A 576,716-nucleotide genomic window follows, 5' to 3' on the forward strand; every position below is an offset into this window, starting at 1 on the left:
GTCTTCATTACACAAGAGAAAATAAAAGTTAGTTACAAAATACCAAAATGAAACCTAGTGTTCTACCAATGCACTAAAGATGGTGAGGTGACACGGACACTATGCAGAGCTGCAGGAGGTCTCACCCAGTCTGTGGTCTACTAGGCTCTCGGTCAATATCTCTAGAACCTACTTGTGGCAAAAGCAATGCGCTAAGCAATAATGCTTAGTGGTGCCAACAATAAAATAAAAAGAAATAATAGGAAGTAAATATGCAGTGCATGTTTTGATGTCTTATGCAGACATTTTTTTTTCATTATTGGTAATCTTATTTATTATGTACTTGTTCTATTCATTATTTCATTAAATTTGTTAACTTTCATTTTTGGGTGCCCAAGTAACCTATACTGGATGACTGGACTGGATAAACGGGTAAACTGGCACTGGGTATCAAGTACATCGGGCCATTACACCATCGGTCACATATATATCTCCCGGTGTGCAACAAAATAGCTAATAAGCTGTAATGACTTTAGGCACAAGGCCAAGTCTCAACATAATGTCAGAATGGCTAAAAGCCATGAAATCATAGAATGGCATAATGCCATGTGCAGTACTGCTAACTGAACCCTATTGGCATGCCAAGCTATCCAAACCAATCTTGTTAGGTATACTAGGGCATTTTACACTTTTGAGTTTTACAATTTTTGAATTTCAAGTTTTGGTGTTACTATTCACTTCATTAGTCAACAAAAATGTTGACTTTTGCATAGACAATAGGTACATTGGTTTTAATACTCCCAACATACCACATTTTGCATTCAAAATTTGTTGGTATTGGTTTCCAATACCATTTCTAAGCTTAAAGTTAATTGAGCAGAATTTTTAGTTTTTATACCTTATATTTTCTATTCCATTAGTCATTTTTATAGTGGGAATTTGGCAAAATGATCAACATGAAAGTTGTTCCTTATTTTGTCTAGTTGAATTTCCTTTTTTGAATCACTCCATTTGATGTTTTACAGCTTAAGTTATGGTCTAAAAACCACAACTGGCGGGATTGGAATTTTTCTGGACTGACCATATCTATAGTGCAGTGAACAGTGAATGCAACTCACTTGTTGGATAGGTTCTGGTTATAATTTGGGTTAGGTTTCTTCATGAAAGTTGTTTTTATATATCTCAAATTGTTGCTGGTAAAGTTTCAGGTCAATTGGACCATTCTACATTGAGTTATGGCCAAATGAACAATCACTGTTCATTTGGTCATTCTGCAGAAACAGACTGCAGGTCACCCGGATTGGGGCAAGCTTTTGGTCCACTTGGTTTGGTTTTATGGGCATGGTTTCTTCACCAAAGTTGTGCCATTATGTGTCTATTTTCATGTCCAATTGGCCTTGCACCAATTGAACCTCTACAATTCAAGTTATGGCTGCCAAAACCTCCTGGACTCATGCCCAGCCCTGCAGGTCACCAAGGGCAGCTTGCCTAACCTCAATTCCATTATCCTAAATCACTTCAATTCCTCATTATAGTCAACAAAATGGTCACTAATTTACCATTAGAACTTCCATTTACTATCAATATGGCCAAATCCTAATATAGCTCAAAACCCTAATTTTCAAATATCCATTAATGCACATACATCAATTCAACATACTTAAGCATTTTTATGTCTCATACTCATGTTCAAGACCACCCACATACAACTTAAATTCATTCAAAACTCTTTAATACTTCCATCACTAAGGCTGCCAAAAAAATTTTAATTGGTCCATACATGGATATGTTCTTTTAATTTCATAAATTTCTAACTAAATCCATATACCTAACTTCAAATTTAAAGAGAAAAATGGAGAGATATAGCACTAACCTTAGTGGCAGAATTTTCTCTTGACCCAACTTAGATTTTTCCTCCACTTTCTTTAGTTTTCTTGGTTGCTAAACACTTTAGCTAGAGTCTAGGGTAATTTTTAATATTGGAATATAGAGGAAATATGGTGAGTAGAGTGAGAGAATTGAGGTAGATGAAGAAAAATGGGAGAGTGCTTCAATGGAAGGGTTCGGCCAGCTAAAACAAATGAGGAAGAAACTGAATTTTTGTCATTTTTTTCCCTTTTTAATTTTTTTAATGTGTGCTTGTCAAATTCCAATTGGTGGGAAAATTTAATTGCATCATGCTTACTTAAGCATGATGGAATATTTAAGCATTTACTTTCATTTTTCTTTTTCTTTCTTTTTTACTCATTTTTTTATTTAATTTTTAGTAATATTTATTCACATTTTATTTCATAATAATTATTTACTTAACTGGACAAGTCGGCCAAAATTCACCTCTGAAGGCGAAATGACCAAAATGCCCTCTGTTTGGCTTAACAGACTAAAATTGTCTGTACCGATTGAAAAATTTTTCTAAGCATTTTCTTGGCATTCTAATGCCATAGAATCTTCAATGACTCTTCTCTGGAGTCCCAAAAATTATTTTTTTGAATTTTCTCTAGGGTCTAGGGCTCCTAGTTGCGAGAACTGCAACTTCCCACTAGGTTACCCATCGCTAGGGCACCGGCTCATTTAACTTGGTTGTATTTTATTTCTAAAATTTTTCCTAAATTTTTCTTATTAATATTTGAGTTAATTATGGTTCCTCACTTTAGTTTAAATATTTTTCCGGACGTTCTAGCTGTCCGGACCGACACTGGTCACCGGAACAGTAGAATGTACAGAGTTGCTACAGGGAGGGTGTTACATCATTTCCTCATCATACATATTCAAATGGTCACTAATTGACCATTACAAGGTTAATGAACCATCACATGAGCAAACCCTAATGTTGTTAAGTATTCATATTTTTCCATGTTCATACATGCCTAATCTTTGCATTTCACCTGCACAACTAAGTTCAATCATGCATTTAGCACTAAGGGCTGCTCATCAACACCTTGCTATCAACCAAAATCATCAAATCCTAGCTAACCCTAGCTGCCAAAATTTATAAGGTGCACACACACACTTGTTTGTTTTATTTTTTTATATTTCCTACACAATTCATGCCATTGAACATGAATTAAAACAAAAGGAAAAAGAACTGGACACTAACCTTTTTTTGAGTAGAATTCTCCCAAGTTTAAACTTCACTTTCTTGCCTTTTCTTAGCAGCCAATCACCTTGCCGAGTTGTATAGACAAATTTTGTTGAAGTGGACTTAGGATTTCAAGTGAGATTTGGTGAGTTAGAAAGCTTATATAAGCTTTAATGGTGGTTTTGGGTGAGAGGAGAGGAAACAGCTGGTTTGGGTGAAGGAGATGAATCTGATTGCTTTTGATTATTTTTGTCTCAATTATCCCTTTTTAATAAGTTAGCTTAATTGTGATTGGTGGGGAAAGGGTTCATGACATCTTGTGATGTCAAAATTGTCATTTAATCTCATTTTCTTTCCTTTTCTTCTCTACTCATTTTCAATTTAATTTTTAGCAATATTTATTCACATTTTATGTCATAATAATTATTTACTTAACTGGACAAGTCGGCCAAAAATCACCTATAAAGGTGAAATGACCAAAATGCCCTCCGTTTGGCTTAACAGACTAAAATTTTCTGTACCGATTGAAAAATTTTTCTAAGAATTTCCTTGGCATTCTAATGCCATAGGAACCTCAATGACCCTTCTCTGGAGTCCCAAAAATTATTTTATGAATTTTCTCTCGGGTCTAGGACTCCTAGTTGCGAGAACCGCAACTTCCCACTAGGTTACCCATCGCTAGGGCATCGACTCATTTAACTTGGTTGTATTTTATTTCTAAAATTTTTTCTAAATTTTTCTTATTAATATTTGAGTTAATTATGGTTCCTCACTTTAGTTTAAATATTTTTCTGGACGTTCTAGCTGTCCAGACCGGCACTGGTCATCGGAACAGTAGAATGTATGGAGTTGCTACAGGGAGAGTGTTACATTAGACATATTAGAACAACTTTTATGAAGAACAGAAACCCAAATTCTGACCATAACCTGGTCAAATTGCTAACAAAATTAGCTCACCCAATCTGCCAAAATCACATTTTGCCCAAAAAATCAGGAAATAACTAATTCGGCCAGTTATGGTAAAAATGCCATAACTTTAGCTAAAAAACTCCAAATGGAGTGATTCAAAAAAGAAAATTAAACTAGACACGTGAAGGAACAATTTTGATGAAGAACGTTTAGCCAACTATTCACTGTAGATTGGTCCAATGGAATAGTAAATATTAGTAACCAAATCTGAAATTTTGAGATTAATTCTAATAGACCTTGAATTTCAATTGGCAACCAATGCTAATAAATTTGTTACCTAAAATGTGGTATGATCATGTGTTTAGGAATGGTATACCTATTAATTAAGAAAAAGTTAACATTTTGAATGAATAGTGATGTGAATAGTAATCATAATATTATTAAATACAAAGAACTCAACCCTTGGGAGAATTCATAAGTAAAATTAAGTATGCAAAAATTTAATTGTTGGATTAATTATTAGAAATGGCTTGGATGGGTATTGAAACACTTCTATTGTGTGTTTCAGTAGAAACGAGACCAGGAAAGATAAGGAAAAAGTGACTCAAGGAAGGGGGGCGACTCATTAAAGGTTTGTACACAATTAATCTCCTCAATTGATTTTAATTTTGTAAATGAGTTGAATAATTTGTAAGTGTAATGATTGGGATGAAAGTATGATTTTTCCTTGAATTTTATAAATTATGTGTTGCCAACCCTATAAGGGAAATTTCATTGAATGAAATGTATTGTGTGAATTGAAATGCAGTTATTTAAATGGAAATTTTATGAAATTGTTTTAAACCACAGTTAGCATGACAGTCCCGTTCGGAACTCCCCAGTAGTAACAGCTATTTGGGGTTTCATAATTAAAATTGCTTATATCTTCCATTAATAATGGTTAGTTTGGTAAGACTATATGAGCACCCATTAGCTAGCTTGTCCTTCCCTCATTAATAATGGTTAGTGAGATGATTTGCTTTATCGTGATGTATAATATAGTATTGATCGTGAAATTTTGTGTAATAGTCTAGACTGTGTATTCTTGGCAACACCTTTTCTTTGTGATTTGTGAAATATGATTTGAAATTGGTGGTTCTTACTAACTTGAAAATGTGGAAATGCTTCATTAGTTATGAAAATCTTGATTTGTTATGATTTGATATACTATATTTTATAATGGGTTGTAATTATTTTTAGTTATGTACCACTGAGTGAATTACTCAGCGATGGCTTTTCTTGCTATCGCAGATAGGAAGAAGGATAAAGTGGCAGAGTGAGTTACTATAGTTACAGAGTAGCACATTTTGAGGATATTTTACAGGTATAATATTTTATACCCTTGTAAATTTCTTTTGATATAAATTTTTGTTCATATGTATCTATTGAACTTGTCGAGCAGTTGTACAATCAAAATTGTAATAATAATATTTTATTCTTTTTCTGGAATTGCAAATTTTATATTTGAGTTGAACTAAATGAAATGATATTATAATTGCTTGAAATTGTGTTGACTGAGTTGGATTGTGTTGATTTAAATGGAGTTATGGATATTATACATATTATGAGTGTTTTTAACAGGTTTTAAAGAACTGTTTTCTCAATTTCTAGCCGGCACTCTGCCAAAATTTTTACAAAATTTCCGAAATCTCAAATAAATTGAAATTTTATCTTATGATATAAACCTTAATTAAAGGCTTTTTATTAATTGTTCATATTTACCCTACACTTTAAAATGAATAGAAATTGGTTTAAAATCCCTTGTAGTATATTTAATTGGTTTTCAGTAGGTGAAGTTCGGTAATTCATTAGGTATACTACGGGATCTTGTTCTGCCTTACGGAGGGATAAGGTGTGACAATTCGGGTCTCCATAAAAAAAGAATTCCCACAATATGGATAACATGAACAAATGGAGTTTAAATTAACAATATACATGACAAGATAAGGTAGGGTGCTCTGGCACCGAATGTGGCACATCTTGCTTGGCTACACTGTAGATGGGTAAGGGGTGTCACAGTTACACATGGCTTCGTGTAATTCTTCATAGATTGCATACCAAAGATGCACAAAAAAATTCCTTAAATGATGTGCCCATCCCTTTAAATCCCACTTAAATGTTACAAAACCCATTCCTAAGTTATAAAGCCCCTTCCTCTTTAAGAATCCCTCACAAAATCTCTCTCTCTCTCTCTCTTAATTTCTCTAGCAAAGCCTAACCCTCTCTTGATTCTCTCTCAATGGCTCTAATCAAATGATCTGCAAAAAGGATTGGTTCTTCCTCAAGGGGAAGGAATGACTCACCATCACCATCTTAAAGGCTAAGAACTAGGCAAGCAAGGTAAGAAAAACCTCAATCCCAACCCCAATAGCCAAACCCAATTTTTCTTTAGCCTGGCAATTCAATAATTCCACCCACTGGGATATTTATGCTAGGATGAACAACAGGAAAATCATATTCACCAAATATTTAAATATGGAGTTGCTATAGCAATTGGGGCTCAAAGAAGAGGTGGACACATTCTTGGACAACATTGGGTGGACTCAATTTATCCAATTGCACTACCCAACGTATAGGGACACCACCCTAGAATTCTTGGGCAGTTTCAGGCCACCATTTGGGCCATGAATAGGGGAGATTAGGGAAGGATTGAGTTTAGACTCTTGGGCGTTAATAGGGTCAAGAACATGGATAAATTCAATGCTATCTTTAGTTTTGATAGTTAGGGACTCTAAGCGATCCCTCAAAACAGCTTAGAGTACGATTACATCACATTTTAGAGGACCATCACTCTAAACACAGAGATATACAACTCTAGTATGTCAAAATCATTGGGATTAGCTAACCTAGCATTGAGGTACTTGCACAGGCTTGCAGCCCACACCATTATGGGCCGCAGTGGTAATGTGACACCCCTTGCCCGTCTGCAGTGTAGCCAAGCAAAGTATGTCACCCTCGGTGCCGGAGCGCTTTAACTTATCTTATTACATTCCTAATTATCACATTTTAGTTTATTAAATTTAAATCTAATTATTTTGTCTGAGAAACTGACTGAGTTTTTCCTAATTTATTAGTAATTTTGACAATTTTCTATCTATTAAAATTTTCAACAATATAATCTCAAAGGCATAAATTTTTCATAATCCTAATATTTCAAATCATTTATCTCAAATTTGCAATTTTTATTCATACATACAAATAAAAATAATATTTTCCTTCATAACAAAATATTCAATTTCATTAATTTTACGTAGATTATAATAATTACATAGATTCATAAATTACAAAACAAAATGATAGTCTAGCTATAAAATACAAAATGTAAAATATCTGATGAAGCCTGGTGGTCTTACCAAAATGCACTGTAGTGAAGGTGACACCGGACTCAATGCAGATCTGGACTCTCACCTAGTCCGAGATCTACTGGGCTCTCTATCTGTATGTCCAGTAGTTACGCGTGACAAAAGCGACGCGCTAAGCAATACAGCTTAGTGGTGCCAATATAAAATAAAAATGAACAAAATAATTAAAAATGCAAAAATTATGGTACTATTTTATGCAGCTAAATTTTTTGGGTAAATATTCATAATATTATTAATTTAGTACTTTTTAGTTTCATTATTTGGTTATAAGATATTAAGACTTATTTTGGTTACTCAAGTAACCTATACTAGTGACTGGACTGGATAAACGGGTAAACTGGCACTGGGTACCTAGTACCTCGGGCCGTTACACCATCGGTCACATAATGTCTGCCAGGTGTGCAACAGAAAGGCTAACAAGGCATAATAATTATCGGACGCAGGGCCAAGTATATCAAGAGTATCAAAATGGCCAAAAGCCATAATATCACAAAATGGCACTATATGCCATAAATCACAAAATGGCATGAAGCATGCAGTACTGCTATCAAAACCCTATTGGCATGCCAACCTATCCAAACCAATCATACTAGGTATACTAGGGCATGTTAACAAAGTTAATTGTTTAGTTCTTTGTATTTGATATTTGGTAGTTACTATTCACCTTATTTCATGCAAAAATATTGACATTTTCATAATTAATAGGTATGCTAGTTCTAATTACACTAAAATATCACATTTTGGATTTTATATTTGTTGGCATTAGTTGCCAATTTCAATTCAAAGCTCATTGGAAGAAATTCCAAAAATTCAGATTTGGTCACTTAGGTTTACTATTCAATTGGACCAATCTACAATAGTAATTTGGCTAAACTTTCTCCATCAAAGTTGTTCCTTAATGTGTCTTCTTTAATTCCCTTTTTGAATCACTCCATTTGAAGTTTTATAGCTCAAGTTATGGAATTTTTACCATAACTGGCCAGTTTGGTCTATTCTCAAATTTTCTGGGCAGATTTGGTTCTGGCAATTTTGGTTTCCTAATTTTGGCTAGTAATTCAAATAGGTTATGGTCCAAATTTGGATTTCTGTTCTTCATGAACATTGTTCTGCATTATCTAAGCTTTCCATGGGTTCAAGAATCAGGTCATTTGGACCTCTCTCCACAAAGTTATGGCCATATGAACAAAAATTGTTTATTTGGTCATTTTCTAGATCCATATTTTGGTTACTCAGATTCAATCCAATTTTAGGTCACCTTAAGTTAGTTTTCTGGGTAGGGTCTCTTCATAAAAAATGTGGCATTATGTCCCTAGTTTCACATTCAATTAGCCTTGTACCAATTGAAGCTACACATTTCAACTTATGGCTTCCCAAACCCACTAGACTCAAGGTCTAGAATTTCCAACACAATGCCAGCCTATCCAATTCACAATCCCATTCCCTAACCAACACCATTTTAAGGTCCAACCATGCCAAAAGGTCACTAATTGACCTTAACATCATCAATTCCACAACAATTGAATAAATCCCTAATTTTTAATTCAAAACCCTAGCTCCAATTCAAGGTTCACACAACACATATCAATTAGGCATATTAATCCATTTCTAATTTATGTCTACACATCAAACACTATTTCTAAGCCATTTTAAATCCATCAAAACCATCAAACTACCACTCCCATAAAGCTGGCCGAAATTCCATAACACTCAATTATGCATGTTTACTTCACTTTTCATCAATTTTCACCCTAACTCAACTTGAATTCATGTTTAAAAGAAGATAAAAGCTAAAAATGGCACTAACCTTGAATTGAAGCAATTTCAATCTTGTCCAATCTTCACTTTCTCTCACTTTCTTGGTTTCCAAACACTTCTCTAAGACCAAATAAATAATTTTTGTATTGGGAAGTATGAGTTTTATGATGAAAATAGGTAGGGAATTAAGCTAGAAGGAAGGAAGAATGGATGAGCACCTCTAATGGAGGTTCGGCCAAAGCTAAGGGAAATGAAGAAGAAGCTGATTTTTTTTCTTTATTTAATCTCTTTTTATCCTTTTTAATTAAGCTTGTCTTGTTTTGATTGGTTGAAAGATTTTTAATTGCATCATCACTACATCATGCCTATGTAATAAATCTAATTTAATTTCATTTTGTTTTATGCTTCTTTCTTCTTTCTTTTAATTAATTTTTTTAATTAAATTTTCATTAATATTTATTCACATTTTACGTCATAAATTTCACTTACTTGAATGGACAAGTTGGTTAAAAATAATCTCTAAGGATGAAATAACCAAAATGCCCTTCATTGTGCTTAATGAGCTAAAATTGTCTGTACCGATTTTCAAAACTTTCTTAGCATCTTTTTACCATTCTATTGCCATCTAAGCCTCAATAACTCTTCACTGGAGTCCCATAATTTATTTCACAGGGTTTTCCATGGGTTTAGGATGGCTAACTATCTTTACAATTATTTCCCGTTAGGTCACCCATCGTCGGAGCTACGGCTCATTTAACCTTAGTGCATTTCATTGCTTAAATTTTTTCTTAATTTTTCTTGTCATTATTTGAGTTATTTATGACTCATCGCTTTAGTTTACATATAGTTCCAGACATTCTGGCTATCCGAACTGACATTAGTCATCGAAATAGTAGAATATACGGACTATCTAAAGTAAGGGTGTTACAGGTAGCCTATGCGTGGTCAATGCCAATGAGTTATTTTTCTTATGGTATACGATGAACGACAAGCGATGCAACATAGGATACTTTCTATGCTAGCACTTAAGGAGGATTTCTCATTAGGCCACTGGACATATAGTGGTGGGAAGCCTCATCACAGTGCTTACCTTGCATTTTGGATTCGTGCCAGCACATGTTAGGTTGTGCCCCATCTCAGGAACTACCAGGATAGATTAGAATATCTACATATCTATGGGATTATGCAGGAGATTCGAGGACACATGTCTACTGCTTGATGCAAAAGGAAATGTCATTCCCAGGAGGACACCAATAGGAGCAGAACAAGGAGAGTCTTTTATAGCACAGAAGCAAGCATAGGAAGAGTAGCAGGAAGAGTTAGACCCCATCCTTGAAGGATCACCAAACAGAGTCTGTAACACCCTCACTGTAGCAATTCCGTACATTCTACTGTTTCGGTGACCTGTGTCGGTCTGGACAGCTAGAACATTTGGAAAAATATTTAAACTAAAGTGAGGAACCATAATTAACTCAAATATTAATAAGAAAAATTTAGGAAAAATTTTAGAAATAAAATACAACCAAGTTAAATGAGCCGGTGCTCTAGCGATAGGTAACCTAGTGGGAAGTTGCGGTCCTCACAACTAGGAGCCCTAGACCAGAGAGAAAATTCATAAAATAATTTTTAAGACTCCAGAGAAGAGTCATTGAAGTTTCTATGGCATTAGAATGCCAAGAAAATATTTTAAAAAAATTTTCGATCGGTACATACGATTTTGGCTCAATAAGCCAAACGGAGGGCATTTTGGTCATTTCGCCTTCAGAGACGATTTTTGGCCAACTTGTCCAGTTAAGTAAATAATTATTATGACATAAAATGTGAATAAATATTGCTATAAATTAAATTGAAAATGAGTGGAAAAGAAAAGGAAAGAAAAATAAAAGAAATTCGGAATTATGACATCACATGAGTGATTAACATACCCCCACCCAATTACCATTTGACAAATTAATAAAAAGAGATAAAAATAAACTTAAAATGAGATAAAAAAGCAAAAGAAACCAACAGTTTCTTCTTCATACGAGCTGAACCAAGAGAGAGAGAGAGAGAGAGAAAAAAAAAAAAAAAGACTTCCATGAAAGCTCTTGCTCAAGCTTAATTTTCCCTAAGCTTTCCACCCCAAAACCCTAAACTTCCTTCATAAAAAATTATCCCTAAACCTTGAGGAAGGTTTAAGTAGTAGAAAATTGAAGAGAGATTGAATTTTTAACAAGCCAAGAAAGTAGTCAAAAGAGGTTAGTGTCCAATCTCTTAGCACTTTTACTTGATTCATGCTTATTGCCATGAGATAAGTAGAAAATGTGAGAAAAACAAAATAAAAATTATGTGTATCCATCCCTATAAATTTCAGAAGCCTAGGGGTGGTTAGAGTTTGATGAGTTTACTTGAAATAAAGTGTTTATGAGCTGCCCATAGCATGAGATGAGTGCTTGAACATGATTGTGTAAGTGAAATGCAAGTATAGTGCATGAATGAACTTGAGAACTTGAACATTTGAATAACATTAGGATTTGCTTTTGTAATGGTATGTTAACCATGTAATGGTCAATTAGTGACCATTTGAATGTGTGTGAGGAGGAATTGAAGCGAGTAAGGATGTTGGACTGGAACTTAGGCATGCTGCCCTTAGTGACCTGCAAGACTGGTTTTGAGTCCAGCAGGTTTGGGTGGCTATAAATGGAGTTGTAGAGGTTCAATTGGTGCAAGGCTAATTAGACATAAAATTAGACACATAATAGCACAACTTTGGTGAAGAAACCCTGCCCAGAAAACCAATCCAAGTTGACCTAAAAATTGCCCTAAACCAGGTAACTTACATTCTGCCTGGGCAAAATGACCAAATGAATAGTGTTCATTTATTTAGTCATAACTCAGTGGAAAAAGGTCCAATTGATCTGAAATTTTACCAGAAGCAAGCTGAGACATAGCTCTACAACTTTCATGAAGAAAACAAATCCAAATTTTGACCATAACATGTCCAAAAACTGACTTGCAATTAGTGTACAAAACCTGCAGAATTGGTTCTGCCCAGAAAAATCTGGAAAATTGCAATCCAGGTAGTTATGGTTTTTAGGCCATAACTTGAGCTAAAAACTCTAAATGGAGTGATTCAAAAAAATAAATGTAACTAGACACAATAAGGAACAACTTTCATGAAGAAAATTTTACCAAATTCCTACTGTACAAATGACTAATGGAATAGTAAACTTAGTGCTTGAAATCTGAAAATTGTGAATAACTAATACTAAGCTTTGAAATGGAATTGGCAACCAATGCCAACAACTTTGGAATGCAAAATGTGGTATGTTGGTGATATTTGAACCAATATACCTATTATCTATGAAAAAGTCAACTTTTTAGTTGACTAATGAAATGAATAGTAACCCTATATGTAAAGTACAAATATTCAAGAAATGACTTTGTAATGTGCCCTAGTAGGCCTAATATGATTGGTTTGGATAGGTTGGCATGCCAATAGGGTTCTGATAGCAGTACTGTGTATGATGTATGGCTTCATGCTATTCTGTGATGTGATAGCCTATGGCTATATTGATTATGATGTTAACTTGGCTTTATGCCTTATTGCTTTTATGGCTTATTAGCCATTCTGTTTGCACTTGTGACCAATGGTGTGACGGCCCGAGGTACCTGGTACCCAATGCTAGTTTACCCGTCTATCCAGTCCGGTTAATTTGTATAGGTTACTTGGGCATGGGAAAGTATAATTGTAATTGAACTGATTATTAAAGAAAATAAGGAAATTAAATATCAAGATAAATATCAAGAATGATTACAATAAAATAAAGAAGCTCAAAATCATCAAGAAAACAATTAACAAGATGCATGAAGAAGTTAATATCATAAATTATAATTAGCCTTCGACTAAATAATAAGTTAATAATTATTCATTTTTTTATGAACAGAATAACTAGGAAATTATTATTTTTATTCGCATATTATATTTTCTTATATTATTGGCACCATTAAGCTTTATGCTTAGCGCACCACTTTTGCAATACGTAGGTATTGAAGATTTGGACAGAGAGCCCAGTAGACCACAGACTGGGTAAGGCCATTCACAATTTTGCATAGTGTCCGTGTCACCTCACAGGCTGCAGTGCATTGGTAGGACACTAGGTCCCATTTTGTATTTTGTGATTTTTATAAGTTTTGTAATTGAACTCTTATTTTATCATGTATATTTGAAACAAATGTAATATAATTTTGTGTTAATGTAAGTATTTGTAACTTGTGATTATAAATAATATATGAGAATTTATTTATGATTTGAGCATGATGATAATGTGAAATGAATGAATGACAAATGGAGGAATTATTGTAAATTGATGTGAAAATTAGAGTTGTGATTTGAACAATTTTTGGAAGTGTTTTTCACAGGTTCTGAAGAATTGTTTTCTCCATTTTTAGTCGGTACTCTGCCGAATTTTCTATAAAATTTTCGAAACCTTAAATGAATTTATAATTTCAATAAATGACTTAAATAAGTCAAATTTTACAAATTGCATTTTATCACCATAAAGAAATAAATTAAGAAAGAATAAAAATGATTGAAATAAAATATGGTACTTCAGGACACTGTGTGGCATATCTTGCTGGACTACACTGTAGACGGGTAAGAGGTGTCACATTTAGTGGTATTAGAGCATGGTTTAGGCGTTTCTGGGTCTAGATAGAGTCCATACCATGCATTGCATTTGTAAGAGTCGAGGTGACACTAATGTAAATCTGTTTGTCTTTGTTATTTTGATTAGGATATGGACTCCATGTCACAAAGAGCAGTAGATGAGGAAGTGGAGAGTCGTGCTCCACCTGCAGCTGAGATTGGGGGCTAGGGAGAACCTGTTCCACTAGCACCAGCAGTACCTGCACAGCCTTCGCCGGCTATGTTTCAACAAATGGCTGAATTCTTCAGACAGATGGCTAGGGTTCTACCACCACCACCACCTCCACAGCAGAAATCCCATCTGGAAAAATTGAGAAAATTTAGGGCTATGGACTTTATTGGTAAGAAAGAAGATGACTTGGTGGTGGCTGAAAATTGGCTAGACTATACCATAAGGGTATTGAAGCAACTACATTGACAAGAGAAGATAGTTTATTAGTCTGAGGCAGAGGCAGTTATTAGTAGCAGAGTATGAGAAGAAGTTTGTTAGACTAAGCCGCTACGGAAGAGAGATAGTCCCCACAGAAGCAGAGAGGTGCAGAAGGTTTGAAGAGGGGTTAAATGACAACATTAAAATAATGATCACTGCCTTGGAGATTACAAACTTCACGAAATTAGTTGAAGCAGCACTGAAAGTGGAAAGGGTTAGAGAAAGTGAACAGAGTAGGAAAGATAGGCAGCGTAAGAGGGAATTTGGACCAGTGCAATCAAGCATACCTACTGATAGTAAGAAGTTTAAGGGTTCTGGTTCATAAGATCCGACACAGGGCCAGAGAGGCCAGATTGGAAATCTATAGCTAGCTCCCCGGGCACAATAACAAGAGGATCAGCCCCAGTGCCTGAATGTATGCACTGTGGTAGGAGACACAGAGGGGAATGTCGACTATTAACAGGAGAGTGTTTCAAGTGTGGGGCTACGGATCATTTCATAAGAGATTGCCCTTAGAGGAGTGGTTCAGTAGCTCCATTACAAGTTGAAAGACATGCCCCTATAGTTCAAAGGGGTAAAAGATCAAGTAGAGTAGAGACGGCTGACATTTCACAGAAAATTGTTTCGGAGACAGTCGAAAGGCCCGAATTCAGGGTGGCACCACAAGTATATGCTATGGAAGCTCAGGAGGAGCCAAACCCAGACATTGATGAGCCAATACAAGGAAGTGAAGAAGCAAGGAGGTAGCAACTCTACGATTACTTAAGTCAGGTAAATTTCGAGGACGAAATTTAATTTAGAGGGAAAGAGTTGTAACACTCTCACTGTAGCAATTCTATACATTCTACTGTTCCGGTGACCGGTGTCGGCCTGGACAGCTAAAACATTTGGAAAAATATTTAAACTAAAGTGAGGAACCATAATTAACTCAAACATTAATAAGAGAAATTTAGGAAAACTTTTAGAAATAAAATACAACCAAGTTAAATGAGCCAGTGCTCTAGCGATGGGTAATCCAGTGGGAAGTTTCGATCTTCGCAACTAAGAGCCCTAGACCCTAGAGAAAATTCATAAAACAATTTTTGGGACTCCAGCGAAGAGTCATTGAGGTTTCTATGGCATTAGAATACCAAGAAAACATTTAGAAAAATTTTTCGATCAGTACAGACAATTTTGGCTCAATAAGCCAAACGGAGGGCATTTTGATCATTTTGCCTTTAGAGATAATTTTTGGCCGACTTGTCCAGTTAAGTAAATAATTATTATGATATAAAATATAAATAAATATTGCTATAAATTAAATTAAAAATGAGTAGAAAAAAAAGGAAAGAAAAATGAAAGAAATTAGGAATTATGACATCACATGATGTCATTAACATACCCCCACCCAATTACCATTTGACAAAGTAATAAAAAGAGATAAAAATGAACTTTAAATGAGATTAAAAAAAAAAACAAAAGAAACCAGCAGTTTCTTCTTCATACGAGCTGAACCAAGAGAGAGAGAGAGAGAGAGAGAGAGAGAGAGAGAGAGAAAGACCTCCATGAAAGCTCTTGCTCAAGCTTAATTTTCCCTAAGCTTTCCACCCCAAAACCCTAAACTTCCTTCACAAAAAATTGTTCCTAAACCTTGAGGAAGCTTTAAGTAGTAGAAAATTGAAGAGAGATTGAAGTTTTAACAAGCCAAGAAAGTGGTCAAAAGAGATTAGTGTCCAATCTCTTAGCACTTTTACTTGATTCATGCTTAACGCCATGAGATAAGTAGAAAATATAAGAAAAACAAAATAAAAATTATGTGTATCCATCCCTATAAATTTCAGCAGCCGAGGGATGGTTAGGGTTTGATGAATTTACTTGAAGTAAAGTTTTTATGAGCTGCCCATAGCACGAGATTAGTGCTTGAACATGATTGTGTAAGTGAAATGCAAGTATGGTGCATGAATGAACTTGAGAACATTTGAATAAATTAGGGTTTGCTCATGTAATGGTATGTTAACCTTGTAATGGTCAATTAGTGACCATTTGAATATGTGTAAGGAGGAATTGAAGTGGGCAAGGATGTTGGAGTGGAACTTAGGCATGCTGCCCTTAGTGACCTGCAGGACTGGTTGTGAGTCTAGCAGGTTTGGGTGGCTATAAATGGAGTTGTAGAGATTCAATTGGTGCAAGGCTAATTGGACATGAAACTAAACACATAATAGCACAACTTTGGTGAAGAAACCCTGCCCAGAAAACCAAACCAAGTTGACCTAAAAATTGCCCTAATCCGGGTGACTTACATGCTACCTGGGCAAAATGACCAAATGAACAGTGTTTATTCATTTGGTCATAACTCAGTGTAGAAAGGTCCAATGGATCTGAAATTTTACCCGCAGCAAACTGAGACATAGTTCTACAACTTTCATGAAGAAAACAAATCCAAATTTTGACCATAACAAGTCCAAAAACTGACCTGTAGTCAGTGTACAAAACCTACAGAATTGGTTCTGCCCAGAAAAATCTGGAAAATTGCAATATGGCTAGTTATGGCTTTTAGGCCATAACTTGAGCTAAAAAACTCCAAATGGAGTGATTCAAAAAAATAAATGTAACTAGACACAATAAGGAATAACTTTCATGAAGACAATTTTGCCAAATTCCTACTGTACAAATGACTAATGGAATAGTAAACTTAGTGCTTGAAATTTGAAAATTGTGAATAACTAACACTAAGCTTTGAAATGGAATTGGCAACCAATGCCAATAACTTTGGAATGCAAAATACGGTATGTTGGTGATATTTGAACCAATATACCTATTATCTATGAAAAATTCAACATTTTAGTTGACTAATGAAATGAATAGGAACCCTATATATAAAGTACAAATATTCAAGAAATGACTTTGTAGTATGCCCTAGTAGGCCTAATGTGATTGGTTTGGATAGGTTGGCATGCCAATAGGGTTCTGATAGCAGTACTGTGTATGATGTATGGCTTCATGCCATTCTGTGATGAGATAGCCTATGGCTATACTGATTATGATGTTAACTTGGCTTTATGCCTTATTGCTTTTATGGCTTATTAGCCATTCTGTTTGCACACCGGGAGACACATTGTGACTGATGGTGTGACGGCCCGAGGTACCTGGTACCCAGTGCTAGTATACCAGTTTATCCAATCCAGTCAATTTGTATAGTTTACTTGGGCATGGAAAAGTATAATTGTAATTGAACTGATTATTAAAAAAAATAAGGCAATTAAATAGCAAGATAAAGATCAATAATGATCACAATAAAATAAAGAAGCTCAAAATCATCAACAAAATAATTAACAAAATGCATGAAGAAGTTAATATCATAAATTATAATTAGCCTTCGACTAAACAATAAGTTAGTAGTTATTGATTTTTTTTATTGACACAATAACTAGGAAATTATTATTTTTATTCGCATATTATATTTTCTTGTATTATTGGCACCACTAAGCTTTATGTTTAGCGCGTCGCTTTTGCAATGTGTAGGTACTAAAGATTTGGACGGAGAGCCCAGTAGACCACAGACTGGGTAAGACCATTCACAGTTCTGCATAGTGTCCGTGTCACCTCACAGGCTACAGTGCATTGGTAGGACACTAGGTCCCATTTTGTATTTTGTGATTTTTATAAGTTTTGTAATTAAACTCTTATTTTATCATGCATATTTGAAACAAATGTAATATAATTTTGTGTTAATGTAAGTATTTGTAACTTGTGATTATAAATAACATATGAGAATTTATTTATGATTTGAGCATGATGATGATGTGAAATGAATGAATGACAAATGGAGGAATTATTAAGAAATTATTGTAAATTGATGTGAGAATTGGAGTTGTGATTTAAACAATTATTGGAAGTGTTTTTTACAGGTTCTGAAGAAATGTTTTCTCCATTTTTAGCCGGAACTCTGCTGGATTTTCTATAAAATTTTTGGAATCTTAAATGAATTTATAATTTTAATAAATGACTTAAACAAGTCAAATTTTACTAATTGCATTTTATCACCATAAAGAAATAAATTAATGAAGAATAAAAATGATTGAAATAAAATATGGTGTTCCGGTACACTGTGTGGCATATCTTGCTCAGCTACACTGTAGACGAGTAAGGGGTGTCACAGAGTCCCTCCATACACACCATCACCTACAGACACTATCTTAGCATGTCTGCAAACGATGGAAATGAACATTAACAATAGGATGAAAACCCTAGAAACCACCATTTTAGACAAGATCAGAGCTATAGAGGATAGTCTCCAAATGGTCCATAACAAACTGGATATAATCCTCAAAAGGCAAGATGAGGGGGCACATTCCTTACCATCATAGAGTTTTTAGGCATAGGATAGTAGACTAGGACACATTTTGATGAATTGTATAGGCATACTCCTTAGTCTTAGTTGCTACCTAACCTAGTAGGTTTATTTTGTGCAAAAAATGCTCTTAATATTCATATCTCTTACCTTAATACATATATGCTTTGTTATTATCTTGTGTTCATTGTTTTATCTTTAATTAGCTTGCATAATATGTTGCCATTGAGGATAATTCCAAATTTGAGTTTGGAGGTGCATTTATGCATTGCATTTCATCTTTATTATTTCACATTGCTTTATTATACCTATATCATACTTGTGTATCAAAATCCAGAAAAATTTTATAAATTTTGAAAATTTTTAAACTTTTTCAAAGGATTTTTATCTTAGAACTATAACTAAAAAACTTAATAAGCTAATGATTTAGCTCTCTAGGAAAGAGAAATGAATGTAACTGGATAGGCAAAAAGACTTCAATTTATTGTTTGTGAAAAATTTAATTGCCTAAGTGAAGTCAAACTAATTAAACCCCTTCATAGCTATTAGTTTGTTACATTGGACTTGTGAAACTAGGAAAAAAATTTTAAAATATGAACAAACCTAAATATGCCTCACCAACCCTAGAACATGTCTCTTCATATTGAGATGAAATCCTAGCATATGCTTGATAAGGAGATGATTAAAGCATTCTTTGATTAAGAACCCATCATAGGCTTAGCCACCCAAAATCAAAATTTCACTTATTGTAGCCAATTTGAGCCTACATCTATTCTCTTAAATGATTTTTGATAGCCCACAATATTATCTTAGCCCCTAGCTTAAACACTTATCCTACCCCTATGAGGAAGCTAAAGTGCATAGGTGAAAGGTATGCTAGGTGTGTGAAAAGAGAGAAAATATGAAAGGAGGGTGCAAAATTCAAAAAGAAGTACAAGTATGTAACAAAAAACATCGGAAAAGTTACCCCATCAGAAGCAATGAGTTTAGGGGTAAGCAAAAAGGGACATAAATACAAAAAGAAGAAAAATTAGCAAAGAGGTCCCAAAGTGAGCATCAAGCAAGCATACTTGACACTTAAAACTAAATGCTCCCCCTGTCCATGCAAAAATAGAAAAATAGTCCTAGTATATTTAGAACCTCTACATAATAGCAATCCTCATACTTACATTCCCTAAAACCCTTCATTGATAGCCAAATCACTGCCTTTAGCCCCATTACAACCATTTCAAAGACCTTTTGATCTTTTAAAAGGTGTATGCTACGTTAGTGGAGATAAGAAATTGAGATATGCCTACTTGGTTAGAGATATATCACCTCATTTCATCGCTATCATCCATAATAGAGGCAATTTAAGAGAGTAAGTATTTCTCAAATATATCCTAGTAAAACAAGTTATTTATAACTTATTAATGACCTTGCAAGTGGAATGCTTAGTTGAAACTCAATGAGGGGGATGAAATTCTAAGAAGTAATTGTTGATGTCTCTATGCCTTGAAGGTAGGGAAATTGGTATGAAGATTGTACAAAGATCAATTACATGTAAATTAAGCTTTTGGTTATATTTCTAAGAAAAATCAAGTACCCTGATGTGTTTTCAAAGTTTTGTTTTACTTGAAGATAAGCAAAAGTTTAAGTTTAGGGGTATTTGATATATTTGTATCATATAGATATTTAAAGGTACTATTGCATTGTATTTCATAGCATTTAGGTAATTAATTGCATGTATTTCACTTAGTTTCATTAGTTTTTGTTAATTGTGTTGATCTTTGCTTAATTTTGTATTTTCTATATCTTTTCAGGTGTTTTAACAAAGATCCAAGGCATCAAAGTCAATTGGACAAGTTTAAAAAGCAAGAAAAGCAAGAAGAGCTACTGTATAACTTTACACGGGTCGTGTAAGGATAGAGTCCAACCCATGCATTCTTCTGGCCAAGAGAAACTGAAGAAGACATGGAGAAGCCACAGTATATGAGTCATGTAATAGACCCCGCATACCTCACATTTCCCTGTGTAATCTTCTGGAGGCTGAAACTTGGAGAGCCAAGGAAAGATAACAGAACACTGGCTATGCTAATAGCCTCGTGTAACTTACTGCCTCCTCATGAATAAAGCTTAAAATTGTTCCAGAGATTTACACGGCCCAAGGCCATGTAATGCCACATGGGCTGTGCACTTTGCAGCAGATATATAACGCTCTCACTTTAGGTAGTCTGTATATTCTACTGTTCTAGTGACCAATGTCTATCCGGACAGCCAGAATGTCTGAAACTATATTTAAACTAGAGTAAAGATCCATAAATAACCTAAATAATGACGAAGAAAAATTAAGAAAAAATTTAAGAGATGAAATGCAAAGAGGTTAAATGAGTCGAAGCTCTGGCGATGGGTAACCCTAACAGGAAGCGACTGTGAAGACAGTTGTCCACCCTAGACCCATGGGAAACCCTGTGAAATAATTATTTGGGACTTAAGTGAAGGATTATTGAGGTTTATATAACAACAAAATGCAAAGAAAAATACAAAAAAATTTATGTTAATCGATACAGGCAGCTATAACTCAGTGAACATAATGAAGGGCATTTTGGTCATTTCACCCTCATGTTAGTACTATGCCCTAGAACATATCATTTAGTATGTATCTTGTACATATTTTATTCATAAAAGGCAATTTCACTTTTCCGTTTACATAATATATTTATGTGTAATAGAAAAGGTCCATTGATATTTTGTTAGAAATTCTATTCTAATGTTGTTAAGAATATAAGTGACAGTATTTCTAGCACAAAGTATCATAAATTGGTTCACAATCGAGGATGCTTCTCAAAGGACATGACTTGTCTAGAAAGATTGTAATCATATTTGTTCCCAAGGTATTTATATGATATATAAAAAAGATGGAGTGGTGAATCTCATGCCACATAACAAACATGGTAGGCACTTATACATGATAAGTAGGCCAAACCAGTGACGCTTATGACAAGCACATAGAGTTTACTCTTATCAATGCATTTTCATATATCATATCAGTGCATATAATCTTTAGACCTGAGATAACACAGTTATCTTGTATACAAGTGGTTTGAGTTTGATACTGCTTTCATACTTGTACTATGTATGGGTATATGGGCATGTATTGGCTCCTACTAGTTATATATGGAGATAGGTATTGATCAAGATGGAATCCGTTACCCTAAGTAAATAGGGATAAAATCCTATGTTCATTTAATTGTTCTTGATGTTTCAAGTTCCTAGCCAGGACAAACAGATTTAGTCAAAAAAGAGTTTCCGACAATAAAATATAATTAATCAAGAACTGGAATTAAAAGAAAACATAATGTTCATAGCAAATGGGGTTTGACATTAACCATGACTGTGACACCCCATACCCATCTACAGTGTAGCCGACCAAGATATGCCACACAGTGTGCCGAGCGCCAAATCATATTTCAGCTCAATTTACCCTTTTTACTGATTTATTTACAATTTTTTTTTTATAAATCTGAATTTTTTCGCAAATTTTATAGAAAATCCAGCAGAGTGCTGGCTATAAATTGGAAAAACAGTCCTTCTGAATCTGTTAAAAACACTTCTAATATAATCATAATTTCAATCTCAGCCAACCACCAACATATTTTCAACAATTTCTCAAAACACTTCAGTATCTCAAAATTCAATTAATTTCATATCACACTCAAATCAATGAGAAATGCTCATATTTATTACTGAACATAGTTCATAGATAATTACATCAAAAGCATAATTACATAAGTTTATAATATACATTATAGAAGTTTATAAAATACAAAATACCAAATATCAAAAGTGGCCTAATGTCCTACCAAATGCACTACAATGTGAGGTGACTCTGGACTCCGTATGCAGATATGAAAGCTCACCCTGTATGAGGTCTGCTGGACTCCGCAGCTATGTCTCCAGTACCTGCGTGTGGAAAAAGTGACGTGCTAAGCAATTCTGCTTAGTGGTGATAATATAAAATAAAATAACTAAAATAAAGTAAATATGCAGAATGTATGTTTACATTTTCGGTAGACTTAATTTCTGATATTTATTGCAGTATTATTCGATTAAAATTTGGTAAGATTTATTATCATTGCCCGAGTAACCCATACTAGTCGACTAGACTGGATAAACGGGTAAACTGGCACTGGGTACTAAGTACCTCGGACCATCACACCATCGGTCACATTGTGTCTCCTGGTGTGCAACAGAACAACTAATAAGCTGTAATAATTATCAGGGATAAAACTCGAATATAATAACTAAATCAACATAGCCAAAGGCTATTATGTCACAAAATGGCACGTGAGGCCATAAAACACAGAATGACATGAAGTCATATGCAGTACTGCTAATAGAACCCTATTGGCATGCCAACCTATCCAAACCAATCTTGCTAGGTGTACTAGGGCATGTTGCACTCTTAAATTATACAATTCTTAAAATTCAAGTTTAGGTGTTACTATTCAATTCATTAGTCAACAAAAATGTTGACTTTTACATGGAGAATAGGTACATTGGTTTTAATACTCCCAACATACCACATTTTGAATTTTAAAATTGTTGGTATTGATTGCCAATACCATTTATAAGCTTAATGTTAATTGTTCAAAATTTTCATATTTCAAGCTTTGTGTTTACTATTCCATTAGTTATTTTTGCAGTGGGAATTTGGCAAAATGGTCAACATAAAAGTTGTTCCTTATTTTCTCTAGTTAAATTTATTTGTTTGAATCACTCCATTTGGAGTTTTGTAGCTCAAGTTATGGCCCAAAAAACACAACTGGCCGGATTACAAATTTTCCAGATTTTCTGGACTTACCAAATCTACAGTATTTTGAGCAGTGACTACAGGTCACTTTTTGAATATGTTATGGTCATAATTTGGGTTAGGTTTCTTCATGAAAGTTGTAGGCCTATATCTCAGCTTGTTGCTGGTAAAATTTCAGGTCAATTGGGCCTTTCTATACTGAGTTATGACCAAATGAATAAACACTATTCATTTGGTCATTTTGCCCAGGCAGAATGCAGGTCACCCGGATTAGGGCAATCTTTAGGTCAACTTAGTTTGGTTTTATGGGCATGGTTTCTTCACCAAAATTATGTCATTATGTGTATAGTTTTATGTCCAATTGTCCTTGCACGAATTGAACCTCTACAACTCCAGTTATTGCTGCTCAAACCTGCTGGACTCATGCCCAGTCCTGCAGGTCACCAAGGGCAGCCACACTAACTTTAATTTCCACTACACAAACCACTTCATTTCTGATTCACACACAGCCATATGGTCAATAATTGACCATTAAAACTCTCTTTCACCAAATACATGAACAATTCTCAATTTCATGCTCAAACCCTAGCTTAACCATCTCAAAACTTGCATTCACTTACCTTTCACTATCCTAACTAATAGATTAAGGTTAAGGGCAGCCACAATATCATTTTAATTCTAAGAATTCTTCAAAATCCTACCAAGTTCAAGGCTACTGGAATTTTAAGCAAGACATACACATGATGTTTACTTAATTTTCTTGCAAATTTGCATCAATTACCACTCCTTCAATATGAATTGAAAGACAAAAATCAAGTTTAGTCACTAACCTCTAATGGAGCAAATCCAAAGCTTGCAAGAACTCTTCCTTTTGATTTCTTTTTGCTCCCAAGAGCTTCACCAAGATGAAATACCAAGGTTTTATGTTGCTAGGTTAGGGTTTTGTTGAGAAAAGACTAAGGAATTCAAGCTTTTGTAAGCATGAAAATGGAGGAGGGAAGGAGGAGCATGGGGCGGCTTCTTTGGGAAGAAGAGTGGCTGCTGAAATTTTCTAGAATTTGACTTCTTTTCTACCCATTTTATGTATTATAAGTGTTTTCCTTTATTTTGATTGGCTAAGCATTTTAATTACCTCATGCTTACATGAGCATGAGGTAATAAATCTCATTTATTCACAATTTCTCTTCTTCCTTTTCCTATTCATTTTTAATTAATTTTCATCAATATTTGTTCATATTTTATGTCATATAATTCACTTACATAAATGGACAAGTTGGTCAAAAATCATCTCTGAGGACGAAATGATCAAAATGCCCTCCGTTTGGCTTAACGAGCCAAAATTGTGTGTACCGATTGATTAATTTTTCCTTGTGTTTTCTTAACATTTTATTGTCATGGGAACCCCCATAATCCTTCCCTGAGGTCCCAAAAATTATTTCATAAAGTTTGCCTTGGTCTAGGGTTACTAATGGCGTTCACCATCACTTCCCCTTCGAGTTACTCATCACTGGGGTTTTGGCTCGTTTAACCTTAGTGTATTTCGTTCCTAAAAATTTTCCTTGATTTTTATTAGCATTATTTAGTTTCTTTATAACTCCCCACTTTAGTCTAATTATAATTTCAAACATTCTAGCTGCCCAGAATGACATTGGTCGCCTAAACAGTAGACTGTACGGACTAGCTAAAGTGAGGATGTTACAACTCTTCCCCTCTAATAAAAATTTCATCCTTGAAATTTACCTGATGCAAACAGTTGAGGAAACTGCTGCCTCATCATCTCTTCACTTTCCCAAGTTGCCTCCTCGGTATTATGGTGCCTCCAAAGCACTTTCACTAGTGGAATTTATTTATTTCTTAGTTCCTTCACTTCCCAGGCTAGGATCCGTATGGGTTCTTCTGTAAATGTTAAGTCTGGTTGGATTTCAATCTCTTCCATGGAGATGACATGTGAAGGGTCTGAGCAATATCTTCTTAACATAGAAACATGGAATACATTATAGATTTTATCCAGTTCTGGTGGTAAAGCTAGCCGATAGACCACTGGTCCCACACTTTCAATGACTTCATATGGGCCAATGAACCTAGGGCTTAACTTACCCTTTCTCCCAAACCTCAGTACTTTCTTCCACAGTGAAACTTTGATAAACACTTTGTCGCTAACTCCGTACTCTATCTTTTTTCTCTTCAAGTCGGCATAAGATTTATGTCTATCCGAGGCAACCTTCAAATTTGCTTTGATTATTTTCACTTTCTCCTCAGTCTGTTTTACCAGGTCTGGTCCTACTAGCTTATCTTCGCCCAATTCAGTCCAACATACTGGGGTTCTACACTTCCTCCCATACAGTGCTTCATACGGGGCCATTTGACTGCTAGCTTGGTAGCTATTGTTATATGCAAATTCTGCCAGTGGGAGGTATCTATCCCAACTCCCTTCAAACTCAATGACACAACTCCTCAGCATATCCTTCAGGATCTATCACATAATTCACATTGTTACTACCATTTCAATTTATTAATTGTGAAAATTCAATTAGTTTTTAGGTTTACCTGGATTACTCGTTCTGACTGTCCATCCGTCTGAGGATGAAAAGCCGTGCTAAAACAGAGTTGTGTGCCTAAGGCTTCTTGCAACTTTTTCCAGAATCTCGATGTAAACCTTGGGTCTCGATCAGATATGATGAAAAGTGGGATTCCATGTAGTCTAACTATCTCACTGATATACCATTTTGCTAGCTTCTCCAGTAAGTAGTCAGTCCTAACTGGAAGAAAATGTGTTGACTTCATCAATCTATCCACTATCACCCACACTGCATCATGCTTCTTTTGGGTGAGAGGTAGACCAGTAACAAAATCCATAGTGACTCGGTCCCATTTCCATTTAGGTATGCTTATAAGCTATAGCAATCCTGATGGAACTTGATGTTATGCTTTAACTTGCTGACATGTCAAACACTTAGTCACATAGTCAGCTATATCCCTCGTCATACCATGCCACCAATAATGAGGCTTCAAATCATTATACATTTTTGTGCTTCTCGGGTGCATAGCATAAATACTAGTGTGCGCTTCTTTCATAATACTAGTCTTTAGTTCCCCATCAACTGGTACACACACTCTTCCTCTGTAGTATAGACACCCATCCGCTTTCACCTCATAATTAGTTTCTTTCCCTTCTGGAATTTTACCCACAATAGCCATCAATTTGTCATCGGTCTTCTGCCCATCTTGTATCTGCTGTAGCAGGTATGGCCTTACTTGTAACTCAACCAAAATAGCTCCATCTTGAGCTAAGGACAGACGGGCATTTAATGATCTTAAAGCTATGATGGATTTTCTACTCAAGGCATCAGCAACTACATTTACCTTCCCTGGATGATAATCTATCACACAATCATAGTCCTTTAGGAACTCAATCCATCGCCTCTGTCTAAGATTGAGCTCCTTCTGGGTTGGCAAATATTTTAGACTCTTGTGGTCTATATAGATGTAACATTTTTCACCATACAAATAATGCCTCCATATCTTTAGTGCGAAGATAATTGCTGCTAACTCCAAGTCATGAGTAGGGTAGTTTTGTTCATGTGGCCTTAACTGCCTGGAAGCATAGGCAACCACTTTCTCCTCTTGCATCAATACACACCCTAGCCCATTATGCGAGGCATCACTGTAGACCACAAAGTCTTTGTGACACCCCTTACCCGTGTACAGTATACCCGAGTAAGTAATGCCACACGGTGTACTGGCACACTCTAATATACCTTACTTAATTTGTGTCATGCTTTTGAAGTTAATTTATGAAATTTGATTTATTTTAACCATTTATCAAAAGTATTATTCATTTGAGGTTCCGAAGATTTTAAAGAAAATCCGGCGGAGTACCGACTAAAAATGGAGAAAACAGTTCTTCGGAACCTGTTAAAAACACTTCCAATATACAATTTCATTCATTCTCAACTCCAATATCATCAATAAAACTCAATATCAATATCTCAATAATTTGTCAATTTCAGGTCTCAACAACCTTTTCATTTCTCAAAACATCCCTTTCTCAGGGTTCTCATATATAAACAACCAATAAATACTCAAATTAATACCATACATGACCATAAATCTTTATTATTTACATGAACCTCAAAATACATTACATAAATCCCAAATACATATGAGAAAATAAAAAGTTAATTACAAAATGACAAAATGACATCTAGTGTCCTACCAATGCAATCGCAGTGACGAGGTGACACTTTAATCGAGCGTAACTGCCGGATGGACTCACCCGATCTGTGGTCTACTGGCTCGCGATTGGGATCTCTAGTACCTACGCTGCGTGGCAAAGCAACGCGCTAAGCAATAATGCTTAGTGGTGCAATAATATAATAAAAGAAAATAGCAAGAAAATAAATGTGTATAGAATGTGTATGCTTTCTTTGTTTGGTATTGATATATTCATTGTTTCATTAACGTTGTTCACTTTTATTCATTTGGTTGCCCCAAGTAACCTACACTAGATGACTGGACTGGATAACGGGTAAACTGGCTCTGGGTACCTAGTACCTCGGGCCGTCACACCATCGGTCACATATGCATCTCCCGATGTGCAAATGTAATGCTAATAAGTCAGAATAATATCAGGCACAAGGCCAAGTCTCAATACAAAGTCAGAATGGCTAAAAGCCATGAAATCACAGAATGGCATTTTTGTCATGTGCAGTACTGCTAACTGAACCCTATTGGAATGCCAAACTATCCAAACCAATCTTGTTAGGTATACTAGGGCATTTGAAACTTTTAAATTCTTCAATCTTTAAATTTCAAGTTTTGGTGTTACTATTCACCTCTATGGTCAACTAAAATGTTGACTTTTTGATAGCAAATATGTACATTGACTTTGGCACTCCCAATATACCACATTTAGTGTTTAAAACTTGTTGGCATTAAGTGTTAATACCATTTCAAAGTGTAACTCAACACAAGCAGAATTTTCAGTTTTGGTGAGTCAACTTCACTGTTCCATTGGACACTGTTACTGTTGGAATTTGAAGAAATGTAAAACATGAAAATTGTTCCTTATTTTGTGTAGTTCAATTTCGTTTTTTGAATCACTCCAATTGGAGTTTTGTAGCTCCAGATATGGCCCAAAAACCCAAGCTGGCCGGATTGCCAAATCTGCAGATTTACCATATCTACAGTGCATGAACAGTAACTAGAGTCACTTGGTTGGATAGGTTCTGGCCATAATTTGCGGTAGGTTCCTTCATGAAAGTTGTTTGTCTATGTCTTAACTTGTTGCTGTAAAAATTTCAGGCCAATTGACCAAATTTACTGTGAGTTATGGCCAAATGAACAGTTACTGTTCATTTGGTCAATTCTGCAGAGGCAGTTTCAGGGTTCCGGATTGGGGCCAAGTTTTGGTCCTCTTGCTTTGGTCTTTTGGGCATGGTTTCTTCAGCAAAAATGTGCCATTATAAGCCTAGTTTCATGTCCAATTGGCCAAACATCAATTGGACTAACACAGCCCAAGTTATGGCAGTGCAAAGGGACTGAATTTTCAGTCCCTATGCTGCTGTCATAGGGCAGCCTGCAACCTCACTTTGCCATAGCATTTTTAAGTTCAATTTGTGGCCAACATACCTCAAATGGTCACTTATTGACCATTAGAGTGTTCTTTAATAGGTTGGTAAGCCAAGTCAATTTTTCATCCCTCAAAACCCTAGTGTCCAAGGCAATTTACCCATAAACCTCCATTAGCACCCTAGTTAAACATCTATGTAAATATATAACTTAAATACAATCTTCAACTCATGCTAAGTCCATTAAAAACATTCAAAACCCTTCCTCTATTAGGGCTGCCGAAATTCAAGTGTTCATACCCATAGGTTTTTGTTCATTTAAACTACAAATCTTACTAAGTTCAAGTCCAAAATCATGGAAATAAAGAGTTCAATGGGTATAAGTGCACTAACCTTGTTTGGGCAGAATTTCCAAAGCCCTAAACTTCAATTTCCTTCCTCTTGTTGGCTGCCAAGAGCTTTAGCAAGGTGCTAGGGCAAATTTTAGTGAAGAGTTTCTAGGGTTTTAGGGTGAATTGAAGAGGAAATTTAAGGTTTGAAGTGAACTTCAATGGAGGGAAGGGTTGAGGAAATTTCGGCTGGTTTGGGATAAGGAAGAAGGCAGCTGCATTTTTGTTCCTTTTGGTCTTCATTTATGTCTTTTATTTGTTTAGTCAAATGGTAGATTAATGGTGATTGGTTGAAAATTATAAATGACATCCCATGATGTCATAAATAGCCTTTTTCCTCAATTTCTTTTCTTTCCTCCTCTACTCAAGTTCAATTTAATTTCTAGCAATATTTCTTCATATTTTATGTCATATTAATTATTTACTCAACTGGACAAGTCGGCCAAAAATCACCTCTGAAGGCGAAATGACCAAAATGCCCTCCGTTTGGCTTAGCGGGTCAAAATCGTCTGTACTGATTGAAAAATTTTTCTAGGTATTTTCTTAGCATTCTAATGCCATGGGAACCTCAATAACCCTTCTCTGGAGTCTCAAAAATTATTTTATAATTTTTCTCCCGGGTCTAGGGCTCCTCGTTGCGAGAACCGCAACTTCCCTCTGGTTACCCATCGCTTGGGCACCGGCTCGTTTAACTCGGTTGTATTTTATTTCTAAAGTTTTTACTAAATTTTTATTATTAATATTTGAGTTAATTATGGTTCCTGACTTTAGTTTAAATATTTTTCCAGACATTCTAGCTGTCCGGACCGACACCGGTCACCGGAACAGTAGGATGTACGGAGTGGTTATCGGGAGGGTGTTACAACTCTTCCCCTCTAATTTAAATTTCGTCCTCGAAATTTACCTGATGCAAACAGTTGAGGGAACTGTTGCCTCATCGTCTCTTCACTTTCCCAAGTTGCCTCCTCGGTGTTGTGGTGCCTCCATAGCACTTTCACCAATGGAATTTGCTTGTTTCTCAACTCTTTCATTTCCCGAGCCAAGATCCGTAGAGGTTCTTCTTCATATGTCAAATCCGGCTGTATTTCAATTTCTTCTCTGGAGATGACATGTGAAGGATCTGAGCGGTATCTTCTGAGCATAGACACGTGGAACACATTGTGGATCTTGTCCAGCTCTGGTGGTAAAGCTAGCCTATAGGCCACTGGACCCACACGTTCAATGATTTCATATGGGCCAATGAACCTAGGGCTCAACTTACCTTTTCTTCCAAACCTCAACACTTTCTTCCATGGTGACACCTTGAGGAACACTTTGTCGCCAACCACATATTCTATTTCTTTTCTCTTCAGGTCGGCATTGGATTTCTGTCTGTCTGAGGCAACCTTCAAGTTGGCTTTGATTAGTTTCACCTTCTCCTCAGCCTGTTTCACTGTGTCCGCCCTACCGCTTGTCTTCGCCAATTCAGTCCAAAGACACCGAGTTCTACATTTTCTCCCATACAGCGCTTCATACGAAGCCATTTGGATACTAGCTTGGTAGCTATTGTTGTATGCAAATTCTGCCAGTGGGAGGTATCTATCCCAACTTCCCTCAAACTCAATGACACAACTCCTCAGCATATCCTCAAGGATCTGATGAGTATTTCATGTTATTATTATCATTTCAATTCTATATTTGTATCAATTTCATGGGTTTCAATTGTTTACCTGGATTACTCTTTCTAATTGCCCATCCCCCTGAGGATGGAAAGCTGTGCTGAAATGGAGTTGTGTACCCAAGGATTCATGCAACTTCTTTCAGAATCTCGATGTAAACCTTGGGTCTCGATCAGATATGATGGAAAGTGGAATTCCATGCAGTCTAACTATCTCAATGATATACAATTCTGCTAACTTCTCCAGTGAGTAGTCAGTCCTAACTGGCAGAAAGTGTGCTGACTTTGTCAATCTATCAACTATCACCCATGCTGCATCGTGTTTCTTCCGGGTGAGAGGTAGCCCACTTACAAAATCCATGGTGACCCGATCCCATTTCCATTCAAGTATGCGTATAGGCTGTAGCAAACCTGATGGAACTTGATGTTCTGCCTTGACTTGCTGACATGTCAAGCATTTAGTCACGTAGTCAGCTATGTCCTTCTTCATACCAGGCCACCAATATTGGAGCTTCAGATCATGATACATCTTTGTACTTCCTGGGTGCATAGCATATACACTGGTGTGTGCCTCTTTTAGAATATTAGCTTTCAATTCCCCATCATCTGGTACACACAGTCTTCCTTTATAATACAGACACCCATCTGCCTTCACCTCATAGTCAGTTGCTTTTCCCTCTGAGATCTTGCTCATAATAGACATTAGCTTCTCATCTGCCTTTTGCCCATCTAAAATCTGTCAGAGTGTGTTTGGCCTCACTTGCAACTCAGCCAAAATAGCTCCATCTCGAACCAAGGATAGACGGGCATTCAATGATCTCAAAGCTGTCATGGATTTTCTGCTCAAAGCATCAGCAACCACATTTGCCTTCCCAGGATGGTAGTCAATTACACAGTCATAATCCTTCAGGAACTCAATCCATCGCCTCTGTCTAAGGTTGAGCTCCTTCTGGGTTGGCAAATATTTCAGGCTTTTGTGGTCTGTGTAAATGTAGCACTTTTCACCATACAAGTAATGCCTCCATATCTTCAGTGCGAAGATAATTGCTGCAAGTTCTAGATCATGGGTAGGGTAGTTCTGTTCATGTGGTCTTAGCTATCTGGAAGCATAAGCGACCACCTTCCCCTCTTGCATCAGTACACACCCTAACCCATTATGAGAGGCATCACTGTAGACCACGAAATCCTTTCCTGACACTGGCTATGTTAACATGGGTGCCTCTGTCAACATAGCCTTCAACTTCTCAAAACTGGTCTGACACTTGTCATTCCAGTCAAATCTGACATTATTGTGTAACAACTTGGTCATTGGAGCAGCTATTAGGGAAAATCCCTTCACAAATCTTCTGTAATACCCAGCTAGCCCCAAGAAGCTTCTGACCTCAATTGTATTTCTAGGAGGCTTCCATTCCATCACTGCTTCTATTTTCTTGGGATCCACCCTAATCCCATCAGCTGACACTATGTGTCCAAGGAATGCAATCTCATTCAGCCAAAAGTCACACTTGGACAACTTAGCATACAGCTTCTTTTCCCGCAGGGTTTGCAGAACAATCCTCAAATGTTCATCATGTTCTTCCCTGGTCTTGGAGTACACCAAAATATCATCAATAAAGACCACTACGAACCGATCTAGGTATGGATGGAAGATACGGTTCATAAGGTCCATAAATGCCGCTGGTGCATTTGTTAGGCCAAAGGGCATCACCAGAAACTCATAATGCCCATACCGGGTCCTGAATGCAGTCTTGGGCACATCTACATCTTTCACCCTCAGCTGATGATACCCTGATCTGAGATCAATCTTAGAAAATACTCCTGCTCCCTTCAACTGATCAAACAGATCATCAATTCTAGGCAACGGATATTTGTTCTTCACAATCACTTTATTCAACTGCCGGTAATCAATACAAAGCCTCAAAGTCCCATCCTTCTTTTTCACAAACAGCACTGGAGCTCCCCATGGTGACACACTGGGGCGTATAAACCCCTTATCAAGCAACTCTTGCAACTGAGTTTTCAACTCCCTCAATTCAGTAGGTGCCATCCTATAAGGAACAATGGAAATGGGTGATGTACCCGGCAGTGTCTCAATAGCAAATTCGACTTCCCTTTCTGGTGGCAAACCAGGCAACTCTTCAGGAAATACTTCTGGGAAGTCTCTCACTGTGGGTATGTCACTCAAGTTTGGCTTAGCCTGCCTAGTATCCACCACATGTGCTAGGTAGGCTTCACAGCCTTTTCTCATCATTCTTCTTGCAACGGTGGCTGAGATGACATTGGACAAGAAATCTGTCATTTCCCCCACAACTGTGATCTCATTACCCTCTGAAGTTTTTAGAGAAATTCTCTTCAATTTGCAATCAACTATTGCCTAATGACGTGACAACCAGTCCATTCCCAAAATCACGTCAAACTCATGGAAAGGCAACTCAATCAGGTCTGCCAAGAATTGATACCCCTGAATCCTCAACGGGCAACCTTTGTATATCTTGTTCACTACCACACTGTGGCCCAATGGATTAGTGACCAGAATATCTTGGTCACTCTCCCCTACTAGTATCCCCCTTTCTATGGGTAAGTTGATGCAAATGTAGGAATGTGTGGATCCTGGATCCACCAATGCATGCACAGGAGTATTGTAGAGGGAGAACGCACTCGATGACGCCCGGCATCTTGCTCCTCCCGAGCTCTCAAGGAATAATTTCCGCGTGGTCCATTATCCGCCTCTCTGCCGCTCGGATGCAGCCTCGAGATGGTCCCACGCCTTCGATTTACCCGACCTTCTACCCCTTGGTGGTGTAGGAGCGTGTCCGTCGCTTGTGTCGGAGCAAACAGTAGTTCTGCGTGGGCAGTTCCTCAGTTGATGTTCTGTCGACCCACATCTCAAGCAAGCACCAGTCACTCTCCAACACTCCCCCTTATGCCATTTTTGATAGTGTGGACATGCAGAAGATGCCGGGGCTGATCCCCTGAACCCCATCCCTGGAGAGCTGCCCACTGATGGTATGGACTGACCTCTCCTAGGGGTGAATCGTGGCTGGGCCCCGAGACCGACCACGGCCCCGTGGTCGACCCAACTGCGTGTGAGGACCCTTAAACTTCTTCCCTGATGCAGGAGCTGAACTCGACTGACCCGGTCCCCTCTTCTAGTCCACTCACTAATTCTTACTTTTTCAACCTTTATTGCCGCTTCCACTAACTTGGTAAATTATGTGATTCCCAAGGCTGTGAGCTGGATCTTGATGTTGTCATTTAGTCCCTCTTCAAATCTCTTGCATCTTTCAGCTTCATTAGGGACTATCTCCCTTCCATAACGGCTTAATCGAACAAACTCCTTCTCATATTCGGCCACTGACAGCTGTCTCTGTCTCAGGTTAATAAACTCTCTTCTTCTCTCTTCCAGGTATACGGTACCCACATATTTCTTCTTGAATTCAGAGAGGAAGAAGTCCCAAGTTACAGCTTCTGGCTGCACTTCGCTGGACACAGTGTCCCACCACTCATATGCATCGTCTTGCAGCAAAGATATGGCAGCTTCCAGGTTTTGCTCTGGAGTGCAGTGGAGTTGTTTTAGGACTCTGCCTATTCTGTTCAACCAATTCTCGACTGCAACAGAGTCATCTTCTCTCTTGCCATAGAAGTCCACAGCTCCAAACTTCCTTAGTCTTTCCAGGTGTGATTTCTGCTGTGGAGCTGGTGGTGGTGGTGGTGGTGCTGGCATTACCCCAGCCATTTGTCTAAAGAAGTCGGCCATTTATTGGAACATGGCCTGTGGAGGCTGAGCAGGCTCTGCTTGAGTCAGGAGCAGATTCTCTCATGCCCCAGCCTCGCCATCGCAGTGGAGCATGACTCTCCACGTCCTCCTCAACGGCTCTCTGAGATGAAGGATCCATATCCTATTCAAAATAAGAAAGATAAACAGATCTGCGTTAGTGTCACCTCGACTCTTACAAAATGCAATGCATGGTATGGACTCAATCTAGGCCCAGAAACGCCTAAACCGTGCTCTGATACCACTAAATGTGACACCCTTACCCGTACAAGATACCCGAGTAGTAATGCCACACGGTGTACTGGCACACTCTAATATACCTTACTTAATTTGTGTCATGCTTTTGAAGTTAATTTATGAAATTTGATTTATTTTAACCATTTATCAAAAGTATTATTCATTTGAGGTTCCGAAGATTTTAAAGAAAATCCATGAGTACCTGCTAAAAATGGAGAAAATAGCTTCTTCTAACTGTAAAAACACTTCCAATATACAATTTCATTCATTCTCAACTCCAATATCATCAATAAAACTCAATATCAATATCTCAATAATTTGTCAATTTCAGGTCTCAACAACCTTTTCATTTCTCAAAACATCCCTTTCTCAGGGTTCTCATATATAAACAACCAATAAATACTCAAATTAATACCATACATGACCATAAATCTTTATTATTTACATGAACCTCAAAATACATTACATAAATCCCAAATACATATGAGAAAATAAAAAGTTAATTACAAAATGACAAAAAGACATCTAGTGTCCTACCATTGCACTGCAGGTGACGAGGTGACACGGACACTGAGCAGAACTGCCGGATGGACTCACCCAGTCTGTGGTCTACTGGGCTCGCGATCGGGATCTCCAGTACCTACGTGTGGCAAAAGCAACGCGCTAAGTAATAATGCTTAGTGGTGCCATAATATAATAAAAGAAAATAGCAAGAAAATAAATGTGTATAGAATGTGTATGCTTTCTTTGTTTGGTATTGATATATTCATTGTTTCATTAACGTTGTTCACTTTTATTCATTTGGTTGCCCCAAGTAACCTACACTAGATGAATGGACTGGATAACGGGTAAACTGGCTCTGGGTACCTAGTACCTCGGGCCGTCACACCATCGGTCACATATGCATCTCCCAGGTAATGTAATGCCTAACAAGTCAGAATAATTTCAGGCACAAGGCCAAGTCTCAATATAAAGTCAGAATGGCTAAAAGCCATGAAATCACAGAATGGCATTTTTGCCATGTGCAGTACTGCTAACTGAACCCTATTGGCATGCCAAACTATCCAAACCAATCTTGTTAGGTATAATAGGGCATTTGAAACTTTTAAATTCTTCAATCTTTGAATTTCAAGTTTTGGTGTTACTATTCACCTCTATGGTCAACTAAAATGTTGACTTTTTGATAGCAAATATGTACATTGACTTTGGCACTCCCAATATACCACATTTAGTGTTTAAAACTTGTTGGCATTAAGTGTTAATACCATTTCAAAGTGTAACTCAACACAAGTAGAATTTTCAATTTTGGTGAGTCAAATTCACTGTTCCATTGGACACTGTTACTGTTGGAATTTGAAGAAATGTAAAACATGAAAATTGTTCCTTATTTTGTCTAGTTGAATTTCTTTTTTTGAATCACTCCAATTGGAGTTTTGTAGCTCCAGATATGGCCCAAAAACCCAAGCTGGCCGGATTGCCAAATCTGCAGATTTACCATATCTACAGTGCATAAACAGTAACTAGAGTCACTTGGTTGGATGGGTTCTAGCCATAATTTGGGGTAGGTTCCTTCATGAAAGTTGTTTTTCTATGTCTTAACTTGTTGCTGTAAAAATTTCAGGCCAATTGACCAAATCTACAGTGAGTTATGGCCAAATGAACAGTTACTGTTCATTTGGTCAATTCTGCAGAGGCAGTTTCAGGGTTCCGGATTGGGGCCAAGTTTTGGTCCTCTTGCTTTGGTCTTTTGGGCATGGTTTCTTAAGAAAAAATGTGCCATTATAAGCCTAGTTTCATTTCCAATTGGCCAAACATCAATTGGACTAACACCGCCCAAGTTATGGCAGTGCAAAGGGACTGAATTTTCAGTCCCTATGCTGCTGTCATAGGGCAGCCTGCAACCTCACTTTGCCATAGCATTTTTAAGTTCAATTTGTGGCCAACATACCTCAAATGGTCACTTATTGACCATTAGAGTGTTCTTTAATAGGTTGGTAAGCCAAGTCAATTTTTCATGCCTCAAAACCCTAGTGTCCAAGGCAATTTACCCATAAACCTCCATTAGCACCCTAGTTAAACATCTATGTAAATTTATAACTTAAATACAATCTTCAACTCATGCTAAGTCCATTAAAAACATTCAAAACCCTTCCTCTATTAGGGCTGCTAAAATTCAAGTGTTCATACCCATAGGTTTTTGTTCATTTAAACTACAAATCTTACTAAGTTCAAGTCCAAAATCATGGAAATAAAGAGTTCAATGGGTATAAGTGCACTAACCTTGTTTGGGCAGAATTTCCAAAGCCCTAAACTTCAATTTCCTTCCTCTTGTTGGCTGCCAAGAGCTTTAGCAAGGTGCTAGGGCAAATTTTAGTGAAGAGTTTCTAGGGTTTTATGGTGAATTGAAGAGGAAATTTAAGGTTTGAAGTGAACTTCAATGGAGGGAAGGGTTGAGGAAATTTCGGCTGGTTTGGGATAAGGAAGAAGGCAGCTGCATTTTTGTTCCTTTTGGTCTTCATTTATGTCTTTTATTTGTTTAGTCAAATGGTAGATTAATGGTGATTGGTTGAAAATTATAAATGACATCCCATGATGTCATAAATAGCCTTTTTCCTCAATTTCTTTTCTTTCCTCCTCTACTCAAGTTCAATTTAATTTCTAGCAATATTTCTTCATATTTTATGTCATATTAATTATTTACTCAACTGGACAAGTCGTCCAAAAATCACCTCTGAAGGCGAAATGACCAAAATGCCCTCCGTTTGGCTTAACGGGTCAAAATCGTCTGTACCGATTGAAAATTTTTTCTAAGTATTTTCTTGGCATTCTAATGCCATGGGAACCTCAATAACCCTTCTCTGGAGTCCCAAAAATTATTTTATAATTTTTCTCCCGGGTCTAGGGCTCCTCGTTGCGAGAACCGCAACTTCCTCCGTTACCCATCGCTTGGGCACCTACTGCTTAACTCGGTTGTATTTTATTTCTAAAATTTTTACTAAATTTTTCTTATTAATATTTGAGTTAATTATGGTTCCTGACTTTAGTTTAAATATTTTTCCGGACATTCTAGCTATCCGGACCGACACCGATCACCGGAACAGTAGGATGTACGGAGTGGTTATCGAGAGGGTGTTACAGTCTTTTCCGGACACTGGCTGTGTTAACACTGGTGCATCTATCAACATAGCCTTCAGCCTCTCAAAACTTGCTTGGCACTTATCGTTCCAGCCAAATTTCACATTCTTGTGCAATAATTTGGTCATTGGAGCAACTATAAGAGAGAACCCCTTCACAAATCTTCTGTAATACCCAGCTAGCCCCAAGAAACTTCTGACGTCAGTTGTATTTCTGGGAGGCTTCCATTCCATCACTGCTTCTAACTTTTTGGGATCTACTCTAATCCCCTCAGCTGATACTATGTGTCCAAGAAAGGAGATTTCACTCATCCAAAAGTCACACTTGGATAACTTAGCATACAGTTTCTTTTTTCGCAGGATTTGCAGAATAATCCTCAAATGTTCATCATGTTCTTCCCTGGTCTTGGAATACACAAGAATATCATCAATAAAGACCACTACAAACCGATCTAAGTATGGATGGAAGATACGGTTCATAAGGTCCATAAATACTGCTGGTGCATTTGTTAACCCAAACGGCATCACTAGAAATTCATAATACCCATACCAGGTTCTGAATGCAGTTTTTGACACGTCTGCATCCTTTACCCTCAACTGATGATACCCTGATCTGAGATCAATTTTTGAAAATACACCGGCTCCCTTCAACTGATCAAACAGATCGTCAATTCTGGACAACGGATATTTATTCTTCACAGTTACTTTGTTCAATTTCTGGTAATCAATACACAATCTCAAGGTTCCATCCTTCTTCTTCACAAACAGCACCGGAGCTCCCCATGGTGACACACCGGGGTGTATGTGTAACACCCTCCCTGTAGCAACTCCGTACATTCTACTGTTCCAGTGACCAGTGTCGGTCCGGACAGCTAGAACATCCGAAAAAATATTTAAACTAAAGTGAGGAACCATAATTAACTCAAATATTAATAAGAAAAATTTAGGAAAAATTTTAGAAATAAAATACAACCAAGTTAAATGAGCCGGTGCCCTAACGATGGGTAACCTAGTGAGAAGTTGCGGTTCTCGCAACTAGGAGCCCTAGACCCAGGGGAAAAATTATAAAATAATTTTTGGGACTCCAGAGAAGGATCATTGAGGTTCTTATGGCATTAGAATACCAAGAAAATGCTTAGAAAAATTTTTCAATCGGTACAAACAATTTTGGCCCGGTAAGCCAAATGGAGGGCATTTTGGTCATTTCGTCTTCAGAGATGATTTTTGACCAACTTGTCCATTTATGCAAGTGAATTATATGACATAAAATATGAACAAATATTAATGAAAATTTATTTAAAAAATGAATAAGCAATGAAAGAAAAGAAAATGGAAACAATGGGATTTATTACCTCCTGCTTATGTAAGCATGAGGTAATTAAAAATGCTATGGCCAATCAAAATTAAGCAAGATAATTAAAATTCAATAAAAATGGATGTAACACCCCTATGTTTGGTAATGCGTTCTACTGTTCCGGTGACCAGTGTTGTCCGGACAGCTAGGATGCCTAGAACTACACTTCGATATGAGTGAGGAGACATTAAATAATGAAATACAAGAAAAGAAAATACAAGAAAAACAAAGGAAAAATAATAGTAAAGAAATGCAACCAAGTTAAGCGAGCCGAGAACCCTAGCGATGGGTGATCGTGATCGGAAGTTAACAAGGTGGACCGTTGACTAGCTCTCGGATCATGGAACCCTGGAAAATATTTTTAGGACTTAAAGAGACATCAATTGAATTATAAATATCATTAGAAATATCAAAAAAAAATTAAATAATTAGTACAAAGAAAAGAGAGAAATCGAAAAACGGACAAAACCCGGTGTTACCGAAAAATCAGGAATGCAACCCGAACAGGGGCATTGTGGTCATTTGACATCCCGAGTTGTCTTTGGACCTAAATGTCCATTAAAAATAAATAATATTACACTTGGAAAATTTCATGAAAAATTAAATTGGTGGTACCTAATGTAAATAGCAAAAATTGGGAGTTAAATGTGGAAAAATGAAACCTTAGAATAAACAATGATTTAATTCTTACATAGTGGTCCACTAACTCATTTAAGTGGATCACTAAAGCTTCATTTGGGCAGAATATACATCTTCATCTTCAACCTTAGAACCAGCAGAAAATTTGCTCCCAAAAAACTCCATTGACGCATGGTTGAAGCTCCATGCATATGAGATTCAAGCTTCTTTCCTTCTACCTTCCTTCATCAAAGTTAGTCTACACCACTTGGGCAGTAGATTGGCAGCAAGAAGACCAAGTTTTGGTAAATATTTAAGAAGTCTCATCCATAGGTAAGTTTGTGTTTTTGAATGTTGCTTTGTTAAAGTTTGTAAGGGTGTTATGGGTGTTTGATTTATGGAGAAAATTTTGAGTTTTGATGTTGAATGGGAATGTGCACTTTTGGCAGCCATGGGAACACCTTGAAGGCAGTTTAATTGTGCTTGTAAATGGTGAATTAAATGATTGATTAAATGTATATTGTGTAGGAAATTGTTTGGGTGATGTATACTTAGTATATGTAAATGTAAAATGAAATTTAAAGCTTGAAAAGTAATGGAATGTAAGTGTATCATTGTGGCAGTTTGTTAACTCTTGAGGAATGCTGGAATTCATGCTTGGTTTATGAAATAATGGTGTTGAAATGTGTTGGTTGTTATGCCAGTTTGAGTGTATGTATGGTGGTGTAAAGTGGGACATGTAAATGGGCATGAATTGGTGATTGAATTGTTGTAAATTGAGTTGGACAAATTCTAAACTTGTTGGTGCAAATTGAATGTAATTGTAAGCTGCCAAAATGACCTATAATATGTTATAAATTATGTTTAGGTTGTGGTACAACCAGAATTGGTTTGAAGGTTAAGTTTGGTGAGTGTTAAAAGTGATGCTTGATGTGTATGCAAGAATTTCAATAAGGCAGTTTCAGTTTTAGGCCTATAACTTTAAGTGTGTGACTCCAATAGGTATGGGACCAATTGGAGGTGAAACTAGGCACAAAAGGTGCCAACTTTCATGAAGAAAGTTTGCCAAAATTCTGCTTGCAAGGTAGCTTCAAAAAGGACCAAATCCGGATTAAGTGCAAATAAGGCCTGAAAATTGACCATTTGGGCAGCAGTTAGTGTTTTGGACATAACTCACTCAAAACAGGTCCAATTAACCTGAAATTTTAACCATAAATAGTTAAGACCCATATATACAAGTCTTATGAAGACACCAAATCCCAGAAATGACCATAAGCAAGTCAAACAGCTTACACAATTTCGGGTCCAAAAATTGGCCGAACCTAAAATGACCTAAAGTGACCTAAAATGACCAATTTTGGTGCAATTTGACCAGCAATAGTAAAATGACCATAACTTGGTCTACATAACTCAGAAAGACCTGAAATTTTTCCCCGCATTCCATAAGACATAGATCTACAAGTTTTTAGTTTTGACCAAAACCCGAAAACCGAAGGAACTAGGTCGTCCGGCTAGGTCAAACTAGTATCCCGAAATCCAGCAAATTACAAAAAAATGCAGTATACACGGAAATGAACTTGGTAACATGTACCAACCCTAGAAGACTATCGAATGTGACATATTACTAACATTAAACCTAATTTACCTAAAACGCATCGAGGGTCAGTATATTAGGTTGACTAAGCGAATAAATGAATTCAGTGAATTAATTATCAAGCAATATCATTAGAGATAGTTTAAATGAGTACTGAAACACTTCAAATTGTGTTTCTCAGTTAGCAAAGACTCAGGAAAAGGGAAGGATACACTGAGTCAAGACCAGGAGATAGTTATCAGAGATTTGTGCACAATAGCTATTTCTTCTGAATTTTTCAATTGAAATAAATTATGATTATTTGTATGATATTGTTTTAAATTATGTTTGTGCATAATAAGTATTTCTTTTGAATTTTTCAATTGAAATAAATTATGATTATTTCTATGTTATTATTTTAAATTGTGTTTGTGCACAATAAGTTTGACTTCTCATTTTCTACTTAAAAATTTAATTCAACATTATAGTTTTAAATTGTGCCCGTGCACAATACTTTTATATTCACTGCTTTTACTAGCAAATTTATGTAGAGAAATGAGTTATGAATAAGTTTTGATTGCTTTGGTTTTGGGAATATTATTTGGAACTTATTGTATTGCCAACTTTGCAAATGGAAATTTTGAGATAAAATGTGATTTATGGTTTGTATGAAATATTGTGATTTGAAATTGTTTTGATTCACATTTGGCATGACACTGTTGATATATTCCTCCCTCTTTGACTTATCAGTCTGGGGTGAGTGTGATTATGTTCCTCCCTCTTTGACTAACTAGTTTGAGGTCAGTGTGGATGAGTACTCATTATTCAGCTAGCTTCCTCCCTCATTGATTTCGATTATTGGGGTGAGTGTGTCTTGTCGTGGTGTACAACACGGCATGTGTGGAAAAATTGTGTCATGGCCTAAATTATGTTATCGATTGGCAACATTGTATTATTCAGTTATTTGATCGAATTGTGTCATTGATTTGCAAAATGGTATTATTCAGTTATTTGATCGAATTGTGTTATTGATTTGCAAAACGGTATTATTCAGTTATTTGATCGAATTGTGTTATTGATTTGCAAAACGGTATTATTCAATTACTTGATCAAATTTGTGTTAGGTGAATTTTGTAAATTGTGAAATGGAATTGTGAATCATTTGATTTGTGAACTGTCAATAAAAGATTTATAGATCGCATTTCAAATTGTTATTGTGCACCACTGAGTAAATTTTACTCAGCGATAGCTTTTCATTGCTGTCACAGGTAGACAGACTGACAGGGCAGCAGACTAGGCTGCTAGTACATTCAGCGAGAAATCATCGGGTATATTGAGTATACCATATTCTACATTTTATATTGTAATGTATGTTCACTATATGTATATAGTGTTCTTGGTTTTGAGCAGTTGTAAATTAAAATTGTACATTAAAGTTGTAAAATAAATTTTGAGTTATTTGGACTTGTAAAAATTGTATTATATTTTTTGTATCTCAATCTTTGAAAAATTATTGTGGATTTGTGTTGAATTATGCTAGAGTTTGAGATTGAGAAAAATATTGAAGTGCTTTTTACAGGTTTTTGAAGAACTGTTTTATCCAAATTACGGAGGGCACTCTGCCAAAAATTTTTTTACAAAAATTACTAATAGTCTAAATGTGTTAGTTAATTCACCTCAGTTCAAAAAGGTTTTAACACCTGTAAATAGTGCTCACCAATGTAAAAGAAGTAAGAAAAGTTTTTGAAAATCCCTTGTAGTGTATTTAATGGGTTATCAGTAGGCGAAGTTGGTAATTCATTAGGTATACTACAGGATCATGTTATGCCTTACAGAGGGGTAGGGTGTGACATGTTTTAGTGGTATCAGAGGTAGTTTTTTTAAATTTTGTTTTCACATGTTACTTGAATATTCTTTCTTCATAGTACAACTGCTCAATATCATTGTCTGATACATACAGTACATTACATTATAAATATGCACTAACGGGAGGAAATCTCCTTGTGTTATTTGTTTAGGAGGTCTAAGATCCTCGCATTGACAATGGAAGAGGGTGATCGTTCAGTCGATCAATCTATAGAGGCTGAGGTGCAAGGGGATGCCCCAGCCCTACATAATGTCAGTGGTTCAAAGAAGACTACTTCGCAGCATCTGCAGCTTCCCTACTCGGGCCGCTCAAGAGATGGCTGCAATGTTCCAACAAATGGTCGGTAATGTGCCTACTCAAGCCCCAATACAGACACGATGGTACAACCACGATCTTACAGTAGACAATATGACAAATTGATGAAATATGGGGCTACAGAGTTCAAGGGGACAGTAGATCCTCTAGAGGCAGAACAGTGGTTAGAAAGGATGGATAGGGTATTCAAGAAACTGCACTGTACAGAGGAGTTCAGATTTGAATACTCAGTATCTTTGCTACAGGGGGATGCTTATGACTGGTGGAAAACCATTCCCCACAGTTTAGTAGAACCTGCAGTGCTAACCTGGAGTAACTTTCTCAGGGAATTCAGACAAAAATATGTCCCTGATGCTTATGTAGATCAGAAACTGCAAGAGTTCCTAAGTCTGAAACAGGGGAGTAGATCGGTGGCTGAATATGAAAGGGAACTTTTCCGCCTGAGCCATTATACAGTAAGTCTACTTTCTACCAGTAGGGAGAGATGTAAGAGGTTTGAAACCGGCTTGAAGCCTAGTATCAGATTACAAGTGGTCGGATTCAAACATAACAACTTCTCTGAACTTATTTCTCAAGCACTAGAATTAGAAAGAATTGAATTTGAAGCAGCTTCTGAGAAAAAGAAATCAGAGAAGACAGAAAAAGAGAGAAAGTCAATAGAACAAAGTTCTAGTGGTCTTACTGGAAAGAGGAAAAACTTTGGGGGATACAACAGAAATAGTAAGAAGTCCGGTAGAGATAGATCTTCTGGATAGAAACCACCTCGATCCGATCAGCAAACTCAACAGAAACCCAGGAATGCGCTGTCAGATCAACTTTGTGAAACTTGTGGTAAACCACATAGTGGGGTATGTTATAGAGCCGTAGGAGCATGTTTTAACTGTGGAGAGACTGGCCATTTTGCTAGGGATTGTGTAAATCCAGGTCGTTCTGGATCATTTACTACACCAAAGGGATCAACCCAAGTTTCTACCCCAAAGAGTTCACCATCAGTTAGTAGAGGCAAAGGTAGAGGTAGGGGTAGTACACCTAAAAGTCAGAGTACTGTGAATCAGCCAGAACAGGGTGATGCTCCAGCTGGAGTATACGCTATACGGCAGAGAGAAGAGACTTAGACTTTTGATATTATTGCTGGTACTTTCTCAAATAGTAACTAAGATATATATATATGTATTGTTTGACCTGGGGTCTGCATACTTTTATGTTAGTGTTAGAACTATATGTTCTATTGTTATTCCTTTACAGGGGAATAAATTTTGATGCATTAGTGATTACCCCTTTAAAATAAGGATTGTGATAATAAGTGAAATTAATTTTGAAAGAGTTTATTGGCGAAAAGTATTTTCTAACACACCATAAATTATAAAGCTAATTGGCGAGCCTACTTAATGTAAGGCAAGAGGACGTAAAAGTAAGATGCAGTAATGGAATTGCTCTAGATGAGGGCAAGGATGTCACTGTTAGTAATTGTTAATGGATATTGTAATCATAATAAGTTCGGGATATTAGTGAATTCGAAAAGGATATTGTGTTATTGATTTGCAAAACGGTATTAGTCAGTTATTTGATCGAATTGTGTTATTGATTTGCAAAACGGTATTATTCAGTTATTTGATCGAATTGTGTTATTGATTTGCAAAACGGTATTATTCAGTTATTTGATCGAATTGTGTTATTGATTTGCAAAACGGTATTATTCAATTACTTGATCAAATTTGTGTTAGGTGAATTTTGTAAATTGTGAAATGGAATTGTGAATCATTTGTTTTGTGAGCTGTCAATAAAAGATTTATAGATCGCATTTCAAATTGTTATTGTGCACCACTGAGTAAATTTTACTCAGTGATAGCTTTTCATTGCTGTCGCAGGTAGACAGACTGACAGGGCAGCAGACTAGGCTGCTAGTACATTCAGCGAGAAATCATCGGGTATATTGAGTATACCATATTCTACATTTTATATTGTAATGTATGTTCACTGTATGTATATAGTGTTCTTAGTTTTGAGCAGTTGTAAATTAAAATTGCACATTAAAGTTGTAAAATAAATTATGAGTTATTTGGACTTGTAAAAATTATTCTTGTATCTCAGTCTTTGAAAAATTATTGTGGATTTGTATTGAATTATGCTAGAGTTTGAGATTGAGAAAAATATTGAAGTGTTTTTTACAGGTTTTTGAAGAACTGTTTTATCCAAATTACGGAGGGCACTCTGCCAAAAATTTTTTTACAGAAATTACTAATAGTCTAAATGTGTTAGTTAATTCACCTCAGTTCAAAAAGGTTTTTAACACCTGTAAATAGTGCTCACCACTGTAAAAGAAGTGAGAAAAGTTTTTGAAAATCCCTTGTAGTGTATTTAATGGGTTATCAGTAGGCGAAGTTGGTAATTCATTAGGTATACTACGGGATCATGTTATGCCTTACAGAGGGGTAGGGTGTGACAATGGATAAATGAGGCAGAATTCTAGAAACCCAAAACAGCTCCCTCTCTTCTTCTTCAAGCCGCTCACTCACCTCACCCCATTCCACCATTAACAACCTTTCAACCTCCATTTCCCTAGCTTTCTTCCACTAAAAACCCTAATTGCTAACACAAAAATTCATTCTATCATCTTGGTGATTCTTGTGGGAGCAAAAAAGAAAAGGAAACCATGACTTTGAGCAATTGGGAAATTCACTCCATTAGAGGTTAGTGACCTAAACCTTGAATTTCACTTAAATTTCATGTTTAAGAACTATAAATGTGTGGAAATGACAAAAAAATTTGATGAAACACCATTGGTATGCTAACCCTAAATTTTGGCAGCCATGGTTAGGGTAATATGGTGATGATTTTTGGGGAGCTAACATGCTAGTATGGCTGCCCTTAATGTGTATCTCATAAGTGAATTGATAAATGCAATGATAATGCATGGTTTTGAAATGTTGAGTTAGGGTTTGGGTTGAAGAATGAGATTTTGATCTTGTGATGATGGAAGTAGGCTTTAATGGTCAATTAGTGACCATTTGATTTGGTTTGAACCAAAAAATGAAGTGAATTGGGTTGTGGGAATTGAGATTAGTGTGGCTGCCCTTGGTGACCTGCAGAATTGGACATGAGTCCAGCAGGTTTGGGCAGCAATAACTTGAATTATAGAGGTCCAATTGGTGCAAGGCCAATTGGACATGAAACTAGACACATAATGGCACAACTTTGGTGAAGAAACCCTGCCCAGAAAACCAAACCAAGTTGACCAAAAGTTTACCCTAATTCGGGTGACCTGCAATCTGCCTGGGCAAAATGACCAAATGAACAGTATTTGGTCATTTGGCCATAACTCAATGTCGAAAGGTCCAATTGACCTGAAATTTTACCAGAAACAAGCTAAGATATAGACCAACAACTTTCATTAAGAAATCTGATCCAAATTATGACCATAACCTAGTCAAATTGCCAACCAAACGTGAGTTACCAAATCTGGCAGAAACAATTTTACCCAGAATTTTGGGTTCTGCCCAATCCGGCCAGTTATGGTTTTTAGGCCATAACTTGAGCTACAAAACTCCAAATGGAGTGATTCAAAAAATAAAATTCAACTAGACAAAATGAGGAACAACTTTCATGTTGAGCATTTTTCCAAATTCCCACTGCAAAAGTGACTAATGGAACAGTAAACCCAAAGCTTGAAAACGGAAAATTCTGTCCAATTCACATTAAGCTTAGAGATGGTATTGGCAACCAATACCAACAAGTTTAAAATGCAAAATGTGGTATGTTGATGATATTTAAACTAATTTACCTATTGTCAATGCAAAAGTCAACATTTTGGTTGACTAATGAAATGAATAGTAGTCATAAAAATTTTAATTTCAAAGAATTACACAAATAAAAAGTGTTAAATGCCCTAGTAGGCCTAATGTGATTGGTTTGGATAGGTTGGCATGCCAATAGGGTTACATTAGCGATCGCATATGGCTTCATGCCATTCTGTGACATAATAGCCTTTGGCTATGATATTGAGTTGTTATACGCGGGTTTAATCCCCGATAATTATTACAGCTTATTAGTTGTTCTGTTGCACACTGGGAGACACAATGTGACCGATGGTGTGATGGTCTGAGGTACTTAGTATCCAGTACCAGTTTACTCATTTATCCAGTCCAGTCGACTAGTATAGGTTACTCGGGCAATGTTAATAAATATTATCAAACTTAAATCGAATAATACTGCAATAAGTATCAGAAATTAAGTCTACCCAGAAATGTAAACATACATATCGCAAGGTGTTTTGCGGTCGCCTGGATGAACACTCACCGAAGTGGGAAAAGTGAGGAGTCGCCACTTTAATTTTGAGGGAAATTAAAGAAAAACCATTTGTGAAAGTAAATTAAAATGAAACCACTTCAAAAACAGAGATTCTAGGTTCGGGGTCCGTAAACGGGTGGGGAAGGTGTTAGGCACCCCACCTCGTCCCTTAATGAGGATAAGCAGATTTAACTTCACGTTCTTTATAAATTAGAATTGATAGTTAGAAGGGTTTGAATGGAAATGTTAATCCTTTTGACAAAAGGAATATTTGATCTTTCACTAATCCGGATTACCCAGATACATAAGTAAATGAGACAATCTTAGTGAGTGGCTGTTGCGTATTGGTTTAATTTTAGGGATTATTGTGCGTATAAATAATTCGATTCGAGAATCGGATAAGAACTCTCCTCCGACCTCTTTCACATATTCATCAAAGATCTTGATTGAGAATCGGATAAGAACTCTCCTTCGATCTCTTTTTAAATATTTATTTAAATTTTGGATTGAGAACCGGATAAGAACTCTCCTCCGATCTCTTTTAGATTAAAAAAATTTTGATTGGGAATCATATAAGAACTCTCCTCCGATCTCTTTTTAAATATTTATTTAAATTTTGGATTGAGAACCAAATAAGAACTCTCCTCCGATCCCCTTTTAAATATTTATTAAAATTTTGGATGGAGAACCGGATAAGAACTCTCCTCCGATCTCCTTTAAACATTTATTAAAATTTAGATTGAGAATCGGATAAGAACTCTCCTTCGATCTCCTTTTAAATATTTATTAAAATTTTGGATGGAGAACCGGATAAGAACTCTCCTCCGATCTCCTTTAAACATTCATTAAAATTTAGATTGAGAACCGGATGAGAACTCTCCTCCGATCTCTTTTGAACATTTATTAAAATTTTTAGGTGAGAATCGGATAAGAACTCTCCTCCGATCTCCTTTAAACATTTATTAAAATTTAGATTGAGAATCGGATAAGAACTCTCCTCCGATCTCCTTTTAAATATTTATTAAAATTTTGGATGGAGAACCGGATAAGAACTCTCCTCCGATCTCCTTTAAACATTTATTAAAATTTAGATTGAGAACCGGATGAGAACTCTCCTCCGATCTCTTTTAAACATTTATTAAAATTTTTAGGTGAGAATCGGATAAGAACTCTCCTCCGATCTCCTTTAAACATTTATTAAAATTTAGATTGAGAATCAGATAAGAACTCTCCTCCGATCTCCTTTTAAACATTTTTTTTAAGAATTTTAGATGGATAACCAGATAAGAACTCTCCTCCGATCTCCTTTAAACATTTATTAAAATTTAGATTGAGAATCGAATAAGAACTCTCCTTCGATCTCCTTTTAAATATTTATTAAAATTTTGGATGGAGAACCGGATAAGAACTCTCCTCCGATCTCCTTTAAAATATTTATTAAAATTTTGGATGGAGAACCGGATAAGAACTCTCCTCCGATCTCCTTTAAACATTTATTAAAATTTTTAGGTGAGAATCGGATAAGAACTCTCCTCCGATCTCCTTTTAAATATTTGTTAAAATTTTGGATGGAGAACCGGATAAGAACTCTCCTCCGATCTCTTTTATTTTAATAGGAGTTGGATAAGGACTTTTCCAATCTCTCGAAATTTGATTACAGTTACACGTCACAAAAGCCTAGAACTAAGGGTTCTGGCATTCAAAGATGCCGGGGCTCAGAATAAGGCTTCTTTTAACTTATTGGTACCTTGTGACTAGACAGGGGATATCAAACTGAATTTTCTGACCTTCCTATGTGGTCGCCTTACCAGTACCTTTTGATATCTGATCTATCCCATTTATTTATCTAATGTTCAGTTTTACTCTGCCTTGTGACGTCTTACCCAATCGTCTTCTGTGTTAGCCTAATGATTCAATTTTACTATTTTCCTGACTTATTATTCAGACCTTTCGTTTTTAAAGAAACACTTTAGATATGGTTACCTATATTTTATCCAACTAGAACTCTTGCATTTAGAAGTAACGAAGATTGACAAAAAGAATGAACTGATTAACAAAGAGTAAACTCGGGAATAACCTTCTACGCATTTTTTAACGCGATATAAACTTGGTGAAAATTACAAAAACAGAAATAAAGGAAATTCGTAAAATAGAAACAAGAACTTGATAAAACAGCGATATAAGCACTCACCTGTAGGAAGCCGAATCTATTGAACTAACTACGGGATCACAAAACGTAATGGGGCCGCGGGCTGATAATCTGAAGACTAAGGTTCGCCTTGAAATGAAGAATACCTTGCAAAAATGCAGTCCGATCAAAATTATAATCGAGTATAAATGAAGCTGAGCTTGGATAATGGGAGCGGAATAAAGATAACAAAGAACTGAAAGTGAGAGCATCACAGGATAATGAACGAACTGAAAATAGAGAGTTTCAGTATTCAGGAATCCCTTTGCAAGAAAACACTTCAGAAAACTAGTTTCAAAAGTTTTTCTTATGAAAGCTCAAGAATAACAGAGTAACGAGCTGAATTAAGTTTCAGAGTCCTTCCGCTATATTCACTATTCCTCTCCCCGTTGAACAATTTTCATGCAGGTATTTATAGGAACCGGGTGCTCCCTATGAAGGGTCAGGATTTGTTTTGAGAGAGATGGAGGGTTAAGATTTTGAAGGACATGATCTAAGGCTCGAGAATTAAAGAGAATCAGAACGGACGGCTGAGATCCCTTCCGGAATATTTGTCCTTTCTCTCTTCTAATCTGACGGCCCAAAATTTTCTTGTCAAGAGCGATCCGAGGGCTAGGAGTAAAAGGCGCTGATCTTGTCGTCTTCTTCTTCGATCCGAGGGCTCCGAGCTCATCCTTACAAGTAAGATCAACGGTGGAGATTAGGATGTACAGCGCTGTCATGACGTACTCTGGCGCATATCAGTAATGCGGGCGATTCTGGGGCGTGCCATGGAGATTTCGTCTGCGACGCTTTAACTACCTCGGCCCTGATTATGACGATAATCAGTAGAAGTTGTCTTATTCTCTTTGTCTTCCGGCCTCCCCTCCCTTCCGGTCTTTTCAACATGATCTTTTTTGATCTCTCATAATGGGCTCCTCTCTTCCGATCTCTCCTGCTCCGGTCTTTTCCTCTTTCTGGTTTGGTACAGTCAAAGCATTTATTCCCTCAATTTCCGAGGCATCTGCTTCGTTTTCTGCTTAGTAATAAATGCTCAAATTTTCCCTATATATACCTTCAACCGGGAAGCCTTTCCTCATTTGACTATCTCCTCCTTCCTTCTCATTTTTCTTGTTCTAGCTTCCCCGACAACAATTCCGGCCATGGTGGCCACTTTTGATCCATTCTCGTTGGTCCTCTTTGTCCCTCGTCTGAAAGTTTACGATCCCGGTGATCGAAGAATCATGATGACCCTATCTGATGACAGTGAGAGAACTGGACTAATTAACCGATCTAGATCGAAGACCTCGATCGTGTCGATCTCGAATCGTTCGACCGATATAATCGATGAACCGATTTCGGGCGAGAAGACTGCTAATATTCCCCTCAAGATCGGCGACTGCCCCTTGAAGTTCATTTGGCACCCCACCACATCGGGCGTCCTGACTACAGCTCAATTTTGGTCGATGACAGTGGAGATGACTCTTTCCATTTTCATGAGAGTCATAGTCACCCCATCTGAGCTATACATCTGTCGATGGCCGGTCTCCTGGTCAAACACATCTTTTGACTCAGCCACAAGACTAAGCTTTGACATAGGCCTTTTAGGTAGGATGTTCCACCGATCTCTAAAGATCACCCTTATGATGTAATCAGACCTTTAATGTAATCCGATCTCTAGAGATCGCCCAAATGATGTAAACAGACCTTTAATGTAATCCGATCTCTTGAGATCTCCCAAATGATGTAATTTGACTTTTTTTGGAAATAAAATTTATTTTGTCAATTATCACTTTATTATTATTGCATTGATTATTCTCCGATCTCTGGTGTGTTTATCCGATCTGGTTCCCAACTGAACAGCCCTTATCCGATCCGCACTTCTAAACATTCACCTTAATTAGCCGATCTCTAACTAGCCGGTCTCTCCTTATGGAATTTCTGGAATATTCGTGAGACGTGTCAGAAAAGCTGGCGAGTCCCACTAACCGATGCACTGCCTGGAACATCGTGAGCATTAAATGCTCGGACGAGCATAAATAGGGGAGGGGTTAGGCAGTTGCTCCCTTATGTCATTTTCAGTTTCTCGTGAACAACTTCAAAATTCTCTCGTTTTCTCAAGTTCTTCCGACACCGATCAGACTCCGGTAAGGGTTTTGATCCTTCTTTTAGTTTAAATTCCTTGTTTCCTTTGAAAATGAGTGGAGCCGAGGGTTAGAGAGCGGTAAGCCCCCCTTCTGTTCAGATCTCGTGGTCATCTGATGAAGGGGAGGTGGTCGGACCAAGCGTGCAAACTGAACCTTCTAGGGTTTCTATTCCAGCTCAGGGGCAAAGAGCACCATCAAGGCATGTACCTTCTTCAAGGAGAGAGAATCTTCCCATGGATGAGCTGCCATCAGTCCTTCAAGAAACTGATCTACAGTCGTTCAGCCAAGAGTATAACATTCGGCCTGATTCCTACGAGTTGATTAAGTGTCATGGCGATCTTCTTGCCGATCACTTCTTCGAGGAGAATGACATGATCATGGTCTACGAAGAACAATTAAAGGCCGATCTACGGTTCCCTTTGGACGACTTCTTCAAGGAAGTTTTAAAAAATCACCAAGTGTGCATCGCCGAAGTTCACCCGAACTCGTGGCAGATCCTAGTAGCCTTCCGAGGCCTCTGCCGAGCTAAGGGACTCCGTCCTATAGCTAAGATATTCGCCGAACTGCATAGGCTGACCCGTCGAAAGGATGACGAGTATTGGTTCTTCCAGGCGAAGCCACATTGTGGGCTCTTTACCGATCTGCCCTCCTCCCTGAAGAATTGGAAGAACCGCTTCTTTATCCTGAGGAGTAAAATCCCGAACGGCTTTGAGGGTTTCCCTCGCAGCTGGCTACACCAGGGCCCTGTACTTCCGAAGTGCATTACCTTAAATGGGGAAGAAGGCCTGATGGTGATGGAGCTGAAAGATCAGGCGAGCAGAGAGAAGTTCTCTTGTTTGGACGCAGTGACTGCCGAACTGCATCACTGGACAATGGAATTGATCACTGGCGAAGATCACGGGCTTCAGCTCTCTAACCTCAGCATCGGTATTTTTCTATATCTCAGATCTTTGGACCTTAGCGATCTCACTGACCTCTTCTTTGTACAGGTATAGCAAGCGGCGAAGCCTCCAAGGAGAGCCGAAAGCGAAAGAGAGAAATCTTCCGGAAGGTACGAGAGATGAAGCGAGCTGAAGCCCTGCAGACACCCAGCCATGAGCCCGGGGAAATACAAGGGGGCTCATCTCAACCTTCGAGGCAGCCGATCCCCTAGGTAGAAGTGATCCGATCTCCTCCTCGCCAAGAAGAGCCACCTCCACCTCCTCCAGTCGCTTTGAGTACGAAAGGTGGTCCTTCCCAACCAACCCCAAGGACCCTCTCCCACGGTGCTCAGGTGCTGATCCATTCCCTAGAGAAGAACCGAACTGTTCGGGAGAATCCGGGTTTGGCTAAGGTTCTGGGGGCTTCTATCTGCCTTCGAGAGGATCGGGACAGGTTGTCCTCGAAAAATCTTGATGACATCCTGACCCGATCCATGAGCCTGAACGTGGAGTGCTTGGTAAATCAGCACATCATCCGGGAGAAGGCTCACCGCCTGGGTAAAGAGGTCGAGAAGATGGGTCATGAAGTGACTTCCCTGCGATCCCAACTCTCATTCGCTCAGAACTACATATCTGAAATTGAGGGGCGGATAAAGTTTTATGAGGACAAACTAGCCGAGCAAGCTCAGGTTCTGGCCGAGCGAACCCATGTTCTTGAAGAAGTTCAGGTGCTTCGGGCTGGTGAAGTTGCTCACCTCACTGAGGAGCTCAAAGCAAAATAGGAAGAGGCATTAACAAGGGAGGCAGGCGCTTATGTAAATGCTCACATGGATCTCTTGGCCGAGCTTAAGAAGCGTTATCCCGAGGAGGACTTCTCCTGGATGGTCGACCTAGCTCCCAAAGAAGAAGAGGAAAGCGAGGAGGAGGCTGAGGGTGAGAGAGGAAGTGAGCAAAATGTAGATCAGGCTGGGGGTGATCCTCCAGCCGAATGACTTGTACAAATTTTAATATAAAATGAAATTCCCTTTTTGTTCAGTGAATGGATGTGATCGAAAAATCTCTAAAGCACTTGATTGTCAGAGCATTAAAACAATTAAAAGTAATTATTAGTCTAAGTGTAAGAGATCGGAAAACACAATAAGCATGAGATCGGTAGGGAACCAACGCTAAACGGGACTTGATTAAAATTGGAAATTTGGCTTGAACACTTAGGATTGGGATCATCATTAAACCGGATTGGAACCTTAACTTGATTATTCCTAAACTTTTAAAATGAAGATCTAGTGCTGGTTCAGTTTCGTCTGACAAGAGAGATCGGGAATGTAATTGACTATTCAGGAGATTTGACAATTAGTTTGAGAGATCAGCAAGGCTTTAAATGACATAGGGACTTGGTATTGATTTGATTCATTTTGAGGAGAGATCGAAAATGTGGTTGTTCGGCAAAGAGAGATTGGAAATGTAATTGGCTGGCAAAGGGAGACTTAGTGCTGGGGATCAGTTTCAAAATTTATTGATTTTGGAGATCGGCCAAAATATGGTGTCGACAGCTGCCCCTCTTTACATAATTCCTACTGGAAAAATTTCCGTGTAGGGATTATGTAAAGATTTATAACCATTTTTTGGGCGATTAGGTGTTCAAGGTTAGGAAACTAAAGCCTACTTAAGTTAGTGACTTAGAGATTGGTAATAGGAGTTAAAATGCTAGAAAATTAAAATCAACTTGGATCAAGGAACCAGAGGTTGATAACAGGAAATTTAAAATACTGAAAATTAAAATCAACTTAGATCAAGGAACCAGAGGTTGATTAACAGGGAAATTAAATGCAGAAAAATTAAAATCAACTTAGATTTAAAATCAACTTAGATCAAGGAACCAGAGGTTGATTAACAGGAAATTTAAAGTGCTGAAAATTAAAATCAACTTAGATCAAGGAACCAGAGGTTGATAACAGGAGATTTAAAATGCTGAAAATTAAAATCAACTTAGATCAAGGAACCAGAGGTTGATAACAGGAATTTTAAAATGCTGAAAATTAAAATCAACTTCGATCAAAGAACCAGAGGTTGATAACAGGAACTGCTGAAAATTAAAATCAACTTAGATCAAGGAACCAGAGGTTGATAGTAGGAAATTTAAAGTGCTGAAAATTAAAATCAACTTACAAAGCAAGTCTAATCCCGACACGAGAAGTTCTTCCCCGATGAAGTGTACTTAACAGGATCCCGAAGGCTGATGATTAATGGAGGACGAGTTACAAGAGTCGACCTATGACCTCTTTTCTTCGGATGCCCCTTTTCTGTTCTTGACTTTCTTCTTACTTTATGAAAAGCGCCCTCGCAGGTTTTCACTTTCCTTTCGTCCATTTGACTAGAAGTGCCCTTCCAATTTTTTACCTCTAGTTTTTTTTTTTTTTTTTTTGGCCATTCCCTGCAAATCTCATAGTAAAGTACGTGAGGTTATCAATTTCAAATCCTAATCTTATGGCAAAATTTTAAATGATTAATAGCGCATTAGATAAAGAGATTGAAGAAGGATAATATTAAAGAGTGAGTATAGGGAAGTTAAAAGCAAAGAGATAAACACAAATAAAGTATGACTTTATCATGGTTTTAAGAAATAAAAGGTACAGTTTCAAAGAAAAAGGGTATAGGGATAGATCTCACATATTCCTTGTAGTTAGCTTTGAAGTCTCTTAACTGCCATTATTTCAAGTACTCTGAAGCCTCATGCCATGACGGTTTATTTCCATCCTCGGTTTCATGCCCCGTTCCTTATTTCTCCCTTTTTGTTCTTGGGATGCCCTTTCGGGTTTTCACCCCTAGATTTTTTGTCCTTTTTTTTTTTCTTTTTTTTTTAGGCTTTCTCTTTCCGGACGCCCTTTCGGGTTTTCACCCCTCACTCATTTTACAGAAAGCGCCCTTCGAGGGTTTTCGCCTTCTTTCACACATTTTGCTAGGAGAGCCCTTTCGGGTTTTCACCCCTACTTTTTTTTTTTTATTTTTTTAGGCATAGTATCTCTTGACGGTGTCGGCGTTCACAGGTCTTGCAAATTCTTCGCCGTCCATATGGGTCAAGATCAAGGCCCTACCAGAAAATGCTTTTTTAACCACATAGGGTCCCTCGTAGGTTGGTGACCATTTACCCCGGGGATCATTTTGATTCGGGAGAACTTTCTTCAGAACTGGGTCCCCGGGTTGAAATTCGCGTGGGCGAACACTTTTGTCAAATGCCCTAGCCATTCTTCTCTGGTATAACTGCCCATGACATGCTGCTGCTAACCTCTTTTCATCCAGCAAGTTTAATTGGTCCAACCTTAACTGGATCTATTCCGACTCATCAATCCCCGATTCCTTCAGAATCCTTAGGGAAGGAATTTCAACTTCGATAGGTAATACAACCTCCATCCCATAAACCAGCGAGTAAGGAGTTGCCCCAGTTGATGTTCTTACGGAAGTCCAGTATGCATGAAGGGCGTAAGGGAGCATATCATGCCAATCCCTATAAGTGATCGGCATTTTCCGGATTATTCTTTTGAGATTTTTGTTTGTGGCTTTCACCGCTCCATTCATCTGGGGACGGTATGGGGAGGATTTGAGATGTCGAATTCTGTATTGATCACATAGCCTTTGGATCTTTGGACCATTCAAATTCTTGGTGTTGTCAGTGAAATTTCATTGGGGAGGCCATGTCGACAGATAATATTATTTCTGAGGAATTTGAGAAATGTGTTCTGTGTAATATGGGCATATGACATCGCTGCGACCCATTTAGAAAAATAGTCGATTGCTACAAGGATAAACCTGTGCCCATTGGATGCCTTAGAGTTGATGGGACCAATCACATCGATGCCCCACATTGCGAAAGGCCATGGTGAAACGATGTTGAACAATTGGTGAGGTGGAACATTTATCGGATCCGCATAGATTTGACACTTATGGCACTTCCAGAAATACTCGACGCAATCCTTTTCCATAGTAGTCCAAAAATATTCCCGTCGCATGATTTGCTTAGCCATCATATGCCCATTGGCATGGGTTGCACAGTTTCCCTCATGAGTCTCGAAAAGGATTCTCTTTGCCTCCTTCACATCCACACATCTCAACAATTCGCCGTTGGAGCTCCTTTTGTATAGAATTTCTCCACTGGGGAAGTATCCCAATGCTAATCTCCGAATCATCCTCTTTTCGTTTTTGCTCTCCCCTGAGGGGAATTCTCTGGTTTTGATGTAGATCAAGATGTCATGGTACCAAGGTTTACCATCAGGTTCCTCTTCGATCATGAAGCAGTAGGCTGGCTCATTCCTTGCTTTAATCTTTAATACCTGAGTCGTCTGCCCTTCTTCCATTTGAGCCATAACAGCCAAGGTGGCCAAGGCCTTTGCAAATTAATTCTTGTCTCGACTAAGGTGAGTGAAAGAGATTTCTTCAAATTTCTTAGTCAGCTCCAGCAAGTACTTCTGATATGGGATTAGCTTCGTATCCTTGGTTTTCCATTCTCCCTTGACTTGATAAATGATCAGGGCTGAGTCTCCATATACCTCCAATTTCTTGACCTTCATTTCGACAGCAGCTTGTAGACCAATTACACAAGCTTCATATTCTGCGACATTGTTGGTGCAGTCAAATCTCAACTTGATAGCTATCGGAAAATGTTTTCCATCCGGGGATACCAATACAGCTCCGATTCCATTACAGGACAAATTGATAGCTCCGTCGAAATACATTTCCCATACATCAGTTGGCTCTTCTTCTTTGCAGTCTACTTCATTAACATGCTCATCAGGGAACTCAAAATCCAGAGCTTCATAATCCTGGATAGGGTTTTCCGCTAGGAGATTAACGATCACGCTACCTTTCACCGCTTTCTGGGTCATATAGACAATGTCATATTGGGATAGTATGACCTGCCATTTGGCTATTCTTCCTGGCACGAATGGGCTGTCGAATACATACTTAATAGGATCCATTATGGAAATGAGCCACGTCTTATGATTCAACATGTAGTGCTTGAGGCGATTCGCTGTCCAGGCTAACGCGCAGCAAGTTGTCTCTAGGAAAGAATACCTTGACTCACACTCATTGAACTTTTTGCTCAAGTAATAAATAGCCCTTTCCTTTCGACCGGTATCATCATGTTGCCCCAAAACGCATCCCATTGAGCTTTGTTGGACTGCCATATACAGGATCAGAGGCCTACCTGCCACCGGCGGAACCAATACTGGTGGGTTGTGTTAGTAGTATGCCCTAGAGCATATCATTTAGTATGTATCTTGTACATATTTTTAATAATAAAAGGCATTTCCACTTTTCCGTTTACATAATATATTTATGTGTAATAGAAAAGGTCCATTGATATTTTGTTAGAAATATTATTCTTAAGTTGTTAAGAATATGAGTGACAATATTTCTAGCACAAAGTATCATAAATAGGTTCACAATCGAGGATACTTCATAATAAGGACATGACTTATCCAGAAAGATTGTATTCATGTTTGTTCCCAAGTTATTTATATGAGATATAAATAAGATGGAATGGTGAGTCTCATGCCATATAACAAACATGATAGGCACTTATACATGATAAGTAGGCCGAACCAGTGACACTTATGACAAGCACATGGAGTTTACTCTTGTCAATGTTTTGTCATAAATCATATCAGTGCATATAATCTTTAGACACGAGATAGCACGATTATCTTGTATATAGGTAGTTTGAGTTTGATCTCGCTTTCATACTTGTACTGTGTATGGGTATATGGGCATCTGTTGGCTTCTACTAGTTATATATGGAGGTAGGTGTTGATCAAGATGGAATCTGTTCCTCTAAGTAAATAGAGATAAAATCCTATGTTCATTTAATTGTTCTTGATGTTTCAAGTTACTGGCCAGGACAGATTGATTTATTCGTAAAAGAGTTTCTGATGAGAAAATCTTTTAATCAAGAACTGGAATTAAAAGAGAACATAATATTCATAGCAAATGGAGTTTGACATAAACCATGACTCCAGCTTGAGTTGGGATTTTGTAACAGAGAGATTCTAGTGCATGGTAACATATGATTATAGGTTCATTTAAGGTAAATCTTATTACTAATTGGGTGGCCATGGCATGCTATGCTAGGTGTTAACCATGGTCTATGAGGTTCATAAAATGATTTAGAGAAATCATTTATGGTAAGAAAGAGTTCTGATGATATTAAGAGTTGATATCATGTCTCATTGCCAATTAGTGATGAGCCTAGTAAGTCACACACATACACAAGTTATCACCTAATTAAATATGATTTAATTAATTAATTAAAGAGTTTAATTGATTAATTAAATAGGTTTGGTTTGCAATTAGATTGCAAAGTCCTAGCATGACTTGAAACCAAATCTAGATTATTGGATGTGTAGTATAAATTAAATTTATATTTAAAGTGTTTAAATATGAATTTAATTGATGAAAATTAATTAATAGAGATTAATTAATTAATTTATATTTGATATAAATTAATTAGAAGAAGAAAATAATTATTTTGGGTTAAGAACTCAAAATTAAGACACAGGGCATTTTGGTCATTTCACAGTGTTGACACGTGGCACCATGAGATGGTGACACATGGCATAACACATAAGCTTGCCAAATGTTTTTAATCATGTAAGATGATTAAAATCAAGATTAAATATAGGTTTGACACTTGGCACAATGTGATTGGGTCACTTAAACCTAGAGCTAATCAAAAGGTGACATGTGGCTAGGGTTTAATGTGTTAACCTAGCTATTTAAGTGTGGTTATGAAAAGAAAACATAACCAGCAGCCTCTCCTCTCAATTGTCACGCCACTTTGAGCCTCTCCAGCTATTTTTCTTCATCTCTCATCAATTCAAAGAGATTAGCCATCAATCTCTTGAATTAAGAACACTAGAAATTGTTTCTAGTGTCCTGTTTACATCTCTAATCTTTTAAAAGGCAGAACTTGAATTTCTAATTAATAGAAAAGGCTTTAGAAGCTGTTCAAGGGCTACCATAGGTGTTCTTGGTGTGGACAAGCTAGAGGGACAACATCTGGTGTCCTGAAGACGAATCTCAAAGGCGCAGACACGCTGCAGCACATCAAGAGGTTAGTGTAATCGTTCTTGATTTAATCTAGGGTTCTAAAATTAATCTGATTAATTTTAAAATCTTAAATGGCAAATACAGATCCAAAAACATATTAAAAGAGTTTTAATATGTTGTTTATCATTGAAATCAAATAGATAAAAATAAATCTTGCATGGTGCATGTGACCCTAGGTGAAAATTTTTGAATTCAATGGTATAATCTTGTGTTTTTCACGCTTCCGTTCCTTCAATTGGTATCAGAGCCACTATATTTGCCATTTAGATTATTGATTATATAATTTAATTGTGTGTTTGATCATGAGATCAAGAGATTCATTGCTGGTTGGATCATTAGATGTGGCGTCACACATGGTGAAGCCACCATTGGTGGCGGCAACAATGGTTCCATGGGTGGTTCAAGGTTTGGCTTTTAATTTTGCAATTGTTGTATGATCTAAGGCCTATTCTTTGACTAATTAAAGTGTTTAATTAGTTGTTTTAATCACACAATTAAATTATGATTCAAATCAGAATTTTAAAAATTGTTTGAATGTGATTCAAATCTGAATTTTAAAAGTTGTTTGAATGTGATTCAAATATGAATTTTTAAAGTTGTTTGAATCATATTTAAATCTGATTTTTTAAAATTGATTCAATAAAATTCAGATCTGATTTTTTAAAAAATATTTGAATGTGATTCAAATCTGATTTTTTAAAAAAAGTTTGAATGAGATTCAAATATGAATTTTTGAAGTTGTTTGAATGTGATTCAAATCTGAATTTTTAAATTTGTTTGAATGAGATTCAAATCTGAATTTTTAAATTTATTTGAATCATATTCAAATCTGGATTTTTAAGTTGAATATGAGATATTCAATTTAATTTAAGTATGTATGTTTTATTTAATTGTTAAATAGTGATATGCATGATGGATGATCATGGACTATAAAAGACCAATGTGATTGGATTTATTTCTTTTATGTTTCTTTGGGATTGTAAATTAATTAATTTATTTTAATTTATTTTGGGCATGTATTATTAAGTTTGTAATATTTTTGGGTTGTAATTTCATTTGTTTAAGTTCTTGTAAATTCGCCTTGGTATGCCAAGGATTACTTTGTAATATTGGATTGCAAGAAGTTCAAGGAGGTCAAGAGCATTGGTGGGACCAAAGGGGAGGAATTCAAGATCAAGTGTTGATTATGTACTCCTTCAGCAACTCTTGTAAAATGAATGAATGAAATGCACCTAGGAATGCCCTGATTCAATTCTTGGTGGCTCATAATTGAATCCCTTAGAAAGTCCATGATCATACCATATTTACTGCTTATCCATGAATGCATGAGATGTATGGGAATGTATGCAATTATATGATATATGCATGCTAAATGGATAATGTGCAAAGTGAGACCTTAATAGTAATTAGGATGGCCATAAAATCTTCCAAACAAATGATTAAGTTGGAAATGCTATAATTAAAGTAATTATAACATAAGCCCTCCATTGGGGCAATTATTTTAAAAAATTTTAAATAGTTACATGAGATGCAATTAATTTAAGAGATTTTCTTAAGAATAATTGTTAAGCATGAGATGTTGTAAATATGTAAATGGTTTGGTGGCCAATATTGGATGTACCTGAGGACATTAAAATTATTTGCATAATTACTGGCTCAATGGGATCAACTTAACTAATGCAAGATAAGTCAATAATGGATGTACCTGAGATTTTGAGCATTAGGGGCTAGGTAAAGGATTGAACCTCACATGAGATGTGATGGGCAAGGAGTTGCTCACTTATAGTTTATTGTAATTCCAATAATGGATGTACCTGAGGATGATCAATAGAATTATAAGAATTCAATCACCCACTAGAAATCCATCCAACTAGGATTTCCGCTTACTTTGGAAGTGTAGGATTCGCTAAGTTAGTGGGAGGACCAATTTGATTAAAAGACCATAATCATTTTGGTTAATTACATGATACATTTACTAATTAATCGTTATTTTCTGCAGCTTAATTTTCTCGATAAAAATGAGCACAAAACAACCACCACCATCCAATATCCTTGCAAGCATACTTGATCACAACAGTTGACAGACCTAATCATGCGATTAGCTAAGAAATTTGAAACTTGTCCTGAACCATGAACATATAGGATATGTTCTAGATTCAAATGTTCCTGGTCCCTTACCTCCAGAGGCCACACAAGAGGAACATGATACTTTGGACAAGTGGAAGGAGCATGATATGAGAGCTAAGTGTTACATGCTTGCTTCCATGAGTAATGAGTTACAGAAGCAACATGAGAACATGCAGATTGCTAGTGAGATCCTCCTTCACCTACAAAAGTTGTATGGTGAGCACAGCAGGAATGCTAGGTATGAGATATCTAGATAGCTATTCCGTATGAGGATGTCCGAGGGATGTAATGTTGGGGATCATGTCCACAAGATGATTCGGCTGATTGAGCAGTTGGAACATCTTGACTTTAACATGGATTTCCAACTACAAACGGATTTGATCCTTCAGTCCCTTCCTGAGTCTTTTGGGAATTTTGTGACAAATTTCCATATGACTAAACAGGAATGCACCTTAGCTGAATTACTCAACATGCTGGTTATTGCCCAAAAGAATATGCCAGGTAATAAAGGAAAAGAGGTAGCTTTGGTTGCATCTTCTTCTGCTGGAAAGTCCAACAAGAAGAAGGGCAATAAGAAAAAGAAACCTCAGATTCCTTGTCCTTCCAAGAAAATAGCTAAACAGAAAAGGAAGACCAAAGCTGACAAAGGCAAAGGAAAGTGTTTCCACTGCCAACAGGAAAGTGTTTCCATTGCTAGTAAGAAAGTGTTTCCACTGGCCAGAGTATAGCAATCTAAATGAATGCAATGCCATGGTAAAAACCAACTCAAGTTCAAAATATATTTGGCACTTAAGGTCATGTCATGTTGCAGAAGATAGGATTGCAAAATTGGAGAAAATGGGGATTCTATCCTCATTGGACTCTGAGCCTACTCCAACTTGTGAATCTTGCCTTCAGGGCAAAATGACTACATCACCCTTTGTTGGACAAGGGCTAAGAGCTGAAAATATTTTGGAGCTAATACATAGTGATGTATGTGGTCTATTTAAAGAAATGGCTAGAGGGGGTTTTCATTATTTTATTACCTTTACTAATGATAAATCAAGGTTTGGGTATTTGTATTTGATGAAATACAAACATGAATCTTTTGAAAAGTTCAAAGAATTTAAATCTGAAGTAGAAAATCAAACAGGAAAGAATATTAAAGTTCTTCGATCAGATCATGGAGGTGAATATTTGAGTACTGAATTTGATGAATACTTGAGAGAGCATGGCATTGTTTCTCAGCTGACTCCTCCAGGAACGCCACAGCTGAATGGTGTATCTGTATTGAGAATTCGTAACCTATTGGATATGGTACGTAGTATGATGAGCTATTCTGATATGCCAATCTTCTTTTGGGGATTTGCATTAGAATCAGCTTTGTATATTCTGAATAGGATTCCATCAAAATTAGTTTCTTCCACACCTTATGAGATATGGCATGGAAGAAAACCAAGTCTTAAGCATGTTAAGATTTGGGGTCCAAATTTATATAAAAAGTCAACATCGATAAATTGGAGACCAAATCGTAAAAGGTCGATTTGTTGGATATCCAAAAGATAGTTTTGGATATTATTTTTATTTGCCTACTTCACAAAAGGTTGTGATAAGTAGAGATGCCACATTTCTTGAACAAATGTTTGTTCAAGAAGGAGGCAAAGGAAGGCAAATAGAGTTAGAATTGGAGAATTCGACCAACCGATGCATCGATGGATATAGATCCATCTAGTCAACCAATACCCGTTGATGAAACATCTACAGCTGTTCCTCGTAGAACAACCAGGGTATCTCACCCACCAGTGAGATATGGTTTTCTTCATGAAGAAGAACAAGAGTTGTCTACTCATGAAGAAGTAGATCATGGAGATGATCCACTTACCTATGAAGAAGCTATATCAGATATAGACTCTTCAAAATGGATTGATGCTATGAAATCCGAGATTGATTCCATGTATAAGAATCAAGTTTGGGATCTTGTTGACCCACCTGAAGGTATTGTACCTATAGGGAACAAATGGGTTTTCAAGAAGAAAATTAGTTTTGATGGAAAGGTAGAGACCTATAAGGCAAGGCTAGTAGCGAAAGGGTTTCGCCAAAGGCAAGGAATAGACTATGAGGAGACTTTCTCGCCTGTTGCCATGCTTAAATCAATTCGGATTTTATTAGCAATAACTGCATACTATGATTATGAGATTTGGCAGATGGATGTCAAAACAGCTTTTCTCAATGGATACATTGAAGAAAACATTTTCATGGAACAACCTAGGGGATTTGAATCCCAAGATGGTTCCAAGGTATGCAAGCTAAAGTGATCCATTTATGGATTGAAACAAGCTTCGAGGAGTTGGAACATCCGTTTTGATGAAGCCATTAAATCTTTTGGTTTTATCAAAAATGAAGATGAGCCATGTGTATATAAGAAGGTTAGTGACAGTGCTATCACTTTCCTTGTCTTATATGTGGATGACATAATCGTTGATGGGTAATGATACGGTATGTTGACGACTATAAAGGTATGGTTGTCAAATACATTCTCCATGAAAGACTTAGGGAGGCAACCTATATTCTTGGGATTCGCATCTATAGAGATAGAGCGAAAAGAATAATTGGTTTATCCCAAAGTCTATACTTGGAAAAGGTGTTAAAGAGGTTTAACATGCTTGATTCCAAGAGAGGATTGTTACCAGTGAGACATGGTATCCACCTTTCTAAAGAGATGTCTCCAAAGACACCAAGAAAGAGATAAGATGGCCAGATTCCATATGCTTCGCTATTGGAAGTTTAATGTATGCAATGTTGTGTACTAGGCCGGATATCGCATATGTCGTTAGTTTGACTAGTGTATCAATCCAATCCAGTTTGGAACATCGATAATCACAAGAATATTCTTAAGTACTTGAGAAGAACTAAGGATTTATTCTTGATTTATGGAGGTGGAGACTTGCAATTGGATGGTTATACCGATTTCGATTTCCAATCGATATCGATGATAGAAAGTCTACCTCTGGATATGTGTTCATTTGTAATAGAGGTGCGATCGGTTGGAAGAGTTCCCTGCAGATTCCACTCATCGAGGTCGAGTATATTGTTGCATCGATGTCGCAAAGAAGTCGCTTGGATAAAGAAGTTCGTGATGAACTTACAGAGTTCCTTCCATTGAGTCGCCAGCTCCACTACATCGTGACAATAATGGAGCGATCATACTGAGCTAAGGAACTAAGGTCTCACCAAAATCCAAACACATAGAAAGGCACTACCACATTATCGGACATATAGTTGGGCAAAGGCGATATAGCCATGCGGAAAAATAACATCACCAAAAATTCAATGATCCATTCACTAAGCCTTTATCACAAGCTCGCTTAGACCGACATCTTGAGAAGATGGGTCTAAGGTATTGTAATGAATGGCTCTAGTGCTAGTGGGAGATTGTTAGTAGTATGCCCTAGAGCATATCATTTAGTATGTATCTTGTACATATTTTTAATAATAAAAGGCATTTCCACTTTTCCGCTTACATAATATATTTATGTGTAATAGAAAAGGTCCATTGATATTTTGTTAGAAATATTATTCTTAAGTTGTTAAGAATATGAGTGACAATATTTCTAGCACAAAGTATCATAAATAGGTTCACAATCGAGGATACTTCATAATAAGGACATGACTTATCCGTAAAGATTGTATTCATGTTTGTTCCCAAGTTATTTATATGAGATATAAATAAGATGGAATGGTGAGTCTCATGCCATATAACAAACATGATAGGCACTTATACATGATAAGTAGGTCAACCAGGACACTTATGACAAGCACATGGAGTTTACTCTTGTCAATGTTTTGTCATAAATCATATCAGTGCATATAATCTTTAGACTGAGATAGCACAGCTTATCTTGTATATAGGTAGTTTGAGTTTGATATCGCTTTCATACTTGTACCGTGTATGGGTATATGGGCATCTGTTGGCTCCTACTAGTTATATATGGAGGTAGGTGTTGATCAAGATGGAATCTGCTCTCTAAGTAAATAGAGATAAAATCCTATGTTCATTTAATTGTTCTTGATGTTTCAAGTTCTGCCAGATGAGATAGATTTATTCGTAAAAGAGTTTCGATGAGAAAATCTTTTAATCAAGATCTGAAAGTAAAAGAGAACATAATATTCATAGCAAATGGAGTTTGACATAAACCATGACTCCAACTTGAGTTGGGATTTTGTAACAGAGAGATTCTAGTGCATGGTAACATATGATTATAGGTTCATTTAAGGTAAATCTTATTACTAATTGGGTGGCCATGGCATGCTATGCTAGGTGTTAACCATGGTCTATGAGGTTCATAAAATGATTTAGAGAAATCATTTATGGTAAGAAAGAGTTCTGATGATATTAAGAGTTGATATCATGTCTCATTGCCAATTAGTGATGAGCCTAGTAAGTCACACACATACACAAGTTATCACCTAATTAAATATGATTTAATTAATTAATTAAAGAGTTTAATTGATTAATTAAATAGGTTTGGTTTGCAATTAGATTGCAAAGTCCCTAGCATGACTTGAAACCAAATCTAGATTATTGGATGTGTAGTATAAATTAAATTTATATTTAAAGTGTTTAAATATGAATTTAATTGATGAGAAATTAATTAATAGAGATTAATTAATTAATTTATATTTGATATAAATTAATTAGAAGAAGAAAATAATTATTTTGGGTTAAGAACTCAAAATTAAGACACCGGGGCATGTTGGTCATTTCATTACAGTGACACGTGGCACCATGAGATGGTGACACATGGCATAACAAAGAAGCTTGCCAAATGTTTTTAATGATGTAAGATGATTAAAATCAAGATTAAATATAGGTTTGACACTTGGCACAATGTGATTGGGTCACTTAAACCTAGAGCTAATCAAAAGGTGACATGTGGCTAGGGTTTAATGTGTTAACCTAGCTATTTAAGTGTGGTTATGAAAAGAAAACATAACCAGCAGCCTCTCCTCTCAATTGTCATGCCACTTTGAGCCTCTCCAGCTATTTCTCTTCATCTCTCATCAATTCAAAGAGATTAGCCATCAATCTCTTGAATTAAGAACACTAGAAATTGTTTCTAGTGTCCTGTTTACATCTCTAATCTTTTAAAAGGCAGAACTTGAATTTCTAATTAATAGAAAAGGCTTTAGAAGCTGTTCAAGGGCTGCCATAGGTGTTCTTGGTGTGGACAAGCTAGAGGGACAACATCCGTGTCCTCAAGATGAATCTCAAAGGCGCAGACACGCTGCAGCACATCAAGAGGTTAGTGTAATCGTTCTTGATTTAATCTAGGGTTCTAAAATTAATCTGATTAATTTTAAAATCTTAAATGGCAAATACAGATCCAAAAACATATTAAAAGAGTTTTAATATGTTGTTTATCATTGAAATCAAATAGATAAAAATAAATCTTGCATGGTGCATGTGACCCTAGGTGAAAATTTTTGAATTCAATGGTATAATCTTGTGTTTTTCACGCTTCCGTTCCTTCAGGTTGGACAGGTACTGCTTGATTTTCTCGAAAGCCTCTTGACAAACCGAATCCCATTGGGTGGTGTTATTCTTTCAGAGTAGTCTAAAAATAGGCTCAGCTTTAGCAGTGAGATTGGAAATAAACCTTGATATGTAGTTCAACTTCCTCAAGAAACTGCGCACCTCCCTTTCTGTTTTTGGGGATGGCATCTCTTGAATGGCTCGAACTTTGTCTGGATCAACTTCAATTCCCTTCTCACTCACTATGAATCCCAACAATTTCCCAGATCTAGCTCCGAATATGCATTTGGCAGGGTTCAGTTTCAGCTGATATTTCCTGAGCCTCTCGAATTATTTCCTCATCACCTGCACATAGCTCTCTTCTCCCCTGGATTTGAAGATCATATCATCCACGTATACCTCCACTTCTTTATGCATCATGTCATGGAATAATGTGACCATAGCGTGTTGGTAGGTGGCGCCAGCATTCTTTACCCCGAAAGGCATGTCTCGATAGCAAAATACCCCCCATTGGGTGATAAAGGCAGTTTTCTCCTTGTCTCCCTCGTCCATTGGGATTTGATTGTATCCCGACGCCCCATCTATACACGAACACCTGCCCAATCCCGCAGCATTGTCTACTAACACATCAATGTGAGGGAGTGGGAAATCATCTTTCAAGCTCACTTTATTAAGATCCCTGTAGTCAATGCATACCCTGACTCTCCCATCCTTCTTCGTTACCGGGACAACGTTAGCTATCCATTGGGGATATTTGACTACTTCCAGGAACCCAAAGATCATCATCGCTTTCTTGACCTCATCCCTAACTTTGAGCAGTGTGTCAGGATTCATTCTTCTTAGCTTCTGCTTTACCAGGATTGTCCCCGGAATTAGGGGAATTTTGTGCGTCACAATCTGGGGGTCCAAGCCAATCATGTCGTCATAGCTCCAGGAAAATACGTCCAGGAATTCTTTGAGCAAACTGATCATATCTCCCAATTCTTCACTCTCCACAACCTTAAGTTCCCTTTTTACTTCTTCCGTGCCTAAGTTTATGGTGTGCGTTTCGTCTCCACAAGGCACTAGGGAAGGTTCATCTCTTTCATCCCTTTCTTCTGTGCGCTCCACCTCAGAATCACTTGAAGTAATGGCAGTTATGGGGATTTTAAAATTAACCAGAGGAATTTCTGAGTCTATTGAATTATTAGGTGTTAATTGATGAATGGTCCTGGATGAACGAAAATAGAATATATTATAAGGATGGAATTCAAATGGAAAGAAAAAGAGAATCGGATATAAAATGCGCTATTAATTCATTAAGATTTATGACATAAGAAAAGGGTCCATTTACAATGTTACACTTGCCATCATGGACAAAATGATCAAGTGTAGATAACCAAAGGTACTTTACTCGAAATTAAGTACAGGGATGTCCTCTGCTGTCCAGTTGTCCAGTTCCTGCCCCTCAGCCATTGGTGAGACCAGAGCCTTATACAAGGAATCCAGGTGGATGACATCGATGGATGGTCCTAGAGGAGACTCTTTGCTTTCATCCCCAGATTCTATCATATTCACGCCATTGCCTGTACCATGAGTGGGCAATGGGTTTGACATGACATTGGGGAGGGAACCATTCCCTTCAATCTTCAACCACCCATTTCTGATTAGGGCGTGTACTCTTCCTCTGAGTGCCCTGCAGTTATCGGTTGAATGCCCTTGTGCCCCTCCATGATACTCACACCGGGCAGTGGCATCATACCACCTGGGGTATAGCGGCTGAATTGGGTCAAGGGGAACTGGTACTATCTGATTTATACCGACGAGGTATCGGTATATTTCGCTGAGTGGGAGGGGAAGGGGTGGATCAAGATTTCTTGGTGGTCTCGGGTTATTTGGGGTGGTCTAGGTTGAGCAGGAGGAGGAGGTGGTCTGGGTTGGTAATTTGTAGGTGGTGGGTATTTAGGCGCGGGTGTGGATAATTTGGGAAAGGAGGTGGGATGTTTGCAATGGTTTGGCCATGAGGGGGAGGATATGGCTGGTAGTTATTTTGAGGAAGTGGGGAATAATTGTTCTGCTGGGTGATGGAATGCACATCACCCTCCTTCTTTTTGCCAAAACTGGCAGTCTTCTTTGCAGGGTTCTCAGCCAACTCCTGCAGTCGTCCCATCCTTAAGTTGGCCTCAATTCTCTCGCCTGCTTGGATAATATCCGAGAAGCTGTTGGAAGTGTTTCCAATCATCAAATTGAAGTAAGGAGCCTTCAATGTCTCGATGAACAGGGAGCACAGTTCATTGTCGGTTACTGGAGGATATACTTCTGCAGCCTTCTCCCTCCATCTTTGGGCATATTCCTTGAAGCTTTCCCTGTCTCTCTGCACTAGGTTTTGAAGGTCCCTCATTGTGGGGCCCACATCACAGTTAAATTTATATTGCTTTAAGAAGGCATCAGCTAAATCCTTCCAGGAGCGCAGTTTGCTCATGTCCAATTGTATACACCATCTCAGGGCTGCTCCGGAGAGGCTCTCATGAAAGAAGTGGACGAAAAGTCTGTCATCTTCTGTCAAGGCAGACATTTTGGCAATGTAGGTTGCCAGGTGAATGCAGGGATCTGAGTTCCCGGCGTACTTGTCGAAATCCGGGACTTTGAATTTGGGTGGCACCACCACATCTGGCACCAATCTAAGTGACGCCACATCGACTGAACCATACATGTTCAGCCCCTCTATTGCTCTCAATCTTTCCTCCAGAGCAGATAGCTTCTCGTTTTCCCTGGTCTTACTTTCTCCTCCTACTGCATGAAATGCTTCCCTAGTTGGGAGATGAGGGGCGGAGTGAACTGGAGGAATTAGTATTGAAGGGTATGGGTCGGTATTTGAGACGTCTGGGTAATGGGAGAAAGGTAGGTCATTATTTATGGTAGCCAGGTTGACAGTGATTGTCGGATCCGGGATAGGTGACTGAAAGGTGAAGGAGGTTGAAGCCTGATGAGGATCCATTATTGTAGGTGGTGGAGGAGGTAGTGGTAGGTTAGGTTCTGAAGCTGGTTTATTTCGGGACATCTCCCTCATTAGTCTCATGAGTTCTGAGACTTGGTCTTTCAGCTCGGATACTTGCCCTTGTAAGTTCTGTACTTGTTCCTGATCTTCCATTATCTTCTTTGTTTGGGATCTTGTTAAGTACACTCGCTTGGGTTGAACCGCGTGCTTGGTCAGACTTACTTTGTTTGAAGTAATGTTGATTTTCTGTAGGAAAATAAATAGAAAAAAAAAGCTTTTAATGAATTTTGAATTTCGTAAAAAAAATTAAAGGTCCTGGTTCGGACAAAAGATACAGTGGCATTTGGGGGCCAAAATGAAATTTGCAGAAGGATGATTGCATCAATTTTATCATGGCATCATTCGATAGTCTGACTGTGAATGACTGGATTGAATGCGCATCTATGATACCTGTCCATATGGCACATCCAATTTTTCGCATAACTCTAGCGAGGGGGTTCCTACGGGAGTTATACTATTCATTCATCATTTTGCTAAACAATGGCCCAAAAATCATTCTATTAACTGAATTATTTGTACACAGCATTCTTTACATTGGCCTAAGCTCAGGGAGGTTCTTTATAATGAGATGACATTTTCTGAGATACTCGTATAACCTTTCTTCTTGTTTGGCAGGGTCGAACGCTTTCGGAGCATACTCGGATTCAGGTAGGAGATCTTGTTTTCCCTGTGCTATCGTTCTCTCCAGCTTGTCAACATTCTCTTTCAGCTCTTGATAGAGAGCGGCTTGTCTTTCTTTTTCCTTTCTTTCCTTAGCACATTCTTTCAGAATATCGTTGATGAGTAGTGCCTGTTCCTTCAATTCGAGCTTCTTCTTTTTGTTTTCTTATTTATACTCTTTTACGAGTATCTCTTGGTATTTCATTTTTTCCTGAAGCTTACTATTTTGTACTTCTACTTCTTTTACCACAGCTTGGAGAGAGCCTTTTTCCTTTTCCCACCGTGCCTCTTGCTGTTCGAAGCCCATCTTTTGGGCCCTTGCCTCTTCCCTGAGTCTTCTCACTTTTCTTTTAAGGTTTTGCTGTTGATCCTCCAACTATTTTATTTGTTCTTGCAGTTGTGAGTTTTCGGTGTTTGCCTTTTGTAGGGAATCGGCCAAGTGATTACTAGCTTCTTCTGATAGGACGTCTCGGCGAGTGTCGCTGTCTTCGAGTTTTGTTGGATCTCCAGCCAAGTGTTCTTGATCCCTGTCAGCCCTCCATTTAAGATAATCACCTGTGGCACTCGGGCCTTTGGGTGACCTCTCCATCAGAGTGATGTTTTCCCAAGATTTGCAAGCTATTTTCAACCCTTCCTCTTCCTTGAGCTCATGGTAGAAATGACCTTGGTGGTATTCTTCAGTATTGATTCTGAACTGTGTTGAGCCGAATTGTCTCATTACTAAGGCCGGAGTGTAACTTGTGTATCCAGTCACTCTGATTAGGGATACTGATTGATTGCTCCCCGTGCTGATCAAAATGGATTGACTTGACGTCCACAATTTCTTCCAACAATAGTTATGGCTATTGAAGCTCAAAATCCATTCTTGCCACTACGGCTCATCCTTCGGGCTGATTACCAATCGGGTCATTTTCTCGATGAGAGGCTGGTCAAGATACCAAGTTAATCCCTTTGTCTCCACAGGACACATATGACTAATGATCCAGAGGTGCAACAACTGAGAACAACATTTAATGGATCCCTTGCCTTATTGTCTGCAATAAGTAAGGGATAAGAAAGTCTCGGCAAGAATTGCTGGTACTGGATTGACCTTCTGTTTCTCTACTGCCTAGAACATTTCCACAACGCCACAGGTTATGATTCCGGGAGGTCTAGGGAACAAGATCAAGCCGTAAATTGCTAAAGCTAGCATCAATGAAGCTTGATCCCACTGTTCATCTTGGATGCATTGATCCAACCCCTTCTTGAGAAAGGTCCAATACCATCCATGCGTGTTTCCTTTGACAGTTTCTCTCGCCTTTGCTTCTTCTGGCGGGATCCTCAGCATATGTGCGAACTGTTTCCAGGTCTGCCTATGTTCGAGGTGTAAGTAAATCCGATTCTGCGCCGCATAAGGGATTTCTAGCAATGCTTGATATTCTTCCATAGTGGGAGCAGTATCGATGTCGTTGAAAGAGAACACTCCAAACTTAGGGTTCCAAACTGGCAACATGACCTTTAGTGCTGGGACTTGAACTTTAACTCGCATCAAGGTTGCAATCCTCCCATATTTCTTCTCAAATTGTGCTTTGACCTGATCAGGAAATGACTTCCAACCATTGGCCAGACCCTCGAAACTGTTCATTCTGACCTCAATCCTGCTTAGGTCCAATGGAGGAAATGAGCCGATATCACTTTATAGGGGCACTGAACTATTTTTGGGCCATGGTTTAGCATTCTGTCTTGATTTAAGATCTTCTTCTACCGACTGCCTCGAGGATGCCATGTTAAAATGATGCTTATCCTTTTACAGACCTTATTTTGGTGATGCCTACAGGAAAAACTCGTTAGCGGGATAAATTCAGGCAATCTTGAATTATACTGTTGGCAGAGTGACACCTACACATTTATCAAAGTAGGAAAATGTGTAGGTTTTCTTAACAGTATGATTCAAGATTACCCTTAAAAATAAGAAAAAAATAAAATAAACAGAATAGGGTAAGAGTAAGTATGCCCCTTTTGTCCTAAAATAAAAGAGAGTCCTAGTACCGGCTAGGTGCTACCTAATTGGATAGTTCTCTCTTATAAGGTAGTGTAACACCCCTAAGTTCGGTAGTGCGTTCTGCTGCTCCGGTGACTAGTGTTTTCCGGATAGCTAGGATGCCTAGAACTACACTTCAATATGAGTGAGGAGACATAAAATAATGAAATACAAGAAAAACAAAGGAAAAATAATAGCAAAGAAATGTAATCAAGTTAAGCGAGCCGGGAACCCTAGCGATGGGGGACCGCACCGGGAAGTCACAGTGTGGACCGTTGACTAGCCCTGGACTACGGGAAACCCTGGAAAACATTTTTAGGACTTAAATAGACCCTTATCGAAGAATAAATATCATTAGAAAGATCAAAGAAAAATTAAATAATTAGTACAAAGAAAAGTGAGAAATCGAAAAACAGACAAAACCCGGTGTTACCGAAAAATCGGGAATGCAACCCGAACAGGGGCATTATGGTCATTTGACATCCCAAATTGTCTTTTGACCTAAATGTCCATTAAAAATAAATAATATTACACTTAGAAAATGAAATGAAAAATTAATTTGGTGGTGCCTAAAGTAAATAACAAGAATTAAGGGTTTAATGTGGAATAAGTGGGAATTTAACATATTATATGATTAATTGAGTGAGTGGGTCACTAAGGGAATAAAATAAACACATAATGGGGCAGCTGTAATTCCATTATCCAAGCTGAAATGATCATCTTCTCCAAAACACCAAACCTAGCCGAATTGAAGAAGTGAGGAAACCACCATTGCCGTTTTGCATGAGCTCTCCTAACTCCTCCATTTCAACTCCAATCACTTAGGTTCCTTCATGAAAGTTTGTCTACACATCATAAGGAAGAGCTTGATACCAAATTTAAGAAGTTTAATCAAGGTTTGGCAAGTTCCAACCATAAGGTAAGTTTACATTTTTGAAGATTGCTTTGTTAAACTTTGTGTACATGTTATGGGTGTTGGTTTTGTGAAGAAAATTTTTAGGTTTGAAGAGTTATTGAGATGTTCATTTTGGACAGCCATGGAGTTATGTATTTGATGAAATATTTGTACATATATTTGATGAGGAATTATATTGGTTATGGTGATTCAATATCCTAGTAAATTATTCCATATGTATTTGGTGATTTTTGCACTTGGATGGAAATTGATGAATTGTAGGATACTTTGGTGTTGAGGAAGTTTTTGGCAGCCTTGAGATTCTTGGATAAATGTATATGTTCATGAAGGTATTGGCAGATTATTGACCTTGAGAATTGATGGATATGTGTATAGATTGATTGTGTAAGTGTATGTAAAAATTTGTAATGTTTAGGGTATATGTGATTGTACTTAGAACTTGTAAATGTGAGTTTAATTGGTGTATTGAGGATAATTGCAATCTACCCAAAGTGACATTTAAGTGAAGTAGAATATGGTTTTTGGTAATGTACCAAAACAGAAATTGTAAGGGGAGTGGACATATAGCAATTAAATGTGTAATGGATACATGTATAAGCAAAGTAATTAAAGGCAGTATGCAATTTAGTCAATAACTTTAAATGTGTAACACAATTGGTATGAGACCAATTGGAGGTGAAAGTAGGCACAAAATGTGCCAACTTTCATTGAGAAAGCATACCAAAATTCTGCTTTTAAGGTGATATGAAAAATGACCAATTCGGATTGAGTACATTTGAGGCCTAAAATTTGACCAATTGGGCAGTAGTTAGTGTTTAGGCCATAACTCACTCAAAACAGGTCCAATTGACCTGAAATTTTAACCATGAATAGTTAAGACCCATACCTACAAGTCTTATGAAGACACCAAAGCCCAGAAATGACCAGAAGTAAGTCAAAAAGCTTGCACAAGTTCGGGTCCAAAAACTGGCCGAACCAAAGTTGACCAAATTGACCTAAAATTGACCTAATTTGATGCCATTTGACCAGCAATAGTATAATGACCATAACTTGGTCTACTTAACTCGGATTGACCTAAAATTTTGGCCCGCGTTCCATAAGACATAGATCTACAAGTTTGTAGTTTTGACCGAAACCCGAAAACCGAGAGAACTAGGTCGTCTGGCTAGGTCAAACTAGTATCCCGAAATCCAGCAAATTGCAATGAAATGCAAGAAAACGCAATATATATAGAATTGAGTTTAGTAACACGTACCAATCCTAAAACATTATCGAATGTGACATATTAATGACACTACAACCTAATTTACCTAAAACGCATCGAGGGTCGGTATATTAGGTGATTAAGCAAATAAAGGTATTCAGTGAATAATTGAGTTCAGTGAATTACTTATCAAACATTATCGTTAGAGACAGTTTAACTTAGTACTGAAACACTTCAAATTGTGTTTCTCAGTTACCAAAAACTCAGGAAAAGGGAAGGAAATATTGAGTACAGACCAGGAGACAGTTATCAGAGGTTTGTGCACAACAACTAATTCTTTTGAATTATTTTCAATTGAAATAAATTATGACTATTTGCATATTATTGTTTTAAGTTGTGAAATTGTGAAAAATGGTTTGAAAGATATTTGATGGATACTTATTGATTGAAAAGCACTGTAATTGGTTTGAAACCACAGCTATCATGTACATTGATTGTATTCCTCGCTAGCTTGTCTAGTGGGATGAATTGAATTCCCTCTCTGGCTGAAGTATTGAGGTGTGTGCCTGTTGAGGACGAATAGAATGAGTACTCATATTTTTACTAGCTAGCTATGTTATTCCTCATTAGTCATTGACTTTTGGGATGAATTGAATGCCTCATTAGCCATCGACTTTTGGGATGAATTAAACCTTGGAACATGATTAAGCTGTGTGTGATTTATTGATATGTATTGTGAGATTGTGAAATGAATTTAAACTCTTATTGACATATACTGTCTTTTGAATTCAACCATGATCTGACTTATTGAAATTTATTGTGATATTGAGAAATGGAGTTTAAATTCTTGTTGACAATTATTGTCTTGAAATTAACTATGGTTTTAAGTATCCACTATTTACATGACTTATGAGTTGTGATTTAAATTGTATTTGGTTAATGTTGTGCACCACTGAGACATTGTCTCAAATGACCTTTATTCTTTGTCAGCAGCAGTAGACAGACAGAAGCGAGACTAGGCTGCTAGTACCTCCAGCGAGAGACTACCGGGTATAATGAGTATACCAGTATTTTGTATTTTGTAATGTAATGTATGTTCACTGTATGTACATATTGTTTTTGGTTTTGAGCAGTTGTAAATTAAAATTGTACATTGGAGTTGTAAAGTAAATTATGAGATATTTTGAATTGTAAAAATTGTATTATATTTTCTCTATCTTAGTCCTTGAAAAATTATTGTGAATTTGACTTGAGAACTGTGTTGGGTTGAGAAAAATGTTGAAGTTGAGATTTGGAAATTTATTGAAGTGTTTTTCACAGGTTTTCTGAAGAACTGTTTTATCCAAAATATAGATGGCACTCTGCCAAATTTTTACAGAAATTCCAAATAATTCAAATGTGTTAGTTTTGTTACTTCAGTTCAAAAAGGTTTTTAACACCTGTAAATAGTGCTCACCACTGTAAAAAAAGTAAGAAAAGTTTTTAAAATCCCTTGTAGTGTATTTAATGGATTATCAGTAGACGGAGTTGGTAATTCATTAGGTATACTACGGGATCATGTTATGCCTTACAGAGGGGTAGGGTGTGACAGGTAGCTTGCTACGGTTTCCAGCTATCGTGATAGTTTAGCTCAAGGTCTAATTTTCTAAAAGCCATAGGTTCCCAAATTGCCCCTACTGTAAACAGTAGAGCCCCATTCTGTCCCCCATGATACTGTCGGGAAAATTCCACAGGTATCACAGTGAATAGAACGAGTTTAAATTTGAGCAGAAGCCTTCAAGGATACTAACGGGGTAAAAACCCACAGGTACCGCTACATGACCCCATCCTATTTTCCTAAAAGGGTAAGAAAGCCTGGGTATAGGACTGAAGTGTGTGAGGACATCATGTGAGTGTTCAGTGTGTGAAGGGACATCTTTACCTCTTCCCAATATAGGGGGAAATTTTCTCTTTTTTTTTCTTTTAGACGAAGAGCGCTGTAGGAAGCAAAATAAGCTAGACAAGCAAAACAGTTAGCAGGAATAACAATAATTAACGTATAAAATTTTGGGGAGTGAGCCCACCTAACTATGATTTGATCGCAAAATTAAATATACTTTTGGACCTCTAGACCGGGGTTAAGTTCATAGGTCCCCAGTGGAGTCGCCAAGCTGTCCCAAGGTGTTTTGCGGTCGCCTGGACGAACACTTACCGAAGTGGGAAAAGTGAGGAGTCGCCATTTTAATTTTGAGGGAAATTAAAGAAAACCATTTGTGAAAGTAAATTAAAATGAAACCACTTCAAAAACAGAGATTCTAGGTTCGGGGTCCGTAAACGAGTGGGGAAGGTGTTAGGCACCCCACCTCGTCCCTTAATGAGGGTAAGCAGATTTAACTTCACGTTCTTTATAAATTAGAATTGATAGTTAGGAGGGTTTGAATAGAAATGTTAATCCTTTTGACAAAAGGAATATTTGATCTTTCACTAATCCGGATTACCCAGATACATAAGTAAATGAGACAATCTTAGTGAGTGGCTGTTGCGTAATGGTTTTATTTTAGGGATTATTGTGCGTATAAATAATTCGATTCGAGAATCGGATAAGAACTCTCCTCCGATCTCTTTTTAAATATTTATTTAAATTTTGGATTGAGACTGGATAAGAACTCTCCTCCGATCTCTTTTAGATTAAAAAAATTTTGATTGAGAATCAGATAAGAACTCTCCTCCGATCTCTTTTTAAATATTTATTTAAATTTTGGATTGAGAACCGGATAAGAACTCTCCTCCGATCTCCTTTTAAATATTTATTAAAATTTTGGATGGAGAACCGGATAAGAACTCTCCTCCGATCTCCTTTAAACATTTATTAAAATTTAGATTGAGAATCGGATAAGAACTCTCCTTCGATCTCCTTTTAAATATTTATTAAAATTTTGGATGGAGAACCGGATAACAACTCTCCTCCGATCTCCTTTAAACATTTATTAAAATTTAGATTGAGAACCGGATGAGAACTCTCCTCCGATCTCTTTTAAACATTTATTAAAATTTTTAGGTGAGAATCGGATAAGAACTCTCCTCCGATCTCCTTTAAACATTTATTAAAATTTAGATTGAGAATCGGATAAGAACTCTCCTCCGATCTCCTTTTAAATATTTATTAAAATTTTGGATGGAGAACCGGATAAGAACTCTCCTCCGATCTCCTTTAAACATTTATTAAAATTTAGATTGAGAACCGGATAAGAACTCTCCTCCGATCTCTTTTAAACATTTATTAAAATTTTTAGGTGAGAATCGGATAAGAACTCTCCTCCGATCTCCTTTAAACATTTATTAAAATTTAGATTGAGAATCGGATAAGAACTCTCCTCCGATCTCCTTTTAAACATTTTTTTTAAGAATTTTAGATGGAGAAACGGATAAGAACTCTCCTTCGATCTCCTTTTAAATATTTATTAAAATTTTGGATGGAGAACCGGATAAGAACTCTCCTCCGATCTCCTTTAAAATATTTATTAAAATTTTGGATGGAGAATCGGATAAGAACTCTCCTCCGATCTCCTTTAAACATTTATTAAAATTTTTAGGTGAGAATCGTATAAAAACTCTCCTTCGATCTCTTTTTAAATATTTGGAGTTGGATAAGGACTTTTCCGATCTCTCGAAATTTGATTACAGTTACACGTCACAAAAGCCTAGAACTAAGGGTTCTGGCATTCAAAGATGCTGGGGCTCAGAATAAGGCTTCTTTTAACTTATTGGTACCAATACCTTTTGATATCCGATCTATCCCATTTATTTATCTAATGTTCAGTTTTACTCTACCTTGTGACGTCTTACCCAATCGTCTTCTGTGTTAGCCTAATGATTCAATTTTACTATTTTCCTGACTTATTATTCAGACCTTTCGTTTTTAAAGAAACACTTTAGATATGGTTACCTATCTTTTATCCAACTAGAACTCTTGCATTTAGAAGTAACGAAGATTGACAAAAAGAATGAATTGATTAACAAAAAAGTAAACTCGGGAATAACCTTCTACGCATTTTTTAACGCGATATAAACTTGGTGAAAATTACAAAAACAATAATAAAGGAAATTCGTAAAATAGAAACAAGCACTTGATAAAACAGCGATATAAGCACTCACCTGTAAGAAGCCGAATCTATTGAACTAACTATGGGATCACAAAACGTAATGGGGCCGCGGGCTGATAATCTGAAGACTAAGGTTCGCCTTGAAATGAAGAATACCTTGCTAAAATGCAGTCCGATCAAAATTATAACCGAGTATGAATGAAGCTGAGCTTGGATAATGGGAGCGGAATAAAGATAACAAAGAACTGAAATTGAGAGCGTCACAGGATAATGAACGAACTAAAAATAGAGAGTTTCAGTATTCAGGAATCCCTTTGCAAGAAAACACTTCAGAAAACTGGTTTCAAAAGTTTTTCTTATGAAAGCTCAAGAATAACAGAGTAACGAGCTGAATAAAGTTTTAGAGTCCTTCCGCTATATTCACTATTCCTCTCCCCGTTGAACAGTTTTCATGTAGGTATTTATAGGAACCGGGTGCTCCCTATGAAGGGTCAGGATTTGTTTTGAGGGAGATGGAGGGTTAAGATTTTGAAGGACATGATCTAAGGCTCAGGAATTAAAGAGAATCAGAACGGACGGCTAAGATCCCTTTCGGAATATTTGTCCTTTCTCTCTTCTAATCTGACGGCCCAAAATTTTCTTGTCAAGAGCGATCCGAGGGCTAGGAGTGAAAGGCGCTGATCTTGTTGTCTTCTTCTTCGATCCGAGGGCTCCAAGCTCATCCTTACAAGTAAGATCAATGGTGGAGATTAGGATGTACAGCGCTGTCATGACGTACTCTTGCGCATATCAGTAATGCGGGCGATTCTGGGGCGTGCAGTGGAGATTTCATCTGTGACGCTTTAACTACCTTGGTCCTGATTATGACGATAATCAGCAGAAGTTGTCTTATTCTCTTTGTCTTTCGGCTTCCCCTCCCTTTCGGTCTTTTCAACATGATCCTTTTTTGATCTCTCATAACGGGCTCCTCTCTTCCGATCTCTCCTGCTCCGGTCTTTTCCTCTTTCTGGTTCGGTTCAGTCAAAGCATTTATTCCCTCAATTTCCGAGGCATCCGCTTCGTTTTCTGCTTAGTAATAAATGCTCAAATTTTCCCTATATATACCTTCAACCGGGAAGCCTTTCCTCATTTGACTTTCTCCTCTTGCCTTCTCATTTTTCTTGTTCTAGCTGCCCCGGCAACAATTCTGGCCATGGTGGCCACTTTTGATCCTTTCTCGATGGTCCTCTTTGTCCCTCGTTAGAAAGTTTACAATCCCTGTGATCGAAGAATCATGATGACCCTATCTGATGACAGCAAGAGAACCGGACTAATTAACCGATCTAGATCGAGGACCTCGATCGTGTCGATCTCGAGTTGTTCGACCGATATAATCGGCGAATCGATTTCGGGCGAGAAGACTGCTAATATTCCCCTCAACATCGGCGACTGCCCCTTGAAGTTCATTTGGCTCCTCACCACATCGGGCGTCCCGACTACAGCTCGGTTTTGGTCGATGACAGTGGAGATGACTCTCTCCATTTTCATGAGAGTCATAGTCACCCCATCTGAGCAGTACATCTGTCGATGGCCGGTATCCTGGTCAAATACATCTTTTGACTCAGCCACGAGACTAGGCTTTGACATAGGCCTTTAAGGTAGGATGTTCCACTGATCTCTAAAGATCGCCCTTATGATGTAATCAGACCTTTAATGTAATCCGATCTCTAGAGATCGCCCAAATGATGTAAATAGACCTTTAATGTAATCCGATCTCTTGAGATCGCCCAAATGATGTAATTTGACTTTTTTTGGAAATAAAATTTATTTTGTCAATTATCACTTTATTATTATTGCATTGATTATTCTCCGATCTCTGGTGTGTTTATCCGATCTGGTTCCCAACTGAACAGCCCTTATCCGATTCGCACTTCCAAACATTCGCCTTAATTAGCCGATCTCTAACTAGCCGGTCTCTCCTTATGGAATTTCTGGAATATTCGTGAGACGTGTCAGAAAAGCTGGCGAGTCCCACTAACCGATGCACCGGCTGGAACATCGTGAGCATTAAATGCTCGGACGAGTATAAATAGGGGAGGGGTTAGCCAGTTTCTCCCTTATGTCATTTTCAGTTTCTAGTGAACAACTTCAAAATTCTCTCATTTTCTCAAGTTCTTCCGACACCGATCAGACTCCGGTAAGGGTTTTGATCCTTCTTTTAGTTTAAATTCCTTGTTTCCTTTGAAAATGAGTGGCGCCGAGGGTCAGAGAGCGGCAAGCCCCCCTTCCGTTCAGATCTCGTGGTCATCTGATGAAGTGGAGGTGGTTGGACCAAGCGTGTGAACTGAACCTTCTAGGGTTTCTATTCCAGCTCAGGGGCAAGCAGCACCATCAAGGCATGTACCTTCTTCAGAGAGAGAGAATGTTCCCATGGACAAGCTGCCATCAGTCCTTCAAGAAACCGATCTGCAGTCGTTCAGCCAAGAGTATAACATTCGGCCAGATTCCTATGAGTTCATTAAGTGTCATGGCGATCTTCGTGCCGATCACTTCTTCGAAGAGAACGACATGATCATGGTCTACGAAGAACAATTAAAGGCCGGTCTACGGTTCCCTTTGGACGACTTCTTCAAGGAAGTTTTAAAATATCACCAAGTGTGCATCGCCGAAGTTCACCCGAACTCGTGGCGGATCCTAGTAGCCTTCCGAGGCCTCTACCGAGCTAAGGGACTCCGTCCTACAGCTAAGGTATTCGCCAAACTGCATAGGCTGACCCGTCGAAAGGATGACGAGTATTGGTTCTTCCAGGCGAAGCCACATTGTGGGCTCTTTACCGATCTGCCCTCCTCCCTGAAGAATTGGAAGAACTGCTTCTTTATCCTGAGGAGTAAAATCTCGAATGGCTTTGAGGGTTTCCCTCGCAGCTGGCTGCACCAGGGCCCTGTACTTCCGAAGCGCATTACCTTAAATAGGGAATAAGGCCTGATGGTGATGGAGCTGAAAGATCAGGCGGGCAGAGAGAAGTTCTCTTATTTGGACGCAGTGACTGCCGAACTGCATCACTGGACAATGGAATTGATCACTAGCGAAGATCGTGGGCTTCAGCTCTCTGACCTCGGCATCGGTATTTTTCTATATCTCAGATCTTTGGACCTTAGCGATCTCACTGACATCTTCTTTATGCAAGTATGGCAAGCGGCGAAGCCTCCAAAGAGAGCCGAAAGCGGAAGAGAGAAATCTCCCGGAAGGTACGGGAGATGAAGCGAGCTAAAGCCCTGCAGACACCCAGCCATGAGCCCGGGGAAATACAAGGGGGCTCATCTCAACCTTCGAGGCAGCGGATCCCCTAGGTAGAAGTGATCTGATCTCCTCCTCTCCAAGAAGAGCCACCTCCACCTCCTTCAGTCACTTTGAGTACGGAAGGGAGTCCTTCCCAACCTACCCCAAGGACCCTCTCCCGCGGTGCTCAGGTGCTGATCCATTCCCTGGAGAAGAACCGAACTGTTCGGGAGAATCTGGGTTTGGCTAAGGTTCTGGGGGCTTCTATCTGCCTTCGAGAGGATCGGGACAGGCTGTCCTTGGACAATCTTGATGACATCCTGACCCGATCCATGAGCCTGAACGTGGAGTGCTTAGTGAATTAGCACATCGTCCGGGAGAAGGCTCACCGCCTGGGTAAGGAGGTCGAGAAGATGGGTAATGAAGTGACTTCCCTCCGATCCCAACTCTCATCCGCTTAGAACTACATATCTGAAATTGAGGGGCGGATGAAGTTCTACGAGGACAAACTGGCCGAGCAAGCTCAGGTTCTGGCCAAGCGAACCCATGTTCTTGAAGAAGTTCAGGCGCTTCAGGCTGGTGAAGTTGCTCACCTCACTGAGGAGCTCAAAGCGAAAGAGGAAGAGGCGGTAACAAGGGAGGATGGCGCTTATGTAAATGCTCACAGGGATCTCTTAGCCGAGCTTAAGAAGCGTTATCCCGAGGAGGACTTCTCCTGGATGGTCGACCTGGCTCCCCAAGACGAAGAGGAAAGCGAGGAGGAGGCTGAGGGTGAAAGAGGAAGTGAGCAAAATGTAGATCAGGCTGGGGGTGATCCTCCAGCCGAATGACTTGTATAAATTTTAATATGAAATGAAATTCCCTTTTTGTTTAGTGAATGGATGTGATCGGAAAATCTCTAAAGCACTTGATTGTCTGAGCATTAAAACAACTAAAAGTAATTATTAGTCTAAGTGTAAGAGATCAGAAAACACAATAAGCATGAGATCGGTAGGGAACCAACGCTAAACGGGACTTGATTAAAATTGGAAATTTGGCTTGAACACTTAGGATCGGGATCATCATTAAACCTGATTGGAACCTTAACTTGATTATTCCTGAACTTTTAAAATGAAGATCTAGTCTTTGGTTCGATTTATTCGACAAGAGAGATCGGGAATGTAATTGACTATTCAGGAGATTTGACAATTGGTTTGAGAGATCAGCAAGGCTTTAAATGACATGGGGACTTGGTATTGATTTGATTCCTTTTGAGGAGAGATCGGAAATGTGGTTGTTCGGCAAAGAGAGATCGGAAATGTAATTGGCTGGCAAAGGGAGACTTAGTGCTGGGGATCAGTTTCAAAATTTATTGATTTTAGGGATCGGCCAAAATATGGTGTCGACAATACATTCTGCATTTTTATTTTTATTTTTATTTTTATTTTATTTTATTTTATTTTATTTTATATTGTCACCGCTAAGCAGAATTGCTTACTACGTCGCTTTTGCCACGCGCAGGTACTGGAGACATAGTTGGGGAGTCCAGCAGGCCTCATACAGGGTGAGCCTTCATATCTGTACTCAGAGTTCAGAGTTACCTCACATTGCAGTGCATTTGGTAGGACATTAGGCCACTTTTGACATTTTGATATTTTGATAATTTGATATTTTGATATTTTGTATTTCGTAACCTTCTGTAATGTATATTATAAATTCATGTAATTATGCTTTTGATGTAAGTATCTATGAAATATGTTCAGTAACAAATTGAGCATTTTTCATTGAGTTGACTGTGTTTTGAATTGAATTGAATTTTGAGATACTGAAGTGAATTGAGAAATTGTTGAGAATATATTAGAGGTTGATTGAGAATAATGTGATGATATTATTGGGAGTGTTTTTAACAGGTTCAGAAGAACTGTTTTTCCAATTTATAGCCGGCACTCTGCCGGATTTTTTTATAAAATTTGCGAAAAAATTTAGATTTATCAAAAATTATAAATAAATGAATTAAAAGAGATTAATTGAAATTGAAACATGAATTGGTGTTCCGAGACATTAAGTGGCATAACTTGCTCGGCTACACTGTAAACGGGTAAGGGGTGTCACAGTATGAACCCCTTATCGAGTAACTCTTGTAACTGAATTTTCAACTCTCTCAATTCAGTGGGTGCCATCCTATAAGGAGCAATAGAAATTGGTGCTGTACCCGACATTACCTCAATAGCAAACTCGACTTCCCTTTCTAGTGGTAAACCAGGCAATTCTTTAGGAAATACATCTGGGACGTCTCTTACTGTGATTATATCACACAGGTTCGACTTAGCTTGCCCAGTATCAACCACGTGTGCTAGGTAAGCTGACTATGTGACTAAGTGTATAATGATTTGAAGCCTCATTATTGGTGGCCTGGTATGAAGAGGGATATAGCTGACTATGTGACTAAGTGTTTGACATGTCAGCAAGTCAAAGCAGAACATCAAGTTCCATCAGGATTGCTACAGCCTATAAGCATACCTAAATGGAAATGGGACCGGGTCACTATGGATTTTGTTAGTGGTCTACCCCTCACCCAAAGGAAGAATGATGCAGTATGGGTGATAGTGAATAGATTGACGAAGTCAGCACATTTTTTGCCAGTTAGGACTGACTACTCACTGGAGAAGCTAGCAGAATTGTATATTAGTGAGACAGTTAGACTGCATGGAATCCCACTTTCCATCATATCTGACCGAGACCCAAGATTTACATCGAGATTCTGGAAAAAGTTGCAAGAAGCCTTGGGCACACAACTCCGCTTTAGCACGGCTTTTCATCCTCAAACGGATGGACAGTCAGAATGAGTAATCCAGGTAAACCAAAGAACTAATTGAATTTTTGCAATTAATAAATTGAAATGATAGTAACAATGTAAATTATGTGATAGATCCTAGAGGATAAGCTAAGGAGTTGTGTCATTAAGTTTGAGGGGAGTTGGGATAGATACCTCCCACTGACAGAATTCGCATACAACAATAGCTACCAAGCTAGCATTCAAATGGCTCCGTATGAAGCACTGTATGGGAGGAAATGTAGAACCCCAGTGTGTTGGACTGAATTGGGCGAAGATAAGCTGGTAGGACCAGACCTGGTGAAACAGACTAAGGAAAAAGTGAAAATAATCAAAGCTAACCTGAAGATTGCCTCCGATAGACAGAAGTCCTATGCCGACCTGAAGAGAAAAGAAATAGAATATGCGGTTGGCGACAAAGTGTTCCTCAAGGTGTCACCGTGGAAGAAGGTACTAAAGTTTGAAAGAAAAGGTAAGTTGAGCCCTAGGTTTATTGGCTCATATGAAGTCATTGAACGTGTGGGACCAGTAGCCTACAGGCTAGCTTTACCACTAGAGCTGAACAAGATCCACAATGTGTTCCACTTTTCCATGCTCAGAAGATACCGCTCAAATCCTTCACATGTCATCTCCATGGAAGAAATTGAAGTACAATCAGACTTGACATATATAGAAGAACCTATACGGATCTTAGCTCAAGAAGTGAAGGAACTGAGAAATAAACAAATTCCACTGGTGAAAGTGCTTTAGAGGCACCACAACATTGAATAGGCAACTTGGGAAAGTGAAGAGATGATGAGGCAACAGTTCCCTCAACTATTTGCATCAGGTAAATTTCGAGGATGAAATTTAAATTAGAGGGGAAGAGTTGTAACACCCTGCTTGTAGCAACTCCGTACATTCTACTGTTCTGGTGACCAGTGTCGGTCCGGACAGCTAAAACGTCCGGAAAAATATTTAAACTAAAGTGAGGAACCATAATTAACTCAAATATTAATAAGAAAAATTTAGGAAAAATTTTAGAAATAAAATACAACCAAGTTAAATGAGCCGGTGCCCTAACGATGGGTAACCTAGTGAGAAGTTACGGTTCTCGCAACTAGAAGCCCTAGACCCAGGTGAAAAATTATAAAATAATTTTTGAGACTCCAAAGAAGGATCATTGAGGTTCTTATGGCATTAGAATGCCAAGGAAATGGTTAGAAAAATTTTTCAATCGGTACAAACAATTTTGGCCCGGTAAGCTAAATGGAGGGCATTTTGGTCATTTCGTCTTCAGAGATGATTTTTGACCAACTTGTCCATTTATGCAAGTGAATTATATGACATAAAATATGAACAAATATTAATGAAAATTTATTTAAAAAATGAATAAGCAATGAAAGAAAAGAAAATGGAAATAATGGGATTTATTACCTCATGCTTATGTAAGCATGAGGTAATTAAAAATGCTATGGCCAATCAAAATTAAGCAAGACAATTAAAATGCAATAAAAATGGATAAATGAGGTAGAATTCTAGAAACCCAAAACAGCTCCCTCTCTTCTTCTTCAAGCCGGCCACTCACCTCACCCCATTCCACCATTAACAACCTTTCAACCTCCATTTCCCTAGCTTTCTTCCACTAAAAACCCTAATTGCTAACACAAAAATTCATTCTATCATCTTGGTGATTCTTGTGGGAGCAAAAAAGAAAAGGAAACCAAGACTTTGAGCAATTGGGAAATTCACTCCATTAGAGGTTAGTGACCTAAACCTTGAATTTCACTTAAATTTCATGTTTAAGAACTATAAATGTGTGCAAATGACAAAAAAATTTGATGAAACACCATTGGTATGCTAACCCTAAATTTTGGCAGCCATGGTTAGGGTAATATGGTGATGATTTTTGGGGAGCTAACATGCTAGTATGGCTGCCCTTAATGTGTATCTCATAAGTGAATTGATAACTGCAATGATAATGCATGGTTTTGAAATGTTGAGTTAGGGTTTGGGTTGAAGAATAAGACTTTGATCTTGTGATGATGGAAGTAGGCTTTAATGGTCAATTAGTGACCATTTGGTTTGGTTTGAACCAAAAATGAAGTGAATTGGGTTATGGGAATTGAGATTAGTGTGGCTGCCCTTGGTGACCTGCAGAATTGGACATGAGTCTAGCAGGTTTGGGCAGCAATAACTTGAATTATATAGGTCCAGTTGGTTAAAGGACAATTAGACATGAAACTAGGCACATAATGGCACAACTTTAGTGAAGAAACCCTGCCCAGAAAACCAAACCAAGTTGACCAAAAGTTTGCCCTAATTTGGGTGACCTGCAATCTGCCTGGGCAAAATGACCAAATGAACAGTGTTTGGTCATTTGGCCATAACTCAATGTAGAAAGGTCCAATTGACCTGAAATTTTACCAGCAATAAGCTGATATATAGACCAACAACTTTAATGAAGAAACCTGATCCAAATTATGATCATAACCTAGTCAAATTGCCAACCAAACTTGAGTTACCAAATCTAGCAGAAACAATTTTACCCAGAATTTTGGGTTCTGGCCAATCCGGCCAGTTATGGTTTTTAGGCCATAACTTGAGCTACAAAACTCCAAATAGAGTCATTCAAAAAAGGAAATTAAACTAGACAAAATGAGGAACAACTTTCATGTTGAGTATTTTTCCAAATTCCCACTGCAAAAGTGACTAATAAAACAGTAAACCCAGAGCTTGAAAACGGAAAATTCTGTCCAATTCACATTAAGCTTAGAGATGGTATTGGCAACCAACACCAACAAGTTTAAAATGCAAAATGTGGTATGTTGATGATATTTAAACTAATTTACCTATTGTCAATGTAAAAGTCAACATTTTGGTTGACTAATGAAATGAGTAGTAGTCATAAAAATTTTAATTACAAAGAATTACACAAATTAAAAGTGTTAAATGCCCTAGTAGGCCTAATATGATTGGTTTGGATAGGTTGGCATGCCAATAGGGTTCTGTTAGCAGTACTGCATATGGCTTCATGCCATTATGTATTTCATGGCTTCCCATGCCATTCTGTGACATAATAGCCTTTGGCTATGATATTGAGTTGTTATACGCGGGTTTAATCCCCGATAATTATTACAGCTTATTAGTTGTTCTGTTGCACATCGGGAGACACAATATGATCCAGTACTAGTTTACCCGTTTATCCAGTCCAGTCGACTAGTATAGGTTACTCGGGCAATGTTAATAATTATTATCAAACTTAAATCGAATAATACTACAATAAGTATCAGAAATTAAGTCTACCCAGAAATGTAAACATACATTATGCATTTTTATTTTTATTTTAATTTTTATTTTTATTTTATTTTATTTTATTTTATATTGTTACCACTAAGTATAATTACTTAGCGCATCGCTTTTGCCACGCGCAGGTACTGGAGACATAGCTGGGGAGTCCAGCAGGCCTCATACAGGGTGAGCCTTCATATCTGTACTCAGAGTTCGGAGTCACCTCACATTGCAGTGCATTTGGTAGGAAATTAGGCCACTTTTGACATTTTGATATTTTGTATTTTGTAACCTTCTGTAATGTATATTATAAATTCATGTAATTATGCTTTTGATGTAAGTATCTATGAAACATGTTCAGTAACAAATTGAGCATTTTTCATTGAGTTGACTGTGTTTTGAATTGAATTGAATTTTGAGATACTGAAGTGAATTGAGAAATTGTTGAGAATATATTGGAGGTTGATTGAGAATAATGTGATGATATTATTGGGAGTGTTTTTAACAGGTTCAGAAGAACTGTTTTTCCAATTTATAGCCGGCACTCTGCCGGATTTTTTTATAAAATTTGCGAAAAAATTTAGATTTATCAAAAATTATAAATAAATGAATTAAAAGAGATTAATTGAAATTGAAACATGAATTGGTGTTCCGAGACACTGAGTGGCATAACTTGCTTGGCTACACTGTAGACGGGTAAGGGGTGTTACAGTATGAACCCCTTATCGAGTAACTCTTGTAACTGAATTTTCAACTCTCTCAATTCAATGGGTGCCATCCTATAAGGAGCAATAGAAATTGGTGCTGTACCCGACATTACCTCAATAGCAAACTCGACTTCCCTTTCTAGTGGTAAACCAGGCAATTCTTCAGGAAATACATCTGGGACGTCTCTTACTGTGATTATATCACACAGGTTTGACTTAGCTTGCCTAGTATCAACCACGTGTGCTAGGTAAGCTTCACAGCCTTTTCTCATCAATCTTCTTGCAACTGTGGCTGAGATAACATTGGACAGGAAATCTGTCCTTTCACCCACAATAGTAATCTCATTACCCTCAGATGTTTTCAGAGAAATCCTCTTAAATTTCCAATCAACTATTGCCTGATGACGTGACAACCAGTCCATTCCCAAAATCACGTCAAACTCATGGAAGGGCAATTCAATTAGGTCTGCCGAGAATTCATACCCCTAAATCCTCAACGAGCAACCTTTGTACACTTTATTCACTACCACACAATGGCCTAGTGGATTTGTGACCAGAATATGTTGATCACTTTCCTCTACTGAAACTTCCCTCTCTACGGGTAGTTTGATGTAGATGTATGAATGAGTGGATCCTGGATCCACCAATGCATACACAGAAGTGTTGTAGAGAGAGAATGTACCCCTGATGATGTTCGGGGCATCTTGTTCCTACTGAGCTCTGATGGCATAGGCCCTGGCAGGTACTCTGGCCTCTGGCCTCTCAGCTGACTCAGATGCAAGCCTCAATGATGGACCAGCTGCCTCAGATTTACCAGGCTTCCTACCCCTTTGTGGTGCAGGAGCAGGTCTGTCAACTTGTGTTGGAGCAGCTGTAGTAGTCCTCTTCGGACAATTCTTGATCTGATGTTCTGTAGATCCACACCATAAGCATGCACCAGTTACTCACCAATAGTCCCCCTTGTGCCACTTCTGGCAGTATGGACAAGTAGAAGTTACTAGGGCTGGTGCCCTAAACACCGTCCCTGGAGAGCTGCCCACTGATGGTGTAGACTAACCTCTCCTAGGTGTGAACTGTGGTCTAGGCCCCTAGGACTAACCCTGACCTTGTGGTGGTCCTGAACCCTGAGCAGGAGGACCCTTACTCTTCTTACTGGGAGCAGAAAATGAACTGGACTGACCCGAACCCCTCTTCTGGTGTCTTTCCTTTCTGGTTTGCTCATTGATTCGGACCCTTTTCTACTTTCGATGCAACATCAACTAATTTGGCAAAATCTGTGATCTCCAATACCGTTATCATGACTTTGATATTGTCATTGAGCCCTTCTTCGAACCTTCTACACCTTTCTACCTCTATAGGGACTATCTCCCTCCCATACCGGCTCAGTCTGATGAATTCTCGCTCATATTCTACCACTAATAGTTGCCTCTGTCTCAGACTGATAAATTCTCTTCTTCTTTCTTCTAAATATACTTTACTTACATATTTCTTCCTGAACTCTGTGAGGAAGAATTCCCAGGTGATCCATTCCGGTTGCACCTCACTGGTTACTGTATCCCACCACTAATATGCATCATCCTGAAGTAGGGACACAGCACACTCCAGGTTCTACTCGGGGGTGCAATTAAGCTGTTTCAGCACTCTGATTGTTCTATCGAACTAGTTTTCTGCTGTCATGGGATCATCCTCCTTCTTCCTGAAGAAATCCACAGCCCCATGTTTTTGCAGTTTCTCCAGATGGGACTTTTGTGGTGCTGGTAATGGTTGTGGCTGTGGTTGTGGTGGTGGAATTACCCCCATCATTTGCCGATAAAACTCAGTCATTTGTTGTAATAGTGCAAACTGAGGTTGGGCAGGTGCCTCAGCTGTTGGTGGAGCAGATTCTCCTCTGCCCCCAGATTCAGCCCTTGGTGGAGCACGACTCTCCACCTCTTCATCAACTGCTCTTTGAGAAGCAGGATCCATATCCTAATCAAAATAAGAAAACAAACAGATCTACATTAGTGTCACCTCAACACTTACAAATGCAATGCAATGGTATGCACTCTATCTAGGCCCAGAAACGCCTAAACCGATGCTTTGATACCACTAAATATGACACCCCATACCCATCTACAGTGTAGCTGAGTAAGATATGCCACACAGTGTGCCGGAGCACCAAATCATATTTCAGTTCAATTTACCCTTTTTACTGATTTATTTATAGTTTTTTATTTATAAATCTAAATTTTTTCGTAAATTTTATAGAAAATTCGGTAGAGTGCTGGCTGTAAATTAGAAAAACAGTCTGAATTTGTTAAAAACACTTCCAATATAATCATAATTTCAATCTCAGCCAACCACCAACATATTTTCAACAATTTCTCAAAACACTTTAGTATCTCAAAATTCAATTCATTTCATATCACACTCAATTCAATGAGAAATGCTCATATTTATTACTGAACATAGTTCATAGATAATTACATCAAAAGCATAATTACATGAGTTTATAATATACATTACAGAAGTTTACAAAATACAAAATACCAAATATCAAAAGTGGCCTAATGTCCTACCAAATGCACTGCAATGTGAGGTGACTCTGGACTCCGTGTGCAGATCTAAAAGCTCACCTTGTATGAGGTCTGCTAGACTCCCCAGCTATGTCTCCAGTACCTGTGCGTAGCAAAAGCGACGCACTAAGCAATTCTGCTTAGTGGTGATAATATAAAATAAAATAACTAAAATAAAGTAAATATGCAGAATGTATATTTACATTTTTGGTAGACATAATTTCTTATATTTATTTTAGTATTATTCGATTAAAATTTGGTAAGATTTATTATCATTGCCCGAGTAACACATACTAGTCGACTGGACTGGATAAACGGGTAAACTGGCACTGGGTACTAAGTACCTCGGACTGTCACACCCTACTCCTTATAAGATGTAACATGTTCCCATAGTACACCTAAAGAATTACCGTACTTCACCTACTGGTAACTCATTAAATATATTACAAGGGATTTTAAAACAATTTTCGTTCATTTTGAAATTGGTGGGTAAAATTTTTTTTTTTCAATTTTAAAAACCTTTATTTAAAGTCCAAATATAAATTAAATTCTTAGATATTTCAAATCTTTGCAATTTTTACAAAAATTTCGACAGAGTGCCTTCTATATTTTGAGAAAACAGTTCTTCAAAATCTGAAAATAGAAACACTCCCAATATATTTCTCAATCCCAACTTCATTTACAACCACCAAACTTCAAATCAACAACAATGGCAACACTTCAACTCAAAATCCAAATTTCAAATCAAGAATTAATATCTCAAAACATTTCATAACTCATGCATTTTGCATTTTAAATCATTAATTTGCAATCATAAACTAATTTTAAGATGCAAAAATCTCAAAAATAATATTATTACAATTTTATCTGTACAACTACTCAAATTACAGAGATACATATGCATACTATCATATTTACATCAAACTAAACTACCAGGGTATAGATAAATACCCGTACAAAAATTCTTCAATTGTGCTCCTCTCTAACTATAGCAGCTCGCTCTGCTGCTATGTCCTTTTTCCCTATCTACGACAATAAGTTAAAGCTATCGTTGAGTATATATATACTCAGTGGTGCACAATAAAGCATAAAATGCATAATATAAAACATTTATGAACAAATCGTCATTCAAAAATCTCATAATCGCATTTCACAATTTTTTTTTAAATCACATTTATAACAAATCATAATTTTCAAAGCTTAATACAGCACAACTTGATCAAACAATTTAATAAACATAGTGTTGCCAAACAATAACACAACTTAGGCCATGACACAAAATTTCCGAACATGCCACGTGTACATCACGACAAGGCAAACACCCTCACTGATCGACATCAATGAGGGAGGTGGCTAGCTAGCTAATGAGTACTCATCCACACTCACCCCTCAGACTGGGAAGCCAAAGAGGGAGGAAACTGATCAAATATCATACTCACCCCACAAGTGGAGGAGGAACATATCAATATTGCCATGCCAAGTGTGAATAAAAACAATTTAAATCAAGTTATTCAAACATTTCATACAATTCACAAATCATATTTCACTCCAAACTTTCCATTTACAAAGTAGGCAACATACTATTTTTCAAAAAAGATTTTCAAAGCCATAACTAAATTCAAAACCATATTGTTCAAATATTTCATACAAATCAATAATTAATTTTCATTCCAAATTTCCATTGTAAAATAGGTGACACAACATTCTCGAAATTCATAATGAACAAAAACATTCACAATGTATAACAAATCAATTTCCATTATGAAAACTATAATTTAAAATTTTTGTGCACAAACACAATCAATTTTCAAAATCAAATTTCCATTAACAAGTGGCAACACCATAGTTCTCAAAACCCATAATTAACACAATGCATACAAATCAAGTTTTCAGTGGAAAAATAATAATTTAAAGTTATTGTGCACAAACCTAGACTTAATCGCCTCTAGGCCTTCCGGGTCTTTTTCAGCTGAAACACAACATTTATAGTGTTTCAGTATCTTATTCCACAGTAAATCCAATAATTAATTCACAAATACTTAATTCTAACTCAAATATGCTTAAACTAACATTCTTGGAAATTTTCATTTTGGAGTTACTATTCATGATACTATTCAAGTCAATTTGTTGACTTTCTAAGGCTTAATTGGTATGGGAATTCCAACTTCACCCACATACTACATTTTGGTTGTTTACTCAAATTCTAAGTCTTTTAGGCAAATTTGCAAATTTTCAGTTTTGGTGTCTAAGGTTGCACTGTTCCATTGGTTACTTTACTGTTAGAATTTGGCAAAACTTTCTTCATAGGAAATGTTCCCTATTGTCTTAAGTTTATTCTCCTTTTTGAATCACTCCAATTGGAGTTTTGTAGCTCAAGTTATAGCCATTTGAATCATGGTTGCCGGATTAGACTCCACCCAGTTTTCTGGGCAAATTTTGGTTCTGGTAGTTTTAGGTCACCAATTTTGGATGGCCAAATGACTTGGTTAATGGCATAATTTTGGTTTGTGTTCTTCATAAAAGTTTTAGGTCTATATCTAAACTATTCACTGGTAAAATTTCAGGTCATTTTGACCTGCCTAGCTCAAGTTATGACTAAATGAATTAATACTATTCATTTGGTCAGTTTGTGCAGGGACAGACTGTGATTTTCCAAGTTTGGTCAATTTGTTCACTAGGTTTTAGTCACTTTTTGGGCATCCTTCCTAAATGAAAATTGTGTCATTTAGTGTCTATTTTCATTCCCAATTGGTCTCATACCAATTGGACTTGTAAAATTTCATTTTTGGTCCTTCAAAGTTGACTTGGTCATGCTGCCAGCAGCATAACCACACTCAATCCGAATTTGGCCTTAACTCCAACCATTCCAACACACTTCATTTGGTCACAAATGACCATTTCTCACTTCGCATCAGGTCAAAGACATCATTTACAAGTTTCTCACATTTTTTGTCTCTAAACCCTAATGTCCAAAACCCTAATTCACAAACTCTTGCATTTAGCTACCTTCAAAGCCTTTAATCATAACCATTCAACTAATTAAAGTTCATATACCCATTCAAACCGTTCAAATCATGAAATAAACCCCCATACACATGCTGGCTGAATTTCAGCTTAGTCCCTCAACAATTTGTTTCATTTCATTTTAAGTTTATTTACAAGTTACTCATGCTATAAACACAACTACTAAATCTCAAACTTTCAAATTAAGATGCTTACCTCAACTTTGATATTTAATCTTCAAATTTTCTCCTCTTTTCTTCTTTCTTTCTTGCTAAATTTCTTTCTCAAGGGAAGGAAATAAGGTTTTATGGAGTGATTGGGGAAGAAATTAGGGTTTAATGGGGGATTTAAAAGCTTGAAACAAGCTTTAATAGAGTTGTGGTAATGGTGGTCTTAAGGGAGAGGGTGAGGCGGCAACCTTGGTTGAGGAAGAAAGCTTTTAGTTTTTTTTTTTCTTTTCTTTTCTTTTTATCTTATGGAAGACCATAAATTCCAATTAAATAAAATTTTAATTAAAATACTTATGGCACCATGCATGATGTCATGCATGATGTTATCTTTCTACACCTTTTTTATTTTTTTTTATTTTTTTTATTTATTTTTCTATTAGTTCTTTAATTTAATTCCCATCTCTGAAATTTTCTTTTCTCTGATTTTATTTGATAGCTAGGTCAGGAGTCAGCTCTCGGGGTCAATTGACCAAATTGACCCTCGCTGGTTCAACCGGTTTGCAATAATTCAATATTTCTTCTGGATCCCTAACCTAATTATTTGACTGGCTTAACAATTCTTTTTCATGATTTTCTCTTATCCACTGTGTTTGTAATAGTCCTAAGGACCGCGGCGTCACATTTTACGGTTTGAAATTTGAGTTTAAATCGATTTCGCAGTCGTTCCCGAGAAGGTCACCCATCACTGTGACTCTCGGCTCGTTTAACTTCTTATGTTCTGTTTTTCTTATTCATACTTAACTATTTGGCAATTGTTAATTATTCATGTTTAGGGCTTCTCTAGGTATCTTAGATGTGGTTCTAATTCTCTTAATTGTCCAGACTAATACCGGTCACCGAAATAGTGAAATTTACCAGGCTATGCAAATAGGGTTGTTACACGGACCATCACACCATCGGTCACATTGTGTCTCCTGGTGTGTAACAGAATAACTAATAAGTTGTAATAATTATCAGGGATAAAACCCGAAAATAACAACTAAATCAACATAGCCAAAGGCTATTATATCACAGAATGGCACATGAGGCCATAAAACATAGAATGGCATGAAGCCATATGCAGTACTACTAACAGAACCCTATTGACATGCCAACCTATCTAAACCAATCTTGCTAGGTGTACTAGGGCATGTTACACTCTCAAATTATACAATGCTTGAAATTCAAGTTTAGGTGTTACTATTCAATTCATTAGTCAACAAAAATGTTGACTTTTACATGGACAATAGGTACATTGGTTTTAATACTCCCAACATATCATATTTTGCATTTTAAAATTGTTGATATTGATTTCCAATACCATTTCTAAGCTTAATGTTAATTGTTCAAAATTTTTAGATTTCAAGCTTTGTGTTTAGTCATTTTTACATTGGGAATTTGGCAAAATGGTCAACACGAAAGTTGTTCCTTATTTTGTCTAGTTACATTTATTTTTTCGAATCACTCCATTTGGAGTTTTGTAGCTCAAGTTATGGCTCAAAAACGATAACTGGCCAGATTATAAATTTTTCAGATTTTCTAGACTTACCAAATCTATAGTATTTTGAGCAGTGATTACAGGTCACTTTTTGAATATGTTATGGTCATAATTTGAGTTAGGTTTCCTCATGAAAGTTGTAGGTCTATATCTCAGCTTATTGCTGGTAAAATTTCAGGTCAATTGAACCTTTCTACACTGAGTTATGACCAAATGAATAAACATTGTTCATTTGGTCATTTTGCCCAGGCAGAATGCAGGTCACCTGGATTAGGGTAATCTTTAGGTCAACTTAGTTTTGTTTTATAGGCATGGTTTCTTCACCAAAGTTGTGTCATTATGTGTCTAGTTTTATGTCCAATTGGTCTTGCACCAATTGAACCTCTACAACTCCAGTTATTACTGCTCATACCTGCTGCACTCATGCTCAGTCCTGCAGGTCACCAAGGGCGGCCACACTAACTTGAATTCCCACTACACAAACCACTTCATTTCTGATTCACACACAGCCAAATGGTCAATAATTGACCATTAAAACTCTCTTTCACCAAATACATGAACAAGTCTCAATTTCATGCTCAAACCCTAGCTCAACCATCTCAAAACTTGCATTCACTTACCTTTCATTATCCTAACCAAAAGATTAAGGTTAAGGACAGCCATAATACCATTTTAATTCTAAGAATTCTTCAAAACCCTATGAAGTTCAAGGCTTCTGGAATTCTAAGCAAGACATACACATGATGTTTACTTAATTTTCTTGCAAATTTGCATCAATTACCACTCCTTCAACAAGAATTGAAAGACAAAAATCAAGTTTAGTCACTAACCTCTAATGGAGTAAATCCAAGGCTTGCAAGAACTCTTCCTTTTGATTTCTTTTTGCTCCCAAGAGCTTCACCAAGATGAAATACTAAGGTTTTATGTTGCTAGGTTAGAGTTTTGTTGAGAAAAGACTAAGGAATTCAAGCTTTTGTAAGCATGAAAATGGAGGAGGGAAGGAGGAGCATGGGGCGGCTTCTTTGGGAAGAAGAGTGGCTGCTGAAATTTTATAGAATTTGACTTCTTTTTTGCCCATTTTATGTATTATAAGTGTTTTCCTTTAATTTGATTGGCTAAGCATTTTAATTACCTCATGCTTACATGAGCATGAGGTAATAAATCTCATTTATTCACAATTTCTCTTCTTCCTTTTCCTATTCATTTTTAATTAATTTTTCATCAATATTTGTTCATATTTTATGTCATATAATTCACTTACATAAATGGATAAGTTGGTCAAAAATCATCTCTGAAGACGAAATGACCAAAATGCCCTCCGTTTGGCTTAACGAGCCAAAATTGTGTTTACCGATTGATTAATTTTTTCTTGTGTTTTTTTAACATTCTATTGTCATGAGAACCCCAATAATCCTTCCCTGAGGTCCCAAAAATTATTTCATGAAGTTTTTCCTGGGTCGAGGGTTACTAACGGCCTTCACCATCACTTCCCCTTCGGGTTACTCATCACTGGGGTTTTCGCTCGTTTAACCTTAGTGTATTTCGTTCCTAAAAATTTTCCTTGATTTTTATGAGCATTATTTAGCTTCTTTATAACTCCCCACTTTAGTCTAATTACAATTTCAAACATTCTAGCTGCCCAGTTTTACATTGGTCGCCTGAATAGTAGACTGTACGGACTAGCTAAAGTGAGGATGTTACAATGACTCCAGCTCGAATTGGGATTTTATAACAGAGAGATTCTAGTGTATGGTAACATATGATTAAAGGTTCATTTAAGATATTACTTGTTACTAATTGGGTAGCCATGGCGCGATATGCTAGGTGTTAACCATAGTCTATGAGATGCCTAAAATTGTTTAGAGAAATCATTTATGGTAAGAAAGAGTTCTGATGATATTAAAAGTTAATATCATATCTCATTACCAATTAGTGATGAGCCTAGTAAGTCACATACATACACAAGTTAATCACCAAGTAAAATGTGATATAATTGATTAATTAAAGAGTTTAATTGATTAATTAAATAGGTTTGGTTTGCAATGAGATTGCAAAGTCCTTAGCATAGCTTAAAACCAAATCTAGGTTATTAGATGTATAGTATAAGTTAAATTGATATTTAAAGTGTTTAAATATGAATTTAATTGTAAGAAATTAATTAATAGAGATTAATTAGTTAATTTATATTTGATATGAATTGATTAGAAGAAGAGAAATAATGATTTTGGGTTGAGAACTCAAAATTACAACATAAGGGTAATTTGGTAATTTCACATGGTGACATGTGGCACCATGAGATGGTGACACATGGCACCATATAAACTGGCCATTTGTCTTCCTATCATACAAGATGATTAAAGTAAGATTAAGTCTAGCTTTGACACTTAGCTTAATGAGATTATGTCAATTAAAAATAAGATGCAATGTGGTGGTGACATGTGGCAAAGGATTTAAGTGATTATTTAACCTAAGTATATAAAGAGAAGTTATAAAGAAAAATCAGCTACCTCTCTTTTCTCTCTTATATGGGACGGCAACAAGAAGTCTCTATCTCCTATCTTCTTTTCTCACTTGATTCAAAGAAAAATACATTGGTTTCTTTGAATTAAAATTACTAGGAATTGTTTCTAGTGTCCTATACACACATATAACCTCTCTAAAAGCTAAACCCCAAATTATAATTAGTTGGCTAGGCTTGAGAAGCAAAATTGGGGGCTGCCATTGGTGATCTTGGTGTGGACAAGCTAGAGGGATAACAGTTGGGGTCCTACGAGCTTCCTAAAGGTGCTAATTGCATCAATAGTGCATCAAAGAGGTTAGTGCCCAAATTCCTCTTTCAAACTAGGGATTAATTAAATTAATTTGTTAATTCACAATCTTAAATGGAAAATGAATATCCTAATACATATTAAACATGTTTTAATATGAAATTGAGCATTGAAATTATTTAGGAACATAAGAGATGTGGCATGATGCATGAAACTCTAGAAGAAAAATTTTGAAATTCAATGCTCCAATGCACCAATTTACATGCTTTCGCTCCTTCAATTGGTAGCAGAGCCACTATATTTGCCATTAGGATTGAATATGAGATTTAATTATGTGATTGGATTAAATTTGGATTAATCTAAAGCTGTTTGGGTGTTCAAGTGTGGCGGCATCAATGTGATGGTGCTAAAAAAGGTGGCGGTATGGTTATGAATCACACCCTAGGGGTGTGTTTGATGTATGCGCATGGTTTTGGGCTTCTTTATGCAATTGTTGTATATCTTAAGGCTCATACCTAATTAAATTGTTTAATTAAAAATTTTAATCACACAATTAATTATTGAAAAATGTTTTCAAGGCATTAAATTTAGAAAGGTTTCTAAATTTAAATTTGTTTGAATGAGATTCAAATCTGAATTTTTTGGTTGAATATGTGATATTCAATTTAATTTTTTAGTATGTATATTTTATTTAATTATTAAATTTTAATATGCATGATGGATGATCATGGACAATAAAAGACCAATGTGATTGGATTTATTTCTTTTATTTTTCATTGGGTTGTAAAATAATTAATTTTATTTTAGTGGCATGTATTATAAATGTTGTAATAATTTGGGTTGTAATTTCATTTATTTAAGGACTTTAAAGTCCATATTCTTGTAAATTCACCTTGGTATGCCAAGGATTACAATGTAATTAGATTGCAAGAAGATTAAGGAGGTTAAGAGAATTGGTGGGACCAGTGGGAGGAAATCAAGATCAAGTGTTGATTATGTACTCCTTCAGCAACTCTTGTAAAATGAATGAATGAAATACACCTAGGAATGCCCTGATTTAATTATTGGTGGCTCAGAATTGAATCCCTTAGAAAGTCCATGATCATACCATATTATTTGTTTATTCATGTATGCATGAGATGTATGGGAATATATGCAAGTATATGATATATGCATGCCAATTGGATAATGTGCAAAGTGGGACCATAATAGTAATTAAGCCGACCACTAAATCTTCCAAACAAATGATTAAGTTGGAAATTGTATAATTAAAGTAATTATATCATGGTCCTCCATCAAGGCAATTAGTTTAAGAAATTTTAAATACTTGCATGTGATGCATTTAATTTAAGAGATTTTCTTAAAGATAATTGTTAAGCATGAGATGTTGTAAATATGTAAATAGTTAATGGCCAATAATGGATGTGCTTAAGGACATTAAAATTATTTGCATGTTTACTGGCTCAATGGGATCAACTTAACTAATGCAAGATAAATCAATAATGGATGTGCCTAAGATTCTGAGAATTAGGGGCTAGATAAATGATTGAACTTCACATGAGATGTGATAGGCAAGGAGTTGCTCACTTATAGTTTATTATAATTCCAATAATGGATATGCCTGAGGATGATCAATAAGACTATAAGAATTCAATCACCCACTAGGAATTTGAGGGTAATAAGAATAAGAAACCTCAAATTCCTGGACCTTCCAAGAAGATAGCCAAACAGAAGGGTAAGACCGAAACTGACAAAGGCAAGGGAAAGTGTTTCCACTGTCAGAAGGATGAGCACTAGAAAAAGAACTGCCCAGAGTATCTCGCTTCTCTGAAGGACAAGAAAGATAAACCTTCAGAAGGTATATTTGTGTCTTATTATTTAGATTCTGATGATACTCATAGTTCATCTACAGCTTGGGTTTTAGATACTAGTGCTAGTTCTCACATTACTTATGATATGTAGGAACTAGCAAGTAGTAGCATCTTATAGTCGCGAGATGTTAGACTCTAGATTGGCAATGGCTGAACTATTAAAGCTTTAGCCATAGGATCTAAATCTTTATAGATGTGTGGACTTTTTTTGTATTTAAATAATGTTTTGCATGTATTTGATGCTTTTAAGAACATCATTTCTATATCTAGTTTGACTAGAAATGGTTATGAATTTTAGTTCACAAATGATGTTTGCAATATTTATTTTGGAAAGAAATGTATGCATGATGGACTTTATTATTTAGATAATAATGTTAAATACAAATCTAATACAAGTAATCCAAATGAATGTAATGCCATGATAAAAATCAACTCAAGTTCAAAATATATTTGGCACTTAAGATTAGGTCATGTTACAGAAGATAGGATTACAAAGCTGGAGAAAATGGGGATTTTATCCTCATTGGGTTCTGAACCTACTCCAACTTGTGAATCCGGTCTTCAAGGCAAAATGACTAGATCACCTTTTGTTGGACAAGGGTTAAAAGCTGAAAATATTTTGAAATTGATACATAGTGATATATGTGGTCCATTTAAGGAAATGGCTAGAGGCGGTTTCGTTTCTTTATTACCTTTACTGATGATAAATCAAGGTTTGGGTATTTGTATTTGATGAAATACAAACGTGAATCCTTTGAAAAGTTCAAAGAATTTAAATGTGAAGTAGAAAATCAAATAGAAAAAAGTATTAAAACTCTTCAATTAGATCGTGGAAGTGAATACTTAAGTACTGAATTTGGTGAATACTTGAAAGAGCATGGCATTGTCTCCCAACTGACTCCTCCAGGAACGCCACAACTGAATGGTGTATCTGAAAAGAGAAATCGTACCCTATTAGATATAGTACGTAGTATGATGAGCTATACTGATATATCAATCTCCTTTTGGGGATTTGCATTAGAATCAGCTTTGCATATTCTAAATAGGATTCCATCGAAATCAGTTTCTTCCACACCTTTTGAGATATGGCATGGAAGAAAACCGAGTCTTAAGTATGCTAAGATTTGGGGTTGTTCAGCTTATATCAAAAAGCTTAACACTAATAAATTGAAAACCAGATCAGAAAAAGGTCGATTTGTTAGATATCCAAAAGAAAGTTTTGGATATTATTTTTATTTGCCTACATCACAAAAGGTTTTGGTAAGCAGAGATGCCATATTTCTTGAACAACAGTTTATTCAAGAAGGTGGCAAAGGAAGGCAAATAGAGTTAGAATTGGAGAATTCTGACCAACCAACAGATCAAATGGATATAGATCCATCTAGTCAACCTACACCTATTGATAAAACATCTACAGTAATTCCTTGTAGATCAACCAGGATATCACACGCACCAATGAGTTATGGTTTTCTTCATGAAGATGAACAAGAGTTGTTTACTCATAAAGAAGTAGATCATGGAGATGATCCACTTACCTATGAAGAAGCTATATCAGATATAGACTCTTCAAAATGGATTGAAACTATGAAATCTGAAATTGATTCCATGCATAATAATCAAGTTTAGGACCTTGTTGACCCACCTAAAGGTATTGTACCTATAGGGAATAAATGGGTTTTCAAGAAGAAAATTGGTTCTGATGAAAAGGTAGAGACCTATAAAGCAAGGCTAGTAGCAAAAGGGTTTCACCAAAGGCAAGGAATCAACTATGAGGAGACTTTCTTGTCTATTGCCATGCTTAAATCAATTAGGATTCTATTAGCAATAGCTGCATACTATGATTATGAGATTTAGCAGATGGATGTCAAAATAGCTTTTCTCAATGGATATATTAATGAAAACATTTTCATGGAACAACCTAGGGGTTTTGAATCCCAAGATGATTCCAAGGTATGCAAGCTAAAGCGATCCATTTATGGGTTGAAATAAGCTTCGAGGAGTTGGAATATCCGTTTTAATGAAGCCATTAAGTCATTTGGTTTTATCAAAAAAGTGGATGAACCATGTGTATATAAAAAGGTTAGTGATAGTGCTGTCACCTTCCTTGTCTTATATGTGGATGACATTCTGTTGATAGGTAATGACATAGGTATGTTGACAACTATCAAGGTATGGTTGTCAAATACATTCTCCATGAAAGACTTAGGGGAGGCAGCCTATATTCTTGGAATTCGCATCTATAGAGACAGAGCGAAAAGAATAATTGGTTTATCCCAAAGTCTATACTTGGAAAAGGTGTTAAAGAGGTTTAACATGCTTGCTTCCAAAAGATGATTGTTACCAGTGAGACATGGTATCTACCTTTCTAAAGAGATATCTCCAAAGACACTAGAAGAAAGAGATAAAATGGCCAAGATTCCATATGCTTTGGCTATTGGAAGTTTGATGTATGCAATGATGTGTACTAGGCCGGATATCGCATATGCTGTTAGTTTGACTAGCAGGTTTCAATCCAATCTAGGTTTGGAACACTAGATAGCTGTCAAGAATATTCTTAAGTACTTGAGAAGAACTAAGGATTTATTCTTGATTTATGGAGGTGATGACTTGTAATTAGATGGTTATACTGATTCTGATTTTTAATTAGATATCAATGATAGAAAGTTTACCTCTGGGTTTTGTTCATTTTTAATGGAGGTGCAGTCAGTTGGAAGAGTTCCAAACAGAGTACGACTACTGATTCCACTACAGAAGCTGAGTATATTGCTGCATCAGATGCTACAAAAGAGGTTGTTTGGATAATGAAGTTAATGATAGAACTTGCAGTAGTTTCTTCCATTGAGTCTGTGTCACACCTTATCCCTCTGTAAGGCATAACATGATCCCGCAGAATACCTAATGAACTACCGAACTTCACCTACCAATAATTCATTAAGTACACTACAAGGGATTTTAAAACTATTTTCTTGCATTTTGGAAGTGGTGAGCATTTTGATAGGAATTAAAATCATTTATTCAAAGCTTATAAACCAGTAAAAATTTTTATCCATTTTAATTTTACCGCAAATTTTATAAAATCTTGACAGAGTTCCATTTACATTTGGAGAAAACTGTTCTTCAAAAGCCTGTAAAAAGCACTTCCAATAAATTTTTCCTAACTCCCAACCTCTAAATATTCTCAAGTCAATACATCTCAAAATTCTCAAAACAAACTATTTCATATCATTCCATTAATATTGTATGCACAAATTAACTTTACAGATATAAAATCCAAAAATAAAATTATTACAATTTATTATACAACTGCTCACTTTAAATTGATACATACAACATCACAATATTTACATAAAAATAACTATAAGGGTATAAAACAATACCCATACAAAAAGATCAATGGAATCTTCAATATTGACAGTAGCTCACTCTGCTGCTTTCTCCTTGCTCTTATCTGCGACAGCAAAATAAGCTATCGCTGAGTATAAAAATACTCAGTGGTACATAATAAAAATTTTAAATACAATACATAAATCATTCATTGTCAAAACACAATTTAAATATTTCTCAATCACATTTCACTATTTATCAAAGCTCATAATAACACAATTTAGTCAAATAATTTAAGAAACACAGTGTTGCCAATTCATACACAACTTAAGTCATGACACAAAATTTTCGATCAATGCCGCGTTGTACACCACGACAAAGCAATCTACAACCTCACTAATCGAAATCAATGAGGGAGGTGGCTAGCTAGCTAATGAGTACTCATCCGATGTACAACCTCAACTGGTAAACCAGAGAGGGAGGAAAGGTAATCGATCTCACCCCATAAATGGAGGAGGAATAATAAGATCCTGTCATGCTAAGTGTGAATCAAAAATCAATTTCAAACATTTTATTCAAATGATTCGTGAGAAATCCAATAAATTTCCAAAGTCATAATTTCATTCACAAGATGGCAACACAATTCATAATTAACTTCAAAATTTCATAAATCACACTAAATCAATATTTTAATGACAAAAGGCTCAAATAAGGTTTATTGTGCACAAACCTGACGTGAGTCGCCTCTAGGCCTTGACTCAGTCTCTCAGAGCTTCCAAGTCTTTTTCAGCTGAAACACACAATTTAACAGTGTTTCAATACCATAACTTAGTATAAATCAAAAAATAAATTTAACTTCACTTTTACCTAGCTCTAACGTGCTAAATTTGACGTTCTCGAAATTTTTGTGTTTTGGATTACTATTCACTATACTATTCAAGTCAAATTGTTGACTTTTTAAGGCTTAATAGGTATGGGAACTCCAACTTCACCCACATACCACATTTTGGTCATTAAATTTATTGGTTTTGGTCATTTTCTCAAAGCTTAAGTCCGTTAGGCATAATTGTCAAATTTTCAATTTTGGTATCCCTAGTTGTACTATTCCATTGGTCATTCTACCGCTAGAATTTGGCAAACCTTTCTCCATATAAAATGTTTCCTATTGTCTTAAGTTTATTCTCCTTTTTGAATCACTCCAATAGGAGTTTTGTAGCTCAAGTTATGGCCATTTGAAGCATGGCTGCCGAATTGGACGCAACCCAGATTTTCTGGGCAATTTTGGTGCTGGCAGTTTTGGGTCACAAACTTTGGGTGGCCAAATGGCTTGGTTGCTGGCAGAATTTGGGTTTGTGCTCTTCACAAAAGTTTTAGGTCTATATCTCATCTAACCACTGGTAAAATTTCAGGTCATTTTGACCTGCCTAGCTCGAGTTATGACCAAATGAAAAAACACTATTTATTTGGTCAGTTTGTACAGGGCAACCTACAATTTTCCAACTTTGGTCAATTTGTTCACTAGGTTTTGGTCACTTTTTGGGCATACTTCCTAAATGAAAATTGTGTCATTTAGTGTCTATTTTCATCCCCAATTGGTCCCATACCAATTGGACTTGTAAAATTTCATTTTTGGTACTTCAAAGTTGACTTGGTCATGCTGCCAACAGCATGACCACACTCCCTCTGAATTTAGCTTTAATTCCAACCATTCCAACACAACTCATTTGGTCACAAATGACCATTTTTCACTTCAAAATAGGTCAAACATATCATTTACCCATTTCTCCAAATTTTTGCCTCAAAACCCTTGGTCTCAAACCCTAACCACACTAATTCATTACATTTAATCACATTTAAGCATTTCAATCTTACTACCACTTTCATACAAGCTTACTAACAAATTTAATTCATTCAAAATACATCATACTCTCATACATCCATGGATGGATGAAATTCCCTTTGGTCCTCTACAAATGTTTTCTTTTAATTTTAATTAAATTTCTAGGTTACTCAAACCACAAACATAACCAATAAACTAAAATTTTCAATTTACATTGCTTACCTCAACTTTGATATCCAATCTTCAATTTTTCTCCTCTTTTCTTCTTTCTTTCTTATTAAATTTCTTTCTCAAGGGAAGGAAATAAGGTTTTATGGAGTGATTATGGAAGAAGTTGGGATTTGGTAAGAGTTTCAAAGCTTGAAAACAAGCTTTAATGGAGGAATTTTCATGGAGAAATAAGGAAGAGAGTGAGGCGGCAATGGGAGAAAGGAAGATGACTTAATTTTTTTTTCTTTTCTTTTATTTAATTTGTCTTATGGAAGACCCAAAAAAATCTAATTAATTAAATATATTAATTATTACTTTTATGGCATCATGCATGATGTCATGCATGATGTTATCTCCCTACACTTTTTCATTTTCTTTTTTTTTCTATTAGTTCTTTAATTTAATTCTCGATTCTGAAATTTTCTTTTCTCCAATTTTATTTGACAGTTGGGTCAGGAGTCAGCTCTCGGGGTCAATTGACCAAATTGCCCCTCGCCAGTTCATCCCAGTTTGCAAATAATTCAATATTTCTTCCGGCTCCCTGACCTAATTATTTGACTGACTTAACAGTTCTTTTTCTTGATTTTCTCTTTTCCACTGTGTTCATAAGGGTCCTAAGGACAGCAGCGTCACATTTTACAGTTCGAAATTTGAGTTTAAAATGACTTCGCAGTCCTTCCCGAGAAGGTCACCCATCACTGTGACTCTCGGCTCGTTTAACTTCTTATATTATGTTTTTCTTATTTATACTCAACTAATTGAACATTACTAATTATTTGTGTTTATGGCTTCTCTAGTTGTCTTAAGTGTGGTTCTAATCTCTTTAATTGTCCAGACCGACACCGATCACCGGAACAGCGAAATATACCAGGCTATACAAATAGGGGTGTTACAATTCTCCCCTCCTTAAATAAATTTCGTCTTGAAATTTTACCTGGTATCAATCTCTGAACAGCTGTGGGTGTTGTCTCCTCATGTCCTCCTCTCATTCCCAAGTAGCCTCCTGGCCCGAATGATAGTTCCACAGCACTTTTACCAACGGTATCTGTTTGTTCCGTAGCTGCTTCACCTCATAAGCCAGAATCTTTATGGGTTCTTCTTCATATGTGAGGTTTGGATTCACTTCAATTTCTTCTACTGGTAGTACATGAGATGGGTCTGATCGATACCTCCTCAACATAGACACATGGAAGATATTATGTATGTTCTCCAACTCTGGAGGTAGTACCAAACGATATGCCAAAGGACCCACTCTTTCCAGAACCTCATATGGCCCGATAAAACGAGGACTTGGTTTCCCCTTTCTGCCGAATCTCATAATCCTCTTCCAAGGAGAAACCTTGAGGAAAACTTTCTCACCCACTGCATACTCAATATCCCTTCTTTTCAAATCAATATAGGACTTCTGACGGTCTGATGCAGTTTTAAGTCGATCTCTGATCACCCTGATTTTCTCTTCAGTCTGTTGAACAATTTCAGGTCCAATCATCTTTCTTTCACCCACGTCATCCCAACACAACGGAGTTCTACATTTTCTGCCATACAAAGCTTCATATGGAGGCATCCCAATGCTTGATTGGTAGTATAAGCAAACTCAATCAAAGGCAAGTGTGTATCCCAACTACCCTCAAACTCAATCACACAAGCCCTTAGCATGTCCTCCAAGATCTGAATTACTCTCTTAGACTGGCCATCTGTCTGTGAGTGGAATGCAGTACTGAAGTTCAATCTAGTTCCTAGGGCTCTCTGTAGACTACCCCAGAATCTAGAAGTGAACCTAAGATCTCTGTCTGATACAATGGATACTGGCACTCCATGAAGCCTCACAATCTCATCGATGTACAACCTGGCCAATCTGTCTAAACTGTAGTCCATTTGGACTGGCAGAAAATGAGCAAACTTAGTCAGTCTGTCGATAATGACCCATACTGCATCATGACTCTTCTGTGTCTTTGGAAGTCCCATCACAAAATTCATTGTTATTCTCTCCCATTTCCATTCTGGCACTGGTAGTGGATGTAACAACCCAGTGGGTACTTGATGCTCTGCCTTTACTTGCTGACAAGTTAGGCATTTAGAAACAAACTCTGCCACATCTCTTTTCATACCCATCCACCAGTAATGCTCCTTTAGCCCTCTATACATTTTTGTACCACCAGGGTGCATGGCACAAGAAGACTCATGTGCTTCCTTCAAAATAATCTGTCTCAAATCAACATCATTAGGAACACATATTCTACCCTGGTGTAGCAGTAGACCATCATTTCTGATTGAAAACTCTGGTTTCTTGCCCTGCCGGACTTCTTCCAATAGCTTTTGATACCTTTCATCATTCTGAGCAGCCATTCTTATCTGATCAATCAACACTGGCTGTACATGCCATGCAACTGCTGTCTGCCCCTCATCATTAATCTCTAAATTGGCATGTAATAATCTCAACTCATGTACCAAAGACAAAGGAGTAACCCATAGACTTGCCATAGTCTTGCGACTTAGGGCGTCAGCTACAACATTAGCTTTCCCTGGCTGATAGTCTATCAGACAATCAAATGTCACACCCCGGCTTAGTGGGCCCCAGCTCAAGCCCCTCTATGGGTGGCCATCTTGCCGGCGTACCCCTCTAGAGGCCGGCGATGCAACTCAAATCGGTACTGTCCGCTTTGGTGGAGTTCAATCCCTTCACCCTGCAGAGCTAGGATTCGAACCCATATCACCTCACGGGTTTGCTTCGCCTCTTACCAATTGAGCTGCAGCTCAATTGGAGCTCAATTGGTAAGAGGCGAAGCAAACCCGTGAGGTGATATGGGTTCGAATCCTAGCTCTGCAGGGCGAAGGGATTGAACTCCACCAAAGCGGACAGTACCGATTTGAGTTGCATCACCGGCCTCTAGAGGGGCACGGCAAGATGGCCACCCATTGAGGGGCTTGAGTCAGCCCACTAAGCCGGTGTGACAATAAAAAGGCGCGAGGCAAACCTAAATGTGACACCCTTGCCGACTACGATTGTGGCCGAGCAAGTTATGCCACTCGGTGTCTGAGCACTCTATTTTATCTGATTTCATTACGGTCCTTGATTTATTTATTCAAAAACTTTAATTAAGATTAAGGCAATTTTTACTTTTATCAAAATCTAACTAAGTTGGAAATTTCAAAAATTTTAACGATAATCGACAAAGTGTCATTTGTAATTTGGACTATGATTCTTCCGAACTGCCAAAGACAATTTCAATATATACTCAATTTCTCAAACTTAATAGTTTCAAAAATTTTCAAACATAATGTATCTCAATGCAGTATCAGTTTCTCGTAAATCTCATTAGATTTTCAATATCTCAATATTCACAAGTATAATCTCATTATAACTCAAATTCAATTCACATACTAAAATACTTACTTTGAATAGCTTCCATAATTCATAGGTTAATTACATGAGTTTATTTTGTACAAGATATACAAATAATTTACAATGTGCTAGGAATGAACAATATACATAACATGTATAAAATGAGCCCTATCTACATGCATTGCTGATGAGGTGACAATCTTGAACTCTTCTAACACTTCTGCAGATCCGACTCCAAAAATCTCAATCGATACCATCTGGTTTTACCTTCAAGACTGCGTGAGGAAGCAATTCCATCGCGCTAAGTATTTCTGCTTAGTGGTGCAATAATATAACCAGAAATAATATATACAAGCAAAGAAAGAAATAAATGATAATTCAGATACTCAAGAATCAATTTAATTTGGTATGGTATTTCTAGTATCAACGATCTTATATACTAGTTTGTTCCTCTTTGGAAGTGCTTAGTTTATAACTTTTCAAGAATACTAGCAGTATATAATTTATTCTATCTGTATTGTATTTCAAGTCCAGATGCTCGCAATTTATATTATTGTAATGAATCTTTTGCTAATCTCTTTTGATTATTAATTATATAATTAATTTAATTGTACTTGATTTTAATTATACTTAACTTAACTTAGATGCCTTAATTTAATAATACTTTAATTGATTGCCCAAGTAACCTATACTAGACGACTGGACTGGATAACGGGTCGTTGGCACTGGACACCGCGATGCCTCGGGCCGTCATACCATGGGACGCAGAACGTCAACCACGTATGCAGTCAGTATGGCTAAAGAGCCATGATATCACATAATCGGCATAAAAGCCATGAATACGGGCATAAAAGCCATGGATACGGGCATAAAGCCATGAATACAGGCATAAAGCCTTTCCTTTCACAGTACTGCTAAAACAATACCCTATTGGCATGCCAAACTATCCAAACCAATCTTGTTAGGTATACTAGGGCATTTGATACTTTAAAATATTAATATATTGTACTTTATGACTTCATTATTTCATGATAAATTTCAATCATAATTCATACATTCATTTGATCATTTATATGATCACAATTCACATCAATTATCCTTTTATACCATTGTACTCAAAATACTTCTCCTCTTTACAATAATGAGAACTAATGTCTCATTCATACATTAATATGGTTTACTTATCCGTTCATTATGTTATTCATATTGATCCCAATTCTAAACAATGGTTCACATGTACCATTGTATTCAAAACATTTTTCCTTTCTCATTTATACATTCAAGAGTCTACTTATGTAATTACAAATTTTATATTTCAAGTTGAGTTACTAATATTTTATGAATTCCATTTGTGATGGGCATATATGCCCTAACTATCTATTCACATCAATTAGGTGACTTATTTTTCATGTTTCAAGTAATCCATGAATATTTCATGGATTTCAAATTTATGGCCTAAATTTCTTTTTAACAATTTTGACTAGGATGCATAGTCCATATTTGTCATACAATTCTAAGCATTTAAGCTTAGAATTGGTTCTAGGTCTTCATCTTAATTCACTAATCATTTTGATTACTATTCACCATACTAGTCAACCAAAATGTTGACCTTTTTATACTTAATGGATATATTAATTCTAATTACACTAAGATCCCACATTTTGAGTTTTACATTTACTAGTATTAATTGCCAATTGCAATTTAAAGTCCCCTAGATGCATTTCTAATTTCAAATTTTGAATTTCAAGTTTTGGTGTCACTATTCACCTCATTGGTCAACAAAAATGTTGACTTTTGCATAGACAATAGGTACATTGGTTTTAACACTCCCGATGTACCATATTTTGCATTTAAAACTTGTTGGAATCAATTACCAAATCCATTTCCAAGCTTATTTCAAGTTTTCATGTCACTATTCACTTTATTAGTCAACTAAAATGTTGACTTTTGCATAGAAAATATGTACATTGACTTTGGCACTTCAAACATACTACATTTTTTATTTAAAACTTGTTGGTTTTGGTCACTTTCTCAAAGCTTAGTTCATTTTGGCAAAATTGCCAATTTTCGGTTTTGGTGCTCCGAAGTTGCACTGTTTCATTGGTCGATTTACTGTTGGAATTTGACAAAACTTCCTTCATAGAAAATGTTCTTTATTTTGTCTAGTTGAATTTCTTTTTTTGAATCACTCCATTTGGAGTTTTTTAGCTCAAGTTATGGCCAAAATAAGTTTACTGTTCACGTGCACTGTTCATGCTGAGATTTTGGAGTCCGCATATTTTTGGTCCAACTTTGGTCAGTAATTTGATCAAGTTAAGTTCATAATTTGGTCTAACTTTCTTCTTATGAAATGTTCTACCATACCTTAGGTTTCCATCGGTTCAAGAATCGCCTAAATCCGAGTTTTCTAGAGAGAGTTATAGTCCTCCAAACATTGCTACTCAAATGAAAATTCTGGAAATCTCAGTACAGTAAACTTCATTTTGCTCAATGATTTGATTAGGTTCTGGTCATAATTTGGGGTAGGTTTCTTCATGAAAGTTGTTTTTCTATGTCTTAACTTGTTGCTGTAAAAATTTCAGGTCAATTGACCAAATCTACAGTGAGTTATGGCCAAATGAACAGTTACTGTTCATTTGGTCATTCTGCAGGGGCTGTTTGCAGGGTATCCGGATTGGGGCCAAGTTTTGGTCCTCTTGCTTTGGTCTTTTGGGCATGGTTTCTTCAGCAAAAATGTGCCATTACAAGCCTAGTTTCATGTCCAATTGTCCAAACATCAATTGGACCTACACAACCAAAGTTATGGCTGTGCAAGTGGACTGAAATTTCAGTCACTCTGCTGCACTCACAAGGCAGCCTACACATTCACTTGGCTATACTATTTTTCAGTCCAATTCATGGTCAACATACCTAAAATGGTCACTAATTGACCATTAAGATGTTCTCTAACAATTTCCTAAGCCAAGTCAATTTTTCACTTCTCAAAACCCTAGTTTTCCCTTATGATTCACACATACACCTAATTAAGCACTTCCATTCATTATTTATGTGTATATACACCTTAAACATAATCTCTAATTCATTCTAAGTCCATTAAAACCATCAAAAACACTCCACCTTTGTTCCTTCCTTAGGGCAGCCAAAATTTATGGCATACATACACATAGTTTTTATTCATTTTACTTACAATTCCTTACTTATTTCAAGTCTTTAACATAGAAATAAAGAGTTTTAAATAGATAGGTGCACTAACCTTGAATGGGGCAGAATTTACAGCCACCCAAACTCCTTTCTTTCTTCCTCTTTTGGCTGCCTAGAGGTTGCTCAAGTTGCTAGGTTAATTTTTTGTGAAGCTAGGTTATGATTTTGTTGGGTAGAAATGGGTGAATCAAGCTTTGAAAAGCTTGAATATGCTTAGCTATGGAAGAGGTCACGTATTGGAAGAAGATGAAGAAGAAGAAGAGCAGAATTTTTAGGTCCATTTGTCTCTTTTATTGGTTAAGTAAATGATTGGTTAAATGTGATTGGTGGGAAACTCTTAGATGACATCATATGATGTCAAAATTGACATTTATTGTCATTTTTCTTTCCTCTTCTTCTCTACCCATTTTCGCTTTAATTTTTAGTAATATTTATTCATATTTTAGACCATAATAATTATTTACTTAACTGGACAAGTCCGCCAAAAATCGTCTCTGAAGGCGAAATGACCAAAATGCCCTCCGTTTGGCTTAACTGGTCAAAATTGTCTGTACCGTTTGAAAAATTTTTCTGAATATTTTCTTGGCATTCTAATGCCATAGGAACCTCAATGACCCTTCTCTGGAGTCTCAAAAATTATTTTACAATTTTTCCCCCGGGTCTAGGGCTCCTCGTTGTGAGAACCGCAACTTCCCTCTGGTTACCCATCGCTTGGGCACCGGCTCATTTAACTTGGTTGTATTTTATTTCTAAAATATTTTCTATAGTTTTCTTATTAATATTTGAGTTAATTATGGTTCCTCACTTTAGTTTAAATATTTTTCCAGACGTTCTAGCTGTCCGGACCGACACCGGTCACCGGAACAGTAGAATGTACGGAGTTGCTACCGGGAGGGTGTTACAACTCTTCCCCTCTTATTTAAATTTCGTCCTCGAAATTTACTGGGTGTAAATAGCTGAGGAGCTACTACCTCTTTATTTCTTCACCTTTCTGTGTTATCCTACTTCACTTTCTCCTTAGTCTCAATCTCATCCTCAAACAATTATGTACTCATCCTTTTTCATCTTAAATACAGTCTCCTTCTCATCTCCATTCGCTATCTCATTGTCTCTTCATTTTCTTATTCCATACCCTAACCTAAAATAAACGGGAAATACAGATCTGCAATAGTGTCACCTCGACTCTTATGAATGCAATGCATGATATGCAGTCTATCTAGGTCCAGAAACGCCTAAACCGCGCTCTGATACCACTAAATGTGACACACCTTACCCGACTACAGTGTAGCCGAGCAAGTTATGCCACTCAGTGTGCCGGAGCATTCTATTTTATCTGATTTCATTACAGTGCTTGATTTATTTATTCAAAAACTTTATTGAAGATTTAGGCTATTTTTACTTTTATCAAAATCTAACTAAGTTGGAAATTTCAAAAATTTTAACGATAATCTGACAAAGTGTCGGCTGTAATTTGGACTAACAGTTCTTCTGAACCTACCAAAGACAATTTCAATATATACTCAATTTTTCAAACTTAATAGTCTCAAAAATTTTCAAACATAATGTATCTCAATGCAGTATCCAGATTTCTCAGAAATCTCATTAGATTTTCAATATCTCAATATTCACAAGTATAATCTCATTATAACTCAAATTCAATTCACATACTAAAATACTTACTTTGAATAGCTTCCGTAATTCATAGGTTAATTACATGAGTTTATTTTGTACAAGATATACAAATAATTTACAATGTGCTAGGAATGAACAATATACATAACATGTATAAAATGAGCCCTATCTACATGCATTGCTGATGAGGTGACAATCTTGAACTCTTCGACACTACGCAGATCCTGGACTCCAAAAATCTCGATCGACAGTCTCTGGTTTTACCTTGATACTGCGCAAGGAAGCAATTCCATCGCGCTAAGCATTTCGCTTAGTGGTGCAATAATATAACTGAAATAATATATACAAGTAAAGAAAGAAATAAATGATAATTCAGATACTCAAGAATCAATTTAATTTGGTATGGTATTTCTAGTATCAATGATCTTATATACTAGTTTGTTCCTCTTTGGAAGTGCTTAGTTTATAACTTTTCAGTAATACTAGCAGGTATATAATTTATTCTCTCTGTATTGTATTTCAAGTCTCTACGGTTCTGCAATTTATATTTTTGTTATGTTTCTTTTGCTAATCTCTTTTGCTTATTCATTCAATACTTAATTTAATTGTACTGGATTTTCATTATACTTAACTTAACTTAGTTGTCTGAATTGAATAATACTTAAATTGATTGCCCAAGTAACCTATACTAGACGACTGGACTGGATAACGGGTCGTTGTACTGGACACCGATTGCCTCGGGCGTCATACCATGGGACGCGACGTCAACCACGTGTATGCGATCAGTATGGCTAAAGAGCCATGATATCACATAATCGGCATAAAAGCCATGAATACGGACATAAAAGCCATGGATACGGGCATAAAGCCATGAATACAGGCATAAAGCCTTTCCTTTCGCAGTACTGCTAAAACAATACCCTATTGGCATGCCAAACTATCCAAACCAATCTTGTTAGGTATACTAGGGCATTTGATACTTTAAAATATTAATATATTGTACTTTATGACTTCATTATTTCATGATAAATTTCAATCATAATTCATACATTCATTTGATCATTTATATGATCACAATTCACATCAATTATCCTTTTATACCATTGTACTCAAAATACTTCTCCTCTTTACAATAATGAGAACTAATGTCTCATTCATACATTAATATGGTTTACTTATCCGTTCATTATGTTATTCATATTGATCCCAATTCTAAACAATGGTTCACATGTACCATTGTATTCAAAACATTTTTCCTTTCTCATTTATACATTCAAGAGTCTACTTATGTAATTACAAATTTTATATTTCAAGTTGAGTTACTAATATTTTATGAATTCCATTTGTGATGGGCATATATGCCTAACTATCTATTCACATCAATTAGGTGACTTATTTTTCATGTTTCAAGTAATCCATGAATATTTCATGGATTTCAAATTTATGGCCTAAATTTCTTTTTAACAATTTTGACTAGGATGCATAGTCTATATTTGTCATACAATTCTAAGCATTTAAGCTTAGAATTGGTTCTAGGTCTTCATCTTAATTCACTAATCATTTTGATTACTATTCACCATACTAGTCAACCAAAATGTTGACCTTTTTATACTTAATGGATATATTAATTCTAATTACACTAAGATCCCACATTTTGAGTTTTACATTTACTAGTATTAATTGCCAATTGCAATTTAAAGTCCCCTAGATGCATTTCTAATTTCAAATTTTGAATTTCAAGTTTTGGTGTCACTATTCACCTCATTGGTCAACAAAAATGTTGACTTTTGCATAGACAATAGGTACATTGGTTTTAACACTCCCGATGTACCACATTTTGCATTTAAAACTTGTTGGAATCAATTACCAAATCCATTTCCAAGCTTATTTCAAGTTTTCATGTCACTATTCACTTTATTAGTCAACTAAAATGTTGACTTTTGCATAGAAAATATGTACATTGACTTTGGCACTTCAAACATACTACATTTTTTATTTAAAACTTGTTGGTTTTGGTCACTTTCTCAAAGCTTAGTTCATTTTGGCAAAATTGCCAATTTTCGGTTTTGGTGCTCCGAAGTTGCACTGTTTCATTGATCGATTTACTGTTGGAATTTGACAAAACTTCCTTCATAGAAAATGTTCCTTATTTTGTCTAGTTGAATTTCTTTTTTTGAATCACTCCATTTGGAGTTTTTTAGCTCAAGTTATGGCCAAAATAAGTTTACTGTTCACGTGCACTGTTCATGCTGAGATTTTGGGTCTGGCAGATTTTTGGTCCAACTTTGGTCAGTAATTTGATCAAGTTAAGTTCATAATTTGGTCTAACTTTCTTCTTATGAAATGTTCTACCATACCTTAAGTTTCCATCGGTTCAAGAATCGCCTAAATCTGAGTTTTCTAGAGAGAGTTATAGTCCTCCAAACATTGCTGCTCAAATGAAAATTCTGGAAATCTCAGTACAGTAAACTTCACTTTGCTCAATGATTTGATTAGGTTCTGGTCATAATTTGGGGTAGGTTTCTTCATGAAAGTTGTTTGTCTATGTCTTAACTTGTTGCTGTAAAAATTTCAGGTCAATTGACCAAATCTACAGTGAGTTATGGCCAAATGAACAGTTACTGTTCATTTGGTCATTCTGCAGGGGCTGTTTGTAGGGTATCCGGATTGGGGCCAAGTTTTGGTCCTCTTGCTTTGGTCTTTTGGGCATGGTTTCTTCAGCAAAAATGTGCCATTACAAGCCTAGTTTCATGTCCAATTGTCTCAACATCAATTGGACCTACACAGCCAAAGTTATGGCTGTGCAAGTGGACTGAAATTTCAATCACTCTGCTGCACTCACAAGGCAGCCTACACATTCACTTGGCTATACTATTTTTCAGTCCAATTCATGGTCAACATACCTAAAATGGTCACTAATTGACCATTAAGATGTTCTCTAACAATTTCCTAAGCCAAGTCAATTTTTCACTTCTCAAAACCCTAGTTTTCCCTTATGATTCACACATACACCTAATTAAGCACTTCCATTCATTATTTATGTGTATATACACCTTAAACATAATCTCTAATTCATTCTAAGTCCATTAAAACCATCAAAAACACTCCACCTTTGTTCCTTCCTTAGGGCAGCCAAAATTGATGGCATACATACACATAGTTTTTATTCATTTTACTTACAATTCCTTACTTATTTCAAGTCTTTAACATAGAAATAAAGAGTTTTAAATAGATAGGTGCACTAACCTTGAATGGGGCAGAATTTCCAGCCACCCAAACTCCTTTCTTTCTTCCTCTTTTGGCTGCCTAGAGGTTTCTCAAGTTGCTAGGTTAATTTTTTGTGAAGCTAGGTTATGATTTTGTTGGGTAGAAATGGGTGAATCAAGCTTTGAAAAGCTTGAATATGCTTAGCTATGGAAGAGGTCACGTATTGGAAGAAGATGAAGAAGAAGAAGAGCAGAATTTTTAGGTCCATTTGTCTCTTTTATTGGTTAAGTAAATGGTTGGTTAAATGTGATTGGTGGGAAACTCTTAGATGACATCATATGATGTCAAAATTGACATTTATTGTCATTTTTCTTTCCTCTTCTTCTCTACCCATTTTCACTTTAATTTTTAGTAATATTTATTCATATTTTAGACTATAATAATTATTTACTTAACTGGACAAGTCGGCCAAAAATCGTCTCTGAAGGCGAAATGACCAAAATGCCCTCCGTTTGGCTTAACGCGTCAAAATTGTCTGTACCGATTGAAAAATTTTTCTAAATATTTTCTTGGCATTCTAATGCCATAGGAACCTCAATGACCCTTCTCTGGAGTCTCAAAAATTATTTTACAATTTTCCCCCGGGTCTAGGGCTCCTCGTTGCGGGAACCGCAACTTCCCTCTGGTTACCCATCGCTTGGGCACCGGCTCATTTAACTTGGTTGTATTTTATTTCTAAAATTTTTTCTATAGTTTTCTTATTAATATTTGAGTTAATTATGGTTCCTCACTTTAGTTTAAATATTTTTCCAGACGTTCTAGCTGTCCGGACCGACACCGGTCACCGGAACAGTAGAATGTACGGAGTTGCTACCGGGAGGGTGTTACACATATTCTTTTATCAACTCTAACCATCTCCTCTGTCTCAAATTCAACTCTTTCTGGGTGCCCAAATACTTCAAACTCTTATGATCTGTGTAGATGTAACATTTCTCCCCATACAAATAGTGCCTCCAAATCTTAAGAGCAAATACAATGGCTGCAAGCTCCAAGTCATGTGTCGGATAATTCCTCTCATGCGGTTTTAGCTGGTGCGATGCATAGGTAATGACATTTCGATCTTGCATCAATACACAGCCTAACCCATTGTGAGAAGCATCGCTATAAACTATATATTCTTTACCCGGTGTAGGTAAAGTCAGAATTGGAGCTTCAGTCAAACATCTCTTGAATTCATCAAAGCTTTGCTGGCATTTATTCGTCCACTAAAATTTCACATCATTTCTAAGCAGCTTGATCAATGGAGATGCCAACATGGAGAATCCCTTCACAAATCTATGGTAGTATCCAGCTAAACCTAGAAAACTGCAAATTTCTGTGACATTTCTGGGTGGCTTCTAATTAAGGACAGCTTCTATCTTGCTAGGATCTACCTTAATACCCTCTGCTGATACTATGTGCCCTAAAAAGGATATCTCCTTCAACCAAAATTCACATTTCGACAATTTGGCATATAGCTATTTCTCCCTCAAAGTCTGTAGTACAATCCGCAGATGTCTATCATGCTCCTCTGCATTCCTCTAGTAAACCAATATATCATCGATAAATACCACAACAAACTGGTCGAGGTATGGTCTAAAGATAGTATTCATCAGATCCATTAAAGCAGCCGGAGCATTAGTTAACCCGAATGGCATAACCAAGAACTCATAATGGCCATAGCGGTTTCTAAAGGCAGTTTTAGGAATACTCTGCTCTTGTACTCTCAACTGATAATAACCTGATCTCAGGTCAATTTTGGAGAACACAGCTGCACCACTTAATTGATCAAATAAGTCATCAATGCGGGGCAATGGGTATCTGTTCTTTATTATCACCTTATTCAACTGCTAATAGTCAATACATAACCGGATAGTGCCATCCTTCTTCTTTACAAACAATACTGGCGCTCTCCAAGGTGACACACTAGGGCGGATAAAGCCCTTATCAAGCAGCTCTTGCAATTGCACTTTCAACTCCTTCAATTCTGCAGGTGCCATTCTGTATGGTGTTATGGAGATTGGGTCCACACCAGGCATAACATCAATTTCAAACTGCACTTCTCTTTCTGGAGGTAATCCTGGCAATTCATCAGGAAATACATCCGGAAAGTCACATACAGTAGGAATGCCCTTCAGTGCTAGACTCCCCACTTGGGTGTCTATCACATGTGCCAAGTATGCCTCACACCCTTTTCTAATCATTTTTCTGGCCAGTGCAGCTGAAATGATGTTTGAAGGCAATAATTGCCTCTCCCCATGAATTACTACATCACCAAACTGAGGAAGACCAAAAGTGACTGTCTTCAGTTTACAGTCAATCATGGCGTGATGCCTGGCTAACCAATCCATGCCCAAGATAATGTCATAATCTTTGAAGGGCATTTCAATTAAATCAGATAGAAAAGTGTGTCCTTGAATCATCAAAGGACAGTCCTTATATAGCCTATTTACCCTGACCTCCTGGCCTAATGGACTAGTTACTAGCACATCATAGTCCATTGGTACACACTGAATAGCAGTAGAACACATCACACTGGCACTAACATACGAATGTGTGGAGCTAGGATCAAATAACACATGTACATCTTGGTCAAGGATGGAGAAATTACCAGCTACAACATCTAATATTTCAGCCTCCTCCCTCTGACGCATGGTATACACTCTGACTAGTGCGCCACTGGGTACTGGCTGGTTAATAGTGCTTTGACTTCCAGGAGAGTTACCAGGACCCCTACCTCTGCCTCTACCTCTAGTAGCTGACTGTGACCCTCTAGGTGCAGAGACTTGGGCTGATCCTTCAGATGTAGCAGAAGGTCCATACCTGCGTGGACTAGTACAATCTTTAGCGAAATGTTCGCTCCCTCCACAGTTAAAACATGCATCGGTGGCCTTGAAACAAACCCCACTATGAGTTCTACTACAAGTTTCACACTGTCGTACTTATAGAGCTCCTCGGGGTGCCTGCTGGGTCTGCTGACCAGACCGGGGTTGTCTTTGGCCAGAAAATCTGCCTTTGCCAGATCTACGGGAGCTGGATCCCCCAAACTATTTCCTCTTTCTAGAACCACTCTCAGATGCTTATCCTGTAGTCTTTTCAGTCTTCTCTTTCTCTTGTGTACCCTTCTTCATTGCCCCTTCTGATTCTATCCTTTCCAGTTCCAGGGCCTGTGAGATCAACTCAGTGAAATTTTGATGTCGGAAACCCACGACTTGCATCCTCAGATTCGGCCTTAACCCGGACTCAAACCTCTTACATCTATATCTGGGGGTGGAGACTAAGCTTCCAGCATAGTGGCTTAGCCTTGAAAAGTCTCTCTCATACTCTGCTATGGTTCTGTCTCCTTGTTTCAAACTCAAGAATTCTTATAATTTTATATCTACATACTCATTAGGAACCCATTTCTGCCTGAATTCCCTCAGAAAGTTTGTCCATGTCAGCGCAGGTGGCTCAACCAGGCTGTGGGGGATGGTCTTCCACCATTCATATGCATCCCCTTGGAGAAGAGATACTGGATACTCAAATTTTAATTCTTCAGCACACTGCAGCTTTCTAAAAACCTGTTCCATTCTTTCCAACCACTGTTCTGCCTCCAGTGGATCCACAGTGCCTTTAAACTCGGTGGCCCCAAATTTCATCAATTTTTCATATTGTCGAGCTGAGGGCTGTGGTTGTGCTACAGGTGCTTGCATCTGAGCTTGGGGTGGCACATTTCTCGCCATTTACTGGAAAAACGCAGCCATCTGCTGTACAAACTGAGCAGGAAACTATGGTGCTAAAGTAGGAGTTGGAGTGGCTAACCCACTTGCATTCTAGAGTGCTGGGACTTCCCCTTGAATCTCAGCCTCAACAGACTGTTCCACGGAATGATCTCCTTCTTCCATTCCGTTTTCCCAAAATTTCTACTTCCTGAGATCAAACACAAGGAGGTTGACCACCGTTAGTGCATATTCATGATGTAAATATGTCATATGTATCAATTAAAGACACTTGAGCAGTTGTACTTATCAAAGAAATGTTCACATAAATAGTCAAAATTCATTGCAAAACCATGCTCTAATACCACTAAAACATGTCACACCTTATCCCTCTATAAGGCATAACAAGATCCCGCAGAATACCTAATGAACTATCGAACTTCACCTACCGATAATTCATTAAGTACACTACAAGTGATTTTAAAACTATTTTCTTGCATTTTGGAAGTGGTGAGCATTTTGATAGGAATTAAAATCATTTATTCAAAGCTTATAAACCAGTAAAAATTTTTATCCATTTTAATTTTACCGCAAATTTTATAAAATTTTGACAGAGTTTCATTTATATTTGGAGAAAACTGTTCTTCAAAAACCTGTAAAAAACACTTCCAATAAATTTTTCCTAACTCCCAACCTCCAAATATTCTCAAGTCAATACATCTCAAAATTCTCAAAACAAACTATTTTATATCATTCCATCAATATTGTATGCACAAATTAACTTTATAGATATAAAATCCAAAAATAAAATTATTACATTTATTATACAACTGCTCACTTTACATTGATACATACAATATCACAATATTTACATCAAAATAACTACAAGGGTATAAAACAATACCCGTACATAAAGATCAATGGAATCTCTAATATTGACAGCAGCTCACTCTGCTGCTTTTGCCTTTCTCTTATCTACGACAGTAAAACAAGCTATCGCTGAGTATAAAAATACTCAGTGGTGCACAATAAAAATTTTAAATACAATACATAAATCATTCATTGTTAAAACACAATTTAAATATTTCTCAATCACATTTCACTATTTATCAAAACTCATAATAACACAATTAGTCAAATAATTTAAGAAATACAGTGTTGCTAATTCATACACAACTCAAGTCATGACACAAAATTTTCGATTAATGCCGTGTTGTGCACCACGACAAAGCAATCTACAACCTCACTAATCGAAATCAATGAGGGAGGTGGCTAGCTAGCTAATGAGTACTCATCCAATCTACAACCTCAACTGGTAAACCAGAGAGGGAGGAAAGATAATCGATCTCACCCCATAAATGGAGGAGGAATAATAAGATGCTGTCATGCTAAGTGTGAATCAAAAATCAATTTCAAACATTTTATTCAAATGATTCGTGAGAAATCCAATAAATTTCCAAAGTCATAATTTCATTCACAAGATGGCAACAAAATTCATAATTAACTTCAAATTTTCATAAATCACACTAAATTAATTTTTCAATGACAAAAGGTTCAAATAAGGTTTATTGTGCACAAACCTGACGTGAGTCGCCTCTAGGCCTTGACTCAGTCTCTCAGAGCTTCCAAGTCTTTTTTAGTTGAAACACACAGTTTCACAGTGTTTCAGTACCATAACTTAGTATAAATCCAAAAATAAATTTAACTTCACTTTTACTTAGCTCTAACGTGCTACATTCGACGTTCTCAAAATTTTTTTGTTTCGGGTTACTATTCACTATACTATTCAAGTTAAATTGTTGACTTTTTAAGGCTTAATAGGTATAGAAACTCTAACTTCACCCACATACCACATTTTGGTCATTAAATTTGTTGGTTTTGGTCATTTTCTCAAAGCTTAAGTCCTTTAGGCATAATTGTCAAATTTTCAGTTTTGGTGTCCCTAGTTGTACTGTTCCATTGGTCATTCTACTGTTAGAATTTGGCAAACCTTTCTTCATAGAAAATGCTTCCTATTATCTTAAGTTTATTCTCCTTTTTGAATCACTCCAATTGGAGTTTCATAGCTCAAGTTATGGCCATTTGAACTATGGCTGCCGGATTGGACACAACCTAGATTTTCTGGGCAATTTTGGTGCTGGCAGTTTGGGTCGCCAACTTGGGGTGGCCAAATGGCTTGGTTGCTGGGAGAAGGGTTTGTGTTCTTCATGAAAGTTTTAGGTCTATATCTCATCTAACCACTGGTAAAATTTTAGGTCATTTTGACCTGCCTAGCTCGAGTTATGACCAAATGAACAAACACTGTTCATTTGGTCAGTTTGTACAGGGCAGCCATTTGACTTGTAAAATTGTGTCACTTTTTGGGCATGCTTCCTAAATGAAAATTGTGTCATTGAGTATCTATTTTCATCCCCAATTGGTCCCATAAGAATTATACTTGTAAAATTTCATTTTTGGTCCTTCAAAGTTGACTTGGTCATGTGCCAGCAGCATGACCACACTCCCTCCGAATTTAGCTTTAATTCCAACTATTCCAACACTACTCATTTGGTCACAAATGACCATTTTTTACTTCACAATAGGTCAAACATATCATTTACCCATTTCTCCAAATTTTTTCCTCAAAACCCTAGGTCTCAAACCCTAACCACACTAAGTCATTGCATTTAATCACATTTAAGCATTTCAATCTTACTACCACTTTCATACGAGCTAACTAACAAATTTAATTCATTCAAAACACATCATATTCTCATACATCCATGGCTGGCTGAAATTCCCTTTGGTCCTCTACAAATGTTTTCTTTTAATTTTTATTAAATTTCTAGGTTACTCAAACCACGAACATAACCAATAAACTAAAATTTTCAATTTAGATTGCTTACCTCAACTTTGATATCCAATCTTCAATTTTTCTCCTCTTTTTTTTTCTTTCTTTCTTGTTAAATTTCTTTCTCAAAGGAAGGGAATAAGGTTTTATAGAGTGATTATGGAAGAAGTTGGGATTTGGTAAGAGTTTCAAAGCTTGAAGACAAGCTTTAATAGAGGAATTTTCATGGAGAAATAAGGGAGAGAGTAAGGCGACAATGGGAGAAAGGAAGATGACTTAATTTTTTTTTTCTTTTCTTTTATTTAATTTGTCTTATGAAAGACCTAAAAAAATCTAATTAATTAAATATATTAATTATTACTTTTATAGCATCATGCATGATGTCATCTCCCTATAATTTTTCATTTTCTTTTTTTTTCTATTAGTTCTTTAATTTAATTCTCAATTCTGAAATTTTCATTTCTCTAATTTTATTTGACAGTTAGGTCAGGAGTCAGCTCTCGGGGTCAATTGGCCAAATTGCCCCTCGCCGGTTCATCCCGATTTGTAAATAATTCAATATTTCTTCCGGCTCCCTGACCTAATTATTTGACTGACTTAACAGTTCTTTTTTGTGATTTTCTCTTTTCCATTGTGTTCATAAGGGTCCTAAGGACCGCAGCGTCACATTTTATAGTTCGAAATTTGAGTTTAAAATGACTTCGCAGTCCTTCCCGAGAAGGTCACCCATCGCTATGACTCTCGGCTCGTTTAACTTCTTATATTTTGTTTTTCTTATTTATACTTAACTAATTGAACATTACTAATTATTTGTGTTTATGGCTTCTCTAGTTGTCTTAAGTGTGGTTCTAATCTCCTTAATTGGACGGACCGACACCGGTCACCGGAACAGTGAAATATACCAGGCTATACAAATAGGAGTGTTACAGTCAGCAATTCCACTTTACTGTGACAACAATGGAGCAGTCATACAGGCTAGGAAACCCTGGTCTCACTAGAAATCCAAACACATAGAAAGGCGCTATCACATTATCAAAGAGATAGTTGGGTGAGGCGATATAGCCATGTAGAAAATAGCATCAGCTGAAAATTCAGCTGATCCATTCACAAAGCCTATGTCACAAACTCAGTTAGACGGACATCTTGGGAAGATAGGTCTAAAATATTGTAATGAATAACTCTAGTACTAGTGGGAGATTGTTAGTAGTATGCTCTAGAGAATATCAGTTAGTATGTATCTTGTACATATTTTATTAATAAAAGGCAATTTCACTTTTCCATTTACATAATATATTTATGTGTAATAGAAAAGGTCCATTGATATTTTGTTAGAAATTTTATTCTTAAGTTGTTAAGAATATAAGTGACAGTATTTCTAGCACAAAGTATCATAAATTGATTCACAATCAGGGATACTTCACAAAGGACATGACTTATCCAAAAAGATTATAATCATGTTTGTTCCCAAGGTATTTATATAAGATATAAATAAGATGGAGTGGTGAGTCTCATGCCACATAACAAACATGATAGACACTTATAAATGATAAGTAGGCCAAACCAGTAACGCTTATGACAGGTACATGGAGTTTACTCTTGTCAATGCATTACCATATATCATATCAGTGCATATAATCTTTAGACCTGAGATAACACAGTTATCTTGTATATAGGTGGTTTGAGTTTGATACTGCTTTCATACTTGTACTGTATATGGGTATATGGGCATGTATTGGCTTCTAATAGTTATATATGGAGATAGGTATTGATCAAGATGAAATCTGTTATCCTAAGTAAATAGGGATAAAATCCTATGTTCATTTAATTATTCTTGATGTTTCAAGTTCCTAGCCATGACAGACAAATTTAGTTAGAAAAGAGTTTCTAACAAGAAAATCTAATTAATCAAGAACTAGAATTAAAAGAAAACATAATGTTCATAGCAAATGGGGTTTGACATTAACCATGACTCTAGTTCGAATTGGAATTTTGCAACAGAGAGATTCTAGTGCATGGTAACATATGATTAAAGGTTCATTTAAGGTATTCCTTGTTACTAATTGGGTGGTCATGGCACACTATGCTAGGTGTCAACCATGGTCTATGGGATGCCTAAAATGAATTAGAGAAATCATTTATGGTAAGAAAGAGTTATTATGATATTAAGAGTTAATATCATATCTCATTGCCAATTAGTGATGAGCCTAGTGAGTCATACACATACATAAGTTAATCACTAAGTAAAATGTGATTTAATTGATTAATTAAAGAGTTTAATTGATTAATTAAATAGGTTTGGTTTGCAATGAGATTGCAAAGTTCCTAGCATGGCTTGAAACCAAATATAGGTTATTGGATGTATAGTATAAGTTAAATTTATATTTAAAGTATTTAAATATGAATTTAATTGTGAGAATTTAATTAATAGAGATTAATTAGTTAATTTATATTTGATATGAATTGATTAAAAGAGGAGAAATAATGATTTTGAGTTGAGAACTCAAAATCACAACATAAGGGTAATTTGGTCATTTCACATATTGACATGTGGCACTATGAGATGGTGACACATGGCACCATATAAATTTGCCATTTGTCTTCCTATCATGCAAGATGATTAAATTCAAGATTAAGTCTAGCTTTGACACTTGGCTTAATGACATTAAGTCAATTAAAAATAAGATCCAATGTGGTTGTGACATGTGGCAAAGGGTTTAAGTGATTATTTGACTTAAGTATATAAAGAGAAGTTATAAAGAAAAATTAGCCACCTCTCCTTTCTCTCTTATATGGGATGGCAACAAGAAGTCTCTATCTCCTCTCTTCTTTTCTCACTTGATTCAAAGAAAAATCCCTTGGTTTCTTTGAATTAAAATTGCTAGGAATTATTTCTAGTCTCTTATACATACATATAATCTCTCTAAAAGCAAAACCTCAAATTATAATTGGTTGGCAAGGCTTAAGAAGCAAAATTGGGGGCTGCAATTAGTGATCTTGGTGTGGACAAGCTAGAGGGATAACACTTGGGGTCCTAGGAGCTTTCTAAAGGTGCGAATTGCATCCATAGTGCATCAAAGAGGTTAGTGCCCGAATTCCTCTTTCAAACTAGGGTTTCATTGAATTAATTTGTTAATTCACAATCTTAAATGGTAAATGAAGATCCTAATACATATTAAATGTGTTTTAATATGTAATTGAGCATTGAAATTATTTAGGCACATAAGAGATGTGGCATGATGCATGAAACCCTAGAACAAAAATTTTGAAATTCAATGCTCCAATGCACCAATTTACATGCTTTCGCACCATCACCTCATAGTTGATTTTTGGCCAACTTGTCCATTTAAGTAAGTGAGATTTATGTCATAAATTATAAATAAATATTGATATAAATTTAAATGGAAATAGAAATGAGAAAAGAAAGAAAATAAAATAAAAATCTAATTGTGAAATCATGCATAAGTCATGATGATGCAATTAAAATTCTTAGCCAATTGAAATTTGACAAACACATTATAAGAGATAAAAGGGAATAAATACAACTAAATTTAACTTCATCTTCCTCATTCCACTCACTTGGCCGAAACTCTCTACCCTAAGCCATCCTCCATTAAAGCTACATCAAGCTTCAAATTTTCACCATTTTTTACCATATTTCCCCACTCTCCAAACACAAAAATTATTTATTTCATTTTGAGAAGAAGATTAGTGGCAAGTAGAAGAAGAGAAATTGAAGAATTGGGAAGTTTAGAATCTTGCTTCAAGAGGTTAGTGCCAATTCTCACTTCTCTCTCTCTTTCTTCATTGTTAGGAACTTAAATTGAGCTAGAAATTATTAAAATTGAAGAAAAATATACATGTTAGACCACCCATGAATTTCGGCAGCCATGAGTAAGGGAGGGTTATGATGAATTTCAATTAAATTAAAGTTGATTAGTGATGATCTTGATGAGTATATATAAAGTAGAACATCAATTTCCACGAGTGGTAGGAAATTAATACATGAGGAATTAGGGTTTTGAGCCAAAATTAGGGTTTTTCCAAATTGTTGATAAATTAGTGTTATTAAGGTCAAATAGTGACCATTTAATGTGGTTTGACCTTAAAATGGAATTGGTTGTGGCATTGAATTATGAATTGGATGTGCTGCCCTTTGTGCTGGAAATTCTGGACTTTGAGTCCAGTGGGTTTGGGTGGCCATAAGTTGAATTGTGTAGTTTTAATTGGTGTAAGGCCAATTAGAGGTGAGACTAGGGACATAATTCCACATTTTTCACGAAGAGACCTTGCTTAGAAAACCAACACAAAGTGACCTAGAATTGGCTTAAATCCGGGTAACCAAAATCTGGACCAGGAAAAATGACCATATGAATAGTGATTGTTCAAATAGGCACAAATTTGTGTAGAGAGGTCCAAATGACCTGATTCTTAAACCCATGGAAAGCTTAGACATAGTAGAACAATTTTCATGAAGAACAGAAACCCAAATTCTGACTATAACCTAATCAAATTGCTAACAAAATTTAGCTAATCAAAACTGCCATAACCAAAATTGCCCAGAAAATCTGGACAGACCAATTCGGCCAGTTATGATAAAAATGTCATAACTTGAGCTACAAATCTCCAAATGGAGTTATTCAAAAAGGGGATTAAAGTAGAGACATTAAGCAACAACTTTGATGAAGAAAGGTTAGCCAAATTCTCACTTTAGATTTGTCTAATGGAATAGTAAACTTTGGTGACAAAAACTAAAATTTTGAAAATGCTTATAGGAAGACTTGAATTGTAATTGGTAACTAATGCCAACAAGTTTATAGCTCTACTTTGATGTATTTAGCCAACAAGTTAATTATTTAGTTTATTTTTATATTATATTGGCACCACTAAGCTTTATGTTTAGTGCATTACTTTTTACCATGCGTAAATACTGGAGACCAAAAGAGTGATACACTTGAATTGTATAGATGTTTTTAAGCTCATTTGTATACTATCTCATAGCATTTAGGCAAGTATTTTCATGCATAGTAGTTGATTTCATTAGTTTTTGTAATTTCTATTATCAAGCCCTTAATTCCATGTTTTCTGCATCATTTCAGGTATTTGGGTGAAGCCCCACAGTATAGGAGTGCAAAAGGAAGCTTGGAGAGGTCAAGAGACTGAGTATTACTGTTGACACAAAGTACACGGGTCGTATAAGTCAAGCCCCAGACCCATGTAACCTTCTACCAGAAGAAAGCCAGAGAGCCAATGGAGAAACAAAAGTACACGGGTCGTGTAATTGGACCCGTGTAATCTGCAGGGACCCGTGTAAGTCTCTGCCGGGCACAAGCTTGAAGAACCTTATGGGAACAAAAGTACACGACCCGTGTAACCAGGCCTGTGTAGTTAGCGCAGAGCTGTGTAATTCTCTGTGCCAATGCAAGACTCTGTAGTTTCACTCCAGCAAGTTATACAGCCCTAGGCCGTGTAATGACATATGGGCTGTGTACTATGCGGCAGCCAGTTTTATAACTTGAATTCCCACTCTTGTTTTCTGATTCAAATGAGACTCCTAAAGCCTTTTGGACTCAAAATGACCTAACCCTAGAGCAACCATTATAAATAGAAGAGAAAACATCAGAAAGAAGGGGGAAGGCTTTCTTTTATCTTTTGACAACACTTTTGAGGACTTTTGAAGCAGAGAAATCCACACTATGCACTCTCTCTAGCCATCTCGAGGAGAGGAACATCAGTACCAAAAGGTGTTTTCCAACTGAAGCTCCACAAGATCAAAGCTGCAAACTCTCTTCAGTTCCTTCATTTCATCTCCTTAGACAGATTTTTATTGTTTTATTTCTTCTACATGATTTTCTTTTTACTGTTTTTACCTTTTATCATGATGTTTGTTGAACTCACAATGAGTGAATAGTTTTCTTATTCTGGAATTGAGAGAGTAATGGTTTAATTATTATTATGGATGAACACTAAGTTTTATTTATTGGATTTGAGATTCGTTCCTTGATTTAATTTCTTATGATCTTAATGCATGCTATGTGCTGGTACCCACTTAGTATTGATCGTAGATATTAATTGAAGGACTAAAAGGTGAAGATTAATATTAGAAAATCAAGATCTTGAACCTAGGAATTCTGAACTAGACATAGGTTGATACCTTTGTGGAACTTCAAAATTGGTCAAAGATTTTAAAGGATTTTAATTAATTTGATCACCATGAAAGTTGGGTTTGAGTTAATTAAAATACACCCTAGGTGCCTTAAGAGAGGATTTAGGATAACTTAGGACTGATTTCCATCAACGAAAATGATCCCCAATCCAGTAAATAAATGAGATAACATTCCTAGCAAGATTCAAGTGTGAAACCTTAATTCCAGAATTATTTCATTTTAAGTTTACCATTCTAGTGTTTAAGGTCAACAAACTTCATTCCCTAAGTATTCGATAGCCTAGACAGTCAAATTATTGTGTAGATTGGTACTTACTAATTAAATTCCTCATGGGAATGATACTTTACTCATCACTTTATTACTTGTTAGCAATCCGTGCACTTGCGGGGTTGTAAAACCAGCGAAATAAGTTTTTGGCGACATTGCCGGAGTTTTTGGCTTTAGTAATATCAAGTGATAGGCAATTTAGCTGATTTAGGCAATTATATTTATCATCTCATTTTATTTTAGTAGTTATATTTCTCTTCTTTTCTCTCAGGTGCCCAATTTGGTATATGATCAGAATAAGGCCAGAAGAAGAAATTTTGGACTGTGATCCGGAGATAGACAGTACTCTGAGAGCCATCAGGAGGGAAAGGAAACATCAAGAGCACGGTCAAGAAGATCCTGAAATTCCAGCCATGGCCGATAATAATGACAAACCAAGACTCTTGAGAGATTATGGAGCTCCATCTATCCAAGGATTTCAGCTCAGTGTCACTAGACCCACAGTGGAAGCCAATAACTTTGAATTAAAACCAGTATGGCTCCAAATGATTCAACAAACCCAGTTTGCAGGTTCACCAATAGAAGACCCATACTATCACCTCCAATGCTTTCTTACCCTATGTGACACATTCAAGATGAATGGAGTGTTTGATCAAACAATAAGACTCAGAGCATTCCCATTCTCCCTTCGGGACAGAGCAAGGAAGTGGTTACTTTCTCAACTGGCTGGAACATTCACCACTTGGTAAAACCTCTCTCAAGCTTTTCTAGCAAGGTATTTTCCACTTGCAAAGACTGCAAAAGTGAGGCTTAGACAAAAGGAAGGAGAATCACTCTATGACACATGGGAAAGATATAAAGACCTGCAGAGGGAATGTCCACACCATGGCATAGAGGATTGGCTATTAGTGCAAAATTTCTATAATGGGTTACTACCCTCTACAAGGAGCACAGTTGATTCAGCTGTAAAAGGTGATCTAATGGAGAAAACAGTGACACAAGCAATTGAACTTCTAGAAAGGGTTGCATACCATAATTATGAGTGGTCAAATGAAAGAGGAAATGCAAGGAGAACTGCAGGGGTCCTAGAAGTAGACGCCCTAAGCATGATAAATGCTCAATTTGATCAGCTCACAAAGAGACTCAAAAGAATGCAAGCCAATGTAGTTGGTACAAATAGTCAACATGAGGACAACTATGGAGGAGTATACATGAGTTCAGAATACAACAATTTCAATAAACCCTCCACAGAACAGATGAACTATGTGAATAATGGAGGAAACTTCAACCAGAGGCAGCCCAACAATCCATATTCAAATACTTACAACCCTGGATGGAGGAACCACCCAAATTTCTCATGGTCTAATCAGTAGAACCAGCCAATAAACAAGCAATAAGGGTACAAACCACCAATACCCCCTGGATTTCAGAACAGATGTTAGAACTTTGCACAACCATCACTACCTCTTCAACCTCAACAACCTGAACTGAAGATGACCATGGAATCCATGATGGAAGGATTCCTAGTAGCTCAACAACAACAAAATGAATTGATTAAATAGCTGACTTCCAGAATGGACCAACTTGCTACTCATAACAAGATGCTAGAGAATCAAATCACTCAGCAAGCAAGTTCTTCAAGTAAGGCTGCTAGCAAACTACTAGCCAACCAAAAATGAACCCAAGGGAGCATTGTAAGGCAGTTACATTGAGGAGTGGGAGAACTCTAGTACAACCAGAGGTAGAACCGATAGAGGAAACCATAGAAAAATCTAAAGGCCAAGTAGAGAAAAAGGAGGAAGAAGCTAAGAAAGATCAGGAAAAGGAAGCAGGGAAGACAAAGAAATTACTAGAGCCATACTAGCCTCCCCTACGTTTTCCTCAGAGATTTCAGAAAGCCAAATTGGACAAGCAATTTGGGAAGTTTTTAGAAGTTTATAGAAACTTTATATCAACATTCCCTTCACTGAAGCACTTTCTCAGATGCCATCCTATGCCAAATTTCTTAAGGAAATTTTGTCAAAGAAAAGAAAGCTGGAAGACTATGGAATAGTAGCTCTAACAGAGGAATGCAGTGCCATACTGCAAAACAAACTGCCTCCAAAGTTGAAAGATCCAGGAAGCTTTTCCATACCCTGCCTCATTGGTAATAAGAAAATAGACAAGGCCCTCTGTGATCTTAGGGCAAGCGTCAGTTTAATACGTCTATCAATATGTAAAAAGCTGGAGATCAGAGAACTAAGGCCCACGACAATCTCATTACAATTGGCTGATCGATCTGTTAAATATCCTATGGGTATACTTGAGAACATCCCTATCAAAGTGGGCAAATTCTTCATTCCAGTAGACTTTGTTGTCCTTGAGATGGAAAAAGATGTTCAAATCCCTATCGTCTTGGGAAGACCATTCTTGGCAATCGCCGGAGCCATCGAAGACGTCAAAAATGGGCGACTAACCCTTAAGGTAGGAGAAAAAGAAGTGGAGTTCAACTTGTTCGACATAATGAAATACAAATTTGAACCTGATAAATGCTTCAAGGTTGATATAATTGTCAAACAAGTTGAAGAGGGATTTCATAAAACACATCCTAAAGATCCTCTTGAAGCATGTATTGTGCGTAGCCACACAGTGGATGATGAGAATATAGAAATAGCAGCCTGTGCACAACAGTTAGTAGCTCATCCACCCCTACCTTTAGCTAAGGCTTCCGAGATGGAGAAGTTAAAGGAGGAACAAACCAAAGGTAAGCTCCAGGAAAATGCCAAACAGGTAGAGCTTAAACCTCTCCCCTCCTCACTAAGGTATGCATTTCTAGACTCAAATTCTAAATATCCTATTATAATTAATGCTAGCCTATCTAAGTTAGAAGAGGAAAAATTATTAAGAGAACTTAGGATCCATAACAAAGCCACAGGGTATAAAATAGAAGACCTAAATGGAATCAACCATTCGATTTGCATGCATAGGATACCCATGGAAGGAAATAGTAAACCCACTATTGAACACCAAAGAAGACTTAACCCAAACATGAAAGAAGTAGTCAAGAAAGAAATTTTAAAACTATTAGATGCAGGTGTCATATACCCAATTTCTGATAGTAAATGGGTTAGTCCAGTACATGTAGTTCCTAAGAAAGGTGGGACAATTGTTATCCAAAATGCAAATAATGAACTAATCCCTACTAGAGTAGTCACTGGTTGGTGAATGTGCATAGATTATAGGAAATTGAACAGTGCTACCAAAAAAGACCATTTTCCTCCCCCCTTTATTGACTAAATGTTAGAAAGGTTAACGAAACACTCTTATTTCTGTTATCTAGATAGGTATTTGGGATTCTTTCAAATTCCTATTCACCCAAAAGACCAAGAAAAGACAACATTCACTTGTCCCGATGGAACATTTGCATATAGGAGAATGCCTTTTAGTCTTTGTAATGCCCCTGCTACCTTTCAAAGATGCATGATGGCTATCTTTTCTGATTATATTGAAGATATCATGGAAGTTTTTATGGATGATTTTTCTATCTATGGAACTACTTTTAATGATTGCCTAGCTAATTTATCTAAGGTGTTGTAAAGATGTGAAGAATCAAACCTGATCCTAAATTGGGAAAAATGCCACTTCATGGTAAGGGAAGGCATAGTTCTAGCACATTTGATATCAGAAAGAGGAATTAAAGTTGATAAGGCAAAAATTGAGATCATTGAAAATATGCCACCACCAACATCAGTCAAAGGAGTGCAAAGCTTTTTAGGACATGCAAGATTCTATAGAAGATTCATCAAGGACTTTTCCAAAATAGCCAAGCCACTTACCAACTTGTTAAGTCAAGATGTTCCCTTTGATTTTGATGAAAATTACCTTGTCTCCTTTAACAGCATCAAAGAAGCCCTAATATCAGCACCAATAATGCAGCCACCAAATTGGGAGCAACCATTCGAGGTGATGTGCGATGCGAGTGACTTTGCAGTTGGAGCAGTGCTAGGGCAAAGAAAAGATAAAAAGCTCCATGCTATTTTTTATGCTAGCAAGACACTTGATGATGTTAGTAGTATACCCTAAAGCATATCATTTAGTATGTATCTTGTACATCTTTTATTAATAAAAGGCATTTTCACTTTTCCATTTACATAATATATTTATGTATAATAGAAAAGGTCCATTGATATTTTGTTAGAAATTCTATTCTTAAGTTGTTAAGAATATGAGTGACAGTATTTCTAGTACAAAGTATCATAAATAGGTTCAAAATCGAGGATACTTCACAATAAGGACATCACTTATCCAGTAAGATTGTATTCATGTTTGTTCCCAAGTTATTTATATGAGATATAAATAAGATTGAATGGTGAGTTTCATGCCATATAACGAACATGATAAGCACTTATACATGATAAGTAGGCCAAACCAGTGACATTTATGACAAGCACATGGAGTTTACTCTTATCAATGCATTGTCATAAATCATATCATTGCATATAATCTTTAGACCTGAGATAGCACAGTTATCTTGTATATAGTTGGTTTGAGTTTGATACTGCTTTCATACTTGTACTATGTATGGGTATATGGGCATGTGTTGGCTCCTACTAGTTATATATGGAGGTAGGTGTTGATCAAGATGGAATTTGTTTCTCTAAGTAAATAGAGATAAAATCCTATGTTCATTTAATTGTTCTTGATCTTTCAAGTTCCTAGCCAGGACAGATAGATTTAATCAGAAAAGAGTTTCTGATGAGAAAATCTTTTAATCAAGAATTGGAATTAAAAGAGAACATAATATTCATAGCAAATGGGGTTTGACATAAACCATGACTCTAGCTCGAATTGGGATTTTGTAGCATAGAGATTCTAGTGCATGATAACATATGATTATAGGTTCATTTAAGGTAAACCTTATTACTAATTAGGTGGCCATGGCATGGTATGCTAGGTGTTAGCCATGGTCTTTGAGGTGCATAAAATGATTTAGAGAAATCATTTATGGTAAGAAAGAGTTCTGATGATATTAAGAGTTGATATCATGTCTCATTGCCAATTAGTGATGACCCTAGTAAGTCACACACATACACAAGTAATCACCAAATTAAATACGATTTAATTAATTAATTAAAGAGTTTAATTGATTAATTAAATAGGTTTGATTTTCAATTAGATTGTAAAGTCCCTAGCATGGCTTGAAACAAAATCTAGGTTATTGGATGTATAGTATAAGTTAAATTTATATTTAAGGTATTTAAATATGAATTTAATTAATGAGAAATTAATTAATAGAGATTAATTAATTAATTTATATTTGATATAAGTTGATTAGAAGAAGAGAAATAATTATTTTGGGTTGAGAACTCAAAATTAAGACACAGGGGTATTTTGGCCATTTAACAGGGTGGCATGTGGCACTATGAGATGGTGACATATGGCACTACACATAAGCTTGTGAAATGTCTTTTAATCATATAAGATGATTAAAATTAAGATTAAATATAGGTTTGACACTTGGCACAATGTGGTTGGGTCAATTAAACCTAGAGCCAATCATAAGGTGACATGTGGCAAGGGTTTTAAGTGATGACCTAGCTATATAAGTGTTGTTTTGAAAAGAAAAACATAACAAGCTGCTGCCTTTCTCTTTGTGCCACTACCTTGGAGACCTCTCCCTTCTCTTCTTCTTCATCTCTCATCAATTCAAAGAGATTAGCAAATAATCTCTTGAATTAAAAGTACTAGAAATTGTTTCTAGTGTTCTGTTTACATCTCTAATCTCTCAAAAGGCAAAACTTGATTTTCTAATTCATAAAAAAAAGCTTTAGAAGCTGTTCAAGGGCTGTCATAGGTGATCTTGGTGTGGACAAGCTAGAGGGACAACATCTGGTGTCCTAAAGACGCATCCCAAAGGTGCCAATCACACTGCAGTACATCAAGAGATTAGTGCACTTATTTTGATCTAATCTAGGGTTCTTAAAATTAATCTGATTAATTCAAAAATATTAAATGGTAAATGTAGATCCAAAAATATATTAAAAGAGTTTTAATATTCTGTTTATCATTGAAATCAAATAGATAAAAATGAATCTTGCATGATGCATGTGACCCTAGATGAAAAATTATGAATTTCAATGATCTAAACTTGTGTTTTTCATGCTTCTGCTCCTTCAATTGGTATCAGGGCCACTATATTTTCCATTTAGATTATTGATTATATGATTTAATTGTGTGATATGATCATGAGATGATAGATCCATTGCTAGTTGCAATGAAAGGTGGCAACTTGGTGACCAACACCATTGGTGCGCACACTTTGTGGCCTCCAATGGTGTGCGCAAGGTTTGGATTATTAATTTGCAATTGTTTTATGATCTAAAAGCTCATCCTATGTCTAATTAAATTATTTAATTAGATTTTTAATCACACAATTAAATTTTGATTCAAATCAGAATTTTAAAAATTGTTTAAATGTGATTCAAATCTGAATTTTAAAAGTTGTTTGAATGTGATTCAAATCTGAATTTTAAAATTTGTTTGAATGTGATTCAAATCTGAATTTTTAAAGTTGTTTGAATGTGATTTAAATCTAAATTTTTAAAGTTGTTTGAATCATATTCAAATCTGGATTTTTTTAAAATTGTTTGAATGTGATTCAAATCTGAATTTTAAAAATTGTTTGAATATGATTCAAATCTGAATTTTTAAGGTTGTTTGAATGTGATTCAAATCTGAATTTTTAAATTTGGTTGAATGTGATTCAAATCTGAATTTTTAAATTTGTTTGAATCATATTCAAATCTGGATTTTTAAGTTAAATATGAAATATTCAATTTAATTTAAGTATGTATATTTTATTTAATTGTTAAATAGTGGTATGCATGATGGATGATCAAGGACTATAAAAGACCAATGTGATTGGATTTATTTCTTTTATGTTTCTTTGGGATTGTAAATTAATTAATTTATTTTAATTTATTTTGGGCATGTATTATTAAGGTTGTAATAATTTTGGGTTGTAATTTCATTTATTTAGTTCTTGTAAATTCGCCTTGGTATGCCAAGGATTACTATGTAATTCGACTGTAAGAAGATCAAGGAGGTCAAGAGCATTGGTGGGACCAGTGGGAGGAATTCAAGATCAAGTGTTGATTATGTACTCCTTCAGCAACTCTTGTAAAATGAATGAATGAAATGCACCTAGAAATGACCTGATTCAATTCTTGGTGGCTCAGAATTGAATCCCTTAGAAAGTCCATGATCATACCATATTTACTGTTTATCCATAAATGCATGAGATGTATGGGAATGTATGCAAGTATATGATATATGCATGCTAAATGGATAATGTGCATAGTGAGACCTTAATAGTAATTAGGATGACTATAAAATCTTCCAAACAAATGATTAAGTTGGAAATGCTATAATTAAAGTAATTATAACATGGGCCCTCCGTTGGAGCAATTATTTTAAGAAATTTTAAATAGTTGCATATGATGCAATTAATTTAAGAGATTTTCTTAAGAATAATTGTTAAGCATGAGATGTTGTAAATATGTAAATGGTTTGGATGTACCTAAGGACATTAAAATTATTTGCATAATTACTGGCTCAATGGGATCAATTTCACTAATGCAAGATAAGTCAATAATGGATGTACCTAAGATTTTGAACATTAGGGGCTAGGTAAAGGATTGAACCTTGCATGAGATGTGATGGGCAAAGAGTTGCTCATTTATAGTTTATTGTAATTCCAATAATAGATGTACCTGAAGATGATTAATAGAATTATAAGAATTCAATCACCCACTAGAAATCCATCCAACTAGGATTTCCATTTTCTACTTTGGAATGTAGGATTCGCTAAGTTAGTGGGAGGACCAATTTGATTAAAAGACCATAATAATTTTGGTTAATTACATGATACATTTACTAATTAATCTGGTTATTTTCTGCAGTTAATTTTTTGATAATAATGAGCACAGGACAACCACCACCATCCAATATCCTTGCAAGCATACTTAATCACAATAGGTTGACAGGACCTAATCTCTCTGATTGGCTAAGAAATTTGTAACTTGTCCTAAACCTTAAACATATAGGATATGTTCTAGACTCAAATGTTCCTGGTCCCTTACCTCCAGAGGCCACTCAAAAGGAACATGAAACTTTGGACAAGTGGATGGAGCATGATATGAGAACTAAGTGTTACATGCTTGTTTCCATGAGTAATGAGTTACAGAAGCAGCATGAGAACGTACAGAGTGCGAGTGAGATCTTCCTTCACCTATAAGAGTAGTATGGTGAGCACAGCAAGAATGCTAGGTATGAGATATCAAGGCAGTTGTTCCGCATGAGGATGTTTGAGGCACAGAATGTTAGGGATCATGTCCACAAGATGATTCGGCTAATTGAGCAGCTGGAACATCTTGACTTTAATATGGATTTTCAGCTGCAGACGGATTTGAACCTTCAGTTCCTTCCTGAGTCTTTTGGGAATTTTGTAACAAATTTCCAAATGACTAAACAATAATACACCTTGGCTGGTTTACTCAACATGCTAGTTATTGCTCAAAAGAATATGACGGGCAATAAAGGAAAAGAGGTTGCTTTGATTGCATCTACTTCTGCTAGAAAGTCCAACAAGAAGAAGGGCAATAAGAAAAACAAACCTCAAATTCCTGGTCCTTCCAAGAAAATAGCTAAACAAAAAGGGAAGACTAAAACTGATGGAGGCAAAGGAAAGTGTTTCCACTGCAAAAAGGATGGGCACTGGAAAAGGAACTGCTCAGAGTATCTTGCTTCTCTGAAGGACAAGAAGGATAGACCTTAGAAAGGTGTGTCCATATCTTGTTATTTAGATTCTAATGATACTCATAGTTCATCTATAGCTTGGGTTTTAGATACTGGTGCCAGTTCTCACATTTCTTATGATATGCAGGAACTAGCAAATAGTAGTAGCTTGCGTTCTCCAGATGTTAGAGTTCGGATTAGCAATGGCTCAACTGTTGAAGCTTTAGGCATAGGATCTAAATCTTTTTATATGTCTAGACATGTTTTGTGTTTGGATAATATTTTATATGTACCTTATGCTTTTAAGAACATTATTTCTATATCTAGTTTGACTAGAAATGGTTATAAATTTTAGTTCACATATGATATTTGCAATATTTATTTTGGAAATAAATATGTTGGTTCGGGTTATATGAATGATGGTCTTTATTATTTGGATAATAATGACAAACACAAATTGAATGCAAGAAATTTAAATGAATGCAATGCTATGGTGAAAATCAACTCAAGTTCAAAATATATTTGGCACTTAAGGTTAGGTCATGTTGCAAAAGATAGGATTGCAAAACTAGAGAAAATGGGGATTTTATCCTCATTGTGTTCTGAACCTACTCCAACTTGTGAATCCTGCCTTTAAGGCAAAATGACTAGATCACCCTTTGTTGGACAAGGGTTAAGAGCTGAAAATATTTTGGAGCTAATACATAGTGATGTATGTGGTCCATTTAAAGAAATGGCTAGAGGTGGTTTTCATTATTTTATTACCTTTACTGATGATAAATCAAGGTTTGGGTATTTATATTTGATGAAATACAAATATGAATCCTTTGAAAAGTTCAAAGAATTTAAATCTAAAGTAGATAATCAAACAGGAAAAAGTATTAAATCTCTTCGATCAAATCATGGAGGTGAATACTTGAGTGCTTAATTTGATGAATACTTGAGTGCTGAATTTGATGAATACTTGAGAGAGCATGGCATTGTTTCCTAGCTGACTCCTCCAGGAACACCATAGCTAAATGGTGTATCTGAAAGGAGAAATCATACCCTATTGGATATGGTACGTAGTATGATTAGCTATACTAGTATGTCAATCTCCTTTTGGGGATTTGCATTAGAATCAGCTTTGAATGTTCTGAATAGGATTCCATCAAAATCAGTATCTTCCACACCTTATGAGATATGGCTTGGAAGAAAACTAAGTCTTAAGCATGTTAAGATTTGGGGTTATCCAGCTTATATCAAAAAGTTGAACACTGATAAATTGGAAACCAGATCAGAAAATGGTCGATTTATTGGATATCCAAAAGATAGTTTTGGATATTATTTTTATTTGCCTACATCACAAAAGGTTGCGATAAGTAGAGATGCCATATTTCTTGAATAATAGTTTGTTCAAAAAGGAGGCAAAGGAAGGCAAATAGAGTTAGAATTAGAGAATTCTGACCAACTGAAAGATCAGATGGATATAGATCCATCTAGTCAACCTACGCCTATTGATGATACATCTACAACAGTTCCTCGTAGAACAACCCGAGTATCTCCCCCACCAGTGAGATATGGTTTCCTTCATGAAGAAGAGCAAGAGTTGTCTACTCATGAAGAAGTAGATCATGGAGATGATCCACTTGCCTATGAAGAAGCTATATCAAATTGATTCCATGTATAAGAATCAAGTTTGGGATCTTGTTGACTCACCTGAAGGTATTGTACCTATAGGGAATAAATGGGTTTTTAAGAAGAAAATTGCTTCTGATGGAAAGGTAGAGACCTATAAGGCAAGGATAGTAGCGAAAGGGTTTCGCTAAAGGCAATGAATCGACTATGAGGAGACTTTCTTGCCTGTTACCATGCTTAAATCAATTAGGATTCTATTAGCAATAGCTGCATACTATGATTATGAGATTTGGTAGATGGATGTCAAAACAGCTTTTCTCAATGGATACATTGAAGAAAACATTTTCATGGAACAACCTAGGGGCTTTGAATCCCAAGATGGTTCCAAGATATGCAAGCTAAAGCGATCCATTTATGGGTTGAAACAAGCTTCGAGGAGTTGGAACATCCATTTTGATGAAGCCATTAAATCATTTGGTTTTATAAAAAATGAGGATGAGCCATGTGTATATAAGAAAGTTAGTGACAGTACTATCACTTTCCTTATCTTATATATGGATGACATACTATTGATGGGTAATGACATAGGTATGTTGACAACTATAAAGATATGGTTGTCAAATACATTCTCCATGAAAGACTTAGGGGAGGCAACCTATATTCTTGGGATTCGCATCTATAGAGATAGAGTGAAAAGAATAATTGGTTTATCCTAATGTCTATACATTGAAAAGGTGTTAAAGAGGTTTAACATGCTTGATTCCAAGAGAGGATTGTTACCAGTGAGACATGATATCCACCTTTCTAAAGAGATGTCTCCTAAGACACCTGAAGAAAGAGATAAAATAGCCAGGATTCCATGTGCTTCGGCTATTGGAAGTTTGATGTATGCAATGTTGTGTACTAGGCCGGATATCGCATATGCTATTAATTTAACTAGCAGGTATCAATCCAACTAGGTTTGGAACACTGGATAGTTGTCAAGAATATCCTTAAGCACTTGAGAAGAACTAAGGATTTATTCTTGATATATGGAGGTGGAGACTTGCAATTGGATCGTTATACTGATTCTGATTTCCAATCAGATATCGATGATAGAAAGTCTACCTCTGGATATGTTCGTTTATAATGGAGGTGCAGTCAGTTGGAAGAGTTCCAAATAGAGTACGACTACAGATTCCACTACCGAGGTTGAGTATATTACTGCATCAGATGCTGTAAAGGAAGCTGTTTGGATAAAGAAGTTTGTGACAAAACTTGCAGTAGTTCCTTCCATTGAGTCAGTAGTTCCACTTCACTGTGACAACAATGGAGTAATCATACAAGCTAAGGAACCCTGGTCTCACCAAAAATCAAAACACATAGAAAGGCGCTACTATATTATCAGAGAAATAGTTGGGCGAGGCAATGTAGCCATGTATAAAATAGCATCAGCTAAAAATCCAGCTGATCCAATCACTAAGCCTATGTCACAGACTCAGCTAGACCGACATCTTAAGAAGATGGGTCTAAGATATTGTAATGAATGGCTCTAGTGCTAGTAGGAGATTGTTAGTAGTATGACCTAAAGCATATCATTTAGTATATATCTTGTACATCTTTTATTAATAAAAGGCATTTTCACTTTTTCATTTACATAAATTCTATTTTTAAGTTGTTAAGAATATAAGTGATAGTATTTCTAGCACAAAGTATCATAAATAGGTTCACAATCAATAATACTTCACAATAAGGACATCACTTATCTAGTAGGATTGTATTCATGTTTATTCCCAAGTTATTTATATGAGATATAAATAAGATGGAATAGTGAGTCTCATGCCATATAACAAACATGATAGGCACTTATACATGATAAGTAGGCTAAACCAGTGACATTTATGACAAGCACATGGAGTTTACTCTTGTCAATGCATTATCACAAATCATATCAGTGCATATAATCTTTAGACCTAAGATCGCACAGTTATCTTGTATATAGGTGGTTTGAGTTTGATACTGCTTTCATACTTGTACTGTGTATGGGTACATAGGCATGTGTTGGCTCCTACTAGTTATATATGGAGGTAAGTGTTGATCAATATGGAATCTGTTCCTCTAAGTAAATAGAGATAAAATCCTATGTTCATTTAATTGTTCTTAATGTTTCAAGTTCCTGGCCAGGACAGATAGATTTAATCAGAAAAGAGTTTCTGATGAGAAAATCTTTTAATCAAGAACTGGAATTAAAAGAGAACATAATATTCATAGCAAATGGGGTTTGACATAAACCATGACTCCAGCTCGAATTGGGATTTTGTAACAGAGAGATTCTAGTGCAAGGTAACATATGATTATAGGTTCATTTAAGGTAAAACTTATTACTAATTGGGTGGCTATGGTATGCTATGCTAGGTGTTAACCATGATCTATGAGGTGCATAAAATGATTTAGAGAAAACATTTATGGTAAAAAAGAGTTCTGATGATATTAAGAGTTGATATTATGTCTCATTGTCAATTAGTGATGAGCCTAGTAAGTCACACACATACACAAGTAATCACTAAATTAAATATGATTTAATTAATTAATTAAAGAGTTTAATTGATTAATTAAATAGGTTTGGTTTGCAATTAGATTGCAAAGTCCCTAGCATGGCTTGAAACCAAATCTAGGTTATTGGATGTATAGTATAAATTAAATTTATATTTAAAGTATTTAAATATGAATTTAATTAATGAAAAATTAATTAATAGAGATTAATTAATTAATTTATATTTGATATAAGTTGATTAGAAGAAGAGAAATAATTATTTTGGGTTGAGAACTCAAAATTAAGACACAGGGGTATTTTAGTCATTTAACAGGTTGACATGTGGCACCATGAGATGGTGACACATGGCACTACACATAAGCTTGCCAAATGTCTTTTAATCATGTAAGATGATTAAAATTAAGATTAAATATAGGTTTGACACTTGGCACAATGTGATTGGGTCAATTAAACCTAGAGTCAATCAGAAGGTGACATGTGGCAAGGGTTTTAAGTGATGACCTAGCTATATAAGTGTTATTATGAAAAGAAAAACATAACAAGATGCTGCCTTTCTCTTCGTGCCACCACCTTGGAGACCTCTCCCTTCTCTTCTTCTTCATCTCTCATCAATTCAAAGAGATTAGCAAACAATCTCTTGAATTAAAAATGCTAGAAATTGTTTCTAGTGTTCTGTTTACATCTCTAATATCTCAAAAGGCAAAACTTGATTTTCTAATTCATAGAAAAAGCTTTAGAAGTTGTTCAAGGGCTGCCATAGGTGATCTTGGTGTGAACAAGCTAGAGGGACAACATCTAGTGTCCTAAAGACGCCTCCCAAAGGTGCCAAACACACTGCAGTGCATCAAGAGGTTAATGCACTTGTTTTGATCTAATCTAGGGTTCTTAAAATTAATCTGATTAATTTTAAAATCTTAAATGGCAAATGTAGATCCAAAAATATATTAAAAGAGTTTTAATATACTGTTTATCATTGAAATCAAATAGATAAAAATGAATCTTGCATGATGCATGTGACCCTAGATGAAAATTTTTGAATTTTAATGATCTAAACTTGTGTTTTTCATGCTTTTGCTCCTTTAAATGATGTGCAAATCAATTATGCCACCATAGAGAAGGAATTCCTAGTAGTGGTGTTTGCAATGGACAAGTTCAGATCTTACCTTATTGGGTCAAAAGTCATTATATTCACAGATCATGCTGCAATCTGATACCTTTTGAACAAGAAGGAAGTAAAACCAGGACTGATTCAATGGATTCTACTCCTGTAAGAATTTAACCTTGAAATCAAGGACAAAAAAGGATTTGAAAATATAGTAGCTGACCATCTTTCCATACTAAAATTGGAGTACACAGGGGACTTCGAAGATTTGCCAATTGATGATTCATTTCCTGATCAGCAATTACTTGCATTCTCCTAGGCTCCATGGTATGCAGAATTTGTTAATTTTCTTGTATGCAGGGTGTCACCCCCAAACATGACTTATTAGCAAAGGAAGAAATTTCTACATGATGTGAGATACTACACTTGGGAGGAACCTCTACTGTACAAGAGATGTAATGATGGGCTAATCAGAAGATGCATACCAGAGGAAGATATGGAAAGCATCCTCCAGCATTGCCATTCATCACTATATAGAGGACACTTTAGTACCTCAAAAATCACAGCAAAGATTTTGCAAGCAGGATTTCACTGGCCACATTTGTTTAAGGATGTAAGATCCTTTGTGCTAGCTTATGATCAATGCCAAAGAACAGGTAACAGTTCAAGAAGGAATGAAATGCCACTGCATGGTATACTTGAGATAGAATTATTTGATGTATGGGGAATAGACTTCATGGGCCCATTTCCCTCTTCCTGTGGAAACAAGTATATTCTGGTTGGTGTTGATTATGTGTCCAAATCGATAGAAGCAATTGCAACACTAACCAATAATGCTAGAGTGGTCACAAGTGTCCTTACGAAGAACATCTTCACAAGATTTGGCACACCACGAGCAATAATCAGCGATGGAGGAAGTCACTTCTACAACCAACAATTCGAAACACTACTGAAAAAGTATGCAGTGACTCACAAGGTGGCCACACCTTATCATCCTCAAACCAGCGGTCAAGTAGAAATCTCAAACAGGAAACTGAAGTGGATTCTAGAAAAAACTGTAAACAGATCCAAGAAGGACTGGTGCATGAAGTTAGATGATGCACTATGGGCATACCGCACTGCACATAAAACCCCAATGGGCACAACACCCTTCTGACTGGTTTATGGAAAATCATACCATCTTCCTGTTGAACTTGAGCATAAAGCTTACTGAGCAATTCAGATCCTAAACTTTGACCTCAAAGCTACTAGTGAGAAAAGACTCCCACAACTGAATGAGTTAGAAGAAATCCGACAGGATGCATATGAAAATGCCAAAATTTGCAAGGATAAAACCAAAAGATAGCATGACAGGCACATAGCAAGGAAAGAAATAAAAGGAGATCTTGTCCTCTTATTCAACTCTAGATTAAAACTCTTTCTAGGGAAGCTAAAATTAAGATGGTTCGGACCTTTCAAGGTCACCCAAGTCTTCCCACACGGAGCAGTAGAAGTGTGGAGCGAAACCTCAGGTACATTTAAGGTCAATGGGCAGAGGCTGAAGCCTTACTTTCAAGGAGAACCCATAGAAAAGGGAGTTAATTGCACCCTCAACTATCCTACCGACAGACCATAAACAAGCAAAGTCCAGCTATCCACAAGCACTTTTTAGGAGGCAACCCAAAATTTTTTTGAACTTTTCTTTTTTCTCCTTTTTCATATTGACTTTTGTTTCATACTCATTAGCATTTCATTTCGTAGGATTTTTTGGAAAGGGGAGTAGAGAACAAGAGAGGAGAGGAATCACCAAGTCAAAACTACAAAAGGGAAAATTGGAAAAAACCAGGGAAGTAGCTCTATTGCTAAACTTTACATCCATTTCATGTGTTATGATGATAAAAATTTTTTATTTGAGAAAAATTGGGAAAATCAGAAAATTACACGGGTCGTGTACTGGTGTCACACACCCCATGTAACTTTCTGGAAGTCCAAAAATTTTGTGCAATTTTTAACTCTAAAGGAGATAGAAAGTTACACTGGTCCATAGCCCAATTTACACGGACCGTGTAATGTCTCTAGCAGAATAACTTAAAGCCAGGGAGTTACACGGTCTTCCTTGTATTTTACACGGGTTGTGTAACATATCCAGTAAAGCAACTCAAGAGACAGAAAGTTACATAGGTCCTAGAGCTCATTTACACGGGCCGTGTACTATGACAGAATTTGAAATTTTTAGGCAGAAATTTGTACGGCCCTACATGTCAGGACCCGTGTAGTGATACACGATCCATGTATCATGTCGCATACGCGACTCCTGGGGCGCGAAATGCGCGAAATGAAGAGTCCTAACGTGTGACACCCCTTACCCATCTACAGTATATCCGAGTAAGATATGTCACACAGTGTACCGGAACACTCTATTTTATCTCAATCATTTTTATTCTTCCTTAATTTATTTTTATCATAGTTTTGAATATAATTTGTGAAATATAATTCATTTAAGTCATTTATTGAAATTATAATTTATTTGAGGTTCCGAAAATTTTATAGAAAATCCAGCAGAGTACCGGCTAAAAATGGAGAAAACAGTTCTTCAGAACCAGTGAAAAACACTTCCAATAATCATTTCCAATCATTCTCAAACTCCAATAATCATCAAAATCTCAATATTTTTCAACAACATTTTCATTTCTCAATCATTCATTTCTCATGGTATTCATATATAAGCAATAAATAAATACTCAATTTTCTATTCATAACCACTATTTACATTAACATCAAAATACATTACATAAGACTCAATTACACAAGAGAAAATAAAAGTTAGTTACAAAATACCAAAATGAAACCTAGTGTCCTACCAATGCACTGAAGATGGTGAGGTGACACAGACACTATGCAGAGCTGCAGGAGGTCTCACCCAATCTGTGGTCTACTGGGCTCTCGGTCAATATCTCCAGAACCTACGCGTGGCAAAAGCAACGCGCTAAGCAATAATGCTTAGTGGTGCCAATAATAAAATAAAAAGAAATAACAAGAAGTAAATATGTAGTGCATGTTTTGATGTCTTATGCAGACAATTTTTTTTATCATTATTGGTAATCTTATTTATTATGTACTTGTTCTATTCATTATTTCATTAAATTTGTTCACTTTCATTTTTGGGTGCCCAAGTAACCTATACTGGATGACTGGACTAGATAAACTGGCACTGGGTATCTAGTACCTCGGGCCGTCACACCATCGGTCACATATGCATCTCCCGGTGTGCAACAAAACAGCTAATAAGCTGTAATAACAATTGGCACAAGGCCAAATATCAACACAATGTCAGAATGGCTAAAAGCCATGAAATCACAGAATGGCATAATGCCATGTGCAATACTGCTAACTAAACCCTATTGGCATGCCAAGCTATCCAAACCAATCTTGTTAGGTATACTAGGGCATTTCACACTTTTAAGTTTCACAATTTTTGGAATTTAAGTTTTAGTATTACTATTCCATTCATTGGTCAACAAAAATGTTGAATTTTGCATAGGTAATAGGTACATTGGCTTTAATCTCATCAACATACCACATTTTGCATTCAAAATTTGTTGGTATTGGTTGCCAATACCATTTCTAAGCTTAATGTTAGTTGGGCAGAATTTTCAGTTTTTATGCCTTGTATTTACTATTCCGTTGGTCAATTTTACAGTGGGAATTTGGCAAAATAATCAACATGAAAGTTGTTCCTTATTTTGTCTAGTTGAATTTCCTTTTTTGAATCACTCCATTTAGAGTTTTGTAGCTCAAGTTATGGTCCAAAATCCACAATTGTCTAGATTGAAATTTTTCTGGGCTGACCATATCTATAGTGCAGTGAATAGTGACTTCAACTCACCTTCTAGATCGGTTCTGATCATACTTTGGGTTAGGTTTCTTCATGAAAGTTGTTGGTCTATATCTCAGCTTGTTGCTGGTAAAATTTTAGGTCAATTGGACCATTCTACACTGAGTTATGGCCAAATGACCAAACACTATTCATTTGGTCATTCTACAGAAATAGACTGCAGGTCACCCGGATTGGGGAGAGCTTTTGGTCCACTTGGTTTGGTCTTATGGGCATGGTTTCTTCACCAACGTTGTGCCATTATGTGTCTAGTTTCATGTCCAATTGTCCATACACCAAATGAACCTCTACAATTCAAGTTATGGATGCCCAAACTTGCTGAACTCATGTCCAATTCTGCAGGTCACCTAGGGTAGCCACACTAAACCTAAATCCCATCACTAAACACACTTTATTTCTTGTTTACCAATAACCAAATGGTCACTAATTGACCATTAAAATGTTCCTACACCATTATAGGATTAAAACCTCAATTTGGTTAAAACCCTAAATTCTCAATTCCTCTATTCTTCCATTAACTTACAATATAAGGTGCTAAGTATTAATTTCATATCAAAGGACAGCATATATACTCTTTTAATCTAAAAAAAAATCATCAAAACTCTCAAAATTCCATGGCTTCCAAAAATGGTAAAAATTCATCATGCAACTTTTGTTTAATTTCACTTAATTTTCACACTTAATTCCTACTCCACATATGATATGCATAAAATTTCTAGAAGGTATTGGCACTAACCTCTTTGGAACTAAGTTTGGGTCTTGCAAAACTTTAGTTTTTCTTCAAAATTTTGCTGCCCAAAGCTTCCTCAAGGTGTGGGGTGAATTTTTTGTGAAGACAACTAGGGCTTTTATGGTGTGGAAGCTAGGGAAAATCAAGCTTGAAAAAGCTTATTCATGGAGGTTAGGGAAGGAATGGTTTACGGCAAGGAAATGAAGAAGGAAGAAAACTCTGATTTTTCTTCCATTTCTAGCCCATTAAGTCTATTTTAAATAGAGTTATGTCATGTGTCCATATGGGATAGGTTGAGAGAACTTTAATGACATCATTATGATGTCATAATGTCATTTTCTTTCCTTTTCTTTCTATTTCTTGTCTAATTAATTTAAATTAAATTTTTAACAACATTTATTCATATTTCATGTTATATAAATTATTTATTTAACTGGACAAGTTGGCCAAAAATCATCTCTGAAAATGAAATGACCAAAATGCCCTCCGTTTGGCTTAACGGGCCAAAATTGTCTGTACAAATTGAAAATTTTTCTAAGTATTTTCTTGGTATTCTAATGCCATGAGAACCTCAATAACCCTTCTCTGGAGTCCCAATAATTATTTTATAATTTTTCCCCCTAGTTTAGGTCTTCTAGTTGCGAGAATTGCAACTTCTCACTAGGTTACCCATCGTTAGGGCACTGGCTCATTTAACTTGGTTGTATTTTATTTCTAAAATTTTTCCTAAATTTTTCTTATTAATATTTGAGTTAATTATGGTTCCTCACTTTAGTTTAAATATTTTTCTAGACGTTCTAGCTGTCCAAACCGACACTGGTCACCGAAACAGTAGAATGTACGGAGTTGCTACAGGGAGGGTGTTACAACTCTTCCCCTCTAATTTAAATTTCGTCCTCGAAATTTACCTGATGCAAACAGTTGAGGGAATTGTTGCCTCATCGTCTCTTCACTTTCCCAAGTTACCTCCTCGATGCTGTGGTGCCTCCAAAGCACTTTCACCAGTGGAATCTGTTTATTCCTCAGCTCTTTCACTTCCCGAGCCAAAATCCTTATGGGTTCTTCTTCATACGTCAAATCCAGTTGTACTTCAATTTCTTCCATGGAGATGACATATGAAGGATCTGAGCGGTATCTTCTTAGCATAGACACATGGAACACATTGTGGATCTTGTCCAGCTCTGGTGGTAAAGCTAGCCTGTAGGCTACTGGTCCCACACGTTCAATGACTTCATATGGGCCAATAAACCTAGGGCTCAACTTACCTTTTCTTCCAAACCTCAGTACCTTCTTCCACGATGACACCTTGAGGAACAATTTATCGCCAACCGCATATTCTATTTCTTTTCTCTTCAAGTCGGCATAGGATTTCTGTCTGTCTGAGGCAACCTTCATATTGGCTTTGATTAGTTTTACCTTCTCTTCAGTCTGTTTCACCAGGTCTGGCCCTACTAGTTTGTCTTTGCCCAATTCAGTCCAGCACACTGGAGTTCTACATTTCCTCCCATATAGTGCTTCATATGAGGCCATTTGGATGCTAGCTTGGTAGCTATTGTTATATGCAAATTCTGCCAGTGGAAGATATCTATCCCAACTTCCCTCAAACTCAATGACACAACTCCTCAGCATATCCTCAAGGACCTGACATATATTTCATGTTATTATTATCATTTCAGTTCAATATTCGTATTAGTTCAATTGGTTTTAATTATTTACCTGGATTACTCTTTCTGATTACCCATCCATCTGAGGATTGAAAGCTGTGCTGAAGTGGAGTTGTGTACCCAAGGACTCATGTAACTTCTTCCAAAATCTTGATGTAAACCTTGGGTCTCAATCAGATATGATAGAAAGTGGAATTCCATGCAGTCTAACTATCTCACTGATATACAATTCTGCTAACTTCTCTAGTGAGTAGTCAGTCCTAACTGGCAGAAAGTGTGCTGACTTCGTCAATCTATCTACTATCACCCATACTGCATCATGTTTCTTCTGGGTGAGAGGTAGACCACTTACAAAATCCATGGTGACCCGATCCCATTTCCATTCAGGTATGCGTATAGGCTGTAGCAAACCCGATGGAACTTGATGTTCTGCCTTAACTTGCTGACATGTCAAGCATTTAGTCACATAGTCAGCTATGTCCTTCTTCACACCAGGCCACCAATACTAAAGCTTCAGATCATGATACATTTTTATACTTCCTGGGTGCATAGCATAAACACTGGCATGTGCCTATTTCAGAATACTGGCTTTCAATTCTCCATTATCTGGTACACATACTCTTCCTTTGTAGTATAGACACCCATCTGCTTTCACCTCATAGTCAGTTGCTTTTCCCTCTGAGATTTTGCTCATAATAGCCATTAACTTTTCATCTGCCTTTTGCCCATCTAAAATCTGCTGTAGCAGGTTTGGCCTCACTTGCAACTCAGCCAAAATAGCCCCATCTCGAGCCAAAGATAGACGGACATTCAATGATCTCAAAGCTGTGATGGATTTTCTCCTTAAAGCATCAGCAACTACATTTGCCTTCCTAGGATGGTAGTCAATCACACAATCATAGTCCTTCAGGAACTCAATCCATCGCCTCTGTCTAAGGTTGAGCTCCTTCTGAGTTGGCAAATATTTTAGACTTTTGTGGTCTGTGTAAATGTAGCACTTTTCACCATATAAGTAGTGCCTCCATATCTTTAATGCGAAGATAATTGTTGCAAGCTCTAGATCATGGGTAGGGTAATTCTGTTCATGCGGCCTTAGCTGCCTGGATGCATAAGCGACCACCTTCCCCTTTTGCATCAATACACACCCTAACCCATTATGAGAGGCATCACTATGTACCATAAAGTCCTTTCCTGACACTGGCTATGTTAACACTGGTGCCTCTGTCAACATAGCCTTTAACTTCTCAAAACTAGTCTGACACTTGTCATTCCAGTCAAATCTGACATTCTTATGTAATAACTTAGTCATTGGATCAGCTATTAAGGAAAATCCCTTCACAAATCTTCTGTAATACCCAGCTAGCCCCAAGAAACTTTTGACCTCAGTTGTATTCCTGGGAGGCTTCCATTCCATCACTGCTTCTATTTTCTTAGGATCCACTCTAATCCTATCAGCTGACACTATGTGTCCAAGGAATGCAATCTCATTCAACTAGAAGTCACACTTGGACAACTTATCATACAGCTTCTTTTCTCTCAAGGTTTGCAAAACAATTCTCAAATGCTCATCATGTTCTTCCCTGGTCTTGGAATACACCAAAATATCATCAATAAAGACCACTACGAACCGATCTAGGTATGGATGGAAGATAAAGTTCATAAGGTCCATGAATGCTGCTGGTGCATTTGTTAGGCCAAAGGGCATCACTAGTAACTCATAATGCCCATATCGGGTCCTGAATGCAGTATTTGGCACATCTGCATCCTTCACCCTCAACTGATGATACCCTGATCTGAGATCAATCTTAGAAAATACTCCTGCTCCCTTCAACTGATCAAACAGATCATCAATTCTGGGCAATGGATACTTATTCTTCACTCTCACTTTATTCAACTGCCGGTAATCAATGCATAACCTCAAAGTCCCATCTTTCTTCTTTACAAACAGCACTGGAGCTCCCCATAGTGACACACTGGAGCGTATAAACCCCTTATCCAGTAACTCCTATAACTGGATTTTCAGTTCCTTCAATTCTGTGGGCGCCATCCTATAAGGAGCAATAGAGATTGGTGTTGTACAAGGTAGTGTCTCAATAGCAAATTCAACTTCCCTTTCTGGTGGCAAACCAGGCAACTCTTCAGGGAACACATCTGGGAAGTCTTTTACTGTAGGTATGTCACACAAATTTGGCTTAGCCTACCTAGTATCGACCACATGTGCTAGGTAGGCTTCACAGCCTTTTCTCATCAGTTTTCTTGCAACTGTGGCTGAGATGACATTGGATAAGAAATCTATGCTTTCCCCCACAACTGTAATCTCATTACCCTCAGGAGTTTTCAAAGAAATTCTCTTCAATTTACAATCAACTATTGCCTGATGACGTGATAACCAGTTCATTCCCAAAATCATGTCAAACTCATGGAAAGGCAACTCAATCAGGTCTGCTAAGAATTCATACCCCTGAATCCTTAACGGGCAACCCTTGTACACTTTGTTCACCACTACACTATGGCCCAATGGATTAGTGACCAGAATGTCTTGGTCACTCTCCCCTACTAATATCCCCCTTTCTATAGGTAAGTTGATGCAGATGTATGAATGAGTGGATCCTGGATCCACCAATGCATGCACAGATATATTGTAGAGGGAGAACGTACCCCTGATAACATCCGGGGCATCTTGCTCCTCCTGAGCTCTCATGGCATAGGCTCTGGCAGGTGGTCTACCCTCAGGCCTCTCTGCTGGCTTAGATGTAGGCCTCTGTGATGGTCTCACTGCCTCAAATTTGCCAGATTTCCTACCTCTTTGTGGTGCAAGAGCAGGTCTGTCTGCTTGTGTTGGAGTAGCTGTAGTAGTTCTGCATGGACAGTTCCTCAATTGATGCTCTGTTGACCCACACCTTAAGCAAGCATCAGTCACTCTCCAATACTCCCCCTTATGCCACTTCAGGCAATGTGGACATGCAGAAGATGCTGGGGCTGGTCCCCTGAACCCCATCCCTGGAGAGCTGCCCACTGATGGTGTGGACTGACCTCTCCTAGGGGTAAACTGTGGCCTGGGCCCCTGAGACTGACCCTGACCTTGTGGTTGACCTGAACTCTGTGTAGGTGGACCTTTAAACTTCTTCCCAGGTGTAGGAGATGAACTAGACTGACCCGAGCCCCTCTTCTGGTATCTCTCCCTTCTAGTCTGCTCACTTATTCTTACTTTTTCAACTTTTATTACAGCTTCCACTAACTTGGTGAAGTCTGTGATTCCCAAGGCAGTGATCATGATCTTTATATTGTCATTTAATCCTTCTTCAAATCTCTTACACCTTTCAGCTTCATTAGGGACTATCTCCCTTCCGTAGCGACTCGATCTGACAAATTCCTTTTCATACTCGACCACTGTCAATTGTTTCTGCCTTAGGTTAATGAATTCCCTTCTTCTCTCTTCTAGGTATACACTACTCACATATTTTTTCTTGAATTCGGAGAGGAAGAAGTCCCAAGTTATTACTTCTGGCTGTACTTCACTGGACACCATATCCCACCATTCATATGCATCATCTTGCAACAGAGATACAGCAGCTTCTAGATTTTGTTCAGGAGTGCAGTGGAGTTTTTTTAAAACTCTGCATGTTTTGTTCAACTAATTTTCGGCTGCAACAGAATCATCTTCTCTCTTGCCAAAGAAGTCCACTACTCCAAATTTTCTCAATCTTTCTAGGTGTGATTTCGGTTGTGGAGGTGGTGGTGGTGGTGGCATTACCCCAGCCATTTGTTTGAAGAATTCGACTATTTGTTGGAACACGGCCTGTGGAGGCTGAGCAGGCTCTGATGGAGCTAGCGGAGCAGGTTCTCCCCTACCCCTAGTCTCAGCTGGTGCAGGTGGAGCATGACTCTCCACTTCCTCTTCAACTGCTCTCTATGATATAGGGTCCATATCCTAATCAAAATAACAAAGACAAACAGATCTATATTAGTGTCACCTCGACTCTTACAAATGCAACGCATGGTATGGACTCAATCTAGGCCCAGAAATAACTAAATCGTGCTCTGATACCACTACATGTGACACTCCTTACTCGTCTACAGTATATCCGAGTAAGATATGTCACACGGTGTACCGGAACACTCTATTTTATCTCAATCATTTTTATTCTTCCTTAATTTATTTTTATCATAGTTTTGAATATAATTTGTGAAATATAATTCATTTAAGTCATTTATTGAAATTATAATTTATTTGAGGTTCCGAAAATTTTATAGAAAATCCGGCAGAGTACCGACTAAAAATGGAGAAAATAGTTCTTCGGAACCTGTGAAAAACACTTCCAATAATCATTTCCAATCATTCTCAAACTCCAATAATCATCAAAATCTCAATATTTTTCAACAACATTTCCATTTCTCAATCATTCATTTCTCATGGTATTCATATATAAGCAATAAATAAATACTCAATTTTCCATTCATAACCACATTTTCCACTATTTACATTAACATCAAAATACATTACATAAGACTCAATTACACAAGAGAAAATAAAAGTTAGTTACAAAATACCAAAATGAAACCTAGTGTCATACCAATGCACTGAAGATGGTGAGGTGACACGGACACTATGCAGAGCTGCAGAAGGTCTCACCCAGTTTGTGGTCTACTGGGCTCTCGGTCAGTATCTCTAGAACCTACGCGTGGTAAAAGCAACGCGCTAAGCAATAATGCTTAGTGGTGCCAATAATAAAATAAAAAGAAATAACATGAAGTAAATATGTAGTGCATGTTTTGATGTATTATGCAGACAATTTTTTTTTTATCATTATTGGTAATCTTATTTATTATGTACTTGTTCTATTCATTATTTCATTAAATTTGTTCACTTTCATTTTTGGGTGCCCAAGTAACCTATACTGGATGACTGGACTCGATAAACGGGTAAACTGGCACTGGGTATCTAGTACCTCGGGCCGTCACACTATCGGTCACATATGCATCTCCCAGTGTGCAACAGAATAGCTAATAAGCTGTAATAATAATTGGCACAAGGCCAAATATCAACACAATGTCAGAATGGCTAAAAGCCATGAAATCATAGAATGGCATAATGCTGTGTGTAGTACTGCTAACTGAACCCTATTGGCATGCCAAGCTATCCAAACCAATCTTGTTAGGTATACTAGGGCATTTCACACTTTTAAGTTTCACAATTTTTGGAATTTAAGTTTTAGTGTTACTATTCCATTCATTGGTCAACAAAAATGTTGACTTTTACATAGGCAATAGGTACATTGGTTTTAATCTCATCAACATACCACATTTTGCGTTCAAAGTTTGTTGGTATTGGTTGCCAATACCATTTCTAAGCTTAATGTTAGTTGGGCAGAATTTTCAGTTTTTATACCTTGTTTTTACTGTTCCATTGGTCAATTTTGCAGTGGGAATTTGGAAAAATGATCAACATGAAAGTTGTTCCTTATTTTGTCTAGTTGAATTTCCTTTTTTGAATCACTCCGTTTGGAGTTTTTTAGCTCAATTTATGGTCCAAAAACCATAACTGGCCGGATTGAAATTTTTCTGGGATGACCATATCTATAGTGCAGTGAATAGTGAATGCAACTCACCTTTTGGATAGGTTGTGATCATAATTTGGGTTAGGTTTCTTCATGAAAGTTGTTTTTCTATATCTCAGCTTGTTGCTGGTAAAATTTCAGGTCAATTGGACCATTCTACACTGAGTTATGGCCAAATGACCAAACACTGTTCATTTGGTCATTCTGCAGAAACAGACTGCAGGTCACCCGGATTGGGGCAAGCTTTTGGTCCACTTGGTTTGGTCTTATGGGCATGGTTTCTTCACCAACGTTGTGCCATTATGTGTCTAGTTTCATGTCCAATTGGCCTTACACCAAATGAACCTCTACAATTCAAGTTATGGATGCCCAAACCTGCTGGACTCATGTCCAATTCTGCAGGTCACCTAGGGCAGCCACACTAAACCTAAATCCCATCACTAAACACACTTCATTTCTTGTTTACCAATAACCAAATGGTCACTAATTGACCATTAAAATGTTCCTACACCATTATAGGATTAAAACCTCAATTTGGTCAAAACCCTAAATTCTCAATTCCTCTATTCTTCCATCAACTTACAATATAAGGTGCTAAGTGTTAATTTCATATCAAAGGACAGCATATATACTCTTTTAATCTAAAAAAAATCATCAAAACTCTCATAAGTCCATGGCTGCCAAAAATGGTAAAAATTCATCATGCAACTTTTGTTTAATTTCACTTAATTTTCACACTTAATTCCTACTCCACATATGATATGCATAAAATTTCTAGAAGGAATTGGCACTAACCTCTTTGGAACTAAGTTTGGGTCTTGCAAAACTTCAGTTTTTCTTCAAAATTTTGCTGCCCAAAGCTTCCTCAAGGTGTGGGGTGAATTTTTTGTGAAGACAACTAGGGCTTTTATGGTGTGGAAGCTAGGGAAAATCAAGCTTGAAAAAGCTTGTTCATGGAGGCTAGGGAAGGAATGGTTTACGGCAAGGAAATGAAGAAGGAAGAAAACTCTGATTTTTCTTCCATTTCCAGCCCATTAAGTCTATTTTAAATAGAGTTATGCCATGTGTCCATATGGGATAGGTTGAGAGAACTTTAATGACATCATTATGATGTCATAATGTCATTTTCTTTCCTTTTCTTTCTATTTCTTGTCTAATTAATTTCAATTAAATTTTTAACAACATTTATTCATATTTCATGTTATATAAATTATTTATTTAACTAGGCAAGTTGGCCAAAAATCATCTCTGAAAACGAAATGACCAAAATGCCCTCCGTTTGGCTTAACGGGCTAAAATTGTCTGTACCGATTGAAAAATTTTTCTAAGTATTTTCTTGGCATTCTAATGCCATGAGAACCTCAATAACCCTTCTCTGGAGTCCCAATAATTATTTTATAATTTTTGCCCTGGGTTTAGGGCTCCTAGTTGCGAGAACCGCAACTTCTTACTAGGTTACCCATCGTTAGCGCACCGACTCATTTAACTTGATTGTATTTTATTTCTAAAATTTTTCCTAAATTTTTCTTATTAATATTTGAGTTAATTATGGTTCCTCACTTTAGTTTAAATATTTTTCCGGACGTTCTAGCTGTCCGAACTGACACTGGTCACCGGAATAGTAGAATGTACAGAGTTGCTACAGGGAGGGTGTTATATAACGGCTCTTTAAATGCACCCCTTGCATTAAAACCATTCATAAAGGCAAAACCCTTCATCTCTAGCCCTCCTAACCTATAAAAACCCCTCAAATCTCATCTCCCTTCACCAAACCCTACCCTTCTGCTTCCCAAAAACCCATCAATGGCTCCTGCAAAGCTATCTGCGAAAAAAATCGGCTCTTCCTCGAGGCAAAGAGGAGAATCCTCACCTTCTCTACCTCAGCCACCACCCCAACACCCAAGAACAAGGGCAGCCACTCCCCAACCATCTCAACCAGCTTATCCTCCACCGCAACCCCAACCACAAGCTGCTCTACAACCCGAAATCTCCATTCCTTGGGGATTTCGTGATGATGCCCATAAGGCAATGTGCACCTGGGTTCACACCCAGAAAATAAGCTCCACAAAATACATGGATTTTCCACTGTTGGAGCAAATCGAGCTGCATAATGAAATCAATGGGCTACTCGATAGCATCAGGTGGACAAGGTTCGCCCAACTCCGATTTCCAGCATACCTGGACACCACACTGACGTTTTTGGGCAGTTTTAAGGCCACCTTATGGCCTACCGACAAGGAGGATAGGGGTAGGATTGAATTTCGCCTCCTCCGGGTGATGAACATAGATGAGTTCAATGCCATCTTCGGTTTTGATAGCACTGGCCACCAAGAGATCCCTAGGAACTGCATGCTTTATAACAATATCAGTTTCTAGAGTTCCATTGCCCTAAACACAGAGCCGTATAACTCCAACAAGTCCAAATCCACAGGTATCACAAGTTCGGCCCTGCGCTACATGCATCGGTTCGCCGCCCACACCATCATGGGCCATGGGGACAGCCTTGGCATTTTAAACGCCAATGAGCTATTCTTCTTGTGGTGTATGGTCACTAAATAGCGTTGGAGCATAAGCTTCTTTTTGTGTAACCATCTCCGCCGCTTCTATCATCAGCCAATCGGGCACATTGTGCTTAGTGGCCTTGTCACAACCATAGCCCTCCACTTCAGCTTCATTCCAGGACATCACAGGCTGCTCTCTGTCATTGGAATGTCAAGAATAATCAAACCATCTGCATATCCATGGGGATATGTAAGAAGGTGGGCAACACCTGTTACCTACTGGATGCCAAAGGGAATGCCATCCCTCAGAGAGACAAAGCATGAGAAGGACCTAGCGAGACTTCGCAGCCTCAAGAAGAAGGCCAAGAGTGGATGTTCTAGGAGTCCCCCATTTGAGTGCCTCCATACACACCACCACCAACATATTCGGTCCTCGCATACCTACAGTGCATGGAGACCACCACATACAGTAGGATGCGAGCAATCGAGGATAGCCTCTAAGAAGCCCACAACAAATTGGACATGTTAATGGAGAAGCTAGATGAGGAGGAAGAGGAGCCAACATCGCCATCATCACCATCAGAGACCTTTTAGAGCTAGGACTATAGGATAGGATCTTTATTGTAATATCTTACATTCCTTAGTCCTAGGTTGTAATCATAGGTCTCTTTTATATGCTTAATGTCCAAACTTTTCAACGCCTAATAAATAATATGCTTCCTTATAATCTTTGTACATTTTCTCTAATTTTATATATTATTTTAACATTGAGGACAATGTCTGGTTTGAGTTTGGGGGGGATACAAGTGCATTGCATATCATTACATTTGCATATCATTACATGCACATCATTACATTGTTTAAATTTAGCTACATTATTCTTATATATCAAAATTTTTGAAAATTTTTGAAAATTTTGGACTTTAAATTGTGAAACTTAGCACTATAACCAATTTCTAGTAAGCTAATAATTGGACTCCACGAGATAGAGAAATGAACGTATCTAAATAGGCAAAAAGGGATTCTAACACGTTTTTTTAGAAGAAACTAATCTCTTTAATGGAACTAGACTAGTTAAACCTCTTCATAACTATTAATTTATCACATTGAACTTGTAAAATTAGGAGAACATTTTTGAAATACAAGCAAACCTAAAAAAATGTCTCACTAGCTCTAGAACATATCTCTTGGATCTATCGAGGCAAAATCCTAGCATATGCTTAATGAAGAGATGATTAAGGCATTCTTTGATATAGCTTCACTAAGCCTTAGACACCCCTAATTAAAATATATATGTCCCTTACAGCCAACTTGAAGCCTATACTTATCCCTTAGAATTTATTGCTTACCCATATTATTTACCTAGCCCCTAGCCTAAACACCTACCCTACCCTTTTGAGGAAGCTAAATGCATAAGTAAAAAGCATATTAAGTGCAACAAAAAAAAAAAAAAGAAAAATTTACCTTTCCAACCTAGCAAAAGCAATGAGTTTGGGGGAGAGAGGACAAAAGGAACATAATAAGTATCATGGAAGCATGCTTGGCACTATAAAAAGGCAAAAGCCCTTCCTTTCAATATAAAATCAGTAGAATAAACTTAGTATACTTGATATTTTATGCATACGTGCTATCATCATATTTGCATTCCCTAAAAATCTTTTATTGGCAACCAAGTCATTATTCCCTTATCCCCATTACAACCTTTTTTAAAGACTTTTTGATCTTTTAAAAAGTGCATGCTACATTAGTGGAGATAGAAAATTGAGATATGCCTATGGAGTTGGAATTGAGTCTCTTCGTCACAATTACTCATACTAGGGGTAAATTTAGGAGAGTTAGTGTTTTTCATATCTATCCCAATAAAATAAGTTATTTGTGGCTTATTAATGGTCTTGTATAGAGGAATAATTAGTTGAAACACCATGAAATGAGGTGAAGTTCCAACAGGCAACTAATAGAAACCTTATGCCTTGAAAGAGGGAAATTGGTATGAAGGTTGGAGGAGTTCAATTCTATGCTTAATAAATTGTTGGTTATATTCCTAAGTATCCCCTGAAACATGTTTTAAATCAAAGTTTTGCTTGGCTTAAGGACAAGTAAAAGTTTGAGTTGGGGGGGATTTGATGCACTTCAATTGTATAGATGTTTTTAAGCACATTTGCATACTATCTCATAGCATTTAGGCAAGTATTTTTATGCATAGTAGTTAATTTCATTAGTTTTTGTAATTCTATTGTCAAGCCCTTAATTCCATGTTTTCTGCATCATTTCAGGTGTTTAGGTGAAGCCCCACAGTATAGAGTGCAAAAGGAAGCTTGGAGAGATCAACAGACTGAGTATTGCTACTGACACAAAGTACATGGGTCGTGTAAGCCAAGCCCCAGACCCATGTAACCTTCTGCCAGAAGAAAGCCGAAGAGCCAATGGAGAAACAAAAGTACACGGGTTGTGTAATTGGACCCTTGTAATTTGCAGGGACCCATGTAAGTCTCTACCAGGCACAAGCTTGAAGAACCTTATGGGAACAAAAGTACACGGCCCGCGTAACCAGGCCCGTGTAGTTGGTGCAGACCCGTGTAAGTCTCAGTGCCAATGCAAGACTCCATAGTTCTACTCCAGCAAGTTATACGGCCCTAGCCGTGTAGTGACACACAGGCTGTGTACTATGTGGTAGCCAATTTTATAACTAGAATTCCCGCTCTTGTTTTCTGATTCAAATGAGACTCCTAAAGCTTTTTGGACACAAAATGACCTAACCCTAGAGCAACTATTATAAATAGAAGAGAAAACATCAGAAAGAAGGGGGAAGGCTTTCTTTTATCTTTTTACTGTCACACCCTACTCCTCGTAAGATGTAACATGTTCCCGTAGTACACCTAATGAATTACCATACTTCACCTACCGGTAACCCATTAAATATACTACAAGGGATTTTAAAAAAAATTTCGGTCATTTTGAAATTAGTGGGTAGAATTTTTTTCAAATTTTAAAAACCTTCATTTAGAGTCCAAACATAAAACAAATTTTTGGATATTTAAAATCTCCGCAATTTTTACAAAAATTTCGGCAGAGTGTCGTCTGTATTTTGAGAAAACAGTTCTTCAAAACCTGAAAATAAAAACACTCCCAATATATTTCTCAATCACAACTTCATTTGCAACCACCAAACTTCAAATCAATAACAATGGCAACACTTCAATTCAAAATCCAAATTTCAAATCAAGAATTAATATCTCAAAACATTTTATAACTCAGGCACATTGCATTTTAAATCATTAATTTACAATCATAAGTTAATTTACAGATGCAAAATCTCAAAAATAATATTATTACAATTTTATCTGTACAACTGCTCAAATTACAGAGATACATATGCATACTATCATATTTACATCAAACTAAACTACCAGGGTATAGACAAATACTCGTACAAAAATTCTTCGATTGTGCTCCTCTCTAACTGTAGCAGCTTGCTCTGCTGCTATGTCCTTTTTCCTATCTGCGACAGCAAGTTAAAGCCATCACTGAGTACATAAATACTCAGTGGTGCACAATAAAGCATAAAAGGCAAAATATAAAACATTTATGAACAAACCCTCATTCAAAAATCTCATAATCGCATTTCACAATTTTTTTTTAACTCACATTTATAACAAATCATAATTTTCAAAGCTTAATAGAGTGCACAACTTGATCAAATAATTTAATAAACATAGTGTTGCCAAACAATAACATAACTTAGGCCATGACACAAAATTTCCGAACATGCCGTGTTTACATCACGACAAGGCAAACACCCTCACTAATCGAAATCAATGAGGGAGGTGGCTAGCTAGCTAATGAGTACTCATCCACACTCACCCCTCAGACTGGGAAGCCAGAGAGGGAGGAAACTGATCAAATATTATACTCACCCCACAAGTGGAGGAGGAACATATTAATATTGCCATGCCAAGTGTGAATAAAAACAATTTAAATCAAGTTATTCACACATTTCATACAATTCACAAATCATATTTCATTCCAAACTTTTTATTTACAAAGTAGAAAACACACTATTTTTCAAATAAGATTTTCAAAGCCATAACTGAATTCAAAACCATATTGTTCAAATATTTCATACAAATCAATAATTAACTTTCATTCCAAATTTCCATTGTAAAATAGGCAACATAACTTTCTCGAAATTCATAATGAACAAAAATATTCACAAAGTATAACAAATCAATTTCCATTATGAAAACTATAATTTAAAATTTTTGTGCACAAACACAATCAATTTTCAAAATCAAATTTCCATTAACAAGTGGCAACACCATAGTTCTCAAAACCCATAATTAACACAATGCATACAAATCAAGTTTTCAGTGGAAAAACAATAATTTAAAGTTATTGTGCACAAACCTGGACTTAATCGCCTCTAGGCCTTCCGGGTCTTTTTCAGCTGAAACACAAAATTTATAGTGTTTCAGTACCTTATTTCACAGTAAATCCAATAATTAATTCATAAATACTTAATTCTAGCCCAAATATGCTTAAACTAACATTCTTGGAAATTTTCATTTTGGAGTTAATATTCATGGTACTATTCAAGTCAATTTGTTGACTTTCTAAGGGTTAATAGGTATGGAAACTTCAACTTCACCCACATACCACATTTTGGTCACTAAATTTGTTGGTTTTGGTTGTTTACTCAAATTCTAAGTCTTTTAGGCAAATTTGCAGATTTTTAGTTTTTGTGTCCTAAGTTGCACTATTCCATTGGTCACTTTACTGTTAGAATTTGGCAAAACTTCCTTCACAGAAAATGTTCCATATTGTCTTAACTAAATTCTCCTTTTTGAATCACTCTATTTGGAGTCTTATAGCTCAAGTTATAGCCATTTGAACCTTGGCTGCCGGACTGGACACAACCCAGAATTCTGGGCAATTTTTGGTTCTAGCAATTTTGGGTCACCAACTTTGGGTGGCCAAACGACTTGGTTAATAGCATAATTTGGGTTTGTGTTCTTCATGAAAGTTTTAGGTCTATATCTCATCTAACCACTGGTAAAATTTCTTGACCTGCTTAGCTCAAGTTATGACCAAATAAATAAACACTGTTCATTTGGTCAGTTTGTACAGGGACAGACTAAGATTTTCCAAGTTTGGTCAATTTGTTCACTAGGTTTTAGTCACTTTTTGGGCATGGTTCCTAAATGAAAATTGTGTCATTTAGTGTCTATTTTCAATCCCAATTGGTCTCATACCAATTGGACTAGTAAATTTTCCTTTTTGGTCCTTCAAAGTTGATTTGGTCATGCTGCCAGCAGCATGACCACACTGAATCCGAATTTGGCCTTAACTCCAACCATTCCAACACACTTCATTTGGTCACAAATGACCATTTCTCACTTCACATTAGGTCAAAAACATCATTTACAAGTTTCTCACATTTTTGGTCTCTAAACCCTAATGTCCAAAACCCTAATTCACAACTCTTGCATTTAATCACATTTAATGCTTTTAACTATAATCACTAAGCTAATTGGGATTCATATACTCATTCAAACCATTCAAATCATGCAATAAACCCCCATACACATGCTGGCTGAATTTCAGCTTAGTCCCTCAATAATGTTTTTTCATTTTAAGTTTATTTACAAGTAAATCAAGATAATTTTTTTTCATTTTAAGTTTATTTACAAGTAAATCAAGCTATAAACACAAGTACTAAATCTCAAACTTTCAAATTGATGTGCATCTCAAACTTTCAAATTGATGTGCTTACCTAACTTGGATTTGAATTCTCTAATTTCCCTCTTCTTTTCTTCTTTCTTTGATGATCAATCCTCTTCTCAAGTGACTAAAACAAGCTCTAATGAGGTTTCTATGGAAGTGAATAAGTTTTAATGAGGAAGTTTAAGCTTGAGAGCAAGCTTTAAAGGAGGACCATTCATGGAGATGAGAGGGAAAGAGTGAGGCGGCAACAATGGGAAGAAGGAGAGCTTTTAGTTTTTCTTTTTCTTTTCTTTTCTTTTTATTTTATGGAAGACCATAAATTCCAATTAAATAAAATTTTAATTAAAATACTTATGGCATTATGCATGATGTCATGCATGATGTCATCTCCCTACACTTTTTTCTTTTTCTTCTTTTTTTTATTTATTTTTCTGTTAGTTCTTTAATTTAATTCCTGACTCTGAAATTTTCTTTTCTCCAATTTTATTTGACAGTTAGGTCAAGTGTCAGCTCTCGGGGTCAACTATCCAAATTGCCCCTCGCCGGTTCAACCCGGTTTGCAAATAATTCAATATTTCTTTCGGCTCCCTGACCTAATTATTTGACTGGCTTAACAACCTTTTTCCATGATTTTCTCTTTTCTACTGTGTTCGTAATGGTCCTAAGGACCGTGGCGTCACATTTTATAGTTCGAAATTTGACAGTAAATCGACTTCGCAGTCATTCCCGAGAAGGTCAGCCATCGCTGTGACTCTCGGCTCATTTAACTTCTTATGCTATGTTTTTCTTATTTATACTTAACTAATTGACAATTACTAATTATTTGTGTTTATGGCTTATCTAGTTGTCTTAAGTGTGGTTCTAATTCTCTTAATTATTCGGACTGACTTCGGTCACCGGAACAGTGAAATATACCAGGCTATGCAAATAGGGGTGTTACAATTCTCCCCCCCCTTAAAATAATTTCGTCCTTGAAATTTTACCTGGTATCAGTCTCTGAACAGTTGTGGGTGTTGTCTCCTCATATCCTATTCATGCTCCTAAGTAGCTTCCCGACCTGAATGATGGTTTCTTAGTACTTTAACCAATACTATTTACTTTTCGATTTCTCACCTCGTGGACCAAGTTTCTTATGAGCTTCCGTCATAAGTTAGATTCAAATTCATTTTAATTTTTGAGGTAAGCAAATCTGTGTGCTAATGGATTGGCTTTTCTAGGACCTCATGTGATTCTATGGGTGAGAACTTAGTTTTACTCTTTTCTTATCAAATCTCTTAATCATTTGATGTAACCTTCAGTTTAGTTTAGAATATTTTAGTCTTTTCTTGCTGTTGTGTTAGCAATTATTTTCTTTTGTAGTCTTTTCTTTCTTGGCCATAGGTCCATAACCATTATTTTACCATCTCCATTTATGACCAAGGCCTATGTGCCATTTTGCACTATCTTGTTTGCTTTGATTTAACTTATTTCTTTCTTGATAAAATAATTCGGAATATCGTTATGCATTTTAAGTAAATTGCTTGCCTTGGTGGCAATTCCTCATCTAGTATTTTTCTCATTTCCTACTGTTCTATTTATTTTATCTATCGATATTCTATAGCTTATTTTGCACTGATGTGTAGTCATTATTTTCTTTTGTACTGAACTATAACCTTTCAATATTCTAACTTTAGAGTTTTAAATCCCAGGTTAGGATTTTCAAACTCCTTTCCAATAAGAAAACTTTATCTTATCATAATTGTACCAAAATAGATGTCATTTGTAACTATTCTTATTCTTGTGTACTATTAGGTAGTACGTAGCTCTACACAATAAATCTCAAGTCAGTAATGTAATCTGCAGCTTACAGCACAAACATCAAGAATATTGCATAGTTACTACGATACATCCCAATAGATCAAACTTCCCTATGCCTTATTTCTTTCAAATCCACTAATATCTTAAACTTATTTTGATTGTGGTACTTACTGACATCTATCAACAGTAGTACCTTTACCCGCATCTAAGGTAGCTATATTACTATAACTTACTTTTAGGTTCTCTTTCCTTATATAATTAGGCTTACTAATTAACTTTACAAATTCTTGTGTGCCAGTAAATACTTTTCACTGACAAACTCTTCCAAAATTTATTGTAAAAAGACTAGTCACTAACATATCCAAATTGATTTTTTTTTTTTTTACATATATAAATATCTCTGTTAAGAATTGAGAAAATACCAGCAACCATACCAGAAGTCTCATCCTCGTCCCTCTGTCGCATAGTGTATACTCTCACTGGAGCATCATCTTGTCCTGGTTAATTCACAGTACTCTGACTTCCAGGTGTACTACCCCTACCTCTGCCTCTGCCTCTACCAACTGTTGGTAAACTCTTTGGGGTAGAAACTTGGGCTAATCCTTCTGATGTGGTGAATGATCCATAATGGCGTGAACTTATGCAATCCATAGCAAAATGACGAGTATCTCCACAATTGAAACATGCTCCTATAGCTCTGTAACATACTCCACTATGTGGTTTACCACAAGTCTCACAAAGTCGATCTAATAGCATTTTTCTGCGTGTCTGTTGAGTTTGCTGATCAGATTGGGATGATTTATGTCTAGAAGATATACTTCTACCCGATTTGCGTGAGCTAGACCCTCCAAAATGTTTTCTTTTCCCAAAGCCACTCTTAGTAGCTTGACTATTACCTTTTCAGTTTTCTCTTTCTCTTGTGTACTCTTTTTCACTGCCCATTCTGATTCTATCCTTTCCAGTTCCAAGGCTTGTGAAATCAATTCAGAAAAATTCTAGTGTCGAAACCCTACCACTTGCGTTCTCAAGCTAGGCCTCAACCCAGCCTCAAACCTTTTACACCGGTCTCTGGGGGTGGAGACTAAGCTTCCAGCATAATGGCTTAGCCTTGAAAAGTCCCACTCATACTCTGCTATAGTTCTATCCCCTTACTTCAACCTTAAAAACTCTTACAACTTCATGTCTACATAAGTATCAGGGACCCACTTTGCCAAAATTCCCTTAAAAAATCTGCCCATGTGAGGACTGGTGGCTCTATTAGACTATAGGGGATGGTCTTCCACCACTCATATGCATCCCCTTGGAGAAGTGATACTGAATATTCGAACTTCAACTCTCCAGCACACTGTAGTTTTCTAAAAATCCGTTCCATCCTCTCTAACCACTGTTCTGCTTCCAGTGGATCCACTGTTCCTTTGAATTCTGTAGCCCCAAATTTCATTAATTTCTCATATTGTCGAGCCAGAGGTTGTGGTTGTGCTGCAGGTACTTGTGTCTAAGCTTGTAGTGGTACATTTCCCGCCATTTGTTGAAAGAACGCAGCCATCTACTATGCAAACTGAGCAGGGAACTGCGGTGCTTAAGGAGGAGTTGGAGTGGCTGACCCACTCACATGCTGGAGTGCTTGGGCTTCTCCTCGGGCCTCAGCCTCGACAGATAGCTCTATGGAATGATCTCCCTCCTCCATTCCATTTTCCAAAAATTTTCTACTCTCTGATAACAAACACAAGGAGGTTGACCTCCGTTAGTGCATATTCATGATGTAAATATGTCATATATATCAAACATTTGAGCAGTTGTATTTACCGATAAAATATTTCAAATTCACAGTTCAAAATTTATTTTAAAACCTTACTCTGATACTACTAAACATGTTACACCCTACTCCTCGTAAAATGTAACATGTTCCCGTAGTACACCTAATGAATTACCGTACTTCACCTACCGGTAACCCATTAAATATACTACAAGAGATTTTAAAAAAAATTTCGTTCATTTTGAAATTGGTGAGTAAAATTTTTTCAAATTTTAAAAACCTTCATTTAGAGTCCAAACATAAATCAAATTTTTGGATATTTAAAATCTCCACAATTTTTACAAAAATTTTGGCAGATGCTGTCTGTATTTTTGAGAAAATAGTTCTTCAAAACCTGAAAATAAAAACACTCCCTGTAACACCCTCCCTGTCGCAACTCCGTATATGCTACTGTTCCGGTGACCGGTATCGGTCCGGACAGCTAGAATATTCGGAAAAATATTTAAACTAAAGTGAGGAACCATAATTAACTCAAATATTAATAAGAAAAATTTAGTAAAAATTTTAGAAATAAAATACAACCAAGTTAAATGAGCTGGTGCCCAAGCGATGGGTAACCCAGAGGGAAGTTGCGGTTCTCGCAACTAGGAGCCCTAGATCCGAGAGAAAATTTATAAAATAATTTTTGGGACTCCAGAAAAGGGTTATTGAGGTTCCTATGGCATTAGAATGCCAAGAAAAAATTTAGAAAAATTTTTTAATCGGTACAGACAATTTTGACCCGTTAAGCCAAACGGAAGGCATTTTGGTCATTTCGCCTTCAGAGACGATTTTTGGCCGACTTGTCCAGTTGAGTAAATAATTATTATGACATAAAACATGAATTAATATTTATGAGAAAATAATTAAAAATGAGTGAAAGAAATAAAGAAAAGAAAAGAAATAAGATTAATATATATAAATGATGTCATGATGACCTTAATTAAAATTTTTAAACCAATGGGAGATTAACAAGTTTTATTAAGGGATAAGAAAGATATAAAATAAGGCCAAATAATAGAAAGAAATTATCATCTTCCTCTTTGTTTCCCATGGCCGGCACCCTTCCAACACTTTCTTCCTCCATTGTTGCTCAAAGTGAGCTTGAAATCTCCCAAAATCCAACCTTAAAATCCTAATATCCTTTCACAAAAATTCATCCCCACATCACAAGGCAACTCTAGGCAGCCATAAGAAGTAGAAATTCTAAGGAGAATACAAGTCCAAGAAGTGCCACTTAAAGGTTAGTGCCTAATTATACCTAAATCTCTCTTATTCCATGTTAAAGACTTAGAGTGAGTAAGGATTTGTGAATTAAATGAATGGAATTTATGTGTATGTATACCATGAATTTCGGCAGCCCTAAGGAAGAAACAAGATTGAGTGTTTTGATAGACTTGGAGTGAACTAGAGATTATGTTTAAAGTATGTAATTATAAGGATAATGAATTAGTTGGTTAATTAAGGTATGTTGTGAAAACTCATAATGGGAATTAGGGTTTTGGGAGAAAAATTTTGACTTGGCCTATGAAATTATTAAAGAACATTCTAAGGGTCAATTAGTGACCATTTGAGGTAAGTTGACCATAATTTGGACTGAAATATAGCATGGCAAACTGAAATGTGTATGCTGCCTAGTGAGAGCAGCAGGGTGGCTGTGATTCTAGCCCACTTAGACAGCCATAACTTTGGCTGTGTAGGTTCAATTGGTGTTTGGCCAATTGGACATGAAACTAGACATATAATGGCATTTTGCTGAAGAAACCATGCCTAAAAGACCAAAGCAAGTAGACCAAAAATTGGCCCCAATCCGCAATCAAATTCTGCAGAATGACCAAATGAACAGTGGCCATAATTCACTATAGAATGGTCCAATTGACCTGAAATTTTTACAGCAACAAGATAAGATATAGACAAACAACTTTCATGAAGAAACCTACCCCAAATTATGACCAGAACCTATCCAACAAAGCAGTGGCAATCACATTCCTTTCCTTTGTAGATATGGTCAATTCTGCAGTTTTGTAATCCGGCCAGCTGTGGTTTTTGGACCATATTTGGAGCTACAAAACTCCAAATGTAGTGATTCAAAAAAAGAAATTCAACTAGACAAAATAAGGAACAACTTTCATGTTTACCATTTCCTCAAATTTCCACTGTAACAGTCACTAATGGAACAGTAAAATTGGGGTACAAAAACTAAAAATTATGCCCCCTTAGTGCTAAGCTTAGAAATGGTATTGGTGATTAATTCCAAAAAGTTTTAAATGCAAAATGTGGTACATTGGGAGTGTTAAAACCAGTGCACCTATTTTCTATCCAAAAGTCAACATTTTTGTTGACTAATGAAGTGAATAGTGACACCAAAACTTGAAATTCAAAAATTGAAGAATTCAAAAGTATCAAATGCCCTAGTATACCTAACAAGATTGGTTTGGATAGTTTGGCATGTCAATAGGGTTCAGTTAGCAGTACTGCACATGGCATTATGCCATTCTGTGATTTTATGGCTTTTAACCATTTTGATATTGTGTTGAGACTTGGCCTCATGCCTAATATTATTCTGACATTGTTAGGTACATTTGCCTGGGAGATACATATGTGACCGATGGTGTGACGGCCCAAGGTACTTGATACCCAGTGCCAGTTTACCCGTTTATCCAGTCTAGTCGTCCAGTATAGGTTACTTGGGCAACCAAATGAATGAAAATTGACAAAGTTAAAGAAATAAATGAATATAACAAATACAAAATAAATAAGACATATACATTCAATACATATTTATTTTCTGCTATTTTCTTTTATTTTATTATTGCACCACTAAGCATCATTGCTTAGCGCGTTGCTTTTGCCACGCGTAGGTTCTGGAGATACTGATCGTGAGCCCAGTAGACCGCAGACTGGGTGAGTCAATCCTGCAGCTCTGCATAGTGTCCGTGTCACCTCACCCTCCACAGTGCATTGGTAGGACACTAGGTTTCATTTTGGTATTTTGTAACTAATTTTTTTTTCTCATATGTACTTGGATTTATGTAATGTATTTTGATGTTCATGTAAATAATGAAAATTGTGTTGGTGAATGGAAAATGTGAATATTTATCTGTGAATTGTACTTGATTATCACATTAGATGAATGATTGAGAAATGAAATTGAAAAATGTTGAGATTTTGATATTGGAGTTTGAGAGTGATGAGATATGAATATTGGAAGTGTTTTTCACAGGTTCCGAAGAACTGTTTTCTCCATTTTTAGCCGGTACTCTGCCGGATTTTCTATAAAATTTTCGGAACCTCAAATAAATAATAATTTCGATAAATGGTTTTAATAAATTATATTTCATAAACTATATTCAAAACTATGACAAAAATTGATTAAGGTAAAATAAAGTGTGCCGATACACCGTGTGACATTGCTTACTCGGATATTCTGTATACGGGTAAGGGGTGTCACACTCCCAATATATTTCTCAATCACAACTTCATTTGCAACCACCAAACTTCAAATCAACAACAATGGCAACACTTAAATTCAAAATCCAAATTTCAAATCAAGAATTAATATCTCAAAACATTTCATAACTCATGCACATTGCATTTTAAATCATTAATTTACAATCATAAGTTAATTTACAGATGCAAAATCTCAAAAATAATATTATTACAATTTCATCTGTACAACTGCTCAAATTACAGAGATACATATGCATACTATCATATTTACCTCAAACTAAACTACCAGGGTATAGACAAATACCCGTACAAAAGTTCTTCAATTGTGCTCCTCTCTAACTGTAGCAGCTCGCTCTGCTGCTATGTCCTTTTCCCTATCTGCGATAGCAGGTGAAAGCTATCGCTAAGTACATAAATACTCAGTAGTGCACAATAAAGCATAAAATGCAAAATATAAAATATTTATGAACAAACCCTCATTCAAAAATCTCATAATCGCATTTCACAATTTTTTTTTAACTCACATTTTTAACAAATCATAATTTTCAAAGCTTAATATAGTGCACAACTTGATCAAAAAATTTAATAAACATAGTGTTGCCAAACAATAACACAACTCAGGCCATGACACAAAATTTTCGAACATGCCGTGTGTACATCACGACAAGGCAAACACCCTCACTAATCGAAATCAATGAGGGAGGTGGCTAGCTAGCTAATGAGTACTCATCCACACTCACCCCTCAGACTGGGAAGCAAGAGAGGGAGGCAACTAATCAAATATCATACTCACCCCACAAGTGGAGGAGGAACATATTAATATTGCCATGCCAAGTGTGAATAAAAATAATTTAAATCAAGTTATTCACACATTTCATACAATTCACAAATCATATTTCATTCCAAACTTTTCATTTACAAAGTAGGAAACACACTATTTTTCAAATAAGATTTTCAAAGCCATAACTAAATTCAAAACCATATTGTTCAAATATTTCATACAAATCAATAATTAATTTTCATTCCAAATTTCCATTGTAAAATAGGCGACACAACATTCTCGAAATTCATAATGAACAAAAACATTCACAATGTATAACAAATCAATTTTCATTATGAAAACTATAATTTAAAATTTTTGTGCATAAACACAATCAATTTTCAAAATCAAATTTCCATTAACAAGTGGCAACACCATAGTTCTCAAAACCCATAATTAACACAATGCATACAAATCAAGTTTTCAGTGGAAAAACAATAATTTAAAGTTATTGTGCACAAACCTGGACTTAATCGCCTCTAAGCCTTCCGGGTCTTTTTCAGCTGAAACACAAAATTTATAGTATTTCAGTACCTTATTTCACAGTAAATCCAATAATTAATTCGTAAATACTTAATTCTAGCCCAAATATGCTTAAACTAACATTCTTGGAAATTTTCATTTTGGAGTTACTATTCATGGTACTATTCAAGTCAATTTGTTAACTTTCTAAGGCTTAATAGGTATGGAAACTTCAACTTCACCCACATACCACATTTTGGTCACTAAATTTGTTGGTTTTGGTTGTTACTCAAATTCTAAGTCTTTTAGGCAAATTTGCAGATTTTCAATTTTTGTGTCCTAAGTTGCACTATTCCATTGGTCTCTTTACTGTTAGAATTTGGCAAAACTTCCTTCATAGAAAATGTTCCCTATTGTCTTAACTAAATTCTCCTTTTTGAATCACTCCATTTGGAGTTTTGTAGCTCAAGTTATAGCCATTTGAACCATGGTTACCGGACTAGACACAACTCAGAATTCTGGGCGATTTTTGGTTCTGGCAGTTTTGGGTCACCAACTTTGGGTGGCCAAACGACTTGGTTAATGGCATAATTTAGGTTTGTGTTCTTCATGAAAGTTTTAGGTCTATATCTCATCTAACCACTGGTAAAATATCTTGACCTGCCTAGCTCAAGTTATGACCAAATGAACAAATTCATTTGGTCAGTTTGTACAGGGACAGACTGAGATTTTCTAAGTTTGGTCAATTTGTTCACTAGGTTTTAATCACTTTTTGGGCATGGTTCCTAAATGAAAATTGTGTCATTTAGTGTCTATTTTCATTCCCAATTGGTCTCATACCAATTGGACTTGTAAATTTTCATTTTTGGTCCTTTAAAGTTGACTTGGTCATACTGCCAGCAGCATGACCACACTCAATCCGAATTTGGCCTTAACTCCAACCATTCCAACACACTTCATTTGGTCACAAATGACCATTTCTCACTTCACATTAGGTCAAATACATCATTTACAAATTTCTCACATTTTTGGTCTCTAAACCCTAATGTCCAAAACCCTAATTCACAACTCTTGCATTTAACCACATTTAATACTTTTAACTATAATCACTAAGCTAATTGGGATTTATATACTCATTCAAACCATTCAAATCTTGCAATAAACCCCCATACACATGCTGGCCAAATTTCAACTTAGTCCCTCAACAATTTTTTTTCATTTTAAGTTTATTTACAAGTAAATCAAGCTATAAACACAACTACTAAATCTCAAACTTTCAAATTGATGTGCTTACCTCACTTGAATTTGAATTCTCTAATTTCCCTCTTCTTTTCTTCTTTCTTTGATGATCAATCCTCTTCTCAAGTGACTAAAACAAGCTCTAATGAGGTTTTTATGGAAGTGATTAAGGTTTAATGAAGAAGTTTAAGCTTGAGAGCAAGCTTTAATGGAGGACCATTCATGGAGATGAGAGGGAAAGAGTGAGGCGGCAATAATGGGAAGAAAGAGAGCTTTTAGTTTTTTTTTTTTCTTTTCTTTTCTTTTTATCTAATGGAAGACCATAAATTCCAATTAAATAAAATTTTAATTAAACTACTTATGGCATCATGCATGATGTCATGCATAATGTCATCTCCCTACACCTTTTTCTTTTTCTTTTTTTTTTTATTTTTCTATTAGTTGTTTAATTTAATTCTCGACTCCCAAATTTTCTTTTCTCCGATTTTATTTGACAGTTAGATCAGGAGTCAGCTCTCGGGGTCAATTGACCAAATTGCCCCTCGCCGGTTCAACCCAGTTTACAAGTAATTTAATATTTCTTCGGCTCCCTGACCTAATTATTTGACTGGCTTAGCAACCTTTTTCCGTGATTTTCTCTTTTCAACTGTGTTCGTAATGGTCCTAAGGACCACGACGTCACATTTTATGGTTTGAAATTTGAGTTTAAATCGACTTCGCAGTCATTCCCGAGAAGGTCAGCCATCGCTGTGACTCTCGGCTCATTTAACTTCTTATGCTCTGTTTTTCTTATTTATACTTAACTAATTGATAATTACTAATTATTTGTGTTTATGGCTTATCTAGTTGTCTTAAGTGTGGTTCTAATTCTCTTAATTGTCCGAACTGACTTCGGTCACCGGAACAGTAAAATATACTAGGCTATGCAAATAGGGGTGTTACATTGATAGCACTTTTGAGGAGTTTTGAAGGAGAGAAATCCACACTTTGCACTCTCTCCACCCATCTCGAGGAGAGGAACATCAGTACCAAAAGGAGTTTTCTAGCTGAAGCTCCACAAGATCAAAGCTACAAACTCTCTTCGGTTCCTTCATTTCATCTCCTTAGACAGATTTTTATTGTTTTATTTCTTCTACATGATTTTCTTTTTTACTGTTTTTAACTTTTATCATGATGTTTGCTGAACTCACTATGAGTGAATATTTTTCTTATTCTGGAATTGGAAGAGTAATGCTTGTAATTATTATTATGGATGAACACTAAGTTTTATTTATTGGATTTGAAATTCATTCCCTGATTTAATTTCTTGTGATCTTAATGCATGCTATGTGCTGGTACCCACTTAGTACTGATTGTAGATATTAATTGAAGGATTTAAAAGTGAAGATTAATATTAGAAAATTAAAATCTTGGACCTAGAAATTCTGACCTAGACATAAGCTGATACCTTTGTGGAACTTCAAAATTGGTCAAAGATCTTAAAGGATTTTAATTAATTTGATCACCATGAAAGTTGGGTTTGAGTTAATTAGAATACACCCTAGGTGCCTTGAGAGAGGATTTAGGATAACTTAGGGCTGATTTCTATCAAGGAAAACGATCCTCAATCCAGTAAATAAACGAAATAACATCCCTAGTAAGATTCAAGTGTGAAATCTTAATTCCAGAATTATTTCAAATAAATTATTTCATTTTAAATGTACCATTCTAGTATTTAAGGTCAACAAACTTCATTCCGTAAGTATTCGATAGCCTATACAGTCAAAATTACTGTGTAGATTGGTACTTACTAATCAAATTCCTCATGGGAACGATACTCTACTCATCACTTTATTACTTGTTAGCGATCCATGCACTTGCGGGGTTATAAAACCAATGAAACAAAGAGGGAGCCTAGTAAATCATAAACTAGGAGTTTGAGATTTTAGATCTAGATCAATGTCAAACCGTGTTACCTCACCAGCGCAGTGTATTTTGTTAGGGCCCTCTAGGCCATATTAGTTATTTTAGTGTATTGTTTTATTCATAAAATATTGTGATGTAAATTGTAGAAAGAGATGATTCTCCTTAATTTCAATTAATCTGTACATGGATATATATATACAATTATTTCCAATAATTGTGTTCTACTAATTAGGAAGAAATCCTAAATAAGAAATCCTAAATAAGAAATCCTAAATAGGAATATAGAATATAGAATATACAGAGAAATAATATAGTGATTGACTTTCCATAACACTCCCCCTCAAGTTGGAGCATAGATGTTAATCATGCCCAACTTGTTACAAATGTAGTCAATCCTAGCTCCATTTAGAGCTTTTGTGAAAATATCTCCTAACTGCTCTCCAGTTTTGATGTGTCCTATTGAGATGATCTGTTGTTGAATCTTTTCATGAACAAGTGACAATCAATCTCAATATGTTTGTTCTGCTCATGAAACACCGGATTAGAAGCAATATGGAGAGCAGCTTGATTATCACACCACAATTTCGTAGGCAGGGAGGTCTTAAAACCTGTCTCATCTAGTAATTGAAGTATCCATATTACCTCACATACTAATTGTGCCATGGCTCTGTATTCGGATTCAACACGAGATCGAGAAACTACACTCTGCTTCTTACTTCTCCAAGACACCAAATTTCCTCCAATAAAAACGTAATATCCATTAGTTGACCTCCTGTCAACCTTAGATCTAGCCCAGTCAGCATCTGAAAAACATTCAACATTCAAATGCCCATGATTACCATATAACAAATCTCTTCTAGGAGCACCCTTCAGATAACACAAGATTTGTCCCAAGGCTTCCCAAAGAGCAACAGTTGGGGAAGACATAAACTAACTTACCACACTAACGGCATAAGCAATGTCAGGACGAGTGACTGTAAGGTAGTTTAATTTTCCTACCAATCTCCTGTATCTCCCTAGATCTTTAAACAACTCACTATCCCCTGCTAACAGTTGTAAATTTGGAGTCATTGGTGCACTACAAGGCTTAGCACCTAATTTTCTTGTCTCTGTAAATAAATTGAGGACATATTTTCTTTGAGATAAGAAAATACCCCTCTTACTTCTCATAACTTCAATACCTAAGAAATACTTTAACAATCCCAAGTCTTTGGTCTAAAACTGGGTTTGGAGGAAGGTTTTAAGAGATGAAATACCTGCAGAGTCACTCCCAGTGATGACAATGCCATCCACATAAACAACCAGGAGAATTAGACCAGCCTTAGATTGCCTATAAAATACTGAGTGATCACACTTACTCTTTTGCATACCAAATTCCTATACTGCTTCACTGAATCTCCCAAACCAGGCCCTAGGACTTTGTTTCAAGCCGTAAAGAGACTTCCGAAGCCTACAAACTTTACCCAACTCTCCCTGAGCAACAAACCCAGGTGATTGCTCCATATACACCTCCTCCTGAAGATCACCATGAAGGAAAGTATTCTTGATATCTAATTGGTGCAGGGGCCAATCATATGTAGCTGCTAAAGAGATAAATAAGTAAACCAAAGTAAGTTTAGCTACTGGAGAAAAAGTGTCAGAGTAATCAACCCCATATGTCTGAGCATATCCTTTTGCTACAAGGCGTGCTTTTAACCTAGCTATAGAACCATCAGGATTTACCTTTACTATAAATACCCATTTGCAACCAATAACTTTCTTACCAATGGGCAAAGGCAACAGTTCCCATGTACCATTAGCATCTAAAGCCTCCATTTCCTCTTTCATAGCAGCACACCAGCCAGGATGAAACAGTGCCTCACCAACAGTATTAGGGATAGGAACAGAGTTTAAAGAAGTAACAAAACACTGAAAACAAGAAGACAATTGATTATAAGAAACAAAAGAATAGATAGGGTAAGTACATGAACGTTTACCTTTACAAAGAGCAATGGGTAAGCCTAAATCACAATCATGATCAGTATGAGGTACAGGATCTCCCAACGAAGTAGCTGGTGGAGGATCTTAGTCAGGAATATCCAATCTCCTGGAATAAACATGAACAATGGGAGGTCGAGTAGGTCTAGAAACAGAAGGAACAGGCTGTGGGAGAGGACTAGTCATTGGTTGGACAGTATATATTAAGAGATCATCCTCCTCCCCCTGACTCTCATACACAGATGATTGAGGAAAAAATGGAGTAGACTCAAAAAAAGTGACATATGCAGAAATAAGATAACGATTAAAAATAGAAGAGAAACAGCGGTGCCCTTTTTGCAGCTGGGAGTACCTAAGGAAGACACATTTAAGAGACTTTGTGTAACACCCTCCCGGTAGCAACTCCGTACATTCTACTGTTCCGGTGACCGGCGTCGGTCCGGACAGCTAGAACGTCCGGAAAAATATTTAAACTAAAGTCAGGAACCATAATTAACTCAAATATTAATAAGAAAAATTTAGTAAAAATTTTAGAAATAAAATACAACCAAGTTAAATGAGCCGGTGCCTAAGCGAAGGGTAATCAGAGGGAAGTTACAGTTCTCGCAACGAGGAGCCTTAGACCCGGGGGAAAAATTATAAAATAATTTTTGGGACTCCAGAAAAGGGTTATTGAGGTTCCCATGGCATTAGAATGCCAAGAAAATACCTAGAAAAATTTTTCAATCGGTACAGACAATTTTGACCCGTTAAGCCAAACGGAGGGCATTTTGGTCATTTCGCCTTCAGAGGTGATTTTTGGCCGACTTGTCCAGTTAAGTAAATAATTAATATGACATAAAATATGAATAAACATTACTAGAAATTAAATTGAAATTGAGTAGTGAAGAAAAGAAAAGAAAAATCAAAGAAAAGCTCATTTATGACATCTTGATGATGTCATTTATAAATTATGACCAATCACAATTAAGCCATCATTTGACTAACTAATAAAGAGACTAAATGAAGACCAAATAACCAAAAATTACAGCAGCTATTCTTCTTCTTCTTCACCAAAACGTGACTTCTCCCCATCTCCCTCCATTGATGCACTCACCCAAGCTCCAAAACCTAGCCAATTACACCATAAAACCCCTATATGCCTTCATAAAACTTGGTCCTCACACCTAGAGCAAGCTTTGGACAGAAAAAAGAAAGGAAGAAAGTGAAGTTTTGAAGTCTTAGAAGTGGCTCCATTCAAGGTTAGTGCACATATGTATTTAAAACACATTAATTCCACGTTAGAGATGTGTAATAGGTAAGAAATTGTGGAATAAATGAACCAAACCCATGTGTATGAATGCCATGAATTTCGGCAGCCATATTGAAGGAATAGAAATGAGGGTTTTGCTGGACTTAGAGTGGATTAGAAATGATGTTTAAGATACATATACACAAGGATAATAAATTGGTATGCTAACTAAGGCATCTTGTAGAAAACATAAGGTGAAGCTAGGGTTTTGGGGGAGTGAAAATTGATTTGGCTTATGAAATTGTTAGAAAAAATTTTAATGGTCAATTAGTGACCATTTTAGGTAAGTTGACCCTATTATGGACTGAAAAATAGGATTGCAAAGTGAAGTTGTAGGCTGCCCTAGGACAGCAGCAGAGGGACTGAAAATTCAGTCCACTTGCACTGCCATAACTTGGGCTGTGTTGGTCCAATTGGTGTTTGGCCAATTGGACATGAAACTAGGCTTATAATGGCACATTTTTGCTGAAGAAACCCTGCCCAAAAGACCAAAGCAAGAGGACCAAAAGTTGGCCCCAATCCGGATACCCTGCAAACAGCCCCTGCAGAAATGACCAAATGAACAGTAACTGTTCATTTGGCCATAATGCACTGTAGAAATGGTCAATTGATCTGAAATTTTTACAGCAACAAGTTAAGACATAGATAAACAACTTTTATGAAGAAACCTACCCCAAATTATGACCAGAACCTAATCAAATCATTGAGCAAAGTGAAGTTTACTGTACTGAGATTTCCAGAATTTTCATTTGAGCAGCAATGTTTGGAGGACTATAACTCTCTCTAGAAAACTCGGATTTAGGCGATTCTTGAACCGATGGAAACCTAAGGCATAGTAGAACATTTCATATGAAGAAATTTAGACCAAATTATGAACTTAACTTGATCAAATTACTGACCAAAGTTGGACCAAAAATCTGCCAGACCCAAAATCTCAGTATGAACAGTGCACGTGAACAGTAAACTTCTTTTGGCCATAACTTGAGCTACAAAACTCCAAATGGAGTGATTCAAAAAAGGAAATTCAACTAGACAAAATAAGGAACAACTTTCATGTTTACCATTTTCTCAAATTCCCACTGTAGAAATATCAAATGGAACAATAAAGATGAAGCACCAAATCTGAAAATTTTGTTCAATTAGCATTAAGCTTAGAAATGGTATTGGCAACCAATACCAACAAGTTTGAAATACAAAATGTGGTATGTTTGAGGTGTTAAGACCAATACACCTATTTTCTATCCAAAAGTCAACATTTTTGTTGACCAATGAGGTGAATAGTGACACCAAAACCAAAAATTGGCAATTTTGCCAAAATGACCTAAGCTTTGAGAAAGTGACCAAAACTAACAAGTTTTGAATACAAAATGTGGTATGTTGGGAGTATTAAAACCAATGTACCTATTGTTTATGCAAAAGTCAACATTTTAGTTGACTAATGAAATGAATAGTGACATGAAAACTTGAAATTTAAAAATTGTGAAACTTAAAAGTGCAAAATGCCCTAGTAGGCCTAATGTGATTGGTTTGGATAGTTTGGCATGCCAATAGGGTATTGTTTTAGCAGTACTGCGAAAGGCTTTATGCCTGTATTCATGGCTTTATGCCCGTATTCATGGCTTTTATGCCCGTATTCATGGCTTTTATGCCGATTATGTGATATCATGGCTTTTTAGCCATACCGATCGCATACGTGGTTGGCGTTCTGCGTCCCATGGTATGACGGCGAGGCACGCGGTGTCGGTGCCAACGACCGTTATCCGATCCGATGCGTTCAAGATAGGTTACTTGGGCATGGAAAAGTATAACTGTAATTGAACTGATTGTTAAAGAAAATACGAAAATTAAATATCAGGAATGATTATGATAGAATACAAAGAAACTCAAGATCATGAAGAAAATAATTAACAAAATGCATGAAGAAGTTAATATCATAAAACATAATTAGCCCTCGACTAAACATTAAGTTGGTAATTATTCAGTTCTTATGAACACAATGGCTAAGAAATTATGATTTTTATTTGCATATTATATTTCTTGTATTATTGGCACCACTAAGCTTTATGCTTAGCGCGTCGCTTTTGCAACGCGTAGGTACTGAAGATTTGGACAGAGGGCCCAGTAGACCACAGATTGGGTAAGGCCGTTCATAGTTCTGCATAGTGTCCGTGTCACCTCACAGGCTACAGTGCATTGGTAGGACACTAGGTGTCATTTTGGCATTCTGTAATAAATTTTGATTTTTTTCATATGTAATGAAACTTATGTAATGTATTTTGATTTTCATGTAAATAATGCAAATTTGTGTTTGTAAATGGAAAAGTGAATATTGATCTGTAACTGGTACATGATTATCAAATGAGGTGAATGATTGAGAAATGAATGTGAACTGAAAAATATTGAGATTTTGATAAATGGAGTTGAGATGAATGAATAAGAATATAGGAAGTGTTTTTCACAGGTTCCGAAGAACGGTTTTCTCCATTTTTAGCCGGTACTCTGCCAGATTTTCTATAAAATTTTCGGAACCTCAAATAAATTATAATTTCGATAAAAGGCTTAAATAAATTATATTTCACAAGTTATATTAAAAAGGAAGAATAAAAATGAATTAAGATAAAATAGAGTGCTCGGCACACTGAGTGGCATAACTTGCTCGGCTACACTGTAGTCGGGTAAGGGGTGTCACACTTTGGATCCAATTTAGTAACCTGTGGACGAACATCACACACAAAATAGGTATAACCAAAAATACAGGGTTCAACAGGGAACAAAGATTTTGTAGGAAATAAAGCAATATTATCACACCCTACTCCTCCGTAAGATGTAACATGATCCCGTAGTACACCTAATGAATTACCGTACTTCGCCTACCGGTAACCCATTAAATATACTACAAGGGATTTTAAATCAATTTTCGTGAAATTTAAATCATCGATTAAAATTTGGTGTTATAAAATTTTTTCAAAATTTAGGCAGAGTGCAGGCTGTATTTTGAGAAAACAGTTCTTCAAACCTGAAAAGGAAAACACTCCCAATATGTTTTCTCAAATACAACTCCAATAAACTTCATTTCATCTCACAATTCAATCTCAATAATCAAATCATTTCATTTTCAAACCAACCTCATCATAAAATAAACATTTCATTGATTACAAGACTCAAAAATTAATATTACAAAACTATACAGGTAAATGAAATCTCAAATTTACATTTACAATAATTTACATTTAATTACATACCAAAATATTTTACAAAAGTTTTTATACAACTGCTCGAATAATTTACATACATATATTCACATGCATACATCAAAACCTATGTACATGTGTATACCTATGATATACCTGAAGTTGATTTGAATGTGTCTTCAAAGAAGCTTACTCACCTGCTCTATGCTCTTTTCACCTGCGACAGCATACAAAGCTATCGTTGAGTAGTGAACTCAGTAGTGCACAACTATAATTTAAAACATAGTACAATATACATTGACAAAATTATAACAATTAATTTGAAAGTCTCGAAATTCAATAAAATTCCAAAAGTCAAAATATTTGTTGCCAATAATATAAATCATTAGTTAAAATGACTTCGAGCAAGAAATTCAATTTATCAAATCACAACTGGGCATTAAAAGTAATTCCACCAATCATGAAAATAAAGATTAATTTCAACAAAATCAATTATACATAAATCATAATTGAAATCACAATTCTTTACTATTCAAAAACCATTCTTTATCTCACTAACTATGCAAGACTAATCCGCAAGGGGCATCTTCAGGGTGACTCTAACTCCCTATGGTCAGGGAGGCCGAATCGGATTCTAACTCTCTATGATCAGGGAGGTCGAATCATCGTGCACAGTACACATCACAATAATGAAACTTCCAAAAGGGCCATAACAAATAAAAACTTAGATCTAACCTCTAATAAGAGGAGAATCTAAGCCTGTGCACGTACCTTGGTAATCAAACAAAGCTAACTCCATTGTCTCCTCAACAAATGAGAGAGACGGGTAATAACCTAGTCAAGCATCTACAGTGAAATATAAAACAATATCATGAATCTCTTTGTCCTTTTTGTGAGCATAAATCACAATACAATTTGATTCAAAGTCAATTCCAATATCCAATAATTTTTATGCTCATCACAATTCAAAACATAAATTTGTATTTTTCCATGCAAATTGCCCATCATAATTCAAAATATATTCTATCATAATTTTTCAAAACATAATTCATTCAATCCACAACAATGCTTAATACCTATTGAAATACTATTGCACAAAGCTAAATTCATACATACTATAGCAATTTCAATAATCATTGAATTAAATCCAATACTTGATAAACATAATACACAAGGAAAATAACATAATTTAATCATATAAAATATTTAGAACAAAATCAATTACAAACTAGTTGTGCACAAACCTCTAATGAGTTGCCTCTTGGCCTTGACTCAATATTCCTTCTGCTTTTCAATATCCTTTTCAACTGAAACACACAATTTAAAGTGTTTCAGTACTTAGTTAAATTGTTTCTGACAATAAAATCCAATATCTAAATTTTCTTGGTACCATTCCCTTCAATTCATTTCATTAGTCAACCTATAATGTTGACCTTTGATGCACTCTAAGTGAGTCAATTTTAATGTTCCCAATTTGTCACATTTTATAGTGTCTAAGTGTTGGTATATGTTACCAATTTCATTTTAAAGCTTATTGCATTTTATTGCCATTTTCCAAATTTTATGGCCAATGTTTACTGTCTATTGGACCAGGCTACAATATAAATTTAATAGATTTCTCTTCATTAAATTGTTTCTCATTGTGTCTTCTTTAATTTCCTTTTTGAATCACTCCATTTGGAGTTATATAGCTTAAGTTATGGTCAATTAACCATAACTGGGTCAAATCTAAATTTTAGTTTCCTTTTTAGGCATTTTTCAGTTTTGAATTTACTAATTTATTTGGACTGTTTGTAATCATATTGAGGTCTAACATTCTCCATAAGTATTGTTGCCCTATGTCTTAGGGACAACTAGAAATTTTGCTTACCATTTTTCAAGTCTTATAGAATTCTTCATAAACAAATTGTTAACTTTCACTCAAAGGTCTTATATTGGCATGGTCCTCAATTAGGTCAATGGCTTGACCTTAAATTCTGACCTTATACATTTATAATTTGAAGAAGTTGTCTAAAACAATATTTTAGGTCTCTTTCTTAGCTTTCCAGATTGGTATGGCTCATTTAAATTGGACACTTTTGATGGGAGATATGCTTATTTGAATTTTCTGGACATAATGGTCAATTGTACCAATTCAAGATTTAGTGTGCCAAATTAATCAAGTTAATTGACCTAGTTTCCTTGATTTTTGGGTTTTGGTCAAATTACCAATATTGTAGATTTATGTCTTATTGAAATTTTGGGACTGATTTCAAGTCATTTGAAGTTCTATGGACCAAGTTATGGTCATTTTACTATTGCTGGTCAAGTTGCACTTATATTGCAAAGTTTAGGTCATTTTTAGGTCAAAGTCAATTCGGCTAGTTTTTGTAACCCAACTTGTGCAAGCATTTTGACTTGGTTATAGCCATGTCTGGGCTTTGGTGTCTTCATAAGAGTTGTAGCTCTATGTCTAAGCTTTACATGGTATAAATTTCAGATCATTTGGACCTATTTTGAGTGAGTTATGGCAAAAATACTGACTACTGTTCATATGGTCAAAATTCTGGATTTTCATGTCATGCAATTCTGGATTTGGTCATTCTTTAAGGTCACTTCTAGGCAGAATTTGGACAAGCTCTCCACATGAAAGTTGGTCTATATTGAGTCTAATTTTCCCTCCAATTGGCCTCATACCAATTGGAATCATAACTTTATACTTATAACCTAATTTATATAGTGCCAACAATCATAACCTGCATAAGAGAATTTACACTTCCAATTTGGCAATCCTCCTCCTCCCAATACTTCAATATTCATTCTTGGCACTTCTATATTTATTCAACACAATTTCAGCAAAGTAAAATGGGCAGAATACTCAAATAATATAGGCTCCCATGGCTGCCTAAAATTGGGCAGTCCAATAACTTAACAATTCCATCAATTTTCATCACCAATCAACTCATCTCAAGCTAAACATTAACTTTACTTAAGAAAGGAAGTGAATTGGACCCTTACCTCTTTTTGGAGCTTGGTCAAACCTTAATAGAACTCCTTGTTTTTGCTCCCAATAGAACCTTGAAGATTTCATGGCTTGATCTTGGTGGATGAGAGCTTGAAGCTTTGGCCATCCATGGAGTTTTTGGGAGGATTGGATTCTGCTTGAAGATGAAATGAAGAAGAAGTGGCTGAAGTGGGATATCCAGTCCACTTAATCAATATACAAATCCATAGTGCTCTACTAAGGTGGATTAAATGTTTAATAATCTAAATTTTTCCTTAATTGTAATTATACCCTAAACTTCCATCATTTATTTTATGTACCATATTTTTAATTTTTATGACATTTTCAAAGTGTGCTATTACTCATTTTTAATGGACATTGAGGTCAAAAGGCAACTCTAGGTGTCAATTGACCAAAATGCCCCTATTCGGTTTGTATTTCTAATTTTTCGATAACACCGATTTTTGTTTGTTTCTTGATTTTTTTTTCTTTGTACTAATTTATTAATTTTTCTTTAACATTTCTAATGTCATTTATACCTCAATAGATGTTTAATTAGGTCCCAAAAATATTTTCCAGGGTTCTCAGCGGCCCAGGGCTAGTCAACCGTCCTCGCTGCAACTTTCCGATGCGGTCACCCATCACTACGGTTTTTAGCTCATTTAACTTAATCACATTTCATTGCTCCTATTTTTCCTTTATTTTTCTTGTATTTTCCTCTATTGTATTTCATTATTTTATGTCTCCTCACTAACATTTAAGTATAATTCTAAGTATCCTATCTCTCCGGACAGGCACTGGTCACCAGAACAGTAGAACGCACTACCGAATAGATGGGTGTTACAATTCTCCCCCCTTAAAATAAATTTCGTCTCGAAATTTTACCTGATTTTAGTCTCTGAACAACCGTGGGTGCTGCCTCCTCATATCCTCCTCTCGTTCCTAAGTAACTTCCTGGCCTGAATGATGGTCCATAACACCTTAACCAAATGTATACATTTATTTCTCAGCTGCTTCACCTCATGTACTAAGATCTTTATGAGTTTCCCCATCATACGTTGAATTTAAATTCATTTCACCTTTTTAGAGGTAAGCAATTTTGTGTGCTAATGAATCCACTCTTTCTAGGACCTTGTATGGTTCTATGGAGTGAGAACTTAGTTTTTCTCCTTTCTATATGATCGTATAATCTTGTTTCCTTTGAATTTGTGTAAGACTTTTAACAATCTAATATAACATTTAATTTGTTTATATAGCACTAATCTTTTCTTACTATCATTCTGTCTAATATTTTAATTCATGTTTCCTTATCGAATAACCATTGTGGTCATGTTAGAATTATTTATCTAATCATTGGTCCCCTGACCATTCTAGTCAATAATCTTACTCATATTCATAACATTTCTTATTTCATTTAAATCAACTATTCAAATTTTCACTTCCACAACTCGTTTATCTACCAATATTCTATAATTTACTTCCTTTTGTACTGAACTATAACCTTTCGATATTCTAACTTTTGAGTTTTAAATCCCTAAGTAGGATTTCCAAACTCATTTCCAATAATAAAAATCTGTTCTGGCATAACTATACTAAAACAGATGCCGTTGGCAATTATTCTCATCTTGGTGTACTATCGAGTAGTACGTAGCTCTACATAATAATCTCAAGTCAGTACTGTAATCTGCAGCTTACAGTACAAACATCAAGAACATTACATAGTTACTACAATACATTCCAATAGATCAAATTTTCTTATATCTTATCCTTCTTGAGTTCACTTATATCCTAAACTTATTCTGATTACAATATCCATTAATAATTACTAACTGTAACATCTTTACCCTCGTCTAGAGCAAGTCTATTACTGCAACTTACTTTTAGGTCCTCTTGCTTTACATTAAGTAGGCTTGCCAATTAGCTTTATAATTTATGGTGTGTTAGAAAATACTTTTAGCTAACAATTCTTCCAAAATTAATGTCAACTATACTTGTTATTATAGTTTTTATCCTAAAGGACTAGTCACTAATATATCAAAATTTATTCCCATGTAAAGGAATAGCAACAGAACATATAGTTCTAACACTAACGTACAAATAAGTATTGCTGTGATCAAACAATAACTAATTGTTTCTTTCAAAAAAATTAAGAACTTACCAGTAGCTACATCTAAAGTTTCTGCTCTTTCCCCTTGGCACATAGTGGATGCTCTGACTGGTGTGCTACTATATTCGGGTTGATTTGCTGTGCTACGATTACGAGGAGTACCAACTCTATTTCTATCTCGACCTCTACTGACTGTCTGTGAACTTTGGAGAGCAGATCGAGGTGCTCTAGTACAATCTCTAACAAAATGTCCATGTTCATCACAATTGTAGCAGGCTCCAGTGGCTTTACGATAAATACCCCCATGTAGTTTGCCACAAACATGGCAGCTACGGGAAGAATAGAAACTTCTAGTTGTTCGACGACTGGACCTTGGTGGCCTCTACCCTGAAGATCCGCCTCTATCAGATCCATAGCCACTAGGCTCTCCAGTGTTCTTCATTTTTCCCAATTTACTATTTGAACTTTGATTACCAGGTCTTTCATTCTTCTCTACTTCATATTGCCCTTGTGGGTGTTGGGTTTGTACTTGAGCTTGGGCTGACATAATATCAGCCATTTGTTGAAAGAAAGTGGCCATTTGTTGGGCCATTTGTGTAGTAATTTATATAGGTAGGGCTGGTAAAGTCGAGCTTTCGACTCTTTGAGGGGCTGGGGCTTCACCTTGTACTTTCGCCATTACAAACTGTTCTATTGTCTCATTCTTCTCTTCCATATCTTTTCACAGGATTTTCTATTTTCTGTACAACTAACATAAGGAGATTTCTCTCCATTAGTTCATATTTATGATGTAAATGTACTACATGTATCAAAAATTTGAGCAGTTGTATTTACTGACAGAAAGATTTCAAATTCACAGTTTAAAATTTATTTTAAAACCATTGCTCTGATACCAATAAACATGTCACACCCTACTCCTCCGTAAGATGTAACATGATCCCGTAGTACACCTAATGAATTACCGTACTTCGCCTACTGGTAACCCATTAAATATACTACAAGGGATTTTAAATCAATTTTCTTGAAATTTAAATCATCGATTAAAATCTGGTGTTATAAAATTTTTTCAAAATTTAGGCAAAGTGCCGGCTGTATTTTGAGAAAACAGTTCTTTAAACCTGAAAAGGAAAATACTCCCAATATGTTTTCTCAAATACAACTCCAATAAACTTCATTTCATCTCACAATTCAATCTCAATAATCAAATCATTTCATTTTCAAACCAACCTCATCATAAAAGAAATATTTCATTGATTACAAGACTCAAAAATTAATATTACAAAACTATACAGGTAAATGAAATCTCAAATTTACATTTAAAATAATTTACATTTAATGACATATCAAAATATTTTACAAGAGTTTTTATACAACTGCTCAAATAATTTACATACATATATTTACATGCATACATCAGAACCTATGTACATTGGTATACCTATGATATACTTGGAGCTGATCTGATTGTGTCTTCAAAGAAGCTTACTTAATTGCTCTATGCTCTTTTCACCTGCGATAGCATACAAAGCTATTGTTGAGTGGTGAACTCAGTGGTGCACAACTATAATTTAAAACATAGTACAATATACATTGACAAAATTATAATAATTAATTTGAAAGTCTCGAAATTTAACAAAATTCTAAAAGTTAAAATCTTTGTTGTCAACAATATAATCATTAGTTAAAATGACTTTGAGCAAGAAATTCAATTTATCAAATCACAACTGGACATTTAAAATAATTTCAGCAATCATGAAAATAAAGATTAATTCCAATAAAATCAATTCTTTACTATTCAAAAACCATTCTTTATCTCACTAACTATGCAAGACTAATCCACAAGGGCCATCTTCAGGGTGATTCTTACTCCCTATGGTCGGGGAGGCCGAATCGGATTCTAACTCCCTATGGTCGGGGAGATCGAATCATCGTACACAGTACACATCACAATAATGAAACTTCTGAAAGGACCATAACAAATAAAAACTTAGATCTAACCTCTAATAAGAGGAGAATCTAAGCCTGTGCACGTACCATGGTAATCAAACAAAGCCAACTCCATTGTCTCCTCAACAAATGAGAGAGACGGGTAATAACCTAGTCAAGCATCTATAGTGAGATATAAAACAATATCATGAATCTCTTTGTCCTTTTTGTGAGCATAAATAACAACACAATTCGATTTAAAGTCAATTCCAATATCCAATAATTTTTATGCTCATCACAATTCAAAACATAAATTTGTATTTTTCCATGCAAATTGCCCATCACAATTTAAAACATATTCTAAAACAATTTTTCAAAACATAATTTATTCAATCCACAACAATGCTTAATACTTATTGAAATACCATTTCACAAAGCTAAATTCATACATACTATAACAATTTCAATAATCATTGAATTAAATCCAATACTTGATAAACATAATACATAAGGAAAATAACGTCATTTAATCATATAAAATATTTAGAACAAAATTAATTAAAAATTAGTTGTGCACAAACCTCTGATGAGTCGCCTCTTGGCCTTGACTCAATGTTCCATATGCTTTTCAATATCCTTTTCAACTGAAACACACAATTTAAAGTGTTTCAGTACTTAGTTAAATTGTTTCTGACAATAAAATCTAATATCTAAATTTTCTTGGTACTATTTCCTTCAATTCATTTCATTAATCAACCTATAATGTTAACATTTGATGCACTCTAAGTGAGTCAATTTTAATGTTCCCAATTTATCACATTTTATTGTCTCTAAGTGTTAGTATATGTTACCAATTTTATTTTAAAGCTTATTGTATTTTATTGCCATTTTCCAGATTTTATGGCCAATGTTTACTGTCTATTGGACTAGGCTACATTATAAATTTAATATATTTCTCTTCATTAAATTGTTTCTCATTGTGTCTTCTTTAATTTCCTTTTTAAATCACTCTATTTTGAGTTGTATAGCTCAAGTTATGGTCAATTAACTATAACTAAGTCAAATCTACATTTTAGTTTCCTTTTTAGGCATTTTTTTGGTTCTGATTTTACTAGTTTATTTGGACTGTTTGTAATCATGTTGAGGTCTAACATTCTTCATAAGTATTGTTGCCCTATGTCTTAGGGACAACCAAAAATTTTTCTTACCATTTTTCAAGTCTTATAGAATTCTTTATAGATAATTTGTTAACTTGGACTCAAAGGTCCTATATTGGCATGGTCCTCAATTACGTCAATAGCTTGACCTTAAATTCTGACCTTATACATTTATAATTTGAGAAAGTTGTCTAAAATAATGTTTTAGGTCTCTTTCTTAGCTTTCCAGATTGGTATAACTCATTTAAATTGGACACTTTTGGTGGGAGATATGCTTATTTGAATTTTCTGGACATAATGGTCAATTATACCAATTCAAGATTTAGTATACCAATTTAATCAAGTTAATTGACCTCGTTTCCTTGATTTTTGGGTTTTGGTCAAATTACCAATATTGTAGATTTATGTCTTATTGAAATTTTAGGACTGATTTCATGTCATTTGGAGTTCTATGGACCAAGTTATGGTCATTTTACTATTGCTGGTCAAGTTGCACTTATATTACAATGTTTAGGTCACTTTTAGGTCAAAGTCAATTCGGCCAGTTTTTGTAACCCAATTTGTGCAAGCATTTTGACTTAGTTATGGTCATTTATGGGCTTTACTGTCTTTATAAGAGTTATAGCTCTATGTCTAAGCTTTACATGGTATAAATTTCAGGTCATTTAGACCTGTTTTGAGTGAGTTATGGCCAAAATATTGACTACTGTTCATATGGTCAAAATTCTGGATTTTCATGTCATGCAATTTCGGATTTGGTCATTCTTTAGGTCACTTCTAGGCAGAATTTGGACAAGCTCTCTACATGAAAGTTGGTCTATATTTAGTCTAGTTTTACCTCCAATTGGCCTCATACCAATTGGAGTCACAACTTTACAGTTATAACCTAATTTATACACTGCCAATAATTACAACCTACATAAAAGAATTTACACTTTCAATTTGGCAATCCTCCTCCTCCTAATACTTCAATATTCATTCTTGGCACTTCTATATTTATTCAACACAATTCCAGCAAAGTTAAATGGGCAGAATACTCAAATAATATAAGCTCCCATGGCTGCCTAAAATTGGGCAGTCCAATAACTCAATAATTCCATAAATTTTCATCACCAATCAACTCATCTCAAGCTAAACATAAACTTTACTTAAGAAAGGAAGTGAATTGAACCATTACCTCTTTTTGGAGCTTGGTCAAACCTTTACAAAACTCCTTCTTTTGCTCCCAATATGCTGCCCAAGGTATGAGGATAAAGTTTAATGAAAGAACCTTGAAGATTTCATGGCTTGATCTTGGTGGATGAGAGCTTGAAGCTTTGGCCATCCATGGAGTTTTTGGGAGGATTGGATTCTGCTTGAAAATGAAATGAAGAAGAAGAAGTGGCTAAAGTGGGATATTTTGTCCACTTAATCAATATACAAATCCATAATGCTCCACTAAGGTGGATTAAATATTTAATAATCCAAATTTTCCCTTAATTGTAATTATGCCTCAAACTTCCATCATTTATTTTATGTATCACATTTTTAATTTTCATGACATTTTCAAAGTGTGCTATCACTCATTTTTAATGGACATTGAGGTCAGAAGGCAACTCTAGGTGTCAATTGACTAAAATGCCCCTATTCGGTTTGTATTCCTGATTTTTCGGTAACACCGATTTTTGTTTGTTTCTTGATTTTTTGTTTTTCTTTGTACTAATTTATTAATTTTTCTTTGACATTTCTAATGTCATTTATATCTCAATAGATGTTTAATTAGGTCTCAAAAATATTTTTCAAGGCTCCCCGTGGTCTAGAGCTAGTTAACGGTCCTTGTTACAACTTCCTGGTGCGGTCACTCATCGCTACGGTTTTTGGCTCATTTAACTTAATCACATTTCATTGCTCTTATTTTTTCTTTATTTTTTTTTTGTATTTTTCTCTATTGTATTTCATTATTTTATGTCTCCTCACTAACATTTAAGTATAATTTTAAGCATCCTAGCTGTCCGGACAAACACTGGTCACCAGAACAGTAGAACGCACTACCGAATATAGGGGTGTTACAAGTATAAGGAATATCCCCATTAAGGATAGAAGATGGCATACGATTGAAACTACATCCGCCCAAAAGTGTTTAGGAACTTTCATCTGAAAAAGAAAAGCACGAGTTACCTCAAGAAGATGTCAATTTTTTTCTTTTGGCCACGCCATTTTGTGATGGGGTTTACACATGAAGACTGATGAAGAATGCCATTTTGCATCATATAAGAATGAAATTATGCTGAAAAGTATTCTTTGGAATTGTCACTTCTTAATATGCACTCAGAAATATTAAATTGAGTTTTGATTTCATTACAAAAAGCACAAAAGATAGAAAACAATTCAGAACGATTCTTCATTAAATATAACCAGGTAGCACGAGAGTAATCATCAACAAAAGTAACAAAATAACGAAATCCAGTTTTAGAAGTAACAGAACATGGACCCCAAACATCAGAATGAACTAACTCAAAAGGGGATGAAGCCCCGTTTATTGACTCTAGACACAGAAGGCAAACGATGATGTTTTACAAACTGACACGACTCACATTCTAGTACTGATAAAGACTGAAACTAAGGACACAAATTCTTCATGGTAGACAAAGAAGGATGGTGTGACTCCCCTTACCCGTCTACAGTATATCCGAGTAAGATATGTCACACGGTGTACCGGAACACTCTATTTTATCTTAATTATTTTTATTCTTCCTTAATTTATTTTTCTCATAGTTTTGAATATAACTTATGAAATATAATTCATTTAAGTCATTTATTGAAATTATAATTTATTTGAGATTCCGAAAATTTTATAGAAAATCCGGCAGAGTACCGGCTAAAAATGGAGAAAACAGTTCTTCGGAACCTGTGAAAAACACTTCCAATAATCATTTACAATCAATCCCAAACTCCATTTCATCAACAAAATCTCAATATGTTTTTCAACAACATTTCCATTTCTCAATCATTCATCTCATATGATAATCATGTAAAAGTCATAAATAAATATTCACTTGTTCATTCACAAACACAATTTCCACTATATACATTAATACCAAAATACATTACATAACTTTCAATTACATATGAGAAAATAAAAGTTATTTACAAAATACCAAAATGAAACCTAGTGTCCTACCAATGCACTGAAGATGGTGAGGTGACACGGACACTATGCAGAGCTACAAGAGGTCTCACCCAGTCTGTGTTCTACTGGGCTCTCGGTCAGTATCACCAGAACCTACGCGTGGCAAAAGCAACGCGCTAAGCAATAATGCTTAGTGGTGCCAATAATAAAATAAAAAAATAAATAACAGAAAATAAATATGCAGTGAATGTATTGATATCTCATTGTAAATAAATTTTCGTTGAGTATTTGTAGATTTACTTATTTTATACTTGTTATATTCATTATTTCATTAAATTTATCCACTTTCATTTTTGGTTGCCCAAGTAACCTATCTTTGAATCGACTGGATAAACGGGTAAACTGGCACTGGGTATCAAGTACCTCGGGCCGTCACACCATCGGTCACATATGTTATCTCCCGGTGTGCAACAGAACAGCTAATAAGCTGTAATAACATCAGGCGCAAGGCCAAATCTCAACACAAGGTCAGAATGGCTAAAAGCCATGAAATCACAGAATGGCATAATGCCATGTGCAGTACTGCTAACTGAACCCTATTGGCATGCCAAGCTATCCAAACCAATCTTGTTAGGTATACTAGGGCATTTGACACTTTTGAGTTTTACAATTTTTGAATTTCAAGATTTGGTGTTACTATTCCCTTCATTAGTCAACAAAAATGTTGAATTTTGCATAGACAATAGGTACATTGGTTTTAATACTCCCAACATACCACATTTTGCATTCAAAATTTGTTGGTATTGGTTGCCAATACCATTTCTAAGTTTAAAGTTAAGGGGGCAGAATTTTCAGTTTTGATACCTTATTTTTACTATTCCATTAGTTACTGTTGCAGTGGGAATTTGGAAAAATGATAAACATGAAAGTTGTTCCTTATTTTGTCTAGTTGAATTTCTTTTTTTGAATCACTCCATTTGGAGTTTTTTAGCTCAAGTTATGGTCCAAAAACCACAACTGGCCGGATTAGAATTTTTTTGGACTGACCATATCTATAGTGAAGTGAACAGTAACTGCAACTGCCTTGTTGGATAGGTTCTGGTCATAATTTGGGGTGAGTTTCTTCATGAAAGTTGTTGGTCTATATCTTAGCTTGTTGCTGGTAAAATTTCAGGTTAATTGGGCCATTCTACACTGAGTTATGGCCAAATGAACAATCACTGTTCATTTGGTCATTCTGCAGAAATAGGTTGCAGGACACCCAGATTGGGGCAAGTTTTTGGTCCACTTGGTTTAGTCTTATGGGCATGGTTTCTTCACCAAAGTTGTGCCATTATGTGTCTAGTTTCATGTCCAATTGGCCAAACACCAATTGAACCTCTACAATTCAAGTTATGGCTGCCCAAACCTGCTGGACTCATGTCCAATTCTGCAGGTCACCTAGGGCAGCCACACTAAACCTAAATCCCATCACTAAACACACTTCATTTCTTGTTTAACAATAACCAAATGGTCAGTAATTGACCATTAAAAATTTAGTTTATGTCCATTTTCATCCACCACCAAAATTAAATTTCAAAACCCTAACCCTAATTGACCAAGCCTCCAATTCATGCATCTTACTCCTAATTTGCTATACTAATCATATAATTTATAAGAGGGGCAGCTAATATGTCACTTTAAACCAAAGAATTCTCCTAACTCTAACTCATGTCAAGGCTGCCGAAATTTCATGGAACATAACCATGCCTCATTAATTCAATTTTTATGAAATTTTCAACTTAACTTAGCTCAAATTCATGATTAGAAAGATGTAAAAGCAAAGAATATGGCACTAACCTCTTTGGTGATTTTCTAAGCTTGTTCACACGTCACTTTCTTCCACTTTCTCTTCTTCTAATTGCTGCCCAAGTCTTGCTCTAGTGGTAAGCGAAATTTTTAGTGAAGGGAGGATAAGTTTTTAAGGTGAATTGAAGTGGGAAATGAAGCTTAAGGGAGCTTTAATGGTGGAACCTCTTCTCTCTCTCTCTCTCAACATTTTTGGCTGCCCAAAGGTTGAAGATGCAGATTGGTTTTTCAATTTTTTGGTCTCTTTTATCTCTTTTAATGAGTTTAACAAATTGTGATTGGTGGATAGGTTTTTAATGACATCATATGATGTCATTATTAGATATTTTCTTTCATTTTCTTTTCTTTTCATCTCTACTCATTTTCAATTTAATTTTTAGTAATTTTATTCACATTTTATGTCATAATAATTATTTACTTAACTGGACAAGTCGGCCAAAAATTACCTCTAAAGGCGAAATGACCAAAATACCCTCCGTTTGGCTTAACAGACCAAAATTGTCTGTACCGATTGAAAATTTTTCCTAAGTATTTTCTTGGCATTCTAATGCCATAGAAACCTCAATGACCCTTCTCTGGAGTCCAAAAAATTATTTTATGAATTTTTCCCCTGGTCTAGGGCTCCTAGTTGCGAGAACCGCAACTTCTCACTAGGTTACCCATCGCTAGGGCACCGGCTCATTTAACTTGGTTGTATTTTATTTCTAAAATTTTTTCTAAATTTTTCTTATTAATATTTGAGTTAATTATAGTTCCTCACTTTAGTTTAAATATTTTTCCGAACGTTCTAGCTGTCCGGATCGACACTGGTCATCGGAACAGTAGAATGTACGGAGTTGCTACAGGGAGGGTGTTACAGATGGCCCAATCTACAATGAGCTTCAAGAGGTGTTAAGGTACTGGAGCAAACAAGCGACTACGGTACATGATTTTATAGAATATAGAGACCACCTGACTCACGTCCTCTATCAATAATCTACTTCATCGTAAGATTCTTAAACAAACACTGATCAGGAAAAAAGAAAACAGAACAATTTAAGGTACGAGTAGGTTTACTAACAGAAAGTAGATTAAAAGAGAATTTTGGTAGACACAAAACAGATGACAAAGAAATTGACGAAGTCGGGTTCGCAGTTCCAGAACCCATGACACAAGAAGTAGAACCATCAACTAAAGTAACAGTAGAGGAAGTGAGATTAGACTGAAAGGCAGATAGAAGACTAGAATTACCTGTCATGTGATCTGTCGCACCAGAATCAATAACCCATTTGGATGAGAAAGACACAAGGCATGTAGTGGATTTACCTAACTCAGTGATCGCAGTGATAGGGGAACTGGTAGGCTTTAGAAATGCCTGATACTGGAAAAACTGTGCAAAATCCTCTACAGATACCAAAATAGTTTTCTCAAAAGAAGATACTGTAGAATCCTCTGCTGCCATATTTGTCATCTGTGATCGCTGATTTTTCCTCTGAAGTTGCAGAAAATTATATTTTGTATGGCCAGGCTCATGGCAATAATAACAAACGACTCCTCTTGAGTCCTAATTAGAACTAGCCTCTCCATTACGCTGATTACTTCTATTGCCTGTAATTCCTCCTCTACTTTCTCTAGTATTACCCTGTTGTCTATTTGGATTACGGCTAATAAGAGCACTACTGGCAGGTTGTGAAGATTGGGTACTCTCCGTACGAAGGACCCGTTTGAACGTTTCATGCAAAGAGGAAATCTCAGAACTGGAGAGAATATGAGAATTAGCAGTCTCATACTCTGAAGGAAGGCCTGCAAGAAAACTCATAATAGCCAGTTGCTCCTATTAGGCCTGTTGAACTTTCACATCAGGACTAAAAGGTAACAATACATTAAGTTCCTTATATACTCGTTTAAAATCCATAAAATAAGCCACGAGAGACTTATCCTCTTTCTTAACACAGTAGAATGCCTTATAAACATCATAAATATGGGAGATATTCCCTTTACCAGAATACAGAAAATCTAAGTAATCCATCAATTCCTTAACAAATTCATAGTGATTAATTAAACTAATTACCTCACTGTGAATCGAGTTCCGAAGCTGCAAAAACAACCGAGCATCATCTCTTAGCCAAGTTTGTTGTGTATCATCCGTAGGTGGATCTTTAGTAAGGTGATCATCCTTATCAATGCTACGCAAATAGACCCTAACAGTCTTACTCCACTCCAGGTAATTTGAACTATTAAGTTTGTGTTCCGTGATCTTAGTCATCACCGGAATCACATCAGAAATAACATTCTTATTGTCTGCCATTTGTTGAGACAAAGAAAACTAACTGAAACGCTAATCCAAAGTGCTTACAGCAGCAAAATAACCCAAAATCACAAATCAAGTAAATACTGAAATAGGATCTGAGAGCCCAATCTCAGAAGTCCTTTAATGGTATACTGGATCAAGCAACAGCACACAGTGATGGAATGAGGGGGTTGAGGCGACGCTGGCGATATTGATCGGAGTCGAAACGGCCCGTCGGCAGCCAATGTCTCTCCTGAGCTAGGTGGTGAGAACAAATAGTCACCCTAGACATATGACCTGCTCTAATACCATGTAGAAAGAGATGATTATTGTAACACCCTCACTGTAGCAACTCCGTACATTCTACTGTTCCGGTGACCGGTGTCGGTCTGGACAGCTAGAACGTCCGGAAAAATATTTAAACTAAAGTTAGGAACCATAATTAACTCAAATATTAATAATAAAAATTTAGTAAAAATTTTAGAAATAAAATACAACCAAGTTAAATGAGCCGGTGCCCAAGCGATGGGTAACCAGAGGGAAGTTGCGGTTCTCGCAACGAGGAGCCCTAGACCCGGGGGAAAAATTATAAAATAATTTTGGGACTCCAGAGAAGGTTCATTAAGGTTCCTATGGCATTAGAATGCCAAGAAAATATTTAGAAAAATTTTTCAATTGGTACAGACAATTTCGACCCGTTAAGCCAAACGGAGGGCATTTTGGTCATTTCGCCTTCAGAGGTGATTTTTGGCCGACTTGTCCAGTTGAGTAAATAATTAATATGACATAAAATATGAAGAAACATTACTAAAAATTAAATTGAAATTGAGTAGTGATGAAAAGAAAAGAAAAATGAGAAAAAAGGGTTTATTTATGACATAAGGTGATGTCATTGAAAGCCACCACCAATCACTATTGAACAACCAATTAATTAACCAATAAAAGAGACCAAAAATAGACCAAAGGAATTAAAAATGCAGCAGCCATCTCCTTCCCCAAAACCAGCCAAAACGTAGAGAGAGAAGAGAGGGTTTCCACCATAGCCATTCTTTGCAAGCTTTCATTCTCATGCTTCCTCACCATATTTCCTCAAGACCCCAACACTAAAATGAATCCTTGGACCTAGAGGAAGTGTTTGGCAGCCAAGAGAGTACAAGAAAAGTGAAGTTTGAGCTTGGGAAAAATCTGCCTACAAGAGGTTAGTGCACCTATCTATTTAAAGCTCTTTATTTCTATGCTAAGGGACTTAAAATAAGTAAGGAATTGTAACTAAAATGAAAAAAATTATGTGTATGCATGCCATGCATTTTGGCAGCCCTATTGAAGGAATAGAAATGGAGTGTTTGATGGACTTAGAGTGAACTAGAGCTTAGGTTTAAAGTGTATACATATATATATATATAGAGAATGAAAGAGTAAATTAGGGAAATTGTGAAAACTTTGAAATTTTGCTAGGGTTTAGGAATGAAAATTTGACTTGGCTTATGAAATGGTTAAATAACATTCTAATGGTCAATTAGTGACCATTTGAGGTATGTTGACCATAAATTGGACTGAAAAATGGCATGGCAAAGTGGAATGGTAGGCTGCCTAAAGACAGCAGCATGGTGGCTGAGATTTCAGTCCAATTGGACTACCATAACTTTGGCTGTGTAGGTTCAATTGGTGTTTTGCTAATTGTACATGAAACTAGGCTTATAATGGCACATTTTTGCTGAAGAAACCATGCCCAAAAGACCAAAGCAAGAGGACCAAAAGTTGGCCCCAATCCGGAGACCCTGCAAACAGCCCCTGCAGAATGACCAAATGAACAGTAACTGTTCATTTGGCCATAACTCACTGTAGAATGGTCAAATTGACCTGAAATTTTTACAGTAACAAAATATGATATAGACAAACAACTTTCATGAAGAACATCACCCCAAATTATGCCATTAACCCATTCAAATTATTGGGCAAAGTTGAGTTATCAAACCTGCAACTCTGCAGATTTTCATTTGAGCAGTAATGTTTGGAGGACTATAACTCTCTCTAGAAAACTCGGATTTAGGCAATTCTTGAACCGATGGAAACCTAAGGTATGGTAGAACATTTCATAAGAAGAAAGTTAGACCAAATTATGAACTTAACTTGATCAAATTACTGACCAAAATTGGACCAAAAATCTGCCAGACCCAAAATCTCAGCATGAACAGTGCACGTGAACAGCCATAACTTGAGCTACAAAACTCCAAATTGAGTGATTCAAAAAAAGAAATTCAACTAGACAAAATAAGGAATAACTTTCATGTTTACCATTTCCTTAAATTCCCACTGCAATAGTGCTTAATAGAATAGTAAATTTAAGTTTCAAAAACTGAAAATTTTGTTTCCCTTGGTTAAAGCTTAGAAATGGTATTAATGCTTAATGCCAACAAGTTTTAAATGAAAAATGTGGTATGTTTGAAGTGCCAAAGTCAGTGTACATATTCTCTATGCAAAAGTCAACTTTCTTGTTGACCAATGAAATGAATAGTGACACCAAAAGTTAAAATTCAAAGATTGAAGAATTTTAAAGTATCAAATGCCCTAGTATACCTAACAAGATTGGTTTGGATAGTTTGGCATGCCAATAGGGTATTGTTTTAGCAGTACTGCGAAAGGCTTTATGCCTGTATTCATGGCTTTATGCCCGTATTCATGGCTTTTATGCCAGTATTCATGGCTTTTATACCCGATCATGTGATATCATGGCTTTTTAGCCATACTGACTGCATACGTGGTTGACGTTCTACGTCCCATGGTATGACGGCCCGAGGCACCGTGGTGTCCAGTGCCAACGACCCGTTATCCAGTCCAGTCGTCCAGTATAGGTTACTTGGGCAACCAAATGAATGGAAAAGTATAACTGTAATTGAACTGATTGTTAAAGAAAATACGAAAATTAAATATCAGGAATGATTATGATAGAATACAAAGAAACTCAAGATCATGAAGAAAATAATTAACAAAATGCATGAAGAAGTAAATATCATAAAACGTAATTAGCCCTCGACTAAACATTAAGTTGGTAATTATTCAGTTCTTATGAACACAATGGCTAAGAAATTATGATTTTTATTTGCATATTATATTTTCTTGTATTATTGGCACCACTAAGCTTTATGCTTAGCGCGTCGCTTTTGCAACGCGTAGGTACTGAAGATTTGGACAGAGGGCTCAGTAGACCACAGATTGAGTAAGGCCGTTCACAGTTCTGCATAGTGTCTGTGTCACCTCACCGTCTGCAGTGCATTGGTAGGACACTAGGTGTCATTTTGGTATTTTGTAATTGATTTTATTTTCTCATGTGTAAATGAACTTATGAAATGTAATTTGATGTTCATGTAAATAATGAGAATTGTGTTTGTAAATGGAAAAGTGAATGTGTATCTGTAATTTATATATGATTATCACATGTGATGAATGATTGAGAAATGAATGGTTGAAAAATGTTGAGATTTTGATAAATGGAATTGAGATGATTGAATATGAATATAGAAAGTGTTTTTCACAGGTTCCGAAGAACGGTTTTCTCCATTTTTAGCCGGTATTCTGCCGGATTTTCTTTAAAATTTTCGGAACCTCAAATAAATAAAAATTTCAATAAATGGCTTAAAATGAATTATATTTCACAAGTTATATTCAAAATTATGATAAAAATTAATTAAGATAAAATAGAGTACTCCGGCACACTGAGTGGCATTGCTTGCTCGGCTACACTGTAGTCGGGTAAGGGGTGTCACAATTATTCTTAATTTCAATTAATCTGTACATGGGTATATATATACAATTGATTTCTATAATTGTGTTCTACTAATTAGGAAGAAATCCTAAATAAGAAATTCTAAATAGAAATACAGAATACAGAATATACAGAGAAATAATATAGTGATTGACTTTTCATAACATAAATTATGAACTTTATGTAATTATTCTGCACATGATGTAAATTAATGAAGTTTGAAATTTCATATATGAATTGTGTGAATGGAAATGAGATGGAATTTCATATGGATTCATATGAGTGAAAATAATAGGTAATTTGAATGAGAAGATGAGAATGAGAATATATATAATTGTTTTCAAACAGGTGAAAAATCGTCAAATTATGAATAAATTAGGAGAAACTCCGTCAGTTTCTCCGATTGATTAATTGAACTTAAATTAATAAAAATTAAATGTGAATACTAGAAAATGTAATAAGATAAGTTAAGGCGCTCCAGCACCGAGTGTGATATGCCTTGCTCGGTTACACTGTAGACGGATAAGGGTGTCACAAGATAGACTTTTATTTCGACTCTAACTCCCTTTCACTCGTGCTGAACAGACTTCTAAGGATCTTGGGACTCTGAAACGTAACTCTGAGGCACCTGATCTAAATACCATCAGACTGAAACAGGCAGGGGAGCCTTTAGTTCAATTTAGAGTTAGTTTTAGTTTACATATAAACCCTAGTTTTCAAGCAACTTGAAGAGAATTTGCATCAGCATCAAGGAGAAAAACTCTCAGCTGAAGTTCCAAAAGTTCAAAGCTGCAAAATCTTTGTTCTGAGTTCTTCTATTATATTTCTTCAAATTGTCTTATGTTATTTTATTTTAATTTTAGTGTAACACCCCTCACCCGACTACAGTGTAGCCGAGCAAGGCGTGCTACAATCGGTGCCGAAGAACCCTATCTTATCTTACTTTATTCCTTTCATATTTTGATCTCGTTATATTTTAATATTAATTATTTTTCAACGGAGAAACCAGCGGAGTTTCCCCTATTTTATTACCAGTTGACGTATTTTACTATTTACCTGTTTGAAAGTTTCAATAATATTTTACAAATAAAATCTTATCAATTATTTTCATAACCATCTCATTCATATATCTCAATTTCATATTCATTTCCATGCATTATCTATATATTTCAAATCTGTCTTCGAATCCATACAATCTCATTCATGCTCAAATCACATAATTAAAATTTTCAAATTTCTTTAATTTACATAATTTCATAATTTACATGATATATAAATTAATTACATATGAAAAAGCTAATTTATTAAATTACATTACATTTCTATTAATTATCTGCTCATAATCTACATTATAATACAATATCTAGCATTTCATACTAAATACAAAATATGATCTATATGGGCCCTATCTACATGCATTGCTGAGGAGGTGACAACCTTTGACACTCTGCAGATCTAAACTCTCAAAATTTCCAGTCAAACGTCCAGTGGGTTCTAGCTTCAGTACCTACGCGAGGAAACAATTCCATCGCGCTAAGCATTGCTGCTTAGTGGTGCAATAATATAACAAGAAAATAATATACAAATAAAGATAGACATAAAACATAATTCAAATAATCAAGATTTATTTATACTTCACATGCGGTTTCTAAAATTTAATGTGTTATATCCTAATTTAGTCTTCTTTGAAAGTGTTTATTTGCCAATGTCTGAGAATAATGTACAAAGAAAAATGATTTGAAAATAATAAATATATGCTTATATTGTTATATAATCACATTTGATATATTTATTTATGTTATAATTTTCTTTGCTAATCTTTTAGCATTTTCTCTATACTTGCTAGGTTGTCTCAGATTATTTCATAATAAGTAAATTTTGATATATGTCCAGTTCATTTCGATTCTTTCTAATAAATAACTATCCTAATTTATTTTAGGTCATCTTACTCATTTATTTTATTTAATTTCTAATATTTTTAATTGCTAATATTCTTAACTTATCTCAATAAATTACACTGCCCAAGTAACCTATGACAGGCTGACTAAACTGGATAACGGGTCGTTGGCACCGACAACGCGGTGCCTCGGGCAGTCATACCATGGGACGCAGAACGTCAACCACGTATGCAGTCAGTATGGCTAAAAAGCCATGATAACACATAATCGGGCATAAAAGCCATGAATGTTGGCATAAAGCCATGAATACGGGCATAAAGCCATGAATACAGGCATAAAGCCTTTCGCAGTACTGCTAAAACAATACCCTATTGGCATGCCAATCTATCCAATCTGACACACGTGTCTAGGCAATACAAGGGCACATAATATTATTAAATATTAATATATTGTGTTTTATGAATTCATTATTTCATGAGAAATTTCAATTATAATTCATACATTCATTTGATCATTTATATGATCACAATTCACATCAATTATCCTTTTATACCATTGTACTCAAAATACTTCTCCTTTCTATAATAATGAGAACTAATGTCTCATTCATACATTAATATAGTTCATTTATTCATTCATTATGTTATTCATATTGATCACAATTCTAAACAATGGTTCACCTGTACCATTGTATTCAAAACATTTTCCTTTCTCATTTATACATTTAAGAATCTACTTATGTAATTACAAATTTTATATTTCAAGTTGAGTTACTAATATTTTATGAATTCCACTTGTGATAGGCATATAAGCCCTAACTATCTATTCACATCAATTAGGTGACTTATTTATCATGTTTCAAGTAATCCATGAAAATTTCATGGATTTCAAATTTATGCTCTTAATTTCCTTTTAACAGTTTTGACTAAGATGCATAGTCCACATTTGTCATACAATTCTAAGCATTTAAGCTTAGAATTGGTTCTAGGTCTTCATCTTAGTTTGTTACTCATTTTGATTACTATTCACCTTACTAGTCAACCAAAATGTTGACTTTTTCATACTTAAGGGATATGTTAATTCTAATTACACCAAGATCCCACATTTTGAGTTTTACATTCGCTAGTATTAATTGCCAATTGCAATTTAAAGTCCCCTAGATGCATTTCTAATTTCAAATTTTGAATTTCAAGTTTTGGTGTCACTATTCACCTCATTGGTCAACAAAAATGTTGACTTTTGGATAGTAAATAGGTGTATTGGTTTTAACACCCCAAACATACCACATTTTGTATTTAAAACTTGTTGGAATTGATTGCCATTACCATTTCTATGCTTAAAACCAAAAGGGCAGAATTTTCAGTTTTTGAAGCCTAAATTTACTGTTCCATTAAGCCCTGTTACAGTGGGAATTTGAGGAAATGGTAAACATGAAAGTTGTTCCTTATTTTGTCTAGTTGAATTTCCTTTTTTGAATCACTCCATTTGGAGTTTTGTAGCTCCAGATATGGTCCAAAAACCATAGCTGGCCGGATTGCCAAAACTGCAGAATTACCAAATCTGATAACATGAGCAGTGTTGTGGATCGCCATTTGGGTTAGGTTCTGACCATAATTTGGGGTAGGTTTCTTCATGAAAGTTGTTTGTCTATGTCTTAACTTGTTGCTGTAAAATTTCAGGTCAATTGACCATTTCTACAGTGAGTTATGGCCAAATCAAGAGTTACTGTTTATTTGGTCATTTCTGCAGGTGCTGTTGCAGGGTATCCGGATTGGGGCCAACTTTTGGTCCTCTTGCTTTGGTCTTTTGGGCATGGTGTCTTCAGAAAAAATGTGCCATTATAAGCCTAGTTTCATGTCCAATTGGCCAAACACCAATTGGACCTACACAGCCAAAGTTATGGCTGTCCAAGTGGGCTGGAATCATAGCCACCCTTGCTGCTGTCCCTAGGCAGCCTACCATTCCACTTTGCCATGCTATATTTCAGTCCAAATTATGGTCAACTTACCTCAAATGGTCACTAATTGACCATTAAAATGTTCATTCACCATTACCTAAGCAAGGTCCAAGTTTCTCTCCAAAACCCTAACCCTAATTGACTAAGCCTCCCATTCATGCATCCCACTCCTAATTTGCTATATTAATCATATAATTTATAAGAGGGGCAGCAATATGTCACTTTAAACCAAAGATTTCTCCTAACCCTAACTCATGTCAAGGCTGCCAAAACTTCATGAAATATAACCATGCTTCATTAATTCAATTTTTGTCAAATTTTTAACTTAACTTAGCTCAAATTCATGATTAGAAAGATGTAAAAGCAAAGGTTATGGCACTAACCTCTTTGGTGATTTTCTAAGCTTGTTCACACCTCACTTTCTTCTACTTTCTCTTATTCTAATTGCTGCCCAAGTCTTGCTCTAGTGGTAAGGGAAATTTTTAGTGAAGGGAGGACAAGGTTTTAAGGTGGTTTGAAGTGGGAAATGAAGCTTAAGGGAGCTTTAATGGTGGAACCTCTTCTCTCTCTCTCTCTCAACGTTTTTTAAGCTGCCCAAAGGTTGAAGATGCAGATTGGTTTTTCAAATTTTTGGTCACTTTTATCTCTTTTAATGAGTTTAACAAATTGTGATTTGTGGATAGGTTTTTAATAACATCATATGATGTCATTATTAGGTATTTTCTTTCATTTTCTTTTCTTTTCATCTCTACTCATTTTCAATTTAATTTTTAGTAATGTTTATTCACATTTTGTGTCATAATAATTATTTACTTAACTGGACAAGTCGGCCAAAAATCACCTCTGAAGGCGAAATGACCAAAATGCCCTCCGTTTGGCTTAACGGGTCAAAATTATCTGTACCGATTGAAAAATTTTTCTAAATATTTTCTTGGCATTCTAATGCCATAAGAACCTCAATGACCCATCTCTGGAGTCCCAAAAATTATTTTATGAATTTTTCCCAGGTCTAGGGCTCCTCGTTGCGAGAACCGCAACTTCCCTCTGGTTACCCATCGGCAGGCACCTACTGCTTAACTTGGTTGTATTTTATTTCTAAAATTTTTCCTAAATTTTTCTTATTAATATTTGAGTTAATTATGGTTCCTGACTTTAGTTTAAATATTTTTTCGGATGTTCTAGCTGTCCGGACCGACACCGGTCACTGGAACAGTAGAATGTACGGAGTTGCTACCGGGAGGGTGTTACATTTAGTATATTTATTAAGCTCACCATGAGTGAGTTGTTTGTTTAATTCTAGAATTAGGAGAGTAGCACTCTTAATTTATGTTATGGATATATACTGAGTTTATTTAATATATTTGAGTTTTGTTCATTGATTCAATATTTTGTGTTCTTAATGCATGTTATGTGTTGATACCTACTTAGTCATAATATAAGATATTAGTGGAAGAATTGAAAGGTGAAGATTAGTATTGGAAATTAGAATTTTGAACTTAAGAAATCTGACCTAGAGATAGGCTAAAATCCTTTATAGAATCTCATAATTAATAAAAGACTTTAAAGGGTTTTAATAAAGATTGATCGTCACAAAAATAGGATTCAAGTTAATTAAATATACCTTAAATGCATTGAGAGAGTATTTAAGATATTTTAGAATTAATTTCCATTAAATGGTAATTTACTCTAAACTTTTTATGACCTTTTTTGCTAACGGAGTGAATACTTGGAGTACTTTTTGGTCACAAATTGAATTTCAAGACTTTACCCAACAAATACATCAAATCACATGATAATAAATTATAATTTCCCATTGTAAAAGAAATATCTAAGTAAATATGAAAAAAAAAAAGAAATACTTGAAGTCATAATTGTAATCATAAAATTAAAAAAAAAATAAAAAGATACATAGTTTAATATTTTTTAATTAATTTAAAATTTAATACTGTTAAATTAAAAGTTGTTAATATATAAACCATTTAATTATTAAATTTTATTACATAAATAATTTAATCTCTAATTTTTTAAGTAATTTTTTAATTTAATTTAATTTTATACTATAAGAAATTAGAATTGAAATTTTAAAAAATGCATTCATTTTAAGAATTTAGGAAGGAAAAAAAAAATAAATTTATAACCTTTCTTTTAAAACAATTTTGCATTTCAATATGTATCTCATCTCATAAATATGATATTAAAATACAAATTGCAAAAATCTTTCTAGAAAATTTTCAATTTAGAAAAATGAAATTTTGATTGTGATCAAGTAAAAGTTAGTGCCCCTTTCAGGAAATTTCATTTTAACAATCATGGGTTTTACTGCTATTGGGTACTAAGTCTAAATGACCAAAATTCTAAATTTCACAACCAAGTAAAGAATAAGGGCTTTTCCTCATTTTCACTTTATTTTCTTATCGGATAGGTTCTCTGACAGTCATTTAATTTTATTAATTATTTTATTTTAATTATTATATTTTAATATATTTCAATAAAATTATTTTATTTTTTATTTTTTTCTTCACTAATAATTACTCAAATTAAAATTTAATAGAATTTTGGATGAAATTCTTATATAATATGTCTTATACAACTTTAAATTACAAAAAATTTATTTCTTTACAAAGTCGAATTAAAAAAATAAAATTTATCCATTTATTGTTTATTATGTTTACTTACTCTTATTTTTAAATAAAAAAATAAATTTTAATCATATCAATAAAGATATAATTTTTTTTTTGAAAATTTAAAATCACATAAAATAAGTTATATAAAAGATTTATCAAAGATTCTATCTAATTTTATTTTGAGTGACTTTTTAATGAACAAAACATATAATAATTGATCTTTCTCCTATCTATTAGTTTAATTTTAATTTTCTTTTCATTTATTATATTTTAATTAAAAATAATAACAGATCAAGTTTTAACAAATAATTAATCTGATCGAATTTTAATAAGATAAATTTCGATATTATATAATAAGATTTAAGATAAATTTAAGTTTAAAAAATAATATTCATAATAAATAAATTTATATATTTTTTATTTTATATAAAAAAATTTAAATATTTTATAAAATTATTAAGATTTTAAAATATAAATTATTAATTAAAATAATTTTTTATATAAAATATTAATTAATATATATAGAATTAAATAAATTTAAATTTTTTTAAATAATAATAGTTTAATTTAAAATAAATTTAAATAATTAAAAATAAATTTTAAATAATTTAAATTTTTATAATATTAATTAGATTTGAATTTGGGTGGATGATTTTTATCGGTACGCATAACAATCTCTGATCTCTGCGCACAGCCGGGATCCTAATCCAATTTTATTATATAATAATCACTATATATCGTTTGAATTTTCCTTCTCTCTCTCTTGTCTCTCTCTCTCTCTCTCCTCTCCTTATCCACCACCCAATTGCTGGTTTTGTATGGAAGTTTCTTTTCTTTGACATCCTGTGATAGGGTACTTATTATTCTTAACATATATTAGAATTATAGCAGCATTATTGATTTTCATTTTTTTCTTTTTTTAGTTCATTGTTCTTGAAGTTTACTCTTTCAATCCAATCCTGTCTCTATCAAACCCACTTTTTTTTCCCTCGAATTATTTTTTTATTGTCTAATTAATTATCTTACATGGAATCTTCTCTTAACGTTCTTCTAATCTTGCACGCTAACGCTCCTTTCTCTTTTCCTGGCAGACTTATGGGTGATTAGTGAATTTATTGTAGGTAAAGAAACTTATGGTATCTTGCCTCTCTTATTCATGTTTTGATCTTATGCAGTAAAAAAACTGCAACTCTGCTTTTCACTTTCCAACTATTGGGAATTTTTCTGCTCTGTGAGTGATCACTCTTGCTTTTCGTGTATTGGGTTTTCTTGAATTCAGCTGAATTGTTTGTGTAATTTTTTTTTTCTTTTTTTGGGTTTTCTTTTCTGTCGGTGTTTATTAGACCTGAAACCTGAAATTGTTGATTAATGGCGGAATTGGTGGGTCCTCGATTGTACAGCTGTTGTAATTGTCGAAACCGTGTTTCTCTTCATGATGATATAATTTCTAAGGCTTTTCAGGTGAAGTACTTGAATCCCTGAAATTAAATAATTTTTTCAAGATTTTCTGGCTGTTTGTTATGGAAATTAAGCTGCTGAATGATGTGGGATTCTGTATACATGATTATTTGATTGATCGATTGAGCTGTTGTATGATGTGGGATTCTGTATATATGATTATTTGATTGATTGGTTCAGCTGTTGTATGATGTGGGATTTTGTATGTATGACTAATTGATTGCAAAACCTTGTATTGCAAATTGTTATAGCATTTGATTGATTGGTTCAGCTGTTGTATGGTGTGGGATTCTGTATATATGACTATTTGATTGAAAACCTTGTATTGCAAATTGTTATAGCAACTCTTTTTGATAGAGGTTTCTTTTCTTAAATTTCTGCTTTTTTTGGTGGGTCTTGAGAGGGAATTGGGTGCTGAATGAAAACATGAATCTCACCTGGGGTTACTTTAGGTGGACCAATTAGTTTTTTTCTGTGAAAATAACAATAAGGAGAAGATAATTTTCTTTTTGTTTTCAACTTTGGAGTTTATTTTTTATAGTAGGAAGTTACAAGAAGAGTTTTGTACTGTTCAACAATCTCTTCTGTCATTTTGTTCATAGGGAAGAAATGGCCGAGCATTTCTGTTCTCCCACGCAATGAATATTATTGTGGGAGCTAAAGAAGATAGGCATCTTCTGACTGGTCTCCATACCGTTGCTGATATTTATTGTGCTGATTGCCGTGAGGTTTTGGGTTGGAAGTATGAGAGAGCTTATGAGGCATCTCAGAAATACAAGGAAGGGAAATACATACTTGAGAAGTCAAAAATTGTTAAGGAGAACTGGTAGCAACTTGCTTGGATCCTCTTTGATTTATTCCACCATTGATTGTTAAGCATATAATCCTTGGTAATGTTTATTTTGTACAGAAATTGATAATGGAATTGAAATTTTCATTGTTTGTCAATGTTCATTCTTGCCATGTTCCATATCTGAAAGATGTTTGAAGTTTTAATCTCTCTGTCTAAATATTAATTTCCCAAAAAGCTGATTATGGTATTGCTCCAGTGTTCTGTCTCATTAAGTTAATTGACTGCAACTCTTGTATAGTAATTACAAAAAAAAAAAAAAAAAAAAAAAAAGAAAAGGGAGATCTGGCAAATGTATGGGTTTGAAATGGATATCTTTCCTAAAAAATTCTTCTTTATATCTTTTCATTTCGTTGTTTGCATTGTTAACTGAGATAGGAGGAGAATGTATTTTGACTATTGTGCTTAGGTTTTGATTTGAAGCATTTGTGATGATTTGGCATATAAGATTGTTTACACGTTTTATGCATCGGTAAAGTTACTTTACTTGTAACCTGGAGAACATGGGTTCGAGTCACAGAAATATTCTCTCTACAAAGAATGGGGTAAGGTTGCATATATTAACTCTTACTAGAGCTCAATTGTGGGATGTTTCATGCACAAGGGTATCTAAAATAAGTGCTCTCATGGAGAGGATGGTACAGATATTATTTTATTTTTATCAGGTTATATATGTATTCCATTTAAAATGACAGCATTTTAGGCTGAATGAACTGCCTTTTATAAGTGAAATGCAATTTTTTGGTGCTTGCTTGTTCATAGAATGATACTGTCTTCTCAAAAAGCCTGCTGCTTAGTTGTAATAGATCATCAAATCTTGAACAAGGTAAACAGGTCAAATTTAAAAAAAAATATTCTGAGTAACTTCATGTCATTGTAAACAATTGTCTCATTTGTTTGCCAATTATGCAAATTTTATGAGGGTCTGCACCAGAAACAAATATATTTGATATTATTTTGACCAATACAGAATTTGGTGGGCAGTGTATAATGCAAGTTAAGGTGTCGGTCTTGGACTTGAGATGTTAAATCTCTAATATCCCTATAAACTTATTAGTTAGTCATGTATTTTAAAAAATTACATTAGTTAGTCTTTGTATTTTAATTTGGTTAATTTGGTTAACTTTTAATCTTTACGGTTATTTTAGGCGTTATTGAAGCATGAAAAAGTAAAAAATGCCCTTGTTCCTTAATTAGTTTCAATTAACGTAATAAATTCCCAATTTTTCTACAATCCTCAAATCCGAAATTTCCTCTTCCATTTCATAGCTTAAAGCTTCAATTAATTATTTAGTCATAAAAATGCAATCATGCATTTATTTTGAAGTATGCATTATATTATTTATAAATTAATAATAATTATTTTTTCACATAATTAATTACAATTAAAATTTGAATTCGAAACTTTATTACTTTAAAACTACATGAAAAATTTAAGAATCCTATTAAATTTCTTTTAGATGAGGAATCTTATAAGTATTATATTGATTCTTATCAAAGAAAAATATAATTAATTGAGGCCATTTAAATAGGCACAAATCAACTAAACACCATTCTCATAGCAATTAGGATTACATATTTTCAATTTATGAGCATAGTAAATTCTCTTTTTTTTTTTTATACCATATATTTTATTTTAACACCAAAGAATGAAGTGGAAAAGAAAATACTTTTGCTTTTATTAAATTCATTTAAATAAGAGTAGGGATTTTCATTGCCAAAATTTTTTTCTTTTACCTTTTCATTTAAAGAAAAAAAGATTTTATATATTTACACGACATATTCTATTTTAATACTAACAAAATAATTTTCAGAAATAGAACTTTTTTTTTTGTTAAATTTATTTGTAATAAGTGTTTAGTCTTTTCATTGTCAATTTTTTTTTAAACTTATTTGTATAGATTTAAATTTTTTAATTTTAAAAATTTAAACTAAAAATTTAAATTAAATTTAATTTTACTCAACTAACCAAATAGGTTAAGATTTAGATTAAAAGATAATATTTTATTTATTCTTTTATTTCTTTTTTATTGCTTTTTTCTTCTTTATCTCATTACCCTCTCTCGTTGGTTGCCATTTGTTACTTGGCTAGTTGCCGCTAAAAGCTCAAAAGTCACGAAAGTAAAAAATTATATCATATTACAGTGATTCCATATAAGTAAATTCATAAAAAATAATAAATAAATAAATAAATTATAAATAAATAAAAGTAGCTATTAAATTTAAAAAAAAAATTATTGAATAATTATTTGATGGCTATAATTTTTAAAGATCTACTCATATATATATATATTCAATCCTTATTAGATTATCATTTTACATAGAATATTTTACATAGAATTTTCATTGCACAGTATAATTACTCCACTAAAGCTAGTTTAATTTCCATTATTATGGTTCGATAAAAATTATGTGGAATGTTGCACATCACCAATGTCAATGTCGATCTACTGAAAAACTCAATCAAATTCGATAAGGTTGTTTGGTGGTTAAAAACATTAGGCACGAGGAATTATGCATGCTATTAATATAATGCTTGGAATAAATTAAAATCGTCATTTGAAAATTATGGTTCCTTTCTTTTCGTGCGACACTATTGATACTTCGAAAAATATCAAGGGAGTGAAAGAAAATTGATATGTGTGATTCTAAATCTTGGAAGAGAGTGATTTATGGGAAAAGGCAAGACTGGTTCACAAGTACAAATGGTAGGGGAGGTTGAATGAGGGAAGAAAGAAATATTAAAATTATTTTTTTATTTTAAAAGTAAAATATTATTTTTGTAATATCTGTTTTGAATAATCACTCGATTTCAGGAATTTGACTTAATTGTTAAAATTAAAATATTTGAATTAAAATTTAAGTTATATATATATATATATATATATATATATATATATATATTTATATATAATTAGGTCAATAAATAAGTATTAGCTTATTTATTTAATTTAAAATACTAATTTTTAGCTTTTTTTTCAGTTAATCTTATAAATAGTAATATATATAAATTTAAGAATTATTATATTTTAGGTTATATTTTTATGAATATTTATATATCAATTATACTTTAAGCAACATTTTTTAATTTTAATATTCTTTTAATCTTTAAAATATGTGCATTGGACATGCTTCAAATAATTTATAATCATAATTAATTTATTTATGATTATATATAATATTCAAATTAAATTATTTATTTTAATGTTAACTTATTTATTTTAAAAAATGTAAAATTTTAAGAATTATTATATTTTTATGAAAATTTTTTTGCTAACATTAAGGATTAACATTAAAATAAATAATTTAATTTAATATTATATGCATTCGCCATCTCCCTCCAACTCATTCACTTCAACATGTATCCATGCAATTAACGATTAAACTAAGTATTAAATGGATTATAATATCCAATCAGAACATATAAACCATAAAAGAGGTCTAACTCTGAAACCACAAACCTCTTATATTGTGTTGCTAATTAGCTTCGTAATAAGGCAAGGGTAGTAGGTTTCATCATAAGAAAAGTGACATATTAATCAAATTCAGTTTCTGATACGCACTGGTGCCATTCTGTATATGAGCTGATATGATAAAGTTGGTTATCCAAATGTTCAAGTACTAAGGAAGGGAAGGCTCTAACCCTAACCAAACCACCAAACGTAGTTTTAATGTGTGTTAGAATTGTGACTCAAAATCATAGCGAATTTGGAAGACATTTTTTTCTAATTTGAATGGGAAAATATTTCTTAATATGATGTAGAAATATTTGCTAAACAGACTATAGCTTCTATTTATAGTGTTATTCCTAAATTCAGTTGGATTCTTAATTAAATGAGGACTAAAGGGATTAATATTATAAATAGTAGTATTTGTAACACCCTAGGCAAATCCCAAATCGATAAAACATGGGAGAGATGCTGGGTTTATAAGTTGGTTGTAACACCCTCCCGATAATCATTCCGTACATTCTACTGTTCCGGTGACCGGTGTCGGTCCGGACAGCTAGAACGTCCGGAAAAATAATTAAACTTAAGTCAGGAACCATAATTAACTCAAATATTAATAAGAAAAATTTAGTAAAAATTTTAGAAATAAAATACAATCAAGTTAAACGAGCCGGTGCCCTAGCGATGGGTAACCAGAGGAAAGTTGCGGTTCTCGCAACGAGGAGCCCTAGACCCGGGGGAAAAATTGTAAAATAATTTTTGGGACTCCAGAGAAGGGTCATTGAGGTTCCTATGGCATTAGAATGCCAAGAAAATACCTAGAAAAATTTTTCAATCGTTACAGACAATTTTGACCCGTTAAGCCAAACGGAGGGCATTTTGGTCATTTCGTCTTCCGAGGTGATTTTTGGCCGACTTGTCCAGTTGAGTAAATAATTAATATAACATAAAATATGAATAAACATTACTAGAAATTAAATTGAAATTGAGTAGTGATGAAAAGAAAAGAAAAATCCATAAAAATGCCCATTTATGACATATGGTGATGCAATTTAAAAAGCTCCACCAATCACAATTTGACAAATTAATAAAAGAGATAAAAATGAACTAAAATGAGATAAAAACAAAATAAAAACAGCCATCTTCTTTATTTCACTTCTCCATGGCCGAAATCAAGTCTCCCTCTCCCATGAAATTTTTTTTTTTTCATCTCTTTCTTCAATTCTCATTGATTTTACTCCACTAAACTCTAAACCCTTTCATTAAAACCTAACCACATCTCTTGGGAAAGTGTTTGGCTGCCTAGAAAGTGAAGGAAAGTGAAGATTTAACTTGGAAAATTCTGCCACTCAAGGTTAGTGCTACAATTTCATTCTCCTTCTTTTAATCCTAGTTAGAACATCATTTTGAGCTAAGAAATTTTAAGGAATTGAAGTAAATTACATGTGTTATGGTACCTTAAATTTTTGGCAGCCCTATGGAAGTATGAGGTTGATTGTTTTAATAAAATTAGAGTGGCTAGAAATGATGGTTAAGGTATTAATATACATGGACATTAAACTAAGTATGTTAATTAAGGTTATGAGTAAATTTAGTTGGATATTAGGGTTTGGAAAGGTGAAAATGTGACTTGGCTTAGGAAATTGTTAGAGAACATTTTAATGGTCAATTAGTGACCATTTTAGGTAATTTGACCAACAAATGGACTGAAAAATAGGATTCCAAAATGAGGTTGCAGGCTGCCCTAGGACAGCAGCATAGGGACTGAAAATTCAGTCCATTTGCACTGCCATAACTTGGGCTGTGTTAGTCCAATTTGTGTTTGGCCAATTGGACATGAAACTAGGCTTATAATAGCACATTTTTGCTGAAGAAACCATGCCCAAAAGACCAAAGCAAGAGGACCAAAACTTGGCCCCAATCCGGATACCCTGCAACTGGTTCTGCAGAATTGACCAAATAAACAGTAACTGTTCATTTTGCCATAACTCACTGTAGATATGGTCAATTGACCTGAAATTTTTACAGCAATAAGTTAAGACATAGACAAACAACTTTCATGAAGGAACCTACCCAAAATTATGGCCAGAACCTAACCCAAATGGTAGTGGAAGTTACTGTTCCTGTTACTGTAGATATGGTATTTTCTGCAGAATGGGAATCCGGCCAGCTGTGGTTTTTGGACCATATCTGGAGCTACAAAACTCCAAATGGAGTGATTCAAAAAAGGAAATTCAACTAGACAAAATAATGAACAACTTTCATGTTTTACATTTCTTCAAATTCTCACAGTAACAGTGTCCAATGGAACAGTGAAGTTGACTCACTAAAACTGAAAATTCTGTTTGTGTTGGGTTACACTTTGAAATGGTATTAACACTTAATGCCAACAAGTTTTAAACACCAAATGTGGTATGTTGGGAGTGCCAAAGTCAATGAACATATTTTCTATCCAAAAGTCAACATTTTTGTTGACCAATGAGGTGAATAGTAACACCAAAACATGAAATTTACAAATTGAAGAATTTAAAAGTTTCAAATGCCCTAGTATACCTAACAAGATTGGTTTGGATAGTTTGGCATGCCAATAGGGTTCAGTTAGCAGTACTGCACATGGCAATATGCCATTCTGTGATTTCATGGCTTTTAGCCATTCTGACTTTGTATTGAGACTTGGCCTTGTGCTCGATATTATTCTGACTTGTTAGCTGTTACATTTGCCTGCCGGAGATGCATATGTGACCGATGGTGTGACGGCCGAGGTACTAGGTACCCAGTGCCAGTTTACCCGTTATCCAGTCCAGTCGTCTAGTGTAGGTTACTTGGGGCAACCAAATGAATAAAAGTGAACAAAGTTAATGAAATAATGAATATACCAATACCAAACAAAGAAAGCATACACATTCTATACACATTTATTTTCTTGCTATTTTCTTTTATTATATTATTGCACCACTAAGCATTATTGCTTAGCGCGTTGCTTTTGCCACGCGTAGGTACTGGAGATCCTGATCGTGAGCCCAGTAGACCATAGGCGGGTGAGTGCATTCTGCGATTACCTGCGTGTCCTCGTCACCTCGTCACCTGCAGTGCATTGGTAGGGCACTAGGTGTCATTTTGTCATTTTGTAATTAAATTTTTATTTTCTCATATGTATTTGGGATTATGTAATGTATTTTGAGGTTCATGTAAATAATAAAGATTTATGGTTATGTATGGAAGTAATTTGAGCTTTTAATTGTTATTTATATATATGAGAACCCTGAGAAATGGATGTTTGAGAAATGAAAAGGCTATTGAGAACTGAAATTGAGAAATATTGTTGAGTTTTTGATATTGAGACTCTGTTGATGAATTGAAGTTGGGTTTGTTTGAAAATTATTTGGAAGTGTTTTCACAGGTTCTGAAGAACGGTTTTCTCAATTTTTCGCCGGTACTCCGCCAGATTTTCTTTAAAATTTTCGAAACCTTAAATGAATAATACTTTTGATAAATGGCTTAAATAAATTGTATTTCATAAATTATATGCAAAAGCACGATATAAATTAATTGAGGAATATTAGAGTGTGCCGGTACACCGTGTGGCATTACTTACTCGGGTATACTGTACACGGGTAAGGGGTGTCACATTTAGTGGTATCAGAGCACGGTTTAGGCGTTTCTGGTCCTAGATCGAGTCCATACCATGCATTGCATTTGTAAGAGTCGAGGTGACACTAATGCAGATCTGTTTGTTTTTCTTATTTTGAATAGGATATGGACCCTTCATCTCAGAGGGCCGTTGAGGAGGAAGTGGAGAGTCATGCTCCACTGCGGCACTGAGGCGGGGGTAGGGAGAACCTACTCTGCCCGGCTTAGCGAGCACCTTTCGGCCTCCACAGCCATGTTTCAACAAATGACCGACTTCTTTAGACAAATGGCGAGAGTAATGCCAAGCACCACCACCACCACCACGGCTCCACAACCAAAATCACACCGGAAAGGCTAAGAAAGTTTGGGGCGGTGGATTTCTATGGCAAGAGAGAAGATGACTCGGTGGCGGTAGAATTGGTTGAAACAGAGCAGGCAAAGTCTTAAAACAACTTCACTGCACCCAGGCGAGAACTTAGAAGTCTTTGTATCCTTGTTACAAGACGATGCCTACAAATGGTGGGACATCGTGTCCGATGAAGTGCAGCCGGAAGTCAGAACTTGGGATTTTTCCTCTCGAATTCAAGAAGAAGTATGTGGTACTGTATACGGAAGAGAGAAGGAGAGTTCATTAACTGAGGCGAGCGGTGGTCGTGGCCGAATACGAGAAGGAATTTGTCGATTAAGCCGCTACGGAAGGGAGATAGTCCCTAATGAAGTGAAAGGTGCAAGAGATTTGAAGAGGGACGAATGACAATATCAAGATACAGACTCACCGCCTTGGGAATCACAGAATTTAGCAAGCTAGTGGAAGCGGCAATAAGGGTTGAAAAAGTGAGAATCGGTGAGCATACCGAGAAGGAGAGACAGAGAAGAGGGGACCGGTCGGTCTAGCTCAGCTCTGCATTTGGGAAGAAGTTCAAGGGTCCTCCTGCACAGAGTTCAGCTCAACTACAAGGCCAAGGTCAGTCTTAGGGGCCCAGGCCACAGTTCACCCCTAGGAGAGGTCAGTCCACACCATCAGTGGGCGCTCTCGAGGATGGGGTTCAAGGACCAGCCCCAACATCTTACGCATGTCCACACCGCCTTAAATGGCACAAAGGGAGTGTTGGAGAGTAATCGTGCTGTTTGAGATGTGGGTCGACAGAGCATCGGTGAAACCGCCCACGCAGAACTACTACAATCGCTCCAACACAAGCGACATGCACTGCTCCTTCACCATAGAGAGGTAGAAAATCGGCAAGTCGGGCCGTTGGACCATCACAGAGGCCAGACATCGAGCGGCAGAGAGGCGGATAATAGACCACTGCCGAAATTATGCCACGAGCTCAGGAGGAGCAAGATGCCCCGGACGTCATCAGGGGTCCGTTCTCCCTCTACAATACTCCTGTGCATGCATTGGTGGATCCAGGATCCACTCATTCCTATATTTGCATCAACCTACCCGTAGAAAGGGGGATACTAGTAGGGGAGAGTGACCAAGACATTCTGGTCACTAATCCATTGGGCCACAGTGTAGTGGTGAACAAGGTATACAAAGGTTGCCCGTTAAGGATTCAAGGGTATGAATTCTTGGCAGACCTGATTGAGTTGCCCTTCCACGAGTTTGACGTGATTTTGGGAATGGATTGGTTATCACGTCATCAGGCAATAGTTGATTGCAAATTGAAGAGGATTTCTCTGAAAACTCCAGAGGGTAATGAAATCACAGTTGTGGGGGAAAGGATGATTTCTTGTCCAATGTCATCTCACCACACGTTGCAAGAAGAATGATGAGAAAAGGTCGTGAAGCCTACCTAGCACATGTGGTGGATACTAGGCGAGCTAAGCCAAACCCGATTGATATACCCACGGTGAGAGACTTCCTGCAGGTATTTCTGAAGAGTTGCTGGTTTGCCACGAGAAAGGGAAGTCGAGTTTGCTATTGAGACAACTGTAGATGCTGACACCCATTTCCATTGCTCCTTATAGGATGGCACCCATCGAATTGAGGGAGTTGAAAACTTCGATTGCAAGGATTCTTTGGATAAAGGGGTTCATACGCCCAGATGTGTCACCATGGGGAGCTCGGTCTTTGTTTGTGAAGAAGAAGGATGGGACTTTGAGGCTATGCATTGATTACCGGCAGTTGAATAAAGTGACAGTGAAGAACAAATATCCGTTGCCTAGAATTGATGATCTGTTTGATCAGTTGAAGGGAGCAGGAGTATTTTTTAAGATTGATCTCAGATCAGGGTATCATCAGTTGAGGGTAAAGGATGTAGATGTGCCCAAGACTGCATTCAAGACCCGGTATGGGCATTATGAGTTCCTAGTGATGCCCTTTGGCCTAACAAATGCACCAGCGGCATTCATGGACCTTATGAACCATATCTTTCACCCACACTTAGATCGGTTCATAGTGGTCTTTATTGATGATATTCTGGTGTATTCCAAGACCAAGGAAGAACATGATGAGCATTTGAGGATTGTTCTGCAAACCCTGAGAGAAAAGAAACTGTATGCTAAGTTGTCCAAGTGTGACTTTTGGCTGAATGAGATTGCATTCCTTGGACACGTAGTGTTAGCTGATGGGATTAGGGTGGATTCCAAGAAAATAGAAGCAGTGCTGGAATGGAAGCCTCCCAGGAACACAACTGAGGTCAGAAGCTTCTTGGGGCTAGCTGGGTATTACAGAAGATTTGTGAAGGGATTTTCCCTAATAGCTGCTCCAATGACCAAGTTATTACACAAGAATGTCAGATTTGACTAGAATGACAAGTGTCAGACCAGTTTTGAGAAGTTGAAGGCTATGTTGACAGAGGCACCAGTGTTAACACAGCCAGTGTCAGGAAAGGACTTCGTGGTCTACAGTGATGCCTCTCATAATGGGTTAGGGTGTGTATTGATGCAAGAGGGGAAGGTGGTCACTTATACTTCCAGACAGCTAAGACCACATGAACAGAACTATCCTACCCATGATTTAGAACTTGTAGCAATTATCTTCGCACTGAAGATATGGAGGCATTACTTGTATGGTGAAAAGTGCTACATTTACACAGACCACAAAAGCCTGAAATATTTGCCAACCCAGAAGGAGCTCAACCTTAGACAGAGGCGATGGATTGAGTTCCTAAAGGATTATGACTGTTTAATTGACTACCATCCTGAGAAGGCAAATGTAGTTGCTGATGCTTTGAGCAGAAAGTCCATCACAGCTTTGAGATCATTGAATGCCCGTCTAACCTTGATTCGAGATGAAGCTATTTTGGCCGAGTTGCAAGTGAGGCCAAACCTGCTACAGCAGATTTTGGATGGGCAATTGGCAGATGGAAAATTAACAGCCATTATGAGCAAAATCCCAGAAGGAAAAGCAACTGACTTTGAGGTGAAAGCAAATGGGTGTCTGTATTACAAAGGAAGACTGTGTGTACCAGATGATGGGGAATTAAAGGCTAGCATTCTAAAAGAGGCACACACCAGTGTATATGCTATGCACCCAGGAAGTACAAAGATGTATCATGATCTGAAGCTTCAGTATTGGTGGCCTGGTATGAAGAGAGACATAGTTGACTATGTGACTAAATGCTTGACATGTCAGCAAGTCAAGGCAGAACATCAAGTTCCATCGGGTTTGCTACAGCCTATACGCATACCTGAATGGAAATGGGATCGGGTCACCATGGATTTTGTAAGTGGTCTACCTCTCACCCGGAAGAAACATGATGCAGCTTGGGTGATAGTTGATAGATTGACAAAGTCAGCACATTTTCTGCTAGTTAGGACTGACTACTCACTAGAGAGGTTAGCAGAATTGTATATCAGTGAGATAGTTAGACTGCATGGAATTCCACTTTCCATCATATCTGATCGAGACCCAAGGTTTACATTGAGATTTTGGAAGAAGTTGCATGAGTCCTTGGCTACACAACTTCATTTCAGCACAGCTTTCCATCCTCAGATGGATGGGCAATCTGAAAGAGTAATCCAGGTAAACAATTGAAACCAATGAAATTGATACAAATATTGAATTAAAATGATAACAATAACGTGAAATATATGTCAGGTCCTTGAGGATATGCTGAGGAGTTGTGTCATTGAGTTTGAGGGAAGTTGGGATAGATACCTCCCACTGGCAGAATTTGCATACAACAATAGCTACCAAGCTAGTATCCAGATGGCCCCGTATGAAGCACTGTATGGAAGAAAATGTAGAACTCCAGTGTGCTGGACTGAATTGGGCGAAGACAAATTAGTGGGCCCAGACCTGGTGAAACAGACTGAGGACAAAGTAAAACTAATCAAAGCCAATCTCAAGGTTGCCTCAGACAGACAGAAATCCTATGCCGACTTGAAGAGAAAAGAAATAGAATATGTGGTTGGCGACAAAGTGTTCCTCAAGGTGTCACCATGGAAGAAAGTGTTGAGATTTGGAAGAAAAGGTAAGTTGAGCCCTAGGTTCATTAGCCCATATGAAGTCATTGAACGTGTGGGTCCAGTGGCCTATAGGCTAGCTTTACCACCAGAGCTGGACAAGATTCACAATGTGTTTCACGTGCTCAGAAGATACCGCTCAGATCCTTCACATGTCATCTCCAGAGAAGAAATTGAAATACAACCGGATTTGACATATGAAGAAGAACCTCTACGGATCTTGGCTCGGGAAGTGAAAGAGTTGAAGAACAAACAGATTCCACTGGTGAAAGTGCTTTGGAGGCACCATAACACCGAGGAGGCAACTTGGGAAAGTGAAGAGACGATGAGGCAACAGTTCCCTCAACTGTTTGCATCAGGTAAATTTCGAGGACGAAATTTAAATTAGAGGGGAAGAGTTGTAACACCCTCCCGGTAATCATTCCGTACATTCTCTCGTTAGGTGACCGGTGTCGGTCCGGACAGCTAGAACGTCCGGAAAAATAATTAAACTTAAGTCAGGAACCATAATTAACTCAAATATTAATAAGAAAAATTTAGTAAAAATTTTAGAAATAAAATACAACCAAGTTAAACGAGCCGGTGCCCTAGCAATGGGTAACCAGAGGAAAGTTGCGGTTCTCACAACGAGGAGCCCTAGACCTGGGGGAAAAATTATAAAATAATTTTTGGGACTCCAGAGAAGGGTCATTGAGGTTCCTATGGCATTAGAATGTCAAGAAAATACCTAGAAAAATTTTTCAATCGGTACAGACAATTTTGACCCGTTAAGCCAAACGGAGGGCATTTTGGTCATTTCGCCTTCCGAGGTTATTTTTGGCCGACTTGTCCAGTTGAGTAAATAATTAATATAACATAAAGTATGAATAAACATTACTAGAAATTAAATTGAAATTGAGTAGTGATGAAAAGAAAAGAAAAATCCATAAAAATGCCCATTTATGACATATGGTGATGCAATTTAAAAAGCTCCACCAATCACAATTTGACAAATTAATAAAAGAGATAAAAATGAACTAAAATGAGATAAAAACAAAATAAAAACAGCCATCTTCTTCATTTCACTTATCCATGGCCGAAATCAAGTCTCCCTCTCCCATGAAATTTTTTTTTTTCATCTCTTTCTTCAATTCTCATTGATTTTACTACACTAAACTCTAAACCCTTTCATTAAAACCTAACCACATCTGTTGGGAAAGTGTTTGGCTGCCTAGAAAGTGAAGGAAAGTGAAGATTTAACTTGGAAAATTCAGCCACTCAAGGTTAGTGCTACAATTTCATTCTCCTTCTTTTAATCCTAGTTAGAACATCATTTTGAGCTAAGAAATTTTAAGGAATTGAAGTAAATTACATGTGTTATGGTACCTTAAATTTTCGGCAGCCCTATGGAAGTATGAGGTTGATTGTTTTAATAAAATTAGAGTGGCTAGAAATGATGGTTAAGGTATTAATATACATGGACATTAAACTAAGTATGTTAATTAAGGTTATGAATAAATTTAGTTGGACATTAGGATTTGGAAAGGTGAAAATGTGACTTGGCTTAGGAAATTGTTAGAGAACATTTTAATGGTCAATTAGTGACCATTTTAGGTAATTTGACCAACAAATGGACTGAAAAATAGGATTCCAAAATGAGGTTGCAGGCTGCCCTAGGACAGCAGCATAGGGACTGAAAATTCAGTCCATTTGCACTGCCATAACTTGGGCTGTGTTAGTCCAATTGGTGTTTGGCCAATTGGACATGAAACTAGGCTTATAATGGCACATTTTTGCTGAAGAAACCATGCCCAAAAGACCAAAGCAAGAGGACCAAAACTTGGCCCCAATCCGGATACCCTGCAACTGGTTCTGCAGAATTGACCAAATGAACAGTAACTATTCATTTGGCCATAACTCACTGTAGATATGGTCAATTGACCTGAAATTTTTACAGCAATAAGTTAAGACATAGACAAACAACTTTCAGGAAGGAACCTACCCCAAATTATGGCCAGAACCTAACCCAAATGGTAGTGGAATTTACTGTTCCTGTTACTATAGATATGGTATTTTCTGCAGAATGGGAATCCGGCCAGCTGTGGTTTTTGGACCATATATGGAGCTACAAAACTCCAAATGGAGTGATTCAAAAAAGGAAATTCAACTAGACAAAATAATGAACAACTTTCATGTTTTACATTTCTTCAAATTCCCACAGTAACAGTGTCCAATGGAACAGTGAAGTTGACTCACCAAAACTGAAAATTCTGTTTGTGTTGGGTTACACTTTGAAATGGTATTAACACTTAATGCCAACAAGTTTTAAACACCAAATGTGGTATGTTGGGAGTGCCAAAGTCAATGAACATATTTTCTATCCAAAAGTCAACATTTTTGTTGGCCAATGAGGTGAATAGTAACACCAAAACATGAAATTTACAAATTGAAGAATTTAAAAGTTTCAAATGCCCTAGTATACCTAACAAGATTGGTTTGGATAGTTTGGCATGCCAATAGGGTTCGATTAGCGATCGCACATGGCAATATGCCATTCAGTGATTTCATGGCTTTTAGCCATTCGACTTTGTATTGAGACTTGGCCTTGTGCACGATATTATTCTGACTTGTTGTTACATTTGCCTGCCGGGTGATGCATTTGTGACCTATGGTGTGACGGCAAGAGGTACTAGGTACCCAGTGCCAGTTTACCCGTTATCCAGTCCAGTCGTCTAGTGTAGGTTACTTGGGGCAACCAAATGAATAAAAGTGAACAAAGTTAATGAAATAATGAATATACCAATACCAAACAAAGAAAGCATACACATTCTATACACATTTATTTTCTTGCTATTTTCTTTTATTATATTATTGCACCACTAAGCATTATTGCTTAGCGCGTTGCTTTTGCCACGCGTAGGTACTGGAGATCGATCGTGAGCCCAGTAGACCACGCAGGTGGGTGAGTGCATTTCTGCGATTACGCACGTGTCCTCGTCACCTCGTCACTGCGCGATTGCATTGGTAGGGCACTAGGTGTCATTTTGTCATTTTGTAATTAAATTTTTATTTTCTCATATGTATTTGGGATTATGTAATGTATTTTGAGGTTCATGTAAATAATAAAGATTTATGGTTATGTATGGAAGTAATTTGAGCTTTTAATTGTTATTTATATATATGAGAACCCTGAGAAATGGATGTTTGAGAAATGAAAAGGCTATTGAGAACTGAAATTGAGAAATATTGTTGAGTTTTTGATATTGAGACTCTGTTGATGAATTGAAGTTGGGTTTGTTTGAAAATTATTTGGAAGTGTTTTCACAGGTTCCGAAGAACGGTTTTCTCCATTTTTAGCCGGTACTCCGCCGGATTTTCTTTAAAATTTTCGGAACCTTAAATGAATAATACTTTTGATAAATGGCTTAAATAAATTGTATTTCATAAATTATATGCAAAAGCATGATATAAATTAATTGAGGAATATTAGAGTGTGCCGGTACACCGTGTGGCATTACTTACTCGGGTATACTGTACACGGGTAAGGGGTGTCACATTGGTGATTCGTAATCCTAGTGACGCGTTTTAAAACCGTGGACAATATCACTAGTGGGCTGGGCCATTACATTTGTGTTATCAGAGCCACTCCGCATGCAACCTTGACCATGAGGGCTTCAGCCCAAAGCGGACAATATCACTAGTGGGCCGGGCCATTACATTTGTGGTATCAAAGTTGCTCCGTGTGTAACCTTGAACGATGGTGGGGCAAACCTCAGCGAGGACGCTGAGTCCCATAAGGGGGGTGGATTGTAACACCATAGGCAAATCCCACATCAACAAAACACGGGAGAGATGCTGGGTTTATAAGTTAGTGGTTCGTAATCCTAGTGACGCATTTTAAAACGTGAGGGTTTCAGCCCAGAGTGGACAATATCACTAGTGGGCCGGGCTATTCAACTTATAAACCCAGCATCTCTGTCACACCTTACCCCTCTGTAAGGCATAACATGATCCCGTAGAATACTTAATGAACTACCGAACTTCACCTACCGATAACTCATTAAGTACTCTACAAGGAATTTTAAAACAATTTTCTTATATTTTGAAAGTGGTGAGCATTTTGGTAGGAATTAAAAGCCATTTATTCAAAGTTTAAATACTAGTAAAAATTTTTGTCCATTTTAAATTTTGCCACAAATTTTATAAAAATTTTGACAGAGTTCCGTTTGTAATTGGAGAAAACAGTTCTTCAAATACCTGAGAAAAACACTTCCAAAAATTTTTCACAACTCCCAACCTCCAATAAATCTCAAACAACTCAATTCAAATCACTTCAAAGTAATTCCACAATACAAATCAAAATTCATCATCTCAAAATATTTGATACTTCATTCACGAGGCATAAAACATGAAATTCACATGTACAAATATTAAATTTACAGAAGGAAATCCAAAATAATATTATTACAATTTATTTACAACTGCTCAACTTACATTGATATATACAACATTTCTATATTTACATCAAAATTATTTACAAGGGTATAAAATAATACCCGTACAAAATGATCGATGTGGTCCACAATTCGATAGCAGCTCACTCTGCTGCTTTCTCCTTGCTCTTATTTGCGACAGCAAAATAAGCTATCGCTGAGTATAAAAATACTCAGTGGTGCACAATAAAAATTTAAAATGTAATACATAAATCGTTCATTAATGAAACACAATTTGAATACTTCTCAATCACATTTCACAAATATCAAAGCTCATAATAACACAATTTAGTCAAATAATCTATTAAACACAGTGTTGCCAAAATCATATACACTTAAGCCATGACACAAAATTTCCGATCAATGCCGTGTTGTACACCACGACAAAGCAATCTACAACCCCATTAATCGAAATCAATGAGGGAGGTGGCTAGCTAGCTAATGAGTACTCATCCGATCTCAACCTCAACTGGCAAGCCAGAGAGGGAGGAAAATAAACGATCTCAACCCCATAAATGGAGGAGAAATAGTGTGATACTGTCATGCTAAGTGTGAACACAAAATCAATTCAAAACAATTTATTCAAATAATTTATGAAAAATCTAATCAATTTCCAAAGTCATATTTGCGATTATAAAATGGCAACACAGTACATAATCAATCACAGAAGTCAAATTTTTACGAATAAAATATTTAAACAAGAATTATTGTGCACAGACCTGACGTGAGTCGCCTCTAGGCCTTGACTCGGTCTCTCTGAGCCTCCATGTCTTTTTCAGCTGAAACACACAGTTTCATAGTATTTCAGTTGTAACACCCTCTCGGTAACTACTCCGTACATCCTACTGTTCCGGTGACCGGTATCGGTCCGGACAGCTAGAACGTCCGAAAAAGTATTTAAACTAAAGTCAGGAACCATAATTAACTCAAATATTAATAAGAAAAATTTAGTAAAAATTTTAGAAATAAAATACAACCAAGTCAAATGAGCCGGTGCCCAAGCGATGGGTAATCAGAGGGAAGTTGCGGTTCTCGCAACGAGGAGCCCTAGACCCGGGGGAAAAATTATAAATAATTTTTGGGACTCCAGAGAAGGGTTATTGAGGTTCCCATGGCATTAGAATGCCAAGAAAATACCTAGAAAAATTTTTCAATCGGTACAGACAATTTTGACCCGTTAAGCCAAATGGAGGGCATTTTGGTCATTTCGCCTTCAGAGGTGATTTTTGACCGACTTGTCCAGTTGATTAAATAATTATTATGATCTAAAATATGAATAAACATTACTAGAAATTAAATTGGAAATGAGTAGTGGAGAAAAGAAAAGAAAAATGAAATAAAAAGCAAATTATGACATATGATGATGTCATTTAGTAAGCTACCACCAATCACATTTAAACAAACATTCAATTAACAAATAAAAAGAGATAAATATGGCCAAAAAAATTAAAGAAAGCAGCAGCCTTCTTCTTCCCCAAAATCAGCCACACCATAGCCAAGGGAAAACCTCCATTTCTTTTCTTCATTCAAGCTGAAAAGCTCTCTCACCTTAACTCAAAACCCTTAAGTCCCTTCATCAAAATTGATCACTCAACCTTGCAAAACCTTTTGGCAGCCAAGAAGAAGAAAGAAAGTGAAGTTTGAGTTGGGAAAAATCTGCCCTATTCAAGGTTAGTGCATTAGATACTTAAAACTCTTTATTTTTATGATTTGTAACTTGAATTGAGTAAGAATTGTAACTAAAATGAACAAGAATTATGTGTATATATACTATGAATTTTCGGTAGCCCTTGTGAAGGAATTATTCTGATTGTTTTGATGGACTTAGAGTGAACTATAGCTTATGTTTAAAGTGTATACATATACATATACAAAGAATGAAAGAGTTGAATAAGGAATTTGTGAAAACTCATATGGGAATTAGGGTTTTGAGAAGTGAAAAATTGACTTGGCTTAGGAAATTGTTAGAGAACATTTTAATGGTCAATTAGTGACCATTTTAGGTAAGTTGACCACAATTTGGACTGAAAAATAGTATAGCAAAGTGAATGTGTAGGCTGCCCTAGGACAAAGAAATAGGTGATCAAATTTCAGTCCACTTGGACTGCCATAACGTGGGCTGTGTTGGTCCAATTGGTGTTTGGCCAATTGGACATGAAACTAGGCTTATAATGGCACATTTTTTTCTGAAGAAACCATGCCCAAAAGACCAAAGCAAGAGGACCAAAAGTTGGCCCCAATCCGGACACCCTGCAACTGATTCTGCAGAATGACCAAATAAATAGTAACTGTTCATTTGGCCATAACTCACTGTAGATTTGGTCAATTGACCTGAAATTTTTACAGCAATAAGTTAAGACATAGAAAAACAACTTTCATGAAGAAACCTACCCCAAATTATGGCCAGAACCAATTCAAAAATGCAATCACAGTCACTGTTCATGTTACTGTAGATATGGTTAATTCTGCAGAGTGGCAATCCGGTCAGCTATGGTTTTTGAGCCATATCTGGAGATACAAAACTCCAAATGGAGTGATTCAAAAAAGGAAATTCAACTAGACAAAATAAGGAACAACTTTCATGTTTGTCATTTCTTCAAATTCCCACTGAAACAGTGTTTAATGGAATAGTAAACATATGCTTCAAAAACTGAAATTTTCTGCCCTTTTGGTTTTAAGTTAGAAATGGTAATGGTGACCAATTCCAACAAGTTTTAAAGGCAAAATGTGGTATGTTGGGAGTGCCAAAACCAATGTACCTAATTTCTACCTAAAAGTCAACATATTAGTTGACCAAAGAGGTGAATAGTGACACCGAAATTTGAAATTCAAAGATTGAAGAATTTAAAAGTTTCAAATGCCCTAGTATACCTAACAAGATTGGTTTGGATAGTTTGGCATGCCAATAGGGTTCAGTTAGCAGTACTGCACATGGCAATATGCCATTCCGTGATTTTATGGCTTTTAGCCATTCTGACCTTGTATTGAGATTTGGCCTTGTGCCTGATGTATTTACAGCTTGTTAGCTGTTCTGTTGCACACCGGGAGATGCATATGTGACCGATGGTGTGACGGCCCGAGGTACTAGGTACCCAGTGCCAGTTTACCCGTTTATCCAGTCCAGTCGTCTAGTGTAGGTTACTTGGGCAACCAAATGAATAAAAGTGAACAAAGTTAATGAAATGATGGATATACCGATATCAAACAAATAAATCATACACATTCTATGCATATTTATTTTCTGCTATTTTCCTTTATTATATTATTGCACCACTAAGCATTATTGCTTAGCGCGTTGCTTTTGCCACGCGTAGGTACTAGAGATACAGATCGTGAGCCCAGTAGACCGCAGACTGGGTGAGTTCATCCTGCAGCTCTGCACAGTGTCCGTGTCACCTCACTACCTGCAGTGCATTGGTAGGACACTAGGTGTCATTTTGGCATTCTGTAATAAACTTTGATTTTCTCATATGTAATTAAACTTGTGTAATGTATATTAATGTTCATGTAAATTATGAAAATTTTATTTGTGAATGGAAAAGTAAATGTTTATTTGTGATTTATACTTGATTATCACATGTGATGGATGTTTGAGAAATGAAAAGGTTGTTGAGAACTGAAATTGAGAAATATTGTTGAGATTTTGGATATTGGAATTTGAAATGATGGAATACAAATATTGGAAGTGTTTTTAACAGATTCCGAAGAACTGTTTTCTCCATTTTTAGCCGGTACTCCGCCGGATTTTCTTTAAAATCTTCGGAACCTCAAATAAATAATACTTTTTGATAAATGGCTAAAATAAATTATATTTCATAAATTATATTCACAAGCATGATATAAATTAATTAAGGTATATTAGAATGTGCCGGTACACCGTGTGGCATTACTTACTCGGGTATACTGTACACGGGTAAGGGGTTTCACATCAGTACCATAACTTAGCATAAATCCAAAAATAAATTTCACTTCATTTTTACCTAGCTTTAATGAGCTAATTTCGACGTTCACGAAGTTTTTGTGTTTCGGGTTACTATTCACTACACTATTCAAGTCAAATTGTTGACTTTTTAAGGCTTAATAGGTATGGCAACTCCAACTTCACCCACATACCACATTTTGGTCATTAAATTTGTTGGTTTTGGTCATTTTCTCAAAGCTTAAGTCTTTTAGGCAAAATTATCAAATTTTCAGTTTTGGTGCTCCTAGTTGCACTATTCCATTGGTAATTTTACTGTTAGAATTTGATAAAACTTCCTTCATAGAAAATGTTCCTTAGTGTCTTAAGTTTATTCTCATTTTTGGATCACCCCAATTGGAGTTCTGTAGCTCAAGTTATGGCCATTTGAATCAGGGCTGCCGGATGGAAAATAACCCAGATTTTCTGGGCAAATTTTGGTGCTGGCAGATTTGAGTCACCAACTTGGGGTGGCCAAATGGCTTGGTTTCTGGCAGAATTTGGACTTGTGTTCTTCATAAAAGTTTTAGGTCTATATTCCATCTAACCACTGGTAAAATTTCAGGTCAATTTGACCTGCCTAGCTCGAGTTATGACCAAATGAACAAATACTGTTCATTTGGTCAGTTTGTACAGTGGCAGACTGCTCTTATCCAACTTTGGTCAATTGGTTCACTAAGTTTTGGTCACTTTTTGGGCATAGTTCCTACATGAAAATTGTGTCATTTTATGTCTATTTTCATCCCCAATTGGTACCATATCAATTAGACTTGTAAAATTTCAGTTTTGGTCCTTCAAAGTTGACTTGGTCATGCTGCCAGCAGCATGACCATACAACCTCCGAATTTAACTTAATTTCCTACCATTCCCACACAATTCATTTGGTCATAATTGACCATTATTTCACTTCACAATAGGTCAAAGGTGCCATTTACTCATTTCTTACATTTTTAGTTCACAAAACCTAAGTCCCAAAACCCTAACTCACTTAATTGTTGCAATTAACTAAATTCAAAGCTATCAACCATAATCAATCAACTAATGGAGGTCCATAAACTCATTTAAATCCATCAAACCATACAAAATCATACTCCCTTCAACCAGGCCGAAATTTCAGTAATGGTCCTCACAATCTTTTTCTTTTCATTTTAAACATATTACAAGCTAATTCAAACCAAAACACAACAATCAAATCTCAACTTTTAAATTGATACACTTACCTCAACTTTAATACTAAATCTTCAATTTTTCTCCTCCTTTCTTCTTTCTTTCTTGTTCTTAAGTTGAGATTGCAAGCTCTAGTATGGTTTTAAGGAGAGTTATTAAGATTAAGTGGAGAAATTAAAGCTTGAGTGCAAACTTTAATGGAGAAATTTTCATGGAGATTTATGGAGAAAGTGGGGCGGCAAGAATGGGAAGAAGAGAGCTTTCTAAATTTTTTTTTCTTTTCTTTTCTTTAATAAATTTGGCTTATGGAAGACCACAAAATCTAATTTAATAAATAAATAAATTAATTTTTTATGGCATCATGCATGAGGTCATGCATGATGTCATCACCTTTTTACTTTTTCATTTTTCTCTTTTTTTTTTTATATTTTTCTATTAGTTCTTTAATTTAATTCTCGATTCCAAAATTTTCTTTTCTCCGATTTTATTTGATAGTTAGGTCAGGAGTTAGCTCTCGGGGTCAATTGACCAAATTGCCCCTCGCCGGTTCATCCCGGTTTACAAATAATTCCATATTTCTTCCGGCTCCCTGACCTAATTATTTGACCGCTTAATGATTCTTTTCGTGATTTTCTCTTTTCCACTGTGTTCATAAGGGTCCTAAGGACCGCAGCATCACATTTTACGGTTCGAAATTTGAGTTTAAAATGACTACGCAGTCGTTCCCGAGGAGGTCACCCATTGCTGTGACTCTCGGCTCGTTTAACTTATTATGTTCTGTTTTTCTTATTTATACTTAACTAATTGAACATTACTAATTATTTGTGTTTATGGTTTCTCTAGTTGTCTTAAGTATGATTCTAATCCCCTTAATTGTTCGGACCGACTCCGGTCACCGGAACAGTGAAATATACCAGGCTATACAAATAGGGGTGTTACAATTCTCCCCCCCTTAAATAAATTTCGTCTCGAAATTTTACCTGGTATCAATCTCTGAACAGTTGTGGGTGCTGTCTCCTCATGTCCTCCTCTCATTCCCAAGTAGCCTCCTGGCCCAAATGATGATTCCACAGCACTTTTACCAATGGTATCTGCTTGTTCCGTAGCTGCTTCACTTCATAAGCCAGAATCTTTATGGGTTCTTCTTCATATGTGAGGTTTGGATTCACTTCAATTTCTTCTACTGGTAGTACATGAGATGGGTCTGATCGATATCTCCTCAAAATAGACACATGGAAGACGTTATGTATCTTCTCCAACTCTGGAGGTAGTGCCAAACGATAAGCTAAAGGACCCACTCTTTCCAATACCTCATATGGCTCGATAAAACGAGGACTTAGTTTCCCCTTTCTGCCGAATCTCATAATCCTCTTCCAAGGAGAAACCTTGAGGAAAACTTTCTCACCCACTGCATACTCAATATCCCTTCTTTTTGAATCAATATAGGACTTCTGACGGTCTGATGCAGTTTTAAGTCGATCTCTGATCACCCTGATCTTCTTCTCACTTTGCTGAACAATTTTGGGTCCAATCATCTTTCTTTCACCCACGTCATCCCAACACAACGGGGTTCTACATTTTCTGCCATACAAAGCTTCATATGGTGGCATCCCTATGCTAGACTGATAGCTGTTGTTGTAAGCAAACTCAATCAAAGGCAAGTGTGTATCCCAACTACCCTCAAACTCAATCACACAAGCCCGTAGCATGTCCTCCAAGATCTGAATTACCCTCTCAGATTGGCCATCTGTCTGTGGGTGGAATGCAGTACTGAAGTTCAATCTAGTTCCTAGGGCTCTCTGAAGACTACCCCAGAATCTAGAAGTGAACCTAGGATCTCTATCTGACACGATGGATACTGGCACTCCATGCAATCTCACAATCTCATCGATGTACAACCTGGCCAATCTGTCTAAACTGTAGTCCATTCAGACTGGTAGAAAATGAGCAGACTTAGTCAGTCTGTCAACAATGACCCATACTGCATCATGACTCTTTTGTGTCCTCGGAAGTCCCATCACAAAATCCATTGTTATTCTTTCCCATTTCCATTCTGGCACTGACAGTGGATGTAACAACCTAGTTGGTACTTGATGCTATGCCTTTACTTGCTGACAAGTTAGGCATTTGGATACAAACTCTACCACATCTCTTTTTAAACCCATCCACCAGTAATGCTCCTTTAGCCCTCTATACATTTTTGTACCACCAGGGTGCATAGCAAAAGGAGACTCATGTGCTTCCTTCAAAATGATCTGCCTCAAATCAACATCATTAGAAACACACATTCTGCCCTGGTGTAGCAGTAAACCATCATCTCTGATTGAGAACTCTGGTTTCTTGCCCTGCCGGACTTCTTCCAACAGCTTATGATACCTTTCATCATTCTGAGCAGCCATCCTGATCTGATCAATTAACACTGGCTATACATGCCATGCAACTGCTATTTGCCCCTCATCATTAACCTCTAAACTGGCATGTAATGATCTCAACTCATGTACCAAAGACAAAGGAGTAACCTGTAGACTTGCCATAGTCTTGCGACTTAGGTCGTCAGCCACAACATTAGCTTTCCCTAGCTGATAGTCTATCAGACAATCATAGTCTTTTATCAACTCTAACCATCTCCTCTGTCTCAAATTCAACTCTTTCTGGGTGCCCAAATACTTCAAACTCTTATGATCTGTGTAGACGTAACACTTCTCCCCATACAAATAATGTCTCCAGATCTTAAGAGCAAACATAATAGCTGCAAGCTCCAAATCATGTGTTGGATAATTCCTCTCATGCGGTTTTAGTTGGCGTGATGCATAGGCAATGACATTTTGATCTTGCATCAACACACAACCTAACCCATTGTGAGAAGCATCGCTGTAAACTGTATATTCTTTACCCGGTGTAGGTAAAGTCAGGACTGGAGCCTTGGTCAAACATCTCTTCAATTCATCAAAACTTTGCTGGCATTTGTCTGTCCACTGAAATTTCACATCTTTTCTAAGCAGTTTGGTCAATGGAGATGCCAACATGGAGAATCCCTTCACAAATCTACGGTAGTATCCAGCTAACCCTAGAAAACTGTGAATCTCCGTGACATTTCTGGGTGGCTTCCAATTAAGGACAGCTTCAATCTTGCTAGGATCTACCTTAATACCCTCTGCTAATACTATGTGCCCCAAAAAGGATATCTCCTTCAGCCAAAATTCACATTTCGACAATTTGGCGTATAGCTGTTTCTCCCTCAAAGTCTGCAGTACAATCCGTAGATGTCTATCATGCTCTTCTGCATTGCTCAAATAGACCAATATTGTGACAACCCTTACCCGTCTACAGTATATCCGAGTAAGATATGTCAAACAGTGTACCGGAATACTCTATTTTATCTCAATCATTTTTTTATTCTTCCTTAATTTATTTTTATCATAGTTTTGAATAAAATTTGTGAAATATAATTCATTTAAGTCATTTATTAAAATTATAATTTATTTGAGGTTCCGAAAATTTTATAGAAAATCCGGCAGAGTACCGGCTAAAAATGGAGAAAAGAGTTCTTCAGAACCTGTGAAAAACACTTCCAATATTTTCAATCAATCCCAAACTCCATTTCATCAACAAAATCTCAATATGTTTTTCAACAACATTTCCATTTCTCAATCATTCATCTCATATGATAATCATGTAAAAGTCATAAATAAATGTTCACTTTTTCATTCATAAACACAATTTATACTATTTACATTAATACCAAAATACATTACATAAGTTTCAATTACATATGAGAAAATAAAAGTTAATTACAAAATATCAAAATAAAACCTAGTGTCCTACCAATGCACTGATGACGGTGAGGTGACACGGACACTATGCAGAGCTGCAGGAGGTCTCACCCAGTCTGTGGTCTACTGGGCTCTCGGTCAGTATCTCCAGAACCTATGGGTGGCAAAAGCAACGCGTTAAGCAATAATGCTTAGTGGTGCCAATAATAAAATAAAAAGAAATAACAGAAAATAAATATGTAGTGAATGTATTGATGTCTCATTGCAAATAAATTTTTGTTAAGTATTTGTAGTCTTACTTATTTTGTACTTGTTATATTCATTATTCATTAAATTTATCCACTTTCATTTTTGGTTGCCCAAGTAACCTATCTTTGACGATCGGATCGATAAGCGGGTAACCGCACCGGGTATTAAGTACCTCAGGCCGTCACACAATCGGTAACATAAGTATCTCCTGTGCAATGTAATGGCCTAATAAGTCATTATAACATCAGGCACAAGGCCAAATCTCAACACAAGGTCAGAATGGCTAAAAGCCATGAACTCACAGAATGGCATAATGCCATGTGCAGTACTTGTAACACCCCTCACCCGACTACAGTGTAGCCGAGCAAGGTGTGCTACATTCGGTGCTGGAGCACCCTAACTTACCTTACTTTATTTCTTTAAAAATTTTGTTCTCGTTATATTTAATATCGATTATTTTTCGATGGAGAAACTAACGGAGTTTCCCCTATTTTATTATCGTTTGACGTGTTTTACTATTCACCTGTTTGAAAATTTCAATAATATTTTAAAATAAAAATCTCATCAATTATTTTGATAACCATCTCATAATTCACATCTCATTCATATATCTCAATTATATATTCATTTCCATGCATTATCTATATATTTCAAATCTGTCTTCAAATCCATACAATCTCATTCATGCTCAAATCACATAAGTAAAATTTTCAAATTTCATTAATTTACGTAATTTCATAATTTACATGATATATAAATTAATTACATATGAAAAAGCTAATTTATTAATTTACATCACATTCCTATTAATTACCTGTTCATAATATACATTACAATACAATATCTAAGCATTTTATACAAAATATAAAATATAATCTATATGGGCTCTATATACATGCATTGCTGAGGAGGTGACAACCTTGAATACTTCAGACACTTCTACATATCAGAACTCTCAAAATTCCCAGTCAAACGTCCATTGGGTTCTAGCTTCAGTACCTGCACGAAGGAAACAATTCCATCGCGCTAAGCATTGCTGCTTAGTGGTGCAATAATATAACAAGGAAATAATATACAAATAAAGATAGAAATAAAACATAATTCAAATAATTAAGATTTGTTTATACTTCACATGCGGTTTCTGAAATTTAATAAGTTTTATCCTAATTTAGTCTTCTTTGAAAGTGTTTATTTCGCCAATGTACGGTAATAATGTACATAGAAAAATGATCTAAAAATAGTAAATTTATGCTTATATTATTACGTAAGTCACATTTGCAATATTTATGTATGTTATAATTTTCTTTGCTAATCTTTTAGCATTTTCTCAATACTTTCTAGGTTGTCTCAGTTTATTTCATAATAAGTAAATTTTAATATCGGCCTAGTTTATTTCGATTCTTTCTAATAAATAACTATTCTAATTTATTTTAAGTCATCTTACTCATTTATTTAATTTCTAATATTTTTAATTACTAATATTCTTAACTTATTTCTATAATTTCAATGCCCAAGTAACCTATGACAGGCTGACTAAACTGGATAATGGGTCGTTGGCACTAGACACCGCGGTGCCTCGGGCCGTCATACCATGGGACGTAGAACGTCAACCACGTATGCAGTCAGTATGGCTAAAAAGCCATGATAACACAGAATCGGGCATAAATGCCATGAATGTTGGCATAATGCCATGAATGCGGGCATAAAGCTATGAATACGGGCACAAAGCCATGAATACAGGCATAAAGCCTTTCGCAGTACTGCTAAAACAATACCCTATTGGCATGCCAAACTATCCAATCTGACACACATGTCTAGGCAATACAAGGGCACATAATATCATTAAATATTAATATATTGTGTTTTATGACTTTATTATTTCATAATAAATTTCATAATTTATACATTCATCATACTATTCATACATTTCTTACATCATTCATATTGATCATAATTCACAATAATGGTGTTCATATACCATTGTACTTAAAATATTCTTCCTTTCTCTTATAAATAGAACTAATGTTTCATTTATATTTTCATGTGATTCATTTATTCATTACAATATTTATATGAATTCATAACTCATACAAGGTGTTATTATCTTATTTGTAATGGAAACATAAATCCTAATATAAACCTCATCCTATTTATACTCAACAATCCATCTAGTTTAATTTCATTTCATATTCAAGTGGTATTACTTATGTTTTATTAGACCTACTAGTAAGGGGAATACAAATCTTAATCATATACTCACATAACTTAAATGTTTATTAAGTCATTTAGGTAAATTACTATTTCTGTTCCAAGTAATCCATGAATGTTTCATGGATTCCAAATTTCATACCTTAATTTCCTCTACCAATTTAGTTATTATACTTTGTGTCTTTGTATTACTATTCACATTACTATTCACTCAATTGTTGACTTTTTAATACATAATAAATTTATTGAACCTAAGTTCTCCAAGATACCACATTTTGCATTCAAAATTGGTTGGTATTGGTTGCCAATACCATTTCCAAGCTTAATGTTAATTGGGCAGAATTTTCAGTTTTCATGCCTTGTCTTTACTGTTCCATTGGTCAATTTTGCAATGGGAATTTGGCAAACTGATCAACATGAAAGTTGTTCCTCATTTTGTCTAGTTGAATTTCCTTTTTTGAATCACTCCATTTGGAGTTTTTTAGCTCAAGTTATGGCCTAAAAACCATGACAGGCCGGATTGGGCAGAACCCAAAATTCTGGGTAAAATTGTTTCTGCTAGATTTGGTAACTCAAGTTTGGTTGGCAATTTGACTAGGTTACGGTCATAATTTGGGTCAGGTTTCTTCATGAAAGTTGTTGGTCTATATCTCAACTTGTTGCTGGTAAAATTTCAGATTAATTGGACCTTGCTCCATTGAGTTATGGCCAAATGACCAAATACTGTTTATTTGGTCATTTTGCCTAGGCAGATTGCAGGTCACCCGAATTAGGGCAAACTTTTGGTCAAGTTGGTTTGGTTTTCTGGGTATGGTTTATTCACCAAAGTTGTGTCATTATGTGTCTAGTTTCACCTCCAATTGGCCTCATACCAATTGGAGTCACACAACCTCAGTTATAGGTCAAACAATTCCTTGGACTCATAGGTCCAAATTTCCTGCATAAGAGAAGCACTCCCAATTTTCAATTTCACCCAACTTCCAAACTTCAATTCACATTTATAACACTTCTAATAGTCAATAATCAACCTCAACATCATCAAATTCAAGTCAAAACACAAAATTCCATATTTGAGCAAACCCTAAATCAACTTGCATAAATTTTAAATTCTAAGAGAATTTCTAGCACTAACCTTATTCCTTAGCTTCACTCAACTTCAATTCAACCATCTAATCAATCAAAAAGTTGAAGCTCCTTCTTGGTCCACCTTGGCTGAAATTCCTCTTGCCCCAAACTCAATTTTTTTTTGGTTTTCTTGAGTGCTTTCTACTAATTAGGCTTTAGTTTAGGGTGGGCTATAATTTTTCCAAGAAAAAATTTGGTTGTGACTTAGGGTTTTAAGCTTTGGATTTTGGGTTTTTAATGGAGAATTTTAGAGGAGAAGAGAAGAAGGCAAGTGACGGGAAGAAGAAGGGAAAAAAGATGCAGATTTTTGGTTCAATAATTAACCTATATAATAATTAAATATTTAATGGCAATATGGTAAATAAGTAGAATGGCAAATTTGAAATTATTTTGAAATTTATAATCATTATAATTTGACTTTTCAATAATTATTTTTAATTTTCATAATTTCAATTAATTAAATTAATTTAGCTTCATTAAATTAATAATCATCACTTTTGGTCAATATTGGACCCTCAAATTTAATTGACCAAATTTTGCTCTTACCGAGTTGTCGGTTTATCTTTCTTTCTTCTTTATTTTACTCATTTTTAATTTAATTTTCATCAATATTTATTCCTATTTTATGTCATAACAATTATTTACTTAATTAGACAAGTTAGTCAAAAATCATCTCCGAAGGCGAAATGACCAAAATGCCCTCTGTTTGGCTTAACAGACTAAAATTGTCTGTACCGATTGAAAATTTTTTCTAAGTATTTTCTTGGCATTTTAATGCCATAGGAACCTCAATGACCCTTCTCTGGAGTCCCAAAAATTATTTTATGAATTTTCTCTCGGGTCTAGGGCTCCTAGTTGCGAGAACCGCAACTTCCCACTAGGTTACCCATCGCTAGGGCACCGGCTCATTTAACTTGGTTGTATTTTATTTCTAAAATTTTTCCTAAATTTTTCTTATTAATATTTGAGTTATTTATGACTCCTCACTCTAGTCTAATTATTTTTCCAGACGTTCTAGCTGTCTGGACTGACACCGGTCACCGGAACAGTAGAATGTACGTAATTGCTATAGTGAGGGTGTTACAATTCTTCCCCTCTAATTTAAATTTCGTCCTCGAAACTTACTGGGTCTTTTAGGTTCTGAGATAATTCTTTTACCTTTCTATTACTCTCTCTGTCTACTTCTTTTATATATATGGTACTATTTAGTCTTTTCGAATCTATCATTATACACTTAGGCATATCATAAAGGAAATACTTTACCTCAAATTCACATCTGGGGCTTCTTGCTCCTCTCCGGCTTGGGTGACATTTGGAAGTGGTGTTACTATTATACTTGGTCTTTCCACGACCTTTGTCTGGGTCCGTGGTAAATTCCTCTTAGGACAATCTTTCAGACGATGGTCTATGGCCCCACATCTATAACAGGCTCCAGTCAATCCCCGACATTCACCTTTATGCCACTTGTTACAATGGCCAAATTTTCTTGCTAGTCTTGTCGCACCCACTACTAGTGTTTCTGGTTGATCTCTTCTGGGTATAGGCCTGGGTCTGGATCTCCTACTTTGATCAGATGTCTAACTTAACTGTTCTCTCGGCCTCTTATTACTAGACTGTCCAAATCTCCTCTTTTGCTGATCACCATTCCTCTTCTGTTCCTTTTCATGAACACAGCTAATATATTTCTTTCTGAACTCTATCAGAAAGAATTCCCAAGTTACGTCGGCTGGTGGCACTACCTTAGTTACAACATCCCACCACTGATATGCAGCTTCTTGTAACAATGAAACTGCACACTCCAAACTCTGTTCTGGTGTGCAATGGAACTGCTGCAGGACTCTTTCAGTCCTTTCTAACCAATACTCAGCTGCTAAAGAATTGTCTTCCTTTTTACCATTGAAATCTACAGCTCCATACGTCCTAATTTTTCCTAGAGGTGATTTTTGCTGAAATAGTGGTGGAATAACCCCAGTCATCTGTCGAAAGAATCCAGTCATCTGCTCAAACAAGGCCTATTGGGGTTGTATAGGCACCTCTTGCACTGGTGGAGCAGGATCTCCTTGAGTCCCAATATCACTCCCAGTCGGGATACAGCTTACTACTTCCTCTTCTACTACCCTTTGCGATTCTGAGTCCATACCTTAACCTATAATAACCAAGAAAATAGATCTGCATTAGTATCACCTCAACTCATATGAATGCAATGCATGTTATTCACACTATCTCATTCTATCTATCTATGCCTAGGAACGCCTAAACCGCGCTCTGATACCAATAAATGTAACACCCCTCACCCGACTACAATGTAGCCGAGCAAGGCGTGCTACATTCGGTGTTGGAGCACCCTAACTTACCTTACTTTATTTCTTTAAAAATTTTGTTCTCGTTATATTTAATATCGATTATTTTTCGACGGAGAAACTATCGGAGTTTCTCCTATTTTATTATCGTTTGACGTGTTTTACTATTCATATGTTTGAAAATTTCAATAATATTTTACAATAAAAATCTCATCAATTATTTTCATAACCATCTCATAATTCACATCTCATTCATATATCTCAATTTTATATTCATTTCCATGCATTATCTATATATTTCAAATCTGTCTTCAAATCCATACAATCTCATTCATGCTCAAATCACATAAGTAAAATTTTCAAATTTCATTAATTTACATAATTTCATAATTTACATGATATATAAATTAATTACATATGAAAAAGCTAATTTATTAATTTACATCACATTCCTATTAATTACCTGTTCATAATATACATTACAATACAATATCTAAGCATTTTATACAAAATATAAAATATAATCTATATGGGCTCTATATACATGTATTGCTGAGGAGGTGACAACCTTGAATACTTCAGATACTTCTGCATATCAGAACTCCCAAGATTCCCAGTCAAACGTCCATTGGGTTCTAGCTTCAGTACTTGCGCGAAGGAAACAATTCCATCGCGCTAAGCATTGCTGCTTAGTGGTGCAATAATATAACAAGGAAATAATATACAAATAAAGATAGAAATAAAACATAATTCAAATAATTAAGATTTGTTTATACTTCACATGCGGTTTCTGAAATTTAATAAGTTTTATCCTAATTTAGTCTTCTTTGAAAGTGTTTATTTCGCCAATGTACGGTAATAATGTACATAGAAAAATGATCTAAAAATAGTAAATTTATGCTTATATTATTACGTAAGTCACATTTGCAATATTTATGTATGTTATAATTTTCTTTGCTAATCTTTTAGCATTTTCTCAATACTTTCTAGGTTGTCTCAGTTTATTTCATAATAAGTAAATTTTAATATCGGCCTAGTTTATTTCGATTCTTTCTAATAAATAACTATTCTAATTTATTTTAAGTCATCTTACTCATTTATTTAATTTCTAATATTTTTAATTACTAATATTCTTAACTTATTTCTAAAATTTCAATGCCCAAGTAACCTATGACAGGCTGACTAAACTGGATAATGGGTCGTTGGCACTGGACACTGCGGTGCCTCGGGCCGTCATACCATGGGACGTAGAACGTCAATCACGTATGCAGTCAGTATGGCTAAAAAGCCATGATAACACAGAATCGGGCATAAAAGCCATGAATGTTGGCATAATGCCATGAATGTGGGCATAAAGCTATGAATACGGGCACAAAGCCATGAATACAGGCATAAAGCCTTTCGCAGTACTGCTAAAACAATACCCTATTGGCATGCCAAACTATCCAATCTGACACACATGTCTAGGCAATACAAGGGCACATAATATCATTAAATATTAATATATTATGTTTTATGACTTTATTATTTCATAATAAATTTCATAATTTATACATTCATCATACTATTCATACATTTCTTACATCATTCATATTGATCACAATTCACAACAATGGTATTCATATACCATTGTACTTAAAATATTCTTCCTTTCTCTTATAAATAGAACTAATGTTTCATTTATATTTTCATGTGATTCATTTATTCATTACAATATTTATATGAATTCATAACTCATACAAGGTGTTATTATCTTATTTGTAATGGAAACATAAATCCTAATATAAACTTCATCCTATTTATACTCAACAATCCATCTAGTTTAATTTCATTTCATATTCAAGTGGTATTACTTATGTTTTATTAGACCTACTAGTAAGGGGAATACAAATCTTAATCATATACTCACATAACTTAAATGTTTATTAAGTCATTTAGGTAAATTACTATTTCTATTCCAAGTAATCCATGAATGTTTCATGGATTCCAAATTTCATACCTTAATTTCCTCTACCAATTTAGTTATTATACTTTTTGTCTTCGTATTACTATTCATATTATTATTCACTCAATTGTTGACTTTTTAATACATAATAAATTTATTGAACCTAAGTTCTCCAAGATACCACATTTTGCATTCAAAATTGGTTGGTATTGGTTGCCAATACCATTTCCAAGCTTAATGTTAATTGGGCAGAATTTTCAGTATTCATGCCTTGTCTTTACTGTTCCATTGGTTAATTTTGCAATGGGAATTTGGCAAACTGATCAACATGAAAGTTGTTCCTCATTTTGTCTAGTTGAATTTCTTTTTTTGAATCACTCCATTTGGAGTTTTTTAGCTCAAGTTATAGCCTAAAAACCATGATAGGCCGGATTGGGCAGAACCCAAAATTCTGGGTAAAATTGTTTCTGCCAGATTTGGTAACTCAAGTTTGGTTGGCAATTTGACTAGGTTATGGTCATAATTTGGGTCAGGTTTCTTCATGAAAGTTGTTGGTCTATATCTCAACTTGTTGCTGGTAAAATTTGAGGTTAATTGGACCTTGATACATTGAGTTATGGCCAAATGACCAAATACTGTTTATTTGGTCATTTTGCCCAGGCAAATTGCAGGTCACCCGAATTAGGGCAAACTTTTGGTCAAGTTGGTTTGGTTTTCTGGGCATGGTTTATTCACCAAAGTTGTGCCATTATGTGTCTAGTTTCACCTCCAATTGTCCTCATACCAATTGGAGTCACACAACCTCAGTTATAGGTCAAACAATTCCTTGGACTCATAGGTCCAAATTTCCTGCATAAGAGAAGCACTCCCAATTTTCAATTTCACCCAACTTCCAAACTTCAATTCACATTTATAACACTTCTAATAGTCAATAATCAACCTCAACATTATCAAATTCAAGTCACAACACAAAATTCCATATTTGAGCAAACCCTAAATCAACTTGCATAAATTTTAAATTCCAAGAGAATTTCTAGCACTTACCTTATTCCTTAGCTTCACTCAACTTCAATTCAACCTTCTAATCAATCAAAAAGTTGAAGCTCCTTCTTGGTCCACCTTGGATGAAATTCCTCTTGCCCCAAACTCAATTTTTTTTTTGGTTTTCTTGAGTGCTTTCTACTAATTAGGCTTTAGTTTAGGGTGGGCTATAATTTTTCCAAGAAAAAATTTGGTTGTGACTTAGGGTTTTAAGCTTTGGATTTTGGGTTTTTAATGGAGAATTTTAGAGAAGAGGAGAAGAAGGCAAGTGAGGGAAGAAGAAGGGAAAAAAGATGCAGATTTTTGGTTCAATAATTAACCTATATAATAATAAATATTTAATGGCAATATGGTAAATAAGTAGAATGACAAATTTGAAATTATTTTGAAATTTATAATCATTATAATTTGACTTTTCAATAATTATTTTTAATTTTCATAATTTCAATTAATTAAATTAATTTAGCTTCATTAAATTAATAATCATCACTTTTGGTCAATATTGGACCCTCAAATTTAATTGACCAAATTTTGCTCTTACCGAGTTGTCGGTTTATCTTTCTTTCTTCTTTCTTTTACTCATTTTTAATTTAATTTTCATCAATATTTATTCCTATTTTATGTCATAATAATTATTTACTTAATTAGACAAGTTAGTAAAAAATCATCTCCGAAGGCGAAATGACCAAAATGCCCTCCGTTTGGCTTAACAGACTAAAATTGTCTGTACCGATTGAAAATTTTTTTTAAGTATTTTCTTGGCATTCTAATGCCATAGGAACCTCAATGAACCTTCTCTGGAGTCCCAAAAATTATTTTATGAATTTTCTCTCGGGTCTAGGGCTCCTAGTTGCAAGAACCGCAACTTCCCACTGGGTTACCCATCGCTAGGGCACCGGCTCATTTAACTTGGTTGTATTTTATTTCTAAAATTTTTCCTAAATTTTTCTTATTAATATTTGAGTTATTTATGACTCCTCACTCTAGTCTAATTATTTTTCCAGACGTTCTAGCTGTCTGGACCGACACCGGTCATCGGAACAGTAGAATGTACGTAATTGCTATAGTGAGGGTGTTACAGTACTGCTAACTAAACTCTATTGGCATGCCAAACTATCCAAACCAATCTTGTTAGGTATACTAGGGCATTTGACACTTTTGAATTTTTCAATTTTTGAATTTCAAGTTTTGGTGTTACTATTCCCTTCATTAGTCAACAAAAATGTTGACTTTTGTATAGAAAATAGGTACATTGGTTTTAACACTCCCAACATACCACATTTTGCATTCAAAATTTGTTGGTATTGATTACCAATACCATTTCTAAGCTTAAAATTAATGGAGTAGAATTTTCAGTTTTCATACCCTATATTTACTGTTCCATTAGTTACTGTTGTAGTGGGAATTTGGGAAAATGATAAACATGAAAGTTGTTCCTTATTTTGTCTAGTTTAATTTCGTTTTTTGAATCACTCCATTTGGAGTTTTGTAGCTCAAGTTATGGTCCAAAAACCACAACTGGCCAGATTGGAATTTTTCTGGACTGACCATATTTACAGTGCAGTGAACAGTGACTGCAACTCCCTTGTTGGATAGGTTCTGTTCCTAATTTGGGGTCGATTTCTTCATGAAAGTTGTTGGTCTATATCTAAGCTTGTTTCTGGTAAAATTTCAGGTCAATTAGACCATTCTACACTGAGTTATGGCCAAATGAACAATCACTGTTTATTTGGTCATTTTGCAGAAACTGGTTGCAGGACACCCGGATTGGGGCAAGTTTTTGGTCCACTTGGTTTGGTCTTATGGGCATAGTTTCTTCACCAAAGTTGTGCCATTATGTGTCTAGTTTCATGTTCAATTGGCCAAACACCAATTGGACCTACACAGCCCAAGTTATGGCTGTCCAAACATGCTGGACTCACATCTAAACCTGCTGGTTTCACTAGGCAGCATACCAAATCAGATTTTTAATGCTACAATTCACTCCAAGTTATGGTCAATTTACCTCAAATGGTCACTAATTGACCATTAGAATGTTCATTCACATTACATAAGCAAATTCTAAATTTCTCTCCAAAACCCTAATTCTCCATTCCCATTCTCACAACATACCTTAGTTAAAAACACTAATTCATTATCAATATATATATACACTTTAAACACCATCTCTAGTCCACTCTAAACCCATCAAAACAATCAAAATCACCACCCCCTATAGGCTGCCGAAATTGACCATATACCCTAGCATGCATAATTCTCTTCAATTCCCACAAATTCCTAGCCTAACTTAGTGTCTTAACATGGATATCCAAAGAAAGAAAGAGAAAGATGGCACTAACCTTAGTAGGGCAGAATTTTCTCTTGTAAATTCTTCACTTTCTTTTGTTTTCTTGGCTGCCAAACACTCTAGCAAGGTTGGGTGACAAATTTTAGTGAAGGACTTTATAGAATTTGGGGTGAGAAATCAAAGGATTGAAGGTATGAGAGAATGAGAGTTATGGAGGAAGAAGGAGAAAACTCACGGCTGGCTGAGGAAGAAGGAGAAACACCAGAAATTTTTGGTCCATTTTGTCTCTTTTAATTGTTTTAAGAAGGCTTGTTGAATGGTGATTGGTGGAGGCCTTCCTAATGACATCATGTGACGTCATATTCAGGTATTTCTTTCATTTTCTTTTCTTCTTTTCTCCACTCATTTTCAATTCAATTTTTAACAATATTTATTCATATTTTAGATCATAATAATTATTTACTTAACTGGACAAGTCGGCCAAAAATCACCTCTGAAGGCGAAATGACCAAAATGCCCTCCGTTTGGCTTAACGGGTCAAAATTGTCTGTACCGATTGAAAAATTTTTTTAAATATTTTCTTGGCATTCCAATGCTATAGGAACCTCAATGACCCTTCTCTGGAGTCCCAAAAATTATTTTATGAATTTTTCCCTGGGTCTAGGGCTCCTAGTTGCGAGAACCGCAACTTCTCACTAGGTTACCCATCGCTAGGGCACCGGCTCATTTAACTTGGTTATATTTTATTTCCAAAATTTTTCCTAAATTTTTCTTATTAATATTTGAGTTAATTATGGTTCCTCACTTTAGTTTAAATATTTTTCCAGACGTTCTAGCTGTCCGGACCGACACAGTCAGGGACGATGAGAATGTCTGAGTTGCTCTGAGGAGGGTGTTACAACTCTTCCCCTCTAATTTAAATTTCGTCCTCGAAATTTACCTGATGCAAAAAGTTGAGGGAACTGTTGCCTCATCGTCTCTTCACTTTCCCAAGTTGCCTCTTCGGTGTTGTGGTGCCTCTAAAGCACTTTCACCAGTGGAATCTGCTTATTCATCAATTCTTTCACTTCCCGAGCCAGGATCCGTATAGGTTCTTCTTCATATGTCAAATCCGGTTGTACTTCAATTTCTTCCATGGAGATGACATGTGAAGGATCTGAGCGGTATCTTCTTAGCATAGATACGTGGAACACATTGTGGATCTTGTCCAGCCCTGGTGGTAAAGCTAGCCTGTAGGCTACTGATCCCACACGTTCAATGACTTCATATGGGCCAATAAACCTAGGGCTCAACTTACCTTTTCTTCCAACCCTCAGTACCTTCTTCCACGGTGACACCTTGAGGAACACTTTATCGCCAACCGCATATTCTATTTCTTTTCTCTTCATGTCGGCATAAGATTTCTGTCTATCTAAGGCAACCTTCAGATTGGCTTTGATTAGTTTTACTTTCTCCTCAGTCTGTTTCACCAGGTCGGGCCCTACCAGTTTGTCTTCGCCCAATTCAGTCCAACACACTGGAGTTCTACATTTCCTCCCATACAGTGCTTCATACGGGGCCATTTGGATGCTAGCTTGGTAGCTATTGTTGTATGCAAATTCTGCCAGTGGGAGTATCTATCCCAACTTCCCTCAAACTCAATGACACAACTCCTCAGGATATCCTCAAGGACCTGACATATATTTCATGTTATTATTATCATTTTAGTTCAATATTTGTATTAATTCAATTGGTTCAATTGTTTACCTGGATTAGTCTTTCTGATTGCCCATCCGTCTGAGGATGGAAAGCTGTGCTGAAGTGCAGTTGTGTACCCAAGGACTCATGCAACTTCTTCCAAAATCTCGATGTAAACCTTGGGTCTCGATCAGATATGATGGAAAGTGGAATTCCATGCAGTCTAACTATCTCACTGATATACAATTCTGCTAACTTCTCCAGTGAGTAGTCAGTCCTAACTGGCAGAAAGTGTACTGACTTCGTCAATCTATCTACTATCACCCATACTGCATCATGTTTCTTCTGGGTGAGAGGTAGACCACTTACAAAATCCATGGTGACCCGATCCCATTTCCATTCAGGTATGCGTATAGGCTGTAGCAAACCTGATGGAACTTGATGTTCTGCCTTGACTTGCTGACATGTCAAGCATTTAGTCACATAGTCAGCTATGTCCTTCTTCATACTAGGCCACCAATACTGAAGTTTCAGATCATGATACATTTTTGTACTTCCTGGGTGCATAGCATAAACACTGGTATGTGCCTCTTTCAGAATACTGGCCTTCAATTCCCCATCATCTGGTACACATACTCTTCCTTTGTAGTACAGACACCCATCTGCTTTTATCTCATAGTCAGTTACTTTTCCCTCTGAGATTTTGCTCATAATAGCCATTAACTTTTCATCTGCCTTTTGCCCATCTAAAATCTGCTATAGCAGGTTTGGCCTCACTTGCAACTCAGCCAAAATAGCTCCATCTCGAACTAAAGATAGACGGGCATTCAATGATCTCAAAGCTGTGATGGACTTTTTGCTCAAAGCATTAGCAACTACATTTGCCTTCCCAGGATGGTAGTCAATTACACAATCATAGTCCTTCAGGAACTCAATCCATCGTCTCTGTCTAAGGTTGAGCTCCTTCTGGGTTGGCAAGTATTTCAGGCTTTTGTGGTTTGTGTAAATGTAGCACTTTTCACCATACAAGTAATGCCTCCATATCTTCAGTGCGAAGATAATTGCTGCAAGCTCTAGATCATGGGTAGGGTAATTCTGTTCATGTGGCCTTAGCTGTCTGGAAGCATAAGCGACCACCTTTCCCTCTTGCATCAATACACACCCTAACCCATTATGAGAGGCATCACTATAGACCACAAAGTCCTTTCCTGACACTGGCTGTGTTAATATTGGTGCCTCTGTCAATATAGCCTTCAACTTCTCAAAACTAGTTTGACACTTGTCATTCCAATCAAATCTGACATTCTTGTGTAACAACTTGGTCATTGGAGCAGCTATTAAGGAAAATCCCTTCACAAATCTCCTGTAATACCCAGCTAGCCCCAAGAAGCTTTTGACCTCAGTTGTATTTCTAGGAGGCTTCCATTCCATCACTGCTTCTATTTTCTTGGGATCCACTCTAATCCCATCAGCTGACACTATGTGTCCAAGGAATGCAATCTCATTCAACCAGAAGTCACACTTGGACAACTTAGCATACAGCTTCTTTTCTCTCAGGGTTTGCAGAACAATCCTCAAATGCTCATCATGTTCTTCCCTGGTCTTGGAATACACCAAAGTATCATCAATAAAGACCACTACAAACCGATCTAGGTATGGATGGAAGATACGGTTCATAAGGTCCATGAATGCTGCTGGTGCATTTGTTAGGCCAAAGGGCATCACTAGGAACTCATAATGCCCATATCGGGTCCTGAATGCAGTCTTTGGCACATCTGCATTCTTCACCCTCAACTGATGATACCCTGATCTGAGATCAATTTTAGAAAATACTCCTGCTCCCTTTAACTGATCAAACAGCTCATCAATTCTAGGCAACGGATACTTATTCTTCACTGTCACTTTATTCAACTGCCGGTAATCAATGCATAACCTCAAAGTCCCATCTTTCTTCTTTACAAACAGCACTGGAGCTCCCCATGGTGACACACTGGGGCATATGAACCCCTTATCCAGCAACTCTTGTAACTGGATTTTTAGTTCCTTCAATTCTGTGGGTGCCATCTTATAAGGAGCAATAGAGATTGGTGCTGTACCCGGCAGTACCTCAATAGCAAATTCAACTTCTCTTTCTGGTGGCAAACCAGGCAATTCTTCAGGGAACACATCTGGGAAGTCTTTTACTGTGGATATGTCATACAGATCTGGCTTAGCCTGCCTAGTATCCACCACATGTGCTAGGTAGGCTTCACAGCCTTTTCTCATCAGTTTTCTTGCAACTGTGGCTGAGATAACATTGGACAAGAAATCTGTCCTTTCACCCACAACAGTGATCTCATTACCCTCAGGAGTTTTCAAAGAAATCTTCTTCAGTTTACAATCAACTATTGCCTGATGACGTGACAACCAGTCCATTCCCAAAATCACGTCAAACTCATGGAAAAGCAACTCAATCAGGTCTGCCAAGAATTCATACCCCTGAATCCTTAACGGGCAACCCTTATATACTTTGTTCACCACTACACTGTGGCCCAATGGATTAGTGACCAGAATGTCTTGGTCACTCTCCCCTACTAATATCCCCCTTTCTATAGGTAAGTTGATGCAGATGTATGAATGAGTGGATCCTGGATCCACCAATGCATGCACCGATGTATTGTAGAGGGAGAACGTACCCCTGATGACGTCCGGGGCATCTTGCTCCTCCTGAGCTCTCATGGCATAGGCTCTGGCAGGTGGTCTACCCTCAGGCCTCTCTGCTGACTCAAATGCAGGCCTCTGTGATGGTCCCATTGCCTCAGATTTGCCAGATTTCCTTCCCCTTTGTGGTGCATGAGAAGGTCTGTCTGTTTGTGTTGGAGCAGCTGTAGTAGTTCTGCGTGGACAGTTCCTCAGCTGATGCTCTGTCGACCCACACCTTAAGCAGGCACCAGTCACTCTCCAACACTCCCCCTTATGCCATTTCAGACAATGTGGACATGCAGAAGATCTTTGGGCTGGTCCCTGAACCCCATCCTGAGAGCTACCCACGATGGTGTGGGTGACCTCTCTTAGGGGTAAAGCGTGGCTGGGCCCTGGGGTGACCACGACCTTGTGGTTGACCTGAACTCGTGTAGGTGGACCTTTGAACTTCTTCCCGGATGCGGGAGATTAACTAGACGACACAGGCCTCTCTTCTCTGTCTCTCTCTTACAGTGCTCACTTATTCTAACCTTTTCAACTTTTATTGCAGCTTCCACTAACTTGGTGAAGTCGGTGATTCCCAAGGCAGTGATTATGATCTTTATGTTGTTATTTAATCCCTCTTTAAATCTCTTACACCTTTCGTCCTCATTAGGGACTATCTCCCTTCCGTAGCGGCTCAATCTGATGAATTCCTTTTCATACTCGGCTACCGTTAGCTGTCTCAGCCTCAGGTTAATGAACTCTCTTCTTCTCTCTTCCAGGTATACAATACCCACATATTTCTTCTTGAATTCAGAGAGGAAGAAGTCTCAAGTTATTACTTTTGGCTGTACTTCACTGGACACCGTATCCCACCATTCATATGCATCTTCTTGCAACAAAGATACAACAGCTTCTAGATTTTGCTCTGGAGTGCAGTGGAGTTGTTTTAAAACCCTGCCTGTTCTGTTCAACCAATTTTCGGCTGCAACAGAATCATCTTCTCTCTTGCCAAAGAAGTCCACTGCTCCAAATTTTCTTAGTATTTCCAAGTGTGATTTCTGCTGTGGAGGTAGTGGTGGTGGTGGTGGTGCTGGCATTACCCCAGCCATTTGTCTGAAGAATTCAGCCATTTGCTGGAACATGGCTTGTGGAGGCTGAGCAGGCTCTGCTTGAGCTAGCAGAGTAGGTTCTCCCCTACCCCCAGTCTCAGCTACTGCAGGTGGAGCATGACTCTCCACTTCTTCCTCAACTGCTCTCTGTGATGTAGGGTCCATATCCTATTCAAAATAACAAAGACAAATAGATCTGCATTAGTGTCACCTCAACTCTTACAAATGCAATGCATGGTATGGACTCAATCTATGTAACACCCTAGGCAAATCCCACATTGGCAAAACACGGGAGAGATGCTGGGTTTATAAGTTGATGATTCATAACCCCTAGTGACGCGTTTTAAAACCGTGAGGGCTTCAGTCCAAAGCAGACAATATCACTAGTGGGCCGGGCCATTACATTTGTGGTATCAGAGCTGCTCCGCGTGCAACCTTGAACGATGGTGGGGTAAACCTCAGCGAGGACGCTGAGTCCCATAAGGGGGGTGGATTGTAACACCCTAGGCAAATCCCACATCGACAAAACACGGGAGAGATGCTGGGTTTATAAGATGGAGGTTCCTAACCCCTATTGACGCATTTTAAAACCGTGAGGGCTTCAGTCCAGAGCGGACAATATCACTAGTGGGCCAGGCTAGTGATATTGTCCGCTCTGGACCAAAGCCCTCACGGTTTTAAAACGCGTCAATAGGGGTTAGGAACCTCCATCTTATAAACCCAGCATCTCTCCCGTGTTTTGTCGATGTGGGATTTGCCTAGGGTGTTACAATCCACCCCCCTTATGGGACTCAGCGTCCTCACTGAGGTTTGCCCCACCATCGTTCAAGGTTGCACGCGGAGCAGCTCTGATACCACAAATGTAATGGGCCGGCCCACTAGTGATATTGTCAGCTTTGGATTGAAGCCCTCACGGTTTTAAAACGCGTCACTAGGGGTTACGAATCATCAACTTATAAACCCAGCATCTCTCCCGTGTTTTGCCGATGTGGGATTTGCCTAGGGTGTTACAATCCACCCCCCTTATGGGACTCAGCGTCCTCGCTGAGGTTTGCCCCACCATCGTTCAAGGTTGCACGCGGAGCGGCTCTGATACCACAAATGTAACGGCCTGGCCCACTAGTGATATTGTCCGCTCTGGACCGAAGCCCTCACGGTTTTAAAACGCGTCAATAGGGGTTAGGAACCTCCATCTTATAAACCCAGCATCTCTCTCGTGTTTTGTCGATGTAGGATTTGCCTAGGGTGTTACAATCTAGGCCCAGAAACGCCTAAACCGTGCTCTGATACCACTAAATGTGACACCCCTTACCCATGTACAGTATATCCAAGTAAGATATGTCACACAGTGTACCAGAACACTCTATTTTATCTCAATCATTTTTTTATTCTTCCTTAATTTATTTTTATCATAGTTTTGAATACAATTTGTGAAATATAATTCATTTAAGTCATTTATTAAAATTATAATTTATTTGAGGTTTCGAAAATTTTATAGAAAATCCGGCAGAGTACCAGCTAAAAATGGAGAAAACAGTTCTTCGGAACCTGTGAAAAACACTTCCAATATTTTCAATCAATCCCAAACTCCATTTCATCAATAAAATCTCAATATGTTTTTCAACAACATTTCCATTTCTCAATCATTCATCTCATATGATAATCATGTAAAAGTCATAAATAAATGTTCACTTTTTCATTCATAAACACAATTTCTACTATTTACATTAATACCAAAATACATTACATAAGTTTCAATTACATATGAGAAAATAAAAGTTAATTACAAAATATCAAAATAAAACCTAGTGTCCAACCAATGCACTGATGACGATGAGGTGACACAGATACTATGCAGAGCTGCAGGAGGTCTCACCCAGTCTGTGATCTACTGGGCTCTCGGTCAATATCTCCAGAACCTACGCGTGGCAAAAGCAACGCGCTAAGCAATAATGCTTAGTGGTGCCAATAATAAAATAAAAAGAAATAACAGAAAATAAATATGCAGAGCTAGCCTATAGGCTACTGGACCCACGCATTCAATGACTTCATATGGGCCAATGAACTTAGGGCTTAACTTACCTTTTCTTCCAAACCTCAGTACCTTCTTCCATGGTGACACCTTGAGGAAAAATTTATCGCCAACTGCATATTCTATTTCTTTTCTCTTCAAGTCGGCATAAGATTTTTGTTTGTCTGAGGCAACCTTCAAATTGGCTTTGATTAACTTTACCTTCTCCTCAGTCTGTTTCACCAGGTCTGGCCCTACCAGTTTATGTTCACCTAATTCAGTCCAGCACACTGGATTTCTATATTTTCTCCCATACAGTGCTTCATACGGGCCATTTGGATGCTAGCTTGGTAGCTATTATTGTATGGAAATTCTGCCAATGGGAGGTATCTATCCTAACTTCCCTCAAACTCAATGACATAACTCCTCAGCATATCCTCAAGGACTTGGAATACTCTTTCTGATTGCTCATCCATCTGAGGATGGAAAGCTGTGCTGAAGTGGAGTTGTGTACCCAAGGATTCATGCAACTTCTTCCAAAGTCTCGATATAAATCTTGGGTCTTGATCAGATATGATGGAAAGTGGAATTCCATGCAGTCTAACTATCTCACTGATATGCAATTATGCTAACTTCTCCAGTGAGTAGTCCGTCCTAACTCGCAGAAAGTGTGCTGATTTCATCAATCTATCTACTATCACCCATACTACATCATGCTTCTTCTGGTTGAGAGGTAGACCACTTACAAAATCCATGGTGACTCGATCCCATTTCCATTCAGGTATGCGTATAGGCTGTAGCAAACCCAATGGAACTTGATGTTCTGCCTTGACTTGCTGACATGTCAAGCATTTAGTTACATAGTCACCTATGTCCTTCTTCATACTAGGCCACCAATAATGAAGCTTCAAGTCATGATACATTTTTGTACTTCCTGGGTGCATAACATAAACACTGGTGTGTGTCTCTTTCAGAATATTGGCTTTCAATTCCCCATCATTTGGTACACATACTCTTCCTTTGTAGTACAAACACCCATCTGCTTTCACTTCATAGTCAGTTGCCTTCCCTTCTAAGATTTTACTCATAGTAGTCATTAACTTTTTATCTACCTTCTGCCCATCTAAAATTTGCTGTAGCAGGTTTGGCCTCACTTGCAACTTAGCCAAAATAGCTCCATCTCGAGCTAAGGATAGACGGGCATTTAATGATCTCAAAGCTGTGATGGATTTTCTACTCAAAGCATCAACAACTACATTTGCCTTCCCAGGATAGTAATCAATTACACAATCATAGTCCTTTAGGAACTCAATCCATTGCCTCTGTCACAGGTTGAGCTCCTTATGGGTTGGTAAGTATTTCAGACTTTTTAATCTGTGTAAATGTAGCATTTTTCACCATATAAGTAGTGCCTCCATATCTTCAGTGCGAAGATAATTGTTGCAAGTTCTAGATCATGGGTAGGGTAATTCTGTTCATGTGGCCTTAGCTGCCTGGAAGCATAGGCGACCACCTTCCCCTCTTGCATCAATACACACCCTAACCCATTATGAGAGGCATCACTGTAGACCACAAAGTCCTTTCTTGACACTAGTTGTGTTAACACTGGTGCCTCTATCAACATAGCCTTCAACTTCTCAAAACTGGCCTGACACTTGTCATTCCAATCAAATCTAACATTCTTGTGTAACAACTTGGTCATTGGAGCAACTATTTAAGAAAATCCCTTCACAAATCTTCTGTAATACCCAGCTAGCCCCAAGAAGCTTCTGACCTTAGTTGTACTCCTGGGAGGCTTCTATTCCATCACTGCTTTTATTTCTTGGGATCCACTCTAATCCCATCAGCTGACACTATGTGTCCAAGGAATGCAATCTCATTCAACTAAAAGTCACACTTGGACAACTTAGCATACAGCTTCTTTTCTCTCAAGGTTTGCAGAACAATCCTCAAATATTCATCATGTTCTTCCCTGGTCTTAGAATACACCAAAATATCATCAATAAAGATCACTATGAACCAATCTAGGTATGGATGGAAGATAAAGTTCATAAGGTCCATGAATGATGCTGGTGCATTTGTTAAGCCAAAGGGCATCACCAGGAACTCATAATGCCTATACCGGGTCTTGAATGCAGTCTTTGGCACATCTGCATCCTTCATCCTCAACTGACGATACCTAGATCTGAGATCAATTTTAGAAAATACTCCTACTCCCTTCAGCTGATCAAACAGATCATCAATTCTAGGCAATGGATATTTGTTCTTCACAGTCACTTTATTCAACTGTCGGTAAATCGATGCATAACCTCAAAGTCCCATCCTTCTTTTTTACAAATAGCACTGGAGCTCCCAATGGTGACACACTGGGGCATATGAACCCCTTATCCAGCAACTCCTATAACTGGATTTTTAGTTCCTTCAATTATATGGGTGCCATCCTATAAGGAGCAATAGAGATTGGTGCTGTACTGGATAGTACTTCGATAGCAAATTCGACTTTCATTTCTGGTGGCAAGCCAGGATGTCACACCTTACCCCTCTGTAAGGCATAACATGATCCCGTAGAATACCTAATGAACTACCAAACTTCACCTATCGATAACTCATTAAGTACCCTACAAGAGATTTTAAAACAATTTTCTTATCTTTGACAAGTGGTGAGCATTTCTAATAAGTATTTAAAACATTTAGTTGAAATTAAAACTAATTAATATTTTTTGCCATTTTAGTTTTTCGCAAATCTTATAAAAATTTTGACAGAGTTTCCTCTGTATTTTGAGAAAACCGTTCTTCAAATACCTGAAATAAAAGCACTTCCAATAATTATCTAACCACTGCTTCAAATTCATACTCAATCTCAACCAATTTCTCAAAATTCACAAGTTCAAAAATTCTCAAAATACTGTCCATCAATATCATTTATTCATATTCCATTCAAGATAAACAATTTATATATTCATCATACTAAAATTTACATTCAAAAAGTCCAAATTAAAATTTATTACAACTTTTATACAAACTTTGTACAAGCTGCTCAAGACCCATGTACATGTCCATACATTTATGTGCAATATATACATCAAAAGAAATATTTCTGATTAGGGTATAAATTATACCCGAAAACTTTAGGCTGGTAGCTTCTCACACCTCAGCAGCTCAGTCTGCTGCTCCTCTAGTCTCTGTATCTGTGACAGCAATAAAAGCTATCGCTGAGTACTAGGACTCAGTGGTGCACAATATACTAAAATAATCTTTATGCAAAACTTAAAGCACATTCATTCAAAAATTTGGCTAAACATGAAAATTAAATACAATCATGCATTGTAAGATTTTACATGTAAACCAAGTTCATTTCAAAGTATCAAAACACATTTCATAAAACCCACAGTTAGATCACGCCATTCGAAACAAATAGAATCTCAATAGCCAGAGACTAAAGAGAAATCATATCACAAGGCTAGCTAGCTCAAATATATGGATATCCATTCACATCCTCTTCTACTGGCACACCTCAACACTTCTCCAGAGAAGGAATCAAAATTCAAAACTAATTACCCCCACTAGTCGTGCTAGTGAGGTGTTCAAATATGTGGTCATGACACTGTGGTTTCAAAACTTATCTTAATAATTTGCTAAATATTGTCATTTCAAATATACACAATAACTTTCACAATTTAAATCAAACATCATAAAAATGCTATAATCCAATATTTCACATTATTCAAAACATTATGCAAAAGATGATTATAAAAGTATATGTTGTGCACAAACCTCAAACGAGTCACCTGTTGGCCTTGACTCGACTCCTCGAGTTCTGTCCCGGTATTCTTTTCCACTGAAACACGAAATTTTCCAATGTTTCAGTACTAAAACTTAAAATAAATCCAAAATAAACTTAACTTCACATTTACTTAGCTCTAACGTGTTAAATTCGACGTTCTCGAAATTTTGTGTTTCGGGTTACTATTCATTGCACTATTCAAGTCAAATTATTGACTTTCTAAGGCTTAATGAGTATGGGAACTCCAACTTCACCCACATACCACATTTTGGTCACCAAACTTGTTGGTTTTGGTCATTTGTTTAAAGCTTAGGTCATTTTGGCAAAATTGCCAATTTTCGGTTTTGGTTCTCCAAAGTTGCACTGTTCCATTGGTCGATCTACTGTTGGAATTTGACAAAACTTCCTTCATAGAAAATGTTCCTTATTGTCTTAAGTGTATTCTCATTTTTGGATCACCTCAATTTGAGTTTTGTAGCTCAAGTTATGGCTAAAATAATTTTACTGTTCACGTGTACTGTTCATACTGAGATTTTGGTGCTGGCAGATTTTTGGTCCAACTTTGGTTAATAATTTGATCAAGTTAAGTTCATAATTTGGTCTCACTTTCTTCATATGAAATGTTTTACTATGTCTTAGGTTTCCATCGGTTCAAGAATCGCCTAAATCCGAGTTTTCTAGAGAGAGTTATAGCCATCCAAACATTGCTGCTCAATGAAAATTCTGCAGAATCTCAGTACAGTAAATTTAACTTTACTCAATGATTTGAATGAGTTAATGGCCTAATTTGGGTTGGTGTTCTTCATTAAAGTTTTAGGTCTATATCATATCTAATTGCTGGTAAAATTTCAGGTCAATTTGACCTACCTAGCTCGAGTTATGACCAAATGAACAGTTACTGTTCATTTGGTCAGTTTAGTGCAGTGGCAGCCTGCTATCAACTCACTTTGGTCAATTGTTTCACCAAGTTTTGGTCAGTTTTTGGCTATGGTTCCTTAATGAAAATTGTGCTCTTTTATGTCTATTTTCATCTTCAATTGGTGGCATATCAATTGGACTTGTAAAATTTGAGTTTTGGTCCTTCAGTGGTTTGGTCATGCTGCAAAGAAGCATGACCATTGACCTACGAATTTAACTTAGTTTCCTATCATTCCCACACAAGTTATTTGGTCATAATTGACCATTATTTCACTTCACAATAGGTTAAACATGCCATTTATGTATTTCTCCAAATTTTGGTTCATAAACCCTAGCATTGAAAACCCTAACTCATCATTTTCATGCCTTTAACTAGTTCTAATGGTTTAAATGTTAATCATTTAACTATGTAAAGTTTCTAAACTCATTCAATTGCATCATATTCATGCAAACCATACTCCTCCCAACCAGGCCAAATTTCAGCAATGGTCGTTCTCCCATGTTTGTTTCATTTAATCAAGTTCTAAGCTCACTTTCAACCATCACATGTGCATTTGAATGGATAAATGAAGAGTTTAGCATACTAACCTTTGTGTAGCAATTTTCTTCCTCCTTTCCTTCAAATTTTCCTTCTTTCTTTCTCGCTCAATCCTCTTCTCAAGTTGCCTAGATAAGCTTTAACTATGGTGGCTAATTTTTCTATGGTGAAATCTTATGATTTTCAAGCTCAAAATTGAGCTTTAATGGAGGTTTTGGGTGAGGGAGAGGGTGAGGGAGAGAGAGTCACGTTTTTGATGAAGAAGATGACTTTATTATATTTTTTTTTCTTTTCTTTTCTTTTCTTTTATGCCTTAGGAAGACCAAAATTCCCAAATTAATAAAATAAATCAATTAAGCCTTTATGACATCATGCATGATGTCATCACTTTGACTTTTCCATCTTCTTTCTTTTTTTTTTTTTCTATTAGTTCTTTAATTTAATTCTCGATTCCGAAATTTTCTTTTCTCCAATTTTATTCGACAGTTAGGTCAGGAGTCAGCTCTCGGGGTCAATTGACTAAATTGCCCCTCGCCGGTTCATCCCGGTTTGCAAATAATCCAATATTTCTTCCGATTCCCTGACCTAATTATTTGACTGGCTTAACAGTTCTTTTTCATAATTTTCTCTTTTCCACTGTGTTCATAAGGGTCCTAAGGACCGCAGCGTCACTTTTTACGGTTCGAAATTTGAGTTTAAAACGACTTCGCAGTCGTTCCCGAGGAGGTCACTCATCGCTGTGACTCTCGGCTCGTTTAACCTCTTATGTTCTGTTTTTCTTATTTGTAGTTAACTAATTAAACATTACTAATTATTTATGTTTATGGCTTCTCATGTTGTCTTAAGTGTGGCCCTAATCCCATTAATTGTCTGGACCGATACCGGTCACCGGAACAGTGAAATATACCAGGCTATACAACGGGGGTGTTACACAGGAAATTCTTCAGGGAACACATCTGGGAAGTCTCTTATTGTGGGTATGTCACACAGATCTGGCTTAGCCTGCCTAGTATCCACCACATGTGCTAGGTTGGCTTCACAGCCTTTTCTCATCAGTTTTCTTGCAACTGTGGCTGAGATGACATTGGACAAGAAATCTGTCCTTTCCCCCACAATTGTGATCTCATTACCCTCAGGAGTTATTATGGAAATCCTCTTCAGTTTACAATCAACCATTGCCTGATGACGTGACAACCAGTCTATTCCCAAAAGCACGTTAAACTCATGGAAAGGCAATTCAATCAGGTCTGCCAAAAATTCATACCCTTGAATCCTTAATGGGCAACCCTTGTACACTTTGTTCACCACTACACTATGGCCCAATGGATTAGTGACCAAAATGTCTTGGTCACTCTTTCCTACTAGTATTCCTTTTTCTATCGGTAAGTTGATACAGATGTATGAATGAGTAGATCCTGGATCCACTAATGCATGCACAGATGTGTTGTAGAGGGAGAACGTACCCCTGATGACGTCCAGGGCATCTTGCTCCACCTGAGCTCTTATGGAATAGGCTCTGGTAGGTGCTCTGACCTCAGGCCTCTCTGCTGGCTTAGATGTAGGTCTCTGTGATGGTCCCACTGCCTTAGATTTGCCAGATTTCCTACCCCTTTGAGGTGCAAGAGTAGGTCTATCTGCTTGTGTTGGAGTAGCTGTAGCAGTTCTGCATGGACAGTTCCTTAACTGATGCTCTGTTAACCCATACCTTAAACAGGCACCCGTCACTCTCCAACACTCCCCCTTATGCCACTTCAGGCAATGCGGACATGCAGAAGATGCTGAGGCTGGTCCCCTGAACCCCGTCCCTAGAGAGCTACCCACTGATGGTGTGGACTGACCTCTCCTAGGGGTGAACTGTGGCCTGGGCTCCTGGGAGTAACCCTGACCTTGAGGTTGTCCTGAACTCTGTGCAGGTGGACCTTTGAACTTCTTTCCTGGTGTAGGAGATGAGCTAGACTGACCCGAGCCCCTCTTCTACTGTCACTCTCTTCTAGTCTGCTCATTTATTCTAACTTTCTCAACTTTTAATGCAGCTTCCACTAACTTGGTGAAGTTTGTGATTCCCAAGGCAATAATCATTATCTTTATGTTGTCATTTAGTCCCTCTTTAAATCTTTTACATTTTGCAGCCTCATTAGGGACTATCTCCCTTCCATAACGGCTCAGTCTGACAAATTCCTTTTCATACTCTACCACTGTCAGCTGTCTCTGTCTCAGGTTAGTGAATTCTCTTCTTTTCTCTTCCAGGTATACACTACCCACATACTTCATTTTGAATTCTGAGAGGAAGAAGTCCCAGGTTATTAGTTATGGCTGCACTTCACTAGACACTGTATCCCACCATTGGTAGGCATCATCTTGTAGTAGAGATACAACAGCTTCTAGGTTTTGCTCTGGAGTGCAGTGGAGTTGCTTTATAACCCTTCTTGTTCTATTCAACCAGTTTTCAGCTACAATAAAATCATCTTCTCTCTTGCCAAAGAAATCCATTGCTCCAAATTTTCTTAATCTTTCTAGATGTGATTTCTGCTGTGATTACCTGCAGGTGGTGGTGGTGGTGGTGGCATTACCTGTAACATCCTCCCTGTACGTGTTCTGTAAGTTTTGTTGCTCCGGGGACCTAATGTCAGTCCGGGCAAGTTAGGATATCTAGAATTACACTTCGATGATAGTGAACAGACATATAATGATAAAATAAATAAAAAGAAAATATAAGAAAAAATTAAAGAAAAATAAAAGAGAGAAAATGAAACTAAGTTAAATGAGCCGGCATCGCAGCGATGGGTGACCACACCGGGAAGGCCGTTGCCGACCCCAGGATCGCAGAGAACCCTCGAAATTAAATTTAAAGACATAATTAAAGGTTTATTGAAATGTAATTGACACTAGAAATATTAAAAAAAATTAATAAATTGGTACAAAGAAAAAAATGAAAAATCGAGAAACAGACAAAAATCGGTGTTACCGAAAAATCGAGAATACAACCCGAAGAGGGTCATTTTGGTCATTTGACACTTAGAGTTACCATTTGACCTCAATATCCATTAAAAATAAATGGTATTATACTTTGAAAATGTCATGAAAAATTAAAATGTGGTACATTATATAAATAATGGAAGTTTGGGGCATAAAATGAAATTTGTGAAACTTGGAATAATTAAACATTAAACTAATCCTAGTGCTCCACTAACTAAATCATAAGAGACATATAATAAGGTCTTAGTGGACAGAAATAAAGGTCATCTTCAACCTTTAGAACCTTGGCCAAAGTGAACCTCCATGGAAGACCTCCATGGCCGAATGAACTCCACCACCATGTAACCTTGATTTAGCCATCATTTCCACTTGGATCCTTCATTAAAGCTTGCCTACTCACCTTGGGGAAGATATTGGGAACAAGAAAAAAAAGATTTAGCGATGTTCTAGGGAAGCTCTCAAGTGGTAAGTGTCCAAATTCTCTCTCTTGTTTTAGTAAACTTTGTGTTTAGGTTGAGGTGAGTAATTTGGTGAAGAGAAAGGAAGAAAATATTGAGATATGAACTTGTCCATTTTCGGCAGCCATGAAAGTTTGTTGTGTTTGAGTTTTTCTTACCTCTAATGGATGGGAATTAAGGTTGATTAACTCAAATGGAAGTTGTAGTAGGTTAATGTTTAAGTATGTGCATGTTAGTGCTTTAATTAAGGGTTTGAAAATGGGACTTTGATACTTTTGGTAACCTGCCATGTTTGGCAGCCTATAACATTATGAAATTGTATGTGAGTTTATGTAATTTATTGATGTGATGTGATGGTATTAAATTGTGGGCAACATGTGTAGTTGCCATGGAAATGTATGTGTAATATTGGTGTTGAGGTATGTTGAATTTCAGTGGAAGTAAATGTTGAACTTTAATGGTGTATTGTGTGCATTGAGCACTTAAGTGTTCTGCCCAAAATGCTTTGCTAGAATTGTGTACAATATATATAGAAGTGCCACGATTGAATAATGAAGTATTGGGAGGAGGAGGATTGTCAAAATTGAAAGTGAAAATTTCAAATGTAGGTTGTGTGTGTTGGCAGTACATAAATTAGGTTATAAGTGCAAAACTATGAACCCAATTGGTATGAGGCCAATGAGGGATAAAACTAGACACCAAATAGGCCAACTTTCATGCAGAAATATTGCCAAAATTCTGCCTAAAAACTGACCTTAAAAATGACCAAATTCGGAATTAGTAAGTGCAGGCCCAGATTTTTGACCATATGAACAGTAGTTATTAAGATGACCATAACTCACCCAAAACAGGTCTAAAATAGCCTGAAATTTTTACCATGGATAGCTTAGACATAGAGCTAAAATTATTATGAAGACACCAAAGCTCAGAAATGACAAGAACCAAGTTAAATTGCTTGCCTAAATTCGGGTACCAAAACTGCCAGAACTGAATTTGACCTAAAATTGACCAAATTTTGCACTAAAGATGTAATCTGTCCAGCTTTAGTAAATTGACAATATCTTGGTCTATACAACTCAGAATGACCTGAAATTTGTGCCAAAAGTTCAATAAGACATAGAGCTACAATTTTTCTTCTTTAGCCATAAGCTAAAAACTGAGAGAAATAGGACTTTAAGCTAGACCAATCTAGCACACTAAAACTAAAAATTTGAATTTTACATATAATAAAGCTTAAGGTAATTCAGCAATGAATGCCACCTTGTAGAAAGGGTAAATTGCACTAAATTTTTAGCATATTGAATTAAAAATTGTGACATGTTGATTCTAGAATCAACTTGTACATGATATCTAAAAAGGTCAATATTTGCATTGACTTGTAAATTACATAATAGCTAGTAAACTCTAAAATTGAAGAATTAAACAATTAATTTGTAATGTGCCCTAGTTTCCCTAGTTGATTAGTTTGGATAGGTTGGCATGCCAATAGGATTCTGACAGCTGTTCTGTAAATGGCTTTATGCCATACTGTGTTTTAACAGCATATTATGCCGCACTGTGACTTTAATAGCCTACGACTATACGGATTGTGTTATTATACTTGGCTTATCACCAGATTGACTATATGGCTTGTTAGCCACACTGTTTGCACACCAGAGGACACTTTGTGACCGATGGTGTGACGGCCTGAGATACTAGGTACCCAGTGCTAGTATATCCGTTTATCCAGTCTGGTCAGTGTATAGGCAACACGGGCAGTTAAATTAACCATTATTAAATTCAAATAGCTAAATTCAGTTTATTGACATACAGTTCCACCAAAATTTAGCAAAATGAAAGGTTAGCAAATAAAAGTAGAAACAGCAACTGCAAAGAATAACGATATCATCAATTTATAAAAAAATCATTTATTTTATTTTAGTATATATTTCTTTATATTTGGCACCACTAAGCATAATTGCTTCGCGCGTTGCTTTTGCTATGCGTAGGTTTTGGAGACACAGCTGGGGTGCCAAGCAGACCTACAACAGGGTGAGACATTAGATCTGCATAAGAGTCCAGAGTCATCTGCACTGCACTGTATACATGGTAGGACTTAGGATCTTGTGTAATGACTATCAGTTGTATTTTGACATTTTGTTATGTAATTTGTATATTATAAAACTTTAAAGTTCGTAATAATTTATACATATTAAACTCCTATAGAGAGTGTTTGGATGAATGTAAATTATGATGGATTGTATTTTGAAACTATGAAATTTTGAGATTGAAAAATTAGTTGGAAGATTGAGATTGTCATATTGAACTATTTTTAACAGGTTTAGAAGGACAGTTTGTCCAAAATATGGATAGCACCTTGCCAGATTTTTATTACCATTTTTGAAACATTGATTTTATTAAAGTATGAAAATAGAACCAGTATGACATGAATTGTAATACCCCTAGTTGTATAGCCTGGTATATTTCACTGTTCTGGTGACCGGAGTCGGTCCTAATAATTAAGGGGATTAGAACCACACTAAGACAACTAGATAAGCCATAAACACAAATAATTAGTAATTGTCAATTAGTTAAGTATAAATAAGAAAAACAGAACATAAGAAGTTAAACGAGCCGAGAGTCACAGCAATGGGTGACATTATCGGGAATGACTACGAAGTCGATTTAAACTCAAATTTCAAACCGTAAAATGTGACGCTGCTGTCCTTAGGACCCTTACGAACACAGTGGAAAAGAGAAAATCACGAAAAAGAATTGTTAAGTCAATCAAATAATTAGGTCAGGGAGTCGGAAGAAATATTGAATTATTTGCAAACCGGGTTGAACCGATGAGGGACAATTTGGTCAATTGACCCTGAGAGCTGACTCCTGACCTAAGTGTCAAATAAAATCGGAGAAAAAAAAATTTCATAATTGAGAATTAAATTAAATAACTAATAGAAAAATAAATAGAAAAAAAAAGAAAATGAAAAAGTTAAAAAGGTGATGACATCATGCATGACATCATGCATGATGCCATAAAAATAATAATTAATATATTTAATTAATTGGAATTTATGGTCTTCCATAAGATAAAAAGAAAAGAAAAGAAAAGAAAAAGAAAAGATAAAAAGTCTTCTTCCTTATCAAGTTGCCGCCCCACTCTCCTTCCCATCTCCATGAAAAGTCCTCCATTAAAGCTTGCTCAGCTTACAATCCTTCATTAAACCTTAATCACTTCCATAAAAACCTCATTAGAGCTTGTTTTAGTCACTTGAGAAGAAGCTTGGTCATCAAAGAAAGAAGAAAAGAAGAGGGAAATTAGAGAATTCAAATTCAAGTGAGGTAAGCACATCAATTTGAAAGTTTGAGATTTATTTGTTGTGTTTTTAGTTTGAATTACTTATAAATAAACTTAAAATGAAATGAAACAAATTATTGAGGGACTAAGCTGAAATTCAGCCAGCATGAAGGGAAGGGTGATTTACATGATTTGAATGGTTTGAATGGGTATAGGAACTTTAATTAGTTGAATGGTTAGGATTAAAGGCTTTAAAAGTAGCTAAATGCATGAGTTGTGAATTAGGGTTTGAACATTAGGGTTTAGAGACCAAAAATGTGAGAAAGTGGTAAATGATGTCTTTGACCTAATGTGAAGTGAAAAATGGTTATTTGTGACCTAATTAAGTGTGTTAGAAGTGTTTGAATCAAAGCCAAATTCGGATGGAGTATGGTCATGCTGCTGGCAGCATGACCAAATTTCCTTTGAGGGACCAAAAATGAAATTTTACAAGTCCAATTGGTATGGGACCAATTGGGAATGAAAATAGACACTAAATGACACAATTTTCATTTAGGAAGTATGTCCAAAAGTGATCAAAACCTAGTGAACATATTGACCAAAATTAGAAAATTGCAGGCTGCCCTGTACAAACTGACCAAATGAACAGTGTTTGTTCATTTGGTCATAACTTGAGCTAGGAAGGTCTAAATGACCTGAAATTTTACCAGTGGTTAGATGAGATATAGACCTAAAACTTTCACGAAGAACGAAAACCCAAATTCTGCCAGCAACCAAGTCATTTGGCCACCCCAAATTGGTGACCCAAAACTGCCAGCACCAAAAATTGCCCAGAATTCTGGGTTGTGTCCAATCTAGCAACCATGGTTCAAATGGCTATAACTTGAGCTAAAAAACTCCAATTGGAGTGATTCAAAAAGGAGAATTAACTTAAGACAATAGGGAACATTTTATATGAAGAAAGTTTTGCCAAATTCTAACAGAAAAGTGACCAATGGAACAGTGGAACCTTAGACTCCAAAACTGAAATTTTATCAAATTTACCTAAAAGACTTAGAATTTGAATAAACAACCAAAACCAACAAATTTAGTGACCAAAATGTGGTATGTGGGTGAAGTTCGAATTCCCATACCTATTAAGCCTTAGAAAGTCAACAATTTGACTTGAATAGTGTAGTAAATAGTAACCCGAAACACAAAAATTTAAGGAACGTCGAGTTTAACACGTTAGAGCTAGGTAAAAGTGAAGTTAAATTTATTTTTGGATTTATGCTAAGTTATGGTACTAAAACACTGTAAAATTGTGTGTTTCAGTTGAAAAGAATATCGGAAAAGAACCCGAGGAACTGAGTCAAGGCCAAGTGGTGACTCGCTTGAGGTTTGTGCACAACATCACTATGCTTTAAAATTCATTGATAAAGTGAATGAAATATGCATTTTACTTTTGCTTTGAATTATTGAAAGTTTATTGTGTCCTTATTTATGATGTTTTGATTTAAATTGTGAAAGTTATTGTGTATATTTGTGAAGGAATGGAAGCGTGAAAAACACAAGTTTATACCATTAAATTCAAAAATTTTCACCTAGGGTCACATGCATCATGCAAGATTTATTTCTATCTATTTGATTTCAATGATAAACAACATATTAAAACTCTTTTAATATGTTTTTGGATCTGTATTTGTCATTTAAGATTTTAAAATTAATCAGATTTGCCATTTAAGATTTTAAAATTAATCAGATTAATTTTAGAACCCTAGATTAAATCAAGAACGATTACACTAACCTCTTGATGCACTGCAGCGTGTCTGTGCCTTTGAGATTCGTCTTCAAGACGCTAGATGTTGTCCCTCTAGCTTGTCCACTCCAAGAACACTTATTGCAGCCCTTAAACAGCTTCTAAAGCCTTTTCTATTAATTAGAAATTCAAGTTCTGCCTTTTAAGAGATTAGAGATGTAAACAGGACTTAATTCAAGAGATTGATGGCTAATCTCTTGGAATTGATGAGAGATAAAGAAGAATAGATAAAAAGCCTCAAAGTGGTGTGACAAAGGAGAGGAGTGGCTGCTGGTTGTTTTTTCTTTTCATAACAACACTTAAATAGCTAGGTTAACACATTAAACCCTTGCCACATGTCACCCTTTGATTAGCTATAGGTTTAAGTGACCCAATCACATTGTGCCAAGTGTCAAACCTATATTTAATCTTGATTTTAATCATCTTACATGATTAAAAAACATTTGGCAAGCTTATGTGTAATCCCATGTGTCACCATCTCATGGTGCCACGTGTCACACTGTGAAATGACCAAAATGGCCCTGTGTCTTAATTTTGAGTTCTCAACCCAAAATAATTATTTCTCTTCTTCTAATTAATTTATATCAAATATAAATTAATTAATTAATCTCTATTAATTAATCTCTCATTAATTAAATTCATATTTAAACACTTTAAATATAAATTTAACTTATATTATACATCCAATAATATAGATTTGGTATCAAGTCATGCTAGGGACTTTGCAATTTAATTACAAACCAAACCTATTTAATTAATCAATTAAACTCTTTAATTAATTAATTAAATCATATTTAAATAGGTGATAACTTGTGTATGTGTATGACTTACTAGGCTCATCACGAATTGGCAATGAGACATGATATCAACTCTTAATATCATCAGAACTCTTTCTTACCATAAATAATTTATCAAAATCATTTTATGAACCTTATAGACCATGGTTAACACCTAGCATAGCATGCCATGGCCACCCAATTAGTAATAAGGTTTACCTTAAATGAACCTATAATCATATGTTACCATGCACTAGAATCTCTCTATTACAAAATCCCAACTCAAGATGGAGTCATGGTTTATGTCAAACTCCATTTGCTATGAATATTATGTTCTCTTTTAATTCCAGTTATTGATTAAAAAGATTTTCTCATTAGAAACTCTTTTCTGAATAAATTTATCTGTCCTGGCCAGGAACTTGAAACATCAAGAACAATTAAATGAACATAGGATTTTATCTCTATTTACTTAGAGGAACAGATTCCATCTTGATCAACACCTACCTCCATATATAACTAGTTGTAGCCAACAGATGCCCATATACCCATACACAGTACAAGTATGAAAGCAGTATCAAACTCAAACTACCTATATACAAGATAACTATGCTATCTCAGGTCTAAAGATTATATGCACTGATATGATTTATGACAAAACATTGACAAGAGTAAACTCCATGTGCTTATCATAAGTGTCACTGGTTCGGCCTACTTATCATTTATAAGTGCCTATCATATTTGTTATATGGCATGAGACTCACATAAATAACTTGGGAACAAATATGAATACAATCTTTCTGGATAAGTCATGTCCTTATTATGAAGTATCCTCGATTGTGAACCTATTTATGATACTTTGTACTAGAAATATTATCACTCATATTCTTAACAACTTAAGAATAATATTTCTAACAAAATATCAATGGACCTTTTCTATTACACATAAATATATTATGTAAACGAAAAAGTGGAAATGCCTTTTATTAATAAAATATGTACAAGATACATACTAAATGATATGCTCTAGGGCATACTACTAACAATCTCCCACTAGCACTAGAGCCATTCATTACAACACCTTAGACCCATCTTCTCAAGATGTCGGTCTAACTGAGCTTGTGACAAAAGCTTAGTGAATGGATCAGCTAGATTTTTTCAGTTGATGTTATTTTTCTGCATGGCTATATCGCCTTGCCCAACTATATATCTGATAATGTGGTAGTGCCTTTCTATGTGTTTGGATTTTGGGTGAGACCTTAGCTCCTTAGCCTGTATGACTGCTCCATTATTGTCACAGCAGTAGTGGAATCACGACTTAATGGAAGAAACTTCGTAAGTTCTGTCACGAACTTCTTTATCCAAACAGCTTCCTTTGCAAGATCTCGATGCAATGATATACTCAAATTTCTATAGTGGAATGTGCAGTCGTGTTGTGTTTGGAACTCTTCGAACTGACTGTACCTCCATTACTAATTAACACATATCCAGAGGTAGACTTTCTATCATCGATATCCAATGGAAATCGAATCGTGATAACCATCCAATTGCAAGTCTCCACCTCCATAAATCAAGAATAAATCCTTAGTTCTTCTCAAGTACTTAAGGATATTCTTGATACTATCGATGTTCCAAACCTAGATTGGATTGATACCGCTAGTCAAACTAATAAAGATATGCGATATCCGGCCTAGTACACAACATTGCATACATTAAACTTCCAATAGCCGAAGCATATGGAATCCTGGCCATCTTATCTCTTTCTTCAGGTGTCTTTGGAGACATCTCTTTAAAAAGGTGGATACCATGTCTCACTGGTAACAATCCTCTCTTGGAACCAAACATGTTAAACCTCTTTAATACCTTTTCCAAGTATAGACTTTGGGATAAACCAACTATTCTTTTCGCTCTATCTCTATAGATGCGAATCCCAAGAATATAGGTTGCCTCCCCTAAGTCTTTCATGGAGAATGTATTTGACAACCATACCTTTATAGTTGTCAACATACCTATGTCATTACCCATCAATAGAATGTCATCCACATATAAGACAAGGAAAGTGATAGCACTGTCACTAACCTTCTTATATACACATGGCTCATCCTCATTTTTTATAAAACCAAAGGATTTAATGACTTCATCAAAACGGATGTTCCAACTCCTCGAAGCTTGTTTCAACCCATAAATGGATCGCTTTAGCTTGTATACCTTGGAACCATCTTGGGATTCAAAACCCTTAGGTTGTTCCATGAAAATGTTTTCTTCAATGTATCCATTGAGAAAAGCTGTTTTGACATCCATCTGCCAAATCTCATAATCATAGTATGCAGCTATTGCTAATAAAATCCTAATTGATTTAAGCATGGCAACAAAGCAGAAAGTCTCCTCATAGTCGATTCCTTGCCTTTGGCGAAACCCTTTCGCTACTAGCCTTGCCTTATAGGTTTCTACCTTTCCATCAGAACCAATTTTCTTCTTGAAAACCCATTTGTTCCCTATAGGTACAATACCTTCAGGTGGGTCAACAAGATCCCAAACTTGATTCTTATACATGGAATCAATCTTGGATTTCATAGCATCAATCCATTTTGAAGAGTCTATATCAGATATAGCTTCTTCATAGGTAAGTGGATCATCTCCATGATCTACTTCTTCATGAGTAGACAACTCTTGTTCTTCTTCATGAAGAAAACCATATCTCACTGGTGGTGAGATACCCTGGTTGTTCTACGAGGAACAGCTGTAGATGTTTCATCAATGGGTATAGGTTGACTAGATGGATCTATATCCATCTGATCTGTTGGTTGGTCAGAATTCTCCAATTCTAACTCTATTTGCCTTCCTTTGCCTCCTTCTTGAACAAACTATTGTTCAAGAAATGTGGCATCTCTAATTATCACAACCTTTTGTGAAGTAGGCAAATAAAAATAATATCCAAAACTATCTTTTGGATATCTAACAAATCGACCTTTTTTTGATCTGGTCTCCAATTTATCAGTGTTCAGCTTTTTGATATAAGCTGGACAATGCCAAATCTTAACATGCTTAAGACTTGATTTTCTTCCCTGCCATATCTCATAAGGTGTGGAAGAAACTGATTTTGATGGAATCCTATTCAGAATATACAAAGCTGATTCTAATGCAAATCCCCAAAAGAAGATTGGCATATCAGTATAGCTCATCTTACTACGTACCATATCCAATAGGGTACGATTTCTCCTTTCAGATACACCATTCAGTTGTGGCGTTCCTGGAGGAGTCAGCCGAGAAATAATGCCATGCTCTCTCAAGTATTCATCAAATTCAGTACTCAAATATTCGCCTCCACGATCTGATCGAAGAGCTTTAATACTCTTTCCTATTTTGATTTCTACTTCAGATTTAAATTCTTTGAGCCTTTCAAAGGATTCATGTTTGTATTTCATCAAATACAAATACCCAAACCTTGATCTATCATCAGTAGTGGTAATAAAATAATGAAAACCGCCTCTAGCCATTTCTTTAAATGGACCACATAAATCACTATGTATTAGCTCCAAAATATTTTCAGCTCTTTGCCCTTGTCCAACAAAGGGTGATCTAGTCATTTTGCCCTGAAGGCAAGATTCACAAGTTGGAGTAGGCTCAGAGCCCAATGAGGATAGAATCCCCATTTTCTCCAGTTTTGCAATCCTATCTTCTGCAAGATGACATAACCTTAAGTGCCAAACATATTTTGAACTTGAGTTCGTTTTCACCATGGCATTGCATTCTTTTAGATCACTTGCATTCAATTTGTGTTTGTCATTATTATCCAAATAATAAAGACCATCATTCATATAACCCGAACCAACATATTTATTTCTAAAATAAATATTGCAAACATCATCTGTGAACTGAAATTCATAGCCATTTCTAGTCAAACTAGATATAGAAATGATGTTCTTAAAAGCATCAGGTACATATAAAATATTATCTAAACACAAAACATGTCCAAACATGTAAAAAGATTTAGATCCTATGGCTAAAGCTTCAACAGTTGAGCCATTGCCAATCCGGACTCTAATATCTTGAGAACGCAAGCTGTAGATGAACTATGAGTATCATCAGAATCTAAATAACAAGATATGGACATACCTTCCAAAGGAGTATCCTTCTTGTCCTTCAGAGAAGCAAGATACTCTGGGCAATTCCTTTTCCAGTGCCCATCCTTTTGGCAGTGGAAACACTTTCCTTTGCCTCCATCAGCTTTAGTCTTCCTTTTATGTTTAGCTATTTTCTTGGAAGGACCAGGAATCTGAGGTTTCTTTTTCTTATTGCCCTTCTTCTTGTTGGACTTTCCAGCAGAAGAAGATGCAATCAAAGCTACTTTTTTTCCTTTATTGCCCGGCATATTCTTTTGGGTAATAACCAGCATGTTGAGTAAACCAGCTAAGGTGCATTCCTGTTTAGTCATATGGAAATTTGTCACAAAATTCCCAAAAGACTCAGGAAGGGACTGAAGGATCAAATCCGTCTGTAGTTGGAAATCCATGTTGAAGTCAAGATGTTCCAACTGCTCAATCAGCCGAATCATCTTGTGGACATGATCCCCAACATTCTGTCCCTCAGACATCCTCATACGGAATAGCTGTCTAGATATCTCATACCTAGCATTCCTGCTGTGCTCACCATACAACTCTCATAGGTGAAGGAGGATCTCACTCGCACTCTGCATGTTCTCATGTTGCTTCTATAACTCATTACTCATGGAAGCAAGCATGTAACACTTAGCTCTCATATCATGCTCCTTCCACTTGTCTAAAGTTTCATGTTCCTCTTGTGTGGCCTCTGGAGGTAAGGGACCAGGAACATTCGAATATAGAACATATCCTATATGTTCAAGGTTCAGGACAAGTTTCAAATTTCTTAGCCAATCAGACAGATTAGGTCCTGTCAACCTATTGCGATCAAGTATGCTTGCAAGGATATTGGATGGTGGTGGTTGTTCTGTGCTCATTTTTATCAGAAAATTAACTGCAAAAAATAACCAGATTAATTAGTAAATTTATCATGTAATTAACCAAAATGATTATGGTCTTTTAATCAAATTGGCCCTCCCACTAACTTAGCGAATCCTACACTTCCAAAGTAGAAAACAGAAATCCTAGTTGGATGGATTTCTAGTGGGTGATTGAATTCTTATAATTATATTGATCATCCTCAGGTACATCCATTATTGGAATTACAATAAACTATAAGTGAGCGACTCCTTGCCCATCACATCTCATGTGAGGTTCAATCCTTTACCTAGCCCCTGATGCTCAAAATCTCAGGTACATCCATTATTGACTTATCTTGCATTAGTTAAGTTGATCCCATTGAGCCAGTAATTATGCAAATAATTTTAATGTCCTCAGGTACATCCAATATTGGCCACTAAACCATCTACATATTTACAACATCTCATGCTTAATAATTATTCTTAAGAAAATCTCTTAAATTAAGTGCATCTTATGTAACTATTTAAAATTTCTTAAAATAGTTGCCACAATGGAGGGCCTATGTTATAATTACTTTAATTATAGCATTTCCAACTTAATCATTTGTTTGGAAGATTTTATGGTCATTCTAATTACTAGTAAGGTCTCACTTTGCACATTATCCAATTAGCATGCATATATCATATAATAGCATAAATTCTCATACATCTCATGCATTCATGGATAAGCAATAAGTATGGTATGATCATGGACTTTCTAAGGGATTCAATTTTGAGCCACCAAGAATTGAATTAGGGCATTCCTAGGTGCATTTCATTCATTCATTCATTTTACAAGAGTTGCTGAAGGAGTACATAATCAACACTTGATCTTGAATTCCTCCCACTGATCCCACCAATGCTCTTGACCTGCTTGAACTTCTTGCAATCCAATATTACATGGTAATCCTTAGCATTGTTAGTAGTATGCCCTAGAGCATATCATTTAGTATGTATCTTGTATATATTTTTATTAATAAAAGGCATTTCCACTTTTCCGTTTACATAATATATTTATGTGTAATAGAAAAGGTCCATTGATATTTTGTTAGAAATATTATTCTTAAGTTGTTAAGAATATGAGTGACAATATTTCGAGCACAAAGTATCATAAATAGGTTCACAATCGAGGATACTTCATAATAAGGACATGACTTATCCAGAAAGATTGTATTCATGTTTGTTCCCAAGTTATTTATATGAGATATAAATAAGATGGAATGGTGAGTCTCATGCCATATGACAAACATGATAGGCACTTATAAATGATAAGTAGGCCGAACCAGTGACACTTATGACAAGCACATGGAGTTTACTCTTGTCAATGTTTTGTCATAAATCATATCAGTGCATATAATCTTTAGACCTGAGATAGCAGCTTATCTTGTATATAGGTAGTTTGAGTTTTATCTTGCTTTCATACTTGTCTGTGTATGGGTATATGGGCATGTGTTGGCTCCTACTAGTTATATATGGAGGTAGGTGTTGATCAAGATGGAATCTGTTCCTCTAAGTAAATAGAGATAAAATCCTATGTTCATTTAATTGTTCTTGATGTTTCAAGTTCCTAGCCAGGACAGATATATTTATTCAGAAAAGAGTTTCTGATGAGAAAATCTTTTTAATCAAGAACTGGAATTAAAAGAGAACATAATATTCATAGCAAATGGAGTTTGACATAAACCATGACTCCAGCTTGAGTTGGGATTTTGTGACAGAGAGATTGTAGTGCATGGTAACATATGATTATAGGTTCATTTAAGGTAAACCTTATTACTAATTGGGTGGCCATGGCATGCTATGCTAGGTGTTAACTATGGTCTATGAGGTTCATAAAATGATTTAGAGAAATCATTTATGGTAAGAAAGAGTTCTGATGATATTAAGAGTTGATATCATGTCTCATTGCCAATTAGTGATGAGCCTAGTAAGTCACACACATACACAAGTTATCACCTATTTAAATATGATTTAATTAATTAATTAAAGAGTTTAATTGATTAATTAAATAAGTTTGGTTTGCAATTAAATTGCAATGTCCCTAGCATGACTTGAAACCAAATCTAGATTATTGGATGTGTAGTATAAATTAAATTTATATTTAAAGTGTTTAAATATGAATTTAATTAATGAGAAATTAATTAATAGAGATTAATTAATTAATTTATATTTGATATAAATTAATTAGAAGAAGAAAAATAATTATTTTGGGTTGAGAACTCAAAATTAAGACACAGGGGCATTTTGGTCATTTTGCAGTGTGACACGTGGCACCATGAGATGGTGACACATGGGATTACACATAAGCTTGCCAAATGTTTTTTAATCATGTAAGATGATTAAAATCAAGATTAAATATAGGTTTGACACTTGGCACAATGTGATTGGGTCACTTAAACCTAGAGCTAATCAAAGGGTGATATGTGGCAAGGGTTTAATGTGTTAACCTAGCTATTTAAGTGTTGTTATGAGAAAATAAAACACAACCAGCAGCCACACTCCTTTGTCACGCCACTTTGAGGGTTTTCATCTCTTCTTCTTCATCTCTTATCAATTCAAAGAGATTAGCCATCAATCTCTTGAATTAAGAACACTAGAAATTGTTTCTAGTGTCCTGTTTACATCTTTAATCTCTTAAAAGGCAGAACTTGATTTTCTAATTAATAGAAAAAGCTTTAGAAGCTATTCAAGGGCTGCCATAGGTGTTCTTGGTGTGGATAAGCTAGAGGGATAACATCTGGTGTCCTGAAGACGAATCTCAAAGGCGCAGACACGCTGTAGTGCATCAAGAGGTTAGTGTAATCGTTCTTGATTTAATCTAGGGTTCTAAAATTAATCTGATTAATTTTAAAATCTTAAATGGCAAATACAGATCCAAAAACATATTAAAAGAGTTTTAATATGTTGTTTATCATTGAAATCAAATAGATAAAAATAAATCTTACATGATGCATGTGACCCTAGGTGAAAATTTTTGAATTCAATGGTATAAACTTGTGTTTTTCACGCTTCCGTTCCTTCAGGCATACCAAGGTGAATTTACAAGAACTTAAATAAATGAAATTACAACCCAAAAATTATTACAAACTTAATAATACATGCCCAAAATAAATTAAAATAAATTAATTAATTTACAATCCCAAAGAAACATAAAAGAAATAAATCCAATCACATTGGTCTTTTATAGTCCATGATCATCCATCATGCATATCACTATTTAACAATTAAATAAAACATACCTACTTAAATTAAATTAAATATCTCATATTCAACTTAAAAATTCAGATTTGAATATGATTCAAATAAATTTAAAAATTCATATTTGAATCTCATTCAAACAAATTTAAAAATTCAGATTTGAATCACATTCAAACAACTTTAAAAATTCAAATTTGAATCACATTCAAACATTTTTTAAAAAATCAGATTTGAATCACATTCAAACATTTTTTAAAAAATTAGATCTGAATTTTATTCAATTAATTTTAAAAAATTAGATTTAAATATGATTCAAACAACTTTAAAAATTCAGATTTGAATCACATTCAAACAATTTTTAAAATTCTGATTTGAATCATAATTTATTTGTGTGATAAAAATTCTAATTAAACAATGTAATTAGACATAAAATGGATCTTAGATCATACAATAATTGCACATTCACCATCCATTTACCTTTGCACACCATTGTGGTGCATCAACCATGCGTACCATGGTGTTCATCATTTGTGCCGCCACCTTGGCTTTGCAACCAGCAATGAACTTTTGATCTCATGATCAAACACACAATTAAATCATGTAATCAACAATCTAAATGGCAAATATAGTGGCTCTGATACCAATTGAAGGAACGGAAGCGTGAAAAACACAAGTTTATACCATTGAATTCAAAAATTTTCACCTAGGGTCACATGCATCATGCAAGATTTATTTCTACCTATTTGATTTCAATGATAAACAACATATTAAAACTCTTTTAATATGTTTTTGGATCTGTATTTACCATTTAAGATTTTAAAATTAATCAGATTAATTTTAGAACCCTAGATTAAATCAAGAACGATTACACTAACCTCTTGATGCACTGCAGCATGTCTGCGCCTTTGAGATTCGTCTTCAGGACACCAGATGTTGTCCCTCTAGCTTGTCCACACCAAGAACACCTATGGCAGCCCTTGAACAGCTTCTAAAGCCTTTTCTATTAATTAGAAATTCAAGTTCTGCCTTTTAAGAGATTAGAGATGTAAACAGGACACTAGAAACAATTTCTAGTGTTCTTAATTCAAGAGATTGATGGCTAATCTCTTTGAATTGATGAGAGATGAAGAAGAATAGATAAAAGCCTCAAAGTGGTGTGACAAAGGAGAGGAGTGGCTGCTGGTTGTTTTTTCTTTTCATAACAACACTTAAATAGCTAGGTTAACACATTAAACCCTTGCCACATGTCACCCTTTGACTACCTCTAGGTTTAAGTGACCCAATCAAATTGTGCAAAGTGTCAAACCTATATTTAATCTTGATTTTAATCATCTTACATAATTAAAAAACATTTGGCAAGCTTATGTGTAATCCCATGTGTCACCATCTTATGGCGCCACGTGTCACACTGTGAAATGACAAAAATGCCCCTGTGTCTTAATTTTGAGTTCTCAGCCCAAAATAATTATTTCTCTTCTTCTAATTAATTTATATCAAATATAAATTAATTAATTAATCTCTCATTAATTAAATTCATATTTAAACACTTTAAATATAAATTTAACTTATATTATACATCCAATAATCTAGATTTGGTATCAAGTCATGCTAGGGACTTTGCAATTTAATTACAAACCAAACCTATTTAATTAATCAATTAAACTCTTTAATTAATTAATTAAATAATATTTAAATAGGTGATAACTTGTGTATGTGTGTGACTTACTAGGCTCATCACTAATTGGTAATGAGACACGATATCAACTCTTAATATCATCAGAACTCTTTCTTACCATAAATAATTTATCTAAATCATTTTATGAACCTCATAGACCATGGTTAACACCTAGCATAGCATGCCATGGCCACCCAATTAGTAATAAGGTTTACCTTAAATGAACCTATAATCATATGTTACCATGCACTAGAATCTCTCTATTACAAAATCCCAACTCAAGTTGGAGTCATGATTTATGTCAAACTTCATTTGCTATGAATAATATGTTCTCTTTTAATTTCAGTTCTTGATTAAAAAGATTTTCTCATCAAAAACTCTTTTCTGAATAAATCTATCTGTCCTGGCCAGGAACTTGAATCATCAAGAACAATTAAATGAACATAGGATTTTATCTTTATTTACTTAGAGGAACAGATTCCATCTTGATCAACACCTACCTCTATATATAACTAGTAAGAGCCAACAGATGCCCATATACCCATACACAGTACAAGTATGAAAGTAGTATCAAACTCAAACTACCTATATACAAGATAACTGTGCTATGTAACATCCTCCCGGTAGCAATTCCGCACAGTCTACTATTCCGGTGACCAGTGTCGGTCCGGACAGCTAGACCTTCTGGAAAAATATTTAAACTAAAGTGAGGAATCATAAATAACTCAAATATTAATAAGAAAAATTTAGTAAAAATTTTAGAAATAAAATACAAACAAGTCAAATGAGCCGGTGCCCAAGCGATGGATAACCAGAGGGGAGTTGCGGTTCTCGCAACGAGGAGCCCTAGACCTGTGGGAAAAATTATAAAATAATTTTTGGGACTCCAGAGAAGGGTCGTTGAGGTTCTTATGGCATTAGAATGCCAAGAAAATATTTAGAAAAATTTTTCAATCGGTACAGACAATTTCGACCCGTTAAGCCAAACGGAGGGCATTTTGGTCATTTCGCCTTCAGAGGTGATTTTTGGCCGACTTGTCCAGTTGAGTAAATAATTAATATGACAAAAAATATGAAGAAACATTACTAAAAATTAAATTAAAATTGAGTAGTGATGAAAAGAAAAGAAAAATCAAAGAAAGGCTCATTTATGACATCTTGATGATGTCATTAAGAACTATAACCAATTGCATTCAAACAACCAAGTGACTAACTAATAAAAGAGACAAAATGAAGGCCAAAGGAATTAAAAACCAGCTGCTCTTCTTCTTCTTCTTCCTCAAGACGTGAATCTCTCCCTCTTCTCCCTCCATTGATTTTCAAACAAAAGCTTCATTTCTCATGCTTCCTCACCATATTTCCTCAAGACCCCAACACTAAAATGAATCCTTGGACCTAGAGGAAGTGTTTGGCAGCCAAGAGAGTACAAGAAAAGTGAAGATTAAACTTGGGAAAAATCTGCCACTTAAAGGTTAGTGCACTAAAACCTTTTCTTTCAATTTTAGGTGTAGTATGCATGCCAAATTAAGTGGGAAATTCAAGAAATTGAAAGAATTAGTTAAGGAATTAAACATCCCTAATTCAACAACCTTGGGAACCTTATGGGTTTGATGAATTCCTGCATATATACATGATTAGTGATGATGATTGATGAGGTTATATGCATGAGAAGTGATAGGAATTTAATTGATGAAGTTTTGAAATTTGAAATTAGGGTTTTGGGAGTGAAGAATTGGACTTGGTTTATGAAGTGATTAATGGACATTTTAATGGTCAATTAGTGACCATTTAAGGCAAGTTAATCATAATTTGAAGTGAGTTAATGCATGGCAAAACTGAAATGGAAGGCTGCCTAAAGACAGTAGCATAGTGATTGAAATTTCAGTCCACTTGGACTGCCATATCTTGGGCTGTGTTGGTTCAATTGGTGTTTGGCCAATTGGACATGAAACTAGGCTTATAATGGCACATTTTTGCTGAAGAAACCATGCCCAAAAGACCAAAGCAGGAGGACCAAAAGTTGGCCCCAATCCGGATACCCTGCAACAGCACCTGCAGAAATGACCAAATGAACAGTAACTGTTCATTTGGCCATAACTCACTGTAGATATGGTCAATTGACCTGAAATTTTTACAGCAACAAGATAAGATATAAAAAAACAACTTTCATGAAGAAACCTACCCCAAATTATTCCATTAACCCATTCAAATTATTGGACAAAGTTAAGTTATCAAACCTGCAACTCTGCAGATTTTCACTTGAGCAGTAATGTTTGGATGGCTATAACTCTCTCTAGAAAACTCGTATTTAGGCGATTCTTGAACCGATGGAAACCTAAGGTATGGTAGAACATTTCATAAGAAGAAAGTTAGACCAAATTATGAACTTAACTTGATCAAATTACTGACCAAAGTTGGACCAAAAATCTGCCAGACCCAAAATCTCAGCATGAACAGTGCACGTGAACAGTAAACTTATTTTGGCCATAACTTGAGCTCCAAAACTCCAAATGGAGTGATTCAAAAAAGGAAATTCAACTAGACAAAATAAGGAACAACTTTCATGTTTACCATTTCCTCAAATTCTTACTGCAACAGTGCCCAATGGAATAGTAAAGTTGAGTTACAAAAATTGAAAATTTTGCTTCTCTTGGTTTAAGCTTAGAAATGGTATTAATGCTTAATGCCAACAAGTTTTAAATGCAAAATGTGGTACATTGGAAGTGTTAAAACCAATGCAACTATTTTCTATGCAAAAGTCAACTTTTTGTTGACCAATGAAGTGAATAGTGACACCAAGACTTGAAATTCAAAAATAGTGAAACTTAAAAGTGCAAAATGCCCTAGTAGGCCTAATGTGATTGGTTTGGATAGTTTGGCATGCCAATAGGGTATTGTTTTAGCAGTACTGCGAAAGGCTTTATGCCTGTATTCATGGCTTTATGCCCGTATTCATGGCTTTTATGCCAGTATTCATGGCTTTTATGCCCGATCATGTGATATCATGACTTTTTAGCCATACTGACTGCATACGTGGTTGACGTTCTGCGTCCCATGGTATGACGGCCCGAGGCACCGCGGTGTCCAGCGCCAATGACCCGTTATCTAGTCCAATCGTTCAGTATAGGTTACTTTGGCATGGAAAAGTATAACTGTAATTGAACTGATTGTTAAAGAAAATACGAAAATTAAATATCAGGAATGATTATGATAGAATACAAAGAAACTCAAGATCATGAAGAAAATAATTAACAAAATCCATGAAGAAGTTAATATCATAAAACGTAATTAGCCCTCGACTAAACATTAAGTTGGTAATTATTCAGTTCTTATGAACACAATGGCTAAGGAAATTATGATTTTTATTTGCATATTATATTTTCTTGTATTATTGGCACCACTAAGCTTTATGCTTAGCGCGTCGCTTTTGCAACGCGTAGGTACTGAAGATTTGGACAGAGGGCTCAGTAGACCACAGATTGAGTAAGGCCGTTCACAGTTCTGCATAGTGTCCGTGTCACCTCACCATCCACAGTGCATTGGTAGGACACTCGGTCCCATTTTGTATTTTGAGATTTTTTGTAAATTTTGTAATTAAACTCTTATTTTATCATGTGCATTTGAAACAAATGTAATATAATTTTGTATTAATGTAAGTACTTGTAATTTGTGATTATAAATCACATGTGAGAATTTATTTATGATTTGAGTCTAATGATGATGTGAAATGAATGAATGACAAATAGAGAAATTGTTAAGAAAATTGTGTTTGTGAAAGGAAAAGTGAATGTGTATCTGTAATTTATATATGATTATCACATGTGATGAATGATTGAGAAATGAATGGTTGAAAAATGTTGAGATTTTGATAAATGGAATTGAGATGATTGAATATGAATATAGAAAGTGTTTTTCACAGGTTCCGAAGAACGGTTTTCTCCATTTTTAGCCGGTATTCTGCCGGATTTTCTTTAAAATTTTTGGAACCTCAAATAAATTACAATTTCAATAAATGAATTATATTTCACAAGTTATATTCAAAACTCGATAAAAAAATGAATTAAGATAAAATCGGTGCTCCGGCACCGAGTGTGACATACTTCGCTCGGCTACACTGTAGTCGGGTGAGGGGTGTTACATGCTATCTCAGGTCTAAAGATTATATGCACTGATATGATTTATAACAAAACATTGACAAGAGTAAACTCCTTGTACTTGTCATAAGTGTCACTGGTTCGGCCTACTTATCATTTATAAGTGCCTATCATATTTGTTATATGGCATGAGACTCTCCATTCCATCTTATTTATATCTCATATAAATAACTTGGGAACAAATATGAATACAATCTTTCTGGATAAGTCATGTCCTTATTATGAAGTATCCTCGATTGTGAACCTATTTATGATACTTTGTACTAGAAATATTGTCACTCATATTCTTAACAACTTAAGAATAATATTTCTAACAAAATATCAATGGACCTTTTCTATTACACATAAATATATTATGTAAGCGGAAAAGTGGAAATGCCTTTTATTAATAAAATATGTACAAGATACATACTAAATGATATGCTCTAGGGCATACTACTAACAATTTGAAATGAGAATGTTTAGCAAATTGTGAAGATAAGTTTTGAAACCAGAGTGTCATGACCATATATTTGAACACCTCACTAGCATGACTAGTGGGGGTAATTAGTTTCGAATTTTGATTCCTTCTCTAGAGAAGTGTTGAGGTGTGCCAGTAGAAGAGGATGTGAATAGATATCCATATATTTGAGCTAGCTAGCCTTGTGATATGATTTCTCTTTAGCCTCTGGCTATTGAGATTCTATTTGTTTCGAATGGCATGATCTAACTGTGGGTTTTATGAAATGTGATTTGATACTTCAAAATGAAATTGTTTGGGATTAAAATCTCATAATGTATGATTTGTATTTAATTCTCATGTTCAGTCAAATTTTTGAATAAATGTGATTTAAGTTCTGCATAAAGATTATTATAGTATATTGTGCACCACTAAGTCCTAGTACTCAGCGATAGCTTTTATTGCAGTCACAGATATAGAGACTAGAGGAGCAGCAGACTAAGCTGCTGAGGATTGATGATTTATCAGCTTGAAGTTATTGGGTATAATTTATACCCTGCCTGTAAATATTTATTTTAATGTATGTATTGCACATAAATGTATGGACATGTAAATCGGTCTTGAGCAGTTTGTACAAAGTTTGTATAAAGTTGTAATAAAATTTAGTTTGAATTTTCATACAGTAGATTTTGGTATGATGTATATATATATAGTTTGTTGTCTTTAATGAATGGAAATGTTTTATTTTAATTTGAATGAGATTGATAGATAATATTTTACTGATGATTGAATTTTGAAAATTGAGAAATGTTGACTGTTGAATTTTGAGATTTCAGAAATTGTTAAGATTGATTGTGAAATTGAAGTAGTGGTTGAGAAAATTTTTGGAAGTGCTTTTTTTTTTTTTTTTTAGGTATTTGAAAACTGTTTTCTCAAAATACAGACGGAACTCTGGCAAAATTTTATAAAATTTGCGTAAAAATAAAATGGACTAAAAGTATTAACTAGTTTTAATCTTAATTAAATGTTTTAAATACCTATTAGAAAATGCTCACCACTTACCAAAAATAAGAAAATTGTTTTAAAATCCCTTGTAGGGTACTTAATGAGTTATCGGTAGATGAAGTGCGGTAGTTCATTAGGTATTCTATGGGATTATGTTATGCCTTACAGAGGGGTTAGGTGTGACATGAATTTTACATGAAAGATTTCTTAAATCAAATTGAGTTCAGAAAATGAGATAATCACAGACTAGGTACTCCGGCGTGCCGTGTAGCACGCCTTGCTCAGCTACACTGTAGACGGGTGAGGGGTGTTACATTTAGTAGTATCAAAGCACGGTTTAGGCATTTCTGGACCTAGATAGATTGCATATCATGCATTGCATTGTAAGTGTTAAGATGACTCTAATGCAGGTCTTTTGATTTGTCATTTTGATCAGAATATGGACTCCACATTGCAGAGAGCGATCGATAAGGAGGTGGAGAGTCATGCTCCATCTATGACTGTGCCAAGAGATAGGAGGGAACCTGCTCCACCAGTACCAGATGCACTAGCCACATTTCAGCAAATGGTTGAGTTCTTTAGACAGATGGCAGGAGTTATGCCACCACCACCACCTCCACATCAAAAATCTCATATAGAGAAACTTAGAAAGTTTGGAGTAGTGGATTTTCTGGGAAAAAGGAAAGATGATTCTGTGACAGCTGAAAACTGGATGGATAGAACTGGAAGAGTCTTGAAACAACTTCATTGTACTCTAGAGCAGAATTTGGAAGCTGCTGTATCACTACTGCAAGATGATGCATACTAATAGTGGGATACAGTAACTAGTGAGGTGCCACTAGAACAAATAACTTGGGATTTCTTTCTCAATGACTTCAGAAAGAAGTATGTGGGCAGTGTATACCTGGAAGAGAAAAGAAGGAAATTTATTATCCTATGCCAGAGACAGCTGACAGTGGCTGAATATGAAAGAGAATTTGTCAGACTGAGCCGCTATGGGTGGGAAATAGTCCCTAATGAGGTCAAGAGATGCAAGAGATTTGAGGAAGGACTCAATGATAATATTAAAGTAATGATTATAGCCTTGGGGATTACAGAGTTTGCCAAGTTAGTGGAAGCCACACTGAAGGTTGAAAAAGTTAGAATGAATGAGTAGAACAGAAAGGACAGACAATAGAAAAGAGGTCAGGGTCAGACCAGTACATCTTCTGCCCCTAGTAAGAAATTCAAAGGTTCACCTACTCAGAGTTTTAGTAGAGCACCAAGTCAGGGTCAGTCACAGAGGCCCAAATCTTAGTTTGCACTAAGGAGAGGCCAGTCCACACCTTCAGTGGCTAGCTCTCCAGGGACAGGGTTCACGGGACCAGTCCCAACAGTATCTGTTGCTTACCCACATTGCCAAAAATGGCATAAGGGTGAATTTTGGAGGATGATAGGTGCTTATTTACGGTGTGGGTCTACAGGCTACCTAATCCGAGATTGTCTGCGTAGAATTACTACATCTACTTCGGTATCAACTGATAGGCCTGCCCCTCCAGCTCCAAGGGGTAAAAATCCAAATAAGGCTGAGGCAGCCGGCACTTCATAGAAACCTGTATCAGAGTCTGTGGGGAGAGCAAAAGGTAGAAAACCAGCCAAAGCCTATGCTATAAGGGCACAGGAGGAACAGGATGCTCCAGATGTCATCAAGGGTACATTCCTCCTCTATAATACTTTTGTGCATGCATTAGTAGATCCTGGATCTACTCATTTATATATTTGTATCAAGCTGCTCGTAGAAAAGGGAATACCAGTAGAGAAAAGTGGCCAAGACATCCTGGTCACAAATCCGCTAGGCTACAGTGTGGTAGTAAACAAGGTATATAAGGGCTGTCCATTGAAGATTCAAGGGAAAGAGTTCTTGGCAGACTTAATCGAATTGCCTTTCCATGAGTTTGATGTGATTTTGGGAATGGACTGGTTATCCCATCATTAGGCAATATTACATTGTAAACTGAAGAGAATCTCTCTGAAAACTGCTGAGAATGAAGCAATAACAATTGTGGGTGAAAGGACAGATTTCTTGTCCAATGTCATCTCAGCTACAGTTGCAAGGAGATGGTTGAGAAAATGGTGTGAAGCCTATCTGGCAGACATGGTTGACACTAGGTAGGGTAAATTTGACTTGTCTAGCATACTCATAGTAAGGGACTTCTCTGAGGTATTTCCTGAGGAATTGCCTAGTTTGCCACTAGAAAGAGAAGTTGAATTTGCTATTGAGATTATGCCGGGTACAGCTCCAATTTCAATTGCTCCATATAGGATGGCACCTGCTAAATTGAAAGAGTTAAAAATCCAGCTGCAAGAATTAATAAACAAGTGGTTCATACGCCCTAGTGTGTCACCGTGGGGAGCTCCGATACTGTTTGTAAAGAAAAAATGAGACACTGAGGTTATGTGTTGACTATCGACAGTTAAATAAAGTAACAGTGAAGAACAAGTATTCGTTGCTTAGAATTGACGATCTATTTGATCAGTTGAAGGGAGACGGTGTGTTTTCTAAGATTGATCTCAGATCAGGGCATCATCAGCTAAGGGTTAGGGATACAGATGTGTCTAAGACTGCATTCAGAACCCGGTATGGGCATTATGAATTCCTAGTGATGCCATTTGGGTTAACAAATGCTCCAGCAGCATTCATAGACCTTATGAACCATATCATTGATGACATCCTGGTGTATTCCAAGGATAAAGCAGAATATGATGAACATTTGAGAATTGTTCTGAAGACTCTAAAAGAGAAGAAATTGTATGCTAAATTGTCCAAGTGTGAGTTCTAGTTGAATGAGATTGCATTCCTTGGACATGTAGTATCAGCTGAAGGGATTAGAGTGGATCCCAAGAAGATTGAAGCAATGATGGAATGGAAGCCTCCCGGGAATACAACTGAGATCAGAAGATTCTTGGGGTTACCTGGATATTATAGAAGATTTGTGAAGGGATTTTCCCTGATAGCTACTCCAATGACCAAATTACTACACAAAAATATGAAATTTGACTGGAATGACAAGTGTCAAGCCAGTTTTGAGAGGCTAAAGGCTATGTTAATAGAGGCACCAGTGTTAACACAACCAGTGCCAGGAAAAGACTTTGTAGTCTATAGTGATGCCTCACACAATGGGTTAGGGTGTATACTCATGCAAGAAGGGAAAGTGGTTGTATATGCTTCCAGGCAGTTAAGGCCACATGAAAAGAATTACCCTACTTATGATTTGGAGTTAGCAGTAATTATCTTTGCATTGAAGATATGGAGGCATTACTTGTATGGAGAAAAATGCTACATATACACAGACCATAAGTGTCTGAAGTATCTGCCAACCCAGAAGGAACTTAATTTGAGACAGAGGTAATGGATTGAATTCCTGAAAGATTATGATTGTGTGATTGACTAGCACCCTGGGAAGGAAAACATAGTTACTAATGCTTTAAGCAAAAAATCTATTGTAGCATTAAGATCTCTGAATGCCCAACTGTCCTTAACTCATGATGGAGTTATTTTGGATGAGTTGCAAGTGAAGCCGAATCTGTTACAACAGATATAGGATGGGCAGAAGATAGATGAGAAATTAATGGCTATTATGGGCAAAATCACTGAGGGAAAGGAAACTGAATATGAAGTGAAAGAAAATGGGTACCTGTACTATAAAGAAAGAGTATGTGTACCGGATGATAAAGAGCTAAAAACTAGTATTCTGAAAGAAGCACATAATAGTGTGTATGCTATGCACCCAGGAAGCATAAAAATGTACCATGACTTGAAACTTCGATATTGGTGGCCAGGAATGAAGAAGGACATAGCTGACTATGTAACTAGATGCTTGACATGTCATCAAGTCAAAGCAGAACATCAAGTTCCATCAGGTTTTTTACAGCCCATAAATATACCTGAATGGAAATGGGACCGAGTCACTATGGACTTTGTCAGTGGTCTACCTCTCACTCAGAAGAAGCACGATGCAGTATGGGTGATTGTGGATAGGTTGACCAAATTAGTACATTTTCTGCCAGTCAAAATTGACTACTCACAGGAAAAGCTAGCAGAATTGTACATTAGTGAGATTGTTAGACTACATGGAATTCCACTTTCCATTATATCTAATAGAGACCCGAGGTTTACATCTAGATTTTGGAAGAAATTACAAGAATCCTTGGGCACACAACTTCATTTTAGTATGGCTTTTCATCCTCAGACGGATGGACAGTCAGAAAGAATAATCCAAGTAAATTTTGAAACTCATTAAGTTTTGCAAACAATAAATTAAACTAATAATGATAATAATAACCGAACATATGTGATAGGTCCTCAAGGATATGCTGAGGAGTTGTGTTATTGAGTTTGAGGGAAGCTAGGATAGATACCTTTCACTGGCAGAATTTGCATACAACAATAGCTATTAAGCTAGCATACAAATGGAACCCTATGAAGCACTGTATGGGAGAAAATGTAGAACACCTGTATGTTGGACTGAATTGGGTAAAGATAAGCTAGTGGGACTAGACCTGGTAAAACAGACAGAGGAAAAGGTGAAACTGATAAAGGCCAATTTGAAGGTTGCCTCAGACTGATAGAAATCTTTTGCTGACTTGAAAAGAAAGGACATTAAGTATGAAGTTGGCGAGAAGGTATTTCTCAAAGTATCACCGTGGAAGAAAGTGTTGAGATTCGGAAAAAAGAAAAAATTAAGCCCTAGGTTCATTAGCCCATATGAAGTTATTGAACGTGTGGGACCAGTAGCCTACAGATTAGCCTTACCACCTGAGCTGGACAAGATACATTATGTATTCCATGTCTCGATGCTCAGAAGATACAGATCAGATCCTTCACATGTCATCTCAAGAGAAGAAATAGTTGTACAACCTGACCTGACATATGAAGAAGAACTGATTAAAATCTTGGCACGAGAGGTAAAAGACCTCAGAAATAAGACAATTCCTCCTATGGAGGCACCACAACCGAGAAGAGGCAACATGGGAGAGCGAGGAGACAATGAGGCAACAGTTCCCTCAACTCTTCACATCAGGTAAATTTCGAGGATGGAAATTTTATTTAGAGGGGAAGAGTCATAACATCCTCCCTGTACATGTTCTGTAAGTTTTGTTGCTCCAGTGACCTAATGTCAGTCCGGGCAAGTCAGGATGTCTGGAACTACACTTCAGTGATAGTGAACAGACATATAATGATGAAATAAATAAAAAGAAAATACAAGAAAAAATTAAAGAAAAATAAAAGAGAGAAAATGAAACTAAGTTAAACGAGCCGGCACCGCAGTGATAGGTGACCACACCAGGAAGGCCATTGCCGACCCCAGGACCACGAGAAACCCTCGGAATTAAATTTTGAGACATAATTAAAGGTTTATTGAAATGTAATTGACACTAGAAATATCAAAGAAAAATTAATAAATTAGTATAAAGAAAAAAAACGAAAAATCGAGAAGCAGATAAAAGTCGATGTTACCGAAAAATCGGGAATACAACCCAAAGAGGTGCATTTTGGTCATTTGACACTTAGAGTTGCCTTTTGATCTCAATATCCATTAAAAATAAATGGTATTACACTTTGAAAATCTCATGAAAAATTAAAATATGGTACATTATATAAACAATGGAAGTTTGGGGTATAAAATGAAATTTGTGAGACTTGGAATAATTAAACATTAAACTAATCCTAGTGCTCGACTAACTACATCATAAGAGACATATAATAAGGTCTTAGTGGATAGAAATAAAGGTCATCTTCAACCTTTAGAACCTTGGCCGAAGTGAACCTCCATGGAAGACCTCCATCGTCGAATGAGCTCCACCACCATGCAACCTTGATTTAGCCATCATTTCCACTTGGATCCTTCATTAAAGCTTGCCTATTAACCTTGGGGAAGATATTTGGAATAAGAAAAAGAAGATTTGGTGATGTTCTAGGGAAGCTCTCAAGTGGTAAGTGTCCAAATCCTCTCCTTTGCTTTAGTAAACTTTGTGTTTAGGTTGAGGTGAGTGATTTGGTGAAGAGAAAGGAAGAAAATATTGACATATGAACTTGTCCATTTTCGGCAGCCATGAAAGTTTATTGTGTTTGAGTTTTTCTTACCTCTAATGGATGGAAATTAAGGTTAATTAACTCAAATGGAAGTTGTAGTAGGTTAATATCCAAGTATGTGCATGTTAGTGCATGAATTAAGGGTTTGAAAATGGGACTTTGATACTTTAGTAAACTGCCATGTTTGGCAGCCTATAATATTATGAAATTGTATGTGAGTTTATGTAATTTATTGATGAGATACGATGGTGTTAAATTGTGGGCAGCATGTGTAGTTGCCATGGAAGTTTATGTGTAATATTGGTAGTGAGGTATGTTGAATTTCAGTGAAAGTAAATGTTAAACTTTAATGGTGTATTGTGTACATTGAGCACTTGAGTGTTCTACCCAAAATGCTTTGCTGGAATTGTTTACAATATATATAGAAGTGCCATGATTGAATATTGAAGTATTGGGAGGAGGAGGATTGTCAAAATTGGAAGTGAAAATTTCAAATGCAAGTTGTGTGTGTTGGCAGTACCTAAATTAGGTTATAAGTGCAAAACTGTGAACCCAATTGGTGTGAGGTCAATGGGAGGTGAAACTAGACACCAAATAGGCCAACTTTCATGCAGAAATATTGCCAAAATTCTGCCAAGAAACTGACTTTAAAATGACCAAATCCGGAATTGGTAAGTGCAGGCCCAAATTTTTAACCATATGAATAGTAGTCATTAAGATGACCATAACTCACTCAAAATAGGTCCAAATGACCTAAAATTTTTACCATGGATAGCTTAGACATAGAGCTACAATTCTTATGAAGACACCAAAGCCCAAAAATGACCAGAACCAAGTCAAAATGCTTGCCCAATTTCGGGTACCAAAACTACCAGAATTGAGTTTGGCCTAAAATTGACCAAATTTTGCACTAAAGATGCAATCTATCTAGCTTTAGTAAATTGACCATATCTTGGTTTATACAACTCAGAATGACCTGAAATTTGTGCCAAAAGTTCAATAAGACATAGAGCTACAATTTTTCTTCTTTAGCCAGAAGCTAAAAACCAAGAGAAATAGGACTTTAAGCTAGACAAATCTAGCACACTAAAACTGAAAATTTGACATTTACATATAATGAAGCTTAAGGTAATTTGGCAATGAATGCCAACTTGTGGAAAGGGTAAATTACACTAAATTGGTAGCATATTGAATTACAAATTATGACATGATACTAGAATCAACTTATACATGATATCTAAAAAGGTCAACATTTGCATTGACTTATAAATTACATAGTAGCTAGTAAACTCTAAAAATGAAGAATTAAACAATTAATTTGTAATGTGCCCTAGTTTGCCTAATTGACTAGTTTGGATAGGTTGGCATGCAAATAGGATTCTGACAGCTGTTCTGTAAATGACTTTATGCCATACTATGTTTTTACAGCATATTATGCTGTACTGTGACTTTAATAGCCTACGGCTATACAGATTGTGTTATTATACTTAGCTTATCGCCAGATTGACTATATGGCTTTTTAGCCACACTGTTTGCACACTGGGAGACACTTTGTGACTGATCGTGTGACAGCCCGAGGTTTTAGGTGCCCAGTGCTAGTATATCCGTTTATCCAGTCTAGTCAGTGTATAGGCTACACGGGCAGTTAAATTAACCATTATTAAATTAAAGTAGCTAAATTCAATTTATTGACATACAGTACCACCAAAAATTAGCAAAATGAAAGGTTAGCAAATAAAGTAGAAACAGCAACTGCAAAGAATAACGATGTCATAAATTCATAAAAAAATTTATTTATTTTATTTTAGTATATATTTCTTTATATTTGGCACCACTAAGCAGAATTGCTTAGCTCATTGCTTTTGCTACGCGTAGGTTTTGTAGACACAGTTGGGGAGCCCAGCAGACCTACGACGGGGTGAGACATTAGATCTACACAAGAGTCTAGAGTCATCTGCACTGCACTGCATATATGGTAGGACTTAGGATCTTGTGTAATGACTATCAGTTGTATTTTAACATTTTGTTATGTAATTTGTATATTATAAAACTTTAAAGTTTGTAATAATTTGTACATATTAAACTCCTATGGAGAGTGTTTGGATGAATGTAAATTATGATGGATTGTATTTTGAAACTACGAAATTTTGAGATTGAAAAATTAGTTGGAAGATTAAGATTATCATATTGAATTGTTTTTAACAGGTTTAGAAGGACAGTTTGTCCGAAATACAGACGGCACCTTGTCTGATTTTTATTACCATTTTTGAAACACTGATTTTATTAAAGTATGAAAATAAAACAAGTATGACATGAATTTTACATAAAAGACTTCTTAAATCAAATTGAGTTCAAAAAATGAGATAATCACAGACTAGGTGCTCCGGCACACAGTGTAGCACGCCTTGCTCGGCTAGACGGGTGAGGGGTGTTACATTACCCCAACCATTTGTCTGAAAAAGTCGGCCATTTGTTGGAACATGGCCTGTGGAGGCCGAGCAGGCTCTGTTGGAGCTAGTGGAGCAGGTTCTCCCCTACCCCGAGTCTCAGCCACTACAAGTGGAGCATGACTCTCCACTTCTTCCTCAACTGCCCTCTGAGATGTGGGGTCCATATCCTAATCAAAATAACAAAGACAAACAGATCTGCATTAGTGTCATCTCGACTCTTACAAATAGAATGCATGATATGGACTCTATTTAGACCCAGAAATACCTAAACCGTGCTCTGATACCACTAAATGTGACACTCCTTAACCGTTTACAGTATAGCCGAGTAAGATATATCACACAGTGTACCTGAACACCCTATTTTATTTCAATCATTTTTATTCTTCCTTAATTTATTTTTATTCATAGTTATGAAGTACAATTTGTGAAATATAATTCATTTAAGTCATTAATTGAAATTATAAATTTATTTGAGGTTCCGTAAATTTTATAGAAAATTCGGCAGGGTACCGGCTAAAAATGGAGAAAACAGTTCTTCGGAACCAATGAAAAACACTTCCAATAAGTTTTCAGTCATTCACAAACTCCATTATATCAACAAAGTCTCAATATTTCTCAACAATACTTCCATTTCTCATTCATTCATTTCACATAATAATTATATACAAACCATAAATAAATACTTAATTTTTCATTTATAAACACAAATTACAAATATTTACATTAATACCAAAATATATTACATGAGTCTCAACTATACATGAGAAAATAAAAGTTTACTTACAAAATACCAAAATGAGACATAGTATCCTACCAATGCACTGAAGTCTATGAGGTGACACAGACACTATGCAGAACTGTAGATGGCCTCACCCAGTTTGTGGTTGACTGGGCTCTCTATCAGTTTCTCTAGAACCTGCGCATGGCAAAAAGTAACGCGTTAAGCAATAATACTTAGTGGTGCCAAAAATAAAATAAAAAGAACTAAAAGATAATAAATATGCAGTGAATGCATTGATGTCTCATGCAAACAAATTTTCGATAATTATTTGTATTCTTATTTATTTTGTACTTGTTATATTCATTATTTCATTAAATTTATCAACTTTCATTTTTGGTTGCCCAAGTAACCTATACTGGATGACAGGACTAGATAAATGGGTAAACAAGCACTGGGAATCAAATACCTCGGGCTGTCACACCATCGGTCACATATGTATCTCCCGGTGTGTAACAGAATAGCGGATAAGCTGTAATAAATATTAGGCACAAGGCCATGTATCACCATAATTTCAGAATGGCTAAAAGCCATAAAATTACAGAATGGCATAATGTCATGTGCAGTACTATCACACCCTACTCCTCGTAAGATGTAACATGTTCTCGTAGTACACCAAATGAATTACCGTACTTCACCTACCGGTAACCCATTAATTATACTACAAGGGATTTTAAAACAATTTTCTTACTTTTTATAAGAGGTGAGCATTTCTAAATAGATATTAAAACATTTAATTAAAGTTGGAAACTAGTTAAAATTTTTGGTCCATTTTATTTTTCCGCAAATTTTATAAAAATTTTGGCAGAGTTCCGTCTGTATTTTGAGAAAATAGTTCTTCAAATACATGAGAAACACACTTCCAACAAATTTTCTCAATCACCACTCCATTTGCAACCACCAAACTTCAAATCAACAGTAATAGCAATTCTTCAATTCAAAATCCAAATTTCAAATCAAGAATCAATATCTCAAAACATTTCTTAACTCATGCACATTGCATTTTAAATCATTAATTTACAATCATAAGTTAATTTATAGATGAAAAATCTCAAAAATAATATTATTACAACTTTATCTGCACAACTGCTTAAATTACAGAGATACATATGCATACTATCATATTTACATCAAACTAAACTACCAGGGTATAGACAAATACCCGTGCAAAAATTCTTCAATTGTGCTCCTCTCTAATCAGAGCTCGCTCACGCTATGTCCTTTTCTATCTCATAAAGAAGCTAAAACTATCGCTGAGTATATAAATACTCAGTGGTGCACAATAAAGCATAAAATGCAAAATATAAAACATTTATGAACAAATCCTCATTCAAAAATCTCATAATCGCATTTCACAATTTTTTTCTCAAATCACATTTATAACAAATCATAATTTTCAAAGCTTAATATAGAGCACAACTTGATCAAACAATTTAATAAACATAGTATTGCCAAACAATAACACAACTTAGGCCATGACACAAAATTTCTGAACATGTCGTGTGTACATCACGACAAGGCAAACTCACCCCACTAATCGAAATCAATGAGAGAGGTGGCTAGCTAGCTAATGAGTACTCATCCAAACTTATCCCTCAGACTAGGAAGCTAGAGAGGGAGGAAAGTGATCAAATATCAAACTCAACCCACAAGTGGAGGAGGAACATATTAATATTGCCATGCCAAGTGTGAATAAAAAAAACAATTTAAATCAAGTTATTCAACCATTTCATACAATTCACAAATCATATTTCATTCCAAACTTTTCATTTTACAAAGTAGGCAACACACTATTTTTAAAATAAGATTTTCAAAGCCATAACTAAATTCAAAACCATATTGTTCAAATATTTCATACGAATCAATAAATAATTTTCATTCCAAATTTCCATTGTAAAATAGGCAACACAACATTCTCAAAATTCATAATGAAAAAAAAAAACATTCACAATGTATAACAAATCAATTTCCATTATGAAAACTATAATTTAAAAATTTTTGTGCACAAACCTGATGTGAGTCGCCTTTAGGCCTTGACTCAGTCCCTTATACCTTCCGGGTCTTTTTCAGCTGAAACACAAAATTTATAGTGTTTCAGTATCTTATTTCACAATAAATCCAATAATTAGTTCATAAATACTTAATTCTAGCCCAAATATGCTTAAACTAACATTCTTGAAAATTTTCATTTTAGAGTTACTATTCATGATACCATTCAAGTCAATTTGTTAACTTTCTAAGGTTTAATAGGCATGGGAATTCCATCTTCACCCACATACCACATTTTGGTCACTAAATTTGTTGGTTTTGGTTGTTTACTCAAATTCTAAGTCTTTTAGGCAAATTTGAAAATTTTTAGTTTTGGTGTCTTAAATTGCACTGTTCCATTGTTCACTTTTCTGTTAGAATTTGGCAAAACTTCCTTCATAGAAAATGTTCTCTATTGTCTTAAGTTTATTCTCCTTTTTGAATCACTCCAATTGGAGTTTTGTAACTCAAGTTATAGCCATTTCAATCATAGCTGCCGGATTGGACTTAACCCAGATTTCTGGGCAAATTTTGGTTATGGCAGTTTTAGGTCACCAATTTTGGGTGGCCAAATGACTAGGTTAATGGCATAATTTGGGTTTGTGTTCTTCATGAAAGTTTTATGTCTATACCTCAAATGTCCACTGGAAAAATTTCAGGTCATTTAGACCTGCCTAGCTCAAGTTATAGCCAAATGAACAAACACTGTTCACTTGGTCAGTTTGCAGAGGGCAGACTGAGATTTTTCGGATTTGGTCAATTTGTTCATTAGGTTTTAGTCACTTTTTGGGCATGGTCCCTAAATGAAAATTGTGTCATTTAGTGTCTATTTTCATCCCCAATTGGTCTCATACCAATTGGACTTGTAAGTTTTCATTTTTGTTTCCTCAAAGGAAACTTGGTCCTGCTGCTAGCAGCATGACTATATTGAATCCGAATTTGCTTTTGGTTCAAACACTTCTAACACATTTCATTTGGTCACAAATGACCATTTCTCACTTCAAACTAGGTCAAAGACATCATTTACCAATTTCTCACATTGTTGCCTCTAAACCTAAGTCCAAACCCTAATTCACCAATTTGTTACATTTGTTGAATTCTAAATGCATATTTAGTTTTCATACACTCAATCACACTTAACAAATTCATAATTTGCATCAAAATCATCCATATTCAACCCTAACCCTAGATGGACGAATTCCATATTACTCCCCCAACAATTGTTTTCCTTTAATTTTAAGTTAAGATCTAAGTTACCTACACCAAGAACACAAATATTAAACATAAATTTTCAATTTAAATTCACTAACCTTAAACTTTGAATTTCAATATTCAATTCCACTCCTCTTTCCTTCTTTCTTTCTTGCTCAATCCTCTTCTCAAGTGAAGTTATCAAGTTCTAATTGATTAATTTGGGGTCAAGGTAAGGTTTAGTAGGGGTTTTGAAGCTTGAACTCAAGCTTCAATGGAGTTTCTTCCATGGTGACTTAGTGAAAGGTGGGGCGGCAACTTAGGGAAGGAAGATGGACTTTTTGGTTTTTTTTTTCTTTCTTTTCTTGTATTTTTATCTTATGGAAGACCATAAATATCTAATTAATTAAATTTATTAATTATAATCTTTATGGCATCATGCATGATGTCATGCATGTTGTCATCTCCCTTCACTTTTTCATTTTCTTTTTTTTTTCTATTTATTTTTCTATTAGTTCTTTAATTTAATTCCCGACTCTAAAATTTTCTTTTCTCCGATTTTATTTGACAGTTAGGTCAGGAGTCAGCTCTCGGGGTCAATTGACCAAATTGCCCCTCGCCGGTTCAACCCGGTTTGCAAATAATTCAATATTTCTTCCGGCTCTCTGACGTAATTATTTGACTGGCTTAACAATTCTTTTTCATGATTTTCTCTTTTCCACTGTGTTCACAATAGTCTTAAGGACCGCAGTTTCACATTTTACGATTCGAAATTTGAGTTTAATTCTAATTCGCAGTCCTTCCCGAGAAGGTCACCCATCGCTGTTACTCTCAGCTCATTTAACCTCTTATATTCTGTTTTTCTTATTTATACTTAACTATTTGGCAATTACTAATTATTCGTGTTCAGGGCTTTTCTAGGTATCTTAGATATGGTTCTAATTCTCTTAATCGTTCGAACCGACTCCGATCACCGGAACAGTGAAATATACCAGGCTATGCAAATAGGGGTGTTACAATTCTCCCCCCCTTAAAATAATTTCGTCCTCGAAATTTTACCTTGTATCAGTCTCTGAATAGTTGTGGGTACTGTCTCCTCATGTCCTATTCACGCTCTTAAGTAGCTTCCTAGCCTGAATAATGGTTCCTTAGCACTTTAACCAATAATATTTACTCATCGATTGCTCACCTCGTGTGCCAAGTTTCTTATGTTCTGTCATAAGTTAGATTCAAATTCATTTCAATTTTAGAGGTAAGCAAATCTGTGTGCTAGTGGATCCGCTTTTTTAGGACCTCATTTTATTCTATGGGTAAAAACTTAGTTTTACTCGTTTTTTATCAAATCTCTTAATCATTTGATGTAACCTTTAGTTTAGTTTAGAATATTTTAGTCTTTTCTTGCTGTTGTTTTAGCAATTATTTTCTTTTGTAGTCTTTTCTTTCTTGGCCATAGGTCCCTAACCATTATCATACCATCTCCATTTATGACCAAGGCCTATGTGCCCTTTTGCACTATCTTGTTTGCTTTGGTTTAACTTATTTCTTTCTTGATAAAATAGGTCGGAATATCGTTACGCATCTTAAGTAAATTGTTTGCCTTGGTGGCAATTCTTCATCTAGTATTTTTCTCATTTCTTACTATTCTATTTATTTTTATCTATCGATATTCTATAGCTTATTTTGCACTGATGTGCAGTCATTATTTTCTTTTGTACTAAACTATAACCTTTCAATATTCTAACTTTAGAGTTTTAAATCCCAGGTTAGGATTTTCAAACTCCTTTCCAATAAGAAAACTTTATCTTATCATAACTGCACCAAAACAGATGCCGTTTGCAACTATTCTTATTCTTGTGTACTATTGGGTAGTATGTAGCTTTACACAATAAATCCCAAGTCAGTACTATAATCTGCAGCTTAGAGCACAAACATCAAGAATATTGCATAGTTACTATGATACATTCTAATAGAACAAACTTCCCTGTATCTTATTTCTTTTAAATTCACTAATACCTTGAACTTATTTTGATTATGGTACCCACTGACATCTATCAGCAGTAATACCCTTACCCGCATCTAAGGTAGCTATATTACTATAACTTACTTTTAGGTTCTCTTTCCTTACATAATTAGGCTTACTAATTAACTTTACAAATTCTTATGTGCTAGCAAATACTTTTCACTGAGAAACTCTTCCAAAATTAAATTTAAAAAGACTAGTCACTAACATATCAAAATTGATTTTTTTTTTTTTACATATATACATATCTCAATTAAGAATTGAGAAAATACCAACAACCATACCTAAAGTCTCATCCTCGTCCCTCTGTCGCATAGTGTATACTCTCACTGGAGCATCACCTTGTCCTAGTTGATTCACAGTATTCTGACTTCTAGGTTTACTACCCCTACCTCTGCCTCTGCCTCTGCCTCTACCAACTGTTGGTAAACTCTTCGGGGTAGAAACTTGGGCTGATCCTTCTGCTGTGGTAAATGATCCATAACAGTGTGGACTTATGCAATCCTTAGCAAAATGACCAGTCCCTCCACAATTGAAACATGCTCCTATAGCTCTATAACATACTCCACTATGTGGTTTACCACAAGTCTCACAAAGTCGATCCGACAGTGTATTTCTGCATGTCTGTTGAGTTTGCTGATCGGATTGGGATGGTTTCTGTCTAGAAGATATACCTCTACCCGATTCGCGCGAGCTAGATCCTCCAAAATGTTTTCTTTTCCTAGAGCCACTCTCAGTAGCTTGACCAGTACCCTTTTTCAGTTTTCCCTTTCTCTTGTGTATATTGGGAGTGCCAAAGTCAATGTACATATTTTCTATCCAAAAGTCAACATTTTTGTTGACCAATGATGAATAGTGACACCAAAAAATTGAAATTCACAAATCGAAGAATTTAAAAGTTCCAAATGCCCTAGTATACCTAACAAGATTGGTTTGGACAGTTTGGCATGCCAATAGGGTTCAGTTAGCAGTACTGCACATGGCAAAAATGCCATTCTGTGGTTTCATGGCTTTTAGCCATTCTGACTTTGCATTGAGACTTGGCCTTGTGCCTGAGATTAATTACAGCTTAGTAGCTGTTCTGTTGCACACCGGGTGATGCATATGCGACCGATGGTGTGACGGCCCGAAGTATTAGATACCCAGTGCTAGTTTACCCGTTATCCAGTCCAGTCGTCTAGTGTAGGTTACTTGGGGCAACCTAATGAATAAAAGTGAACAAAGTTAATGAATTAATGAATATACCAAGATCAAACAAAGAAAGCATACACATTGTATACACATTTATTTTCTTGCTATTTTCTTCTATTATATTATTGCACCACTAAGCATTATTGCTTAGCGTTGCTTTTGCCACGCCGTAGGTACCGGAGATCCCGATCGTGATCGAGAGACCACGATCGGTGAGTCCATCTGACAGTTCTGCTCAGTGTCCGTGTCACCTCACTACCTGCAGTGCATTAGTAGGGCACTAGGTGTCATTTTGTCATTTTGATATTTTGTAGCAGATTTTTACTTTTTCATATGTATTTGAACTCATGTAATATATTTTGATGTTCATGAAAATAATGAAAGTTATGACTATGAATGCAAAAATTTGAGCATGTATTTATTGCTTGTATATGAGAAATGGATGTTGAGAAATGAAAAGATTATTGAGAATTTGCTATTGAGAAATATTGTTGAGATATTGGATATTGGAGTTTGAGATGATGGAATAAAAATATTGGGAGTGTTTTTAACAGGTTCCGAAGAACGGTTTTCTCCATTTTTAGCCAGATTCACTGGACTTTCTTTAAAATTTTCGGAACCTTAAATGAATAATACTTTTGATAAATGGTTTAAATAAATTGTATTTCATAAATTATATGCAAAAGCATTGTATAAATTAATTGAGGAATATTAGAGTGTGCAGACACCGTGTGGCATTACTTACTCTGCATATCTGTACACGGGTAAGGGGTGTCACATTTAGTGGTATCAGAGCACGGTTTAGGCGTTTCTGGGCCTAGATTGAGTCCATACCATGCATTGCATTTGTAAGAGTCGAGGTGACACTAACGCAGATCTGTTTATCTTTCTTATTTTGAATAGGATATGGATCCTTCATCTCAGAGAGCCGTTGAGGAGGAAGTGGAGAGTCATGCTCCACCTGCAGCAGCTGAGACTGGGGGCATGAGAGAATCTGCTCCGCCAGCTCAAACAGAGCCTGCTCAGCCTCCACAGGCCATGTTCCAACAAATGGCCGACTTCTTTAGACAGATGGCTGGGGTAATGCCAGCACCACCACCACCACCAGCTCCACAGCAGAAATCACACTTGGAGAGGCTAAGAAAGTTTGGAGCTGTGGACTTCTATGGTAAGAGAGAAGATGACTCTGTTGCAGCCGAGAATTGGTTGAACAGAACAGGCAGAGTCCTAAAACAACTCCACTGCACTCCAGAGCAAAACCTGGAAGCTGCCATCTCTTTGCTGCAAGATGATGCTTATGAGTGGTGGGACACGGTGTCCAGTGAAGTGCAGCCAGAAACTGCAACTTGGGATTTCTTTCTCTCTGAATTCAAGAAGAAGTATGTGGGTACTGTATATTTGGAAGAGAGAAGAAGGGAATTCATTAACCTGAGGCAGAGACAGTTGTCAGTGGCTGAATATGAGAAGGAATTCGTAAGATTAAGCCGTTATGGAAGGGAGATAGTCCCTAATGAAGCTGAAAGGTGCAAGAGATTTGAAGAGGGACTAAATGATAACATCAAGATCCAGCTCACTGCCTTGGGAATCACAGAATTTACCAAGTTAGTGGAAGCGGCAATAATGGTTGAAAAAGTAAGAATTAGTGAGTGGACTAGAAAAGAGAGACAGCAGAAGAGGGGACCGGGTCAGTCGAGTTCAGCTCCTGCATCGTGGAAGAAGTTCAAGGGTCCTCCGCACAAAGTTCAGCTCACCACGTGGTCGTGGTCGGTCTCGGGGCCTAGACCACGCTTCACCCCTAGGAGAGGTCACCCACACCATCGGTGGGCGCCTCCGAGGATGGGGTTCAGGGACCAGCCCAAGATATTCTCGCGTGTCCACACCGCCGAAATGGCATAATGTGGAGTGTTGTAGAGTGACTGGTGCTTGCTTGAGATGTGGGTCGACGAACATCAATCGAGGAACGCCCACGCAGAACTACTACACCGCTCCGACACAAGCGCATGCACTCCGCCTCGCACTACGAGAGGTAGAAGGTCCGTAAACTGCCGTTGGACCATCACAGAGGCTCGCATCCGAGCCGCAGAGAGGCCCGACAGCGCACCACCCGCCGTAAATTATGCCCCGAGAGCTCGGGAGGAGCAAGATGCCGGACGTCATCGAGTGCGTTCTCCTCTACAATACTCTGTGCATGCATTGGTGGATCCAGATCCACTCATTCCTACATTTGCATCAACTTACCCGTAGAAAGGGGATACTAGTAGGGAGAGTGACCAAGATATTCGGTCACTAATCCATTGGGCCACGATGTAGTGGTGAATAAGGTATACAAAGGTTGCCCGTTAAGGATTCAAGGGTATGAATTCTTGGCGGACTTGATTGAGTTGCCTTTTCATGAGTTTGACGTGATTTTGGGAATGGGTGGTTGTCACGTCATCGTGCAATAGTTGATTGCAAATTGAAGAGAATTTCTTTGAAAACCCCGAGGGTAATGAGATCACGATTGTGGGGAAAGGACAGATTTCTGTCAATGTTATCTCACCACGATTTGCAAGAAGAATGATGAGAAAAGGCTGTGAAGCCTACCTAGCACATGTGGTGGATACTAGGCAGGCTAAGCTAAATCTGAGTGACATACCCACAGTAAAAGACTTCCCCGATGTGTTTCCTGAAGAGTTGCCTGGTTTGCCACCAGAAAGGGAAGTTGAATTTGCTATTGAGACAACTGCCAGATCTGACACCCATTTCCATTGCTCCTTATAGGATGGCACCTACTGAATTGAGGGAGTTGAAAACTCAGTTGCAAGAGTTGCTTGATAAGGGTTCATACGCCCCAGTGTGTCACCATGGGGAGCTCCAGTGCTGTTCGTGAAAAAGAAGGATGGGACTTTGAGACTTTGTATTGATTACGCGGTTGAATAAAGTGATCGTGAAGAACAAGTATCCGTTGCCTAGAATTGATGATCTGTTTGATCGGTTGAAGGGAAGCAGAGTATTTTCTAAGATTGATCTCGCATCGTGGTATCATCACCGAGGGTGAAGGATGTAGATGTGCCCAAGATCGCATTCAGACCCGATGCGGGCATTATGAGTTTACGGTGATGCCATTTGGCCTAACAAATGCACCAAAGAACATTCATGGACCTTATGAACCGTATCTTCCATCCATACGGATCGGTTCGTAGTGGTTTTTATTGATGATATTCGTGTACTCCAAGACCAGGAAGAACATGATGAGCATTTGAGGTTGTTCGCAAACCACGAGAGAAAAAGAGTCAGTATGCTAAGTTGTCCAAGTGTGACTTTTGGTGAATGAAATTGCATTCCTTGGACACATAGTGTCACCGATGGGATTACGGTGGATCCCAAGAAAATAGAAGCGATGATGGAATGGAAGCCTCCCTAAACACAACTGAGGTCAGAAGCTTCTTGGGGCTAGCTGGGTATTACAGAAGATTTGTGAAGGGATTTTCCCTAATAGCTGCTCCAATGACCAAGTTGTTACACAAGAATGTCAAATTTGATTGGAATGACAAGTGTCAGACCAGTTTTGAGAAGTTGAAGGCTATGTTAACAGAGGCACCCGTGTTAACACAGCCAGTGTCAGGAAAGGACTTCGTGGTCTACAGTGATGCCTCTCATAATGGGTGAGGGTGTGTCTTGATGCAAGAGGGGAAGGTGGTCGCTTATGCTTCCGCATGGCTAAGACCACATGAACAGAACTACCCTACCCATGATCTAGAACTTGCAGCAATTATCTTCGCACTGAAGATATGGAGGCATTACTTGTATGGTGAAAAGTGCTACATTTACACAGACCACAAAAGCCTGAAATATTTGCCAACCCAGAAGGAGCTCAACCTTAGACAGAGGCGATGGATTGAGTTCCTAAAGGATTATGACTGTGTAATTGACTACCATCCTGGGAAGGCAAATGTAGTTGCTGATGCTTTGAGCAGAAAATCCATAACAGCCTTGAGATCATTGAATGCCCGTCTAACCTTGATTCGAGATGGAGCTATTTTGGCTGAGTTGTAAGTAAGGCCAAACCTGCTATAGCAGATACTAGATGGGCAAAAGGCAGATGAAAAGTTAATGGCTATTATGAGCAAGATCTCAGAGGGAAAAGCAACTGACTATGGGGTGAAAGCTGATGGGTGTCTATACTACAAAGAAAGACTGTGTGTACCAGATGATGGGGAATTAAAGGCTAGCATTCTAAAAGAGGCACACACCAGTGTATATGCTATGCACCCAGGAAGTACAAAGATATATCATGACCTGAAGCTTCAATATTGGTGGCCTGGTATGAAGAAAGACATAGCTGACTATGTGACTAAATGTTTGACATGTCAGCAAGTCAAGGCAGAACATCAAGTTCCATCGGGTTTGCTACAGCCGATACGCATACCTGAATGGAAATGGGATCGGGTCACCATGGATTTTGTAAGTGGTCTACCTCTCACCCGGAAGAAACATGATGCAGCATGGGTAATAGTGGATAGATTGACAAAATCAGCACACTTTCTGCCAGTTAGGACTGACTACTCACTAGAGAGGTTAGCATAATTGTATATCAGTGAGATAGTTAGACTGCATGGAATTCCACTTTCCATCATATCTTATCGAGACCCAAGGTTTACATCAAGATTTTGGAAGAAGTTGCATGAGTCCTTGGGTACACAACTCCACTTCAGCACAGCTTTCCATCCTCAGACGGATGGGCAATCAGAAAGAGTAATCCAGGTAAACAATTGAAACCCATGAAATTGATACAAATATAGAACTGAAATGATAATAATAACATGAAATACTTGTCAGATCCTTGAGGATATGCTGAGGAGTTGTGTCATTGAGTTTGAGGGAAGTTGGGATAGATACCTCCCACTGGCGGAATTTGCATACAACAATAGCTACCAAGCTAGTATCCAAATGGCTCCGTATGAAGCGCTGTATGGGAGAAAATGTAGAACTCACAGTGTCTTTGGGTGAATTGGCGAAGACAAACTAGTAGGGCTGACACTGTGAAACAGTGAGAAAAGGTAAAATCAATCAAAGCCAATCTCAAAGTTGCCTCGCATGCATGTAAATCTTATGCCGACCAAGAGAAAAGAAATAGAATATGGGGTTGGCGACAAAGTGTTCCTCAAGGTGTCACCATGGAAGAAAGTGTTGAGGTTTGGAAGGAAAGGTAAGTTAAGCCCTAGGTTCATTGGCCCATATGAAGTTATTGAACGTGTGGGTCCAGTGGCCTATAGGCTAGCTTTACCACCAGAGCTGGACAAGATCCACAATGTGTTCCACGTGTCCATGCTCAGAAGATACCGCTCAGATCCTTCGCATGTCATCTCCAGAGAAGAAATTGAAATACAGCCAGATTTGACATATGAAGAAGAACCTCTACGGATCCTAGCTCGGGAAGTGAAAGAGTTGAGGAACAAACAGATTCCAATGGTGAAAGTGCTTTGGAGGCACCACAACACCGAGGAGGCAACTTGGGAAAGTGAAGAAACGATGAGGCAATAGTTCCCTCAACTGTTTGCATCAGGTAAATTTCGAGCACGAAATTTAAATTAGAGGGGAAGAGTTGTAACACCCTCCCGGTAACCACTCCGTACATCCTCTTATTCAGGTGGTAGTGTCGGTCCCACAGCTAGAACGTCCGGAAAAATATTTAAACTAAAGTCAGGAACCATAATTAACTCAAATATTAATAAGAAACACTTAGTAAAAATTTTAGAAATAAAATACAACCAAGCAAAACGAGCCGGTGCCCAAGAAATGGGTAACCGGAGGGAAGTTGCGGTTCTCGCAACGAGGAACCCTAGACCCGAGGGAAAAATTATAAAATAATTTTTGGGACTCCAGAGAAGGGTAATTGAGGTTCCCATGGCATTAGAATGCCAAGAAAATACCTAGAAAAATTTTTCAATCGGTACAGACGATTTTGACCCGTTAAGCCAAACGGAGGGCATTTTGGTCATTTCACCTTCCGAGGTGATTTTTGGCCGACTTGTCCAGTTGAGTAAAAAATTAATATAACATAAAACATGAAGAAATATTACTAGAAATTAAATTGAAATTGAGTAGTGATGAAAAGAAAAATAAAATACACTAAAATGCCAAATATGACATCATTATGATGTCATGTGAAAGTCTCCACCAATTATAATTTAACAACCATTTAAATAAACAATAAAAGAGGCTAAATGAAGACTAAATTCACCAAAAATTTGCAGCAGCCACCACTCCCACAAAAACATACCCGTAGCTCTCAAAATTCCATAGCCAAACTTCCATTTTCTTCATTTTCAAGCTCTCAAACCTCTCAAACCTCACCCCAAAACCCTAAGTCATCTTCACTAAAATTAATCTACACACCCTAAGGAAGTTTTTGGCAGCCAACAAGAGGGAAGAAAGTGAAGTTTAAGGCTTTGGAAATTCTGCCCAATCAAGGTTAGTGCTACACTTTTGTTCTCATTCTTTTAATTTTAGTTAAAACATTATTTTGAGCTAAGAGATTTTAAGAAATTTAAGTAAATCACATGTGTTAAGGGTACCTTCAATTTTCGGCAGCCCTATGGGAGATTGAGTTTGATTGTTTAATAAACTTAGAGTGGTTGGAAATCATGGTTAAGGTATTAATATGCATGGAGATTGAACTAAGCATGTTAATCAAGGTTTATGAGTAATTGGTTTGGACATTAGGGTTTGGAAAGGTGAAATTGTGACTTAGCTTAGGAAATTGTTAGAGAACTTTTTAATGGTCAATTAGTGACCATTTTAGGTAGGTTGACCCTAATTAGAACTGAAAAATTGGATGGTAAAGTGAAGGTGAAATCTGCCTATGGACAGCAGCATAGGGACTGAAAATTCAGTCTCTTTGCACTGCCATAACTTGGGCTGTGTTAGTCCAATTGAAGTTTGGCCAATTGGACATGAAACTAGGCTTATAATGGCACATTTTTTCTGAAGAAACCATGCCCAAAAGACCAAAGCAAGAGGACCAAAACTTGGCCCCAATCCGGATACCCTGCACTGAATTCTGCAGAATTGACCAAATGACCAGTAACTGTTCATTTGACCATAACTCACTGTAGATTTGGTCAATTGGCCTTAAATTTTTACAGCAACAAGTTAAGACATAGACAAACAACTTTCATGAAGGAACCTACCCCAAATTATGGCCAGAACCCATCCAACCAAGTGACTATAGTTACTGTTCATGCACTGTAGATATGGTAAATCTGCAGATTTGGCAATCCGGCCAGCTTGGGTTTTTGGGCCATATCTGGAGCTAAAAAACTCCAAATGGAGTGATTCAAAAAAGGAAATTCAACTAGACAAAATAAGGAACAACTTTCATGTTTTACATTTCTTCAAATTCCAACAGTAACAGTATCCAATGGAACAGTGAAGTTGACTCACCAAAACTGAAAATTTTGCTTGTGTGGGTCTACACTTTGAAATGATATTAACACTTAATGCCAACAAGTTTTAAACACCAAATGTGGTATATTGGGAGTGCCAAAGTCAATGTACATATTTTCTATCCAAAAGTCAACATTTTTGTTGACCAATGATGAATAGTGACACCAAAAAATTGAAATTCACAAATCGAAGAATTTAAAAGTTCCAAATGCCCTAGTATACCTAACAAGATTGGTTTGGACAGTTTGGCATGCCAATAGGGTTCAGTTAGCAGTACTGCACATGGCAAAAATGCCATTCTGCGGTTTCATGGCTTTTAGCCATTCTGACTTTGCATTGAGACTTGGCCTTGTGCCTGAGATTAATTACAGCTTAGTAGCTGTTCTGTTGCACACCGGGTGATGCATATGCGACCGATGGTGTGACGGCCCGAGGTATTAGATACCCAGTGCCAGTTTACCCGTTATCCAGTCCAGTCGTCTAGTGTAGGTTACTTGGGGCAACCAAATGAATAAAAGTGAACAAAGTTAATGAATTAATGAATATACCAAGATCAAACAAAGAAAGCATACACATTGTATACACATTTATTTTCTTGCTATTTTCTTCTATTATATTATTGCACCACTAAGCATTATTGCTTAGCGCGTTGCTTTTGCCACGCGTAGGTACTGGAGATCCCGATCGTGAGCCCAGTAGACCACAGACTGGGTGAGTCCATCTGACAGTTCTGCTCAGTGTCCGTGTCACCTCACTACCTGCAGTGCATTGGTAGGGCACTAGGTGTCATTTTGTCATTTTGATATTTTGTAGCAGATTTTTACTTTTTCATATGTATTTGAACTCATGTAATATATTTTGATGTTCATGAAAATAATGAAAGTTATGACTATGAATGCAAAAATTTGAGCATGTATTTATTGCTTGTATATGAGAAATGGATGTTGAGAAATGAAAAGATTATTGAGAATTTGCTATTGAGAAATATTGTTGAGATATTGGATATTGGAGTTTGAGATGATGGAATAAAAATATTGGGAGTGTTTTTAACAGGTTCCGAAGAACGGTTTTCTCCATTTTTAGCCGGTACTCCGCCGGATTTTCTTTAAAATTTTCGGAACCTTAAATGAATAATACTTTTGATAAATGGTTTAAATAAATTGTATTTCATAAATTATATGCAAAAGCATTGTATAAATTAATTGAGGAATATTAGAGTGTGCAGACAATCGTGTGGCATTACTTACTCTGCATATCAGACACGGGTAAGGGGTGTCACAGAGGTGGCACATTTCCCGCCATTTGTTGAAAGAACGCAGCCATCTGCTGTGCAAACTGAGCAGGGAATTGCGGTACTTGAGGAGGAGCTAGAGTAGCTGACCCACTCACATTCTGGAGTGCTGGGGCTTCTCCTCGGGTCTCAGCCCCGACAGATTGCTCTACGGAATGATCTCCCTCTTCCATTCCATTTTCCAAAAATTTTCTACTCTCTGATAACGAACACAAGGAGGTTGACCTCTGTTAGTGCATATTCATGATGTAAATATGTCATATATATCAAACATTTGAGTAGTTGTATTTACCGATAAAATATTTCAAATTCACAGTTCAAAATTTATTTTAAAACCTTGCTCTGATACCACTAAACATGTCACACCCTACTCCTCGTAAGATGTAACATGTTCCCGTAGTACACCTAATGAACAACCGTACTTCACCTACCGGTAACCCATTAAATATTCTACAAGGGATTTTAAAAAAATTTTCTTACTTTTTATAAGAGGTGAGCATTTCTAAATAGATATTAAAACATTTAATTAAAGTTAAAAACTAGTTAAAATTTTTGGACCATTTTATTTTTTTGCAAATTTTATAAAAATTTTGGCAGAGTTCCATCTGTATTTTGAGAAAACAGTTCTTCAAATACCTAAGAAAAATACTTCCAATAAATTTTCTCAATCACCACTCCATTTGCAACCACCAAACTTCAAATCAATTGCAATAGCAACACTTCAATTCAAATTCCAAATTTCAAATCAAGAATTAATATCTCAAAACATTTCATAACTCATGCACATTGCATTTTATATCATTAATTTACAATCATAAGCTAATTTATAGATGCAAAATCTCAAAAATAATATTATTACAATTTTATCTGTACAACTGCTCAAATTACAGAGATACATATGCATACTATCATATTTACATCAAACTAAACTACCAGTATATAGACAAATACCCATACAAAAATTTTTCAATTGTTCTCCTCTCTAACTGTAGCAGCTCGCTCTGCTGCTATGTCCTTTTCTCTATCTGCGACAGCAAGTTAAAACTATTGCTGAGTATATAAATACTCAGTGGTGCACAATAAAAGCATAAAATGCAAAATATAAAACATTTATGAACAAATCCTCATTCAAAAATCTCATAATCGCATTTCACAATTTTTTTCTCAAATCACATTTATAACAAATCATAATTTTCAAAGCTTAATATAGAGCACAACTTGATCAAATAATTTAATAAACATAGTGTTGCCAAATAATCACACAACTTAGGCCATGACACAAAATTTTCGAACATGCCTTGTGTACATCACGATAAGGCAAACTCACCCCACTAATCGAAATCAATGAGGGAGGTGGCTAGCTAGCTAATGAGTACTCATCCACACTCATCCCTCAGACTAGGAAGCCAGAGAGGGAGTGTAACACCCTCTCTATAGCAACTCCATACATTCTACTGTTCTGGTGACCAGTGTCGGTCTAGACAGCTAGAACGTTCGGAAAAATATTTAAACTCAAGTGAGGAACCATAATTAACTCAAATATTAACAAGAAAAATTTAGAAAAAATTTTAGAAATTAAATACAATCAAGTTAAATGAGTCGGTGCCCTAGCGATGGGTAACCTAGTGGGAAGTTACGGTTCTCGCAACTAGGAGCCCTAGACCCGGGGAAAAATTCATAAAATAATTTTTGGGACTCCAGAGAAGGGTCATTGAGGTTTCTATGGCACTAGAATGCCAAGAAAATATTTAGAAAAATTTTTCAATCAGTACAGACAATTTTAGCTCGTTAAGCCAAACGGAGGGCATTTTGGTCATTTCGTCTTCAGAGATGATTTTTGGCCGACTTGTCCAGTTAAGTAAATAATTATTATGACATAAAATGTGAATAAATATTACTAAAAATTGAATTGAAAATGAGTAGAAAAGAAAAGAAAAGAAATGAATTAAATGGGAATTATGACATCACATGATGTCATTAACATACCCCCACCCAATCACCATTTGACAAACTAATAAAAAGAGATAAAAATGAACTTAAAATGAGATAAAAAAAACAAAAGAAACCAGCAGTTTCCTTCTTCATACGGGCTGAAACAAGAGAGAAAGAGAAAGAGAGAGAGAAAAAAAAAGACCTCCATGAAAGCTCTTGCTCAAGCTTTATTTTCCCTAAGCTTTCCACCCCAAAACCCTAAACTTTCTTCACAAAAAATTATCCCTAAACCTTGAGGAAGCTTTAAGTAGCAGAAAATTGAAGAGTGATTGAAGTTTTAACAAGCCAAGAAAGTGGTCAAAAGAGGTTAGTGTCCAAACTCTTACTATTTTTACTTAATTCATGCTTAATGCCATGAGATAAGTAGAAAATGTAAGAAAAACAAAATAAAAATTATGTGTATTTATTTCCTATAATTTTGGCAGCTTAGGGTTGATTAGGGTTGATGAGTTTGCTTGAAGTAAATTGGTTCATCGGCTGCCTTTGGTATTAAATGATTAATTGAACCTAATTGTGTAAGTGAAATATAAAGTTTAGGCATGTATGAACATGGAAAATGTGGACAATTAACAACAATAGGGTTTGCTCATGTAATGATGAAAGTGAGTTTTAATGGTCAATTAGTGACCATTTGGTTATTGGAAAACAAGAAGTGAAGTGTGTTTAGTGATGGGATTTAGGTTTAGTGTGGCTGCCCATGGTGACCTGCAGAATTGGACATGAGTCCAGTAGGTTTGGGCAGCCATAACTTGAATTGTAGAGGTTCAATTGGTATTTGGCCAATTTTACATGAAACTAGACACAAAATGGCACAACTTTGGTGAACAAACCATGCCCATAAGACCAAACCAAGTGGACCAAAACCTTGCTCCATTCCGGGTGACCTGCAGTCTGTTTCTGCAGAATGACCAAATGAACAGTGTTTGGTCATTTGGCCATAACTCAGTGTAGAATGGTCCAATTGACCTAAAAGTTTACCCAAAACAAGCTTAGATATAGACCAACAACTTTCATGAAGAAACCTAACCCAAATTATGAGCAGAACCTATCCAACAAGTGAGTTGAAGTCACTGTTCACTGCACTGTAGATATGGTCAGTCCAGAAAAATTTCAATCCGGTCAGTTGTGGTTTTTGGATCATAACTTAAGCTACAAAACTCCAAATGGAGTGATTCAAAAAAGGAAATTCAACTAGACAAAATAAGAAACAACTTTCATGTTGACCATTTTGCCAAATTCCCACTGCAAAATTGACCAATGGAATAGTAAACACAAGGCATAAAAACTAAAAATTCTGCCCAACTAACATTAAGCTTAGAAATGGTATTGGCAACCAATACCAACAAATTTTGAATGCAAAATGATGATATTAAAGCCAATGTACCTATTGACTATGCAAAAGTCAACATTTTTGTTGACCAATGAATGGAATAGTAACACAAAAACCTAAATTCCAAAAATTATGAAACTTAAAAGTGTGAAATGCCCTAGTATACCTGACAAGATTGGTTTGGATAGCTTGGCATGCCAATAGGGTTCAGTTAGCAGTACTGCACATGGCATTATGCCATTTTGTGATTTCATGGCTTTTAGCCATTCTGACGTTATGTTGATACTTGGCCTTGTGCCTAATGTTATTACAGCTTATTAGCCGCTCATGCAATCGAGATACATATGTGACCGATGGTGTGACGCGGCGAGGTACTTGATACCCAAAGGCTTACCCGTTTATCCAAATTCGATCGTCCAGTATAGGTTACTTGGGCAACCAAAAATGAAAGTGGACAGATTTAATGAAATAATGAATATGACAAGTACAAAATAAGTAAGACTACAAATACTCATCCAAAATTTATTTACAATAATAAATCAATATATTCACTGCATATTTAATTTATGTTATTTCTTTTTATTTTATTATTGGCACCACTAAGCATTATTGTTTAGCGCGTTACTTTTTCCACGCGTAGGTTCTGGAGAGATCAACCGAGAGCCCAGTAGACCACAGACTGGGTGAGACCTTCTGCAGCTCTGCATAGTGTCCGTGTCACCTCACCGACGTCAGTGCATTGGTAGGACACTAGGTTTTATTTTGATATTTTGTAATTAACTTTTATTTTCTCATATGTAATTGAGACTTATGTAATGTATTTTGATGTTAATGTAAATAGTGAAAATTGTGGTTATGAATGTAAAATTTGAGTATTTATTTATTGCTTATATATGAGTACCATGAGAAATGAATGATTGAGAAATGAAAATGTTGTTGAAAAATATTGAGATTTTGATATTAGAGTTTGAGAATGATTGGATATGATTATTGCAAGTGTTTTTCACAGGTTCCGAAGAACTATTTTCTCCATTTTTAGCCGGTACTCTGTCGGATTTTCTATAAAATTTTCGGAACCTCAAATAAATTATAATTTCAATAAATGACTTAAATGAATTATATTTCACAAGTTATATTCAAAACTATGATGAAAATTAATTAAGGAAGAATAAAAATGATTAAGATAAAATAGAGTGTTCCGGTACACCGTGTGACATATCTTACTTGGGTATACTGTAGACGGGTAAGGGGTGTCACATTTAGTGGTATCAGAGCACGGTTTAGGCATTTCTGGGCCTAGATTGAGTCCATACCATGCATTGCATTTGTAAGAGTCGGGGTGACACTAATGCAGATCTGTTTGTCTTTGTTATTTTGAATAGGATATGGACCCTACATCACAGAGAGTAGTTGAGGAAGAAGTGGAGAGTCATGCTCCACCTGCAGCAGCTGAGACTGGGGGTAGGGGAGAACCTACTTCGCTAGCTCAAGCAGAGGCTGCTCAGCCTCCACAGGCCATGTTCTAGCAAATGGCTGAATTCTTCAAACAAATGGCTGGGGTAATGCCAGCACCACCACCACCTCCACAGTAGAAATCACACCTGGAAAGACTAAGAAAATTTGGAGCAGTGGACTTCTTTGGCAAGAGAGAAGATGATTCTGTTGTAGCCGAAAATTGGTTGAACAGAACAGGCAGAGTTTTAAAACAACTCCACTGCACTCCAGAGCAAAACCTAGAAGCTGCCATATCTCTGTTACAAGACGATGCATACGAATGGTGGGATACGGTGTCCAGCGAAGTACAGCCAGAAGTAATAACTTGGGACTTCTTCCTCTCCGAATTTAATAAGAAATATGTGGGTAGTGTATACCTGGAAGAGAGAAGAAGAGAATTCATTAACCTGAGGCAGAGACAGCTGACAGTGGCCGAGTATGAAAAGGAATTTGTCAGATTAAGCCGCTATGGAAGGGAGATAGTCCCTAATGAGGCTGAAAGGTGTAAGAGATTTGAAGAGGGATTAAATGACAACATAAAGATCATGATTACTGCCTTGGGAATCACAGACTTTACTAAGTTAGTGGAAGCTGCAATAAAAGTTAAAAAGGTTAGAATAAGTGAGCAGACCAGAAGAGAGAGACAGCAGAAGAGGGGCTCGTGTCATTCTAGTTCATCTCCTGCACCTGGGAAGAAGTTCAAAGGTCCACCTGCACAGAGTTCAGGTCAACCACAAGGTCAGGGTCAGTCTCATGGGCCCAAGCCACAGTTTACCCCTAGGAGAGGTCAGTCCACACCATCAGTGGGCAGCTCTCCAGGGATAGGGTTCAGGGGACCAGCCCCAGCATCTTCGGCATGTCCACATTGCTTAAAGTGGCATAAGGGGGAGTGTTGGAGAGTGACGGGTGCCTGCTTAAGGTGTGGGTCAATAGAGCATCAGTTGAGGAACTGTCCATGCAGAACTACTACAGCTGCTCCAACACAAGCAGACAGACCTGCTCCTGCACCACAAAGGGGTAGGAAATCTGGCAAATTTGAGGCAGTGGGACCATCACAGAGGCCTGTATCTGAGCCAGCAGAGAGGCCTGAGGGTAGACCACCTGCCAGAGCCTATGCCATGAGAGCTCAGGAGGAGCAAGATGCCCCGGACGTCATTAGGGGTACGTTCTCCCTCTACAATACATCTGTGCATGCATTGGTGGATCCAGGATCCACTCATTCATACATCTGCATCAACCTACCCGTAGAAAGGGGGATACTAGTAGGAGAGAGTGACCAAGACATTCTGGTCACTAATCCATTGGGCCACAGTGTAGTGGTGAACAAAGTGTATAAGGGTTGCCCGTTAAGGATTCAGGGGTATGAATTCTTGGCAGACTTGATTGAGTTGCCTTTCCATGAGTTTGACGTGATTTTGGGAATGGACTGGTTGTCACGTCATCAAGCAATGGTTGATTGTAAGTTGAAGAGGATCTCATTGAAAACTCCTAAGGGTAATGAGATTACAGTTGTGGGGGAAAGGACAGATTTCTTGTCCAATGTCATCTCAGCCACAGTTGCAAGAAAATTGATGAGAAAAGGCTGCGAAGCCTACCTAGCACATATGGCGGATACTAGGCAGGCTAAGCCAGATCTGTGTGACATACCCATAGTAAAAGAGTTCCCAGATGTGTTTCCGGAAGAATTGCCTGGTTTGCCACCAGAAAGGGAAGTTGAATTTGCTATTGAGATACTGCCGAGTATAGCACCAATCTCTATTGCTTCTTATAGGATGGCGCCCACAGAATTGAAGGAACTGAAAATTCAGTTACAGGAGTTACTGGATAAGGGGTTCATACGCCCCAGTGTGTCACCATGGGGAGCTCCAGTGCTGTTTGTGAAAAAGAAGGATGGGACTTTGAGGCTATGCATCGATTACCGGCAGTTGAATAAAGTAACTGTGAAGAATAAATATCCGTTGCCCAGAATTGATGATCTGTTTGATCAGTTGAAGGGAGCAGGAGTATTTTCTAAGATTGATCTCAGATCAAGGTATCATCAGTTAAGGGTGAGGGATGTAAATGTGCGAAAGACTGCATTCAGGACTCGGTATGGGCATTATGAGTTTCTAGTGATGCCCTTTGGCCTAACAAATGCACCAGCAGCATTCATAGACCTTATGAACCGTATCTTCCATCCATACCTAGATCGGTTCATAGTGGTCTTTATTGATGATATTTTGGTGTATTCTAAGACCAGGGAAGAACATGATGAACATTTGAGGATTGTTCTGCAAACCCTGAGAGAAAAAAAGCTGTATGCTAAGTTGTCCAAGTGTGACTTCTGGTTGAATGAGATTGCATTCCTTGGACACATAGTGTCAGCTGATGGGATTAGAGTGGATCTTAAGAAAATAGAAGCAGTGATGGAATGAAAGCCTCCCAGGAATACAACTGAGGTCAGAAGTTTCTTGGGGCTAGCTGGGTATTATAGAAGATTTGTGAAGGGATTTTCCTTAATAGCTGCTCCAATGACCAAGTTGTTACACAAGAATGTCAGATTTGACTGGAATGACAAGTGTCAGACTAGTTTTGAGAAGTTGAAGGCTATGTTGACAGAGGCACCAGCAGCACACACAAGGTCGTGAAAGGATTTGTGGTCTCTGGTGATGCCTCTCATAATGGGTTAGGGTGTGTATTGATGCAAGAGGGGAAGGTGGTCGCTTATGCTTCCAGCACTAAGGCCACATGAATGCAATTACCCTACCCATGATCTAGAGCTTGCAGCAATTATCTTCGCACTGAAGATATGGAGGCACTACTTGTATGGTGAAAAGTGCTACATTTACACAGACCACAAAAGCTTGAAATACTTGCCAACCCAAAAAGAGCTCAACCTTAGACAAAGGCGATGGATTGAGTTCCTGAAGGACAATGATTGTGTAATTGACTACTATCCTGGGAAGGCAAATGTAGTTGCTGATGCTTTGAGCAGAAAATCCATCACAGCTTTGAGATCATTGAATGCCCGTCTATCTTAGGTTCGAGATGGAGCTATTTTGGCTGAGTTGCAAGTGAGGCCAAACCTGCTACAACAGATTTTAGATGGGCAAAAGGCAGATGAAAAGTTAATTGCTATTATGAGCCAAATCTCAGGGGGAAAAGTAACTGACTATGAGGTAAAAGCAGATGGGTGTCTGTACTACAAAGGAAGAGTATGTGTACCAGATAATGGGGAATTAAAAGCCAGTATTCTAAAAGAGGCACATGCCAGTGTTTATGCTATGCACCCAGGAAGTACAAAGATGTATCATAATTTGAAGCTTCATTATTGGTGGCCTGGTATGAAGAAGAATATAGCTGACTATGTGACTAAATGCTTGACATGTCAGCAAGTCAAGGCAGAACATCAAGTTCCATCGGGTTTGCTACAGCCTATACACATACCTGAATGGAAATGGGATCGGGTCACCATGGATTTTGTAAGTGGTCTACCTCTCACCCAAAAGAAGCATGATGCAGTATGGGTGATAGTAGATAGATTGACGAAGTTAGCACACTTTCTGCCAGTTAGGACTGACTACTCATTGGAGAAGTTAGCAGAATTGTATATCAGTGAGATAGTTAGATTGCATGGAATTCCACTTTCCATCATATCTGATCGAGACCCAAGGTTTACATCGAGATTCTGGAAGAAGTTGCATGAATCCTTGGGTACACAACTCCACTTTAGCACAACTTTCCATTTTCAGACGGATGGGCAATCAGAAAGAGTAATCCAGGTAAATAATTGAAGCCAATTGAATTAATACAAATATTGAACTAAAATGATAATAATAACATGAAATATATGTCAGGTGCTTGAGGATATGCTGAGGAGTTGTGTCATTGAGTTTGAGGGAAGTTGGGATAGATATCTTCCACTGGCAGAATTTGCATACAATAATAGCTACCAAGCTAGCATTCAAATGGCCCCATATAAAGCACTGTATGGGAGGAAATGTAGAACTCCAGTGTGCTGGACTGAATTGGGCGAAGACAAACTGGTAGGGCCAGACCTGGTGAAACAGACTGAGGAGAAATTAAAATTAATCAAAGCCAATCTGAAGGTTGCCTCAGATAGACATAAATCTGATGCTGACCTGAAGAGAAAAGAAATAGAATATGCAGTTGGCGACAAAGTGTTCCTCAAGGTATCACCGTGGAAGAAGGTACTGAGGTTTGGAAGAAAAGGTAAGTTAAGCCCTAGGTTCATTGGCCCATATGAAGTCATTGAACGTGTGGGTCCAGTGGCCTATAGGCTAGCTTTACCACCAGAGCTGGATAAGATCCACAATGTGTTCCACGTGTCTATGCTAAGAAGATATCGCTCAGATCCTTCACATGTCATGTGCATGGAAGAAATTGAAGTACAACCGAATTTGACATATGAAGAAGAACCCATAAGGATCCTGGCTCGGGAAGTGAAAGAGTTGAGGAATAAGCAGATTCCACTGGTGAAAGTGCTTTGGAGGCACCACAATACCAAAGAGGCAACATGGGAAAATGAAGAGACGATGAGGCAACAGTTCCCTCAACTGTTTGCATTAGGTAAATTTCGAGGACGAAATTTAAATTAGAGGGGAAGAGTTGTAACACCCTCTCTATAGCAACTCTGTACATTCTACTATTCTGGTGACCAGTGTCGGTCCGGACAGCTAGAACGTCCGGAAAAATATTTAAACTCAATTGAGGAACCATAATTAATTCAAATATTAATAAGAAAAATTTAGAAAAAATTTTAGAAATAAAATACAATCAAGTTAAATGAGCCGGTGCCCTAGCGATGGGTAACTTAGTGGGAAGTTGCGGTTCTCGCAACTAGGAGACCTAGACCCGAGGAAAAATTCATAAAATAATTTTTGGGACTCCAGAGAAGGGTCATTGAGGTTCCTATGGAATTAGAATGCCAAGAAAATATTTAGAAAAATTTTTCAATCGGTATAGACAATTTTAGCCCGTTAAGCCAAACGGAGGGCATTTTGGTCATTTCTTCTTCAAAGATGATTTTTGGCCTACTTGTCCAGTTAAGTAAATAATTATTATGACATAAAATTTGAATAAATATTACTAAAAATTGAATTGAAAATGAGTAGAAAAGAAAAGAAAAAAAATGAATTAAATGGGAATTATGACATCACATGATGTCATTAACATAACCCCACCCAATCACCATTTGACAAACTAATAAAAAGAGATAAAAATGAAATTAAAATGAGATAAAAAACAAAAGAAACCAGTAGTCTCCTTCTTCATACGGGCTGAAACAAGAGAGAAAGAGAAAGAGAGAGAAAAAAAAAAAGACCTCCATGAAAGCTCTTGCTCAAGCTTTATTTTCCCTAAGTTTTCCACCCCAAAACCCTAAACTTTCTTCACAAAAAATTATCCCTAAACCTTGAGGAAGCTTTAAGTAGTAGAAAATTGAAGAGTGATTGAAGTTTTAACAAGCCAAGAAAGTGGTCAAAAGAGGTTAGTGTCCAAACTCTTACTATTTTTACTTAATTCATGCTTAATGCCATGAGATAAGTAGAAAATGTAAGAAAAACAAAATAAAAATTATGTGTATTTATTTCCTATAATTTTGGCAGCTTAGGGTTGATTAGGGTTGATGAGTTTGCTTGAAGTAAAGTGGTTCATAGGCTGCCCTTGGTATTAAATGATTAATTGAACCTAATTGTGTAAGTGAAATACAAAGTTTAGGCATGTATGAACATGGAAAATGTGGACAATTAACAACAATAGGGTTTTCTCATGTAATGATGAAAGTGAGTTTTAATGGTCAATTAGTGACCATTTGGTTATTGGTAAACAAGAAGTGAAGTGTGTTTAGTGATGGGATTTAGGTTTAGTGTGGCTGCCCATGGTGACCTGTAGAATTGGACATGAGTCCAGCAGGTTTGGGCAGCCATAACTTGAATTGTAGAGGTTCAATTGGTATTTGGCAAATTTTACATGAAACTAGACACAAAATGGCACAACTTTGGTGAAGAAACCATGCCCATAAGACCAAACCAAGTGGACCAAAACCTTGCTCCAATCCCGGTGACCTGCAGTCTGTTTCTGCAGAATGACCAAATGAACAGTGTTTGGTCATTTGGCCATAACTCAGTGTAGAATGGTCCAATTGACCTAAAAGTTTACCCAAAACAAGCTTAGATATAGACCAACAACTTTCATGAAGAAATCTAACCTAAATTATGAGCAGAACCTATCCAACAAGTGAGTTGAAGTCACTGTTCACTGCACTGTAGATATGGTCAGTCCAGAAAAATTTCAATCCGGCCAGTTGTGGTTTTTGGACCATAACTTGAGCTACAAAACTCCAAATGGAGTGATTCAAAAGAGGAAATTCAACTAGACAAAATAAGGAACAACTTTTATGTTAACCATTTTGCCAAATTCCCACTGCAAAATTGACCAATGGAACAGTAAACACAAGGCATAAAAACTAAAAATTCTGCCCAACTAACATTAAGCTTAGAAATGGTATTGGCAACCAATACCAACAAATTTTGAATGCAAAATGATGATATTAAAACCAATGTACCTATTGACTATGCAAAAGTCAACATTTTTGTTGACCAATGAATGGAATATTAACACAAAAACCTAAATTCCAAAAAATTTGAAACTTAAAAGTGTGAAATGCCCTAGTATACCTAACAAGATTGGTTTGGATAGCTTGGCATGCCAATAGGGTTCAGTTAGCAGTACTGCACATGTCATTATGCCATTCTGTGATTTCATGGCTTTTAGCCATTCTGACGTTATGTTAATACTTGGCCTTGTGCCTAATGTTATTACAGCTTATTAGCTGTTCTGTTGCACACCGGGAGATACATATGTGACCGATGGTGTGACGGCCTGAGGTACTTGATACCCAATGCCAGTTTACCCGTTTATCCAGTCCAGTCGTCCAGTATAGGTTACTTGGGCAACCAAAAATGAAAGTGGACAGATTTAATGAAATAATGAATATGACAAATACAAAATAAGTAAGACTACAAATACTCATCGAAAATTTATTTACATTAAGTAATCAATATATTCATTGCATATTTATTTTATGTTATTTCTTTTTATTTTATTATTGGCACCACTAAGCATTATTGCTTAGCGCGTTGCTTTTGCCACGCGTTGGTTCTGGAGAGATCGACCGAGAGCCCAGTAGACCACAGACTGGGTGAGACCTTCTGCAGCTCTGCATAGTGTCCGTGTCACCTCACCGACGTAAGTGCATTGGTAGGACACTAGATTTTATTTTGAGATTTTGTAATTAACTTTTATTTTCTCATATGTAATTGAGACTTATGTAATGTATTTTGATGTTAATGTAAATAGTGAAAATTGTGGTTATGAATGGAAAATTTGAGTATTTATTTATTGCTTATATATGAGTACCATGAGAAATGAATGATTGAGAAATGGAAATGTTGTTGAAAAATATTGAGATTTTGATATTGGAGTTTGAGAATGATTGGATATGATTATTGGAAGTGTTTTTCACAGGTTCTGAAGAATTGTTTTCTCCATTTTTGCCGGTACTCTGCCGGATTTTCTATAAAATTTTCGGAACCTCAAATAAATTATAATTTCAATAAATGACTTAAATGAATTATATTTCACAAGTTATACTCAAAACTATGATAAAAATTAATTAAGGAAGAATAAAAATGATTAAGATAAAATAGAGTGTTCCGGTACACCGTGTGACATATCTTACTCGGATATACTATAGAGGGGTAAGGGGTGTCACAGGGAGGAAAGTGATCAAATATCAAACTCACCCCATAAGTGGAGGAGGAACATGTTAATATTGCCATGCCAAGTGTGAATAAAAAAAAAAAACAATTTAAATCAAGTTATTCAACCATTTCATACAATTCATAAATCGTATTTCATTCCAAACATTTCATTTTACAAAGTAGGCAACACACTATTTTTCAAATAAGATTTTGAAAGCCATAACTAAATTCAAAACCATATTGTTCAAATATTTCATACAAATCAATAAATAATTTTTATTCCAAATTTCCATTATAAAATAGGCAACACAATCGAAATTCATAATGAAAAAAAAAATATATTCACAATGTATAACGAATCAATTTCCATTATGAAAACTATAATTTAAAAATTTTTGTGCACAAACCTGACGTGAGTCACCTCTAGGTCTTGACTCAGTCCCTTATACATTTCGGGTCTTTTTCAGCTAAAACACAAAATTTATAGTGTTTCAGTATCTTATTTCATAATAAATCCAATAATTAGTTCATAAATACTTAATTCTAGCCCAAATATGCTTAAACTAACATTTTTGGAAATTTTCATTTTGGAGTTACTATTCATGGTACCATTCAAGTCAATTTGTTGACTTTCTAAGGCTTAATAGGTATGGGAATTCCAACTTCACCCACATACCACATTTTGGTCACTAAATTTGTTGATTTTGGTTGTTTACTCAAATTCTAAGTCTTTTAGGCAAATTTGCAAATTTTTAGTTTTGGTGTCTTAAGTTGCACTGTTCCATTGGTCACTTTTCTGTTAGAATTTGACAAAACTCCTTCATAGAAAATGTTCCCTATTGTCTTAAGTTTATTCTCCTTTTTGAATCACTCCAATTGGAGTTTTGTAGCTCAAGTTATAGCCATTTGAACCATGGCTGCCGGATTGGACTTAACCCAGATTTCTTGGCAAATTTTGGTTCTGGCAGTTTTAGGTCACCAATATTGGGTGGCCAAATGACTAGGTTAATGACATAATTTGGGTTTGTGTTCTTCATAAAAGTTTTATGTTTATACCTCAAATGTCCACTGGTAAAATTTCAGGTCATTTAGACCTGCCTAGCTCAAGTTATAGCCAAATGAACAAACATTGTTCACTTGGTCAGTTTGTACAGGGCAGACTGAGATTTTTCGGATTTGGTCAATTTGTTCACTAGGTTTTAGTCACTTTTTGGGCATGGTCCCTGAATGAAAATTGTGTCATTTAGTGTCTATTTTCATTCCCAACTAGTCTCATACCAATTGGACTTGTAAATTTTCATTTTTGGTCCCTCAAAGAAAACTTGGTCCTGCTGCCAGCAGCATGACCACATTGAATCCGAATTTACTTTTGGTTCAAACACTTCTAACACATTTCATTTGGTCACAAATGACCATTTCTCACTTCAAACTAAGTCAAAGACATCATTTACCAATTTCTCATATTTTTATCTCTAAATCCTAAGTCCAAACCCTAATTCACCAATTTGTTACATTTGTTGAATTCTAAATGCATATTTAGTTTTCACACACTCAATCACACTTAACTAATTCATAATTTGCATCAAAATCATCCATATCCAACCCTAACCCTATATGGACGAAATTCCTTATTACTCCCCCAACAATTGTTTTCTTTTAATTTTAAGTTAAGATCTAAGTTACCTACACCAAGAACACAAATATTAAACATAAATTTTCAATTTAAATTCACTAACCTTAAACTTTGAATTTCTATCTTCAATTCCACTCCTCTTTCCTTCTTTCTTTCTTACTCAATCCTCTTCTCAAGTGAAGTTATCAAGTTCTAATGGATTAATTTGGGGTCAAGGTAAGGTTTAGTAGGGGTTTTGAAGCTAGAACTCAAGCTTCAATGGAGTTTCTTCCATGGTGACTTAGTGAAAGGTGGGATGGCAACTTAGGGAAGGAAGAAGGACTTTTTGGTTTTTTTTTTTTTTCTTTCTTTTCTTGTATTTTTATCTTATGGAAGACCATAAATATCTAATTAATTAAATTTATTAATTATAATCTTTATGGCATCATGCATGATGTCATGCATGATGTCATCTCCCTTCACTTTTTCATTTTCTTTTTTCTTCTATTTATTTTTCTATTAGTTCTTTAATTTAATTCCTGACTCCGAAATTTTCTTTTCTCCAATTTTATTTGACAGTTAGGTCAGGAGTCAGCTATCAGGGTCAATTGAACAAATTGCCCCTCGCCGGTTTAACCCGATTTATAAATAATTCAATAATTCTTCCAGCTCCCTGACCTAATTATTTGACTGGCTTAACAATTCTTTTTCGTGATTTTCTCTTTTCCACTGTGTTCACAATAGTCTTAAGGACCGCAGTGTCACATTTTACAGTTTGAAATTTGAGTTTAAATTGACTTTGCAGTCCTTCCTGAGAAGGTCACCCATCGCTATGACTCTTAGCTCATTTAACCTCTTATATTTTGTTTTTCTTATTTATACTTAACTATTTGGCAATTACTAATTATTCATGTTCAGGGCTTCTCTAGGTATCTTAGATGTGGTTCTAACTCTCTTAATTGTCCGGACCGACTCTGGTCATCGGAACAGTGAAATATACTAGGCTATGCAAATAGGGGTGTTACAAGTACTGCTAACTAAACCTATTGGCATGCCAACCTATCCAAACCAATCTTACTAGGTCTACTAGGGCATGTTAAACTTTTAAATTTTACAATTATTGAAATTGAAGTTTAAGTGTTACTATTCATTTCATTAGTCAACTAAAATGTTGACTTTTGCATAGATAATAGGTACATTGGTTCTAATATTCCCAACATACCACATTTTGTATTCTAAAGTTGTTGGTATTGGTTGTCAATACCATTTCAAAGCTTAGTGTTAGTTATTCACAATTTTCAGATTTCAAGCACTAAGTTTACTGTTCCATTGGTCATTTGTATAGTAGGAATTTGGCAAAATTGTCTTCATGAAAGGTTTTCCTTATTGTATCTAGTTACATTTCTTTTTTTTGAATCACTCCATTTGGAGTTTTGTAGCTCAAGTTATGGCCTAAACACCATAACTGGCCGGATTACAAATTTTCCAGATTTTCTTGACAGAACCAAATCTATAGTGTTTTGTACACTGATTACAGGTTAGTTTTTGAATATGTTATGATCAAAATTTGGGTTTCGTTTCTTCATGATAGTTGTAGGTCTATGTATCAGCTATCGGCTGGTAAAATTTTAGGTTAATTGGACCTTTCAACACTGAGTTATGACCAAATGAATAAATACTGCTTATTTAGTCATTTTGCCCAGGCAGAATGCAAGTCACCCGGATTAGGGCAATTTTTAGGTTAACTTGGTTTGGCTTTCTGGGTAGGGTTTCTTCACCAAAGTTGTGCCATTATTGTCTAGTTTCATGTCCAATTGGCCTTACACCAATTGAACCTCTACAACTCCATTTATAGCTGTGCAAACCTACTGGACTCACACCCAGTCCTGCAGGTCACCAAGGGCAGCATACCTAATTTCAACTCCAACATCCTTACTCACTTCAATTCCTCCTCGCACATATTCAAATGGTCACTAATTGACCATTACAAAGTTAACATACCATTACATGAGCAAACCCTAATGTTGTTCAAGTGTCCATATTTTTTTCAAGTTCTTTCATGCATTCCACTTGCATTTCACTTACACTAACATATTCAATCACTCATCTCATACCAAGGGCAGCTCATAACCACTTTGCTATCAAGCAAAATCATCAAACCCTAACTAACCCCAGCTACTGAAATTGTAAGGGTGCATACATACACATTTTTATGTTGTTTTCTTACATTTCCTACTATTTCATGCCATTAAACATGAATTAAATCAAAAGTAGTAAGAGTTTGGACACTAACCACTTGGAGCAGAATTTCAAGCTAACAAAACTTCCCTTTTCCTTCCTCTTCTTTTCTCCTAGTAGTGATTTAAGGTGTGAGGATCAAGTTTAGTGAAGAGCTTGAGTGGTTTCAAGGTGGTTTGGTGGGTGGTTTCAAGCGTGCCTTAAGCTTTCATGGTGGTTAGGGTGGGAGTAAGGGTTTCAGCTGGTTTGGTTTGGGGAAGAAACAGATTGTTTTCTTTTTTCCTTTTTTTTTGGTGTTATTTATCTTCTTTTATTACTTAATTTAGTGGCTTTTAAATGTGATTGGTAGAAAAGGGCTCAATGACATCATGTTATGTCAAAATTGACATGTAATCTTATTTTCTTTTCTTTTCTTCTCTACTCATTTTCAATTTAATTTTTAGCAATATTTATTCATATTTTGTGTCATGATAATTATTTACTTAACTGGACAAGTCGGCCAAAAATCATCTTTGAAGACAAAATGACCAAAATGCCCTCCGTTTGGCTTAACAGACCAAAATTGTTTGTACCGATTGAAAAATTTTTCTAAGCATTTTCTTGGCATTCTAATGCCTTAGAAGCCTCAATGACCCTTCCCTAGAGTCCTAAAAATTATTTTATGAATTTTCTCCTGGGTCTAGGGCTTCTAGTTGTGAGGATCGCAACTTCTCACTGGGTTACCCATCACTAGGGCACCGACTCATTTAACTTGGTTGTATTTTATTTCTAAAATTTTTTCTAAATTTTTCTTATTAATATCTGAGTTAATTATGGTTTCTCACTTTAGATTAAATATTTTTCCAGACGTTTTACATGTCCGAACTGACACCGGTCACCAAAACAGTAGAATGTATGGAATTGCTACAGTGAGGGTGTTACAGGAGCGCCTAAGTTAAGAAAGAAAGAAAGGTAGAGTTTTCTTCGTTACAAAGATATGGAAGTAGTGAGAAACCTTTTCTCTACCTTTAATTCAAGTGAATTAACCTTTAACTCTCTTGAATCAAGCAAGAAAGAAAAGAGAATTTTTTTTTTCATAGAGGGGAAGGTCCGGCTAACATAGGCTAAGGAAGAAAACAACTATTATTCCTTTATATTTTTAAGTTAATTTCCTTTAATTAAAATTAAATTAACATGTGTCCATCTCTCATTCAACCATTGAATGAGTTTTCAACTTTTGATTGGTCCACATGTCATTCCTTAATCATGATTAAGAAAATTAAACTTAATTAATTACTGTTCTTAATGCTAATTAATTAACCATAAGTCTCTATTTTTTACTAAGTGTGTCACACCTTATCCCTTATAAGGCATGACATGTTTTTGTTGCATATCTAATGAATTATCGAATTACATCTACCGATAATCCTTTGGATATACTACAAGGGATTTTCGATGGATCATAACATTTTATTTTATTTTTTTTTTTTGCGAAAAAACTGCATGGTGATAGTTGAAACTTTAGTAAAACCCAAATTCATGACCTGTTGAAACCATAATATAAATTAAGTAAAAGATGTTCTTCAATCCATTTCACAAGCATAATGATAATTCTTTTACATCTCAAGTAAACATTTGATTTCAAACCTTACATTCATTAGAGATAATAAACTTAACATTAAACAAATTACATTTTCATAAGTCTCAAAATATAGTTACAAATATATACAATCTCAAAATGTTATAGCAATATAATACTTTTTAATACAACTGCTCAATGTCCATATATCTATACATATAGCTACAAAATACATCAAAAGGAATTAAAGGGGCACACCTAATATATACATATATATATATATATATATATATATACCCTCAGTCAATACAAAAGCTGCTTCCAAGTCTCTCACTCAGTAGCCTTCTCCTTTCCCTTTCTTAGCGACAACATAAATAAGCTATCGCTGAGTATATCACTCAGTGGTGCACAACTAAAAAAATTTTAAAACTTAAAGTAAAGCACAACTTTGTCGAAATTTATCAAATCACATTTTCCATAATCATGAAAATATCACAATAATCTCTAACTCCATAAGAACCATTTATTGAAATCACCTTTCAATTAAGAAATCATAATTCACAAATCACAAATCACAAAGCATAAGTGTTGCTAACAACAACACACAGTTTAGACCATGATACAAAATTTCATGATCAATGTTGTATTGTACAATACGACAAAGCAAATCAACCTCACTAACCATTATTAATGAGGAAAGGGCTAGTTAGCTAATGAGTACTATGACACCCCTTACCCGTCTACAGTGTAGCCGAGCAAGATATGTCACACTCGTTGCCGGAGTACCCTATCTTATCTTACTTTATTCTTTTAATAATTTATTCTCGTTATATTTTAATATTAATTATTTTTCTAAGGAGAAACCAGCGGAGTTTCCCCTATTTTATTACCAATTGGCGTATTTTACTATTCACTTATTTGAAAATTCAACAATATTTTATAAATAAAAATCTCATCCACACTAATCATAATCATCTGATCAGTTTAAATATTCTCTATATAATTCAATTTCACATTCATTTCCATACATTATCATTCATGCTCCATTCACATAACAAAGTTCTCATATTTTTATTAATTTACATAATTTGCAAACTAATTGAATAAATTTACAATTTATATGATATACAAATTAATTACATATGAACTAATCAATTTATTAATTTACATCACATAAATATTACTTAATAATTCTTAGTTTACATTACAACATGCGAAATATTTATAATATACAAAATATATGACATGACTTATATGGGTCCAATCTACATGCATTGTTGAGGAGGCGATAACTTTTGACACTCTGCAGATAGAACTCTAAAATCCCGGTCTAATATCCACTGGGCTTTATCTTCAGTATCTGCGCGAGGAAACAAATCCATCGCGCTAAGCATTTCTGCTTAGTGATGTAATAATATAACAAAAAAATAATATATACAAATAAAGAAATGGATTATACTTTGGATACTCTGGAATTTAATCTAATTTAATATAATACTTCTAATATCAACTATCTTTTATTCTAATTTATTCATCTTCAGAAGTGCTTAATTCCTAATTTGTCCTTCTTTGAAAATGCTTAATGTATAAACTTTACAGTAATAATATATATATCATATTCAATTATTTAATAATATTAAATTTAGTCTTAATTTATTATGTGAGACGCATTTGTAATATTTATTTACGTTATACTTATTTTGCAAATCTTCTTATCATTTCACTAATTTATTTCTAGGTATTTTCAATCATTGCATAGTAAATAAAATTTTAAAACTAATTCTAGTTTTTTTCTTATTCATTCATTTAATTCACATTATTCTTAACAAATTTCACTGCCCAAGTAACCTATGACAGGCTGACTAAACTGGATAACAGGTCGTTGGCATTAGACACTGCAGTGTCTCGGGCCGTCATACCTTAGGACGTGTAAGCTCAGTACGTCAACCACTTATGCAGTTAGTATGGCTAAAAAGCTATGATAACATATCAGTATGGCTAAAAGCCATGATAACATAAAATCGGGCATAAAAGCCATGAGTGTGATACACTTGAATTGTATAGATGTTTTTAAGCACATTTGCATACTATTTCATAGCATTTAGGCAAGTATTTTCATGCATAATAGTTGATTTCATTAGTTTTTGTAATTTTTATTGTAAAGCCCTTAATTCCATATTTTCTGCATCATTTCAAGTGTTTGGGTGAAGCCCCAGAAGTATAGGAGTACAAAGGAAAGCATAGAGGAGTTAAGAGACAGAGAATTATTGCTGATACAAAGTACACGGGTCGTGTAAACCAAGCCCCAAACCCGTGTAACTCTCTGCCAGAAGAAAGCCAAGAGAATCGATGAGAAACACAAGCACACGGGTCATGTAAGTAGATCCATGTAATCTACAGGGACCCGTATAAGTCTCTACCGGGCGCAAGCTTGAAGAACCTTATGGGAACAACAGTACACGGCCCGTGTAACCAGGCCCGTGTAGTTGGCACAGACTCGTGTAATTTTCTATGCCAAAATAAGGTTTCGCAATTCTCCTCCGGCAAGTTACACAGCCCTACATTAAGGGACCCGTGTAGTGACACACGGGCCGTGTACTATACTGTAGACAGTTTTGTAACTCGGATTCCCCTCTTGTTTTTGGATAAAAATGAGACTCCTAAGGCCCTTTGGACTCAAAGTGACCTGACCTAGAGCAACCAATATAAATAGAAAAGAAAACATCAGAAGAAAGGAGGTTGCAGGGAGTGCTGCTGAAGGCTGCTGCTGTCGGGCTTCGCATCAGTACCAAAAGAAGTTTTCCAGCTGAAGCTCCACAAGATCAAAGCTGCAAACTATCTTTGGTTCCTTCCTTCCATCTCCCTAGACAGATTTCTATTGCTTTATTTCTTTTACATGATTTTCTTTTTACTGTTTTTACCTTTTATCATGATGTTTGCTGAACTCACCATGAGTGAGTAGTTTCCTTATTCTGGATTTGGGAGAGTAATGCTTGTAATTATTATTATGGATGAATATTAAGTTTTATTTACTAGATTTGAGATTCGTTTCTTGATTTAATTTTTTGTGATCTTAATGCATACTATGTGCTGGTACCCACTTAGACATGATTGTAGATGTTGATTGAAGGACTGAAAGGTGAATATTAACTTTAAAAAATCAAGATCTTGAACCTAGGAAATCTGACCTAGACATAGGCTGATACCTTTGTGGAACCTAAAAATTGATCAAAGGACTTAAAGGATTTTAATTAATTTGATTACCATGAAAGTAGGGTTTGAGTTAATTAAAATATACCCTTGATGCCTTGAGAGAGGATTTAGGATAACTTAGGGCTAATTTCCATCAAGGAAAATGATCCACAATTCAGCAAATAAATGAAATAACATCCCTAATAAGATTCAAGTGTGAAATCTTAACTCCAGAATTGTTCCAAAAATAGATTACTTCATTTTAAGTTTACTATTTCAGTGTTTAAAGTTAACAAACTTCATTTCCTAAATATTCAATAGCCTAGACAGTCAAAATTACTGTGTAGATTGGTACTTGCTAAACAAAGGTCCTTGTGGGAATGATAATCTACTTATCACTTTATTACTTGTTAGCGATCCGTGCACTTCTAGGGTTTTTAGCGCCATTGCCGGGGATTCTTTGGCTATAGTGATATCAAGCGATAGGCAATTTAGCTGATTTAGGCAATTATATTTATTATATAATTTTATTTTTCTAGTTATATTTTTCTTCTTTTCTCCCAGGTGCTCAATTTGGTATATGACCAGAATAAAGCCAGAAGAAGAAACTTTGGACTGTGATCCGGAGATAGACAAAACTTTGAAAGCCATCAGGAGGAAAAGGAAACATCAAGAGCACGGTTAAAGAGATCCTGAAATTCCAACCATGGGCGATAATAATGATAGACCAAGACTCTTGAGAGATTACGGAGCTCCATCTGTTCAAGGATTTCAGCCCAGTGTCACTAGACCCATAATGGAAGCCAAAAACTTTGAATTAAAACCAGCATGGCTCCAAATGACCCACACTATCACATCTAGTGCTTTCTTGCCTTCTGCGATACATTCAAGATGAATGGAGTGTCTGATCAAGCAATAAGACTTAGAGCATTCTCATTCTCCCTTTGGGACAGAGCAAGGAAGTGGTTACTTTCTCAACCAGCTGAAACATTTACTACTTGGGAGAACCTCTCTCAAGCTTTTTTAGCAAGGTATTTTCCACATGCAAAGACTGCAAAACTGAGGCTTGAGCTCAACACCTTTAGACAAAAGGAAGGAGAATCACCCTATAATGCATGGGAAAGATACAAAGACCTACAGAGGGAATGTCCACACCATGGTGTAGAAGATTGGCTATTAGTGTAAAATTTCTATAATGGATTACTACCCTCTACAAGGAGCACAGTTGATTCAGCTGCAGAGGGTGATCTAATGGAGAAAACAGTGCCACAAGCACTTCAACTTCTAGAAAGGATTGCATACCATAATTATGAGTGGTCAAATGAAAGAGGAAATGCAAGAAAAACTACAGGGGTACTAGAAGTAGACGCCCTAAGCATGATAAATGCTCAATTTGATCAGCTCACAAGGAAACTCGAAAGAATGCAAGCTAACGCAGTAGTACAAAAAGCAACCTAAAGACAGCTATGGAGGGTGATACATGAGTTCAGAATACATCAATTTCAATGAACCCTCCACAGAACAGATGAATTATATGAATAATAGAGGAAACTTCAACCAAAGGCAGCCCAAGAATCCATATTCAAATACTTCCAACCCTAGATGGAGGAACCACCCAAATTTCTCATGGTCCAATTAGCAGAACCAGCCAATAAACAAGCAATAAGGGTACAAACCACCAGCACCCCCTGGATTTCAGAACAGAGGACAAAATTTTGCACAATCATCACTACCTCTCTAACCTCAACAACCTAAATCGAAAATGACTATGGAAACCATAATGGAAGGGTTCCTAGTAGCTCAACAACAACAAACTAAATTGATTAAACAGCTGACCTCTAGAGTGGACCAACTTGCTGCTCACAATAAGATGCTAGAGAATCAGATCGCTCAGCAAGCAAGCTCTTCAAGTAAGGCTGCTGGCAAACTACCTAGCCAACCAGAAATGAACCCAAGGGAGCATTGTAAGGTAGTTACACTGAGGATTGGGAGAACTCTAGTACAACCAGAGGTAGAACCAATAGAGGAAGCCATAGAAAAATCTAAAGACCAATCAGAGAAAAAGGAGGAAGAAGCTAAGAAAGATCGGGAAGAGGAAGCGAGGAAGGCAAAGAAATTACTAGAACCATACTAGCCTCCCCTACCTTTTCCTCAAAGATTTCAAAAAGCCAAATTGGACAAGCAGTTTGGAAAGTTTTTGAAAGTTTTACAGAAGCTTTACATCAACATCCCCTTCACTGAAGCACTTTCTCAGATGCCATCCTATGCCAAATTTCTTAAGGAAATTCTGTCAAAGAAGAGAAAGCTAAAAGACTATGGAACAGTAGCTCTAACAGAGGAGTGCAGTGCCATACTGCAAAACAAACTGCCTCCAAAGTTGAAAGATCTAGGAAGCTTCTCCATACCTTGCTTCATTGGTGACAAGAAAATAGATAGGGCCCTCTGCGATCTTAGAGCAAGCGTCAGTTTAATGCCTCTATCAATATGCAAAAAGCTGGAGATTGGGGAACTGAAACCAACAACAATCTCATTGCAGTTGGCTGATCGATCTGTTAAATATCCTATAGGAATACTGGAGAACATTCCTATTAAAGTGGGCAAATTCTTCATTACAGTGGACTTTGTTGTCCTTGAGATGGAAGAAGATGTTCAAATTCCTATTATCTTGGGAAGACCATTCTTGGCAACTGCCGGAGCTATCATAGACGTAAAAAATGAATGATTAACCCTCAAGGTAAGAGAAGAAGAAGTGGAGTTCAACTTGTTTGACACAATAAAACACAAATTTGAACCTGATGAATGCTTCAAGGTTGACATAATTGACGAATGAGTTAAAGAAGAATTTCATAAGACACATCCTAAAGATCCTCTTGAAGCATGTATTGTGAACAACCACACAGTGGATGATGAAAATACAGAAATAGCAGCCTGTGCATAACAATTAACAGCTCATCCACCCCTACTCTTAGCTAAAGCTTCCGAGATGGAGGAGTTTAAGGAGGAACAAACCGAAGGTAAGCTCCAGGAAAACGCCAAGCAGGTAGGGCTTAAACCTTTCCCCTCCTCACTAAGGTATGCATTTCTGAACTGAAATTCTAAATATCCTATTATAATCAATGCTAGCCTGTCTAAATTAGAAGAGGAAAAATTGCTAAGAGAACTTAGGATCCATATCAAAGCCATAGGGTATAAGATAGAATACCTGAAGGGAATCAACCCTTCGATTTGCATGCATAGGATACCCATGAAAGAAAACAGTAAACCCACAATCGAACACCAAAGAAGACTTAACCCAAACATGAAAGAAGTAGTCAAGAAAGAAATTTTAAAACTATTAGATGCAGGTATCATATATACCCAATCTCTGATAGTAAATGGGTTAGTCCAGTACATGTAGTTCTTAAGAAAGGTGGGACAACTGTTATCCAAAATGCAAGCAATGAATTAATCCCTACTAGAGTAGTCACTGGTTGGCAAATGTGCATAGATTATAGGAAATTAAACAGTGCTACCAGAAAAGACCATTTCCTTCTTCCCTTCATCGACCAAATGTTAGAAAGGTTAGCAAAACACTCTTATTTCTGTTATCTAGATGGGTATTTGGGATTCTTTCAAATTTTTATTCACCCATAAGACCAAGAAAAGACAAAATTCACTTGTCCCTATGGAACATTTGCATATAGGAGAATGCCTTTTGATCTTTGTAATGCCCCTATTACCTTTCAAAGATCATGATGGCTATCTTTTTTTATTATATTGAAGATATCACGGAAGTTTTTATGAATGATTTTTTCGTCTATGGAACTACTTTTGATGATTGCCTAGCTAATTTACCTAAGGTATTGTAAAGATGTGAAGAATCAAACCTATTCCTAAATTAGAAAAAATGGCACTTCATGGTAAGGGAAGGAATAGTTCTGGGACATTTGATATCAGAAAGAAGAATTGAAGTAGATAAGGCAAAAATTGAGATCATTGAAAATATGCCACCACCAACATTAGTCAAGGGAGTGCGAAGCTTTCTGGGACATGCAGGATTCTACAGAAGATTTATCAAGCACTTTTCCAAAATAGCTAAGCCACTTACTAACTTGTTAAGTCAAGATGTTCCCTTTGATTTTGATGAAAATTGCCTTGTCCCTTTAACAGGATCAAAGAAGCCTTGATATCAGCACCAATAATGCTGCCACCAGATTGGGAGCTACCATTTGAGGTAATCTACGATGCGAGTGACTATGCAATTGGAGCAGTGCTTGGGCAAAGAAAGGATAAAAAGCTCCATGCTATTTATTATGCTAGCAAGACATTAGATGATGCGCAAATCATTATGCCACTATAGAGAAGGAATTCCTAGCAGTGGTGTTTGCAATGGACAAGTTCAGATCTTACCTCATTGGGTCAAAAGTCATTGTATTCACAGATTATGCTGTAATTCGGTACCTTTTGAACAAGAAGGAAGCAAAACCAAGGCTGATTTGATGGATCCTACTCCTACAAGAATTTGACCTTGAAATAAAGGACAAAAAGGGATATGAAAATATAGTAGCTGACCATCTTTCCAGACTAAAATTGGAGTACATGGAGGACTTCGATGATTTACCAATTGATGATTCATTTCCTGATGAACAATTACTTGCATTCTCCAAGGCTCCATGGTACGCAGATTTTGTTAATTTTCTTATATGCAGGATACTGCCTCCAAATATGACTTATCAACAAAGGAAGAAATTCCTACACGATGTGAGATATTACTTATGGGAGGAACCTCTACTATACAAGATATGTAATGATGGGCTAATAAGAAGATGCATACCAGAGGAAGATATGGAAAGTATCATTTGTCACTGCCATTCATCGCTATATGGAGGATATTTTGGCACCTCAAAAACCACAGCAAAAATTTTACAAGCAGGGTTTTACGAGCCACATTTGTTTAAGGATGTAAGATCCTTCATGCTAGGTTTTGATCAATGCCAAAGAACAGGTAAAAATTCAAGAAGGAATGAAATGCCACTGCATGGTATACATGAGATAGAATTGTTTGATGTATGGGGAATAGACTTCATGGGCCCATTTCCTTCCTCTCGTGGAAACAAGTATATTCTGGTTGGAGTTGATTATGTGTCAAAATGGGTAGAAGCAATTATGACACCAACCAACAATGTTAGAGTGGTCATAAGGTTCCTTAAAAAAAACATTTTCACAAGATTTGGCACATTACGAGCACTAATCAGTAATGGAGGAAGTCACTTCTGCAACCAATAATTTGAAACACTATAGAAAAAGTATGGAGTGACTCATAAGGTGGCCACACCTTATCATCCTCAAACCAGCGGTCAAGTAGAGATCTCAAACAGGGAGCTGAAGCAAATTCTGGAGAAAACTGTAAACAGATTCAGGAAGGACTGGTGCATGAAGTTAGATGATGCACTACTGGCATACCGCATTGCATATAAAACCCCAATTGGCACAACACCCTTCCGTCTGGTTTGTGGAAAATCATGTCATCTCCCTATTGAACTTGAGCATAAGCTTATTGGGCAATTTAGATCTTAAACTTTGACCTCAAAGCAACTAGTGAGAAAAGGCTCTTACAACTGAATGAGTTGGAAGAAATATGACAGGATGCATACGAAAATGCCAAAATCTTCAAGGATAAAACCAAAAGATGGCATGATAGGTGCATAGTAAGGAAAGAGATAAAAGAAGGAGATCTTGTACTCTTATTCAACTCTAGATTGAAACTCCTTTTGGGGAAGCTGAAATCAAGATGGTCCGGACATTTCAAGGTAGCCCAAGTCTTCCCACATGGAGTAGTAGAGGTATGGAGCGAACCCTCAGGTGCATTCAAGGTTAATGGACAGAGACTGAAGCCTTACTTTTAGGGAGAACCCATAGAAATTGGAGCCAATTACACTCTCAGCCATCCTACCGGCAGACCATAAACAAGCAAAGTCCAGCTAAAGACCATAAACAAGCGCTTTATGGGAGGCAACCCAAAATTTTTCTAAACTTTTCTTTTCTTTTTCTCCTTTTTCGTATTAATTTTTGTTTCATACTTATTAGCATTTCACTTTGTAGGAATTTTTGGAAATGCGAGTAGAGGTCAAGAGAGGAAAGAAATCACCAAGTCAAAACCAGAAAAGGGAATTTGGAGAAAACCAAGGAAGTAACTCTATTACTAATCTTTGCATCCATTTCATGTGTTGTGATAATAATAATTTTTATTTGGGAAAATTTAAAAAAATCATAATATTACACGGGTTGTGTACTAGTTTTACATGCACCGTGTAACTTTCTGGAAGTCCGTAAGTTCCATACATTTTCAACTCCTAGAGAGATAGAAAGTTACACGGGTTCATAGCCCAATTTACATGGGCCATGTAATGTCTCTAGTAGAATAACTTAAAGCCAGAAATTTATACAGGCCTCCTAGTATTTGACACGGGTCGTGCAATGTCACACCCTACTCCTCGTAAGATGTAACATGTTCCCGTAGTACACCTAATGAATTACCGTACTTCACCTACCGGTAACCCATTAAATATACAACAAGAGATTTTAAAACAATTTTCGTTCATTTTGGGATTGATGGGTAAATTTTTTTTTTCAAATTTTAAAAATCTTCATTTAGAGTCCAAACATAAATCAAATTTTTGGATATTTAAAATCTTTGCAATTTTTACAAAAATTTCGGCAGAGTGCCATCTGTATTTTGAGAAAACAGTTCTTCAAAACCTGAAAATAGAAATACTCTCAATATATTTTTCAATCATAACTCCAATTGCAGCCACCAAACTTCTTCACAATTTTTTTCTCAAATCACATTTTTAACAAATCATAATTTTCAAAGCTTAGTATAGCACAACTTGATCAAACAATTTAATAAACATAGTGTTGCCAAACAATAACACAACTTAGGCCATGACACAAAATTTCCGAACATGCCGTGTGTACATCACGACAAGGAAAACACCCTTACTAATCGAAATCAATGAGGGAGGTGGCTAGCTAGCTAATGAGTACTCATCCACACTCACCCCTCAGACTGGGAAGCCAGAGAGGGGGGAAACTGATCAAATATCATACTCACCCCACAAGTGGAGGAGGAATATATTAATATTGTAATGCCAAGCGTGAACTAAAAAAATTTAAATCAAGTTATTCAAATATTTTATACAATTCACAAATCATATTTCACTCTAAACTTTTCATTTACAAAGTAGGCAACACACTATTGTTCAAATAAGATTTGCAAAGCCATAACTAAATCCAAAACCATATTGTTCAAATATTTCCTATAAATCAATAATTAATTTTCATTCCGAATTTCCATTGCAAAATAGGCGATACAACATTCTCGAAATTCATAATGAACAAAAGCATTCACAATGTATAACAAATCAATTTCCATTATGAAAACTATAATTTAAAATTTTTGTGAACAAACACAATCAATTTTCAAAATCAAATTTCCATTAACAATTGGCAACACCATAGTTCTCAAAACCCATAATTAACACAATGCATACAAATCAAGTTTTCAGTGGGAAAACAATAATTTAAAGTTATTGTGCACAAACCTGGACTTAATCGCCTCTAAGCCTTCCGGGTCTTTTTTAGCTGAAACACAAAATTTATAGTGTTTCAGTATCTTATTTCATAGTAAATCCAATAATTAATTCATAAATACTTAATTCTAGCCAAAATATGCTTAAACTAACATTCTTTGAAATTTTCATTTTGGAGTTACTATTTATGATACTATTCAAGTCAATTTGTTGACTTTCTAAGGCTTAATATGTATGGGAACTCCAACTTCACCCACATACCACATTTTGGTTACCAAGCTTGTTGGTTTTGGTCATTTTTTAGGCAAATTTGCAATTTTTCAGTTTTTGTGTCCTAAGTTGCACTATTCCATTGGTCATCTTACTGTTGTAATTTGGCAAAACTTTCTTCATAGAAAATGTTCCTATTGTCTTAAGTTTATTCTCCTTTATGAATCACTCCAATTGGAGTTTTGTAGCTCAAGTTATAGCCATTTGAATTATGGCTGCCGAATTGGACACAACCCAGAATCCTGGGCAATTTTTTGTTCTGGAAGTTTTGGGTCACCAAATTTGGGTGGCCAAATGACTTGGTTAATAGCATAATTTGAATTTGTGTTCTTCATGAAAGTTTTAGGTCTATATCTCATATAACCACTGGTAAACTTTTAAGTCATTTTGACTTGCCTAGCTCAAGTTATGACCAAATGAACAAATACTGTTCATTTGGCCAGTTTGTACAAGGACAGACTGAGATTTTCCAAGTTTGGTCAATTTGCTCACTAGGTTTTAGTCACTTTTTGGGCATGATTCCTAAATGAAAATTGTGTCATTTAGTGTCTATTTTCATTCCCAATTGGTCTCATACCAATTGGACTTGTAAATTTTCATTTTGGTCCTTCAAAGTTGACTTGGTCATGCTGCCAGCAGCATGACCACACTCAATCCGAATTTGGCCTTAACTCCAACCATTCCAACACACTTCATTTGGTCACAAATGACCATTTCTCACTTCACATTAGGTCAAAGGCATCATTTAAAAGTTTCTCACATTTTTGGTCTCTAAACCCTAATGTCTAAAACCCTAATTTACTAAATTGTTGCATTTAATCACATTTAAGCATTTCAATCTTACTACCACTATCATACAAGCTTACTAACAAATTTAATTCATTCAAAACACATCATATTCTCATACATCCATGGCTGGCTGAAATTCCCTTTGGTCCTCTACAAATTTTTTCTTTTGATTTTAAATAAATTTCTAGGTTACTCAAACCACAAACATAACCAATAAACTAAAATTTTCAATTTAGATTGCTTACCTCACTTGAAATTCCGCTTCCTCAATTCTCTTCTTTTTTTTTTCCCATTCCTTTTCTTGCTCAAACTTCTTTTCAAGTGAAATCAACAAGGTTTAAGGTTAGTAAGTAAATTTTATAGGGTGGGATTTAGGGTTCTTCAAGCTCAAAAATGAGCTTTAATGGAGTTTTGGTGAGGGAGTTTTGGGAGAAGGAAGGGAGGCGGCAACCTTGGATGAGGTAGAAGGCTTTTAGTTTTTTTTTTTTTCTTATCTTTACTTTATGTCTTTATCTTATGGAAGACCAAAAATTTCAATTAAATAAAATTTTAATTAAAATACTTATGGCATCATACATGATGTCATGCATGATGTCATCTCCCTACACCTTTTTCTTTTTCTCTTTTTTTTTATTTATTTTTCTATTAGTTTTTTAATTTAATTTCTGACTCCAAAATTTTCTTTTCTCCGATTTTATTTGACAGTTAGGTCAGGAGTCAGCTCTCGAGGTCAATTAACGAAATTGCCCCTCGCCGGTTCGACCCGGTTTGTAAATAATTTAATATTTCTTCCGAATTCGTGACCTAATTATTTAACTGGCTTAACAATTCTTTTTCATGATTTTCTCTTTTGCATTGTGTTTGTAATAGTCCTAAAGACTGCAGCGTCACATTTTACGGTTCAAAATTTGACTTTAAATTGACTTTGCAATCATTCTCGAGAAGGTCACCCATCGCTGTGACTCTCGGCTCGTTTAACTTCTTATGTTCTGTTTTTCTTATTTATACTTAGCAAATTGACAATTACTAATTATTTGTGTTTATGGCTTATTTAGTTGTCTTAAGTGTGGTTCCAATCCCCTTAATTGTCCGGACCGACTCCGGTCACCTGAACAGTGAAATATACTAGGTTATGCAAATAGGGGTGTTACAATTCTCTCCCCCTTAAAATAATTTCGTCCTCGAAATTTTATCTGGTATTAGTCTCTGAACAGTTGTGGGTGCTGTCTCCTCATATCCTATTCACACTCCTAAGTAGCTTCTTAGCCTGAATGATGGTTCCTTAGTACTTTAAACAATATTATTTACTCATCGATTGCTTACCTCGTGTGCCAAGTTTCTTATGAGCTTCTATTATAAGATAGATTCAAATTCATTTCAATTTTAAAGGTAAGCAAATCTGTGTGCTAGTGGATCTGCTTTTCTAGGACCTCGTGTGATCCTATGGGTGAGAACTTAGTTTCACTCTTTTCTTATCAAATCTCTTGATCATTTGATGTAACCTTCAATTTAGTTTAGAATATTTTAGTCTTTTCTTGCTATTGTTTTAGCAATTATTTTCCTTTGTAGTCTTTTTTTTTTTTTAAGTGACCTTGTTGGTCATATATGAACTGCTTATCTCTTTCTTGGCCATAGGTCCATAACCATTATCTTACCATCTCCATTTATGACCAAGGCCTATGTGCCATTTTGCACTATCTTGTTTGCTTTTGTTTAACTTTTTTCTTTCTTGATAAAATAGTTCAGAATATCGTTACATATCTTAAGTAAATTGCTTGCCTTGGTGGCAATTCCTCATCTAGTATTTTTCTCATTTCTTACTATTTAATTTATTTTTATCTATCAATATTCTATAGCTTATTTTGCAATGTTGTGTAGTCATTATTTTCTTTTGTACAGAACTATAACCTTTCAATATTCTAACTTTAGAGTTTTAAATCCCAGGTTAGGATTTTCAAACTCCTTTCCAATAAGAAAACTTTATCTTATTATAACTGTAGTAAAACTGATGCCGTTTGCAACTATTCTTATTCTTGAATACTATTGGGTAGTACGTAGCTCTACACAATAAATCTCAAGTCAGTACTGTAATCTGCAGCTTACAGCACAAACATCAAGAATATTGCATAGTTACTACGATACATCCTAATATAACAAACTTCCCTATATCTTATTTCTTTTAAATTCACTAATGTCTTGAACGTATTTTGATTATGGTACCCACTAACATCTACCAGCAGTAATACCCTTACCCACATCTAAGGTAGCTATATTACTATAACTTACTCTTAGGTTCTCTTTCCCTACATAATTAGGCTTACTAATTAACTTTACAAATTCTTGTGTGCTAGCAAATACTTTTCACTAACAAACTCTTCCAAAATTAATTTTAAAAAGACTAGTCACTAACATATCAAAATTTTTTTTTATTTTTTTACATATATACATATTTAAGTTAAGAATTGAGAAAATACCAGCAACCACACCAGAAGTCTCATCCTCGTCCCTCTGTCGCATAGTGTATACTCTCACTGGAGCATCACCTTATCCTGGTTGATTCACAGTACTTTGACTTCTAGGTGTACTGCCCCTACCTCTGCCTCTGCCTCTGCCTCTACCAACTGTTGGTGAACTCTTTGGGGTAGAAGCTTGGGCTGATCCTTCCACCGTGGTAAATGATCCATAACGGCGTGGACTTATGCAATCCTTAGCAAAATAACCAGTCTCTCCCCAATTGAAACATGCTCCTATAGCTCTATAACATACTCCACTATGTGGTTTACCACAAGTCTCACAAAGTCGATCCGACAGCATATTTCTATGTGTCTGTTGAGTCTGCTGATCGGATTGGGATGATTTCTGTCCAGAAGATCTACCTCTACCTGATTCGCGCGAGTTATATCCTCCAAAATGTTTTCTTTTCCTAGAGCCACTCTCAGTAGCTTGACCAGTAACCTTTTCAGTTTTCTCTTTCTCTTGTATACTATATTTGACTGCCCATTCTGATTCTATCCTTTCCAGTTCCAGGGCTTGTGAAATCAATTCAGAAAAATTTTGGTGTCAGAACCCTACCACTTGCATTCTCAAGCTAGGCCTCAACCCAGCCTCAAACCTTTTACACCGGTTTCTGGGGGTGGAGACTAAGCTTCCAGCATAATGGCTTAGCCTTGAAAAGTCCCGCTCATACTCTACTATAGTTCTATCCCCTTGCTTCAAACTTAAAAACTCTTACAGCTTCATGTCTTCATAAGTATCAGGGACCCACTTTTGCCGAAATTCCCTTAAAAAGTCTGCCCATGTGAGGACTGGTGGCTCTATCAGACTGTAGGGGATGGTCTTCCACCACTCATATGCATCCCCTTGCAGAAGTGATACTGAATATTCGAACTTCAACTCTTTAGCACACTGTAGTTTTCTGAAAACCCGTTCCATCCTCTCTAACCACTGTTCTGCTTCTAGTGGATCCACTGTTCCTTTGAATTTTGTAGCCCCAAATTTCATTAATTTCTCATATTGCCGAGCCAGAGGCTGTGGTTGTGCTACAGGTGCTTGTGTCTGTGCTTGAGGTGGCACATTTCCCGCCATTTGTTGAAAGAACGCAGCCATCTGCTGTGCAAACTGAGCAGGGAACTGCGGTACTTAAGGACGAGCTGGAGTGGCTGACCCACTCACATTCTGGAGTGCTGGGGCTTCTCCTCGGGCCTCAGCCTCGACAGATTGCTCTACGGAATGATCTCCCTCTTCCATTCCATTTTCCAAAAATTTTCTACTCTCTGATAACAAACACAAGGAGGTTGACCTCCGTTAGTGCATATTCATGATGTAAATATGTCATATATAACAAACATTTGAGCAGTTGTATTTACCGACAAAATATTTCAAATTCACAGTTCAAAATTTATTTTAAAACCTTGCTCTGATACCTCTAAACATGTCACACCCTACTCCTCGTAAGATGTAACATGCTTCCGTAATACACCTAATGAATTATCGTACTTCGCCTACCGGTAACCTATTAAATGTACTACAAGGGATTTTAAAACAATTTTCGTTCATTTTGGAATTGATGGGTAAATTTTTTTTTTCAATTTTTAAAAACCTTCATTTAGAGTCTAAATATAAATCAAATTTTTTTATATTTAAAATCTCCGCAATTTTCACAAAAATTTCGGCAGAGTGCCGTCTGTATTTTGAGAAAACAGTTCTTCAAAACCTGAAAATAGAAACACTCCCAATATATTTTTCAATCACAACTCCAATTGCAGCCACCAAACTTCAAATCAATAGCAATAGCAACACTTCAATTCAAAATCCAAATTTCAAATCAAGAGTTAATATCTCAAAACATTTCATAACTCATGCACATTACATTTTAAATCATTAATTTACAATCATAAATTAATTTACAGATGCAAAATCTTAAAAATAATATTATTACAATTTTATCTGTACAACTGCTCAAATTATAGAGATACATATGCATGCTATCATATTTACATCAAACTAAACTATCAAGGTATAGACAAATACCCGTACAAAAATTCTTCAATTGTACTCCTCTCTAACTGTAGCAGCTCGCTCTGCTGCTATGTCCTTTTCTCTATCTGCGATAACAAGTTAAAGCTATCACTGAGTATATAAATACTCAATGGTGCACAATAAAGCATAAAAAGCATAATATAAAACATTTATGAACAAATCATCATTCAAAAATTTCATAATCGCATTTCACAATTTTTTTTCAAATCACATTTATAACAAATCATAATTTTCAAAGCTTAATATAGCATAACTTGATCAAACAATTTAATAAACATAGTGTTGCCAAACAATAACACAACTTAGGCCATGATACAAAATTTTTAAACATGCCGTGTGTACATCACGACAAGGCAAACACCCTCACTAATTGAAATCAATGAGGGAGGTGGCTAGCTAGCTAATGAGTACTCATCCACACTCACCCTCAGACTGGGAAGCTAGAGAGGGAGGAAACTGATCAAATATCATACTCACCCCACAAGTGGAGGAGGAACATATTAATATTGTCATGCCAAGTGTGAACTAAAAACAATTTAAATCAAGTTATTCAAATATTTTATACAATTCACAAATCATATTTCACTCTAAACTTTTCATTTACAAAGTAGGCAACACACTATTATTCAAATAAGATTTTCAAAGCTATAACTAAATTCAAAACCATATTGTTCAAATATTTCCTATAAATCAATAATTAATTTTCATTGCAAATATCCATTATAAATAGGCAACACAACATTCTCGAAATTCATAATGAACAAAAGCATTCACAATGTATAACAAATCAATTTCCATTATGAAAACTATAATTTAAAATTTTTGTGCATAAACACGATCAATTTTCAAAATCAAATTTCCATTAACAATTGGCAACACCATAGTTCTCAATACCCATAATTAACACAATGCATACAAATCAAGTTTTAAGTGGGAAAATAATAATTTAAAGTTATTGTGCACAAACCTGGACTTAATCGCCTCTAAGCCTTCCAGGTCTTTTTCAGCCAAAATACAAAATTTATAGTGTTTCAGTATCTTATTTCACAGTAAATCCAATAATTAATTCATAAATACTTAATTCTAGCCCAAATATGCTTAAACTAACATTCTTGGAAATTTTCATTTTGGAGTTACTATTCATGGTACTATTCAAGTCAATTTGTTGACTTTCTAAGGCTTAATAGGTATGGGAACCCCAACTTCACCCACATACCATATTTTGGTTACCAAACTTTTTGGTTTTGGTCATTTTCTCAAATTCTAAGTCTTTTAGGCAAATTTACAATTTTTCAGTTTTTGTGTCCTAATTTGCACTGTTCCATTGGTCATCTTACTGTTGGAATTTGGCAAAACTTTATGCATAGAAAATGTTTCTCATTGTCTTAAGTTTATTCTCCTTTTTGAATCACTCCAATTGGAGTTTTTTAGCTCAAGTTATAGCCATTTGAACTATGTCTGCCAGATTGGACACAGCCCAGAATTCTGGGCAATTTTTGGTTTTGGCAGTTTTGGGTCACCAAATTTGGGTGCCCAAATGACTTGGTTAATGGCATAATTTGGGTTTGTGTTCTTCATGAAAGTTTTAGGTCTATATGTTATTTAACCACTGGTAAAATTTCAGGTCATTTTGACTACCTAGCTCAAGTTATGACCAAATGAACAATACTGTTCATTTGGTCAGTTTGTACAGGGACAGACTAAGATTTTCCAAGTTTGGTCAATTTGTTCACTAGGTTTTAGTCACTTTTTAGGCATGGTTCCTGAATGAAAATTGTGTCATTTAGTGTCTATTTTCATTACCAATTGGTCTCATACCAATTGGACTCGTAAATTTTCATTTTTGGTCCTTCAAAGTTGACTTGGTCATGCTGCCAGCAGCATGACCATACTCAATCCGAATTTAGCCTTCACTCCAACCATTCCAACACACTTCATTTGGTCACAAATGACCATTTCTCACTTCACATTAGGTCAAAGACATCGTTTACAAGTTTCTCACATTTTTGGTCTCTAAATCCTAATGTCTAAAACCCTAATTCACTAAATTGTTACATTTCATCACATTTAAGCATTTCAATCTTACTACCACTTTCATACAAGCTTACTAACAAATTTAATTCATTTAAAACACATCATATTCTCATACATCCATCGCTGGCTAAAATTCCCTTTGGTCCTCTACAAATGTTTTCTTTTGATTTTAAATAAATTTCTAGGTTACTCAAACCACAAACATAACCAATAAACTAAAATTTTCAATTTAGATTGCTTACCTCACTTGAAATTCCTCTTCCTCAATTCTCTTGTTTTTTTTTTTTCCTTTCCTCTTCTTGCTCAAACTTCTTTTCAGGTGAAATCAACAAGGTTTAAGGTTGGTAAGTAAATTTTCTAGGGTGGGATTTCGGGTTCTTCAAGCTCAAAAATGAGCTTTAATGGAGTTTTGGTGAGGGAGCTTTGGGAGAGAGAAGGGAGGCGGCAACCTTGGGTGGGGAAGAAGGCTTTTAGTTTTTTTTTTTCTTTTCTTTTCTTTTCTTTATGTCTTTATGTTATGGAAGACCAAAAATTCCAATAAAATAAAATTTTAATTAAAATACTTATGGGATCATGCATGATGTCATGCATGATGTCATGCATGATGTCATCTCCCTACACCTTTTTCTTTTTCTCTTTTTTTTATTCATTTTTCTATTAGTTCTTTAATTTAATTCCTGACTCTAAAATTTTCTTTTCTCTGATTTTATTTGACAATTAGGTCAGGAGTCAGCTCTTGGGGTCAATTGACCACATTGCCCCTCGCCGGTTCGACCCGATTTGCAAATAATTCAATATTTCTTCCGGATCCCTGACCTAATTATTTGACTGGCTTAACAATTCTTTTTCGTGATTTTCTCTTTTCCACTGTGTTCGTAATAGTCCTAAGGACCGCAGCATCACATTTTACAGTTTGAAATTTGACTTTAAATCGACTTCGTAGTCGTTCCCGAGAAGGTCACCCATCGCTGTGACTCTTGGCTCATTTAACTTCTTATGTTCTATTTTTCTTATTTATACTTAACTAATTGACAATTACTTATTATTTGTGTTTATGGCTTATCTAGTTGTCTTAAGTGTGGTTCCAATCCCCTTAATTGTCCGGACCGACTCCGGTCACCGGAACAGTGAAATATACCAGGCTATGCAAATAGGGGTGTTACATGCAACATGTCTAGTAAAAAAACTCGAGAGACAAAAAGTTACACAGGTCCCAGAGCTCATTTACATAGGCCGCGTGCTACGACATATTTTTAAATTTTCAGGCAAAAATTTACACGGCCTTATATGTCGGGACCCATGTAGTGATACATGACCCATGTATTTCGTCACAGACGTGACTCCTGGGGTGCAAAATGTGCAAAATGAAGAGTCCTAACGGCTCTTTAAATGCACCCCTAGCATTAAAACCCTTCATAAACACAAAACCTTTCATCTCCTCCCTTCCTAGCCTATAAAAACCTCTTAAATCTCATCCCCCTTCACCAAAATCCTACTCTTCTCCTTCCCAAAAACCCATCCATGGCTCTTGTGAAGAGATCTGTAAGAAGGATTAGCTCTTCTTCAAGGCAAAGAGGAGAATCCTCACCTTCTCCACCCCAGCCTCTAACCCAACGCCCAAGAACAAGGGTAGCCACTCCCCAACCACCTCAACAAGCCCCTCCTTAATCGCAACCATAGCCACAACCTGCTCCATAACCTGAAATCTCTATTCCTTAAGGATTTCGTGATGATACCTACAAAGCAATGTGCACCAGACTTCACGCTCGAAAAATATCCTCCACCAAATACATGGATTTTTCGCTTTTGGAGCAAATTAGGTTGCAAGATGAAATCAATGGTCTGCTTGATAGTATTGGGTGGACAAGGTTTGCCCAACTCCAATTTTTAGCCTACAAAGACACCACGCTGGAATTTTTGGGTAGCTTGAAGGCCACCTTATGGCCTATCAACAGAGAGGACAGGGGCAGGATTGAGTTTCGCCTCCTTGGTGTCGATCGGGTAATGAACATGGACGAGTTCAATGCCATCTTTGGCTTTGATAGTGTTGGCCACCAAGAGATTCTAAGGAACTGCATGCTGTATAACAACATCAACTTCTAGGAATCCATTACATCGAACACAGAGCCTTACAACTCTAGCAAATCTAAATCCACAGGCATCACTAGTCCAGCACTGCGATATATGCATCGGTTCGCAACCCACACCATTATGGGCCGTGGCAATAGCCTAGGCATTGTCAACGAGAACGAGCTCTTCTTTTTGTAGTGCATGGTAATTGGACAGTGGTGTAACATTGGCTTCTTTTTGTGCAACCATCTCCGATGCCTTTGCCTTCAGTCTACCGGGCACATTGTACTTGGTGGCCTTGTCATTACCATTGCCCTCCATTTTGGCTTCATTCTAAAACATCATAGACTGCACATTGTTATTGGAATGTCGAGAATTGATCAAACTATCTGCATATCCATGGGGATATGTAAGCAGGTGGGCAACACATGCTACTTGGTGGATGCTGAAGGAAACACCATCCCTCAGAGAGATGAAGGAAGAGAAGGACATGATGAAACTTCACAGCCTCAAGAAGAAGGGCAAGGGCGGATGTTCGGAAGGTCCCCTGTTTGAGTGCCTCCATACACACCACCACTGACAGATTCGTTCCTTGCATACTTGCAACGCATGGAGACCATAATATATGGAAGGATGCGAGCTATTGAGGACAGCCTCCAAGAAGCACACAACAAGCTGGACATGCTAATGGACAAGTTAGATGAGGAGGATGAGGAGCCAGGATCACCAGCGTCACCATCATCATCATCAGAGGCCTTTTAGAGCTAGGACTATAGGATAGGATCTTTATCGTAATATCTTACATGCCTTAGTCCTAACTTGAAACCATAGGTCTCTTTTATTTGATTTATGTTCAAAAATTTTTCATGCTTAATAAATAATATGCTTCCTTAAGATTTTTGTACGTTTGCTCTGATTTTTCACATGATGTTAACATTGAGGACAATGTCTGATTTGAGTTTAGGGGGGATACAATTGCATTTGCATATAATTACATGCACATCATTGTATTGTTTAAATTCAGCTACATTATTCTTGTGTATCAAAATTTTTGAGAATTTTTGAAAAATTTTGGATTTCAAATTGTGAAACTTAGCACTATAACCAAATTTTAATAAGCTAATAATTGGACTCCACGGGATAGAGGAATGAACGTATCTAGATAGGCAAAAAGGGATTCTAACATGTTGTTTGTGAAGAAACTAACCTCTTTAATGGAACTAGACTAGTTAAACCTCTTCATAACTATTAATTTATCACATTAAACTTGTAAAATTAGGAGAACAATTTTTGAAATACAAGCAAACCTAAAAATGCCTCATTAGCTCTAGAACATATCTCTTGGACCTATCAAGGTGAAATCCTAGCATATGCTTGATAAATAATTATTAAGGCATTCTTTGATATAGCCTCACTAAGCCTTAGCCACCCCTAATTAAAATGAATATCCCTTATAGCCAAATTGAAGCCTATGTTTATACCTTAGAATTTATTGCTTACCCATGTTATTTACCTAGCCCCTAGCTTAAACACCTATCATACCCTTTTGAGGAAGCAAAATGCATAAAGAAAATGAAGAGAAGATGTGGAACTCAAGAAAGAATGTAAGTGTGTAATTGAAATCAAAGAAAAATTTGCCTCTCTAACCCAGCAAAAGCAATAAGTTTAGGGGAGAGGACAAAAGGGACATAAAAAGAAAAAAGAAAAAAAATGAGAAAAGAAAAGAAGTCTTAAAAGAAGTATCATGGAAGCATGCTTGGCACTTTAAAAAGCCAAAATTTCTTCCTCTCCATAGAAAATCAAAGATTTATGCATACATGTTATCCTTATATTTGCGTCCCTTAAAAACCTTTCATTGGTAACCAAGTCATTATCCCTTAGCCCCATTACAACCCTTTTAAAGTCCTTTTGATCTTTTGAGAAGTACATGCTATATTAGTGGAGATAGAAAATTGAGATATGCCTATGGAGTTGGAATTGAATTACTTCTCCACAATTACTCACAAAAGAGGTAAATTTGGGGGAGTTAGTGTTTCTCAATTCTATTCCGATAAAATAGGTTGTTTGTGGCTTATTAATGGTCTTGTATAGAGGAATAATTAGTCGAAACACCATGAAATGAGGTGAAATTCTAAGCGAGCAGCTAATAGAACCCTTATGCCTTAAAAGAAGGAAATTGGAATGAAGGATTGGAGGAGTTCAATTCTATGCTTATTAAATTGATGGTTGTATTCCTAAGTATCCCCTAAAATGTGTTTTAAAATAGAGTTTTGTTTTGCTTGAGGATAAGTAAAAGTTTGAGTTTGGGGGTATTTGATACACTTGAATTGTATAGATGTTTTTAAGCACATTTGCATACTATTTCATAGCATTTAGGCAAGTATTTTCATGCATAATAGTTGATTTCATTAGTTTTTGTAATTTCTATTGTAAAGCCCTTAATTCTATGTTTTCTGCATCATTTCAGGTGTTTGGGTGAAGCCCCAGAAGTATAGGAGTACAAAGAAAAGCTTGGAGGAGTTAAGAGATAGAGAATTGCTGCTGATACAAAGTACACAGGCCATGTAAACCAAGTCCCAGACCCGTATAACTCTCTGCCAGAAGAAAGCCAAGAGAATCAATGAGAAACACAAGTACACGGGTCGTGTAAGTAGACTCGTGTAATTTGCAGGGATTTGTGTAAGTCTCTGCCAGGCGCAAGCTTGAAGAACCTTATGGGAACAACAGTACTATCACACCCTACTCCTTCGTAAGATGTAACATGATCCCATAGTATACCTAATGAATTACCATACTTCACCTACCGGTAACCCATTAAATATACTATAAGGGATTTTAAATCAATTTTCATGAAATTTAAATCATCGATTAAAATCTGGTGTTATAAAAATTTTTCAAAATTTCGGCAGAGTGCCAGCTGTATTTTGGGAAAACAGTTCTTCAAAACCTGCAAAGAAACACACTTCCAATATGATTTCTCAATCACATAAGCCTGTAGCATATCCTCCAATATCTAAATTATCCTCTCAGACTGGCCATCTGTCTGTTGGTGGAATGCCTTGCTGAAGTTCAATCTAGTTCCTAGGGCTATCTGAAGACTACCCCAGAATCTAGAAGTGAACCTAGAATCTCTGTCTGATACAATCGATAGTAGCACTCCATGTAGTTTTACAATCTCATTTATGTACAATCTGGCCAATCTCTCCAACTATAGTCCATCCGAACTGGCAGAAAGTGAGCAGACTTGGTTAGTCTATCAACTAAGACCCATACTGCATCATGGCTATTCTGTGTCCTCGGAAGTCTCATAACAAAATCCATAGTTATCCGTTCCCTTACAATGTTTCATAGGGTGCCGTTTGTATGCTAGCTTTACACTTATTATTATATACAAATTCTGTTAGTGGGAGGTATCTGTCCCATCTCCCCTCGGATTCAAGGACACAAGTTCTCAGTATATTCTCGAGGGCTTATTGCATTTTACAGGTTATTATTATCATTTCATTTCATTATTTATAGAAACTCAATGAGTTTCAGAATTTACCTGAATCACTTGTTTCGACTATCCATCCGTCTGAGGATGATAAGTCATATTGATATCTCTAAACTTATAGCAATTACTGTGGTACAGGTAGTTCACATTATTATGTAGGATTCTTGACTCCAGCTACCTTACAAGTGTAGTCTTTCGACAGGCTAGTTCTGAAGTTTTAAATTTCTGACTAAAATTTTCACATTTATTTCTCGTAATAGTACTCTATTCGGGCGTAACTATTTCAATTTATAGATTACTTACAAATATTCTTATTTTATTATACCACGAGGAAGCACGTAGCTCTACACAATAATCTCGTGTCGGTACTGTAATCTGCAACTTACAATACAAACATCGAGAACATTACATAGTCACTACGTTATAACCTCATGGACTAGGTTTTCTAACATCTTATCTTTCTCAAATCCACTACTATCCTAAACCTATTCTGATTGCAATATCCCTTGACAATTACTAATAGTAACATCTTTCCCCTCATCTAGAGCAATTCTATTACTGTAACTTACTTTTAGGTCCTCTTGCCTTACATTAAGTAGGCTCGCCAATTAGCTTTATAATTTATAGTGTGTTAGAAAATACTTTTAGCTAACAATTCTTCCAAAATTAATGTCAATCATACTTGTTATTATAGTTTTTATCCTAAAGGACTAGTCACTAATACATCGAAATTCATTCCCATGTAAAGGAATAGCAACAGAACATGTAGTTCTAACACTAGCACACAACTAAGTAGTGTTGGGATCAAATAATAACTAATTGTTTCTTTCAAAAATTAAGAACTAACCAGCAGCTACATCCAAAGTTTCTGTTTTTTCTCCTTGGCGCATAATGGATGCTTTGACTGGTGCGCTACTATATTCGAGTTGATTCACTGTGTTATGGTGGTGAGGAGTACCAACTTTATTTCTGTCTCGACTCTGACTGACTGTGTGTGAACTCCGGAGAGCAGATTGAGGTGCTCTAGTACAATCTCTAACAAAGTGTCTAAGCTTTCCATAATTTTAGTAGGCTTCAGTGGCCTTACGATAAATACCCCCATGTAACCTGCCACAAACATGGCAGATACGGGCAGAATATGCACTTCTGGTTGTTCGACGAATAGACCTTGGTGGTCTCTGCCCTGATGATCCGCCTCTGTCATATCCCTAAGCTCGGGGCTCCTCAAATTCTTTTCTCTTCCCCAAATTACTGCTCGAGCTTTGACCCATATGTTTCTCCCTCTTCTCCATTTCACACTGCCTTTGTGGGGGTTGGGTTTGTGCTTGAGCTTGAGCTGACAGAGTATCAGCCATTTATTGAAAGAAAGTGGCCATTTGCTGGGCCATTTGTGCAGTAAATTATATCGGTAAAACTGGTACAGTCAGGCCTTTGACTCTCTAAGGAGCTGGGGCCTCACCTTGTACTTCCACTGTCACAGACTGTTCTATTATCTCATCCTTCTCTTCCATATATTTTCACAGGATTTTCTATTTCCTTTACAACCAACATAAGGAGATTTCTTTCCATTAGTTCATATTTATGATGTAAATGTACCATATGTATCAAACATTTGAGCAGTTGTATTTACCAACAAAATTAATTCAATTTCACAATTCAAAATTTACTTTAAAACCATTGCTCTGATATCACTAAACATGTCACACCCTACTCCTCCGTAAGATGTAACATGATCCCGTAGTACACCTAATGAATTACCGTACTTCGCCTATCGATAACCCATTAAATATACTACAAGGGATTTTAAATCAATTTTCGTGAAATTTAAATCATCGATTAAAATCTGGTGTTATAAAAATTTTTCAAAATTTCGGCAGAGTGTCGGCTGTATTTTGAGAAAACAGTCTTCAAAACCTGCAAAGAAACACACTTCCAATATGATTTCTAAAATACAACTCCAATAAACTTCATTTCATCTCACAATTCAATCTCAATAATCAAATCAATTTATTTTCAAACCAACCTCATCATAAAAGAAACATTTCATTGATTACAAGACTCAAAATTAATATTACAGAACTATTCAGGTAAATGAAATATCAAATTTACATTTACAATAATTTATATTTAATTAAACACCAAAATATTTTATAAGAGTTTTTATACAACTACTCAAATAATTTACATACATATTATTACATGCATACATCAAAACCTATGTACATGGGTATACATATGATATACCTGGAGCTGATCTGAATGTGTCTTCAAAGAAGCTTACTCAACTGCTCTATGCTCTTTTCACCTGCGACAGCATACAAAGCTATCGCTGAGTGGTGAACTCAGTGGTATACAACTATAATTTAAAACAAAGTACAATATACCTTAGCAAAATTACAGCAAATAATTTGAAAATCAAGATACTAATCAAATTCCAAAAATCAAATTATTCATTGCCAATAACATAAATCATTTGTATGAAATGACTTTGATCACGAAATTCAATTTATCAAATCATAACCAAACATTTAAGGTAATTCCAACAAAATCAATTATACATAAATCATAATTGAAATCACAATTCTTTACTATTCAAAAATCATTCTTTATCTCACTAACTATGCAAGACTAATCCGCAAGGGCCATCTTCGGGGTGATTCTAACTCCCTATGGTCGGGGAGTTCGAATCGGATTCTAACTCCCTATGGTCGGGGAGGTCGATTCATCACGCATAGTATACATCACAATAATGAAACTTTCGAAAGGGCCATAACATATAGACTTAGATTTGACCTCTAATAAGAGGACAATCTAAGCCTGTGCACATACCATGGTAATCAAAACAAAATTAACTCCATTGTCTCCTCAACAAATGAGAGAGACGGGTAATAACCTAGTCAAGCATCTATAGTGAGATATAAAACAATATCATGAATCTTTTTATCCTTTTTGTGAGCATATATCACAATACAATTCGATTCAAAGTCAATTCCAATATCCAATAATTTTTATGCTCATCACAATTCAAAACATAAGTTTGCATTTTTCCATGCAAATTGCCTATCACAATTCAAAATATATTCTATCACAATTTTTCAAAACATAATTTATTCAATCCACAACAATGCTTAATACTTGTTGAAATGCCTTATCACAAAGCTAAATTCATACATATTATAATCATTTCAATAAGCATTGAATTAAATCCAATACTTGGTAAATATAATACATAAGGAAAATAACTTCATTTAATCATATAAAATATTTAGAACAAAATCAATTAAAAACTAGTTGTGCACAAACCTGATTTGAGTCACTCCTAGGCCTTGATTCAATGTTCTTTATGCTTCTTAATATCCTTATCAACTGAAACACACAATTTAAAGTGTTTCAGTACTCAATGAATTTGTTTCCAACCATAAAATCTAATATCTAAATTTTCTTGATACTATTCCCTTCAATTCATTTCATTAGTCAACTTATAATGTTGACCCTTGATGCACTCTAAGTGAGTCAATTCCAATGTTACCAATATGTCACATTTTATAGCCCTTTAGTGTTGGTATATGTTACCAATTTCATTTCCAAGTGTATTGCATTTTATTGCAATTTACTGGATTTCGGTGTATTATTTTGACCTAGCGGGACAACCTAGTTTTCTCGGTTTTCAGGTTTTGGTCCAAACTACAAACTTGTAGGTTTATGTCTTATTGCAAGCGGGGCAAAATTTCAGGTTATTCTGAGTTGTGTAGACTAAGATATGGTCAATTTACCAATGCTGGACAAAATGCACTAAAATGGTAGGCTTAGGTCATTTTTAGGTCACTTTTGGTTCGGCCAGTTTTGGTAGCTAAAATTGTGCAAGCTATTTGACTTGTTTATATTCATTTCTGGGTTTTGGTGTCTTCACAAGAATTGTAGCCTTATGTCTAACCTATTCATGGTAAACATTTCAGGTCATTTGGACTTGTTTTGAGTGAGTTATGGCCAAAACATTAACTGCTGCCCAAATGGTCAATTTCCAGGCTTTAAATTCACTAATCCGGCTTTGGTCATTTTTAAGGTTACTTTATGGACAGAATTTAGGTAGGCTTTCTTCATGAAAGTTGGCAGATTTTGTGCCTAGTTTCATCTCCAATTGGCCTCATACCAATTGGAGTCACACACTTAGGGTTGTAGGCCCATTTGCATACTACCCTCTACATGCTTTTCAAACACCAAACCAACACACATTCACCAACTATCTCCTCACTTCTTCATACCATTCTGCATTTAGCACTAACTAAAACCATTCAATTCTCTACATTATAGGTCAACTTGGGCAGAATATAACCACTTCAAATACACCAATTGTAGTCACCATTCACAAAGTTCAATTCCAATAATGCATACACATAAATACTTCTAATTATCACACAAACTTACATTATCAAATTACATACCTATCACTACTATTCCACACACATATATGCTGCCAAATTTTTGTACAATATTTCAACAACATTTCATGAATTTGAACATTACCAATTTCCATTTTGAGGCTGCCCAAAAATTACACATACACATCAACTTCCATTTTCACTTTTCATGCTCACAAATAAAACTTTATACATGAAAACCAACTCCAATACATTTAAACACTTAATTTAACATCTCAAACACCCATTTACATGCAAAGACAAGCTGTACATGATGAAGTTCCATGGTTGCCAAAATGCTCCATCACAAATAATTCATCAAACCTCAAACTTTTTCTATAATTCAACTACCCACAACCTTAGTTACACTTTTAATGAAACAAGAAATGAAAATAACCACTTACCTCTTTTGGACTTCTTCAAAACTCTATCAAAACTTATCTTTCTTGCCCCCTTATTGTTGCCCAAGGTGTGTAGTCCAACTTTAATGAAGAAGCTTAGAAGAAATTATGGCTTAAAGTGATGTGCATGGAGCTTGGTTGAGGTATGGAAATGGAGGTTTAATGGTGGAAATGGCTTCGGCAAGATGAGGAAATGTTGAAGATGATATGAAATCTGCTCACTTTAGCTTATATAGGTGTCCTAAGGATTGAGTTAGTGGAGCACTTAGATGAATTTTAATGTTTAAATATTCAAAGTTTCTCAATTTACACATTTTACCTCAATTCTTTTACTATTCCTATAATGTACCATAATTTTAATTTTTATGACATTTTCAAAGTTTAATATCATTTATTTTTAATGGAAATTTAGGTCAAAAGGCATCTCGGGGTGTCAAATGACCACAATGCCCTTATTCTGGTTGCATTCCCGATTTTTCGGTAATGCCGTTTTTTGTCGGTTTCTCGATTTCTCGTTTTTCTTTGTACTAAATAATTAATTTTTCTTTATTATTTCTAATGACATTTATACTTCAATAGATGTTTATTTATGTCTTAAAAATATTTTTCAGGGTTCCCCGCGGTCTAGGGCTAGCCAACTGTAACACCCTAGGCAAATCCCACATCCACAAAATACGGGAGAGATGCTGGGTTTATAAGTAGGTGGTTCGTAACCCCTATTGACGCATTTTAAAATCGTGAGGGCTTCGGCCCAGAGCGGACAATATCACTAGTGGGTCGGGCCGTTACATTTGTGGTATCAGAGCCGCTCCGCGTGCAACCTTGAGCGATAGTGGGGCAAACCTCAGCGAGGACGCTGAGTCCCATAAGGGGGGTGGATTGTAACACCTTAGGCGAATCCCACATCGGCAAAACACGGGAGAAATGCTGGGTTTATAAGTTGTTAGTTCGTAACCCTTATTGACGCATTTTAAAACCGTGAGGGCTTCGGCCCAGAGCGGACAATATCACTAGTGGGCCGGGCTATTACATTTGTATCGGCCCACTAGTAATATTGTCCGCTCTGGGCCGAAGCCCTCACGGTTTTAAAATGCATCAATAGGGGTTACGAACCACCAACTTATAAACCCAGCATATCTCCCGTGTTTTGTCGATGTGGAATTTGCCTATGGTGTTACAATCCACCCCCCTTATGGGACTCAGTGTCCTCGTTGAGGTTTGCCCCACCATCGCTCAAAGTTGCATGCAGAGCGGCTCTGATACCACAAATGTTATGGCCCGGCCCACTAGTTATATTGTCTGCTCTGGGCCGAAGCCCTCACAGTTTTAAAATGCGTCAATAGGGGTTACGAACCATCAACTTATAAACCCAGTATCTCTCCTGTGTTTTGCCGATGTGGGATTTGCCTAGGGTGTTACATCAACAGTCCACGCCACAACTTCCCGGTGCAGCCACCCATCGCTACAGTTTTCGGCTCATTTAACTTGGTTATATTTCATTGCTATTATTTTTTCTTTGTTTTTCTTGTATTTTCCTTTCTTGTATTTCATTATTTTATTTCTCCTCACTAACATTTAAATGTAGTTCTAGGCATTCTAGCTATCCGGACAGACACTGGTCACTAGAACAGTAGAACGCACTATCGAACATAAGGGTGTTATAAGTACACGACCCGTGTAACCAGGCCCGTGTAGTGTTAGTAGTATGCCCTAGAGCATATCATTTAGTATGTATCTTGTACATATTTTTATTAATAAAAGGCATTTCCACTTTTCATTTACATAATATATTTATGTGTAATAAAAAAGGTCCATTGATATTTTGTTAGAAATATTATTCTTAAGTTGTTAAGAATATGAGTGACAATATTTCTAGCACAAAGTATCATAAATAGGTTCACAATCGAGGATACTTCATAATAAGGACATGACTTATCCAGAAAGATTGTATTCATGTTTGTTACCAAGTTATTTATATGAGATATAAATAAGATGGAATGGTGAGTCTCATGCCATATGACAAAAATGATAGGCACTTATAAATAATAAGTAGGCCGAACTAGTGACACTTTGCAACATCCTCATTTTAGCTAGTCCGTATAGTCTACTATTCCGGTGACCAGTGTCGGTCTGGACAGCTAGAACGTTCGAAAAAAATATATATATTTAAACTAAAGTTAGGAACCATAATTAACTCAAATATTAATAAGAAAAATTTAGGAAAAATTTTAGAAATAAAATACAACCAAGTTAAATGAGCCGGCGCACTAGCGATGGGTAACCTAGTGAAAAGTTGCGGTTCTCGCAACCAGGAGCCCTAGACCTAGGGGAAAAATTATAAAATAATTTTTGAGACTCTAGAGAAGGGTTATTGAGGTTCTTATGGCATTAGAATGCCAAGAAAATACTTAGAAAAATTTTTCAATCGGTACAGACAATTTTGGCCCGTTAAGCCAAACGGAGGGCATTTTGGTCATTTCGTCTTCAGAGATGATTTTGGGGCCAACATGTCCAGTTAAATAAATAATTTATACAACATAAAAAATGATTAAATATTGTTAAAAATTTAATTAAAATTAATTGGACAAGAAAAGGATGGAAAAATGAAAGAAATTGAAATTATGACATCATAAGGATGTCATTAAAAGTCTCCAACCCAATCAAGTGTTGACACATGTCTCCAAGGTATTTAAAAAGACTTAAGTGGCAGGAAAAGAAAGAAAAAGAAGCCCAAAAATTCGTGAAGCTCCTCTCTCCTTCTTCTTCATGCCACCCCCTTTGCCCTCCATAACCAAGCTTTACCCAAGCTTGATTTCTTGGGTTTCTATCCATTAAAACCTAAATTTCTCAACACAAAAAATTGTTCTAGCATCTTGGAGATTCTTTTGGGAGCAAAAAGAAAAGGAAAGGAAGAACTTTAGCAAATTGGAAAGCTCACTCCTTTAAGGTTAGTGACCTAACCATGAATTTCTCTTTAAATTCATGTTAAGAACTTTGAATATGTGTAAATTGCAAAGAAAAAAATTGTTGAATACCATTTGGATGGAAACCCTAGATTCATGGCAGCCATGGTTAGGGTTTGTTTGTGGTGAGTTTAATGAAATTAAAAGACCATCATGGCTGCCCACAACATGTATTTACTAAGTGGATTGATGAAATGCAAGTTAAATGCATGATTTGAGAAGTTAGGGTTAGGGTTTGGGTATAAAAATGGGATTTTGACCATGTGATGATGAAAATAGGTTTTAATGGTCAATTAGTGACCATTTAGTTCTATTTAAATAAAAAATGAAGTGTGTTGAGTGATGGGATTGGGTTTGGTGTGGCTGTCATGAAAGGGACCTGCATAGTGGAGTGACCTGCAGAATTGCACTTGAGTCCAGCAGGTTTGGAAAGCCATAACTTGAATCGTAGAGGTTCAATTGGTGCAAGGCCAATTGGAAATGAAACTAGACACATAATGGCACAACTTTGGTGAAGAAACCATGCCCATAAAACCAAACCAATTGGACCAAAAGGTTGCCCGAATCCCGGTGACCTGCAGTCTGTTTCTGCAGAATGACCAAATGAACAGTGATTGTTCATTTGGCCATAACTCAATTTAGAAAGGTCCAATTGACCTGAAATTTTACCAGCAACAAGATGAGATATAGACCAACAAGTTTCATGAAGAAACCTACCCCAAATTATGACCAGAACCTATCCAACAAGTGAGTTGCAATCACTGTTCACTACACTGTAGATATGGTCAGCCCAGAAAAATTTCAATCCGGCTAGTTGTGGTTTTTGAACCATAACTTGAGCTACAAAACTCCAAATGGAGTGATTCAAAAAAAGAAAATTCAACTAGACAATATAAGGAACAACTTTCATGTTGATCATTTTGCCAAATTCCCACTGCAAAAATGACTAATAGAACAGTAAAAATTAAGCAAGAAACTTGAAATTTTTGCTCAATTAGCATTAAGCTTAGAAATGGTATGGGCAACCAATACCAACAAATTTTGAATGCAAAATGTGGTACGTTGGGAGTATTAAAACCAATGTATCTATTGTCTATGCAAAAGTCAATATTTTGGTTGACTAATGAAGTGAATAGTAACACCAAAACTTGAAATTCAAAAATTGTAAAACTTAGAAATGTAATATGCCCTAGTATACCTAGCAAGATTGGTTTGGATAGCTTGGCATGCCAATAGGGTTCTGTTAGCAGTACTGCATATAGCTTTATGCCATTCTGTGTTTCATGGCTTTCCCATGCCATTCTGTGAAATAATAGCCTTTGGCTATGTTATTTGAGTTGATATACTTGGGTTTTAACCCTGATCATTATTACAGCATATTAGCTGTTCTGTTGCACACCGGGAGACACGATGTGACCGATGGTGTGATGGTCCGAGGTACTTAGTACCCAGTGCCAGTCTACCCATTTATCCAGTCCAGTCAATTAGTAAGGGTTACTCGGGCAATGTTAAAGAACCTTACCAAAATTTTAATTGAATAATAATGCAAATAATATCAGAAGTTAAGTCTACCAAAAATTGTAAACACACATTCTGCATCTTTGTTTTATCATATTTTATTTTATTTTATTTTATATTGTCACCACTAAGCAGAATTGCTTAGCACGTCGCTTTTGCCACGCGTAGGTACTGGAGACCTAGCTGGTGAGCCCAGCAGACATCAGACCGAGTGAGCCTTCAGATTTGCATCCAGAGCCCCGAGTCACCTCACACCTTCAGTGCATATGGTAGGACATAGGATTTTGGGAGTATTTTGTATTTTGGCATTTTGTATTAATTTGGATTGTAACTATAAACTCCTGTAATTATGTATTAATGTAAATATATGAAATTTCATATTATTGAGATTTTCTACATTATATATGTTGATAAATGAAATGTTGAGAATTATTTGTGAATATGCTTCAAGTGAAGAAGCGAACAGAAAAGTTTTGAAAATAATATCATGATTGAGATTGAGATTTTGAGATTGACTTGAATATATATAATGGAGTTTGGATTTGGAAATTATTTTGGAAGTATTTTTAAACAGGTTCAGAAGAACTGTTTTTTCAATTTACAGCCGGCACTCTGCCGGATTTTCTATAAAATTTGCGGTTAAATTCAGATTTATCAAAATTGAAAATAAATGAATTATAAATGATAAATTGTAATAGAAACATAAATTGCTCCCAAGAACCGAGTGGCATAACTTGCTCGGCTACACTGTAGACGGGTAAGGGTGTCACATTTAGTGGTATCAGAGCATCGGTTTAGGCGTTTCTGGGCCTAGATAGAGTACATGCCATTGCATTGCATTTGTAAGTGTTGAGGTGACACTGATGCAGATCTGTTTGTTTTCTTATTTTGAATAGGATATGGATCCTACTTCACAAAGAGCAGTTGATGAAGAGGTGGAGAGTCATGCTCCACCCAGGGCTGAGTCTGGGGGCAGGGGAGAATCTGCTCCACCAGCAGCTGAGGCACATGCCCAACCTCAGTTTGCACTATTTCAACAAATGACTGAGTTTTACCGACAAATGATGGGGGCAATTCCACCACCACAACCACAGCCACAACCTCCACCAGCACCACAGAAATCTCATCTGGAGAAATTGAGGAAGCATGGGGCTGTGGACTTCTTTGGGAAGAGGGAAGATGATCCCATGGCTGCAAAAAATTGGTTGGATAGAACCATCAGAGTGCTGAAACAGCTAAATTGCACCCCCGAGCAGAACCTGGTGGGTGCTGTGTCCCTACTTCAGGATGATGCATATTAGTGGTGGGACACAGTAACCAGTGAGGTGCAACCTGAACGGATCACCTGGGAATTTTTTCTCACAGATTTCAGAAAGAAATATATTAGCAAAATGTATTTAGAAGAGCGAAGAAGGGAATTTATCAATTTGAGACAGAGACAGTTGTCAGTGGCTGAGTATGAGCGTGAGTTTGTCAGACTGAGCCGGTATGGGAGGGAGATAGTCCCTACAGAGGCAGAGAGGTGCTGACGGTTTAAAGAAGGGCTCAATGAAAACATCAAAGTCATGATCACAGCATTGGAGATCACGGATTTTTCTAAACTGGTAGATGCAGCATCAAAAGTGGAAAGGGTCAGAATCAATGAACAAAACAGAAGGGAAAGACAGCAGAAGAGGGGTCCGGGTCAGTCCAGTGCATTTTCTGCTCCCAGTAAGAAGAGTAAGGGTCCTCCTGCTCAGAGTTCAGGACCACCACATGGTCAGGGCCAGTCTCAGGGGCCCAAACCACAGTTCACACCTAAAAGAGGCCAGTCCACACCATCAATGGGCAGCTCTCCAGGGACGGTGTTTAGGGGACCAGCCCCTACATCTTTTGCTTGTCAGTACTGTCAGAAGTGGCACAAGGGGGAATGTTAGCGAGTGACCGGTGCATGCTTACGGTGTGGATCGACAGAACACTAGCTCAAGAATTGTCCGAAGAGGACTACTACTGTTGCTGCAACACAAACTGAAAGACCTGCTCCTGCACCATAAAGGGGTAGGAAGCCCAGTAAACCTGAGGCAGCTGGTTCATCACTGAGGCCTGCATCCGAGTCAGCTGAGAGGCCAGACACTAGAATACCAGCCAGGGCCTATGCCATCAGAGCTCAGGAGGAGCAAGATGCCCCGGACGTCATCAGGGGTATGTTTTCCCTCTACAACACTTCTGTGCATGCATTGGTGGATCCAGGATCCACTCATTCCTACATTTGCATCAAACTACCCATATAGAGGGGAGTTCCAGTAGAGGAGTGTGATCAAGACATTTTGGTCACAAATCTACTAGGCCACAGTGTGGTAGTGAATAAGGTGTATAAAGGTTGCCCATTGAGGATTCAGGGGTATGAATTCTCGGCAGACCTAATTGAGTTGCCTTTCCACGAGTTTGACATGATTTTGGGAATGGATTGGTTGTCACGTCATTAGGCAATAGTTGATTGCAAATTGAAGAGGATTTCTCTAAAAACTTCTAAGGGTAATGAGATTACTGTTGTGGGTGAAAGGACAGATTTGCTGTCCAATGTTATCTCAGCCACGGTTGTAAGAAGATTGATGAGAAAAGGCTGTGAAGCTTACCTAGCACACGTGGTTGATACTAGGCAAGCTAAGCCAAACCTGTGCAATATACCCACAGGAAGAGATTTCCCAGATGTATTTCCTAAAGAGTTACCTGGGTTACCACCAGAAAGGGAAGTCAAGTTTGCTATTGAGGTAATGCCGGGTACAACACCCATTTCCATTGCTCCTTATAGGATGGCACCCACTGAATTGAGGGAGTTGAAAACTCAGTTGCAAGAGTTGCTTGATAAGGGGTTCATACGCCCCAGTGTGTCACCATGGGGAGCTCCGGTGTTATTTGTGAAGAAGAAGGATGGAACCTTGAGATTGTGTATTGATTACCGGCAGTTGAACAAAGTAACTGTGAAGAACAAATATCCATTGCCCAGAATCAACGATCTGTTTGATCAGTTGAAAGGAGTCGGTGTATTTTCAAAAATTGATCTCATATCAGGGTATCATTAGTTGAGGGTAGAGGATGCAGATGTGTCAAAAACTGCATTCAGAACCCAGTATGGGCACTATGAATTTTTAGTGATGCCATTTGGTTTGACAAATGCACCAGCAGCATTTATGGACCTTATGAACCGTATCTTCCATCCATACTTAGATTGGTTTGTAGTGGCCTTTATAGATGATATTCTGGTGTATTCCAAGACCAAGGAAGAACACGATGAACATTTGAGGATTTTTCTGCAAACCCTGCGAGAAAAGAAGTTGTATGCTAAGTTGTCCAAGTGTGACTTTTGGATGAGTGAGATCTCTTTTCTTGGACACATAGTATCAGCTAAGGGGATTAGAGTGGATCCCAAAAAGATAGAAGCAGTGATGGAATGGAAGCCTCCCAGAAATACAACTAAGATAAGAAGTTTCTTGGGGCTAGCTGGGTATTACAGAAGATTTGTGAAGGGGTTCTCTCTTATAACTGCTCCAATGACTAAGTTGTTACACAAGAATGTGAAATTTGGCTAGAACGACAAGTGCCAAGCCAGTTTTGGTAGGCTAAAGGCTATCTTGACAGAAGCACCAGTGTTAACACAGCCAGTGTCAGGAAAAGACTTTGTGGTCTACAGTGATGCCTCACATAATGGGCTTGGGTGTGTATTGATGTAAGAGGGGAAAGTGGTCACCTATGCTTCCAGGCAGTTAAGGCCACATGAACAGAACTACCCTACTCATGACCTGGAGTTAGCAGCAATTATCTTCGCACTGAAAATATGGAGGCATTATTTATATGGTGAAAAATGCTACATCTATACGGACCACAAGAGCCTAAAATACTTGCCAACCCAGAAGGAGCTCAACCTCAGGCAGAGGCGATGGATTGAGTTCCTGAAGGACTATGATTGTGTGATTGATTATCATCCTGGGAAGGCAAATGTAGTTGCTGATGCTTTAAGCAGGAAGTCCATCACAGCTTTAAGATCACTCAATGCCTATCTATCCTTAGCTCAAGATGGAGCTATTTTGGCTGAGTTGCAAATGAGGCCAACCCTACTACAGCAGATACAAGATGGGCAGAGGGAAGATCAAAAACTAATGGCCATTATGGGTAAAATCCCTGAGGGGAAGGAAACTGAATATAAGGTGAAAGCAGATGGATGTCTGTACTACAGAGGAAGAGTTTGTGTACCAGATGATAGGGAACTGAAGACTAGTATTCTGAAAGAAGCACACACTAGTGTTTATGCTATGCACCCGGGGAGCACAAAAATGTATAATGATTTGAAGCCTCATTATTGGTGGCCTGGTATGAAGAGGGATATAGCTGACTATGTGACTAAGTGTCTGACATGTCAGCAAGTTAAAGCAGAACATCAAGTTCCATCAGGATTGCTACAGCCTATAAGCATACCTGAATGGAAATGGGACCGGGTCACTATGGATTTTGTTAGTGGTCTACCTCTCACCCAAAGGAAGCATGATGTAGTATGGGTGATAGTGGATAGATTGACGAAGTCAGCACATTTTCTGCCAGTTAGGACTGACTACTCACTAGAGAAGCTAGCAGAATTGTATATCAGTGAGATAGTTAGACTGCATGGAATCCCACTTTCCATCATATCTGACAGAGACCCAAGGTTTACATTGAGATTCTGAAAAAAGTTGCAAGAAGCCTTGGGCACACAATTCCGTTTTAGCACGGCTTTTCATCCCCAGACGGATGGACAGTCAGAACGAGTAATCCAGGTAAACCTAAGAACTAATTGAATTCTCGCAATTAATAAATTGAAATGATAGTAACAATGTGAATTATGTGATAGATCCTGGAGGATATGCTAAGGAGTTGTGTTATTGAGTTTGAGGGGAGCTGGGATAGATACCTCCCACTGGCAGAATTCGCATATAACAATACTACCAAGCTAGCATCCAAATGGCTCTGTATGAAGCACTGTATGGGAGGAAATGTAGAACCCCAGTATGTTGGACTGAATTGGGCGAAGAAAAACTGGTAGGACCAGACCTGGTGAAACAGACTGAGGAAAAAGTGAAGATAATCAAAGCTAACTTGAAGGTTGCCTCAGATAGACAGAAATCTTATGCCGACTTGAAGAGAAAAGAGATAGAGTATGCAGTTGGTGATAAAGTGTTTCTCAAAGTCTCACCGTGGAAGAAAGTACTAAGGTTTGGGAGAAAGGGTAAGTTAAGCCCTAGGTTCATTGGCCCATATGAAGTCATTGAACGTGTGGGACCAGTGGCCTATCGGCTAGCTTTACCACTAGAATTGGATAAAATTCATAATGTATTTCATCTTTCCATACTGAGAAGATATCGCTCAGAACCTTCACATGACATTTCCATGGAAGAGATTGAAATCCAATCGGACTTGACATATACAGAAGAACCTATCCATATCTTAGCTCGGGAAGTGAAGGAACTGAGAAATAAACAAATTCCACTGGTGAAAGTGCTTTAGAGGCACCACAACACTGAAGAGGCAACTTGGGAAAGTGAAGAGATAATGAGGCAACAGTTCCCTCAACTGTTTGTATCAGGTAAATTTCGAGGACGAAATTTTTCTTAGAGGGAAGAGTTGTAACATCCTCATTTTAGCTAGTCCGTATAGTCTACTGTTCCGGTGACCAGTGTCGGTCCGGACAGCTAGAACGTACGGAAAAAAAAAATATTTAAACTAAAGTGAGGAACCATAATTAACTCAAATATTAATAAGAAAAGTTTAGCAAAAATTTTAGAAATAAAATACAACCAAGTTAAATGAGCCGGTACCCTAGCGATGGGTAACCTAGTGAAAAGTTGCGGTTCTCGCAACCAGGAGCCCTAGACCTGGGGGAAAAATTATAAAATAATTTTTGGGACTCCAAAGAAGGGTTATTGAGGTTCTTATGGCATTAGAATGTCAAGAAAATACTTAGAAATATTTTTCAATCGGTACAGACAATTTTGGCCCGTTAAGCCAAACGGAGGGCATTTTAGTCATTTCGTCTTCAGAGATGATTTTTGGGCCAACTTGTCTAGTTAAATAAATAATTTATACAACATAAAATATGATTAACTATTGTTAAAAATTTAATTGAAATTCATTGGATAAGAAAAGGATGGAAAAATGAAAGAAATTGAAATTATGACATCATAAGGATGTCATTAAAAGTCTCCAACCCAATCAAGTGTTGACACATGTCACCAAGGTATTCAAAAAGACTTAAGTGGCAGAAAAAGAAAGAAAAAGAAGCCCAAAAATTCATGAAGCTCCTCTCTCCTTCTTCTTCATGCCACCCCCTTTGTCCTCCATAACCAGGCTTTACCCAAGCTTGATTTCTTGGGTTTCTATCCATTAAAACCTAAATTTACCAACACAAAAAATTGTTCTAGCATCTTGGAGATTCTTTTGGGAGTAAAAAAAAAAAGGAAAGGAAGAACTTTAGCAAATTAGAAAGCTCACTCCTTTAAGGTTAGTGACCTAACCATGAATTTCTCTTTAAATTCATGTTAAGAACTTTGAATATGTGTAAATTGCAAAGAAAAAAATTGTTGAATACCATTTGGATGGAAACCCTAGATTCATGGCAGCCATGGTTAGGGTTTGTTTGTGGTGAGTTTAATGAAATTAAAAGACCATCATGGTTGCCCACAACATGTATTTACTAAGTGGATTGATGAAATGCAAGTTAAATGCATGATTTGAGAAGTTAGGGTTAGGGTATAAAAATGGGATTTTGACCATGTGATGATGAAAATAGGTTTTAATGGTCAATTAGTGACCATTTAGTTCTGTTTAAATAGAAAATGAAGTGTGTTGAGTGATGGGATTGGGTTTGGTGTGGCTGCCATGAAAGGGACCTGCAGAATGGAGTGACCTGCAGAATTGCACTTGAGTCTAGCAGGTTTGGAAAGCCATAACTTGAATTGTAGAGGTTCAATTGGTGCAAGGCCAATTGGACATGAAACTAGAAACATAATGGCACAACTTTAGTGAAGAAACCTTGCCCATAAAACCAAACCAAGTGGACCAAAAGCTTGCCCAAATCCGGGTGACCTGCAGTCTGTTTCTGCAGAATGACCAAATGAATAGTGATTGTTCATTTGGCCATAACTCAATGTAGAAAGGTCCAATTGACCTGAAATTTTACCAGCAACAAGATGAGATATAGACAACAACTTTCATGAAGAAACCTACCCTCAATTATGACCAGAACCTATCCAACAAGTGAGTTGCAGTCACTGTTCACTGCATGTAGATATGGTCAGCCCAGAAAAATTTCAATCCAGCCAGTTGTGGTTTTTGGACCATAACTTGAGCTACAAAACTCCAAATGGAGTGATTCAAAAAAAGGAAATTCAACTAGACAAAATAAGGAACAACTTTCATGTTGATCATTTTGCCAAATTCCCACTGCAAAAATGACTAATAGAATAGTAAAAATGAAGCAAGAAACCTAAAATTTCTGCTCAATTAGCATTAACCTTAGTAATGGTATGGGCAACCAATACCAACAAATTTTGAATGCAAAATGTGGTACGTTGGGAGTATTAAAACCAATGTACCTATTATCTATGCAAAAGTCAACATTTTAGTTGACTAATGAAGTGAATAGTAACACCAAAACTTGAAATTCAAAAATTGTAAAACTTAGAAATGTAATATGCCCTAGTATACCTAGCAAGATTGGTTTGGATAGCTTGGCATGCCAATAGGGTTCTGTTAGCAGTACTGCATATGGCTTTATGCCATTCTGTGTTTCATGGCTTTCCCATGCCACTCTGTGAAATAATAGCCTTTGGCTATGTTATTTGAGTTGATATACTTGGGTTTTAACCCTGATCATTATTACAACATATTAGCTGTTCTGTTGCACCCCAGGAGACACAATGTGACCGATGGTGTGATGGTCCGAGGTACTTAGTACCCAGTGCCAGTCTACCCGTTTATCCAGTCCAGTTAATTAGTAAGGGTTACTCGGGCAATGTTAAAGTACCTTACCAAAATTTTAATTGAATAATAATGCAAATAATATCAGAAGTTAAGTCTACCAAAAATTGTAAACACACATTCTGCATCTTTGTTTTATCATATTTTATTTTATTTTATATTGTCACCACTGAGCAGAATTGCTTAGCGCATCGCTTTTGCCACACGCAGGTACTGGAGACCTAGCTGTTGAGCCTAGCAGACATCAGACCGGGTGAGCCTTCAGATTTGCATCCGGAGTCCCGAGTCACCTCACACCTGCAGTGCATATGGTAGGACATAGGATTTTGGGAGTATTTTGTATTTTGGCATTTTGTATTAATTTGGATTATAACTATAAACTCCTGTAATTATGTATTAATGTAAATATATGAAATTTCATATTATTGAGATTTTCTGCATTATATATGTTGATAAATGAAATCTTGAGAATTATTTGTGAATATGCTTCAAGTGAAGAAGCGAACATAAAAGTTTTGAAAATAATATCGTGATTGAGATTGAGATTTTGAGATTGACTTGAATATATATAATGGATTTTGGATTTGAAAATTATTTTGGAAGTGTTTTTAAACAGGTTCAGAAGAATTGTTTTTCCAATTTACAGCCTGCACTCTGCCGGATTTTCTATAAAATTTGAGGTTAAATTTAGATTTATCAAAATTGAATATAAATGAATTATAAAGGGATAAATTGTAATAGAAACATAAATTGGTGCTCCGGCACACTGAGTGGCATAACTTGCTCGGCTACACTGTAGACGAGTAAGGGTGTCACACACTTATGACAAGCACATGGAGTTTACTCTTGTCAATGTTTTGTCATAAATCATATCAGTACATATAATCTTTAGACCTAAGATAGCACAGTTATCTTGTATATAGGTAGTTTGAGTTTGATACTGCTTTCATACTTGTACTATGTATGGGTATAGCATGTGTTGGCTCCTACTAGTTATATATGGAGGTAGGTGTTGATCAAGATGGAATCTGTTCCTCTAAGTAAATAGAGATAAAATCCTATGTTCATTTAATTGTTCTTGATGTTTCAAGTTCCTGGCCAGGACAAATAGATTTATTCAGAAAAGAGTTTCTGATGAGAAAATCTTTTTAATCAAGAACTGGAATTAAAAGAGAACATAATATTCATAGCAAATGGAGTTTGACATAAACCATGACTCTAGCTTGATTTGGGATTTTGTAACAGAGAGATTCTACTGCATGGTAACATATGATTATAGGTTCATTTAAGGTAAACCTTATTACTAATTGGGTGGCCATGGCATGCTATGCTAGGTGTTAACCATGGTCTATGAGGTTCATAAAATGATTTAGAGAAATCATTTATGGTAAGAAAGAGTTCTGATGATATTAAGAGTTGATATCATATCTCATTGCCAATTAGTGATGAGCCTAGCAAGTCACAGACATACACAAGTTATCACCTATTTAAATATGATTTAATTAATTAATTAAAGAGTTTAATTGATTAATTAAATAGGTTTGGTTTGCAATTAAATTGCAATGTCCCTAGCATGACTTGAAATCAAATCTAGATTATTGGATGTATAATATAAGTTAAATTTATATTTAAAGTGTTTAAATATGAATTTAATTAATAGAGATTAATTAATTAATTTATATTTGATATAAATTAATTAGAAGAAGAGAAATAATTATTTTGGGTTAAGAACTCAAAATTAAGACACAGGGGCATTTTGGTCATTTCACAGTGTGACACGTGGCATCATGAGATGGTGACACATGGGATTACACATAAGCTTTCCAAATGTTTTTTAATCATGTAAGATGATTGAAATCAAGATTAAATATAGGTTTAACACTTGGCACAATGTGATTGGGTCACTTAAACCTAGAGCTAATCAAAGGGTGACATGTGGCAAGGGTTTAATGTGTTAACCTAGCTATTTAAGTGTTGTTATGAAAAGAAAAATAACTAGCAACCACTCCTCTCCTTTGTCACGCCACTTTGAGGGTTTTCATCTATTCTTCTTCATCTCTCATCAATTCAAAGAGATTAGCCATCAATCTCTTGAATTAAGAACACTAGAAATTGTTTTTAGTGTCCTGTTTGCATCTCTAATCTCTTAAAAGGCTGAACTTAAATTTCTAATTAATAGAAAAAGCTTTAGAAGCTGTTCAAGGGCTGCCATAGGTGTTCTTGCATGAACAAGCTAGAGGGACAACATCTGGTATCCTGAAGACGAATCTCAAAGGTGCAAACACGCTGCAGTGGATCAAGAGGTTAGTGTAATCATTCTTGATTTAATCTAGGGTTCTAAAATTAATCTGATTAATTTTAAAATCTTAAATGGCAAATACAGATCCAAAAACATATTAAAAGAGTTTTAATATATTTTTTATCATTGAAATCAAATAGATAAAAATAAATATTGCATGATGCATGTGACCCTAGGTGAAAATTTTTGAATTCAATGGTATAAACTTGTGTTTTTCACGCTTCCGTTCCTTCAATTGGTATCAGAGCCACTATATTTGCCATTTAGATTGTTGATTAAATAATTTAATTGTGTGATTTGATCATGAGATGATTGATCCATTGCTGGTTGCAATGGATGTGTGGCGGCACACATGGTGAAGCCACCATCTTCTTCAAGGTGGCGCAAGGTTTGCTTTTTAATTTACAATTGTTGTATGATCTAAAAGCTCATCCTATGTCTTATTAAATTGTTTAATTAGAATTTTAATCACACAATTAAATTATGATTCCAATCAGAATTTTAAAAATTGTTTGAATGTGATTCAAATCTGAATTTAAAAAGTTGTTTGAATCATATTTAAATCTGATTTTTTAAAATTGATTGAATAAAATTCAGATCTTATTTTTTAAAAAAATGTTTGAATGTGATTCAAATCTAATTTTTTAAAAAATGTTTGAATGTGATTCAAATCTGAATTTTTAAAGTTGTTTGAATGTGATTCAAATCTGAATTTTTAAATTTGTTTGAATGAGATTCAAATCTGAATTTTTAAATTTATTTGAATCATATTCAAATATGGATTTTTAAGTTGAATATGAGATATTCAATTTAATTTAAGTATGTATGTTTTATTTAATTGTTAAATAGTGATATGCATGATGGATGATCATGGACTATAAAAGACCAATGTGATTGGATTTATTTCTTTTATGTTTCTTTGGGATTGTAAATTAATTAATCTATTTTAATTTATTTTGGGCATGTATTATTAAGTTTGTAATAATTTTTGGGTTGTAATTTCATTTATTTAAGTTCTTGTAAATTCGCCTTGGTATGCCAAGGATTACCATGTAATATTGGATTGCAAGAAGTTAAAGGAGTTCAAGAGCACTGGTGGGACCAGTGGGAGGAATTCAAGATCAAGTGTTGATTATGTACTCCTTCAGCAACTCTTGTAAAATGAATGAATGAATGAAATGCACCTAGGAATGCCCTGATTCAATTCTTGGTGGCTTAGAATTGAATCCCTTAGAAAGTCCATGATCATACCATATTTATTGCTTATCCATGAATGCATGAGATGTATGGAATGTATGCTATTATATGATATATGCATGCTAATTGGATAATGTGCAAAGTAAGACCTTAATAGTAATCAGAATGACCATAAAATCTTCCAAACAAATGATTAAGTTGGAAATGTTATAATTAAAGTAATTATAACATAGGCCCTCCATTGGGGCAATTATTTTAAGAAATTTTAAATTGTTGCATAAGATGCAATTAATTTAAGAGATTTTCTTAAGAATAATTGTTAAGCATGAGATGTTGTAAATATGTAAATGGTTTAGTGGCCAATATTGGATGTACCTGAGGACATTAAAATTATTTGCATAGTTACTGGCCCAATGGGATCAACTTAACTAATGCAAGCTAAGTCAATAATGGATGTACCTGAGATTTTGAGCATTAGGGGCTAGGTAAAGGATTGAACCTCACATGAGATGTGATGGGCAAGGAGTTGCTCACTTATAGTTTATTATAATTCCAATAATGGATGTACCTGAGGATGATCAATAAAATTATAAGAATTCTGTGACACCCCTTACCCGACTACAGTGCAGCCGAGCAAGTTATGCCACTCAGTGTGCCGAGCACTCTATTTTATCTTAATTCATTTTTATTCTTCCTTTTAAATATAACTTGTGAAATATAATTTATTTAAGCCATTTATCGAAATTATAATTTATTTGAGGTTCCGAGAATTTTATAGAAAATCCGGCAAAGTACCGGTTAAAAATGGAGAAAACAAATCTTCGGAACCTGTGAAAAACACTTCCTATGATCATATTCAATCATCTCATCACTCTCAAACTTCAATATCAAAATCTCAACATTTTTCACCATTCATTTCTCAATCATTCATCTCATGTGATATCATGTATAAATCACAGATAAACATTCACTTTTACATTCATTAATATGATTTTTCATTATTTACATCAACCTCAAAATACATTCCATAAGTTCAAATACATATGAGAAAATAGAAATTAGTTACAAAATGTCAAAATGAAACCTAGTGTCCTACTAATGCACTGTGGATGGTGAGGTGACACGGACACTATGCAGAACTGTGAACTGCCTTACCGAATCTGTGGTCTACTGGGCCCTCTGTCCAAATCTTCAGTACCTACGCGTTGCAAAAGCGACGCGCTAAGCATAAAGCTTAGTGGTGCCAATAATACAAGAAAATACAATATGCAAATAAAAATAATAATTTCCTTGTTATTGTGTTCATAAGAAATGAATAATTACTAACTTATTGTTTAGTCGAGGGCTAATCATGTTTCATGATATTAACTTCTTCATGCATTTCGTTAATTATTTTCTTCATGATATTGAGCTTCTTTGTATTTTTGTAATCATTCCTGATACTTAATTTTCGTATTTTCTTTAATAATCAGTTCAATCACAGTTATACTTTTCCATGCCCAAGTAACCTATCTTGGGCGATCGGATCGATAACGGTCGTTGGCACCGACACGCGGTGCCTCGGGCGTCATACCATGGGACGTAGAACGTCAACCACGTATCACGATCGGTATGGCTAAAAAGCCATGATATCACATAATCGGGCATAAAAGCCATGAATACGGGCATAAAAGCCATGAATACTGGCATAAAGCCTTTCGCAGTACTGCTAACACAATACCCTATTGGCATGCCAATCTATCCAAACCAATCATATTAGGCCTACTAGGGCATTTTGCACTTTTAAGTTTCACAATTTTTGAATTTCAAGTCTTGGCATCACTATTCACTTCATTGGTCAACAAAAAGTTGACTTTTGCGTAGAAAATAGTTGCATTGGTTTTAAAACTTCCAATGTACCACATTTTGCATTTAAAACTTGTTGGCATTAAGCATTAATACCATTTCTAAGCTTAAACCAAGAGAAGCAAAATTTTCAATTTTTGTAACTCAACTTTACTATTCCATTGGGCACTGTTGCAGTAAGAATTTGAGGAAATGGTAAACATGAAAGTTGTTCCTTATTTTGTCTAGTTGAATTTCCTTTTTTGAATCACTCCATTTGGAGTTTTGTAGCTCAAGTTATGGCCAAAATAAGTTTACTGTTCACGTGCTGCTTATTCATCTTGAGATTTTGGGTCTGGCAGATTTTTGGTCCAACTTTGGTCAGTAATTTGATCAAGTTAAGTTCATAATTTGGTCTAACTTTCTTCTTATGAAATGTTCTACCATACCTTAGGTTTCTATCGGTTCAAGAATCGCCTAAATCCGAGTTTTCTAGAGAGAGTTATAGTCCTCCAAACATTACTGCTCAAATGAAAATCTGCAGAGTTGCAGGTTTGATAACTCAACTTTGCCCAATAATTTGAATTGGTTAATGGCATAATTTAGGGTGATGTTCTTCATGAAAGTTGTTTGTCTGTATCATATCTTGTTAGTGTAAAAATTTCAGGTCAATTTGACCATTCTACAGTGAGTTATGGCCAAATGAACAGTTACTGTTCATTTGGTCATTCTGCAGGGGCTGTTTGCAGGGTATCCGGATTGGGGCCAACTTTTGGTCCTCTTGCTTTGGTCTTTTGGGCATGGTTTCTTCAGAAAAAATGTGCCATTACAAGCCTAGTTTCATGTCCAATTGGCCAAACATCAATTGGACCAACACAGCCCAAGATATGGCAGTCCAAGTGGACTGAAATTTCAGTCACCCTGCTGCACTCATGGGGCAGCCTGCCCATTTCAGTTTGTAACACTCTAATGCACCTCAAATTATGGTCAACATACCTCAAATGGTCACTAATTGACCATTAGAATGTTCTTTAACCATTTCATAAGCCAAATCAAATTTTTCACTTCCAAACCCTAGCCCAAGTTCAAGTTTCACCCATATTACCTTAGTTTAACTCACTAATTCATTATCACATGCCTATATTCTTTAATCATGATCTTTAGTCCACTTAAAGTCCATCAAAACAATCACTCTCATCCCTTCCTTAGGGCTGCCAAAATTGATGGCATACATACACATAGTTTTTATTCATTTTAGTTACAAATCCTTACTTATTTCAAGTCTTTAACATAGAAATAAAGAGCTTTAGGTGTATATGTGCACTAACCTTGAATGGGGCAGAATTTCCAGCCACCCAAACTCCTTTCTTTCTTCCTCTTTTGGCTGCCTAGAGGTTGCTCAAGTTGCTAGGTTAATTTTTTGTGAAGTTAGGTTATGATTTTGTTGGGTAGAAATGGGTGAATCAAGCTTTGAAAAGCTTGAATATACTTAGCTATGGAAGAGGTCACGTATTGGAGGAAGAAGAAGAAGAAGATGAGCAGAATTTTTAGGTCCATTTGTCTCTTTTAAGTATTTAAGAAAGCTTATTAGCTTGTGATTGGTTGGTGAGTTTTAAATGACATCATCACATGTCATAATTTGCTTTTTATTTCATTTTTCTTTTCTTTTCATCACTACTCATTTTCAATTTAATTTCTAGTAATGTTTATTCATATTTTATGTCATATTAATTATTTACTCAACTGGACAAGTCGGCCAAAAATCACCTCTGAAGGCGAAATGACCAAAATGCCCTCCGTTTGGCTTAACGGGTCAAAATTGTCTGTACCGATTGAAAATTTTCTCTAAATATTTTCTTGGCATTCTAATGCCATGGGAACCTCAGTAACCCTTCTCTGGAGTCCCAAAAATTATTTTATGAATTTTTCCCCCGGGTCTAGGGCTCCTCGTTGTGAGAACCGCAACTTCACTCTGGTTACCCATCGCTTGGGCACCGGCTCGTTTAACTTGGTTGTATTTTATTTCTAAAATTTTTCCTAAATTTTTCTTATTAATATTTGAGTTAATTTTGGTTCCTGACTTTAGTTTAAATATTTTTCCGGATGTTCTAGCTGTCCGGACCGACACCGGTCACCGGAACAGTAGACTGTACGGAGTTGCTATCGGGAGGATGTTACAAATTCAATCACCCACTAGAAATCCATCCAACTAGGATTTCCGTTTTCTACTTTAGAAGTGTAGGATTCGCTAAGTTAGTGGGAGGACCAATTTATTTAAAAGACCATAATCATTTTGGTTAATTACATGATACATTTACTAATTAATGCAGTTATTTTCTCTGATTAATTTTCTGATAAAAATGAGCACAAAACAACCACCACCATCCAATATACTTGTAAGCATACTTGATCACAATAGGTTGACAGGGCCTAATCTATCTGATTGGCTAAGAAATTTGAAACTTGTCCTGAACCTTGAACATACAGGATATGTTCTAGATTCAAATGTTCCTGGTCCCTTACCTCCAGAGGCCACACAAGAGGAACATGAAACTTTGGACAAGTGGAAGGAGCATGATATGAGAGCTAAGTGTTACATGCTTGCTTCCATGAGTAATGAGTTACAGAAGCAACATGAGAACATGCAGAGTGTGAGTGAGATCCTCCTTCACCTACAAGAGTTGTATGGTGAGCACAGCAGGAATGCTAGGTATGAGATATCTAGACAGCTATTCCGTATGAGGATGTCTGAGGGACAGAATGTTGGGGATCATGTCCACAAGATGATTCGGCTGATTGAGCAGTTGGAACATCTTGACTTCAACATGGATTTTAAATTACAAACAGATTTGATCCTTCAGTGTAACACCCTCCCGGTAGTAATTCCGTACATTCTACTGTTCCGGTGACCGGTGTCGGTCCAGACAGCTAGAACGTCCGGAAAAATATTTAAACTAAAGTGAGGAACCATAATTAAATCAAATATTAATAAGAAAAATTTAGTAAAAATTTTAGAAATAAAATACAACCAAGTTAAACGAGCCGGTGCCCTAGCGAGGGGTAACCCAGAGGAAAGTTGCGGTTCTCGCAACTAGGAGCCCTAGACCCAGGGGAAAAATCATAAAATAATTTTTGAGACTCAAGAGAAGGGCCATTGAGGTCCCTATGGCATTAGAATGCCAAGAAAATACCTAGAAAAATTTTTCAATCGGTACAGACAATTTTGACCTGTTAAGCCAAACGGAGGGCATTTTGGTCATTTCGCCTTCAGAGGTGATTTTTGGCCTAAATGTCAATTAAAATAAGAGAGATTATAATAAATTTAAAATCATGAAAATTGTAATGGAAAATGGAAAAAGAAAAGAAGAGAAAAAGGAAAAATAAAATAGGATTAATGACATCACTCATGATGTCATTAAAAATTTTATTAATTAAACTTAAATTTCCATTAGATAAATGAGTAGAATGGGACAAATTTGGCTAAAATTCAGTTTCATCTTCTTCCTATTTCTCTTCCTTTTTGCCGTCCACCATTGCTCCCTTCTTCCACCATTTTTATCAAGCTTTGAACTTGATTTTCTCTTCATCCACTCACTAAAACCCATAAGTCCCTTCATCAAAAATTAATCCCACACCTAGACAAAGCAATTGGCAGCCAAGAAGAAGAAAGAAAGTGAAGTTTGGGGCTTGGAAAAATCTGCTTACAAGAGGTTAGTGTATTATATACCTAAAACTCTTTAATTTCATGATTAGGGACTTGAACTTAGTAAGAATTGTAATTTAAATGAACAAAAACTCATGTGTATGTGCACATGAATTTCGGCTGCCCTAGTGAAGGAATAGGAATGAGTGTTTTTGATGAGCTTGAAGTGAACTAGAAATCATGTTTGAAGTTTATAAACATAAGAATAATGAATTAGTAGCTAACTATGGTAAATTGTATAAATCATGAATTTGAATTAGGGTTTTGGGAGCAAAATGTGAACTTGGCTTATGAAATTGTTAAAGAACATCCTAATGGTCAATTAGTGACCATTTGAGAAAATTTGACCATAATTGGGACAGAAATATAGCATGGCAAGTGAATGAGTATGCTGCCTTGTGAGTGCAGCAGGGTGACTGAAATTTCAGTCCACTTGGACTGCCATATCTTTGGCTGTGTTGATCCAATTGGTGTTTGTCCAATTGGACATGAAACTAGGCTTATAATGGCACATTTTTGCTGAAGAAACCATGCCCAAAAGACCAAAGCAAGAGGACCAAAAGTTGGCCCCAATCCGGATCCCCTGCAACAGCACCTGCAGAAATGACCAAATGAATAGTAACTGTTCATTTAACCATAACTCACTGTAGATATGGTCAATTGACCTGAAATTTTTACAGCAAAAATTTAAGACATAGACAAACAACTTTCATGAAGAAACCTACCCCAAATTATGACCAGAACCTCACCCAAATGGCAGTCACAGTCACTATTCATGTTACTGTAGATTTGGTAATTTCTGCAGAATGGAAATCCGGCCAGCTGTGGTTTATGGACCATATATGGAGCTTCAAAACTCCAAATGGAGTGATTCAAAAAAGGAAATTCAACTAGACAAAATAAGGAACAACTTTCATGTTTGCCATTTCTTCAAATTCCAAATGAAACAATGTCCAATGGAATAGTAAAGTTGAGTTCCAAAAACTGAAAATTCTGCTTCCCTTGGTTTAAACTTTGAAATGGTATAAATGCTTAATGCCAACAAGTTTTGAATGCCAAATGTGGTATGTTGGGAGTGCCAAAGTCAATGTACAAATTTTCTATCTAAAAGTCAACATTTTTGTTGACCAATGAGGTGAATAGTGACACCAAAACTTGAAATTCACAAATTGAAGAATTTAAAAGTTTCAAATGCCCTAGTATACCTAACAAGATTGGTTTGGATAGTTTGGCATGCCAATAGGGTTCAGTTAGCGATCGCACATGGCAATATGCCATTCAGTGATCTTATGGCTTTTAGCCATTCGACCTTGTATTGAGATTTGGCCTTGTGCACGATGTATTCTGACTTGTTAGCTGTTACATTTGCCTGCCGGAGATGCATATGTGACCGATGGTGTGACGGCCCGAGGTACTTGATACCCAGTGCCAGTTTACCCATTTATCCAGTCCAGTCATCTAGTGTAGGTTACTTGGGCAATCAAATGAATGAAAGTGGACGAAGTTAATGACATACAAATTCAAAACAAATTAAACATATACATTCACTACATATTTATTTTCTTGCTATTTCTTTTATTTTATTATTGCACCACTAAGCATTATTGCTTAGCGCGTTGCTTTTGCCACGCGTAGGTTCTGGAGATACAGATCGTGAGCCCAGTAGACCGCAGACTGGGTGAGTTCATCCTGCAGCTCTGCACAGTGTCCGTGTCACCTCACTACCTGCAGTGCATTGGTAGAGCACTATGTGTCATTTTGTCATTTTGTAACTAAATTTTTATTTTCTCATATGTATTTGGATTTATGTAATGTATTTTGAGGTGCATGTAAATAATAAAAGATTTATGGTTATGTATGGAAGTAATTTGAGTATTTAATTGTTGTTTATATATGAGACCCCTGAGAAATGATGATTGAGAACTGAAACTGAAAAAAAATGTTGAGATTTTGATATTGAGACTCTATTGATGAATTGAAGTTGGGATTGTTTGGAAATTATTTGGAAGTGTTTTTAACAGGTTCCGAAGAACTGTTTTCTCCATTTTTAGCCGGTACTTCGCCGGATTTTCTTTAAAATTTTCGGAACCTCAAATAAATAATACTTTTGATAAATGGCTAAAATAAATTATATTTCATAAATTATATTCACAAGCATGATATAAATTAATTAAGGTATATTAGAGTGTGCCGGTACACCGTGTGGCATTACTTATTCGGGTATACTGTACACGGGTAAGGGGTGTCACATTTAGTGGTATCAGAGCACGGTTTAGGCGTTTATGGGCCTAGATTGAGTCCATACCATGCATTGCATTTGTAAGAGTCGAGGTGACACTAATGCAAATCTGTTTATCTTTCTTATTTTGAATAGGATATGGACCCTTCATCTCAAAGAGCAGTCGAGGAGGAAGTGGAGAGTCATGCTCCACCTGCAGCAGCTGAGACTGGGGGCATGGGAGAACCTGCTCCGCCAGCTCAAGCAGAGCCTGCTCAGCCTCCACAGGCCATGTTCCAGCTGGTTTACTCAACATGCTGGTTATTGCCCAAAAGAATATGCCGGGCAATAAAGGAAAAGAGGTAGCTTTGATTGCATCTTCTTCTGCTGGAAAGTCCAACAAGAAGAAGGGCAATAAGAAAAAGAAACCTCAAATTCCTGGTCCTTCCAAGATAATAGCTAAACAAAAAAGGAAGACTAAAGCTGATGGAGGGAAAGGAAAGTGTTTCCACTGCCAAAAGAATAGGCACTGGAAAAGGAACTGCCCAGAGTATCTTGCTTCTCTGAAGGACAAGAAGGATACACCTTCGGAAGGTATGTCCATATCTTGTTATTTAGATTCTGATGATACTCATAGTTCATCTACAGCTTGGGTTCTCACATTTCTAATGATATGCAGGAACTAGCAAACAATAACAGCTTGCGTTCTCAAGATATTAGAGTCCGGATTGGCAATGGCTCAACTGTTGAAGCTTTAGCCATAGGATCTAAATCTTTTTACATGTTTGGACATATTTTGTGTTTGGATAATATTTTATATGTACCTGATGCTTTTAAGAACATCATTTCTATATCTAGTTTGACTAGAAATGGCTATGAATTTTAGTTCACAGATGATGTTTGCAATATTTATTTTGGAAATAAATATATTGGTTCGGGTTATATGAATGATGGTTTTTATTATTTAGATAATAATGACAAACACAAATTGAATGCAAGTGATCTAAAAAAATGCAATGCCATGGTGAAAACCAACTCAAGTTCAAAATATATTTGGCACTTAAGGTTATGTCATGTTGCAGAAGATAGGATTTCAAAACTGGAGAAAATGGGGATTCTATCCTCATTGGGATCTGAGCCTACTCCAACTTGTGAATCTTGCCTTCAGGGCAAAATGACTAGATCATCCTTTGTTGGACAAGGGCTAAGAGCTGAAAATATTTTAGAGCTAATACATAGTGATGTATGTGGTCCATTTAAAGAAATGGCTAGAGGCGGCTTTCATTATTTTATTAACTTTACTGATGATAAATCAAGGTTTGGGTATTTGTATTTGATGAAATACAAACATGAATCTTTTGAAAAGTTCAAAGAATTTAAATTTGAAGTAGAAAATCAATCAGGAAAGAGCATTAAAGCTCTTCGATCAGATCGTGGAGGTGAATATTTGAGTACTGAATTTGATGAATACTTGAGAGAGCATGGCATTGTTTCTCAGCTGACTCCTCCAGGAACGCCACAACTGAATGGTGTATCTGAAAGGAGAAATCGTACCCTATTGGATATGGTACGTAGTATGATGAGCTATACTGATATGCCAATCTTCTTTTGGGGATTTGCATTAGAATCAGCTTTGTATATTCTGAATAGGATTCCATCAAAATCAGTTTCTTCCACACCTTATGAGATATGGCATGGAAGAAAACCAAGTCTTAAGCATGTTAAGATTTGGGGTTGTCCAGCTTATATCAAAAAGCTGAACACTGATAAATTGGAGACCAGATCAGAAAAAGGTCGATTTGTTGGATATCCAAAAGATAGTTTTGGATATTATTTTTATTTGCCTACTTCACAAAAGGTTGTGATAAGTAGAGATGCCACATTTCTTGAACAATAGTTTGTTCAAGAAGGAGGCAAAGGAAGGCAAATAGAGTTAGAATTGGAGCATTCTGACCAACCAATAGATCAGATGGATATAGATCCATCTAGTCAACCTATACCCATTGATGAAACATTTACAACTGTTCCTCGTAGAACAACCAGGGTATCTCACCCACCAGTGAGATATGGTTTTCTTCATAAAGAAGAACAAGAGTTGTCTACTCATGAAGAAGTAGATCATGGAGATGATTCACTTACCTATGAAGAAGCTATATCAGATATAGACTCTTCAAAATGGATTGATGCTATGAAATCCAAGATTGATTCCATGTATAAGAATCAAGTTTGGGATCTTATTGACCCACCTGAAGGTATTGTACCTATAGGGAACAAATGGGTTTTCAAGAAGAAAATTGGTTCTGATGGAAAGGTAGAGACCTATAAGGCAAGGCTAGTAGCGAAAGGGTTTCGCCAAAGGCAAGGAATCGACTATGAGGAGACTTTCTTGCCTGTTGCCATACTTAAATCAATTAGGATTTTATTAGCAATAGCTGCATACTATGATTATGAGATTTGGCAGATGGATGTCAAAACAACTTTTCTCAATGGATACATTGAAGAAAACATTTTCATGGAACAACCTAGGGGATTTGAATCCCAAGATGGTTCCAAGGTATGCAAGCTAAAGCGATCCATTTATGGGTTGAAACAAGCTTCGAGGAGTTGGAACATCCGTTTTGATGAAGCCATTAAATCCTTTGGTTTTATAAAAAATGAGGATGAGCCATGTGTATATAAGAAGGTTAGTGACAGTGCTATCACTTTCCTTGTCTTATATGTAGATGACATACTCTTGATGGGTAATGACGCAGGTATGTTGACAACTATAAAGGTATGGTTGTCAAATACATTCTCCATGAAAGACTTAGGGGAGGCAACTTATATTCTTGGGATTCGCATCTATAGAGATAGAGCAAAAAGAATAATTGGTTTATCCCAAAGTCTATACTTGGAAAAGGTGTTAAAGAGGTTTAACATGCTTGATTCCAAGAAAGGATTGTTACTAGTGAGACATGGTATCCATCTTTCTAAAGAGATGTCTCCAAAGACACCTGAAGAAAGAGATAAGATGGCCAAGATTCCATATGCTTCGGCTATTGGAAGTTTAATGTATGCAATGTTGTGTACTAGGCCGGATATCGCATAAGCTATTAGTTTGACTAGCAGGTATCAATCCAATCCAGGTTTGGAATACTGGATAGCTGTCAAGAATATCCTTAAGTACTTGAGAAGAACTAAGAATTTATTCTTGATTTATGGAGGTGGAGACTTGCAATTGGATGGTTATACTGATTCTGATTTCCAATCAGATATCGATGATAGAAAGTCTACCTCTGGATATGTGTTCATTTGTAATGGAGGTGCAGTCAGTTGGAGGAGTTCCAAACAGAGCACGACTACAGATTCCACTACGAGGTGAGTATATTCTTTGCATCGGATCTTTGCAAAGGAAGCTGTTTGGATAAAGAAGTTCATGATAGAACTTACAGTAGTTCCTTCCATTGAGTCAGCAGTTCCACCACACTGTGACAATAATGGAGCAGTCATATAGGCTAAGGAATTAAGGTCTCACCAAAATCCAAACACATAGAAAGGCACTACCACATTATCAAAGATATAGTTGGGCAAGGCAATATAGCGATGCAGAAAATAGCATCAGTTGAAAATCCAACTGATCCATTCACTAAGCCTATGTCACAGAATCAGTTAGACCGACATCTTGAGAAGATAGGTCTAAGATATTGTAATGAATGGCTCTAGTGCTAGTGGGAGATTGTTAATAGTATGCCCTAGAGCATATCATTTAGTATGTATCTTGTACATATTTTTATTAATAAAAGGCATTTCCACTTTTTTGTTTACATAATATATTTATGTGTAATAGAAAAGGTCCATTGATATTTTGTTAGAAAAATTATTCTTAAGTTGTTAAGAATATGAGTGACAATATTTCTAGCACAAAGTATCATAAATAGGTTCACAATTGAGGATACTTCATAATAAGGACATGACTTATCCAGAAAGATTGTATTCATGTTTGTTACCAAGTTATTTATATGAGATATAAATAAGATAGAATGGTGAGTCTCATGCCATATGACAAATATGATAGGCACTTATAAATGATAAGTAGGCCGAACCAGTGACACTTATGACAAGCACATGGAGTCTACTCTTGTCAATGTTTTGTCATAAATCATATCAGTGCATATAATCTTTAGACCTGAGATAGCATAGTTATCTTGTATATAGGTTGTTTGAGTTTGATACTGCTTTCATACTTGTACTATGTATGGGTATATGGGCATGTGTTGGCTCCTACTAGTTATATATGGAGGTAGGTGTTGATCAAGATTGAATCTGTTCCTCTAAGTAAATAGAGATAAAATCCTATGTTCATTTAATTATTCTTGATGTTTCAAGTTCCTGGCCAGGACAGATAGATTTATTCAGAAAAGAGTTTCTGGTGAGAAAATCTTTTTAATCAAGAACTGGAATTAAAAGAGAACATAATATTCATAGCAAATGGAGTTTGACATAAACCATGACTCCAGCTTGATTTGGGATTTTGTAATAGAGAGATTCTAGTGCATGGTAACATATGATTATAGGTTCATTTAAGGTAAACCTTATTACTAATTGGGTGGCCATGGCATGCTATGCTAAGTGTTAACCATGGTCTATGAGGTTCATAAAATGATTTAGAGAAATCATTTATGGTAAGAAAGAGTTCTGATGATATTAAGAGTTGATATCATATCTCATTGCCAATTAGTGATGAGCCTAGTAAGTCACACACATACACAAGTTATCACCTATTTAAATATGATTTAATTAATTGATTAAAGAGTTTAATTGATTAATTAAATAGGTTTGGTTTGCAATTAAATTACAAAGTCCCTAGCATGACTTAAAACCAAATCTAGATTATTGGATGTATAATATAAGTTAAATTTATATTTAAAGTATTTAAATATGAATTTAATTAATGAGAAATTAATTAATAGTGATTAATTAATTAATTTATATTTGATATAAATTAATTAAAAGAAGAGAAATAATTATTTTGGGTTAAGAACTCAAAATTAAGACACAGGGGCATTTTACAGTGTGACACGTGTCACCATGAGATGGTGACACCTGGGATTACACATAAGCTTGCCAAATGTTTTTTAATCATGTAAGATGATTAAAATCAAGATTAAATATAGGTTTGACACTTGGCACAATGTGATTGGGTCACTTAAACCTAGAGCTAATCAAAGGGTGACATGTGGCAAGGGTTTAATGTGTTAACCTAGCTATTTAAGTGTTGTTATGAAAAGAAAAATAACTAGCAGCCACTCCTCTCCTTTGTCACTCCACTTTGAGGGTTTTCATCTATTCTTCTTCATCTCTCATCAATTCAAAGAGATTAGCCATCAATCTCTTGAATTAAGAACACTAGAAATTGTTTCTAGTGTCCTGTTTACATCTCTAATCTCTTAAAAGGTAGAACTTGAATTTCTAATTAATAGAAAAAGCTTTAGAAGCTGTTCAAGGGCTGCCATAGGTGTTCTTGGTGTGGACAAGCTAGAGGGACAACATCTGGTGTCCTGAAGACGAATCTCAAAGGTGCAGACACGCTGTAATGCATCAAGAGGTTAGTGTAATCGTTCTTGATTTAATCTAGGGCTCTAAAATTAATCTGATTAATCTTAAAATCTTAAATGGCAAATACAGATCCAAAAAACATATTAAAAGAGCTTTAATATGTTATTTATCATTGAAATCAAATAGATAAAAATAAATCTTGCATGATGCATGTGACCCTAGGTGAAAAATTTTGAATTCAATGGTATAAACTTGTGTTTTTCACGCTTCCGTTCCTTCATGTAGTTGGTGCAGACCCATGTAATTTTCTGTGCCAAAACAAGGTTTCTCAATTCTCCTCTAGCAAGTTACATGGCAGTACATTACAGGACCCGTGTAGTGACACACAGGCCGTGTACTATGCTGCAGACAGTTTTATAACTAGGATTCCTCTCCTATTTTTGGATAAAAACGAGACTCCTAAGGCCCTTTGGACTCAAAGTGACCTAAACCTAGAGCAACCAATATAAATAGAAAAGAAAACATCAGAAGAAAGGAGGTCACAGGGAGTGCTACTGAAGGCTGCTGCTTTCGGGCTCTACATCAGTACCAAAAGAAGCTCCATAAGATTAAAGCTGCAAACTATCTTCGATTCCTTCGTTCCATCTCCCTAGACAGATTTCTATTACTTTATTTCTTTTACATGGTTTTCTTTTTACTATTTTTACCTTTTATCATGATGTTTGCTGAACTCACCATGAGTGAGTAGTTTCCTTATTCTGGATTTGGGAGATTAATGCTTGTAATTATTATTATGGATGAACATTAAGTTTTATTTACTGGATTTGAGATTCATTTCTTGATTTAATTTCTTGTAATCTTAATACATGCTATATGCTAGTACCCACTTAGACATGATTGTAGATGTTTATTGAAGGACTGAAAGGTGAAGATTAACATTAGAAAATCAAGATCTTGAACCTAGGAAGTCTAACCGATTGGTCAAAGGTTAACATTATCTATTTTAACCATCCTAATAATTTTTCTAATTTAGTATGCCATTTCCTATATCATTGGGGTTACTATTCACTTGACCATTTTCCATTCAAAGGTTGACTTTCTCATACATAATAGTTACATGGATTCTAACCACATGAAATTACCACATTTTGGTTCACAAAAGTGTTGGCATTGGTTGCCAATCAATACTTCAAACCAATAGGAAATAAATCAAAAATTTTAGTTTTGGGTGCTAGAGTTTACTGTTCTTTTAGGCAATTCTACAGTGAGAATTTGGTAAACTTTTCTTCATCAAAGTTGTTCCTTTATGTTTCTTCTTTAATTTCCTTTTTGAATGACTCTATTTGGAGTTTTCTAGCTCAAGTTATGCAAATTTCAATAAGGTTGGCCGGATTAGCATCTACCCAGAATTTCTGGGCAGAAACTAATTCTGGCAGTTTTGGTGTCTTGACTTTGATGGATAATTTCATTAAGTTTTGGTCAAAATTTGGAGTTATGTTCGTCATGAAAGTTGTTCTAAATTGTCTAAGCTTTCTATTAATAGAAAATTCAGGTCAATTGGACATTTCTACACTAAGTTATGGCCAAATGAACAAATACTGTTCATTTGGTCACTTTTACCAAGTCCAGAATTGGTTACTCGGATTTGGTCAATTTTTAGGGTATTCTAAGTTTGTTTTCTGGGCAAGGTTTCTTCATCAAAGTTGTGGAATTATGTGTCTAATTTCATATCCAATTAGCCTTGCACCAATTGAACCTACACAACTCAAGTTATAATTGCCCAAATTTGTTGGACTCACATCCAGCCCTGTAGGTCCCATGAGGCAGCATATCCAACCTCAAATCCAAAGTCACAATTCACTTAAATTCCTCATCAAACACAGCCAAATGGTCACTAATTGACCATTAGGACTTCTATTCACTAACACATGAGCAAAACCCTAACTTTGCTCCAAACCCTAACTTCCATAATCAACTTCCATGCAATTTCACACTAACTAAGGTTATCAATCACACATATACCCTTATCTAAGCTTGTATTCAAGTTTTAATTCAACAAAACCCATCAATTCCTCCTCTTATGGTTGCTGCCCGAATTTTACTTCTCACTTTTATACATGATTTCTTCTAATTTCTTAATTATTTACTCATATTTAAGCTAAATTCCAAGAAATAAACAAGTTTTGAAGGTTTATATGCACTAACCTCCATTCAAGAAATTCTCAAGCTTGCCAACTCCACTTTCTCTCTTTCTTTTTGCTGTCTAAGTCTTACTCTAGGTGTGAGGATAAATTTTGGTGAAGGGAAGCTAGGGTTTTGAGGTGGTTTGGTAGGTGAACTCAAGCTTGTAAACAAGCATCCATAGAGGTTTTCTCTCTTCTCTCTTTCTTTCTATGTTGGCCGGCTGGTTGAAGATGGGAGTGTAGATTTTTCTTTTTCATTTTGGCTCTTTTTATTTAGTTTTTATTCCTTTTAATTAGTTTGTCAAGTTGTGATTGGGTGGAGAGTTTTTAATGATATCATATTATGTCATAATTCTCAATTTAATTCATTTTCTTTTCTTTTCTTTTCCACTCATTTTTAATTAAATTTTTAGCAATATTTATTTACATTTTATGTCATATAATTTATTTACTCAATTGGACAAGTTGGTCAAAAATCATCTCTGAAGATGAAATGACCAAAATGTCCTTCGTTTGGCTGAAGGAGCTAAAATTGTTTGTACTAATCTTAAAAATTCTCCTAACCTTTTCTTGACATTTTAATGCTATCTAAGGCACTGTAACTCTTCTCTAGCATCCCAGAAATTATTTCACGGGATTCTTCTCAGGTTAAGGGCTACTAGCTGTGAAGACAGCTACTTCCCATTAGGGTCACTCATCACCAGGGCACCAGCTCATTTAACTTTATTGTATTTCATTTCTAAAATTTTTCCTTAATTTTTCTTACTATTATTTGGTCTCTTTATGACTCCTCACTCTAGTTTACATATAGCTCCAGTCATTCTAGCTGTCTGGACAGACATTGATTACCGGAATAGTCGAATACACGTACTAGCTAAAGTGAGGGTGTTACAATTCTTTCCCTCTAACAAAAATTTCGTCCTTGAAATTTACCCGGTGTAAATAGTCGAGGAGATGCTACCTCCTTATTTCTTCACCACACCAGAGAAAATAGACCTGCAGTAGTGTCATCTTGACTCATATGAATGTAATGCATGTTATGCACACAATCTTATTCTACCTATCGATGACTAGGAACGCCTAAACTGTGCTCTGATACTACTAAATGTGACACCCCTCACCCGTCTACAGTGTAACCGACCAAGGCATGTCACACTCGGTGCCGGAGCACCCTATCTTATTTTACTTTATTCTTTTAATAATTTGTTCTCGTTATATTTTAATGTCAATTATTTTTCTAAGGAGAAACCAGCGGAGTTTTCCCTGTTTTATTACCAGTTGGCGTATATCACTATTCACCTACTTGAAAATTCAACAATATTTTACAAATAAAAATCTCATCCATACTAATCATAATCATCTGATCAGTTCAAATATTCTCTATATTATTCAATTTCACATTCATTTCTATACATTATCATTCATACTCCATTCACATAACAAAGTTCTCATATTTCCATTAATTTACATAATTTGCAAACTAATTGAATAAATTCACAATTTACATGATATACAAATTAATTACATATGAACTAATCAATTTATTAATTTATATCAAATAAATATTACTTACAAATTCTTAGTTTACATTACAACATACAAATTATTTATAATATATAAAATATATGACATGACTTATATGGGCCCTATATACATGCATTGCTGAGGAGGTGACAACCTTTGACACTCTGCAGATCATAACTCTAAAATCCCAGTCTAATATCCACTGAGCTTTATCTTCAGTACCTGCGAGAGGAAACAAATCCATCGTGCTAAGTATTTCTACTTAGTGGCGCAATAATATAACAAAAAAATAATATATATAAATAAAGAAAGAAATATGTTATACTTTGGATACTCTAGAATTTAATCTAATTTAATATAATACTTCTAATATCAACTATCTTTTGTTCTAATTTATTCCTCTTCAGAAGTGCTTAATTCCTAATTTGTCATTCTTTGAAAATGCTTAATGTATAAACTTTACAGTAATAATATATATATAATACTCAATTATTTAACAATATTAAATTTAGTCTTAATTTATTATAAGAGACGCATTTGTAATATTTATTTATGTTCTACTTATTTTGCAAATCTTCTTATCATTTCACTAATTTATTTCTAAGTATTTTCAATCATTGCATATTAAATAAAATTTTAAAACTAATTCTAGTTTCTTTCTTATTCATTCATTTAATTCACATTATTCTTAATAAATTTCACTGCCCAAGTAACCTATGACAGGCTGACTAAAGTGGATAACAAGTCGTTGGCACTGGACACCGTAGTGTCTCAGGCCGTCACACCATGGGACGTGTAAGCTCAGTACGTCAACCACGTATGCAGTCAGTATGGTTAAAAAGCCATGATAACATATCAGTATGGCTAAAAGCTATGATAACAAAAAATCGGGTATAAAAGGCATGAGTGCGGGCATAAAGCCATGAATACAGGCATAAAACCTTACACAGTACTGCTAAGACAATACCCTATTGGCATGCCAATTTATCCAATCTGAAACACGTGTCTAGGCAATACATGGGCACATAAATACCATTAAGGGTTCATAAGTATCATCATTTTATTATATGTTCTAATTATAATTTATAACGTTTTAATTCTTATTACTGGCAGAAGTATAAATACCTAAAATATAATTCTACATAAATTATACCTTCATCATAATTTATACATTCATTTGATCATTTATATGATCACAATTCACATCAATTATCCTTCTATACCATTGTACTCAAAGTACTTTTTCTGTCTACAATAATGAGAACTAATGTCTCATTCATACATTAACATGATTCATTTATTCATTCATTATGTCATTTATATTTATCACAATTTATAACAATTATTTCATTAATCACATTATCTATTTTAACCATCCTAATAGTTTTTCTAATTTAGTATACCATTTCCTATATCATTGGGGTTACTATTCACTTGACCATTTTCCATTCAAAGGTTGACTTTCTCATACATAATAGTTACATGGGTTCTAACCACATAAAATTACCACATTTTGGTTCACAAAAGTGTTGGCATTAGTTACCAATCAATACTTCAAACTAATAGGAAATTAAAAAAAAATTTCAGTTTTGGGTGCTAAAGTTTACTATTCTATTAGGCAATTCTATTGTGAGAATTTGGCAAACTTTTCTTCACCAAAGTTGTTCCTTTATGTATCTTCTTTAATTCTATTTATGAATCACTCCATTTGGAGTTTTCTAGCTCAAGTTATGCAAATTTCAATAAGGCTGGCCGGATTGGTATCTACCCAGAATTTCTGAGCAGAAACCAATTCTGGCAGTTTTGGTGTCCTGAATTTAATGGACAATTTCATTAAGTTCTGGTCAAAATTTGAAGTTATGTTCTTCATGAAAGTTGTTCTAAATTGTCTATGCTTTCTATTGATATAAAATTTAGGTCAATTGGACATTTCTACACTGAGTTTTAGCCAGACGAATAAATACTGTTCATTTGATCACTTTAACCAGGTCTAAATTGGTTACCCGGATTTGGTCAATTTTAAAGGTATTCTAAGTTTGTTTTCTAGGCAAGTTTTTTTCATCAAAGTTATGGCATTATATGTCTAGTTTCATGTCCAATTGGCCTTGCACCAATTGAACCTACACAACTGATACACTTGAATTATATAGATGTTTTTAAGCATGTTTGTATACTATCTCATAGAATTTAGGCAAGTATTTTCATGCATAGTAGTTGATTTCATTAGTTTTTGTAATTTCTATTGTCAAGCCCTTAATTCCATATTTTCTACATCATTTCAGGTGTTTGGGTGAAGCCCCACTGTATAAGAGTGCAACAGGAAGCTTGGAGAGGTCAAGAGACTGAGTATTACTGCTGAAACAAAGTACACGGGTCGTGTAAGCCAAGCCCCAGACCCGTGTAACCTTCTGCCAGAAGAAAGCCAGATAGCCAATGGAGAAACAAAAGTACACGGGTCGTGTAATTAGACCCATGTAATCTGCAGGGACCCATGTAAGTGTCTGCCGGGTATAAGCTTTAAGAAACTTATGGGAACAATAGTACACTGCCCATGTTACCAGGCCCATATAGTTGGTGCAAACCCGTGTAACTCTCTGTGCCAATGCAAGACTCCGTAGTTCCACTCGAGCAAGTTACATGACCCTACATGTCAGGACTTGTGTAGTGACACACGGGCCGTGTACTATGCGGCAACCAGTTTTATAACTCGAATTCCCCTCTTGTTTTCGGATTCAAACGAGACTCCTAAAGCATTTTGGACTCAAAATGTCTTAACCCTAGAGCAACCACTATAAATAGAAGAGAGAACATCAGAAAGAAGGACAGACTGATGGGGACAGACAGACTGGTTGATAGGCTCGCTCTCTCTCTTTTATCTTTCGATAGCACTTTTAGGAGTTTTAGAAAAACTCACATTCTGCACTCTCTCCAGTCATCTTAAGGAGAAGAATATCAGTATCAAGGGGAGTTCTCCAGCCGAAGTCCCGCAAGATCAAAGCTATAAACTCTCTTCTATTCATTCATTCGATCTCCTTAAACGGATTTTATTGTTTTATTTCTTCTAAATAATTTTCTTTTTACTGTTTTTACCTTTTATCATGATGTTTGCTGAACTCACTATGAGTGAGTAGTTTTTATATTCTGGAATTGAGAGAGTAATGCTTGTAATCATTGTTATAGATAAACATTATTTTTTATTTATTGGATTTGAGATTTGTTCCTTGATTTAATTTTTTGTGATCATAATGCATGCTATGTACTGGTACCCACTTAGTATTAATTGTAGATATTAATTGAAGGACTGAAAGGTGAAGATTAATATTAGAAAATCAAGATATTGAACCTAGGAATTCTGACCTAAACATAAGCTGATACCTTTGTGGAACTTAAAAATTAGTCAAAGACCTTAAGGGATTTTAATTAATCTGATCGCCACGAAAGTAGTGTTTAAGTTAATTAAAATACACCCCGGGTACCTTGAGAGACGACTTAGGATACCTTAGGACTGATTTCCATCAAGGTAAACGATTCTCAAAACTAGTAAATAAATAAGATAACTGTCACACCTTACCCCTCTTTAAAGCATAACATGATCCCGTAGAATACCTAATGAACTACTGAACTTCACCTACCGATAACTCATTAAGTACCCTACAAGGGATTTTAAAATAATTTTCTTATTTTTGGTAAGTGGTGAGCATTTTCTAATAGGTATTTAAAACATTTAATTGAAATTAAAAACTAGTTAAAACTTTCGGCCCATTTTATTTTTCTGCAAAATTAATAAAAATTTTGACCTGCCTAGCTCAAGTTATGACCAAATGAACAAACACTGTTCATTTGGTCAGTTTGTACAGGGCAGCTTGTAAATTTCCAACTTTGGTCAATTTGTTCACTAGGTTTTGGTCACTTTTTGGGCATGCTTCCTAAATGAAAATTGTGTCATTTAGTGCCTATTTTCATTTCCAATTGGTCTCATACCAATTGGACTTGTAAAATTCCATTTTTGGTCCTCAAAGTTGACTTTTGGTCATGGTGCATACCCAATCTGAATTTGGCTTTAATTAAAACACTTCTAACACACTTAATTAGGTCACAAATGACCATTTCTTCCCTTAAACTATGTCAAAGACATCATTTAGCACTTCTTCACATTTTTTGTCTCTAAACCCTAATGTTCCAAACCCTAATTCATGTCATTTGTTACATTTAGCTAATTAAACACTTATAAACATGCTCCCTTAACTCAATTAAGCTTCCTAACATGTTTAGCTCAAACAAATTTATACTTTGTCCAACCAAACCTTAGCTATCCAAAATTCTATATAATCCCTCAACAAATTTTCTTTCCATTTTAAGTTTATTTACAAGCTCAATAAGTTAGAAATGTAAGAATCAAACTCAAATTATCAAATTTGATTACTAACCTTTTATGTAGAATTTCTTTTTCTTCAAAACTTCTTCCTTTCTTTTTTCTTTTTGTTGTCAAGCTCCTTCTTAAGTGACTAGAACAAGTTTTTGTGAAGCATGTATGGGAGGATTTGAGGTTTAATGGTGGTTTCAAAGCTTGAAGACAAGCTTTAATGGAGTTTGCAATGGTGAGGGAGAGAGAAGGATGGGAGGCGGCAACAAGGAAAAAAAAAATGACCAAATGAATTTTTTTGTTTCTTTTCATTTGTTTTTATCTTTATGGAAGACCCAAAAATCCCAATTAAATAAATATATTAAGTATTGTTTTTATGGCATCATGCATGATGTCATCACCTTTTGACTTTTCCATTTTCTTTTTTTTTATTTATTTTTCTATTAGTTCTTTTATTTAATTCTCGATTCCTAAATTTTCTTTTCTCCGATTTTATTTGACAGTTAGGTCAGGAGTCAGCTCTCGGGGTCAATTGACCAAATTGCCCCTCGCCGGTTCATCCCGGTTTGCAATTAATTCCATATTTCTTCCGGCTCCCTGACCTAATTATTTGACTAGCTTAACAGTTCTTTTTCATGATTTTCTCTTTTCCACTGTGTTTATAAAGTTTCTAAGGACCGCTGCGTCACATTTTACTGTTTGAAATTTGAGTTTAAAATGACTTCACAGTCGTTCCTAAGAAGGTGACCCATCGCTGTGACTCTCGGCTCGTTTAACTTCTTTTGTTCCGTTTTTCTTGTTTATACTTAACTAATTGGACATTACTAATTATTTGGTTTATGGCTTCTCTAGTTGTCTTAAGCATGGTTCTAATCTCTTTAGTTGTCTAGACCGACTCCGGTCACTGGAACAGTGAAATATACCAGGCTATGCAAATAGGGTTGTTACAATAACATCCATAGAAAAGTTCAAGTGTGAAATCTTAATTCCGGAATTGTTCCAAAATTGATTACTTCATTTTAAGTTTACCATTCTAGTATTTAACGTTAATAAACTTCATTCCCTAAGTATTCGATAGCCTAGACAGTCAAAATTACTGTGTAGATTAGTACTTACTAAATAAATTCCTCGTGGGAACGATACTCTACTCATCACATTATTACTTGTTAGCGATCCGTGCACTTGTGGTGGTTGCAAAATAGCGAAACAAGTTTTTAGTGCCATTGCCAGGGAATTTTTTTTGTTTTAGCAATATCTAGCAATAGGCAATTTAGCTGATTTAGGCAATTATATTTATTATATAATTTTATTTTACTAGTTATATTTCTCTTCTTTTCTCTCGGGTGCCCGATTTGGTATATGACCAGAACAAGGCCAGAAGAAGAAATTTTAGATTGTGGTCCAGAGATAGACAGAACTCTGAAAGCCATTAGGAGGGAAAGGAAACATCAAGAGCAAGGTCGATAATAATGATAGATCAAGACTCTTAAGAGATTTCATAGCTCCATCTGCCCAAGGATTTCAGCCTAGTGTCACTAGACCCGCAATGGAAGCCAACAACTTTGAATTAAAACCAGCATGGCTCCAAATGATTCAACAAACTCAGTTTGTAGGTTCACCAACAGAAGACCCACACTATCACCTCCAGTGCTTTCTTGCCCTATGTGACACATTCAAGATGAATGGAGTGTCTGATCAAGCAATAAGACTCAGAGCATTTCCATTCTCCCTTCAGGACAGAGTAAGGAAGTGGTTACTTTCTCAACCTATTGGAATGTTCACCACTTGGGAAAACCTTTCTCAAGCTTTTCTAGCAAGGTCTTTTCCACCTACGAAGACTGCAAAACTGAGGCTTGAGCTCAACACCTTTAGACAAAAGGAAGAAGAATCACTCTATGGTGCATGGGAAAGATATAAAGACCTGCAGAGGGAATGTCCACACCATGGCATAGAAGATTGGCTATTAGTGCAAAATTTCTATAATGGATTACTACCCTCTACAAGGAGCACAGTTAATTCAGCTGCAGAGGGTGATCTAATGGAGAAAACAGTGACACAAGCACTTAAACTTCCAGAAAGGGTTGGATACCATAATTATGAGTGGTCAATGAAAGAGGAAATGCAAGGAGAACTGCAGGGTTCCTGGAAGAAGACACCCTAAGCATGATAAATGCTCAATTTGATTAGCTCACAAAGAAACTCGAAAGAATGCATGCAAACGCAGTGGGTACAAACAGTCAACATGAGGACAGCTATAGAGGAGGATACATGAGTTCAGAATACAGCAATTTCAATGAACCCTCCACAAAATAGATGAACTATGTGAATAATGGAGGAAACTTCAACCAGAGGCAGCTCAATAATCCATATTCAAATACTTATAACCCTAGATGGAGGAAGTACCTAAATTTCTCATGGTTCAATCAGTAGAACAAGCCAATAAACAAGCAACAAGGGTATAAACCACCAGCACCTTGTGGATTTCAGAACAGAGGTTAAAACTTTGCACAACCATCACTACCTCTCCAACCTTAAAAACCTGAACTGAAAATGACCATGGAAACCATGATGGAAGGATTCCTAGTAGCTCAACAATAACAAAATGAATTGATTAAATAGCTAACTTCTAGAATGGACCAACTTGCTACTCATAACAAGATGCCAGAGATCAAATCGCTCAGCAAGCAAGTTCTTCAAGTAAGGCTACCGGCAAACTGCCTAGCCAACCAGAAATGAACCCAAAGGAGCATTGTAAGGCAGTTACACTGAGGAGTGGGAGAACTCTAGTACCACCAGAGGTAGAACCGACAGAGGAAAGCATAGAAAAATCTAAAGGCTAAGCAAAGAAAAAGGAGGAAGAAGTTAAGAAAGATTAGGAAGAGGAAGCAAGGAAGACAAAGAAATTACCAGAGCCATACCAACCCCCCATACCTTTTCCTCAGAGATTTCAGAAAGCCAAATTGGACAAGCAGTTTGGGAAGGTTTTGGACATTTTACAGAAACTTTACATCAACATCCCCTTCACTGAAGCACTTTCTCAGATGCCATCCTATGCCAAATTTATTAAGGAAATTCTGTGAAAGAAAAGCTAGCTAGAAAACTATAGAATAGTAGCTCTAATAGCGGAATGCAGTGCAATACTGCAAAACAAACTGCTTCCAAAGTTGAAGGATCCAGGAAGCTTCTCCATACCTTGCCTCATTGGTAATAAGAAAATAGACAATGCCCTCTACGATCTTGGGGCAAGCATCAGTTTAATGCCTCTATTAATATGTAAAAAGCTGGAGATCGGAGAACTGAAGCCCACAATAATCTCATTGCAATTGGCTGATCGATCTGTTAAATATCCTATGGGAATACTTGAGAACATTCCTATCAAAGTGGGCAAATTCTTCATTCAAGTGGACTTTGTTGTCCTTGAAATGGAAGAAGATGTTCAAATTCCTATCATCTTGGGAAGACCATTCTTGGCAACTACCGGAACCATCATAGATGTTAAAAATGGGAGACTAACCCTCAAGGTAGGAGAAGAAGAAGTGGAGTTCAACTTGTTCGACAAAATGAAACACAAATTTAAACCTGATGAATGCTTCAAGGTAGACATAATTGACGAACAAGTTGAAAAAGAATTTCATAAGACATATCCTAAAGATCCTCTTGAAGCATGTATTGTGCACAGCAACACAGTGGATGATGAAAATACAGAAATAACAGCCTGTACACAATAGTTAGTAGCTCATCCACCCTTACCCTTAGCTAAGGCTTCTGAGATGGAGAAGTTGAAGGAGGAACAAACGAAAGGTAAGCTCTAGGAAAATGCCAAATAGGTAGAGCTTAAACCTCTCCCCTCCTCACTAAGGTACGCATTTGTGGACTCAAATTCTAAATATCCTGTTATAATCAATGCTTACCTATCTAAGTTAGAAGAGGAAAAATTGTTAATAGAACTTAGGATCCATAGCAAAGCCATAGGGTATAAAATAGAAGACCTGAAGGGAATCAACCCTTCGATTTGCATGCATAGGATACCCTTGGAAGAAAACAGTAAACCCATGATCAAACACCAAAGAAGACTTAACCCAAACATGAAAGAAGTAGTCAAGAAAGAAATTTTTAAACTATTAGATGCGGGTATCATATACTCAATTTCTGATAATAAATGGGTTAGTCCAGTACATGTTGTTCCTAAAAAAGGTGGGACAACTATTATCTAAAATGCAAACAATGAACTAATCCCTACTAGAGTAGTCACTGGTTGGCGAATGTGCATAGATTATAGGAAATTGAACAGTGCTACTAGGAAAGACCATTTCCCTCTCCCTTTCATCGACCAAATGTTAGAAAGGTTAGTGAAACACTCTTATTTCTGTTATCTAGATGGGTATTCGGGATTCTTTCAAATTCCTATTCACCCAGAAGACTAAGAAAAGACAATAGTCACTTGTCCCTATGGAACATTTGCATATAGGAGAATGCCTTTTGGTCTTTGTAATGCCCCTGCTTGTGACACCCCTTACCCGTTTATATGCCACACAATGTGCCAGAGCACCGAATCATATTTCAATTCAATTTACCCTTTTTACTTTTTTATTTACAATATTTTATTAATATGAATTTTTTGGAAATTTTATAGAAAATCCACCAGAGTGCCAACTATAAATTGGAAAAGCAGTTCTTCTGAATCTGTTAAAAACACTTCCAATAAAATCATCACATCATTCTCATTCAACCACCAATATATTCTCAACAATTTCTCTAATGACTTCAGTATCTCAAAATTCCATTCATTTCATATCACAGTCAACTCAATGAGAAATGCTCACATTTATCACTAAACATAGTTCATAGATAATTATATCAAAAGCATAGTTACATGAGTTTAAAATATACATTAAAGAAGTTGACAAAATACAAAACAACAAAATACCAAAATGCCAAAAGTGGCTTAATGTCCTACCAAATGCACTGCAAATGTGAGGTGACTCTGGACTCCGTGTGCAGATCTGAAAGCTCACCCTGTATGAGGTCTGCTGGACTCCCCAGCTATGTCTCCAGTACCTGCGTGTGGCAAAAGCGACGCGCTAAGCAATTCTGCTTAATTGCTTAGCGGTGATAATATAAAATAAAATAATTAAAATAAAGTAAATATGCAGAATGCATGTTTACATTTTTGGTAGACTTAATTTCTGGCATTTGTTGCAATATAAGTTGATTAAAATTTTGCAAAATTCATTATCATTGCCCGAGTAACCCATACTAGATGACTGGACTGGATAAACGGGTAAACTGGCACTAGGTACTAAGTACCTCAGACCATCACACCATCGGTCACATTGTGTGTCCCGGTGTGCAACAGAACAGCTAATAAGCTGTAATAATCATCAAGGATATAATTCAAGTATAATGACTCAATTAACATAGCCAAAGGCTATTATGTCACAAAATGGCACATGAGGCCATAAAACACAGAATGACATGAAGCCATATGCAGTACTGCTAACAGAACCCTATTGGCATGCCAACCTATCCAAACCAATCTTGCTAGTTATACTAGGGCATATTACACTTTTAAGTTTCACAATTCTTGAAATTCAAGTTTTGGTGTTACTATTCAATTCATTAGTCAACAAAAATATTGACTTTACATGGACAATAGGTACATTGGTTTTAATATTCCCAACATACCACATTTTGTATTCTAAAATTGTTGGTATTGGTTGCCAATACCATTTCTAAGCTTAATGTTAATTGTTCAAAATTTTCAGATTTCAAGCTTTGTGTTTACTATTCTATTAGTCATTTTTGCAGTGGGAATTTGGAAAAGTGGTCAACATGAAAGTTGTTCCTTATTTTGTCTATTACATTTTTTTTTTTGAATCACTTCATTTGGAGTTTTGTAGCTCAAGTTATGGCCCAAAAATCACAACTGGCCGGATTACAAATTTTCCAGATTTTCTGGACTGACCAAATCTATAGTATTTTGAGCAGTGACTACAAGTCACTTTTTGAATATGTTATCGTCATAATTTAGGTTAGGTTTCTTCATGAAAGTTGTAGGTATATATCTCAGATTGTTGCTAGAAAAATTTCAGCTCAATTGGACCTTCCCACATTGAGTTATGACCAAATGACTAAACACTATTCATTTGGTCATTTTACCCAGGCAGATTGCAGGTCACCCGGATTAGGGTAATCTTTAGGTCAACTTGATTTGATTTTCTGGGCATGGTTTCTTCACCAAATTTGTGCCATTATGTGTCTAGTTTCATGTCCAATTAGCCTTGCACTAATTGAACCTCTACAATTCTAGTTATTTCTACCCAAACCTGCTGGACTCATGCTCAGTCCTGCAGGTCACCAAGGGCAGCCACACTAAACTCAATTCCCACTACACAAACCACTTCATTTCTTATTCAAACAAAACCAAATGGTCACTAATTGACCATTAAAACCTACTTTCACCATCACATGATCAAAGTCTTATTTTCATCCCAAACCCTAGCTCAACCATCTCAAAACTTGCATTCACTTACCTTTCACTATCCTAACTAATAAATTAATGTTAAGGGCAGACACTATACCACTTTAATTCTAAGAATTCTTCAAAACACTACCAAGTTCAAGGTTGTTGGAATTTAGAGCAAGATAGACACATAATGTTTACTAAATTTTTTTTGCAGATTTGCATCAATTACCACTCCTTCAACATGAATTTAAAGAGAAAAGCAAGTTTAAGTCACTAACCTCTAATGGAGTGAAATTCCAACTTACTAGGGTTCTTCTTTTTCTTTTCTTTTTGCTCCCAAAAGATTTACCAAGATGAAAGAATAAGTTTTTGTATTGACAACTTAGGGTTTAGTGGGTGAAAAACCATGGAAATCAAGCTTTAGAAAGCTTGACAATGGTGGCCATGGGAGAGGAGTGAGACGACAAGAAGAAGGGATAAGAAGCTTTTGATTTTTTTTGTTCATTTTTCTACCCATTAAGTCTTTTTAAATAAACTTGTGCCATGTGTCAACATTGGATTGGGTGGGAGAATTTTAATGACATCATTATGATGTCATAATTCCAATTTCTTTCATTTTTTCATCCTTTTCTTGTCTATTTAATTTCAATTAAATTTTTAACAATATTTATTCACATTTTGTGTCATATAATTTATTTACACAAATGGACAAGTTAGTCAAAAATCATCTCTGAAGACGAAATGACCAAAATGCCCTCCATTTGGCTTAATGAGCCAAAATTGTCTGTACCAATTGAAAAATTTTTCTAAGCATTTTCTTGGCATTCTAATGCCATAAGAAGCTCAATGACCCTTCTTTGGAGTCCCAAAAATTAATTTTTAATTTTTCCCCTAGGTTTAGGATTGTTAACGGCCTTCACCATCACTTCCCCTTCAGGTTACTCATCACTGGAGTTTTGGCTCGTTTAACCTTAGTGTATTTCATTCCTATAAATTTTCCTTGATTTTTATGAGTATTAGTTAGTTTCATTATAAATCCCCACTTTAGGCTAATTATAATTTCAAACATTCTAGCTGCCTAAACTGACATTGGTCGCCTGAACAGTAGACTGTACGGACTAGCTAAAGTGAGGATGTTATACTGCTACCTTTCAAAGATGCATGATGGCCATCTTTTCTAATTATATTGAAGATATTATGGAAGTTTTATGGATAATTTTTTTATCTATGGAACTACTTTTGATGATTACCTAGCTAATTTATCTAAGGTGTTGCAAAGATGTGAAGAATCAAACCTGGTCCTAAATTGGGAAAAATGCCACTTCATGGTAAGGAAGGTATAGTTCTGGGACATTTGATATCAGAAAGAGGAATTGAAGTTGATAAGGCAAAAATTGAGATCATTGAAAACATGCCACCCCCAACAGCAGTTAAGGGAGTGCGAAGCTTTTTGGGACATTTAGGATTCTACAGAAGATTCATCAAGGACGTTTCCAAAATAGCTAAGCCACTTACCAATTTGTTAAGTCAAGATGTTCCCTTTGATTTTGATGAAAATTGCCTTGTCTCCTTTAACAGGATCAAAGAGGCCCTGATATCAGCACCAATAATGCAGCCACAAAATTGGGAGTTACCATTCGAGGTGATGTGTGAAGTAAGTGACTTTACAGTTGGAGCAGTGCTCTGGCAAAGAAAAGATAAAAAGCTCGATGCTATTTATTATGCTAGCAAGACACTCAATGATGCGCAAATAAATTATGCCACCACAGAGAAGGAATTCCTAGCAGTGGTGTTTACAATGGACAAGTTTAGATCTTACCTCATTGAATCAAAAGTCATTGTATTAACAAATCATGTTGTAATCCAGTACCTTTTAAAAAAGAAGGAAGCAAAACCATGGCTGATTCGATGGATTCTACTCCTGCAAGAATTTGACCTTGAAATCAAGGTAAAAAAAGGATCCAAAAATGTAGTAGCTGACCATCTTTCGAGATTAAAATTGGAGTACACTGAGGACTTTGAAGACTTACCAATTGATGATTCATTTCCTGATGAGCAATTACTTGCATTCTCCAAGGCTCCATGGTATGCTGACTTTGTTAATTTTCTTGTGTGCAGGGTACTACCTCCAAACATGACTTATCAGCAAAGGAAGAAATTCCTACAAGATGTGAGATATTACATATAGGAGGAACCTCTACTATACAAGAGATGTAATGATGGGCTGATAAGAAAATATATACCAGAGGAAGATATGGAAAGTATCATTCATCACTGCTATTCATTACTGTATGGAGGACACTTCGACACCTGAAAAACCACAGCCAAGATTTTGCAAGTAGGGTTTTACTGGCCAAATTTGTTTAAGGATGTAAGATCCTTTGTGCTAGGTTGTGATCAATGCCAAAGAACAGGTAACAGTTCAAGAAGGAATGAAATGCCACTGCATGGTATACTTGAGATATAATTATTTGATGTATTGGGAATAAACCTCATAGGCCCATTTCCCTCTTCCCGTGGAAACAAGTATATTCTGGTTAGAGTTGAATGTCAAAATGGGTAAAAGCAATTGCGACACCAACCAACAATGCTAGAGTGGCCACTGAAGGAATGGAAGCGTGAAAAACACAAGTTTATACCATTGAATTCAAAAATTTTCACCTAGAGTCACATGCATCATGCAAGATTTATTTTTATCTATTTGATTTCAATGATAAACAACATATTAAAACTCTTTTAATATGTTTTTGGATCTGTATTTGCCATTTAAGATTTTCAAAATTAATCATATTAATTTTAGAACCCTAGATTAAATCAAGAACAATTACACAAACCTCTTGATGCACTGCAGCGTGTCTGCGCCTTTTGAGATTTGTCTTCAGGACACCAGATGTTGTCCCTCTAGTTTGTCCACACCAAGAACACCTATGGCAGCCCTTGAACAGCTTCTAAAGCTTTTTTCTATTAATTAAAAATTCAAGTTCTACCTTTTAAGAGATTAAAGATGTAAACATGACACTATAAACAATTTCTAGTGTTTTTAATTCAAGAGATTGATGGCTAATCTCTTTGAATTGATGAGAGATGAAGAAGAATAGACAGAGAGCCTCAAAATGGCGTGACAAAGGAGAGGAGTGGCTACTGGTTGTTTTTCTTTTTCATAACAACACTTATATAGCTAGTTTAACACATTAAACCCTTGCCACATGTCACCCTTTGATTAGCTCTAGGTTTAAGTGAACCAATCACATTGTGCCAAGTGTCAAAACTATATTTAATCTTGATTTTAATCATCTTGCATGATTAAAAACATTTGGCAAGCTTACATGTAATCCCATGTGTCACCATCTCATGGTGCCACGTGTCACAGTGTGAAATGACCAAAATGCCCCTGTGTCTTAATTTTGAGTTCTTAACCCAAAATATTTATTTTTTTCTTCTTTTAATTTATATCAAATATAAATTAATTAATTAATCTCTATTAATTAATTTTTCATTAATTAAATTCATATTTAAACACTTTAAATATAAATTTAACTTATACTATACATCCAAGAATCTAGATTTGGTTTCAAGTCATGCCAGGGACTTTGCAATTTAATTACAAACTAAACCTATTTAATTAATCAATTAAACTCTTTAATTAATTAATTAAATCATATTTAAATAGGTGATAACTTGTGTATGTGTGTGACTTACTAGGCTCATTACTAATTGGCAATGAGACATGATATCAACTCTTAATATCATCAGAACTCTTTCTTACCATAAATGATTTCTCTAAATTATTTTATGAACCTCATAGACCATGGTTAACAACTAGCATAACATAGCATGCCATGGCCACCCAATTAGTAATAAGGTTTACCTTAAATGAATCTATAATCATATGTTACCATGCACTAGAATCTCTCTGTTACAAAATCCCAACTCAAGCTGGAGTCATGGTTTATGTCAAACTCCATTTGCTATGAATATTATGTTCTCTTTTAATTCCAGTTCTTGATTAAAAAGATTTTCTCATCAGAAACTCTTTTCTGAATAAATCTATCTGTCCTGGCTAGGAACTTGAAACATCAAGAACAATTAAATGAACATAGGATTTTATCTCTATTTACTTAGAGGAACAGATTCCATCTTGATCAATACCTACCTCCATATATAACTAGTAGGAGCCAACAGATGCCCATATACTCATACACAGTACAAGTATGAAAGCAGTATCAAACTCAAACTACCTATATACAAGATAACTGTGCTATCTCAGGTCTAAAGATTATATGCACTGATATGATTTATGATAAAACATTGACAAGAGTGAACTCCATGTGCTTGTCATAAGTGTCACTGGTTCGGCCTACTTATCATTTATAAGTGCCTATCATGTTTGTTATATGGCATGAGACTCACCATTCCATCTTATTTATATCTCATAAATAATTGGGGAACAAACATGAATAAAATCTTTCTGGATAAGTCATGTCCTTATTATGAAGTATCCTCGATTGTGAACCTATTTATGATACTTTGTGTTAGAAATATTGTCACTCATATTCTTAACAACTTAAGAATAATATTTCTAACAAAATATCAATGGACCTTTTCTATTACACATAAATATATTATATAAACGGAAAAGTGGAAATGCCTTTTATTAATAAAAATATGTACAAGATACATACTAAATGATATGCTCTAAGGCATACTACTAACAATCTCCCACTAGCATTAGAGCCATTCATTACAATATCTTAGACCTATCTTCTTAAGATGTCGGTCTAACTAAGTCTATGACATAGGCTTAGTGAATGGATCAGCTGGATTTTCAGCTGATGCTATTTTCTGCATGGCTACATCGCCTCGCCCAACTATTTCTCTGATAATGTGGTAGCGCCTTTCTATGTGTTTGGATTTCTGGTGAGACCTTGGTTCCTTAGCTCAGTATGATCGCTCCATTGTTGTCACAAAGGTAGTGGGAACCGACTCAATGGAAGGAACTACTGTAAGTTCTGCCACGAACTTCTTTATCCAAACAGCTTCCTTTGCAACATCTGATGCTGCAATATACTCAGCCTCTGTAGTGGAATCTGCAGTCATGCTTTGTTTGGAACTCTTTCAACTAACTGCTCCTCCATTACAAATGAACACATATCCAGAGGTAGACTTTCTATCATCAATATCTGATTAGAAATCAGAATCAGTATAACCATCCAATTGCAAGTCTCCACCTCCATAAATCAAGAATAAATCCTTAGTTCTTCTCAAGTACTTAAGGATATTCTTAACAGCTATCCAGTGTTCCAAACCTGAATTGGATTGATACCTGCTAGTCAAACTAACAGCATATGCAATATCTGGCCTAATACACAATATTGCATACATTAAACTTCCAATAGCCGAAGCATATGGAATCCTAGCCATCTTATCTCTTTCTTCAGGTGTCTTTGGAGACATCTCTTTAGAAAGGTGGATATCATGTCTCACTGGTAACAATCCTCTCTTGGAATCAAGCATGTTAAACCTCTTTAACAACTTTTCCAAGTATAGACTTTGGGATAAACCAATTATTCTTTTCGCTCTATCTCTATATATGCGAATCCCAAGAATATAGGTTGCCTCCCCTAAGTCTTTCATGGAGAATGTATTTGACAACCATACCTTTATAATTGTCAACATACCTGTGTTATTACCTATTAACAGTATGTCATCCACATATAAGACAAGGAAAGTGATAGCACTGTCACTAACCTTCTTATATACACATGGCTCATCCTCATTTTTGATAAAACCAAAGGATTTAATGGCTTCATCAAAACGGATGTTCCAACTCCTCGAAGCTTGTTTCAACCCATAAATGGATCGCTTTAGCTTGCATACCTTGGAACCATTTTGGGATTCAAAACCCTTAGGTTATTCCATGAAAATGTTTTCTTCAATGTATCCATTGAGAAAAGCTGTTTTGACATCCATCTGCCAAATCCCATAATCATAGTATGCAGCTATTGCTAATAAAATCCTAATTGATTTAAGTATGGCAATTGGCGAGAAAGTCTCCTCATAGTCGACTCCTTGCCTTTGGCAAAACCCTTTCGCTACTAGCCTTGCCTTATAGGTCTCTACCTTTCTATCAGAACCAAACCCATTTGTTCCCTATAGGTATAATACCTTCAGGTGGGTCAACAAGATCCCAAACTTGATTTTTATACATGGAATCAATCTCGGATTTCATAGCATCAATCCATTTTGAAGAGTCTATATCTGATATAGCTTCTTCATAGGTAAGTGGATCATCTCCATGATCTACTTCTTCATTAGTAGACAACTCTTGTTCTTCTTCATGAAGAAAACCATATCTCACTAGTAGGTGAGATACCCTGGTTGTTCTAAGAGGAACAGCTGTAGATGTTTCATCAATGGGTATAGGTTGACTAGATGGATCTATCTCCATCTAATCTGTTGGTTGGTAAGAATTCGCCAATTCTAACTCTATTTGCCTTCTTTTGCCTCCTTCTTGAACAAACTGTTGTTCAAGAAATGTGGCATCTCTACTTTTCACAACCTTTTGTGAAGTAGGCAAATAAAAATAATATCCAAAACTAACTTTTGGATATCCAACGGATCGACCTTTTTCTGATTTGGTCTCCAATTTATCAGTGTTCAGCTTTTTGATATAAGCTGGACAACCTCAAATCTTAACATGCTTAATACTTGGTTTTCTTCCATGCCATATCTCATAAGGTGTGGAAGAAACTGATTTTGATGGGATCTATTCAGAATATACAAAGCTGATTCTAATGCAAATCCCCAAAAGAAGATTGGCATATCAGTATAGCTCATTATATTGCGTACCATATCCAATAGGGTACGATTTCTCCTTTCAGATACACCATTCAGCTGTGGCGTTCCTGGAGGAGTCAACTGAGAAACAATGCCATGCTCTCTCAAGTATTCATCAAATTCAGTACTCAAATATTCACCTCCACGATCTGATCGAAGAGCTTTAATACTCTTTTCTGTTTGATTTTCTACTTTAGATTTAAATTCTTTAAACTTTTCAAAGGATTCATGTTTGTATTTCATCAAATACAAATACCAAAATCTTGATTTATCATCAGTAAAGGTAATAAAATAATGAAAGCCCCCTCTACCCATTTCTTTAAATGGACCACATACATCACTATGTATTAGCTCCAAAATATTTTCAGCTCTTAGCCCTTGTCCAACAAAGGGTGATCTAGTCATTTTGCCCTGAAGGCAAGATTCACAAGTTGGAGTAGGCTCAGAGCCCAATGAGGATAGAATCCCCATTTTCTCCAGTTTTGCAATCCTATCTTCTACAACATGACATAACCTTACATGCCAAATATGTTTTGAACTTGAGTTGGTTTTCACCATGGCATTGCATTCTTTTAGATCACTTGCATTCAATTTGTGTTCGTCATTATTATCCAAATAATAAAGACCATCATTCATATAACCCGAACAAACATATTTATTTCCAAAATAAATATTGTAAACATCATCTGTGAACTGAAATTCATAGCCATTTCTAGTCAAACTAGATATAGAAATGATGTTCTTAAAAGCATCAGGTACATATAAAATATTATCCAAACACAAAACATGTCCAAACATGTAAAAAGATTTAGATCCTATGGCTAAAGCTTCAACAGTTGAGCCATTGCCAATCCGGACTTTAATATCTTGAGAACGCAAGCTGCTACTATTTGCTAGTTCCTGCATATCATTAGAAATGTGAGAACTGGCGCCAGTATCTAAAACCCAAGCTGTAGATGAACTATGAGTATCATCAGAATCTAAATAACAAGATATGGACATACCTTCCGAAGGTGTATCCTTCTTGTCCTTCAGAGAAGCAAGATACTCTGGGCAGTTCCTTTTCCAGTGCCCATCCTTTTGGCAGTGGAAACACTTTCTTTTGCCTCCATCAACTTTAGTCTTCCTTTTCTATTTAGCTATTTTCTTGGAAGGACCAGGAATCTGAGGTTTCTTTTTCTTATTGCCCTTCTTCTTGTTGGACTTTCCAGCAGAAGAAGATGCAATCAAAGCTACCTCTTTTTCTTTATTGCTCGGCATATTCATTTGGGAAATAACCAGCATGTTGAGTAAACCAGCTAAGGTGCATTCCTGTTGAGTCATATGGAAATTTGTCACAAAATTCCCAAAAGACTCAGGAAGGGACTGAAGGATCAAATCCATCTGTAGTTGGAAATCCATGTTGAAGTCAAGATGTTCCAACTGCTCAATCAGCCGAATCATCTTGTGGACATAATCCCCAACATTCTGTCCCTCAAACATCCTCATACGGAATAGCTGTCTAGATATCTCATACCTAGCATTCCTGCTGTGCTCACCGTACAACTCTTGTAGGTGAAGGAGTGTGACAATCCTTACCCGTCTACAGTGTAGCCGAGCAAGATATGCCACACAGTGTACCGGAACACCCTATTTTAATTCAATGATTTTTTTTTATTCTTCCTAATTTATTATTATTTTTTTATAGTTATGGAGTACAATTTGTGAAATATAATTCATTTAAGTCATTTAGTGAAATCATAAATTTATTTGAGGTTCCGCAAATTTTATAGAAAATCTGGCAGAGTACTGGCTAAAAATGGAGAAAATAGTTCTTCGGAACCTGTGAAAAACACTTCCAAACTCCATATCATCAACAAAATCTCAATATTTTTTTATAGAAAATCCGGCAGAGTACTGGCTAAAAAATGGAGAAATTTTCAATCAATCCCAAACTCCATATCATCAACAAAATCTCAATATTTTTTTTTTCAATAACATTTCCATTTCTCAATCATTCATTTCTCATGGTATTCATATATAAGCAATAAATAAATACTCAATTTTCCATTCATAAATACAATTTCCATTATTTACATTAATACCAAAATACATTACATAAGTTTCAATTACATATGAGAAAATAAAAGTTAATTACAAAATACCCAAAATGAAACCTAGTGTCCTACCAATTCACTGACGTCGGTGAGGTGACACGGACACTATGCAGAGCTGCAGAAGGTCTTACCCAGTCTGTGGTTTACTGGGCTCTCGGTCGATCTCTGGAGAAGGTCTTAGCTAGTCTCTCGCTGGAGGTACTAGCAGCCTAGTCTGCTGCACTGTCTGTCTGTCTACCTGCGACAGCAATAAAAAGCTATCGCTGAGACAATGTCTCAGGGGTGCACAACATTAACTAAATACAAATTTAAATCACAATTCATAATTCAATTAAATAGTGGATACTTAAAAACCATAGTTAAATTCAAGACAATACTGTCATAAGGAATTTAACACAATCTCACAATAAATCTCAATAATCAAAACATAGTTAAATTCGAAAGACAGTAAATGTCAGTAAGAATTTAAACTTCATTTCACAAATTATCAAATCGCATAACAACACAATTTAGTCGAATAAGTTAAGAATACAGTGTTGCCAATTCATTCACAACTTAAGCCATGACACAAATTTCCGATCAATGCCGCGTTGTACACCACGACAAAGCAATCACAATCCCACTAATCGAAATCAATGAGGAAGGGAGCTAGCTATATAATGAGTACTCATCCGATCACCTCAACTGGTAAACCAGAGAGGGAGAAAAATAAACGATCACGACTCCATAACTGGAGAAGGAAAATAAACGATCACAACCCCATAAATGGAGAAGGAATGATATGATACTGTCATGCTAAGTGTGAACAAAAAATCAATTCCAAACATTTTATTCAAATGATTCGTGAGAATCCAATAAATTTCCAAAGTTATAATTTCATTCACAAAATGGCAACACAATTCATAATTATCTTTAATTTCCACAAAAACCATTTACAGTGCTTTTCAATCAATAGTATCCATCAAATCATTTACAATGCTTTTCAAGCAATAAATATCCGTTCAAACACATTTCCACAATTTAAAACAATAATGTATAAATAGTCATAATTCATTTCAATTGAAAAATTCAAAAGAAATACTATTGTGCACAAACACAATTTAAATCAATAACATACAATTAATCATATGAAATCTTATTCAGAGTAAAATCAGTTGAAAACTAGTTGTGCACAAACCTCTGATAATTGTCTCCTGGTCTGGAATCAGTGTTTCCTTCCCTTTTCCTGAGTCTTTGCTAACTGAGAAACACAATTTGAAGTATTTCAGTACTAAATTAAATTTTCTCTAACGATAATGTTCGATAAGTAATTCACTGAAGGCTATTATTTGCTCAATCACCTAATATACCAACCCTCGATGCGTTTTAGGTAAACTAGGTTTTAGTGTCACTAATATGTCACATTCGATAGTATTTTAGGGTTGGTACGTTTTACCAAACTCATTTCCTTGTTTAGTGCATTTTCTTGCAATTTGCTGGGTTCCGGGATACTAGTTTGACCTAGCCGGACGACCTAGTTCCCTCGGTTTTTGGGTTTCGGTCAAAACTACAAACTCGTAGATCTATGTCTTATGGAACGCGGGGCAAAATTTTAGGTCATTCTGAGTTAAGTAGACCAAGTTATGGTCATTATACTATTGCTGGTCAAATGGCATCAAATTAGGTCAATTTTAGGTCAATTTGGTCAACTTTGGTTCGGCCAGTTTTTGGACCCGAACTTGTGCAAGCTTTTTGACTTACTTCTGGTCATTTCTGGGCTTTGGTGTCTTCATAAGACTTGTAGGTATGGGTCTTAACTATTCATGGTTAAAATTTCAGGTCAATTGGACCTATTTTGAGTGAGTTATGGCCTAAATACTAACTGCTGCCCAATTGGTCAGTTTTTAGGTTTCAATTGCACTTAATCCGATTTGGTCATTTTCTTATGTCACCTTGCAAGCAGAATTTTGGTATGCTTTCTCAATTAAAGTTGGCACATTTTGTGCCTAGTTTCACCTCCAATTGGTCTCATACCAATTGAGGTTACACATTTAAAGTTATTGACTAAAATGCATACTGCCCTTAACTACCTTACTTAAACATACATCAATTACACACTTACATTACTATATGTCCACTTCCCTTACCAATTCTGTTTTGGTTCATTACCAAAACCATATTCCACTTTACATTAACATCACTTTGGGCAGATTACAAACATCCTTAATACACCAATTAAAACTCACATTTACAAAGTCTAAGTATAATCACATATACACCTAAACCTTACTAGTTCTTACATACACTTTACACAATCAATCTATATACATATCCATTAATCCTCAATGTCAATATTCTGCCAATACCTTCATGAACACATACATTTATCCAAGAGTTCCAAGGCTGCCGAAAATGTTCCTCAATACCAAAGTATCATACAATTCATCAAATTCCATCCCAAGTGCAAAATTCACCATATACATATGGAATAATTTGCTAGAACATTAAATCACCATAACCAACATAATTTCTCATCAACTATATGCTCAAATATTTCATCAAATACATAACTCCATGGTTGTCCAAAATGGACATCTCAATAACTCTTCAAACTTGAAAATTTTCTTCACAAAACCAACACCCATAACATGAACACAAAGTTTAACAAAGCAATCTTCCAAAATACAAACTTACCTTATGGTTGGAACTTGCCAAACCTTGATTAAACTTCTTGATTTTGGTATCAAGCTCTTCCTTATGATGTGTAGACAATTTTTAATGAAGGAACCTAAGTGTTTAGAAGTGAAGTGATGGGTTAGATGAAGCTTGAATGAAAACGCCAATGGAGGTGTTTTTCTTCTTCAATTCGGCTAGGTTAAAGGAGTGAAGAAGATGAACATTTCAGCTGCTATAGTGGACTTACATCAGCCCATTTTATGTTTAGTTTAATCATTAGTGGCCCACTCACACAAATAATTCATATTATAAACTTAACTCCCACTTATTCCACATTTAACCTTTAATTTTTTGTTATTTACTTTAGGTACCACTAAATTAATTTTTCATTTCATTTTCTAAGTGTAATATTATTTACTTTTAATGGACATTTAGGTCAAAAGACAATTCGGTGTGTCAAATGACCATAATGCCCCTGTTCGGGTTGCATTCCCGATTTTTCGGTAACACCGGGTTTTCTCTGTTTTTCGATTTCTCACTTTTCTTTGTACTAATTATTTAATTTTTCTTTGATCTTACTAATGATATTTATTCTTCAATAAGGGTCTATTTAAGTCCTAAAAATGTTTTCAGGGTTCCCTGCAGTCCAGGGTTAGTCAACGGTCCACGCCGTGACTTCCCGGTGCGGTCCCCCATCGCTAGGGTTCTCGGCTCGCTTAACTTGGTTACATTTCTTTGCTATTATTTTTCCTTTGTTTTTCTTATATTTTCTTTTCTTGTATTTCATTATTTTATGTCTCGTCACTCATAACGAAGTGTAGTTCTAGGCATCCTAGCTGTCCGGACAACACTGGTCACCGGAACAGTAGAACGCACTACCGAACATAGGGGTGTTACAATTCTCCCCCCCTTAAATAAATTTCATCCACGAAATTTTACCCAATAGCCATCTTACAATAGTCATACGTTTATTTTCTCCTTTCTATATGATCGTATAATCTTTTTTTTTTTTTTTTCAAATTTGTATAAGACTTTTAACAATCTAATACAATGTTTAATTTGTTTGGATAACACCAATCTCCTCTTACTATTATGCTGTCTAATATTTCGGTTCACGTTGCTTCTTGAATGACCCTTGAGGTCATGTTAGAATCATTCATCTAGTCATTGGTCCTCTGACCATTCTAGTCCATAGTCTTCCTCACATTAGTAATATTTCTTTGTTATATATGAATCAACTGTTCAAATCTCTACTTCCATAACTCTTTTTATCTGTCAATATTTTATAATTTACTTTATTTTGTACCGAACTATAACCTTTCAATATTCTAACTTTTGAGTTTTAGATCCCTAAGTAGGATTTTCAAAACTTATTTCTAATAATTAAATTATGTCCTGGCATAACTATACAAAAACAGATGCCGTTGGCAACTATCCTCATCTAGGTGTACTATCAGATAGTACGTAGCTCTACACAATAATCTCAAGTTAGTACTTTAATCTGTAGTTTACAGTATAAACAATCAAGAACATTGCATAGTTACTACAATACATCCCAATAGATCAAACTTTCCTATCCTTTGTCCTTTTCGAATTCACTGATATTCAAACTTATTCTGATTACAATATCCATTAACAATTACTAACAGTAACATCTTTGCCTTCATCTAGAGCAATTCTATTACTGTAACTTACTTTTACGTCCTCTTGCTTTACATTAAATAGGCTCGCCAATTAGCTTTATAATTTATGGTGTGTCAGGAAATACTTTTCATCGATAAACTCTTCCAAAACTAATTTCACTTATTATCACAATCCCTATCCTAAAGGACTAATCATTAATGTATCAAAATTTATTTCCCTGACCTCCTGTCCTAGCGGACTTGTTACTAGCACCTCAAAGTCCATTTTTGTACATGGAACAGCAATGCAATCAATGATGCTAGCACTCACATAAGAATGGGTAGAACCCGGATCAAATAACACAAACACATCTTGGTTAAAAGTTGAGAAGGTACCAGCCACAACGTCAGATGTCTCGGCCTCTTCCCTCTGTCTCATTGCATAGACTGACCGAGTAATCGCCTTGCTCTGAATGTTTTACCGTGCCTTGGCTGCTGTTTGGCTACCTCTACCCCGCCTCTACCTGCTAGGTGGTTGTGAGCTTCGTGACAAGGCTCAATCGACCCTTCTGCAGTAGTAGGAGGTGGTCCAACTCTGCGACTACTGGTGCAGTCCTTGGCAAAATGTCCTATGCCTCCACAGTTATAACAGGCTCCACTAGCCTTATAGCATATCCCACCATGATATCTTCCACAATTTTCACATTGGTGGGAATGGTAGGAACCTCCGGTACTCTGTTGACCAGATAGAGGAGGTTTCTGTCCTGAATGTCTTCCCCTACCAGACTTCTTGCCACCTCTGCTGTGTCCCTCATAGTTCTTCCTCTTTCCAGTGGGACCACTGGAACTCTGTTCTACAGATTTTCCCTCTTTCTCTGTCTTTTCTAATCTCTTTTTCTCAGGAGCGGCTTCAATCTCAATTCTTTCCAACTCTAGGGCTTGAGAAATAAGTTCAGAGAAGTTAGTGTGTTTGAAGTCGACTACTTGTAATCTGATACTGGGCTTCATGCCAGTTTCAAACCTCTTACATCTCTCCCTGCTGGTAGAGAGTAGACTCACTGCATAATGGCTAAGGCGGGAAAATTCCCTTTCATACTTAGCCACTGATCTGCCCCCCTGTTTCAGACTTAGGAACTCTTGCAGCTTCTGGTCTACATAAGCATCAGGGACATATTTCTGTCTGAATTCCCTGAGAAAGTCATTCCATGTTAGCACTGCAGGTTCTACCAGACTGTGGGGAATGGTTTTCCACCAATCATATGTTAGTAGTATGCCCTAGAGCATATTATTTAGTATGTATCTTGTACATATTTTTAATAATAAAAGGCATTTCCACTTTTCCGTTTACATAATATATTTATGTGTAATAGAAAAGGTCCATTGATATTTTGTTAGAAATATTATTCTTAAGTTGTTAAGAATATGAGTGACAATATTTCTAGCACAAAGTATCATAAATAGGTTCACAATCGAGGATACTTCATAATAAGGACATGACTTATCCAGAAAGATTGTATTCATGTTTGTTCCCAAGTTATTTATATGAGATATAAATAAGATGGAATGGTTAGTCTCATGCCATATAACAAACATGATAGGCACTTATAAATGATAAGTAGGCCGAACCAGTGACACTTATGACAAGCACATGGAGTTTACTCTTGTCAATGTTTTGTCATAAATCATATCGGGCATATAATCTTTAGACCGAGATAGCACAGTTATCTTGTATATAGGTAGTTTGAGTTTGATAACGCTTTCATACTTGTACTATGTATGGGTATATGGGCATGTGTTGGCTCTGCTAGTTATATATGGAGGTAGGTGTTGATCAAGAAGGAATCTGTTCCTCTAAGTAAATAGAGATAAAATCCTATGTTCATTTAATTGTTCTTGATGTTTCAAGTTCCTGCCAGACAGATAGATTTATTCGTAAAAGAGTTTCGATGAGAAAAATCTTTTAATTAAGAACTGAATTAAAAGAGAACATAATATTCATAGCAAATGGAGTTTGACATAAACCATGACTCAAATTGAGTTGGGATTTTGTAACAGAGATTCTAGTGCATGGTAACATATGATTATAGGTTCATTTAAGGTAAATCTTATTACTAATTGGGTGGCCATGGCATGCTATGCTAGGTGTTAACCATGGTCTATGAGGTTCATAAAATGATTTAGAGAAATCATTTATGTAAGAAAGAGTTCGATGATATTAAGAGTTGATATCATGTCTCATTGCCAATTAGTGATGAGCCTAGTAAGTCACACACATACACAAGTTATCACCTATTTAAATATGATTTAATTAATTAATTAAAGAGTTTAATTGATTAATTAAATAGATTTGGTTTGCAATAAAATTGCAAAGTCCCTAGCATGACTTGAAACCAAATCTAGATTATTGGATGTGTAGTATAAATTAAATTTATATTTAAAGTGTTTAAATATGAATTTAATTGATGAGAAATTAATTAATAGAGATTAATTAATTAATTTATATTTGATATAAATTAATTAGAAGAAGAAAATAATTATTTTGGGTTAAGAACTCAAAATTAAGACACACGGGCATTATGGTCATTTTTCAGTGTGACACGTGGCACCATGAGATGGTGACACATGGCATAACTCATAAGCTTACAAATATTTTTAATCATGTAAGATGATTAAAATCAAGATTAAATATAGGTTTGACACTTGGCACAATGTGATTGGGTCACTTAAACCTAGAGCTAATCAAAAGGTGACATGTGGCTAGGGTTTAATGTGTTAACCTAGCTATTTAAGTGGGGTTATGAAAAGAAAACACAACCAGCAGCCTCTCCTCTCTTATGTCACGCCACTTTGAGCCTCTCCAGCTATTTCTCTTCATCTCTCATCAATTCAAAGAGATTAGCCATCAATCTCTTGAATTAAGAACACTAGAAATTGTTTCTAGTGTCCTGTTTGCATCTCTAATCTCTTAAAAGGCAGAACTTGAATTTCTAATTAATAGAAAAGGCTTTAGAAGCTGTTCAAGGGCTGCCATAGGTGTTCTTGGTGTGGAAAAGCTAGAGGGACAACATCTGGTGTCCTGAAGACGAATCTCAAAGGCGCAGACACGCTGCAGCACATCAAGAGGTTAGTGTAATCGTTCTTGATTTAATCGAGGGTTCTAAAATTAATCTGATTAATTTTAAAATCTTAAATGGCAAATACAGATCCAAAAACATATTAAAAGAGTTTTAATATGTTGTTTATCATTGAAATCAAATAGATAAAAATAAATCTTGCATGGTGCATGTGACCCTAGGTGAAAATTTTTGAATTCAATGGTATAAACTTGTGTTTTTCACGCCTGCCTTCAATTGGTATCAGAGCCACTATATTTGCCATTTAGATTGTTGATTATATAATTTAATTGTGTGTTTGATCATGAGATTAAGAGATTCATTGCTGGTTGGATCATGAGATGTGGCGTCACACATGGAGAAGCCACCATTGGTGGCGGCAACAATGGTTCCATGGGTGATTCAAGGTTTGGCTTTTAATTCTGCAATTGTTGTATGATCTAAGGCCTATTCTTTGACTAATTAAAGTGTTTAATTAGTTGTTTTAATCACACAATTAAATTATGATTCAAATCAGAATTTTAAATAATGTTTGAATGTGATTCAAATCTGAATTTTAAAAGTTGTTTGAATGAGATTCAAATCTGAATTTTTAAAGTTGTTTGAATCATATTTAAATCTGATTTTTAAAATTGATTCAATAAAATTAGATCTGATTTTTAAAAATATTTGAATGTGATTCAAATCTGATTTTTTTAAAAAATGTTTGAATGTGATTCAAATCTGAATTTTTGAAGTTGTTTGAATGTGATTCAAATCTGAATTTTTAAATTTGTTTGAATGAGATTCAAATCTGAATTTTTAAATTTGTTTGAATCTTATTCAAATCTAGAATTTTAAGTTGAATATGAGATATTCAATTTAATTTAAGAATGTATGTTTTATTTAATTGTTAAATAGTGATATGCATGATGGATGATCATGGACTATAAAAGACCAATGTGATTGGATTTATTTCTTTTATGTTTCTTTGGGATTGTAAATTAATTAATTTATTTTAATTTATTTTGGGCATGTATTATTAAGTTTGTAATATTTTTGGGTTGTAATTTCATTTATTTAAGTTCTTGTAAATTCGCCTTGGTATGCCAAGGATTACTATGTAATATTGGATTGCAAGAAGTTCAAGGAGGTCAAGAGCATTGGTAGGACCAGTGGGAGGAATTCAATATCAAGTGTTGATTATGTACTCCTTCAGCAACTCTTGTAAAATGAATGAATGAAATGCACCTAGGAATGCCCTGATTCAATTCTTGGTGGCTCAGAATTGAATCCCTTAGAAAGTCCATGATCATACCATATTTACTGCTTATCCATGAATGCATGAGATGTATGGGAATGTATGCAATTATATGATATATGCATGCTAAATGGATAATGTGCAAAGTGAGACCTTAATAGTAATTAGGATGGCTATAAAATCTTCCAAACAAATGATTAAGTTGGAAATGCTATAATTAAAGTAATTATAACATAGGCCCTCCATTGGGGCAATTATTTTAAGAAATTTTAAATAGTTGCATAAGATGCAATTTATTTAAGAGATTTTCTTAAGAATAATTGTTAAGCATGAGATGTTGTAAATATGTAAATGGTTTAGTGGCCAATATTGGATGTACCTGCGGACATTAAAATTATTTGCATAATTACTGGCTCAATGGGATCAACTTAACTAATGCAAGATAAGTCAATAATGGATGTACCTGAGATTTTGAGCATTAGGGGCTAGGTAAGGGATTGAACCTCACATGAGATATGATGGGCAAGGAGTTGCTCACTTATAGTTTATTGTAATTCCAATAATGGATGTACCTGAGGATGATCAATAGAATTATAAGAATTCAATCACCCACTAGAAATCCATCCAACTAGGATTTCCGTTTTCTACTTTGGAAGTGTAGGATTCGCTAAGTTAGTGGGAGGACCAATTTGATTAAAAGACCATAATCATTTTGGTTAATTACATGATACATTTACTAATTAATCTGGTTATTTTCTCAGCTTAATTTTCTCGATAAAAATGAGCACAAAACAACCACCACCATCCAATATCCTTGCAAGCATACTTGATCACAACAGTTGACAGGACCTAATCATGCGATTGGCTAAGAAATTTGAAACTTGTCCTGAACCTTGAACATATAGGATATGTTCTATATTCAAATGTTCCTGGTCCCTTACCTCCAGAGGCCACACAAGAGGAACATGATACTTTGGACAAGTGGAAGGAGCATGATATGAGAGCTAAGTGTTACATGCTTGCTTCCATGAGTAATGAGTTACAGAAGCAACATGAGAACATGCAGAGTGCTAGTGAGATCCTCCTTCACCTACAAGAGTTGTATGGTGAGCACAGCAGGAATGCTAGGTATGAGATATCTAGACAACTATTCCGTATGAGGATGTCTGAGGGACAGAATGTTGGGGATCATGTCCACAAGATGATTCGTGATTGAGCAGCTTGGAACATCTTGACTTCAACATGGATTTCCAACTACAAACGGATTTGATCCTTGATCCCTTCCTGAGTCTTTGGGAATTTTGTGACAAATTTCCATATGACTAAACAGAATGCACCTTAGCTGAATTACTCAACATGCTGGTTATTGCCCAAAAGAATATGCCGTGCAATAAAGGAAAAGAGGTAGCTTTGTTGCATCTTCTTCACTGGAAAGTCCAACAAGAAGAAAGGCAATAAGAAAAAGAAACCTCGATTCTGGTCCTTCCAAGAAAATAGCTAAACAGAAAAGGAAGACTAAAGGCGATGAAGGCAAAGGAAAGTGTTTCCACGCCAAAAGGATGGGCACTTTGAAAAGGAACCGCCTGCAGTATCTTGCTTCTCTCAAGGACAAGAAGGATACACCTTGGAAGGTATGTCCATATCTTGTTATTTAGATTACGATGATACTTATAGTTCATCTGACTTGGGTTTTAGATCTGGTGCCAGTTCTCACATTTCTAATGATATGCAGGAACTAGCAAACAGTAGCAGCTTGCATTCTCAAGATATTAGAGTCGGATTGGCAATGGCTCAACTGTTGAAGCTTTAGCCATAGGATCTAAATCTTTTTACATGTTTGGACATGTTTTGTGTTTGGATAATATTTTATATGTACCTGATGCTTTTAAGAACATCATTTCTATATCTAGTTTGACTAGAAATGGCTATGAATTTCAGTTCACAGATGATGTTTGCAATATTTATTTTGGAAATAAATATGTTGGTTGGGTTATATGAATGATGGTCTTTATTATTTGGATAATAATGACAAACACAAAATGAATGCAAGTGATCTAAAAGAATACAATGCCATGGTGAAAACCAACTCAAGTTCAAAATATATTTGGCACTTAAGGTTATGTCATGTTGCAGAAGATAGGATTGCAAAATTGGAGAAAATGGGGATTCTATCCTCATTGGGCTCTGAGCCTACTCCAACTTGTGAATCTTGCCTTCAAGGCAAAATGACTAGATCACCCTTTGTTGGACAAGGGCTAAGAGCTGAAAATATTTTGGAACTAATACATAGTGATGTATGTGGTCCGTTTAAAGAAATGGCTAGAGGGGGCTTTCATTATTTTATTACCTTTACTGATGATAAATCAAGGTTTGGGTATTTGTATTTGATGAAATACAAACATGAATCCTTTGAAAAGTTCAAAGAATTTAAATCTGAAGTAGAAAATCAAACAGGAAAAAATATTAAAGCTCTTCGATCAGATCGTGGAGGTGAATATTTGAGTACTGCATTTGATGAATACTTGAGAGAGCATGGCATTGTTTCTCAGCTGACTCCTCCAGGAACGCCACAGCTGAATGGTGTATCTGAAAGGAGAAATCGTACCCTTTTGGATATGGTACGTAGTATGATGAGCTATACTGATATGCCAATCTCCTTTTGGGGATTTGCATTAGAATCAGCTTTATATATTCTGAATAGGATTCCATCAAAATCAGTTTCTTCCACACCTTATGAGATATGGCATGGAAGAAAACCAAGTCTTAAGCATGTTAAGATTTGGGGTTGTCGACTTATATCAAAAAGGTGAACACCGATAAATTGGAGACGGATCGTAAAAGGTCGATTTGTTGGATATCAAAAAGATAGTTTTGGATATTATTTTTATTTGCCTACGTCACACAAGGTTGTGATAAGTAGAGATGCCACATTTCTTGAACAACAATTTGTTCAAGAAGGAGGCAAAGGAAGGCAAATAGAGTTAGAATTGGAGAATTCGACCAACCAAGCATCGGATGGATATAGATCCATCTAGTCAACCTATACCCATTGATGAAACATCTACAAATGTTCCTCGTAGAACAACCATGGTATCTCACCCACGGTGAGATATGGTTTTCTTCATGACGAAGAACAAGAGTTGTTTACTCATGAAGAAGTAGATCATGGAGATGATCCACTTACCTATGAAGAAGCTATATCAGATATAGACTCTTCAAAATGGATTGATGCTATGAAATTCGAGATTGATTCCATGTATAAGAATCAAGTTTGGGATCTTGTTGACCCACCTAAAGGTGTTGTACCTATAGGGAACAAATGGGTTTTCAAGAAGAAAATTGGTTACGATGGAAAGGTAGAGACCTATAAGGCAAGGCTAGTAGCGAAAGGGTTTCGCCAAAGGCAAGGAATAGACTATGAGGAGACTTTCTGCTTTGTTGCCATGCTTAAATCAATTAGGATTTTATTAGCAATAGGCATACTATGATTATGAGATTTGGCGGATGGATGTCAAAGCGACTTTTCTCAATGGATACATTGAAGAAAACATTTTCATGGAACAACCTAAGGGATTTGAATCCCAAGATGGTTCCAAGGTATGCAAGCTAAAGCGATCCATTTATGGGTTGAAACAAGCTTGTAGGAGTTGGAACATCCGTTTTGATGAAGCCATTAAATCTTTTGGTTTTATCAAAAATGAGGATGAGCCATGTGTATATAAGAAGGTTAGTGACAGTGCTATCACTTTCCTTTTCTTATATGTGGATGACATAATGTTGATGGGTAATGATCCAGGTATGTTGACGACTATAAAGGTATGGTTGTCAAATACATTCTCCATGAAAGACTTAGGAGGCAACCTATATTCTTGGGATTCGCATCTATAGAGATAGAGCGAAAAGAATAATTGGTTTATCCCAAAGTCTATACTTGTAAAAGGTTTTAAAGAGGTTTAACATGCTTGATTCCAAGAGAGTATTGTTTCCAGTGAGACATGGTATCCACCTTTCTAAAGTGATGTCTCCAATGACACCTGAAGAAAGAGATAAGATGGCCAGATTCCATATGCTTGGCTATTGGAAGTTTAATGTATGCAATGTTGTGTACTAGGCGGATATCGCATATCTTTATTAGTTTGACTAGCGGTATCAATCCAATCCAGTTTGGAACCTTTGGATAGTCACAAGAATATTCTTAAGTACTTAAGAAGAACTAAGGATTTATTCTTGATTTATGGAGGTGGAGACTTGCAATTGGATGGTTATCTTGATTCGATTTCCAATCGGATATCGATGATAGAAAGTCTACCTCTGGATATGTGTTCATTTGTAATGGAGGTGCGATCGGTTGGAAGAGTTCCAAGCGAGCACGCATTGCAGATTCCACTCATCGAGGTCGAGTATATTCTTTGCATCGGATCTTCGCAAAGGAAAAGTTTGGATAAAGAAGTTCGTGTGAGAACTTACGGTAATTCCTTCCATTGAGTCGCGGTTCCATTACACTGTGACAACAATGGAGCGATCATCTGAGCTAAGGAACCAAGGTCTCACGAAATCCAAACACATAGAAAGGCGCTACCACATTATCGGAGAAATAGTTGGGCGGCGATATAGCCATGCGAGATAATAGCATCAGCTGAAAATCCAGCTGATCCATTCACTAAGCCTATGTCACAGACTCAGTTAGACCGACATCTTGAGAAGATAGGTCTAAGATATTGTAATGAATGGCTCTAGTGCTAGTGGGAGATTGTTAGTAGTATGCCCTAGAGCATATTATTTAGTATGTATCTTGTACATATTTTTAATAATAAAAGGCATTTCCACTTTTCCGTTTACATAATATATTTATGTGTAATAGAAAAGGTCCATTGATATTTTGTTAGAAATATTATTCTTAAGTTGTTAAGAATATGAGTGACAATATTTCTAGCACAAAGTATCATAAATAGGTTCACAATCGAGGATACTTCATAATAAGGACATGACTTATCCAGAAAGATTGTATTCATGTTTGTTCCCAAGTTATTTATATGAGATATAAATAAGATGGAATGGTTAGTCTCATGCCATATAACAAACATGATAGGCACTTATAAATGATAAGTAGGCAGAAACAGTGACTCTTATGACAAGGACATGGAGTTTACTCTTGTCAATGTTTTTTCATAAATCATATCATTGCATATAATCTTCATACCTGAGATAGCACAGTTATCTTGTATATAGGTAGTTTGAGTTTGATCTGCTTTCATACTTGTACTATGTATGGGTATATGGGCATGTGTTGGCTCTGCTAGTTATATATGGAGGTAGGTGTTGATCAAGAAGGAATCTGTTCCACTAAGTAAATAGAGAAAAAATCCTATGTTCATTTAATTGTTCTTGATGTTTCAAGTTCTGGCAGACAGATAGATTTATTGTAAAAGAGTTTACGATGAGAAAAATCTTTTAATTAAGAACTGGAATTAAAAGAGAACATAATATTCATAGCAAATGGAGTTTGACATAAACCATGACTCCAGCTTGAGTTGGGATTTTGTAACAGAGAGATTCTAGTGCATGGTAACATATGATTATAGGTTCATTTAAGATAAATCTTATTACTAATTGGGTGGCCATGGCATGCTATGCTAGGTGTTAACCATGGTCTATGAGGTTCATAAAATGATTTAGAGAAATCATTTATGGTAAGAAAGAGTTCTGATGATATTAAGAGTTGATATCATGTCTCATTGCCAATTAGTGATGAGCCTAGTAAGTCACACACATACACAAGTTATCACCTATTTAAATATGATTTAATTAATTAATTAAAGAGTTTAATTGATTAATTAAATAGATTTGGTTTGCAATAAAATTGCAAAGTCCCTAGCATGACTTGAAACCAAATCTAGATTATTGGATGTGTAGTATAAATTAAATTTATATTTAAAGTGTTTAAATATGAATTTAATTGATGAGAAATTAATTAATAGAGATTAATTAATTAATTTATATTTGATATAAATTAATTAGAAGAAGAAAATAATTATTTTGGGTTAAGAACTCAAAATTAAGACACAGGGGCATTTTGGTCATTTTGCAGTGTGACACGTGGCACCATGAGATGGTGACACATGGCATAACTCATAAGCTTGCCAAATATTTTTAATCATGTAAGATGATTAAAATCAAGATTAAATATAGGTTTGACACTTGGCACAATGTGATTGGGTCACTTAAACCTAGAGCTAATCAAAAGGTGACATGTGGCTAGGGTTTAATGTGTTAACCTAGCTATTTAAGTGGGGTTATGAAAAGAAAACACAACCAGCAGCCTCTCCTCTCTTATGTCACGCCACTTTGAGCCTCTCCAGCTATTTCTCTTCATCTCTCATCAATTCAAAGAGATTAGCCATCAATCTCTTGAATTAAGAACACTAGAAATTGTTTCTAGTGTCCTGTTTGCATCTCTAATCTCTTAAAAGGCAGAACTTGAATTTCTAATTAATAGAAAAGGCTTTAGAAGCTGTTCAAGGGCTGCCATAGGTGTTCTTGGTGTGGAAAAGCTAGAGGGACAACATCTGGTGTCCTGAAGACGAATCTCAAAGGCGCAGACACGCTGCAGCACATCAAGAGGTTAGTGTAATCGTTCTTGATTTAATCGAGGGTTCTAAAATTAATCTGATTAATTTTAAAATCTTAAATGGCAAATAAAGATCGAAAAACATATTAAAAGAGTTTTAATATGTTGTTTATCATTGAAATCAAATAGATAAAAATAAATCTTGCATGGTGCATGTGACCCTAGGTGAAAATTTTTGAATTCAATGGTATAAACTTGTGTTTTTCACGCTTCCGTTCCTTCATCATAAGCATCCCCCTATAACAAAGATACAGAGTATTCAAATCTGAGCTCCTCTGTGCAATGCAATTTCTTGAATACCCTATCCATCCTCTCTAACCACTGTTCAGCTTCTAGAGGATCTACTGTCCCCTTGAACTCTGTAGCCCCATATTTCATCAATTTATCATACTGCCTGGTAGGAGACTGTGGTTGTACCACTGGTGTCTGTATTGGGACTTGAGTAGGTACAATGCCAGCCATTTGTTGGAACATTGCAGCCATCTGTTAAGCGAAGCGGGAAAGCTGATGCTGCGAGGGCTAGTCTTCTTTGAACCACTAACATTTTGTAGGCCTGGGGCATCCCCTTGCACCTCAGCCTCAATAGATTGATCGACTGAACGATCTATCACACCCTACTCCCCTGTAAGATGTAACATGATCCCGTAATACACCTAATGAATTACCGTACTTCTCCTACCGATAATCCATTAAATATACTACAAGGGATTTTAAAACAATTTTTGTGAAATTTAAATCATCGATTAAAATCTGGTGTTATAAAATTTTTTTCAAAATTTAACAAAGTCTTGCTGTATTTTGAGAAAACAATTCTTCAATCCTGCAAAAGAAAATGCTCCCAATATGTTTTCTCAAATACAACTCCAATAAACTTTAATTCAATTCACAATTCAATTCTCAATAAACAATCAATTCATTTTCAAACTAATCTCATCATGAAGAAATATTTCATTGATTATGAGACTCAAAATTTATATTATAAAACTATTCAAGTAAATGAAATCTTAAATTTACATTTACAATAATTTACATTTAATTACCTACCAAAATATTTTACAAGAGTTTTTATACAACTGCTCAAATAATTTACATACATATTATTACATGCATAAATGAAAACCTATATACATGGGTATACCTATAATATACCTGGAGCTGATCTGAAAGTGTCTTCAAAGAAATTTACTCACTGCTCTATGCTCTTCTTACCTGCGACAGCATACAAAGCTATCGCTGAGTGGTGAACTCAGTGGTGCACAACTATAATTTAAAACATAGTACAATATACATTGACAAAATTCTGATAAATAATTTGGAAATCTGAATACTCATCAAATTCCAAAACTCAAAATATTCATTGCTATTAATGTAAATCATTTGTATAAAATGACTTTGATCACGAAATTCAATTTATCAAATCATGACTAACCATTTAAGGTAGTTCCAACAAAATCAATTATACATAAATCATAACTGAAATCACAATTCTTTACTGTTCAAAAACATTTTGTGTCTCAAAAGCCATGCTGTATCTCAAAACCATGCTGTATCTCAAAAATCATGCTGTATCTCAAAAATCATTCTTTATCTCAAAAATCATTCTTTATCTCAAAAATCATTCTTTATCTCACTAACTATGCAAGACTAATCCGAAAGTGCCATATCCGATGTGATTCTAACTCCCTATGGTCGGGGAGGTCGAATCAGATTCTAACTCCCTATGGTCGGGGAGGTCGAATCATCGTGCACAGTACCATCACAATAATGAATCTTCCGCAAGGGCCATAACGATAAAAAAACTTAGATCTAACCTCAAATCAGAGGAAAATCTAAGCCTGTGCACGTACCATGGTAATCAAAACACAACTAACTCCATTGTCTTCTCAACAAATGAGAGAGACGGGTAATAACCTAGTCAAGCATCTATAGTGAGATATAAAACAATATCACAATCCTTTTAGTGAGCATAAATCACAATATAATTCGATTCAAATTCAATTCCAATATCCAATAATTTTTATGCTTATCACAATTTAAATCATAAATTTGCATTTTCCATGAAAATTACCATCACAATTCAAAACATGTTCTATCACAATTTTCCAGAACATAATTTATTCAATCCATAACAATGCTTAATACTTATGGAAATACCATTTCACAAAGCTAAATTCATATATATTATAACAATTTCAATAATCATTGAATTAAATCCAATGCTTGCTGAATATAATACATAAAAAAAAATTGTCATTTAATCATATGAAATATTCAAAACAAAATCAGTTAAAAACTAGTTGTGCACAAACCTCTGATAACTGTCTCTTGGCTATGACTCAGTGTTTCCTTCCCCTTCCCTGAGTCTTTGCTAATTGAGAAACACAATTTGAAGTGTTTCAGTACTCATTTAAACTGTCTCTAAAAATAAGGTTCAATAATTAATTTATCGAATTCTATTATTTCCTTAGTCAACCTAATATGTTGACCCTCGATGCGTTCTAGGTAAATTAGGTTTTAATGTTACTAACAAGTCACATTCAATAGCTTTTAGGGTTGGTACATGTTACCAAGTTCATTTCTGTGTATACTGCATTTTCTTGCAATTTGCTGGATTCCGGAATACTAGTTTGACCTAGCCGGACGACCTAGTTCCCTCCGTTTTCGGGTTTCGATCAAAACTACAAACTTTTAGATCTATGTCTTACGGAACACGGGGCAAAAGTTCAGGTCATTCTGAGTTATGTAGACCAAGTTATGGTCATTTTACTATTTCTGGTCAAATTGCACCAAAATTGGTCATTTTAGGTCACTTTAGGTCATTTTAGGTTCGGCCAGTTTTTGGACCAGAACTTGTGCAAGCTGTTTGACTTGCTTATGGTCATTTCTGGCCTTTGGTGTCTTCATAAGACTTGTAGATATGGGTCTTAACTATTCATGGCCAAAATTTCAGGTTAATTGGACCTGTTTTGAGTGAGTTATGGCCTAAACACTAACTGCTGCCCAAATAGTCAATTTTCAGGCCTCATTTGCACTTAATCCGGATTTGGTCATTTTTCAAGCTACCTTGCAAGCAGAATTTTGGAAAGCTTTCTTCATGAAAGTTGGCACATTTTGTGCCTAGTTTCACCTCCAATTGGTCTCATACCAATTGGAGCCACACAATTAAAGTTATAGGCCTAAAACTCAAACTGCCTTATTGCATTTCTTGCATACACATCAAGCATCACTTTTGACACTCACCAAACTTAACATTCAAACCAATTCTGGTTGTACCACAACCTAAACATAATTCACAACACATTATAGGTCATTTTGGCAGCTTACAATTACATTCAACATACACCAACAAGTGCAGAATTTTTCAATCCAATTTACAACAATTCAATCACCTTTTTATGCTCATTTACATGTCCCACTTCACACCACCTTACACACACTCAAACTGCCATAACAACCAACACATTTTAACATCATTATTCCATAAACCAAGCATGAATTCCAGCATTCTTCAAGAGCTAACAAACTGCCACAATGGTACACTTACATTCCATTATTTTCCAAGCTTTAAATCTCATTTTACATTTACATATACTAAGTATACATCACCCAAACAATTTCCTACAAAATATACATTTAATCAATCATTTAATTCACCATTTACAAGCACAAATAAACTGCCTTCAAGGTGCTTCCATGTCTGCTAAAAGTGCACATTCCCATTCAACATCAAAACTAAAAAATTTCTTCATAAATCAAGCACCCATAACATTCCTACTAACTTTGATGAAGCAATAACCCAAAAATACAAACTTACCACTTTGAAAATTCTTCAAAATCTCTCCAAAACTTGGTCTTCTTGCTGCCTATCTACTGCCCATGGTGTGAGGATTAACTTTAATGAAGAAAGGTGCAAAGAAGGAAGCTTAAATCAAGCTTGCATGAAGCTTTCAAATGGACGTCAATGGTGGATTTTCTTGGGAGAAATTTGGCTGGTTCTTGGAGAAGTGAGGAAGAAGATGATCTGCTATCCAAATGAAGTGGTAGTGGTCCACTTTCATGAATTAGTGGAGCACTATGTCAAAATAAATTATTAGTTTAATCTAAAATTTCATTTTCCCACATTAAGCTTCCCATTTTTGCTATTTACATTAGGTACCCCTAAATTAATTTTTCATTATATTTTTCAAGTGTAATATTATTTATTTTTAATGGAAATTTAGGTCAAAAGACAACTCGGGATGTCAAATGACCACAATGCCCCTGTTCGGGTTGCATTCCCCATTTTTCGGTAACACCGGGTTTTATCCGTTTTTTGATTTCCCACTTTTCTTTGTACAAATTATTTAATTTTTATTTAATATTTCTAATGATATTTATACTTCAATAGGGGTCTATTTAATTCCTAAAAATATTTTCTAGGGTTCCCCGCGGTCCAGGGCTAGTCAACGGTCCACGCCGTGACTTCCCGATGCGGTCACCCATCGCTAGGGTTTTCGGCTCGCTTAACTTGGTTACATTTCTTTGCTATTATTTTTCCTTTTTTTTTCTTGTATTTCATTATTTTATGCCTGCTCACTCATATCGAAGTATAGTTCTAGGCATCCTAGCTGTCCGGGCAACACTGGTCATCGGAACAGTAGAACGCATTACCGAACATAGGGGTGTTACACGATCACCCTCTTCCATATTCAATGCGAGGATTTAAGATCTCCTAAACAAATAACACAAGGAGATTTCCTCTCGTTAGTGCATATTTATAATGTAATGTACCGTATGTATCACACAATGATATTGAGCAGTTGTACTATGAAGAAAGAATATTCAAGTAATAGATGAAAACAGAATTTAAAAACTTTGCTCTGATACCACTAAAACATGTCACACCCTACCCCTCTGTAAGGCATAACATGATCCCGTAGTATACCTAATGAATTACCAACTCCACTTATTGATAATCCATTAAATACACTACAAGGGATTTTAAAAACTTTTCTTACTTCTTTTACAGTGGTGAGCACTATTTACAGGTGTTAAAAACCTTTTTGAACTGAAGTGATAGAACTAACACATTTGAATTATTTGGAGTTTCTGTAAAAATTTTGGCAGAGTGCCATCTGTATTTTGGATAAAATAGTTATTCAGAAAACCTGTAAAAAGCACTTCAATAGATTTCCAAATCTCAACTCCAACATATTTCTCAACACAACACATTTCTCAACTCAAATCCATAGTGATTTTTCAAAGACTGAGGTAAAAGAAATATAATACAATTTTTACAAGCCAAAATAACTCATAATTATTTTGGAACTTCAATGTACAATTTTTTATTTACAACTGCTCAAAACCAACAACAATATGTACATACAATGAACATACATTACATTACAAAATACAAAATATTGGCATACTCATTATACCCGGTAGTCTCTCGCTGGAGGTACTAGCAACCTAGTCTGCTGCACTGTCTGTCTGTCTACCTGCGACAGCAATAAAAAGCTATCGCTGAAACAATGTCTCAGTGGTGCACAACATTAATTAAATACAAATTTAAATCACAATTCATAATTCAATTAAATGGTGGATACTTAAAAACCATAGTTAAATTCAAGACAATACTGTCATAAGGAATTTAACACAATATCACAATAAATCTCAATAATCAAAACATAGTTAAATTCGAAAGACAGTAAATGTCAGTAAGAATTTAAACTTCATTTCACAAATTATCAAATCACATAACAACACAATTTAGTCGAATAAGTTAAGAATACAGTGTTGCCAATTCATTCACAACTTAAGCCATGACACAAATTTCCGATCAATGCCGCGTTGTACACCACGACAAAGCAATCACAATCCCACTAATCGAAATCAATGAGGAAGGGAGCTAGCTATATAATAAGTACTCATCCGATCACCTCAACTGGTAAACTAGAGAGGGAGAAAAATAAACGATCACAACTCCATAACTGGAGAAGGAAAATAAACGATCACAACCCCATAAATGGAGAAGGAATGATATGATACTGTCATGCTAAGTGTGAACAAAAAATCAATTCCAAACATTTTATTCAAATGATTCGTGAGAATCCAATAAATTTCCAAAGTTATAATTTCATTCACAAAATGGCAACACAATTCATAATTATCTTTAATTTCCACAAAAACCATTTATAGTGCTTTTCAATCAATAGTATCCATCAAATCATTTACAATGCTTTTCAAGCAATAAATATCCATTCAAACACATTTCCACAATTTAAAACAATAATGTACAAATATTCATAATTCATTTCAATTGAAAAATTCAAAAGAAATACTATTGTGCACAAACACAATTTAAATCAATAACATACAATTAATCATATGAAATCTTATTCAGAGTAAAATTAGTTGAAAACTAGTTGTGCACAAACCTCTGATAATTGTCTCCTGGTCTGGACTCAGTGTTTCCTTCCCTTTTCTTGAGTCTTTGCTAACTGAGAAACACAATTTGAAGTGTTTCAGTACTAAATTAAATTGTCTCTAACGATAATGTTCGATAAGTAATTCACTGAAGGCTATTATTTGCTCAATAACCTAATATACCAACCCTCGATGCGTTTTAGGTAAACTAGGTTTTAGTGTCACTAATATGTCACATTCGATAGTATTTTAGGGTTGGTACGTTTTATCAAACTCATTTCCTTGTTTAGTGCATTTTCTTGCAATTTGCTGGGTTCCGGGATACTAGTTTGACCTAGCCGGACGACCTAGTTCCCTCGGTTTTCGGGTTTTGATCAAAACTAAAAACTTGTAGATCTATGTCTTATGGAACGCGGGGCAAAATTTTAGGTCATTCTGAGTTAAGTAGACCAAGTTATGGTCATTATACTATTGCTGGTCAAATGGCATCAAATTAGGTCAATTTTAGGTCAATTTGGTCAACTTTGGTTCGGCCAGTTTTTGGACCCGAACTTGTGCAAGCTTTTTGACTTACTTCTGGTCATTTCTGGGCTTTGGTGTCTTCATAAGACTTGTAGGTATGGGTCATAACTATTCATGGTTAAAATTTCAGGTCAATTGGACCTGTTTTGAGTGAGTTATGGCCTAAACACTAACTGCTACCCAATTGGTCAGTTTTTAGGTTTCAATTGAACTTAATCCGAATTGGTCATTTTCTTATGTCACCTTGCAAGCAGAATTTTGGTATGCTTTCTCAATGAAAGTTGGCACATTTTGTGCCTAGTTTCACCTCCAATTGGTCTCATACGAATTGAGATTACACATTTAAAGTTATTGACTAAAATGCATACTGCCCTTAACTACCTTACTTAAACATACATCAATTACACACTTACATTACTATATGTCCACTTCCCTTACCAATTCTGTTTCGGTTCATTACCAAAACCATATTCCACTTTACATTAACATCACTTTGGGCAGATTACAAACATCCTTAATACACCAATTAAAACTCACATTTACAAAGTCTAAGTACAATCACATATACACCTAAACCTTACTAGTTCTTACATACACTTTACACAATCAATCTATATACATATCCATTAATCCTCAATGTCAATATTCTGCCAATACCTTCATGAATACATACATTTATCCAAGAGTTTCAAGGCTGCCGAAAATGTTCCTCAATACCAAAGTATCATACAATTCATCAATTTCCATCCCAAGTGCAAAATTCACCATATACATATGGAATAATTTGCTAGAACATTAAATCACCATAACCAATATAATTTCTCATCAAATATATGCTCAAATATTTCATCAAATACATAACTCCATGGCTGTCCAAAATGGACATCTCAATAACTCTTCAAACTTGAAAATTTTCTTCACAAAACTAACACCCATAACATGAACACAAAGTTTAACAAAGCAATCTTCCAAAATACAAACTTACCTTATGGTTGGAACTTGCCAAACCTTGATTAAACTTCTTGATTTTGGTATCAAGCTCTTCCTTATGATGTGTAGATAATTTTTAATGAAGGAACCTAAGTGTTTAGAAGTGAAGTGATGGGTTAGATGAAGCTTGAATGAAAACGCCAATGGAGGTGTTTTTCTTCTTCAATTCGGCTAGGTTAAAGGAGTGAAGAAGATGAACATTTCAGCTGCTATAGTGGACTTACATTAGCCCATTTTATGTTTAGTTTAATCATTAGTGGCCCACTCACACAAATAATTCATATTATAAACTTAACTCCCACTTATTCCACATTTAACCTTTAATTTTTTGTTATTTACTTTAGGTACCACCAAATTAATTTTTCATTTCATTTTCTAAGTGTAATATTATTTATTTTTAATGGACATTTAGGTCAAAAGACAATTCGGTGTGTCAAATGACCATAATGCCCTCGTCGTTGCATTCAGATTTTTCTAATATCTGGGTTTTGTCTGTTTTTCGATTTCTCACTTTTCTTTGTACTAATTATTTAATTTTTCTTTGATCTTACTAATGATATTTATTCTTCAATAAGGGTCTATTTAAGTCCTAAAAATGTTTTCCAGGGTTCCCCGCAGTCTAGGGTTAGTCAACGGTCTACGCCGTGACTTCCCGGTGCGGTCCCCCATCGCTAGGGTTCTCGGCTCGCTTAACTTGGTTACATTTCTTTGCTATTAATTTTCCTTTGTTTTTCTTATATTTTCTTTTCTTGTATTTCATTATTTTATGTCTCGTCACTCATAACGAAGTGTAGTTCTAGGCATCCTAGCTGTCCGGACAACACTAGTCATCGGAACAGTAGAACGCACTACCGAACATAGGGGTGTTACATTTAGAGTTTTGTAGCTCAAGTTATGGTCCAAAAACCACAACTGGCCGGATTGGAATTTTTCTAGACTGACCATATCTATAGTACAGTGAATAGTGACTGCAACTCCCTTGTTGGATAGGTTCTGGTCATAATTTCGGTTAGGCTTCTTCATGAAAGTTGTTGGTCTATATCTCAGCTTGTTGTGGGTAAAATTTCAGGTCAATTGGACCTTTCTACATTGAGTTATGGCTAAATGACCAAACACTGTTCATTTGGTCATTTTGCCCAGGCAGATTGCAGGTCACCCGGATTAGGGAAAACTTTTGGTCAACTTGGTTTGGTTTTCTGGGCATAATTTCTTCACCAAAGTTGTGCCATTATGTGTCTAGTTTCATTTCCAATTGGCCTTGCACCAATTGGACCTCTATAGTTCAAGTTACGGCTACCTAAACCTGCTGGACTCATGTCCAATTCTGCAGGTCACCTAGGGCAGCCACACCAAACCCAAATCCCATCACTCAACACACTTCATTTTTGGTTTAAACAGAACTAAATGGTCAATAATTGACTATTAATACCCATTTTCATCATCACATGGTCAAAGTCCCATTTCTCCACCCCAAACCCTAACTCACACATTACCATTCATGCATTTTCATTGCATTTCTTCAATCCACTTACAAAATGCACATTAAGGGCAGCCATAATAACCTTTTAACTTCATTAAAATCATCACAAACAAACCCTAACCATGGCTGCCAAAAATTTAGGGTTCACATACAATTGGTATTCAATAATTTTTCTTTGTAATTTACACTTATTTATACTTAACATAAATTTGAAAAAAAACATAAGTTTAAGTCACTAACCTCTAATGGAGTGAATTTCAAACTTATCAAAGCTCCTCCTTTCTTCTTCCTTTTGCTGTATTTAGCTTGCCCAAAATGTGGAAATAATTTTTTGTAAAGACCAAGATGAGTTTCAAGGTAGTTTAATGGGTTATCTCAAACTTTCCTAAGCTCCCATGGAGTTTCTCTTCTCTTTCTCTTTATCTTTCTCTAATATTCTCATTGGTTTTGGAAAGAAAATGGCTGCTGGAATTTTTTTTTTCTTTTTTTTTATCTTATTTTGTGTCCCTTTTATCTATTTAGTCATTTTGTTAAGTGGTGATTGGGTGGAAACTCTTAATTACATAAGCATGACATCATAATTCCTAATTTAACTCCTTTTTCTTTCTTTTCTTTTCTACCAAATTTTAATTTAATTTTTAGCAATATTTATTCATATTTTATGTCATAATAATTATTTACTTAACTGGACAAGTCGGCCAATGTCGCAAGGAGTTTTGCGGTCGCCTGAACGAACCCTCACCGAAGTGGGAAAGAGTGAGGAGTCGCCACCTTAGTTTTGGGGGAAACTAAAGAAAACCATTTGTGAAAATAGATTGAAATGAAACCACTTCAGGACAGAGATTCTAGGTGTTCCGACAGCGCCTCGGTTCTGGTCGGTGACACCCCTTTGGATCAGTCACAATGTTGACTATTGACACAGGCCTCTTTAGATAGGATGTTCCGCTGATCTTTTAGAGATCGGCCTTTTAATGTAATCAGATCTCTAATGTATTCCGATCTTTAGATCGCCCAAATTATGTAATCTGACTTTTGGAAATGTATTCCGATCTCTTGAGATCGCCCAAATGATGTAATCCGATCTTTTGGAAATAAAGATTTTATTTTGTCAATTATTATCTTATTAATTATTTTTCGAGCTCTAATATGATTATCCGATCTGATTCTTTACCTGAATGACACTTATCCGATCCGTATAAATAGGGGGCGGGGTGCCTGGAATATCGTGAGCATTAAATGCTCGGACGAGTATAAATAGGGGGCGGGGTTAGCCAGTTGCTCTCTTATTCCATTTTCAGTTTCTCGCGAACAAACCCAAAATCCTCTCGTTTTCTCAAGTTCTTCCGACGCCGATCAGATTCCGGTAAGGGCTTTGATCTTTCTTTTAGTTTAAATTCTTTATTTCTTTTGAAAATGAGCAACGCCGAGGGTCAGAGAGCGACGAGCCCTCCTTCCATTCAGTTCTCGTGGTCGTCTGATGAAGAAGAGGTGGTCAGGCCAAGCGCACGACCAGATGCTCCTAGGGTCTCCGTTCCAGCTCAGGGGCGAAACGCACCATCGAGGCTTGTACCTTCTTCAGGGAGGGAGAATCTTCCTATGGACGAGCTGCCATCGATCTTGCAAGAATCCGATCTGCAATCGTTTAGCCAGGAGTACAATATTCGTCCTGATTCGTACGAACTTATCCAGTGTCACGGCGATCACCGAGCCGATCATTTCTTTGAAGAGAATGACATGGTTATGGTATACGAGGAACAGTTAAAGGTCGGTCTTCGGTTCCCTCTGGATGACTTCTTCAAGGAGGTCCTAAAATATCACCGAGTGTGCATTACTCAAGTTCATCCTAACTCGTGGCGAATCTTAGTAGCCTTCCGAGGCCTGTGCCGAGCTAAGGGAATCAGTCCTACGGCTAAGGTGTTCGCCGAACTGCACAGGCTAACTCGCCGAAAGGACGATGAGCACTGGTTTTTTCAAGCGAAGCCTCATTGTGGGCTCTTTACCGATCTGCCCTCCTCCCTTAAGAATTGTAAGAACCGCTTCTTCATTCTGAGGAGCAAAAATCCGACCTGCTTTGAGGACTTCCCCCGTAGCTGGTGGCACCAGGGGCCCTTAATTCCGAAGCGTATTACCCTGAACAAGGAGGAAAGCCTAATAGTGATGGAACTGAAGAATCAGGCGGCCACTCAGAAGTTCTCCTGTTTAGATGCGCTGACTGCCGAGCTGCACCATTGGACCATACAGCTGATCACCGGCCAAGATCGCGAACTTCCGCTCTTTGACCTCGGCATTGGTATTTTCTACATCTCAGATCTCAGGACCTTAGCGATCTCACTAACCTCTTTTTTGTGCAGGTATGGCGGGTGGTGAGGGTTCCAGGAAGCGGAAGAAAGAAAGAGAGATTTCCTGGAAGGTGAAAGAGATGAAGCGTTCGGAACTGCTTCAAACACCCGGTCATGAACCTGGGGAGACACAAGGAGGCTCGCCCTGACCTTCGGGACCGCCATTCGCAGAAGCTGTCCGATCTCCTCCTCGATGAGAAGAGCCGCCTCGACCTCCTTCAGTTGCTCCAAGCACAGAAGGGGGTCCTTCTCGACCTTCTGCGAGGCCCCCTTCTCGTGGCGCTCAAGTGCTGATCGCTTCCCTGGAGAATAACCAGACTATTCGGGAGAACCCCAGTTTTGCCAAAGTCTTGGGGTCTTCTATCTGCCTTCGAGAGGATCGGGACAGACTGTCTCCGGACAATCTTGACGACATCCTGACCCGATCCATGAGTCTGAATGTAGAGTGCCTGGTGAATCAGCACGTAGTCCGGGAAAAGGCTCACCGCCTGGGTAAGAAGGTCGAGAAGAAGAGCCAAGAAGTGGCATCCCTCCGATCCCATCTCTCATCCGCTCAGGATTACATATCTCAAATTGAGGGGCGTATGAAGTACTATGAGGAAAAGCTGGCCGAACAGACTCATGTTCTGGCTGAAAGGGATCATGCTCTTGGAGAAGTCCAGGCGCTCCGGGCCAACGAAGCTGCTCAGGTCGCTCACCTTACTGAGGAGCTTAAGGCAAAAGATGAAGAGATGGTGACAGGAATAGCCGGTGCTTATGTGAACGCTCACAAGGATCTCTTGGCCGAGCTCCAGAAGCGTTACCCAGAGGAGGACTTCTCTTGGATGGCCGACCTGGCTCCCGGAGGCGAGGAGGAAAGCGAAGAGGAGGCCGAGGGTGAGAGAGAAAATGAGCAAAATGTAGATCAGGCTGGGGGTGATCCCCCAGCCGAATGACTTGTACAAATGTTGGTATGAAATGAAATCGCTCTTTGTTCAATGATTGGATGTGATTGGAAAATCTCTGAATTGCCTAAGTATTTGATTGTCTGAGCATAGCAAAACAAGAACTAAATGCAATTATTAATCTAAGCGTAAGAGATCGGAAAGCACAATAAGCATGAGATCGGTAGGGAAGAAATGCTGAACGGGACTTGATTAAAATTGGAAATTTGACTTGAACACTTAAGATCGGAATCCTCATTAAACCGGACCAAAACCTTAGCTCTTAAACTTTTGAAAGGGAGATCGGCAATAAAACTGGTAAGAAAAGATCTAGTGTCAGTTCATTTCATTTGTCAACAGAGATCAGGAATATACTTGACTGGTCCGGAGATTCGACAATAGGTTTGAGAGATCAGTGAGCGATTTAATAGACTGGTAAGGCTTTGACTGATGTGAGGACTTAGCATTGATTCAATTCTTTGTGAGGAGAGATCGGAAATGTGACTGTCTATCAAAGAGGGATCGGAAATGTGATTAGCTGTCACAGGGAGACTTAGTACTGGGGATCGGTTTCGAAGTTTTATTGATTTTGGGGATCGACCAAAATATGGTGTCGACAGCTGCCCCTCTTTACATAATTTTTATCAAAGGAAAAAGAATTTCCCGTGTAAAAATTATGTAAAGATTCAGACCCATATTTTGGACGATTAAGTGCTCGAAGTTAGGGAACTAAAGCATACCCAAATTAGTGACCTAGAAATCGACAACATAAGTTAAATTAAAATCAACTTGGATCAAGGAACCAGAGGTTGATAACAGGAAATTTAAATTGCAGGAAATTAAAATTGGCAGGAAATTTAAATTGCTGGAAATTAAAATCGACTTAGATTAAGGAACCAGAGGTCGATAACAGGAAATTAAAATCAACTTAGATCAAGGAACCAGAGGTTGATAACAGGAAATTTAAATTGCAGGAAATTAAAATCAACTTAGATCAAGGAACCAGAGGTTGATAACAGGAAATTTAAATTGCAGGAAATTAAAATCAACTTAGATCAAGGAACCAGAGGTTGATAACAGGAAATTTAAATTGCAGAAAATTAAAATCAACTTAGATCAAGGAACCAGAGGTTGATAACAGGAAATTTAAATTGTAGGAAATTAAAATCAACTTAGATCAAGGAACCAGAGGTTGATAACAGGAAATTTAAATTGCAGGAAATTAAAATCAACTTAGATCAAGGAACCAGAGGTCGATAACAGGAAATGTAAATTGCAGGACATTAAAATCAACTTAGATCAAGGAACCAGAGGTTGATAACAGGAAATTAAAATTGGCAGGAAATTTAAATTGCTGGAAATTAAAATCGACTTAGATCAAGGAACCAGAGGTCGATAACGGGAAATGTAAATTGCGGGAAATTAAAATCAACTTAGATCAAGGAATCAGAGGTTGATAATAGGAAATTTAAATTGCAGGAAATTAAAATCAACTTAGATCCAGGAACCAGAGGTTGATGGCAGGAAGTTTAAATGCAGGAAATTAAAATCGACTTAGATCAAGGAACCAGAGGTCGATGACAGGAAATTTAAATTGCAGGAAATTAAAATCAACTTAGATAAAGGAACCAGAGGTTGATAACAGGAAATTTAAATTGCAGGAAATTAAAATCAACTTAGATCAAGGAACCAGAGGTTGATAACAGGAAATGTAAATTGCACTTACAAAGCAAGCCTAATCCGGACACAAGAAGTTCTTCCCCAATGAAGTGTACTTAACAGAATCCCGAAGGCCAATGATGAATGGAGGACGAGTCGCAAGACTTGACCTATGGCCTCATTTCTTCAAATGCCCCATTTCTGTTTTTTGACTTTCTCCCGAAAAGCACCCTTGCGGGTTTTCACTTCCCCTTCGTCTATATGACTAGAAGCGCCCTTCCAGGTTTTCACCTCTAGTTTTTTTTTTTTTTTTTTTTTTTTTCCTGACGCCCTTTCGGGTTTTCATCCTTCACTCGTTTTACAGAAAGCGCCCTCTCGGGTATTCACCCTCTTTCACACATTTTGCTAGGAGTACTCCTTTTTAGGATGCCCTTTCGGGTTTTCATCCCCATTTTCCTTTTGTGTACCCTTTTCCTGGTCATTCCCTGTAAATCTCATAGTAAAGTATGTGAGGTTATTAATTGTTAAATCCTAATCTTATGGCAAAAATTTTAACTGATTAATAGCGCATTAAATAATGAGATTGCAGAAGGTTAATGTTAAAGAATAAATATGAGGGAAAGATAGAAGCATAGGGAATGAAGTATGACTTTATTACGATTTTAATAAAAACAAAGATAGAGTTTCAAAGAAGAAGGGTACAAGGATAGATCTCACATATTCCTTGTGGCTGGCTTTGAAATCCGTTAACTGCCATTATTTCAAATTCTCTGAAGCCTCATGTCACGACGGTTTATTTCCCTTCTTGGTCCCATGCTTCTTTCTCCCTTTTGGTTCTTGGGATGCCCTTGCGGGTTTTCAACCCTAGATTTTTTTTTTTTTTTTTTTTGAGGACGCCCTTTCAGGTTTTCATTCTTCACTCGTTTTACAGAAAGAGCCCTTTTCGGGGTTTTCGCCTTCTTTCGCACATTTTGCTAGGAGCGCCCTTTCGGGTTTTGACTCCTACTTTTTTTTTTTTTTTTTTTTTTTTTTAGGCATAGTATCTCTTGACGGTTTCAGCATTCACAGGTCTCGGAAACTCTTCACCGTCCATGTGGGTCAAGATCAAGGCTCCTCCAGAAAATGCCTTTTTAACCACGTAGGGTCCCTCGTAGGTTGGTGACCATTTGCCCCGGGGATCGTTTTGATTCGGCAGCACTTTCTTCAGAATTAGGTCTCTGGGTTGGAATTCGCGTGGGCGAACGCTTTTGTCAAATGCCCTAGCCATTCTCCTCCGTATAATCGCCATGACATGCCAAGTTAATCTTTTCTCATCCAAAGAAGTTTAATCGATCCAACCTCGATCGGATCCATTCCATTCGACTCATCAATCACGATTCCTTGAATCCTTAGGAAGGAATTTCAACTTCTACGGTATCGCTTCCATCCGTAAACCGGTGAGTACGGAGTTGCCCGGTTGAGGTTCTTCTGAAGTCGGTATGCGTGAAGAGCATAAGGAAGCATATCATGCCAATCCCTATATGTGACTGTCATTTTTCGGATTATCCTCTTTAGATTTTTATTTGCGGCTTCCACCGCTCCATTCATCTAGGGACGGTATGGGGAGGAATTGAGATGTCGGATTTTGTATTAATCACACAATTTTTGAATCTTTGGACCATTGAGATTCGTGGCATTGTCAGTGATGATTTTATTAGGGAGACCATGCCGGCAGATGATATTGCTTCTGAGAAATTTGAGAAACGTATTCTGTGTGATGTGCGCATAGGATGTCGCCTCGACCCACTTGGAGAAATAGTCGATGGCTACAAGGATGAATCTGTGCCCATTGGATGCCTTGGGATTGATGGGACCAATCACATCGATGCCCCACATTGCGAAAGGCCATGGTGAGACGAGGTTGAACAACTTGTGAGGTGGCACATTTATCGGATCGGCATAGATCTGACACTTATGGCACTTCCGGAAATACTTGATGCAATCTTTTTCCATTGTGGTCCAAAAATACCCCCGTCGCATGATTTGCTTAGCCATCATGTGCCCATTGGCATGGGTTGCACAATTTCCCTCATGAGTCTCAAAAAGGATCTTTTTCGCTTCTTTGGCATCCACACATCTCAACAATTCGCCGTTGGAGCTTCTCTTGTATAGGGTTTCTCCACTGGGGAAGTATCCCAATGCTAATCTTTGGATCATTCTTCTTTCGTTTCTGCTAGCCCCTGGAGGGAATTCTCTGGTTCTGATGTAGACCAGGATGTCATGATACCAAGGTTTACCGTCGGGTTCTTCCTCAATCATGAAGCAATACGCTGGCTCACTTCTTGCTTTAATCTTCAACATCTGAATCATCTAACCCTCTTCGATTTGAGCCATAACAACTAGAGTAGCTAAAGCATCAGCAAATTGATTCTTGTCTCTACTAAGGTGAGTGAAAGAGATTTCTTCGAATTTCTTAATCAGCTCCAGTAAGTACTTCTTGACTCACAATCATTGAACTTTTTGCTCAGGTAATAAATAGCCCTTTCCTTTCGGCCAGTATCGTCATGTTGTCCCAAAACACATCCCATCGAGTTCTGTTGGACTGCCATATACAGGATTAGAGGCCTCCCCGCCACGGGTGGAACCAACACTGGTGGGTTTGACAGATACTGCTTGATTGTCTCAAAAGCCTCTTAACAAATTGAATCCCATTGGGTGGTGTTGTTCTTTCGGAGCAGTTTAAAAATAGGCTCGGCTTTAGTGGTGAGATTGGAAATAAACCTTGATATGTAGTTCAATTTTCCCAGGAAACTACGCACCTCCCTTTCTGTCTTGGGGATGGCATCTCTCGAATAGCTCGAACCTTGTCTGGATCTACTTCTATTCCCTTTTCGCTCACTATGAATCCCAACAATTTCCCTGACCTAGCTCCGAATATGCATTTGGCAGGGTTTAGTTTCAACTGATATTTCCTGAGTCTCTCAAATACTTTCCTCAGCACCTGCACATGACTTTCTTCTCCCCGGGATTTGATAATCATATCATCCACGTACACCTCCACTTCTTTATGCATCATATCGTGGAATAATGTGACCATAGCGCGCTGATAGGTGGCACCAGCATTCTTCAGCCCGAAGGGCATGACCCGATAGCAAAATACTCCCCATTGAGTGATAAAAGCGGTTTTCTCTTTGTCTTCCTCATCCATTGGGATTTGATTGTACCCAGATGCCCCATTAATGCATGAGCACCTGCCCAATCCCGCAGTATTGTCTACTAACACATCAATGTGGGGGAGAGGGAAATCATCTTTTAGACTTGCTTTATTAAGATCCCTGTAATCAACACACACTCTAACTTTCCCGTTCTTCTTCATTACCGGGACAACGTTAGCTATCCATTGGGGATATTTGACTACTTCTATGAACCCAGCGTCGTACTGTTTCTTGACTTCATCCCTAACCTTGAGCAGTGTGTCAGGATTCATTCTTCTTAGCTTCTGCTTTACCGGGATTGTCCTTGGAATTAGGGGAATTTTGTGCGCCACTATCTGGGGGTCCAAACCAACCATATCATCATAGCTCCAGGAAAATACGTCCAGGAATTCTCTGAGCAAACTGATCATATCTCCCAATTCCTCACTCTTCACAACCTTAAGTTCCCTCTTTACTTCTTTCGTGCCTAAGTTTATGGTGCGTGTTTCATCTCCACAAGGCACGAGGGAAGGTTCATCGTTTTCATTGCTTTCCTCTGTGAGCTCCACCTTAGAATCACTTGAAGTAATGGCAGTTATGGGCATTTCAAAATTAACCAGAGGAATCTCTGAGTCTATTGGATTATTAGGTGTTAGATGAAAGGTCCTGGATGAACGAAAATAGAATATATTATAAAGATGGAATTCAAATGAAGAGCATAAAAAGGATTTGGAAATAAATGCGCTATTAATTCATTAAAAATTTATGTCATAAGAAAAGGGTCCATTTACAACGTTATACTTGCCACCATGGACAAAATGATCAAGTGTAGATAACCAAAGGTACTTTACTCGAAATTGAGTACAGGGATGTCCTCTGCCGTCCAGTTGTCCAGTTCTTGCCCCTCAGCTATTGGAGAGACCAGAGCCTCATACAGGGAATCCAGGTGAATGACATCAACGGATGGTTGATCAGGTGATTCTTCCACATCTGCCGGATTTTCAATGACTGGTTTAGTGAATACATCCGTGATTCTCGGGACTACTTTCATTCTCCCGATTTTTTGGTTGAATCTCTGATCCCGAAGTCTGTTTCTCATCCAGAATCGCCCATCCATGAGGGCATCTTCCTCATAACCCAATCCGCAACGGCCTATCTTCTGGATAGCCGGTATAGGTTCAACGATTCCCTGTAATGTGGCGCTTAGGCCTTTGCCTTCTTCGTACCCACTCCTTGTCATTATCTTGGCTACCATAGCCATAGCCCCTCCATTTCTGGTTTCTTGTAACTCAAGGGCCTGGAAGGAGCTTTCCAACGATTCCTCAGCCGCTTCCACATAAGGGAGTGATTGTGGCTTGGTGACCAGCAAGGCCTCCTCTCCTTTCACTGTGATGATTTTGCCATCCATAATATATTTGATCTTTTGGTGCAAAGTTGAAGGGACAGCATTTGCTGAATGAATCCAAGGTCTTCCCAATAGCATAGTATATGAGGGCTCAATGTTCATCACCTGAAACGTGACGTTGAAAGTACATGCACCAACTTGGATTGGCAGGTCAATGTCTCCCAGCACTTCTCTCCTTGTACCGTCGAAGGCTCTCACCACCATAGCACTCTGACGTATATCAGATTGGTCAACTGGCAGCCTGGCCAAGGTGGTATTAGGTAGTACATTGAGCACTGATCCATTGTCAATAAGGACCTTGGCCACTATACAACCTTTGCATTTCACCGTCACATGCAGAGCTTTAGTGTGCGTTATGCCAGCAGGGTCTATCTCTTCTTCTAAGAAAGTGACAAAACTGGATGCTTGGATTTGTCCCACTATCTTTTCAAACTGCCCCGGTGTGATGTCGGGGCTCACAAAGGCCTGATCCAGAATTTTCTGCAGGGCTTGACGGTGTACCTCTGAGCTCAAGATCAGTGACAGCAGTGAAATCCGTGTAGGCGTCTTCCTCAACTGTTCCACCACATCATAGTCACTTTGTTTCATTATTTGGAGCAGCAGCTCCTCCTCTTCTTTATGTCCAGTAGGTTCTACTTCCTCTGTCTTTTCAACCTCCTCTTCGGTGTTCTTCAGTGACTCTCCCATCTTTACTTTCCCTTTTCTCTTTTCTTTCTCTTCGTTCCCGTAACACCTCCCACTTCGAGTTATGAACTCAACCTCTTGCTCAAGGGAGGAGGGTTTTGTGGCAGCGACGGGTTGGGGATCAACCTGGGGAGTAGCACTGGTGGTAGGTCCAGCATAAGTCATTCTAAAATGCTCATGAGGAGTAAAACATAGTTTTGGTGGTGCTGGAGGTGAGGCAAGATTAGGAGCTGATGTACTGCTTGACGCTCCTTGAGTGAAGACTTGGAAATTGTAGTTCCAAGGTATGGCGTGGGTGTTGGTAACAGGGAGCTGAGATGGGGCTCGGATAACCGTTACTGGCGGCGAGGTTACTGGGGGTGAGAAAGTAATTCTAGGTTTAGAGGTAGAAGCATTCTGACTATATCTGGTCGTGTTCACTCCCCCTTCTATCTTTGACTTTGTCAGGCATCTCAGAATTTTAAGGGATAACAAGTTCTGAACCTCATGCTTGAATCCCTCACAATCCCGCAGCTCATGATCAGCTGCCCCTTCATGATAAGGACATCCCGTATTCTTTATCGACCCTGATATCTGAGGGCAAAGGTAGCCTTCTTTTACTGCCATGGCAAAAATCCCCTCAAAGTGAGGGATGAGCTCATCTACCTCCAGTATCGACCTTTCTCTGCCAGATTCTATCATATTTACACCATTACCCGAATTATGGTTGGGCAATGGGTTTGAGGTAACATTAGGGAGGGAACCATTTCCCTCAATTTTCAACCATCCGTTTCGGATTAAAGCGTGCACCCTTCCTCTGAGTGCCCCGCAGTTGTCAGTTGAATGCCCTTGTGCCCCTCCATGGTACTCACAATGGGCAGTGGCATCATACCACCTGGGGTATGGCGGCTGGATCAGGTCTAGGGGAACTGGTACAATTTGGTTTATACCGACAAGGTATCGGTATATTTCACTGAGAGGGAGGGGAAGAGGTGGATCAGGGTTTCTTGGGGGTCTTGGGTTGTTTTGTGGTGGTCTTGGTTGAGCAGGAGGAGGAGGTGGTCTTGGTTGGTAATTTATAGGTGAAGGGTATTGTGGGCGTGGGTGTGGATAATTTGGGAAAGGCGGTGGAATGTTTGCGATGGTTTGGCCGTGAGGGGAAGGATATGATCGGTAGTTATTTTGGTGAAGTGGGGAGTAATTACTCTGTCGAGTGATGGAATGCACATCACCCTCCTTCTTCTTGCCAAAATTGGCAGTCTTCCTTGCAGGGTTTTTAGCTGACTCCTGCAGTCGTCCCAACCTTAAATTGGCCTCAATTCTCTCACCCGCCTGGATAATGTCTGAGAAGCTGTTGGAAGTATTCCCGATCATTAAGTTGAAGAAAGGGGCCTTCAATGTCTCGATAAACAGAGAGCATAGCTCATTGTCGGTCACCGGAGGGTGTACTTCTGCCGCCTTTTCTCTCCATCTCTGGGCATACTCCTTGAAGCCTTCCCTGTCCCTCTGCACCAGGTTTTGAAGATCTCTCCTTGTGGGGGCCACATCGCAGTTAAATTTGTACTGTCTTAGGAAGGCATCAGCTAAATCCTTCCAGGACCGCAGCCTGCTCCTATCCAATTGAATACACCACCTCAAAGCTACCCCGGAGAGGCTCTCATGAAAGAAGTGGACCAGCAGTCTGTCATCCTCTGTCAAAGCAGACATCTTGGCGATATAGGTGGCCAAGTGAATGCGAGGATCTGAATTCCCTATGTACTTGTCGAAATCAGGGACCTTGAACTTAGGTGGCACCACCACATCGGGAACCAATCTAAGTGATGCCACATCAACTGAGCCATACATATTCAGCCCCTCTATCGCTCTCAATCTCTCTTCTAGAGCAGATAGTTTCTCGTTTTTTCTCATCTTATTTTCTCCTCCCACTGTATGAAATGCTCCGCTAGCTGGGAGATGAGGGGTGGAGTGAACTGGAGGGATTAGAATGGAAGGGTATGGGTCGGTGTTTGAAACGGTTGGGTAATGAGAGTAAGGTAAGTCATTATTCATGGCAGCTGGATTGACAGTGATTGTCGGGTCCGGAATTGGTGAATGAAAGGGAAAAGAAGTTGAAGCTTGGTGTGGATCATTTGTTGGAGGTGGTGGAGGAGGTAGCGGTAGGCTAGGCTCTGCTGTGGGTTTATTCTGGGACATTTCCCTCATTAGTCTCATAAGTTATGAGACCTGATCTTTCAATTCGAAAACCTGCCCTTGTAGGTTCTGTACTTGTTCCTGATCTTCCATTATCTTCTTTGTTCGAGATCTTGTTAAGTACACTCGCTTGGGTTGAACCGTGTTTTTGGTCGGACTTGCCTTGTTTGAAGCAATGTTGATTTCCTGTAAGAAAAAAAAGGTTTTTAATGAATTTCGAATTTTGTAAAAAAAACTAAAAGTCCTTGTTCGGACGAAGGATACAGTGGCGTTTGGGAGCCAGAATGAAATCTGCGAAAGGATGATTGCATTAATTTTATCATGGCATCGTTCGATAGTCTGACCGTGAATGACTGGATTGAATGCGCATTTATGATACCTGTCCATATAGCGCACTCAATTTTTCACATAACCCTAGCGAGGAAGTTCCTACAGGAGTCATATCATTCATTCACAAATTTGCTAAACAATGGTCCAAAAATCATTTCATTAACTGAATAATTCGTACACCGTATTCTTTACATCGGCCTAGGTTCTGGGAGGTTCTTTATAATGAGATGGCATTTTCTGAGATACTCATATATCCTTTCTTCTTGTTTGGCAGGGTTGAATGCTTTCAGAGCATACTCGGATTCAGGTAATAGCTCTTGTTTTCCCTGTGCTATCGTTCTCTCCAGCTGGTCAACATTCTCTTTCAGCTCTTGATAGAGAGCAGCTTGTTTTTCTTTCTCTTTCCTTTCCTTAGCACACTCTTTCAAGATATCGTTGATGAGTAGTGCCTGTTCTTTTAATTTGAGCTTCTTCTTTTTGTTTTCCTATTTATACTCTTCAACGAGTACCTCTTGGTATTTCATCTTTTCCTGAAGCTTACTATTCTGCACTTTCATTTCTTTGACCTCAGCTTGAAGAGAGTCTCTTTCCTTTTCCCACCGTACCTCTTGCTCTTCGAACCCCATCTTTTCGGCCCTTGCTTCTTCCTTGAGCCTTCTCACCTTTCTTTTAAGTTTTTGCTATTGGTCCTCCAACTGTTTTATTCATTCTTGCAGTGGTGAGTTCTCAGTATTTGCCTTTTGTAGCGAGTCAACCAAGCGATCATCAGCTTCTTCTAATAGGACGTCTCGGCGCGGATCGCTGTCTTCGAATTCTGTAGTTGAGTATTCTCGGTCCCTGTCAGCTCTCCATTTAAGATAATCGCCCGAGGCGCTTGGACCTTTAGGCGATCTCTCTATCAGAGTGATGTTCTCCCAAGACTTGCGAGCCATTTTCAACCCTTCCACTTCCCCGAGCTCATGGTAGAAATGACCTTGGTGGTATTCTTCAACGTTGATCCTGGTTTGTGTTGAACCAAACTGCCTCATTACCAATGCCGGAGTGTAACTTGTGTATCCGGTTACTCCGATTAGGGATATCGACCAATTACCTCCCGTGCTGATCAAAACGGATTGGCCTGACGGCCACAGCTTCCTCCAACAATAATCATGGCTATTGAAACTCAAAATTTGTTCCCGCCACTGCTGTTCATTCTTCGGACTGATTATTAATCGGGTCATCTTCTCGATGGGAGGCTGGTCTAGGTACCAAGTCAATCCCTTTATCTCCACAGGGCATATGTGACTGATAATCCAGAGATATAAAAATTAAGAACAACACTTGATTGACCCTTTACCCTGTTGTCTGCAGTAGGTAAGGGTTAATAAGGTCTCCGCAAGAATTGCCGGTATCGGATTGACCTCCTGCCTTTCTACCGCCCAGAATACTTCCACCGTGCTGCAGGTTATGATTCCTAATGGTCCCGGGAACAAAATCAGGCCATAGATTCCTAATGCGAGTGCTACTGAAGCTTGATCCCACTGTTTCTCTTGGAGGTATTGATCTAACTGCTTCTTAAGGTAGGTCCAATACCATCCATGCGTGTTCCCTTTGACAGTTTCTTTTGACTTTGCCTCCTCCGAAGGAATACCCAACAAATGTGTTAATCGTTTCCAGGTCTGCCTATGCTCAAGGTGTAGGTAGATTCGATTCTGTGTTGAGTAAGGAATCTCTAGTAATGCCTGATATTCTTCCATAGTGGGAATTGTATCAATATCATTGAAAGAGAATACCCCGTACTTAGGACTCCAAACCAACAGCATGGCCTTTAATGCCGGGATTTGGACCTTGACTCGCATTAAGGTCGCAATTCTCCCGTATTTCTTTTCAAATCATGCCTTGACCTGATCGGGAAGTGACCTCCAACCATTAGACAGACCCTCGAGGCTGTTCATTCTGACCTCAATTTTATTCAGATCCCATAAAGGTAGTAAGCTAGCATGTGCCTTGGAAACATCATTTTGCGAAGTCTTGGGTATGAGTTGATTTGGACCAAAGTTTAGCATTACGAACTTCTTCTGGATCGACTCGAGGATGCCATGATAAAAATGATGCCTATCCTTTTCTGCACTTTTGGTTTGGTGATGCCTGTGGAAAAACTCGTTAGCAGGATAAATTCAGGTAATCTTGTATTATATTGTTGGCAGAGTGGTACCTACACATTTATCAAAGTAGGAAAATGTGCAGGTTTTCTTAACAACATGATTCAAGATTACCCTTAAAAGTAAGAACAAAGTAAAATAAACAGAATAGGGTAAGAATAAATATGCCCCTTTTGTCCTAGCATAGGGAGACTCCTGATACCGGATGAGTGCTACCTAATTGGATAGTTCTATCTTATAAGGTAGCTTACTACGGCTTTCAGCTATTGTGATAGTTTAGCTCAAGGTCTAATTTTCTAAAAGCCACAGGTTCCCAAATTGCCCCTACTGTAATAGTAGAGCCCCGTTCTATAACCATGATATTATCGGGAAAATTCCACGAGTATTACAGTGGATAGAACAAGTTTCAATCTGAGCAGAAGCCTTCATAGATACTAACGGGGTAAAACCCACGGGTACCGCTACATGACCCCCTCCTACTTTCCTAAAAGGGTAAGAAAGCCAGGGTATAGGACCGAAGTGTGTGAGGACATCGTGTGAGTGTTCAGTGTGTGAAGGGACACCTTTACCTCTTCCCAATTCAGGGGGATTTTATTCTTCCCATTTTTTCCTTTTTCCCTTTTTTTTCGAAACGGAGGGCACTGTAGGGAATAAAACAAGCAAAACAAGCGGAACAGTTAGTAGGAATAAACAAAAATTAACATATAAAATATTGCCGGGTGAGCCCACCTAACTATAACTTGATTGAAAAATTAAATCTACTTTTGGACCTCTAGACCGGGGTTAAATCTCAAGAATCCCCAGTGGAGTCGCCAAGCTGTCGCAAGGAGTTTTGCGGTTGCCTGAACGAACCCTCACCAAAGTGGGAAAGAGTGAGGAGTCGCCACCTTAGTTTTGAGGGAAACTAAAGAAAACCATTTGTGAAAATAGATTGAAATGAAACCACTTCAAGACAGAGATTCTAGGTTCGGGGTCCGTAAACGGGTGGGGAAGGTGTTAGGCACCCCACCTCGTCCCTTAATAAGGGCAAGTAGATTTAACTTCGCGTTTTTCATAAATTAGTTAGGAGGGCTCGGATGGAGATGTTAATCCTTTTGTCAAAAGGAAATTTTAATTTTTCACTAAATTCGGATCACCCAGATACATAAGTAAATGAGACAACCTTAGTGAGTTACTGTTGTATGTTAATTTTATTTGAAAGGAAGATTTTATTAAAATTTAATTTAAGAATTGGATAAGAACTCTTCTCCGAACTCTTTAATATTTATTAAAATTTTGAGTTGAGACCGAATAAGAACTCTCCCCTGATCTCTATTAAATATTTATTAGAATTCTGAGTTGAGACCGGATAAGAACTCTCCTCTGATCTCTATTTAATATTTATTAAAATTTTGAGTTGAGACCGGAAAAGAACTCTCTTCCGATCTCTATTAAATATTTATTAAAATTTTGAGTTGAGACCGGATAAGAACTCTCCTCCGATCTCTATTTAATATTTATTAAAATTTTGAGTTGAGACCGGATAAGAACTCTCTTCCGATCTCTATTAAATATTTATTAAAATTTTGAGTTGAGACCGGATAAGAATTCTCCTCCGATACTCGTTAGATTAAAATTGAATTGAGACAGGATAAGAACTCTCCTTCGATCTCTATTAAGTATTTATTAAAATTTTGAATTGAGACCGGATAAGAACTCTCCTCCGATCTCTTCGAAATTTGATCACAGCTATATATCTTAAGAGCCTAAGTTTAAGAGTTCTAGTATTTAAAGATGCCAAGGGTAGTAATAAGGCTTCCTTTAACTTATTGGTATTTTGTGACTAAATAAGGGATGCCGAACTGAATTTTACCGACCTCCCATGTGGTCGCCTTACCAGTATTCCCTCTGTTCCATTTTACTCATCTGAGATTTGATCTTTATTCCGTCTTATGGTGTTATGCCGGCCTATCTTCTACGTCAGCCTAGCGATTCAATTTAGCTATTTCCTCTGACGTGTTATTTAGACCCTCTTTTTTCAAAGAGACCCCTAAAATACAGTTACCTATTTTTATCCTAACCACTTATATATTATTCAGGACTAGATGACTTGTGTTCCAAAATAATAAAGATCAACAAAAATATGATTTGGCCGACGTAGAAGCCAACTGAAGCACGACCTACCTTTGCATTTTCAATTGTGATATGACCTTAAAGAAAATAACATGCATGAAAAAGAAAAAAGGAAATACGCAAAACAGGAACTAAATAAAATGGCAATATGAACACTGACCTGTAAGAAGTCGGATTTAGTGAGCTAACTACAGAATCACAGAACGTAATAAAATCTCAAGTCGGTAGCAGTGAGACTAAGGTCCGCTTGGAACAAAGAGTACTTCACTAAATGCAATCGAGTCAGAATTATACCCGAGTTTAAATGAGATTTAACATGGACGACGGAAATAAAAATACAGATAACCAGGAACTGAAAAATGGGAATGCTACTGGATAATGAATGAGCTGAAAATGAAAAGTTCCAGTGTTCAAAATCTTTTAAGAAAACACTTCAGGAAACTGGTTCCAAAAGCTCTTCTTATGAAAGCAGAGTAATAATCTGAATTAAATTTCAGAGTTCTTCCACTATAGTAACAACCTTCTTTCTTTTTTCGTCCCCCTTGAACAGTTTTCATGCAGGTATTTATAGGAACCGGGTGCTCCCCATGAAGGGTCAGGATCTATTTTGAGGGAGATGGAGGGTCAGGATTTCGAAGGACATGATCTGAGGCTCAGGAATTAAAGAGGATCAGAACGGACGGCTGAGATCCTCTTTAGAAAATTTGTCATTTTCTTCTTCTAATCTGACGGTCCCAAATTCTCTTGTCCGGGGGGATCTGAGGGCTAGGAGTGAAAGGCGCTGGTTTTGTCGTCTTCTTCTTTGATCCAAGGGCTCTGAGCTCGTCCTTACAAGTTGGATCAATGGTGGAGATTAGGATGTACAGCGCATGTCAGAAACGTGGGCGATTCTGGGGCGTGCGGTTGAGATTTTACCTGGCAATGCTTTAACTACCTCGGCTCTGATTATGGTGACGGCAGTAGGCGCCCTTTCGTTTTCTGTTCTCTCTTCCTTTCCGATCTTCTTAACATGGTCCTTCTCCGATCTTTCATGCCGATCTTCCCTCTTCCGATCTCTATTATTCCAATACTTCCCTTAACCAGGCCCGGTCCGGTCAAAGCATTAATTCCCCTCAATTCCCGAAGCGTCCGCTTCGTTTTATGCTCAGCAATAAATGCTTGATTTCCCCCTATATATACCCCCTGACCCAAAACTTTCTCCATCTAATTTTCCTCTTTTCTTCTTTACTTTCCTATTCTAGTTATTCCTAAATGATCGTTAAGTAGTTGTTCGGCAGATTGTGGTTTTTGATCTTTTTCGATGGACCTTTTTATTCCCCGACTGAAAACTCATGACCCTGGTGATCGAATAATCGTGATGACCTTATCTGATGATGGTGAGAGAACTAAATCAATTAACCGATCTGGATTGCGGACCTCGATTGTATCGATCTCGAGTCGTTCAACTAGCATAATCGGCGAACCGATTTTAACCGAGCAAATTGTTAATGTTCTGCCGACCCTTGACGGTTGCTCTTCCAAGTTTATTTGACTTCTCACCACATTAGGTGTTCCGACAGCGGCTTCCCTCCACATTGGGTGTTCCGACAGCGCCTCGGTTCTGGTCGGTGACACCCCTTTGGATCAGTCACAATGTTGACTATTGACACAGGCCTCTTTAGATAGGATGTTCACGATCTTTTAGAGATCGGCCTTTTGATGTAATCAGATCTCTAATGTATTCCGATCTTTAGATCGCCCAAATTATGTAATCTGACTTTTGGAAATGTATTCCGATCTCTTGAGATCGCCCAAATGATGTAATCCGGTCTTTTGGAAATAAAGATTTTATTTTGTCAATTATTATCTTATTAATTATTTTCTGAGCTCTAATATGATTATCTGATCTGATTCTTTACCTGAATGACACTTATACGATCCGTAATTTGAAACACCTGGATCTGCCGCTCTATAATTAACCGATCTCTTTATGGAATCTTGGGAATATGCGTGAGACGTGTCAGAACAGCTGGCGAGTCCCGCTAACCGATGCAGTGCCTGGAACATCGTGAGCATTAAATGCTCGGACGAGTATAAATAGGGGGCGGGGTTAGCCAGTTGCTCTCTTATTCCATTTTCAGTTTCTCGCGAACAAACCCAAAATCCTCTCGTTTTCTCAAGTTCTTCCGACGCCGATCAGATTCCGGTAAGGGCTTTGATCTTTCTTTTAGTTTAAATTCTTTATTTCTTTTGAAAATGAGCGACGCCGAGGGTCAGAGAGCGACGAGCCCTCCTTCCATTCAGTTCTTGTGGTCGTCTGATGAAGAAGAGGTGGTCGGGCCAAGCGCATGACCAGAACCTCCTAGGGTCTCCGTTCCAGCTCGGGGGCGAAACGCACCATCGAGGCTTGTACCTTCTTCAGGGAGGGAGAATCTTCCTATGGACGAGCTGCCATCGATCTTGCAAGAATCCGATCTGCAATCGTTTAGCCAGGAGTACAATATTCGTCCTGATTCGTACGAACTTATCCGGTGTCACGGCGATCACCGAGCCGATCATTTCTTTGAATAGAATGACATGGTTATGGTATACGAGGTACAGTTAAAGGCCGGTCTTCGGTTCCCTCTGGATGACTTCTTCAAGGAGGTCCTAAAATATCACCGAGTGTGCATTGCTCAAGTTCACCCTAACTCGTGGCGGATCTTAGTAGCCTTCCGAGGCCTATGCCGAGCTAAGGGAATCAGTCCTACGGCTAAGGTGTTCGCCGAACTGCACAGGCTAACTCGCCGAAAGGACGATGAGCACTGGTTTTTTCAAACGAAGCCTCATTGTGGGCTCTTTACCGATTTGCCCTCCTCCCTTAAGAATTGGAAGAACCGCTTCTTCATTCTGAGGAGCGAAAATCCAACCTGCTTTGAGGACTTCCCCCGTAGCTGGTGGCACCAGGGGCCCTTGATTCCGAAGCGTATTACCCTGAACAAGGAGGAAAGCCTAATAGTGATGGAACTGAAGAATCAGGCGGCCATTCAGAAGTTCTCCTGTTTAGATGCGCTGACTGCCGAGCTGCACCATTGGACCATACAGCTGATCACCGGCCAAGATCGCGAATTTCCGCTCTCTGACCTCGGCATTGGTATTTTCTACATCTCAGATCTCAGGACCTTAGCGATCTCACTGACCTCTTTTTTGTGCAGGTATGGCGGGTGGTGAGGGTTCCAGGAAGTGGAAGAAAGAAAGAGAGATTTCCCGGAAGGTGAAAGAGATGAAGCGTTCGGAACTGCTTCAAACACCCGGTCATGAACCTGGGGAGACACAAGGAGGCCCGCCCCGACCTTCGGGACCGCCATTCGCAGAAGCTGTCCGATCTCCTCCTCGACGAGAAGAGCCGCCTCGACCTCCTCCAGTTGCTCCAAGCACAGAAGGGGGTCCTTCTCGACCTTCTGCGAGGCCCCCTTCTCGTGGTGCTCAAGTGCTGATCGCTTCCATGGAGAATAACCAGAACCTCGGTTTTGCCAAAGTCTTGGGGTCTTCTATCTGCCTTCGGGAGGATCGGGACAGACTGTCTCCGGACAATCTTGACGACATCCTGACCCGATCCATGAGTCTGAATGTAGAGTGCCTGGTGAACTAGCACGTAGTCCGAGAAAAGGCTCACCGCCTGGGTAAGGAGGTCGAGAAGAAGAGCCAAGAAGTGGCATCCCTCCAATCCCAACTCTCATCTGCTCAGGATTACATATCTCAAATTGAGAGGCGTATGAAGTACTATGAGGATAAGCCGCCGAATGCACTCATGTTCCGCCGAAAGGGATCATGCTCTTGGAGAAGTCCAGCGCCTCGCCAACGGTCGCCGTGTCGCTCACCCATCGAGGAGCTTAAGGCAAAAGATGAAGAGATGGTGACAGGAATAGCCGGTGCTTATGTGAACGCTCACAAGGATCTCTTGGCCGAGCTCCAGAAGCGTTACCCAGAGGAGGACTTTTCTTGGATGGCCGACCTGGCTCCCGGAGGCGAGGAGGAAAGCGAAGAGGAGGCCGAGGGTGAGAGAGAAAATGAGCAAAATGTAGATCAGGCTGGGGTTGATCCCCCAGTCGAATGACTTGTACAAATGTTGGTATGAAATGAAATCGCTCTTTGTTCAATGATTGGATGTGATTGGAAAATCTCTGAATTGCCTAAGTATTTGATTGTCTGAGCATAGCAAAACAAGAACTAAATGCAATTATTAATCTAAGCATAAGAGATCGGAAAGCACAATAAGCATGAGATCGGTAGGGAAGAAATGCTGAAAGGGACTTGATTAAAATTGGAAATTTGACTTGAACACTTAAGATCGGAATCCTCATTAAACCGGACCAAAACCTTAGCTCTTAAACTTTTGAAAGGAAGATCGGCAATAAAACTGGTAAGAAAAGATCTAGCGTCAGTTCATTTCATTTGTCAACAGAGATCAGGAATATACTTGACTGGTCCGGAGATTCGACAATGGGTTTGAGAGATCGGTGAGCAATTTAATAGACTGGTAAGGCTTTGACTGATGTGAGGACTTAGCATTGATTCAATTCTTTGTGAGGAGAGATCGGAAATGTGACTGTCTATCAAAGAGGGATCGGAAATATGATTAGCTGTCACAGGGAGACTTAGTACTGGGAATCGGTTTCGAAGTTTTATTGATTTTGGGGATCGACCAAAATATGGTGTCTATAGCCAAAAATCACCTCTAAAGGCGAAATGACCTAAATGCCCTCCGTTTGGCTTAACAGACTAAAATTGTCTGTACCGATTGAAATTTTTTTTAAGTATTTTCTTGGCATTCTAATGCCATAGGAACCTCAATGACCCTTCTCTGGAGTCCCAATAATTATTTTATAATTTTTCCCCCAGGTCTAGGGCTCCTAGTTGCGAGAACCGCAACTTCTCACTAGGTTACCCATCGCTAGGGCACCGACTCATTTAACTTGGTTGTATTTTATTTCTAAAATTTTTACTAAATTTTTTTATTAATATTTGAGTTAATTATGGTTCCTCACTTTAGTTTAAATATTTTTCCAGACGTTCTAACTGCCCAGACCGACACCGATCACCAGAACAGTAGAATGTACGGAATGGATACAGTGTGGTTGTTACAACTCTTCCCCTCTAATTTAAATTTCATCCTTAAAATTTACCTGATGCAAACAGTTGAGGGAACTGTTGCCTCATCGTCTCTTCACTTTCCCAAGTTGCCTCCTCAGTGTTGTGGTGCCTCCAAAGCATTTTCACTAGTGGAATCTGCTTATTCCTCAACCCTTTCACTTCCCGAGCTAGAATCCTTATGGGTTCTTCTTCATATGTCAAATCTGGTTGTACTTCAATTTCTTCCATGGAGATGACATGTGAAGGATCTGAGCGGTATCTTCTTAGCATAGACATGTGGAACACATTATGGATCTTGTCCAGCTCTGGTGGTAAAGCTAGCCTATAGGCTACTGGTCCCACACGTTCAATGACTTCATATGGGCCAATGAACCTAGGGCTCAACTTACCTTTTCTTCCAAACCTCAGTACCTTCTTCCACGGTGACACCTTGAGGAACACTTTGTCGCCAATCGCATATTCTATTTCTTTTCTCTTTAAGTCGGCATAGGATTTCTGTCTGTCTCAGGCAACCTTCAGATTGGCTTTGATTAGTTTTACCTTCTCCTCAATCTGTTTCACCAAGTCTGGGCCTACCAGTTTGTCTTCGCCCAATTCAGTCCAGCACACTGGAGTTCTACATTTTCTCCCATAGAGTGCTTCATATGGGGCCATTTGGATGCTAGCTTGGTAGCTATTGTTATATGCAAATTCTGCTAGTGGGAGGTATCTATCCCAACTTCCCTCAAACTCAATGACACAACTCCTCAGCATATCCTCAAGGACCTGACACATATTTCATATTATTATTATCATTTTAGTTCAATATGTGTATTAGTTTAATTGGTTTCAATTGTTTACCTGAATTACTCTTTCTGATTGCCCATCCGTCTGAGGATGGAAAGCTATGCTGAAGTGGAGTTGTGTACCCAAGGACTCATGCAACTTCTTCCAGAATCTCGATGTAAACCTTGGGTCTCGATCAGATATGATGGAAAGTGGAATTCCATGCAGTATAACTATCTCACTGATATACAATTCTGCTAACTTCTCTAGTGAGTAGTCAGTCCTAACTGGTAGAAAGTGTGCTGACTTCGTCAATCTATCTACTATCACCCATACTGCATCATGCTTCTTCTGGGTGAGAGGTAGACCACTTACAAAATCCATGGTGACTAGATCCCATTTCCATTATGGTATGAATATAGGCTGTAGCAAACCCGATGGAACTTGATGTTCTACCTTAACTTGCTGACATGTCAAGGATTTAGTCACATAGTCAGCTATGTCCTTCTTCATACCAGGCCACCAATACTGAAGCTTCAGATCATGATACATTTTTGTACTTCCTAGGTGCATAGCATATACACTGGTGTGTGCCTCTTTTAGAATACTGGCCTTCAATTCCCCATCATCTGGTACACACAGTCTTCCTTTGTAGTACAGACACCCATCTATTTTCACTTCATAATCAGTTTCTTTCCCTTCTAGGATTTTTCTCATAATAGCCTTTAGCTTCTCATCTACCTTCTGCCCATTTAAAATCTGCTGTAACAGGTTTGGCCTCACTTGCAACTCAGCCAAAATAGCTCCATCTCTAACCAAAGATCGACGGGTATTCAATGATCTCAAAGCTGTGATGGATTTTCTACTCAAAGCATCAGCAAATACATTTACCTTTCCAGGATGGTAGTCAATTACACAATCATAGTCCTTCATTAACTCAATCCATCGCCTCTATCTAAGGTTGAGCTCCTTCTGGGTTGGCAAGTATTTCAGGCTTTTGTGGTCTGTATAAATGTAGCACTTTTCACCATACAAGTAATGCCTCCATATCTTCAGTGCGAAGATAATTGCTGCAAGTTCTAAATCATGGGTAGGGTAATTATGTTCATGTGGCTTTAGCTGCCTGGAAGCATAAGCGATCACCTTCCCCTCTTGCATCAATACACACCCTAACCCATTATGAGAGGCATCACTGTAGACCACAAAGTCCTTTCCCAACACTGGCTGTGTTAACACTGGTGCCTCTGTCAACATGGCCTTCAACTTCTCAAAACTGGTCTGACACTTGTCATTCCAGTTAAATCTGACATTCTTGTGTAACAACTTGGTCATTGGAGCAGCTATTAACGAAAATCCCTTCACAAATCTCCTATAATACCCAGCTAGCCCCAAGAAGCTTCTGACCTCAGTTGTATTTCTGGGAGGGTTCCATTCCATCACTGCTTCTATTTTTTTGGGATCTACTCTAATCCCCTCAACTAATACTATGTGTCCAAGGAAGGAGATTTCACTCATCCAAAAGTCACATTTGGATAGCTTAGCATACAGCTTCTTTTCTCGCAGGGTTTGCAGAACAATCCTCAAATGTTCATCATGTTCTTCCCTGGTCTTGGAATACACCAGAATATCATCAATAAAGACCACTACAAACCGATCTAAGTATGGATGGAAGATACGGTTCATAAGGTCCATAAATGCTGCTGGTGCATTTTTTAGCCCAAAGGGCATCACTAAAAACTCATAATGCCCATACCGGGTCCTGAATGCAGTCTTTGGCACATCTGCATCTTCACCCTCAACTGATGATACCTTGATCTGAGATCAATTTTTGAAAATACTCCTGCTCCCTTCAACTGATCAAACAGATCATCAATTCTAGGTAATGGATACTTATTCTTCACAGTCACTTTATTCAACTGTCGATAATCAATGCATAACCTCAAAGTCCCATCTTTCTTTTTCACAAACAGCACTAGAGCTCCCCATGGTGACACACTGGGGCGTATGAACCCTTATCCAGCAACTCCTGTAACTAGATTTTCAGTTTCTTTAATTCTGTGGGCGCCATCCTATAAGGAGCAATAGAGATTGGTGTTGTACCCGGCAGTATATCAATAGCAAATTCAACTTCCCTTTCTGGTGGCAAACCAGGCAATTCTTCAGGGAACACATCTAGGAAGTCTTTTACTGTGGGTATGTCACACAGATCTGGCTTAGCCTGCCTAGTGTCCACCATATGTGCTAGGTAGGCTTCACAGCCTTTTCTCATCAGTTTTCTTGCAACTGTGGTTGAGATGACATTGGACAAGAAATCTGTCCTTTCCCCCATAACTGTAATCTCATTACCCTCAGGAGTTTTCAAAGAAATCCTCTTCAGTTTGCAATCAACCATTGCCTGATGATGTGACAACCAGTCCATTACCAAAATCACGTCAAACTCATGAAAAGGCAACTTAATCAGGTCTGCCAAGAATTCATACCCCTGAATCCTTAATGGGCAACCCTTGTACACTTTGTTCACCACTACACTATGGCCCAATGGATTAGTGACTAGAATGTCTTGGTCACTCTTCTCTACTAGTATCCCCCTTTCTACGGGTAGGTTGATGCAAATGTATGAATGAGTGGATCCTGGATCCGCCAATGCATGCATAGATGTATTGTAGAGGGAGAACGTACCCCTGATGATGTTCGGGGCATCTTGCTCCTCCTGTGCTCTCATGGCATAAGCTCTGGCAGGTGGTTTGCCCTTAGGCCTCTCTGTTGGCTTAGATGCAGGCCTCTGCGATGGTCCCACTGCCTCAGATTTGCCAGATTTCCTACCCTTTTGTGGTGCAGGAGCAGGTCTGTCTGCTTGTGTTAGAGCAGCTATAGTAGTTCTGCGTGGACAGTTCCTCAGCTGATGCTCTGTCGACCCACACCTTAAGTAGGCACCAGTCACTCTCCAACACTCCCCCTTATGCCACTTCAGGCAATGTGGACATGAAGAAGATACTGGGGCTGGTCCCCTGAACCCCGTCCCTGGAGAGCTGCCCATTAATGGTGTGGACTGACCTCTCCTAGGGGTGAATTGTGGCCTGGGCCCCTGAGACTGACCTTGACCTTGTGGTTGACCTGAACTCTATGCAGGTGGACCTTTGAACTTCTTCCCAGGTGCAGGAGATGAACTAAACTGACCCGTGCCCCTCTTCTACTGTCTCTCTCTTCTGGTCTGCTCACTTATTCTAACCTTTTCAACTTTTATTGCAGCTTTCACTAACTTGGTGAAGTCGGTGATTCCCAAGGCAGTAATCATGATCTTTATGTTGTTATTTAATCCCTCTTCAAATCTCTTACACCTTTCGGCGGGACTATCTCCCTTCCGTAGCGGCTCAATCTGACAAATTCCTTTTCATACTCGGCCACTGTCAGCTGTCTCTGCCTCAGGTTAATGAACTCTCTTCTTCTCTCTTCTAGGTATACACTACCCACATATTTCTTCTTGAATTCTGAGAGGAAGAAGTCCCAAGTTATTACTTCTGGTTGCACTTCACTAGACACCGTATCCCACCATTCATATGCATCATCTTACAATAGAGATATGGCAGCTTCTAGGTTTTGCTCTGGAGTGCAGTGGAGTTGTTTTAAAACCCTTCCTATTCTGGTCAACTAATTTTCAGCTGCAACAGAATCATCTTCTCTCTTGCCAAAGAAATCCATTGCTCCAAATTTTCTTAGTCTTTCCAAGTGTGATTTCTGCTGTGGAGGTGGTGGTGGTGGTGGCATTACCCCAGCCATTTATTTGAAAAATTTAGCCAATTGCTGGAACACGACCTGTGGAGGTTGAGCAGGCTCTGCTGGAGCTGGTGGAGCAGGTTCTCCCCTACCCCCAGTCTCAGCTACTGCAGGTGGAGCATGACTCTCCACTTCCTCCTCAACTGCCCTCTGAGATGTGGGGTCCATATCCTAATCAAAATAACAAAGACAAACAGATCTGTATTAGTGTCACCTCGACTCTTACAAATGCAATGCATGGTATGGACTCGATCTAGGCCCAAAAATGCCTAAACCGTGCTCTGATACCACTAAATGTGACACCCCTTACCCATCTACAGTGTAGCCAAGCAAGATATGCCACACAGTGCACCGGAACGCCCTATTTTAATTCAATCATTTTTTTTTATTCTTCCTAATTTATTATTTTTTTTATAGTTATGGAGTACAATTTGTGAAATATAATTCATTTCAGTCATTTAGTGAAATCATAAATTTATTTGAGGTTCTGCAAATTTTATAGAAAATCTGGCAGAGTACCGACTAAAAATGGAGAAAACAGTTCTTCGGAACCTATGAAAAACACTTCCAAAATTTTCAATCAATCCCAAACTCCATCTCATCAACAAAATCTCAATATTTTTTTTTTCAACAACATTTCCATTTCTCAATCATTCATTTCTCATGGTATTCATATATAGGCAACAAATAAATACTCAATTTTCCATTCATAAACACAATTTCCACTATTTACATTAATACCAAAATACATTACATAAGTTTCAATTACATATGAGAAAATAAAAGTTAATTACAAAATACCCAAAATGAAACCTAGTGTCCTACCAATGCACTAACATCGGTGAGGTGACACGGACACTATGCAGAGCTGCAGAAGGTCTCACTCAGTCTGTGGTTTAGTGGGCTCTCGGTCGATCTCTCCAGAACCTACGCGTGGCAAAAGCAACGCGCTAAGCAATAATGCTTAGTGATGCCAATAATAAAATAAAAAGAAATAATATAAAATAAATATGCATTGAATGTATTGATGTCTCATTGCAAATAAATTTTCGATGAGTATTTGTAGTCTTACTTATTTTATACTTGTTATATTCATTATTTCATTAAATTTATCCACTTTCATTTTCGGTTGCCCAAGTAACCTATACTAGACAACTGGACTGGATAAACGGGTAAACTGGCACTGGGTATCAAGTACCTTGGGCCGTCACACCATCGGTCACATATGTGTCTCCCGGTGTGCAATAGAACAGCTAATAAGCTGTAATAACATTAGGCACAAGGCCAAGTATCAACATAATGTCAGAATGGCATAATGCCATGTGCAGTACTGCTAACTGAACCCTATTGGCATGCCAAGCTATCCAAACCAATCTTGTTAGGTACACTAGGGCATTTCACACTTTTAAGTTTCATAATTTTTGGAATTTAAATTTTAGTGTTACTATTCCATTCATTGGTCAACAAAAAATGTTAACTTTTGCATAGGCAATAGGTACATTGGTTTTAATACTCTCAACATACCACATTTTGCATTCAAAATTTGTTGGTATTGGTTGCCAATACCATTTCTAAGCTTAAAGTTAATTGAGCAAAATTTTCAGTTTTCATACCGTATCTTTACTGTTCCGTTAGTCATTCTTGCAGTGGGAATTTGGCAAAATGATCAACATGAAAGTTATTCCTTATTTTGTCTAGTTGAATTTCCTTTTTTGAATCACTCCATTTGGAGGTTTGTAACTCAAGTTATGGTCCAAAAACCACAACTGGCCGGATTGGAATTTTTCTTGACTGACCATATCTACAGTATAGTGAACAGTGATTGCAACTCCCTTGTTGGATAGGTTCTGGTCATAATTTGGGTTAGATTTCTTCATGAAAGTTGTTGGTATATATCTCAGCTTGTTGTGGGTAAAATTTCAGGTCGATTGGACCTTTCTACATTGAGTTATGGCCAAATGACTAAACACTATTTATTTAGTCATTTTGCCAAGGCAGATTGCAGGTCACCCGGATTAGGGCAAACTTTTGGTCAACTTGGTTTGGTTTTCTAGGCATGGTTTCTTCACCAAAGTTGTGACATTATGTGTCTAGTTTCATGTAAAATTGGCCTTGCACCAATTGGACCTCTATAGTTCAAGTTATGGCTGCCTAAACCTGCTGGACTCATGTCCAATTCTGTAGGTCACCTAGGGCAGCCACACCAAACCCAAATCCCATCACTCAACACACTTCATTTTTGGTTTAAACAGAACTAAATGGTCACTAATTGACCATTAATACCCATTTTCATCATCACATGGTCAAAGTCCCATTTCTCCACCCCAAACCCTAACTCACACATTACCATTCATGCATTTTCATTGCATTTCTTCAATCCACTTACAAAATGCACATTAAGGGCAGCCATAATAACCTTTTAACTTCATTAAAATCATCACAAACAAACCCTAACCATGGCTGCCAAAAATTTAGGGTTTACATACAATTGGTATTCAATAATTTTTCTTTGTAATTTACACTTATTTATACTTAACATAAATTTGAAAAAAAACATAAGTTTAAGTCACTAACCTCTAATGGAGTGAATTTCAAACTTATCAAAGCTCCTCCTTTCTTCTTCCTTTTACTGTATTTAGCTTGCCCAAAGTGTAGAAATAATTTTTTCTGAAGACCAAGATGAGTTTCAAGGTGGTTTAATGGGTTATCTCAAGCTTTCCTAAGCTCCCATAGAGTTTCTCTTCTCTTTCTCTTTCTCTTTCTCTAATATTCTCGTTGGTTTTGGAAAGAAAATGGCTGCTGGAATTTTTTTCTTTGTTTTTATCTTATTTTGTTTCCCTTTTATCTCTTTAGTCATTTTGTTAAGTGGTGATTGGGTGGAAACTCCTAATTACATAAGTATGACTTCATAATTCCCAATTTAACTCCTTTTTCTTTCTTTTCTTTTCTACCAAATTTTAATTTAATTTTTGCAATATTTATTCATATTTTGTGTCATAATAATTATTTACTTAACTGGACAAGTCGGCCAAAAATCACCTCTGAAGGCGAAATGACCAAAATGCCCTCCATTTGGCTTAACAGACTAAAATTGTCTGTACCGATTGAAAAAATTTTCTAAGTATTTTCTTGGCATTCTAATGACATAGGAACCTCAATGACCCTTCTCTGGAGTCCCAATAATTATATTATAATTTTTTCCCTGGGTCTAGGGCTCCTAGTTGCGAGAACCGCAACTTCTCACTAGGTTACCCATCGCTAGGGCACCGGCTCATTTAACTTGGTTGTATTTTATTTCTAAAATTTTTACTAAATTTTTCTAATTAATATTTGAGTTAATTATGGTTCCTCACTTTAGTTTAAATATTTTTCCAGACGTTCTAACTGCCCGGACCTACACCGATCACTGGAACAGTAGAATGTACGGAATGGATATAGTGAGGGTGTTACAAGGAGGATCTCACTCGTACTCAACATGTTCTCATGCTGCTTTTGTAACTTATTACTCATGGAAGCAAGCATGTAACACTTAGCTCTGATATCATGCTCCTTCCACTTATCCAAAGTTTCATGTTCCTCTTGTGTGGCCTCTGGAGGTAAGGGACCAGGAACATTTGAATCTAGAACATATCCTATATATTCAAGGTTCAGGACAAGTTTCAAATTTCTTAGCCAATCAGACGGATTAGGTCCTGTCCACCCATTGCAATTAAGTATGCTTGCAAGGATATTGGATGGTGGTGGTTGTTCTATGCTCATTTTTATCAGAAAATTAACTGCAGAAAATAACCAGATTAATTAGTAAATGTATCATGTAATTAACCAAAATGATTATGGTCTTTTAATCAAATTGGTCCTCACACTAACTTAGCGAATCCTACACTTCCAAAGTAGAAAACGGAAAATCCTAGTTAGATGGATTTCTAGTGGGTGATTGAATTCTTATAATTCTATTGATCATCCTCAGGTACATCCATTATTGGAATTACAATAAACTATAAGTGAGCAACTCCTTGCCCATCACATCTCATGTGAGGTTCAATCCTTTACCTAGCCCCTAATGCTCAAAATCTCAGGTACATCCATTATTGACTTGTCATGCATTAGTTAAGTTGATCCCATTGAGCCAGTAATTATGCAAATAATTTTAATGTCCTCAGGTACATCCAATATTGGCCACCAAACTATTTACATATTTACAACATCTCATGCTTAACAATTATTCTTAAGAAAATCTCTTAAATTAATTGCATCTTATGCAACTATTTAAAATTTCTTAAAATAATTGCTCCAATGGAGGGCCTATGTTATAATTACTTTAATTATAGCATTTCCAACTTAATCATTTATTTGGAAGATTTTATGGTCATTCTAATTACTATTAAGGTCTCACTTTGCACATTATCCAATTAGCATACATATATCATATAATAGCATACATTCCCATACATCTCATGCATTCATGGATAAGCAATAAATATGGTATGATCATGGACTTTCTAAGGGATTTAATTCTGAGCCACCAAGAATTGAATCAGGGCATTCCTAGGTGCATTTCATTCATTCATTTTACAAGAGTTGTTGAAGGAGTACATAATCAACACTTGATCTTGAATTCCTCCCACTGGTCCCACCAATGCTCTTGACTCCTTGAACTTCTTGCAATCTAATATTATGTAGTAATCCTTGGCATACCAAGGCGAATTTACAAGAACTTAAATAAATGAAATTACAACCCAAAAATTATTACAAACTCAATAATACATGCCCAAAATAAATTAAAATAAATTAATTAATTTACAATCCCAAAGAAACATAAAAGAAATAAGTCTAATCACATTGGTCTTTTATAGTCCATGATCATCCATCATGCATATCACTATTTAACAATTAAATAAAACATTGTAACACCCCAAAGTTTCGGAGTGCGCTCACGCCGGTGACTGACTGTTGTCCTGGACACTAGGATGCCTAGAACCGTACTTCGATATGAGGGAGGAGACATAAAATAATGAAATACAAGAAAAACAAAGGAAAAATAATAGCAAAGAAATGTGACCAAGTTAAACGAGCCGGGAAACCTAACGATGGGTGACCGCACCGGGAAGTCACGGCGTGGACCGTTGACTAGCCCTGGACTGCTGGGAACCCTGGAAAACATTTTTAAGACACAAATAGACCCTTTTTGAAGAATAAATCTCATTAGAAAGATCAAAGAAAAATTAAATAATTAGTACAAAGAAAAGTGAGAAATCAAAAAACAGACAAAATACGGTGTTACTAAAAATCGAATGCAACCCAACAGGGCATTATGGTCATTTGACATCCCGAAGTTTCTTTTGACCTAAATGTCCATTAAAAATAATTAATATTACACTTGGAAAATAAAATGAAAAATTAGTTTAGTGGTACCTAATACAAATAACTAAAATCAAGGGCTTAATGTGGGATTAAGTGAAAGTTTACCTTAAAATATGATTTAAATTGTTTAGTGGTCCACTAAGAACATTAAAATGGTTAAATATATTCATTAGTGGGCAGATTCTTCCCACTCAAAAGGGTCATCTTCTTCATTCCATAACCCATGCCGAATTGAAGAGCAAAAGAAATCCTCCATAGCCATTTTTCATGCAAGCTTTCTTATCTCCCCATTTTCAACTCCAATCCCTTAAGTAGCTTTATGAAAAATGGTCTACACATCACAAGGAAGATATTGATACCAATTTTGAGAAGTTTGGTGAAGGTTTAGCAAGTTACAATTAAAGGTAAGTTTGCATTTTTGAGAATTTCCTTGTTAAACTTTATGTTTATGTTATGGGTGTTAGTTTTGTGAAGGAAATTTTGAAGTTTAAATAGTTATTGAGATAGACATTATAGCACAGCCATGTGGTCACACATTTGATGATTTATTATGAATATAATTGATGAGAAATAATGTTGATCATGGTAAATTAATATCCTAATGAATTGTTTCACATATATATGGTGATTTTGGCACTTGGATGAGAATTGATGGATTGTAGGGCAATGTAGTGTTGAAGGACAATTTCGGCAGCTTGGGAACCCTTGCATAATTGTATGTATTGATGGAAGTATTGGCAGAATTGTGGCATTAAGGAATGAAGGATATGTGTATGAAATTATTGTGTAAAGTGTATGTGAGAATTAGTGGTGTTTAGGTGTGTATGTAATGGTATTGAGATATTGTAAATGTGAATTATATTTGGTGTGTTGAGGGTAATGGTAATCTGCCCAAAATAATGTTAATGTAAAGTAGATTATACTGTGCTTAATGTACCAAAACAGATTGGTAGGGAAGTGAACCAAATTGCAAGGTATATGTGTGTTTGAAGTGGGGTGTGAAATGCATATTGAGGGCAGTGTACATTTTAGCCCATAACCTGAAATGTGTAACCTCAATTGGTATGAGACCAATTTGAGGTGAAACTAGGCACAAAATGTGCCAACTTTCATTGAGAAACCATACCAAAATTCTGCTTGCAAGGTGATGTGAAAAATGACCAATTCGGATTAGGTACACTTGAGACCTAAAAACTGACCATTTGGGCAGCAGTGAGTGTTTAGGCCATAACTCACTCAAAACAGGTCCAATTGACCTGAAATTTTAACCAAGAATAGTTAAGACCCACACCTACAAGTCTTATGAAGACACCAAAGCCCAGAAATGACCATAAGCAAGTCAAAAAGCTTGCACAAGTTCGGGTCCAAAAACTTGCCGAACCAGAGTTGACTAAATTGACCAAAAATTGACCTAAATTGATACCATTTGACCAGCAATAGTATAATGACCATAACTTGGTCTACTTAACTCGGATGGACCTGAAATTTTGTACCGCGTGCAATAAGACCTACATCTACAAGTTTGTAGTTTTGACCGAAGCCCGAAAACCTAGGGAACTAGACCGTCCGGCTAGGTCAAACCAGTGTCCCGGAATCCAGCAATTTGCATTAAAGTGCACTAAACAAGGAAATGACTTTGGTAAAACGTACCAAACCTAAAACCCTATCAAATGTGACATATTAACGACACTAAAACCTAATTTACCTAAAACGCAACGAGGGTCGGTATATTAGGTGATTAAGTGAATAATTGAGTTCAGTGCATTATTCACCAAACACCATCAATAGAGATAGTTTAATTTAGCACTGAAACACTTCAAATTGTGTTTCTCAGTTAATAAGGACTCAGCAAAAGGGAAAGAAATACTGAGTCAGGACCAGGAGACAAATATCAGAGGTTTGTGCACAACAACTGTTTCTTTTGAATTATTTTCAATTGAAATAAATATTGACTATTTGTATATTATTGTTTTAAATTGTGGAAATGTATTTGAATGAATATTTATTGCTTGAAAAGCATTGTAAATGATTTGAAACTGTGAGAAATTGTTTGAATGACATTGATGGATACTTATTGATTTAAAAACATTGGAAATGGTTTGAAACCACAGCTATCATGTATATTGATTGTATTTCTCATTAGCTTGTCTAGTGGGACAAATTGAATTCCCTCTTTGGCTGAAGTGTTGAGGTGTGTGCCTGTTAAGGACGAATTGGATGAGTACTCATATTTTTGCTAGCTAGCCATGTTATTCCTCATTAGTCATCGACTTTTGGGACGAATTGAATACCTCATTAGCCATCGGCTTTTGGGACGAATTGAACTATGGATCATGATTAAGCTGTGTGTGATTTATTGATGTTTATTGTGAGATTGTGAAATGGATTTAAACTCTCATTGACATATACTGTCTTTTGAATTCAAACATGACCTGACTTATGAAAATCTATTGTGATATTGAGAAATGGAGTTTAAATTCTTATTGACCTTTATTGTCTTAAATTTGACTATGGTTTTAAGTATCCACTATTTACATGATTTATGAATTGTGATTTAAATTTGTATTTGGTTAATGTTGTGCACCACTGAGACATTGTCTCAGCGATAGCTTTTTATTGCTGTCGCAGGTAGAGAGACAGACAGGGCAGCAGACTAGGCTGCATATACATCCAGCGAGGGATTACCTGGTATTATGAGTATACCAGTATTTTGCATTTTGTACTGTAATGTATGACACTGTATGTACATATTGTTTTTGGTTTTGAGCAGTTGTAAATTAAATTGTACCTTGAAGTTGTAAATTAATTATGAGTGTTTTGGATTGTAAAAGTTGTATTATATTTCCTTATCTCAGACTTTGGAAAATTTCTATGGAATTGAGTTGATAAATTGTTGTGTTGAGAAATGTATTGAAGTTGAGATTTGGAAAATTATAGAAGTGCTTTTTACAGGTTTTCTGAAGAACTGTTTTGTTCAAAATACAGATGGCACTCTGCCAAAATTTTTACAGAAATTCCAAATAATCCAAATGAGTTAGTTGTTTCACTTCAGTTCACCAAAGTCCGTAACACCTGTAAATAGTGCTCACCACTGTAAAAGAAGTAAGAAAAGTTTTTAAAATCCCTTGTAGTATATTTAATGGGTTATCAGTAGACGGAGTTGGTAATTCATTAGGTATACTACGGGATCATGTTATGCCTTACAGAGGGGTAGGGTGTGACAAACATACATACTTAAATTAAATGGAATATCTCATACTCAACTTAAAAATTCAGATTTGAATATGATTCAAATAAATTTAAAAATTTAGATTTGAATCTCATTCAAACAAATTAAAAAATTCAGATTTGAATCACATTCAAACAACTTTAAAAATTCAGATTTGAATCACATTCAAACATTTTTTAAAAAAATCAGATTTGAATCACATTCAAACATTTTTTAAAAAATCAGATCTGAATTTTATTCAATCAATTTTAAAAAATCAGATTTAAATATGATTCAAACAACTTTAAAAAATCAGATTTGAATCACATTTAAATAACTTTTAAAATTCAAATTTGAATCACATTCAAACAGTTTTTAAAATTCTGATTTGAATCATAATTTAATTGTGTGATAAAAATTCTAATTAAACAATTTAATTAGACATAAAATGGATCTTAGATCATATAACAATTGCACATTCACCATCCATTTACCTTTGCACACCATTGTGGTGCATCAACCATGTGCACCATGGTGTTCATCATTTGTGCCGCAACCTTGGCTTTTCAACCAGCAATGAACTTTTGATCTCATGATCAAACACACAATTAAATCATATAAACATCAATCTAAATGGCAAATATAGTGGCTCTAATACCAATTGAAGGAACGGAAGCATGAAAAACACAAGTTTATACCATTGAATTCAAAAATTTTCACTTAGGGTCACATGCATCATGCAAGATTTATTTTTATCTATTTGATTTTAATGATAAAAAACATATTAAAACTCTTTTAATATGTTTGTGGATCTGTATTTGCCATTTAAGATTTTAAAAATTAATCAGATTAATTTTAGAACCCTAGATTAAATCAAAAACGATTACACTAACCTGTTGATGCACTGCATCGTGTCTGCGCCTTTGAGATTTGTCTTCAGGACACCAGATGTTGTCCCTCTAGTTTTTCCACACCAAGAACACCAATGGCAGTCCTTGAACAGCTTCTAAAGCTTTTTCTATTAATTAGAAATTCAAGTTCTGCCTTTTAAAAGATTAGAGATGTAAACAGGACACTAGAAACAATTTCTAGTGTTCTTAATTCAAGAGATTGATGGCTAATCTCTTTGAATTGATAAGAGATGAAGAAGAATAGATGGAGAGCCTCAAAATGGCATGACAAAGGAGAGGAGTGGCTGCTGGTTGTTTTTCTTTTTCATAACAACACTTATATAGCTAGGTTAACACATTAAACCCTTGCCACATGTCACCCTTTGATTAGCTTTAGGTTTAAGTGACCCAATCACATTGTGCCAAGTGTCAAACCTATATTTAATCTTGATTTCAATCATCTTACATGATTAAAAACATTTGGCAAGCTTATGTGTAATCCCATGTGTCACCATCTCATGGTCACTGTGAAATGACCAAAATGCCCCTGTGTCTTAATTTTGAGTTCTTAACCCAAAATAATTATTTTTTCTTCTTCTAATTTATATCAAATATAAATTAATTAATTAATCTCTATTAATTAATTTCTCATTAATTAAATTCATATTTAAACACTTTAAATATAAATTTAACTTATACTGTACGTCCAAGAATCTAGATTTAGTTTCAAGTCATGTTAGAGACTTTGCAATTTAATTGCAAACCAAACCTATTTAATTAATCAATTAAACTCTTTAATTAATTAATTAAATCATATTTAAATAGGTGATAACTTGTGTATGTGTGTGACTTACTAGGCTCATCACTAATTGGCAATGAGACATGATATCAACTCTTAATATCATCAGAACTCTTTCTTACCATAAATGATTTCTCTAAATTATTTTATGAACCTCATAGACCATGGTTAACACCTAGCATAGCATGCCATGGCCACCCAATTAGTAATAAGGTTTACCTTAAATGAACCTATAATCATATGTTACCATGCACTAGAATCTCTCTGTTACAAAATCCCAACTCAAGCTAGAGTCATGGTTTATGTCAAACTCCGTTTGCTATGAATATTATGTTCTCTTTTAATTCCAGTTCTTGATTAAAAAGATTTTCTCATCAGAAACTCTTTTCTGAATAAATCTATCTGTCCTGGCCAGGAACTTGAAACATCAAGAACAATTAAATGAACATAGGATTTTATCTCTTTTTACTTAGAGGAACAGATTCCATCTTGATCAACACCTACCTCCATATATAACTAGTAGGAGCCAACAGATGCCTATATACCCATACACAGTACAAGTATGAAAGTAGTATCAAACTCAAACTACCTATATACAAGATAACTGTGCTATCTCAGGTCTAAAGATTATATGCACTGATATGATTTATGACAAAACATTGAGAAGAGTAAGCTCCATGTGCTTGTCATAAGTGTCACTAGTTCGGCCTACTTATCATTTATAAGTGCCTATCATGTTTGTTATGTGGCATGAGACTCACCATTCCATCTTATTTATATCTCATATAAATAACTTGGGAACAAACATGAATACAATCTTTTTGGATAAGTCATGTCCTTATTATGAAGTATCTTCGCTTGTGAACCTATTTATGATACTTTGTGCTAGAAATATCATCACTCATATTCTTAACAACTTAAGAATAATATTTCTAACAAAATATCAATGGACCTTTTCTATTATACATGAATATATTATGTAAACGGAAAAGTAGAAATGCCTTTTATTAATAAAAATATATACGAGATACATACTAAATGATATGCTATAGGGCATACTACTAACAGTCACAAGGTTCCTTAAGAAGAACATCTTCATAAGATTTGGCACACCACAAGCAATAATCAGCGATGGAGGAAGTCACTTCTGCAACCAACAATTCAAAACACTACTGAAAAAGTATGGAGTGACTCACAAGGTGCCCACACCTTATCATCCTGAAACCAGCGTCAAGTAGAAATCTCAAACAGGGAACTGAAGCAGATTCTGGAGAAAACTATAAACAGATCTAGGAAGGACTGGTGCATGAAGTTAGATGATGCACTATGGGCATACCACACTGCATATAAAACCCCAATTGGCACAACACCCTTTCGACTGGTTTATGGAAAATCATACCATCTCCCTGTTGAACTTGAGCATAAAGCTTATTGGGCAATTCAGATCCTAAACTTTGACCTCAAAGCTGCTGGTGAGAAAAGACTCCTAAAACTGAATGAGTTGGAAGAAATCTAATAAGATGCGTATGAAAACACCCAAATTTTCAAGGATAAAACCAAAAGATGGCATGGCAGGCGCATAGCAAGGAAAGAAATAAAAGAAAAAGATCTTGTCCTCTTATTCAACTCTAGATTGAAACTCTTTCCAAGGAAGCTTAAATCAAGGTGGTCTGGACCTTTCAAGGTCACCCGAGTCTTCCCACATGTAGCAGTAGAAGTGTGGAGTGAAACCTCAAGTGCATTTAAGGTCAATGGGTGGAGGCTAAAGCCTTACTTTCAGGGAGAACCCATAGAAATGGGAGTCCATTACACCCTTGACCATCTTACCGACAGACCATAAACAAGCAAAGTCCAGCTAAAGACTATAAACAAGCGCTTTTTGGGAGGCAACCCAAAATTTTTCTGAACTTTTCTTTTTTTTTTTCTCCTTTTTAATATAGATTTTTGTTTCATACTTATTAGCATTTCATTTTGTAGAATTTTTGGAAAGGGGAGTAGAGATTAAGAGAGGAAAGGAATCACCAAGTCAAAACCATAAAAGGAAAAATTGGAGAAAACCAGGGAAGTAGCTCTATTGCTAAACTTTACATCCATTTTATGTGTTGTGATGATAAACATTTTTCATTTGATAAAAATTTGGAAAATAAAAAAATTACATGGGTCGTGTACTGGTTTTACGCTCCCCGTGTAACTTTCTGGAAGTCCGTAAATTTCTTGCATTTTTAACTCTGAGGGAGACAAAAAGTTACACGGGTCCATAGCCCAGTTTACACGGACCGTGTAACGTCTCTAGCAAAATAACTTAAAGCCAGAAAGTTACATGGGCCTCCTTATATTTGACACGGGCTGTGTAACATATCCAGTAAAGCAACTTGAGAGACAAAAAGTTACACGAGCCCTAGAGCTCATTTACACGGGCTGTGTACTATGACAAAATTTGAAATTTTCAAGCAGAAATTTACACAGCCCTACATGTCGAGACCCGTGTAATGATACATGACCCATGTATCATGTCATAGACGTGACTCCTAGGGCACGAAATGTGTGAAACGAAGAGTCCTAATGGCTCTTTAAATGCACCCCTAGCATTAAAATCCTTCATAAAGGAAAAAACCTTCATCTCCACCCCTCCTAGCCTATACAAACCCCTTAAATCTCATCTCCATTCACCAAACCCTACTCTTCTCCTTCCCAAAAACTCATCAATGGCTCCTGCAAAGAGATCTGCAAAAAGATTCGGCTCTTCCTCGAGGCAAAGAGGAGAATCCTCATCCTCTCCACCTCAACCTCCACCCCAATGCCCAAGAACAAAGGTAGCCAATCCCCAACCTTCTTAACTAGCCCATCCTCCATCGTAATCCCAACCATAAGCCACCCCACAACCTGAAATCTCCATTCCTTAGGGATTCTATGAGATGCCCATAAGGCAATGTGCACTCGACTTCACATTCAGAAAATAAGCTCCGCCAAATATATGGATTTTTCACTGCTGGAGCAAATCGAGCTGCAAAATGAAATCAATGGGCTACTAGATAGCATCAGGTGGATAAGGTTTGCCTAACTCTAATTTCTAGCATACAAGGACACCACACTAGAATTTTTGGGCAGTTTCAAGGCCACCTTATGGGCTACTAATAGGGAGGATAGGGGCAGGATTGAATTTTGCCTCCTCGGTGTTGATTGAGTGATGAACTTAGATGAGTTTTAACGCCATCTTTGGCTTTGACAGTGGTGGCCACCAGGAGATCCCTAGGAATCGCATACTCTACAATAGCATCAACTTTTGGAGTTCCATTGCCTCGAACACGGAGCCATATAAATCCAGCAAGTTAAAATCCACGGGCATCACAAGTCTAGCCCTGCGCTATATGCATCGGTTTGCCACGCACACCATCATGGGCCGTGGCGACAGCCTTGGCATTATAAATGCCAACGAGCTATTTTCTTATGGTGTATGATCACCGGACAGCGCTGCAGCAGTGGCTTCTTTTTGTGCAGTGCAACCATCTCCAATGCTCTGTCATTAGTCTATCGGGCACATCGTGCTTGGTGGCCCTATCACAACCATTGCCCTCCACTTCGGCTTCGTTGTAGGACATTACAGGCTGTGCTCTGTCACTGAAATGTCAAGAATAGATCAAACTATTTACATATCCATGGGGATATGTAAGAAGGTGGGCAACACATGCTACCTGCTGGATGCCAAAGGAAATGCCATCCCTCATAGAGATGAAGCACGAGAAGGACCTGGCAAGACTTCGCAACCTCAAGAAGAAGGCCAAGAGCGGATGTTCTAAGAATCCCCCGTTTGAGTGCCTCCATACACACCACTACCAACAGATCCAGTCCTTGCATACCTATATCGCATGGAGACCACAATATACAACAGAATGCGAGCGATCGAGAACAGCCTCTAGGAAGCCCACAACAAATTAGACAAGCTAATGGAGAAGCTAGATAATGAGGAGGAGGAGCCAGCATCACTATCATCATCATCAGAGACCTTTTAGAGCTACAACTATAGGATAGGATTTTTATTGTAATATCTTACATGCCTTAGTCCTAAGTTGCAATCATAGGTCTCTTTTATATGCTTAATGTCCAAATTTTTCAATACCTAATAAATAATATGCTTCCTTATAATCTTTGTACATTTTCTCTGATTTTGCATATTATTTTAACATTGAGGACAACGTCTGGTTTGAGTTTGGGGGGAGGGGGGGGGGATACAAGTGCATTACATATCATTACATTTGCATATCATTACATGCACATCATTACATTATTTAAATTCAGCTACATTATTCTTGTGTATTAAAATTTTTGAAAAATTTTGGACTTTAAATTGTGAAACTTAGCACTATAACCAAATTCTAGTAAGCTAATAATTGGACTCCACGGGATAGAGGAATGAACATATCTAGATAGGCAAAAAGGGATTCTAAGATGTTGTTTGTAAAGAAACTAATCTCTTTAATGGAACTAGACTAGTTAAACCTCTTCATAACTATTAATCTGCCACATTGAACTTGTAAAATTAGGAGAACATTTTTGAAACACAAGCAAACCTAAAAAAATGCCTCACTAGCTCTAGAACATATCTCTTAGACCTATCAAGGCGAAATCCTAGCATATGCTTGATGAAGAAATGATTAAGGCATTCTTTGATATAGCCTTACTAAGCCTTAGCCACCCCTAATTAAAATGTATATCCCTTGTAGCCAACTTGAAGCCTATGTATCCCTTAGAATTTATTATTTACCCATGTTATTTACCTAGCCCCTAGCCTAAACACCTATCATACCCTTTTGAGGAAGCAAAATGCATAGGGAAAATGAAGAGAGGATATAGAACTCAAGAAAAAGTGCAAGTGTACAATCAAAATCAAAGAAAATTCGCCTTTCTAACCAAGAAAAAGCAATAAGTTTAGGGGAGAGGATAAAAAAGGGACATTAAAAAAAAAAAAAAAAGAGAAGAAGTCCCAAGATAAGTGTCATGGAAGCATGCTTGGCACTATAAAAAGCCAAAAGCCCTTCCTCTCAATACAAAATTTGTAGAATAAACTTAGTATGCTTGATATTTTATGCATACCTGCTATCCTCATATTTTCATTCCCTAAAAACCTTTCATTGGCAACCAAGTCATTATTCCCTTAGCCCCATTACAACCCTTTTTAAAGACCTTTTGATCTTTTGAAAAGTGCATGCTATATTATTAGAGATAGAAAATTGAGATATGCCTATAGAGTTGGAATTGAATTACTTCATCACAATTACTCACAAAAGAGGAAAATTTGGGGGAGTTAGTATTTCTCAAATCTATCCTGATAAAACAGGTTAATTGTGACTTATTAATGGCCTTGCAAAGAGGAATAATTAGTTGAAGCACCATGAAAGGATGTGAAATTCTAAACAGGCAACTATTAGAACCCTTATGCCTGGAAAGAGGGAAATTGGTATGAAGGTTAGAGGAGTTCAATTCTATGCTTATTAAATTGTTGGTTATATTCCTAAGTATCCCCTGAAATGTATTTTAAAATAGAGTTTTGCTTTGCTTGAGGACAAGCAAAAGTTTGAGTTTAGGGGTATTTGATACACTTGAATTATATAGATTTTTTTAAGCACATTTGTATACTATCTCATAGCATTTAGGCAAGTATTTTCATGCATAGTAGTTGATTTCATTAGTTTTTGTAATTTCTATTGTCAAGCCCTTAATTCCATATTTTCTGCATCATTTCAGGTATTTGGTGAAGCCCCATAGTATAGGAGTGCAAAAGGAAGCTTGGAGAGGTCAAGAGACTGAGTGTTGCTGCTAATACAAAGTACACGGGTCGTGTAAGCCAAGCCCCAGACCCGTGTAGCCAGATAGCCAATGGAGAAACAAAAGTACACAAGTCATGTAATTAGACCCGTGTATTCTGCAGGGACCCGTGTATGTCTTTGCTGGGCATAAGCTTGAATAATCTTTTGGGAACAATAGTACACGGCTCGTGTAACTAGGAACGTGTAGTTGGCGTAGACTCATGTAACTCTCTGTGCCAATGCAAGACTCCATAGTTCCACTCGAGCAAGTTACACGACCCTATATGTCGGGACCTGTGTAGTAACACACGGGCCGTGTACTATGCAGCAGCCAGTTTTATAACTCGAATTCCCCTCTTGTTTTTGAATTCAAACGAGACTCCTAAAGCCTTTTGGACTCAAAATGACCTAACCCTAGAGAAACCACTATAAATAGAAGAGAAAACATCAGAAAGAAGGACAGGCTGACGGGGATAGACTGACTGGCTGACGGGCTTGCTCTCTCTCTTTTATCTTTCAATAGTACTTTTAGGAGTTTTAGAGAAACTCACATTCTGCACTCTCTCCAGCTGTCTTGAGGAGAAGAATATCAGTATCAAGGGGAGTTCTCCAGCCGAAGTCCCACAAGATCAAAGCTGCAAACTCTCTTCGATTCCTTCATTTGATCTCCTTAAACGGATTTTATTGTTTTATTTCTTCTAAATAATTTTCTTTTTACTGTTTTTACCTTTTATCATGATGCTTGCTGAACTCACCATGAGTGAGTAGTTTTTATATTATGGAATTGGGAGAGTAATGCTTGTAATCATTGTTATGGATAAATATTAAATTTTATTTATTAGATTTGAGATTTTTTCCTTGATTTAATTTCTTGTGATCTTAATGCATGCTATGTCCTGGTACCCATTTAGTATTGATTGTAGATATTAATTGAAGGACTAAAAGGTAAAGATTAATATTAGAAAATCAAGATCTTGAACCTAGGAATTCTGACCTAGACATAGGCTGATACCTTTGTAGAACTTAAAAATTAGTCAAAGACCTTAAGGGATTTTAATTAATCTGATCGCCACAAAAGTAGAGTTTAAGTTAATTAGAATACACCCTAGGTGCCTTGAGAGAGGACTTAGGATACCTTAGGACTGATTTCCATCAAGGCAAACGATTCTTAAAACTAGAAAATAAATAAGATAACATCCATAGCAAGATTCAGGTGTGAAATCTTAATTCTGAAATTGTTCCAAAATAGATTACTTCATTTTAAGTTTACCATTCTAGTGTTTAAGGTTAACAAACTTCATTCCCTAAGTATTCGATAGCCTAGACAGTTAAAATTACTGTGTAGATTAGTACTTGCTAAACAAATTCCTTATGGGAACGATACACTACTCATCACTTTATTACTTATTAGCGATCTATGCACTTGCGGTGGTTGCAAAATAGCGAAATAACAACTCAAGTTATAGTTGGCCAAACTAATGGACTCACATCCAGCCATGCAGGTCCTATGAGGCAGCATACCCAACCTCAAATCCAAAGCCACAATTCACTTCAATTCCTCATCAAACACAGCTAAATGGTCACTACTTGACCATTAGGACTTCCATTCACCAGCACATGAGCAAAACCTTAAGTTTGCTCCAAACCCTAACTTTCATAATCAACTTCCATGTAATTTCACACTAACTAAGTTTATCAATAACACATATACCCTTATCTAAGCTTGTATTCAAGTTTTAATTCAATAAAACCCATCAATTCCTCCTCTTATAGTTGCTGCCCGAATTTTACTTCTCACTTTTATACATAATTTCTTCTAATTTCTTAATTATTTACATATATTTAAGCTAAATTCCAAGAAATAAATAAGATTTAAAGGTTAATATGCACTAACCTCCATTCAAGAAATTCATAAGCTTGCTAACTCCACTTTCTCTCTTTCTTTTTGCTGTCCAAGTCTTGCTTTAGTTGTGAGGATAAATTTTTATGAAGGAAAGCTAGGGTTTTGAGGTTGTTTGGTGGGTGAACTCAAGCTTGTAAACAAGCATCAATGGAGGTTTTCTCTCTTTTCTCTCTCTTCCTATGTTGGTCGGCTAGTTGAAGATGGGAGTGTAGATTGTTCTTTTTCATTTTGTCTCTCTTTATTTAGTTTTTGTTCCTTTTAATTAGTTTGTCAAGTTGTGATTGGATGGAGAGTTTTTAATGACATCATATTATGTCATAATTCTCATTTTAATTTATTTTCTTTTCTTTTCTTTTCTACTCATTTTTAATTAAATTTTTAGCAATATTTATTTACATTTTATGTCATATAATTTATTTACTCAATTGGACAAGTTCGTCAAAAATCATCTTTGAAGACGAAATGACCAAAATGCCCTTCGTTTGGCTTAAGGAGCCAAAACTGTTTGTACCGATCTTAAAAATTCTCCTAACCTTTTCTTGACATTCTAATGCTATCTAGGGTGCCTTAACTCTTCTCTGGCATCCCAGAAATTATTTCACGAGATTCTCCTCGGGTTTAGGGCTACTAGCTGTGAAGACAGCAACTTTCCGTTAGGATCACCCATCACCGGGGCACTGGCTCATTTAACTTTGTTGTATTTCATTTCTAAAATTTTTCCTTAATTTTTTTTACTATTATTTGGTCTATTTATGACTCCTCACTCTAGTTTACATATATTTCCAGTCATTCTAACTGTCCAGACAGACATTGGTCACCGGAACAGTCGAATACATAGACTAGCTAAAGTGAGGGTGTTACAAGTACTCATATAGTTTTCACCCCACTAACCGTTATTAATCGGGGACATAATTATAATCAATTATCAAATCCCAAATAGGCATTACTACTGGGGAATTCCGAAAGGGTCTGTCATGCTAACTGTGATTTTAAAACAAATTTTCAAGAGTTTCTCAACTAACAATCCCATTTGTAAAATAATAAAAGCATTCAAATCATCATAAAATCCATAAAGGGGTTGGCAACACACAATTATCTCAAATGCAGGGGAAAAATCTTATCTCTTTCATATAAAGCTCATTCAAAACAATTTCAAGTTAAAAATAAAGAAGGAATTTAATTGTGCATAAACCTTCAATGATCTCCTTTCTCTTTATTTACTTCTCCTTGTCTGTCTCAACCTCTTTTTCTACTGAAAACACACAAATAGAATGTCTCAATACTCACCTCAACTATTGCCAAGTACTCATTACATGAATGTCTAATGCATCCCTAAGTTAGTTTTGCAATTTCAATGAGTTTTGATTTTCTGGGCAGCTTAGTGCTCTAATCTTTAAACCCAATTTTTACCTAGTTCCAAACATAATTTAGTGAGTGATCTTCATGAAATTTGTTCGTCTTGGTCTCAGCTTTATTTCCTTTTTGAATCACCTTATTTGGAGTTTTTTAGCTCAAGTTATGATCAAATTACTAATTACTGTTCACGTAGATGACCCTACAGATTTAAGGTTTTCAGAATTCTGCCTAATTTTATATCTAAAATCCGGGCCTCTTATGTTCATAATTTGATTTAGGTCCTTGAAACAATATTGTAGGTCTCTATCTTAGGTTTCCAAATCATTTTGAATCACTCTAATTGGAGTTTTGTAGAGAAAGTTATGACCTAATAACCCTATTGTGGTCATAAGGCCACTTAGTTAAATTGCTGGAAATCCAGCTTACACATTTTTACTTTCTCTAGCAATTTCCCTAAGTTGCCCTAAGATCTAGGTTCTAGTTAAAATATAAAAGTTGTAGTTCTATGTGTTATAAAAATTTTGGCTTTAGAATCATTGCATTTTCAGTTTTGTAGGCCAAGTTATGGTAAATTTACTAAAACTAGTCAGATGGCCAAATTTCCAATATTTTCATACTAGTCCTGGTTTAGGGAGATTTATTTATTCAAATTTGCCCAAAAATTTGATTGGGTTAAAGTCATAATTTGGCTCTATGATCTTCATATGAAATGTTCTACTGTGTTTCAGATTTTCATGGATTCAAGAATCACCTAATTTGGAGTTTTATAGAGTGAGTTATGATAATTTTAAGATTATTGTTCATGTGGTCACTCTGTCAGGTCTAGATTCCCACATCCAGATTCAAGGTTCATTTAGGGTAACTTATGGTCATTTTCTAGATAGGGTATCTCCATGAAAATTCTATCCCTATGTCTTAAGTTTCATTTTCAATTGGTTTCACACCAATTGGAGTTGTGTAGCTCAACTTATAAACTACCAAGCACACTGGACTCAGTGTCGAGAATTTCAACCCTAAGGTTTAATTGTCACCTCCCTTAATTACTTCTACTAACCAACATCAATTCACATTTAATTCATTCCAAATGACCATAATTTAATATTAATACATCCATAGCACTTCATAGCACAAAACCCCCAATTTTCTAAAATCTTATTTTGTAATTTTCTCAATCCATACCATTCCATCAATTCGTTTCATCAACTAATGGTCAATTCACACTAAAGGAACTTTAAAAGACCATAATTTGCCATTATAAACGCAAATTATACTTCATACAATAAAAGCCCTAATTTCTTATTAACCTTAATTTTCCATTTTCTAATTTATGCAAATCCCATGCAATTTCACTACCTTAAACATGTATACCACTTTAATTAAACTTGAATTCATAATCAATTTAGCTAAAACACATCAAACCCTAAGTTTTCCATGGTTGGCCGAAAATCCTAGCTTAGGTTGTATGCATGATTCTTCAATTTCTTAAGTTAATCTCCTCATAAATAACTCTAATTCCATGCATACACAATTGATTTAGCTAAAATAATTACTTACCTTAATAATGACTTTTCCAATCTTTAATTTCTCTTCCAAATTTCTTATTCTTCTTGCTTCAATCCCACAATCAAAGGTTACTTTGATGTTTTCTGCAAATTAGATAGAAAACCCATTGAAGAAAAGTGGGGAATTAAAGATGGTGAAGGGTTGTTAATGGTGGAAGTGAAGAAAGAAAAGAGAGAGAGGGTGGGGGACGGTGGCGGCCTAGGAAGGAAGAAGAGAGAAATAATTTTTGGTTTTAGTTAATTTTGTCTTGTCTCTTATATATTTATCCCCAAAATTAGTTTGTTTAAATTATAATTTTTAATTGTGTCATCCTTAGGTCGTGGTGATGTCATAATTCTAATTTAAAAATGCAAAATTTTCTTCACACATTTTACTTGAATTTTTCTTAAAAATTTCTTCATAATTCAATATATTATTTTTATTTAATTTATTAACATTTTAGTAAAAAATCAACTCTTGAAGTGAATGGGCCAAAATGCCCCTCATCGGGTTATAATCCATCTTTTTCATAATCCCCGACAAGTCCTTAGGTCTTTGGTTTACTTGAATTTTTATTGTGTCTTTCTCAATTAATTTTCCCCTTATTTTTGGTCCTCAAGGTGGCTTGAATAGTACTATTCATATACCAAAAATGGTACTATTCAGAGCTCAGAGGTTCAGGGTGTTACAATTCTCCCCTTTTTAAAAATAAAATTTTGTCCTCGAAATTTATCTAGTCTTAGTCTCTGAAGAGTTGTGGGTACTGCCTCCTCATGTCCTCCTCACGCTTCCACATAGCCTCCTGGCCTGAATGATGGTTCCATAGCACTTTTACTAGAGGTATCTTCTTGTTCCTCAGCTGCTTCACCTCATATGCCAAGATCTTTAAGGGCTCTTCATCATATGTCAAGTCTTGATTTACCTTAATCTCCTGTATTGCTAAGATGTAAGAGGGGTCTGATTTGTACCTCCTCAACATGGAGACATGAAAGACATTGTGAATCTTTTCCAACTCTAGAGGCAATGCCAACCTATATGCCAATGGACCCACTCTTTCTAGAACCTTATATGGCCCAATGAAGCGAGGACTCAGTTTCTCCTTTCTACCAAACCTCATGATCTTCTTCCAAGGAGAACTTTAAGGAATACTTTGTCATCGACACTATACTAAATATCTCTTCTCTTCAAATCAATGTAGGACTTCTGTCTATCCGATGTAGCCTTGAGTCTGTCTCTAATGAGCTTAACCTTTTCTTCCATCTGCTGTACCAGTTTAAGGCCAATCAACTTCCTCTCACCCACTTCATCCTAATACAAGGGAGTTCTACACTCTCTGCCATACAGAGCTTCATATGGAGGCATTCCAATACTTGACTAATAACTATTGCTGTAAGCAAATTCAATCAAAGGCAAATGTGTATCCCAACTACGTTCTAACTCAATCACACAAGCTTAAAGCATGTCCTCTAAAATCTGAATAATCCTTTTAGACTGGCCATCTATCTATGGATGGAATGTTGTACTAAAGTTCAATCTAGTTCCTAGGGCTTTTTAGAGACTACTCCAGAATCTAGAAGTGAACCTTGGATATTTATCTGATACAATAGACACTGGCACTCCATGCAACCTCACTACTTCATCAATGTATAATTTAGCCAATCTTTCCAGGCTGTAATCCATCCTCACTAGCAGAAAGTGTGCATACTTGGTTAATCTATCAACAAAAACCTAAACTACATCATGATTCTTCTGTGTACGTGGAAGTCCTATCACGAAATCCATAGTGATTCTCTCCCATTTTCACTCGAGAATTGGCAATGGCTGTAGCAACCCTATTGACACTTGGTGTTTTGCCTTTACTTGTTGACAAGTTAGGCATTTGGCAGCATATTCTGTAATGTCCTTCTTCATTCCCCTCCACCAATAGTGCTCTTTTATAGTTCTATACATTTTGGTTCCACCAGGGTGCATAGCAAAATGTAATCATGTGTTTCCATTAAAATGATCTGCCTCAGTTCAACATTATCAAGAATGCACATTCTGACCTAATATAACAATAAGCCCTCATCATTCACAGACAACTCTTGTTTCTTGCCATCCCGAGTTTCTTCCACTAACTTCACATACTTATCATCATTCTAAAGGAGCGGAAGCATGAAAAACATAAGTTTATATCATAGAATTCAAAAATTTTTCTTCTAGGGTCTCATGTATCATGCAAGATTCATTATTTATCTATTTGTATTCAATGATAAACAGTATATTAAAACACTTTTAATATATTTTTGGATCTACATTTTCCATTTAAGATTTTAGAATTAACAGATTAATTCATAAGAACCCTAGATTAGATCAAGAACAAGTGCATTAACCTTTTGATGCACTGCAATTGTGTTTGGCACCTTTGGGATGCGCCTAAGACACCAGATTTTGCCCCTTTAGCTTGTCCATACCAAGATCACCAATGACATCCCCTTGAATAGCTTCTCAAGTCTTTCCAATCAATTAGAAATTCAGGTTTTGCCTTTAGGAAGATTACAGATGTATACAGGACACTAGAAACGATTTCTAGTATTTTTAATTCAAGAGAATGTTGTCTATTCTCTTTGAATTGATGAGAGATGAAGAAGAAGAGAGGAAGAACACTCCAAGGGTGGCGGCACCTATGAAGAATAACAGCTTATTATTTTACTCTTTCATAACAATACATTATATAGCTAGGTCACTACTTAAAACCCTTGTCACATGTCACCTTCTGATTGGCTCTTAGTTTAATTGACCCAATCACATTGTACCAAGTGTCAAACTTAGATTTAATCTTGACTTTGATCATCTTACATGATTAAAAGACAATTGGTATGCTTATGTGTAGTGCCATGTGTCACCATCTCATGGTGCCATAAGTCACCCTGTGAAATGACCAAAATACCCTTGTGTCTTAATTTTGAGTTCTCAACCCAAAATAATTATTTCTCTTCTTCTAATCAATTTATATCAAATATAAATTAATTAATTAATCTCTATTAATTAATTTCTCATAATTAAATTCATATTTAAATACTTTAAATATAAATTTAACATATACTATACATCCAATAACCTAGATTTGGTTTCAAGCCATGCTAGGGACTTTGAAATCTAATTGCAAACCAAACCTATTTAATTAATCAATTAAACTCTTTAATTAATCAATTAAATCACATTTAGCTTGGTGATTACTTGTGTATGTGTGTGACTCACTAGGCTCATCACTAATTGGCAATGAGATACGATATCAACTCTTAATATCATCAGAACTCTTTCTTACCATAAATGATTTCTCTAAATCAGTTTAGGTACCTCATAGACTATGGTTAACACCTAGCATAGCATGCAATAGTCACCCAATTAGTAATAAGGTTTACCTTAAATGAACCTATAATCATATGTTACCATGCACTAGAATCTCTCCGTTACAAAATCCCAATACGAGCTGGAGTCATGGTTTATGTCAAATCCCATTTGCTATGAATATTATGTTCTCCTTTAATTCCGGTTCTTGATTAAAAAGATTTTCTCATCAGAAACTCTTTTCTGATTAAATCTATCTGTCCTGGTCAGGAACTTGAAACATCAAGAACAATTAAATGAACATAGGATTTTATCCCTATTTACTTCGGGTAATAGATTACATCTTGATCAACACCTACCTCCATATATAACTAGTAGGAGCTAACACATGCCCATACACCCATACACAGTTCAAGTATGAAAGTAGTATCAAACTCAAACCACCTATATATAAGATAACTGTTCTATTTCAGGTCTAAAGATTATATGCACTGATATGATTTATGACAATGCATTGACAAGAGTAAACTCGATGTGCTTATTACAAATGTCACTAGTTAGGCCTACTTATCATGCATAAGTGCCTATCATGTTTGTTATATGGCATGAGACTCACCATTCCATCTTATTTATATCTCATATAATTAACTCGGGAACAAACATGATTACAATCTTTCTGGATAAGTCATGTCCTTATTGTGAAGTATCCTCGATTATGAACCAATTTATGATACTTTGTGCTAGAAATACTGTCACTCATATTCTTAACAACTTAAGAATAAAATTTCTAATAAAATATCAATGGACCATTTCTATTACACATAAATATGTTATGTAAACAAAAAAGTGAAAATGCCTTTTTATTAATAAAACATGTATAAGATACATACTAAATGATATTCTCTAAGGCATGCTACTAACAATCTCCTACTAGCACTAGAGCCATTCATTACAATACCTTAGACCCATATTCTCAGGATGTCGGTCTAACTGTGCTTGTGACAAAGGCTTAGTGAATGGATCAGCTGAATTTTTAGCTGATGCTATTTTCTGCATGGCTACATCGCCTTGCCCAACTATTTCTCTAATAATATGGTAGCGCCTTTCTATGTGTTTGGATTTCTGGTGAGACTCGAGTTCCATATGTCCAAACAGCTTTTTTTTTTTTTGCAGCATCTGATGCAACAATATACTCAGCCTCTGTTGTGGAATCTGTAGTCGTACTCTGTTTAGAACTCTTCCAACTGATTGCACCTCCTTTACAAATGAACACATACCCAGAGGTAGACTTTCTATCATCGATATCTGATTGGAAATCAGAACCAGTATAACCATTCAATTGCAAGTCACCACCTCCACATATCAAGAATATATCCTTAGTTCTTCTCAAGTACTTAAGGATATTCTTGACAGCTATCCAGTGTTCCAAACCTGGATTAGATTGATACTTGCTAATCAAACTAACAGCATATGCGATATTCGACCTAGTACACAACATTGCATACATCAAACTTCCAATAGCCGAAGCATATGGAATCCTGGCCATTTTATCTCTTTCTTCAGGTGTCTTAGGAGACATCTCTTTAGAAAGGTGGATACCATGTCTCACTGATAATAATCCTCTCTTGGAATCAAGCTTGTTAAACCTCTTTAACACCTTTTCAAAGTATAGAATTTGGGTTAAACCAATTATTCTTTTCGCTCTATCTCTATAGATGCGAATCCTAAGAATATAGATTGCCTCCCCTAAGTCTTTCATAGAGAATGTATTTGACAACCATACCTTTACAGTTGCAAACATACTTGTGTCATTACCCATTAACAGAATATCATCCACATATAAGACAAGGAAAGTGATAGCACTATCACTAACCTTCTTATATACACATGGCTCATCCTTATTTTTTATAAAACCAAATGACTTAATGGCTTTATCAAAACAGATGTTCCAACTCCTCAAAGCTTGTTCTAACCCATAAATGGATCACTTTAGCTTGCGCACTTTGGAACCATCTTGGGATTCAAAACCACTTGATTGTTCCATGAAAATGTTTTCTTCAATGTATTCATTGAGAAAGGCTATTTTGACATCTATCTGCCAAATTTCATAATCATGGTATGCAGCTATTGCTAATAGAATCCTAATTGATTTAAGCATGGCAATAAGCGAGAAAGTCTCATCATAGTCGATTCCTTACCTTTGGCGAAACCCTTTCGCTACTAGCCTTGCTTTATAGGTCTCTATCTTTCAATCAGAACCAATTTTCTTCTTGAAAACCCATTTGTTCCCTATAGGTACAATACCTTCAGGTGGGTCAACAAGATCCCAAACTTGATTCTTATATATGGAATCATTCTCGGATTTCATAGCATCAATCCATTTTGAAGAGTCTATATCTGATATAGCTTCTTCATAGGTAAGTGGATCATCTCCATTCTCTACTTCTTCATGAGTAGACAACTCTTGTTCTTCTTCATGAAGGAAACCATATCTCATTGGTGGGTGAGATACCTTGGTTGATCTACGAGGAACATCTGTAGATGTTTCATCAATAGGCGTAGGTTGACTAGATGGATCCATATCCATCTGATGTGTTGGTTGGTCAGAATTGTCCAATTCTAACTCTATTTTCCTTCCTTTGCCTCCTTCTTGAACAAACTGTTGTTCAAGAAATGTGGCATCTCTACTTACCATAACCTTTTGTGATGTAGGCAAATAAAATTAATATCCAAAACTATCTTTTGAATATCTAACAAATCGACCCTTTTCTGATCTAGTTTCCAATTTATCAGTGTTCAGCTTTTTGATATAAGCTGGACAACCCCAAATCTTAACATGCTTAAGAATTGGTTTTCTTCCATGCCATATCTCATAAGGTGTGGAAGATATTGATTTTGATGGAATCTTATTCAGAACATACAAAGCTGATTCTAATGTAAATCCCCAAAAGGAGATTGGCATGTCAGTATAGCTCATCATACTACGTACCATATCCAATAGGGTATGATTTCTCCTTTCAGATACACCATTCAGCTGTGGTGCTCTTAGAGGAGTCAACTGGGAAACAATGCCATGTTCTTTCAAGTATTCATCAAATTCAGTACTCAAGTGTTCACCTCCTCGATCTGATCGAAGAGCTTTAATACTTTTTCCTGTTTGATTTTCTACTTCAGATTTAAATTCTTTGAACTTTTCAAAGTATTCATTTGTATTTCATCAAATACAAATACTCAAAACTTGATTTATCATCAGTAAAGGTAATAAAATAATAAAAAATGCCTCTAGCCATTTCTTTAAATGGACCACATACATCTCTATATATTAGCTCCAAAATATTTTCAGCTCTTAGTCCTTGTCCAAAAAAGGGTGATCTAGTCATTTTGCCCTGAAGGCAGGATTCACAAGTTGGAGTAGGCTCAGAGCCCAATGAAGATAAAATTCCCATTTTCTCCAGTTTTGCAATCGTATCTTCTACAACATGGCCTAATCTTAAGTGCCAAATATATCTTGAACTTGAGTTGATTTTCATTATGGCATTGCATTCATTTAGATTGCTATACTTTGGGCAGTTCCCTTTCCAGTGCCTATCCTACTGGCAGTGGAAACACTTTCCTTTGCCTTTGTCAGCTTTGATATTTGTTTTTTTGTTTGGCTATCTTCTTAGAAGATCCTGGAACTAGAGGTTTCTTTTTCTAATTGCCCTTCTTCTTGTTGGACTTTCCAACAGAAGAAGATGCAATCAAAGCTACCTCTTTTCCTTTATTGCTCGACATATTCTTTTGGGCAATAACTAGCATGTTGAGTAAACCAGCCAAGGTGCATTCCTGCTTAGTCATATGGAAATTTGTCACAAAATTCCCAAATGACTAAGGAAGGGATTGAAGAATCAAATCCATTTGCAGTTGGAAATCCATGTTAAAGTCAAGATGTTCCAGCTGCTCAATCAGCCGAATCATCTTATGGACATGATCCCCAATATTCTGTCCCTTAAACATCCTCATGCGGAATAGCTGTCTAGATATCTCATACCTAGCATTCCTACCATGCTCACCATACAACTCTTGTAGGTGAAGGAGTATCTCACTTACACTCTGTATGTTTTCATGCTGCTTCTGTAACTCATTGCTCATAGAAGCAAGCATGTAACACTTGGCTCTCATATCATGCTCCTTCCACTTGTCCAAAGTTTCATGTTCCTCTTGAGTGGCCTATGGAGGTAAGGGACCAGGAACATTTGAGTTTAGAACATATCCTATATGTTCAAGGTTCAGGACAAGTTGCAAATTTCTTAACCAATCAGAGAGATTAGGTCCTGTCAACTTATTGTGATCAAGTATGCTTGCAAGGATATTGAATGGTGGTGGTTGTGGTGTGCTCATTATTATCAAAAAATTAACTGTAAAAAATAATCAGATTAATTAGTAAATATATCATATAATTAACCAAAATGATTATGGCCTTTTAATCAAATTGGTCCTCCCACTAACTTAGCGAATCCTACACTTCCAAAGTAGAAAATGGAAATCCTAGTTGGATGGATTTCTAGCGAGTGATTGAATTCTTATAATCTTATTGATCATCCTCAGGTACATCTATTATCGGAATTACAATAAACTATAAGTAAGTAACTCCTTTGCCATCACATCTCATGTGAGGTTCAATCCTTTACCTAGCCCCTAATGCTCAAAATCACAGGCACATCCATTATTGACTTATCTTGCATTAGTTAAGTTGATCCCATTAAGCTAGTAATTATGAAAATAATTTTAATGTCCTCAGGCACATCCATTATTGGCCACCAAACTATTTACATATTTACAACATCTCATGCATAATAATTATTCTTAAGAAAATCTCTTAAATTAATTGAATCATATGCAACTATTTAAAATTTCTTAAAATAATTGCCTTAATGGAGGGCCCATGTTATAATTACTTTAATTATACCATTTCCAACTCAATTATTTGTTTGGAAGATTTTGTGGTCGTCCTAATTACTATTAAGGCCTCACTTTGCACATTATCCAATTATCATATACTTGCATACATTATTATACATCTCATGCATTCATGGATAATAAATATGGTGTGATCATGGACTTTCTAAGGGATTCAATTCTGAGCCACTAAGAATTAAATCAGGGCATTCCTAGGTGCATTTCATTCATTCATATTACAAGAGTTGCTGAAGGAGTACATAATCAACACTTGATCTTGAATTCCTCCGACTAGTCTCACCAATGCTTTTGACCTCTTTGATCTTCTTACAATCCAATTACATAGTAATCCTTGGCATACCAAGGCGAATTTACAAGAACTAAATAAATGAAATTACAACCCAAAACTATTACAACCTGTATAATACATCCCAAAATAAATTAAAATAAATAAATAAATTAATTTACAACCCAAAGAAATATATAAGAAATAAATCAAATCACATTGGTCTTTTATTGTCCATGATCATCCATCATGCATATTGTCACACCTTACCCCTCTGTAAGGCATAACATGATCCCATAGAATACCTAATGAACTATCGAACTTCACCTACCGATAACTCATTAAGTACTCTACAAGGGATTTTAAAATAATTTTCTTATTTTTGATAAGTGGTGAGCATTTTCTAATAGGTATTTAAAACATTTAATTGAAGTTAAGAACTAGTTAAAACTTTTTGCCCATTTTATTTTTTCGCAAAATTTATAAAAATTTTCACAGAGTTCTGTCTGTATTTTGAGAAAACAGTTCTTCAAGTACCTATAAAAAGCACTTCTAAAAATTTTGCTCAACCACTACTTCAATTTCACAATCAAACTCAATCAATTTCAACAATTCCACAATCATTTCAATCAATTTCTCAAGTTCAAAATCCAATAATCCTCAGAATACTAGCAATATATTTCATTTAAATTAAATAAAATAGTTGTACTCATATTTTATTAGAGACAAAACAATTTAAATACATTCTTACAGAATTTACATCAAAAGAAATACAAAAGAAACTTTGTTACAAACTTCATACAAATTTTGTACAAGCTGCTCAAGACCCATTTACATGTCCATACATTTATATGCAATACATATATCAAAAGAAACATTTACAATTAGGGTATAAATTATATGGTCATGACACTGTGGTTTCAAAACTTATCTTAACAATTTGCTAAACATTGTCATTTCAAATATACACAATAACTTTCACAATTTAAATCAAACATCATAAGAATGCCATAATTCAATATTTCACATTATTCAAAACAGTATGTAGAAGATAATTATAAAAAGTATACGTTATGCACAAACCTCAAACGAGTCGCCTGTTGGCCTTGACTCGACTCCTCGGGTTCTGTCCCGGTATTCTTTTCCACTGAAACACATAATTTCACAGTGTTTCAGTACCATAACTTAGCATAAATCAAATAATAAATTTAACTTCACTTTTACCTAGCTCTAACGTGCTAAATTCGACGTTCTTGAAATTTTGTGCTTCGGGTTACTATTCAGGTAAAATCTATTCTTTATTGTCACCTTATTCAACTGTCGATAATCAATACACAAGCGGAGAGTGCCATCCTTCTTCTTAACAAACAACACTGGTGCTCCCCAAGGTGACACACTAGGGCGGATAAAGCCCATGTCAAGCAATTCTTGCAATTGCACTTTCAACTCTTTCAATTCTGCTGGTGCCATTCTATATGGTGTTATGGAGATTGGGTCCACACAAGGCATAACATCAATTTCAAACTATACCTCTCTTTCTGGAGGTAATCCTGGCAATTCATCAGGAAATACATCCGGAAAGTCACATACAGTAGGGATGTCCTTTAATGCTGGACTCCCCACTTGGGTGTCTATTACATGTGCCAAGTATGCTTCACACCCCTTTCTGATTATTCTTCTGGCTGGTGCAGCCGAAATGATGTTTGATGGCAGTAAATGCCTCTCCCCATGTATTACCACATCACCGTACAAAGGGAGACCAAAAGTGACTGTCTTCAGTCTACAATCAATCATCGCATGATGCCTGGCTAACTAATCCATGCCCAAGATAATATCATAATCTCTACAGGGCATTTCAATCAAATCTGACAGGAAAACATGTCCTTGGATCACCAAAGGATAGTCTTTATAAATTTTGTTGACCCGGACCTCTTGTCCTAATGGACTAGTTACTTGCACTTCAAAACCCATTTGCACACATGGAACAGTAAGTGAACTAACTATGCTAGCACTAACATATGAATGGGCTGAAACCGGATCAAACAACACAAATACATCTTGCTCAGAGATAGAGAATGTACCGGCTACAACATCAGAAGTCTCAGCCTCTTCTCGCTGTCTCATTGAATATGTAACACCCTCCCGGTAATCATTCCGTACATTCTACTGTTCCGGTGACCGGTGTCGGTCCGGACAGCTAGAACGTCCGGAAAAATAATTAAACTTAAGTCAGGAACCATAATTAACTCAAATATTAATAAGAAAAATTTAGTAAAAATTTTAGAAATAAAATACAACCAAGTTAAACGAGCCGGTGCCCTAGCGATGGGTAACCAGAGGAAAGTTACGGTTCTCGCAACGAGGAGCCCTAGACCCGGGGGAAAATTTGTAAAATAATTTTTGGGACTCCAGAGAAGGGTCATTGAGGTTCCTATGGCATTAGAATGCCAAGAAAATACCTAGAAAAATTTTTCAATCGGTACAGACAATTTTGACCCATTAAGCGAAACGGAGGGCATTTTGGTCATTTCGCCTTCGGAGGTGATTTTTGGCCGACTTGTCCAGTTGAGTAAATAATTAATATAACAAAAAATATGAATAAACATTACTAGAAATTAAATTGAAATTGAGTAGTGATGAAAAGAAAAGAAAAATCCATAAAAATGCCCATTTATGACATATGGTGATGCAATTTAAAAAGCTCCACCAATCACAATTTGAGAAATTAATAAAAGAGATAAAAATGAACTAAAATGAGATAAAAACAAAATAAAAACAGCCATCTTCTTCATTTCACTTCTCCATGGCCGAAATCAAGTCTCCCTCTCCCATGAATTTTTTTTTTTTCATTTCTTTCTTCAATTCTCATTGATTTTACTCCACTAAACTCTAAACCCTTTCATTAAAACCTAACCACATCTCTTGGGAAAGTGTTTGGCTGCCTAGAAAGTGAAGGAAAGTGAAGATTTAACTTGGAAAATTCTGCCACTCAAGGTTAGTGCTACAATTTCATTCTCCTTCTTTTAATCCTAGTTAGAACATCATTTTGAGCTAAGAAATTTTAAGGAATTGAAGTAAATTACATGTGTTATGGTACCTTAAATTTTCGGCAGCCCTATAGAAGTATGAGGTTGATTGTTTTAATAAAATTAGAGTGGCTAGAAATGATGGTTAAGGTATTAATATACATGGACATTAAACTAAGTATGTTAATTAAGGTTATGAGTAAATTTAGTTGGACATTAGGGTTTGGAAAGGTGAAAATGTGACTTGGCTTAGGAAATTGCTAGAGAACATTTTAATGGTCAATTAGTGACCATTTTAGGTAATTTGACCAACAAATGGACTGAAAAATAGGATTCCAAAATGAGGTTGCAGGCTGCCCTAGGACAGCAGCATAGGGACTGAAAATTCAGTCCATTTGCACTGCCATAACTTGGGCTGTGTTAGTCTAATTGGTGTTTGGCCAATTGGACATGAACCTAGGCTTATAATGGCACATTTTTGCTGAAGAAACCATGCCCAAAAGACCAAAGCAAGAGGACCAAAACTTGGCCCCAATCCGGATACCCTGCAACTAGTTCTGCAGAATTGACCAAATGAACAGTAACTATTCATTTGCCATAACTCACTGTAGATATGGTCAATTGACCTGAACTTTTTACAGCAACAAGTTAAGACATAGACAAACAACTTTCATGAAGGAACCTACCCCAACTTTTGGCTAGAACCTAACCCAAATGGTAGTGGAAGTTATTGTTCCTGTTACTGTAGATATGGTATTTTCTGCAGAATGGGAATCCGGCCAGCTGTGGTTTTTGGACCATATCTGGAGCTACAAAACTCCAAATGGAGTGATTCAAAAAAGGAAATTCAACTAGACAAAATAAGGAACAACTTTCATGTTTTACATTTCTTCAAATTCCCACAGTAACAGTGTCCAATGGAACAGTGAAGTTGACTCACCAAAACTGAAAATTCTGTTTGTGTTGGGTTACACTTTGAAATGGCATTAACACTTAATGCCAACAAGTTTTAAACACCAAATGTGGTATGTTGGGAGTGCCAAAGTCAATGAACATATTTTCTATCCAAAAGTCAACATTTTTCTTGACCAATGAGGTGAATAGTAACACCAAAACATGAAATTTACAAATTGAAGAATTTAAAAGTTTCAAATGCCCTAGTATACCAAACAAGATTGGTTTGGATAGTTTGGCATGCCAATAGGGTTCAGTTAGCAGTACTGCACATGGCAATATGCCATTCTGTGATTTCATGGCTTTTAGCCATTCTGACTTTGTATTGAGACTTGGCCTTGTGCCTGATATTATTTACATTGTTAGCCGTTACTGCACACCGGGAGATGCATATGTGACCGATGGTGTGACGGCCCGAGGTACTAGGTAACCAGTGCCAGTTTACCCGTTATCCAGTCCAGTCGTCTAGTGTAGGTTACTTGGTGCAACCAAATGAATAAAAGTGAACAACGTTAACGAAATAATGGATATACCAATACCAAACAAAGAAAGCATACACATTCTATACACATTTATTTTCTTGCTATTTTCTTTTATTATATTATTGCACCACTAAGCATTATTGCTTAGCGCGTTGCTTTTGCCACGCGTAGGTACTGGAGATCCTGATCGTGAGCCCAGTAGACCACAGACTAGGTGAGTCTGTTCTGCAGTTCTGCACTGTGTCCTCGTCACCTCGTCACCTGCAGTGCATTGGTAGGGCACTTGGTGTCATTTTGTCATTTTGTAATTAAATTTTTATTTTCTCATATGTATTTGGGATTATGTAATGTATTTTGAGGTTCATGTAAATAATAAAGATTTATGGTTATGTATGGAAGTAATTTGAGCTTTTAATTGTTATTTATATATATGAGAACCCTGAGAAATGGATGTTTAAGAAATGAAAAGGCTATTGAGAACTGAAATTGAGAAATATTGTTGAGTTTTTGATATTGAGACTCTGTAGATGAATTGAAGTTGGGTTTGTTTGAAAATTATTTGGAAGTGTTTTCACAGGTTCCGAAGAACGGTTTTCTCCATTTTTAGCCGGTACTCCGCCGGATTTTCTTTAAAATTTTCGGAACCTTAAATGAATAATACTTTTGATAAATGGCTTAAATAAATTGTATTTCATAAATTATATGCAAAAGCATGATATAAATTAATTGAGGAATATTAGAGTGTGCCGGTACACCGTGTGGCATTACTTACTCGGGTATACTGTACACGGGTAAGGGGTGTCACATTTAGTGGTATCGGAGCACGGTTTAGGCGTTTCTGGTCCTAGATTGAGTCCATACCATGCATTATATTTGTAAGAGTCGAGGTGACACTAATGCAGATCTGCTTGTTTTTTTTTCTTATTTTGAATAGGATATGGATCCTTCATCTCAAAGAGCCGTTGAGGAGGAAGTGGAGAGTCATGCTCCACCTGCAGCAGCTGAGACTGGGGGTAGGGGAGAACCTACTCCGCCAGCTCAGGCAGAGCCTGCTCAGCCTCCACAGGCCATGTTTCAACAAATGGCTGACTTCTTTAGACAAATGGCCGGAGTAATGCTAGCACCACCACCACCACCAGCTCCACAACCAAAATCACACCTGGAAAGGCTAAGAAAGTTTGGGGCGGTGGATTTCTATGGCAAGAGAGAAGATGACTCGGTGGCAGCCGAGAATTAGTTGAACAGAACAGGCAGAGTCTTAAAAAAACTGCACTGCACCCCAAAGCAGAACTTAGAAGCTGATGTATCCTTGTTACAAGACGATGCCTACGAATTGTGGGACACTGTGTCCAGTGAAGTGCAGCCAGAAGCTGTAACTTGGGACTTTTTCCTCTCCGAATTCAAGAAGAAGTATGTGGGTACTGTATACCTGGAAGAGAGAAGGAGAGAGTTCATTAATCTGAGGCAGAGGCAGTGGTCAGTGGCCGAATACGAGAAGGAATTTGTTCGATTAAGCCGCTACGGAAGGGAGATAGTCCTCAATGAAGCTGAAAGGTGCAAGAGATTTGAAGAGGGATTGAATGACAATATTAAGATACAGCTCACAGCCTTGGGAATCACAGAATTTAGCAAGCTAGTGGAAGCAGCAATAAGGGTTGAAAAAGTGAGAATCAGTGAGCAGACTAGAAGAGAGAGACAGCAGAAGAGGGGACCGGGTCAGTGTAGTTCAGCCCCTGCATTTGGGAAGAAGTACAAGGGTCCTCCTGCACAGAGTTCAGCTCAGCCACTTGGTCAGGGTCAGTCTCAGGGGCCCAGGCCACAGTTCACCCCTAGGAGAGGTCAGTCCACACCATCAGTGGGCAGCTCTCGAGGGATGGGGTTTAGGGGACCAGCCCCAACATCTTCTGCATGTCCACACTGTCAGAACTGGCATAAGGGGGAGTGTTGGAGAGTGACTGGTGCCTGCTTGAGGTGTGGGTCGACAGAACATCAACTGAAGAACTGCCCATGCAGAACTACTACAGCTGCTCCGACACAAGCGATGCACACCGCTCTGCACTACGCAGAGGTAGAAAATCTGGCAAGTCAGAAGCTGTGGGACCATCTCAGAGGCCTGCATCTGAGCCAGCAGAGAGGCCAAATAACAGACCACCTGCCAGAAATTATGCCCTGAGAGCTCAGGAGGAGCAAGATGCCCCGGACGTCATCAGGGGTACGTTCTCCCTCTACAATACTCCTGTGCATGCATTGGTGGATCCAGGATCCACTCATTCCTATATTTGCATTAACCTACCCGTAGAAAGGGGGATACTAGTAGGGGAGAGTGACCAAGACATTCTGGTCACTAATCCATTGGGCCACAGTGTAGTGGTGAACAAGGTATACAAGGGTTGCCCGTTAAGGATTCAAGGGTATGAATTCTCGGCAGACCTAATTGAGTTGCCCTTTCACGAGTTTGACGTGATTTTGGGAATGGATTGGTTGTCACGTCATCAGGCAATAGTTGATTGCAAATTGAAGAGGATTTCTCTGAAAACTCCAGAGGGTAATGAAATCACAGTTGTGGGGGAAAGGACAGATTTCTTGTCCAATGTCATCTCAGCCACAGTTGCAAGAAGAATGATGAGAAAAGGCTGTGAAGCCTACCTAGCACATGTGGTGGATACTAGGCAGGCTAAGCCAAACCTGATTGATATACCCACAGTGAGAGACTTCCCAGAGGTATTTCCTGAAGAGTTGCCTGGTTTGCCACCAGAAAGGGAAGTCGAGTTTGCTATTGAGACACTGCCGGGTACAGCACCCATTTCCATTGCTCCTTATAGGATGGCACCCACTGAATTGAGGGAGTTGAAAACTCAGTTGCAAGAGTTGCTGGATAAGGGGTTCATACGCCCCAGTGTGTCACCATGGGGAGCTCCAGTGCTGTTTGTGAAAAAGAAGGATGGGACTTTGAGGCTATGCATTGATTACCGGCAGTTGAATAAAGTGACTGTGAAGAACAAATATCCGTTGCCTAGAATTGATGATCTGTTTGATCAGTTGAAGGGGGCAGGAGTATTTTCTAAGATTGATCTCAGATCAGGATATCATCAGTTGAGGGTGAAAGATGTAGATGTGCCCAAGACTGCGTTCAGGACCCGGTATGGGCATTATGAGTTTCTGGTGATGCCCTTTGGCCTAACAAATGCACCAGCGGCATTTATGGACCTTATGAACCGTATCTTCCATCCATACCTGGATCGGTTCGTAGTGGTCTTTATTGATGATATTCTGGTGTACTCCAAGACCAGGGAAGAACATGATGAACATTTGAGGATTGTTCTGCAAACCCTGCGGGAAAAGAAGCTATATGCTAAGTTGTCCAAGTGTGACTTTTGGCTGAATGAGATTGCATTCCTTGGACACATAGTGTCAGCTGATGGGATTAGGGTGGATCCCAAGAAAATAGAAGTAGTGATGGAATGGAAGCCTCCCAGGAATACAACTGAGGTTAGAAGTTTCTTGGGGCTAGCTGGGTATTATAGAAGATTTGTGAAGGGATTTTCCCTAATAGCTGCTCCAATGACCAAGTTGTTACACAAGAATGTCAGATTTGACTGGAATGACAAATGTCAGACCAGTTTTGAGAAGTTGAAGGCTATGTTGACAGAGGCACCCGTGTTAACACAGCCAGTGTCAGGAAAAGACTTCGTGGTTTACAGTGATGCCTCTCATAATGGGTTAGGGTGTGTATTAATGCAAAAGGGGAAAGTGGTCGCTTATGCTTCCAGACAGCTAAGGCCACATGAACAGAATTACCCTACCTATGACCTAGAGCTTGCAGTAATTATCTTCGCACTGAAGATATGGAGGCATTACTTGTATGGTGAAAAGTGCTACATTTACACAGACCACAAGAGTCTAAAATATTTGCCAACTCAGAGGGAGCTCAACCTTAGACAGAGGCAATGGATTGAGTTCCTGAAGGACTATGATTGTGTAATTGACTACCACCCTGGGAAGGCAAATGTTGTTGTTTATGCTTTGAGCAGAAAATCCATGACAGCTTTGAGATCATTGAATGCCCGTCTATCTTTGATTCGAGATGGAGCTATTTTGGCTAAGTTGCGAGTGAGGCCAAACCTGCTACAGCAGATTTTAGATGGGCAAAAAGTAGATGAAAAGTTAATGGCTATTATGAGCAAAATCTCAGAGGGAAAAGCAACTGACTATAAGGTGGAAGCAGATGGGTGTCTGTACTACAAAGGAAGACTGTGTGTACCAGATGATGGGGAATTGAAGACCAGTATTCTAAAAGAGGCACACACCAGTGTATATGCTATGCACCCAGGAAGTACAAAGATGTATCATGATCTGAAGCTTCAGTATTGGTGGCCTGGTATGAAGAGGGATATAGCTGACTATGTGACTAAATGCTTGACATGTCAACAAGTCAAGGCAGAACATCAAGTTCCATCGGGTTCGCTACAGCCTATACGCATACCTGAATGGAAATGGGATCGGGTCACCATGGATTTTGTAAGTGGTCTACCTCTCACCCGGAAGAAATATGATGCAGCATGGGTGATAGTTGATAGATTGACAAAGTCAGCACACTTTCTGCCAGATAGGACTGACTACTCACTAGAGAGGTTAGCAGAATTGTATATTAGTGAGATAGTTAGACTGCATGGAATTCCACTTTCCATCATATCTGATCGAGACCCAAGGTTTACATCGAGATTCTGGAAGAAGTTGCATGAATCCTTGGGTACACAACTCCATTTCAGCACAGCTTTCCATCCTTAGACGGATGGGCAATCTGAAAGAGTAATCCAGGTAAATAATTGAAACCAATGAAATTGATACAAATATTGAATTGAAATGATAACAATAACGTGAAATACTTGTCAGGTCCTTGAGGATATGCTGAGGAGTTGTGTCATTGAGTTTGAGGAAGTCGATAGATACCTCCCACCGCGTAATTTGCATACAACAATAGCTACCAAGCTAGTATCCAAATGGCTCCGTATGAAGCACTGTATGGGAGAAAATGTAGAACTCCAGTGTGCTGGACTGAATTGGGCGAAGACAAACTGGTAGGGCCAGACCTGGTGGAACCGGCTGAGGAGAAGGTGAAACTAATCAAAGCCAACTTGAAGGTTGCCTCAGACAGACAGAAATCCTATGCCGACCTGAAGAGAAAAGAAATAGAATATGTGGTTGGCGACAAGGTGTTCCTCAATGTGTCACCATGGAGGAAAGTATTGAGGTTTGGAAGGAAAGGTAAGTTAAGCCCTAGGTTCATTGGCCCATATGAAGTCATTGAACGTGTGGGTCCAGTGGCCTATAGGCTAGCTTTACCACCAGAGCTGGACAAGATCCACAATGTGTTCCACGTGTCTATGCTCAGAAGATACCGCTCAGATTCTTCACATGTCATCTCCAGAGAAGAAATTGAAATACAGCCGGATTTGACATACGAAGAAGAACCTCTACGGATCTTGGCTCGGGAAGTGAAAGAGTTGAGAAACAAGCAAATTCCATTGGTGAAAGTGCTATGGAGGCACCACAACACCGAGGAGGCAACTTGGGAAAGTGAAGAGACGATGAGGCAACAGTTCCCTCAACTGTTTGCATCAGGTAAATTTCGAGGACGAAATTTAAATTAGAGGGGAAGAGTTGTAACACCCTCCCGGTAATCATTCCGTACATTCTACTGTTCCGGTGATCGGTGTCGGTCCGGACAGCTAGAACGTCCGAAAAAATAATTAAACTTAAGTCAGGAACCATAATTAACTCAAATATTAATAAGAAAAATTTAGTAAAAATTTTAGAAATAAAATACAACCAAGTTAAACGAGCCGGTGCCCTAGCGATGGGTAACCAGAGGAAAGTTGCGGTTCTCGCAACGAGGAGCCCTAGACCCGGGGGAAAAATTGTAAAATAATTTTTGGGACTCCAGAGAAGGGTCATTGAGGTTCCTATGGCATTAGAATGCCAATAAAATACCTAGAAAAATTTTTCAATCGGTACAGACAATTTTGACCCGTTAAGCCAAACGGAGGGCATTTTGGTCATTTCGCCTTCCGAGGTGATTTTTGGCCGACTTGTCCAGTTGAGTAAATAATTAATATAACATAAAATATGAATAAACATTACTAGAAATTAAATTGAAATTGAGTAGTGATGAAAAGAAAAGAAAAATCCATAAAAATGCCCATTTATGACATATGGTGATGCAATTTAAAAAGCTCCACCAATCACAATTTGACAAATTAATAAAAGAGATAAAAATGAACGAAAATGAGATAAAAACAAAATAAAAACAGCCATCTTCTTCATTTCACTTCTCCATGGCCGAAATCAAGTCTCCCTCTCCCATGAAATTTTTTTTTTTTTTCATCTCTTTCTTCAATTCTCATTTATTTTACTCCACTAAACTCTAAACCCTTTCATTAAAACCTAACCACATCTCTTGGGAAAGTGTTTGGCTGCCTAGAAAGTGAAGGAAAGTGAAGATTTAACTTGGAAAATTCTGCCACTCAAGGTTAGTGCTACAATTTCATTCTCCCTCTTTTAATCCTAGTTAGAACATCATTTTGAGCTAAGAAATTTTAAGGAATTGAAGTAAATTACATGTGTTATGGTACCTTAAATTTTCGGCAGCCCTATAGAAGTATGAGGTTGATTGTTTTAATAAAATTAGAGTGGCTAGAAATGATGGTTAAGGTATTAATATACATGGACATTAAACTAAGTATGTTAATTAAGGTTATGAGTAAATTTAGTTGGACATTAGGGTTTGGAAAGGTGAAAATGTGACTTAGCTTAGGAAATTGTTAGAGAAAATTTTAATGGTCAATTAGTGACCATTTTAAGTAATTTAACCAACAAATGGACTGAAAAATAGGATTCCAAAATGAGGTTGCAGGCTACCCTAGGACAGCAGCATAGGGACTGAAAATTCAGTCCATTTGCACTGCCATAACTTGGGCTGTGTTAGTCCAATTGGTGTTTGGCCAATTGGACATGAAACTAGGCTTATAATGGCACATTTTTGCTGAAGAAACCATGCCCAAAAGACCAAAGCTAGAGGACCAAAACTTGGCCCCAATCCGGATACCCTGCAACTATTTCTGCAGAATTGACTAAATGAACAGTAACTGTTCATTTGGCCATAACTCACTGTAGATATGGTCAATTGACCTAAACTTTTTACAGCAACAAGTTAAGACATAGACAAACAACTTTCATGAAGGAACCTACCCCAACTTATGGCTAGAACCTAACCCAAATGGTAGTAGAAGTTACTGTTCCTGTTACTGTAGATATGGTATTTTCTGCAGAATGGGAATCCGGCCAGCTGTGGTTTTTGGACCATATCTGGAGCTACAAAACTCCAAATGGAGTGATTCAAAAAAGGAAATTCAACTAGACAAAATAAGGAACAACTTTCATGTTTTACATTTCTTCAAATTCCCACAGTAACAGTGTCCAATGGAACAGTGAAGTTGACTCACCAAAACTAAAAATTCTGTTTGTGTTGGGTTACACTTTGAAATGGTATTAACACTTAATGCCAACAAGTTTTAAACACCAAATGTGGTATGTTGGGAGTGCCAAAGTCAATGAATATATTTTCTATCCAAAAGTCAACATTTTTGTTGACCAATGAGGTGAATAGTAACACCAAAACATGAAATTTACAAATTGAAGAATTTAAAAGTTTCAAATGCCCTAATATACCAAACAAGATTGGTTTGGATAGTTTGGCATGCCAATAGGGTTCAGTTAGCAGTACTGCACATAGCAATATGCCATTCTGTGATTTCATGGCTTTTAGCCATTCTGACTTTGTATTGAGACTTGGCCTTGTGCCTGATATTATTTACAGCTTGTTAGCTGTTCTGTTGCACACTGGGAGATGCATATGTGACCGATGGTGTGACGGCCCGAGGTACTAGGTACCCAGTGCTAGTTTACCCGTTATCCATCCAAATGCCTAGTGTAGGTTACTTGGGGCAACCAAATGAATAAAAGTGAACAAAGTTAATGAAATAATGAATATACCAATACCAAACAAAGAAAACATACACATTCTATACACATTTATTTTCTTGCTATTTTCTTTTATTATATTATTGCACCACTAAGCATTATTGCTTAGCGCGTTGCTTTTGCCACGCGTAGGTACCGAGATCCCGATCGTGAGCCCAGAGACCACGCACTTGGTGAGTCCTGCTCAGCTTCAAGATCGTGTCCTCGTCACCTGCAGTGCATTGGTAGGGCACTAGGTGTCATTTTGTCATTTTGTAATTAAATTTTTATTTTCTCATATGTATTTGGGATTATGTAATGTATTTTGAGGTTCATGTAAATAATAAAGATTTATGGTTATGTATGGAAGTAATTTGAGCTTTTAATTGTTATTTATATATATGAGAACCCTGAGAAATGGATGTTTGAGAAATGAAAAGGCTATTGAGAACTGAAATTGAGAAATATTGTTGAGTTTTTGATATTGAGACTCTGTTGATGAATTGAAGTTGGGTTTGTTTGAAAATTATTTGGAAGTGTTTTCACAGGTTCCAAAGAACGGTTTTCTCCATTTTTAGCCGGTACTCCGCCGGATTTTCTTTAAAATTTTCGGAACCTTAAATGAATAATACTTTTGATAAATGGCTTAAATAAATTGTATTTCATAAATTATATGCAAAAGCATGATATAAATTAATTGAGGAATATTAGAGTGTGCCGGTACACCGTGTGGCATTACGTACTCGGGTATACTGTACACGGGTAAGGGGTGTCATAGAATAAACCCCGATCAAGCACTCCTTGTGCCGATCGACCAATCAGGCCTCGACAAATTTAAAGTAGTGCCTCTACCTCTGCCTCTTTCTCTGCCAATAGACTGTGAGCCTCTGGGAGCAAGACTCTGAATAGATCCCTCGGCAGTAGTAGGAGCTGGACCATATCTCAAAGACAGAGCACTAGTGCAGTCTCTTGCTAAATAACCCTTGCCTCCACAGTTAAAAAAGGCTCCAGTGGCCCAATAGCATTCCCCTCTATGAATCTTGCCACAAGTCTCACAGAGGTGCGTAATGTGAACCCTCGCCGATCGCTAACTGCACCTAGGGGTCTCTCGCCTGCAAAATCGGCCCCTACCAAATCTTCCACCTCGACCCCTGCCGGGTCCACTAAACTTCTTTTTCTTTCCAGAGGTACCACCAGAACTCGGCTCTACTAACTTTTCCCCCTTGTCTTTTTCGGATTTCTCAGCTTTCTTTGATTTTTCTTTCACTGGGGTTGCTTCTGATTCTATTCTTTCCAACTCAAGTGCTTGAGACATGAGCTCTGAGAAATTGCTGTGTCGAAATCCCACAACTTGCATCCTTATGCTGGGCTTCAAACCCGTCTCAAATCTCTTGCACCTTATCTTGCTAGTAGTAAGGAGACTCCCCGCATAGTGACTCAGGCGGGAGAACTTCCTCTCATACTCTGCCACTGATCGATTTCCTTGTTTGAAACTCAAAAATTCTTGCAACTTCTGATCAACATATACATCCCATGCATCTGGGATGTATTTCTGTCTGAACTCTCTAATGAAGTCATCCCAGGTCAGCACTGGTGGTTTAGCCAAGCTGTGGGGGATGGTCTTCCACTAATCATACGCATCCCCTTGCAGTAGCAACATAAAATATTCAAACTTCAGTTCATCCTGGCAGTGCAGCTTCTTGAACACTCTGTCCATTCTTTCAAGCCATTGTTCTGCCTCTAAAGGGTCCACTGTACCTTTAAATTCTGTAGCCCCATACTTCAGTAATTTATCATACTGTCTGGCTGGAGGTAGTGGTTGTGCCACAGGTGTCTGAGGTGGAGCTTTAGCAGGCATACCCACAGCCATTTGTTGAAACATCGTAGCCATCTGTTGTACGAACTGTGCAGGAAACTGCGGCATTTGTGGGGCTGGTGCTACTGACCCACTGACATTTGGTAAAGCTGGGCCTTCCCCTTGTGCCTCAGCTTCAACAGACTGCTCAACTGAGCGATCCCCTTCTTCCATTTCAGTCTAAAGTAGGGTATTTCCTGAACAAGTAACACAAGCAGATTTCCCTCCGTTAGTTCATATTTATGATGTAATGCACTGTATATAACAAATATGGACATTGAGTAGTTGTACTTAACAAGAAAGACACAAATTCATAAGTTAAAACATACTTCAAAAATTTTGCTCTGATACCACTAAAACATGTCACACCTTACCCCTCTGTAAGGCATAACATGATCCCGTAGAATACCTAATGAACTATTGAACTTCACCTACCGATAACTCATTAAGTACCCTACAAGGGATTTTAAAACAATTTTCTTATTTTTGATAAGTGGTGAGCATTTTCTAATAGGTATTTAAAACATTTAATTGAAGTTAAGAACTAGTTAAAACTTTTGGCCCATTTTATTTTTTCGCAAAATTTATAAAAATTTTCATAGAGTTCTGTCTGTATTTTGAGAAAACAATTCTTCAAATACCTGTAAAAAGCACTTCTAAAAATTTTTCTCAACCACTACTTCAATTTCACAATCAAACTCAATCAATTTCAACAATTCCACAATCATTTCAATCAATTTCTCAAGTTCAAAATCAAATAATCCTCAGAATACTAGCAATATATTTCATTTAAATTAAATAAAATAGTTGTACTCATATTTTATTAGAGACAAAACAATTTAAATACATTCTTACAGAATTTACATCAAAAGAAATACAAACGAAACTTTGTTACAAACTTCATACAAATTTTGTACAAGCTGCTCAAGACCCATTTACATGTCCATACATTTATATGCAATACATTTATCAAAAGAAACATTTGCAATACATACTTAATAGCTCCTCACACCTCAGCAGCTCAGTCTGTTGCTCCTCTAGTCTCTAAATCTACGACGGCAATAAAAGCTATCGCTGAGTACTAGGACTCAGTGGTGCACAACATACTAAAATAATCTTTATACATAACTTAAATCACATTTATTCAAAAATTTGACTGAACATGGGAATTAAACACAAAATATGGGTTATGAGATTTTAATGTGAACCAAGTTCGTTTCAAAGTATCAAAACACATTTCATAAAACCCACAGTTAGATCATGCCATTCGAAACAAATAGAATCTCAATAGCCAGAGGCTAAAGAGAAATCACATCACAAGGTTAGCTAGCTCAAATATATGGATATCCATTCACATCCTCGTCTACTGGCACACCTCAACGGTTCTCCAGAGAAGGAATCAAATTTCGAAACTAATTACCCCCACTAGTCGTGCTAGTGAGGTGTTCAAATATATGGTCATGACACTGTGGTTTTAAAACTTATCTTAACAATTTGCTAAACATTGTCATTTCAAATATACACAATAACTTTCACAATTTAAATCAAACATCATAAGAATGCCATAATTCAATATTTCACATTATTCAAAACAGTATGCAGAAGATAATTATAAAAAGTATACGTTGTGCACAAACTTCAAACGAGTAGCCTGTTGGCCTTGACTCGACTCCTCGGGTTTTCTCCTGGTATTCTTTTCCACTGAAACACACAATTTCATAGTGTTTCAGTACCATAACTTAGCATAAATCCAATAATAAATTTAACTTCACTTTTACCTAGCTCTAACGTGCTAAATTCGACGTTCTTGAAATTGTATTTCGGGTTACTATTCACTATACTATTCAAGTCAAATTATTGACTTTCTTAGGCTTAATAGGTATAGGAATTCCAACTTTACCCACATACCAAATTTTGGTCACAAAACTTATTGGTTTTAGTCATTTTCTCAAAACTTAGGTCTTTTAGGCAAAATTGCCAAATTTTTAGTTTTGGTGTTCCTAATTTTACTGTTTCATTGGTTAGTTTACTGTTTGAATTTGGTAAAATTTTCTTCATAGAAAATGTTCCCTATTGTCTTAAGTTTATTCTCCTTTTTGAATCAACCCAATTGGAGTTTTGTAGCTCAAGTTATAAGCAAATTATATTTACTATTCATGCTACAGAATTTTGTTCTGGCAGATTATTAATTCCAACTTCGTTCAGCAATTTGATCAAGTTAGGTTCATAATTTGGTCTAACTTTCTTCATATGAAATGTTCTACTATGCCTTAGGTTTCCATCGGTTCAAGAATCACCTAAATCAGTGTTTTCTATAGAGAGTTATAGCCATTGAAACTTTACTATTTAAATGGCAAATCTGCAGTCTGTAGATTCAGTGACCCAACTTTGCTCAGTAATTTGATTTGGTTAATGGTATAATTTGGGTTTGTGTTCTGCATGAAAGTCTTAGATCTATATCTCATCTAACCACTGGTAAAATTTCAGGTCATTTAGACCTTTCTAGCTCGAGTTATGACCAAATGAACAAATACTGTTCATTTGGTCAGTTTGTGCAGGGCAGCCTGTAATTTTTCAACTTTGGTCACTTTGTTCACTAGGTTTTAGTCACTTTTTGGGCATGCTTCCTGAATGAAAATTGTGTCATTTAGTGCCTATTTTCATCCCCAATTGGTCCCATATCCATTGGACTTGTAAAATTTCATTTTTGGTCCCTCAAAGGAGATTTTGGTCATGCTGCCAGCACATGACCTTATCCAATCCGAATTGGCTTTTAATTTCAACACTTCTAACACACCTCATTTGGTCACAAATGATCATTTTTCACTTCACATTAGGTCAAAGATATCATTTACAAGTTTTTCACATTTTTTGTCTCTAAACCCTAATATCCAAACCCTAATTCACTAACCTCATGAATTTAACTACCTTCAAAGCTTTTAATCCTTACCATTCAGCTAATTAAAGTTCTTAAACCCATTCAAACAATTCAAATCATGCAAATCACTCTCCCCTCTCTACTGGCTGAATTTCAGTTTAGTCCCTCACACATATATTTTTTTTTCATTTTAAGTTTATTTACAAGTTCTTGATGCTATACATACACTAATCAAACTAAAAATTTGAAGTTTGTATTACTAACCCTGTTAGGTGTCTTTGAACTTTCACTTCCTCACAATTTTCTTCAATTCTTTGATGACCAATCTTCTTCTCAAGTGATTAAATCAAGTTTTTATGGGAGAATTTGGGGTAAGGTAGGGTCAAATGGGTGTTTAAAAGCTTGTATTCAAACTTTTATGGAGGAGTAAATGGTAGGATTTGGGAGAGTCATGGCTGTCGTTTTTTTCAGGTAGGAGAAGACCATTTTCTTTTTTAATTTTTATGTTTTTTTAAGTCTTACTTTATGTATTTGAATGGGTCAAAAATTGTGAGAATTAAAGTAATTAATTTTGACATCATTTTGATGTCATAAAGTGATGTAATTAGCTTTTTCTTTTCCTTTCCTTTTTTTTTATTTTTCTATTAATTCTTTAATTTAATTCTCGATCCCAAAGTTTTCCTTTCTCTGATTTTATTTGACAGTTAGGTTAGGAGTCAGCTCTCGAGGTCAATTGACCAAATTGCCCCTCGCTGATTCATCCCGGTTTGCAATTAATTCTATATTTCTTCCGGCTCCCTGACCTAATTATTTGACTGGCTTAACAGTTCTTTTTTGTGATTTTCTCTTTTCCACTGTGTTCATAAGGGTCCTAAGGACCGTAGCGTCACTTTTTACGGTTCGAAATTTGAGTTTAAAATGACTTCGCAGTCGTCCCTGAGAAGGTCAACCATCGCTGTGACTCTCGACTCGTTTAACTTCTTATGTTCTATTTTTCTTGTTTATACTTAACTAATTGAACATTACTAATTATTTGTGTTTATAGCTTCTCTAGTTGTCTTAAGTGTAGTTCTAATCTCCTTAATTGTCCGGACCGACACTGGTCACTGGAACAGTGAAATCTACCAGGCTATGCAAACGGGGGTGTTACACATATCACTATTTAACAATTAAATAAAACGTAAATACTTAAATTAAATTGAATATCTCATATTCAACTTAAAAATTCAGATTTGAATATGATTCAAACAAATTTTAAAATTCAGATTTGAATCACATTCAAACAAATTTAAAAATTTAGATTTGAATTAAAATTTAATTGTGTGATTAAAACTCTGAATTAAACACTTTAATTAATCATGGGCCTCATTATGGGTTTTGGAACCAAGCCCACAAACAAACCTAAAGAACCATGCACACCAATGGTGCCTTCATCATGCCGCCACCTTTTTCATTGCAACCAGCAATGATTTAATCATCACATAATCAAATCACACAATTAAATCATATAATCAACAATCTAAATGGCAAATATAGTGGCTCTGATACCAATTAAAGGAGCGGAAGCATGAAAAGCAAAAGTTTAGATCATTGAATTCAAAAATTTTTTCTTCTAGGGTCTCATGCATCATGCAAGATTCATTATTTATCTAGCAAGTGTACTAACCTTTTGATGCACTGCAGTTGTGTTTGGCACCTTTGGGATGTGCCTAGGACACCAGATGTTGTCCCTCTAGCTTTTTCACACAAAGATCACCAATGGCAACCACTTGAATAGCTTCTCAAGCCTTTCCAATCAATTAGAAATTTAGGTTTTGCCTTTGGAGAGATTACAGATGTATACAAGACACTAAAAATGATTTATAGTATTTTTAATTCAAGAGAATGTTGTCTATTCTCTTTGAATTGATGAGAGATGAAGAAGAAAAGAGGAGGAGCACTCCAAGGGTTGCAGCACCTATGAAGAATAGCAGCTTGTTATTTTACTCTTTCATAACAATACATTATATAGCTAGGTCACCACTTAAAACCCTTGCCACATGTCACCTTCTGATTGGCTCTTAGTTTAATTGACCTAATCACATTGTACCAAGTGTCAAACTTAGATTTAATCTTAACTTTGATCATCTTACATGATTAAAAGACAATTGGCAAGCTTATGTGTAGTGCCATGTGTCACCAACTCATGGTGCCACATGTCACCCTATGAAATGACCAAAATACCCTTGTCTTAATTTTGAGTTCTCAACCCAAAATAATTATTTCTCTTCTTCTAATCAATTTATATCAAATATAAATTAATTAATTAATTTCTATTAATTAATTTCTCATAATTAAATTCATATTTAAACACTTTAAATATAAATTTAACATATACTATACATTCAATAACCTAGATTTGGTTTCAAGCCATGCTAGGGACTTTGCAGTCTAATTGCAAACCAAACCTATTTTATTAATCAATTAAACTCTTTAATTAATTAATTAAATCACATTTAACTTGGTGATTACTTGTGTATGTGACTCACTAGGCTCATCACTAATTGGCAATAATATATGATATCAACTCTTAATATCATCAGAACACTTTCTTACAATAAATGATTTCTCTAAATCATTTTAGGCACCTCATAGACTATAGTTAACACCTAGCATAGCATGCCATAGCCACCCAATTAGTAATAAGGTTTACCTTAAATGAACCTATAATTATATGTTACCATGCACTAGAATCTCTCTTTTACAAAATCCCAATTTTAGCTGGAGTCATGGTTTATGTCAAACCCCATTTGCTATGAATATTATGTTCTCTTTTAATTCTAGCTCTTGATTAAAAAGATTTTCTCATCAGAAACTCTTTTCTGATTAAATCTATCTGTCCTGGCCAGGAACTTGAAACATCAAGAACAATTAAATGAACATATGATTTTATCCCTATTTACTCAGGGTAACAGATTCCATCTTCATCAACACCTACCTCCATATATAACTAGTAGGAGTCAACACATGCATATTTACCCATATACAGTACAAGTATGAAATTAGTATCAAACTCAAACCACCTATATACAAGATAACTGTGCTATCTCAGGTCTAAAGATTATATACACTGGTATGATTTATGACAATGCATTGACAAGAGTAAACTCCATGTGCTTATCATAAATGTCACTGGTTCGGCCTACTTATCATGCATAAATGCCTATCATGTTTGTTATATGGCATGAGACTCACCATTTCATCTTATTTATATCTCATATAAATAACTTGGGAATAAACATGATTATAATCTTTTTGGATAAGTCATGTGCTTATCGTGAAGTATCCTTGATTGTGAACTAATTTATGATACTTTGTGCTAGAAATACTGTCACTCATATTCTTAACAATTTAAGAATAGAATTTCTAACAAAATATCAATGGACCTTTTCTATTACACATAAATATGTTATGTAAACAGAAAAGCGAAAATGCCTTTTTATTAATAAAACATGTACAAGATATATACTAAATGATATGCTATAGGGCATACTACTAACACATTCTGGGCTACTGTTTTAATTTGTTCTATCAACATTAGCTTCACTTGACAAGTAGCTACCATCTGTCCATCATCATCAATTTCCAATTTGGCATGTAAAGCCCTCAAGCCATGTACTATGGATAAAGGTCAAACTCTCAAACCAGCCATGGTTTTGCAACTTAAGGAAACTACCACCACATTAGCTTTCCCATGTTAGTATCCAATCAGACAATTATAGTATTTTATCAGCTCTAACCACCTCTTCTGCCTCAAATTTAACTCCTTCTTTATGCCTAAATACTTCAAGCTCTTGTGATCAGTGTATATATAACATTTCTCCCCATACAAGTAATGATCCAGATCTTCAAGGCAAAGACAATGGTTGCTAGCTCCAAGTCGTGTGTAGGATAATTCCTCTCATATGGTTTAAGCTGGCGAGAAGCATAAGTAATGACATTTCTATTTTGCATCAACACACAGCCTAAAACATTATGAGAAGCATCACTGTACATAGTGTAGTCTTTACTCGGAGTAGGTAAGGTTAGGACTAGAGCTTCATTCAACCACTATTTCAACTCATCAAAGCTTTCCTGGCATTTATCAACCCACTGAAATTTCACATCTTTCCGAAGTAACTTGGTTAGTGGAGATGGTAGCATGGAGAATCCCTTCACAAATGATAGTAATACCCAACTAACCCAAGAAAACTGTGAACCTCAGTGACATTTCTAGGCGGCTTCTAGTTAAGGATAACTTCTACATTGCTAGGATCCACCTTGATACTTGATACAGTTGAATTGTATACATGTTTTTAAGCACAATTGTATACTATCTTATAGCATTTAGGTAAGTAATCTCATACATAGTAGCTGATTTCATTAGTTTTTGTAATTCCAATTATCAAGCCCTTAATTCCATGTTTTCTGCATCATTTCAGGTGTTTTGGTGAAGCCCCAGAGTATAGGAGTGCAAAAGGGAAGCTTGGAGAAGCTAAAAGACTCAGAATTTCTGCTGATACAAAGTACACGGGTCGTGTAAGCCAAGCCACAGACCCGTGTAACCTTCTGCCAGACGAAAGCCAGAGAGCCAATGGAGAAACAAAAGTACACAGGTCGTATAATTGGACCCGTGTAATTTGCAGGGACCCGTGTAAGTCTCTATCGAGAACAAGCTTGAAGAACCTTTTGAGAACAAAAATACAAGGCCCGTGTAACCAGGCCCGTGTTGTAACATCCCCACTGTATGTATTATGTACGTTCTGCTGCTCCGGTGGCCAAATATTAGTCCAGGCAAGTCAGAATGTCTGGAACTACTCTTCGGTGATAGTGAAAAAACATATAATAATGAAATAAATCAAAAAAAAATACAAGAAAAATCAAAGAAAATGAAAGAGAGAAAATGAAACTAAGTTAAACGAGCCCGCACCGCAGCGATGGGTGACCGCACTAGGAAGCCTGCACGGGGAACCCTCGGAATTTAATTTCGGGACATAAGTAAAGGTTTACTGAAATGTAATTGACACTAGAATTATCATAGAAAAATTAATAAATTAATACAAAGAAAAACAAAAAATCGAGAAACAGACAAAAATCAGTGTTACTGAAAAATTGGGAATATAAACCGAAGTGGGGCATTTTGGTCATTGGACACCAAGAGTTGCCTTTTGACCTCAATGTCCATTAAAAATAAATGATATTACACTTTAGAAATGACATGAAAAATTAAAATGGGATACAATATGTAAATAGTAAAAGAATTGAGCTAAATGTGCAAATAATGGAACTTAGTATAATTAACCATTAAACTATTGTTAAGTGCTCCACTAATTCATAAACTTGGACACCTATATAAGCCTTGGGACAGCTGAATCATCATCTTCAACCTTGCTCCATAAACCAGTCAAAACTCTCACCGTGGAAACCACCATTGCTGCCCCACATGCAACCTTTATTGGTGCATGATCAAGCCACCATTTCCACTTGGTTCCTTCATTAAAGCTTGCCTACTTACCTTGGGGAAGATATTGGCAACAAGAAAAATAAGATTTGGTGAAGTTTTGATAAGCTTAAAAGTGGTAAGTGTCCAAAACCTCTCCCTTGCTTTAGTAAACCTTGTGTCTAGGTTGAGGTGAGTATTTTGGTGAAAAGAAATTAAGAGAATAGTGAGATATGTAATTGTTCATTTTTAGCAGCCATGAATATTTGTTGTATTTGAGTTTTTCCTACCTCTAATGGATGGGAATTTAGGTTGATTAACTAAAATGGAAGATATAGTAAGTTAAACTCTAAGTATGTGCATGTAGTGCTTGAATTAAGGGTGTGAAATGGAACCTTGATGCTTTGGCAAACTGCCATGTTTGGAAGCCCATAATATCATGAATTTGTGTGTGAATATGAAGTTTATTAATGAAATATGATACTGTAAAATTGCGGGCAGCATGTGCAATTGATATTGAAGTATGAGTATGTTGAAGTGTATGTGTAATATTGATATGGAGATATGTTGAATTTTGGTGGAAGTGAATGTTGAACTTAATGGTGAATTGTGTGCATTGAGCACTTGAATGTTCTGCCCAAAATTGTTTGCTGGAATTGTGTACAATATATATATAGAAGTTCCATTGATTGAATATTGAAGTAATGAGGAGGAGAAGGAATGTCAAATTGGAAGTGTAAGTGTTTTGTGCAGGTTGTGTATTGATGGCAGTACCTAAATTAGGTCATAAGTGCCAAACTGTGAACCTAATTGCTATGAGGCCAATGGGAGGAGAAACTAGACACCAAATAGGCCAATTTTCGTGCGGAAATGTTGCCAAAATTCTGCCTAGAAACTGACCATAAAAATGACCAAATCCGGAATGGCAACCTTGCAAACCCAGATTTTTGACCATATGAACAGTAGTCATTAGGATGACCATAACTCACTCAAAACAGGTCCAATTGACCTAAAACTTTTACCATGGATAGCTTAGACATATAGCTACAATTCTTATGAAGACACCAAAGCTCAGAAATGGCAAGAACCAAGTCAAATAACTTGCACAAATTCGGGCACCAAAACTACTAGAACTAAAAGTGACCTAAAATTGACCAAATTTTGCACTAAAGGTGCAATCTGTCCAGCTTTAGTAAATTGGCCATATCTTGGTCTATACAACTCAGAATAACCTGAAATTTTGCCCCGAGTGCAATAAGACCTAGAGCTACAATTTTGCTTCTTTGAGCAGAAGCTAAAAACCAAGAGAAATAGGACTATAAGCTAGACCAATCTAGCACACAAAAATTGAGAATTTCGCATTTACATATAATGATGCTTTAAGCAATTTGGCAATGAATGCCAACTTGTAAAAATGGAAAATTGCACTATATTGGCAGCATACTGAATTACAATATGTGACATGTTGATGCCAGAAACAACTTATGCATAGAACCTAAAAAGGTCAACATATGCATTAAATTATAAATTACATAATAGCTAGTAAACTCTAAAAATTGAAGAATTAAACAATTAATTTATAATGTGCCCTAGTTTACCTAGTTGACTAGTTTGGATAGGTTGGCATGCCATTAGGATTCTGACAGCTGTTCTGTAAATGGCTTCATGCCATACTGTGTTTTTATGGCTTATTATGCCACGCTGCGACTTTAATAGCCTACGGCTATACGTATTTTGTTATTATACTTGGCTTATCACCAGATTGACTATATGGCTTTTTAGCCACACTATTTGTGCATCGGGAGACACTTTGTGACCGATGGTGTGACGGCCTGAGGTACTAGGTACCCAGTGCCAGTATATCTGTTTATCCAGTCTGGTCAGTATATAGGCTACACGGGCAGTAATTCAAGTACTATTAAATTCAAATAGCTAAATCCAGTCTACTGACATACAACACTACAAAAAATTAACAAATATTGAAATGTTAGAAAATAAAAGTAGAATCAGCAACTGCAAAGTATATCAATGTTATAAATTCGTAAACACTTTATTCACTTTATTTTAGTGCATATTTCTTTATATTTGGCACCACTAAGCAAAAATTGCTTAGCGCGTTGCTTTTGTAACGCATAGGTATTGGAGACACAGCTAGGGAGCTCAGCAGACCTACGACGGGGTGAGACATCAGATCTGCACAGAAGTCCAGAGTCATCTGCACTGCATTGCATATATGGTAGGACTTAGGATATTTGTATTTTGTACTTCTGTTGTATTTTTGAAATTCGGCCCCGTATTTTGTAATATTATGAAAGCTCTAAAGTTTGTAATATCTTGTACATATTAAATACTATGGAGATTTTCTGGATATATTTAAATTATTATGGACTGTATTATGGAACTATTTAATGACTTTAAAAGTCTATTGACTTTACTGAGAAATAGATACTGTGAAATATTTGAGATTTTGATATTATTATATTAAACTATTTTCAACAGGTTTGGAAGGACAGATTGTCCGAAATACAGACGGCACCTTGCAAAATTTTTATTACCATTTTTGAAACACTGATTTTATCAAAGTATGAAAATAGTATCAGCATGATATGAATATTACATAAAAGACTTCTTAAAATCAAGCTGAGTTCAGGAAATGAAATAATCACAAACTAGGTGTTCCAGCACGCCGTGTAGCACGCCTTGCTTGGCTATACTGTAGACGGGTGAGGGGTGTTACATTTAGTGGCATCAGAGCATGGTTTAGACGTTTCTGGACATAAATAGTTTGCATATCATGCATTGCATTATAAGTGTTAAGATGACTCTAATGCAGATCTTTTGATTTGTTATTTTGATCAGAATATGGACTCCACATTACAGAGAGCGGTCGATGAGGAGGTGGAGAGTGATGCTCCATCTATATTGAACTAGGAGACAGGAGGGAACATGTTCCACCAGTACCAGGTGTATTAGTAGTATGCCCTAGAGCATATCATTTAGTATGTATCTTGTACATTTTTTTATTAATAAAAGGCATTTCCACTTTTCCGTTTACATAATATATTTATGTGTAATAGAAAAGGTCCATTGATATTTTGTTAGAAATATTATTCTTAAGTTGTTAAGAATATGAGTGACAATATTTCTAGCACGAAGTATCATAAATAGGTTCACAATCGAGGATACTTCATAATAAGGACATGACTTATCCAGAAAGATTGTATTCATGTTTGTTCCCAAGTTATTTATATGAGATATAAATAAGATGGAATGGTGAGTCTCATGCCATATAACAAACATGATAGGCACTTATAAATGATAAGTAGGCCGAACCAGTGACACTTATGACAAGCACATGGAGTTTACCCTTGTCAATGTTTTGTCATAAATCATATCAGTGCATGTAATACCCTCCCGATAACCACCTCGTACATCCTACTGTTCCGGTGACAGGTGTCGGTCCGGACAGCTAGAATGTCCGGAAAAATATTTAAACTAAAGTGAGGAACCATAATTAACTCAAATAAAAAATTTTAGAAATAAAATACAAACAAGTTAAACGAGCCGGTGCCCTAGCGATGGGTAACCAGAGAGAAGTTGCGGTTCTCGCAACGAGGAGCCCTAGACCCGGGGGAAAAATTATAAAATAATTTTTGGGACTCCAGAGAAGGGTCATTGAGGTTCCTATAGCATTAGAATGCCAAGAAAATACCTAGAAAAATTTTTCAATCGGTACAGCCAATTTTGACCCGTTAAGCCAAACGGAGGGCATTTTGGTCATTTCGCCTTCAGAGGTGATTTTTGGCCGACTTGCCCAGTTGAGTAAATAATTAATATGACATAAAATATGAAGAAATATTACTAGAAATTAAATTGAAAATGAGTAGTGGAGGAAAGAAAAGAAATTGAGGAAAAAGGCTATTTATGACATCATGGTGATGTCATTTATAATTACCAACCAATCACAATTTAGCCATCCTTTGACTAACTAAATAAAAGACTAAATGAAGACTAAATTCACCAAAATTTGCAGCAGCCATCCTTCTCTCCTTAGTGCAGCCGAAACCTCTCCCATACACCCTCCATTGATGAACAATCCAAACCTTCAATCTTCTCTTCATTTTACCCTAAAACCCTAGAGACCTTTCACTAAACTTTGCCCTAGCACCTTGCTAAACCTTTAGGCAGCCAACAAGAGGAAAGAAAGTGAAGTTTAGGGCTTTGGAAATTCTGCCCAATCAAGGTTAGTGCTACACTTTTATTCTCACTCTTGTAATCTTAGTTAGAACATCATTTTGAGCTAAGAGAATTTAAGAAATTGAAGTAAATTACATGTGTTAAGGGTACCTTCAATTTTCGGCAGCCCTATGGAAGATTGAGTTTGATTGTTTAATAAACTTAGAGTGGCTGGAAATGAGGGTTAAGGTATTAATATGCATGGATATTGAACTAAATATGTTAATTAAGGTTTATGAGAAAATTGATTTGGACATTAGGGTTTGGAAAGGTGAAAATGTGACTTGGCTTAGGAAATTGTTAGACAACTTGTTAATGGTCAATTAATGACTATTTTAGGTATATTGATCACAATTTGGACTGAAAAATGGGATTGCAAAGAGAAGGAGTAAGCTGCCCTAGGGCAGCAGAAATGGACTGAAATTTCAGTCCAATTACATAGCCATAACTTTGGCTGTGTTAGTCCAATTGATGTTTGGCCAATTGGACATGAAACTAGGTTTATAATGGCACATTTTTGCTGAAGAAACCATGCCCAAAAGACCAAAGCAAGAGGACCAAAACTTGGCCCCAATCCGGACACCCTGCACTGATTCTGCAGAATTGACCAAATGAACAGTAACTGTTCATTTAGCCATAACTCACTGTAGATTTGGTCAATTGACCTGAAATTTTTATAGAAACAAGTTAAGACATAGAAAAACAACTTTCATGAAGGAATCTACTCCAAATTATGGCCAGAACCTAACCCAAATGGTAGTAGAAGTTACTATTCCTGTTACTGTAGATATGGTATTTTCTGCAGAATGGGAATCCGGCCAGCTGTGGTTTGTGGACCATATCTGGAGCTACAAAACTCCAAATGGAGTGATTCAAAAAAATAAATTCAACTAGACAAAATAAGAAACAACTTTCATGTTTTACATTTCTTCAAATTCCCACAGTAACAGTGTCCAATGGAACAGTGAAGTTGACTCAACAAAACTGAAAATTCTGCTTGTGTGGGTTTACACTTTGGAATGGTATTAACACTTAATGCCAACAAGTTTTAAACACCAAATGTGGTATGTTTGGAGTGCCAAAGTCAATGTACACATTTTTATTCTAAAAGTCAACATTTTTGTTGATCAATGATGAATAGTGACACCAAAAATTTGAAATTCACAAATTGAAGAATTTAAAAGTTTCAAATGCCCTAGTATACCTAACAAGATTGGTTTGGATAGTTTGGCATGCCAATAGGGTTCAGTTAGCAGTACTGCACATGGAAATATGCCATTCCGTGATTTCATGGCTTTTAGCCATTCTGACTTTGTATTGAGACTTGGCCTTGTGCCTGATATTATTTACAGCTTGTTAGCTATTTTGTTGCACACCGGGAGATGCATATGTGACCGATGGTGTGATGGCCCGAGGTACTAGGTACCCAGTGCCAGTTTACCCGTTATCCAGTCCAGTCGTCTAGTGTAGGTTACTTGGGGCAACCAAATGAATAAAAGTGAACAACGTTAACGAAATAATGGATATACCAATACCAAACAAAGAAAGCATACACATTCTATACACATTCATTTTCTTGCTATTTTCTTCTATTATATTATTGCACCACTAAGCATTATTGCTTAGCGCGTTGCTTTTGCCACGCGTAGGTACCGAGACCCCGATCGTGAGCCCGGTAGACCATAGACTGGTGAGTCCATCCGATTACGCTCGATGTCCGTGTCACCTCAACCTCATTGTGCATTGGTAGGACACTAGGTGTCATTTTGACATTTTGTAACTTAATTTTGATTTTTCTTCATATGTAATTAAACTTGTGTAATGTATATTGATGTATATGTAAATTATGAAAATTGTATTTGTTAATGGAAAAGTAAATGTTTACTTGTGATTTATATGTGAACATCACATGTGAGTGATGAATGAGAATAGAAATTGAAACGTTGAAATCTTGATATTGAGTTTTGCGTTGATATTGGAGTTGAGAATGAATGAATTTGTTTATTGGAAGTGTTTTTAACAGTTCAAGAACTGCTTTCCCCATTTTTAGCAGTATTCTGCCGGATTTTCTATAAAATTTTCGGAACCTCAAATAAATTATGAATTCAATAAATGACTTAAATGAGTTATATTTTACAAGTTATATTCAAAATTATGATGAAAATTAATTAAGGCATAATAGAGTGTGCCGGTACACCGTGTGGCATTACTTACTCGGGTATACAGTACACGGGTAAGGGGTGTCACATTTAGTGGTATCAGAGCACGGTTTAGGCGTTTCTGGGCCTAGATTGAGTCCATACCATGCATTGCATTTGTAAGAGTCGAGGTGACACTAACGCAGATCTGTTTATCTTTCTTATTTTGAATAGGATATGGATCCTTCATCTCAGAGAGCCGTTGAGGAGGAAGTGGAGAGTCATGCTCCACCTGCAGCAGCTGAGACTGGGGGCATGAGAGAATCTGCTCCACCAGCTCAAGCAGAGCCTGCTCAGCCTCCACAGGCCATGTTCCAACAAATGGCCGACTTCTTTAGACAAATGGCCGGAGTAATGCCAGCACCACCACCACCACCAGCTCCACAACCAAAATCACACCTGGAAAGGCTAAGAAAGTTTGGGGCGGTGGATTTCTATGGCAAGAGAGAAGATGACTCGGTGGCAGCCGAGAATTGGTTGAACAGAACAGGCAGAGTCTTAAAACAACTTCACTGCACCCCAGAGCAGAACTTAGAAGCTGCTGTATCCTTGTTACAAGACGATGCCTACGAATGGTGGGACACTGTGTCCAGTGAAGTGCAGCAAGAAGCTGTAACTTGGGACTTCTTCCTCTCCGAATTCAAGAAGAAATATGTGGGTACCGTATACCTGGAAGAGAGAAGAAGAGAGTTTATTAACCTGAGGCAGAGACAGCTGTCAGTGGCCGAATATGAGAAGGAATTCGTCCAATTAAGCCGCTATGGAAGGGAGATAGTCCCAAATGAAGCTGAAAGGTGCAAGAGATTCGAAGAGGGACTGAATGACAATATCAAGATCCAGGTCACTGCCTTGGGAATCACAGAATTTAGCAAGCTAGTGGAAGCAGCAATAAGGGTTGAAAAAGTGAGAGTCAGTGAGCAGACCAGAAGGGAGAGACAGCAGAAGAGGGGACCCGGTCAGTCTAGTTCATCTCCTGCATTTGGGAAGAAGTTCAAGGGTCCTCCTACACAGAGTTTGGGTCAACCACGTGGTCGTGGTCGGTCTCGGGGCCTGTGCCAGCCACGATTCACCCCTAGGAGAGGTCAGTCCACACCATCAGTGGGTAGCTCTCCAGGAATGGGGTTCAGGGGACCAGCCCCAACATCTTCTGCATGTCCGCATTGCCTGAAATGGCACAAGGGGGAATGTTGGAGAGTAACTGGTGCCTGCTTGAGGTGTGGGTCAACAGAGCATCAGTTGAAGAACTGTCCACGCAGAACTACTACAACTGCTCCAACACAAGCAGACAGACCTGCTCCTGCACCACCAAGGGGTAGAAGGTCTGGTAAATCCGAAGCTGTGGGACCATCTCAGAGGCCTGCATCTGAGCCAGCAGAGAGGCCAGATAACAGACCACCTGCCAGAAATTATGCCTTGAGAGCTCAGGAGGAGCAAGATGCCCCGGACGTCATCAGGGGTACGTTCTCCCTCTACACTACTCCTGTGCATGCATTGGTGGATCCAGGATCCACTCATTCCTACATTTGCATCAACCTACCCGTAGAAAGGGGGATACTAGTAAGGGAGAGTGACCAAGACATTCTGGTCACTAATCCATTGGGTCACAGTGTGGTAGTGAACAAAGTATACAAGGGTTGCCCGTTAAGGATTCAGGGGTATGAATTCTTGGCAGACCTGATTGAGTTGCCCTTCCACGAGTTTGACGTGATTTTGGGAATGGACTGGTTGTCACGTCATCAGGCAATAGTTGATTGCAAATTGAAGAGAATTTCTCTGAAAACTCCAGAGGGTAATGAGATTATAGTTGTGGGGGAAAGGTCAGATTTTCTGTCCAATGTCATCTCAGCCACAGCTGCAAGAAGAATGATGAGAAAAGGCAGTGAAGCCTACCTAGCACATGTGGTGGATATTAGGCAGGCTAAGCCAAACCTGATTGATATACCCATAGTGAGAGACTTCCCAGAGGTATTTCCTGAAGAGTTGCCTGGTTTGCTACCAGAAAGGGAAGTCGAGTTTGCTATTGAGACACTGCCGGGTACAGCACCCATTTCCATTGCTCCTTATAGGATGGCGCCCACTGAATTGAGGGAGTTGAAAACTCAATTGCAAGAGTTGCTGGATAAGGGATTCATACGCCCCAGTGTGTCACCATGGGGAGCTCCAGTGCTGTTTGTGAAAAAGAAGGATGGGACTTTGAGATTATGCATCGATTACCGGCAGTTGAATAAAGTGACTGTGAAGAACAAATATCCATTGCCCTGAATTGATGATCTGTTTGATCAGTTGAAGGGAGCAGGAGTATTTTCTAAGATTGATCTCAGATCAGGGTATCATCAGCTGAGGGTAAAGGATGTAGATGTGCCCAAGACTGCATTCAGGACCCTGTATGGGCATTATGAGTTCCTGGTGATGCCCTTTGGCCTAACAAATGCACCAGCGGCATTCATGGACCTTATGAACCGTATCTTCCATCCATACCTAGATCGGTTCGTAGTGGTCTTTATTGATGATATTTTGGTGTATTCCAAGACCAGGAAAGAACATGATGAACATTTGAGGATTGTTCTGCAAATCCTGCGGGAAAAGAAGCTGTATGCTAAGTTGTCCAAGTGTGACTTTTGGCTGAATGAGATAGCATTCCTTGGACACATAGTGTCAGCTGATGGGATTAGGGTGGATCCCAAGAAGATAGAAGCAGTGATGGAATGGAAGCCTCCCAAAAACACAACTGAGGTCAGAAGCTTCTTGGGGCTAGCTGGGTATTACAGGAGATTTGTGAAGGGATTTTCCTTAATAGCTGCTCCAATAACCAAGTTGTTACACAAGAATGTCAAATTTGACTGGAATGACAAGTGTCAGACCAGTTTTGAGAAGTTGAAGGCTATGTTGACAGAGGCACCAGTGTTAACACAGCCGGTGTCAGGAAAGGACTTCGTGGTCTACAGTGATGCCTCACATAATGGGTTAGGGTGTGTATTGATGCAAGAGGGGAAGGTGGTCGCCTATGCCTCCAGGCAGTTAAGGCCACATGAACAGAACTACCCTACCCATGATCTAGAGCTTGCAGCAATTATCTTCGCACTGAAGATATGGAGGCATTACTTGTATGGTGAAAAGTGCTACATTTACACAGACCACAAGAGTCTAAAATATTTGCCAACTCAGAAGGAGCTCAACCTTAGACAGAGGCGATGGATTGAGCTCCTGAAGGATTATGACTGTGTAATTGACTACCATCCTGGGAAGGCAAATGTAGTTGCTGATGCTTTGAGCAAAAAATCCATGACAGCTTTGAGATCATTGAATGCCCGTCTATCTTTGGTTCGAGATGGAGCTATTTTGGCTGAGTTGCAAGTGAGGCCAAACCTGCTACAGCAGATACTAGATGGGCAAAAGGCAGATGAGAAGTTAATGGCTATTATGAGCAAGATCTCAGAGGGAAAAGCAACTGACTATGAGGTGAAAGCAGATGGGTGTCTGTACTACAAAGGAAGACTGTGTGTACCAGATGATGGGGAATTGAAGACCAGTATTCTAAAAGAGGAACACACCAGTGTGTATGCTATGCACCCAGGAAGTACAAAGATGTATCATGACCTAAAGCTTCAGTATTGGTGGCCTGGTATGAAGAAGGACATAGCTGACTATGTGACTAAATGCTTGACATGTCAGCAAGTCAAGGCAGAACATCAAGTTCCATCAGGTTTGCTACAGCCTATACGCATACCTGAATGGAAATGGGATTGAGTCACCATGGATTTTGTAAGTGGTCTACCTCTCACCCAGAAGAAACATGATGCAGCATGGGTGATAGTGGACAGATTGACCAAGTCAGCACACTTTCTGCCAGTTAGTACTGACTACTCACTAGAGAAGTTAGCAGAATTGTATATCAGTGAGATAGTTAGACTGCATGGAATCCAACTTTCCATCATATCTGATCGAGACCCAAGGTTTACATCGAGATTTTGGAAGAAGTTGCATGAATCCTTGGGTACACAACTCCATTTCAGCACAGCTTTCCATCCTCAGACGGATGGGCAATCCGAAAGAGTAATCCAGGTAAACAATTGAACCAATTGAATTAGTACAAATAATGAATTAAAATGATAACAATAATATGAAATATATGTCAGGTTCTTGAGGATATGCTGAGGAGTTGTGTCATTGAGTTTGAGGGAAGTTGGGATAGATACCTCCCACTGGCAGAATTTGCATACAACAATAGCTACCAAGCTAGTATCCAAATGGCTCCGTATGAAGCACTGTATGGGAGAAAATGTAGAACTCCAGCGTGCTGGACTGAATTGGGCAAAGACAAACTGGTAGGGCCAGACCTGGTGAAACAGGCTGAGGAGAAGGTAAAATCAATCAAAGCCAATCTCAAAGTTGCCTCGCATGCATGTAAATCTTATGCCGACCAAGAGAAAAGAAATAGAATATGGGGTTGGCGACAAAGTGTTCCTCAAGGTGTCACCATGGAAGAAAGTGTTGAGGTTTGGAAGGAAAGGTAAGTTAAGCCCTAGGTTCATTGGCCCATATGAAGTCATTGAACGTGTGGGTCCAGTGGCCTATAGGCTAGCTTTACCACCAGAGCTGGACAAGATCCACAATGTGTTCCACGTGTCTATGCTCAGAAGATACCGCTCAGATCCTTCACATGTCATCCCCAGAGAAGAAATTGAAATACAGCCGGATTTGACATACGAAGAAGAACCTCTACGGATCTTGGCTCGGGAAGTGAAAGAGTTGAGAAACAAGCAAATTCCATTGGTGAAAGTGCTTTGGAGGCACCACAACACCGAGGAGGCAACTTGGGAAAGTGAAGAGTCGATGAGGCAACAGTTCCCTCAACTGTTTGCATCAGGTAAATTTCGAGGACGAAATTTAAATTAGAGGGGAAGAGTTGTAACACCCTCCCGATAACCACTTCGTACATCCTACTGTTTCGGTGACCGGTGTCGGTCCGGACAGCTAGAATGTCCGGAAAAATATTTAAACTAAAGTGAGGAACCATAATTAACTCAAATATTGATAAGAAAAATTTAGAAAAAATTTTAGAAATAAAATACAAACAAGTTAAACGAGCCGGTGCCCTAGCGATGGGTAACCAGAGGGAAGTTGCGGTTCTCGCAACGAGGAGCCCTAGACCCGGGGGAAAAATTATAAAATAATTTTTGGGACTCCAGAGAAGGGTCATTGAGGTTCCTATGGCATTAGAATGCCAAGAAAATACCTAGAAAAATTTTTCAATCGGTACAGCCAATTTTGACCTGTTAAGCCAAACGGAGGGCATTTTGGTCATTTTGCCTTCAGAGGTGATTTTTGGCCGACTTGCCCAGTTGAGTAAATAATTAATATGACATAAAATATGAAGAAATATTACTAGAAATTAAATTGAAAATGAGTAGTGGAGGAAAGAAAAGAAATTGAGGAAAAAGGCTATTTATGACATCATGGTGATGTCATTTACAATTACCAACCAATCACAATTTAGCCATCCTTTGACTAACTAAATAAAAGACTAAATGAAGACTAAATTCACCAAAATTTGCAGCAGCCATCCTTCTCTCCTTAGTGCAGCCGAAACCTCTCCCATACACCCTCCATTGATGAACAATCCAAACCTTCAATCTTCTCTTCATTTTACCCTAAAACCCTAGAGACCTTTCACTAAACTTTGCCCTAGCACCTTGCTAAACCTTTAGGCAGCCAACAAGAGGAAAGAAAGTGAAGTTTAGGGCTTTGGAAATTCTGCCCAATCAAGGTTAGTGCTACACTTTTATTCTCACTCTTGTAATCTTAGTTAGAACATCATTTTGAGCTAAGAGAATTTAAGAAATTGAAGTAAATTACATGTGTTAAGGGTACCTTCAATTTTCGGCAGCCCTATGGAAGATTGAGTTTGATTGTTTAATAAACTTAGAGTGGCTGGAAATGAGGGTTAAGGTATTAATATGCATGGATATTGAACTAAGTATGTTAATTAAGGTTTATGAGAAAATTGATTTGGACATTAGGGTTTGGAAAGGTGAAAATGTGACTTGGCTTAGGAAATTGTTAGACAACTTGTTAATGGTCAATTAATGACTATTTTAGGTATGTTGAGCACAATTTGGACTGAAAAATGGGATTGCAAAGAGAAGGAGTAAGCTGCCCTAGGGCAGCAGAAATGGACTGAAATTTCAGTCCAATTACACAGCCATAACTTTGGCTGTGTTAGTCCAATTGATGTTTGGCCAATTGGACATGAAACTAGGTTTATAATGGCACATTTTTGCTGAAGAAACCATGCCCAAAAGACCAAAGCAAGAGGACCAAAACTTGGCCCGAATCCGGACACCCTGCACTGATTCTGCAGAATTGACCAAATGAACAGTAACTGTTCATTTAGCCATAACTCACTGTAGATTTGGTCAATTGACCTGAACTTTTTACAGCAACAAGTTAAGACATAGAAAAACAACTTTCATGAAGGAACCTACCCCAAATTATGGCCAGAACCTAACCCAAATGGTAGTGGAAGTTACTGTTCCTATTACTGTAGATATGGTATTTTCTGCAGAATGGGAATCCGGCCAGCTGTGGTTTGTGGACCATATCTGGAGCTACAAAACTCCAAATGGAGTGATTCAAAAAACGAAATTCAACTAGACAAAATAAGGAACAACTTTCATGTTTTACATATCTTCAAATTCCCACAGTAACAGTGTCCAATGGAACAGTGAAGTTGACTCACCAAAACTGAAAATTCTGCTTGTGTGGGTTTACACTTTGGAATGGTATTAACACTTAATGCCAACAAGTTTTAAACACCAAATGTGGTATGTTTGGAGTGCCAAAGTCAATGTACACATTTTTATTCTAAAAGTCAACATTTTTGTTGACCAATGATGAATAGTGACACCAAAAATTTGAAATTCACAAATTGAAGAATTTAAAAGTTTCAAATGCCCTAGTATACCTAATAAGATTGGTTTGGATAGTTTGGCATGCCAATAGGGTTCAGTTAGCAGTACTGCACATGGCAATATGCCATTCCGTGATTTCATGGCTTTTAGCCATTCTGACTTTGTATTGAGACTTGGCCTTGTGCCTGATATTATTCTGACTTGTTGTTTGTTTTGTTGCACACCGAGATGCATATGTGACCGATGGTGTGATGACCGAGGTACTAGGTACCCAGTGCGATTTACCCGTTATCCAGTCCGGTCGTCTAGTGTAGGTTACTTGGGGCAACCAAATGAATAAAAGTGAACAACGTTAACGAAATAATGGATATACCAATACCAAACAAAGAAAGCATACACATTCTATACACATTCATTTTCTTGCTATTTTCTTCTATTATATTATTGCACCATTAAGCATTATTGCTTAGCGCATTGCTTTTGCCACGCGTAGGTACTGGAGACCCCGATCGTGAGCCCAGTAGACCACGTGATCGGGTGAGTTCATCCGCGATTACGCTCGATGTCCGTGTCACCTCAACTTCATTGCATTGGTAGGACACTAGGTGTCATTTTGACATTTTGTAACTTAATTTTGATTTTTCTTCATATGTAATTAAACTTGTGTAATGTATATTGATGTATATGTAAATTATGAAAATTGTATTTGTTAATGGAAAAGTAAATGTTTACTTGTGATTTATATGTGAACATCACATGTGAGTGATGAATGAGAATAGAAATTGAAACGTTGAAATCTTGATATTGAGTTTTGCGTTGATATTAGAGTTGAGAATGAATGAATTTGTTTTTTGGAAGTGTTTTTAACAGGTTCCGAAGAACTGTTTTCCCCATTTTTAGCCGGTATTCTGCCGGATTTTCTATAAAATTTTCGGAACCTCAAATAAATTATGAATTCAATAAATGACTTAAATGAGTTATATTTTACAAGTTATATTCAAAATTATGATGAAAATTAATTAAGGCATATTAGAGTGTGCTGGTACACCGTGTGGCATTACTTACTCGGGTATACAGTACACGGGTAAGGGTTGTCACAGTGCATATAATCTTAAGACCTGAGATAGCACAGTTATCTTGTATATAGGTAGTTTGAGTTTGATACTGCTTTCACACTTGTACTGTGTATGGGTATATGGGCATGTGTTGGCTCCTACTAGTTATATATGGAGGTAGGTGTTGATCAAGATGGAATCTGTTCCTCTAAGTAAATAGAGATAAAATCCTATGTTCATTTAATTGTTCTTGATGTTTCAAGTTCCTGGCCAGGACAGATAGATTTATTCAAAAAAGAGTTTCTGATGAGAAAATCTTTTTAATCAAGAACTGGAATTAAAAGAGAACATAATATTCATAGCAAATGGAGTTTGACATAAACCATGACTCCAGCTTGAGTTGGGATTTTGTAACGGAGAGATTCTAGTGCATGGTAACATATGATTATAGGTTCATTTAAGGTAAACCTTATTACTAATTGGGTGGCCATGGCATGCTATGCTAGGTGTTAACCATGGTCTATGAGTTTCATAAAATGATTTAGAGAAATCATTTATGGTAAGAAAGAGTTCTGATGATATTAAGAGTTGATATCATGTCTCATTGCCAATTAGTGATGAGCCTAGTAAGTCACACACATACACAAGTTATCACCTATTTAAATATGATTTAATTAATTAATTAAAGAGTTTAATTGATTAATTAAATAGGCTTGGTTTGCAATTAGATTGCAAAGTCCCTAGCATGACTTGAAACCAAATCTAGATTATTGGATGTATAATATAAGTTAAATTTATATTTAAAGTGTTTAAATATGAATTTAATTAATGAGAAATTAATTAATAGAGATTAATTAATTAATTAATATTTGATATAAATTAATTAGAAGAAGAAAATAATTATTTTGGGTTAAGAACTCAAAATAAAGACACAGGGGCATTTTGGTCATATTACAGTGTGACACGTGGCACCATGAGATGGTGACACATGGCACCATGAGATGGTGACACATGGCATAACATATAAGCTTGCCAAATGTTTTTTTTTTTAATCATGTAAGATGATTAAAATCAAGATTAAATATAGGTTTGACACTTGGCACAATGTGATTGGGTAACTTAAACCTAGAGCTAATCAAAGGGTGACATGTGGCAAGGGTTTAATGTGTTAACCTAGCTATTTAAGTGTTGTTATGAGAAAATAAAACACAACCAGCAGCCACACTCCTTTGTCACGCCACTTTGAGGGTTTTCATCTCTTCTTCTTCATCTCTTATCAATTCAAAGAGATTAGCCATCAATCTCTTGAATTAAGAACACTAGAAATTGTTTCTAGTGTCCTGTTTACATCTTTAATCTCTTAAAAGGCAGAACTTGATTTTCTAATTAATAGAAAAAGCTTTAGAAGCTATTCAAGGGCTGCCATAGGTGTTCTTGGTGTGGACAAGCTAGAGGGACAACATCCGTGTCTCAAGACGAATCTCAAAGGCGCAGACACGCTGCAGTGCATCAAGAGGTTAGTGTAATCGTTCTTGATGTAATCTAGGGTTCTAAAATTAATCTGATTAATTTTAAAATCTTAAATGGAAAATACAGATCCAAAAACATATTAAAAGAGTTTTAATATGTTGTTTATCATTGAAATCAAATAGATAAAAATAAATCTTGCATGATGCATGTGACCCTAGGTGAAAATTTTTGAATTCAATGGTATAAACTTGTGTTTTTCACGCTTCCATTCCTTCAATTGGTATCAGAGCCACTATATTTGCCATTTAGATTGTTGATTATATTATTTAATTGTGTGTTTGATCATGAGATCAAAAGTTCATTGCTGGTTGCAAAGCAAGTTGGCGGCATACTTGAAAAAACACCATCAATGGTGCGCATGGTTTGGCTTCCATGGGTGGTTTAAGGTTTGGCTTTTAATTCTGCAATTATTGTATGATCTAAGGCCTATTCTTTGACTAATTAAAGTGTTTAATTAGTAGTTTTTATCACACAATTAAATTATGATTCAAATCAGAATTTTAAAAATTGTTTGAATGTGATTCAAATCTGAATTTTAAAAGTTGTTTGAATGTGATTCAAATCTGAATTTTTAAAGTTGATTGAATCATATTTAAATCTGATTTTTTAAAATTGATTGAATAAAATTCAGATCTGATTTTTTAAAAAATGTTTGAATGTGATTCAAATCTGATTTTTTTTAAAATGTTTGAATGTGATTCAAATCTAAATTTTTGAAGTTGTTTGAATGTGATTCAAATCTGAATTTTTAAATTTGTTTGAATGAGATTCAAATCTGAATTTTTAAATTTATTTGAATCATATTCAAATCTGGATTTTTAAGTTGAATATGAGATATTCAATTTAATTTAAGTATGTATGTTTTATTTAATTGTTAAATAGTGATATGCATGATGGATGATCATGGACTATAAAAGACCAATGTGATTGGATTTATTTCTTTTATGTTTCTTTGGGATTGTAAATTAATTTATTTATTTTAATTTATTTTGGGCATGTATTATTAAGTTTGTAATAATTTTTGGGTTGTAATTTCATTTATTTAAGTTCTTGTAAATTCGCCTTGGTATGCCAAGGATTACTATGTAATATTGGATTGCAAGAAGTTCAAGGAGGTCAAGAGCATTGGTGGGACTAGTGGGAGGAATTCAAGATCAAGTGTTGATTATGTACTCCTTCAGCAACTCTTGTAAAATGAATGAATGAAATGCACCTAGGAATGCCCTGATTCAATTCTTGGTGGCTCAGAATTGAATCCCTTAGAAAGTCCATGATCATACCATATTTACTGCTTATCCATGAATGCATGAGATGTATGGGAATGTATGCAATTATATAATATATGCATGCTAAATGGATAATGTGCAAAGTGAGACCTTAATAGTAAATAGAATGACCATAAAATCTTCCAAACAAATGATTAAGTTTGAAATGCTATAATTAAAGTAATTATAACATAGGCCCTCCATTAGGGCAATTATTTTAAGAAATTTTAAATAGTTGCATAAGATGCAATTTATTTAAGAGATTTTCTTAAGAATAATTGTTAAGCATGAGATGTTGTAAATATGTAAATGGTTTAGTGGCCAATATTGGATGTACCTGAGGACATTAAAATTATTTGCATAATTACTGGTTCAATGGGATCAACTTAACTAATGCAAGATAAGTCAATAATGGATGTACTTGAGATTTTGAGCATTAGGGGCTAGGTAAAGGATTGAACCTCACATGAGATGTGATGGGCAAAGAGTTGCTCACTTATAGTTTATTGTAATTCCAATATTGGATGTACCTGAGGATGATCAATAGAATTATAAGAATTCAATCACCCACTAGAAATCCATCCAACTAGGATTTCCATTTTCTACTTTGGAAGTGTAGGATTCGCTAAGTTAGTGGGAGGACCAATTTGATTAAAAGACCATAATCATATTTGGTTAATTATATGATACATTTACTAATTAATCTGGTTATTTCTGCAATTAATTTTTACGATAATAATGAGCACAGAACAACCACCAACATCCAATAACCTTGCAAGCATACTAGATCACAATAGCTTGACAGACCTAATCATGCGATTGGCTAAGAAATTTGAAACTTGTCCTGAACCTTGAACATATAGGATATGTTCTAGATTCAAATGTTCCTGGTCCCTTACCTCCAGAGGCCACACAAGAGGAACATGAAACTTTGGACAAGTGGAAGGAGCATGATATGAGAGCTAAGTGTTACATGCTTGCTTCCATGAGTAATGAGTTACAGAAGCAACATGAGAACATGCAGAGTGCGAGTGAGATCCTCCTTCACCTACAAGAGTTATATGGTGAGCACAGTAGGAATGCTAGGTATGAGATATCTAGACAGCTATTCCGTATGAGGATGTCTGAGGGACAGAATGTTGGGGATCATGTCCACAAGATGATTCGGCTGATTGAGCAGTTGGAACATCTTGACTTCAACATGGATTTCCAACTACAGACGAATTTGATCCTTCAGTCCCTTCCTGAGTCTTTTGGGAATTTTGTGACATATTTCCATATGACTAAATAGGAATGCACCTTAGCTGGTTTACTCAACATGCTGGTTATTGCCCAAAAGAATATGCCAGGCAATAAAGGAAAAGAGGTAGCTTTGGTTGCATCTTCTTCTGCTGGAAAGTCCAATAAGAAGAAGGGCAATAAGAAAAAGAAATCTCAGATTCCTGGTCCTTCCAAGAAAATAGCTAAACAGAAAGGGAAGACCAAAGCTGACAAAGGCAAAGGAAAGTGTTTCCACTGCCAACAGGAAAGTGTTTCCATTGCCAACAGGAAAGTGTTTCCATTGCCAGTAAGAAAGTGTTTCCACTGGCCAGAGTATAGCAATCTAAATGAATGCAATGCCATGGTGAAAACCAACTCAAGTTCAAAATATATTTGGCACTTAAGGTTATGTCATGTTGTAGAAGATAGGATTGCAAAATTGGAGAAAATGGGGATTCTATCCTCATTGGGCTCTGAGCCTACTCCAACTTGTGAATCCTGCCTTCAGGGTAAAATGACTAGATCACCCTTTGTTGGACAAGGGCTAAGAGCTGAAAATATTTTGGAGCTAATACATAGTGATGTATGTGGTCCATTTAAAGAGATGGCTAGAGGGGGTTTTCATTATTTTATTACCTTTACTGATGATAAATCAAGGTTTGGGTATTTGTATTTGATGAAATACAAACATGAATCTTTTGAAAAGTTCAAAGAATTTAAATCTGAAGTTGAAAATCAAACAGGAAAGAGTATTAGAGCTCTTCGATCAGATCGTGGAGGTGAATATTTGAGTATTGAATTTGATGAATACTTGAGAGAGCATGGCATTGTTTCTCAGCTGACTTCTCCAGGAACGCCACAGTTGAATGGTGTATCTGAAAGGAGAAATCGTATCCTATTGGATATGGTACGTAGTATGATGAGCTATACTGATATGCCAATCTTCTTTTAGGGATTTGCATTAGAATCAGCTTTGTATATTCTGAATAGGATTCCATCAAAATCAGTTTCTTCCACACCTTATGAGATATGGCATGGAAGAAAACCAAGTCTTAAGCATGTTAAGATTTGGGGTTGTCCAGCTTATATCAAAAAACTGAACACTGATAAATTGGAGACCAAATCAGAAAATGTCGATTTGTTGGATATCCAAAAGATAGTTTTGGATATTATTTTTATTTGCCTACTTCACAAAAGGTTGTGATAAGAAGAGATGCCACATTTCTTGAACAACAGTTTGTTCAAGAAGGAGGCAAAGGAAGGCAAATAGAGTTAGAATTGGAGAATTCTGACCAACCAACAGATCAGATGGATATAGATCCATCTAGTCAACCAATACCCGTTGATGAAACATCTACAGCTGTTCCTCGTAGAACAACCAGGGTATCTCACCCACCAGTGAGATATGGTTTTCTTCATGAAGAAGAACAAGAGTTGTCTACACATGAAGAAGTAGATCATGGAGATGATCCACTTACCTATGAAGAAGCTATATCAGATATAGACTCTTCAAAATGGATTGATGCTATGAAATCCGAGATTGATTCCATGTATAAGAATCAAGTTTGGGATCTTGTTGACCCACCTAAAGGTATTATACCTATAGGGAACAAATGGGTTTTCAAGAAGAAAATTGGTTCTGATGGAAAGGTAGAGACCTATAAGGCAAGGCTAGTAGCGAAAGGGTTTCGCCAAAGGCAAGGAATCGACTATGAGGAGACTTTCTCGCCTTTTGCCATGCTTAAATCAATTAGGATTTTATTAGCAATAGCTGCATACTATGATTATGAGATTTGGCAGATGGATGTCAAAACAGCTTTTCTCAATGGATACGTTGAAGAAAACATTTTCATGGAACTGTTAGTAGTATGCCCTAGAGCATATCATTTAGTATGTATCTTGTACATATTTTTAATAATAAAAGGCATTTCCACTTTTCCGTTTACATAATATATTTATGTGTAATAGAAAAGGTCCATTGATATTTTGTTAGAAATATTATTCTTAAGTTGTTAAGAATATGAGTGACAATATTTCTAGCACAAAGTATCATAAATAGGTTCACAATCGAGGATACTTCATAATAAGGACATGACTTATCCAGAAAGATTGTATTCATGTTTGTTCCCAAGTTATTTATATGAGATATAAATAAGATGGAATGGTGAGTCTCATGCCATATAACAAACTTGATAGGCACTTATAAATGATAAGTAGGCCGAACCAGTGACACTTATGACAAGCACATGGAGTTTACTCTTGTCAATGTTTTGTCATAAATCATATCGAGGCATATAATCTTTAGACACAGATAGCACAGTTATCTTGTATATAGGTAGTTTGAGTTTGATACTGCTTTCATACTTGTACTGTGTATGGGTATATGGGCATCTATTGGCTCCTACTAGTTATATATGGAGGTAGGTGTTGATCAAGATGGAATCTGTTCCTCTAAGTAAATAGAGTTAAAATCCTATGTTCATTTAATTGTTCTTGATGTTTCAAGTTCCTGGCAGACAGATAGATTTATTGAGAAAAGAGTTTCGATGAGAAAAATCTTTTAATCAAGAACTGGAATTAAAAGAGAACATAATATTCATAGCAAATGGAGTTTGACATAAACCATGACTCGGCTTGAGTTGGGATTTTGTAACAGAGAGATTCTAGTGCATGGTAACATATGATTATAGGTTCATTCAAGGTAAACCTTATTACTAATTGGGTGGCCATGGCATGCTATGCTAGGTGTTAACCATGGTCTATGAGGTTCATAAAATGATTTAGAGAAATCATTTATGGTAAGAAAGAGTTCTGATGATATTAAGAGTTGATATCATGTCTCATTGCCAATTAGTGATGAGCCTAGTAAGTCACACACATACACAAGTTATCACCTATTTAAATATGATTTAATTAATTAATTAAAGAGTTTAATTGATTAATTAAATAGATTTGGTTTGCAATTAAATTGCAAAGTCCCTAGCATGACTTGAAACCAAATCTAGATTATTGGATGTATAGTATAAATTAAATTTATATTTAAAGTGTTTAAATATGAATTTAATTGATGAGAAATTAATTAATAGAGATTAATTAATCAATTTATATTTGATATAAATTAATTAGAAGAAGAAAATAATTATTTTGGGTTAAGAACTCAAAATTAAGACACAGGGGCATTTTGGTCATTTTGTAGTGTGACACGTGGCACCATGAGATGGTGACACATGGCATAACACATAAGCTTGCCAAATGTTTTTTAATCATGTAAGATGATTAAAATCAAGATTAAATATAGGTTTGACACTTGGCACAATGTGATTGGGTCACTTAAACCTAGAGCTAATCAAAAGGTGACATGTGGCTAGGGTTTAATGTGTTAACCTAGCTATTTAAGTGTGGTTATGAAAAGAAAACATAACCAGCAGCCTCTCCTCTCAATTGTCACGCCACTTTGAGCCTCTCCAGCTATTTCTCTTCATCTCTCATCAATTCAAAGAGATTAGCTATCAATCTCTTGAATTAAGAACGCTAGAAATTGTTTCTAGTGTCCTGTTTACATCTCTAATCTCTTAAAAGGCAGAACTTGAATTTCTAATTAATAGAAAAGGCTTTAGAAGCTGTTCAAGGGCTGCCATAGGTGTTCTTGGTGTGGACAAGCTAGAGGGACAACATCTGGTGTCCTCAAGATGAATCTCAAAGCGCAGAACGCATGCGGCACATCAAGAGGTTAGTGTAATCGTTCTTGATTTAATCTAGGGTTCTAAAATTAATCTGATTAATTTTAAAATCTTAAATGGCAAATACAGATCCAAAAACATATTAAAAGAGTTTTAATATGTTGTTTATCATTGAAATCAAATAGATAAAAATAAATCTTGCATGGTGCATGTGACCCTAGGTGAAAATTTTTGAATTCAATGATATAATCTTGTGTTTTTCACGCTTCCGTTCCTTCAATTGGTATCAGAGCCACTATATTTGCCATTTAGATTGTTGATTATATAATTTAATTGTGTGTTTGATCATGAGATCAAGAGATTCATTGCTGGTTGGATCATGAGGTGTGGCGGCACACATGGTGAAGCCACCATTGGTGGCGGCATCAATGGTTCCTTGGGTGGTTCAAGGTTTGGCTTTTAATTCTGCAATTGTTGTATGATATAATGTCTATTCTTTGACTAATTAAAGTGTTTAATTAGTTGTTTTAATCACACAATTAAATTATGATTCAAATCAGAATTTTAAAAAATATTTGAATGTGATTCAAATCTGAATTTTAAAAGTTGTTTGAATGTGATTCAAATCTGAATTTTTAAAGTTGTTTGAATCATATTTAAATCTGATTTTTTATAATTGATTCAATAAAATTCAGATCTGATTTTTTAAAAAATATTTGAATGTGATTCAAATATGATTTTTTAAAAAATGTTTGAATGTGATTCAAATCTGAATTTTTGAAGTTGTTTGAATGTGATTCAAATCTGAATTTTTAAATTTGTTTGAATGAGATTCAAATCTGAATTTTTAAATTTATTTGAATCATATTCAAATCTGGATTTTTAAGTTGAATATGAGATATTCAATTTAATTTAAGTATGTATGTTTTATTTAATTGTTAAATAGTGATATGCATGATGGATGATCATGGACTATAAAAGACCAATGTGATTGGATTTATTTCTTTTATGTTTCTTTGGGATTGTAAATTAATTAATTTATTTTAATTTATTTTGGGCATGTATTATTAAGTTTGTAATATTTTTGGGTTGTAATTTCATTTATTTAAGTTCTTGTAAATTAGCCTTGGTATGCCAAGGATTACTATGTAATATTGGATTGCAAGAAGTTCAAGGAGGTCAAGAGCATTGGTGGGACCAATGGGAGGAATTCAATATCAAGTGTTGATTATGTACTCCTTCAGCAACTCTTGTAAAATGAATGAATGAAATGCACCTAGGAATGCCCTGATTCAATTCTTGGTGGCTCGATTGAATCCTTAGAAAGTCCATGATCATACCATATTTCTTCGCTTATCCATGAATGCATGAGATGTATGGGAATGTATGCAATTATATGATATATGCATGCTAAATGGATAATGTGCAAAGTGAGACCTTAATAGTAATTAGGATGGCTATAAAATCTTCCAAACAAATGATTAAGTTGGAAATGCTATAATTAAAGTAATTATAACATAAGCCCTCCATTGGGGCAATTATTTTAAGAAATTTTAAATAGTTGCATAAGATGCAATTTATTTAAGAGATTTTCTTAAGAATAATTGTTAAGCATGAGATGTTGTAAATATGTAAATGGTTTGGTGGCCAATATTGGATGTACCTGAGGACATTAAAATTATTTGCATAATTACTGACTCAATGGGATCAACTTAACTAATGCAAGATAAGTCAATAATGGATGTACTGAGATTTTGAGCATTAGGGGCTAGGTAAAGGATTGAACCTCACATGAGATGTGATGGGCAAGGAGTTGCTCACTTATAGTTTATTGTAATTCCAATAATGGATGTACCTGAGGATGATCAATAGAATTATAAGAATTCAATCACCCACTAGAAATCCATCCAACTAGGATTTCCGTTTTCTACTTTGGAAGTGTAGGATTCGCTAAGTTAGTGGGAGGACCAATTTGATTAAAAGACCATAATCATTTTGGTTAATTACATGATACATTTACTAATTAATCTGGTTATTTTCTGCAATTAATTTTCGATAATAATGAGCACAAAACAACCACCACCATCCAATATCCTTGCAAGCATACTTGATCACAACAGTTGACAGGACCTAATCATGCGATTGGCTAAGAAATTTGTAACTTGTCTTGAACCTTGAACATATAGGATATGTTCTAGATTCAAATTTTCCTGGTCCCTTACCTCCAGAGGCCACACAAGAGGAACATGAAACTTTGGACAAGTGGAAGGAGCATGATATGAGAGCTAAGTGTTACATGCTTGCTTCTATGAGTAATGAGTTACAGAAGCAACATGAGAACATGCAGAGTGCGAGTGAGATCCTCCTTCACCTACAAGAGTTGTATGGTGAGCACAGCAGGAATGCTAGGTATGAGATATCTAAACAGTTATTCCGTATGAGGATGTCTGAAGGACAGAATGTTGGGGATCATGTCCACAAGATGATTCGGCTGATTGAGCAGTTGGAACATCTTGACTTCAACATGGATTTCCAACTACAAACGGATTTGATCCTTCAGTCCCTTCCTGAGTCTTTTGGGAATTTTGTGACAAATTTCCATATGACTAAACAGGAATGCACCTTAGCTGAATTACTCAACATGCTAGTTATTGCCCAAAAGAATATGCCAGGCAATAAAGGAAAAGAGGTAGCTTTGGTTGCATTTTCATCTGCTGGAAAGTCCAACAAGAAGAAGGGCAATAAGAAAAAGAAACCTCAGATTCCTGGTCCTTCTAAGAAACTAGCTAAACAGAAAAGGAAGACTAAAGCTGATGAAGGCAAAGGAAAGTGTTTCCATTGCCAACAGGAAAGTGTTTCCATTGTCAGTAAGAAAGTGTTTCCACTGGCCAGAGTATAGCAATCTAAAAGAATACAATGCCATGGTGAAAACCAACTCAAGTTCAAAATATATTTGGCACTTAAGGTTATGTCATGTTGCAGAAGATAGGATTGCAAAATTGGAGAAAATGGGGATTTTATCCTCATTGGGCTCTGAGCCTACTCCAACTTGTGAATCTTGCCTTCAAGGCAAAATGACTAGATCACCCTTTGTTAGACAAGGGCTAAGAGCTAAAAATATTTTGGAGCTAATACATAGTGATGTATGTGGTCCATTTAAAGAAATGGCTAGAGGGGGCTTTCATTATTTTATTACCTTTACTGATGATAAATCAAGGTTTGGGTATTTGTATTTGCTGAAATACAAACATAAATCTTTTGAAAAGTTCAAAGAATTTAAATCTGAAGTAGAAAATCAAACAGGAAAGAGTATTAAAGCTCTTCGATCAGATCGTGGAGGTAAATATTTGAGTACTGAATTTGATGAATACTTGAGAGAGCATGGCATTGTTTCTCAACTGACTCCTCCAGGAACGCCACAGCAGAATGGTGTATCTGAAAGGAGAAATCGTACCCTATTGGATATGGTACGTAGTATGATGAGCTATACTGATATGCCAATCTCCTTTTGGGGATTTGCATTAGAATCAGCTTTATATATTCTGAATAGGATTCCATCAAAATCAGTTTCTTCCACACCTTATGAGATATGGCATGGAAGAAAACCAAGTCTTAAGCATGTTAAGATTTGGGGTTGTCCAGCTTATATCAAAAAGCTGAACACTGATAAATTGGAGACCAGATCAGAAAGAGGTCGATTTGTTGGATATCCAAAAGATAGTTTTGGATATTATTTTTATTTGCCTACTTCACAAAAGGTTGTGATAAGTAGAGATGCCACATTTCTTGAACAACAGTTTGTTCAAGAAGGAGGCAAAGGAAGGCAAATAGAGTTAGAATTGGAGAATTCTGACCAACCAAAAGATCAGATGGATATAGATCCATCTAGTCAACCTATACCCATTGATGAAACATCTACAGCTGGTCCTCGTAGAACAACCAGGGTATCTCACCCACCAGTGAGATATGGTTTTCTTCATGAAGAAGAACAAGAGTTGTCTACTCATGAAGAAGTAGATCATGGGGATGATCCACTTACCTATGAAGAAGCTATATCAAATATAGACTCTTCAAAATGGATTGATGCTATGAAATCCGAGATTGATTCCATGTATAAGAATCAAGTTTGGGATCTTGTTGACCCACCTAAAGGTATTGTACCTATAGGAAACAAATGGGTTTTCAAGAAGAAAATTGGTTCTGATGGAAAGGTAGAGACCTATAAGGCAAGGCTAGTAGCGAAAGGGTTTCGCCAAAGGCAAGGAATAGACTATGAGGAGACTTTCTCGCCTGTTGCCATGCTTAAATCAATTAGGATTTTATTAGCAATAGCTGCATACTATGATTATGAGATTTGGCAGATGGATGTCAAAGCGACTTTTCTCAATGGATACATTGAAGAAAACATTTTCATGGAATAACCTAGGGGATTTGAATCCCAAGATGGTTCCAAGGTATGCAAGCTAAAGCGATCCATTTATGGGTTGAAACAAGCTTCGAGGAGTTGGAACATCCGTTTTGATGAAGCCATTAAATCCTTTGGTTTTATCAAAAATGAGGATGAGCCATGTGTATATAAGAAGGTAAGTGACAGTGCTATCACTTTCCTTGTCTTATATGTGGATGACATACTGTTGATGGGTAATGATACAGGTATGTTGACGACTATAAAGGTATGGTTGTCAAATACATTCTCCATGAAAGACTTAGGGAGGCAACCTATATTCTTGGGATTCGCATCTATAGAGATAGAGCGAAAGAATAATTGGTTTATCCCAAAGTCTATACTTGGAAAAGGTGTTAAAGAGGTTTAACATGCTTGATTCCAAGAGAGGATTGTTACCGTGAGACATGGTATCCACCTTTCTAAAGAGATGTCTCCAAAGACACCAAGAAAGAGATAAGATGGCCAGATTCCATATGCTTGGCTATTGGAAGTTTAATGTATGCAATGTTGTGTACTAGGCGGATATCGCATATCTTTGTTAGTTTGACTAGCGGTATCAATCCAATCCAGTTTGGAACATCGATAACTGTCAAGAATATCCTTAAGTACTTGAGAAGAACTAAGGATTTATTCTTGATTTATGGAGGTGGAGACTTGCAATTGAATGGTTATACTGATTCTGATTTCCAATCAGATATCGATGATAGAAATTCTACCTCTGGATATGTGTTCATTTGTAATGGAGGTGCGATCGGTTGGAAGAGTTCCAAGCGAGCACGATTGCAGATTCCACTCACGAGGTGAGTATATTGCTACATCGGATCTTTGTAAAGGAAGTCGTTTGGATAAAGAAGTTCGTGACAGAACTTACAGTAGTTCCTTCCATTGAGTCGGCCGGTTCCATTACACTGTGACAACAATGGAGCGATCATCTGAGCTAAGGAACCAAGGTCTCACCAAAAATCTAAACACATAGAAAGGCGCTACCACATTATCAGAGAAATAGTTGGGCGAGGCGATGTAGCCATGCAGAAAATAGCATCAGCTGAAAATCCAGCTGATCCATTCACTAAGGCTATGTCACAGACTCAGTTAGACCGACATCTTGAGAAGATAGGTCTAAGATATTGTAATGAATGGCTCTAGTGCTAGTGGGAGATTGTTAGTAGTATGCCCTAGAGCATATCATTTAGTATGTATCTTGTACATATTTTTAATAATAAAAGGCATTTCCACTTTTCCGTTTACATAATATATTTATGTGTAATAGAAAAGGTCCATTGATATTTTGTTAGAAATATTATTCTTAAGTTGTTAAGAATATGAGTGACAATATTTCTAGCACAAAGTATCATAAATAGGTTCACAATCGAGGATACTTCATAATAAGGACATGACTTATCCAGAAAGATTGTATTCATGTTTGTTCCCAAGTTATTTATATGAGATATAAATAAGATGGAATGGTGAGTCTCATGCCATATAACAAACTTGATAGGCACTTATAAATGATAAGTAGGTCGAACGGTGACACTTATGACAAGCACATGGAGTTTACTCTTGTCAATGTTTTGTCATAAATCATATCGATGCATATAATCTTTAGACTGAGATAGCACGATTATCTTGTATATAGGTTGTTTGAGTTTGATATTGCTTTCATACTTGTACTGTGTATGGGTATATGGGCATCTGTTGGCTCCTACTAGTTATATATGGAGGTAGGTGTTGATCAAGATGGAATCTGTTCCTCTAAGTAAATAGAGATAAAATCCTATGTTCATTTAATTGTTCTTGATGTTTCAAGTCCTGGCAGACAGATAGATTTATTCGTAAAAGAGTTTCGATGAGAAAATCTTTTAATCAAGAACTGGAATTAAAAGAGAACATAATATTCATAGCAAATGGAGTTTGACATAAACCATGACTCCAGCTTGAGTTGGGATTTTGTAACAAAGAGATTCTAGTGCATGGTAACATATGATTATAGGTTCATTTGAGGTAAACCTTATTACTAATTGGGTGGCCATGGCATGCTATGCTAGGTGTTAACCATTGTCTATGAGGTTCATAAAATGATTTAGAGAAATCATTTATGGTAAGAAAGAGTTCTGATGATATTAAGAGTTGATATCATGTCTCATTGCCAATTAGCGATGAGCTTAGTAAGTCACACACATACACAAGTTATCACCTATTTAAATATGATTTAATTAATTAATTAAAGAGTTTAATTGATTAATTAAATAGGTTTGGTTTGCAATTAGATTGCAAAGTCCCTAGCATGACTTGAAACCAAATCTAGATTATTGGATGTATAATATAAGTTAAATTTATATTTAAAGTGTTTAAATATGAATTTAATTAATGAGAAATTAATTAATAGAGATTAATTAATTAATTTATATTTGATATAAATTAATTAGAAAAGAAAAATAATTATTTTGGGTTGAGAACTCAAAATTAAGACACAGGGGCATTTTGGTCATTTTGCAGTGTGACACGTGGCACCATGAGATGGTGACACATGGCATAACACATAAGCTTGCCAAATGTTTTTTAATCATGTAAGATGATTAAAATCAAGATTAAATATAGGTTTAACACTTGGCACAATGTGATTTGGTCACTTAAACCTAGAGCTAATCAAATGGTGACATGTGGCAAGGGTTTAATGTGTTAACCTAGCTATTTAAGTGTTGTTATGAGAAAATAAAACACAACCAGCAGCCACACTCCTTTGTCACACCACTTTGAGGGTTTTCATCTCTTCTTCTTCATCTCTTATCAATTCAAAGAGATTAGCCATCAATCTCTTGAATTAAGAACACTAGAAATTATTTCTAGTGTCCTGTTTACATCTTTAATCTCTTAAAAGGCAGAACTTGATTTTCTAATTAATAGAAAAAGCTTTAGAAGCTATTCAAGGGCTGCCATAGGTGTTCTTGGTGTGGACAAGCTAGAGGGACAACATCTGATGTCCTGAAGACGAATCTCAAAGGCGCAGACACGCTGCAGTGCATCAAGAGGTTAGTGTAATCGTTCTTGATTTAATCTAGGGTTCTAAAATTAATCTGATTAATTTTAAAATCTTAAATGGCAAATACAGATCCAAAAACATATTAAAAGAGTTTTAATATGTTGTTTATCATTGAAATCAAATAGATAAAAATAAATCTTGCATGATGCATGTGACCCTAGGTGAAAATTTTTGAATTCAATGGTATAAACTTGTGTTTTTCACGCTTCCGTTCCTTCAAGGTGCACCAGCCACATTTCAGTAAATGGCTGAGTTCTTTAGACAGATGGCAGGAGTTATGCCACCACCACCACCTCCACATTAAAAATCTCATATGGAGAGACTCAGGAAGTTTAGAGCTGTGGATTTTCTGGGAAAAAGGGAAGATGATTCTATCACAGCTGAAAACTAGTTGGACAGAACTGAAAGAGTCTTGAAACAACTTCATTGTACTCTAGAGTAGAATTTGGAAGGTGCTATATCGCTACTACAAGATGATGCATACCAATGGTGGGATACAGTAACTAGTGAGGTGCCACCAGAATAGATAACTTGGGATTTCTTTCTCACTGAGTTCAGAAAGAAGTATGTGGGCAGTGTATACCTGGAAGAGAAGAGAAGGGAGTTTATTACCCTATGCCCGAGACAACTGACAGTGGCTGACTATGAAAGAGAATTTATCAGACTGAGCCACTATGGGTAGGAAATAGTCCCTAATGAGGCAGAGAGATGCAAGAGATTTGGGGAAGGACTCAATAATAATATTAAAGTAATGATTACAGCCTTGGGGATTACAGAGTTTGCTAAGTTAGTGGAAGCTGCACTAAAGGTTGAAAAAGTTAAAATGAATGAGCAGAACAGAAGGGACAGACAACAGAAAAGAGGTCAGGGCCAGACCGGTGCATCTTCTGCTCCTAGTAAGAAATTTAGAGGTTTGCCTAATCAGAGTTTCAGTAGAGCACCAAGGCAGGGTCAGTCATAGATGTAACACCCCTATGTTCGGTAGTGCATTCTACTGTTCCGATGACAGTGTCTGTCCGGACAGCTAGGATGCTTGGAATTATATTTAAATATTAGTGTGAAGATATAAGGAAGTGAAATACAAGAAAAGAAAATAAAAGAAAAATAAAGGAAAAATAATAGCAATGAAATGAATCTAAGTTAAACGAGCCGAGAACCATAGCAATGGGTGACCGCACCGGGAAGTTGCGGTGTGGACCGTTGACTAGCCTTGGACCGCAGAGAACCCTGAAAAATATTTTTAAGACTTAAATGAGCATCTATTGAAGTATAATTGTCATTAGAAATATCAAAAAAAAAAATTAATTAGTACAAAGAAAAACGAGAAATCGAGAAAACGATAAAACTCGGTAGTACCGAAAAATCGGGAATGCAACCTGAACAGGGGCATTGTGGTCATTTGACATCTCGATTTTCCTTTTGACCTAAATGTACATTAAAAATAAATGATATTACACTTTGAAAATGCCATGAAAAATTAAAAGGAGATACATTATGTAAATAGTGAAAGTGTGGTGGCCAAATTGCAAAAATTGGAAACTTTAAATAAATAACCGTTAAATTATTCCTAAGTGCTCCACTAACTCTCATCTTGAGCCACCTATATAAGTAATTGGGATAGATTGTTCCACTAAACCATCTCATTTTCTTCAAGCTTTCATCCATGGCCGAAATGAAATCCTCCCAAATTCACCATGGCCATATCATGCATGAGCTCAAGTTCTCCATGATCTAGCCATTATTTCTTAAAGCTTCCTTCATGAAAAATAATCCTTACACCATGGGCAACCTATAAGCAGCAAAAAGGAGAGGAAATTTCAAGGATTTGTCAAGCTCAAGTTGAGGTTAGTGCTTAATCTTTCCATTTTCCTTTAATAATCCTTGTGTTGAGCTTTGGGCAAGTTGAATTGCTAAGAAAAATCGAGGAAATGATGAGTATTAGTGAACCTTAATTTTGGCAGCCATGGATATTAAGGGTTAATGACTTATTCTTATATGTATTGGATGGGAATTAAGGTTGATTAACTCAAATAGAAGTTGTAGTAGGTTAATGTCCAAGTATGTGCATGTTAGTGCTTGAATTAAGGGTTTGAAATGGGACCTTGATGCTTTGGCAAATTGCCATGTTTGGTAGCCTATAATATCATGAATTTGTGTGTGAATATGAAGTTTATTAATGAAATATGATAGTGTTAAATTGTGGATAGCATGTGTAAGTGATATTAAAGTATGAGTATATTGAAGTGTATGTGTAATATTGATATTGAGATATGATGAATTTTGGTAGAAGTGAATGTTGAGCTTGAATGGTGAATTGTGTGCATTGAGCACTTGAGTTTTCTGTCCAATATGCTTGCTGGAATTGTGTACAATATATATATATATATGGAAGTGCCATTGATTGAATATTGAAGTAATGAGGAAGAGAAGGAACATCAAATTGGAAGTGTAAGTATTTTGTGCATGTTGTGTATTAATGGCAGTACCTAAATTAGGTCATAAGTACCAAACTATGAACCCAATTGGTATGAGGCCAATGGAGGGTGAAACTAGACACCGAATAGGCCAACTTTCATGGAGAAATATTACCTAAATTCTGCCTAGAAGGTGACTTGAAAAATGACCAAATCCGGATTAGTGACTTGAAAGCTTGAAAATTGACCATTTGAGCAGCAGTTAGTGTTTTGACCATAACTTACTCAAAACAGGTCCAAATGACCTGAAATTTTTACCATGAATAGTTTAGAGATATATCTACAGTTCTTATGAAGACACCAAAGCCCAGAAATTGCCAGAACCAAGCCAAATAGCTTGTACAAGTTCAGGTACCAAAACTGGCCGAACCAAAAGTGACCTAAAATAGTGCACCGAAATTCGGCTAGGTCAAAATAGTACACCAAAATCCGGTATATTGAAATAAAATGCAATACACTTAGAAATGAAATTGGTAACATATACCAACACTAAAGGGCTATAAAATGTGACATATTGATAACATTAGAATTGACTCACTTAAAGTGCATCAAGGGTCAACATTATAGGTGCATGCATTAGTGGCACTCTGCCAAAATTTTTACAGAAATTATTGATACTCAAATTTATTATTTAGTTTCACTTCAGTACAAAAAAAAAACTTTTAATACCTTTCAAAAGTGCTCACCACTATAAAAAGAAGTAAGAAAAGTTTTAAAATCCCTTATAGTGTATTTAATGGGTTATCAGTAGACGAAGTTGATAATTCATTAGGTATACTACGGGATCATGTTATGCCTTACGGAGGGGTAGGGTGTGACAACAGAGACCCAAATCTTAGTTTGCACCGAGGGGAGGCCAGTCCACACCTTCAATGGCTAGCTCTCCAGGTACAGGATTCAGGGGACCAGCCCTAACAATATCTGTTGCTTACCCACATTGCCAAAAATGGCATAAGGGTAAATGTTGGAGGATGATAGGTGTTTGTTTACGGTGTGGATCTACATACCACCTAGTCCGAGATTGTCCTCGTAGAACTGCTACATCCATTCCAGTATCAATTTTTAGGCCTGCCCCTCCAGCTCCAAGGGGTAGAAAGCCGAGTAAGGCTAAGGCAGCTGGTACTTCACAGAATCCTATATCAGAATCTGTGGAGAGAGCATAAGGTAGAAAACCAGCCAGAGCCTATGCTATAAGGGCATAGGAGGAACAGGATGCTCCAAATGTCATCAAGGGTACGTTCCTCCTCTATAATACTTATGTGCATGCATTAGTGGATCCTGGATCTACTCATTCATATATTTGTATCAAGCTGCCAGTAGAAAAGGGAATATCAGTAGAGGAAAGTGACCAAGACATCCTGGTCACAAATCTGCTAGGCCACAGTGTGTGTCACACCCAACCCCTCTGTAAGGCATAACATGATCTCATAGTATACCTAATGCATTACCAACTTCATTCACTGGTAACCCATTAAATATACTATAAGGGAATTTAAAAATTTTCTTACTTCTTTTTACAGTGGTAAGCACTAGTTACAGGTGTAAAAAAATTTTGAACTGAAGTGAAACAGCTAACAAATTTGAATTATTAGAAATTTTTGTAAAAATTTTGGCAGAGTGCCATCTGTATTTTGAATAAAACAGTTCTTCAAAAACCTATAAAAAGCACTTCAAATATATTTCTCAATCTCAAGCTCCAACATTTAATCAACACAATATGATTCTCAACTCAAAACCACAATAATTTTTCAATATTTCTAAAGGCTGAGATAAAAGAAATATATCACAAATTTTACAAGTCAAAATAATTTACAACTTATTTTATAACTTCAATGTACAATTTTAAATTTACAACTACTCAAAACCAAGAACACTATATACATATAGTGAACATACATTACAATACAAAATGCAAAACATGGTATACTCAATATACCCGAGGAATTTTTAATATAGCATTAGCAGCCTAGTCTGCTGCCCTGTCAGTTAGTCTACCTGCGACAGTAATGAAAAGCTATCGCTGAGTAAAATTTACTCAGTGGTGCACAATAACAATTTCAAATGCGATATATAAATCTTTTATTGACAATTCACAAATCAAATAATTCACAATTTACAAAGTTCATATAACACAAATTTGATCAAATAACTGAGTAACACAGTTGGCAACTGAATAACACAGTTTTGCTCATCAATAGCACAAATTTGATCAAATAACTGAGTAACACAGTTTCATTTGATCAAATAATTGAATAATACAGTTTTGCCAATCAATAACACCATTTAGGCCATGACACAATTTTTCCGTACATGCCATGTTGTACACCACGACAAGACACACTAACCCCACTAATCGAAATCAATGAGGGAGGAAGCTAGCTAGATAATGAGTACTCATCCACACTCACCTCAGACTGGCAAGTCAAAGAGGGAGGAACATAATCACACTCACCCCAGACTAATAAGTCAAAGAGAGAGGAATATAATAACAATGTCATGCCAAGTGTGAATCAAAACAATTCCAAATCACAATATTTCATATAATTCCCAAATCACATTTTATCTCAAAATTTCCATTTGCAAAGTAGGCAACACAATAATTTCCAAATAAGATTCTCAAAGCCAAAACAATAAAAAATTATTCATAACTCATTTTTCCAAATAAATTTTCTAGTAAAAGCAGTGAATATAAAAAGTATTGTGCACAGACACAATTTAAAACTATAATGTTCAAATAAATTTTTAAGTAGAAAATAAGAAATCAAAATTATTGTGCACAAACACAATTTAAAACAATAACATACAAATAATCATAATTTATTTCAATTGAAAAATTCAAAAGAAATAACTATTGTGCATAAACCTCTGATATATGCCTCTTGGCTCTGACTCAGTGTTTCCTTCCCCTTCCCTGATTCTTTGCTAACTGAAACACAGAATTTGAAGTGTTTCAGTACTATTTTAAATCGTCTCTAGCAATAAGGCTTAATACTTAATTTATTGAATTCTATCATTTCCTTAGTCAACCTAAGATGTTGACCCTCGATACAGTCTAGGTGAATTAGGTTTTAATGTTACCAATATGTCACATTTGTAGCATTTTAGTATTGGTACATGTTACCAAATTCATTTCCATATATATTGTGTTTTATTGCAATTTGTCGGATCCTAGTATACTAATTTGACCTAGCCAGATGACCTAGTTCCCTAGGTTTTCGAGTTTCGGTCAAAACAACAAACTTGTAGATTTATGTCTTATTGCACGCAGAGCAAAATTTCAGATCATTCTAAGTTATGCAGACCAAGTTATGGTCATTTTACTATTGCTGGTCAAAGTGCATAAAAATTGGTCACTTTAGGTCATTTTAGGTTCGGCCAGTTTTTGGACCCCAAATTTTGTAAGTTATTTGACTTGCTTATGGTCATTTCTGGGCTTTGGTGTCTTCATAAGACTTGTAGATATATGTCTCAAATATTCATGGTAAAAATTTCAGGTCAATTGGACCTGTTTTGAGTGAGTTATGGCCAAAAAACTAACTGCTGCCCAAATGGTCAATTTTCAGGCCATAAATGCACTAATCCGGATTTGGTCATTTTTCAAGTTACCTTCCAAGCAGAATTTTGATAAGCTTCCTCAATGAAAGTTGGCGCTTTTTGTACCTAGTTTCATCTCCAATTGGTCTCATACCAATTGGAGCCACACACTTAAGTTTATAGGCCAAATTACACACTGCCCTAGTGCACATTGTCCATCACTCAATCAAAGGACACATTTAACATTACCAAGTTACACATTCATGCCATTTCTGTTTTGTACCATAACCTAAACACATTTCACAACACATTTTTGGTCACTTTGGCAGCTTATAACCACACTCAATATGCACCTTATAGTACAGAATTTACCTAGTCCAATTTACACACAATTTAACTACATAAGATGGCTCATTTACATGTCCACATTCAAACCCTTATACACATACACAAGCTGCCACAACAAGTACCATAATTCAACCATACAATTCCATAAACCAAACCATGAAATAACATTTTTTTAGTTCACAATTCAAGATGCCGATTTGTACCTCACTTTGAATAAAGTTCCAAGCTTCCAAATTCAAGTATACATTCACATATATTTAGTATACATCACCCAATTTATTCCTACACATATAAACACTTAATCAACCCTTTAATCTACCATTTACAAGCAAGAATAAACTGCCCTTAAGGAGTTTCCCTGGCTGCCACAAATAAACATCTCCCTTAATACATCAATCTCCAAAAATCTCTCCACAATTCAAGTACCCATAACATCCTCACAAACTTTAATGAAGTAGCAATAAAAAATGCATACTTACCACTTTGTAAACTCTTCAAAACCTCTCCAAAACTTGGTCTTCTTTTTGCCTATCTACTGCCCAAAGTGTATGGACAACTTTTAATGAAGGGAAGTGCAAGGAAGGAGGCTTGGATCAAGCTTGCATGAAGCTTATAAACAATGCGTCCATGGAGGTTTTCACTCTTCCATTTTTGGCTGGCTATCTTAAAGGTGGAAGAATATGAAGTTATTTCATCCAATTGAAGGTTAATGGTCCACTTAAGGGAGTTAGCGGACCACTAAGTGAAGTTTAATGTTTATTTAATCTTAAATTCCCAAATTCCCACATTTAACCCCTTACTTTTGCTATTTAATTAATGTACCACCAAATTAATTTTTCATGACATTTTCCAAGTGTAATATAATTTATTTTTAATGGAAATTTAGGTCAAAAGACAACTCGAGGTGTCAAATGACCACAATGCCCCTATTCGAGTTGCATTCTCGATTTTTCGGTAACACCGAGTTTTGTCGTTTTCTCGATTTCTCACTTTTCTTTGTACTAATTAATTAATTTTTCTTTGATATTTCTAATCATATTTATGCTTCAATAGATTTCTATTTAAGTCTTAAAAATATTTTTCAGGGTTCGTCGTGGTCCAGGGCTAGTCAACAGTCCACGCCGCAACTTCCCGATGTGGTGACCCATCGCTAGGGTTCTCGACTCGTTTAACTTGGTTACATTTCATTGCAATTATTTTTCCTTTGTTTTTCTTGTATTTTCTTTTCTTGTATTTTATTATTTTATGTCTCCTCATATATATCTAAGTGTAGTTTTTGGCATTCTAGCAGTCCGGACAGACACTGGTCACCAGACCAGTATAACGCACTACCGAACATAAGGGTGTTACAGTGTGGTAGTAAACAAATTGTATAAGGGCTGTCCATTGAAGATTCAAGGGAAAGAGTTCTCAGTAGACTTAATCGAACTGCCTTTCCATGAGTTTGATGTGATTTTGGGAATGGATTGGTTATCCCATCATCAGGCAATAGTAGATTGTAAATTGAAGAGAATCTCTCTAAAACTGCTGAGAACGAAGAAATAACAGTTGTGGGTGAAAGAACAGATTTCTTGTCAAATGTTATCTTAGCTACATTTGCAAGGAGATGGTTGAGAAAAGGGTGTGAAGCCTATTTGGCACACGTGGTTGACACTAGGCAGGGTAAACTTAACTTGTCTAACATACCCATAGTAAGGGATTTCTCTGAGGTATTTCCAGAGGAATTGCCTAGTTTGCCACCAGAAAGGGAAGTTGAATTTGCAATTGAGATTATGCCATGTAACACCCCTATGTTTGGTAGTGCGTTCTATTGTACCGGTGACCAGTGTCTATCTAGATAGCTAGGATGCCAAGAACTGCACTTAGATATGGGTGAGGAGACATAAAATAATGAAATACAAGAAAAGAAAATACAAGAAAGATAAAGGAAAAATAATAGCAATGAAATGTAACCAAGTTAAACGAGCCGAAAACCATAGCGATGGGTGACCTCACCGTGAAGTTCTGGCGTGGACCGTTGACTAGCCTTGGACCGCGGGAAACCTTGGAAAATATTTTTAGGACTTAAATAAATGTCTATTGAAGTATAAATATCATTAGAAATACCAAAGAAAAATTAATTAATTAGTACAAAGAAAAACGAGAAATCGAGAAAACGACAAAATTCGGTGTTACCGAAAAATTGGGAATGCAATCGAATAGGGGTATTGTGGTCATTTGACACCCAGAGTTCCCTTTTGACCTAAATGTCCATTAAAAAAAATGATATTAAACTTTGAAAATACCATGAATATTAAAATGGTGGTCCATTATGTAAATAGTGAAAAAAATTGAGGTAAATGTGAGAATTTAAAAACTTGGAATAAATAACCATTTTATTTCTTTAGTGCTCCACTAACCTTAACTTTGGGACACCTTAAGGGACACTTGGAATGCTGAGAACCCATCTTCAACCTCACTTTCCAAAACCAGCCAAATCCTTTCCCCCAAGGTCCATCCATGGCCGTCCATGGTGAGAGCTCAAGTTCACCATGTTCTAGACACTTTTTCCATTAGGTTCCTTCACTAAACTTAGCCATCATATCTTGGGCAGCATACTAGGAGAAAGAAAGTTAAGTTTTGGTGAGGTTTTGAAGAACTTCAAAAGTGGTAAGTGAGTGTTTTCAATTCTTATTTCATTAAAAGTGTAACCAAGGTTGTAGGTAGTTGGTTTATAGAAGAATTTTTGAAGTTTGATGTTTTAATGGAGATGTACATTTTGGCAGCCATGGAAACTCTATATATGTAGCTTGTTTTTACTTGTTTATGGTTGTCTAAGATGTTGTTATTAATGGCAGCATGGATATGTGTATAATGGTTTGAATTTGGACATGTAAATGAGGTATGTCATGTGGTTAATTGTTGTAATTGGGCTAGGAAAAATTTTGAGTTATAATGTGATTGTTGAGAGTGGTTACAAGCTGCCAAAATGACAAAAAATGTGAAGTAAAGTGTGTTAGTGTTATGGTACAAACCAGAATTGGCATGGAAGAGTTAATTTGGTAAGTGTTGAATGTGTAATTGGTAAGGATGAACAATGTGTAATAAGGCAGTGTATGTTTTGGCTTAGAACCTTAAGTGTGTGGCTCTAATTGGTATGAGACCAATTGGTGGTGAAACTAGGCACAAAATGTGCCAACTTTCATGAAGGAAGCTTACTAAAATTCTGCTTAGAAGGTAACTTGAAAAATGACCAAATCCGGATTAGTGACTTGAAAGCCTGAAAATTTACCATTTGGGCAGTAGTTAGTATTTTGACCATACCTTACTCAAAACAGGTCCAATTGACCTGAAATTTTTACCATGAATAGTTGAGACACATATCTATAATTCTTATGAAATCACTAAAGCCCAAAAATGGCCAAAACCAAGCCAAATAGCTTGCACAGTTCAGGTCCAAAAACTGGCCGAACCAAAAGTGACCTAAAAATGACATAAACTTACCATTTTGATGCATTTTGTCCAGCATTGGTAAATTGACCATAACTTGGTCTACACAACTCAGAATGACCTGAAATTTTGCCCTGCATGCAATAAGACATAAACCTATAAGTTTGTAGTTTGGACCAAAACACGAAAATTAAGCGAACTAGGTCGTCCGGCTAGGTTAAATTAGTATATCAAAATCCAACAAATTGCAATAAAATGCAATATACTTGAAAGTGAATTTGGTAACATGTGCTAACACTAAAAGGCCATAAAATGTGACATATTGGTAACATTAAACCTAATTCACCTAGAGTGCATCGAGGGTCAACATTTTAGGTTAACTAAGGAAAATAATAGAATTCAATAAATTAATTATTAAGCCTTATTGTTAGAGACAGTTTAAATGAGTACTGAAACACTTTAAATTATATGTTTTAGTTAGCAAAAACTCAGGGAAAGGGAAGGAAACACTGAGTCAGGGCCAAGAGGCTACACTTCAGAGGTTTGTACACAACAATTATTTCTTTTGAATTTTTTAATTGAAATAAATTATGACAATTTGTATGTTAGTGTTTCAACTTGTGAAAATTTGTTTGAATGATATTTGATGGATACTTATTGATTAAAAAACATTGTAAATGGCTTGAAACCACAGCTATCATGTTTATTGATTGAATTACTCGCTAGCTTGTCCAGTGGGATGAACTTTGAATTCCCTCTCTACCTGAAGTGTTGAGGTGTGCGCCTATTGAGGACGAATAGAATGAGTACTCATATTATTGCTAGCTAGCTATGTTATTCCTCATTAGTCATCGACTCTTGGGATGAATTGGACTTTGGAACATGATTAAGCTGTGCGTGTGATTTATTGATATTTATTATGATATTATGAAATGGAGTTTAAATTCTTATTGACATTCACTATTTTTTGAATTTAACTATGTTTTTAAGTATCCACTCTTTATATGACTTATGATTTATGATTTAAAGTTGCAATTTGTTAATGTTATGCACCACTGAGACATTGGCTCAGCGATAGCTTTTCATTACTGTCGTAGGTTGACAGATTGGCAGGGCAGCAGACTAGGCTGCTAGTGCTTCATTGAGAGTTCATTGGGTATATTGCGTATACTATATTTTGCATTTTGTATTGTAATGTATGTTCACTGTATGTATATATTGTTCTTGGTTTTGAGCAGTTGTAACTTAAAATTGTACATTAAAATTGTAAAATATCTTGGCTTGTAAAAATATTATGATGTATATTTCTTTTATCTCAGCTTTTGAAAACACTGGAAAACTATTGTGGATTTGAGTTAGCAAATGTTGAGAAACTTATTGTGTTGATTGGATATTGGAGTTTGGGGATTGAACAAAATATTGGAAGTTCTTTTTTACAGGTTTTAGAAGAACTTTTTTATTCAAAATACAGATGGCACTCTACCAAAATTTTTATAGAAATTATTAATACTTCAAATGTGTTATCTAGTTTCACTTCAGTTAAAAAAAAAAAAAATTAACACCTGTAAATAGTGCTCACCACTGTAAAAAGAAGTAAGAAAAGTTTTAAAATCCCTTGTACTGTATTTAATGGGTTATCAGTAGACGAAGTTTGGTAATTCATTAGGTATACTACGGGATCATCTTATGCCTTACAGAGGGGTAGGGTGTGACATGTTTAAGTGGTATCAGAGCTGGTTTTTAAATTCTATTTTCACCTATAATTTGAATATTCTTTCTTCATAGTACAACTGCTCAATGTCATTGTTTAATACATACAGTACATTATGTTATAAATATGCACTAACGTGAGGAAATCTCCTTGTGTTATTTGTTCAGGAGGTCTAAGATCCTCGAATTGACTATGGAAGAGGGTGATCGTTCAGTCGATCAATCTATAGAGGTTGAGGTACAAGGGGATGCCCCAGCCTACACAATGTCAGTGGATCAGCAGCACCAGCCCCCTCAATACCGCAGTTTCCTGCTTAGTTCACTCAGCAGATGGCTGTAATGTTTTAACAGATGGCTGGAAATATGCCTACTCAAGTCCCACTATAAGTCCCGCTACAGACACCAGTGGTACAACCATAGTGTTCAGTTAGGCAGTATGACAAATTGATGAAATATGGGGCTACTAAGTTCAAGGGATAGTAGATCCTCTAGAGGCAGAACAGTGGTTAGAGAGAATGGATAGGGTATTCAAGAAGCTACATTGTATAGAGGAGCTTAGATTTGAATATTCAGTGTCTCTACTACAGGGGGATGGATATGACTGGTGGAAATCCATTCGCCATAGTCTGGTAGAACCTTCAGTGCTAACATGGAATGATTTTCTACGGGAGTTCAGACAAAAATATGTCCCTGATGCTTATGTGGACCAGAAGCTGCAAGAGTTCCTAAGTCTGAAATAGGGGAGTAGATTAGTGGCTGAATATGAAAGGGAATTTTCCCTCCTGAGCCATTATGCAGTAAGTCTACTTTCTACCACTAGGGAGAGATGTAAGAGGTTTGAAACCGGCTTAAAGCCTAGTATGAGATTACAACTGGCCGGATTCAAACATAACAACTTCTCTTAGCTTATTTCTCAAGCACTAGAATTAGAAAGAATTGAATCTGAAGCGGCCCCTGAGAAAAAGAAATCAGAGAAGACAGAAAAAGAGGGAAAGTCAGTAGAACAGAGTACCAGTGGCCCTACTGGAAAGAGGAAGAACCATGGGGGACACAACAGAGGTGGTAAGAAGTCCGGTAGGGGAAGATATTCGGGACAGAAACCTCCTCCATTTGGTCAGTGGAGTACCAGAAGTTCTTACCCTCCCCGTCAATGTGAAACTTGTGAAAGAAATCATGGTGGGGTGTGCTATAAGGCCATAGGAGCCTGTTATAACTGTGGAGGCACAGGGCACTTTGCCAAAGACTGCACCAGTACTCGCAGAGTTGAACCACCTTCTACTACTGCTGAAGGGTCAGTTCAGAGCCCTGTTACCAGAGGTTCACAACCACCTAACAGAGGTAGAGGTAGGGGTAGAGGTACTCCACCAGGCAGCCAAGGCACTGTGAATCAATCAGAGCAAGGCAGTGCTCCAGTCAGAGTCTACGCAATGAGACAGAGAGAAGAGGCCGAGACATCTGATGTTGTGGCTGGTACCTTCTCAACTTTTAATCAAGATGTGTTTGTGTTATTTGATCCGGGTTCTACCCATTCTTATGTGAGTGCTAGCATCATTGATTGCATTGCTGTTCTATGTACAAAAGTGGACTTTGAGGTGCTAGTAACAAGTCCGTTATGATAAGAGGTCAGGGTTAATAGAATGTATAGTGATTGTCCTTTGGTGATCCAAGGAGACACTTTTCTGTCTGATCTCATTGAAATGCCCTTCAGAGATTATGATATCATCTTGGGCATGGATTGGTTAGCCAGGCATCATGCCATGATTATGTAGATTGAAAAGATCACTTTTGGTCTCCTCGATGCAGTGATGTGGTAATACATGGGGAGAAGCGATTATTGCCATCAAACATCATTTATTTGCACTAGCCAGAAAAATGATCAGAAAGAGGTGTGAAGCATACTTGGCACATGTGGTAGACACCCAAGTGGGGAGTCCAGCATTGAGGGACATCCCTACAGTATATGACTTTCCAGATGTGTTTCCTGATGAATTGCCAGGATTACCTCCAGAAAGAGAGGTACAGTTTGAAATTAATGTTATGCCTGGTGTGGATCCAATCTCCATAACACCATATATAATGGCACCAGCAAAGTTGAAGGAGTTGAAGGTACAGTTGCATGAACTACTTGGAAAGGGCTTCATCCGCCCTAGTGTGTCACCTTGGGAAGCGCCAGTATTGTTTGTTAAGAAGAAAGACGGCACCCTTCGCTTATGTATTGACTACTGACAGTTGAATAAGGTGACAATAAAGAACAGATATCCATTGCCTCCCATTGATGATCTGTTTAATCAATTGAAGGGTGTAGCTGTATTCTCAAAAATTGATTTGCGATCTGGTTATTATCAGTTGAAAGTGCAAGAGCAGAGTATTCCAAAAACTGCTTTCAGAACTCGATATGGCCACTATGAGTTTCTACTAATGCCATTCAGGTTATCTAATGCTCGAGCTGCTTTTATGGATCTGATGAACACTATCTTCCCACCATATCTCGACCAATTTGTGGTGGTGTTTATTGATGATATTTTGATATATTCGAGGAATACAGAGGAGCATGACAGACATCTGCGGATTGCACTGTAGACTTTAAGGGAGAAATAGTTATGCGCCAAATTTTCGAAATGTGAATTTTGGCTGAAAGAAATCTCCTTTTTGGGACATGCTGTGTCAGCTAAAGGGATCAAGGTAGATTCCAGCAAGGTAGAAGCTATCCTTAATTGGAAGCCACCCAGAAATATCACAGAAATTCACAGTTTTATAGGTTTAGCTGGGTATTATCGCCGATTTGTGAAAGGGTTTTCTATGTTAGCTTCTCCACTAACCAAGCTGCTTCGGAAAGATGTAAAATTTTAGTGGACAGATAAATGCCAGTAGAGTTTTGATGAGTTGAAGAAGTGTTTGACTGAAGCTCCAGTCCTTACTTTACCTACACTGGGTAAAGAATACATTGTTTATAGTGATGCTTCTCACAATGGGTTAGGCTATGTACTGATGCAAGATCCGAATGTCATTGCTTATGCATCACGCTAGCTAAAACCGCATGAGAGGAACTACCCAACACATGACTTGGAGCTAGCAGCTATTGTTTTTGCTTTGAAGATCTGGAGACACTATTTGTATGGGGAGAAATGTTACATTTACACATATCACAAGAGCTTGAAGTACTTAGGCACCCAGAAGGAATTGAATTTGAGGCAAAGGAGATGGTTATAACTGATTAAAGACTATGATTGCTTAATGGACTATCAGCCAGGGAAAGCAAATGTGGTGGCTGATGCCTTAAGTCACAAGATTATGGCAAATCTCAGAGTTTCTCCTTTGTCCATGGTACATGAGTTGAAAGCACAGCATGCTAGTTTGGAGATTGATGATGAAGGACAGACAGTAGTTGCATGGCATGTACAGCCAGTGTTGATTGATCATATCAGAATGGCCACTCAGAGTGATGAAAAATATCAGAAACTACTCAAAGAAGTCCAACAGGGCAAGAAACCTGAATTTTCTGTGAGGGATGATGATTTATTACTACATCAGGGCAGAATGTGTGTTCCTAATGATGTGGAATTGAGACAGATCATTATGAAGGAAGCATATGAGTCTCTTTTTGCTATGCATCCTGGTGGAACTAAAATGGACAGAGGGCTGAAAGAGTATTACTGGTGGATGGGTATGAAAAGGGATATAGCTAAATTTGTTTCCAAATGCCTAACTTGTCAGCAAGTAAAAGCAGAACATCAAGTTTCAGCTGGTTTATTACATCCATTGCCTGTACCAGAGTGGAAGTGGGAACGGATAACTATGAATTTTGTTACGGGACTTCTAAGGACACAGAATAGTCATGATGTAGTATGGGTTATAGTTGACAGACTGACCAAGTCTACTCACTTTTTGCCAGTCCGGATGGACTATAGCCTGGAGAGACTGGCCAGATTGTACATAAATGAGATTATAAGACTGCATGGAGTGCCAGTATCGATTGTATCTGACAGAGATCCTAGGTTCACTTCTAGATTCTGGGGTAGTCTACAGAGAGCCCTAGGAACTAGATTGAACTTCAGCATAGCATTCCACCCATAGACAGATGGCCAGTCTGAGAGGGCAATTCAGATATTTGAGGATATACTACGGGATTGTGTGGTTGAGTTTGAAGGTAGTTGGGATATACACTTGCCTTTGATTGAGTTTGCTTATAACAACAGCTACCAATCAAGCATTGGGATGCCTCCATATGAAGCTTTGTATGGCAGGAAGTGCAGAACTCCCCTATGTTGGGATGAAATAGGTGAAAGGAAGATGATTGGGCCAGAAATTGTTTAGCAGACAGAGGAAAAGATCAGATTGATTAGAGATCGACTCAAGGCTGCATAAGACCATCAGAAGTCCTTGGAAGAGGGTGATAAGGTATTCCTTAAAGTTTCTCCTTGGAAGAGGATTATGAGATTTGGCAGAAAGGGGAAATTGAGTCCTCGCTTTATCAGACCATATGAGGTTCTGGAGGTAGTGGGTCCTTTGGCATATCGGTTAGCATTACCTCCAGAGCTAGAAAGGATACATAGTGTCTTCCATGTGTCCATGTTAAGGAGGTACAGATCTGACCCATCTCATGTACTATCAGTTGAAGAGATTGAGGTAAATCCAGACCTCTCATATGAGGAAGAACCCATAGAAATTCTGGCATATGAGGTAAAGCAGCTAAGGAATAAACAGATATACCTAGTTAAAGTATTGTGGAACTATCATTTAGGCCAGGAAGCTACTTGGAAATGTGAAGAGGATATGAGAACACCACACCCACAGCTGTTCAGAGACTGATGCCAGGTAAAATTTTTAGACGAAATTTATTTTAAGTGGGGGATAATTCTAACACTCCTATGTTCAGTAGTGCGTTATACTGTTCCGGTGACTAGTGTCTGTCCGGACAATTAGGATGCCTATAACTACATTTAGATATTAGTTAAGAGACATACAATAATGAAATGCAAGAAAAGAAAAAACAAAAAAAAAACAAAGAAAAAATAATAGCAATGAAATGTAACCAAGTTAAATGAGCCGAAAACTATAGCGATGGGTGACCGCACCGGGAAGTTGCGGCATGGACCGTTGACTAGCCCTGGACCGCGAGGAACCTTGGAAAATATTTTTAGGACTTAAATAAATGTCTATTGAAGTATAAATATCATTAGAAATATCAAAGAAAAATTAATTAATTAGTACAAAGAAAAACGAAAAATCAAGAAAATGAGAAAACGAAAAAACTCGGTGTTACCGAAAAATCGGGAATGCAACCCAAATAGGGGCATTATGGTCATTTGACACTCTGAGTTGCCTTTTGACCTAAATTTTCATTAAAAATAAATGATAATAAACTTTGAAAATACCATGAAAATTAAAATGGTGGTCCATTATGTAAATAGTGAAAAAAATTGAGGTAAATGTGAGAATTTAAAATCTTGGAGTAAATAACCATTTTATTTCTTTAGTGCTCCACTAACCTTAACTTTGGGACACCTTAAGGGACACTTGGAATGCTGAAAACCCATCTTCAACCTCACTTTGCAAAACCAGCTGAATCCTTCCTCCCAAGATCCATCCATGGCCGTCCATGGTGAGAGCTCAAGTTCACCATGTTCTACCCACTTTTTCCATTAGGTTCCTTCACTAAACTTGACCACCATACCTTGGGCAGCATACTAAGAGCAAGAAAGTTAAGTTTTGGTGAGGTTTTCAAGAACTTCAAAAGTGGTAAGTGAGTGTTTTCAATTCTTGTTTCATTAAAAGTGTAACCAAGGTTGTAGGTAGTTGGTTTATAAAAGAATTTTTGAAGTTTGATGTTTTAATGAAGATGTACATTTTGGCAGCCATGGAAATTCTGCATATGTAGCTTGTTTTTACTTGTTTATGGTTATCTAAGATGTTGTTATTGATGGCAGCATGGATATGTGTATAATGGTTTGAATTTGGACATATAAATGAGGTATGTCATGTGGTTAATTATTGTAATTGGACTTGGAAAAATTTTGAGTTATAATGTATTTGTTGAGAGTGGTTAAAAGTTGCCAAAATGACTAAAAATGTGAAGTAAAGTGTGTTAGTGTTATGGTAAAAATCAAAATTGGCATGGAAGAGTTAATTTGGTAAGTGTTGGATGTGTAATCGATAAGGATGAACAACGTGTAATAGGGCAGCGTATGTTTTGGCTTAGAACCTTAAGTGTGTGGCTCCAATTGGTATGAGACCAATAGGAGGTGAAACTAGGCACAAAATGTGCCAACTTTCATTGACAAAGCTTACCAAAATTCTGCCTAGAAGGTAACTTGAAAAATGACCAAATTCGGATTAGTGACTTGGAAGCCTAAAAATTGACCATTTGGGCAATAGTTAGTATTTTGACCATAACTTACTCAAAACAGGTCCAATTGACTTGAAAATTTTGCCATGAATAGTGAGACATATATCTACAATTTTGATGAAGACATCAAAGCCCAGAAATGGCCAGAACCAAGCTAAATAGCTTGCACAAGTTCAGGTCAAAAAACTGGCCGAACCAAAAATGACCTAAAAATGACCTAAACTTACCATTTTGATGCATTCTGTCCGGCATTGGTAAATTGACCATAACTTGGCCTACACAACTCAGAATGACCTGAAATTTTGCCCCGCATGCAATAAGACATAGACCTACAAGTTTGTAGTTTGGATCGAAACCCGAAAACTAAGGAAACTAGGTCGTCTGGCTAGGTTAAATTAGTATATCGAAATCCAACAAATTGCAATAAAATGCAATATACTTGAAAGTGAATTTGGTAACATATACTAACACTAAAAGGCCATAAAATGTGACATATTGGTAACATTAAACCTAATTCACCTAGAGTGCATCGAGGGTCAACATTTTAGGTTGACTAAGGAAAATAATAGAATTCAATAAATTAATTATTAAGCCTTATTATTAGAGACAGTTTCAATGAGTACTGAAACACTTCAAATTGTATGTTTCAACTAGCAAAGACTCAGGGAAGGGGAAGGAAATACTGAGTCAGGGCCAAGAGGAGACAGTTCAAAGGTTTGTGCACAACAGTTGTTTCTTTTGAATTTTTCAATTGAAATAAATTGTGACAATTTGTACGTTATTGTTTTAAATTGTGAAAATTTATTTGAATGATATTTGATGGATACTTATTGATTGCAAAACATTGTAAATGGTTTGAAACCACAGCTGTCATGTATATTGATTGAATTCCTCGCTAGCTTGTCTAGTGGAATGAATTAAATTTGAATTCCCTCTCTAGCTAAAGTATTGAGGTGTGTGCCTGTTGAGGACGAATAGAATGAGTACTCATATTATTGCTAGCTGGCTATGTTATTCCTCATTAGCCATCGGCTCTTGGGATGAATTGGACTTTGGAACATGATTAAGCTGTGTGTGTGATTTATTAATATTTTTTGTGATATTGTGAAATGGAGTTTAAATTCTTATTGACATTCATTGTCTTTTGAATTTAACAATGGTTTTAAGTATTCACTATTTATATGACTTATGATTTATGATTTAAAGTTGCAATTTGTTAATGTTGTGCACCACTGAGACATTGGCTCAGCGATAGCTTTTCATTACTGTCGCAGAAAGACAGACTGACAGGGCAGCAGACTAGGCTGCTAGTGCTTCATTGAGAGTTCATTGGGTATATTGAGTATACCATATTTTGCATTTTGTATTGTAATGTATATTCATTGTATGTTTATATTGTTCTTGGTTTTGAGCAGTTGTAACTTAAAATTGTACATTAAAATTGTAAAGTATCTTGGCTTGTAAAAATATTATGATGTATATTTCTTTTATCCCAGCTTTTGAAAACACTGGAAAACTATTGTGGATTTGAGTTGGCAAATGTTGAGAAACTTATTGTGTTGATTGGATATTAGAGTTTGGGGATTGAACAAAATATTGGAAGTGCTTTTTTACAGGTTTTTGAAGAATAGTTTTATTTAAAATACAGATGGCACTCTGCCAAAATTTTTACAGAAATTATTAATACTTCAAATGTGTTATTTAGTTTCACTTCAGTTAAAAAAAAAAAAAATTTTAACACCTGTAAATAGTGCTCACCACTGTAAAAAGAAGTAATAAAAGTTTTAAAATCCCTTGTAGTGTATTTAATGGGTTATCAATAGATGAAGTTTGATAATTCATTAGGTATACTATGGGATCATGTTATGCCTTACAGAGGGGTAGGGTGTGACATGCTGGTTACAGCTCCAATTTCAATTGCTCTATATAGGATGGCACCTGCTAAATTGAGCGAGTTAAAAATCCAGCTGCAAGAATTATTAGACAAGAGGTTCATATGCCCCAGTGTGTCACCGTGGGGAGCTCCGGTACTATTTGTTAAGAAGAAAGTGTTAGTAGTATGCCCTAGAGCATATCATTTAGTATGTATCTTGTACATATTTTTATTAATAAAAGGCATTTCCACTTTTCCGTTTACATAATATATTTATGTGTAATAGAAAAGGTCCATTGATATTTTGTTAGAAATATTATTCTTAAGTTGTTAAGAATATGAGTGACAATATTTCTAGCACGAAGTATCATAAATAGGTTCACAATCGAGGATACTTCATAATAAGGACATGACTTATCCAGAAAGATTGTATTCATGTTTGTTCCCAAGTTATTTATATGAGATATAAATAAGATGGAATGGTGAGTCTCATGCCATATAACAAACATGATAGGCACTTATAAATGATAAGTAGGCCGAACCAGTGACACTTATGACAAGCACATGGAGTTTACTATTGTCAATGTTTTGTCATAAATCATATCGGTGCATATAATCTTTAGACCAGAGATAGCACAGTTATCTTGTATATAGGTAGTTTGAGTTTGATACTACATTCATACTTGTACTGTGTATGGGTATATGGGCATGTGTTGGCTCCTACTAGTTATATATGGAGGTAGGTGTTGATCAAGATGGAATCTATTCCTCTAAGTAAATAGAGATAAAATCCTATGTTCATTTAATTGTTCTTGATGTTTCAAGTTCCTGGCCAGGACAGATAGATTTATTTAGAAAAGAGTTTCTGATGAGAAAATCTTTTTAATCAAGAATTGGAATTAAAAGAGAACATAATATTCATAGCAAATGGAGTTTGACATAAACCATGACTCCAGCTTGAGTTGGGATTTTGTAACAGAGAGATTCTAGTGCATGGTAACATATGATTATAGGTTAATTTAAGGTAAACCTTATTACTAATTGGGTGGCCATGGCATACTATGCTAGGTGTTAACCATGGTCTATGAGGTTCATAAAATGATTTAGAGAAATCATTTATGGTAAGAAAGAGTTCTGATGATATTAAGAGTTGATATCATGTCTCATTGTCAATTAGTGATGAGCCTAGTAAGTCACATACATACACAAGTTATCACCTAATTAAATATGATTTAATTAATTAATTAAAGAGTTTAAATTGATTAATTAAATAGGTTTGGTTTGCAATTAGATTGCAAAGTCCCTAGCATGACTTGAAACCAAATCTAGATTATTGGATGTATAATATAAGTTAAATTTATATTTAAAGTGTTTAAATATGAATTTAATTAATGAGAAATTAATTAATAGAGATTAATTAATTAATTTATATTTGATATAAATTAATTAGAAGAAGAAAATAATTATTTTGGGTTAAGAACTCAAAATTAAGACACAGGGGCATTTTAGTCATTTTGCAGAGTGACACGTGGCACCATAAGATGGTGACACATGCTTGCCAAATATTTTTTAATCATGTAAGATGATTAAAATCAAGATTAAATATAGGTTTGACACTTGGCACAATGTGATTGGGTCACTTAAACCTAGAGCTAATTAAATGGTGACATGTGGCAAGGGTTTAATGTGTTAACCTAGCTATTTAAGTGTTGTTATGAGAAAATAAAACACAAACAGCAGCCACACTCCTTTGTCACGCCACTTTGAGGGTTTTTATCTCTTCTTCTTCATCTCTTATCAATTCAAAGAGATTAGCCATCAATCTCTTGAATTAAGAACACTAGGAATTGTTTCTAGTGTCCTGTTTACATCTTTAATCTCTTAAAAGGCAGAACTTGATTTTCTAATTAATAGAAAAAGCTTTAGAAGCTATTCAAGGGCTGCCATAGGTGTTCTTGGTGTGGACAAGCTAGAGGGACAACATCCGTGTCCTCAAGATGAATCTCAAAGGCGCAGACATCGCGATTGCATCAAGAGGTTAGTGTAATCGTTCTTGATTTAATCTAGGGTTCTAAAATTAATCTGATTAATTTTAAAATCTTAAATGGCAAATACAGATCCAAAAAACATATTAAAAGAGTTTTAATATGTTGTTTATCATTGAAATCAAATAGATAAAAATAAATCTTGCATGATGCATGTGACCCTAGGTGAAAATTTTTGAATTCAATGGTATAAACTTGTGTTTTTCACGCTTCCGTTCCTTCAGAAAGATGGGACACTGAGGTTATGTGTTGACTACCAGCAGTTAAACAGAGTAACAGTGAAGAACAAGTATCTGTTGCCGAGAATTGACGATCTATTTGATCAGTTGAAGGGAGCCGGTGTGTTTTCTAACATTGATCTCAGATCAGGGTATCATCAGCTAAGGTTTAAGGATACATATGTGCCTAAGACTGCATTTAGAACCCGGTATGGGCATTATGAATTCCTGGTGATGCCATTTGGGTTAACAAACGCTCCAGTAGCATTCATGGACCTTTTGAACCGTATCTTCCATCCATACATAGATCGGTTCATAGTGGTCTTCATTGATGACATCCTGGTGTATTCCAAGGATAAAGCAGAACATGATGAGCATTTGAGAATTGTTCTGCAGACTCTAAAAGAGAAGAAACTGTATGCTAAATTGTCCAAGTGTGAGTTTTGGTTGAATGAGATTACATTCCGTAGATATGTAGTATCAGCTGAAGGGATTAGAGTGGATCCCAAAAAGATTGAAACAGTGATGGAATGGAAGCCTCCCAGAAATACAACTGAGATCAGAAGTTTCTTGGGGTTAGTTGGATATTATAAAAGATTTGTAAAGGGATTTTCCCTGATAGTCACTCCAATGACCAAATTACTACACAAGAATATGAAATTTGACTGGAATGACAAGTGTCAAGCCAATTTTGAGAGCCTGAAGGCTATGTTGACAGAGGCACCAGTGTTAACACAGTCAATGTCTGAAAAAGACTTTGTAGTCTACAGTGATACCTCACACAATGGGTTAGGGTGTGTACTCATGCAAGAAGGGAAAGTGGTCGCATATGCTTCCAGGCAGTTAAGGCCACATGAAAAGAATTATCCTACTCATGATTTAGAGTTAGCAGCAATTATCTTTGCATTGAAAATATGGAGGCATTACTTGTGTGACACCCCTTACCCGGCTACAGTGTATCCGAGTAAGCTATGTCACACGGTGTACCGGCACACTCTATTTTACCTTAATTAATTTTTTTGTCATAGTTTTGAATATAGTTTGTGAAATATAGTTCATTTATTGAAATTATAATTTATTTGAGGTTCCGAAAATTTTATAGAAAATCCGGCAGAATACCGGCTAAAAATGGAGAAAACAGTTCTTCGGAACCTGTTAAAAACACTTCCAAATAATTTCCAAACAATCCCAACTTCAATTCATCAACAAAGTCTCAATATCAAGATCTCAACAACATTTCTCAATTTCAGTTCTCAATCATCCATCACATGTGATAATCAAGTATAAATCACAAATAGATATTTACTTTTCCATTCACAAATACAATTTTCATAATTTACATGAACATCAATATACATTACACAAGTTTAATTACATATGAGAAAATCAAAATTAATTACAGAATGCCAAAATGACACCTAGTGTCCTACCAATGCACTGCAGAAGTTGAGGTGGCACGAACATCATGCGTAATCGCAGATGGACTCACCCAGTCTGCGGTCTACTGGGCTCACGATCTGTATCTCCAGAACCTACGCGTGGCAAAAGCAATGCGCTAAGCAATAATGCTTAGTGGTGCAATAATAAAATAAAAGAAATAGCAAGAAATAAATATGTAACGAATGTATATGTTTTATTTGTTTGGTATTTGTATATCATTTACTTTGTCCACTTTTATTCATTTGGTTGCCCCAAGTAACCTACACTAGATAACTAGACTGGATAAACAGGTAAACTGGCACTGGGTATCAAGTACCTCGGGCCGTCACACCATCGGTCACATATGCATCTCCGGCAGGCAAATGTAATGCCTAACAAGTTGTGATAACATCAGCACAAGGCCAAATCTCAATACAAGGTCGAATGGCTAAAAGCCATAAAATCACTAATGGCATATTGCCATGTGCGATCTTGCTAATCGAACCCTATTGGCATGCCAAACTATCCAAACCAATCTTGTTAGGTATACTAGGGCATTTGAAACTTTTAAATTCTTCACTTTGTGAATTTCAAGTTTTGGTGTCACTATTCACCTCATTGGTCAACAAAAATGTTGACTTTTAGGTAGAAATTAGGTACATTGGTTTTGGCACTCTCAACATACAACATTTTGCATTTAAAACTTGTTGGAAATGGTCACCATTACCATTTCTAACTTAAAACCAAGAGGGTAGAAATTTTAGTTTTCGAAGCCTAAGTTTACTGTTCCATTAAGCACTGTTACAGTGGGAATTTGAAGAAATAGTAAACATGAAAGTTGTTCCTTATTTTGTCTAGTTGAATTTCCTTTTTTGAATAACTCCATTTGGAGTTTTGTAGCTCCAGATATGGTCCAAAAACCACAGCTGGCCGGATTGCCAAAACTACAGAATTACCAAATCTACAGTACCATGAACAGTGAATGTGACTGCCATTTGGGCTAGGTTCTGGTCATAATTTGGGATAGGTTTCTTCATGAAAGTTGTTTTTCTATGCCTTCTGTAAAAATTTCAGGTTAATTGACCATATCTACAGTGAGTTATGGCCACTGTTCATTTGGTCATTTCTGCAGGTGCTGTTGCAGGGTATCCGGATTGGGGCCAACTTTTGGTCCTCTTGCTTTGGTCTTTTGGGCATGGTTTCTTCAGAAAAAATGTGCCATTATAAGTCTAGTTTCATGTCCAATTGGCAAAACACCAATTGGACCAACACAGCCAAAAATATGGCTGTCTAAGTGGGCTAGAATCACAGCCTCATTACTGTTGTCTCTAGGCAGCCTGCACATTTCACTTTGCCATGCATTATCTCACTTCAAATTATGATTAACTTGCCTCAAATGGTCAATAATTGACCATTAGAATGTCCTTTAATCATTTCATAAGCCAAATCAAATTTTCACTCCCAAAACCCTAACCCTAATTGACCAAGCCTCCAATTCATGCATCCCACTCCTAATTTGCTATACTAATCATATAATTTATAAGAGGGGCAGCAATATGTCTCTTTAAACCAAAGATTTCTCCTAACCCTAACTCATGTCAAGGCTGCCAAAACTTCATGGAATATAACCATGCTTCATTAATTCAATTTTTGTCAAATTTTTAACTTAACTTAACTCAAATTCAATATTAGAAAGATGTAAAAGCAAAGGTTATGGCACTAACCTCTTGGATGAATTTTTACCCTTCACTTTCCTTCACTTTCTTCTCTTCTAATGGCTGCCCAAATTTAGCTCTAGTGATAAGGGAAATTTTTTGTGAAGAGAGGGTGAGGTTTTGGTATAGTTGGCTAGGGAATCAAGCTCATTTGGAGCTTTAATAGTGGTCTTCCTCTTTTTGTTTTCTTTGGTGCGGGAATGAAATGAAGGAGCTGCTGGAATTGTTTCATTTTTATCTCTTGTTATTTCATTTTTTTTTCTTTAGTTAATTAGTTAAATGGTGATTGGTGGATAGGTTCTTAATGACATCATATGATGTCATAATTAGGTATTTTCTTTCATTTTCTTTTCTTCTTTTCTCTACTCATTTCCAATTCAATTTTTAGCAATATTTATTCATATTTTAGATCATAATAATTATTTACTTAACTGGACAAGTCGGCCAAAAATCGTCTCTGAAGGCGAAATGACCAAAATGCCCTCCGTTTGGCTCAACGGGTCAAAATTGTCTGTACCGATTGAAAAATTTTTCTAAATATTTTCTTGGAATTCTAATGCCATAGGAACCTCAATGACCCTTCTCTGGAGTCTCAAAAATTATTTTATAATTTTTCCCCCGAGTCTAGGGCTCCTAGTTGCGAGAACCGCAACTTCCCTCTGGTTACCCATCGCTTGGGCACCGGCTCATTTGACTTGGTTGTATTTTATTTCTAAAATTTTTACTAAATTTTTCTTATTAATATTTGAGTTAATTATGGCCCCTCACTTTAGTTTAAATATTTTTCCGGACGTTCTAGCTGTCCGGATCGATACCGGTCACCGGAACAGTAGAATGTACGGAGTTGCTACAGGGAGGGTGTTACAACTCTTCCCCTCAAATTTAAATTTCATCCTTGAAATTTGCCTGATGCAAACAGTTGAGGGAACTGTTGCCTCATCGTCTCTTCACTTTCCCAAGTTGCCTCCTCGGTGTTGTGGTGCCTCCAAAGCACTTTCACCAGTGGAATCTGCTTATTTCTCAACTCTTTCACTTCCCGAGCCAGGATCTGTAGAGGTTGTTCTTCATATGTCAAATCCGGTTGTATTTCAATTTCTTCCCTGGAGATGACATGTGAAGGATCTGAGCGGTATCTTCTGAGCATGGACACGTGGAACACATTGTGGATCTTGTCCAGCTCTGGTGGTAAAGCTAGCCTATAGGCCACTGGACCCACACGTTCAATGACTTCATATGGGCCAATGAACCTAGGGCTCAACTTACCTTTTCTTCCAAACCTCAGTACCTTCTTCCACGGTGACACCTTGAGGAACACTTTATCGCCAACTGTGTATTCTATTTCTTTTCTCTTCAAGTCGGCATAGGATTTCTGTCTATCTGAGGCAACCTTCATATTAGCTTTGATTAGTTTTACCTTCTCCTCAGTCTGTTTCACCAGGTCTGGCCCTACCAGTTTGTCTTCGCCCAATTTAGTCCAACACACTGGAGTTCTACATTTCCTCCCATACAATGCTTCATACGGGGCCATTTAGATGCTAGCTTGGTAGCTATTGTTGTATGCAAATTCTGCCAGTGGGAGGTATCTATCCCAACTTCCCTCAAACTCAATGACACAACTCCTCAGCATATCCTCAAGGACCTGACATATATTTCATGTTATTGTTATCATTTTAGTTCAATATTTTTATTAATTCAATTGGTTCAATTGTTTACCTGGATTACTCTTCCTGATTGCCCATCCGTCTGAGGATGGAAAGCTGTGCTGAAGTGGAGTTGTGTACCCAATGACTCATGCAACTTCTTCCTAAATCTCGATGTGAACCTTGGGTCTCGATTAGATATGATGAAAAGTGGAATTCCATGCAGTCTAACTATCTCACTGATATACAATTCTGCTAACTTCTCCAGTGAGTAGTCAGTCCTAACTGGCAGAAAGTGTGCTGACTTCGTCAATCTATCAACTATCACCCATGCTGCATCATGTTTCTTCCGGTTGAGAGGTAGACCACTTACAAAATCCATGGTGACCCGATCCCATCTCCATTCAGGTATACGTATAGGCTGTAGCAAACCTGATGGAACTTGATGTTCTTCCTTGACTTGCTGACATGTCAAGCATTTAGTCACATAGTCAGCTATGTCCTTCTTCATATGAGGCCACCAATACTGAAGCTTCAGATCATGATACATCTTTGTACTTCCTGAGTGCATGGCATATACACTGGTATGTGCCTCTTTTAGAATGCTGGCCTTCAATTGCCCATTATCTAGTACACACATTCTTCCTTTGTAGTACAGACACCCATCGGCTTTCACCTCATAGTCAGTTGCTTTTCCCTCTGAGATTTTGCTCATAATAGCCATTAGCTTCTCATCTACCTTTTGCCCATCTAAAATCTGCTGTAACAGGTTTGGCCTCACTTGCAACTCAGCCAAAATAGCTCCATCTCGAATCAAAGTTAGATGGGCATTCAATGATCTCAAAGCTGTGATGGACTTTCTGCTCAAAGCATTAGCAACTACATTTGCCTTCCCAGAATGGTAGTCAATTACACAATCATAATCCTTCAGGAACTCAATCCATTGTCTCTGTCTAAGGTTGAGCTCCTTATGGGTTGGCAAGTATTTCAGACTCTTGTGGTCTGTGTAAATGTAGCACTTTTCACCATACAAGTAATGCCTCCATATCTTCAGTGCGAAGATAATTGCTGTAAGCTCTAGATCATGGGTAGGGTAGTTCTGTTCATGTGGCCTTAGCTGTCTGGAAGCATAAGCGACCACCTTCCCTTCTTGCATCAATACACACCCTAACCCATTATGAGAGGCATCACTGTAGACCACGAAGTCTTTTCCCGACACTGGCAGTGTCAACACTGGTGCCTCTGTCAACATAGCCTTCAACTTCTCAAAACTGGTCTGACACTTATTATTCCAGCCAAATATGACGTTCTTGTGTAACAGCTTGGTCATTGGAGTAGCTATTAAGGAAAATCCCTTCACAAATCTTCTGTAATACCCAGCTAGCCCCAAAAAGCTTCTGACCTCAGTTGTATTCCTGGGAGGCTTCCATTCCGTCACTGCTTCTATTTTCTTGGGATCCACCCTAATCCCATCAGCTGACACTATGTGTCCAAGGAATGCAATCTCATTCAACCAAAAGTCACACTTGGACAACTTAGCATACAGCTTCTTTTCTCTCAGGGTTTGCAGAACAATCCTCAAATGCTCATCATGTTCTTCCCTAGTCTTGGAATACACCAGAATATCATCAATAAAGACCACTACGAACCGATCTAAGTGTTGATGGAAGATACGGTTCATAAGGTCCATAAATGCCGCTGGTGCATTTGTTAGGCCAAAGGGCATCACTAAAAACTCATAATGCCCATATCGGGTCCTGAATGCAGTCTTTGGCACATCTGCATCCTTCACCCTCAACTGATGATACCCTGATCTGAGATTAATCTTAGAAAATACTCCTGCTCCCTTCAACTGATCAAACAGATCATCAATTCTAGGCAACGGATATTTGTTCTTCACAGTCACTTTATTCAACTGCCTGTAATCGATGCATAGCCTCAAAGTCCCATCCTTCTTTTTCACAAACAGCACTGGAGCTCCCCATGGTGACACACTGGGGCGTATGAACCCCTTATCAAGCAACTCTTGCAACTGAGTTTTCAACTCCCTCAATTCAGTGGGTGCCATCCTATAAGGAGCAATAGATATTGGTGCTGTACCCGGCAGTGTCTCAATAGCAAATTCAACTTCCCTTTCTGGTGGCAAACCAGGCAATTCTTCAGGAAATACCTCTGGGAAGTCTCTTACTGTGGGTATATCACTCAAGTTTGGCTTAGCCTGCCTAGTATCCACCACATGTGCTAGGTAGGCTTCACAGCCTTTTCTCATCATTCTTCTTGCAACTGTGGCTGAGATGACATTGGACAAGAAATCTGTCCTTTCCCCCACAACAATGATCTCATTACCCTCATAAGTTTTCAGAGAAATTCTCTTCAATTTGCAATCAACTATTGCCTGATGACGTGACAACCAGTCCATTCCCAAAATCACGTCAAACTCGTGGAAGGGCAACTCAATCAGGTCTGCCAAGAATTCATACCCCTGAATCCTTAACGGGCAACCCTTGTATACTTTGTTCACTACTACACTGTGGCCCAATGGATTAGTGACCAGAATGTCTTGGTCACTCTCCCCTAGTATCCCCTTTCTACGGGTAGGTTGATGCGGATGTATGAATGAGTGGATCCTGGATCCACCAATGCATGCACAGTGTATTGTAGAGGAGAACGCACTCGATGACGCCCAGGGCATCTTGCTCCTCCCGAGCTCTCGGGCATAAGCTCAGTAGGTGGTGCATTATCGTGCCTCTCTGCCGCTCGATGCAGGCCTCTGTGATGGTCCCACTGCGTCAGATTTGCCAGATTTCCTACCCTTTTGTGGTGCAGGAGCAGGTCTGTCTACTTGTGTTGGAGCAGTTGTAGTAGTTCTGCGTGGACAGTTCTTCAACTGATGCTCTGTTGACCCACACCTTAAGCAGGCACCAGTCACTCTCCAACACGTCCCTTATGCCATTTCAAATAGTGTGGACATGCAAAAAGATGCTGGGGCTGGTCCCCTGAACCCCATCCCTGGAGAGCTGCCCACTAATAGTGTGGACTGACTTCTCCTAGGGGTAAACTGTGGCCTGGGCCCCTGAGACTGACCTTGACCGTGTGGCTGACTCGAATTCTGTGCAAGTGGACCCTTGAACCTCTTCCTAGATGCAGGAGCTGAACTAGACTGACCTGGTCCCCTCTTCTGCTGTCTATCCCTTCTGGTCTGCTCACTGATTCTTACTTTTTCAACCTTTATTGCAGCTTCCACTAACTTGGTAAATTCTGTGATTCCCAAGGCGGAGTCGGATCTTTATGTTGTCATTTAGTCCCTCTTCAAATCTCTTACATCTTTCAGCTTCATTAGGGACTATCTCCCTTCCATAGCGGCTTAATCGGACGAATTCCTTCTCATACTCGGCCACTGACAACTGTTTCTGCCTCAGGTTAATAAACTCTCTTCTTCTCTCTTCCAGGTATACAATACCCACATATTTCTTCTTGAATTCGGAAAGAAAGAAGTCCCAAGTTATAGCTTCTGGCTGTACTTCACTAGACACAGTATCCCACCATTCGTAGGCATCATCTTGCAACAAAGATATGGCAGCTTCCAGGTTTTGCTCTGGAGTGCAGTGGAGTTGTTTTAGAACTCTGCCTGTTTTGTTCAACCAATTTCTACCGCAATGTAATCATCTTCTCTTATCGAAAAAGTCCATTGCTCCAAACTTTCCTAGCCTTCCAGTGTGATTTCTACTGTGGAGGTGGAGGTGGTGGTGGTCTTGGCATTACTCTGCCATTTGTTTAAAGAAATCGGCCATTTGTGGAACATGGCCTGTGGAGGCCGAAAGGTGCTCGCTGAGCTGGTGGAGTAGGTTCTCCCTACCCCCGCCTCACCGCTGCAGTGGAGCATGACTCTCCACTTCCTCCTCGACTGCTCTCTGTGATGAAGGGTCCATATCCTATTCAAAATAAGAAAGACAAACAGATCTGCATTAGTATTACCTCGACTCTTACAAATGCAATGCATGGTATGGACTCAATCTAGGCCCAGAAATGCCTAAACCGTGCTCTGATACCACTAAATGTGACACCCCTTACCCGGCTACAGTGTATCCGAGTAAGCTATGTCACACGGTGTACCGGCACACTCTATTTTATCTTAATTAATTTTTTTGTCATAGTTTTGAATATAGTTTGTGAAATATAGTTCATTTATTGAAATTATAATTTATTTGAGGTTCCGAAAATTTTATAGAAAATCCGGCAGAATACCGGCTAAAAATGGAGAAAATAGTTCTTCGGAACCTGTTAAAAACAATTCTTCTTCAATTCATCAACAAAGTCTCAATATCAAGATCTCAACAACATTTCTCAATTTCAGTTCTCAATCATCCATCACATGTGATAATCAAGTATAAATCACAAATAGATATTTACTTTTCCATTCACAAATACAATTTTCATAATTTACTTGAACATCAATATACATTACACAAGTTTAATTACATATGAGAAAATCAAAATTAATTACAGAATACCAAAATGACACCTAGTGTCCTACCAATGCACTGCAGAAGTTGAGGTGACACGAACACTGTGCACAACTGTAGGATGGACTCACCTAGTCTGCGGTCTACTGGGCTCACGATCTGTATCTCCTGAACCTACGCGTGGCAAAAGCAACGCGCTAAGCAATAATGCTTAGTGGTACAATAATAAAATAAAAGAAATAGCAAGAAATAAATATGTAACGAATGTATATGTTTTATTTGTTTGGTATTTGTATATCATTTACTTTGTCCACTTTTATTCATTTGGTTGCCCCAAGTAACCTACACTAGATGACTGGACTGGATAAACGGGTAAACTGGCACTGGGTATCAAGTACCTCGGGCCGTCACAACCAGAGGGAAGTTGCGGTTCTCGCAATGAGGAGCCCTAGACCCAGGAAAAAATTCATAAAATAATTTTTGGGACTCCAGAGAAGGGTTATTGAGGTTCCCATGGCATTAGAATGCCAGAAAAATACCTAGAAATTTTTTTCAATCGGTACAGACAATTTTGACCCGTTAAGCCAAACGGAGGGCATTTTGGTCATTTTGCCTTCAGAGGTGATTTTTGGCCGACTTGTCCAGTTAAGTAAATAATTAATATGACATAAAATATGAAGAAACATTACTAAAAATTTAATTGAAATTGAGTAGTGATGAAAAGAAAAGAAAAATCAAAATAAAGCAATTTGTAACATCATAATGATGTCATTTATAAATTACCAACCAATCACAAGCTAATAAGCTTTCTTAAATACTTAAAAGAGACAAACAAAGACTAAAATAATTAAAAATCCAGCTGCCATCATCCTCCCCAATTGCAGCCGAAATCAAGCCTTGCCCTAAACCTCCATTTTCTTCATTTTCAAGCTTGAAAAACCTCTCAAACCTCTCCCCAAAACCCTAAGTCATCTTCACTAAAATTTATCTACACACCCTAAGAAAGCTTTAGGCAGCCAAAAGAGGAAGAAAGAAAGGAGTTTGGGTGGCTGAAAATTCTGCCACTTAAAGGTTAGTGCTATACTTTCACTCTCACTCCTTTAATCCTTGCTAGAGCATCATTTTAAGTTAAGAAATTGTAAGCATTTGAAGTAAATCATATATGTTAGAGTATCTTCAATTTTCGGCAGCCCTAAGGAAGGATGAGTTTGATTGTTGTAATGAATTTAGAGTGGCTAGAAATGATGTTTAAGGTATGAATATGCATGGATGTTGAACTAGTGTGCTAATTGAGGTTTATCGGTAAATTGAATTGGACATTAGGGTTTTGAGAATTAAAAATTGACTTGGCTTATGAACCTGTTAAAGAACACTCTAATGGTCAATTAGTGACCATTTGAGGCATGTTGACCATAAATTGGACTGAAAAATGGCATGGCAAAGTGGAATGGTAGGCTGCCTAAAGACAGCAGAATGGTGACTGAGATTCCAGTCCAATTACACAGCCATAACTTTGGCTGTGTTTGTCCAATTGGTGTTTGGCCAATTGGACATGAAACTAGGCTTATAATGGCACATTTTTGCTGAAGAAACCATGCCCAAAAGACCAAATCAAGAGGACCAAAACTTGGCCCCAATCCGGATACCCTGCAACTGATTCTGCAGAATGACCAAATGAACAGTGTTCATTTGGCCATAACTCACCGTAGATTTGGTCAATTGATCTGAAACTTTTACAGAAACAAGCTAAGACATAGAAAAACAACTTTCATGAAGAAAGCTACCCCAAATTATGGCCAGAACCAATTCAAAAATGCAATCACAGTCACTGTTCATGTTACAATAGATATGGTCAATTCTGCAGATTGGCAATCCGGCCAGCTGTGGTTTTTGAGCCATATCTGGAGCTACAAAACTCCAAATGGAGTGATTCAAAAAATGAAATTCAACTAGACAAAATAAGGAACAACTTTCATGTTTGTCATTTCTTCAAATTCCCACTGCAACAGTGTTTAATGGAATAGTAAACATATGCTTCAAAAACTGAAATTTTCTGCCCTCTTGGTTTTAAGTTAGAAATGGTAATGGTGACCAATTCCAACAAGTTTTAAAAGCAAAATGTGGTATGTTGGGAGTGCCAAAACCAATGTACCTAATTTCTACCTAAAAGTCAACATTTTTGTTGACCAATGAGGTGAATAGTAACACCAAAACATGAAATTCACAAATTGAAGAATTTAAAAGTTTCAAATGCCCTAGTATACCTAACAAGATTGGTTTGGATAGTTTGGCATGCCAATAGGGTTCAGTTAGCAGTATTGCATATGGCAATATGCCATTCTGTGATTTTATGGTTTTTAGCCATTCTGACTTTGTATTGAGACTTGGCCTTGTGCCTGATGTTATTACAGCTTATTAGCTGTTCTGTTGCACACCGGGAGATGCATATGTGACCGATGGTGTGACGGCCCGAGGTACTAGGTACCCAGCGCCAGTTTACCCGTTATCCAGTCCAGTCGTCTAGTGTAGGTTACTTGGGCAACCAAATGAATGAAAGTGAACAAAGTTAATGAATTAATGTATATACCCATACTAAACAAATGAATCATACACATTCACTACATATTTGTTTTCTTGCTATTTTCTTTTATTTTATTATTGCACCACTAAGCATTATTGCTTAGCGCGTTGCTTTTGCCACGCGTAGGTACTGGAGATACAGATCGTGAGCCCAGTAGACCGCAGACTGGGTGAGTCTATCCTGCAGTTCTGCTCAGTGTCCGTGTCACCTCAACTTCTGCAGTGCATTGGTAGGACACTAGGTGTCATTTTGACATTTTGTAACTAAATTTTGATTTTCTCATATGAAATTAAACTTGTGTAATGTATATTGATGTTTATGTAAATTATGAAAATTGTATTTGTGAATGGAAAAGTAAATGTTTATTTGTGATTTATATGTGATCATCACATGTGATGGATGAATGAGAATTGAAATTGAGATGTTGAGATCTTGATATTGAGTTTTGTGATGATATTGGAGTTGAGAATGAATGAATTTGTTTATTGGAAGTGTTTTTCACAGGTTCCGAAGAACTGTTTTCCCCATTTTTAGCTGGTACTCTGCCGGATTTTCTTTAAAATCTTCGGAACCTCAAATAAATAATACTTTTGATAAATGGCTAAAATAAATTATATTTCATAAATTATATTCACAAGCATGGTATAAATTAATTAAGGTATATTAGAGTGTGCCGGTACACCGTGTGGCATTACTTACTCGGGTATACTGTACACGGGTACGGGGTGTCACGTTTAGTGGTATCAGAGCACAGTTTAGGCGTTTCTGGGCCTAGATTGAGTCCATACCATGCATTGCATTTGTAAGAGTCGAGGTGACACTAATGCAGATCTGTTTGTTTTTCTTATTTTGAATAGGATATGGACCCTTCATCACAGA

The 576,716-nt window shown here is 36.5% G+C and overlaps 1 protein-coding gene and 2 non-coding genes across 7 annotated transcripts; 1 reads left to right on the forward strand and 2 right to left on the reverse strand.

The window, feature by feature from the left end:
- Positions 1-210,136: 210,136 nt before the first annotated feature.
- LOC110650843 (protein yippee-like At4g27745) lies at positions 210,137-211,792 on the forward strand. 5 transcript variants are annotated; one of them, XM_021805965.2, is made up of 4 exons: positions 210,137-210,233; positions 210,556-210,611; positions 210,724-210,841; positions 211,441-211,792. In XM_021805965.2, the coding sequence occupies exons 3-4, from the start codon at positions 210,749-210,751 to the stop codon at positions 211,666-211,668; spliced, it is 321 nt and encodes a 106-aa protein (XP_021661657.1). In that variant the 5' UTR covers positions 210,137-210,233; positions 210,556-210,611; positions 210,724-210,748; the 3' UTR covers positions 211,669-211,792. The 5 variants fall into 5 exon arrangements, with proteins under 5 accessions (XP_021661657.1, XP_057991231.1, XP_021661656.1 ...); XM_021805964.2 differs by having other exon boundaries at positions 210,154-210,233; positions 210,472-210,611; XM_021805967.2 differs by lacking the exon at positions 210,556-210,611 and adding an exon at positions 210,472-210,501 and having other exon boundaries at positions 210,160-210,233.
- Positions 211,793-331,849: 120,057 nt separating this feature from the next.
- Positions 331,850-331,956, reverse strand: LOC131178231 (small nucleolar RNA R71). The gene has a single exon (XR_009147363.1). It is a non-coding gene; the product is annotated as a small nucleolar RNA R71 (small nucleolar RNA).
- A 63,578-nt stretch (positions 331,957-395,534) lies between these two features.
- LOC131178198 (small nucleolar RNA R71) lies at positions 395,535-395,641 on the reverse strand. Its single transcript, XR_009147331.1, has one exon. It is a non-coding gene; the product is annotated as a small nucleolar RNA R71 (small nucleolar RNA).
- Between the last annotated feature and the right edge of the window lie 181,075 nt (positions 395,642-576,716).

Source organism: Hevea brasiliensis, chromosome 2, assembly GCF_030052815.1.
Source record: "Hevea brasiliensis isolate MT/VB/25A 57/8 chromosome 2, ASM3005281v1, whole genome shotgun sequence".
In the NCBI taxonomy this organism is placed as follows: Eukaryota; Viridiplantae; Streptophyta; class Magnoliopsida; order Malpighiales; family Euphorbiaceae; genus Hevea; species Hevea brasiliensis.

Bases quoted from the DNA above. Each gene is read 5' to 3' on its own strand.
- LOC110650843 (XM_021805965.2), top strand. From the start codon at position 210,749: ATGGCGGAATTGGTGGGTCCTCGATTGTACAGCTGTTGTAATTGTCGA. The intron at 210,842-211,440 runs GTGAAGTACTTG...TTTTGTTCATAG, and splicing joins TAATTTCTAAGGCTTTTCAG to GGAAGAAATGGCCGAGCATT.